General features: G+C 40.8%; 3 protein-coding genes across 10 annotated transcripts in view; 2 read left to right on the plus strand and 1 right to left on the minus strand.

Annotated features, from left to right (window-relative positions):
• anne (anne boleyn) overlaps positions 1-1,928 on the plus strand; it is a 382,933-nt gene extending 381,005 nt beyond the window's left edge. The window contains exon 16 of the mRNA XM_067140654.2: positions 1-1,928. This exon is cut by the window's left edge and continues 3,547 nt beyond it. The gene's annotated coding sequence lies outside the window, so the exon portion shown is untranslated.
• A 74,792-nt stretch (positions 1,929-76,720) lies between these two features.
• On the minus strand, positions 76,721-480,349 carry LOC136864094 (transmembrane ascorbate-dependent reductase CYB561). Of its 8 annotated transcripts, none has more exons than XM_068225782.1 (7): positions 480,299-480,349; positions 333,288-333,340; positions 252,737-252,776; positions 118,269-118,485; positions 117,403-117,611; positions 88,002-88,156; positions 76,721-77,038 (listed from the first exon to the last, which is right to left on the minus strand). In XM_068225782.1, the coding sequence occupies exons 4-7, from the start codon at positions 118,468-118,470 to the stop codon at positions 76,876-76,878; spliced, it is 729 nt and encodes a 242-aa protein (XP_068081883.1). In that variant the 5' UTR covers positions 118,471-118,485; positions 252,737-252,776; positions 333,288-333,340; positions 480,299-480,349; the 3' UTR covers positions 76,721-76,875. The 8 variants fall into 8 exon arrangements, with proteins under 8 accessions (XP_068081883.1, XP_066996757.1, XP_066996758.1 ...); XM_067140656.2 differs by lacking the exon at positions 480,299-480,349 and adding an exon at positions 480,223-480,294; XM_067140657.2 differs by lacking the exon at positions 480,299-480,349 and adding an exon at positions 480,264-480,287.
• On the plus strand, positions 298,305-426,401 carry Fer3 (48 related 3). The gene is made up of 3 exons (XM_068225984.1): positions 298,305-298,367; positions 316,541-316,821; positions 425,691-426,401. The coding sequence occupies exons 1-3, from the start codon at positions 298,305-298,307 to the stop codon at positions 426,049-426,051; spliced, it is 705 nt and encodes a 234-aa protein (XP_068082085.1). The 3' UTR covers positions 426,052-426,401.
• Positions 480,350-487,587: the final 7,238 nt, after the last annotated feature.

A 487,587-nucleotide genomic window follows, 5' to 3' on the forward strand; every position in this document is an offset into this window, starting at 1 on the left:
AATACAGGATGTGCCCACCACGAGCTGCAATACATTGATGAATTCGTCGAGGCATGGAGTCAATAAGGCCCTGGATCGCTTGCTGAGGAATTGTGGCCCATGCTTGCTGCACTGCACGGGTCAATTGTTCCAGAGTTGTGGGTGGCTGAGGACGGTTGGCCAGTTGTCGACCCATCATGTCGCACACATCCTCAATAGGACTGAGGTCGAGGGATCTGGCAGGCCATTCTAAGCTTGTGATGTGGAGAGCTTCTCTGGAGATGCGTGCAGTGTGAACCCGGGCATTTTCCTGCTGAAACATCCCATTAGCAATGTTCGCCATCATAGGGACAACCACTGGATTTAGTATCATATCAACGTACTGTCAAGCAGTCATATAGTGCCCTCAACAAGCACTAATTGTGATTTCACATTAAAGCCAATAGCTCCTCAGACCATAATGCTTGGTGTTGGCCCTGTGTGCCTCGCGACAATAAGATCTGGATGGCCCCTCTCCCCGGTACGTCGGCGCACACGATTCCGGCAATCACTGCGGGCAAGACAAAAGCGCGATTCATCACTAAAGACGACCCTATGCCATTCGTCAACCCACGTTGATCTTTCTCGACACCAGGCCAGCCTTACACGTCGCTGTTGTGGGGTCAATGGAACACCTTCTGCAGGGACACGGGCTCGTAAGCCAGCTGCATGCCGGCGATTACCAACTGTTTGTTGTGTAACATGGGGTGCCACAGCTGCTCGAATTTGCACTGCTGTTGCATGGGGTTCCATCCGGGCCATCCGAATGATGCGGCGATCCTCTCTTACAGTTGTCTGTCGCGCTGGGCCTGTGCCAGGTCTACGAGTGTAGGTACCTTCATTTGACCACTGCTGCCATACACGTTGTACCGTAGATGCCTGTCGGCCAACACGGGCAGCGACAGTCCTTAGCGATAATCCAGCCTCACACAGCCCAATTACCCGAGCCCTCTCAAATGGCGACAGTTGATGATAGCGTGCTCTTCTCTGTCGTCGAGGCATGTTTGACGGGGAACGCTTAACTGCACAGACTGCAAGTCAACTACGCTACACCAGAGTCCGTATACTGGAGTTGATTCCTCCGCGACCAATCGCGTGGGGAGACCTGTAGCAACAATCCAATGGGTCTGAAACTTTGATTGTTTACATACCTACATGGCATTGTTCCATATCTTGAAAATCAACACAGACGACCAATGCCTTCATGGTGTTGCAATTTCCATTTTCTTAAGTGTATATCTTTATCTTTTCTTATAAATTTCTATCTTAAAAGAAGGAAAGATAGTAGATTTTTTTCATGTTAAATATTACCATATAATCCTGAATACACCCGCCACTGAATAAGACCCACACACCTGAATTTCTATCGACAATAAAGCTCCCAGGCGAAGTTGCCAAAACACTTCACCCAGTTCTCAATTAGCACATTGTCCATCCAGCCGGATTCTTGGGTTCAAACGAAAATACCGGACAGAAAATTTCCTTTCAGAAGGGTTTTTCTTTTCAGAGCCACGTACAGAGGAAGTTTGGTTTTGTCAGCTAACGTACATAACATTACCATGAAGCATATATTTTCGTTATCACCTGTCCTGATAGTAACTCTTTTAGTACCCTTAACATGAACCGTGTTGTCTAGTAGCATTTCGACCGAGCTCGATAGCTGCAGTCGCTTAAGTGCGGCCAGTATCCAGTAATCGGGAGATAGTGGGTTGGAGCCCCACTGTCGGCAGCCCTGAAGATGGTTTTCCGTGGTTTCCCATTTTCACACCAGGCAAATGCCGGGGCTGTACCTTAATTAAGGCCACGGCCGCTTTCTTCCAATTCCTAGTCCTTTCCTATTCCATCGTCGCCATAAGACGTGTGTCGGTGCGACGTAAAGCAAATAGCAAAAAAAAAAAATAATAATAATAAAAAAAAATTTTTAAAAAAATTGTGGCATTTCGAAATAAACGGGCGTTTGGTTAGCATTTCCAATTAGAGAAAGCAACTAGGAATTTTGCTTCCGCAAACAAATAATGTGGCGATGAAAGGCCGTCAACATTTCTTCCTAGACAGCAGGGAGACGACTTGAAATAGATGTGTCTTCACGTACACAATCTGTTCCTTTTGATAAAAGTTCCTTATTCAACCACGGCTTGCAGTAGAACCCTCCTTTTTAAGTTCCTTTGTGATCTCTAATGATTTTAGTTACATTTCAGTCGATACACCATAACCTAATTCACGTTTTTGTAACGTATTTATAAAGCCGTTCTTCAATTTCAGAAACTGTGCACTCTGTCCTTTGAAAGCTCTACGATCACCATTACTTTTTAATAAAATTTCCTTCTTCCTCCAGTTGTGAATACATGATTTATCAATATTATATTCTCTGCCAGCGGCACGATTTCCGATAGTTTCAGCTTCCATTACAACTTTAAGTTTCTCATTCACAATAAATGACAGCAAACGCTTTTTTGAATTCATCACTTGTTACCACTGATGCTTATTCACTCAGAACACAAAGTATTGATCAACTGCCGCACCATGTGGTTCCGGTAGTGCGGAAGTGAGCGTTGCCAAGTTGCATGACATGTAACCACTGTTGCCGCATCTTCGGAACAATGTATTATGAGACCACGATACGAAAGGCACCCGGATATAAGGAGCAAAATATCTGTTTTGTTAAAAAGTGCAGTTCGTATTCAGGATTATATGGTAATTGTTGGCAACACTTTTTAATTGTTTCTTTAGAGGGTCTTTCTCTACCTTACGACTCCATTGCTCTTGATGTACGGGGTTTTAGGCCCAGAAGACAAATGATTTACAGTAAAACCTCATTAAGACGTTTGCGGAGTGGACAAGAGAACATGCTAAGCGAAAAACGTAGTATTGTATACACAAATAAAATCTATCCAACAGGGATATATAAACACTTGATATGTTTTTCCGACATGTGTGCATTTTACATCATGTATGTATGGGTACAGTGAAAGATGTAGGCTGTCTACCATTTGTAAAGATAAGATGATGAGAGTATTAATAGGCGTGCAAAAGACAAGAGAACAAGTACGAAAATCTCTTTCACTGGTGCTTATTAAATAACAACAGTGTATTAAAAGGTGTGTAAAACACCAGACAGAAAGTATGGAAACGTTTCCACTGGGGCCCATAAATGTATTAACATATTATTGAATGATCCACACTCTTTTTAAAACGTATGTTAGTTGAAGCCTTATATTTCAGAACAGAGTGTTATTAAACATTGTTTTCTGGTCACATTCTTAGATGATTAATTATTTTGAGGCTAGGCTCAGCCATGTACGAGACAATGGCTTTGACTGCCATCTTGAATGCCACTACTCTTCAATAGACTCGAGTCAAAACTCAAAGGTGCGAGTTTCAACATACGCCACGGCTGAAAGATGTGGATGCCCAACCACTTCCTGGATTTTAATTTTGTCTTCATTAATAAGCAATTCCACAACATTTTCAGCATCCATAAGTAGGCTACCACAAGACAAATATGCACCATGCTAGTCAACTTCACATGATTATGTTCCTAATTCGTAGGTAGGCTATCTCACGACAGATATTTGCTACCGACCTACTCAATACCATTGATATTGGTATCAGAAGAAACTAGGTGATAAAAAATGTCATCAGTAGACTCAGTTTTTGCCTCATTCTGTGACTACTGGCATTAAAGTAGAGGTTGGAGTTAAGTACTTTTGAGACATCTTTCTTACATGAATCTTCTTATCAAGAGTATGTTTAAAAAAGACGTCTTGCCACATCTAATCAACAATAAAATTGGTCATTACAAAAAAAAAAAAATGCTCATTTAATGAGACTCTTGCTGCTATTATAACATTTAAAGGGATTGCCAAGGCCATCTAATATATAGAAATATGCAGACAACTAAAGGGGGATAGGGTAAAAATGTAGGGTCTTTTAAGGTGCATCCTTGTGAAACTTTCTAAAAAAAATTTTTTTAAGGAATGTACTGGTATTTTATAACAAATTACTTCATTTCAGAAATTAATTATCAGTGGTGGTAGATATGAAATTTGTAAATTTCCCAGCTCTAATGATGGTAAAGATGGAACTGTAACTTGTATCTTAAGTTTTATTTTTAATGGCTTTAAATAATGTCTCATGACATATCTGAGGAGTAACAGTAAGACAGTGACTTCAGATGTGGACATGTCTCTTCATGGGTCCTGGCTTTGTACACCAGTATTGTCTAGTTTAAACTACTGAGGAATCCTGAACTAGTTCCTCCTAGTCCTCTTTATGTTAATTTAATACCAATCTTTTAAATATCTCTGAGATGTATTCTTAACCCATTTGAGCCCACAACTATTTTTGCTGCAATTGCCTAAAGATGATCTATTGATTGTCAATAAGTATTTAAAAATGATTTCCAACAGTGATGCACAATCCTGTTATACCCACAAACTAAAACTGGGTCTAAAGGGTTGCTGTACATACATTTATAAATAAAGTGTAGATACGGGTGATAATTTGTATGTTCTACTTATTTTATTACTATAATTTATATTATTATTAGTATTATTAATAGTATTATTATATATTTACAATTATTTATTGGATGGTCCAGAATTTATTTATCAGCAATAAGTGTAAATTAAAATGTAAGGATATTATTTTAGCTTACTGGTTTTACAGATTACATCTGAACCTGAAAGTTATGTTCCTGAAACTAAACAAGTATTCAGTATTACAAAAGTAAACCACTGGGCTTAAGTGGGTGAATTTAGAATAGAGTATGTTTGTGTGTGTGTTATTGTAAGTTTGCTAAAATGCTCATTAAAATGCAGAACAGAAAAGCATGAGATGTGTTCAAATTTAAGATTTGTTTTATATTCTTTAATTCCTGACAAACTTTTACTACTCAAGCTGTATTTCTAAAATTGTTTGAACAAACTATGGATGAATCTGACTTTGTTTCAAATATGACAGTGAAGATATCTATAAAGAAAATATTAATGTTATTCTTACTATAATTACATGGAACTCTTGGTTTGATCATTCCATACAGCATGTACTTCAAGAAAGACATTCTGTGAATGTCTGTATTGCACAAATAATGTGTGAATTATGTTGTTACCCTGGCATATCTTGCTCTATCCTGTGTTGAAATACTGCATTTGCTTTTGTAATTTTTGAACTCTCTTGGCAAGAAATATCTCTTTAATTCGGCATGCATAAATTACATGAAGATTTAATTTTTTTACAAGGAAATATTGTATATATTGTTAACAATGAAAGATAATACTGATGTCATCTTTCAGTTTTAATTCTTGTCATCCCTAAGTAGTGGACGTCAATGTTGAATACACTGTATTTCATTTGAAATGCTTGAGATATTAAATATCCAAAGGTTTCGTAACATATATTTAGGGTTAACTGGCTATGTTTTGTGCAGTTCATGCTGCCTTGAGGGATTCTTGGTCAGTATTAACCAAGTAACGTTCCTCCTAACATTATACCTTATTAATACAAGCAGTGGTCAGAAACTGTTTCCCTTGTCTCATGTCTGGAGGATTTTTACTTTAAATACAAAACGTAATATGGAGAAATGAAGACATTATTTCAATACTTTTTGGCACTTGTTTACTTACTTCACAATTGTGAAGAACCCTTGTTAATAAAACTGCATGTTCTGTTGATGGACAAAGTTGCATATGACAGCTTTAATGTCTTCATTTGGTACAAAATGCTTTCCATTTGAGTCTTCAAACTGGGGAAGAAGCAGAAGTCTCCTGGTGTCAGGTTGGGACTATATGGTAGTAGTTTTTAGTGCTCCCTATTGGATTGTAACATGATGCTTGACAGTTGCTTGCTGCAATGTAATGTTTCATGTTGTCAGCAAGGATGAGAACTCTGGATATCAGCTGTGTCAATGTTTGAAAGTCGAAAGAACTCTATCTGCTGAGGGAGTTGTCTTGAACTTCTTTCTGGCTGAGGATGATTCTTTTTTTTTTTTTTCACAAAGGCATTCAGGAGTGAAATGTTGGACCCAGCTCTTGTCTCCAGTCACAATCCAACTCTCTTGTACTGCAAGATATGATGCAAGTATATTCTCATTTTCTGAGACTTATGATCAGCAGGGTTCTAGCAAATCTGAATGGCATTTAACAGTACTGCTGGATGTCATGGATGATTTTATGGTTTGAAACATAATCGGTGTCATTTAGTCATACGTCTATTCCCTTCAATCACCTCAACTCGTCTGTTGTTCTCATCTCCAATGGCTGTTGATTGCTGTCTGGGTCTCGCATCGTCCATCACTGCTGGCACCTCGGCCAAAACATTTGTTTCAAAATTATGGCATAAACATACGCTTTCAGTAGCTGGTTATGAATTTTGGCAGATGTCCCACGTGCCCATTTGTAGTGAACAATTCACACTTCCTCCTTTGTCTGCGACTGCATGCTGGTTTGGCATTGCTCAGCCGTTCAAACCAACACTAGATAATCATGTGGTGTAATCCAAAATAGGGATAATCCCCGTAAAACCACAACATAGGTAACCGTGTTACTTGTTTCCCCAGTATCCCCTATATGATATAAATTAACATTCCTTCTTTACACTATAACATAAATTAGTGAGAATTTTATTTTCATGACTGTATTGTACTTGGAATGAACTTTCAATGTATTAGGTTGTGTTCAGTACATATTGAAAAGATGCTAAGTACAGAACAAAAATAATGTGGGATCAGAACCCACAACCTTCACATTTTGTGTTGGGTGCTCTATACAATTGAGCTATGATGGCCTAGGTTCCATTGGAAAGGATGTAAGTTACAAGGTGCCAGCAGTGATGGATGTTGAGAGACCCAGACAACAATCAACAGCCATTGGAGATGAGAACATCAGACGAGTCGATCGAAGGCAGCAGGCGTATGACTGTGAATGACACTGGTTATGTTTCAAACCACAAAATCAGGATCTAAGCACTACTGCCGTCACACTGTTGAGTACGTGCAGTCACCTATTGTGGGCTAATTCGATTCATATTTTTCACGATGGTATTGTGCTCTGAATTAACTTTTGACATGTTTCATTTATATACCTTTCAGGATTTTAGGTGCCTAATGAAAATTATTAACATTTCTCTTTACGTGTGGGACAAAAATATTCTGCAAGAGATGCTCAGAAATTTGTATGTGAAGTACTTAATATTATATGAGTAAATACTATGAGAAATGAAAAATTGCATTAGTAAATGTGGTAAAACTGCTACTGTGTTTATTTTGTGTCAGTGTCTTGGCATAGTACTTCAAATTGTTCTTATGAATGTTTCATTTAAAATTTCGTCCGACAGTTCTTTTGTTACATATTCCTGAAAATATCTGTAAAGTCATCTAATTTGTAAAGATACTTTTTTTTAAGGAAAAAATGTTTCTACTTACATAACAGGACTGTCTGCTAGAAAGGACATTATTTTGTCTAATTTAAGGATTGCTAACTTTACAAACCATTCATGAAAGTTCCTTGTTTGAGTTCTCAGGAATTACAGCATTTTCAACTTTGTGCTATTTAAAGTAATTGTCAATTGTGCAAATGAAAAAATTCCCTGGTAAGTATTTTTATTTAACCTCTTAGAAAAGCAAGTAATAAATAAGGTGCTAGATAAAAGTTTCTCTTTATTGTTTTAAAAATCCAGAGTATGATGAGTAGAGCCCAGATTTCCATGCACTATCAAATCTCGAAATATGCATGCATTCATGCACTATCATACAGCAAAACATGCACAATAAACTGGAAAACATGCACTATCAAAATTCATTTCAACATTGTTATAATTTCAGCTTCTTTTGAAACATTGTACAACTATGTTCTCCAAATTGCCGTGATTGTCAGCACATCCTCTTTTAACCACATCTTTCTACGTCACAAGAAGTGATAGGTACATGCTTAAATGAAGACATTTGGGATAATGTGAGGTCAGATTGTTCATCTTTTGCATTTCCACCACACAAAACGTCTTTAAGCTTGACGAATTCAGAATCAGGATTTGAACGGATCACTTTGTTCTGCTTATTTCTAGCTGCCCCAGCTACTTCTTTTTGCAATGATTGCAGACACATTTGAATGTCTTCAATCAATTCAACAAGGGTAGACCTGTAGCTTCCAACTTTGTTATTGCAGCAGGATATTTGTCAACATTTAATTTTATATATATTAAGTCTTGCTGCACAATTTTTTGCTGAATTCCACTTGTATATCTTTAACGTAAGCAGCATCATCTACTGGAAAACTGTCTACAACATAAAATTGGAAAATATAATTCAATTAAGTGATGTATGTCTAGTCAGTGGCATTAAGTTCGTTGATGGTAAATTCAAAAATATCATTAAGTTCACAATTTAATCTATAATCCTTATTAATTATTTCTTACTGACTTAATATCATTAAGTTTACAATTTAATCTATAATCCTTATTAATTATTTCTTACTGACTTAACTGCTTTGAAATTATTGCAGTAAAAGATTGCAGCATTTACCCAGGTACCCCATCTTGTTAGACTAGACTGTGGTGGCAAAGGCAAATATGACAAGCTCTCTGTCTGCAGCAAGACGAGCAGGAGCTTTCAAGATTACCTTTAATATGAAAATACTGTGTCAGTATATGATTTAGAATATTAAAATACCGAGCTCGATAGCTGCAGTCGCTTAAGTGTGGCCAGTATCCAGTAATCGGGAGATAGTAGGTTCAAACCCCACTGTCGGCAGCCCTGAAAATGATTTTCCATGGTTTCCCATTTTCACACCAGGAAAATGCTGTGGCTGTACCTTAATCAAGGCCACGGCCGTTTCCTTCCCATTCCTAGGTCTTTCCTATCCCATCGTCGCCATAAGACCTATCTGTGTCGGTGCGACGTGAAGCAAAATAGCAAAAAAAAAAAAATATTAAAATATCGCTCCTCAGTATACAATTTAATTAATATTCAACACTACTTATATTTTATACATTTATTTACAGTCTTTGTGGAGAAAATTAATGTATCCACATTCTCATAATTAGACGTGTTGTTTCCGCTACACGATACAGTGCATGGACTAAACGTGTGTAAAATACTTTTAAGGACTTTTCCAGCCTTCACCATGTATGATGCAGCATCACTCAACAGCTTCAGTGGAAAAACCTTTCCTAAACCCAAACTGCCTTCTGTCAAACCAATTATTAATTTTGCAAACATGTCTTATATAATCAGAAAGAATGCTTTCCCAAAGCTTACATGCAATGCATGTCAAACTGACTGGCCTGTAATTTTCAGCTTTATGTCTATCACCCTTTCCTTTATACACAGGGGCTACTATAGCAACTCTCCATTCATTTGGTAAAGTTCCTTCATGCAAACAATAATAAAGTACTTCACATATGGTACTATATCGCAACCCATTGTCTTTAGTATATCCTCCGAAACCTTATCAATTCCAGCTGCTTTTCTAGTTTTCAACGTTTGTATCTTACTGTAAATATCATTGCTGTCATAGGTAAATTTTAATACTTCTTTAGTATTAGTCACCCTCTCTATCTGGACATTATCCTTGTAACCAACAATCTTTACATACTGCTAACTGAATACTTCCACCTTTTGAAGATCCTCGCATACACACACCCGTTGTTCATTAATGATTCCTGGAATGTCCTCCTTGGAACCTGTTTCTGCTTTAAAGTACCTATACATACTCTTCCATTTTTCACTAAAATTTGTATGGCTGCCAATTATGCTTGCCATCATGTTATCCTTAGCTGACTTCTTTGCTAGATTCAATTTCCTAGTAAGTTCCTTCAATTTCTCCTTACTTCCACAGCCATTTCTAACTCTATTTCTTTCCAACCTGCACCTCCTTCTTAGTCTCTTTACTTCTCTGTTGTAATATAGTAGATCTTTACCATTCCTTACCACCTTTAAAGGTACAAACCTATTTTCACATTCCTCAACAATTGCTTTAAACCCATCCCAGAGTCTGTTTACATTTTTATTTACCGTTTTCCACCGATCATAGTTACTTATTAAAAACTCCCTCATGCCTGTTTTATCAGCCATATGGCACTGCCTAGTAGTCCTAATTTCAATATCTTCCTTTCTTTTACATTTATTTTTAATTACCACAAAAAAAGCTTTGTGATCACTAATACATCTGTTACTTCGGTTTCTCTATAGAGCTCATCTGGTTTACCAGCACCACATCCAGAATATTCTTCCCTCTAGTTGGTTCCATCACATTCTGAATCAGGTGCCCTTCCCATATTAACTTATTTGCTATTTGTTGGTCATGCTTCCTGTTGTTCGCATTACCTTCCTAATTGACATTTGGTAAATTGAGATCACCTGCTACAATCACGTTCCTTTCTTATCGTTTCCCACATAGCTGATTACCTTATCAAATAATTCTGAATTAGCATCTGCGCTACCCTTTCCTGGTCTGTACACTCCAAAGACATCAAGTTGCCTATTATCTTTAGAAATGAGCCTTACACCTAGAATTTCGTGATTTTCATCTTGAACTTTTTCGCAGCTTACAAATTCTTCTTTGAAGAAATTAATACTCCCCCTCCTACCATTCCTATCCTGTCTCTACAATACACCCTCCAGTTCCGTGAGAAAATTTCTGCATCCATTATATCATTTCTCAGCCATCATTCAACTCCTATTACAATATCTGGTAAATATATATCTATTAAATTACTTAATTCTATTCCTTTCTTTACTATACTTGTACAGTTGAGCACTAACATTTTTATATCATCCCTACTTGATTTCCAGTTCCCTGTTCCCTTAACACCGCTCCCTAGGCCACCCTGTTTCCCTGAATGTACCTCCCTATGACCCTTCTAAACAAATTTCCTAACTTATATTTACCACTGCGGTTTAAGTGAAGGCCTTCTGAGTGCAGATCCCTATCTCCTACCCACCCATTATGATCTAGAAATCTTACTCCCAGCTTCCCACATACCCACCCCATAGTCTCATTTAAATCCCCAATCACCTTCCAGTCAGTATCCCTCCTACACTGATAACAATCTCCGCTTCCTTAAACTTCACTCGTGCTGCATTCACCAGGTCCCACACATCCCCAACTATGTTGGTACTTATACCTGCTTGTCTCACCTTCTCCTTCCCCTCCTCGTTCTCTTCTACTTTCCTCAACATCTGCCTTACCTCTATCAGCAACATATTGAAGAGCAAATTTCACTTTTGGGGGTTGGCTAGCATTTTACTTCATGTTTCCCTTGTAACTAGAGAGTATAAACCACCAGGCGAGTGCAGTTAGGAGCGCTCAGCTATGAGGTTGCATCCGGGAGATAGTGGGTTTGAACCCCACTGTCAGTAGCCCTGAAGATGGTTTTCCGTGGTTTCCCATTTTCACATCAGGCAAATGCTGTACCTTAATTAGGGCCACGGCCGCTTCCTTCCCATCGTCACCATAAGACCTATTTTTGTCGGTGCGACGTAAAGCGAATAGCCAGAGGTGAAAAAGTATAAACCTAAGCTGCTCTGTGAGGTTTTGTGCCATATTCAGTTTTCAGCTAGTGCATATGGAGTTTTATAGTAACCTGTTCAACAGTTCAGAATATGCCCCTCAAAACCAGGTCTGATATGGCAGTGGATATGGTAAGATCCCCTACCTGTGTCGTGCGAAGCTTGGAACATGTACGATGTAACTAACCTTCACCTCTTCATCCTCGTCCAACCCAGCTCTCTACCCTATGCCACAATATCAACGGCTCTTTTCAGAGCTAAATAAACAAATCAATCAGTCTGTGGAAACTATTAAATATGCAACCTTGCCACATCCCAGGCAATTGGCAGTTTAAAAAATGTACGTGCGTGTGATTCAGACCTCCGTATCCTCGAGTACTGTCCACTGTCGTATCTCCGACCGTGCTCTTACCAAGTGAGCTCTTGCGAGGCTTAACATGCAGCAGGCAGCTCTCAGCCTATACAATTCCTGTTATAAGGTATGTGTTCTTCATAATCTGTGCTCATTTTACGGGTTCATTCAGGACGCTTCAACTTGTTTTTCCATTCTTCTGTAAATAATACGTGTTAAAATTTTGCAGGCATCAGATACTAAACTAATGGTGCGGTAGTTTTAACACCTGTTAGCACCGGCTTTCTTGGGAATAGGTATAACAACATTCTTCCGAAAATCGGATGGGACTTCTCCTGTCTCATACACCTTGCACACTAAATGAAATAACCTTGCCATGCTGGTTTCTCCTAAGGCAGTCAGTAATTCAGAGGGAATGTCATCAATTCCAGGTGCCTTGTTTCTATTGAGGTCACTCACAGCTCTGTCAAACTTTGAAGTTGAAGCTGAGTTGGGAGAAGATCAATTTGGCTTCAGAAGAAATGTAGGAACACGTGAAGCAATCCTGACTTTACGTCTGATCTTAGAGGATCGAATCAAGAAGGACAAGCCCACGTACATGGCATTCGTAGATCTAGAAAAGGGATTCGATAATGTTGATTGGACCAAGCTATTTATGATTCTGAAGATGATAGGGATCAGACATCGAGAACGAAGAATTATCTACAATCTGTATAAAAATCAATCTGCAGTCCAATCCAGAAAAAAGTGAGGCAAGGCTGGAGTTTGTCCCCTCTCCTTTTCAATGTTTACATAGAACAGACAGTAAAGGAAATCAAAGAGAAATTTGGAAAGGGAATCACAGTCCAAGGAGAGGAAATCAAAACCTTGAGATTTGCCGATGATATTGTTATTTTATCTGAGACTGCAGAAGATCTCGAAGTTGCTGAATGGTATGGATGAAGTCTTGGGTAAGGAGTACTTAATGAAAATAAATAAGTCCAAAACAAAAGTAATGGAGTGCAGTCGAACGAAGGCAGGTGATGCAGGAAATATTAGATTAGGAAATGAAGTCTTAAAGGAAGTAGATGAATATTATTACTTGGGTAGTAAAATAACGATGGCAGAAGTAAGGAGGACATAAAATGCAGACTAGCACAAGCAAGGAAGAGCTTTCGTAAGAAAAGAAAATTGCTCACTTCAAACATTGATATAGGAATTAGAAAGATGTTTTTGAAGACTTTCATGTGGAGCGTGGCATTGTATGGAAGTGAAACATGGACGATAACTAGCTCAGAAAGAAAGAGAATAGAAGCTTTTGAAATGTGGTGCTACAGAAGAATGCTGAAGGTGAGATGGATAGATCGAATCATGAATGAAGAGATACTGAATCAAATTGGTGGCATGGAGGGCTGCATCAAACCAGTCTATGGACTGATGACTCAAACAACAACAGTAAATGTTATGGGTTGCATAAAACTAGATCACAGGGGGCGGGTGAACCACCTGGTATTTAGAGATGAGCCTTACGCCTAGAATTTCATGTTTCTCATCCTTAATTTTTTTCATAGCTTACAAATTATTCTCTAACCAGTATGAATACTCCCCCACCGAGCTCGATAGCTGCAGTCGCTTAAGTGCGGCCAGTATCCAGTATTCGGGAGATAGTAGGTTCGAACCCCACTGTCGGCAGCCCTGAAGATGGTTTTCCGTGGTTTCCCATTTTCATACCAGGCAAATGCTGGGGCTGTACCTTAATTAAGGCCACAGCCGCTTCCTTCCCACTCCTAGCCCTGTCCTGTCCCATCGTCACCGTAAGACCTATCTGTGTCGGTGCGACGTAAAACAACTAGCAAAAAAAAAAAAAAAAAAAGAATACTCCCCCCCATCCTACCATTCCTATCCTGTCTGTATGGTAACACTCAAATTCTGTGAGAAATATGCTGCACCCACAATATCAATTCCCAGCCATGGTTGAACTGTTACAGCATTTGGTAAATATATATCTACTTACTATATCTATATATATCTAATTACTTAATTCTATTCCTTTCTTTACAATACCTATACAGTTTAACAATTTTGTTATCCTTACTTGACTTCCAACTCCCTATACACTCATCACTGCTTCCTAGTCTACCATGTTTTCCTGAATGTACCTCCCTATAATTCTTCAAATGAACCTTCTGATTTATTTGTACGTATCATTGTGGCTAAAGCGAAAGCCATCTCAGCGTAGATCCCCATCTCCAACCCACTCATTAGGATGGGTAGGCTTTCAATTTCAAGTGCTCACCAGGACTACCTCGGTCAGTCACAGCAGCAGTAGACTCTTCCTGACCATGCTTCTGGAAGTCAGATCTCCTCTGTGAATATGATTCTTCATCATGGTGCCCTTCACAGGATAAGAGAATCTGCAAGAAGCCTTCGTGAATACAGATTTGTTTTGTTTTAACTTCAGTTTTTTGTCTCATTACAATTGCTATGTTTTAAATATTTTTGTTTACCACCTATGTCATTTATTTGCTTTTGTAGCCTTTGGGCATGCTGGAAATAATTAAAGCTTTGGGGAGAACCCAGTTGGGCTATACCTGCCTTCTCTTGGTCCTGCTCATGGCTTCTCCTGTACTTTTTGTTACACATGGAACCTCCTTGTATATATAAGGAGATCCACTGCAGAACACTGAAGCAGTCTCTGAGTAGAGCTGGGAGACTGCAGCTGCTAAATCTATTGAATTTGAATCAATTGGTGCCAGTATTCAAATCTTTTCCCACAAGACCTCAAGCAAGGTCTTTGAAAGTATACTCTGTAGTGGAAAAGACACACCAGGAAGGAAAGTTTATTATGGATTCTGGATCATAATTACATTGAAAATTAATAGTAGTTGTAATAATAATCATATTCATATGTAATTTGTTAAATGGTCCAGGTTTTATGATCTACTTTATCTAAAAAAAAAAAGATTTAAATCTCTTGATACAATAAAAAGATCATTGGACTGATGACCTAGATGTTAGGCCCCTTTGAACAACAATCATCATCAACAAAAAGAGACCATTTATGTTTCTAACAATCAGACTTGCCAAAGACAACAAATGGTGTTATTATAAACATTTATTGAATAACAAGAATACATTTGCATTGGAGAAGGTAGTCTTCTGCTGCAGCCTTTTCAATACCCTGGTGTGTCACATTTGTGGACTTGGGACAGTTTTAGGGCCGGATCCCCTTCTGACACCAACCCTGTGTGGGGGGGGATTAACTATTGCATATTTCTGTATTAGTTAGTAGTGTGTTGTATGTAAAAGGAGTGTGTTAGGATGAACACAAATGCCCTGTCCCAAGCCGGAAGAATTAACTAGATGCAATTAAAATCCTAGACCTTACTAGGCATGAAAAGTGATTCCCTGAACCGCAGGCTTATATGCTGAACATTCAGTCAAGGGACCAGACACGCGCATTAAAGATGGTAAACTCTTTTAATTCTTTTTTTAAAGAGGAGATGATTAGTTAACTTCCTTCGTTTCCTCAATGTCGTATCACATGATAAATTTGTAACCTTGATAAAATTTTGAGAGCCAAGAGAGTAGCTGCGTGGTTTGGGTCACATAGCTATCAGCTTGCATTTGGGAGATAGTGGCTTTGAACCCCACTGTTGGCAACCCTGAAGATGGTTTTTTGCAGTTTCCCGTTTTCACACCAGGCAAATGCTGGGGCTGTACCTTAATGAAGGCCATGGTCGCTTCCTATCCCATCGTCACCATAAAACTTACCTATGTCAGTGCAATGTACAGCAATTGGTAAACATTTATTTTCTTTTTAAAGTGGAAGACTGAAAACAAACTTAATTCATTTTTGCTTATATTTTCTGGGTGTTGAGAATTCCCAGAAACTTCACATGTACAAGTAATCATACTTTCTTCATACGAAATGTGATCTCGCACTGATCAATTATTCTTCAGCATTTGCTTGTTACCTCAGGAAACATTGTTTGAACTACAGTGTTATGAAATTACTGGGATTAATTTAAAAATGGTTCTTGCTGAAACCCTAAAAAAATTCACTTCAGGTGGTCTATATGCATTTTAAATAACAATCACATACTGTGTTACCTAGGCTGCCAATTGCAAGTCTTTTGATTTAATCCCATCAGGGTGACTCGTGTTGGTTCAACATACTGTTCTCTTGACCAAGTCTCACCACTGTTGTCAGTACTACAGTTAACCTTCCTGCCAGCAAAACTGAGAACACTAGGCTGACACAGTAGAATGCAGAAATGTAGAATTTTGCTGGGTGGGCATTTAAAGTGCAGATCAGATTTAATTTACATACAAACTTGAACAACATGGCAAGCTATTGCATTTTTCCACTTCCACAAAATAATGCACTGACCATGCCTGGAGATGAGTCGTGCTCTTGGACAGAAGACGCTACTTGCTATCTACTTGTTCACCTGCACTGGCAATAAATTATAACATTTATGTCGGAACAAGTAGAAGGAAGAGTGTCATCACTCTTAGAGTTTAAGCGCACCACCATTGCACAGTGCTAGTGAAGGCTACAGTGACTAACCGTACCATATTGGACTGTCAGCTTTTCTTATATTTAACCCCTGTGGGTGGGGGACACAGACGAAGAATACACCCACGGTATCCCCTGCCTGTCGTAAGAGGCGACCAAGGGATGATCGTATTTGAACCATGAAACTACTTGTGATTAGTACCATCACGCGGGGAACACCACGGGTCACCTTTACTTGCGAGTAGTACCACTATGTTAGGTATACAATAGGTTTGTGATTAGTAGCAACAGAAGGCGAGTCTGTATGGGTTTTCTAGTACCTGTGATTAGTACCACTATATGAGCGACGCTGTGGTTCTGCGTTGCCTGTGGTTAGTACCCACTATATGAGGAACACTACGGGAATACCAGCACCTGTGATTAGTACACCTAGGCGAGGAACACCATGGGTTTGCGTTGCCTATAAGTGGCGCCATTATGTGAGAAACACCATAGGTCTATGCTACCTGTGCAAAGTACAATACTTGTGAGTAGTACCATAATGTGTGGAACACTGTGAGTCTACACTGCTTTTGATTTGTACCGCAACATGACAAATACCATGGTTCTATTTTACTATCGTTAAGGGTCTGTTCACTTGGATTTTGGATCCCTTTATACAACAAGCATCTTCGATTCAGGATTATGCTTTAGATGCAGTCCCTTCGTCAGTAATACTATTGTTCATGATAGTTTTTGTGTTAGATCCACTGATTGTTTTAAATTCATATCCACCCATTCATTCTTCATCATCACGTTTTTTTTTAAAATCTGGTCATTCGTTGATTTTTAACTTTTAAATTGTCATTACATTTCGTCTCATCTCATACCATTAGGGGGCCAAATGACCTAGCTGTTAGGCCCCTTTAATCAACAAGCATCATCATCATCTTTCTTATATTTAATTGTACACAATACTGTGCTTTAAACGCTTAAGTACAGAGTTCACAAACTTTCTGATCAAGAAGGCATTGTTTGGTTGATTGGTTTCCCGAGTGGTTGGAAACTGTTCGGTGAGGAGGTTCCAACTGTGTGTGGATAAAGAAGAGATTCTGCTGCTTCCTTCCAAATATTTTACTATATGATGAAGCTGTATACAGCTATGCACAGAACTGTGTACAGTCGAGTGCTGTCTGGTTGCTCTAGTATGGTGAAGTCAACAAGGAAATATCTCTTGCTTACTCCAAGCCTCAAGTAGCTAGAATCCTGTCTTGCCAACGTGTCACATTGGTTTCCAAAAGACTGAACTGTATTCTTGTTTGCACATATTTCTGTATAGAGTCTACAGGATGTACAACATGACCCCTACCATGTTGACCATAACATTTAATAATGTACTGAAATCTTAAATCTCTACAGGAATGTATGTTACATACAATATTTTCTATTCTAGAATTCTTAGTTTCTATTACCTAAATCCCTTGAAGTTATTATTATACTCTGAATGCATGGTGTAGGAAGTTTGAGGATTATGGAATGAAATTGAACCCACCAAAAACAGTAGCATGGAAAATCAGCAGACATAATACAGGATGCAACATAAAAATACAGGACCACCAAGTTGAAGTAGTACACCAATTCAGATATTTAGGAAGCGTAATGGCTAGTAATAATAGAGCTGAGATAGAAATAACAAACAGAGTGACCAAAGGCTCCAACTTTTACAGTATCGTTAGACACTTGCTATGGGATGAGAAGGTCCCACAAAGAACAAAAATGATCCTCTACAAGTCATATTTCATTCCCATCCTTACATATTCTCTGGAAACCTGCACACTAACATCAAAGGATTGTAGTAGGATTCAGGCCTTTGAAATTAAATTTCTTACAACTGCCCTCCAAAAGACACGACTTGATCATGTGGAAAATGATGAGATGCGATCTAACCTAGGTCTAAATGAATCGATGGAGAAAACACTTAGGTTATCTAGACTTTTATGGTTTGGCCATGTTAAATGAATGAATAGCACAAGGTTACCATTTGCTTATTTGGAAAAGAGAATAACAGAAGACCGGCTGGAAGACCAAGAAGGAAATGGATGGACCAACTGAGGAAGACATGGAAAGAAGAGGTTGGGATTGGGAATCTGTCGTGGATAACACAATCTTTTTTGAATAGGCAACGTTGGAAGACGCTCGTTTTCAAACAACCTACCTGGCTCGCTGGAAGGGCAAACCGATGATGATGAGGAGGAGGAGGAGGAGGAGGAGGACTCTCAAGTTCTCTATCATAGAACCCAGTGATGGCTTTCCTACTATTTTCCTAGTTGTGTGTTCAATCGTTGGAGAGAATGGTGGTCCTGTGTTCGAATCTGGAGGCGGGTATGACACCTCCCTCCCCTGGGGAGAAATTGATGCTATAGTTCAATCTGCGTTCATTTTTCCATATTACACTTTTCATACTCTCCTAGAAACTGCCTCCTCTATCCATGATATGCTGTACCAGTGTGCCCCTACATGTCATCCTTGTACCAGATTTATATTCCAACATTTCTAACTCTGGCAACGATTCAGACTTGTTGGGGACCCTTCCAGCAAATATTGGATGTTGAGAATGCACTGTAATCTCTTCACCTGAATTCTAGCCATATTATTGACTACAATTACTTAAATTGGGGTAGCGTTTCCTTCTATACTCTTAAGAACAATCCTTAGTGCCTGCATATCTTGCAACAACAAAGTAAATAGTATACGCAGTGTATGTTCTCGATCATTAGTCAGCATTTTTTCTGCTGAGTCAGTACCCAAGCTCATTGACCACTAGTAGTATATGCAATTTCTGACCCCGAGGTCATTGATCCCTGGTAGTAGGGCTATGCCAAATCGCGAATTTTCCATAAGAGTGCAAGCCTAACCTCAGGAGGGTCCTAACCTCACTTTTATGACTAGATGACCCCAACGTCATCCTGAGTAGTAGGGCAATGGGGATTCCCGCGATGCCATCTTCAGTAGTAAGGCAATGGGGATTTGCATAAGAGACCACACCTAACTACATGGAGGAGCCTAACTACACAGGGCCTAGTTTTACGGTCAGATGTCCTTCCCGACGCCATTTTGGAGGGGCCTAACTACACCGAACACAGTTTTACGGTCAGATGACCTTCCCATCGCCATTTTGATCCTCTCACCAGAGGAGGCACATATGACCTAACCTAGTTTTATGGCCAGATGCCTTTCCCGACGTCGTCATGGAGGGCCTAAATACACAGGGCACTATTTTACGATCAGATGACCTTCCTGTCACCATTTTGATCCTCCCACTAGAGGAGGCAAGAGGCCAGCTCAGGTGCACCTGTGTTATCGAGCAGTCTGCTCATGGCTTTATGTCGCCATCTGACAGACAAGTAACGTGACGTCACAGTCATATCCTTGCGTATGAGAGCAAGCCTAACCACACACACAGACGCCATTTTGAAGGCCCTATCCTTTTAGACACTTTTGGTGGGGTTTGGCCCAGTTTTACTCTGCTTATGGCTTTACATCTTCATCCAACGGAAAAGTAACGAGACGTCACAGCATGTGTGACTTTAAAAGAGATCAGCTCATGGCTTTATGTCTCCATCCGACAGTAACGAACAAGTCTAAAGATGCATAACTATGACGACGTGAATTAATTGCAGGAAACAGGTCTGGGACGGTTGTCAACATCTGTGCAATAAACCCTGCAAAAATATTATATAAAATGCTTTAATTTAATTAAAAACAAAGTGTTCCTAGTTTCCCTCCAGGAGGGGTTACTTGGGACAGTAATACAAATTGCACAGAAACATCATGTTAACCATTATGAATCAAACTTGGGACACCCATGAAGTGGTTTCTCCTTGATTTTAGTTATATAGTCATCAATATAATCTAATTTAAGTTCACCATAATAGATTTTTTTTTCAAATTGCTACAATTCTTATGTTTTGGTTACACTACTATTTTGTGGTTTATTATACTAAAACAAATAAATTTATTCATTTTTTTGCAATGATTACATTCCTATTTAAAACATAAACTTTCTCAAATGAAATATTAAAATGTCAGTTTATCCATTTTAGTCTTGGTACCAAACCTGAATTTGAAATTCTTAAAGCGTGGTTCCTTAACACCAATTTGGTGCAGAAAGGCTTTCACCAGGCAGCGAATGCCAAAAGCTGTGAAAGGGAAACCCCACTTACTAGCTACAATAAGTCCGTCAGTCAGTGATTTCTCATCTTTTGATGACATTACATGAGGGAGACCATAACTTATACAATTTTTGTTTGCCACCTTCCTCTGTAGAGTAGATTTCGGTATATTAAACAACTCTGATACCTCCCTGAATAACATACCTCCAAATTTTACACATTTTATGGCTGTTTCCAAAGTCTCATGGGTAAAATCATGGTATTTCCTGCTCCCACTCTCTCGTTTGTTCTTTCTAGGCATGCTGATAAATATCTGGAAAATAATTCAAGGTGTCCCAAGTTACCCCACATCATACATTTGTTTATGAAATCTCACTTCTATACTATAGACCATCAGATATCAGGTCAATACATTGTTGTTACATTTAATAATTTCTAGGTTATGTGGGACACTAATAAATTGATTTTAATGATAATTTAGCTCTCCTTGGTATACGAAGAGTTAGAAAGTTACTAAGGGAAACAGAAATAATAATTAAACTGAATCACAACTATTATGTACATATCTCAACTTATAAAGCTTGAATAATGTTACACAGTGTGCCTGAAACATTCACTTCAGCTGAGAATAACAAAAACACTATTAGCATTATATGCAAGGTAGGACTTTTAACCGACATAAATATACCCAAAATTGTCCCCAAGTTCCTCTCCAGTCCCAAGTATTCCCACTCGACGGTACTCCTTTACAGTTTACTGCGAAGATGTAGCATGCTTTGAAAATTGTAATGCCCCCTGCGACATTCAAATTAAACAAATCATTTATTGTTTATGAAATATATTATGTACGGTATGTTATGCTTTACAAAGAAATAAATGCCGTTCTTTCTTTGTTGTTATTCATGCTTTTGTTCCTGTAAAGAAGGGGAAAAGTTCATCCATACACTGTGTACAGTTTTCAATCTTCGGAATAGGTCCATCCCAATCATCCGAACCATTTTTACCTCGATGCTTCTAATGACGTTGATAGGATCTGCATAAAGCTACATCGATTGACATCTTACTGTGGAGAGGAAGGATATCGCAAAATGCATCCACGAAAGGAGCAGCGTACGTAGACAAAAATCCTGGTGGTAAACATTGAATCAGATGTTTTGGCATCTGATATAAGGTTCTATGTTTATAGAACACCTTAATAGCCTCATTTACTTGTATGAGATAAATAAGATGTTGCGTATTAGCATGCGAACAACATGCACATTCACAGTTTTGTTTGTTATCAAGACGATTGTAATCGTGTAGTCTTTTTCTTTTTTCTGTTCCACAGTGTACGATGCAGAAGCACACACTAATGTTCATGATTTTTTTTTTTCTTTAACGGGGGGCCCCCGTAGCCCGCTCCCCCGGCGTGGCAATCGACACAATCTACATTGCTTGCGACATGCTATTCGTTTCTGAGTAGAAAAGAGATAGCAGGGAGAGTGGGAAGTGATACAAGGAGTATCTGCCGGTTTCCGAGTTAGACTCGCTACCACGGCAAGAGTTTGTATTGGTTAGGTGGTGTTGAGGTATGGTATTGAAGGGTCAGGGAAAAATCACATAGGCAGAAAGAAGAAAGAGCCTACATGTAAAACCTGACATCTTTTGATAGCACATGCAAGGATGTGGGCTGGAGAAAGACCAGAGATTGTGTTAGTTAGGAATAAGTGTCATGCAATCATAACCATTTCCTTGTCATTTTCTGTTATTATGGGAATCAGTCCTTCTTGTCACTGCCGGGTCGGCTCAGGTCTGCTGGCGTCTGGGCTTTGGGCCACAGGTTCGTCCCATCGTCCAGCAGCCAGCAGTCCCTGGTGCCAAGTCTCCTTTTGGTGAGGGAGAATTAGAGCCAAGCCTTGCATGCAAGGGGCTATCTTCTTCCGCCTGTCAATGTCCCTCTATGCGGTGTTGTTGGAACACACTTATCACTGCAGATCTAAAATTAAGGTTATTAATAACATATGTATATACAGGTTCTCATCGGAGTGCCGGCTGTTTGCCTGCTCTCATGTCCAGCGTTCTACCTAAATAGGAGTGAAATAACTCGTTAAACAGATATTAGTGCTGTTTGTAGGGCGCGGGCTGGTGTTCCGCTCCCATGTCTGTCGGGGGGCGGGGGTGGATTGATACGTCCTTGGCCGTCTGGCTGCGTTGCCGTCGTCTTCTTAAGTTGTACTTCTTATCAATCTTCCTCGCCTGGTCCCTGGATCTAGGACAGCTGAAACATATTTACATAGGTGTCTGCAGTGTGTGGGCTTATGTGGTATATAGGTGTCAGCTTGGGGGAGGGGGTTGGCTATCAGCCCCTCGACCACCCAACCCTGTGGCTGAACAGAATGTGCTTCGGTGTGGGATACTTTGTGTAAAGATCGACGTCGTAGCGTCCGATCCCGCTTACTAACGGGTTGATCTTATTACTCCATGACTTTCTGTACATTTTTAGTGTCTGTTTACGTATGTGGTGCCTTATTGAGCTTACTTTCGCAATACCGCGTAGTTGGCGTATTGGCGTGTCGTAAGGGAGTCTGGCCGCTGCTCGTATGCATTTATTTTGTATTAATTCCAGCTTATCCAGGTTCGTCATTGCAGTGAACCCCCACGCTGGGGCTGCGTACATGATTATTGGTCTAATTCGGGCCTTATACATATTTATGGCTACTTCCGTGTTTATACTGGACTTTTTGTTCAGTATAGGATATAGCTGGCTAAGTCGTATGTGTGTTTTTTTTTTTTTTTTTTTTTTTTTTTTTTTTTTTTTTTTTTTTTTTTTTATGTGGTGTAGCATGGTGAGTTTTCTGTCTAGGACTACTCCTAGGTATTTGGCTTTGTCATGCCATACTATATGTTGGTTGAAAAGCTTTAGCGGTTTTATGTTGACTGGTCTGCGTGTGCGTCTGTTCTTCTTAGTGAACAGCACGACTTGGCACTTGTCAACATTGACCTTGATGCGCCATTTCGTTAGCCATGGCTCGAGAGTTCTTAGCGCTACTTGAAGCCTCTTTCGCGCGCACGCTAGCTGTGGATGTTGAACTGTGATACCGGTGTCATCAGCGTAGAGGTGTGTGGTAGTGAGTTCTGTAGTAGGCATGTCGTTTGTATACAGGACGAAGAGGATTGGGCCCTTGGGCTACACCCGCTCTAATCCTACGCGTACTTGACAGTGTGTTTTGTACGTCTACTTTGAACTCTCGTCCCCCCAGATAAGATTCTATAAGTCTTATATAGCCTGGGTGGAATTCGTGGTCTATTAGTTTCGCTAGTAGGCCTTCGTGCCAGACTTTGTCAAATGCTTTCTAGATATCAAGGAAAACCGAACCTGTGTCTCTTCGTTTATTGAGACTTATGGTGGCTTGTTCTATGAATCGTGTGAGCAGTTATGGCAGTTATGGTTTTTTCTGTCAAAGATGGCGACTACTGTGTGTGAGTCTGTGATATCCGTAGTAGATAATGGTGTAAGATGCAGTGAAAAATGTGGCAAATGCAGAAGAGTAGTTAAAAATGGGATTCTGTGTCGTAAGTGTGATGAATGGTACCATTTTCGTTGTGCAAATATTGTAAATAGGACTGATATTGAAGAAAGTGAGTGGCTGTGTTCCGAGTGTAAACAAACTGATAGTGAGGCAGAACAACAAGAAAGAGAGACTTATGAAACTATAATTAAGATTTTAGGAGTGCTACAAGAGGACTTACGCGCTCTGAAACATGAAAATGAATGCTTAAAGGACAGAATAAAGAAACTGGAAGATAAAGAAGACATTGGAGAAGAAAGATCGCCGTGGACGGAAGTGACGCGTGGCCATTTTAGGCCTAATGTTAAACATATGGGAGAAACTAAGTACAACTTAAAACCGGGAAAAAACTCTTTGCAGTGCCAAAATAGATTTCAGTTATTGTAGCAAGTTCAAGAAGAAGACACACCAAGTTTTCCAAATAATTTTAAATCCAGTGGAGGTAAGAAAACCAACCGAAAGTCAAGATCGCCAAAGATTCATCTCTACACAGACAGTCAAGGGCGGGGTATGGCAGAAGGCGTCAAGGATGAGCTGCAGAATCCAGAGACTGAGGTTTTAGGACTAATAAAACCAGGTGCCAAAACCGAAGACGTCCTTTCAAGTTGTGATCCTGTGTCAGAGAAGGACAATTATGTGGTGATTGTGAGTGGTACAAATGACATTGCTGCAAATGAAGGTGAGGAACTAATTACGACTCTCAGAGGTAAGATTTCCAAACTACCTGACTCAAAAGTAATTGTAGTAAATGTGCCACCCAGGTATGACCTTTTAGAGGACTCGTGTGTGAACAAAGCTGTACATGATGTAAATATAAAAATCAAGAGATTATGTAAGAGTTTTAGAAATGTCTATGTAGTAGATACTTTAGGTCTTGACAGGCAAATGTTCACTAGACATGGGTTACATCTAAATGGTAATGGAAAAGCAACTCTCTGTAGACAAATTGCTACAATTATCAACAGAGATTTGCAAACTAATCGGTACTTAAGAAAACCCATACCACTAAACTGGCACATACAGGGAAACTTGCCAGAAAACCCAGACCCTTAAATCAGGATCTATGTACAAGGATCTGGGTTCCAGGGAAGTTCTCAACTCATGAGTCAAACGTTACCCAATTGCAACAGTCAAGTTTTAGGGAGGAAGGAGGTCTGAGATTGCTCTTGGTAAACTGTCAGAGTGTAGTAAATAAACAATTAAAATTCGGTACATTGATGGAATCTTATGAGACGGATGTGGTGATAGGAGTGGAATCGTGGTTGAGAGAAGGGGTGGGTAATACAGAAGTATTTCCAGAAGGGTATACAGTCTATCGTAGAGACCGAGGAGATAAAAAAGGAGGAGGGGTATTTATTCTGGTGAAGGAAACTTATTGTTCGCATGAATGGTTTACTGATGAAAGGGATGAAATATTAGGGATAAAATTAGTTTGTGATAATATGAAGGAGGTGGGAATTATAGGAACATATAGGCCTGGAAGAGAGGAAAGAGATACGGAAATATTTGAGAAAATAATAGATTATACTCGTAAAAACAATAATGATACGGTAATAATTGGGGGAGATCTGAAGTTGAATGGAATGGAGCTGCAAGTGAAGCCCATGAACAGAAACTGGCAAATAAGTTAATTTGGGAGGGAGGATTTACACAAGTAGTACAAGAACCAACTCGTCTCAATAACTTGCTAGATGTATTCTTGGTTAAACCATGGGAAATTGTTGATAAAACTGAGGTAATTGAAGGAATAGGTGACCATAAGGCTGTAATAATGGATGTAGGACTCGTACCAAAAATGCTTAATAAGAGGGTCACAAAAGACAAGAAATTATACAGAAAAACTAAAGTTGATGAATTTGGGACTTACCTTAAATCACAATTCAGTTGTTGGATAAGTGAAGGGAATAATGTGGATACACTTTGGGCTAAATTTAAAGGAATAATTTGGGAAGGAGAGAAGAGATTTGTACCTGTTAAGAAGGGTAAAACGACCTCAGACCCTGTTTATTACACAAGGGAAATAAGAAAATTAAAAAGAAAATGTAGAATAGTAAACAGGAAAATCAAAGAAGGTAGGGAGAATAGAGAAACTAGAAAACAACTAATGAGGGAACTGAATAGAGTGAAAAAGGAAGCAAAAGAGAATTATATGAATGGCATTCTTCAAGAGGGTAATGACCACAAAGGGAAATGGAAAAAGCTGTATTCATATATTAGGAATCAAAAAGGAAAAGGAATCCAAATTCCTACAATGGTGGGAGAAGGGGGTGAACACTATTTAACAGATACTGAGAAAGCAAACCTCTTTAGTAGGGAATTCCGAGATTCAGTAGAAGATTGTCAGGACTTGGAAACCGTAACAGAAGATAGAGAGGGAGAGACACAGAGGGAAACAAGAAGCTTCTCATTCACAAATGAAGATATTTTCAGAGAAATCCAACTGCTTCAGCAAGGAAAAGCAGCAGGAAGTGATCAAATTACTGGGGAGGTATTAAAGACAATGGGGTGGTATATAGTGCCTTATTTAAAATTTCTCTTTGACTATGTCATAAATAATAGTGTGATACCAAAGGAATGGAAGGAATCTATAATAATACCAATTTATAAAGGAAAGGGTGATAAAAGGAAACCAGAGAACTACAGACCAATCAGCCTGACCAGTATAGTTTGTAAAATACTGGAGAGTTTAATAGCAAAGTACATCAGAGGGATATGTGATGATAAAAATTGGTTCATGAGGAGCCAGTATGGATTTAGAAAGAAATTTTCTTGCGAGGCACAACTGGTGGGATTTCAGCAGGACATATCAGATCAGTTAGATTCAGGAGGCCAGTTAGATTGCATAGCCATAGATCTTTCCAAAGCCTTTGATAGAGTGGAACATGGAATATTATTAAAGAAATTGGAGGGAATAGGATTGGACGTAAGGGTTATACGTTGGATAAGAACATTTCTAAATTCAAGGGTTCAGAAAGTCAAAGTAGGAAATAATATATCACAGGAAGAGAAAGTCTGGAAGGGAATTGCACAGGGTAGTATAATCGGTCCGTTACTTTTCTTAATATACGCAAATGATTTAGGGAACAATATAACATCGAAAATAAGATTGTATGCAGATGACATAATTGTTTATAGGGAAATAAATAACATTGAGGATTGTTCAGAATTACAAAGGGACCTTGACAGTATCCAGGAATGGGTTGAAGAAAATAATATGAAGATTAATGGAGCCAAATCAACTGTTACAACTTTTACAAACAGGAGCTTTAAAACTGAATTTGAATATACTTTGGATGAGGTAGTTATCCCAAAAGATGGCAAGTGCAAATACTTAGGTGTGAGATTTGAAAGTAATTTGCACTGGAAGGGTCATGTTGATGACGTTGTTGGGAAAGCATACAGATCGTTACATGTCATAATGAGGCTACTTAAAGGATGCAACAAAGAATTAAAAGAAAAATGTTACTTAAGTATGGTTCGTCCATTATTGGAATATGCAAACAGTGTTTGGGATCCTCACCAAGAATACCTAATAAAAGAACTAGATGGTGTGCAGAGGAAAGCAGCAAGGTTTGTAACAGGGGATATCAGGAGAAAGAGTAGTGTATCAGAAATGTTAAAGGAACTTGGGTGGGAAACTTTAAGTAAGAGAAGGGAGAAAAGTAGACTTATAGGATTATATAGAGCCTATACAGGAGAAGAAGCATGGGGAGATATCCGTGAGAGGCTTCGGTTGGAAAATAATTATATTGGTAGAACTGACCACAAGTACAAAATTAGAAGGAATTTTAGCAGAAGCGATTGGGGTAAATTTTCTTTCATTGGGAAGGGCGTGAAGGAGTGGAACAGTTTACCAGGGGTAGTGTTTGATCCTTTTCCAAAATCTGTACAGATATTCAAGAAGAGAATAAACAACAACAGAGATAATAAATTAAATGTTAGAGGGCATTCGACCAGTGCAGGATATTGTAAATAATAAATGTGTGTGATTAAATTAATTCCATCCCCTGGTCTAAGGAGTTTGGACAGCCCAAGTAGGGGACTGGCTGTAGGGGTGAAGTACAGTGGGGACTTCGAGGGCCCTGGGACCGCTACGGTAGCTGTGAAGGCCCTTTAGGAACTCTGAAAAGTGGTGGCAAAAGGGGCTCTGGTTAAGACGCAGCAGGTCGTTATGCTACTTAGGTTCCAAAATGGGTAAAATATAAATATGTAAATAAATTCAATGTTAATTTTATACCAGTTGTATAGTATTATTAGAAGTAATTTCACATACCGTACTGTATATGAGTTGACTATGTTTGTAAGATATTATAAGTAGAATTTTGTAAACAATATAAATTTATTAAGGATGATGTGTGTGTTTAATAGAAAAAATTATTAGCGTAAATTGTATAATGTTGTATTCTAGGAAAAATTTTCTTCGTCTCCTGTTAATTTAAAATTTAGTGCTTGACAATAATGTATTTTAGTGTACCATTTGCCACCGAGGTAGACACCTCATTTGCAAATAAAGAGATTTTGATTTGATTTGATTTGATTTGAATGTCCGTTCCTAAAGCCAAACTGCTCGTTGCGAATTATACCTTTTTCCTTGATATGCCCTATTAACCTTTTCAGTAGTATTTTCTCGAATACTTTACTGAGGGCGTCCAGAAGGCTGATGGGCCTGTAGTTGTTAGGGTCTGACTTGTCTTTGCCTGGTTTTCCAAATACGAGGATCCTAGCCCTTTTCCATTGTTCAGGGTAATATTGGAGTCTGAACATTGCATTGAAGATGCTGGTAAGTAGTGTTAGGGCTTTGTGAATTAATTTCTTAATTATAATATTCTGGATCTCGTCTGGGCCAGGCGCCTTCTTGGGTTTAAGATGACCTACCACACTTAATTTCGTGTATATTTGTCCTCTTAACCTCCGGCTTAGATGCGCTTTCAAGGAATTCTGCTACCTTTGTCTCAGTTTGCCTGATGAAGGCGGGGTCAGATGGTATTTCGTTCGGAGTGAAAACCGCCTCTATCGAATCCGCTATGATTTCTGCCTTATCACGGTTCTTGTATACCGGGCCGTTAGGTCCCTTAATGGTAGGGATGCTGTGTGTTTCTCGCGTGAAGTGTCTCGCTACGTTCCACACTGGCCTGGTGTTTGTGTCATAAAGTCTGAGGTGGTTGTTCCACTTTTCCGACCTGCATTCCAGTAATTGAGTTTGTATTTCCGTGTTTAGTTCGTTTTTCATCTCGCGATCTTAGTCTCTGTGATGTCTAGCCCAGTTACGTCTGTGGCCGTTGCGCCTGCGTATTAACTCTTTTATGTTAGCTGGAATTTCGAAAAGAGGGGATTCTTTGTGTTTGCTTAGCGGTATGCTCGCAGTTGTGGCTGTTTGAATTGCTTCTACTAGGCTTTTGACTGCTTCGTCAACTGGGCTGTGCTGTCTAATAGCATGCCTTCGCTTACCTGTAGGAGTGTGTCTAGCTTGCGTTCGAATTTGCCCCAGTTGGCTGCTTTATAGTTGAGCCGGCGTTTGGGATTTTTCTCATATTCCTCTGGGTTCGCATCTAGTGTAAATATCATTGGTTGGTGCCTCGATCACAGGTCGTTCACTACCGTGATGCTATGTCCTTGAGGAATATGTCGCAATAGGGCTATGTCTAGTATGTTGGATACGTGATCGTTCGGTGCTAGAAACGTGGGCTCGCTTGGGGGCTGTTACCTCATAGTCCTGGGATAGCATGTGGTTATACAGCCTTGTGCCTGCTGGGTTTGGTTTCTGGCATCCCCAGCTGGCGTGTTTCGAGTTTAAGTCCCCCTCCTAGCATTGTGTTTCGATTTAGCCTTAGTACTGCTTCTATATCCTGAGTGTTTAGGCTTGTCTCTCTGGAGTATATCGCTGTGACATTTATAAGTGTTCCTTGCACTGGTAGGGCTATTCCGCATGCTTCCAGCGTGACCAGCTCTGGCATGTCTACCTCCATGTGCTTGATGTCCTTCCTTACCAGGACTGCCACTCCTCCAACTCTGTTAGCCTTATCACTTCTGTGTATTTCGTAGCCTCTTATGATGAACTTCCTCCCCGGTGGGAGGAACGTTTCTGTTAGGGGTGCTACATGTATGGTGTTCGCTGTTAGGAATGCTTCGAGTTCATATTTTCTTGACCTGGCGCCCTGGCAGTTCCATATTAGAACTCGAAGCCCTTGTGTGTTGTAGGTGTTATTATTATTATTATTATTATTATTATTATTATTATTATTATTATTATTATTATTATTATTATTATTATTATCTTTGTTGGGTTGTTCAGCCATCCAGGGTCAGGAGTTCGGAGATTGCGTTCGCCAAGTCCCCTAGCCATGGGAATGATAGGGTCGCGGCCAGCATTTTGGCTATCATAATTCCAGAGGTTATGATCGCGGTTAGGTTCAAGTTTGGAAAGACGTTTTTCAGAATTTCGTCTATCTTTTCCTTGAACGCCCTTCCTGCCATGTTCCCTTCTGGCTGTTGCACCTGTGTAAGTGTTTCAAGTGTAGGGGGTGGGATGGTAGTGGCTGGTGTAGTGGTAGGGGCGGGCGTTGGGAGGGGTAGTGCGGATGCCGGTTTGCTGTCGGCAGGTATCTTGTGGGGAGGAGGAGCTGGCCTGGGGCTGGCCCTCAGGTAGCTCGGTGGGAGCTCGCGTGGGCTTTGTTTCTTTACATGGGACTGGGCCTTCTTGTTGTTGTCTGAGGTCCTAGCTTGGACGGTGGTGGGGGCTGGTAGAGCTGAGGGCCCGGGATTGTGTTTACCCTCCGTCCGTACGGGCTTAAAATTTAAAATGCCTCCGCCTGATTGGCGCTGCGTACCTGAAGGGCCAGCAGGACCTGAAGGGTCCTTTTTGCCTGAAGGACCTGGATTCTTTTTGCGTGAAGCGCTTGAGCCTGAAGGGTCTGCTTGGGCTTTAGGGTTGCCACGCTTGTCACCCTTTGGCCCTTTGCATTGATAGGCGGCTTCGAAGTCCCTGCGGCTGGGACACTCCTTAAAATTAGCCGCGTGTTTCCCCCCGCAGTTGGCGCTCTTACAGTACGCGGGGTCGTTGCCGTGGGGGCAGTCGCGGGACAAGTGGGAGGAGGCGCATCTGCGGCATCTGGGCTCTGATCGACACGCCGCCCCTGGATGGCCATGCCTCTGACACACTCCACATTGGGGGCCAGTGGCTGGGGGGCGGTACGGCTCGACCGACACCAGCATTTTCGCGAGCATCCGCATTTTCCGCAGATTGTTCGCTTCTGGGGTGTCCGCCATGGCAACTAGGAATAGGTTGCCCTTGGCTGGCCTATTCCCTGTTCACATCGCACCACGGAGAATGCGGGGATATCCTGTGCTTTCAATGCGAGCTGGATTTCGTCCGCATTGCTTCCGTTAAGGGGGTCCTCACTGCGAACCGCTTCATAGTGTTGTTGGGCAATACTTTTACAAAATTAATATTTAGCCCTTTCAGCACTCCGATAGCAATTTCGTAGCTCTCAAAGATTTGCATGTGCAGCCGGATCGCTTCGTGTGCATCAACTCTCGGCCTGGAGAAATAGTATTTTCTCGGTTCATGCGATAGTGTTGGTGGTGTATACCGTGAGGGGTGGGGGTGGGGGGTTTGACCACTTATGGGTGTTTGGTTTCATTTGTTGTGGTTGAGGTGGGCTCTGACGAGTCTGCCTCTTGTGTGTGAAGTGCTGGGGCTGGGTTGAGCTGATAGATGTTTCGGTGCTACTATCGACTCGGGTACTGGGTTTACGTGTCCCGCCTTTCTGGGCCTTGCGGCTAAGGGGCTGGGTCAATTTGCCTTTCCCCTTCCCCTTCTTCCTCCCTGAAGCCGTCTCCCTGGATTCCCGGCTGGGTGGCTGGGATCTCGGGTTCGGTCACCCCGCGCTCACTGAGTCCCTCTCCCTCGGAACTTTCACCTTCGGTCTCCCGGGATGTACCTGAAAGGTCAGTCACCAGTGGAGCCGAGTCCGAGTCCGAGTTTCTCGTTTGCACGGGTGGGGGTTGGACTTTATTTAGCGCCATCCGCCGAGTCCGTCTCTTCCTCTCTTTCCTTCCCTTGTGCGCTGTTGCCTCTGCGCTCGGGTTAGCGGAACTGGGACCCGCTTTCCCGGCGTCCGGCATTCTGACCACTGGGTAGGATTTGAGGTTTCGGTTCATGTTGGGAGGAGAGGTAGCCTCCAGTTTATGTTGGTGTTGCTCCACAGTCGCTGGCTCAGCCAAAGACTTTAATATTACTTATCTAGACTCAAAGAGCGCGCTGGTGCTATGCGGAAAATTGAATATGTTCGCGCATCGCCATGTTGCGGGAACTTCAGTTTTGATTGCATGGTTAACACGTGGTGATGTTTACAGTTTCTTGTGTGTTTTTCATGGCGATTCCTATCGATTAGCGGATCTGTGGTTGTGTTATGTGATAAAGTGATAATTTGTAGTACTGGCAACTATTTTTAGTGATAAGTGCGAGCTTACATTGATTGGCGATATTAAAGGAGAGTAGGCCTAAGTGAAGCCGTAAGTGCGCAGTGGAGAAATATTCACGATGGTGACCTCTTGTGCAGCTTTCAATTGTACAAATCGTTATCAGAAAGGATCTGGTATTTCTTTTCACAAGTGAGTAGAAATAGAAATGTTATAAAATTACCATAATCGAGAATGGGCTATAGAGTGGTGGATTGAGGGATGTATGGACGTGGCATTCTCAATGTTTAGGCTTGTTCTTCTTGGCGTTTTTCATTTCATTAGGGACAGTTCTTAAGAACTAAACAACTATTCTGAAAAAACGCACACTTTGTTCTTACAGACTGTGTACCCGTATTAAAATTTCAGTAAACTCTGGCCTAGGATCCGAAAAAATATGACTGATAAAGCTTGGTAATCCCATTTATTTTTAGGTTAAATTATGGCTTCAGATTATTAAAAATTATCAGAAAAATGATTTATTGATATCATTATCCATGTTTTGACATCTTCTTTGTAATAAAAGCGTTGTTAAGTATGCTGTTCCAGAGAAGTTTGACTAGGCTGACTCCTACTTTGCACTAGAAAACACTAATCAAACCACCTATTTAACTGTTATATTCATATATGCTTAATATTCAAGGTCCTTTGTCTTCTTCCTTATGTAAATCATAATGTTCCTGTAATAGAAAAGTTAGAACACATTTTCAGTTTTAATTTGTGCTCAGAAAATCTCCTTTCAGTTCGAGTTTATAAAATCAGTAGGGCTAATATTGGTATTTAAGATGAAAATAGTATGAGAGGGAATTTTGCAACCTAAATGATATATTTTTCCTCTCTTAAACTGGTAAAAATATATTTAATTCAGAGAAACTAAGCTAGGTATTCTTTTCATTGTTAGATACATTTAGAATTATGAGGTATAGTGGCACTAGTGTAATGAGTTTTTTCAGGAAGAATATTTTCAAAATGTAAAATAATGTAGTGAAATGTGAATGATTGCTGGCTCCACCACTCTGTTCTGAAATATATCACATGAGGTTCTATTTATGAAGCAGAAGAATATATTGTAATAAATCATTGGGAGAATGTTCTGTCATTGTACCAGGAATGGTTGAGAAAAAAAGGAGATAGAAATATATACATTTCTTTGATTTCGAATACATGACTATTATTTTTAGACATATTTCTTACAGATTTCCATTGAATAAGCCTGAACTTCTTTTGAAGTGGCTTGTTGCTATTAAAAGAGACAAGTTTGTTCCAACTTATTCGCATAGACTATGTTCAGTTCACTTCAGAGAAGTAAGTCTTGGTATTTCCATGAAAGCTTAACTCCTGAGTGTAGGATTTAATTGCATGTATCTATTCAAAAATATGCAAACAAATCAGTTACAAACATGATCATTATAGTAGGCCTAATGTGAGCTACATATTCTTTTTTTAGATTATTAATTTAATGTACTGGTATACAATGTTTTCTGTTTTTGGAGAGTGTTCTCTAAATTTAAGACATGTGTTTATCTACGGAGGTATATATTTATTATCATTAGTAGTGTATTTTGAAGTCTTCTTATCCAGTTTTCTAAATGTTGTTTTATTACATCTGTTACTTATAGGCTAGCTATCCAAATGATTTGTGGAGATTCGTTCAATAACAATGCAAATGTGTTCAGTTTGTATGCATAAGTATCATTTCCGTGTTATTACCTTCTTGATTCTTGTATATTTATTGCGTGTATTCACGTTAGTCGGTGTAGGCTGTGCCGTTAATTATTAATGAATGAGGACCTGGGAATAGCTAAGTTTCCGTGATGCTTGGAATGAAACATTTCCGTACGGATCTTCTGGTTCTGTTTTCTAAAGCGGCACCTTTTTAACATTTTATTTTGGATGTATCTAATGAACGTCTTTTCTTACCGTGTTATCCTGTATCGCAGGAATAAAAATAACCTGTCAACAGGCGTTTTTATTTGTGCGTAATTGAAGTTAATGCATGAATTCCATTCTACAGTCTCCTCGGCGAGCTGTGGAGTGCCCACAACATGGCGATACGCGCATGGACAGCTCTTCCCCAGTCACGCGCTACTGAGCAGCCAGCGGTGTAGGGCCTTGGGCTCAGCGGAGCCATACGATTGTTCCTTCCCGTGTTCGGGTTCCGGCACGTCGGGGCTTAGCCCCGGTTCCCGTTCGCCCTTACACATCGTCACGCAGTCCAGCTCAGCTTCCAGGCTTCGCCTGCTCTTAGTTCGGGGGTCAGCACTGTGGCTGGCCGACCAAGTGGGAAGCGGCTGCACTGGTATGTGCGAGATGGCTTGTGCTGACGGGGTGGTGATCGGAGATGTCGTGGTGGTGGTGTGCGCATAGTTCCGCATAGTGCACCCCGTCAGGTAAACGTCAGACGTTAGGTTTACTTGCTGTGAGTCAGGTGTATAGTCTGCTCCCAGCTCCTCTAATACTTGTCCTTTCTCGCTCGTGGAGCACGCTAGGCGGTGAGTCACCCCCAGCTCTCGCTCGGCCGGGTCATTGACCTGAGCGAGGGCCGGTAGCGAGACGCTTTGCGCGCTTGTAGCATTGAACACTACTGACATATTCAATACATTATTACTAAAGAATAATATATTGCCGATGGGAGTAATTGGCGGGGGGCGGCGCTGTGATAACTGCGCTTTGCCCTCCACTGATGAATTGACGGCCGTAGAGTGGTCAGAGTGCCGTGATAACGACAGCTCCTCACTCTCCGTCAGTTCTTGAAGATCGTTGCTGGTTGTCTGTATGGTTCCAGGCTTGCCGACAAATTGCTCTTTACTAAGCGTATCATTGCTCTTTCTGGAAAAGCAAGCATGATCCCGTGTGTGTTCGTGTAGGGACATTCTAATGCGAGCTGGTGGACGCGGGATTATCCGTTGTTAAGCGGGTCCCTGGGCCACAGATTCCCTATCTAACCCTAGATACCGAGAAGTGGTAACCGGCTGGGACAGTTAGTGTATCCTCTCGATGTTCTCTGAAGGTCTCGGTGAAAGGAGAGTGACAGCGGAGCGAGGGGCACGTACGTCCTTCCGCTACGACAGTCAGCTCATCCTTAATGTTCATGATAAAGGGCTATCCTTATATATAGTCTTGTAACAATATTCGTTTGCGGAGGGTAAGTAACATCACATATGGAAAATAACACACTAGGCTGTTGTGTTAGCAAGACTGTTTTCAGACGTTTCGAATTCTAAAAGAATATCGACAGGAGATTATTCTATAAATTCTTCGTGATAAGAGCAGTTTATAACTATAATCGGTGCTTTATTTTTAAGTTCTTCAGGCGAAAATAGCGGACGATCTTCTTTCTGATAATGCGATGATTGGAATTTACAAAACATGTCGTAGAGCAACTCAAATTTATTTTTCTCAAAATTAATGTCGATGTTTTCGTATGGATAGACAATTCCGTTGAGATATAGTCTAATACTTTTTAATTTACTGTGAGCTATCTTTTTCATGGTTGAATTTACGATGGGTTTGAAATCCAAAAATAATATACAAAGGCTTTTCAGTAAAACGTGATGTTTTAACAGCCCAGCTGTGCTTGTTTGTAGGTGGTAAACAGGATATTCATGCAGCTCCCATCTTCGAAAACGTATAGGTAATGGTGTGTCATTTTCTACAAACTTGAGCAATCGAAGTTTTTCTCGATCAGATAATGTTACATGCGAATCCTCCACAATATCCGATGAAGTGTAATTTTCGAGTCTACTGGTGTTTCTGCTGCTTTAAGAGAATTGCAATCACTTCGGTCACGGATCACAATTAGCTCTTGTTTTGCGTTGATTAGAATACGTCTAAAGTCTTCTGCGAAGCCAATAATATGTTTCAATGATAACATACCTGTAAAAGTTCCGTCCTGATTAATCATCCAGTTGTTAGTAGCTTTTGGACACCATCCTGCCATCCGTAAAAGATTACTTTCTTCATCACAAAAAGAGGGTAGAGTTTCATTGCACTTGTAATACCAGCATTCTTCGATCTATCTATTACTACATTATGTAGGCTACTTCATATCGCGCTTCAGAAAAGAGAAAAGCTAGACCATGGTTGTTTAGTTGAGATGTGCTTGGTCCATTTCCATCTGACTTATCTAGTCGTCTTTCAATATAAAGGTAGCTTTCGTGTGGTAGGGTGTAAACATCTTGCTGATTAATGATAAAGCAAATTTCATCATTGTTATTTAATCCAAACGTCAAAGGTTGATAAGAATGAAGCTCACTTCATACTACACCTTCATGGTTTCTACTGTGTTCATAATGTCTAGCGTTTCTTCCATTTTGTTGTAGTAGCATATAACTTAAGTCTTGGAGTATATGCTTATGGTTAACTGTTAACTCGATGAGACTTCGCAAACATGTAGTACGTCCTCGGAATGTACACCGTGTTTTATAGATGTTTTTATACTGGTTTAAGATGAAGTTTGTAAGCTACATACGTGTGCCGATCTAAACTAATAAGCTGATTATGTTTATTTACAAGCCTACTAGTGATGTTACTAATGTGTTGTACAGACACAGGATGATAAAGAACTACTGACGGTTTCTCACGAATAGTATATCCACGTTCCTCTGTAATAATAAAGTCGTGCGGGACGAGCGAAGGTTGTTGATTACTATGCAAGTCTGTAATAATGTTACAAGTAATGTTCACATGATGATCATCGAAGGGTGTTATAGGTTGATCAGACTTGTAACGTACGTTCGGTATGAGCTCCCTTGGTGAAAATCCAAGCAATGGTTCAATCGAATCAGCTTGTGATTTGAAGTCAATATTAAATGATGACTCAATAACACATTTGTGTGTGATGTTGCTTACAGTAATTGAGAACTTGTAATTATGATTACTAAAACTCTCTCCTCTAAACTGTTCAATTAACATACTTTCAATGTAGTCATGACTATCGTCTACTGAATAACTGCCTGATGGTAGCGTTAGCACATACTCATCGTAATAGTACTTGTTTACGCCATCTCGCACATTATAGATTTTATTGTAGCTTTCAAATGACACAAGTCCAAGACTATGTAGCTGATAGCCGAGCTCGATCGGTGGATTAAAGTAGACGGCTGTTTCTGGTCCTTATCCGCGTACAGCGAACGTTCTTTCACCGTTAGTCATCACGTGCACACTGATGCACTTTGTCTACTCTTTGGGCGTGATATAAGATATAATCGTCCGCACATGCGTGCATTAAATTTTTGCACACGGTTATTATTGTAAACAATGTCTGCACTGCTTCCGAAATAACGTATGAACTCAAATGGAGAAGGTAAGTCTCCATAGCTATCGAAATACCATACGTTAGATTTACGTTTTACGTAGGCAGCGTAATGAAATCCAGATCCGCGACTGTTGTCTAAGTTCATTACGGCACTCTCACGTTCACGTGGGGACGCTGGTAGTTGATCGCGCATAAATACACCTCGAAAACAATGAATTCATAGTTGTTCAGCAAACGTAAAAATTCTCATGGATTAGAGCTCGATGTGGCAGTGCATTCAGTAGACGTTTTTTGAAGATATATAGATGCCAAGCCCTTTTTTGTATGGTGCAAGCTTCATGTGTTTGCCTTTGCCTCGTAATGCAATTGCCTCCCTAGTCTCGTTATGACGTTAACTCTCTTTCAACTGTTGCTTCGCTTCTTCTACTGCCTTAACAGTTCTTGCTACAGCACCAGCACCACCCAGCAAAGACCCTAAATCTGCTAGTCCAGCAAACAGCGCAGGAAGAAATCCTCCTCGTTTTGGTACAGGAATAATTCGTGCACGTTTACAAAACATTGCTCTGCACTTTGGAGAAATTCTCGCTAGAGGTGGGAACGGAGCGAGTAATACCGATGAGTAATTCGGTTGTAGCGGTAGAGCGCACCACCGATCCCCTCCGCTTACAACCGCAAGTACTCGCGGAGGACTAGAGCACAGTGTAGCGCACGACGCATGTTTGACAAGGGGAGACCACGACGTTGAGATCACGGATCATCTTCAAATTTTGTACACTTTTAGTAGTCTGTTAGGACAAGATAATGTGCAAATAGTAAGGCGTACTATTAAGGCGTTTTCAAGAAAATCGCAAGAGAATTTTCGCGTCGAATGTGTACCGGTGCGTTGCGGTCACGAGCACGAGGTGGCGACGGTCGAGTGGTTAGCGTTCAAGCTCCGTAATCGCTGGATCACTGGATCGAGTCTCGCTTTTCACTTTCTGTTTTCCAACACTGGTCATATTCTTTCATATATGTTGCATGTCAGGTCGTCCAGGTGCAAAGCATTTCCGGGTACCTTACTCGATTTCACTGTCAGGTATGAGGGATTTCACAAATCACGACAGGCATACATTTTCAGGAATACTTTATGCATTGGGCCGTTTACTTGTTGATAATTATAAATGATTTATTATGTAGTCAACCTCTGTCGTGGAGTGGTTAGTGTGATTGGCTGCCACCCCCAGATGCCCGCGTTTGATTTCCGGCTCTGCCACGAAATTTGAAAAGTGGTACATGGGCAGTAACGGAGTCCACTCAGCCTCGGGAGGTCAACTGAGTAGATGGGGGTTCGATTCCCTCCTCAGCCATCCTCGAAGTGGTTTTCCGTAGATTCCCATTTCTTTCTCCTCCGGGTAAATGCCGGGATGTAGGCCCCAACCTAATGTAAGGCCACGGCCACATCCTTCCCTCTTTCTTGCCCATCCCTTCCAATCTTCCCATCTCTCCACAAGGCTCCTGTTCAGGATAGCAGGTGAGGTCGCCTGGGCGAGATACTGGTCATCCTACCCAGTTGTATACCCGACGCAAACTCTCGCGCTCCAGGACACCGCCCTTGAGGCGGTAGAGGTGGAATTCCTCGCTGAGTCCGAGGGAAAACCGGCCCAGGAGGGTAAACGGATTAAGAAAGAAGGAAAGATATTTTTGTAATGATAAACATTAGTAAAGAGCCAAATAACATTGGAAATCCAATAAAAGTTCATGAAAATATACCTTTTTTCAGTATATAACCTTTGAATTGTAATGTATATGAAATAATTTGACCAGTGTTGAAAAACAAAACGACAAGCGGGACTCGGTCCAGCAAGCCAGCGATTACGGAGCTTGAACGCTAACCACTCGACCACCGCCTTTTCGCGCTCATGATCGCAACGCACCGGTACATATTCGACGCGAAAACTTCTCTTGAGATTTTCTCGAGAACGCCTTAGTAGTACACCTTACTACTTGCACATTATCTTGTCCTAATGGACTACTAAATGTGTACAAAGTTTGAAGATACTCCGTGATCCGAACGTCGTGGCCACCACTTGTAAAAGTATTATGCCTGTATTCAGTCTGTGTTTCTTAATTTGCGTCTATATTTCCTCCGCTTGTTGCATTTTGTAGATAATGCAAAGCATAGTAGATAATAACTGTGGCATTAGTTTGATATTTAATCCCATTTTGAGATGGTGTTCATGTTTTAGAAAATTTAAGGAATTGGCGTATCAAATTTGTGGGATTATATCAAGAGGCATCACAAGGATGAAATGAGCAGGTCGGCTTCTCCAGCAGAAAGCAACATTGCTGTATTCAGCAAAATGGTTATGTTGTGAGAAATGGGCATTGAATTTACGTTGCCATACCAATAACGTATTTAAACGTGCCGCCACATTACATTCACTCGGTAGTTTACTCGGTACTACCGGGTGATGACTTCACAACAACTGCTCCGCTCCGTCCCCACCACTAATTCTCGCTCTTGCTATGCGAAGTGCCTTAGTAATAGCTGAACGCGGATTGTATTCCCCACGAATAGCTTTTCGTGCAACCTTTACAACATCTTTCCATCGAACAGTTTTAGTTTTCTTCTTCATATCGTTTGGATATAATTGTTTCACCTTTCTGTACACGACTTTATTCGTGAAGAGCTAATTATAAACTGACAGTTACTTGTTCTTTCGATTGATATACTTTGCCTACTTTATTATTCAGTTACCATGAAGATTATAAAGCAACAAGACACTGTTTCCTTTTACTATTCTATGTATTATATCCGGCCCATCGGGATGTGGAAAAACAAGTCTTTTACTCACACTCATTACCACTTTAAATGGCATTCGCTTCGAGAATATTTACACTACCGCTCATTAATTTCAATACACCCTGGTATTTCAGATTTATAACACAAATCAACCGTTATTTCTCACAAAAGATAATTATATTAACTTACACATATATAATACAATCACAAACATTATATTTTACTTTCATCAAAGTATCCTTCTTTGGATTTAATGACTGCCTCACAAACTCGAGGCATGCGGTCAATCAGTTTTGTAGGTATCGTGAATCTATATGATTCCACACATCCTTAACAATATTCCAGAAATGTTCCTTGCTGGATATATTAACTTCCCTGATACGTCTGTCCGCTTCGTCGTGGACCATTTCAATGGGATTACAATTGGGGCTTTGGGACGGCCATACCATATCTTTCAGTACCTTCTGTTTTTTCTTTGATGCAATGTACTGTAGTTCGTACAATATGCCGACCGATGTTTTAATCCACTTGGTACTGCATGATACTGAACTATGCGATGGTACTGCTTCTGATCCCTACATCCTTCTATTTTCACAATGTTGCCAACACTATCTCCGGCAAAACATCCCCAAACCATACCGTGTTTAACTGTAGGTAGAACACACTGCTGGGCCACCCTTTCACCTACAAATCCGCGAACAAATATTCTCCTTCTGGTTCCAAAAATCTCGAACTTCGATTCATCGGTGAATAACACCTTCGTCCACTCTTCCGATGTCCAATTACGATTTTTTCTAGCCCATTCAAGTCTCTTCTGCTTATTTATGGGACTTAGGAGTTTTCTTGCTGTGACACATCCTTTCAAGCCGACTTCAAGCAGTATCCCTTTTACTGTTGCAACAGATATTGTTGCCGTGTTCATTTCTACCAATTATGCATGAATTTGGGACTTTGTTTTGGATCTATTTCTCTTACTGGTAATTCTGATATATTTATCATCACTTTTAGTTGTTTTTCGAGGTCGTCCCGGTCGTGGTATGTCCTTATTGCTACCTGTTGTACTCTGGCGGTGAAGGGTGTTTGCACTCCCGCTTTAAATACACTACACTGTTTCGCAATTTGGCTAAGTGCTATAATTGGAGCACGTTTTTCTATGGATATCTCCACTCGCTGATCCGTACTAGCGATGTGCACACTTCAACTGTCACGAAGGAACTGACATGTAGGAACCACATGTTATGTATCGTGGCAATGCTTGCCGTTCGCTGCGGATATCACATCCCTACAGAGAATAACACAGGTGCACCAAATGCGGCATCCGTCGGCAAATAGGTAAACAAACATATCTGATAGGTACATAACGTTTAAGTACACAACATTGTTTGTTGGATACTATTGTATCTCGATGACCACAAACAAAAATCATGACATGTGTACAACTGGTGTACCATTCCTTTGCTTCCTCAACCGTACCCACGGTATTAGACCTTATCTACAGAGAACTAATGTCAATTATTGGGTGTATTGAAATAAATGAGCGGTAATGTACGTTTTCGCCAAGTCACTCAACCGCTATATACTATTCCTCAAATTGTAATGCATGATCTGCTTAAAGATGGATTAAAATATTTTAAATTCAATTCACATGAGCCAGTACCATCACTGGATGATGTGCTTCCCGATTCTCTTATGATATTTGACGATGTCACAACAGAACAGCAAAACGTTATTCGTGCACACTTTAGTATGGGGCGATATAAATATGTTGGTTGCATCTGTTTATGTCAAACCTATTCTCGTGTGCCTAAGCAGTTGATACGAGACAACGCAAATGTCATTGTGCTTTTTCGGAAAGATGAGCTCAGCATGCGGCATGTGTCTGATGATCATGTTAACACTGATATGATATTCAATAACTTCAAACGTAGGTATGCTACATGTTAGTTATCACATCGTTACGGCTTTTTACTTGTTGATAAAGAAAGTGATGTTCAGTATGGACGATATCGCATGGGTTTCGAGCATGTTATATGAATTAACACAGAATTACACTCACCACTTGATCAAACTTAACTCATGTTAACTTCTAGCAAGAAGGTAACAAAACATATAATCCGTGCTCGGAACAATATACGACGGAAATTTAAAGAGCTTAAACGTATTCAAGCAGACACTGATTTATTATTGAAAACGCAACTAGGTACACCACTGAAAGATATTTTTAATTCTACTTCATTGCCGCAGTCTGCTACAAGTTGTGTTTCTATGCAAACATCATATGATAAAGAGAAGCATAAACAAGAAAAGCATAAAAAAGAAGAGAAGCAGGATGAGGAAGAGGAGAAGCAGGATATGGATGAAGAAGAGGATGAGGAAAAAGAACTTAACGATACTTCACCATCCAAGCCTGTTAAGTTTTTAACTACAGATGTTATTGCTGAAACACCTACTACATCAACACAAGATCTACCTTCTTTGTCTGAGGTTATGATCACACCTGAGTATCGCAATCAGTTTAGAACTTTTATTGATACTGCTCCTTATATAGAAAATTTCTTTACAGGTCAAACTGACACAACCTACGGTATTCACTATGAAGACGACTGTTTCTGGATAGGAAATACAAATGTTAAGATTAATAGCAACAGAATTATGGTAAAAGGTGTTACCTATAAACCTACTAAAGGACTCTTAGAACTTCTTCTCACGAATACCTGACAAGGATATAATTTTACAAGATCTTAAAAAATATAAACCAATACATTTTACTACTGACGCAACACGACGTAATTACAAGAGAACAGAAGCTGCAAATGCAAATAAGAGACACAAGTATCGAGAGTTTATTTCTAAGCTGTTTCCGTCACATCAACCAACTGCACGTTGTCTTAATATTATCTGCAAGCCTTTGTTGCCGTAGGTGGACATAAGATACTGGAATGACCCTAACTTACTCGTTGAATGATTACAACTCCTAAGAGAATCGCAAGATGCTGGTCACACAGGTCACGAATCTGAAATTCTAGAAATAGAGAATTACGACATGCGGGCATTATTCAGTAATGGCTCGTCAAGATAAGACCTCGACTGTAAAGATAAGCATCGCACACGAATTACATACACCAGCACGTCGCACCTACTGTCGCAGACGCGTTATTACACACGGAAAAGTTGATCTCTGGCAAGCAGAGTTAGTAGAAATGATTCCATATGCCTCTAGCAATAAGGGGTATAAGTATCTACTTACTTACTTTAATTGATGTGTGGTCTAAGTTTGCTTTTGCGCAACCTGTGGGTTCTAAGACAGCAGCTCAAGTCAAAGAAGCATTTAAACATATTGTTGAAGACTAGAAACGCTACCCAAGGTTTCTTCAAACCGATCAAGGTAAAGAGTTTTACAACAAGGATTTTTCTTTTTACCTCAAATTACTTGGCATTCATCACTACTGTACGTTCAGCAATCTCAAGGCAAGTGTTGCAGAACGCTTTAATCGTACACTCAAAACCATGATGTGGCGAGAATTTACAGCACAAGGTTCATATCATTGGATTGATCTGCTACCTAGACTCGTGTCTACCTACAACGACACACCACACCGCACTATCGGGACAAAGCTATGTCTTTTTTCCAGGAATACACCATGCCTAGATGCTATTTATCTTGTAATAAAAATGGCTGATCCGCGCCGCCATCGCTTTACAGAAGGTGATTTCGTTCGCATCAACAAACACAAGTCTATGTTTGCAAAAGGATACACCCCTAACTGGAGCACCGATTTTTTTTCAAATCAGGAGTGTTAAGCTTACTAATCCAGCTACATACTTATTTCGTGATCTCAGAGGACAGCCTATTGAAGGAGGATTCTACATCGAAGAACTGCAGAAAACATAATATCTTGATCACTATTTAATCGAACGTGTTATTCGACGTTGTGGAAATGAAATGTATGTTAAATGCCTTGGTTTTAATAACAACTTCAATTCATGGATTAATAAAAAGGCTGTACTTTCAATAATATGTTTCTTGATTCTCGGACCTCTATGTCTCCTTTCTTCTACGCCATAAGACAAGATTAAACTTGCAAGACAACATTATTACTACTAGATAATGCTGTAGGATAGGAATAATATTAAAAATTAAACAACACCTGCAATATGTTTTACAATTCATATTTATGTTTAGGATATATACATTTTATTTTAAGTAAATCTGTTTTGTCCTTTCTTACCAATATAATTTTACTGTCTTTGCTGTTTAATGTCACTACTTAGTAACAGTTTTCCTTTTATTGCACTGGCAACGACAAGTACTGCTATCTTCTCAGCAACTGAAGCACTAGGTGACGACACACCCTGCATAGCTTTACGAATCAGATTTTTATCAGTTACTGGTACACGTCTTCGTTCAGGATTGTTTTGACGATAAGCATTTGCATGCTCTTTGCAGGCAGCATCTAACATATTAATACGAGGATCACCACGTGCCAAGCGGACGTTGAGTCGAGTTCCAGAGCCACAGCACTGTTAACTAGGAAGATGAAGCTCAAAGGGAAGAAGATCAATCACCTTATTGATGAGTCCATGCCCAGCATGCTTCCTCACCTTTCTCCCAGCATGTTTCTTCACCTTTTTCTGCGACAACTTGTTTACTCTTTTCGCAGCCATGATAAGTGTTTATAAGCGAAGTCAACTCGTTAGCTTTATTTCCGTCATACAGTTTAATGAGTTGACATGTACGACACTGTCTCACTGAAGGTCTCCTAGCTAAACTCACTTGTTCATTATGTAAACTACACGTTTGAAGCTCTGACAAAACAGGATCTTGAGTCCTCTCACGAGGCACCTTATCCCAGATCTTCTTTACAGCATTCGCAGCTACATTAGCAAAAATGCCTTTGGTAATGCATTTAACTATTCTTCAGTACAAGTGTGTAGTTTCTTTTTGCATGCATAAAACTTTACGATTGCCTTTTCAACTGCGTTACACTTAGCATCGTATAGAAAAGACATGAAGTCTCTACAAATGTTTCTTTCGCACTGACGTCATTTCGACACTGCAATTTACATATGTTGTTCACCTCCCGGCATGCACTGCAACACAACAAATAAAGGAGCATGCACACATGCCGTAAAGACTGTTTAATTGTTTCTCCACTATGCTCCTTGTAAAGAGTTTAAAATGATGGACATCCTAATTCAACATGTCGATCATTTCACACGTTGATGGTAGATACTGAACCCATGACCTTTGTGCCCTAAGAACATTATGCATAAATTAACAATCATTTAAAACTTGGATTCTTGATAGCATGGATTTGACACATGACGGGGGGGGGGGTGATTACCTTAGGTCCCACGCTCTGGGGTACGTGACGTCAGCCACACGTGTCAACGGCGGAAGAATCTCAAGTCATTTTTGTGAACTATTTCAAAGCGCGTGTACATGGCGTGAACCAAGCCAAGTCAAAAAAATATAGTGCCTATCAAAGGAGGTCAATCATCTCACAAATCGAACCCGTATAAATTTTAAATGTCCATGAACACTACCGTCAGAAATGTAGCAAGCATGTAGTCACTTTCAAAACTCTTGAAATTACAGTTTAGTTAAGTCAGAAAAATTTATAGAAATTTTCTTGGCTGCAAAGGGAGATATCCGAAGAGAGGGGGTAACTGCTATAAATATGAAGGGACGCCATGACGAAGTCTCCTTCTCCGGCATTTGTGATACAAAGCGGACGAAAAATTGTTGAGCTGCTCTGCGAAATCCAACCAACGAAAGTAGACTGAGTTCAACTGCAGATTTTAGCCATTGTGTCTAGGTCTTGTCTCCATGAGGAGATAGTTTTCTTGAGTGAAATAATTGTACCAGGTAGGACGGTCAAAGTACTGAATAAATTCTAATGTGATTAAGTAATTCGTGTGCGGAAATAGTTATAGTCCATCGTGTGCGTTCAGCAAACAAGTGAAGGGTATTTTCTTTTTTTAATGCTTTATCCCAGGAAACCTGAAGAAACATAATGATATGTACAGCCATGAATGTAAAAATGGCTAAATAAAATGCCAGGGTCGCAGGTGAGCCCTATGACGAACAATGGTGTGACTACATGAGGTAGGTGACTTTCCATCTTACTACCTCTTATATCTTGTCTCATGATCTCTAAAAGTGTATTTGAATGGGGATATACAACGCAGTGGTCATCCCTACTAAGTTTTGTAAATGTGAGAATACGACTAAAAGAGTCATTTGTTTTATTTTCTACTTGGATAAATTTTTGAAGTCTTGCGAGTGCCGTATAATGTTGTAAAAAGTTATTGAATAGGGTTTCGAAGTGATATCACGTCCAATGTAGATCGTCATCCGTGTGAGTGTACTGCCTATATTTTGTGATGCCAAATTAAGATGTTCAGTCGACGTAAAATTTTCCTGTCTGCAATTTGAGTTAATAATGTAGAAATCCATGGTCACTCATTTTCAATCGAGTGGAAGCGCGCTGTCGGGTGAGAATCTAGGGTGATGAATTTGGTCACGGAGAGAAACGTTTTTCTAGGCCCATTTTGAACTGTGTCTGACTGACAATAAAAGATCTAGTAGAATGTTTCAGTCATTTTGTTCGTAAAAATCAAGTTATTAAATACGATATCATTTATGCGAAGTTATTCATGAGTAATGCATTGTGCGATATTAGACGTCGAGATTTCTAGTAAGGATTTTATTCCAGTTCTTTGTCGATGATAATTGTGGAGCTGGGAAACAGAGGTTAGTTTTGTTGATGTCATTGAAGCCGGGACATGGAAGCCCGAGGAATGTTTTATGAGTTGAGATGAGATGTGCGAATCAGGTTAGAGTCCTGTCATTGAAGCCGCGACACGATAGCCCGAGGTATATTTTATAATGTTGGGAATGGAAAGAAATTCATAGAAATCCATAGCGGTATTAATTGGCGACGCGTATAATTAGTGTGGGCATCTTGAAGCATAATCTGTACATTTTGTTGGTTAGAATATCGTATTTGTTTAATTATGTCGGCGGAGTTTAAAAGGGAGCATTTTGAGAAGTCAGTCAGGTAGAACGAACCGGGTGTTTCACATCACTGACAAGCGAACTTGGGGGTGAGAGGCCTCAGCTGTTAGGGGAAAAACAGCGGGGATATAACGGGACACGCGTGGAATTGAGATTGTATTCTCGGCCGGGGAAAACGTTAAAATGCTGGATTTAGTTGAAATTCATAGCCGGCAATGATCTGAGTATTGTGAAATACTGTAAAATTTGTTTAATTTGGGACGTAATGAACATTTGAAATCACGAACTTTGAGTATAAGAAACAGAGTAACCAAATTCAGGGTTGTCCAAAATATAGAGCGATGGTCGTGATGATTGGTTTGTCTGTGAGGGGTGTGCAAAATTCATAATGGTATGACGATATATGACATCGTAATTATATGGCGAGTTGTTTGGTTTGTACGTAGATTATTAGGATATCCAAGTGTTAATAACGGTTAGGACTAGATTAGATTTTAAAAGTGTGAGATCAGGAGACAAGATATATAAGTGGACATGAATTATGTAACAATTCTTTTCCAGCCAGATAAATATCATAAGATTGAATTCACATCACAGCTGCGTAGAAATTTGTGAAGAAACCAGAGTCCGCGGAGATAAAATTTACTGTTCTTTAACATTTCGCTAAATCATTTAAATGTATTTAATTATTAAATTCAGTGAAACCGCATTTTGAAATAACTTTAATCAAGCGAATAACTTGGAGATGCATTCTGGAAATTTTAGTTTGTTTTTCTGGGGGAATATTAAAATATAAAGTAACGTTTAAGGGGACATATCCGAAGGAAATGGATTTTACTGCCACAAAGTTTGTGAGCATTGCTATTGTTGAAATTATTGAACTTTGATTGATTGAGCAGTGAATGTGCTGGGGATAGTAAAGTGGAAACTTTGGTCATCAACCGATGTAACTCAATTGTGTTTAGCCTTCAGCCTAGATACTTGGATGGTCAGGGGGTCATCAACCTCAGTGACTTAGATTAGGGCCATATGCCACTGTAGCATCATTTTCCTGGCGGTCATCATCCACAATGACTTTAAAGTAACTTAGAAGTTTAGATGTCGGTCTATGACATAGACGCAGGTCACATCGATTCAATTAAGGGTCCATGCCGTAGAACCACTGTGTGGCACACACCGATTGGACTGCCTTAATTATACCCAGAGTCAAGAGTTCGTGTTACGAGGGCTGGACCATAACGAATCACTATGATGGTACATGTGGTCTCACATGGAAGCCGAATTTAAGGATTTCCAGACTTTCCTTTCTTAAATAATTAATAATTGAGACAATGGTTTCTAGTAAGAATGCCCATCAGGCAGTTACGTTAAAGTCTCACACCAGTGTTCTGACCTTTATGTAAAAATGATTGTGGTGTCCAGTGGACACAATTGACTTCTATGATACCGTTGACATATCAGATTGCTTCAGAATTTTCCTGAATAAATAGGAATCTTTTAAATAGACCTTTCATTCCAGTAGATAGATTAGAATTACTGAACCCTACCTTTACCTCAGCAAGTGACGAAGAACCCGATACGACCCAAGAGACAGATCTCATGAACTTTGCTGATAGGTAAGAAAGGTAGGTATCCCTCAATATGGACCAAAGGGTTCAATACTCACGCAACCATTCTTTCTTTTTACAACCCTTTAAAAAACAAGATCTGCTCGTGACAAATGAGCGTTCATAATCAAAGATAGAAAGCGATAAGGTATTCCTTTTCTTCCCACTGCAGACCTATATTTTTTCAATCCATTGTGTCTGCTTTTTGTCTTCATCTGTTTGCAAGCAGTAAGGGAAAGGTGAGCTAAATACTAAATTGACGAGTTTTGGCGCCCACAACACAGCTACCTCTTTAAACACAAATTTGTTGTCGTTTACTTTGAAACCTTGTACATCAACTATTAATGTTGTTGTCCAGGATTCGGGAGATAGTAGGTTCGAACCCCACTGTCGGCAGCCCTGAAAATTGTTTTCCGTGGTTTCTCATTTTCACACCAGGCAAATGCTGGGGCTGTACCTTAATTAAGACCACGGCCGCTTCCTTCCCACTCCTAGCCTTTTCCTGTCCCATCGTCGCCATAAGACCTATCTGTGTCGGTGCGACGTTTAGCAACTAGCAAAAAAAATGTTCTTATCATGAGTAAATGAAGCGCTCTACTCTCTATCACAGTATCTCAGAGACTAAAGAAAAATTCTCACTCATACCATCTATAAAGGCTTGAGTTTACTTCTAACAAGTCTAAACATGAATAACCATGTCGACGTCATCGCTGCATGTTAAAAACAGAATAATCTTAGTATGGCACGTCCCGTCGGAGATAATCTGTCGGATGGAGGCGTAAAGCCTTAAGCATAAGATCACGTCGTCATAGTTATGCATGCTTAGACTCGTTCGTTACTGTCGGATGGAGACATAAAGCCATGAACTAACCGCTTCTAAGTCACTCACGCTGTAACGTCTCGTTATTTTTCCGTCGGATGGAGATGTAAAGCCATAAGGAGAGTAAAACTGGGCCAGACCCACCAAAATAGTGTCTAAAGGATAGGCCCCTTCAAAATGGCGTCTGTGTGTATGGTTAGGCTTGCTCTCGTTCGCAAGTATATGACTGTGACTTCACGTTACTTCTCTGTCGGGTGGAGACATAAAGCCATAAGCAGACCACTCGATAACACAGGTGCACCTGAGCTGGCCTCTTGCCCCCTCTAGTGGGAGGATCAAAATTGTGGCGGGAAGGTCATCTGACCCTGTGTGGTTAGGTCGCTCCAAGATAACGTCGGGAAGGGCATCGGGCCATAAAACTAGGTTAGGTCATATGTGTCTCCTCTGGTGCGAGGATCAAAATTGCGACGGGAAGGTCATCTGACCGTAAAACTGTGCCATGTGTGGTTAGGCTCCTCCATGTAGTGGGGTGTGCTTTCTTATGCGAATTCCCATTTCCCTACTACTCAGGATGGCATCGCGAGAATTCCCAATTGCCCTACAACAACATCAACAACAACAACAACAAAAACACCACAAAATTGCGTCGGGAAGGGCATCTAACCGTAAAACTAGGCCATGTGTAGTAAGGCTCCTCCATGTGGTTAGGTGTGCTCTCTTATGCGAATCCCCATTGCCCTACTACTTAAGACAGCGTCGCGCTAATCACCATAGCCCTACTACTCAAGATGAGCTAACTACTCAAAATGGCGTCACGAGAATACCCATTGCCCTACTACACAGTATAGCGTCGGGAAGGGTATCTAGCCGTTAAAGTGAGGTTAGGCCCATCCAAGGTGGCGTCTGTTGACGTCTGGAAGTGCATCTGGCCGTAAAACTGAGGTTAGGCCCCTCCAAGATGGCGACTGTCCACGTCGGGAAGGGCATCATCCCGTAGGACTGAGGTTAGGCCCCTCCAAAATGGCGACTGTGAAGTTAATCTTGGTCTCATAAGCAAAATCTGCTTCGGGAAGAGCAACTGGCCGTAAAAGTGAGGTTAGGCTTGCTCTCTTATGAAAAATCCACGAATCGGCATAGCCCTACTACTGGGGATCAATTACCTCGGGCTCAGAACGCGCAGAGGTATTCTACTAGGGGTCAATGACTTCGGGTGCTGACTCAGCAGGATAAATGCTGACTAATGATCCAGAACATACATCGCGTATACTACTAAAATAGCATAATTACGTTAAAACTTTCCAATTCTCAAGTTTAGTCTTCAGATCCACTTACTTGCTAATAAGCAATATTTGCTTAGTGTTACCTTCTTGTTGTTACATCATTAACGTGCTTAAAAAATTTCCCTGCCGGGCTAAGTGGCTCAGGGTTGAGACCCCAACTTCGCGGGTTTGACCCTGGCTCAATCTAGTGGTATTTGAAGGTGCTCGAATAAGTCAACCTCTTGTCGGTAGATTTACTGGCACATAAAAGAACTCCTGTGGACTATATTCTGGCACCTCGGCGTCTCCAAAAACCATAGAAGTAATTAGTGGCACGGTTACTAGACTAGACGGTAGGGGTCATCAGTTGGGTGCGCAGTAGCAAGCCACGCCTCCTGACGTCACGCGTTCCCCATGTTCGCAAAACGAACCAGAACAATATTAGTCTAGTGATGGTGTATACCTTCTCAACAGTGTAAGAGTTTAATTTTTCTGTGCTGTGCTGTGCCATGGTGTGTTGTGCTGCCGCTGGTTGCTCTAACCACGATAGACATCAGAAGGACTTAGACATTAAATTGCATCGTTTTCCAAAGAACAGTGAATAAAATTTGACGTGATTTACGACCTGACATTTAAATTTGCCACTGAGTAGTAATGATTTAGCGAGTCAGTTCAGTAAAGATCGTGAAATAAGAGCACAAAAGCGAAATCATCGTAAGGAGATATGGCAAATTTTACAATCGCAGGCGCCAATTGAAGCAGAAAATGTTAATAATGCAATCTTGAGGAAGGAATTAAATAACAAAAGTAAACATCAGTCCGTCTCTGTGGTGTAGTGGTTAGTGTGATTAGCTGCCACCCCCCGAGGCCCGGGTTCGATTACCGGCTCTGCCACGAAATTTGAAAAATGGTACGAGGGGTGGAACGGGGTCCACTCAGCCTCCGTATGTCAAATGAGTAGAGGTGTGTTCTATTCCCACCTGAGTCATCCTGGAAGTGGTTTTTCCTTGGTTTCCCGTTTCTCCTCCAGGCAAATGCCGGGATGGTACCTAACTTAAGGCCGCGGCCAATTCCTTCCCTCTTCCTCGTCTATCCCTTTCAATCTTCCCATCCCCTCCACAAGGCCCCTGTTTAGCATAGCAGGTGAGGCCGCCTGGGCGGGGTACTGGTCATTCTCCCCAGTTGTATCCCTCGCTGAGTCCGAGGGAAAAATCAACCCTGGAGGGTAAACAGATTAAGAAGAAGAAAATGGAAAATGAATTTAGTGCCTTCCATAGAAACTACATTAAGAAATGTCCGGAGATTTTAGGTTTTTAAAGGAAAAAAGAAAAACATCCTGATCTTGAAGATTTCGTTGTTTTATGTTTCGTTAGAACCAGAACATTCATAAGGATGAAAAACATAGACAAACATAGGCACATGAATTCTTGCAAGAGGTGCAAACGAACACCTAATGAAAAACGAATAAGTGTGAAAAAATTAAGAGTTGCTTGATAGACTGATTTTGAAGTAATGTAAAACAACCAAGTAAAAATCTGGTGTAAATATTTTGTGTGGAACCTATATAATGTAAATATGTATACAGTTTTACTACCATAATAATAATTAGGAGTATTCATTAGGTGTTTTTAAATATTGAACATTTGATCGCATTTTCTGACTGAGGGTTTTCTCCGCACCACATTTCTATATGGCCTAAGCCTGTGGAAACCTCTTTCCCCACCAAAAAATTGTGACCCCTAATATGGTGGAAGAAGTTGACGTTTCTTCAGGCGATTTTTACCAACATTCCACCGGCCAATACACATTTATAAATAATAACTTATACATAAATATAATATTAGATGTTTCTAATACTACTTAACACCAACAATCCACCAAAACAACGGTAAAAAGCATCTCGCGCGATTGGTCATGTTTATTTAATTTTCGTAACTAGTTTTAGAAATAAAACTACGTATAAAATCGTTCTAAAATCACTGGGTGGATAGAAAATACGAAAACCGAACCGTAAATACTTTATTTGCGAGGCGGAAGATAATTTATTAGTGAGAAAGCTACTGGAATAGTTCTTGTTAAGCACAGTGTTATTGTATTACTTGTAATGTTCTGAAAAATACTGAAATAAAGGACAACATAATTACCTACACATAACAACTGGCAATTATATTTGACAAAACTGAAAAATACTTAGCAAGTGGTTAAATAAAAACAAGCAAATCATTAATAGAAACGCACAATTACAATGGGTCGTGTTCACTGCAAGCCCGGCAGTGGGGATCAGATGACGTCACCAGCCAAAGCGAACCTGCGCGTGACCCCTACCGTCTAGTCTAGTAAACGTGATTAGTGGGACGTAGAGCCAAAAACATTATTACTGAAAATTTTCCCATAATTACTCTGTTCTTTCACAACAAGCCAATTTCATGGACTATGCACTATATGTCCTTATAACATTCGTAAACATGGTACCTGTGATATACACATATTATTAATAGTAATGTTATTGATTTTACGTTCCACTAACTACTTACGGCTTTTGGAGAACATGTTATTAAAACATAAAATACAAATATGATTCCTCAAGACATCACCAGTAGATGTATGTCATTTAGGTTTCTTGAGATCACATATATATACACATTTTTCCATCAGAAGGAAATCATCTGGAAAAATTGCACAAATTATACATAACACTCGCAAATTTACGTTGGCGCACTTGCTCTTCAATAAGTTAATTATTAGTTTGTTTCCTCGTCGCACAGTTATTTTTTTCCTAAATACAAATAAGGTATTTATGGTTATTTTTCATCAATTTGAAGAATAAAACACATTTACATAACGAATATTTCACTCACTCAATTGTGTTCATAATAAATAGACTAGTATATCCTTTGCAATGCACACAGTTTTCTGATTATGTATCGTGGGCAAGGTACCCGTATATCACTTATAAGTTACACTGGCAGATTAAAAAAAAAATTGGAAGGCGTGTTTCCAGAGCTCTGAGCCGGACGTTCTGTAGTGTTCAGCGTTAGTAGTGCCACTATTACCTTGCAAAGCAAGTTTGCTTTATATACGCGCTGTACACTTTGTAAGCCTTAGTCACTGTCCAGTGTTGATTTTGTGAGGTAAGTGTCAATGGCGGCTGGTGGTACCTGAAGCTGGGCGTTGCACCAACATTTTCAGTGTCACATTTTTATAGCTTACAGAAATAACAAGCAACTCCACTATCGTTAAGTAATGAACTACATTCCTACTAAAACTGAAACACATCTGGCAATTACAAGCCAGAAAATAAGAGGCTAATTATACACTGTAACTACAGTTACTCTTAATAACAATGTTGTTGGCTTTACGTCCCATTTTTACGGTTTGCGGAGTTGCCGAGGTGCCGGAATTTAATCTCGCAGGAGTTATTTTATGTGGCAGTAAATCTACTGTCACGAGGCTGACGTATTTGAGCACCTCCAAATACCACCGGACTGAGCCAGGATCGAACCTGCCACATTGGGGTCACGATGCCAGTGCCTCAACCGTCTGAGCTACTCAGCCTGGCACAGTTACTTTTGTCTCATTTGAATTGAAAATTTGCCCTCCTGTTTTTCATTGAAGCAAGATGTTGGTAATATTGTGGGTGGTCTGGTATGGCGTGGAATAGAAATTACCCAGCAAGTTGGCCATGCGGTTAGGATTGCGTAGCTGTGAACTTGCATTCGGGGTATAGCGAGTTCGAACACCACTGTCGGAAGCCCTGAAGATGGTTTTCCGCCGTTTCCCATTTTCACACCAGGCAAATGCTGTGGCTGTGCTTAATTAAAGCCACGGCCACTTCCTTCCAACTCCTAGCACTTTCCTATCCCATCGTCACCGTAAAACCTATCTGCGTCGGTTCAACATAAATTAAATTCGTAAATTAAAAAAAATAATGGAAATGAATTACCTTTGCGAGAGGACAGAAAGTAGAAATGAAGTAATCTCCACAGAGTGACGCAATCTAACGGAGACATTTGGAACTGTTTCTCGATAGGGAGTTGCTAGTCTCGTGCAACTCCCTAGGATGGATACTGGCGAGCGTGCTACCTCATGCTATGCAAGTTTAGCTCGTCCCTGCTGAGGTACATTGCACCACGCTGTCCGCCAGGGAGTTGCCGTAGGAAAGCAAACCCCTGAGTTTGATTCGAAGCCAGCAGCGTTTGTTGGTCCATTACGAAGCATTAGTACAACGAACGACCAAAGATGGTTGATTTAAATATGTTTTCCAATATATGTTAGGTTTATTAAACTAAAACATCATAAGAAAAGACGACAAATGAAGTGTAAAATTATTGGGAGTTGTGCAACCCTGCAACAATACCACGCACCGCCCCTAGTAAGTGTGAGTCAAACATGCCCTTAAGGAGACGAACAGGGCAGTATCAACAGCTTACCGACTTTGGACGAGGCTGTGTTTATAGGGCTACCAGCAGATGGATGATCTTTCCGCGATACTGAAGAAATACTTAGCAGGGATGTATCTACATTGCATCAGTGGTGGCAACAATGGTCTAGGGAAGGCACTGTCTCGAGAAGACCGAGGTCGGCCGCACAAGGACCACTACGGAGAGGAAAGACCGCTGTATTCACTACATGGCGGTGGTGGATTGTACCGTATCAGAAGCAGCCATTAGAGCTTCAGTTGGCACCATAGTGACACAGCAAAGTGTAACAAATGGATTACTTGGGCGACAGCTGTCAGCCAGACGTTCTGTAGTGTTCATGCCATTAACTCCGAAACACTGCCATTTGTGGTGTCATTGGTGTCAGGCTAGAGCTCATTGAAGGGTGGAGTGGAGATCTGTTGTGTTCTCAGATGAGAGCTGTTTCTATCTTAGTGCCAGTAATGGCCATAGATTGGTAAGGGGGAGGCCAGGTGAGCGCTTGGAACCATGCTATCTACGGTGTCCACACACTGGATCTACACCAGGAGTTATGGTCTGGGGAACGATTTTCTTTGACATCAGGAACACCTTCGTGGTTTTCACAAGAACTTTGATAGCGGTTTTGTACGTCAGACTGGTGATTGAACCAGTTGTGCTGTCATTCATTCGCAGTATTCAAAGGGGTGTTTTCCAACACAATAATGCTCGTCCTCATCCTGCTGCTGTCACCCAATGTGCTCTTCAGAGTATCGAACAGTTGCCTTGGCCTGTGAGACCACCAGACCTTTCGCCTACTGAGCACTTCTGGGACATAATGAGATGACAAATCCAGAGTCATCCAATACCAGCATTGACCATTGCTGATTTGACTGACCATGTGCAACAGGCACGGAATTCCACCTCACAAAGTTACATACAGCACCTGTACGACACTATGCTTGCATGTTTGCATGCATGCATTCAAAATTGTGTCTTCTCACGCATACTTGGACCAGTGATCTAGAAAATTTAATCAAATAAACATGTACATTGAATTCCTCTAAACTAATGCCTTCTTAGTGTTGGGATTTCGTTTTCTGGCAGTGTATATGGTAGGTCATAACTAGAGAAGGGAATTTGCCTATTTTATTCCTGTGTTCGGAAATGTAGACTTTTGAAATATAAATCCGTTTTAGAGTCCTTTAAGCTAGATTTCGTTTTTTGCCTATAAATGTCTATATCAGGGGTTTGTGCCTATTTGGAATATAATTGCCTAGTTGACGCCTTTTGAATCTGTTTTAAAGAATCCGATTTTCTTTAGTGCATTATATTGTAACTGATGTGCTCGACAGTATTATCTTCTCATTTCTCAAGATCCGTTTACCCCACGAACAAAAATGGGAATTCTTGGAAAATTCTTGAGAAATTTCCATCAGGAGAAACAAGGAACAATTTGACCTCGAAGCCTTCAACCCCTCCGACCTTCTAAGACATATGCGAGAACCAATCAACGTCGAACTACGTTGCGCAACAAATATCCCTTATGCCTCCTTCTCGATGTGAACTGTTGTATGCATAGACTTTATCTTCAGAATGTGTTGTGAATTATTGTGAAGAAGAAGTGTGTCCGTGGCAATGTCCAAAGAAAAATCACCGGGCTAGTTGGCTGTGCTCTAAGGAGCACGCAGCTGTGAGCTTGCATCTGGGAAATAGTCGGTTCGAGCCACCATTGTCAGCAGCCCTGAAGATGGTTTTCCGTGGTTTCCTATTTTCACACCAGTCAACTGCTGGAGTTGTGCCTTAATTAAGGCTACGGTGGCTTCCTTTCCACTCCTAGGCCTTTCTCATCCCATCGTCACTACAAGACCTATCTGTGTTGGAGTGACGTAAAAACATTGTAATTGCAAAGAAAAATCGTCGTCCTACTGGCTGAAGCTGTTGATCACAGGGGATCTCAATTTCACTACGGATGGAACGGTAGTCTTCTGCCAAGCTTGCTGTAAGGAGGTAAGTTCGTTTGTTCCCTGTATCTCTTTTTTTGTGATTGGACTACGATCGCATTTCATTGTAGCATTTATAGGCCTATTAATTTACGTATTGTGGAAAGTTGATTTGTTGGAATGCTGTACAGTAGTAGTCGTGAACTTTCAATAATTTATATTGCTAAAATATAAATGATAATTTAATTACTGAACGAGGAGTTAGAACGCCGCTGGATTCTTGTTACAGAGTGGATGAAAATTAAAAATAGGTATTTTGAACTCTGTTTTATTTCCTGTGAAAATGGAGATTTACAACTAAAATATTTTCTTTTTTCTTTCTTTCTTTCGTTCTTTCTTTCTTTCTTTATCTGTTTACCCTCCAGGGTAGGATTTTCCCTCAACTCAGCGAAGGATCCCACCTCTACAGTCTCAAGGGCAATGTCCTGGAGCGTGAGACTTTGGGTCGGGGGATACAACTGGGAGGATGACCAGTACCTCGCCCAGACAGCCTCACCTTCTATGCTGTACAGAGGCCTTGTGAAGGCATGGAAAGATTGGAAGGGACAGGCAAAGAAGAGGTAAGGAAGTGGCCGCATCCTTAAGTTAGGTACCATCCTGGCATTTTCCTGGAGGAGAAGTGGGAAACCACAGAAAACCACTTCGAGGATGGCTGAGGTGGGAATCGAACCCACCTCTATTCAGTTGACCTCCCAAGGCTGAGTGGACCCCGTTCCAGCCCTCGTGCCACTTTTCAAATTTCGTGGCAGAGCTGGGAATCGAACCCGGGCCTCCGTGGGTGGCGGCTAATCATGCTAACTACTTCACCACAGAAGTGGACTACAACTGAAATGTAATTTTTAAAAATCGTGAGTAACTTTCACCAGCGCTATGTATAGGCTCTAGCCAACTTTATTACACTTCTGCTAAGTCTTCGCGAAACATAGGTTGAAGATCGAATGTGGTGCAGCTAGGACGATGTCAGAGAGGCTAGACATACAAGATGGCACGACTTGGACGATGTCACAGCGTGTTTTACAAGGCTGCAAAGTTGGTCTGGACTGGTGAGGTCCGGTTAGTAACCGGGGAAGGAGGGTGAGGGGAAGCAAAGTCTGGGGTGCATAAGTTCTAGCATCCCTTGTAGAGTCTTGCTAAATTGAGACAAAAAGTAAGGTTATGGGCGAATACCACGACAATTTCAAATCACGCGGTTTTGTAATTTTCAACGAGGATGGCAGCCTTGTGGGCACACACGATGCAGGATCTATTGCAGTTAATAGAAACTAGTCTTCATGACAGCTGACCCGGCTGACCAAAGCCGGCAAAGAGCAGCATATAGGCCTAAGGGGTGGTGAACAGGAGTGGCAAAGGGGGTTAATTCTTGAAATTAGTATATCTCAAAAAAGTAACATGTTAAAGACGTGAAAATTGGTATTTGGAATCTCTTGTAAAAGCAAAGGAACATGCATAGTTTGTTTTCTGGAAATCCACTTAAGGGGAAGTGTTAAAAGGACGTAAATGTTTAAAATGAGCGTATATACAGTAGCCTATATATAAAAAAATTAACACGTTACAGATGTAAGAAATTGTATTTTAAAGCTCTTTTAAAAATAAAAGTAACACGTATTTGTTTGTTTTCGGAGGAAAAAACTTCAGTGTGGGGGGTTGCGGTGTACAAAGGACTGAAAAATGAGTTGAATCCTTTTTATGTGGATAGGTACTTATATCTCAAAAACTGAAGATGTGTTACAAACATGAAAATTCGTATTTGGAATCTCCTTTAAAAATAAAGAAACACATATTATTTTTGTTTTTGGAAAATCTACTTAAGGGTTGGTGAACAGGAATGACAAAGGGGGTGAATTTTTAAAATGAGTATATATCATAAACATAACGTGTTACAGGCGTGAACATTGGTATTTGGAATCTCCTGTAAAAGAAAAGGAACATGCATAATTTGTTTTCTGAAAATCCACTTAAGGGAAAGTGTTAAAGGGGATAAATTTTTAAAATGAGCATGTATACATTATATATCAAAGCCTTAACACGTTACAAACATGAAAATTGGTATTTTAATCTCTTTTAAAGATAAGATAACACGTATTTGTTTGTTTTCGGAAAAACACTTCACTGGCGGGTGGGGGGTAAAACGGAATGAAAAAGGGGTTGAATCCTTTTACGTGGATACTTGTATCTCAAAAAGTGAAGATGTTACAGACATGAAAATTGGAATCTCCTTTAAAAATAAAGAAACATGTAATTTTTTTGTTTGAGGAAAATCCATTTATGGGGATGGGGTGGGTGAAGAGAAGTGAACTTACCGTAGTTGAATTCTTTTTATGGGGATACTTATACATCAAATACTGAAGATGTTACAGACGTGAAAATTGGTATTTGAATCTCCTTTAAATATAAGGAAACACATATTATTTTGTTTTCAGAAAAATCCTCATAAGGGGGGTGAAAAAGGCGAGAAATGGGTTGAATACCTTTTTGAGGATACTTATATCTCAAGAATTGAAAGTGTTACAGTCATGAAAAGTTTTATTTGGAATCTCCTTTAAAAATAAAGAAACATATTTTGTTTTGTTCTTGAAAACCTACTTAAAGAGGGGTGGGGGTGAACAGGACTGACAAAGGGGGTGAACTTTTAAAATGAGTATATCTCAAAAATGTAACATGTTCCAGATGTCAAAATTGGTACTTTAATCTCTTTTAAATATATAGTAACACATACTTTTTTATTCTTGGAAAAATCACTTGATCACTTGAGGGGAGGGGGGTTATAAAGGATTGAAAGAGGAGTTGAATTATTTTTATTAGGGTACTGGTATCTCAAAATCTGAAGATATTACAGACATGAAAACTGGTATTTGAAATCTCCTTTAAAAATAAAGAAACACATTTTTTTTTTAGTAAAGTCCGCTTAAAGGGGTGTGAAAAGGACTGAAAAGGGGTTGAATTATTTTTATGAGGATACTTATATCTCTGCTGGTCCACCAGGAATACAGTGGCTGTATTGAGTTCTCAGAACAATATGGAAGGATAATGAAATACCTGAAGATTGGACAAAAGGGGTGATAGTTCCTATCTTTAAGAAAGGGAGTAGAAGGAAAAGTGAAAATTACAGAGGCATTACCCTCCTATCACACGGCCTTAAAATTATGGAGAAGATCATTGAAGCCAGAGTAAGGGATATACTAGAGCCTATCTTAGAAGAGGAACAACATGGTTTTAGGACTGGAAGAAGCACAACAGATCTGATATTTGCTTTGAGGATGTTGGCAGAGAAACACTGGGAAAGAGGAAAAGACCTAATTATTGTGTTTATGGACCTTGAAAAGGCGTATGATAATGTTCCTAGATCAACTATTTGGAAAAGTCTTAAAAAACTTGGTGTACCGGAGTACCTTATTAGGAAGATCCAAATGCTATATAGTAATTGTAAAAGCTGTGTCAGAATTGGAGATGGTCACTCTGAATGGTTCAATACAACCAAAGGAGTACAACAGGGAAGTGCCTTGTCACCACTTCTATTCATAGCAGTTATGGATACCATTTTAAAGGAACTAAAAGGCAAAGGTAATAAAGATCTTCAGGCTCTGGTGTTTGCAGACGATGTGGCAATATGGGATGAAACAGAGGAGGGAGTGCAAAATAATCTGAATGCATGGTGTAAGAAGTTTGATGATTATGGAATGAAATTGAACCCATCAAAAACAGTAGCATTAAAAATCAGCAGACATTATACAGAATGTAACATAAAAATACAGGACCACCAAGCTGAAGTAGTACACCAATTCAGTTATTTAGGAAGCGTAATCGCTAGTAATAACAGAGCTGAAAGAGAAATAACAAACAGAGTAAGCAAAGGATCTAACTTTTACAGCATCGTTAGACACCTACTATGGGATCAGAAAGTCCCACAAAGAACAAAAATGACCCTGTACAAGTCATATTTCATTCCTATCCTTACATATTCTCTGGAAACCTGCACACTAACATCAAAGGATTATAGTAGGATTCAAGCCTGTGAAATGAAATTTCTTAGAACTGCCCTCCAAAAGACCCGACTTGATCATGTGAAAAATGATGAGATCCGATCTAACCTAGGTCTAAATGAATCGATGGAGGAAAGACTTAGGTCATCTAGACTTAAATGGTTTGGGCATGTTAAACGAATGAATAGCACAAGGTTACCATGTGCTTATTTGGAAAAGAGAATAACAGGTAGAAGACCAGCTGGAAGACCAAGAAGAAGATACTGAGGGAAGACGTGGAGAGAAGAGGATGGAATTGGGAATCTGTCTTGGACAACGAAATGTTTTTGAATAGGCAACTTTGGAAGACGCTCGTTTTCAAACACCCTACCCGGCTCGCTGGAAGGGCAAACCGATGATGATGATGACTTATATCTCAAAAACTGACATTGAAATTTGTATTTGGAAACTTCTTTAAATTAAAGAAACACGCATTCTTTATTTTTGGAACATCCATTTAAGGGTGGGTAAATGAATTGGAAAATGGGTTTAATTCTTTGTAGGATGTTACAGTTGTGAAGATTGGTATTAGGAATCTCCTTTAAAAATAAACACGCATTTTTTGTTGGGGGGGAGGGAGGGAGGAGGAAATCAACTTAAGGTTGGTTGTAAAAGGAGTTGAATTCTTTTCATGAGGATACAAATAAGAAGTGGACTTAAAACAATACATCCCTAAAGGGTTTTGATTGGGGGATGAGGAATGATGACAAAAATATACGTTTATATGAAACTGTTTGAATTACAAAGTTAAAATACCGTATCAAATGATATCCAAGGTGTTAAATAACAGAAGGTTTGAAAAAATTTAACCCCTCAGAGTGATAAATGGGGGTTAAGATCCGAAAACAAATACATTAATTCCTTCATCCAAAATGGTTTAACATACGAAGACAAAATTCCAAATAGCAGTATATATTTTAAATCCTAGGTATGAAATAGGATTTTTTTTTAAACATTCCACTGCTAAAGTGTCGAATGAGGTTAGCTCCATAAACTAAATAATTCATCCCTCCAAAACTGTTTAGCATACAAAGTTGTAATTTTACGAGAAGGGGCTTCTTTTTTTGTCTTAGGTGTAAAATACAATACACTTCAAAACATTTCTCCCCTAAGAGGTTTAGATGGTAGTTGACTCTCAAAAACACAATATGCATTCTTCCAAAACCGTTTCAGGCACGAACATACCTTTCTTTTATGAAGGGAGGTCTTTTGTATCCTAGATGTTAATAAATATTTCAAAATATTCACCACTTAAAAAAATATTACTGGGCGAGTTGGCCATGCGGTTAGGAGTGCGCAGCTGTGAGCTCGCATCTGGGAGATAGTGGGTTTGAACCCCACTGTCGGCAGCCCTGAAGATGGTTTCCTGTGGTTTCCCATTTTCATACCAGGCAAATGCTGGGGCTGTACCTTAATGAAGCCATGGCTGCTTCCTTCCCATTCCTGGGCGTTTCCTCTCCTATCGTTGCCATAAGACCTATCTGTGTTGGTGCCACGTAAAGCAACTAGCAAAAAAAAGTATTCATTCCTCCATTACTGTTCGACGTACAAAATCAAAATTTTACAGGTTGGTCGCTTTTACGTCCTAGATGTTAAATCATTTATGGTTTAAAACATTCAAATTCTTCCGGACGAGGTTCAAGTGAGTGATTGATTATAAAATAAACAATCATTCCCCAAAAACTGTTTGACGTATGAACGGAGGACGTATTTTACAGACTCAGCTGACAGTGAACTCTCCAACTTAAGGTTGGTTGTAAAAGGAGTTGAATTCTTTTCATGAGGATACAAATAAGAAGTGGACTTAAAACAATACATCCCTAAAGGGTTTTAATTGGGGGATGAGGAATGATGACAAAAATATACGTTTATATGAAACTGTTTGAATTACGAAGTTAAAATATCAAATGATATCCAAGGTGTTAAATAACAGAAGGTTTGAAAAAATTTAACCCCTCAGAGTGATAAATGGGGGTTAAGATCCGAATTTCCTTTTAAAGCCATAGCAAAGCATGGGTTTCTTGCTAGTACTTTATAATTTAAACACAGATTAAAAATAAGTCATACAGTATAGAACATGTTAAATAAAGGAATAAATTTGATAGTTAATTTTTAGCCGGTACAGAACAAAAAATTAAATTTATCAATTGCATACTTTTATTGCACACAACTCAGAATTTCCTGTTTTTCATTTCTGTCAAACATACTGAGAACATGGAAAGAGGGCCACAAGTATGGTAGAAATTTTATATTTTTAAGTAATTACAACCTTCTCCCATAGAAAAGTCAGGGCTTGATTTTCAATCCAGCATACCTCCTATTTAAGAATACGTATCTCTGCATACTGTAGATACCCATTAGGCTGAAACCTATCTCATCATCATCATCATCATCATCATCAACAAACCGTACCGTACTTGTAACTTCAGTAATTAAAGACATTATCATTGGTGTTACAAATTTGTTGAAGCTTGTAAAAACAAGGTAGTGCTAAGTGGATTGTAGGTTCTCTTTCACCTTCTAATTTATATGTAGCCTCTTAAATGGTTTCAGGAAATCTCTAATTCTTCCTGTAAACTCATTATCATATCCCCATAATCTGTGAGTAGCACTATTTTCCGTCAGTAAAGCAATGGCTTTGTTATGCTGCGTGTGTAAGGACTCTAGCCTGGTGTACAAGCTGTTCTGCAATATACTGACCTGCTGTTTTGGAGATGAATTCAAAGATGGGCAGAAGCCACTTTTCTTCACATAATGTACAATGCATTTTGCATTATTTATTGTTGCTGCAATGTTTGGGGCATCATTTAACAAGAAGTTGTTTTAATTGAACATGAACAGCTCAAGGAAGTCGTTCATGATTTTTCCAAGCTTTTATTATATTGTCCACCTGGTCACTGACAAAAACATGATTATGTAATATTTCTAGTGAAATGCTCCCATCAGCCATCTTCTTTTCCATTTCCTTCATAATACTCACTCCAGTCTTCTTAACATCAGGGAATTTAGATGTAAATAAGACATTATTCACAAGAGATCAATCCATGTTTATGTGATGTGCAGTAAGCTCAAATAGAGTATCTGATTCTGTGAATCACTCCGCAAACCTACTGTTACAGCACATGCCGTATTACTAACTTTGTTAATAATAGAAGGCATTATGTTGTTTGTAATTATATCAGCCTGTTTCTTCACAAGTCTACTTGTCATTACATGATATGCACCTAGATCTATAATACTTGGCACAGTTCTTTGAAAACTTTACAAGTAACAGTATTAAAAGGTCTCATATTTTTAGCATACTTTGACATAATACTATTTTTTTTATGAATGCCAACATACCTGAGGGAACTGTGTCAGTGTGGGATATTTTTGCGATTTTGCTTCTTTAAATGAGTCGTTGCTGACTGAAACATAACAATGTTGAACAATTTGTGCAAAATACTATGTACCCAGGGGACTTACTGTTTTAGTCCACAAACAACAGAAAGTTATTCCAGAGATTGTTTTTTAATCCCTCCCATTTTTGCACTTGTATACACATTGTTTTTAATCTTACTTGTTACTACACTTGCTTTCTCACACAGCATGGTTCCAGACAGACACAGTGTGAATGAGCTGGTGGAAGTTGTGCATGGATAAAGATAAGTTCAATAATTGGTGCAGGTAGCTTAAACAGTTAGGCTATGCACACCTTATCTTCTTGTACTCTGTGCTCACTAACTCATTCAAGCAGGACTCTAATTCTGGCATCTCTTTAAGTTCTCAGTAATTGAAGGGATGTTCAGAATGCAACATCAGTTAATTATTGTAAGATTCATGTGAGCCAGTTTGTAGTTTTATTTATATTGAATGCAGTAGTATTGGGACAAGTATGCTAAGTGTTACCCTGGTATTTTATTGAAGTTGAGGTAGTAAAACTACTTCAGGATAGCTAGGAGTGTAATTTTAACCCACTTCTCTTCTCAGTCAGTTCCTATGGCTAGGGTACCCTGCTCTAGACAATAATCAGAATCAGCCAACTATACAGCTATTATGCAAACACCTGGACCAGGTATCTCAAAGCTATGGACCCTGAGCATCATGTGGCCTGTAATAATATTTGTAAGTTATATAATAATTTAAAGTAATTCTGTTTCACACAAGATGAACCTACAAGAGCAAGATATTTTTCCAAAAACTCTAATAAACTGTTTCCAACTCATGTATTTGCAAACTTAAATTAATAATTTAGTGTGGCTATTTCTAGTCGGGAGCAGCCCTTGCAAGGTAGACCCTCCGATGAGGGTGGGCAGCATCTGCGATGTGTAGGTAACTGCGTTTTATTGTGGTGGAGGATAGTGTTATGGCAAACCTAAATTAATTGTACTGTATAAAGAAAAGAAAGAATTTCCATCTGTTTTGCGAGTTTTCAATTTGCTTTTACATCGCACTGACACAGATAGGTCTTACAGCGACAATGGGATATGCAAAGGCTAGGAGTGAGAAGGAAGCAAAGATGGCATCAATTAAGGTACAGCCTGGCATTTGCCTGGCCTGAAAATGAGAAACCATGGAAAACCACCTTCAAAGCTGCCGACAGTGGGATTTGAATCCACTATCTCCTGAATACAATCTGAAAGCTTCGTGACCCAAACTGGACAGCCACTCATTCAGTTTTTGTTTGCCTAATATGAAGACAGTTATTTATGATACCCAATAATCATGCATAGCTTTGCTGTATGCATACATCGGGCCATCAAAATTCACCACTTTACAGACTACGCAGTATCTGTAACAGTGCATCTCAAAAAAATAATGCTCTTGATTTCAGTACAAACACAACAGTATTTTTAAAAGAATTCACAGCTAGCATTAACAAATAACAATTGTGATAATTGTGATAAAACACTGTATTGCTTAGTATATTAAACTAACGAGCAAGTTGTCTGTGCTGTTAGGGGCGTGCATCTGTGAGCTTGCATTCAGGAGATAGTGGGTTCGAACTCCACTGTTGGTAGCCCTGAAAATGGTTTTCCGTGGTTTCCTGATTTCACGCCAAGCAAATGCTGGGGCTGTACCTTAATTAAGGCCATGGCCACTTCCTTCCCATTCCTAGCCCTTTCCTATCCCATTGTCACCATAAGACCTATCTGTGTTGGTGCGACGTAAAGCAAATAGTAAAAATAAAAAGTATATTAAACTAAATTGGAACAAATACTTGTAAGCACAAGCCTACAATAACAGGACAGACAGGATTAGATTAATTAGATTTGATTAGATTTAATTAAATTAGGTTAGGTAATGTAGGTAGCAGGTAGGGACCCTCTTCGGAGGCAGCCCTACACAGGGAGTGGCGCCCCTGCCTATGTGAGTCCCAGAACACACTGACCCGGTGTGTAACATCTGGTATGGGTCCCAGCTCAGGGTTACGAGTGAAGACCTCAACGGCATCTACGGCGGAGAAGGTGGACTTCGGTACGGTGTGGATGGCGGAAGGGGCATACCCGTAGCGTCTGTACTCCAGAGGAGCGGCTACGAAAGGCATCTGTCTCCATGTTAGGGGCGGCCTAATTTTGAACCTGGCAGTAGGTATAAAATGCCTTTGGGGGTGGCGAGCCCATCGTAACAATAGCCTATATGGACAAAGCAAATATGGTGCCTCGGAAAAGGTTAGGGCGTCCCCTGCTAAAAGCGACGCGCAGCTCTTCAGGTGCTGGGGGAACTGTGAAAAATGGGCAACCAGCACCAAACTACATCAAAATTGCAACAGTTAATGTACTGACACTGATGGGAAAGACAGAAGAACTGGTTGACTTCATGATAGAAAAAGATATAGCCATACTTGGACTGTGCGAGACCAAGAAGAGGGGTACAGGGGAGATCCCTCTGAGAGAAGGATACAGGCTGTATTACAGCGGAGGACCTGAAGCAAAAAATGGAGTGGCCATCATACTTAGAAGAGAAATCCAAGAATATCTGGAATATACAAAGTACGTCAGTGACAGGATGATGATGATGAGACTCCAGTTTGAAAATGGCGTGAAAGATCTATTTCAGTTGTATGTCCCACAAACTGGTTGCATAGATGAACATCTAGAGGACTTCTTAGAGGAAGTGGAGAGACAGATAGAAAATAAGGAAGTGCTATTGATGGGAGATCTAAATGCACAAGTTGGAATGGAAAGACAAGGAAAGGAAGATGTTGTAGGGCCCTTTGGATATGGAAATGTAAATCCAGAAGGTGAGTTGTTGGTGGATTTTTGCATGAGGAATCAAATGATTGTTGGAAACACCTGGTTTAGGAAGAAGAACAGTCAGAAGATTACAAGGTATGGCTGGGGAGACAGACGCACAAAGACCATGATTGATTATATAATCATAGAGAAAGAACACCGGAAGAACCTTGTAGATGTAACAGCCATGCCTGAAGAAGCCTTTGGTGGAGATCATAGAGTTGTGATAGGAAAATTGAAAGTTGGAAAGAGTGAAAAACCCCAATTAAGAAGAGAGAAAAGAATTAAAGTATGGAAGTTGAAGGAGAAAAGCATACAAGAAGAATTTCAAAGGGAAATAATACCCTTGGTACCCAGGACAGAGGTGGGGAATGTTGAAGAGGAATGGAAAAGATTTAAGGAAGCACTGGTTGGATGTGCAGAAAAGGTGTGTGGTAGAACATCAGGAAATGTGAAAGACAAAGAAACACACTGGTGGAATGATAGGGTAAAGATTAAAGTGAAGGAAAAGAAAATGGCATGGAGAGCATGGAAAACATCTAAGACTGAAGAAAGTAGAAGAAAATATGTGGAGGCAAAGAATTTGGCCAAGAAAGTAGTGGAGGAAGAAAAGAGGAAAAGCTGGGCCTTATTCACACAGACATTGAGAGATGATATGCAGGGCAGCAAGAAATTACTGTATGGTATCTTAAGAAACAAAAAGAGAGATCAAGTAAACACCAGATTTGTGAAGGATGAAGGTGGCATAATTTTAACAAAGCCAGAAGAAATAAGAAATAGATGGAGAGAGTATTTTCAGAAGCTGCTGAACATAAGAACGGATGACAGTCATTCAATGGACGACCAGGAAAGGCAATTAGTTGACGAAGAAATGGATAAAGAAATTACAATGAATGAAATTGAAATGGCAGTAAGAAAGATGAAAAATGGAAAAACTGCTGGAATAGATGAAATTTCAGTGGAGATGATAAAGGCAGCTGGAGCTGTAGGCCTGCAGTGGACATATCAGATTCTCAGGAATGTCTGGGAGAATAAGGAGGTCCCTGAGGATTGGCAAAAAGGAATAATCATCCCAATTTTCAAGAAAGGTGATAAGAAAGTTTTGAAGAACTACAGGGGAATTACTCTAATATCCCATGTTGCTAAGATAATGGAAAGGATACTGGAAAGTAGAATAAGGTTGAGGGTTGAGAAGCAGATACAGGAAAATCAGTTTGGTTTCAGAAGTGGAATGATATGGTGATGACATTCATTGATATTGAAAAGGCATATGACAGTGTCCCTAGGACGAAAGTTTGGGACAGTCTGGTGCAAAAAGGAATTGAACAGGGATTAATAAAAATGATCATGGCATTGTATAAGGAATGTTGTAGTTGCGTGCAAGCACAAGTTGGCAGGACAAGTTGGTTCAAAATAACTAGTGGGCTGAGACAGGGAACAATAGAGCCCATTTTCATTATGAGACAACTAATGGAAAAGCATTGGGAGTACGGGAATGATATGGTGATGACATTCATTGATATTGAAAAGGCATATGACAGTGTCCCTAGGACGAAAGTTTGGGACAATCTGGTGCAAAAAGGAATTGAACAGGGATTAATAAAAATGATCATGGCATTGTATAAGGAATGTTGTAGTTGCGTGCAAACACAAGTTGGCAGGACAAGTTGGTTCAAAATAACTAGTGGGCTGAGACAGGGAAGTGTTCTATCACCAATCCTGTTTACAATAGTAATGGATGACATCATGAGAATGGCAAAAGCAGCATATGGAGGAAGAGAACTGAACGTGATGTTATTTGCAGATGATATTGTGATTTGGGGAGAAGATGACAGGAAGGTTCAAGAACAGTTGAATGTGGTGAATGGGAAGATTGAAGAATGTGGATTGAAAATAAGTGTAGAAAAGAGTAAAACTCTTGTTATGACTAGAGGGGAGAAAGAAGGGAAAGGTCAGATTAGACTTGCAGACAAGCACCTGGAAGTAGTGGAAACGTTTAAATACCTGGGGAGTGAATTAATGGAGAATGCTCGACTGGATGCTGAGATTAGTAAAAGGATTCAAGCTGGGAAGTTGTTTCTATCATAGTGTAAGAAATATGTTATGGGACAAAGATGTGCCAATGGAAGGAAAGGATACTATGTACAAGATGTATTACGTACCCATAACAACTTACGGAGCAGAAACTTGGACAATGACAAAGAAGGATGAGAGTCGAATACAGGCAGCCGAAATGAAATTCTTGAGGAGTATGATACAGAAGAGTAGAAGAGACAAGATAAGGAATGAGAAAATCCTGGAAGAAATTGGAGTGGAAAAAATGAATGATAGAATAGAGAAGAGCCGACTAAGATGGTTTGGGCACATAAAGCGAATGAGCGACGAAAGAATGCCAAAAAAGGCGATGGAAATGCAAATTCAAGGAAGGAGAGGCCGTGGACGACCACGATCGAGATGGAAGGATACCATCCAACGCAGCATTATAGAAAGAAACCTGGACTGGGACACAGTGTTGGAAGAGGAGTGGTGGAAAGACCGAAGAAAGTGGAGAGGAACCATATTTGCCCCTACCCGGCTACAGCTGGATAAAGGGAAATGATGATGATGATGATGATGATGATGATGATGAATGTTAAGTAATGATTATTTGTATTTTCACTTTGTATCACAAGGAATGCTGCTTTAATTGGGACAAAAATCCTGTAGCAAGCTATAAATTACATTAAATTAAATTACTGATTGTGTGGTAATATTTGTATCTTACAAAGCGGAGTGTTTGCCAAGTGTTTATGATTTTTAGGTTGTTAAAATTTGGGGAAATTGAAAATAACTTTCAGTTTGCAGTTTTTAGAATTAGTGAGAAGTTTGTCAAGAATCATCCAGTCTGTGAAGTTGTTTTTTTTATAAGCGGTGACTGTTTTAGATAAAGGAACGTCACTTCAAATGAAGTTCACAAATCGTATCTTCCTCTTTACTGAAGTAGACAACAAAGTCATATGGCAACAGAAATCAAACCATTTCAATATATAAGGAACATAACATAAAACATCATTACAACACCAAACATGCATCTTCATATGATAAATCTGAGGGCCAATATCAAAAAGAAAAAGTAGTCCAAATCTTTGATCAAAGCAGGCTTTGCAGTAGCAGAAAATATTGCAAATAAAATCTAAGATATTTTCAGATGGCAAGTTTGTTAAAGAATGCCTTGATAGTGTTGCTCATATGATATGTCCTGACAAGAAGAAGCAGTTTCTAATTAGCTTAAAACAAATTATAGCTTATCATACTGACAAAATAGCGACCAATAAAGAGAACACTTTGAAATACCAAGCCACAAATTTCAAGTTCAATACACTGAGAGTTTGAGAGTTCAGAGTTGTGATGCTAGTGATCCTGCCCGGTTAGCAATTCTCATAAGGTGGGTTGATAAAAGATTTACATACCGGTATTCCAGAATATTATATCTGTATGATCTGTGGCTTCTCAGTGACATGACATATGTATGTATGTTATCTTACAGAATGTAATACATCTGTTCTTGTCCCTATTAAAGGCACAACAAAAGCCAATTGTTTAACCTTGAAACAGGTTTGCCTTAAAATATACAAATCTACCTGATACAACAACAACTGGGGGAGCTTCTGTATTTGCAGAAAAAAGAAAAGGGTTAGTTGAAACAGCTAATGTAGGAAATATTTTTGTAGTGCAATTTTCTTCTTCTTCTCCTCCTTCTTCTTCCCTTTCTCGCTTTCCCACTGGTGCAGGGTCCGTTGATTTAATCTTGGCTCTCCATTTTGCACAATCCTGGGCATCACGTGGTCTTAAGTTCAGAGTCTTCATATTGGCATTTACTGCGTCATGCCAGTGCTGCCTTGGACGTTGCCCATTAATTTAGAAGGAGTGGGTGAAATTGGCAACTTTTAGAGGACATGACCATACCATTGGAGACTTTTTTCTCGTGCCTTCTCAGTGATGGGTGCAATGTCTATTTGCTGGCGGACGGTGTCGTATTTGACATCATGCAGGAGAGTGATGCCCATCGACCAACGGAGCATATGCATTTCCACGGTGCGTAATTGGCGCTCCGAAGCTTAGTCAGGTGGTCAACATTTAACACCATATAAAGCAACAGGACGTACTATCATGTGGTATATTTTAGACTTCAGATGTAGTGGCATCCTTCTGATGATGATGATGCTTGTTGTTTAAAGGGGCCTAACATCGAAGGTCATCGGCCCCGAGTGGCATCCTTCTGTCATAGAATACACCTTCCCTCCATCTCATCCATGCTGCCTATATCCTACTTTGCACTTCATCACCTATCTCACCATAAGTCAGTGGGTGAGATCCTAGATTCCTGAAGCTTACGGTCTTCGTTAAGGTCTCTCCATCAATTTGAAAGGAGCAGTTGCCTGGGATGGTTTCGAGGTATTTGGTCTTCTTTTTTTGTAATGCAATATCATCTAGTAAACCTTTGCAGTAAGGCTATAAATTTAGATAGTGCTCTGAATATTGTTGTAAAAGTAGTGAAATTTATTAATTCACAAGTCTGCAGCATAGAGCATTTCTTAAACTGTCTCAATACAATATAGGATGATATTGTTTATAATGCTGAAATGATGCCTGTTGCCATTTCTTGATGGATGCAGTACTTTTGCATCCATCTCTTGGCACAGGCCAGAGCAAAGTGTAACTTCCACCAAAGTCCCAGTCTCACCCATGGCTGTGACAATATTGAAGCTGCTAGGATATTGTTGATGCTGAGAAATTACATTTGGAACATGCCTAGTGCATCTGAGTGATATGGAAGGTATTGCTCCTACGGCCAGTTGTGCCACATTAGCACTTTCTGGCCCAGTGAGGAAAGCAATGGCAAACTACCTCATGCCTCATTTTGGTGCTGCCATTTGTTTTTGCAATTTTCCTATAACCGCATATACTTTAGTGGCGCTATTTGAGGATCCAACTAGACTCTGGGCTGATGACCTAACAGACAGACAGACAGACAGACAGACAGACAGACAGACAGACAGACAGACAGACAGACAGACAGACAGACAGACAGACAGACAGACAGACAGACAGACAGACAGACAGACAGACAGACAGACAGACAGACATAAGATGGCTGAGGTATGGCAAATGTTGAAGGGAGTGTTTGATCTCAAAGACTAAATAAAAACATTCGTTGAGGAAAAGGGTAAACCTATAGTGGAATTTAAAGACACTGAATGGATGAGCGATTTTGCCTTTCTAGTAGACTTAATGATACAACTGGACAAACTTAACTCACATGTCTGAGGTAATGATAAACTGATCACCACTATGTTTGATCTCATGAAGTGTTTGGAAAAAGTTGCAACTTTGGGAATTACAGTTCTGTAATTGGCACAGCATTGTGTCCATTGTATCGTACCCTACTTAAGAAAAGGAATGGTGATCAAAGTGGACCAATTCTCCAGCCAAACTCAACTGTACCATATGCTGCTTCATACTGTGGCAGAAAATGAAATGCCAAAACCAAGAAGACACAAGTTTTAAGGAATGCAATTTAGGTTAAGGAATTGTCTAGGTAACATATTTGATTAAAGTTCCCAAGTTACAGGTTCAAACCAAACCCCATGGCACAACAGCCCCGAAGAGCCATGGCCTACCAAGTGACCGCTGCTCAGCCCAAAGGCCTGCAGATTATGAGGTGTTGTTTGGTCAGCAAGACTAATCCTCTCGGCTGTTAATCGTGGATTCCTAGACCAGGGCAGCCATCTCGTCATCAGATAGCTCCTCAATTGTAATCACGTAGGCTGAGTGGACCTCGAACAAGCCCTCAGATCCAGGTAAAAATCTCCATGCTGGCTGGGAATCAAACCTAAAGCCTCTGGATAAGAGGCTGGCTCGCTACCCCTACACTGTGGGGCCAGCAGTCACAGGTTCGAGTAGATGCAAAAAAAGAAAACAAGTGACATGGTGGTACATTAATAACGGCTGTAGTCACCATGATTTTGAATGCAAGTACACAAACATACATGCATTGTGTCATTTTCTGGGAGATAGTAGGTTCGAATCCCACTGCCGGCAGCCCTGAAGATGGTTTTCCGTGGTTTCCCATTTTCACACCAGGCAAATGCTGGGGCTGTACCTTAATTAAGGCCACGGCCACTTCCTTCCACTTCCTAGCCCTTCCCTGTCACATCGTCGCCATAAGACCTATCTGAGTCGGTGCGACGTAAAGCAACTAGCAAAAAAAAAATCATTTTCTGGGATGGAGTTCCATGCCAGTTCCAGTTCCACTTGGTCAGTCATATCAGCAACCGTTAATGCTGGTAGTGGGCGACACTGGATTGGACATCACATAATTTTCCATGCGTGCTTAATGGGCGAAAGGTCTGTTGATCTCGCAGACCAAGGCAACTGGTTGACACTCTGTAGAACAGTTTGGGTGACACCAGTCGTATTAGGACAAGTATTATCCTGTTGGAAAACACTCCCTTGAATACCGCGAATGAATGGCAGCACAACTGATTTAATCACCAGTCTGACATACAAATTTGCTGTCAAGGTTCTTGGGATGATGATGGGATAGTTCTGCTGTCAAAGGAAATTGCTTCCCAGACTATAACTTCCGGTGTAGGTCCAGTGTGTTGATGCCGCAGACAGCTTGGTTCCAAGCGCTCACCTGGCCTCCTCCTCACCAATATACGGCCAAGATAGAAACGGCTCTCATCTGAGAACACAACAGATCTCCACTCTACCCTCCAATGAGCTCTAGCCTGACACCACCGAAATCACAGATGGCAGTGATTCGGAGTTAATGTCATGAACACAACACAACGTCTGGCTTGGAGCTGTCCAACAAGTAATCGATTTGTTACAGCTTGCTTGTCACTCTGCGACTGCACTACGATCCAACACAGCCATGCGGTGAATATGATTGTCTCCCCTTTCCGTAATGGACCGTTTGTGGCCAGAGCCTGGTCTTCTTGAGACAGTGCCTTCGCATGACCATTTTTGCCAACTTCGATGCACTGTGGGTACATACCTACCAAGAACTTCTGCAATATCATGTAAAGAATGTCCACCTTCTTGTTCTTCCCATTTTCAGCATTCTTCTCTCTTCAATGACTTGAATGGTTTCAGCCATAAAACCATTGTTACTTTTTTTTTCATAAAAGAATCATAATTTTGTTCAATGCTTTTATTTGCTGTTTTACAATGCTGGAAATTTGCTTGAATTTGATTGCTAGAAATTTCTGTTTCTCTTTTTCCTCCCAACCTCCTTGCCTTAATGAGTACCTTCTTGCATTTAGACATTTTCATTTTGAGGTCAAGGCATGAAAGCTGATAATCACTGCCACAATTGGTTCTAGGATATGTCCTGATGTTTTTAACTGATCATTTCCACGTTGAATTAATCAGACAGTAGTCTGTTTGGTTGTGATATGTGATATGTACCTCTGGGAGATATCCAGGTATAAAGTCTCCGTGGATGGTGTTCGAAACAAGTATTAGTAGCAATGAACTTATTTTTTTGGCTAAATCAACATTAATTTTATGCCTCAACCAAAACAACCCTTTATATCTGTTGGTGAGTTATCTTTTCTGACTTTACCATTAAATATTGTTGAATTATGGAGATTTCCTTGTAATGTATAGATTCAAAGCATTGCCTCAATAACTTGTTGAAATTCTCTACTTCATTATCATTGTCTGCTGTCAATTTTTGGGCTTACACTTCGACTAAATTTTTCAGCAGGTCTGATGTTGAAACATACTAGAAATATTCCATCAAAAATAGGTTTGTACTCAAATATGGTGTCATTCTAATCCTTTCTCTTTCTAGGACCTGTAGTTTTCCAACTTTCCTTAATTCTTTTCAGTATATTAATATCCTCTCATGTGCAGCTGTGTATCGTCATCTTCCCCCTCTATGATCCAACTGAGGAACTGCATTTATTTACTTCCAGATTTGTTAACCTTAAGCAAGTCCATGATAGGTTTGCTTCAAAAGGAAATCACCGGCGTGGTTTTCCATTGCCTTTCCTTGTGTGTATGTAACTAGGTAAGTCTACATTTAAGTCTGTTACTTAACCTGCAGTGCTACTCATATTGAGAACAGTCGATGTTATCATGTTACTTGTTATATTGTCTGCCTCCATAGCATAACGGTTAGCACTATTAGCTGCCGTCTTCGGGGGCCTGGGTTTGATTCCCAGTACTGCCAGAAATTTAAGAATGGCAGGAGGGCTAATATATGGTTAAAATAGTACATGCAGCTCACCTTCATTGGGGGTGTGCCTGGAAAGAGCTGCACCACCTCAGGACGAGGGCACGAGTTTACATTACGTTACTTGTTATATAAACTAACTTTAAGGTGGTTTATTACACATATGAAACAAAACATAATGCACTATTTACTTCATGACAACAGTACTTGATGAATCATTGAATGGTTTTGAATACCTTGGGAACTGGACTTCTTGAGTAAACAACTACTTCATGACTAAATTATATGGGTTATGCCATTAAAAGGTTTCCCTGAACATTTTAAAATTCACTTTTATCTTAAGTGATGCTCTCAAAAATCAAACCACAAATTGAATAAATAAAAAAAAGAGTCATTTACATAATCATTAAAATCAGTCGAGCTCAATATTCAGACAAGTTCTCCCAGCTGCTGCCTTTCAATACAGTTTAATAAATTAAATCACATGACCCATCAAAAAAGATCAGACATGCCTTACCTAAACTGAAATTCTTCAACGCTTTATACAGTAAAGACAGGTAAAAGAGAAAAGAGAAAAATGAAGTCATACAACACATTTATTACAGAAAATAAAGTTATAACAAATGTTGTGGTAAAATGAATTCAGTCAGGGGTACTGCAAATAAGTTTTTTAAGTAACAAGCACCAGTCAGCTCTCAAGACTAATACTAGACACAAATTACTCTAACAGATCTTTCACTCCAGGTTTCCAGTCAAAAGAATTTCATCTTCAGGACGAGGATGGCGCTTGAACTGGGGCTCCGTCACAAGATAAACCACAAGACTGCCAAACACCATCAGAATGACACCAATGAAGTTGACTAGCAGTCCTTCAGGTGGCAGGTCTTTATAATCTTTCCTACAAGATAGAAATTTCAGTGTTATGACATACAAGAGCTTTTCTGTTCAATTCTTCATGCATTCAATTAATTTGTCAGTCAATCCATCAATCACTGACTCAATCAATCAGTCAGCTTAGAAATTATACTTAAATCCAACTGTTGTTAAAGAAACATGGTGAATTTTAGTGCAAAATAAGAACAGTCTTACATTAACATTTGTCATAGAGTTTATGTAGATGAGTAAGAATGTAGAATGACAGTATGGAGATTGGAGCTTCAACTGTTCCTTCTAGTGAACACTTGAAGAAACACACAAATAAAACAATTTGTGTTGTAATAACTGAGGGTGAAGTGAACAAGATTGCAGGAAATGTAACAAATAATTTGAGGAATATATGGTAGAAGATACTGAGAACTAGCAAGGAATGGTTTCTTTCTCTGCATGGTTATTAATTATTTTTTGGTACACTGATAGCCAAGTGACACACTCCTAGGCATCTCACCATTTCAGCCACGGTTTGAATCCCTGCCCGTACATGCAGAATTTTTGAAATGAAAAGTCACATCCCTGTGGTTCAGATTCCATGTAAAACTACAAGCTTGTGTGGACACTGAAGGCCCGCTACCACCTAGTGGAATGGAATTGAATCGAACAGAACAGAATTTCTTTTTAACATGTGTTTAAATGGGAGATAGAGATGGCGATCCCCACGAGTCGAATCGAATCTAACCGAACGGAACAGGATTCTCTGCCAAGAATATTTTTCAATTGGCAGAGCAGAATCAAACAGAATTATCAAGATTCGTGCAACTTCGTAGATGGTCGGGTCGAGATCTATCGGACGACCATTTGGCGGCAAATGTGTATCACCTTCAGCTGGAAAGTCAGCTGTTTCTTGGGTACGGTCGAGAACGTTCTGTTTTGTGATAGTTTATTTAACTTATTAATATTAGATACGGAAAAACTTATCAGTTTAGTTCAGAAATATAATTTTCTTTCCTACATGACCCACGAGCATTACTGCAACAATGTAAAAAAATACCTAATGCCTGGGAGGAAATAAGCAAGGCTATGAAAAACCAAACTTATTAGAATATTCAATTTTGTTTCTATACACAATTTATTTCATAATTTTTGTTGATTTCATCACAAAATCATGTTATGTTGAAGTCCACATACAGTATATCAGTACAATACTTGACATCACATCTCACATGGGATGTATCTTTAAGTGTTTATTATATTTGCAGTGAACGATTTCGTAAGTGGCATTCCGTAGGTTTCAAACTGTTGTATATGTGGTCCTAACAAACAGTAGGCTACTGTATAAAAAGTTGCTCTGCTGTGGACAATAACTACACTTCAAGGTCTTTAATTAATGTTACAGAGAGTTGGCCATGCGGTTAGGGTCGCATAGGTGTGAGTTTTCATTCAGGAGATAGTGGGTTAACCCACTGTCGGCAGCCCTGAAGATGGTTTTCCATGGTTTCTCCATTTTCAAACCAGGCAAATGCTGGGCCTGCACCTTAATTAAGGCCACGGTCCCAGCCCTTTCCTATGCCATCGTCGTCATAAGACTTATCTGTGTCGGTGTGATGTAAAGGAAATTGTAAAAAAATAAAATATAATGTTGAGGCAACCTCGATTAATGATTTCATCCTGCCATGGGATGCAATCTACTGCATTAAAGTAGTTTTAAAAATGATCGTGGGCTCCCACTGCATCTGAGGTAGCATTTCCTCCTGTAAATTTAATTTTTCTGTTAAATTCTACTATCTGAAATAGTTGTTGAAATTGCAGTACAGTAACTCTGAAGTAGGCCTACCATCGAGACAGCTTCATCGTGCAATAAACATTCAAATAAGTTTGAATACTCTCTGTTTGGCTCTCTTGCTCATTTCATGCACTCAGAATCTTCTCCGATCTCTCGTAATTTTCCGCCTCCTCACATGTTCTATCAGACCGTCCATTGCAAGCCTGTAGTTTCCGGTAGAATCCTGTTCGATTCTGTTCCGCTAGATGTGAGTGGTCGAGTGGAAAATTTGGCTGAGCGGTACGATTCGATTCCACTAGGTGGGAGCGAGCCTTGAGTGAATAATGATCTGCTGAGGAACATCTGATAGATGTCCTCAAATACTAGAAATCTGCTGTTTTCTTTTTCTTTTCTACAACTGAAATGGGTCTTCACATGAACAGGCATGGGAAAACTCAAGTATGTGATAGGCTAGGAAAATTGATTGAAGTTTGAATATGCCACTGAGAATTAGAGAGAATAATAATCAGAAAGTGGGCAAACCAACATTGCTAGAATGGTGGGTGATCAAATTTAAAGATAACCCCTCAGGCAACACATTTTTATGGGAGAGCTCCAAGGATGTATATAATTATTCATCAATCAGAAACTCAAGGAAATGCATCATGGAGCCCATGCCCATAATTAGAACGATAGTAAACGAGTATAGTTTAAATTATCTTGAAGATCACTCGGATAATTAAAAAAAAAAAGTATAGCAGAGGGGCAACATGATCTTTAATCATAGTAAGTTGTTGTCATCGTTGTTGTTGTTGTTTGGGTCATCTGTCCACAGACTGGTTTGATGCAGAACTCTATCCTACCCTATCCTGTGCTAACCTTTTCATTTCTACATAACCACTCCACCTACATCTACAGTACTCTAATCTGTTTGTCATATTCACCTACACTTCCCTCAAAAGCCAACTGAACAAGTCCTGGGTATTTTAAGGTGTGTCCTAGTGTCCTATCATTCTATCTCTTCTTCTTGTAAAACTTAGCCAAATTGTTATCATCTCACCAATTTGATTTAGTACCTCTTCATTCGTAATTCAATCTATTCATCTCACCTTCAGCATTCTTCTGTAAAACCACATTTCAAAAGCTTCTATTCTCATTCTTTCTGAGCTACTTATCTTCCATTTTTCACTTCCATACAATGCCACACTCCAGACAAGTCTTCAAAAACGTCCATATCAATGTTCGAAGTGAGCAAATTTCTTTTCTTAAGAAAGGCCTTCCTTGCTTGTGCTAATCTGCATTTTATGTCCTCCTTACATCTGCCATCATTAGTCATTCCATTACCCAAGTAACAATGTTCATCTACTTCTTTTAACCCTTAGCAGGCACATTTTATCTTGTGTAGTCCTGCACTAGTCTTATTTTTTCTTCAAAAAAGCTGTATATTTACAATGAAGGTATAATGAAGATAAGTCTGACTCACAACATTATGAATTAATTTATCAATCTAGATAAACACCATAAGCACTAAACATGTAGTTAAACAGACAGTTTGTCCCTTTCCTACTTATATTTCTTCTCCGTGTGGTACTTCTCAAAGCAAATTCCAGGATGAAGTCCACTTTTCTTGGTGCAGGTGTTGCAAAAATACACTCTCGTCTACCACCCTTTTTCTGCCTGTTGCTGCACACTGCACAATCTTTGGAATTTCCCTTGGTGTTTGAATGTATTAAGTGAGACTTCCCATTCAAGCGTTCTTCTTCATTACTGGTTGATGGTCGTTCTCTCTTGTTGACATTTCAGTTACGGACATCACCAACCAACTCTCGTACCAGTTCTTTCCTGTATTGCCTTCGCCTCAGTGGCTTCTGCTGTTGTGGTTTCCTCTCCATGTTGAATAATAAGAAGCTGTTCACCACACAGATATCCAGCAACCAGAAGAAAAGTTTATGCCATCATTTGTAAGATTTTCTCCCAAAATTATGTGCTGACGTATAGTGGTGTTTGAATGTATGAAGTGAGACTTCCCATTCAGCCGTTCTTCTTCATTACTGGTTGATGGTCGTCCCCTCTTGTTGACATTTCAGTTACGGACATCACCAACCAACTCTCGTACCAGTTCTCTCCTGTATTGCCTTCGCCTCAGTGGCGTCTGCTGCTGTGATTTCCTCTTCATGTTGAATAATAAGAAGCTGTTCACCACACAGACTTCCAGCAACCAGAAGAAAAGTTTATGCCACCATTTGTGAGATTTTCTCCCCAAATTATGTGCTGACGTATAGTGGTCAGTTATGTCCACTCCTCCCATATAGTCATTGTAATCACAAATCATTACAGGCTTCAGAATAGGATCAACATCCTTCCTACTTTTAGGTGTGTATTGCTGCATGCTGATTCTGTACCATGTACTCAACATTGACACAATCCTTTAGTCCTTCCACGAAAGAGCAACCATTTTATCCTCCTTCCTAAATGCCACAACATCATGCTTCTTCATCTTCTCCAAAGCCGTTGATTTCATTTGAGTTGGCAATTCTTTCCTGTTTGTATTCACTGTTCCTGTTATGTGAAACCCTCATTTCAGTAGTTCCTCTACCAGATCACAACTGGTATAGAAACTATCAGTGTAGATGTGGAAGCCAGCAGTACCATTGATATTCTGAAGCATCTGTTGGCATAACTGGAGAACAATTGAGGGCTCCACTGCAAAACCTGCCAAATGTATATTTTAGAGTTTTGAGAAAAATGTATAGTGGAATAATCGTTAATATTGGAATTGCTTTCTATTTTGTTATTATTTGTATTACTTTCATTCTCTAATTACTATATGTTTCATGAGATTAATTGTAATGAATTGATTTATATTTTGATTTTACATTAGGCAGATTTTGCTATGAAGTTCACACAAATCATTTTAAAAATAATCTCTAAATACCAGTTTGGTTTTTATATTATTTCAAATTTACTATTACATAGATAATAGTGATACTGATAATTGCACAATGAACAGCACTTCACAACTTTTAGATACTGTTTGCAAGCAGTTCTAGTCCAACTATGTGTTATGCACTATGGAACACTTTAAACAAACTGTGTACTAATATTAGAAGTTGCTGTTCCACCTCATTGCTACAGGCCGTACTAGCCGTAAGTTGGGTTTGTGAGTGCGCGTCTGGAACACTCTCAATTTTTCACAAGCAGCATTGCTATGCCTGAAGTAAATAAATATTGCCAGTATTAGAAATATGGCATTTTGCACGAGAGTACCTCGGAAAATGGTGTAACATGTACAGTACAATTGCCGGTACTTACTTGAAAAATGTTACGATCCTTGAACAGGGGTCAAGTAAACTTGCTAATAATGCTGTATTGTTAACCCCATGTGACAGCACTAGGTTTATCCCCTGTATATAAAGGAAAGGGTGATAGACATAAGGCTGAAAATTACAGGCCAGTCAGTTTGACATCCATTGCATGTAAGCTTTGGGAAAGCATTCTTTCTGATTATATTAGACATGTTTGCAAAATTAATAACTGGTTTGATAGAAGGCAGTTTGGGTTTAGGAAAGGTTAATCCACTGAAGCTCAACTTGCAGGATTCCAACAAGATATAGCAGATATCCTGGATTCAGGAGGTCAATTGGATTGTATCGCGATTGAGCTATCTAAGGCATTTGATAGGGTAGATCATGGGAGAATACTGGCAAAAATGAGTGCAATTGGACATGACAAAAGAGTGACTGAATAGGTGGCTATGTTTCTAGAAAACAGAACTCAGATAATTACAGTAGGAAAAAAGCTTTATCTGTCCCTGTAATAATTAAGAGGGGAATTCCTCAAGGCAGTATTATTGGACCTTTATGTTTCCTTATATATATAAATGATATGAGTAAACAAGTGGAATCAGTGGTAAGGCTTTTGCAGATGATGTTATTCTGTATAGAGTAATAAATAAGTCACAAGATTGTGAGCAACTGCAACGTGGCTTCGTTAATGTTGTGAGATGGACAGCAGGCAATGGTATGTTGATAAACGGGGTTAAAAGTCAGTTTGTTTCACAAACAGGAAAAGTCCTCTCAGTTTTAATTACTGCGTTGATGGGGTGAAAGTCCCTTTTGGGGATCATTGTAAGTATCTAGGTGTTAATATAAGGAAAGATCTTCATTGGGGTAATCACATAAATGGCATTGTAAATAAAGGATACAGATCTCTGCACATGGTTATGAGGGTGTTTAGGGGTTGTAGTAAGAATATAAAGGAGAGGGCATATAAATCTCTGGTAAGACCCCAACTAGAGTATGGTTCCAGTGTATGGGACCCTTAACAGGATTACCTGATTAAAGAACTGGAAAAAATCCAAAGAAAAGCAGCTTGATTTGTTCTGGGTAATTTCCGACAAAAAAGTAGTTACAAGATATTAGAATCATTCCGTATTGACGGTTTTCACTTTACAATGGCGAAAAATGAGGGTATCCTCCTATTCAATACATCATATATTCCGTCATTAGATGGAGCAAACAAATTCAGACATGTTTCGGCTCGCTTGAGCCATCTTCAGTGAAAAAAATTAGGGGGTTGGAATAATTTACATAATATAAGTTGAAAAAATGCTAAAAAACATAACGAAAGAGTAAACAAAAGAGAGCTTAGACGGAAAACAAAATTAGCACAAATATACACTATTTACATCAATATGCAGAGCAAAAAACTCACTGAGACAAAATTCAGTGAAGCAGGTGTTAATTTGAAATAATAATTGATACTAAAAACTGCGTTAACCTAAGAAACAAGGGAATTGGATTGTATCGCGATTGAGCTATCTAAGGCATTTGATAGGGTAGATCATGGGAGAATACTGGCAAAAATGAGTGCAATTGGACATGACAAAAGAGTGACTGAATAGGTGGCGATGTTTCTAGAAAACAGAACTCAGATAATTACAGTAGCTACTATTATTTGTTTCCATCTGCATCATTTGTTTTCTCATTCCCTTGTTTCTTAGGTTAACGCAGTTTTTAGTATCAATTATTATTTCAAATTAACACCTGCTTCACTGAATTTTGTCTCAGTAAGTTTTTTGCTCTGCATATTGATGTAAATAGTGTATATTTGTGCTAATTTTGTTTTCCGTCTAAGCTCTCTTTTGTTTTTTTGTTTACTCTTTCATTATGTTTTTTAGCATTTTTTCAACTTATATTATGTAAATTATTCCAACCCCCTAATTTTTTTCACTGAAGATGGCTCAAGCGAGCTGAAACATGTCTGAATTTGTTTGCTCCATCTAATGACGGAATATATGATGTATTGAATAGGAGGATACCCTCATTTTTCGCCATTGTAAAGTGAAAAAAGTAGTGTTGCAAAAATGTTGCAAAGTTTGGGCTGGGAAGACTTGGGAGAAAAGAGACGAGCTGCTTGACTAAGTGGTATGTTGATATAGATGTTGATTCCCATAGGGAACTTGACATATTTGTTCCGAATGAGTACATTTTTTCTCCCAAGTCTTCACAGCCGAAACTTTGCAACATTTTTGTAACGCTACTCTTTTGTCAGAAATTGCCCAGAACAAATCGAGCTGCTTTTCTTTGGATTCTTTTCCATTCTTGAATCAAGTAATCCTGGTGAGGGTCCCATACACTGGAACCATACTCTAGTTGGGGTCTTACCAGAGACTTGTATGCCCTCTCCTTTACATCCTTACTACAACCCTTAAACACCCTCATAATCATGTGCAGAGATCTGTACCCTTTATTTACAATCCCATTTATGTGATTACTCCATTGAAAATCTTGTCTTGAAGAGAAGGCAGCTCCATTCACGGACTTGCTACGTAACAACTGACTATTCCGATGGACCAACAAGGAAGAGTCTGCATTTCAAGAAATCAAGACAGCTATATGCAGCACCCCCAGTCTAGCTCATCCTTATCCCCAATGGAAAATGAGTCAGCAAACTCACACTAGCACTTACGTTTAGGAGCAGTGTTATTCCGTGAGAAGAATGGCGGCGGAAGAGACATCATCAAGTATGCCAGTGGAAAACTGTCCACCATAGAATAACATTACTGCACCACCGAGAAAAAAAACTTGGCTGTGGTGTGGGATGTAGGAAAATTCAGAGGGTACTTAGAGGGAAGAAAATTTAAATTATACATCAATTATGCACCACTGAAGTGGTTAAACTGAGTTCCGAGCTCTAAATCTACACTGATATGATGGGCCTTGCTACTGGCGGAATTTGATTTTGATGTAGGTCATGTTCTGGCTCTACTAATTAAGAATGGAACCAGGAACAGCAAGTGCTATTGTCAAGAGGGAACATCCTAAGGAAAGGGAAACTCTAACTAACGAACCTGTCCATATAGTTATCCAAAAAGACTTTGATTTGGAAACCCTGAGAAAATGGCAAGAACAAGACAAACCCTGTGGGGTTGATGCATATAGTTCAGATAGTCACCTCATTCTGAAGAAATTCAAGATGTTTTATAAGAACTTCTGTGTGGAAGGAGATCATTTAACATACAAATCACATCTCTATGACATGCCTGTGGTAGTTGTTTCCAGGTCACACTCAACGGTCATCCCAGAGAAGTTCCATGACGGTACAGAAGCCGGCCATTCAGGGAGAGAAGAAACATTCCAAGCCATCCATGAACGGTTCTTTTGGGTCAATATGTAGAAGGATATCATGATCTACATCCAGGGGTGCTATATTTGTGCCTGTACCAAGGTGACCAACGGGAAGGCAGACTCCAGTCTTTGGGGTTGATGACCAGAATGCCCTGGACCTGATGAACTCATACCCTAGAACACCAAGGGTTAAGACAGGACTTCTGGTAGTCACTGACCTCTTCACCAGATGAGTAGAAGCCTTCCTTATATATGAAGCAACAACGGGATGGACCACTAGACTTCTTCAGGATGAGGTATTAAGCCTCTATGGCTATCCACATGCATCCTGTCAGACAACGGGAGCCAGTTCTTGTCGAAGAAGTGGCAGCAGGTGATGAACAATTAGGGTGTGGAATAATAGACGATCCCTACATACAGCCTGAGGGCCAACTCGATGGAACAATGGAATAAAGAGTAAAACGGATCCTACGGATTCATCTGGTGGACAAAGAGCACAAACACCGGGTGAGATGGCCATGCAGTTAGGGGCACGCAATTGTGGGCTTGCATCCAGGAGACAATGGGTTTGAGCCCTACTGTCGGCAGCCCTGAATACGGTTTTCCGTGGTTTCCCATTTTCACACCAGCCAAATGCTGGGGCTGTACCTTAATTAAGGCCACGGCCGCTTCCTTCTCACTCCTACGCCTTTCCTATCCTGTCATTGCCATAAGACCTAACTGTGTCAGTGGGACGTAAAACCAATTGTAATAAAAAAACACAGTGGGACCGTCAAGTACCGCAATCACTCTTCGCCTTACGATGACGTATCATCCATGTCACTGTTACTCCCAAACAGAGCTCTTCCATGGAAGTGAACTACTTTGTATTGGTGACTGGGAGATTCAGAAATTCCCCTCTTCTGTTCAAGATGTCACAGCAGTCTCTCCCACCGAATGGCAACACAACCAGCATCAGGACATCCAGAGGAAGTGTGCGTTGGCTGAGAAGAGAACACTTGCCCAGGCCAAGGCTCTAGATACTGAAAGACCAGGTCGTCTTACCAGGCCAACAGGTACTACAGTGTCATCACCCAGTCAGTAACAAGATTGATGGATTCCATGCAGGTCACGCACCAAAGGGGATCAGACTTGTCGAAGTGGACAAACAGCTGGTTCATGGGGTGTACCTGCTGAGGAATACCTCTCCAATCAAGGTCTATGCATCAGAGCTAGGAGAGGTGAAACAACCTCTATGAGAACATGGTGAGCCAGATGTAGCAAGGGAATCTGTTTCAGCTGGAATGGAGCCAGATGACAGTGTCGCACCAACAATTCCAGACACCGAGCAACTTCATCATGATGAGGAGGAAACTGAGCTTACCGAACCAGAGGCAGAACTGGACCCAGGAGCCACGAGGGATGAAGACACTGAACCAAGATTAATCTTACACCCTACAAGTGTTGACAAGAAATGAAAAGTTGTTTTAAGTTATACTAGGGATGACAGACGCACGTTAGGTTACGTGTATAAATGAAAACAATTTTACATGTATTATAGACTAGGTTATATATTTAAGTTTAATCATGTGTATATAACTCATGTATTATAGGTTAAGATACATTTATTGGTTATAAATTACCCTTGAAGTATTCAAGGTCATTCAGGAAACTTCAGCATATAATTATGTGTACGCAAGGGAAGTTAGGTTAAGGTTACATCATATTTACAACTTGTAAATAACCATCCGTGTTTCCCAAGTTGCTCAAGAAAACCCTCAGTTGTGTGTGTGTGTTAATGTAAATGAGCTCTGGAATCTTCATGTACCGAGGACATGTTAGATATTTGTAGATATCTGCAGGTTATGTGCCATGGTGACAAACTCGTTCAAAGACAACTCTAGAACAGGTACTTGAAAAGGAAATTCCAATGTTATCATAGAATCTTCCAGGCATCGTGTAATAATACTATGCAGTAAGAAAGCAGAATTGTCTAGAATCATAGCCATTATATATATGTTGAGAGAAGTAGAGTTGAGTTGTACAGAGATGTAAATCAGTTGATGTTGTTATCATAGTTCAGCTGTTTTGATACCACAAGGTAGCAGATTGGCAGTGAGTTTTTACAGAGTTGTGTTATTGATACTGTGTTGGCAGATCAATTATGGTTTAGTAGAATGAGTGGAGATAGTTGTTAATGTAGCGAGCTATGTTGTACCATACTGATACTGTTTCACAGATGCTGAGTAATGACATTCAGAGCACAACTAGTGCATCTGAGTGTTATGAAAGGTGTTGCTCATAGGGTCAGTCGTGCTGCAATAGCACTTTCTGACCCAGTGAGGAAAGCAATGGCAAACTACCTCACTCCTCGTCTTGCCTAGTACGCCTCATTTTGGTGCTGCCATTGGTTTTTGCGGTTTCCTTATAACCGCATAACCTTTGGTGGTGCTATTTGAAGATCCAACCAGCCTCTGGGCTGATGACCTAACAGACAGACATATTTTAAGTGTTATTGTACTTGTGTTGAGTGTAAAGTATATATAATGGTGTTATTATATTAAACTACATCGCTGCATTCTACTGCAATACTACATATACATATTGTAAATACTTACACAGCCCAATGTGCTTTCTCCAGCAGTCCTAATAATGCAGCAACCAGTGAACAAACGAAACCCATAAGTCCAAAGAAAACATGAACTGGAAGATAAACTGCCCGCAAACCTGGCTTCAGCCCAGGGAACAGGAAAGTTACCAATCCAGACATCCACTGAAAGAAATGGTTCAAAATAAACTTTCAGTTATCTTCTCTTCACGAGACATACTCATTTTTTAACATAGAACAAAAACAGTTATAAATTATAAAATGGTGGTATCTTGAACTCTTAGGAAAGAATCAGCATTTTATATAAAAAAGGAAACCAAACAATGTGAATAGTCTAATGTGATGAGATTTTGATTAGGAATAAGAGGAATCTACATATGATGTTTATGGGTCTTTCTTACTGTATTTTACTTTCAGTTTTATTAACCTACTTTTTCTCACAAAAAGTATGGTATAACATATGTATGTACTAGTACTGAAATGAAGTCATTTACAGAATCCTAAGATTCATATTTCAAATGGTTGTACTCCAGAGATTTTATGTCACTGAAATGTATTAATATCTCATCAGGAAATGACGTACAGTAGACTCTTGATTATCCAGGTTAGTGGGACAGAGAAGGCGCACAAATAATTGATAAACACAAATAATTGGGAATATTATATTTTATGTTTTGTAAGACTGTAACTAGTAACTACATATAAACCGCCTCCTATCAAGCATGTATTTTTGGTTTGAAACTCTATCCAGTGTACTGCTAGGTTAGATCACATTAACATAATTGTACCTACTCATTTCTTAAAATAGTCTGTGATGTTGGCCTGCTTCTGAGAGGAGCTGGCACTTTCTCCCATGGCACTATGAATTTTTCTTGCAGCAATATCACTGTACAGGCCCATACAATCTAGAAAGAGTATCAACATATTGCAAGGCAGTGCTATGACTGACAAAGTCACTGTCTTCACCCACACTTTCACGTACACTGTCCTTTTCTTTGTTCTGCTACGTTGCAGCAGTCACAATTTCAGCATCACTCCTGTAGTGGAAGCTGGGTTCATATGCATCCATTTTCAGGCATTAATTCAGGTTTTCCTCAACAGCATCTTCAAACCCATTTAAGCCACTTGCCACATTCTTGTGTTGTTGTTATTTCTTCATCAGTAAAACCTTGAAAATCACTTGCTTCTATATCTGGAAGAATTTTCCTCCATGACTAAACCAGTGTATGTGGCTTGACATCCCTGCAGGCATTAGAAATCAGATGTATGACATCTAAAATTTTTAATTTTTCCAGAGTGCCACCAATTCATTTTCATCAAGTAGCATTCTCAGCAGACTAGCCCAGCAGCATCATTTTAGTGATTCAGTTAAGCACTAGTCCATTGGCAGTCAAGTTGGGAGGTAAAAATTTAGTTATGATGAGTCCACCATCAGATATGAGAATGCTCTCATTGGGATGTGAAGGGGCATTATCAAGCACTAGAACAGCATTACGTGGAAACCAATTTTTAAAAATGTCACTATCCATCCGTGCTCCTTTTTGGTTGTAATAATGGACAGGGAGAACCTTAGCTTCGGTACCTTTAAATGATTTTCTTCTTCTTTTCCTATCACTAATAGTCTCAATTTATGATTTCCAGAAGCATTGCCAGTGCACAAAATTGTAATGTGCTCTTTACAAGACTTATGTCCAGGAGCATGAACCTCGTTCTTAAAAACGAGGGTTCTGGTTGATAGATACTTTCAATGCAAACAAATCAATTTTGTTTCCATTGCATATTTGGTCTGATGTGAAGTTCCCTTTTCAAACAAATTCTGATACTCTTCCTGGAAGGAATTAGCTGCTGCAACAGTTGAACTGAGGCATTCTCCTTGCACAGCAAGTTCATGAATTCTGTAACATTGTTTGAATCTGGTTAGCCAACCGGCTGAGGCATTAAATGCCTCCTGTAACCCTCCAGCTTCACAAATAAATTGAGCCTTTTTGGCAAACATCACACCTGTAAAGGAAACAATGACACCATCTGTTCATTTTTGGCTAAGCCATCACAAAGGAGCAACTCCCTGAATGAGGATTTTGTCATACTTTTCCATGTAACTGTCCAGAATTGGAATCCCAGTCTCTTACAAAATCCTGCAATGACTGTTTTTAAAAAAAAAAAATTTTATGGTCTAAACAGTCTGTTCCCCAATCACATAATCAGCACTTAGTTTTGCAACAGTTTCCCCTTCGTCATACCTTTCAATTACCAGTAATTCTCATTTTTGTGTTAACGTTAACACTTTATTTTCTTTTTCCACTATCACTTTTACAAACTTCTCTGCACTTTTTTTCATTGACACTTACACACTGATTAACAACAGAAAACTGAGCTTGTTTCCTGTTTTCACAGTGCAGGCAGACTGATTACAATGTATATGGTACCCTATTGTCACATACCGGTATGTAGAGGATTGTGCATTACTGTCTTAGAAGCTACCTTTCTCAAGAACTCAAACCAGAAAACTTAGCTCACAAGCGGATGAAAAATAATGTAAATATTATATTTTTTATTTTAAAATATTCTTTAAGGTGCACGGACAACCCACACACGAATACTTGAGAGTTTACTGTATTTCATTTTTATACTGGTTAATACTTCAGGTCTTTCAGGTTATGGCTGTGGGCTGAAGCTGGAAATTAGGCCATTTCACTAACTATGCGTGTACATGCACATGTAGCATACAGTAAATAATTGTGAACCAGTGGCATTAAGGGCACCTGGACATGAAAACTTATCAAATATTCATATTTTGGTTTTCCACTTCTTTGAATAGAGTAGGTCTATTCCTGAATCCAAAAATATATGTGTACGTTTCTGCAATAAAAGTGTACCGGTATTTTAAATGGCTATTTAAATATGACTCCTTGTCAACAGCTGGCTAACAATGAATTTCAAAAAAAAAAAAAACCATACCTCACAGCGCAACAGCACCACGGGGCTACCAAGCGACTGCTGCTCAGCCAAAAAGGCCTGCAGATTACGAGGTATCACGCGGTCGGCACAACAAATCCTCTAGGCTGTTCTTGTTGGCTTTCTAGAACAGGGTCGCTATCTCATTATCAGATAGCTCCTCAATTGTGTAATCAAGTAGGCTGAGTGGCCCTTGAACTGGCCCTCAGATCCAGGTAAAAATCCCTGACCTGTTTGGGAATCGAACCTGGGACCTCCGGGTAAGAGGCAGGAACACTACCTCTTCGATGTAGGGCCAGCTAAATTTCCAAAAGTGGTATTTTTTAACCTTGAGGTACATTTTTCTCAGGAACTTATCACACTCGTACATTTATTTAATTGCCTAAGAACTATAAGGAAGAGTAACAAAAAGTATATTTTTCTCTAAAATATACATAGTATGGCACAAACTGCTTCAAAATTTTTGAGGAAAAATACATTCTTTTTGAGACCCCATTTTAATATAGTAAAATAATTTTTGGATACACTTTAAGTCTTTATTGTAGGTACTAGTGAAATTTGAATTTATATATGTAACTAGCAAGATACCCGTGCTTCGCTCTGGTTTTAAACTGAAAGTTATTATTCATAGTTTTACATTTTGGAGAGTCCACTGTCAGCTGAGCCTGTAAAATACGCCCTCAGTTCGTACGTCAAATAAATGATTATTTATTTTCTGAACAAACATTCATTTGAACTCCATACGGAAGAATTTGAATGTTTTAAACACTATCTTATTTAACTTCTAGGATGTAAAAGCGACCAACCTGTGAAATTTCCATTTTGTACGTTGAACAGTTTTGGAGGAATGAATACTTTAGTAAGGGGTGAATGTTTTTAAATATTTATTAACATCTAGGCCATAGAAGACCACCCTTCATTTAAAAAAAAAGTGCCTGAAACGGTTTCGGAAGAACGAATATTGTGTTTCTGAGTGTCAACCACCACCTAAATCCCTTAGGGGAGAAAGATTTTTAAGTATACGATATTTTACACATAGGACATAAAAGAAGGCCCTTCCCATAAAATTACAACTTTGTATGTCAAACGGTTTTGGAGGGATGAATAATTTTGCTTTCAGAGCTAACCTCATTTAACACTTTAGGGGTGGAACGTTAAAAAATATTTCCTATTTCACACCTAGGATTTAAAATATATACCACTATTTGGAATTTTGTCTTCATACGTTAAACCATTTCGGAGGAAGGAATGAACACATTTGTTTTCAGATCTTAACCCTCATTCAACTCTCCTAGGCTTAAATTTGTTTCAAACCTTCTGTTATTTAACACCTAGGATATCATTTGAAATTTTAACTTCATAATTCAAATGGTTTCATATAAATGCATATATTTGTCATCATTCCTCACCCCCTCCCCCCAAGTCAAAACCCCCTTAGGGGTCTATTGTTTTAAGTCCACTTCTTATTTGTTCATTCATATCCTAAAGGCAAGACCTTGTCGCTGCAACCACATTTGTCTCTCCTCTGCTGAGCTTTTCAGGTCAAAATATTGTTTACAAATTCAGCCTGTCCATCACGGAATCCAGATACTTCTTCCTCGGCCTTCCTCTTCCCTTCTTACCCAGAACTTTTCCTTCCAGCAGAGTCGTGAGAAATGTGTTATGTTGAAGTGTATGGCCAAGGAATTTAGTTTTACTCTTTTCTATAGTGTTGATCAATTCTCTTGTTTTGTCTATCTCCTTAAGGACCCTATTGTTTGACTTTTTCTCTGTCCAACTAATATTCAACATCCTCCTCCATAACCACATTTCCATTGCTTTCAGGCGTTTTATATCCTGTTTTGCTAAGACCCATGTTTAGTACCCATACAACAAAACACTCCACACAAACATTTTGGCAAATTCTTTCCTAACTTTAATGTTAATGTTCCTGCTTGTCAAAAGCTGTTTCTTGTTACTGAAGGCTTGTTTAGCTAGAGCAATCCTCCTCCTGATTTCTGTGGTGCACCTGTTGTCCTGAGTGATAATGCTTCCCAAGTAGCAAAATTGACTTGTATATTTTCATCACCTTCCTTAAAGTATATTGGTATTTCCTCAGTTGATTTCTTGATAACTAATACTTTTGTTTTCGAAGTGTTGAGTTTCAATCTTGATTCTTGTAGTGTTGATGTTAAAACTCGTAGCATTTTACTCATTTCCCTCTCTGAATCTGCAATTAATGCAATGTCATCGGCAAACCTTATACAGTGGATTAGTTGTCGGTTAATTTTAATTCCTTTGGTTTTTTGCTTAAGTTTTGATATGGCCTCCTCAATGAACATGTTGAACAAAAATAGAGATAGCACACAACCTTGTCTCACTCCCCTTCTAATGGATGCTGTCTTAACATTATCATTGATTTCTATTGTTGTGCTTTGATTTTTGTACAGGAGTAAAATGAGTCTTCTGTCCCTCCAATCCAGTCCTATATTCTTCATGTTCCTAAAGAGTTGTTTCCAGTTTACTTTGTCAAAGGCTTTCTCTATATCCACAAATGCAATGTATGTTTCCCTGTTAACACTCAGTCTACTTTCTAGAATAGTTCTTAATGCTAGAAGAGCTTCTCTTGTTCCCTTCCCTGTTGTAAAACCAAACTGACCCTGCGATGTATATTGTTCAATTTTCTTTTTAATCCTGTTCTTAATTACACTAAGCAGTATTTTGGATGCGTGTGATAGCAGTGTTAGTGTTCTATAGTTGGAACAGTCAGTAGCATTTCCTATCTGTGGTGAGGTAACTGTCCTACTTTTAGTAAAGTCTCCAGGAATTTTGCCATTGTAATGGCATCTTGCAATGATATTATACAGTTGTTGTTTCATTCTTTCTCCTATTCCCTTGAGAAGTTCTGCTGGTATGTCGTCCAGTCTGGTTGTTTTCTTGTCATTTAATTGTTTTCTTGCTAGGTCAAATTCTTCCCATGTGATTATTGGGCCTATATTGACTTCTTCCACGATCTGTTCAGGTTCAAGATAGTCTGGAATTGCCATTACTTCTTCATCCCAGTACAGGTCTTCAAGATATTCCTTCCAGCGTTCTACGATATCTTCACTATCAATAAGTAGCTGCCCATTATTATCCTTTATAACTGAACTTCTAGTTTTGGGTTCATACTGGAGTGATTTGATCATGCCATATGCTCTATCTGTTCTTCCTCCTATTATATCACTCTCTATAGTCTGCGTAATTTCCTTCATCCATACTTCTTTTGCCTCCCTACATTTTGTCATAATGAGATTCTTTGTTTTTCTGTACTGATCTTTGCTTAATGCTGTGTTTATCTTCTTGTACTGGTTTCGTTTCTGAATGTGGTCTAATATCTCTTCAGTAATCCATGGCTTTCTTGGCTCTAGTCTTCTATTCCCTAAAGTTCTATGTGCTATCTCAGAGATTCCTTGTTTCATCATTTCCCAGTCCATCTCACAATTATATTCCATGAGTGCATTTGTATCCTCTGCATATTTCTGTTTAATTTGTTTTGCAATCTGTTTAAATCCCATCTGACTTTCTTCCTTCTGATTATCTTTTTAAGTCTGAAATTGCACTTTGCCATCACAAGTGTGTGATCACTGTCCACTTCAGCGCCAGGATACCTGTGGCTCGATTTGATTTGATTTCTATACCTAGCTTTAACTAATATGAAATCACAGGCACTTCAATCATGGTGTTAGTTATTACCATATCATACTTTTCACAAAAATCTAGTAGCCTTTCACTTCAGCTGTTTCTCTTTCCCAGTCCAAATTTCCCTATTCCCATTCTGTCTGGTTTTGAACCAACCACAGCATTGAAATCTCCCATAATCACCAGATTTTCCTTGTCATCAATTAGTTTTAGTAGCTCATCAAGACACTCATACAGCTCTTCAACCTCATCTTCATTACTGTTCGATGTTGGAAAGTACAATTGTATAATGGTCATAGCCCTAGGTTTTGCTTTGATCCTCACCATCAGTAAGTATTCTGTCGTTTACATGATAGGTGTTCTCAATATTCTTTGCCCAGTTCTTCCCAAGAATTAGTTCCACACCATATTGACCAGGTATTGTTCCTCCGCTACAGATGATCCTAAATGCATCACTAATGAAATCACCATTTCCTTGCCATCGTGTTTCACAAAGTCCTAAAATATCAATATTATTAACTTCCATCACTCTTTTTACCTCTTCTAACTTCCCGGGTATCATTAGTGTTCTGACATTCCACGTTGCGATTCTCATCTGTTTTTTCTGTCCTTTGCAAGGATTTCACTTACTGACACATGGGAAGCCTTGCAAGTCTGTCTTCCCCTGCCGGATCTTGAGTTCCAATACTCATGATCAGTAATCATTTGCTGAAGTAGAGACAATTGCATGGTTGCATTACGAGGGATAATAATGCAGTGGTTTCCCATTGCCTTCGGCATCCCAATGCCCTTGACCAAAACAAGTAGGTTCATCCCCCTTTAGGGGCAATTTCTCACCCCATGGGCAATAGGGTTCCCGGAACCTCCACCCGCTCATCCACCCTACGAAGAGAGGCACTTGGCAGAGGGATCTCCTTATACCGGAAGACACTCGGTCCTATCATTCGTTAGCTGCTTGTATGTAATAACATTGTCATTACATACATTCGTTGCCCCCTCTCTACCACGGGGAGGTGAATGCCTGGATTTCCCCATCATTGTAACTAGGACCATAGAGGCATTTCCTAGTTCCTCAGGTTTGTATCCTCATAAAAAGAATTCAACTCCTTTTACGCCCCCCTAAGTTGATTCCACCCGCACCCTGTCCCACTCCTGCCACAAAATACGTGTCTATATTTATAAAGGAGATTCCAAATACCAATTTTCTTGTCCATAACATCTTTCGTTTTCGTTATACACTAGAGTCCCGTTAATCCGAACCCCGTTAATCCGAAAGTCCGGTTAATCTGAACTGTAATATTCATTTTTTTAAGTTATACTTATTGAAATGAAAGAATATATTATAGAATGAAGATTTAGTTGCATTTTAATAGTCATAATTTATTAGAATATCTTAATGTAAACATAATTACACATCATAAACCATCAATCACTGGTGGTTTATCTTTAAAAAGTCTGTTAGTTTCTTTTGCCGTAGTGACTGGAACCTACTTGAAGATGCAGTGTTAAACCAGCGTCTCATAAACATCACATCAATGGACGTAGCAGCGGAGTGTTGCTCGACATAGCGTACGGAAAGTTCTAAGGCGGCCGCGGAATCTGAATGTGACACTAGCTGTTCATTGTGGTCTTCTTCGTCGTCACTCTGTTCCTCATCAACTCCAGATTCTTTCTCCACCATAGCTATAATTTCTTGGTCTGTTTTTAATTTATGACAGTCAACTTCCATCCACTCGCTAATGTCATTTTCATAGCCGTTTTCTCCTCTACGGGTTCTTAACTACCCTCCTGTAATTTTATACAGTATTTTATTAATGTACTGCTAAAGAATGGACATTTCAAATTACAGTGTGTACTGTACTGTATTGTAGAAACTAGTTTCTTCAGACGGTTGAGGCGCTGGCCTTTTGACCCCAACTTGGCGAGTTCGATCCTGGCTCATTCCGGTGTTATTTGAAGGTGCTCAAATACGTCAGCCTCGTGTAAAGAAGAACTGGGGGAGAAAATACCGGCACCTCGGCGTATCCGGAAACCGTACAAGTAATTAGCGGGACGTAAAAAGAATAACATTATTATTAGAAAATATTCTCCGGTTAATCCGAAAATTTCGTAATCCGAACAGACTCCGGTCCCAATTAGTTCGGATTAACGAGACTCTACTGTAGTATCCTCAAAAAAGGAATTCAAATCATTTTTAATTCATTTATCCCCCCTCCCCTAAATTGGATTTTCCGAAAACAAAATAATAGGTGTTTATTTTTAAAGGTGATTCCAAATACAAATTTCAACCCCTTAAGTGTTTTTTTGCAACAAAAAGTACATATTGCTTTATTGTTAAAAGATATGCTATGTTTTTGAGATATACTGTAGATATGCTCATTTTAAAAAATTCACCACCGGGCGAGTTGGCCGTGCAGTTAGGAGCACGCAGCTGTGAGCTCGCATCCGGGAGATAGTGGGTTCGAACCCCACTGTCGGCAGCCCTGAAGATGGTTTTCCGTGGTTTCCCATTTTCACACCAGGCAAATGCTGGGGCTGTACCTTAATTAAGGCCACGGCCGCTTCCTTCCCATTCGTAGGCCTTTCCTGCCCCATCATCGTCATAAGACCTATCTGTGTCCGTGCGACGTAAAGCAACTAGCAAAAAAAAAAAATTCATCCCCCTTAACACTTCCCCTTCAGTGGATTTTCAGAAAATAAATTATGGTGCTCCTTTCCTTTTACAGGAGATTCCAAATACCAATTTCCACATTTGTAACAAGTTACATTTTTGAGATATATTGTAGATATACTCATTTTAAAAATTCACTCCCTTTGTCACTCATGTTAAAAAAAAATGTGTTTCCTTATTTTTCGAGGAGATTCCAAATGCCAGTTTTTATGACTGTAACATCTTCAGTTTTTTGAGATTTAACTATCCTCATATAAGGTATTCAACCCCTTTTTCACCTTTTTTTCACCCTCGTTACCAGGATATTTAAAGAGGATTCCAAATACCAATTTTCACGTCTTTAAATTGTTAAGTTTTTGAGATAGATACACCCATTTTTAAAATTCACCCCCACCTTTTCACCCCATTAGCAATGGAATATCCTCCCTTAGTGAGCACCTACATTGTAATATAAATGTATCCTCAAAATTTGATTTCTTTATGTCCAGTAGTTTTGGCTTGGCGATAGTCGGTTGGTCAGTCAGGATAGATAGATTTGTTGCTATTTGCTTCCCTGTTGATGAACTATGGGAGGCAGATTGTTTATATTAAACATGTATTTCACCCTAGTTGTTGTAAAAGGCAAGTCAAATTTGGTAGTTTTGAACAAGTAATTTCTTAGATATAAACCTTCAAAATGGGCCAGTTTTTCACATCCAGGTGCCTTTAAACTGTGTGATGTCATTTTCAACCACCTTAAAACAATTTATTTTCTTGCAAACAAAAGCAAGCTTGTAGTTTGACATGACTGTTGATATAGTGGTCATAGCCAGTTGCGTGGAATCGAACCATGACTGTTCATTTCAGTAATTCTACTTGCATTAGCCGGGATTGAAAATGCAGCTGCATTGGGGAGACGCCAGTGACGATGTCACATAACTGTCATAGACTCCATTTTTTCAAACAGAAATCCATATATAAACGAGGGTTGGAAAGAAAGAAGTGAGAACTAAGTCACCACCTTGCTTATGGACAAGAGAGGGGCGTTGCAGTTCCCAGCATATCTAAGGGAAAGATGTAGCTCTTCAACGCACTCAGAAACACTAGTGCAGTGCATGCAGTCAGAAGAATGTGAAGTTGTTAAGGTATGGCGTGAATGTAGACCACCAAAAACTAATGTTTACTGACAGTGAGCAGTATGCACGGATTAAGATTGAGGCGATATATAGTGCAAACAGAAAGGTATGTCATGTAGGTCTCCAAAAAGCCAGTAGCAAGGAGGACCTGTTATTTCAGATGATGGCCCGTTGACATTCAGGCTTTCAAGAAAGATCTGATGGCTTGGAGAATGTGCCACTTAAGCTCACCAGACAAAGAAATAGTCAACCTAGTGTGCACACACAGATGTCTGTACAGATGGCACATAGGTAGGGCCCCATCTTCATAGATGCACAGGTCGCCGATGCCGAGTCAATTCGAAAGACCTACACCACGCCGTTCTGGAGGCCACTCGCCGTTAAAAATATAAGGAATGATCTCCATTAGGGTAATCACATTAATGAGTTTGTAAAGGAAGTATACGGTATGCATCTCTTCACATGGTTATGAGGGTAATGAGGGGTTGTTTATAGAAGTAAATGAAAGGGCATATAGGTCTCTGGTATAACCCCAATTGGAGTATGTTTGTGACCCTCACCAGGACTACCTGTACCACAACTGGAAATGATCCAAAGGAAAGCAGCATGATTTATTCATGATGATTTCAAACAAAAGAGCAGTGTTACAAACGTTAGGCTGGGAAGACTTGGGATTAAGGAGATGAGCTGCTCAACTAAATGGCATGTTACAGAAATCCATTTCCATAGGGAACTTGAAATATTTGTCCCGAATGAGTAGATTTATCATACCTATATAACTGGTTCATTATTGGACATAATAAATTTTCCAGTTAACTCATTCCTGTTGCCAGCTTTTCACCCCAATGGGCCAATTTGTGCTCATCAGTTGGTAACTAGCACACCTACCAAGATGCATGGTCTTTTATTTTTAATTAATTAATTAATTAATTAAATAAATTAAATAAATCAATTAATTAAATAAATAAATATTGCATAAAAAATGATCAATAAGTTGTTTTTATATGTACAGTACACATGTATCCTTCCTGATTGTTCTATAACAATAACCAATTGATTTTATTATCTTCTAGAGCTGTGTTTAGAATATTGAAATTTAATTCACTATGTTGACTGGAACAGCCACACCTTAACTTTTATTGAAGATAATGTCATATGAACAAAATTAATCATTAATGACAGTTTTGCAGAGAATTTAAATAATGGAGTGAGCAAATTAATTAATCTCTACTTTCTTACGTGTTGATAATATGAACTTTCCTTAAGATGTTATAAGCATAATTAACCAACATTGTGTTTACCTTGTTTACAATAAATATACCTGCTTACACATATTTTATCTGACTAAACAATATTTTCTGTCTTCAATCACAATGCTTAACTGATAATTTTTTTTAAACACATAAATACGCGTGTACCCCTAAATATACAGATATATACAATAAAGGAATGTAGGGTGTTAAATATTTTACTTGTGTTTATTGCTTGATTTTTATGTTTCTTAATCATTGTATACTTCAATGTTGGCAAAACTTTACGATTTAGTTTCATTGAACTCTGTTGCTTCCGCCTCCTGTCAGTATGGCGTCTTGTACACGGACTGTTGAGAGATAAAATGCTGTCTTCATCTTTGACATCACAAGTAGAACAAGCCTTAATTCTCTGTAATTAATATGATCAAAATATGTGTGCTACTTATAAACTTATAATGGGTTTCAACTATCAAGAGTAAAGTATTTAAGTTAATATAAGCCATGCCTCGTGGTAATGATTTTTTATACAGTCCACTTTTAATGCAACATAGGGTGTGAAGATTTTACATATCTAATGTTTTACTTTTCAGCATGTCAGCAAGACCATTTAGTAAGGATAATATATAAACAATTAAAATGGACCAACCTTTATCATTGTTCGTGAAATAAAATAAGAGTTTTGGTCGCGTTACCAACTATTGTTGATCATTGTTTTGAGATTTGAGATTCAAATATACAAAATGATACATCTGCATTTGATAGGTGATGGCAGAATGGTCTTACATTAGTTCTTCCACGGGCAAGATTAAATGAACTTGAACCTAGTAATATTTCTGTGTTAATAAATATGATAAAATTTACAACAGATGGACCTGCTTATATACATTTTATTAAAGTAACCTAATGGATTCATTATCTCCCATCATTGACAGTTAAACTGAACTGTGAAATAACCAAAATTAATCCTGCCAGCGTCCAAACTGATAGCGTTGAATGGAATCAAGTTTGTTATATGATTACAGTTTGTTTGTCTGTCTGTCCAACCCTTGTCCCGTTTCTCTACAGGGTCAGGTATAAGACGAGATGAATCTGTCATGGCGAGTTTCTATGACCGGATGCCGTCCTGATGTCAACCTCATCAGAAGAGTTAATGAGATGAAATGAATGATGTGTGATATATGATAGTAGGAAGAGGCTGAAACCCGGTGCCAGCACATAGCCTACTCCTGTCAAATAGCATCAAGCGATCTTCTCAAGGCTGAACAGTCCATCCGACGGACGAATCACCATCAACAACGTCATGCCCTCCTGCAGAGAAGTTTGGAATTTAATCCAGATTTTTGGCATGCAATCTAGTGATTAGATATTGTATACCACCACTTCCATACCCTGCTGGACAACATTCTGATGGTGAACATCTTTTTGACCAACGGGCTCGAACCGGCTAACCACGGTGTCAGACCGTTTAGACTTCAACGTCTTAACGATGATGGCCACCAAGTGGGCTTATATGATTACAGTGACAAAGTATATCTAAATCTATGACTACAGACAAAGGTGACTATATACATATTTACAAGAATCTTGGTTCTAGTACTACCTACTATACATATGTTATTGAGTATTTACAGATAGATATAGTTCATGGATAGGATGACAATCAGTAGTGGCACTAAGAGGATCGGGGCCCCCCAGCAATAATTAAAAATGGGCCCATCATTTCCTGAGAAGGAAAATTACAAGTTTATTTCGTAGTACAAGGTGGTATATTATTCCAATGAACACCAACGACGGTATTATTATTATATATACCAGAGTTTTGGTCGTGTTACCAACTATTGTTGACAGTTGTATTGAAGATAATAATAATAATAATAATAATAATAATAATAATAATAATAATAATAATAATAATAATAATAATAATAATACCAACAACAGCAGTAAGTTACACAATTTAGTTTTCAAATCCAAAGGAATTAAAATAATACACTTGTATGGTACGAACACACACACACACGCACATGCATGCCCACACATGCAAAAGAAATGCATGTTCCAATTATAGTAACCAAAACACGCTGACCGTCACAATATTAAGAAATAATCTTGTTCCTAGGACCAAGTAATTTACTACTATTTACAACTAAACCATAAATCATAGGCCTCCATAGCTATACTGACTGCCGAGAGTTATAAGCAAGCTCAAAACTTCAGTATTTGAAGTTTAGATAAGAAGTATGTCTTTGTTATTGCATCTTCTCTGACTACTGGGTTCTCAGAACTGGCTAATTACTTCTGAAGCCTTCTTGATTGCTGTGAGTGGCAGCAAGGGATGGTTATTATTGGAACAGGTTGGGAAACCCATAATCTTTCAGAAATAACTACCGTACTCCTATTGACGAGAGAAGCTCTGCACTACGATGACCTACGTTTGGAATAACCCTCTGTAATACAAATAATACCGTGTTGTGTGCTGTAGCTTTATAAATATGTAAAATCACTCTTCAGCTACTGAATTAAAGAATAGTCATGGGCCCTTCACAAGCCATGGGCCCCCGTGCCCCGCAGGGTCTGCAGGGTCCTTATTGCCACCAATGGTTATATGGTTCAGATACACTGAAGAAAATGGAAATTGCAACACCCAGAAGGAGTGGTGCTACATTACTACAATTGAACATGCAGGATGAGTGTTTGGTTGTGATTCGATGATTACACTTTCAGGTCCCTCTGACCACAAGTTTGGACAACAATCAATACAGGATGTGCCCACCATGAGCTGCAATACATTGATGAATTCGTCGAGGGATGGAGTCAATAAGGCCCTGGATCGCTTCCTGAGGAATTGTGGCCCATGCTTGCTGCACTGCACGGGTCAGTTGTTCCAGAGTTGTGGGTGGCTGAGGACGGTTGGCCAGTTGTCGACCCATCATGTCCCACACATGCTCAATAGGACTGAGGTCTGAGGATCTGGCAGGCCATTCTAAGGTTGTGATGTCGTGGAGAGCTTCTCTGGAGATGCGTGCAGTGTGAACCCGGGCATTGTCCTGCTGAAACATCCCATTAGCAATGTTCGCCATCATAGGGACATCCACTGGATTTAATACCCTATCAACGTACTGTCGAGCAGTCATAGTGCCCTCAACAAGCAGTAATTATGATTTCAGATTAAAGCCAATAGCTCCCCAGACCATAATGCTTTGTGTTGGCCCTGTGTGCCTCTCAACAAGAAGATCTGGGCGGCCCCCCTCCCCGGTACGTCGGCGCACACAATTCCGGCAATCACTGCGGGCAAGACAGAAGCACGATTCATCACTAAAGACGACCCTATGCCATTCGTCGACCCATGTCGTTCTTTCTCGACACCAGGCCAGCCTTACACGTCGCTGTTGTGGGGTCAATGGAGCACCTTCTGCAGGGACACGGGCTCGTAAGCCAGCTGCACACAGGCGATTACCAACTATTTGTTGTGTAACGTGGGGTGCCACAGCTGCTCGAATTTGCGCTGCTGTTGCATGGGGTTACATCTGGGCCATCCGAATGATGCGGCGATCCTCTCTCACAGTTGTCTGTTGCCCTGGGCCTGTGCCAGGTCTACGAATGTGGGTACCTTCATTTGACCACTGCTGCCATACACGTTGTACCGTAGATGCCTGTCGGCCAACACATGCAGCAACAGTCCTTAGTGATAATCCAGCCTCACACAGCCCAATTACCCGAGCCCTCTCAAACGGCGACAGTTGATGATAGCGTGCTCTTCTCTGTCGTCGAGGCATGTTTGATGGGGAACACTTCACTGCACAGACTGCAAGTCAACTACGCTACACCAGAGTCCGTGTACTGGAGTTGATTCCTCCGCGACCAATCACGTGGGGAGACCTGTAGCAACAATCCAATGGGTCTGAAACTTTGATCGTTTACACACCTACATGGCATCGTTCCATATCTTGAAAATCAACACAAACGACCAATGCCTTCATGGTGTTGCAATTTCCATTTTCTTAAGTGTATATTAATAGATTATGTCGTAATTCAGATTATGTGGGAAGGTCCTAATCAGAGGTTTAAATATAATTGACATCTATTTCTAAGGTTATTGTTCTTAATGGTTGACTGAGGGCCGAGATATCATGGTGAATGGTGAAGGACTACATGGTGTCATGTTCTGACTTTCAGCAGCATTTATATCAGGCTGTGGCTAGACTACCAGTGATGAGAGGAGGGAATAGGAAGGAAGTGAGGAGTGGAGGGAGAGGTTACCCAAATTCAATCCTTCCTAAGGGGGAGTGACCAGTTTGTTGGTTGGATGAGGGTGTGGTAATAGTGGAGCGGGAATAAGGTATTTCTTACAAGGTGTGCCGAGTAGTCTTAAAGGGTAGTGACAAGGGTGGGGATTTGATAGGGTTGTTGAGGGTCGAAGCTTTTTCTAAGAATCTTTGGAACAGGAGAGAGACATGGGTGTCCAGTTTGGGAAAGGGGAGTATGTCATAAAGGTCTTTGGTATGATTGAGGGGTGGGAGATGGAGAGCAATGCGAACCAGACGACGTTCTATGGATAGGAGAGGGTAGTAGAGGATGGGATGGGAATGGGCGGCAGCTGCCCAGGCAGGGTGACCATAAGTGACAGCAGGTCTGATAGAGTTTTATAGGTAAGGAGGAAGAGATTTATGTTGAGACCCCAGCTGGTGCCAGCCAGTCGGCGAAGCAGCTGGGATATGCTGGTGGCTTTGGATTTGACATTAAGGAAGTGAGGTGTTGGTCACTGGTGATGCCTAGGTATTTCAATGTAGGTTAGGGACGAATGGGGGGAAGGGGGTTCTTATGGATTTTGAGGTGGACGTGTTCAGGTTTTCGAGTGGCGGAGGGGTGTTCACAACAGGGTCAGAGAAAGATGGATTTTGGAAGGGTTGATTTGCAGATGCCAATGCTTATACCAGGAGGTAAAAGGTCAGGTAGGGTTGAAGGATTCCGTTCATGGCTTGGACTGATAGATGGAGGAGCAAGGACTGCTGTATCATTGGCAAATTGGAGGAATTATACTGGGGAGGGTAGTAGGTGGATATCGGCTAAAAAGAGAATGAAGAGCAATGGAGAGAGCGGAGACCCTTGAGGAGATCCTAGATACATCGGGAAGGTCTGAGAGAGCTGGCCTTGGATGGATATGCAGACGGTTCTGTTGTGTAGGTAAGAGGCAAGGAATTGGATCGCAGAGTATGGGAGGGTGAAGAGATGAAGGTTAGAAATTAGGGTAAGATGCCAAATGAAATTGAAAGCTTTATTAAAATCAACAGTAATGGGAAGGCTGCGACAGGCCAAGTTGAAATTATCAGCAATAAATTGGGTGAGGCGGAGGAGCTGGGGTGAAGTGGAAAATTTGGGATGGAAACCACATTGGGAGGGGAGGGTGGTAGTAGGTGGCGGGACTTAAGGTAGGGGTGAATATGGCGAGTTAGGATCCTGTCCAGGATTTTGGTGAGGATGGTTTTAAGATAAATAGGGTGATATGAGTCTGGGTCTGACAGGTCTTTTCCAGGTTTAATGAAGAGGAGCATTGTCGATCGTTTCCAACTGGTGGGATAAAAACTGGTGATGAGGATGAATGTATATAAGGTGGCTAGTAGTAAGAGAAGTTCAGGTGGAGAGCGGATGTGTCAGTAGTGGATGTGATCGAGGCCTGGAGCTGTGTCTCTGGTTTGGGATAGGGCATCTGTGATGTCGGTGAATGTTACTGGGGTGTTTAGGGCGTAGGGTGTGAGGGAATGGTTTGATAATGGTTGTTAGAAGGGCAAGGATAAAAGGTTTTGATAAAAGGTGGGGTCGGTAAGGGAATGATGGATTGTGGGGTTTGGTCGCAGTGGTCCCGGGTTTGATTCCCTGCAAGTTTGGGAATTTTAACCATAATTGGTTAATTCCCCTGGCACGGGGGCTGGATGTGTCGTCTTCAGCATCATTTCATCCTCATCATGACGTGCAGGTCGCCTATGGGAGTCAAATCAAAAGACCTGCACCTGGTGTGCTGAAGTCCTCGGACACATCCCGGCACTAAAAGCCATGCGCCATTTCATTTTTTACTGAAGTTTGTGGAAAGACGAGTATGAAAACAAGGGAGAAGGAAGAACCTTGGTGGAATGAAAGAGTGAGAGCAGCTATCAGGGAAAGAAATCTCCTGCGGAAAGAAATGGATCAGGAGAAAAATAAACCGGATCTTACTAGAGATGACGCAAGAACAGTTACAGAAGAAAAGATCAAGGCATGGAATATATTCACAGTAGAGGCAATAAGAAACTGCTATATAGTGTTATCATATACTGTATAAAGGAAAGGGATGAATACAATAAAGGAACATGAAGATGAAAATGGAAATCTGGTTAGGACAAAAAGTGACATGAGAGAAGTCATGAAGAACCATTTTGACCACCTACTGAATAGATCAGTTCAAGAACAAAATACATAACCAGAAATCCAAGCCTTCAATGAGGAACCTCCCATCACCAGGACAGAAACTGAAACAGCCTTAAAATTTATGCCTAAAGGAAAATCGTCAGGTGCAGAGGAAGTGAATGCAAACACGATAAAGGCAGCAGGCATCCAGGGTGTACAATGGCTGCACAGAGTACTAAATGCCATATGGACAGACAACAAAATACCAGCAGATTGGAGCAAGGGAGTTATAATTTCCCTTTTTAATAAAGGCAGCAGATAGAAACCCACCAACTATAGAGGAATAACACTGCTGTCTCATGGGATAAAAATTCTAGAGAATATCATAGAAAGAAGATTGAGAACCATCATTGAATCACAGTTAGAGGAGGAGCAATATGGATTCAGAAGAAACAGATCAACAATTGATCTAATTTTTAGCACTCACATGCTGATGGAAAAATACTGGGAGAAAGGTAAGAACCTGGTCATTGTATTCCTGGATATAGAAAAGGCCTATGATAGTGTTATAAGAGATAAGGTCTGGGAGTGCCTGAGAAAAAGAAATGTGTCTGAAGGACTGGTAAGGAAAATTCATATGTTGTACAAAGACTGTACTAGCTGTGTACAAATTAGGGAAGGTCAGTCATCATGGTTTGAGACCAAGAGTGGAGTTCAGCAAGGAAGCGCACTGTCCCCATTACTGTTCTTCACTGTCATGGACAATATAATGAAGAATGTCAAGGAAAAGTTAGGTGAACTGAATGCAGTGGCCTTTGCTAATGATTACAATATTTGAAATTAAGAGGGTTCCTCCTATTCAATACAAAGATGTTTATTAACGTGAAAGAATCACACATTGTTCACATGAGGTACTAGTTTCGGCACCAAATATGTGCCATCATCAGCCACAAAGTCAAATCGGGCAAACACAATAAAACCTTAAAACAACTTTAAACACATTATAACACCTGCATGGATGAATATGAAATATGACTTTAAAACAACCTTAAAAACACACTATAATACTTGCACAGATGAATATAAAATAAAATATGGTACATGATGAATTTGCATTTCATTTTAAAATCCGTTAAAATGATGACTCCGTTGTTGTATACCCATGGCGGTTTGTCCAGCTTGTATATATCTTTAGTTTTCTAAAACAGTTAAATTATGCTGCGGAGTTTAATGTCATATGAAGTTGACACTGTGTGTTCTGTAGTTTGGTTCCGAAAAATAAAAGTAAACATGAACTTGGTTAGATCCGAAGAATTAATTCCCACTTCAATATGGGTTAAGGAACCTGGGGAAGAAATTAAAAGTCGAATTAGGCAAAAGATTGGAAGGAAAGATCAAAAAGAAAATTCTAGAAAAACTGAGAGAATACTAGAAACGAACTCACCTTGAGCAGCCTGAGTGATCGGTGGACGGAGCTGGACTGATAGATGCGATTATAAGGTTAAGGGGCACGGCGGAAGGGAGGACATGGGAGGGGTAGAGGCGGAGCAACTGTCACGGAGCTAAGGTGGAGCGGAAGGATGTGGTAGTGGGGGTAAATGATGTGGATATGTACTGCGTATGGTTTGAAAGATCGAATTTTTTTAGGTGGTCTAATATTTCTTAACCATTTAATTAAGAGATCATAAAGAACATTAGATTTCTCGGAAATTTCATTTAAATTATAGTTAGGGTTGAAATATTGATCGCAATGAATGAAACAATTTTTGACAATGTTCATAACTTTGAATGCTATTTGAAGTATCTCAAAATCATGTTCTATATCAGTAAACTTATGATTAGAGTCGTGAATGTGTTGGCCTATAGCAGAAAACTTTTTGCTAGTTGTTTTACGTCGCACCGACACAGATAGGTCTTACGGCGACAATGGGACAGGAAAGGGCTAGAAGTGGGAAGGAAGCGGCCGTGGACTTAATTAAGGTACAGCCCCAGCATTTGCCTGGTGTGAAAATGGGAAACCACGGAAAACCATTTTCAGGGCTGCCGACAGTGGGGTTCGAACCTACTATCTCCCGAATACTGGATACTGGCCGCACTTAAGTGACTGCAGCCATCGAGCTCGGTTCGTTGAAGTGCTCTGAATATCTGGTTGTGAAGTTGCGTCCTGTTTGTCCCACATAGGAGGCGCTGCAGTCGATACACTTGAATCTATAGATTCCAGATTTGGAAAATCTGTTAGAGGTGTTGACTGATGTTGAATTATGTATAATTTCTGAGGTCCTATTATTAGTTCTGAAGAAGATTTTTACGTTATGTTTTCGAAAAACATTGGTGATTTGATGGTTACCGTCGTTGAATGTAAGAGTAGAACAAACATTAGTTATAGGTTTTTCTTTTGTGAGAGTAGTCTTGGGCCGGTGTCTAAATTTATTAACTGTTCTATAACTGATCTGCTGTAACCGTTGAATTTTGTGATTGCTCTTATAGTGTTGAGTTCGCTATTGAGGTCTTTTTTAGACACAGGTACCGTGAATGCACGATGAACCATGCTATTATACGCTGCACGTTTGTGTGTTTGAGGGTGTATGGAATCTTGACGAATAGTATTGGCAGTTTGTGTCTGTTTTCTGAAGATTCTATATGAAAGATCAGACGGATTTCTGAGAATAGTTAAATCCAGAAAATTAATTACTTTATTATTTTCGGACTCAAGCGTAAATTTGATGTGGGGGTCAATGTTGTTTAGTCGCATTCTTGATTTCTTCATCCATTATAACAAATGTGTCGTCAACGTATCTGGCCCACATGAGGATGTTTGGAAAAGTATTGCTATTTATTTTTGTATATTCCAGAAAATCTAAATAAATGTCCGCTAGAATTCCCGATGCGGGTGATCCCATGGCCAGTCCATTTTGTTGATAGATGGTTTCATCAAATTTAAAGAAATTATTGTTGATGACCAGTTTCAGAAGAGAAATAAAATCTTGTATTTCTAATTTGCTGAGAGAGCTCTGTTTGTTTAAGTTATCTTCAATAATGGAGAAAAGTTTGGTTGTGGGTATGCTTGAATACATATTTACTATGTCGAGAGAATGAAGGGTATGGTTGGGTTGTACATTAAATTACTTCATTTTTTTCAATTAGTTCGGTAGTGTTCTTGATGGATTTTTTAGAGAGAAATTGATAATTGTTAGTTAAAAATCGTTGAACAAATTGCGCAATTTTATATAGAGGGCTGGGTTTATAGTTAATAATAGGCTGGATAGGAACGTCAATTTTATGTATTTTAGGGAGGGCTTTAACTGTGGGTAAACCTGGATTCATATTTAATAGTATCGATTTTTCTTGATCTGTAAGAAGAAAAGATATATTCTTTAATGTTTGTTTTAATTGTCGCTGTATTTTCTGTGTAGGATCTTTATTGATTATTGTAAACGTGTTGTTGTTAAAAAATTCTTTGGTTTTAGATATGTAATTAGTTTTGTCCATGATAACTGTAGTATTTCCTTTATCAGCTTTTGTGACAATTAGATCGTTATTTTTAATTTTCTTTTTGAGTTCCGCGATTTGTTTATGTTCGGAAGTAAAATTATTGGCATTAGAATTGATAGGGGGATTTCTTTTATTTACGTTATTAGAACTGAACATCTTATCTAGTTTTCTTTTCACTTCAAATCTAATTTCGTCTTGATCTTCTAGCGGCATTTTATTGATTGTAGCTTCCGACACAATAATTCAGTTAGTGACTGCGTTTATTTTGTTCATATTGGGCCAATTATGCTTCGGACCCTTCGCTAAAATGGCGGTTTCTTCCATGGATAAAATTACGTTCGAAAGATTGACTACAGGAGGATGGAAATTTTCGATTAAGTTTCTTTGCAAACTGGTTTCTTTGGGCTGAGTTTTTGATGCATTTCTGTTCATTTTTAATGCAGCTAATTTCTTCTCTAACGTAAACTGTGTTTGTGAGACTATGTCAAACATTTTATTATTAACCTGATTTAGAAATAAATTCCATTGAATGCCAGGAAGCAGATTGGCTGCTTCAAGGTGAGTCTCGTAAAGTCTATTGTTTAAAAACAATTTTTTCTTATATATAAAAAACGAAGTTCGTGTTTCAACCAAATTTTGTTCGTTTTTTGTTGGGCTTGGACGGAATGTGGTGCGGAACGATGTTTTTTGAGCGTTCCTTAATTTCAAATATTGTATTCCCACTTCAATACAGATCATGAAATTTCTAAATATTAATGAACTTTGCTAATAATATCATGATTTGGGGTGAAACAGAAGAGGAAGTACAGACCAGACTCAACGTATGGAAATCCCATTTCTAGGAATATAATCTCAACATCAGCGAGACCAAGACAGTGGTGATGGCAGTCAACAGAGAAAGGCATCCAGTAAGTGTAAAACTAGGAGACCACCTGTTTGAGTGTGTGGATAATTTTCCTTACCTTGGAAGTGTAATCTCCAGTGATAATTTGGTCAGAAAGGAAATTACAGAGTGCAAAATTGATCAGAGTTCTACCAACAAGTAAGAGCACTTTTATGGGAGGACATTATTCCAAAACCTGCCAAACTGATGATGTTTAACAGCTATTTCATACCAATATTGACCTATGGTATTGAAGCATGCACCCTCACAAAAAGAGATTCATTAAGACTGCAAGCATCAGAGATGAAATTTCTAAGATCCACCATCCAGAAGACCAACATGGACAAGTTAAGAAATGAGGAGGTGAGGAAAGAAGTCAGAATGAAGACATTTCTATTAGACCGAATTGGCACATTCAGACTACAGTGGTACGGGCATGTGATGAGGATGGAGCCTACAAGAACAGCCAGAATAAATTTGGAAAGACAGCTTGAGGGGAAAAGACCTGCAGAAAGACCTAAAACCTGATGGATGGACATGATTAAGTTTGATCTAGTTACCAGAGGATGGGCAGTGGATGATGTTATACATGACAAGTTGTATATGGACAGGAAGAAGTTGAAGAGGCTGATTAACAGTACTCGGGAAAATGGAACTGTACAATGATGATGATGATAGCGTTTAGTATCAATAAGTTGTGATAGTACATTTATCACACCCTCGCACTATATTGAGAACTAAAAGATATTATTGGCTTCATTATTTTTTATTTTTTTTTGGCTATTGGCTTTACGTCGCACTGACACAGATAGATCTTATGGCGACGATAAGACAGGAAAGGACTAGGAGTGAGAAGGAAGCGGCCATGGCCTTAATTAAGGTACAGCCCAGCATTTGCCTGGTGTGAAAATGGGAAACCATGGAAAACCATCTTCAGGGCTGCCGACAGTGGGGTTCGAACCCACTATCTCCCGAATACTGGATACTGGCCGCACTTAAGCGACTGCAGCTATCGAGCTCGGTCTTCATTATTATTATTATGTTTGTATATTTATTCTAAATATATTAAGCTGGAAGGTCTTCATATGTGATATGCATAATTTGTTTTGTACAAGCAGATGGAAAAACAGTGCTATTTATAACTTGGAAAGTTTCTGTGAGTCGTATGGAACAGCCCAGAGTCTGATGGGGTGGGACCCGGAAGAGGTTCGGGGCGGGGTCTTGCTATAGCAAGAGGATCTTCCACTCATGATCGGATCGCCTGGATCAACCTAGATGTATCATGTGAGAATAGGGGGAAGCTGAGGTCTATTTAGGCATGTGAGAAAACAGTGGAGAGGACTTTACTTAAAATTTTTCAGGAGATGTAACTATGGTGGAAAGGAGGTGGACTTGCCTTAAAACTTGTGGAATGTGGTTGATGTGAAATTTTTGTGGAATGTGAAGTGTGGTACTGGCCTACAAACTGTAGAGTGCTTAGGGACTTGGTATTTTATCACTTGCAGTGGCTTGGTGTCTTATGTATTGGTGAAAGCTATGAGATACTGTATCTCAGATTTTCCATAATTTATATTCTGGAACAACAAGTGTGTGTTGCCAAAGTGAAAGTGACTTTAAACCAAGTCAATCAGTGAACACAGAATTATAAAGGTACTGTATCAATGTGATATAACAAGTGCCAATAATGAGAATATGCAAGTTGTGTTGATACACGGAGATGGTGAAGGGTATTTTATACAAATATATGCTTTGTAATTAATGTTCATCAGGCTGCCTACAAGTGGTAGCTTGGTCCTCACATTTGGTTTCCCACTGTTGTTGTTGTTGTTGTTGTTTTAAGATAACTGTGTAAATATGAAGTCTTCCAGCACTATTTTGTGAGTGTATTTTATGTATATTTTGGTGTGTTGATGAGGTGCTCATGCATGGATATTTTTCAGAATATAGTTAGTTATTTTAGAATCAGTGGAGTTATTGACGAACCCAGGTGCATTTGCTACCTATTTAGTCATTTTCAGAAGGTTAGGTAAAGTCTGAAGCAGATGTACCAGTACACAGCTTTATGTACACGCCCTGGGAGAGAGAATTATCATGCTCTATTAAAATTCTAGGGATCCATTTAGGTCAACATGGCGCCCATGATACGGATATTTTGATTAATTAATTTTATTAATTTATTTTATTATAATTATTTTATTGAGGTGTTTTATTTATTCAGGTGTCTTACATATATTACAAACAATGCCCAAGTGTGAGGCGATCAAGTACTTTATTTTATTAATATTGTATTATTTTAATCATATTTCAATGGTTATCAATTGGTATTAAGATTAGATTTCAATTGGCGCCCGATGTGGGGTAATGGTTATTAACAATTTTTATTTAATAATATTATAAAGTGTTTAAAGATTGGGTTTTCCAAATATGCTTAAAATTTCTCAAATTATTCCAGTGTTCAAAACTGGTGACACCTTCCCCAAAATTACCGTGCAGTCTCAATTGTTCCCATATTATCTAAAATTGTTGAATCGGTTATTTACAGTAAACTTAGTAACTACTTTGAAACTCATGCCCTGTTGTCTAGTAATCAATATGGATTCCAAGAGGGTAAAAGTCCTACCTCTACTGTTCTGGAAATTGTCAATCAAACTTTAACAGCTTTTGAAAATAGGAAAATGGATTCTCTAGTTTTATGTGATTTGAGTAAAGCATTTGACCGTACTAATCGTGACATTTTGTGTCCGGCTCCATGGCTAAATGGTTAGCATGCTGGCCTTTGGTCACAGGGGTCCCGGGTTTGATTCCCGGCAGGGTCGGTTATTTTAACCATAATTGGTTAATTTCGCCGGCACGGGGGCTGGGTGTATGTGTCGTCTTCATCATCATTTCATCCTCATCATGACGTGCAGGTCGCCTACGAGTGTCAAATCAAAAGACCTGCATCAGGCGAGCCAAACTTGTCCCCAGACACTCCCGGCACTAAAAGCCATACGCCATTTCATTTCATTTTCATGACATTTTGTTGGGAAAACTTCAGTATTATGGCATAAATAGTCCCACTTTGGATGTAATTAAGATATATTTAAGTAACAGATGCCAGTTTGTAGCAATTAGAAATAGACATTCTACATTGAAAGATGATACGACAGGCATTCCACAAGGATCTGTGCTTGGCCCATTTCTCTTTAATGTTGCTGTTAATGACTTACCACAAAATGTTGTGCCACAATCAGTTATATCATATGCAGATGATGCAACACTAATTAACATGAACTAGAACTGCAGTGAAATGGCTTTTATTTAATATACTACTCTGCAATGTGAATAAAACTCAACATCTTCTGTTAGGATTGTCTAATAATATAGAAATTCAGTCAGTTAAGCTACTGGGTATTGATACTGATACCAAATTAAGCTGGGATGTACATGCCAATCATGTCTGTAAAACAATATCACGGGTCTCACGTGGAAATTGAGAGAATTAGTAACAGCAGACTATTTGAGAAATGGCATATTTCAGACTCTTCCAGTCCCATATTTCATATAGACTGCTATCGTGGGAGCATTCATCTTATGTCCATAATGTATTGCTAATACAGAAGAAGCTTGTTCATGTAATGAGTAAAGCTGATTCTTTTGAGCACTGTCATCCCCTTTTTACCAGGCTTAAAGTATTAACAATTATAAATCTATATATTTTTATTTCATTATTGTATGTTGAAAACCATCTGAATGAACTTACCATCAGAGAAAACATCCACCAACTCAATACTCGAAATAAGAGTAATATTGATGTCCCAAGACATCGATTTGTGAAAACAGCTAACTCACATAAAGTAAACAGTATAATATTTTTAATGAATCACCATTCTCTGCACAAGATGTGTTCATCAATCATTTTAAACGAAAACTGCATAACTGGATGGTAGAAAATCCATTTTATGATGTAAAGGAATTCTTGGAAATGAACATTTTTAATATTGACTTTTTTAACTGTATATAGATGATAACAGAAATAATACTGTAATACTGAATGACAAAACCTATTTCATGAAAATGATCGATACTGAATAAATATTCTTATTCTTTAACCTAGATTCTTCTACACAATATACAAACTAAACTACGTACCACTGCACCTGTGTGCTGCTCATGTGGAACATAATTTTACAGGAGTGATGCAAGTGTGGAAGCAATGGATTGACAAGACCTGGTCTTGTTAAAAATCCAGTTGTGAATCACAGACTGTGATGACACCATGGGATGTCAGGCCTCTATCTGCAAGGCAGTGATGGATATTACAGCATCAATACCAGTGTTGGTATAATTATGGAGCACTGTAAAGGTGTGACATTGTGTGCTTGTAATATTTAATGATGTCTGCTTTGGAGAGGACAAGTTACACAGACACCTTTATGTCGGATTCCCTTGACCCAGGACCATCAATGTTTCTGGCTAGAATGGGTTAATGATCACTAGGTTCTGGATTCTTATATAATTACATATTTCATACCTTTACTTATAGACCACTGAAAATGTCTACGAATTGTGGTTCTGATATGGTTATACTTGGGTTTCATTTTACATATTATATGAAGAATGTAACAGTTATGGACATATAAACAATACTAACACAATTTAGTAATGCTTGTTTATTTCATTTTCAGGGCACGAGGACAACAGGAAATTAGCTACACTTATAGACTGTGTGTAACACTATGCTATTTTACAGTGCAACCTGCCTGGTGGCGATGATGATTAAGGTGTGAAGTCTATATGGTTCGACACCGTGATTAACCAGTCTGAGTCCTGTTGGTTGAAAAAAGTTTCACCAACAGAATGTTGGCTCGCAAGGTAGGATAGGTGGTGGTATACAACTTCTAAACACTAGATTGCATGCCAAAAGCCTGAATTCAATTCCAAACCTCTCTGCAGTGTTCATATGGAGTGAGGGCATATGACACTGTTGATGGTGATCTGTCTGTCGATAAGCCTTGAGCATCTATCTTGGTGCTATAAGACAGGAAGGAGTAGGCTATATGCCCACACTAGGTCTCACCCACTCCCTTCCTACTATCAAATATCACATTATTCATTTCATCTCATTAACTCCTCTGATGATGTTGATGTCAGGAAGTCATCCAGTTGTAAAAAATTGCTACCAAGATTCATCTTCTTTCATACTCGACCCCAGACAGAAACAGGCGAAGGCTGGATATACAGTACACTCCACGACTGACAGTGCATAACACTTCTTCTTCTTTGTCGTTTAAGCCTACTGAGGACCACGGGGCTCGTATCTACTCTTCGGTAAAGTTGTTGCTTTCTTCTTCTTCCAATACTCCTTCATTTGCTGACTATGAGCCAACTTTCTCTCCTCCATCCACTTAGTTCCTGTAGTCTTCTTACTTGTAAGGGACGTTGGGAAAACTCTGTGTCGGATGGCTTGACGGAACAGTAGTCAGTCATGAGTTTGTCCCAGTGGGATATCTAGTTGTTCCATATCCGACTTAACTGATGTGATCCATTTGTTCTTAGAAGCCTTGCCTCTTCCTGTTACTGTGAATATCCTGTTGGTGAGTCTTTTGGAATCCAGACGGGCCAAGTGTCCATAAAAGGTCAGGCGCCTTTTCCTTATAGATGTGATGACGTCCTCCTGGTGTTCATACAGTTTATCATTATGGCGGACTCTTTAAGTGCCTCCTTCCTCTCTGATTGGTCCTAATATCCTCCTCAGGATCTTCCTCTCTTTTAACTCCAGCTTTCTGAGTGGGCCCTTCCTAGCCATTACAAGGCACTCGGAAGCATACAGAACAGTTGGTTTGACGACCGAGTTGTAGTGTCTGAGTTTGAGGTTCTTGGAGAGGCACTTAGATGAACAGATACTACGACACGAGTGATAAGCCCTTTCAAACTTGGTGCATAACACTGTTTTTAAATTTTTGAAGTTTTTGATTATGTCTTTAATTTGAAATAAGTAACTAGACTTACTGTCAACATTAGATAACAGTAGACTATGTAAATTATTCAAAGCAAAAAGGATAATTTTATTGTAAAATATGGAGGCATTGAAAACAATTTTACTGTCTTATATGAAAACCGTAATTCATAGTAAAAGGAATATACAAATATTTTTGCAAATTTATGCATTAATACTACTACACATTTTGTGAATATTACATACTTCACTGATATTTATGCACTTTGATATCATTTTAAAAGGTAGGCCCTACTGAACACAAACAGTGGCATGCAGATTGGAAAATCATTGTATCTTTTTGGACAATTCTCACTTGGACTAAAATGATGGCTGTGCACACATTAGATGACATTGTGGTGAGCAGTATCTTTCAGCACTGGCCGTGTGCCAGGCATGATAGTGTGGGGTGATCTTGGCTGCTATGAATTGAGGGTAATTTCACCAGCACCCAGAATACCCTTTGTTCAGCACACTCCTTACATTATATTCCAGTAAGACAATGCCCTAGCACATATTTAAATCAATTTTGATACCATTTCCTCAGCCATTATTGAGACCCTGAAAAACTAATGCACGTTGTTATGAACCACTTATTACTAATACTTTAATACTAATAATTTACTAATAATACTAATACTAATAATTTTGGTATCTTTAGGGGTTTAAAAGTTCTTTGGGGAGAACATTTTAGCTCACTGACCCTTTATATGACTTGGACTGGGAAGAAGAATAATACCTCAATCTTAGTCATTCTGGAGCAGGTTTCTCGTTCAGCTTCAGCAAAGTTTCCTGTCATATAAGCCATGGATTCTTTCCCAATCTAAGCCAGAATTAATTACATGCTGTCTCAAGCCCCCAATAAGAAAGAGCTATACATGCAACAACTTTCTGTAGTACATGCAGCTAATGATGCCAATAACTGCTAACATCAGTACCATAATGCAACTTAGGTATTACTAAACAGGGATGTTATCACCCATCCGTTAATAATAATATATAAGAACAATGTTCCAGCTTTTACCTGACAGCAGAAGAGGATAACTGCAACTAGGCCAATCCAGCTGTGTAGAGTGTACAGGTTTGGTGTTGGAGGTGTAGCAAGGTTGTGAGAATCAAACACAGCTTGCAGACCAATTACACTGAGAATAAATGCTATTACATGAATGATAGCATGAGTTAACTTAAGGTTGCGCTTGCTGTTGTTTGGAAAAGCTCTGTATACCATGATTGCTGTGGAAGGAGGAAAAGAAAAGTTAAGTATACATGTAGTGCACCAAATAATGATGATGATGATGATGATCATCATCATCATCATGTCTTGCAAGGGGATAATGGCTAATAAAGACAACTGACTGTTCTACGATTCAATCACGAGTATTAGAGTTGAGCATTTGATCAAGCACACAGCTAACTCAAGTTAGACTGAAGGAAAGCAAAAATTCACAACTTAACCTAGTTAGACTTAGAATAAACAATATATGGTACTCTATAAAATTTCAACATACCAGTAGTTATTCAAAACTTAAGAACCACACTTTTTTCTGCATTTTGATCTTTTACATTTTAATATCTATATTCTGTATGCATAAGTCCCTCATGAAGCCTTTATTATTCATCTCATAAAAAATATATATAATACTGAATTTATTAAGTCTAGGTTTAGCAACCAGAAGCATGTTACAGTATAATCTGCTCTAGATAATTATCCAAGTTTTCCCACCTTGATTATTAGTGAAATGTTCATCAAGTAAAGAGTCCTAGAAAGATGTCCACAATAGTGCAGATACAAGTAATAAGTATATCAGGCAAGTTACCACTATTTGGTAGAGAGGATCAAAGATAAATGAGCTATGGAAGGGTAAAAGGTCTTGATTTAAATATACTTACAATCAGCATAGAGGAATATCATTCCAATAGTCATCAGTACAGGATGCCAATTAAATTCTAAAGCAGGATTAGATCTCCAAGAAAATCCTCCGTGGTAATATCCCAACCAAACTGTCATCAAAATAATGGTTAATGCACCAGTGAGTTCTATCAGCGCAAAGACCACCGAGAAGCCTTCTGGTCTTGGACGTTGATTATCCATGGCCTCTGGCAAAACCTAAAAACAAGAAAAGGACATTTAGAATTTTCAATATATTATTTTACAGGAAAATGTTTCATAAGAGCACAGTTAGGAGGTGCTATGGATGCAGGTCTGTGAAATTCTCAAGGTAGACATGGCCAAAGTGTGAGAACATTATGAAAAGGATCCTTCTTATAATTCCATTCCCCATTTAGAGACAGATTTGTAGAGATAAGAACCATATACTTGCATCGGTACCAGTAAAGTTGTTTGTAGAAGCATTGCACTGCCACATTACGAGGAGAGTTTACTATCTGTACTCAGTCATATGACAATCCCAAAAAATCATATAGTGAGATTTATAGGAGGACAGAGCAAGAGTTTTTCAAAATACAGACATTGTGCTAGCATTGTGCTTAACTGAAAGGATGCTTCTTTCCTCAGTGGGACAGCTGAGACTGCAAAAATTGTCAATTATGAGTAAATGTATGACTAAACACTAGCAAGTTTTCATTTCTAGTTATGGACCTATCTCATACCATCAGCTCTTCAAGGCAAATGTCAAATTTAGTGTGTGTATGTGAAAAGCTAGCTTGTAGATTTTTTCTTTCTTTTTTCAAGTTGCTTTACGTTGCACCGACACAGATTGGTCTTATGGCGACGATGGGACAGGAAAGGGTTAGAAGGGAAGGAAGCAGCCATGGCCTTATTTAAGGTACAGCCCCAGCATTTGCCTGGTGTGAAAATAGGAAACCACGGAAAACCATCTTCAGGGCTGCCAACAGTGGGACTCGAACCCACTTCCTCTCGAATACTGGATACTGCCCGCACTTAAGCTTGTAGTTTTATGTGACAGTTTATAATGTAATTGTAGTCATAGGACCTCCTACTGTCCATCTCCCAACATTATCGAGGTCATTTTGGAGTTGTTCACAATCTTGTAACTTATTTATTACTCTGTACAGAATAACATCATCTGCGAAAAGCCTTATCTCTGATTCCACTTCTTTACACATATCATTGATATATATAAGAAAACATAAAGGTCCAATAATACTGCCTTGAGGAATTCCCCTCTTAATTTTTACAGGGACAGATAAAGCTTCACCTACTCTAATTCTCTGAGTTCTATTTTCTAGAAACAGAGCCACCCATTCAGTCACTCTTTTGTCAAGTCCAATTGCACTCATTTTTGCCAGTATTCTCCCATGATCTACCCTATCAAATGCCTTAGATAAGTCAATCACAATACAGTCCAATTGACCTCCTGAATCCAGTATATCTGCTATATCTTGCTGGAATCCTACAAGTTGGGCTTCAGTGGAATAACCTTTCCTAAACCCAAACTGCCTTCTGTCAAGCCAATTATTAATTTTGCAAACATGTCTTATATAATCAGAAAGAATGCTTTCCCAAAGCTTACATACAATGCATTTCAAACTGACTGGCCTGTAATTTTCAGCTTTATGCCTATCACCCTTTCCTTTATATACAGGGGCTACTATAGCAACTCTCCATTCATTTGGTAAAGTTCCTTCATGCAAACAAAAATCAAACAAGTACTTCAGATATGGTACTATATCCCAACCCATTGTCTTTAGTATATCTCCCGAAACCTTATCAATTCCAGCTGCTTTTCTAGTTTTCAACTTTTGTATCTTACTGTAAATGTCATTGCTGTCATCGGTAAATTCTAATACTTCTTTAGTATTATTCACCTCCTCTACCTGGACATTATCCTTGTAACCAACAATCTTTACATACTGCTGACTGAATACTTCTGCCTTTTGAAGATCCTCGCATACACACTCCCCTTGTTCATTAATGATTCCTGGAATGTCCTTCTTGGAACCTGTTTCTGCCTTAAAGTACCTATACATACTCTTCCATTTTTCACTGAAATTTGTATGGCCGCCAATTATGCTTGCCATCATGTTATCATGACTTCTTTGCTAGATTCAATTTCCTAGTAAGTTCCTTCAATTTCTCCTTACTTCCACAGCCATTTCTAACTCTATTTCTTTCCAACCTGCACCTCCTTCTTAGTCTCTTTACTTCCCTGTTATAATATAGTGGATCTTTACCATTCCTTACCACCTATTTTCACATTCCTCAACAATTGCTTTAAACCCATCCCAGAGTCTGTTTACATTTTTATTTACCGTTTTCCACCGATCATAGTTGCTTATTAAAAACTCCCTCATGCCTGTTTTATCACCAATATGGTACTGCCTAACAGTCCTAATTTTAATCTCTTCCTTTCTTTCACATTTATTTTTAATTACCACAAAAACAGCTTCGTGATCACTAATACCATCTATTACTTTGGTTTCTCTATAGAGCTCATCTAGTTTACCAGCACCACATCCAGAATATTCTTCCCTCTAGTTGGTTCCATCACTTTCTGAATCAGGTGCCCTTCCCATATTAACTTATTTGCCACTTGTTGGTCATGCTTCCTGTCGTTCGCATTACCTTCCCAATTGACATTTGGTAAATTGAGATCACCCGCTACGATCACATTCCTTTCCTTATCGTTTCCCACATAGCTGATTATCTTATCAAATAATTCTGAATCAGCATCTGCGCTACCCTTTCCTGGTCTGTACACTCCAAAGACATCAAGTTGCCTATTATCTTTAGAAATGAGCCTTACCCCTAGAATTTCGTGCTTGTCATCTTTAACTTTTTCGTAGCTTACAAAATCTTCTTTCACGAGAATGAATACTCCCCCTCCTACCTTTCCTATCCTATCTCTACGATACACCCTCCAGTTCCGTGAGAAAATTTCTGCATCCATTATATCATTTCTCAGCCATGATTCAACTCCTATTACAATATCTGGTAAGTATATATCTATTAAATTACTTAATTCTATTTCTTTCTTTACAATACTTCTACAGTTGAGCACTAACAGTTTTATGTCATCCCTAGATTTCCAGTTCCCTGTTCCCTTAACACCGCTGCCTAGTGCACCCTGTTTCCCTGAATGCAGCTCCTTATAACCCTTCTAAACAAATTTCCTAACTTATATGTACCACTGCGGTTTAAGTGAAGGCCATCTGAGCGCAGATCCCTATCTCCTACCCACCCATTAGGATCTAGAAATTTCACTCCCAGTTTCCCACATACCCACTCCATAGTCTCATTTAAATCCCCAATCACCTTCCAGTCAGCATCCCTCCTACACAGTATTCCACTGATAACAATCTCTGCTTCCTTCCACTTTATCCGTGCTGCATTTACCAGATCCCACACATCCCCAACTATGTTGATACTTATACCTGCTTGTCTTACGTTGTTAGTACCAACGTGAAACACTACCACTTTCTCCTTTCTCTCCTCCTTCTCTTCTACTTTCTTCAACATCTGTCTTAACCTAATTCCTAGATAACACTCTACCCTGGTACCCTTTCCTCCACACACTTTCCCGACATGTCTAACGATAGAATCCCCCATGACCAGAGCCTCAACCCTACCCACCTCATTTGATCCCCTCCCCTCCTGGTCAGTCCTATCTTTCCTGACAGCTGCAGAAGCTACTTCCTCCTCCCTTTTCTCCATCCCATGATCTTGTTCCTCCAGTTTTACGTGGAATCTGAACCAGTGATATGAGTTTTAATTTCAAAAATCCCACATATATTGGTCAGTATTGGAATCGCAGGCACTTGGTGAGAAGCCAGTGATGATAACAGTCAGCTATCATGACCCCTAGTGTGTGTGAATCTCATCAGCTAATTACAGTTACTTCTTTTCAGTGCTTTTGCAAGTTGAAATATTTCAGACAAGACTTTTAGATATGCTAAGTGACAAATTCAAATATGGATACCTGTAATTAATACATTGTATATGATCCTAGTCTGTTGTAAAACTCTTCAAAATGACCCATGGCACGAATGATTGATAAATCTCATCACAGCATTAACCATGTTCTCTCATCTCGTCACACAGAAAGGTTAAAATTCTGGCGTTTCTTTATGTACAATTCAGAATACTATTTCTTTGACAGGAGCAGGGAAAAATATTCCATTAAGAAACATACCATGACAATTATGGCAGAATGAGTTGAACTCACTCTAGGAATCTTGTAGCTATATGCCTGCATTAGGGAGATGGTGGGTTTGAGCCGCACATCTGCAGCCCCAAAGATGGCTTTCCATGGTTTCCCATTTTCAAACCAGGTAAATTCCAGTTACATACTATGAATCTCAAATTAAATCCATATTGACGGTTGATCTTCTTACAAAAATTTTACAAAACTATTTTAATCCTCCTAGTCAGTGCTTAACTTTTACGTCTAATTAAGACGAAACTTCACACATAAATAGACATGTTTCGACCTGGCATTGGGTCATCCTCAGTAAGACATGTGTAACGAATTAAAAACATAGGAAATACACAAGTTGAAATGTTAGTTAAAAAGTTTTTTAACAAGCATGATGAAAGTCAGTGGCGTGTGGTGAACACATTTGTTACCGTACTCCAGCTGCAAAAATGTTTTTTAAATATAAGCAATCGTAGCCCCACTACACTCTCTAAGGTCAACATTACCATTTTATAAGGCTGTATTTTTCGTGGAAATGTCTCCTTGACAAAGGTCTTTCAAGAATATTTTCAACTACACACTCGCACATATTTCCAAATTGATAATCACGGCAGTGATGACACCATCATAACTTAATCTACAGCAGATTTTAAATAATATACTTACAGTTTCACCTGGTGACCCTTCGTGATAATACAGCCATAGTTTTCACCAAAATACTCTGGGACTAAATATTTGTTTTTAACTTAAAAACCCTAACCTAAACTGAATCAGCAAAATTTAACTGGCATTTCACCATCGCCGAAGTTCTATAGTTTCATTCGCTTACCGAGTATACATCCATCAACGACAAACGAGGGAAAATATTCGTTACAATGTATAACACACGTTATATTCATGAAGAATGGCAGAGAGCTCACGAAAACTTCCCCTGTAATCCAAGAGGAACACTACAAAACTTCACTATATACCACTATACAAAATTATTTTACTTCAGAAAACAAACTCTACACGTGCCATCAATGAATTGCTCAAAAAACTTTATACGTGCTGAAATCCGAAAATAAAATATATTCCTCTATATTACAATTGATTTCATAAACTGGCTCTATTTTTATTAGCTAGACAATGTGCAAGTGGTATACTGTTAACACGTTGATATTTTTCTTGTAGTGTCTAGTGTGTGGCACTGAACACTTAGAGTGTCAAGTATTAAAACTAACATCCCTTACATAAGCTAGCTGGCCTGTCGTCGTAAATTGCTGTCGGGGGAGAGCCTACAGGCCCACCCCGCTCCGCTCCCTGGACAAGGAAATTTCAAGGGCATGCGTCAATCAAGCAACTTAAATTTCAGTGCGGTAGCTCTCTTTCACACCGGCAAGGAAACCCGGCTCGCTGGAGAAGCTGAACTGCGGTAGTGCAAGCGGATGAAAGTTTAAAAAACTGAAACATTGATTGTTAAAACAGTCTTGAGCTGGAGGTTTTTCTCTTTCAATGTTTTTGTCCTCTGGCCTGGTTTAAATGGTATCTGTATACTGTTGGCTTAGTTGTTGTGTTCTGACATGGGCTGATAAACATATGCATTATTGAAGTCTGAGGACAACAACTAAGCCAACAGAATACAGATACCATTTAAACCAAGCCAGAGAACAAAAACATTGAAACAGAAAGACCTCCAGCTCAAGACTGTTTTAACAATCAACAGTTCATAGTTTGTTTTTAACTTTCATTATGGTTTCTAAAAATCTTTTTAATTAAAGTTTCATTTTCTGTGTTTCCTATGGTTTTAATTCATTATACATGTCTTACTGAGATGACACAATGCCGGGTCGAAACATGCTTATTTATGTGTGAAGTTTCGTCTTAATTGGACGTAAAGTATACAATATTTACTAGGAGGATTAAAAAAAGTTTTATACAATTGTTGTAAGAAGGTAAATTCCAGAGCGGGCCGATGACCTTTGATGTTAGGCCCCTTTAAACAATAAGAATCAAATTTCAGAGCTGTACCTTAAGCAAGGGTAAAGCCACTACCTTCCCAGAACTACCTCTCTCCTATCTCATTGTCACCTTAAACCTGCATGAGTTACTGCAATTATGTACAAATAAGAATGAGGGCAGATCTGATAGAAACTAATAATAATAATAATAATAATAATAATAATAATAATAATAATAATAATAATAATAATGTTATTTGTTTTACATCCCACTAACTACTATTTTAAGGTCTTCGGAGACGCCGAGGTGCCGGAATTTAGTCCCGCGGGAGTTCTTTTACGTGCCAGTAAATCTACCGACACGAGGCTGACGTATTTGAGCACCTTCAAATACCACCGGACTGAGCCAGGATCGAACCTGCCAAGTTGGGGCCAGAAAGCCAGCGCCTCAACCGTCTGAGCCACTCAGCCCCGCTCTGATAGAAACGCACAATAGCTTTTACCCCAAAATTTTAATATGTACCAAAGCCAAACAAATCACAATAATGTATACCTTTGACCTACTTTTCTACATAGTCAACAAGTTTTTCGACACGTTTATCCCATCGTGGTACCAGTTTCAATATGCCCTGTTCGTAGAAGTCCGTTTGGTTGGAGTATAGCCATCTGCGGACTGTTGATTTCACTTCAGCATCTGTCGCGAAGTGTTGACCGGCCAGGAATTTCTTCATGGGACCAAACAGATGAAAGTCTGACAGTGCCAGGTCCGGACTGTATGGTGGATGCTGGAACCCCTCCCAACCAAATTTTGGCGAGTTTCTCACGAACAGGAGCAGCAACATGGGGGCGGGCATTGTCAGGAAGAAGTTTGATACCGTCAGCATTAATGTTGCGGCGTTTGCCACGAAGGGCACGACGCAACTTAAGGAAAGTTTTAATGCACGCTGCAGCATTCATAGTGGTCCCGTGTTCAGTAAAGTCCACCGAACATGTCCCAGAACACTGTCACAAGCACTTTCCTAGCAGATTGAGTCACTTTTAATTTTTTTCGTACTGGGGAACCAGCATGTTTCCACTCCATAGAGGCCTGCTTGGTTTCGGGCGCATACTGGTACGCTCACGACTCGTCACCAGTGACGATTCCTTTCAGAAAGCGGCGTAACGCGCTATGTGATCCATGCTTGTCATTATTCGCTTCTGGTTGTCTGTCACGTTCTTAGACACCCAGAGAGCACAAATTTTCCTGAAATTCAATGTGTCATGAACAATGTCGTACACCGCACCACAGGAAATGTTGAAAGTCTGCGATAAGGTTCGCAGGTGCACACGCCGGTCTTTCAAAATTGCTGCCTCAATGGCGCGGACATTCTGCGGAGTAGAAGCTGTTACCGGCAGCCCGGAGCGTGGCGAATCACCAAGGTCCACATGGCCCTCTTGGAAGAATGCACACCACCTGGAACATTGATTGCTACGATCCAGGGCCCAGGGATGGCGAACCTATGCCACGCGTGTCATTAGGTGACACGCGAACACGATTTCGGTGGCACACCACATGCACATATTAAAACTGTTATGTACGTTTTGTACTATAGACTATACATATCTCGTGCATCGTATAGTCGTAGTGTTTCAGGTTTAAGAAATAAAAACCGAAAATCTAAATTCTTCTTCCATTCGAACGTGCATTATGGTAACACTACAACACTGATAGGTCCGGAAGTGAAGTGATATAAATGTCAGATGCGGCCGACGAGCCATTCGCTCACCCAGATCAGTGAATGAGTGAAGTTCGGCTTGTGTGTGGTTGCCAGCATCGCGTAATTATTCTTAGTGAGTAACTGTTTATTGTTGTGAACTTTGTAAGATAAATAGTTGCCAAGAAATTATCCCAATTTCGAGATTTGGAGGAACTATCGCACTTTACTTCAAAACCTCATATTGCACAAATGAGGGTTTTTTTACTGGTTCGATACTGATAGTTTAGAAATGGAGTTGACTGAATTTTAAGAAAGCATGTATGGGTGAAAATGTTCGTACAACTTGACGCATTAATGAAAATTGAGTGTGCTGTTGATGGTGAATACTCTCTCCAGAAGCCGAAGAACTTAACACTTGAACAGTGGATGGGCCTCCCACAAAAGTTTTCGGCCATGAAGAAACTTACTACAGTGCTACTTACTTTGTTTGGGTCATCATACGTCACATGTATTTGGTATTTTACAATACAATATATTATGAAACATAATTTGGAATTAGGGATGGAAGTCGCTGGTGGCGATGGTGAGTGGAGGCGAGAGTTGTATCCATTACAAACGAAAATAACAAGTGGCACAGTAGACAGTTGAAAATAATGATCCAGACCTAAAATGGCACACTAGTTGGAAAAGGTTCGCCATCCCTGGTCCAGGCAGTGGTCCCCATACATGCTACGCATGTCCCTGTGAACTTCACTCGGTGTATGTCCTTTGCTCCAAACATGTCGAACTACTGTACACTTCCCTGCTCTTCACACATGGACGACAGTAACATGCACGCCGTGCTTGTTTTGTAGTTCAGGCTTCTCTCGTTAGAGCTGTACATGAAAACAAAACACCCTCTGTAGCGCAAACTTCAAACTATATCGTCGTGAAATTTCAACATTCCAGCTACAATACCAGGGGAGAAAAAAATTACTGTTCGTTACTTTCCAATCTGCCCTCATATTACAAAACAATTTGTCTTGTTTGCCATACAGCTTATATATTTATCTTTATTTAAATAATGTACCTCAATAAATTCCAATTGATAAATGGACAAGTTTGCTAATTATCACTAAATATTCTTTTCTTATTTTTTTACTAGTTGTTTGACGTCGCACCGACTCAGATAGGTCTTATGGCGACGATGGGACAGGAAAGGGCTAGGAGTGGCCTTAATTAAGGAACAGCCCGAGCATTTGTCTGGTGTGAAAATGGGAAACCACGGAAAACCATCTTCAGGGCTGCCGACAGTGGGGTTCGAACCCGCTGTCTCCCGAATACTGGATACTGGCCGCACTTAAGCGACTGCAGCTATCGAGCTCGGTCTCTTGTGATATTATGTTTCTTCTTTGAAAAACTAAGTTTACACGAAAACGCTTGTAAAGTTGTAACACTCGGTTCGACCCACGGTACACCTTAGAAGGCTCCACTGGCATATGTTATACCCTCTGTATGGATGTTCTTGGATATTTCTTCCAGCCTGAGCCTTTGCCTAGACCTTTTAGCCTCCAAAGTTGAGTATCTTACCTTTATCTTCTGAATCTACCCTTCCCTTGTCAAACATGCACAAAGTATTCTTCCCAACTTTGATTCCCAATGCGTTAAGTACTTGTAGGCTACTGCTAGCTCCCTCATTAAAACTGGCCACTGCACTGCAGGTTGCTATTTGAACAATTTTATTACCACTGCATGATGTTTTGGGACATATCGACCAAAATTTACAGTTGCGTTTTGGTTTCTCCTTTTTAGACATCTTTCCTATAACTCTGTTTTGCTAAGATCTTTGAAAACAGGCTGTGTGGTGTCCACTACAGGTTAAGTAATAGGATGTGGGTGCTTGTTGTAAGTACTAACTGTCAGTGGCGTATGCTGGAATTAAGATGTGGGCTACCACTAGACTTTTCGATAGTTGGTTTAATGAACGTCAAGCCGTAAGCGTCTTGAGCTGCAGCCAATAGCCAACGGAGAAGCCTGCTGTGTTGTCAAGGCTGCTTCACAAGCTACTGCCCTGGCCTCTGCCACTGCCAATACTCAACACCTGATCAGTCGAGATGGTAGCCTAAGATTTAGTAGATTGAAGTCCGGCTTTGTGGCTAAATGGATAAAATGCTTGCCTTTGGTCCGATGGCTCCGGTTCAACGTTCAGAATCGAACTTAAGGCGCTTCAATTAAACAAAGAAGAATTTAATGCACATTTATGCATGTTTGCTGTCAAAGTAAAGGAGCCACCGGTTCAATTGGTACTCGGGTCGGCGTCTCGTGCAGTCAATTTTTTGCTAATATGTGCATACTAGGCTAAATACAAAAACCAATGAACTTGGCATTTCATGTCTCAGAAAATACTTCCAAGTCTAAACAACTTGCCGGTGCAGTCATTTTCTTGCTGATATGTGCATACTAGGCTAAATGCAAAACAACAATGAACTTGGTATTTCATGCCTCAGCAAATAATTCCAAGTTTAATCAACTTGTTCGTGCAGTCAATAATTTTTTCTGATATGTGCATACTAGGCTAAATGCAAAAACAAGTCTGATCAACTTGCTCGTGGATACAATTTTTTTGCACATACTGTCACAACCTCACTTTAGCTGCATTCTCACTCCGTATTCAGTTAACGTACTTTGAACTAACAGTTCGCACTTAGTCTTCAGTGAAAGAAAAGCTCGCCATATTTTCAGATCGGGTTGAGGATTTTTTCTTCTTATACACTTAAGCTCTTTAGTTCTGAGTCCAAGTGAGCTCCAGATTCGAATCCCAATTCGGCCGGTGCTTTTCTAATTTCTTGTAGCGCTAAAGCCAGGTTTTCAATTTAACGCATGCTTTCAAAGCGCAGTCATTTACTTAGCATGATACTCAGCAGTCCAAAGGGAAGAGCTCTGGGTTCCATTCCCTGCCAAGTATAGCGCGAACATTTTTTCGGTTCTGAACACACAAAGTTTTAATCTCTAAGTGATGTCAACAATATTGTAAGCTACTATACGTCTCTAAAGTTAAAATCTATAAGCATGAAATGTTAAAATAAAAAATTCAGTGTTCCAAACACTAAAAACCAACAGCGCGTTACGCATCAGCTCACACGCTAGCGTCTTTAACTCTGCAGCCACTCAGCTTCAAGTCCTTGAAGTAGCTTTCTAAAGTTATATCTCTATGAATAAGACACGTGTATTAAGCCTTACGCAATCTCCCCAGTCTTATTAGTACAATGTGCAGCCACCGTATTGCTTCAAGTTCAGCTTCCACCAAGCTCACCATTAAAGCACAATACAGTTACCCCGAACCATGTGTTATCATGTCTAAATAGGTTAAGCATGGGATCGAATCTCAAATTTGAGTCTGTAACACCCTTGCAAGGTTAAGCCTGGCGTCAAATCCATGCCTGTTACGTAAGGCTAGCACTCTTATCCATAATCACGTTGGCAGTTAGGTTAAGCATACCCCCTGGTAAGGTTAAGCCTAGGGTCGAATCCAGGATCTGTGAGGTTGAGCTTGGAGTCGAATCCGTACCTGTTAGGTTAACCTTGCATTCAGGTGGACGAGGAGGAGAAGGTAGTCATACGCTACTAGTCTATAAGGAGGACGAAGGAGGGAGAGGAAGAGGAGGAGGAGGAAGTCTATGAGGAGGAGAAAGATGTAGTCATACGCTACTGACTCTATGAGGAGGTGGCGGATGAAGAGGATGAATTCTAAGTCTACGAGGAGGAGGAATGTCTCTGCAGTCGCTCAGCTTCGAGCGACAAAGATGCTTCCCAAAGTTACACCCCTTAGAATAAAGCATATGTATTAAGCCTAACACCAGCTTCCTAGTTCCGAGTTCAGCTCGAAGCCCCTGAGGTCGCCTTTCAACATTACGCCCCTATGAATAAAGCATACATATTAAGTCTTACACCATCTCCCTAGTCCTATTAGTTCAATGTGTAGCCGCTAAGCTAGTGTAGGGAAAGGCTTCCGGTTAGGTTAATGCCTGGTCAGCGCGAGGTTAAGTCTTCGCGATTAGCTAGGGTGTAAAGTTATGTCGGAGCTGGAGTAGGGAAGGGCAACCTGATAGGTTTATGCCTGGTCAGCGTAAGGTTTAGCCTGCACTTTTATACGATTAGTTCGGGTATCGATCTTAAAATTCTGTTAAGTTAAGCTTACACTCTTTTGCGGTTAGCCTTGGAGGTTATTTTCAGCTTCAAGCCCCCAAAGATGCTTCCCAAATGTTACGCATCCTATGAATAAAGTACATGTATTAAGCCTTACACCATCTCTCTAGTCCCATGTGCAGCCGCCATCTTGTTCCAAGTTCAGTTCCAGGCTCTTTTATGTCGTTTCCCAATGTTACGCCCCCTATGAATAAAGCATACGCATTAAGCCTTATAGTCGCCATCTTGTTTCATGTTAAGCTTCAAATCCGGGGAGGTTGTTAGGTTAACGCGTGGTCAGCGGAAAATAAAGCCTGCAATTTTCGTCTGGGTAGAGGGAAGGGCAACCGGTCAGGTTAACGCCTAGTCAGCCTAAGGTTAAGCCTGCACTTTTTGCCAGGGTGTGTGTCAGGTTAGTTTAAGCGTAGTCAGCGTTAACGTTAGACCTGCACTTTTATGCAGTTAATCCCAGTATCGAACTTAAGTCTGTTAAGTTTAGCTTGCACTTGTATTCGGTTAGCCTAGGAGGTTAGGTTAGGCGAACGCGTGATCAGCGTAACGTTAGGCCTGCAGTTTTATGCAGTCACCCCGGGTATTGAACTTGAGGTCTGTTAGGTTAAGCTTTCACTCGTGTTCGATAAGCCCGTGAGGTTAGGTTAGTTAGGTTAACGCATGGTCAGAGTAACGTTAGACCTGCACTTTTATGCAGTTAGCCCGGATATCGAACTTGAGGTCTGTTAGGTTAAGCTTCCACTCTTATGCGGTTAGCCTGGGTGTAAAGCTTGTACTCTTGGGCCTCGAACTTGGGTCTGTACGGTTAACGTCCTTAGGCCTGGGGTCGAACCCGAGGTCTGAGAGCTTAAGCCTTGATACGTAGCCAGCATACGGTCATGCGAGGTTAAGAGCGCGCTCTTAGCCAACCGCCCTACTTTTCAAGTCAGGTCAGGTTAAGCATGTACTCTTAGTCAGCACATTCCGTGTGGTTGAGGCCTCTCCCAGGGGCGGTTGGAGGAGGCGGTTCCAGAACCTGTGAGAGTATAGTACTTACCGTGGATGTTACTCTACCCCACCCCTCCCCCAAAGGGGAATAACATATGTAGATAGTGTAATTTGCGTCAACTCAATTTTTAAGGTCACTGTTATTTTTTAGAACTATTCTATCAATTGCCGGTTCATACTTTGTTGTATGGGCGATCTCTACGTTGCAAAGTTTCGATTGAAGTTGAGAGAGCTTGACGATTCAAAGCTTCTTCGCCACTCTGTTTAACTATACATGGACAGGATTATTCAATTCCAGTAACCTGCAGGTATCAAGAGCCACTGTTTTTGCATGCTTTTTGTGCTTGTTGTTTAAAGGGGCCTAACATCGAAGATCATCGGCCCTCGCATGCTTTTAAGAATGCGCATGCTTCTGTAATTTCCCCGAACTGCCCGTAGATTTCCGAAAGTTAATACAAGGCACCACGCCACCATTTACTTCGAAAGCTTCAAGATCAGTTTGTAAATGATTCTAACAGAATTTGCAAAATGCGTCACAACGATTCAGATCAAAATAAAAATATTAGTAGTCTGCGTACTGCACGCTCCCATTTTTTCTGATACATTCACAGCCGCTACACTTCCGGTAGCAACAAATTCTCATTTGAACAATGTCGAAGAACAAACGAAACATTTTTTCCCTTTCGCCTTCGCTGTATTACTCTCTTGTTGCATGTATCATCTGAAAAATGTTTGTTTCTTTGGAAAGAAAGGCAATAACGTTTGAGATTTTGACATCTTCATTATGAAAACATAATAATTTCACAGAGAATTAAGCAAAGACCAACAGACTCACGCCACGCCGCACAGTGGGTAATTTCTAGCATCCAGCCGGCCAAAAATTATATTTTCAACCCTTGTCTTTGGTGTGCATTTTCTGTGAGTCGTGTTTATAAGACTCTTGGGTACAGTAATTAAGCATTGAAAAGTCGCGCTGTCTGATTAATCTCACCGAAAGCCTAAAGTGGCTCTCCTCCGTTAGGGCATTATATTCTGGCGAGGCGAGCGCGCAGTTATTATTATGTGAGGGCTCAGTAACGACATCAGAACTAAATATTCTTTAGCTTGCAATGTGATTATATTAGATGAAAGTATGTATTTTTATATAGTATGTAGCATTTTCTGAAAATTACTATATTGTTGTCCGAAATATGCACTTAAAATTCGGGTACACGGTGTCCAAGCGCTATCTAATTATACAAATTTGAGCTGACTTTTAAAATGGATTGCCTTTGATTTCCGCAATGAAAGTCTTTTGGATGAGTTATCTACACTTTAGTGAATAGAAAACTGTGACTTTTTGCTACGACCAGGCGCGACCATAAGAGTAATTAATTTTTTTCAGAAGCCATGTACTCTGTAACCCGGAGGTCGGTTTTCGAGCTGCTGAGGAACAGCAGGGAATATAAGCGGAACGATGATATTGCGAATGTTGTAATTGAACATTTAGGCTTTGAGGATTGTTCCTAGGATAAGTCAATAAGAAAATCTGTTAGTATTTTGTGTGCTAAAATTCGATCACGCTGGACAAAATATAGTAGAAAAAGGGACAAATTACTGAAGTACAATAAAAGTTGGTTCGAGCAGAGAATGAGCCTTGCAGAAGGACGTGCATCACAACAATGTAAGGATGATCCTGCCTTTAGTCTACTATAGCTCATTCCATGTTAAGAAAACAGTACTCTTATGACAACAGGGTTGCCATATCGAACGACTCCGCACAACGCCATCACGGAAAAACGGCGGCACATAAATTTGTGAAATTCAGTATGTAAGTTCAAGACGAACGGCTGAATAAACTAAGCTACAATTACTTTTATGAACTGAAGGGTACGTGGGGTTTACAGGGGCCACTTTTGGTTTGTACAGAATCAGAGGTAAACTACGGCACATAAGGAACCTCAGCACTGAAATATAAGGCAAATTACGAGAGAAAATAGACAAATAATTTTATGGACTTGAGGGGCAGGTGATGTATTTAATTGCATTTAATAAATTTATATAGACAATAAAAGCTAGAAAACAGACGCAGTAAATCAATACTGCAGATGACTACAAAATATCACAGTATTAATGTTAAAGAAATAAATCACACACGTAGGCTTATCGCATAACTCTCATTCAACACACTGATTTAAAGCCTAAAACACACACGCAATAAATAAATACTGTAGATGACTTCACTACAGAAGTTCAGGGAGGAAACGCGTCTATTGGTTGATATCCGAAGCAAAGTGCTGGCAATACCAAAGATGGAAACCGCTAGAAGATTCTTCAGAGAGGCTTCCACTTCTGCGGATATTGCTGGAGTAGATATAAATTCAATAAACCATCTACGTGCCATCGTAGAAACTCTTTCGTGTGGGTATACCATTGATAAAGTGACATTTGGCGTGTACGAAAAGGAAACTATACAATTGTACTTACAAAAATACAAATCGTACTACATGCCTGTAACTTTGCACAAACTCTTGGGTCATGGCACTGTATTATACCTACTGGACACCTCTAAGAGGAAGCCCAGGAGATCAGGATTAAAGATAACAGGAAACCTTCCAGAAAGACACAAATACTGATCTTTTCCATAGGCTGCTTATATCATCGGACCCTTATATTACCAGCTTAGGGAAATCAAGGAGGAGGAAGTTGATTCCGCTTTCACGAGAAGTGCTCAACTTTCTGTCTGAGCCTCCTGTATCTGGTTCCGCCGAAGGAGATAATGAAAGTGACGATAGCGATTCTGATGTAACTGCATCTAATGAAGTACATGGCAAGTACATGTATTCCTGTATCTGTTTTTAAACATTCTAAACAGCATGTCCTACTATTAACATCTATTTCATTTCTTAAAGCTATAACGAAAAATGATTAAAATTACAAAGATTACTAATTCTATTCCTGGCGTAGTAATTTGTTCTTTGTACTTGATTGACCACACACTTAATTATCTCCAATAATAGCAGTTACATACTAAGTTTTATGTAAATCGGTCCATTAGTTTCCGAGATACGATTTTTGGCCGGCTAGATTCCTGAAATTACGAACTGTGCGCCGGATGGAGGAACATTGTCAGGAATGCCAATCATGGAGAATCTAAAAACAACGTTGAGTTCGTTAGGTACACATAATAAGCAATTAATTTTAAAATGAGCTCATTGTTGTCACAACGGATTTTTGATTGTCGAATTAATTTCACCAAATGAAGTAAAACATAACTTATAGACAAATATATGAAATATCCAAGCCCAATAAACCAGTATCATTCATTTGATTGTTGTTTACAGTAAACTTCATTTCTTGCATTGCTAGTAGAGAAATGGCTTGCGAGAAGCATCGCAGATACGTGTTAAATGAAATCTATTGTCGCAAGAGACTGAAAAGTTCGTACTGCTTGCTAACCGAAAGACAATGATCGATAACGTAGGCACATATTCAGGTCTCGGTATCAATTTGTGTAATATTGTGGTTAAAATCCCCCGCGTAGGGGGAGGGGGATTTTCGTCATGGAGGCGATGGGAAGAATATTCTCCCTCGGGCAACCCTGAAATCGTCACTGAGGGTAGTTTGTAGAGAAATCAAAAGTCATTTTAAGCAAGATAGAAAAGACATAGAGAAAAGAAATAGTTACTAAGAAGTACAGGTGTGTGTTCTGTTTAGTCATCAGCCCGAAGGCTGGTTGGATCCTCGACAGTTCCGCCATGAGCTGTCATAGATGGCCTAGGCATCACTGAAGAGGCGTACTAGGGAAATGAGTAGTGAGGTAGTTTCCCGTTGCTTTCCTCACCGAGCCAGAAGTTGCTATTGCATACCAGTCTGCCAAGCCCACTGAAATGCATGCACCAACCAACCTTATGAGCAATATTTTCACACCATTCATAGCAGGGACTGGCTGCGTAAGGAATGGCATTACTAGCATCGCTCATACCTCAGCCACTTTAATTTTGTCAAAGCCAAGGATGAGACAGAGACAGATCAATGAAAGTAACAAAATTGCTCTAGCCCATACCAGAAGACTTAGTGCACTGTAAACACTAGGTCCCGCCAGCAAAGGCATGAAGTACAGGTAATAACCTCAAAAAAATAAATTGTAGGAGAAACTTAAATGAAAAAAAGAAATACTAGGTCAGGTTGCAGGGGATTTTTCCAGAGTTAAAGGGAGAATCTTAGAAATGGAGGGAAATTGGAAATTAACAGTGTTTCGAGCTAGACTGGTTAGTAAATTGAGGATCCTGAGGACATAGCTGACAGGTGGAAATATTATATTCTGACAAAGTTTCGGATAAACGATTCACGAGATAAAAACGATAATGGTAAAAGAATCATGATTCTAGAGTTGTTAATTATGGAAAGTAAAGGAGGGTCATACAATAGCAGAAATATGTGATATTAGGTTGAACTATTTCTCTCCCACAATACGAGGGGTAATCAAAAAGTAAGTTACACTTCCAAGTTATGGCCATTTATGAAACCACCTACACATAGGCAACACGGTTATGACAACATATAATGTAACTTTTCCACATAGTCCCAAAGAGAATGTAAACATTTCTCGGAACGGTCAACCGACACTTCGATTCCGGATGCGCAGACATTGTAATAGGAGTTCAGTCACGCTTGAGAAATGATATAATGGATGCAGAAATTTTCTCAAGGAACTGGAGTGTGTATCGTAGATATAGGATAGGAATGGTTCGAGCGTGAGTAGTCAATCTGGCGGAAAAAAAATGTGTAAGCTACAAAAAGTTAAAGATGACAAAACATGAAGTTGTAGGTGTAAGGCTCAACTCTGAAGATAATAGGCAACTTGATGTCTTTGGAATGTACAAACCGGGAAAAGGTAGCGCTGACGCTGATTCAGAATTATTTGATATATGGCAAGGCAACGTGACTGTAGCTGGTGATCTCCATTTACCAAATGCCAATAGGGAAGGTAATGCGAACGACAGGAAGCATGATCAACAAATGGCAAATAAGTGAATATGGGAAGGACAGCTGATTCAGAAAGTGATGGAACCAACTAGAGGGAAGAATATTCTGGACGTGGTGCTGGTAGAACCAGATGACCCATATAGAGAAACCGAAGTAATAGATGGCATTAGTGATCACGAAGCCGTTTTTGCCATAGTTAAAAATAAATTTGATAGGGAGGAAGGTCTTAAAATTAGGACTATTAGGCAATAGCATATGGCTGATAAAACAGGCATGCGGGAGTTTAAAAAAGGTAAATATGATCGGTGGAAAACGGTAAATAAAAATGTAAACAGACTCTGGGATGGGTTTAAAGCAATTAATGAGGAATGTGAAAACAGGTTTGTACCTTTAAAGGTAGTAAGGAATGGTAAAGACCCACTATATGAAATGAAATGGCGTACGGCTTTTAGTGCCGGGAATGTCCGAGGGCATGCTCGGTTCGCCAGGTGCAGGTCTTTTGATCTGACACCCGTAGGCGACGTGCGCGTCATGATGCGGATGAAATGATGATGGAGACGACACATAATCCCAGTCCCCGTGCCAGCGAAATCAACCAATTATGGTTAAAATTCCCGAACCTACCGGGAATCGAACCCGGGACTCCTGTGACCAAAGGCCAGCACGCTAACCACTTAGCCATGGAGCCGGACAGCCACTATAACAGAGACGTAAAGAGCCTAAAAAGAAGGTGGAGGTTGCAAAGTAATAAAGTTAGAAGTAAGGAGAAATTGAAGGAACTTACCAGGAAATTGAATCTAGCAAAGAAGCCAGCTAGGATAACATGATGGGAAGGATAACTACCAGTCATACAAATTTCAGTAAAAAATGGAAGGGTATGTATATGTACTTTAAGGCAGAAACACGTTCCAAGAAGGACATTCCAGAAGTCACTTGATAAAAAAAGGGGAGTGTATGTGCAAGGATCTTTAAAATGCAGAAGTATTCAGTCAGCAGTACATAAAGATTGTTATTTACACGGATAATGTCCAGATAAGGGAGGTGAGTAATACTAAAGAAGTATAAACATTTACCTATGATAACAATGATATTTACAGTAACATACAAAAGTTGAAAACTAGAAAAGCGGCTGGAATTGATAAGATTTCTGGGCATATACTAAAGGCAACGGGTTGGGATATAGTACCATATCTGAAGTACTTATTCGGTTATTGTTTGCATGAAGGAGCTATACCAAATGAATGGAGAGTTGCTATAGTGGCCCCTGTGTATAAAGGAAGGGTGATAGGCTTAAAGCTGAAAATACAGGCCAGTCTGTTTGACATGCATTGCATGTAGGCTTTGGGAAAGCATTTTTTTCTGCTTATATTAGACACGTTTGCGAATTTATAACTGGTTCGATAGAAGGCAGTTCGGGTTTAGGAAAGGTTAATCTACTGAAGCTCAATTCGTAGGATTCCAGCAGATAGAGCAGATATCTTGGATTGAGGAGGTCAAATGAGCTGTGTCGCGATTTACCTATCTAAGGCATTTGATAGGGTAGATAACTGATTAATACTGGCAAAAATGAGTGCAACTGGACTAGACAAAAAGTGTGACTGAATGGGTGGCTATATTTCTAGAAATCAGATCTCAGAGAATTAGAGTTAGCGAAGCTTTATCTGACCCTGCAATAATTAAGAGGGGAATTCCACAAGGCAGTATTATTGGACCTTTATATTTTCTTAATGCCTTTGCTGGCGGGACCTAGTGTTTACAGTGCACTATGTCTTCTGGTATGGGCTAGAACAATCTTGTTACTTTCATTGATCTGTCTCAGCTTTATCCATGGCTTTGACAAAATGAAAGTGACTGAGGTATGAGTGATGCTAGTAATGCCATTCCTTCTGCAGCCAGTCCCTGCTATGAATGGTGTGAAAATATTGCTCATAGGGTTGGTTGGTGCATGCATTTCAGTGGGCTTGGCAGACTGATATGTAATAGCAACTGGCTCGGTGAGGAAAGCAACGGGAAACTACCTCACTCCTCATTTCCCTCGTACGCTTCTTCAGTGATGCCTAGGCCATCTATGACAGCTGATGGCGGAGCTGTTGAGGATCCAACCAGCCTTCGGGCTGAGGACTAAACATACATACATATTTTCTTAGATAAATGATATGAGTAAAGAAGTGGAATCAGAGATAAGGCTTTTTGCGGATGATGTTATTCTGTCTAGAGTAATAAATAAGTTAAAAGATCGTGAACAACTGCAAAATGACCTCGATAATATTGTAAGATGGACAGTAGGCAATGGTATGCTTATAAACGGGGTTAAAAGTCAGGTTGTGAGTTTCAGAAATAGAGAAAGTCCTTTCAGATTTTATTACAGCGTTGAGGGGTGAAAGTCCTTTTGGGGATCATTATAAGTACCTAGATGTTAATATAAGGGAAAATCTTCAATGGGGTAATCACATAAATGGGATTGTAAATAAAGGGTACAGATCTCTGCACATGGTTATGAGGGTATTTAGAGGTTGTAGTAAGGATGAAAGGAGAGGGCATATAAGTCTCTGGTAAGACGACAGCTGGAGTATGGTTTCAGTGTATGGGACACTAAACAGGATTACTTGATTTATGAACTGGAAAAATTGCAAGGAAAAGCAGCTCGATTTTGTTCTGGTTGATTTACAACAAAAGAGTAGCGTTATAAGAATGTTGCAAAGTTTGGGCTGGAAAGACTTGGGAAAAATGGGACGAGCTGCTCGACTAAGAGGTATGTTCCGAGCTGTCCGTGGAGAGCTGGCGTGAAATGACAGTAGTAGATGAATAAGTTTGAATGGCGTTTATAAAAGTAGGAAAGATCACAATATGAAGATGAAGTTGGAATTGAAGGGGACAAATTGGGGCAAATATTTATTTGTAGGAAGGAGAGTTAGGGATTGAAATAACTTACCAAGGGAGATGTTCAACAAATTTTCAATTTGTTTGCAATCATTTAAGAAAAGGCTAGGAAAACAACAGATAGGGAATCTGCCACCTGGGCTACTGCCGTAAATGCAGATCAGTTGTGACTGATTGCCTGAAATCACCTCCAGCGCTATGTAACCACATGGAGAGAGCTGCTTTCACCTCCTCATCGTTTCGGAATCGTCGTCCACCGAGATCCTTTTTCAGTTTACTGAACACATGATAATCGCATGGCGCCAAGTCTGGACTCTATGGAGGATGTTGCCATACCTCTCACTTGAATTGCTGCAGGAGTTCGGACGTTTGGCGGGCCGTGTGAGGTGTTGCGTTATCGTGCAACAAAACCACATCGGCGCTCAATTTTCCCCGCCACTCTTCTTTAACTGGCTTACGCAACCGGTTCAACGTTTGACAATACTAAGTCGAGTTGACTGTCGTGCCTTTCGCCATAAATTCCACGTGCACCACACCCTCCATGTCAAAGAACACTGTCGCCATTACCTTCCCTGCTGAAGGTTGGACGTTGGTCTGTTTTTCTTGGTAGTGATGTGGTTTGCACTTATTCTATAGATTTCCCCTTCTTTCGGGGGTGAATTGATGGACCCACGTTTCATCCCCTGTGATGATTCGCCGCAGAAATTCGTTGCCCTCTACAGAATACCGTTACAAAAATGCTCACATCTGTGAGCAAACGTGGGACCCATCTTTTACACAGTTTATGAAATCCAAGGTGCTCTTGAACAATGGAGAACACACAGCCATACGAAATGTTCAGCATGCTGGCAATTTCCTGCAGTGTTATGCGCCGTCCCATTCACACGGTCAACATTTGCAACGGTACTGGACGTTGCGGTTCTGCCTTCACGATATTCGTTCGTGAGATCCGTGCGTCCGGCATCAAATTACTTACACCACTTTACAATACCTGGCTGAGAAACTGCACGCTCACCATATGCAGCAGTGATTTCACGATTAATGTCCGTCAAGTGAGCCGTTTAGCCCGTAGAAATCTGATCGTTGCACGCACCTCCAATTTGGAGCGAACATCCAGTTGCCGCGCCATTGAGCCTAGCCCGCTCTGCACACACAACGCGACGGGATACCACCCCAACCTTCCTATCGGACGTGTCAGCAGTTACTGTAGCTTGCTCTGCATTGGCCAGGATCACGACACACAGCGTGCTCTCGCGTCGAACTAGTGTAACTTATTTTTTGATTCGCCCTCGTACTATTACAATTTGCTTTACATCGCACCATCACAGATAGGTCTTGTGGCGACGATGAAATAGGAAATAACTTTTTTTTTTTTTTTTTTTTGCTAGTTGCTTTACGTCGCACCGACGCAGATAGGTCTTACGGCGACGATGGGACAGGGAAGGTCTGGGAGTGGGAAGGAAGCAGCCGTGGCCTTAATTAAGGTACAGCCCCAGATAGGAAAGAACTAGGAGTGGGAAGGAAGTGACCGTGGCTTTAATGAAGATACATCACCAGCATTTGCCTGGTGCGAAAATGGGAAACCACGGAAATCCACCTTAAGAGCTGCTGACAGTGGGGTTCGAACCCACTATCTGCTGAATGCAAGCTGACAGTTACGTGATGCAAACCGCGCACAGCCACTCGCTTGGTAAATGTAAACGTCTCAAATTATAAACAATACTACCGACCCCAATATAAAGCACGGGTGTATAGAACTATTCCGAACTCCGAGATGATGGATTACGATGGCGGAAGTGTCATACTCTTAAATGCTACCCGTCTTCATTTATTTCAGTGGTTCTCTTCTTTCCTCCTTTCATAGCCATATGCGTCATTGGATGTATCTCAAGATGACAAGAAAGGCCAGTCTTCAATATTTCGATCAGGTGCTTGACCGGGATATTCCCAGTGGCTATCTTCAATATGGATTTTTTTTTTTTTTGCTATATGCTTTACGTCGCACTGACACAGATAGGTCTTATGGCGACGATGGGATAGGAAAGGCCTAGGCGTTGGAAGGAAGCGGCCGTGGCCTTAATTATGGTACAGCCCCGGCATTTGCCTGGTGTGAAAATGGGAAACTACGGAAAACCATCTTCAAGGCTGCCGACAGTGGGACTCGAACCCACTATCTCCCGATTACTGGATACTGGCCGCACTTAAGCGATTGCAGCTATCGAGCTCGGTAGTATGGATTTTCAATGCCGTACTCGTTCCAGGAAAGTACTGATACAGCATCTTCTTTAAATCCGGGAGCACAGAGCTCAGCATTAGTCCCAAATTAATAACAGTGGGTGACAGATTATTTCTCTTTTCTCTCTCTCTCTCTCTCTCTCTCTCTCTCTCTCTCTCTCTGTCACATACATACACGCGCGCGCGTTTGAAATAAAAATCACACCGAGAGAGTTGGCCATACATTTCGGGTCGCGCATCTGCGAGCTTTCATTCGGGAGATAGTGGGTTCGAACCCCACTGTCGGCAGTCCGGAAGATTTTTCCCCCGTGGTTTCCCACTTTCACACCAGGAAAATACTGGGGCTGTACCTTAATTAAGGCCACGACCACTTCCTTCCTACTCCTAGGCCTTTCCCTTTCCTATCGTCGCCATAAGACCTATCCGTGTCGGTGCGACGTAAAGTAAATTGTAAAAACTGAAAGAAAGATTTTCGTCTGTATTCCACGCACACCTCGAGTCCCGTGACTACGGGCGCAGTATCAACAGTTATGTAACATTATAAGCCTGCTTGCTTAAAAACCGGCCAGTAATAATACATCTCCATTATTGTGCATGTTTTTTGCTAGTGGCTTTACGTGCCTGGTGTGAAAATAGGAAACCACGGAAAACCATCTTCAGGGCTGTCGACAGTGGGATTCGAACCCACTATCTCCCGGATGCAAGCTCACAGCCGTATTGTGCAAGTTTAAGTGAAGCCTAGCCAACGCGTGTATTTTCAGAAAGCATAGCCTACAACTGATACGATAAACCTTATCAGTGGTCTCAATATAAACTAACACCCCACAATGTTACGAGAGAGTCGCCTCTTGTAGGCAACGGTCATGTCGCTGAACGTATTGCATTAAACATGGCCTACATAACTTAATTAACGTACTTTTATATAGTGTAACATTCAGCCATACAATAGTATAATATGTTTCTGTGCTATCTGATATATTTAAACAGACGCGGTGGTTTCGTATCTCATTTAATATTATGACAAGTTTCTTTCAGTTGAATCATTCTATTGAATTATTCTAGGCACGCAAATGCCAACAGGTTTAATAATTTACTAGATTGTTTATTATTTGTAAAAGATCGTTAATGAAATAATTGTAAGTTACTTCAAGTAAGTTAATTTTGCAGCTTGCAAACATTTCTATAACAATAATTATTTACCTTGCACGTGAAAATAAATTTCATTTTTTTCCGTATTTGCTTACATCTTGGCGCGACGCATTATTGCGTCATATTTATCATACAACAAACACCGTGGATCACCGAGCGAAGTGGCCAAGGGTGTTAATGCGCTATGGCTATGGAGCCAAGCGCTCTGCATTCGGGACGGGTGAGTTCGAAGCCCACCATCGGATAACCTAAAAATGGTTTTCTATCCTTTGCTCATTTTCATTTCCTGGAAAATGCCGGGACAGTTCTTATTCTTAGGACACAGCCGATTCCGTTTAACTCCTTACCCAATTTCATTCATTTCATCTTCATTAGCTCCTCAACTCAGTTTCACGACAGGAAGGGCATTGGGGCGTAAAACCACGACATGTAATTGCATCTCACCTCATCACCGACTCTGTATCAGGTATCGGAACTACAAGTAATTGGTAGATATACAAACACTGTGTATCCACTTGGCAAACACAAAGACAGAATTAATAGACGCACGTCCACCAATGCGTCCTACAGGAAAATTGAGTGCTGCAATTTTCAAGATATAAAGACATGACTGTAATATAATCTGCTTGAATTAGGATCAGGTTCTGGTACATGCTACAGTTTCTGGATACCGTATTTCAACGATGGCCATATTAAAACAATCTATCATTTTCCGTAGGATAATAACGGGATGGCAGGAATAAAATTACTGAAGAAGGAAAGTAAGCAGGTTTTAAATTTAACGCGACTTAAGTCATAAGTTACGGGATCTACCGTTTTACGTGAAATCCGAACCACTGGAACGAGATTTTCGGTTCAAAATATCTCACATGTCTTGATCGGGATTTACACTTCAGTCACTTTCTTGAGAGGGATGGTGGCGATTACTGTTTGAAGAGGAAGTACAACTGGGCCACCATCCTCTATTAACACTAATCAAACGGAAAACATGGAAGAGGTTCGACACTTAAAATAACGAAGGTATCGGCGAAAGAAAGAGAAGGGCCTCGAAGAGTGTGAAAATGAAAAGACTCCCTAGGCTTTGAGAGCTTAATACTGTCGGGGTCACAAAAGAACCAGTGTCGACCAAGGGAGGTCAGATAGGAAACATGAAGGTGAGGAACCCACACAAGTAAGTGAAAGCAATGCCAGAGTCAGCTAGCGGAATCGTGGTCACCAAGCCACGCTATCAAGTTGATAGCCCCTGGTCCCCGTTTTAGTCGCATCTTACGACAGGCAGTGATACCGTGGACGTCATAGCCAGCCACAGGGGCGTTAGGTAGGTTATTGAATTATAAAAGGTTAAAGTACCGTATGTCTACCATTAATCTAAACTGAGTTAAATGACAACCATGGGCAGAGGAATGTTCATTTCTACAGCACCGGGCGAGTTGGCCGTGCGGTTAGAGACGCGCGGCTGTGAGCTTGTATCCGGGAGATAGTGGGTTCGAATTCCACTGTCGGCAGCCCTGAATATGATTTTCCGTGGTTTCCCATTTTCACACCAGGCAAATGCTGGGGCTGTACCTTAGTTAAAGCCACGGCTGCTTCCTTCCAACTCCTAGGCATTTCCTATCGCATCGTCGTGATAAGACCTATCTGTGTCGGTGCGACGTAAAGCCACTAGCAAAAATAAAAATAAAAAAATCTCATTAGTGCCAGATTGTAGTCACTTGCAAGAATAAGAGTACAATTATCATTGTATGACACCATGTTTTCAACTGAATTTGCATAATATTCATATTTCTGAAGTGATTTTTTTTTTGCTAGGGGCTTTACGTCGCACCGACACAGATAGGTCTTATGGCGACGATGGGATAGGAAAGGCCTAGGAGTTGGAAGGAAGCGGCCGTGGCCTTAATTAAGGTACAGCCCCAGCATTTGCCTGGTGTGAAAATGGGAAACCACGGAAAACCATCTTCAGGGCTGCCGATAGTGGGATTCGAACCTACTATCTCCCGGATGCAAGCTCACAGCCGCGCGCCTCTACGCGCACGGCCAACTCGCCCGGTCTGAAGTGATTTAGGAGAAATATATACTCCTCCAATAGTGATGAGTGAACCAACTTTCAGGCATACAAATAACTGCTCAACTGTGTTAAGACACTACATGACTGAACAATAAAACTTTCTATTAACACATATCATTACACCTTCAATTGTCCGACTCATTGGCTGAATGGTCAGCGTTGAGGCCTTCGGTTCAGAGGGTCCCGAGTTTGACTCCCGGCCGAATCGGGGATTTTAATCGCGTCCGATTAATTTGTTTGTGGTCTTCATATTCAGACAACACACTACACTACCAATCACCACAAAAACACGCATTAGTGATTACATCCCTCCATATAGGGTTGGCATCTTGAAGGGCATTCAGCTGTAAAACAGGGCCAAATCCACATGTGCGACACAGGTAATCGCGAATGAATCGAATGTCCCATCACTACTGCCGACAGTGGGGCTCATACTCATCATCTCCCGAACGCAAACCCAAATCATACAGCTAATTCGTTAGGTACATAGTTTATTTTGATAAACAATGCCTCATATGAAAGAAAGACAAAATATTCACCAAAATCCAGGGCCTAATTCTGTTCTGAAAAACCTCAATCTGATATATCAAAATGATTGCTAAGGTGAAGCAGTCGGAATATCTTAGGTCACAGGATCGCTCAAGAGTCTTATGAGGCGGGCAGCCAAAATCTCAAGTATCTCACAACACCTCGAAGCTAGCAGCGATGTAATTTGCACCCGGCAAAAGAATGCTACAGCTGCCAATGAAAATGCGTTCTTAATTCTCAAGAAAACTCCACGTGTGAACGAATTATAGTAATTCTATCGATATTTCATTAATCAAACAGGCATTTCTAGAGCCAATCTAATTCCAAAACTGAGAGTATCATGTATATCAGTACACCATATTTAAGCCACTATTACATCAAGACAAAGACCAGTAGTCGAATACAGAGATTGGAGGGATTTGACTAAGAGATGTTATCCGAGTTTTGCAGAACATGTAGATCGACAGGGCACCTCAGCATATTTTATGACTAAATTAGGGTTAATAATGACTGCAACAATGAGTAAATTTCTTATAAATCAAGTATTGGGCTAAGTATACACAAATGGGTGTACCCAGATTTCAACGATTAACCACATCACAAATTATGCATTCTTCCGTGCGATATTAAATTCATTTTATAGTAACAAGATTTTATAAAAACAGTTGTAATCAATTGGAATACAAAATTTCACTCACCAAGCAAAATTAAAGGAGGCGACTGCACATGAAAATAGTATACAGCCGCGCAGAAAATGCGAGATCTGGATACAATGATGTTTCCCCGTCACACCACGATACGATAAGAATCGTTGAATAAATAACACTTACGAAACAGTCGTAGGGATCGCAGTAAATAATTGACAATTAAGAATGAACTGAACAGCAGGGAATCAAAACAGATGGAAACCGGATTCCAAATAGGCCTAACAACAAACCCGACGAAGGAACCACCAGTAGCAAGCTACAGGTGGTGCCCGCCATGTATTGATCCGTCCCGCGGCAAGGCGCGTGCGTGCTCACATTCCAGACTGCAAAAGAGGCATGAACATAGCTGTCATTTCGAGACTCTTCTTCAGTTTGGAATGTTTGAAGATCCTTTTTGGAGAGAAAGATAGTAGCGATTATGTGGTGCCCAAACACGAAGAGTAGTTTTCGGTTCTCGGGTGCTTACTAGCTTTATTGTTGATTACCTAGATAGTACTTCTAACGCTGGGCTGAGTTGCTCCGTCGGTAGAGCGCTGGCCTTCCGTGCCTAACTTGGCAGGTCCTGGCTCAGTTCGGTGGTATTTGAAGGTGTCAAATATATCAGTCTCGTGTCGGTAGATTTACTGGCACATAATAGAGAACTTCTGCGGGACAAACTTCCGGCACCTCGGCGTCTCCGAAAATCTTAAGCAGTTAGTGGGACGTTAAAAACCAATAAAATCATTAGTACTTCTATCATCTTTACGTCCTTAAACTCATTAAATTACCACTCGAGTATGATCAAGAATGATCCTAACAAGAATGCAACGAAGAGATCCAGCGAGCATCTAAAAGAAAATGGTACGGTATTTTTAGTAAACTACTTTGAATTAACACAAGACTTATGACAGTTTCTGGTTTTAACCTCGTAAGTTATGTAAATACTGTATGGTTTCTCCACTCCCACTATAGCGCCATGAAATTATGATGTTGCGTTCAGGGATTAGGGTTGCCAGATGAACGGTTTTACCCGGAACAACACAGTTTTTCTCATTTCTGCGTACGACGCGCCCTTTAAACAGCACGCTAAATGATCCGTTTTTCAGAAAACACATTATTTATTTTAAAATATCGCGCTTTAGACCACAGCACCGTTGTTAAAAAGTGCGCAAACTTGATCAAAGAGTACAATATATTCTGTACTCCTTGGTTCTAACCAAAGATCACTTATTACTACCGGTTCAAATTAACTGCAATCAATCCGGCTGTAAGTTATAAGGAATTTATCAACAACAACAACAACAGCAGCAGCAGTTGAACATGCATCTGTTAAACATGGCATTATCAAATGACAAGTACTTGTGAAATGTACGTTTGTACTAGTTAACTACCGTAATTAGCCTATTAGCCGCCTCTGTGGTGTAGTGGTTAGCTGCCATCCCTGGAGGCTTGGGTTCGATTTCCGGCTCTGCCACGAAATTTGAAAAATGGTACAAGGGCTGCAACGGGGTCCAATCAGCATGGGCAGGTCTGCTGAGTAGAGGGGGGTTCGGATTCCCACCTCAGCCATCCTCGAAGTGGTTTTCCAGGCAAATGCCGGGATGGTACCCAACTTAAGGCCACGGCCGCTTCCTTGTCTATCCCTATCCCCCTCACCCCGCCCACAAGGCACCTGTTCAGCATAGAAGGTGAGCCCATCTGGGCGAGGTACAGTACCGGTCAGAAGTTTAGGACCATATAAAGAAAAGAATGAAATGTCATCTAGAACCTAACATTGTTGTACTGGACCTCTTATTTTTTCCCTGAACTCTTGCGTCTAATATGATATACGTCGCCTGATTTTATTGAGTATTGTAGAACTTATACATTTTTAACTGTTGGAAGGTATCATCAGAAAGTCAACATTTTTGGAAACATTATGCACTATATGCTGCAAGTATCACCACCAATATTCTTTTGTAGACTTAGCAATAGGTGGAGGTAATTTTAGTATAAATATTCCGAAAAAATGTGGCACCGACTTTTGTGAGTTTATGTTTTTGTTTAAACCAGCGCGAAGATGGTCAACTTGTCCTTGTTCTCGTCATAGGTCTCAGTGTGAACTATCAGCATCAGAAATGTGTTCTCGGATGCCATCTGCAGAGTGCAAATGGAACTATCAGGACAGATAAATCTGACGCCGATAGCTCGCCTCGAGACCTTGGGCCATACGTGACAATGACATAGAAAAAACAACCATCTTGGCACTGCTTCGAAAAAATAAAATACGCAAAAAACAGCATATTTTCGGAATATTTATATTTATAGTAAAATGGCCCCCACCTATTGCTAAGTCTACAAAAAAGCTTGATGGTGATACTTGCAACCAATTAGAGTATACAGTACATTATATTACCAACATTTTAGATTTTTGGTGTGACCTTCCAAGAGTTAAAAATTCATAACTTCTACAGTACTTGGACTAACTCAAAGAAATCAGGCGACATTATATTATATTAGATGTGAGAGCTCAGAAAGAAAATTACAGAGGTCTAGTGGCACAATTTTAGGTTCTAGATGACAATTCGTGATTTCTTTATGAGGTCCTAAACTTCTGACCGCTCCTGTACGGGTCCTCCTTCCCAGTTGTATCCCCCGATCCAAAGTATTACGCTCCAGGACTATTCTTGAGGCGGTAGTGGTGGGATCCCTCGTTAAATCCGAAGGAAAAACTAACCCTGGAGGGTAAACGGGTTAAGAAAGAAAGAAAGAAAGAAAGAAAGAAAGAAAGAAAGAAAGAACTTCTAATGTTACCTTTATTGCAACATTGAAACATAATATTAACTTATTACAGATGTAAACGAACATTTTCCCCTTCATAACACAAATAAATTCAATGGAGAATAATAGGGGGTACAGTAATATCAGCTGTATGAAAGTAGGTAGATTACAATACATTGCACAAGTGGAAACATACTGTACCGTACAATCCTTTTCTTTACTTTTGAAGTCCAGGTTTTTCTTCGGTGAGATAGTACCTACACTTATGGGCAAAGAGAAGATGTTCAAAGCGACAATCTTGCATTAACAAACATTTAGCTGCTTGTTCGATTATACTTTATTGGACTCAAGTCAACACATTCTGCATCCATTTCCCGAAGCAGCATGCACGTGAGTTATTAGGCCTTGCAAATTCATGGGCGTAGGAGCATAAACTCTCTCCTTCATGTGTCCCCACACATAAAAATCTAGTGGACTAAGGTCCAAGGACGACGCTAATGACCTTAATTATTTACCACCTGCTCACTTCCTAATCGTCGCCCCCGTACAACCATTCATGAACCTGGCATTACTGACCTGCCCATCAACAGATTGTCTCGGTGGCAGTGTATCCAGGCAATGTAGCAGCAGGTGTGGAAGAGGTGGTCTGCCGATTACCTGATTTCACTGCAGCAGAGGAAAAATGGACCTATCCCAAGGAGAACCGAGCTGCTGGAACAATTGTTCTTCTGAAGGAGGACAATCTTCCTCCACTTTGTTGGAAGATCGCTTTGGTGAAGACTGTTCCCCTTGGGAAGGATGGACTTGCACGAGTGGCTACCATCAGGACAAACAGTAGTCTTCTTAAACGACCTGTTCATAAGTTAATTCCAATACGCGTTGAACACCAAACAGGATCGTTGTGGCTAACCCAGTAACGTTTGTGTTCCATGTGAATATTTGATTCTTTTGTCCATTTTAAGAGTGTATAAATATGGTGTTGTGTTTGTGACTGAGAACTCTGAAGTGGGTGTATGAATAGTTCATTCTTCGTTAATTTCATACTACATATAATAATGGACGAGGACACAGGCATTTTATTTAGTACCATCTGTTACAGTGTTTGCAACTATTTTTGTTGCTTGTGTTTCTGTGTTGCTTATGTTTACGAAACTGAACTCTGTGTGTCAGTGCCTGTGTGGTGCTTGAATTGAGCTGAACTATCATGAGTTCATAGCAGGCAATTTAATTCTGTTGAATCATGGTGATTCAACGGTGGGGAGCCTGTTCCGGCCTAGCCATGGCTAGTCCACCTAATTGCTCGCTACCACTTTAGGACAGATTGTAGCACCCTTCAGTGTGTATTCATTTTGAAGGTCCCACCCGGAAGTGATGTGGATGGAAGGGGATGAGAGACTGGTATGCTTGGGTGCCTCTAGCGAGATGAGATTAGAGGATGTGAATAACAGTTATCGAAGGCATCTTTCCACCAGTAGCTATTTAATCAAGTGAGTGATTTACGTTTAAAATGTAACGAGACGTCTCAATGCAGTATTGGCACTGTCCCCTTTTTCTGGCTGACAGAAAAGCGCGGAGAAGAAGAATAGAAACTTCAGAGCTCTAGCAGAAACATCGAAAATAGTAAGTCGTTTCCAGCATTGGAAAAATAACTTGTGAGAACCGTCTGTGGATGAAGTTCTTCTCTACATGGATACTGCGCAAAAAGAACCCGGAGACGAGAATGATGATTTAGGGTGGTTGATAACACATATCCATTATTTTCCCAGATATTCAAGTATGATCAAAAATATATAACAGCAATAAGTGCAGCTTGAGCCACGCGGACTTTGTTGTAAATGAGAGCGAACCCATACAGATCCCAAGCACGTCAACGACCTGGTATTCCTACATAGCAACATAAAGTTGGAACAGATAAATGTACTTCAGTTAAATATTGTATTGTTATCCTACCCAAATCAAAACAGAACACAATCTATCAATGTTCAAACACTTTAACCTATGGAACTACTATCACTTGTATGTTTTCTCTTTTTGGAAGAGAAAATTATCTCTGGTTTTGATGCTGCAAGCCTGAAGAGACCATAAATATGGTGGAAACAATCGGAAGACCCATTCATTTGTACTTAATACGATTGGCCACTGATACATATGGGTCCAGTGTACAACAGGTAGCCTATACAGTATATCTCTTCAGTAGATTTTTTCATTTTAATGAAATAGAATCGATACTCATTTGTGCGCAGACGCGTCATTTCTGTGATACAATGTGGTCCATAACACTTTCAGTGTAATAGTTATGATCATACAGCAAGATACACTGACTGACAGAGCAAATGCAACACCAAGAAGGAGTGGTTCGAAAGGGATGAAAGTTGGGGAAAAACAGAGACGGCACGGACGAATAATTGATGTTTATTTCAAACCGATATGCAGGTTACACAATGCGCACGGCATCGACTCAGTAGGATGTAGGACCACCGCGAGCGGCGATGCACGCAGAAACACGTCGAGGTACAGAGTCAATAAGAGTGCGGATGGTGTCCTGAGGGATGGTTCTCCATTCTCTGTCAACCATTTGCCACAGTTGGTCGTCCGTACGAGGCTGGGGCAGAGTTTGCAAACGGCGTCCAATGAGATCACACACGTGTTCGATTGGTGACAGATCCGGAGAGTACGCTGGCCACGGAAGCATCTGTACACTTCGTAGAGCCTGTTGGGAGGTGCGAGCAGTGTGTGGGCGGGCATTATCCTGCTGAAAACAGAGCATTGGGCAGCCCCTGAAGGTACGGGAGTGCCACCGGCCGCAGCACATGCTGCACGCAGCGGTGGGCATTTAACGTGCCTTGAATACGCACTAGAGGTGACGTGGAATCATACGCAATAGCGCCCCAAACCATGATGCCGCGTTGTCTAGCGGTAGGGCGCTCCACAGTTACTGCCGGATTTGACCTTTCTCCACGCCGACGCCACACTCGTCTGCGGTGACTATCGCTAACAGAACAGAAGCGTGACTCATCGGAGAACACGACGTTCCGCCATTCCCTCATCCAAGTCGCTCTAGCCCGGCACCATGCCAGGCGTGCACGTCTATGCTGTGGAGTCAATGGTAGTCTTCTGAGCGGACGCCGGGAGTGCAGGCCTCCTTCAACCAATCGACGGGAAATTGTTCTGGTCGATATTGGAACAGCCAGGGTGTCTTGCACATGCTGAAGAATGGCGGTTGACGTGCCGTGCGGGGCTGCCACCGCTTGGCGGCGGATGCGCCGATCCTCGCGTGCTGACGTCACTCGGGCTGCGCCTGGACTCCTCGCACGTGCCATATGTCCCTGCGCCAACCATCTTCGCCACAGGCGCTGCACCGTGGACACATCTCTATGGGTATCGGCTGCGATTTGACGAAGCGACCAACCTGCCCTTCTCAGCCCGATCACCATACCCCTCGTAAAGTTGTCTGTCTGCTGGAAATGCCTCCGTTGACGGCGGCCTGGCATTCTTAGCTATACACGTGTCCTGTGGCACACGACAACACGTTCTACAATGACTGTCGGCTGAGAAATCACGGTACGAAGTGGGCCATTCGCCAACGCCGTGTCCCATTTATTGTTCACTACGTGCGCAGCACAGCGGCGCATTTCACATCATGAGCATACCTCAGTGACGTCAGTCTACCCTGCAATTGGCATAAAGTTCTGACCACTCCTTCTTGGTGTTGCATTTGCTCTGTCAGTCAGTGTATTTATCCATACAGAAGCCTACTGTCGTAGGGGGATCCTAATTAAAGTCTTACAAAATAAGGAGATTCACTGAACTCCCTCCATGACTACAAGAGATTAATGTAACTGGTTCACGAGATAGCACAGTAATTAGGATCCTACTCTAGAGACAGATCAATCTGGATTGCATTTTCAGCATCCTAGAACGTTGATGCTCGGCTCGACGGCCATAGATGAAGGGAGGTCTCAACGCTTCCCTCAGACGTATTTCTTGGTTTCCTGGCCGCTACTCAATGTAGCTCCCCAGTTGTCCTAACGACGCTGGGCCAACGCCCTTTCAGACCTCCTGGCTTTTCTAAATTACTTCCCAGTACCGGAAATCGAACCTGGATGCGGTCAAGGAGCTAGAACGCTAACATGAGACTACGGCCGTGGTCAGTATTAATTATTACAACTACATTATTCACAAAACAATACCGAATATCTCTTTCGCTTAACTCAGAAGGGAAAGGTAAAATCTGTTAGTGAACGCAGCACGCCAGTAGTCGGACGCTCAGCCAAACTGGCCGGTACGCCAAGCCTAACAGCCTGCAATGCAATCCAAGCCTTGTTAGCCGGGCTGGCTTGATGTGGCGCTCGTGACGTAACAAATAACAAGTCCAGCCTCGCTCTGCACGATGGAAGCCTAGCTTAGATGGCAGACACACGTACGAGCGCAGCCGAGTAGTGTTGGCTACTCAATGCATGATTCGAAGCAGTTTATCGATTCATTCAAGTGTCCGAGTGAATCGATTCACAGGAACGGCGAGCTCAAGGCACACGATTCAGCTTACTCCCAGCGGACAGTGCTGAGTGGCGCACTCACTCGACGTTGACGGAGAGCCGAGCTTCCGCCGCAGCGAGACAGTGAATCATAGCACATAGAAAGAATCGTGAACGAGCGCGGCTCAGTGAGACACATGATACACACGGCTCCTTATCGGCTCACTGGACAATGGTGGCGAGCCGAGCTTCCGCTGCAGCGAGACATACAGTGAGCCAGTGTACACTGAAAGAATCGAATGCTATAATGGACTCTCGAGCTCAGCTCATTTGAAAATAATACCCATTTCCATTCACTGTCCTCTTCTTACAGGGAGGTTTAAATAATAGATGGATTTATTTTCAGTGTTAAAAGACAGTCAAAACATAATTATGAAGTAGCTATTAAGTAGGTAGGCTATTAGGTTATACTATTTATTAGTTTAATGAATCTTAGTATTATAACTTAGGTGACATTTGACAATTAAACTCGACTCTAGCCTGCCCTATGACTATTGTAACCGTCCAGGCTCCTCCAGCCATACTAATTTAGTGTGCAATCCTTTCACGCGATATCACGCGATATCAAGATTATCTGCCATCGGCAATTATTCATAATGACATATTAATTGAACTTCAATCATATGTAAATAAGGCTTTTGGAATCATATTGTATATATTAGAACATCATTTATTATTTAAATTATTATATGATGTAGGATAGGAATTCATTATGTACTGTAAATATGGTCAATGTTGAGACACAAGTTTGTGTCATTTCATCTCATATTTGTGTACACGGAAAAGTTATTCTTGAAGCGGGGAAGTTGGATGACTCACGGGTTTAACTCATGAGCAATAGTAGTGTACAGAGACCCGCGCGCGAGGCTAGCAAGCTGGAAGACTACATCATCGCCACGCCTACTGTGAAGAATGAAGAGAGGGAGATGATAATGCGATCTACGAATCAGATGCTTCGTTGTATTGAGATTTGGTATTGAGCTGTTACCAAGAGTGGGAGAGCCCGGGTATAAGATCTAGCGCTCACTACCAGAACCACAACTACTTTATTATTTTTGAGACAGTGAGTGGTCGCTTCGAGACATAGTTTTTTCGTACAGTGAGTTGTCGCTTCGACACAGTACTTAGCTGCTGTGATGCTGTCGGATCAGGGTGAGACGAAACAAGCTTACGGCTTGTGATATATTCAGTAATTATTCTGGACGAAGAACTACGTTTAGTTCAAGTCTACGGAATTTGGTACAAGTCTGTATTGTATCAGTAGAATAGCTAAGTTGGACTGAGATTTTCTGTTAATATGGAAAAAATCATACCTCTGAATGTTCTCCTCCTACGATCAACGGTGATCAATTTTCACAAGTACAGGGCCAATGTCTAATTTAAAGACTAGGCAATTAGGGAGTGCTAGTCCAGATAGCCCAAACCATATCACAGAAGGAAGGAAGGGTGTCCAGGGAGCCAATTCTACAACGAGAAGAGGGGAACGAGTAACCACGGAAGATTGATGACCTCAACGGAAGCTGTAATTGGTGAGCTTCAGTTAGATAAAGCAAGCAACAGTTAATTTCAGTAACGTAAATTCTAAAATCCCTCCAAGCTTTAAGGAACTTTTCCGATTCATCTCATTTTTGTATAATAAATTCATTTTATTTAATATTGCGTTAATTTTCTTTCTCAAGCGATACTTAATGGTTAATTATTCAAAATCCTACCCCTGTCATTTAAGTATAAGTCTCTATGTTAATAAATATAAATTTTGCTTTACAGTTTTGTTTAAAACTGTAACGCTGGCGCCCAAACATTACATAGAGAAATGGGAAGCCATGGAATGATAATTGATTCAATTTGCGTGGCAATTTGCGGGCAAGCCACATATAGTTATATTTATATTCATGTGTCCCCAGGTATTAACTTTCGTCTCCTCTAATGTTAAGCTTAGAAGAGAGAACAGTTACACTATGAGTCATGCTCATGACAACTCAAAAGTACCTGTTTTATATTGGGAAGAACGGCTCAGTATTTTCTCAGTTCATATGTCACATCGTTGCACAAGACTTCAAACATATGTGGACGGACGCAATAACTTAACCAACAGTATGTTGAATCAGAAAACCAGTGGGCTACTCTACATCTCGGGTAGCCTATACAAAATATGACGATTTAAAAAAATCCTCAGCTGATAGAAAAATACATATTTTCAAAAATGACTGAGCGAGTTGCCGTGCGGTTAGTATCGCGTAGCTATGCGCTTGCATTCGGGGGATGGTGGGTTCGAATCCCCGTCAGGAAGTCGTAAAATTTAAGAAATAAGATTTCCACTTCCGGAGGTGTATATGGCCCTGAGGTTCACTCAACCTACACCAAAAAATGAGTACCAGGGGGCAAAGGCGGCCGGGCGTAGAGCTAACCACTCTACTCCATCAAGTGCAGAGGTTACGAATAGTGGAAGCCTTTACCTTCCACCACTCCCAGGGCCTTCATGGCCTGTACGGAGATGACTTTGCTTTGCTTTTGGCTATAAACTTATTCATTAAATACGCAAAATTGTTCAGTGCACAACATCTACAATCATGTGACGTGATTATAAGGCTCACAGGAACTAAGTACGCGGAGGACATTAACACTACTGACGCTCTTAATGTAATTAGAGCTAATCAAGTGTACAGAAAGATGAATTTTACTCCAAGAGAGAGAGTCTGTGAAACAAGGAACTTTGTAAATAATAGCTGCGGAATGATATATATGAGTGTGAAGCGAGATCTTCATTGCAAGACACTGCGTATTTCGATGCTTTCATAAATAAAGACCACGCGTTGGATCTGTGTCTTAACTTTGAAATCGGCCGTTGGTGTCTCTTCACATAAAATTACTAAGACGGGGCCTGCATTGTCTTGCTTTGTGTGTGAACTGTTTCGAGTGAATTTAATACTCACTTCGGCGAACAGTAAGCATATTTAGTTCGGCTAAGGATATGCTAACCTGTAACGTATTCATTTGTGTGACGCTACGGCCTCGTTAATTTGCAAAGAGAGAACTTCTCAATATTTCACAAGAGTTAATACGCCGGAGAAGGGAACTCGTATTTATAGTATTTCCCAGCTGTGCGGGAGGATGACAGAAGCCTGACCGACTAACAATACTTTGAGAGACAGATTCCTGATCCGGTGAGAGTGAAAACGAAGGAGGAAGTTCGTTTACCCCATTGTGTCTCGTAAAGAAATATTTCGGAAGGCGACCTAATTACACAGAGGAACTGGTGTACTAGACCAGTGCACTGGATCGGAGTGTACTTTCATAAATAAGATAACAGAGTGTATTAATGTCTTTCTGTTTGTCGAAAATCTGACAAGTGCTCTCCTTTGTTCTTTTTGGTGTGTTAATCCACTGATCAATTAAAAAATGTGTTCGCGAACCCTTATTTGGATTACATTGGATGAATTAGCTACCATGGAGGAGTAAGCACCCTGCAGGGTGCTAAGGCGAGCCGCGATGAACGATGCTGAATTGTAAGTAATAAAATTATTTCACTGTTCCTAATATTTCTAGTTTTTTTGTACATATTTAAAGTTAGTTGTCGTTTTGCATGTAATATACACTGACTGACAGAGCAAATGCAACACCAAGAAGGAGTGGTTCGAAAGGGATGAAAGTTGGAGAAAAAACAGAGACGGCACGGACGAATAATTGATGTTTATTTCAAACCGATATGCAGGTTACACAATGCGCACGGCATCGACTCAGTAGGATGTAGGACCACCGCGAGCGGCGATGCACGCAGAAACACGTCGAGGTACAGAGTCAATAAGAGTGCAGATGGTGTCCTGAGGGATGGTTCTCCATTCTCTGTCAACCATTTGCCACAGTTGGTCGTCCGTACGAGGCTGGGGCAGAGTTTGCAAACGGCGTCCAATGAGATCCCACACGTGTTCGATTGGTGAGAGATCCGGAGAATACGCTGGCCACGGAAGCATCTGTACACCTCGTAGAGCCTGTTGGGAGATGCGAGCAGTGTGTGGGCGGGCATTATCCTGCTGAAACAGAGCATTGGGCAGCCCCTGAAGGTACGGGAGTGCCACCGGCCGCAGCACATGCTGCACGTAGCGGTGGGCATTTAACGTGCCTTGAATACGCACTAGAGGTGACGTGGAATCATACGCAATAGCGCCCCAAACCATGATGCCGCGTTGTCTAGCGGTAGGGCGCTCCACAGTTACTGCCGGATTTGACCTTTCTCCACGCCGACGCCACACTCGTCTGCGGTGACTATCACTGACAGAACAGAAGCGTGACTCATCGGAGAACACGACGTTCCGCCATTCCCTCATCCAAGTCGCTCTAGCCCGGCACCATGCCAGGCGTGCACGTCTATGCTGTGGAGTCAATGGTAGTCTTCTGAGCGGACGCCGGGAGTGCAGGCCTCCTTCAACCAATCGACGGGAAATTGTTCTGGTCGATATTGGAACAGCCAGGGTGTCTTGCACATGCTGAAGAATGGCGGTTGACGTGGCGTGCGGGGCTGCCACCGCTTGGCGGCGGATGCGCCGATCCTCGCGTGCTGACGTCACTCGGGCTGCGCCTGGACCCCTCGCACGTGCCACATATCCCTGCGCCAACCATCGTCGCCACAGGCGCTGCACCGTGGACACATCCCTATGGGTATCGGCTGCGATTTGACGAAGCGACCAACCTGCCCTCTTCAGCCCGATCACCATACCCCTCGTAAAGTCGTCTATCTGCTGGAAATGCCTCCGTTGACGGCGGCCTGGCATTCTTAGCTATACACGTGTCCTGTGGCACACGACAACACGTTCTACAATGACTGTCGGCTGAGATATCACGGTACGAAGTGGGCCATTCGCCAACACCGTGTCCCATTTATCGTTCGCTACGTGCGCAGCACAGCGGCGCATTTCACATCATGAGCATACCTCAGTGACGTCAGTCTACCCTGCAATTGGCATAAAGTTCTGACCACTCCTTCTTGGTGTTGCATTTGCTCTGTCAGTCAGTGTACATTTGCGAAATGGCAATTTTTGAGATCATAGTAAAATTTGCCCTTTGTTTGGAGTTCATTTTAATTTAATTAGATAGCATTAACGATAGAGCTGGAATAATAATTAGTGATGATAGTAGTGGTTTTGTACGGGTCCTGCCGCATCCGATATCCGGTGGCCTCTGGACGAGGCCTGATCCGGTGAGTGACGTCACAGCGCGGTGGGGGCTGCTAGCTAAGAGCCTGTTCGTAATCTTATTTGACTGAGAGCGTGCTCTTAACATTACATGCCCTTACAATGGCTACGTGTTCAGGCTTAACCTAACAGACCCCGGGCTCGACCCTAGGCTTAAGGGCCTAAGTTCCAAATTCGATGCCAGAAAGTGCTAGCTAGACCCAACTGCTAACGTGATTATAGTCAAGAGTGTAAGCTTAACCTAACAGGTACGCATTCGACTCCAAGCTTAACCTTACAGGTCATGGGCTCGACCCTAGGCTTAAGGGCATTAGCTTTACAGACCCAAGTTTTATACTCAAGAATGCCAGCTGAACCCAACTACCAACGTGATTATGGTCAAGAGAGCTAGGTTGACCTAACAGGCACACATTTGACGCCAGGCTTAACCTTACAAAGGCGTTACAGAATCAAATTTGAGATTCGATTTCAGGCCTAAGCTAACTAGACAAGATGAGGCATGATCCTGAGGCTTTGATGCTGAGACTGATGAAAGATGAACTTGAAACAAGATGGCGGCAACAGATAGGACTAGAGAGATGGTGTAAGGCGTACCGCAATGCATATGTTTTATTCATAGGGGCATAACGGTGAAAGGTAACCTTAGGTCTTGGAGCTGAGCGACCGCATAATTGGCAAGAGGGCAACAGGTTTAACTTTTCAAGGGTGTTACAGACTCAAGTTTGAGATTCGATCGAAGGCTTAACCCAACTAGACAAGATGAGAGATGGTTTTTTCTGCTAGGGGCTTTACGTCGCACCAACACAGATAGGGCTTATGGCGACGATGGGATAGGAAAGGCCTAGGAGTTGGAAGGAAGCAGCCGTGGCCTTAATTAAGGTACAGCCCCAGCATTTGCCTGGTGTGAAAATGGGAAACCACGGAAAACCACTTTCAGGGCTGCCGATAGTGGGATTCGAACCACAGCCGCGCGCCTCTACGCGCACGGCCAACTCGCCCGGTGAGAGAAGGTTTAGGGGCTTTTGGAGTTGAACTTGAAACAAGATGGCGGCTGCAGATGGGACTAGGGAGATGGTGTAAGGCTTAATATATGTACTTTATTCATATTTTTAGTGTCTGGGACTTGGGCGTTGGCCTAAACAGAGATCGAGTCTGAAGAAGAGAAGAACGACTGCAGGACTAAATTCTGGCACTTCAGCGACTCTACAACGTATTTAGTAGGACGTAAATCCAATATCATTATTAATAGTTTTAAACAGAGATCGAGTTTGGAACTTCCTTGAACAAAATAAGAACGGATATCGAACTTGGAACTCTCTTAGACTGAAGCTCAATATTAACCAGGAAAATCGAACACTAGAGTTTTTCTTGGACCGAACCGACCCGACTAGGATTCGAACCCGTAGCTCCTCTACTTGGGTACCTAACAAGCATAACTGTACATTAAATGCCTGTGCGTTTAATCGAAACAACACAGTTCAATTGCTATTGTTTAATTCGATGAGCTGCGGGAAGTCACCACCCCGACTAAGATTCGAACCTGGAGCTCACTTCGACTCAGAACTATAGAGCTTAAATGAATAAGAGGGAAAACTCGATGGCGAGCCTTCCTTTCTATTGAAGACTAAGTGTAAACGGAGTAAGAATGCTGTTAAACTGGTGTGCATTTTAGCGAAAAATTGACTGCACAAGCAAGTTTATTAGTCTTGGAAATATTTGCTGACACAGGGAATACAAAGTTCATTGTTTCCAATTCTTTTACGTGACAGTAAAATCTACTAAGAAGGGCTGCGCAGCTATCCTCAATGTTTTCCCTAGTGTCCAAGAGTTAGTCAATACCCGCTAAAGTAGGGGTTAGGAGGTAGCACCTTAAACGTGTGAGCTACTCAGCCCGACAATTCAACTATTAAGTGCCGAAAAAACACACACACAGGTAGTAGTGATTGTTTTAAGAGGAAGTACAACTAGGCGACCATCCTCTGTATAGCACTAATGAAAGAGAAAAAAAGAACGGATCCAACACTTCGAAAATGAAGCTATCGGCCAAAGAAAGACAAGGGCCACGAAATGCGTGAAAATGAAAGACTTCTTAGCCCTCGTAAACCTAATAGCGTCGGGGTCGGAAAAGAAGAAGAGTTGACCAAGGAAGGTCGGATGGGATAGATGAAAGTGAGGAACTTGACACAAGTAAGTGGCAGCAATGCCAGGACTCAGCTAGGGGCCCCCGTGGTCGCCAACTCACGCTCCAAAGTTCAGAGACCATGGGGCTTTATTAGTCGCCTCTTATGACAGGCAGGGGATACCGTGGGAGTTATTCTACCGCCCCCACTCACAGGGACAACACACACTCACCATAATAATTTAGAACATCCAACTCACTTTCGTACTGAATACTCAACATGATACGTAAAAATAATCTGGTACCGGAATTTAGTCCCGCAGGAGTTCGAGTATTATCAGAATTCCCTAATAAAGAATAAAATCCCCGACCCAGCTGGGAATTACAAAATCCAAAATAAAGACGTATTTATCGCTCACGTTGTCAGAGACCAAAGCGGTTACTGTGTTGCAACTACAAGGCTCGGAATTATGCTGACAATCAAACAGGAAGTTTCATGTTACTGCAGTCTTCGACCTCGCAAGCTAGATGCGCGCAGGAATCATCAGCACTGTTAGAAAAAATTGCAAATGTAGCTTTTTGTGCAGGTGTTCATACATGTTATTGTCCGCTCAGCGCGTGACAAAAATTTGCAAATGTAGCTTTATGTGTAGGTGTTCAACTAACTACAAGGCTCGCAATAATGCCGACAATCAAACAGGAAGTTTCATGTTACAGCTAGCTTTTTTTTTTTTTGCCATTTGCTTTACGTCGCACTGACAAAGGTCTTATGGCGACGATGGGGTAGGAAAGGCCTAGGAGTTGGAAGGAAGGGCCGTGGCCTCAATTATGGTACAGCCCCGGCATTTGCCTGGTATGAAAATGGGAAACCACGGAAAACCATCTTCAAGGCTGCCGACAGTGGGACTCGAACCCACTATCTCCCGATTACAGGATACTGGCCGCACTTAAGCGACTGCAGCTATCGAGCTCGGTTCACAGCTAGCTTTTTGTGCGGGTGTTTGTACATACCATTGTCCGGTCTGCACGTGGAAAAAATGTGTCATTTAAGTGCTTTTACTACTTGTGTGCATTTGTTTATGTGTTTGAGGGTAGTGCTTTTATTGTTGTTGTTGGTGTTGTTGTTTTGAATCAGCCTTGATTTTTGGAGTGTAAATAATCCACCCGCCATGATCTTATTGCGCTAGATTTTTGATAATAAATGATTTGCTTGATTATTATTTAAATGTAGGCAATGGTCAAATCAACAGCGCTCTAACAACAGGTAACGTCACTGAACATATGGTTTCTTCTAGGAGTAATATTCAGGATATTTAAGGTTTCATATGTTGAATTTAACAATGAGCGATATTTAATTTACATTAAAATGTAATTTACATTAATTAATATACTGTAATAACTTTGAAAAATGTTCAGTTGATCGTAAAAGATTAATTAATTACAGGTTAAAACAAGGCAAATGACCTTTAGATTTTATGATATTCAGTATAAAATTGTTAGAATAATATTTTTGGAAGGATTCATATGAAATCCGAACCATGGTAGTAATAAATAAATTAACTGAAACGATACTATATTCAAAAGCGTTGTCATAATAGATAATTTGTGAAGTGAGGAATCACGTGGAATCCAAACCGTGATGATCAATCAATCAATCAATCAATCAATCAATCAATCAATCAATCAATCAATCAATCAATCAATCAATCAATCAATCAATCAATCAATCAATCAATCAATCAATCAATCAATCAATCAATCAATCAATCAATCACTACTGATCTGCATTTAGGGCAGTCGCCCAGGTGGCAGATTCAATATCTGTTGTTTTCCTAGCCTTTTCTTAAATGATTGCAAAGAAATTGGAAATTTACTGAACGTCTCCCTTGGTAAGTTATTCCAATCCCTAACTCCCCTTCCTATGAATGAATATTTGCCCCAATTTTTTCTCTTGAATTTTAACTTTATCTTCATATTGTGATCTTTCCTATTTTAAAGACGCCACTCAAACTTATTTGTCTACTGATATCCTCCCACGCCATCTCTCCACTGACAGCTCGGAACATACCATTTAGTCGAGCAGCTCGTCTCCTTTCTCCCAAGTCTTCTCAGCCCAAACTTTGCAACATCTTTGTAAAGCTACTCTTTTGTCGGAAATCGCCCAGAGCAAATCGAGCTGCTTTTCTTTGGATTTTTCCAGTTCCTAAATCAAGTAATCCTGGTAAGGGTCCCATACACTGGAACCATACTCTAATTGGGGTCTCACCAGAGACAAATATGCTCTCTCCTTTACATCCTTACTACAACCCCTAAATACTCTCATAACCATGTGCAGAGATCTGTACCCTTTATTTACAATCATATTTATGTCATTACCCCAATGAAGATCTTTCCTTATATTAATACGTAGGTATTTACAATGATCCCCAAAGGGAACTTTCACCCCATCAACGCAGTAATTAAAAAAAGAGGGGATTTTTCCTATTTGTGAAACGCACAACCTGACTTTTATCCCCGTTTATGATCATACCATTGCCTACTGTCCATCTCACAACATTATCGAGGTCATTTTGCAGTTGCTCACAATCTTGTAACTTATTTATTACTCTGTACAGAATAACATCATCTGCGAAAACCTTATCTCTGATTCTACTTCTTTACACATATCATTGATATATATAAGAAAACATAAAGGTCCAATAATACTGCCTTGAGGAATTTCCCTCTTAATTTCTACAGGGACAGATAAAGCTTCACCTAATCTAATTCTCTGAGTTATGTTTTCTAGAAACAGAGCAACCCATTCAGTCACTCTTTTTTCTAGTCCAATTGCACTCATTTTTGCCAGCAGTCTCCAATGATATACCCTATCAAATGCCTTAGATAAGTCAATCGCAATACAGTCCAATTGACCTCCTGAATCCAGGATATCTGCTATACCTTGCTGGAATTCTACAAGTTGGGCTTCAGTGGAATAACCTTTCCTAAACCCAATCTGCCTTCTATCAAACCAGTTATTAATTTTGCAAACATGTCTAATACACTGACTGACAGAGCAAATGCAACACCAAGAAGGAGTGGTCAGAACTTTATGCCAATTGCAGGGTAGACTGACGTCACTGAGGTATGCTCATGATGTGAAATGCGCCGCTGTGCTGCGCACGTAGCGAACGATAAATGGGACACGGCGTTGGCGAATGGCCCACTTCGTACCGTGATTTCTCAGCCGACAGTCATTGTAGAACGTGTTGTCGTGTGCCACAGGACACGTGCATAGCTAAGAATGCCAGGCCGCCGTCAACGGAGGCATTTCCAGCAGACAGACGACTTTACGAGGGGTATGGTGATCGGGCTGAGAAGGGTAGGTTGGTCGCTTCGTCAAATCACAGCCGATACCCATAGGGATGTGTCCACAGTGCAGCGCCTGTGGCGAAGATGGTTGGCGCAGGGACATGTGGCACGTGCGAGGGGTCCAGGCGCAGCCCGAGTGACGTCAGCGCGCGAGGATCGGCGCATCCGCCGCCAAGCGGTGGCAGCCCCGCACGCCACGTCAACCGCCATTCTTCAGCATGTGCAAGACACCCTGGCTGTTCCAATATCGACCAGAACAATTTCCCGTCGATTGGTTGAAGGAGGCCTGCACTCCCGGCGTCCGCTCAGAAGACTACCATTGACTCCACAGCATAGACGTGCACGCCTGGCATGGTGCCGGGCTAGAGCGACTTGGATGAGGGAATGGCGGAACGTCGTGTTCTCCGATGAGTCACGCTTCTGTTCTGTCAGTGATAGTCGCCGCAGACGAGTGTGGCGTCGGCGTGGAGAAAGGTCAAATCCGGCAGTAACTGTGGAGCGCCCTACCGCTAGACAACGCGGCATCATGGTTTGGGGCGCTATTGCGTATGATTCCACGTCACCTCTAGTGCGTATTCAAGGCACGTTAAATGCCCACCGCTACGTGCAGCATGTGCTGCGGCCGGTGGCACTCCCGTACCTTCAGGGGCTGCCCAATGCTCTGTTTCAGCAGGATAATGCCCGCCCACACACTGCTCGCATCTCCCAACAGGCTCTACGAGGTGTACAGATGCTTCCGTGGCCAGCGTACTCTCCGGATCTCTCACCAATCGAACACGTGAGGGATCTCATTGGACGCCGTTTGCAAACTCTGCCCCAGCCTCGTACGGACGACCAACTGTGGCAAATGGTTGACAGAGAATGGAGAACCATCCCTCAGGACACCATCCGCACTCTTATTGACTCTGTACCTCGACGTGTTTCTGCGTGCATCGCCGCTCGCGGTGGTCCTACATCCTACTGAGTCGATGCCGTGCGCATTGTGTAACCTGCATATCGGTTTGAAATAAACATCAATTATTCGTCCGTGCCGTCTCTGTTTTTTCCCCAACTTTCATCCCTTTCGAACCACTCCTTTTTGGTGTTGCATATGCTCTGTCAGTCAGTCTATAATCAGAAGGAATGCTTTCCCAAAGCTTACATACAATGCATGTCAAACTGACTGGCCTGTAATTTTCAGCTTTATGCCTATCACCCTTTCCTTTATATACAGGGGCTACTATAGCAACTCTCCATTCATTTGGGAAAGTTCCTTCATGCAAACAATAATCAAACAAGTACTTCAGATATGGTACTATATCCCAACCCATTGTCTTTAGTATATCCCCCGAAACCTTATCAATTCCAGCTGCTTTTCTAGTTTTCAACTTTTGTATCTTACTGTAAATGTCATTGCCGTCATAGGTAAATTTTAATACTTCTTTAGTATTAGTCACCTCCTCTATCTGGACATTATCCTTGTAACCAACAATCTTTACATACTGATGACTGAATACTTCTGCCTTTTGAAGATCCTCGCATACACACTCCCCTTGTTCATTAATTATTCCTGGAATGTCTTTCTTGGAACCTGTTTCTGCCTTAAAGTACCTATATATACTCTTCCATTTTTCACTAAAATTAGTGTGGCCACCAATTATGCTTGCCATCATGTTATCCTTAGCTGACTTCTTTGCTAGATTCAATTTCCTAGTAAGTTCCTTCAATTTCTCCTTACTTCCACAGCCTTTCCTAACTCTATTTCTTTCCAACCTGCACCTCCTTCTTAGTCTCTTTACTTCCCTGTTATAATATAGTGGATCTTTACCATTCCTTACCACCTTTAAAGGTACAAGCCTATTTTCACATTCCTCAACAATTGCTTTAAACCCATCCCAGAGTCTGTTTACATTTCTTTTTATCGTTTTCCACCGATCATAGTTACTTATTAAAAACTCCCTCATGCCTGTTTTATCAGCCATATGGTACTGCCTAACAGTCCTACTTTTAAGACCTTCCTCCCTATCACATGTATTTTTAATTACCACAAAAACAGCCTCGTGATCACTAATACCATCTATTACTTCGGTTTCTCTATAGAGCTCATCTGGCTTTACCAGCACCACATCCAGAATATTCTTCCCTCTAGTTGGTTCCATCACTTTCTGAATCAGGTGCCCTTCCCATATTAAGTTATTTGCCATTTGTTGGTCATGCTTCGTGTCGTTCGCATTTCCTTCCCAATTGACATTTGGTAAATTGAGATCACCCGCTACGATCACATTCCTTTCCTTATCGTTTCCCACATAGCTGATATTCTTACCAAATAATTCTGAATCAGCATCTGCGCTACCCTTTCCTGGTCTGTACACTCCAAAGACATCAAGTTGTCTATTATCTTTAGAAATGAGCCTTACCCCTAGAATTTCGTGCTTGTCATCTTTAACTTTTTCGTAGCTTACAAATTCTTCTTTTACGAGAATGAATACTCCCCCTCCTACCATTCCTACCCTATCTCTACGATACACCCTCCAATTCCGTGAGAAAATTTCTGCATCCATTATATCATTTTTCAGCCATGATTCAACTGCTATTACAATATCTGGTAAGTATATATCTATTAAATTACTTAATTCTATTCCTTTCTTTACAATACTTCTACAGTTGAGCACTAACAGTTTTATGTCATCCCTACTTGATTTCCATTTCCCTGTTCCCTTAACACCGCTCCCTAGCGCACCCTTTTTCCCTGAATGTACCTCCCTATAACCCTTCCAAAGAAATATCCTAACTTATATGTACCACTGCGGTTTAAGTGAAGGCCATCTGAGCGCAGATTCCTATCTCCTACCCACCCATTACGATCTAGAAATTTCACTCCCAGTTTCCCACATACCCACTCCATAGTCTCATTTAAATCCCCAATCACCTTCCAGTCAGTATCCCTCCTACACAGTATTCCACTGATAACAATCTCCGCTTCCTTAAACTTCATCCGTGCCGCATTTACCAGATCCCACACATCCCCAGCTATGTTGGTACTTATACCTGCTTGTCTTACGTTGTTGATAATAAACAAACCATCTGCGATCGTCCTGTGTTCAAAACTCAAAATGTAATCTTTGTGAGATGTGAACGAACATGTAATGTGATTCATAAACACGTTTTGTGATTATTCTTAATTCTGTGTGATTTGATTTGTTTTATGTGTGTGCTTCAAGGTCTTATAATTTCACATTTTATAATTTAGTGTAATTTTCCTTATTTTCTTCGTCCTATGGTAATACATTTCATTTAAATAGAGTAAGTCTGTCTTATTTGGTAGGAACCTTATATACCCCATCAAGATGTCGCGGACGATGCACCCCTGAGAGAAGAGGAATAGGTGAGTATTTTGAGCAGCGCCGGGATCTTCAAGAGCTCATCATCATCTTCTCATGCAAATATGGTATAAAGGTTACAGAACCCAGCAGTAAAAGTATATCTAGGTATTCATCGTGTGCGTATTCCATCAGGAAACCGCATTATGTGACCTTAACAGGACCAGTTATGGTACTGCACTGCGCAGTTCGTAGACTAATGCATGCAAATTAAAGGACCCAATATCACAGAGAACCAGGCTACCACTGTCATGTGACAGGCTATTGTCATCATGTGACGTAATATCAAAAATCTGTACTGCTTGCAAATGACGAAAACTAGCCAGTGAACTGAATAATCGTGAAAAAAGAAAAGACGATTAGACCAAGATTTAAACCCAAACTCCATGATGTAAATTGGTTTGTTAATCCAGTAGTCTACTCACTAGGCTACTACGGCTATTGTGATATTATGTATTCATGCACGTTACTGCGCGTTCCGACGCGTCACACGTTGTGGCAGTGTTTCCAAATCGTCTTTCGCTTACGTGTGTTTTCAAATGCACCCAATAACCTTTTATCTTAAAGGTGGATAATGAATCGCACAGCGTGCTCCGGGTGCGCATTTCTTCTTCATCCTGCATTCTTTATCTCTTCTTTTATTAAATAAGTGCGGTGTTTCCTTCTCGCGTTCTAAGGCAAAGAAATAAAAATGTTCCCTATTTGCCATCTAGAAATCTGCCTTACCTAATAGTGAAGTAGTGGATTTTATCTTAATATTGTTGGTTGCTACTGACGATGTGAAATAAGTGAACTTTCCTCCCTAGGGAAGTAATTAAAAACGATGGGTTGGCAATGAACAAGGGAGGATATAGAATAATCTTTAGAGGGCGATTCTTCATGAAAATTTGTTATTGTTTCGTAACCTCGAAGAAGACTAGCTGTCACTCAGAAATATCAAACAAGCATTTCTATAAGCCCGCAGCGCCCGGTGCTCTATATACTTCTATCTCCTTTCGCATGTCCACACGAACGGCATTGTTGTGTGGCCGAGCGAAGGGTGTGGAGGGAGGGTCCTTGCCGTTAACACAGAATGGAAAACTGAGGGCGACTTCCTTCACCAGCAGTCAGTCACACCCAGCGTCCGACTCGTTGGCTGAACGGTCAGCGTACTGGTCTTCGGTTCAGAGGGTCCCGGGTTCGATTCCCGGCCGGGTCGGGGATTTTAACCTTAATTAGTTAATTCCAATGGCACGGGGGCTGGGTGTATGTGTTGTCTTCATCATCATTTCATCCTCATCACGACGCGCAGGTCGCCTACGGGAGTCAAACAGAAAGACCTGCACCTGGCGAGCCGAACCCGTCCTGGGATATCCCGGCACTAAAAGCCATACGACATTTCATTTTTCAGTCACACCCAGCGTTGGCAGCCTGACACCACCAAGATCCCTAGACGTTTTATTGAATTTCCAAATTTATACCAAGGGTTTGAGCTTGTAGAAGTTGGGAGGTATGGCATTGGAGCTCAGAGACATGTTTTCACTCAGTGAAAAACGTAATTTTCAAAGTGATGGCCTATGATTTTCATGGGTTTCAAAGATCGTAAAAGACCAAGTTAATTTTTAATATCAAACCCCGGAAAGTGTTGAGGGGAATTTTCAAATGATTAAGGAGGCAATCATTACTAAGGAATGGAAGTCAATGTGTAGAAATATATATAAAGGTAGAAGTCAAAACGAAATTAGATATGGATTAACTGGGCTTAAACTACATTTTTTTACAAGTTGCTTTACGTCGCACCGATACAGATAGGTCTTATGGCGACGATGGGACAGGAAAGGGCTAGGAGTCTGAAGAAATCGGCCGTGGCCTCAATTAAGGTACAGCTCCAGCATTTTGCTTAGTATGAAAATGGGAAACCACGTAAAACCATCTTTAGGGCTGCCGACAGTGCGGTTGAAACCCACTATCTTCCGAATACTGGATACTGGCCGCACTTAAGCCCATGCTTCCACTGGAAATCGGCCCGGGATTCAATTCCACACCCCCGATTCATAGCAATACTAAAATCACCACTGTTGTCAGCACCATCTCCACCTTCATTCCCAGTTCCATCATGTTTCCTCCACTTTTCGCTTCTTCTTTCCTCTTTCTCCCCTTTCCTCTTTCCTATAACTGCCCCGTATTGTTCAGCACCAATCATCTTCCCAACCCTCTTCACTTCACTCGTGCACTTCTTTCTCGTACTACCAGCACGCTCCTCCCAGCACTTCTGCGCTTGTCGCTTGCTCAGGCTAGACTGGCCGCACTTGAGCGGCTGCAGCTATCGAGCTCGGTAAAAACTACATATTGTGCCGGCCCCAAGTGACTGGGAAAGGCCATGAATAATAATAACAATAACAATAATTTGGTCCAGGAGACTACTACTACTATTTCTTTTTCTCACACGAGTCTGAAGCGCCTTGCCGTGGGCAAATGATTTATATTTTGTATACACTTGTAAGCATTAGGACTTTTGAACCATAGCTTGAATTATTTTAGGAATCGCATTCTTTTCTTTTTACGATCTCTCAATCCACTTGAATTTTCATCATTTAAAAAAAAAATGCTTTACGTCGCACCGACACAGATAGATCTTATGTCTACGATGGGACAGGAAAGGGCTAGGAGTGGGAAGGAGGCGGCCATGGCCTTGATTAATGTACAGCCGCAGCATTTTCCTGGTGTGAAAATAGGAAACCACGGAAAACCTTCTTCAGGGCCGCTGACATTGGGGTTCGAACCCACCATCACCCGAATGTAAGTTGACAACTACGTGACCCAAACAGCGCAGCCACTCGCTTGGTAAATTTTCAGGAGTTGTGCTAAATCTTTATATAAAAATTGATCGCACAAACTTTTAAGACGGTCACCATTTACATCCGTAAGCTGAAAATCAGCAATATTTTCTGCTCTCGATGAGGACACTTTATTCTGTAAATTCTGAGTTATTTCCACGGAGTTATTTTAATTGCCTTCCACTTTTCTTCTCCAGGGCTGCGAGTCAATACATCAACTTGATTCCAACAAATACAGTTGCTTTGGGGCATACTGAAGCAATTTACTGGTGCTGGCATATCCATTATTTTCATCTTACAAACAAGACATGTTAAATTTACTAGACATATGCAGTATTGCCTACTTTATACAAAAGTAGAATGTGTCCACTGAATTGTATTTTCATTTAAGTCAGGTTGGTATATACGGTCATTAACGAAACCCAGGACTGTAATTTTTAGTATAAAACATGTTTAATAATAATAATAATAATAATAATAATAATAATAATAATAATAATAATAATAATAATAATAATAAGAAGAAGAAGAAGAAGAAGAAGAAGAAGAAGAAGAAGAGAGCACAACGTACATAGAGATTCTGTAGTTTATGTACAGTTCAGTTGAGGAGTGTCTGTTCGAAAGGTGTTATTGATGGTGATGATGATTGTTGTTTAAAGGGGCCTAACATCTAGGTCATCGGCCCCTAATGGCACGAAATGAGACGAAATGTAAGGACAATTAAAAATCCACAATCCTCCACTGACCAGAATTCAAAACGTGAGGACGAAAAATGAATGGATGGATATCAAGTTAAAACAATCAGTGGATCCGACCCGCAATGCCCCACATTCTCATAAACTACCGTTAAACAATAGTATTACTGACCAAGGGACTGCTTCTCGAGCACAATACTGAATCGATGATGCTTGTAGTCGAAACGGGTCCGGAATCCAGGTCATCGGCCCCTCATAATGGTACTTATCGCTAGGAAAGTAGAACCATGGTATTTGTAATGTTGCGGTACTCGCGTAGACTCGTGGTATTCCATGCATTACGGCACTACTCACAGGTAATGTAATGTGCACATGTAACACAGACCTATGGTGTTTCGCACATTCTGTCGTTATTTACAGGCAACGCAAACCTAAGTGGCCTAACCACAGGGCTCGCACTATTTCGTGGTGTTCCTCACACAGTGGGCACTAATCATAGGCAAGGCAGAACCATGGTGTCGCTCATATAGTGGTGCGAATCACAGGTACTGTAAAATGAATCCTGAGCACACACTGTCGCCACTAATCACAAACCTATTGTGTACCTAACATAGTGGTACTGCGCGCAAGTAAAAGCCTCCCATGGTGTTCCCTACGTGGTGGTACTAATTACAAGTAGTATCATGGTTCTAATTTGATCATCCCTTGGTCGCCCCTTTTAGTCACCTCTTACGACAGGGAGGGCTTACCGCGGGTGTATTCTTCATCTGCGTCCCCCGCCCACAGGGGGTTGTGTGTTTGGTCCGCGAGAGGTGTTTTATTTCGCTCAAGTCCGCCGGCAAGCCGGTTAGGACCCCCTATCCGCCACCTGGGACGCGCCACGTGGGATTATCACCTCTCCCCCTGCTACGCCAGCGTAGTAGGTTCGCGGAAAGAAAGTTGTGGAAAGAGCGCTGAAACTTAAAATAAAAGGCACATGAAACGTACCCATGATCGGGTTTGGCGCAAGCTGTAAGGAATTACATCTCACTGGACTGGATTGCTCATGGCAATCGATAATATTCGACTACTATACCTAATGCATGTGGACGAAACACTGATTTATTTTTTTAAAAGTGGAAATAGCACCTTTTGAACAGACACCCCTCAGTTATCGATATGACTCGCTTTGCGCATGATATAGCGTGATATCTCATGTTTCCCGCACTATACACACTTGCAACTGAATCGGTCATTTGTAATACCACATGAATCACAGAAAGTTAGTTTTGAGAAAAAGAGAAAATCTCTACAGCCAATGAATTTCAAGTTAGCTCTGTGAAATTTTCATGGGAGGTCAATAAATGGATATGTTTCATTACAAAAGCGATTTACTGTACGTTGTTCATGTCATCTTAAAATATGTTTCAAATTTCATGGACCTATGTTGTTTAAACAAATACCCAAAACAACACCACTATAAATGTAATACAATATTATGTAATGTATTATGATGAAGTATTCAATAAATTTATCCTGGTTATTCTTCTTCTTCTTAATCTGTTTACCCTCCAGGGTTGGTTCTTCCCTCGGACTCAGCGAGAGATCCCACCTCCACCGCCCCAAGGGCAGTGTACTGAAGTGTGAGACACTGGGTCGGGAGATACAACTGAGGAGAATGACCAGTACCTCGCCCAGGCGGCCTCACCTGCTATCCTGAACAGGAGCCTTGTGGGGGGATGGGAAGATTGGAAGGGATAGACAAGGAAGAGGGAAGGAAGCGGCCGTGGCCTTAAGTTAGGTACCATCCCGGCATTTGCCTGGAAGAGGTGAGAAACCACGGAAAACCACTTCCAGGATAGCAGAGGTGAGAATCGAGCCCATCTCTACTCAGCTGACCTCCCGAGGCTGAGTGGACCCCGTTCCAGCCCTCGTACCACTTTTCAAATTTCGTGGCAGAGGCGGGAATCGAACCTGGTCCTCCGGGGGTGGCAGCTAATCACACTAACCACTGCACCACAGAGGCGGACTTATGCTGGTTATTGCGGCATGAAATATGTTATTTTATAGTTTTCCGTCAATTTAATCGTTATTTTTCTTTGGATTCAAAACAGTTCATATAATTCTCACAACCTACTTTAAAAAGCTTTCAGAGTATTAAAACCATTGTGCAACATGTTTAATGGGAATGTTTAAGTGTACACACATTTTTAGTTAACAATAAGTGAAGAACTACCTACTTTTCCTACACATAAAATACATATCCATACAAAACACACTCAGTTTACTGTACTGTCTCTGTCTCCATGGCTTGAGAGTGTATCGGCCACCGCAATACGTTGTTATAGAAATCAACATGTTGATGTGTGATGTCCTGAATGATCTTCCCTATGTCCTGCATCTTGTTTTCATGAATGGGTACCGTGAAGTATATGCTTTTTTTTCTGTAGTCACTGGTGGTATCTTGAGTGACTTTCCAAGACTAAATAAATCCGTCATTAATCCATTAGAATGCTAAATTAGTAATATTTCTTGTTATATTTTCTTTCCATTGAATTGCTTGTTGTACTCTTGTTGTTTTTGTTGTTGTTGTTGTGTAATTATTAGGGTTCTGATGTTGAAGACCTAAAAATAGCCCAAATAAGCATGCAAATATGACCTCAAAAGTGACGAAATATGACCTCAATAGTGATGAAATATGACCTCAATAGTGATGAAATATGACGCAAAAATTACAAAATATGACCCGAAAAAGATTAATCTAAATATGGCCATTTTAATATAAGTTATAAATCGGAACGGCAATTCTTTATTCTTACTTTCATATTAATTTTCTGAATATACATGTTTAGCAGTTACAGTCTATTGCCCTCGATTCACTCATCAAACTTTTGTGAATACATACCTATAAAGTACTAAGTTCCCTAAGATTATCAGATCAACATTTTAAAAGTCAATACATGTTTGCAACCTTCATTGGGGGTTTGAAATACGAGAAAACTAGAAATCAATCCATTTAAAAAAATATTTTGGAAGTTTTAAGCCAGGTTGCAATAATATTATTCAAATGCGTTAAAGTTTAAATTGAGCACCAAGAAACGAATTAAGTAGATGTCTTTAGATACGTTACAGTATGGCGGCAGGGCAAATAGAGCAATCTCACGTAACGTTTTCATTCTTCTCCGCGGATGGTATTGAAGTGTATGACAAGATTCATCTTCAAAGCATCAGCCACGAAAGACATCCGATTATCACTTAACACATTCTTGTAAGAAGAGAAGCTCCTTTCTACGTCACAAGACGTTATTGGTGCATATTTAAATAATATTACATCACTGCTGTCGAGTATGCACTCATCTTGAAAGGTACTGGTACCTTCTCCTCTAAGGACATCATTTATCTTGCACACAGCGAAAACCGTCACTTCGATTAAGCATGTTTTGAAGTTTCCGTTTTACACTGACGCCAAATATTCCATGTGATCGTTGTGCTGAATGTTCAACACTTCACACAATTTCAACACTGGCATGAATTTCTAAGCTAGCAGCTTCTAAACGAGCAATCGCACTCGATATAATTCCAAAGTTCGACTTAATATATGCCATATTTCTGACAAACTGTTGGAAAACAATTACCGCGCAATCTTGATAGAAGAGGCAGAGTATTGCACTTGTATTAACTAGGGATGTGATACGGAAAAAGAAGTTTTGTGAATATTAGTTCTCATTCGGAAAGTTGACGATGATTTTGCACAGCTACAGCTGTCGCCAAACCGCCGAAATATGACCGAAACATGGCGTTTATACGAAAATAGCTCAAAATATGACCTTATGACAAAAATAGCCAAAATATGCATTTATATGACATATGAAAATCACTTAATTGTGACGATAATTACCTGGTTTGCACCAAAATCCAATCAGGTAATAAAATAGAGACAATGAAAAAATATGACATTTTCTAAACATCCGAGCCCTAGTAATTATGTTTTAACATTACTTTATCATCACTGTAATGCTAAGCTAGTAGTAAGTTCAACCTATAGTATTGCAAGCCGTAGTGTTAAGCGCTGGAAATACTTAAATTGTGAGTGAAATTGTATATGATGATGCTGGATTTAGAATGTTACACTAGTAGTATTTCTTGTCGTATTTCCTTTCCATGGAATTGCTTGTTGCACTCTAGTTGTTGTAGTGGTGTTGTTGGGTAGTTAGGTTTTAACTTTATTGTAACTTGTAATGTTATGCAAGTAGTAAGCTCAACCTATGCCTTTGCTGGCAGACCTAGTGTTTACAGTGCACTATGTCTTCTGGTATGGGCTAGAACAATATTGTTACTTTCATTGATCTGTCTCAGCTTTATCCTTGGCTTTGACAAGATGAAAGTGACTGAGGCTTGAGTGATGCTAGTAATGCCATTCCTTCTGCAGCCAGTCCCTGCTATGAATGCTGTGAAAACGTTGCTCATAGGGTCAGTTGGTGCATGCATTTCAGTGGGCTTGGCAGACTGATATGTAATAGCAACTTCTGGCTCGGTGAGGAAAGCAAAGGGAAACTACCTCACTCCTCATTTCCCTAGTACGCCTCTTCAGTGATGCCTAGGCCATTTATGACAGCTGATGGCGGAGCTGTTGAGGATCCAACCAGCCTTCGGGCTGAGGACTAAACATACATACAAGCTCAAGCTACTTAATATTATAAGCCGTAATGTCAAGCACTGGATGTATTTAAGTTGTGTGTGAATTTGAATGTAATGATGCTGGATTTAGAATCTTAAACTAGTGGTATTTCTTGTAATATTGTCTTTCCATGGAATTGCTTGTTGTACTTTTGTTGTTGTTGTTGTGGGTAATTACATTTTAACTTCACCTTACTGTCACACTACTGCAAGTGTCCGACTCGTTGGCTGAATGGTCAGCGTACTGACAGTCGGTTCAGAGGGTCCCGGGTTCGATTCCCGGCCGGGTCGTGGATTGTAACCTTCACTGGTTAATTCCAGTCACCCGGGGCTGGGTGTTTGTGTTGTCCCCAACAACCCTGCAACTCGCACACCACACATAACACTATCCTCTACCACATTAACATGCAGTTACCTACAGATGGCAGAAGCCGCCCACCCTCGTCGGAGGGTCTACCTTACAAGGGCTGCACTCGGCTAGAAATAGCCAGACAACATTACATTATTATATGCACTACGGTACGTGACCATTGCCACCGGGATATTTCCCAGTTGCGATGTATTTGTTAATAATAATAAAATATAGCACACGGAATTAATATATGTTGATATTTCCACAACATATATTATGTTATATATAAACATCCTGCAGTTTGTAATACTAAACGTAATCTTCTGTACGTCTTCCCCTGAGAAGCAACTGGGCGTTCCGCGTTAAAAACACACGAGTCCTGGACTGATGTGGTTTTGAAAGGAACTCAATATTTTAACATTTTACAGACTGCTTAGTAATGACTGGACCCAAGTTCTTTATACTGGAAATGATGTGTCTACCCCTAGAGACTGTTGTTGTTGTTGTTTGAGTCATCAGCCCATAGACTGGTTTGATGCAGCTCTCCATGCCACCCTATCCTGTGCTAACCTTTTCATTTCTACGTAACTATTGCATCCTACATCTGCTCTAATCTGTTTGTCATATTCATACCTTGGTCTACCCCTACCGTTCTTGCCACCTACACTTCCTTCAAAAACCAACTGAACCAGTCCTGGGTGTCTTAAGATATGTCCTATCATTCTATCTCTTCTTCTCGTCAAATTTAGCCAAATCGATCTCCTCTCACCAATTCGATTCAGTATCTCTTCATTCGTGATTCGATCTATCCATCTCACCTTCAGCATTCTTCTATAACACCACATTTCAAAAGCTTCTATTCTCTTTCTTTCTGAGCTAGTTATCGTCCATGTTTCACTTCCATACAATGCCACGCTCCACACAAAAGTCTTCAAAAACATCTTTCTAATTCCGATATCAATGTTTGAAGTGAGCAAATTTCTTTTCTTAAGAAAGCTCTTCCTTGCTTGTGCTAGTCTGCATTTTATGTCCTCCTTACTTCTGCCATCGTTGGTTATTTTACTACCCAAGTAACAATATTCATATACTTCCTTTAAGACTTCGTTTCCTAATCTAATATTTCCTATATCACCTGCCTTCGTTCGACTGCACTCCATTACTTTTGTTTTGGACTTATTTATTTTCATCTTGTACTCCTTACCTAAGACTTCATCCATACCATTCAGCAACTTCTCGAGATCTTCTGCAGTCTCAGATAAAATAACAATATCATCGGCAAATCTCAAGGTTTTGATTTCCTCTCCTTGGACTGTGATTCCCTTTCCAAATTTCTCTTTGATTTCCTTTACTGCCTGTTCTATGTAAACATTGAAAAGGAGAGGGGACAAACTGCAGCCTTGCCTCACTCCTTTCTGGATTGCTGCTTCTTTTTCAAAGCCCTCGATTCTTATCACTGCAGACTGATTTTTATACAGGTTGTAGATAATTCTTCGTTCTCGGTATCTGATCCCTATCATCTTCAGAATCATAAATAGCCTGGTCCAATCAACATTATCGAATGCCTTTTCTAGATCTACGAATGCTATGTACGTGGGCTTGTCCTTCTTGATTCGATCCTCTAAGATCAGACGTAAAGTCAGGATTGCTTCACGTGTTCCTACATTTCTTCTGAAGCCAAATTGATCTTCCCCCAACTCAGCTTCAACTTGTTTTTCCATTCTTCTGTAAATAATACGTGTTAAAATTTTGCAGGCATGAGATACTAAACTAATAGTGCGGTAGTTTTCACACCTGTCAGCACCGGCTTTCTTGGGAATAGGTATAACAACATTCTGCCGAAAATCGGATGGGACTTCTCCTGTCTCATACATCTTGCACACTAAATGAAATAACCTTACCATGCTGGTTTCTCCTAAGGCAGTCAGTAATTCAGAGGGAATATCATCAATTCCAGGTGCCTTGTTCCTATTTAGGTCACTCACAGCTCTGTCAAACTCTGACCTCAAAATTGGGTCTCCCATTTCATCAGCATCAACAGCCTCTTCATGTTCCAGAACGAAATTATCTACATCGTTACCTTGATACAACTGTTGGATATGCTCCTGCCATCTTTCTGCTTTGTCTTCTTTCCCTAGAAGTGGCTTTCCATCTGAGCTCTTAATATTCATGCACCTAGATTTCCTTTCTCCAAAGGTTTCCTTGATTTTCCTGTATGCAGCATCTACCTTTCCCAGGACCATACAGCCTTCGACATCCTTGCACTTCTTCAGCCATTCTTCCTTAGCTACCTTGCACTTTCTATCCACTTGATTCTTTAATCGCCTGTATTCTTTTCTGCCCTCTTCATTTCTAGCATTCTTGTATTTTCGTCGTTCAACAATCAGGTCTAGTATCTCCTGAGTTATCCACTGATTCTTAGTTGATCTTTTCTTCCTTCCTAACATTTCTTCAGCAGCCCTACTGACTTCATTTTTCATGACTCTCCACTCTTCCTCTACTGTGTTTCTTTCGGCCTTTTCATTTAGTCCTTGTGCAACATGTTCCTTGAAACGATCCATCACACTCTTTTCTTTCAACTTTTCTAGATCCCATCTTTTTGCATTCTTTCCTTTCTTCAATTTCTTCAACTTCAGATGGCATTTCATGACCAACAAGTTGTGGTCAGAGTCCACATCTGCTCCTGGGAAAGTTTTGCAATCCAACACCTGGTTTCTGAATCTCTGCCTAATCATAATGAAGTCTATTTGATACCTTCCAGTGTCTCCAGGTCTCGTCCACGTATACAGCCGTCGTTTGTGGTGTTTGAACCAAGTATTGGCGAGGACTAAATTATGGTCAGTGCAGAATTCAACCAGCCGACTTCCTCTTTCGTTCCTTTGTCCCAATCCAAATTCTCCTACTGTGCTACCTTCTCTTCCTTGGCCTACCACTGCGTTCCAGTCTCCCATCACAATTAGATTCTCGTCACCTTTGACATATTGTATTAAATCTTCTATCTCCTCATATATTCTTATTAAATTTTTGCACGCTCTTACGGAAACACCCTGTATAGTTTGGGTCCTTATTTCATTTGCGAGTCTTGGACACTCTTGGTTGGTGGAATCCCTGTGAAGAAACATTTTGACTGGACGCTGAGAATGCGGGACTTGTGTCTATATGTTGCCCACCTATACAGTTAATACATTGCCAGTTTCATGTGTCACTTTTTGGTATGTAGTAGCACTATACTTGTTTCTAACGACGATCCCTTCTTCTGTGTTTTTGTTTCCTCCCACTTTCCTTCCCAATGTCTCCAAGCTGATCTTTCTTGTGAATATCTAGTCTTCAACTGGTCGACTTTGCCGTATTTGTGCACCTTGTTAAGAATTGATTACTTAACTCAACTTTGTACTTTACGGTTTTGGTGGGCTAAGTCCACTGCTTCTATTGTCAAAATCTTGATTAGGTATAGGTTGATTCGTTACTCATTGTACTTTTGTTTGCGATTTCTATCTGAGATAGATTTGTTGTTAAAACAGGAAAAAGTATATCTGATCTTTTACAACCTCACAGAAAGCGATGTCATTTATTGTTTTTTGTTCAAAGTTATTATAACGCGCTGTTTAAAAAATACTCCCTCCGAAGACCGAAAAAGTAGTTAGTGGGACGTAAAGCAAATAACATTTATTAAAAATATACTCCCTTCTTTTTTCAACTTTCATGGATTCTCCTAACGTTTCTTATTTATGGACCATTCACGGAATCCTCTACAAGCCCAGGATCCCCAAATTATTTGCGGAATACTAATTATCTTCGAACTGCTGAAAGGTACAGATAGCAACACAGTCTTTAACTATTATCTCACTAATATCATACTATCTTACTACGGCTGTTGCTGCACTTAGTACCAACGTGGCAGCAGAGTATCATTCCTATTACCTTGTTAATTTCACTCAGTAACAATTGGTAACATAATCTTCGTAATATTTTGCTCAAAAGTCACATTGGCAGCACTGTTGTCATCGTAATTGTCTTGTTCACAGTTACCAAAACAACACGAGACACTACACAGCATACGTGTATTTACGATATTTAAGTAACAACGTAATTTATACTCAGAAGTGTGCTACTCTTTTGTTCAGAGATCCACGCGCAGAAATTTATCTGGTTGGAGGCGCTCAGTTCTGTGCTGTTTGAAAGGGTGCCAGAGCAGACTATGTTCCCAACGTATGGCCACAGCTGTAGTACTTTATGAGGTTCTGCGGCAACAGTTCCTCACATCACATTCACTTCATCCGGATCCCTCTGTCTTGTCCTCAAAGGAGAGTTGGCGATCAGTCTCCAAATATAAGCAGCAAATCCACAAGTTCACCATTCGTAAAATATGACTGTTCCATTGCTATGCATTTGATTAAACATAATGCTTACGCGCTAGAGCTACAGTACTGCACAGATCCCTCACGCGACGTTTCAGCAAACCGAGTTCCTGCTGGTTAGTCCGCAGTCCCTTCAAAATTCAGCAACTCGAATTTAACGTTGTTACGTGTAGCCATTCCATGCATCACAATGAAAGCTCCAACAGTGGACCAGGTAGACCTACCGTTCTACTGTGGAAGATGCATCTGAAGCACCCTGACTGTAAAACAAGCACATAAGGTGCTCTACGGAGATTGTAACCGTTGACCCGGTTAATGAGGGAAAGAGACAAGTTACAGGACTTAACTCTATTCAGACTGCGATTACGATAATAAAAACTTCCAAGTTGTTCCTTCCGAAGGGATTACGAAATGTTCAACAGTAAATACACGTAAATGAAAACAAGCAATCTTACAACAGCTATTTCCTCTAAGGAGCTACAGTAATGAGTAATGAAAAATCATGTAATTTGGAGGAATGTCTAGCATCCATGTCAGACTCTTAAGGGTCCATTTAAATGAAAGGTCCATTCTCTTAGAACACAATCTATCACTTTATTTCTAGTTCTACCTGGTTCTGATAAATCGCTAGCAATTTCTTAATCATCTTTACGAAACACCACACTAGTGAACATTATCAAAATGTGAACTAAACTACAACCACATTGCATGTTTTGATTATTCATGCTACTTTCTGATATGAGATATCATGTCATAGCAATGTGTTTTCTTAAAAATGGTTTTCGCAATGAGTCTTTCGCCAGATATGCATACATGTACACTAGAACTAGAAACAGTGCTGCTTCTTATGTACAGTGACAGGAAGGTTTTGATACGAGACCTAAACAGCACCGATAGATCATTTTATGGTAGAACCAGTTAAACGTTTGCTAATCGCAAAGTGGGTCATTTAAACGCCCGTGTCCTCAACGTCTACGGGGATTGCAGGGGCAGGGTGCCTCAAACTGGGACAGTCCGTCCTCCTATTATGGTCGTCTGGTCAGTGCATGCAAAAAAGGAAGGACGAGTTTCATGAATACTGTTACATCACACCAATTATCTACAGGAGGATGATTATCTGCATTCCCTACACAGTGAAGTCGTCGACATCGATGTAAATGAATTTGAGGATCTAGCGAATTGGCTAAGCGGTTTGGGTCATGCAGCTGTTAGCTTGCAATCGGTAGATGGTGGGTTCGAATCTCACTGTCGGCAGTCCTGAATACGGTTTCTCTATTTTCACACCAGCCAAATACTGGGTTTGTACCTTAATTAAGGCCATAATCACTTCCTAATCCTAGCCCCGACCTAGCCCATCGTCGTCATAAAACCTATCTGTGTCAGCGCAACGTAAAGTAAATAGCAACAAAATTGAATTTTAGGAGCAAGATTGGAGAGGTTCAACACATTCGATACTACTACTGTCCGGCTCCATGGCTGAATAGTTAGTGTCCTGGCCTTCGACCTACAGAGTGCCTGCCTTACAAGTCTCTTGCAATGCCTTACAAGTGTTTCATACGGCTGTTAAGAGCCATACGAAACAACAACTACAACAAATACTACTACTTCTTTCACTCATAAATGCTACAGTGGAATGTAACCAAAACAACTCATAAATCTAACTTAGCACAGATAAGGTAACCAATACACAATCTTTTACATTACATTTAAAATATATTAGTAATTAAATAAAAATACTTGGACAATAGTTGTATGACAAAGTGCCCAACTATGGTCCAACGTTGTCTTTTGTCCCTCGAACATAGTTATCGTCATTATCTGCAGTGATTTAATGTTTTCATGTTTAATCACTTTTATTTTATAAGTAAAAGAATACAGCATTTTTGGAACCTTGATACCTTTATCAGGCCCAGTAAGAATTATTTTTTTTCACAGAATACAAATTTCTCTTACAAGTCACTTTTGTTAGGGGATCAATTTTACATTTTATACTACATTCCTCATTATTTGGCCAGGTCCAAAAGTTATCTTTCTTACACATACAACGGACCGTAGTTCCATTCGCCGATCACTTTTGTAGGCCAGTATTCATCTTCAAACTTTACAGTTTCTACTAAAGAAGTAGGATCACCATCTTCTGATTCTTGGAGATAAGACTCTATGGTCAGTATACAGCTGAACGCCTCCTGTTCATTATCTAAGTTATTTCCATTTAAATGACCTGAAATTGAAAATTGTAACTTCTTAAACTCTTCAAAACATAAAACAAGTTAATAAACGCTTTAAAACATTTGTGAAGGTTAATGCAATGCTATGTAAACACTGAACTACAGTTGTGTTTCAAGTTACCATTTTCCGTTTAAACATTAACAAACATTATGCATATTTGAATAATCAGGTATAATTATATCTTAAAAACATCACACATAAATGTAATTAAAAACACAATATTCCTTTCTAAAATTTTCTTACCGTGCTCTCAATGCACAACAAAGTTTGCAGAGATGTCATCTCGCAACAAAATGGCTTTCCACAAAGAAAGCTGTCTCCAGCTGTCGCTTCTTTCTTGGTAGTAAATTAGTTCCTCCAAAGAGGGCACCACTTACTAAGCTTCCATGTTCAATGCAGAAAGACATATTGCCAAACAGAGAGCTACTGAGAAGAATTGGTTAACGCAAAAGTGTACTATGGACCACAATTGAATGGTTGGACTATAGTTAAGGAAAATTGCGGTACATGACGGCTGGGGAGACATCAAGTTGCCTTCTTTCCCAACAGATATTCAGTTTATGGTTTGCAGCATTGTTGCGAAGATGGAATAGTGTGTGATTTAGTTTTACAAAGTTGTCAGTGTAGTTATTGGACAGATCGCTGAGCCCAGTGTGCAGCCTGGATTCTAGGTCCTCAAATAACTCCAACACCACGATAATCGGCATACAAAAAGTGCTTTGTGTCCTGACCGATAGACAATGAAAAGGAGTGGTTTTGTGTGTGTGTAATATCTGAAGCCATCTCTTTTCAGTCTCGACTCAGTTAATTTATAACTGTTGGGCTCTTCAGTCTGCCAAAACAAACTTCGAGGAAATGCAATTTTAAACTGCCTGAAACAGGAAACATATGGTAACAGTATTACACCTGAGAAAGAAACAGCTTAATTAAAAATACACACAATGACATGTTTCGTTCGTAAAAGAACATCATCAGATTCCGTAAAATCACACTCAAATATTTAGAAATAGATATTTATGGTTATTTCTGTTTAAATATTTAGGAATTTTTAATCAGGAACTTATCTTAATGATGTCCTCCTTTGTCTCTATTCCAATATTTAGGTTGTTTCTTTCTCAGGTGTAATAATGTTAGCATATGTTTTTCGTTTCACTTACTTACTGGTCGGCGCTACAGTCCTTGTAGGTCCTTGGCCTCCTTTATCACCTGCCTGCATTCATCTCGGTCCTCAGCTTTTCTTCTCCAACGTTTAACTCTAACTTTCTAAGGTCATCCTCATCCTTTTTCCTTCTCTTTAGCCGTTTTTCTCACCAAGTTTTCCAGTCCTGCTTTATTCATTCTTAAGGTATCCGTAACAGTTGTTTTTTTTACGAGGTAGGGGAGTTAACCCTACGCTCAACCCCCAACCTGGAGGACCAGGGTATCACTCTTAGTCTGGATCATCACCTTAGACCTGTCCGGCTTGGATGGCCCTACCAGGAGCAGATGCTCCCGCCGGCATAGCTCTAAGGATCATTTGACCACGCAAGCCTCCAATGAACACCCGGCAAAATATATTTTGCCTTCATCAAGGTGGTGATACCTTCGGGAGGGTTTTTCGTTTCAGGTAGTTTATAAATGTATTTACTCATAGTTTCAGCAGACTGAAGAACTTAACAGTTATAAGAAAAGGAAAAAAAAAAGGATTGTTATAAGGACACTACCCTGCGGTAGTCCATTTTTAGTTCATCCAACGACTCTCTTTACCATGAAGTTTCAATGGAATGATTTTATTCTGCAGAAGGCGTTGAATGATTCTTGTGGATTTGATATCTTCTATCACTTTAAACAACTTCTGTACAAGGAGTAGATGGTTGACAGTAACGTAAGCAAAACTAAAATCTATAAAAACAACGCCAGTTGCAAGATGTTTCAGAAACCCATTCTCAATATTAAGGTTTAGTATTTGACATCATAGTTCTTGTTCTGGTCATTCCTGATACCATCCATACCGGAAGACTTTCCTGATTAAAGCTGTCTGCTGGTGTTGGTGGCTTCCTCACAGGTAAATGGCGTACCCAGACAGGAAGACTGAGCACTCGCTCAGTGGATTACTGTAGACGAGGGAGGCATCTCCGCGAGGATTTATCATGCTCCCCATTCAGGATGAGCTGATGTGCCACATTGCTAATAACTGATGATGATGATGATGATGATGCTGCTTGTTGTTTAAAGGGACCTAGCATGTAGGTCATTGGCCCCCTAATGGTACGAAATGAGACGAAATGTAATGACAAATTAAAAGTCCAAAATCCTCCACTGATCAGAATTCAAAACGCGAGGACGAAGAATGAACGGATGGATATGAATTTAAAACAATCAGTGGACCCGACCCGCAATGCCTCACATTCACAGAAACTGACATAAAACAATAGTATTACTGACCAAGGGACTGCTTCTAAAGCACAATACTGAATGGATGATGCTTGTAGTCTGAAGGGGTCCAAAATCCAAGTCATGGGTCCCTCATAATGGTACTTATCGCTAGGAAAGTAGAACCATGGTATTTGTCATGGCGCGGTACTAATCAAAAGTAGCGTAGACTCGCGGTATTCCACACATTATGGTACTACTCACAGGTAATGCAATTCGCACATGTAATACCAAGACCTATGGTGTTTCGCACATTCTGTCGCTATTTACAGGCAACGCAAACCTATGGTGCTCATCACATAAGTGTACTAACCACAGGGACTCGTACTATCCCGTGGTGTTCCTCATATAGTGGGCAAGCCAGAACCATGGTGTCGCTCATATAGTGGTACTAATCACAGGTACTGTAAAAGCCGACGGTGTACTCTAAGTGGTGGGCTGACCGCACGGTGCTCCTGCGTGCCAGTAATCACAAACCTATTTGGTACCTAACATAGTGGTACCACGCGCAAGTAAAAGCGACCCATGGTGTTCCCCGCGTGGTGGTACTAATCACAAGTAGTTTCACGGTCCTAAGCCAAATATTCCCTTGGTCGCCCCTTTTAGTCGCCTCTTACAACAGGCAGGGGATGCCGTAGGTGTATTCTTCGTCTGCGTCCCCCACCCACAGGGGGTCATTGTTAATAATTTTCTTTCTTTCTTTCTTTCCGCCGTTTTTACCACACCATGGTGGGGCCATGGGTGCGATCTGATGTTGACTAGGTCTAGTTTTGCGGCCGACGCCCTTCCTGACGCTATCTCTACGCGAGTAGTTTCTGTGGTGGTTCGTAGTGTGTTGTGCCATATGTAAATGATGAGGTGTGCAGTAAGACTAACACAAACATCCAGCGTGGCTAAAATATCCTCTCCTGCCCTACCAGGGTATGTATCAACCCAGGACCCTCAAAACCGAATGGTGCGACGCTGACTATTCAGCCAGCGAGCCGAATAATAATAATAATAATAATAATAATAATAATAATAATAATAATAATAATAATAATAATAATAATAATAATAATAATAATAATAATACCATCTTCCGGTGCTGGGGTAGCGTGCCTTCCTCTACTCGGAGGCCCGGGTTCGATTCCTGACCTGTTCAATGATTTTCATTCTGGACTGGCGGTTGTAACGGAGTTCACTCGGCCCCGTAAGACCAACTGAGGAGCTGTCTGACACGAGAGACAGCGGAACCGATCAAGAAAGCCAAACAATACGGCTGAAGATGGTGTCATACTGACATCGTGACACTCCAGTATCTGCGGGCCATCTGGCTGGGTAACAGTCATTTTGGTAGGCCAAGGTCCTAATGGGCCGTTGCGCTGCAGGTTTTTATGATTATATATAATTCTCTCAAACAAACTGTCAAAGTGAAACAACTGACCAAAGCCCTCCATGAAAAAAATATTTCTGTAATAGCATTGCAATAAACCCGCTTCATGGACGAAGAAACTTTCGAATCACATGGGTACCGTTTTTTCAAGAGCAAAGCCCTAAAAAGAGTAGTGAAGAACACTCCAATCTTCGGCACGGCATTTGCGGGCAACACCTCAATCCTTAGGTCTGTCTGAAATTTCGAACCTATATGTGATCGGCTATCCCCACCATCCCTGAGCTGTGCAAACAAAACGTATACGTTGATCAATGTCCACGCCCCGACTAACGACCAAAACCAAAAGGATTGTGATAACACAGAGAGATTTTGGAACACCCGCGATACCCTAATCTCAAAAATTCCAAAACGCCATGTCAAGATCTTAACGGGTGATTTCAACGCACAACTACGACGGGAACAGAAATACTGACACGTCATTGGGCGATACTTGGCTCACAAGAGGACCAACGAGAATGGAAAACGTCTTGTTGAATTAAGTGAAAATCATAACCTCCAGATGATGTCCACCCACTTTCGACATATTCCAGGAAACAAACTACATGGCGATCACCAAACACAGCAATGGGAGAATTCCAACTAGACCATGTCGCAATATCTCGAAGCAACAGTCCAGAAATTACGAACGTCAAACTCAAAAAGGGGATGAACCTAGATTCAGACCATTATGACTCAGTAGTGAATTTCAGACCCATCCCTTTAAACAAGAAAAAGAACCAACCTGCCCTAACCCGTTTCGACACAAAGAAACTCAGAGAAAAACAGAACGAATTCAAAGAACTCACCCGGCCAGTGGACTTGAACTTGTAAGAGTGCAAAAAGGCAGATGGTTCAAGCTGCAAAAGATGTAGCAGAGGTTAAAAAGGGAAATGAACATACCTGGTGGAAGGAAAGTTGCGAACAAGCCTTGGTGGATCGTCTGCGTACTTGGAAAATATTCTACACATTCAAAAGAGAGGAAGATTGGAACATCTACTAATCTCAACGCGCACAAACGGCGAACATTATACGGAGTAGGAAACGCAAGTACGAAAAAGAACGAATGAACAAGATTGAGCAAGACTTCCAGAGAAATGAGTCCCGAAAATATTACATGGTTTTAAACAGAATATATAAGGGTACAAGCTTCCCTCCCTCTGCTTTCAAAGGAAAGATGAAACTTTAGCAACATCGAATGAAGTAAACTGTGAGGTCCTTGCCGAATACTTCGACAAACTTCTAGATTTTGAAAAATCAGTTAACCCCTTCAGAACCAACAAACCAACATGCCAAAACCTGTCATGTTCACCCCCGGATCTTGATGAGATCAAACGCCACATAGGCAGACTTAGAAACAGCAAGGCCTCTGGTGAAGACTCCATGATAGCAGAACTATGGAAATACGCCCCGAAAGAAGCAATAGACGTCTTGCATAAAACCAACATTGACATATGGGAGAAAGAACAACTACGGGAGGACTGGAAGGTAGCTTTAATCCATCCTTTATATAAGAAAGACAATATCACAAATGTAAATAACTATCGTGGTATCTCCTTACTCCCAGTAGCACGTAAGATTCTATCGTTATCCGCCCTGGAACGACTAGAACAGCAAGTTGAGCGCTCGCTTGGAGAATACCAAGGAGGTTTTCGAAAAGGCCGATCAGCAGCGGAACAGACCCACAATCTTAAAATGATATCATATGTTGAGAGGCCGAACATAAGTGTGCACATTTGTAGACTTCAGAAAGGCATTGGAATCCATTGACCGCAATGTATTACTTCAAATAATCGCAGAAATGGGAGTCGAGGAAAAACTGCTAGCGGTAATACGAGCAACCCTCACTAACACCATCTCCAAAATACGAGGATTGGGGCAAAAGTCAGGGCAACTATTTTTTTTCTTGTAGATATGCGAACGGATCACAAACGTATATGTGTCGTGTGGAAGTTCTGCAGGCATAGTGTATATGCAGAACAACAGATGACTTTGTGATAGTTGGTAGTAGCGCAGCGAGGGCTCTGAAATCAGTCAGTTGGTGAGTGTCGTGCGAGATGGAAGTAACCCGTGTTGAGCACCGCGCTTCATCAAAATAGCCGTTCTCCAAGGGTGAATGTCACAGTGAATTAGTGGAAGCCCTTGAGAATAATGCCCTACCATACCGTACAGTAGCACGGTGGGTAGGAAAGCTTCAGCAAGGACGTGTGTCAACCAGTGATGAGCAATGTTCGGGACGACCTGTCAGTGTGCGTACCGACGTGGCACGTGCCGTCATCCAGCAGCTCCTGGATGAAGACAGACGATGGACGCTACTGGAGTTAGAGGGGGCAAGTGGCATCGAGAAACGCACCGTCCACAGGATATTGCATAATGAGCTGCAACTGCGCAAAATCGCATCGCGGTGGGTACCGCATGCACTGACGGAAGTTCAAAGGTGGGTGCGCTATGCAATATGCTCCGACCACCTTGCACGCTGGCAACAGGACGGCAATCAATTCTTGTCACGAATAATCGCCATCGATGAATTTTGGGCGAGGGCATACGGACCAGAACTGAAACGTCAGTCTGCGGAGTGGCGACATGCTGGATCACCAAGGAGGCGTAAGGTCCGTCAGATTCCTTCCCCAGTCAAATTGATGGTGATCGTCGCGTATGACGTCAGGGTGTCATTGTTTACCACTTTGTTCCACATGGCAGAACAGTGACCGCACAGTACTACAGGGACTTTCTGGTGCGACAAGTACGACGTGGCGTTCGGGGGAAACGTCCGGATCTTGTGGACAGTGCAATAATTCTGCACGACAATGCAAAACCACATAAAGCAGTGTGTGTAGGGCAGCTACTGCGACGTTGGGGATGGAGAGAATTGGAGCACCCACCGTACTCTCCCGACATTTCGTCCTGTGACTTTGATCTCATTCGAAAGATTAAGGAACCACTACGTGGTAGGCGGTTTGCAACACGAGAGGACATTGCTAATGCTGTGCGCCAACAGGTTACCCGATTCACATATGGCGCGGCAAATGCTGAGGCAGATGATATTCAGCCCCTCCCACATCGTTGGCAGCGTGTGGTGTCAGTAGCAGGGGACTACTTTGAGGGTCTTTAGTGTGTTACGATGTTTCAGTGCTATTCATTGTCCACACATGTAGTTAACACCTTGTCCTTTCGTCTGTATATGTCACATTTTCCAACCGGACTGGTATCTTCAAGAAACAAGTAGTTGCGATGACTTTTGCTCCAACCCTTGTAAAATTCCAAGGATGCTACTCTGCACCTTTTAAAATTATAATGGATGTTAGGCAGGGAGATTGACTATCTATCACCACTCTTGTTCAACTGCGTACTGGATAAAGTAATACAGGAGAGGCGTCAGATCCTACAAGGTAGAAACCTGTTCAGACCTTTACGGACTGGGACGAAGGATAGATTAGAAATTGACTGCGTAGCCTTTGCGGATAATATAGCAATAATGACAGAACATTTTGAAACTGCAACAGAAAATGTTAATGGTGTGAAAGAGGTAGCAGAACAAACAGGCTTGCAGATATCCTTTGAAAAGACGGAAGTAATGGTAAACATCAAAGAAAACACGACCCAACCGAACGCCAAATATGGAACAATAAACCGCGTGTATAAGATTAAATACCTTGGTGAGTGGATGCAATCAAACGGACTAGACACAGAGGTCCTAGCGTCCAGAGCAAGGAAAATTGAGATAGCTTTCCAAACCACACGGAACATATACAACCTGTGACAATAAAGTTCCGTGAATGAAGTCAGAACGGTCGATCCGGCAACACTGGCGACACACAACGCTGCACCTGCGTAGTAGCAGGTTTTGACCACCTGCTTCCAACGTTGTTCAGTTGAGCATTGCGTGTGTGCCGTAAAGACCTGTTTAACACAGTGAGTGTTTAGTTTGTTGGTTCTGAACTGCGAACAGAAACATGAACGACCAAAATATCAATGTGCAGTTTTGTTTTAAGCTTGGCAAGACACCGAAAGAAAAACATGCGATGCTCGTACGTGTTTATGAAGATCAAGCACTGTCCTTGAAGTGTGTGTACGAGTGGTTCGCCCATTTTCGAGGAGGCCAGGAAAGTGTTTCTGACAACCCCCGTAGCGGAAGACCGGCGACCGCCGTCAGTGACGAAAACATTGAGAAGGTGAGGACAGTAATTACGAACGATCGGCGATTAACTGTGCGCATGATAGCGGATGAACTGCAGATTAACCGTGAATCCGTGGGACAAATCGTTACCCAGAAGTTAGGGAAGAGGAAAACGTGTTCTCGTCGTGTGTCACATCACTTGACTGACGATCAGAAGCATGCACGTTTAGAGGCTTCACAGGATTTTGTCGAAACGGCGGATGCGACACCAAATTTCTTGAACCGTATTGTCACTGAGGATGAAACCTGGTGTCTCAGGTACGACCCTGAAACGAAACGGCAAAGCATGGAATGGCGTTCTCCGGGATCCCCTCGTCGGAAAAAGGTCAGAGCCGAAAAGTCACGCGTCAAACTCGCTTTGAGACGAAAGAGACTTGACGATATTACTGACATCCAACGAAACGTGACGAGGCTTCTGAACACCAACCCAAAGGAAGCCTTCTTGCAAAGTTTTCCAGGACATGTATCGCCGATCTCAGCAGTGTATAGTTATGGGAGGGGACTATTTCGAAGGACAGTAAGGTCACTGTCGTGCACTGTTCATCTATGTTATAGTACAGGACTATTCACCGAACTTTATTGTCACAGGTTGTATATAACAAAAGGTGCTTTTCTATAAATACCAAAATTCACCATTATACCACTGTCGTCAAACCGGTGTCCCTCTATGCGTCAGAATGCCTTATCCTCTTTCACAAATGTGCACTCACTAAGTTGGAGCAAAAAGAGAAAAATATTCTCCAAAATATTCTTGGCCCAAATTACAATAATTAATAATAATGTTATTTGCTTTACGTCCCACTAACTACTTTTACGGTCTTCGGAGACGCCGAGGTGCCGGAATTTAGTCCCGCAGGAGTTCTTTTACGTGCCAGTAAATCTACCGACACGAAGCTGTCGTATTTCAGCACCTCCAAATACCACCGGACTGAGCCAGGATCGAACCTGCCAAGTTGGGCCCAAATTACAAAAACAGTATGTAGATAAGAAAATCCCCACAAAGAACAATCTACTCTAAGTTAGAGAAGATCACGGACACAATGCGCAAACACAGGGCTCGCTTCTACAGTCACTTACGTCGGATGGAAGACTCTCGATGGACAAAACGCATTTTTAATAATTTTGACTCAAAATCAAAAACAACAGTTTCCTGGTATGTTAACGTCTAGAACGTTCTCGAAGAAATGGGTCAACAACCAGATGATATGGCGTATGGCTTTTTTTAGTGCCGGGAGTGTCCGAGGACACTTTCGGTTCGCCAGGTGCAGGTCTTTTGATCTGACCCCCGTAGGCGACCTGCGTGTCGTGATGGGGATGAAATGATGATAAAGACGATACATACACCCAGCCCCCGTGCCAGGGAAATTAACCAATGATGGTTAAAATTCCCGACCCTGCCGGGAATCGAACCCGGGACCCCTGTGAACAAAGACCAGCATGCTAACCATTTAGCCATGGAGCCGGACTACAAGCAGATGACGCGCACAAACGAGACTTTTTCAGAAAAAGCATTGTGACTTTTGGGACTTTCCGGGATGTGAAGTGGACAAGTGGTGCAAAGTGGTCGGATGAACTCTGTGCTCGACACAGTGAGCTAATGAAAACGTACTGGATCATGCAAAAACTGAGTAAACGCTAGAATGTACTTATCGTGGTCCCTAGTTGGCCGATTAGCGAATAATAACTAAATAAAATATAAGTTGCTTTACGTCGCACCGACAGATATAGGTCTTATGGCGACGATGGGACAGGAAAGGGCTAGTAGTGGGATGGAAGCGGCCGTGGCCTTCATTAAGATACAGACCCAGCATTTTTCTGGTGTGAAAATGGGAAATCACGTAAAACCATATTCAGCGCTGCCGACAGCGGGGTTCGAACTCACTATCTCCCGAATACTGGATACTGGCTGCACCTAAGCGACTGCAGCGATCGAGCTCGGTTTAATAATAATAATAATAATAATAATAATAATAATAATAATAATAATAAGAATAATAATAATAATAATAATGTGTGCATTAACATTCCTAGAAATGAGGTTTGAAAAGGCAGTGTGCTATAATTCTGCGTTCAAAAAATGTTCATTCACATGTCAGTAACTGTACTGCAAGAGCTCTGATGCACAACTTGTCACAAGACATAAGGGCATCTCACAGTCAGACAATGTGCTTAAATATACTAAAAGTCAGAATAACATCAAGTGTTGTTACGTAAACACGTGAACGTACACTGGAATGAGCTCCTCGATTTTCCACATTCAGGCTTCTAATGAGGTGCTTCTCAATCGCGAGCCACCCACGTGGTCACGCCGTGTCAACTTTCCCCTCCGTCAACGAGTGTGCAATATGCAGCCTATTATATGCACCCTTCAACAAACCATCCACAATCACATTTCACGCGTTCGTTGTGCTTGGAAGGGAGCATGAGATATTAAAAGTTTTCTAATAACTCGAGCGCGTACGCTAATATATCAGCCACACGTGTTCTGCAGCATATGCTTGCCAAAACTAGCTCCGTATTGCCAACCTTGGCCATTTGATCGCAATCTAGTGTTACGGCTTCTGGCTGACTTCTTATGCACCTTTGATATTCGGAACCTACATTAATGAGGAATAAATAATAATATATAATGTTAAGTTCTTCAGTCAGTTGAAACTAAAGACCTTAACAGTCATAAATGAACTGAGTTGAAAACTGAAAAGAAATGGCTTCCCCTACATAAATAAATAAATAAATAAATAAATAAATAAATAAATAAATAAATAAATAAATAAGTAATCCGTGGGAGTTTACTTGTCAACCTATCGGGCGCGTTCCAGGTGGCGGGTAGCGGGGCTCGCCGGATTTGTCCGGAGGGTCTGAGGGAAATAAAATACCTCTCGTGGACTAAAAACAGGTACAGTCAGAAAACATCTTGAGGCACCGCCTATAAGGCTCAATACTTTAGTTGTAACACTGAGGTCAATGATTATCTCCCCATTCTCTTCAACTTCGTCGCCGTAAGACCTATCTGTGTCGGTGCGACGTAAAGCCCCTAGCAAAAATTGCTAACCCTAGTGCCAGTAGATTTGCTAAGTTATTTCGGTCATCGAATTCTGGGGGACCGAGAACATCATACGGAAATGTAGCGGAGCTTCCCAAGTCCCTTCACCCAAAGTGAAAATATTTTACTGGCACTTTAAACATCAATACTTTTCTCAAGACTGGCAAGCTGAATAGACGAACTCAACATCCAAATTTTAGCACTCTAAGAAACGAGGTACACTGATGAAAATCATCATGAATTCAGGAAGCTGTAGAGTATTTAATGCCGGCCCCGTGGTGTAGGGGTAGCGTGCCTGCCTCTTACCCGGAGGCCTCGGGTTCGATTCCCGGCCAGGACAGGGATTTTTACCTGGACCTGAGGGCTGGTTCGAGGTCCACTCAGCCTACGTGATTAGAATTGAGGAGCTATCTGACGGTGAGATAGCGGCCCCGGTCTAGAAAGCCAAGAATAACGGCCGAGAGGATTCGTCGTGCTGACAACACGACACCTCGTAATCTGCAGGCCTTCGGGCTGAGCAGCGGTCGCTTGGTAGGCCAAGGCCCTTCAAGGGCTGTAGTGCCCTTGCTAACAAACCATTACAATTCGGCACCGGATTTGCAGTCAGAAGAAATATAAAATCAGTCAGTATTAAACTGTACACCTCGTTCTGAAACAATTTCACTACTATCGATAAAAATAGGAACAAAAGGCTTGTAGGCCTACACCAATCAACGCACATGCGCCTACAACGAATAACAACCAAAGAGACCCACAGAAAGTAGAGACATTCTGGGAACTACTAGAAGAAACTTTCTTTCTTTCTTTCTTTCTTTCTTTCTTTCTTAATCTGTTTACCCTCCAGGGTCGGTTCTTCCCTCGGATTCAGCGATGGATCCCACCTCAAGGGCAGTGTCCTGGAGCGTGAGACTTTGGGTCCGGGGATACAACTGTGGAGGAGGACCATTACCTCGCCCAGGCGGCCTCACCTGCTATGCTGAATAGGGGCCTTATGGAGGGATGGAAGGAGAAGTGGGAAACCACGGAAACCCACTTAGAGGATGCCTGAGGTGGGAATCGACCTCCCCCTCTACTCAGTTGACCTCCCGAGCCTGAGTGGACCCCGTTCCAGCCCTCGTACCACTTTTCAAATAGCGTGGCAGAGCCGGGAATCGAATCCGTGCCTCCGGAGGTGGCAGCCAATGACGCTAACCAGTACACCACAGAGGAGTCTAATAAAAGAAACTACAAGGCAAAATTTCAAAAACACAATATCAAAATTCTGCTGGGAAACGTCAATGCCCAAATTGGCAAAGAAAAGGAATTCAAGACAACTGCGCACAAAACAGCCAATAAAATTGGAGAAGATTAATTGACTTCTGTGACAATGTCGATCTCAAAATAAATGTCAACCCATTTACGGGCATTTACACACAAGAAAACAATACGGAGATCCCCGAACAAATATTTAGGAGAATTTCAAACAGACCACGTGGGCATTTCCAAGAAAAAACAAAATGAAATTATTAACATTAAAGTAAAGAAAGGGATCATTGACTCCTACCATCACCTAATCTCTTATCAAAGAGAACTTTCAACCCAACAGCTACAAACTCAAAACAATCAGACTCAGACCCTTTCCTTCCGAATATCCCGACGATTTTCTTTCGAAATGGCTAAAACTCAAGGATACACTATTGAAAGCTTCGCAAAACATCAACATAACCCTACCAAACACAGATGGTGGAAAGACACCTGTGACAAGGCCATAGAACTTAGAATTAGGGCCTCAAAAACTGGAATTCCCATCAAACTGATCAAAATCGTCATGAATTCATCAAAATCCAGGAATAAACTGCAAAAATCATCAGGTCATTAAAACGAGAATATGATCAAAGCAAATCGGCAGAAATATAATAGAGTTTTAAGAAAAACAACACAAAGAACATCTACCGAACATTCAGAGAAGAATTACCAAATTATCAGGCACCTAGTCTCTGTTTCAAACATCCGGAAACAAATAATGACAATTGTAAACTCCTAGTAAATGATTTCAAGGAACTTTAAAACTGTGAATGTCCGAAAAAAAATAACTCACATTCGAAATACCCACACCGAATTCAAACTCAACACCCCTAACATTAGAAGTAGTGAAACTTTTTTTTTGCTACTGGTTTAACATCGCACTAACACATCGAAAGTTTCCGGCGACGCAAGAATGGCAAAGGGCTAGGATTGGGAAGATAGTGTCCGTGGCTTTAAGGTACAGGCCCCGCATTTGCCTGGTGTGAAAATGGGAAACTACAGAAAACCATCTTCAGGGCTGTCGACAGTGGGATTCGAACCCACTATCTCCCGGATGCAAGGTCACAGCCGCGCGGCCCTAACCGCACGGCCAACTCGCCCGGTATTATTATAATGCCAATGAAAGACGTGAGTGGTTGCACCGACAAGGCATTAGCTTTTAGAATATTGATTATTATTATTATTATTATTATTATTATTATTATTATTATTATTATTATTATTATTATTATTCAAAATAATGCATTAGTGGAATAGTCAATTTATTTGGAAACACGTGGGAAGAAAAAAGAAACTTATGTTCGTATGTTTCGAATGGTTTTAAAAGAAGTGCCGAACTGGGCTCCTGTACGGTCAGCACTGACTTTGAAGCAAGTGCTATTTCAGATCTAAAAGAGGTGTTTCCTACAGTGAACATAAATGGGTGTTATTTTCATTTTACTAAATGATTGTGGCGACAAGTTCAAGACGTTGGCTTGACAAATTTATATAAGGAAGATAGTGAAGTCTCACATTCGTTTGTGCGCTGCACTGGCATTTCTGAAGCCAGAAGACGTAGATGAAGGGTGGATTTTTATTCAAGTGACAGCTCCATCAAACGATAAGCTGACGGAATTCTTCAACTACTTCGTGGAACAGTGGCTAGATAATCCAACTGCGCCAAAAGATGTGAGTTTTTATACCAATTTAAACATTTTTATAAATAATGACTGGACTAACTTGCTACTACATACAACAACCATAAAAAGACCAATCGTATTTTTGCAAATAATTACATGTTAAAAATTTTCCCCAGGTATGGAGCTGCTATCATCGTCAACACAGAACGAACAACTCAGTGGAAGGGTGGAACCACAAAATTAATAGCCAGCTTGGAAAACCGCACCCAAGAGTTAGGGAGCTTATCAAGAATTCAAAGTCTGAAGCGGAGCACTCCAACCTAAAAACAATGAGAATGAAACTCCACATGGAAGGGGTTAACAGGAAGAATGGCGCTAGATGAAGGAATCGCGAAAATCACAAAACGCTACGAGGAAAACGGCGAAATAAAACAGTTTTTGAAAACAATGCAATATGCACTGAATCTGGAGAAGTGCTGAAGCTGTTGAGGAAAGTCGTAAATGTAGATTTGTAAATACTGCCTGTAAATATGTCATTTATTATAGGTAACGGGATTATTATATGTTAGGTTAATTTAGAATGACAAGGCCTGACGGCCACTTTCTTTATTGCCAGAGCTGGTTTGTGAATAAATTCAAATCTCCCTGGTAATAATTAAAGCGGCTTTCTAAAGAACTTCAGAAGACTGTAGGTGCCTCTAGTGATGCATACTGCTGCCACAATCCACCTAGATAAGCAGCGTGACATATATAAAATGATATATTCTTGCTCATTATATTCTCGTTTAAGCGCCTCTACTTTATGCCTGGACGCAATCTGGACTCAATAATGTGTGTCAAACCCAAATCATCCCCTTCAGGTACTCACTTATTCGCAATCTGGACTGTTCGCGATCAGGACGACACCAAAACTCCGACCAATACAATATCAAAAGTTAAATTTCCAGGAGGAAATTCTGAACAGCTGAAAATCAGAACCAGTGTCTGACAAGGATATGTATTATCCCCACTATTATTCAATCTAATTTTGGGAAAATTGATTCGTGAAAGGAAAAACGAAACTGAAGGGATAAATATTGACAGACTTCTTAAAAGTAAAATTCACCTTGATTACTTAGCTTTTGCAGATGACCCTGTAATCCTCTCCAACAACAGACAAGAATCAATCCCGTCCACAGATGAATTTCATGAAACAACATCCCAAACCGGACTCTAAATTCCATTTGAAAAGGCGCAGCATATGGAAGGAACTAAATCAAGATTCGACAACAAACAATTAATCAGCAAATTCGTAAAAACCTTCCAAGTAGATAAATTCAAGTATCTGGAAGAATTTTTCCAATCAGCTGGAATAAATCAGAAAGCAAACAAAGAAAGAACTGCTAAACTGGAAACAGCTTAAAAGATCGCCTGAAGCAGATACAACAAAATATCTACATAAAAATGCAAAATTACTATGCAACAACACAGCTCATCAAACCAGAGGCACCCTATGCATCCAAAACCCTAATAAGAGGCGGCAGGTGACAAATAAAAAACATTGTAAAACAAGAGAGGTAAATGCTCAGAAAAATCCTAGCACCAAAATACGAAAATGAATTTGGATGAGAAAGAAACCACAGGAAATGTATCAAGTCACAGAAAAACCACAGATAAAAGTAGAAAATGGCAATTGAAGTTATACGGATATCTACACAGGATGGATAACAAAAGGCTGACAAATAAACTTCTAAACTTAGCACTATTCCTGAAAAACCGCAGCAAGTGGTTAGTGGAAATCCGTCTAGAAGAAATTGGTATTATAGAGAAAACCATTCAAGATAGAACAAAATGTAGACGCTTAGTAAGCAAATATAAATTTGCAGAGCACCCTAAAAATAAAATATACAGATGAACCGAAGAACTCAGAAAGGAACTCCGTGAAGGAATGAAGAGATGTTGGCAAGAAACATTGTACTAAATAAGTTCAACCGCGCTCCTTAGTTCTGCATAACGAATCAATTAATAATAATAATAATAATAATAATAATAATAATAATAATAATAATAATAATATACCTTCGTGTGGCTATTTCTAGCCTAGTGCAGCCCTTGTAAGGCAGACCCTCCGACGACGGTCGACGTCATCTGCCGTGTATAGGATACTGCGTATTAATGTAGTAGAGGATAATGTTGTGAGTGGTGAATGTGTTGCAGGGTTGTTGGGGACAATACAAACACCGAGTCCTAAAGCCACTGGAATGAACCATTCAGGTTAAAACCTCCGACCCGGTCGGAAATCGAACCCGGGGCCGCTGGGTGACAGGCGGATGCATTGCGCCCTACACCGCGAGGCCGGACAAGCTCCCCAGTTACTGGGTAGATCACGGCTCAGCCCGGTCGTATTTGAAGGTGCTTAAATTCACCAGCCTTGAGACGGTAGATTCCAGGAGCGGTGCGTGGTATTGTTGCAGTGTTGCACAATTCCAAAAAATAATGTTACACTTCATTTGTCTCCTTTTCTTCTAACTTTTTAGTTTAATAATCCTAACATATATTCTAAAATGCCACCGTGGCTCAGGCGGCAGCGCGCCGGCCTCTCACCGCTGGGTTCCGTGGTTCAAATCCCACTCACTCTATGTGAGATTTGTGCTGGACAAAGCGGAGGCGGGGCAGGTTTTCTCCTGGTACTCCGGTTTTCCCTGTCATATTTCATTCCAGCAACACTCTGCAATATCATTTCATTTCATCTGTCATTCATTAATCATCGCCCCAGAGGAGTGTGACAGGCTTCGGCAGCCGGCACGATTCTTATCCTCGCCGCTAGATGGGGTCTTCATTCATTCCATTCCTGACGCGGTCGAATGACTGGAAACAGGCTGTGGATTTTCACTTTCATATTCTAAAATATATTAAAATTAATCATATTTGGTCGTTCGCTGCTTCGCAGCGGACCAATAAACGGTGCCGGCTTCAAATCAAACTCAGAGGGTTTGCTTTTCCACGGCAACTCCCAAGCGAACAGCGAGGCGTAATGTAGTTTTAGCAGCGCCCGCTGAGGCTAGCCCAGTGCGGCCGGGCTGGCGTGACGTAAATGCGGGCAGGTTGTTGGATGCGCTTGAGAACGGTTGGCTGTTGAGAGAGCTCTTGCATTATTGTAGTGATAAAGTAGTGAAAACCTATTGAAATAGCTTAATTTTGTGTATATCTGATTCATTTAGTGCTGTTTATATAGTGGTGTTTAGTGCTTGTTGGTAGAAATTGGGAGTAGTAATAATTATTTAAATTTTGTAACAAGTAATTCAGTTGGTCTTCAGTAAATTACGTTTTCTAGGTTAAGTAGGCTAGCTAGGTGCACCTTGTTTCGAATTTAGGTTTAGGCAATATTTAGGTAACAATATTAACTTTAAAAATATTTGTAAATATCTGTAGGTTCGTTGGTTGTACTTACAAAGGCAGATTATCGTAAGGAATAGTACCGTAACTTCTGCAGCAACTTCTCAGGTATTTCGTATAGATATCCGTTCAAACTATCGCGAAGGATATAATTTACTACATTAAAAAACACGATACGCCTGTAAACTTCCATTTAAAAAGAAGTTAAAGAGATTACACGGTAATAGTTAACAGTCGTATTGTTATTGATTATTGTCGCTCCTCATATTCAAATATTGCATTGTTGGCTACAGTCGTGAACAAAGGGTGTAGTGTAGTCAAGTAAATATAAATAAAAATCAGCTGACCTTGTATTCCATTCATTTGTACTTCTGAGTAGGTAGTTAGTATCCGTAATTTATATTTCGCTCCCTCGATCTTTCAGTATTTGTGAGCGGTTAGCTAATAATAATAAAGTTCATATATCCCAGTAATTGCAGTTCAAGTCCCTGGAGTAGTAGTAGTAGTAGTTTTGATAGAAATATTTGAGAAATTATGGTAGACAACCTCGTATTTTTCAGTAGGCCTAATTAAGGACACTTTTTTTTTTCTCCGTCCCGTGGAGTAGGGAAAATAATAGTAATCCACCAGCTGTAATAATCACATAACCACATTTCAGTAGAATTATAGTGAAGATAAGGTATAATATATTAGATAGTATCTTGCCAGTTATATTCGTGTTTTTCTTCGTGTACGGCAATCCTTTTGATACTTAAGCATTTAACCAAACGCAGTGCAGTGTAGTGTAGATACATTGTAGTATAGATACAGTACATTTAGATAGTGCCGTATCTTGCCTGCTATATTCGTGTGTTATCTTTCGTGTATATCTATTAGACCGTAATACTAATTATAATTTGTCTAAGCATTTAGCTTCGTTGGTAATCTTTGAGTACAGTAGTTCTTGCAAATTTCATTTCTGTTGTGCTTAGTAGTGACATACGGTACGGTACCGGTATCGTAATTAGGATACGTCTGAAAGTAGTTTAAAAATTACTGTAGTGTACTGTACAGTAGTATACGAGTAATATCCTATTAGAATTTAGTGTGCTTATTTTATTATTGTAAAATATTTGTGTAGTACTGGTGTAGTAGAGGTATCCGTAGAAACTCTTAATAAAATATTGTTGAAATTAGGATAGGCTTAATTGCAGTTTGGAATTGTGTACTTCTTGTGTATTACTTTCGATATTCAGTAATTAACAGCAGCTTTTATCCTGTTAGGGGTTGTAGGATAAAAAATAGAGCACGACTAAGTAGTATTGTAGTGTAGTCGTATATTAATTACCTTATTGTTGTGTACTATCCCAGAAAATATATCCCTCCGTTCATTTTTTTTTGCAAATAAGTTATTTTATTTTTTAATTTAAAATTCCCCCCCCCCCCCCCCCGTAAAGAATGGCTAAGGAGCGCGAGTGTACTTATTGTGGGTGTGGTGAGGCATTGAGGGGTATGAGGGAGGAGTTGGAAAGTTTGAGGGAGATAATTAGGATTCTCACAGAAGACAGGAAGGAAGATAGGACTCCCTCAAACAATGTACAGGTTAGAGTAGGTGTACAAGAGGGAGGGGAAGGAAAGGGAGGAGTTGTAGAAGACAGGTGGTCTAATGTTCTAAGGGGAAGGAGATTGCAGGCCAAGGGCTCTATTCAGGATCAGAATTCAGGACAGGTGTCTGTGCGAAATCGGTACGAGTCACTCCAAGTAGAACAACAGAGGGAAGATGAGGGACAGGGAACTGTTGCTGAGATGCGTGGAAGTAGGAGGAAGGGAAAAGGTAGGAAAGGGAAATGTAGAGTAGAGGATAGGAAAAGACAGGTGGAACAGGGTCATGGGAACGAGAAAAGGGAGGAGGAAGTAGCTTCTGCAGCTATCAGGAAAGATAGGGCTGACCAGGAGGGGAGGGGATCAAATGAGGTGGGTAGGGTTGAGGCTCTGGTCATGGGGGATTCCATCGTTAGACACGTGGGGAAAGTGTGTGGAGGAAAAGGAACCAGGGTAGAATGTTATCCAGGAATTAGATTGAGGCAGATGTTGAGGAAAGTAGAAGAGAGGGAGGAGGGGAAGGAGAAGGTGGTAGTGTTTCACGTTGGTACCAACAACGTAAGGCAAGCTGATATAAGTACCAACATAGTTGGAGATGTGTGGGATCTGGTAAATAAAGCACGTGTGAAGTTTAAGAAAGCGGAGATTGTTATTAGTGGAATACTGTGTAGGAGGGATACTGACTGGAGGATGATTGGGGATTTAAATGAGACTATGGAGTGGGTATGTGGGAAATTGGGAGTGAAATTTCTAGATCCTAATGGGTGGGTAGGAGATAGGGATCTGCGCTCGGATGGCCTTCATTTAAACCGCAGTGGTACGTATAAGTTAGGAAATTTGTTTGGAAGGGTAATAGGGAGGTACATTCAGGGAAACGGGATGGCCTAGGGAGCGGTGATAAGGGAACAGGGAACTGGAAATCAAGTAGGGATGACATAAAATTGTTAGTGTTGAACTGTAGAAGTATTGTAAAGAAAGGAATAGAATTAAGTAATTTAATAGATATATATTTACCAGATATTGTAATAGGAGTTGAATCATGGCTGAGAAATGATATAATGGATGCAGAAATTTTCTCACGGCACTGGAGTGTGTATCGTAGAGATAGGATAGGAAAGGTGGGAGGGGGAGTTTTCATTCTGGTGAAAGAAGAATTTGTAAGCTACGAAAAAGTTAAAGATGAGACACATGAAATTCTAGGTGTAAGGCTCATTTCTAAAGATAATAGGCAACTTGATATATTTGGAGTGTACAGATCGGGAAAGGGTAGCACTGATGCGGATTCGGAATTATTTGATAGGATAGTCAGCTATGTGGGAAATGACATGGAAAGAAATGTGATTGTAGCGGGAGATCTGAATTTGCCAGATGTCAATTGGGAAGGAAATGCGAACGACAGGAAGCATGACCAACAAATGGCAAATAAGTTAATATGGAAAGGACAGCTGATTCAGAAAGTAATGGAACCAACCAGAGGGAAAAATATTTTGGATGTGGTGCTGATAAAACCAGATGAGCTCTATAGGGAAACTGAAGTAATAGATGGTATTAGTGATCATAAAGCTGTTTTTGTGATAGTTAAAAATAAATGTGATAGAAAGGAAGGTCTTAAAAGTAGGACTGTTAGGCAGTACCATATGGCTGATAAAGCAGGTATGGGGCAGTTTCTAAAAAGTAACTATGATCGGTGGAAAACGGTAAATAAAAATGTAAACAGATTCTGGGATGGGTTTAAAGAAATTGTTGAGGAATGCGAAAACAGGTTTGTACCTTTAAGGGTGGTAAGGAATGGTAAAGACCCACCTTATTATAATAGAGAAATAAAGAGACTAAGAAGGAGGTGCAGACTGGAAAGAAATAGAGTTAGAAATGGCTGTGGAAGTAAGGAGAAATTGAAGGAACTTACTAGAAAATTGAATCTAGCAAAGAAGGCAGCTAAGGATAACATGATGGCAAGCATAATTGGCAGTCATACAAATTTTAGTGAAAAATGGAAGGGTATGTATAGGTATTTTAAGGCAGAAACAGGTTCCAAGAAGGACATTCCAGGAATAATTAATGAACAAGGGGAGTGTGTATGTGAGGATCTTCAAAAGGCAGAAGTATTCAGTCAGCAGTATGTAAAGATTGTTGGTTACAAGGATAATGTCGAGATAGAGGAAGAGACTAAGGCCAAAGAAGTAATAAAATTTACATACGATAACAATGACATTTACAATAAGATACAAAAGTTGAAAACTAGAAAAGCGGCTGGAATTGATCAGATTTCTGGGGATATACTAAAGACAATGGGTTGGGATATAGTACCATATCTGAAGTACTTATTTGATTATTGTTTGACCGAAGGAGCTATACCAGATGAATGGAGAGTTGCTATAGTAGCTCCTGTGTATAAAGGAAAGGGTGATAGACATGAAGCTGAAAATTGCAGGCCAGTAAGTTTGACATGCATTGTATGTAAGCTTTGGGAAGGCATTCTTTATGATTATATTAGACATGTTTGTGAAATTAATAACTGGTTCGATAGAAGGCAATTCGGTTTTAGGAAAGGTTGTTCCACTGAAGCTCAACTTGTAGGATTCCAGCAAGATATAGCAGATATCTTGGATTCTGGAGGTCAAATAGACTGTATCGCGATTGACATGTCTAAAGCATTTGATAGGGTGGATCATGGGAGACTACTGGCAAAAATGGGTGCGATTGGACTAGACAAAAGAGTGACTGAATGGGTTGCTATATTTCTAGAAAATAGATCTCAGAGAGTTAGAGTAGGTGAAGCTTTGTCTGACCCTGTAATAGTTGAGAGGGGAGTTCCTCAGGGCAGTGTTATCGGACCTTTATGTTTTCTTTTATATATATAAATGATATGAGTAAAGGAGTGGAATCGGAGGTAAGGCTTTTTGCGGATGATGTTATTCTCTATAGAGTGATAAATAAGTTACAAGATTGTGAGCAACTGCAACGTGACCTCGAAAATATTGTGAGATGGACAGCAGGCAATGGTATGTTGATAAACGGGGCTAAAAGTCAGGTTGTGAGTTTCACAAATAGGAAAAGTCCTCTCAGTTTTAATTACTGCGTTGATGGGGTGAAAGTTCCTTTTGGGGATCATTGTAAGTATCTAGGTGTCAATATAAGGAAAGATCTTCACTGGGGTAATCACATAAATGGGATTGTAAATAAAGGGTACCGATCTCTGCACATGGTTATGAGGGTGTTTAGGGGTTGTAGTAAGGATGTAAAGGAGAGTGCATATAAGTCTCTGGTAAGACCCCAACTAGAGTATGGTTCCAGTGTATGGGACCCTCACCAGGATTACCTGATTCAAGAACTGGAAAAAATCCAAAGAAAAGCAGCTCGATTTGTTCTGGGTGATTTCCGACAAAAGAGTAGCGTTACAAAAATGTTGCAATGTTTGGGTTGGGAAGAATTGAGAGAAAGAAGAAGAGCTGCTCGACTAAGTGGTATGTTCCGAGCTGTCAGCGGAGAGATGGCGTGGAATGACATTAGTAGACGAATAGGTTTGAATGGCGTCTATAAAAGTAGGAAAGATCACAATATGAAGATAAAGTTGGAATTCAAGAGGACAAACTGGGGCAAATATTCATTTATAGGAAGGGGAGTTTGGGATTGGAATAACTTACCAAGGGAGATGTTCAATAAATTTCCAATTTCTTTGAAATCATTTCAGAAAAGGCTAGGAAAGCAACAGATAGGGAATCTGCCACCTGGGCGACTGCCCTAAATGCAGATCAGTATTGATTGATTGATGATTGATTGATTGCGTAAGAAGCACATGTCACCGTGAAGTGAGAGAGCCAACACACTTTGCAGGGAGCATTGACGTTCGACTGTCTTTACCAAGCTCTCCTCCACTATTCAGCGAAGTGTTGATTCTGGAAGAATAACTGTAGTGTAGTTATACTGTATAATTAGCTTCTTATTTCCCGTGTTTCAACTGCCAGATATATTTCAATTTTAGTAGGAATGTAGTTCATTACTAAACGATGAAAGAGTTTCTTGTTATTTCTGTAACCTTCTCATTGAAATTTCTGGTACAACACCCAGATTTAGATATCACCAGCCGCCACTGTTAGATTCACTGTCAAGGAAAATAACCCCTGCAGAATCAAATTTCTGGCCCTTCGGCGTTTCCGAAAACAATTATAGTAGTCAATACTTTGTTATTGATAGTCAGTGGGACGTATTGAATAATGTTATTGGTTTTATTAGTAGTTAAGGTAGGGGATCATAAATAATATTATTATTGGTTTTATTGACATTATTGATAGTTGTGGAACGTAAATAGTAGGCCTATTATTAATAGTTAATGGGACGTAAATAGTATTAATATTATTCATTTCATTGTTCTTGGTAGTTAGTGGGACGTATATGAAATTATTATCGGTTTTACGTCCACGAACTATTTTTACGGTTTTCGAAGACACCCCAGAAATTTCCTTTTGCAATAGTTCTTTTATGTGCTGTTAAATCTACTGACACGATGCTGGCATATTTCAACACCTTCAAAAACCGACGGATGGATCCCACCAACTTATGGGGCCCATTCACAGTCGAGCGGGTTGGCGAGCCCGTTCGTGACCTTGGTCGCACTGACCGGCTCGAAGGTGTATGGGGGGTTGTTGAGGGTTGGGCTCGAGGTTGGGTCCGTGTTGGCGGTTCGACTGCTAAACCAGCGAACCCGACCGGTTCGCCAACCCGTCAGTGTGTGTATGGCCACTACCTGACCGGCTCACTGCGGTTTCGTCTGTAGCTTAATTTGGGTTCTGTGTGAGTTAATTAGGCCTACCTCAAATAACAATGACTTTTGAGAAGAATAAGCAGTTCCGGGAAGAATTTATTGAAATGTACCGGGCGAGTCCTGGAGCTTTCCCAGCCTTCCGTCACGCAATGCCTTCCATGTGTTAGTGCGACATTCGAACACTAATAATAATAACAATAACAACAACAATAATAATAGTAATAATGGTAATTTGAAGAAGAATCCATGGTCTCCCGATACTCTCGAACAAATATTATTAGCCTATAGACCATTGTGCTATGACATACAGTATATGACTCTCGCGCCTCTGCACTTAACTTGTTAATACTGTAAGTATGTATCATACATTACTACAGTAGTGGCATTTTCTGTATTTCATAATTAGTAGTGAAAAAACATTTCCCAAACTAATCACTTTCAAAAGAATATTACGTTTGTTTTATAAAAACGATCTTATAATACATCACAATCAAAATTGCGTAGGCCCACTTACGTGCAAATATTCCGACTGCAACGTATCGAAGATTGCCCAACACGTCTCAGGAATGATTTTTCCAAGTAGCTGAGGAGATATTACACTGCTAAATTTCAGGTCTTCATAGCTTCTCCCTGTCGCTAGAAATCGCAATGTTACAATTAGCTTCTCTTCAGCACAGATGGTATCTCTCATGTGTGTCTCCTGTTTCTCTATGTTTGGCCGAATCAACTCCAACAATTTTTCGCAAAAACTGTCGCTATCCATACGCAGAAAGTTCTTATAATCTGCAGGCTCTTGTACGCACAGAGTTCTTAATAGGCTGACGTGTGAAAATCCTGGTTTATCTCTGAACCATTCCTTCATTCACACACGTTCCTTCTTCTTTACATCATTGCACAAATTCTGCAACGGCTACAGCCACTTTGGAATGTTTTCGTTGGGCCATAACAAAAACACTTGTTTGCTAGTGGCTTTACGTCGCACCGACACAGATAGGTCTTATGGCGACGATGGGATAGGAAAGGCCTAGGAGTTGGAAGGAAGCGGCCGTGGCCTTAATTAAGGTACAGTCCCAGCATTTGCCTCGTGTGAAAATGGAAAACCAAGGGAAAACCATCTTCAGGGCTGCCGACAGTGGGATTCGAACCCACTTTCTCTATAACAAAAACTAGGCAATGCACATACTATTTGCAATACAGACTGGCGGACTGGTCCGCCAACGGGTTCGCCAGTGTATGGTCACCGTCGAGCCAGTCGGGTTCGGGGTGTGGATTTTATACATGGACGGGCTCGCCAACCGGCTCGACTGTGAATGGGCCCCTTTAGGCTCAGAAAGCCAGTGCCTTACTGCCTGTGACACACAGCTTGAGATACTCTAATCAAACCCATAATAGGATAAGCAGGTGGAGTTAATGATTTAGCTGCTGTTGGCCTAAATCCACACATTGGTTCACATGGTGGAGTAGAGGCAGTGAGCTCAATTCAGCGTAAATCACGTATTTCATGGTCACAAGTGTAGCTAATTTTTGTTAATGGGCGTTATGTGAATAATAATAATAATAATAATAATAATAATAATAATAATAATAATAATAATAATAATAATAATAGTTCGTAGTGTGGGTTACTATAGTCGCGTCTTAGTTCGTGTTCGGGAACCATAGGCAACGGCTGAGTGGCCTGGTAAGTGGTCCTGAGAGTCGGGATACCAGCTGTTATGGAATCGGAGTGGGCATTTCGGACATACGAGGTATTCTGAGTCATGGGCCTCGTATTGCTCAGGCGGCTAGGACTACACAGTTGACCGTGATCCCTAACCCATTAGAGGAGAGATCCTCACTGCGGCTATGTTTAATTAGGGTAGCATACTGCTTCACAGAATTTACCGAGCTCAGCACATTTTAAGCAAGCCTCGAAGCTATGGGAGTCACGGAATCCCACTTCATTGACAGGCGAGGGATTCTTTGGAAATAATTTGGCGAACGAACTGACAAGCTGGGAGCTGTCAATATTAATGTGGCTTATGGAAGAAAGAAAATTAACTGGTTCAGTCAGCAAAGAGGATGAGCCTGAATGTGTTACGGGTTAATGATATTCGCAAAAGGGGAGATAACGAGGTAGAGATAAGAGATTATGAAGTATCTTCAAATGGTGTTAAAAAGGGAAGGGAAGAGTGTGAAGTAGGACTGTTCGTTAGGAATACTACTGCACGTAACCTAGTTTCTGTGTCAGTTTACTCACTATGTGAGGGTGCAGATCACGATGAAGTTAACAAGTTTTATATGAAGCACAGAGTGACATCATAGTCAGGCTCAACAATAATAAGAGGATAGTACTAAGGGGAGATTTCAATGCGCGTGTTGGGAATAGAACTGAAGGATGCGGACAGGGAAGATAAAGAAGGTAAAAGGAATGGGAAGCGTTTAATGGACTTCTGTGCTGGTATGGGACTGGCACCTACGAATACATTCCTCAAGCATAAGGTTATTGACCACTACTTATGGGAGGGTACGGGCTTCTTATCCATAATAGATTATATCATAATCGACTTCGACTTTGAATTCAGGAAATCTGTTACGAATGTGCGGGTACTCCGGGGTTTTTTGATGATACAGACCACTATCTGATCTACAGCGAACTAAGTATCTCTAGGCCTAGAAAATATAAAATCTGTCTGCAGACGAAAAGGTGTAGCAAATCTTCAGGACGAGGATATTAGACAGGAGTGCATGGATATGGTTAATGAAACATTCCAAGCAATAGACAGTAAGCAGGTTCAGGACTTAAAAAGAGAGGATAGTGCTACGGGAAGATTCCAATGCAAGAGTTGGGAATAGAACAGAAGGATGCGAAAAGGGAAAATAAATAAGGTAATAGAAATGGGAAGCGTTTATTGGACTTCTGTGCTAGTATGGAACTGGCACCTACGAACAGATACAGGGATGCTGTAGTAGAAACAGCAAGGGAATGCCTAGGAACAACGGTGTGTAAAGATGAAAAAAGCGAACATCTTGGTGGAATGATGAAGTGAGAGCAGCTTGTAAATGTAAAAAAAAAGATGGCGTTTTAGAAATAGCTTTAAACAAGGACTGAAGCAGACAGGAAATTGTGCGTAGATGAAAGACACAGAGCGAAACAAATAACTGTTGAATCCAAGAAGAAGTAGTGGGAAGATTACGGTTATGACCTGGAAAGGTTAGGTCAAGCGGCAGGAAACCTTTCCGGACAGAAATAAGGAATCTTAGAAAGGGGGTGGGGGTGGGGGGAAAGAAATGAACAGTGTTTTGGGTAAATCAGGTGAACTCATAATAACCGATTCCAGGGAATCATTGGAGATGTGGAAGGAATATTTCGAAAACCTTCTCAACGTAAAAGGAAATCTTTCTGGTGACATTGCAAACAACCAAGTTCATGGGGGAGGAGACATAAACCTGCTTATTCTTAGGTTGAAATTACGCTTGAGGAAGTGGAAATGATTGTAGATAAATTCAATTGTCATAAAGCTGCAGGAATAGATGAAATTAGACCTGAAATGGTGAAATATAGTGGGAAGGCAGGGATGAAATTGCTTCATATATTAATAAGATTAGCATGGTATGTTAGAAAGGTATCTTCTAATTGGACGGAAGCAGTAATTGCACCTATCTATAAGCAAGGAAACAGGAAGGACTGTAACAACTATGGAGGTATTTCATTGATCAGTATACCGGGCAAGGTGTTCACTGGCATTTTGGATGGTGCGATCAGAGGTTGAGAGTAAGTTGGATGGAAACCAAAGTGGTCTGAGGCCACAGAGGGGCTGTCAGGATCGGATTTTCAGTGTGTGCCAGGTAACTGAAAAGTGCTACGAGAGGAATAGACAGTTATGTTTATGTTTCGTAGATCTAGAGAGAGCATACGACAGAGTACTGAGGGAAAAGGTGTTCGCCGTACTGGGGGACTACGGAATTAAGGGCAGATTATTAAAAGCAATCAAAGGCATTTATGTTTACAATTGGGCTGCAGTGATAATTGATGGTAGAATGCTATTTCTGCTATTGGCTTTACGTTGCACCGACACAGATATGTCTTATGGCGACGATGGGGCAGGAAAGGGCTAGGACTGGGAAGAAGCGGCCGTGGCCTTAATTAAGGTACAGCCCCAGCATTTGCCTGGTGTGAAAATAAGAAACCACGGAAAAACATTCAGGGCTGCCGACAGTGGGGTTAGAACCTACTATCTCCCGAATACTGGATACTGGCCGCACTTAAGCGACTGCAGCTATCGAGCCATGGTAGAATGAGTTCGTGGATCAAGGTACTTAGAGGGATTAGACAAGGCTGCAATTTTTCTCCTTTGTTGTTCATAACTTACACAGATCATCTACTAAAAGATATAAAATTGGCAGGGGGGAATCGAGTTAGGCGGAAATGTAATACGCACTTTGGCCTATACGAACGGCATGGTCTTTATGACAGATTCTGCCGAAAGCCTGCAATTTTGGAACTTGAAAAATAGGTGCAATGAGTATGATATGAAAATTGGTCTTTCGAAGACTAAAGTGATGGAAATAGGTAAGAAACCTAAGATAACTGAATGTCAGGTTGGGAATACAAAGCTGGAAGTGTTAGGTAATTTCAAGTATGTACGATTTGCATTCTCCCAGGATGGTGGTATTCTAAGTGAGATTGATTCAGCAAAGTTGATGCAGTGAGTTCGCAATTGCGATCAACAGTATTCTGTAAGAAGGAAGTCAGCATCCGGACGAAGCTATTTTTATATCTGTCTGTTTTCAGATCAACTTTGCTTTACTGGAGTGAAGTCGGGGTGGACTCAGGATAGCTTATTTATAAGCAAGAAGTAACAGATATGAGGGTAGCGAGTATGATCGCTGGTACAAGCAGGTGGGAACAACGGGAGGAGGGTACTCGGAATGAGGAGATAAATCCTAAGTTAGGAATTAACTCAATTGATGGAGCTGTACGCATAAACCGGCTTCAGGGGACATCTGAGGCGAATGAAAGAGGAGAGGTACCTAGGAAAAAAGGACTCGGTCATGTAAGGTAAGAGCAGTAGAGGGAGACGAAGACGACGATGGTTAGACTCAGTTACTAATGATTTCAAGATAAGAAGTATACAACTAAACGAGGCCACAGAGCTAGCTACAAATAGAGGGTTTTGGCGGCGTTAAGTAAATTCACAGACGCTTGGAGACTGAACGCTGAAAGGCAAAACAGTCTATAATGAAGATATATGTATGTATACGCATAGGGTCTATTATTATTATTATTATTATTATTATTATTATTATTATTATTATTATTATTATTATTATTAGTATTATTTGTTGGATCTGTCCGGGTGCTTAGCTGAACAGTCAGCGTCGTTGTCTTCGATTCGCGGAGGGGTTGGGAATTTTAATCGCGTATGGTTAATTTCTCCTCCTCGCCCCAACACTCTCCTCTTCATGAAATCATAACACACACTCCACGAACCACCACAGAAGCACGCAATAGTGAATACATCCCTTCACATAGGTTTGGCATCCGGCCGTAATTGTTTTTGACACAGTTCACACCCGCGACCCCACCACGGTGTGTGAAAAGCGGTAGAAGAAGATTTATTGGATCTGTCTCATGACACATTCTGGAATAAAATGTTCCCAGGAGAATTATTTTATTCACTGTTGACAGATGTTACTCATAGTGTCTGTCGTGCTGCAACAGCACTTTTTGCCCCAGTGAGGAAAACTATAGCAAACTACCTCACTCCTCGTCATGCCCTAGTACGCCTTATTTTGGTACCACCATGGGTTTTTGCGGTATTCGTATAATCGCATAACCATTGATGGCGCTACCTGAGGACCTAACCAGCCTCCCGACTTATAACTATAACTTAACAAGCGCAACCCTCGTTGGCGGGTTTGTTTCAGCAATGCCGTATAGCGAAGTGACAGCAGGAGAAACATAGCACCCCTAAGTCAGTCAGTCAGTCAGTCAGTCAGTCAGTGTAATGTTATTGATAAGTTTTATGGGTTAAGACAAAGCAGACTATGGCATTTAATTTTCCCTCTTCCTTTCATGACTCCCTTTTCTCCTATTATCCTTCTGAACGTTTTCCTTCTTATTTCAATGGTCATCATCCTTATCTCCCCGATCAAATGGGCTGATGACCACGTAGTTTTTCACCTCATAAAACTACTACTACTACTACTACTACTACTACCATCCTCAGTTAACTCGTTACCATGACCAATGAACAATGCTACCACGTCAGCAATGCTCGGACCTGATCGTATTAGAATAAACCATAAATTCACGAATATCTCTGTTGTCATAGCCCGAATGGAATAAAATATACCAGACAAAAATGACCGGAGATATTTGGAATTTAAAAAATGTAACAATCAATATGGTGAAAGAGCATCAAGCATGAAAGATTGAAAATGATATTTTTCAAAACAGCTAATAATTAACGGAGACATTTGACATTTCCTGTTCTGGCCCCCTTAATATTGCTATGTCACTGCATATTAATTAAATAATATATAGGCTAACCCTGAACTTAAATACCGAATTTGGAGAAATTCTATTAAGCGATTCCTCCTCGATGTCGCCACAAACAAGTCAGCTGTGGGTTCGTAGCTTGACGGCAAGTGACGAGGAAACTGGGTTCGTACATTAGGGCGGTGTTTCAACGAGTGAAAGAAGAGCCATGGCCTCAGAATATTTTCAGTTTATCACCATCTGTGAGAAAATTTTAAGTTGGAGAATTGTTAAAGGCATGAAAATTCAGGAAACCTGATATTAAAAATTATAGGATAAAACAATGCACAGTTTAAAAGCAGTGGAGTGGAAACGCTTACAAAAGAGAGCATTGTATGTAAGATTCGAAACTCACTCATGTTCCGGTAGAACCTTATTTCAACTAGAGGAAAGCAAACAAGCATGTAGTTTTAGGTGAATGTCGATATCATTATCATAGCCACCGAACCTCCATGTATATGCAGAAACGGGACCGAAAGGATGTGATTTTAAAATCACACATACATTGCCGGAATTCGAACCTAAGTCACCTTTGTGAGGAGCTAATGATGATGCCACTTAGCTGTTACGCTCCCTTCTTCAACTTCCAACGTCCCGTTTCCAAACTTAGGCCAAAATAACTGCAATTAGGATACAATATATTTTACTAGTGCAGATTACTACCCTACCCTACCTACCACCCCCCCCCCCGCACACACACACACACACACACACACACACACACACACACACACACACACATTATACATAGGGCTGCTAACCGACGACGCCCCGTCCTTCTTGAAGTCTTCAAGTTAACTCAGTATGCCATTCGTGCACTTCACTATCAATACTATGTGTCTGGGCGCTGCTTTTTTCTCCACACCAGGTCTTTCCATTTTTAATGGTTAATGAAAGCGAGGGCAGAATATTGTACACGAATTTTATAATAAATTCAGCCTGAAATCCAGAAGAAGGATGTTCTGCTGCAGCTATTGATCCAGCAATACAGTCGTGGCAACAGCTTGCACAGAGCTGCGCCCCCTTCCACGCCCAGCTATTGACCCATAGCGTCAAACCATCCTCAAGACAAGTACACACTGTTGGAACGTCAAATTTCAACTAATTTCACGCCTCAAATTAGAAGGTGTACGAATAAGAAGCTTATTCAAAAGTATTTCACGTACAAGATATTTTCCCGATATTTCTACAGACAATAATGACCACAACCAAGGTCAACAGAGAGCTAAACCTGAGTTACTGGAAATGGAGTAAACTGGTACATTGCAGGTAGGTATGCAATGGCTTGTGAACCTGCAGCTTCTTTGTATATGAATAATTTTGACATTATTTCCTGGTATATTTTTCGAAGAAAAGGTATAAGGACAAATATTTTAACACCCTACTTAAATCTGTAAGAGGCTGCCTGGCTGAGGCGGCAAAGTCGTGCTCAGTTCATCCGGGAGGACGTGCGTTCGATTCTACGTCAGAAGTCGAAAAAGGTAAGAAACGAGTTTTCCAATTTCGGAGGTGCATATGGCCCTGAGGTTCACTCAGTGTAAACTAAAAGTGAGAACCAGGTTAATTCCTGGGAGCAAAGGCGCCCGGGCGTACAGCTGACCACTCTACCCCACCGAGGTTACGTATAGTGGAAGCATTTACCTTCCACCCCTTCAAGGGCCTTCATGGCCTGTACGGAGATGACTGCTTTGCTTTGCTTTTCTACTTCAAAGGGGATGTAGACAGGTGTGTGTGTGTGTGTGTGTGTGTGTGTGTGTGTGTGTGTGTGTGTGTGTGTGTGTGTGTGTGTGTGTGTGTGTGTGTGCGTGCGTGCGTGCGTGCGTGTGTGTGTGTGTGTGTGTGTGTGTGTGTGTGTGTGTGTGTGTGTGTGTGTAAGGTCGCTGACCGCAGAAAAAGAATTGTGTGAGGTAATCATTATTCCGATATCTCCGTCCAAAAATATCGCTATCGGCACATTCCATGGACTAAAGAGATATCCCCCACTATGAAGTATATTTGTGCATTTTTAAACTTGGAAATGGACTTCCACGTGGATTACAGAAATACGTTCTGTGATGAAGATTTAGGCTGAAAGACTCAACACTCTTTACCTTATTTTATTTATGAAGTGAGGGACAAAATCCGGTTTAACGCGGACGATAGCCCAATAACATATTCGGTACCGGTATTGTAGGTTTCATATTTCAATGAGGTTATAAATCTGAAGAATTTGTGGATAATACTATACCTAGGTATTTCTCATAAATCAAATGCTGCCCTCTGTTTTAATTCTTTTGAAACGCATTAAGTTGTTCAGATACATCAATCGCTTCATAGAGAAAACTTGATAAACTATGTCATTAAGTAAAACTACCATGAAGTTCAAACCGAGTAGGTCTAGTTTGTGAACTAGAGGCTATGTGAAGGCCATTACGCTGGGATGCCCGGGAACTCGGTCCAAGCTGGTGATTGTTGGAATATTACGCACCGTATAGCCGCAGTCGTGGTTCAGGCCACTGACATCAACAATCTGGTACACGCCATGTTATAAGTAGCCCAAAAAGTACAATTTTCATTCTTGTGAATCAGAATGTGTTATTTATTGAATAACATGTATTTTGTTAGGTTATCGGATTAAAAAGTTACAAATTAAGGGAAAATCGGTAACATAGATCGAAGATTGACAATAGTTACTAATTCAAAAACTGGTATACTTAAACACGAATGCGGTAGTTACATTAGCTTGAGATCACTTAACTAAAATGTATTAGTAGTTGAACGGGTCTCATGTTTATGTTAGTAACAGTGTCATGCAATTCTGAAAACTACGCTGTAATAGTAAATCTCGAGTGTATCTCAACACGATGACTTTCAGCAACACTCGGAGAACAATGAGTAACTAAAGGGAAAACCTGCTATTGGTAATCACCTCACATTTGCGACCTAAAGGGCGCTTAACAGACTTCAAAATGACATAGTAAGTTCCAAACAATCCTGGAAAAAAGAGAGCGACTTGACAACGCGGCACGAGTAGTGTAACTGTAAGCGTGCACTCCACCGTCAGCAAACTTGATGATTTTAACACAGGCAAATGCCGAGGCTATACTTGAATATTAACGCCACGGTTGCTTCTTTTCCAGTCCTAGCTCTCTCTCTCTCTCATCCCAGGTCGCCGAAAATCTGTGTAAATGACATACAAGCCGCTATAAAAATTTTGGAAATGGAACCGCAGTGATAGAGACCAAGACATATGACTGCGGTGGGTGAATCTACAACAATTGAAGGACGTTAAACAGTTATTATTATTATTATTATTATTATTATTATTATTATTATTATTATTATTATTATTATTATTATTATTATCTTACAAGTTGCTTTACGTCGCACCGACACAGATAGGTCTTATAGTAACGATGGGACAGGCAAGGGCTAGGAATGGGAAGGAAGTGGCCCTGGCCTCAATTAGGGTAGAGTCCCAGCATTTTCCTGGTATCAAAATGGGAAACCACGGAAAATCATCTTCAGGGCTGCCGAGAGTGGATTATTACAGATGCGGATGATGCTTGCTGTTTAAAGGGGCCTAACATCTAGGTCATCGGCCGTTTTATTATTATTATTATTATTATTATTATTATGATAATTATTATTATTATTATTATTATTATTATTATTATTATTATTATTATTATTATTATTATGTGGTATGGAAAAGACGAGGAGGAAGACTCCTACCGTCCTACAACCATTTTTCATGAAGGTATTTTGAAAATGCACGTTTGGTAGGGATTTGCTTTCTTCCGACACCTGTGGAGGGAGATTCTATCCATGGCAAGTCACAACAGTGAAGGAGCACTTGAAGATCGAGGATCTGTGTTTTGGAATAGTGATCAACGTCGTGATTACCACCCTGGTGCTCTTCTCATAGCTCTCAGTCAGGTTATGAAATCGTCCAAGCAGATGGGTTACAGAATGTACTCGTGCTCATAAGTTAAGTATATCACATGAGACGGGGCTGCACCTAACGCTGGTGCTGCTAGCAAAGAGACATGTTGAATACGCAAGAAACACATCCAATTACGCCGTTTATTGCAGAAAACGCGCGAAGAGAAAAAAACACACATGTGATAGAGCGGAAGGGAGATTGTAATTTGCTGTCCCACTGCTTTTTTTTTTGAGCAAGTACACAGGTTCCAATTAGGGCTCTCTAAAGACTAGGTATGCTCGCCCGCCATTAGGGTTCATTCCTGCACTACGTTGGTAAGGCAGTTGACCGCCCCAGCCTTGTATATCCCTCTTTTTTACTGTTCTCCACGCTAGAAAATAATCCTAAACTAATATACGGAAAAAATACTCATTGTCAGTATTACTCAAACGGTTACTCAACATAAATATTAGTATATTTCGTACATTATTGTGTAATTTTTACTCGAGACGGTGATTGTAAAAGCAAGGTCGTTGATAATTTGCCTTTTATCAAACAGACAAACAGACAAACAAACAAACAAACAAACAAACAAACAAACAGACAAACAAACAAACAAACAAACAAACAAACAAACTCGCACTTGAGAAATATTAGAAAAAATAGCTTACTAATAGAATCGTTTTTTAATTATTACATTATTGATAAGCAGAATAGGTTATTCGTAAACTATGCGCCGCGGTACCGACAAATGAAATGAGGGACACCGTTGTATTGATATAGGCTATTGTCATTCTTAAATCGTGGAACACCGAGCTCGATAGCAGCAGTCGCTTAAGTGCGGTAGTATCCAGTAATCGGGAGTTAGGGGGTTCGAACCCCCCTGTCGACAGCCCTGAAGATGGTTTCCCGTGGTATCCCATTTTCACACCAGGCAAATGCTGGGGCTGTACCTTAATTAAGGCCACGGCCGATTCCTTCCCATTCGTAGCCCATTCCATTCCCATCGTCGCCATAAGACATATCTGTGTCGGTGCGACGTAAAGCAAAACAAACAAAATCGCGGAATATGACGTGGTAATCGGTCACTGTCGAAGATATATAAATTGTGATAGAAGATTTTGATATCATATGATCTCAGTCGGTATTTCATACTTGCGTGAAATTGATTCGGCGCTGTTTTCAACGTTGTCGAAATACATACATACATACATACATACATACATACATACATACATACATACATTATCATTATAGACTGTTATGCCTTTTAGCGTTCAGTCTGCAAGCCTCTGAGAATTTACTAAACGTCGCCACAATCCTCGATTTGCAACTAGTGTTGTGGCCTCATTTAGTTCTATACCTCTTATCCTTAAATCGTTAGAAACCGAGTCTAACCATCGTCGTCTTGGTCTCAATCTACTTCTATTACCCTCCATAGCAGAGTCCATTATTTTCCTACGTAACCTATCCTCCTCCATTCGCCTCACATGACCCCACCACCGAAGCCGGTTTATGTGCACAGCTTAATCCATCGATTTCATTCCTAAATTAGCCTTTATCTCCTCATTCCGAGTACCCTCCTGCCATTGTTCCCACCTGTTTGTACCAACAATCACTCTCCCTACTTTCATGCTATTACTTCTAATGTATGAATAAGATATCCTGAGTCCACCCAGCTTTCGCTCCCGTAAAGCAAAGTTGGTCTGAAAACAGACCGATGTAAAGATAGTTTCGTCTGGGAGCTGTCTTCCTTCTTACAGAATACTGCTGATCGCAACTGCGAGCTCACTGCATTAGCTTTACTACACCTTGATTCAATCTCACTATATTACCATCCTGGGAGCACACAACCTAAATACTTGAAATTACTGACCTGTTCTAGCTTTGTATCACCAATCTGACATTCAATTCTGTTGAATTTCTTACCTACTGACATCAATTTAGTCTTCGAGAGGCTAATTTTCATACCATACTCATTGCACCTATTTTCAAGTTCCAAGATATTAGACTGCAGGCTTTCGACACAGTCTGCCATTAAGACCAAGTCGTCAGCATAGGCCAAACTGCTTACTAAATTTCCACCTAACTGAAACCCTCCCTGCCATTTTATACCTTTCAGCAGATGATCCATGTAAACTACGAACAGCAAAGGTGAAGGATTACAGCCTTGTCTAACCCCTGTAAGTGCCCTGAACCAAGAACTCATTCTACCATCAATTCTCACTGAAGCCCAATTGTCAACATAAATGCCTTTGATTGATTTTAATAATATACCTTTAATTCCATAGTCCCCCAGTATAGTGAGCATCTTTTCCCTCGGTACCCTGTCATATATTTTCTCTAGATCTACAAAACATAAACACAACTGCCTATTCCTCTCGTAGCATTTATCAATTACCTGGCGCATACTGAAAATCTGATTCTGACAGCCTCTCTGTGGTCTGAAACCACACTGGTTTTCATCCAACTTCCTCTCAAAGACTGATCGCACCCTCCCTTCCAAGATGCCAGTGAATACTTTGCCTGGTATACTAATCAATGAGATACCTCGATAGCTGTTGCAATCCTTCCTATTCCCTTGCTTATAGATAGGTGCAATTACTGCTTTTGTCCAATCTGAAGGTACCTTACCAACACTCCACGCTAATTTTACTACTCTATGAAGCCATTTCATCCCTGCCTTCCCACTATACTTCACCATTTCAGGTCTAATTTCATCTATTCCTGCTGCCTTATGACAATGGAGTTTATTTACCATCCTTTCCACTTCCTTAAGCATAATTTCACCAACATCATTTTCCTTCTCCCCATGAGCTTGGCTGTTTCCAACACCACCAGGATGATTTCCTTTTACATTGAGAAGATGTTCAAAACATTCCCTCCACCTCTCCAGTGATTCCCTGGGATCTATTATGAGTTCACCTGAATTACTCAAAACACTGTTCATTTCCTTTTTCCCTCCCTTCCTAAGATTCTTTATTACTGTCCAGAAAGGTTTCCCTGCTGCTTGACCTAGCCTTCCGGGTTATTACCAAAATCTTCCCATGACTTCTTTTTGGATTCAACAACTATTTGTTTCGCTCTGTTTCTTTCCCTGTCTGCATCGGCCCTTGTTTGGAGCCATTTCTTATAAGCCTTCGTTTTACGTTTACGAGCTGCTCTCACTTCATCATTCCACCAAGATGTTCGCCTTTTCCCATCTTTACACACAGTTGTTCCTAGGCATTCCCTTGCTGTTTCTACTACAGCATCCCTGTATGCCACCCATTCACTTTCTATATACTGAACCTGCTTACTGTCTACTGTTCGAAACTTCTCACTAATCATATCCATGTACTTCTGCCTAATTTCCTCGTCCTGGAGATTTTCTACCCTTATTCGTTTGCAGACAGATTTCACTTTCTCTACCCTAGGCCTAGTGATACTTAGTTCACTACAGATCAGATAGTGGTCTGTATCATCGAAAATTCCGCGAAAAACTCGTACATTACTAACAGATTTCCTGAATTCGAAGTCTGTTAATATATAGTCTGTTATGGATCTGGTACCCCTAGCCTCCCATGTGTAGCGGTGAATAGCCTTATGCTTGAAGAATGTACTCGTAACAGCTAAACCCATACTAGCACAGAAGTCCAGCAAACGCTTCCCATCCCCATTAGCCTCCATATCTTCCCCACATTTACCAATCACCCTTTCGTATCCTTCAGTTCTATTTCCAACTCTCGCATTGAAATCGCCCATTAGCACTATTCTATCCTTGCTGTTGACCCTGACCACGATGTCACTCAATGCTTCATAAAACTTATCAACTTCATCCTCATCTGCACCCTCACATGGTGAATACCCGGACACAATTCTTGTCCTAATTCCTCCAACTGACAAATCTACCCAGATCATTCGCTCATTTACGTGCCTAACAGAAACTATGTTGCGTGCAATGGTATTCCTGATAAAGAGCCCTACCCCAGACTCTGCCCTTCCCTTTCTAACACCCGTCAAGTACACTTTATAATCTCCTATCTCTTCCTCGTTATCTCCCCTTACCCGAATATCACTTACTCCTAGCACATCCAAATGCATCCTCTTTGCTGACTCAGCCAGTTCTAACTTCTTTCTTCCATAAGCCCCATTAATATTGATAGCTCCCCATCGAATTCCATTTCGTTCGCCAAGTTGTTTCCAAGGAGTCCCTCGCCTGTCAAATGGGAGTGGGACTCCATTACTCCCATAGGTCCGAGGCATGCTTAAAATGTTCTGAGCTCAATAAATTCATGAAGCAGGATGCTACCCTACTTGCACACAGTCCAAGTGAGGATCTCTCCTCTAACGGGTTATGGACCACCGGTGAATTGTGTAATCATAGCCGCCTGAGCAGAAGGAGGGTCATGACTCAGAATATGTGCGAGATGCCCACTGTAGCTGAATCTTCTCTCCCTACCTGAAGTATTGCGCTGATAATCAGTTACCAGTGACTTGTAAGGAGAGTGACCCACGATCTGTGGAAAATATTGAAAACTTTTGACTTTGGCAAAGTTAACAAAACTTTTTTTTACGGAGATTCCTGTGGTTTGAGGAGAAGTAGTATGATTTCTCAACACGACTCACCCCATTAAACTTCAAAGGGTTGCAACATTGGTTAACTTTCTCAGGCAGCACATTAAAAAAAAAAAAATATTATATTTAAGTAATATTTTACAATTTTACTGTCTCCTTTTATTACAGTATTTACAAAACAGTAACATTACATGCCTCGTTTACATTTTTCTCTTATTTTCCGAAGCAGTCCAATACATTTTACCTCGTTTCCGTACATTCTTGTTAAAGTCCACAGCAGTATAAGACTGAACATTGCAGAAGTGTCAAACAATGTTTTCTTTCAAATTACAGCACGTTGGAGAAGATGTACTGGTACAATCATTCAAAATTTTCTCCGTTACAAGATTTGCACCATTTTTCATATATAATACTTATAGTCCGTACAGAATACCTCACAGTCACAAATTAATTTCATAACTTCACAATTTGGTTTCTTTAGACCACCAAATTTTGTTTTTGTTTTTGCTATTTGCTTAACGCCGCACCGACACAGATAGATCTTCTGGCGACGATGGGATGGGGAACGCCTAGGAATGGGAAGGAAGCGTCTGTGGCCTTAACTAAAGTACAGCCCCAGTATTTGCCTGGTGTGAAAATGGGAAACCGCGGAAAACCATCTTCAGGGCTGCCGACAGTGGGATTCGAACCCACTATCTCCCGGATGCAAGCTCACAGCCGCGCGACTCTAACGGCACGGCCAGCTCACCCGGTACCCAAATTTAAAAAAATACGAATGTTTGAGCTTGAGTCAGAAAGCTCATAGTTTAAAACCTGTTTGCATATAGGCCTACGACGGATTTTGGTTTACAATAATGCATTTGCTGTACTAGCACCAATGTTAAACAAATTATTTCTGTCATATGAAGTTAGTTTTGGCAAATACTCTAACTGTGGTGTTTGGATGTTGAACTACTGTTGCCGGACTTTGGGGGCAGAACTGAATACTGTACTGAATGATCAATGTGACTGAATTAAGGGGTGTAGTAATGTCAGTGGGAGCTGGATGCAGGTTTAAGTCAGCAGTTGAAGTAGAAGGCGTAGCAGAGGCAGTGGAAGCATAATGCAGATCAGAAGGGAATCTAAATAACCTGTATGCCGCAGTAGAGACATTACTAAAATTAGGTGCAGAACAACCCACCATTATGTAATAAATATCCACACAAATATAGCACTATTCTGTCCATGCACGCGGTGATTTCAGCAATACGTTCAATGTGACGAAGCGAGCGCTCGTAGGAGAAACTAGAGTTTGATCACATGGCCCATTGCACATGTATGAACCAAAATGACGGCTAAGCATAACCATCTTATAGAGCCTTAGTTCCAATGATGACGACAAATACAGTAGAGACAATACGCGACACTCAGCGAGATATCGAGGGACAGCTATTAGCGCTCCCTCTAGCGGATTGACCTGAGAACTACTGATTCTGTCATAAGAGCACGTGTATTTGTGTGTGAAGTTTTTGGTGTTATTTATGCGTTTTCAGTGAGTTGACATAATTAAATAGTAGCGTGTGTCATTCCTTGATATCTCCTCTCAACAAGAAGGGAAAGGTATGTGCTGTGTTTGGCTGCAGTAACTATGAAGTAGAGAAGAATGCGCGGTCTTTCTTTCGCTTCTCTCGTGACAAGAAAATGTAAGTAATATTGTTTGCATATACACTCTTCCAGTGACAGAGAGATTTTTATAGTACTTTATAATCTTCTGACCTGCTCGACCCATATTTTAACTGGCTTAAAAAATAGAATACGCATATTTTATTGTATAGTGCAGCAGTTAACCTTCAATACAGATGTGGTGTTGTAGGTGTGATCTGTGGGTTTTGAAATACCACAGAAGTGATTTGGATAAAGTGTTCAAGAAGGGACGTTACGCTTATATAAGAATTATAACATCTGTTCAGATCATTTCCAGGCTAGCGACTTTAAAAATCCTCGACTATACAGTCAGGGTATGTTACATTTTTACTCTAATTGTACGTAAATATTCCTTAAAGCATCACTATCGACAACATTTTCATACTTTTCTTTCTTTTACCCCTCTTCTCAGATTAAAGCCGGGATTTTATAGATTTTCTTTCTGTTAGTAGGCTTCATGATAAGAGGAAAATTGTCAAGCTTTTAAATGTTAATTCATTGCATCATGTCAGTCTAGCGGATTCTGTCATAAGAGCACGTGTATTTATGTGTGAAGTTTTTGGTGTTATTTATGCGTTTTCAGTGAGTTGACATAATTAAATAGTAGCGTGTGTCATTCCTTGATATCTCCTCTCAACAAGAAGGGTAAGGTATGTGCTGTGTTTGGCTGCAGTAACTATGAAGTAGAGAAGAATGCGCGGTCTTTCTTTCGCTACCCTCCTGACAAGAAAATGTAGGTAATATTGTGTTTGCATATACACTCTTCCAGTGACAGAGAGATTTTTATAGTATTTTATAATCTTCTGACCTGCTCGACCCATATTTTAACTGGCTTAAAAAATAGAATATGCCGATATTTTTATTGACAAGTGTCTTAATGTGATGATACAATGTTTTATAAAAGAGAAAAACGACAAATCTAACCGTAAACGTTCAGGCAGGAGTGCTAAAACAAAAAAGTAATGCATAAATGAAAGATCAACCCATTTCACAGCAGTCCATTTCACATCTTGTTTATATGTCTAATTTCAGTCTTTAAATAATAACCTTTTAAATAATTCTTCATTCATTTATCCAGAATTGCTTTAGCAACTTCGAAGTTAATATCTCAATAATACTTTCTTTCTAGACGTAATTTATTTATCCATTTTCGTATATGCATTTCCATTATTATTTGAATTTAGCGCGACTTTTCAGGTCAAGTCACTAGGAGCGCCACCGTCGAATTGTCTCCCATTTTAACAAGGCTAAATCCGTAAATGTCGCTTATTGTCTCTGCTGTATTTGATGACGACACACGCAGTACAACGGGTTGGCATACTCTGGATCACGTTGTCGAGCAGCTGTTGGGGTATGGCCTCCCATTCTTGCACCAAGAACACCCCAGGCGTGCTCGTCGAGGATGAGGTCGGTTAAATAAGCACGCCACTCCATTCGCCAGATATCATCGGTTTCACGGCACTCCTACACGATAGCAGCTCGATTTGGCCGTGCCTTATCATCCTTCCGTAAGAATATGGGACCCACTGCACCCCTGAAAAGGAGGACGAAGTCTTGCAGAATGATATCCCAGTACACCTCGCCTGTACAGTCCCTCTGTTGGAGGCATACAGGGGTGTAGGTGAACCCATAATAATGCCGCCTACACCATGACACCACCGCCTCCATACCGGTCACTTTAAATGATGTTATCAGATAGTGATCTGGTTTCTTGTTTACACCAGATGATTACACGACGAGATTCAGTGTCGAGACTATTTCTGAACTAGTTAGTGTCTAGTTGCGCATGTACTGTACTGTGCTTTCTACACCAGGAGTTTCGGGCTCCTCTGTGGACACTGGCCAGTGGAATGCAAATTTCAGGCCTCCCGCCAAATAAACAGAGCTTCTTGATTCGTGCGTGCACAGTGTATCTGAAAACAACTGTTCCAGTGGCAGGGGGAAGGTTCGGAGCAAGGGCCCTTGCAGTGTTCCGTCCGCCTCTTCGGACACTTATCGTGAAATACCTGTCCTCTTGTGGTTTTGTACACTTTGGCAGACCACTGCCGCAGTGCCAGAATACGTTTCCTGTCTAGTGGAATCGTTACCACAATCGTGAAACGACACTTTGAGGCACATGGAGCTCCCTTGACGCGCTCTTCTGTGTTTGGGCAGCCCCAAGTCACCCTGTTATCCTACTCCCATTACGTATTTCGTGAGCCATTTCCGACACATAGCCTAATTACCATTAGCACGTCTGGACAGCATATTCCCAACTATGAGTCATAGGTCTGCTTACGGCGCCACTTCAATCAATCAATCAATCAATCAATCAATCAATCAATCAATCAATCAATCAATCAATCAATCAATCAATCAATCAATCAATCAATCAATCAATCAATCAATCAATCAATCAATCAATCAATCAATCAATCAATGATCTGCATTTAGGGCTGTCAACTAAGCAGCAGATTCCCTCTCAATTGTTTTCCTAGCCTTTTCTTACAGGATTTCTTTTTTGTTTTACAAGCTGCTTTACGTCGTACCGACACAGATACAGTAGGTCCTATGACGACGATGGGATGGCAAAGGGCTAGGAGTGGAAAGGAAGCGGCCGTGGGCTTCATTAAGGTACAGCCCCAGCATTTGCCTGGTGTGAAAATGGAAAACCATGGAAAACCAACTTCAGAGCTGCCGACAGTGGGGTTCGAACCCACTATCTCCCGGATGCAAGTTCACAACTGCGCGCCCCTAACCGCACGGCCAACTCGCCCGGTTTACAGGATTTCAAAGAACTTGGAAATTTATCGAACATTTCCCTTGATAAATTATTCCAACCCCTAATTCCTCTTCTTATAAATGAATATTTGCCCCAGTTTGTCACTCTGAATTTCAACCATATCTTCATAATTATTACGATCTTCCCTACCTTTAAAAGCTCAACTCAAGCTTATTCGTCAACTATTGTCATTCCACGCCAATGACAGCTCGGAAAATACCACTTAGTCCAGCAGCTTTTCTAATTACTCTCAAGTCTTCCCAGTCCACATTTTGCAACATTTTCCTAACACTATTCTTTTGTCGGAAATCGCCCAGAACTAATCGTGTTGCTTTCCTTCAGGTGTTTTCCAGTCCGGTATCAAGTAATACTCGTGTGGATCCCATACCTTGACACCGTACTCTAATTGGGGTCTCACCTGAGGCTTACACGCCCTCTCCTTTACATCCCCACTATAACCCTTAAATACCCTCAAAACCATGTGAAGAGATGTGCAACCTTTGTTTGCAACCTCGTTAATGTCATTACCCCAATGAAGATCTTTCCTTCCTAGGTATTTATTGTGATTACCATGAGGAAGGTCTACCGTCAACCCATCAACACAGTAATTAAAACTGAGAGGATTTCTCCTCCAGGTGAAACTTACAACCTGCCATTTCATCCTGTTTACCATCATATCACTGTCTGCTGTCCATCTCACAACATTGTCGAGTTCTTTTTGTCATTGCTCACAATTCTGTAATTTATTTATTATTCTATATAGTATACCTTCATCCGCAGAAAGCCTTGTCTGTGATTCCAAATCTTTCCTCATATCATTTATACATAACAAGAAATATAAAGGTCCAACAATACTGCCTTGCGGAAGCCCCCTTTTAATCGTTACAGGATAATGTAATGCTTGAGCTGCTCTAATTCTCTGCGTTCCTTTTCTAGAAATTTAGCCATCCATTCAAGCACTATTTTGTCTAGTCGAATAGCTCTCATTTTCGTCAGTAGTCTCCCGTCAGCTAAGATAGGTCAATAAAGCCATATTCTATTTGACCTCCTTAAACTAAAATATCTGCTATACCTTACTGGAATCCTACAAGTTGAGCTTCACAGGAATAACTTCTCTTAAACTCGAAATGCCTTCTATCAAACCAGTATCTAATATAACAAGTAAGAATGCTTTCCCAGAGCTTACAAGCAACGCTGACTGGCCTGTAATTATCCACTTTATGTTTATCACCCTCTCCTTTGTTCACTGGGGTTATTATTGCCCATTCATTCATTTGGTATAGCTACTCCATGCAAACAGTAATCAAATAAGTATTTCAGATATGGCACTATATCCCAACTCTTTGGTATATCCCCAAAAATCTTATCAATTCCAGTTGCTTTTCTAGCTTTCAATCGTTGTATCTTTTCGTAAATCTCTTTATTATCATACGTAAATTTCAGAACTTCGCCAGTATTAGTCACCTCCTCAAGCTGGCCATTGTTCTTATATCCAACTATATTTGCATACTGCTGACTGTATACCTCTGCCATTTGAAAGTTCTCACATGAAGGGTCAGGGGAAAAAAAGAGATAAGTCAACTTCCTACAGAACTCGCAAAAACGAAATTTTAATTTCAAAACGTTACCAGATAAACAAGCACAAATTTACATCATATGCTTTGGATAACTGAAGTTCGAAATGTAGTAAACTGAATTAAGCCGATGCTAATTCGATTACGGTAAAAAGGTGACTTACGTGTTTTCCCCCCGAGCCTTCACATATACACTCGCCTTATCCATTAATGATCCCTGGAATGCCCTTCCTGTAATCTGTTCTTGCCTTAAAGTACTCATACATATCCTTCCATTTTCCCCTAAAATTCATGACCGCCAATTATGTTCGCCATCATGTTATTCTTAGCTGACTTTTTGGCTAGATTCAGTTTCCTAGTAAGTTCCTTTAGTCTTCCTGCGAAAAAGTTAAGAATGATAAACATGAAGAACTGTACCCAGAATTCCAAACAACTGGAGACAAGAACACAGCTGATCAACTAATACACAGCCTGGACACTGCTCGCCAACAGAAATGGATAGAAACAGTTGAAAACTTCGACTTCAAACATTCAAGCAGGAAGGCATGGTCCTTGTTAAGGAAATGAGGAGATAGGAGCCGAGTAGCTCGAGACACTATTCCTATAAACCCCAAGAAAGTTGCATCTCATATCGTGTCAAGTTCAAATGCTCCGAAAGATAGCGACCATACCACTGCAATCAAAAGGGAAATCAAAGTCTTGAAAACAGATAGTCTTGAGGGCAGCAGATTTTCTTGTCCATTCACTCGAGATGAAGTTGCTACGGCTTTAAAATATGTCAAATCAGCAAAAGCCCCTGGTTTTGATGGCATTCACTCATAATTTTTAGTGCAGGCTGGGAAGTATGCAATGACCTGGTTAGCAAAGTTCTACTCCAATATCTTAGAAACAGGGTCCATCCCTCGACTTCTGAAACAGACAAAGATCATCGCAATTCTGAAAGCAGGTAAATCTTATAAAAATCCTCAAAGCTACCGCCCAATTGAACTTCTGAGTGTGGTTTACAAATTAATGGAGAGACTTATTTATAACAGCATTGGCTCAGTAGTTCTTGACCATCTACTCATTGAACAAGCGGGCTTTCGCCCAAATCGAAGTTGCGCAGACCAGGTTCTCTCTCTGACCACACACATTGAAGTTGGTTTTCGAAATCAACTAAAAACCTCAGTTGTGTTTGTGTACCTTACTCCAGCATACGATACAGTATGGAGACAAGGACTCATCTACAAACTGCTTCGAGTAATACCTTGCAAGAAAATCGCAAAGCCCATCGAAAATATTCTTATAGACAGGAGGTTTCGTGTAATTTTGGGAAACAAGACAAGTAAGGAAAGGATCCTTAATAACGGTCTTTCTCAAGGATCGGTACTAGCACCTCTGATGTTTAACTTTTATATATCAGACTTACCGAAAACAGCCTCGAAAGCATTTGGTTATGCGGATAACTGGGCATTCGCAACGCAGGGCAAATTTGTGGAGAACACCGAAGAAACGCTGACAGCTGATCTCGCCACCTTAGATCAGTACTTTCGTAAGTGGAGTCTTAGGCCAAGTATGAGTAAAACTGAAGTCTCATGTTTCCATCTCAACAAGAAACTGGCCCACCGTGAACTTAATGTCAAATTCCAGTACATTATACTTCCTCACAACAGACACCCAAAATACCTCGGAGTAACCCTTGCCAGAACACTGTCCTTCAAGGAACATCTGAAGATGACAAAAGCTAAACTCCAGTCACGGAACAATATCATCCACAAACTGCGTGGTACAACCTGGGGTTCTTCTGCTTCGACCTTACGAACTTCAGCCCTTGCCCTTGTCTTCTCAACTGCAGAATATAGCTCTCCAGTCCGGCTGACAGCTGTTACACAAAACTGGTTCTAACACAGCTAAATCATACTTTGCGCATTGTATCGGGAACCATAAAATCTACCCCCACATCCTAGTTACCATTTCTGAGCCATATTCCTCCACCTCACCTAAGGAGAGAGAATGCCTTGCTACGTGTGTACCAGAAGCTGTCGAGGAATTCCAATCTGCCAATTCATGGAGATATACCCAACGCCTTGAACAACAGACTTCGGTCCAGAAATCCACCAATAAGGACTGTCAACATCCTGGTTGACAAATTCAGCCTGAAGCAGGATTGGATTCAAGAATGGACTTCTATGGCTCCATCTGAGTATCAGAACTTCCCCTGTATTACAAGAATATCAAAAGGATTTGACCTACCTAGCAAAACCTGGACAACACTCAATCGTATCAGGACAGGCCATGGAAAGTGCGCTGATTTCCTCTATAAATGGGGCAAACTTTCCTCCCCGGAATATAGCTGCTGTGCCCCTAAGCAAACAGTTCGTCATATAGTGGAACAATGCCCCCTGAGTGCTTTTCAGGGTAACCCAAAAGACTTTCTTGACACACATCCTTCTTGTATAGACTATTTGCAGAGCTTGAAGGTGAAATTGTAACCTACATGGTGTATAGTATATTTAATATGTGATTGTAGGTTTATTTTTAATGTCATACGCTAAATAATAATAATTCGTCGGAAACCACCCAGAACAAATCGAGCTGCTTTTCTTTGGATTTATTCCAGTTCTTGAATCAAATAATCCTGGTGAGGGTCCCATACGCTAGAAACATACTCTAGTTGGGGTCTTACCAGAGAATTATATGCCCTCTCCTTTAAATCCCCTCTACCACCCCTGAATACCCTCATAACCATGTGCAGAGATCTGTACCCTTTATTTTCAATCATATTTATGTGATTATCTCAATGCAGATCTTTCCTAATATTAGCACCTACGACCTTACAATGATTCCCAATAGGAACGTTCACCCCATCAACGTAGTAATTAAAACTGAGAGGACCTTTCCTATTTGTGAAACACACAGCCTGACTTTTAACCCCGTTTATCATCATACCATTGCCTACCGTCCATCTCATACATTATCGAGGTCATTTTGCATTGCTCACAATCTTGAAACTAATTTATTACTCTGTACAGAATAACATCATATGCAAAAAGCCTTATCTCTGATTCCACTTCTTTACACATATCATTGACAGATATATAAGAAAACATAAAGGTCCAATAATACTGCCTTGAGGAATTCCCCTCTTGATTATTACAGGGACAGATAAAGCTTCGCCTGCTCTAATTATCTGAGTTCTATTTTCAAGAAATATAGCAACCCATTCAGTCACCCTTTTGTCTAGTCCAATTACACTCATTTTTGCCAGTAGTCTCCCATGATCCACCCTATCAAATGCCTTAGATAAGTCAATCGCGATACAACCCATTTGAATCCTGAATCCAGGATGTCTGCTCTATCTTGCAGGAATCTCTACAAGTTGAGCTTCAGTGGAATAACCTTTCTTAAATCCAAACTGCCTTCTATCAAATCAGTTATTAATTTCGCAAACATGTCAAATATAATCAGAAAGAATCCTTTCCCAAAGCTTACATGTAATGCATGTCAAACTGACTCGCCTGTGGTTTTTCAGCTTTATGTCTATCACCCTTTCCTTCTTACACACTCTCCATTCATTTGGTATAGCTCCTTCATGCAAACAATAATCAAATAAGTACTTCAGATATGGTACTATATCCCAACCCATTGTCTTTAGTATATCCTCCGAAACCTTATTAATTCCAGCTGCTTTTCTACTTTTCAACTTTTGTATCTTAAAATGTCATTGTTATAGGTAAATTTTAATACTTCTTTAGTATTAGTCACCTCCTCCATCTGGACTTTATCCTTGTAACCAACAATCTTTACATACTGCTGAATGAATACTTCTGCCTTTTGAAGATCCTCGCATACACACTCCCCTTGTTCATTAATGATTCCTGGAATGTCCTCCTTGGAACCTGTTTCTGCTTTAAAGTACCTATACATACTCTTCCATTTTTCACTAAAATTTGTATGGCTGCCAATTATGCTTGCCATCATGTTATCCTTAGCTGACTTCTTTTCCAGATTCAATTTCCTAGTAAGTTCCTTCAATTTCTCCTTACTTCCACAGCCATTTCTAACTCTATTTCTTTCCAACCTGCACCTCCTTCTTAGTCTCTTTACTTCTCTGTTATAATATAGTGGACCATTGACATTTCTTACCACTTTTAAAGGTACAATCTTATTTTCACATTCCTCAACAATTGCTTTAAACCTATCTCAGAGTCTATTTACATTTTTATTTACCGTTTTCCACCGATCATAGTTACTTTTTTTAAACTCCCTTATGCCTGTTTTATCAGCCATATGGTACTGCCTAATAGTCCTAATTTTAATACTTTCCTTTCTTTCACATTTATTTTTAACTACGACAAAAACAGCTTCGTGATCACTAATACCATGTATTACTTCGGTTTCTCTATAGAGCTCATCTGGTTTTATCAGTATCACATCCAGAATATTCTTCCTTCTAGTTAGTTCCATCACTTTCTGAATCAGGTGTCCTTCCCATATTAACTTATTTGCCATTTGTTAGTCATGCTTCCTGTCGTTCGAATTACCTTCCCAACTGACATATGGTAAATTGAGATCAACCGCTACAATCTCGTACCTTTCCATATCGTTTCCCCACATATCTTATCAAATAATTCTGAATCAACGTCAGTGCTTTCCCGATCTGTACACTCCAAAGACATCAAGTTGCCTAGTATCTTTAGAGACGAGCCTTAAACCCTGAATTTCATGTTTGTCACCTGTATCTTTTTCGTAGCTTACAAATTCTCCTTTCACCAGATTGAATACTCCCCCTCCCACCATTCATATCCTATCACTACGATACACACTCCAGTCCCGTGAGAATATTTCTGCATTCTTTATATCATTTCTCAGCCATGATTCAATTCCTATTACAATATATAGAGGATGGTTGTCCAATTGTAATTCCTCTAAAACAATAATCACCACCACCACCACTTCCTATTACAATATCTAGTAAGTACTGCACCCTTCACATGATGACGTCTGCGATGAGTCCAACTTCCTGGGTTCTGCCGCGGCTGCTTCCTAAATAAAAATGTACTCACCGCAGATGACTCTCTTCTTCAGGGCGTGGTGACGTTCTCGAAATTGTCGTAGGTGCATAAAATAAGAGGAAGGTATTACTACTAGGCTATTCTAATCTACTCAAATGACAACAAACTGGCCCAGACTCTGGTATAAAATTACATTTATTAAATAAAAGAAATTGAGAAAATAAAATGAATTAAGTTAAATCAATAATTAAATTCCAATCGTGTATGGCAAGTAAAACTCAACGAAGCGATATCCCGAATACTTGAGTAACCTCAAGATTAATTTACAGATAATAACTGGTGTTCCATTGGCTTTGACAAATTAATTCATAAGGTATACTTAATTATATAAAATTATAACCATCAAAGTGACGTTAACATTAACTTAGTGACACCTACCACAGCTTGGCATCAATGAATTTGTGTGGCTACTCACTCAAATAAATCCAGACATGTCAATAGAAAAAAAATGAGATAAATTAATTTAAAATTACCACATCTCAAAATCAACTGAAATCACCAATATAAACAAAAGACAACTCAGTATATTCTCTTTTTATGGTATAAATGTTACCTTATTACAATTTCCTCTAATTTGCAATGAACAGTAGGCGGCTGGATGCCTTCAACTGACTCTATGAAGTGAGACTCCAAGTATAAATTTGCCAGTGCGTGAAAGATAAACTCACCGATTATGCCAACTAAATTTCAGACCACCGTGTCGAACCCTAATATTTCGAGGTTCATTACCTCCAGATAATTTAAATAACTACCCAACTAAACAGCTGTTTTATAGCACCTTACTTACAATAATACCAATATTACTTGTTACTGATCTGGCATGGACCCAAATTTACCATATCTAGACCTGTTGCATTAAAAACAAATTATTATAAGGATTACCTTTGTCTAATTTCATACAATCAATATTAACTTGGTCTAGTTTCTCATATAATCAATATTAAAATGGCAAATATGCTGTTCAAGAGTATTGTGATTATGTTTGCTGCGGACTACGATAATAAGTGTGACTCTACGACGTTGCTTATCTGAATTGACGCAAGCTCTCGTCCCTTAATTACTATATTTCCATCACCACGGAAATCATCCGTAAAATTACAGCAAGAAAAAATATTTGTACAATTCGCCACAGTTAGTCAGCACCTACACTAGCTAAAACAAAACAAGGAATATGGATCTGAAGTAAAACACACAGAAAATCCTAAGTAGCTTTTTTACATTCCATTACACGCACGTGAACGTCAATATTCTCAAATAAATACAATGCATAATGCATTCGCTATCCTACACCGCATTGATTACTCTCGTGAAAATCAACGCCGTCCATGACCAAGATTGATGTAAATCATGGTTGTGAATGGTTTAAGTAACCTCTCATGACTGAATGAAGCATGATAATAATAACAAATATGACTCGTCAACTGCTTACCAAGTACTGTCAACCTAAAATCAAAATCAAAATCTGTCACAATAGTAGTTCTAGCAAGAACACAAAATAGAAGTATAATTTGAAATTATTTCTTAGAAATTAATTATAGCAATCTGAGCTCCGCTACACACGTCAGCGTATTTAGTAAGTTCATATTTGAATAAACGTTTGGTAATTCGGTTGTGTGGATTATTGGCTATAAATTAGGTCCATCACATCTCTAAGGTGAGCATTATTATTTCAACTCTATCTTTCTCCCTCTTTCCATATCATTGTTGGATGCATTTAGTAGAGAGAGAAAGAGAGAGAGAGAGAGAGAGAGAGAGAGAGAGAGAGAGACAGACAGACAGACAGACAGACAGACAGACAGACAGACAGACAGACAGACAGACAGACAGACAGACAGACAGACAGACAGACAGACAGACAGACAGACAGACAGACAGACAGAGAGAGATTGGTGTTTAGTGTTTGTTTGTAGTAATCTGCGATTAGTGTTATTGATTTACAATTTTCACACTGAGTAGTTCCGTAGGCGTTCGCTAGATTACAACCGGTAATATAGTACTGCGTGAAAGAAGAAATACCTCTTTCTTTTTAATATTATTATTAAAATATCAGTAGGTTTGTTGATAAAATACTTACAAAGACGGGATGTTAAACAGAGTCGTAACTTCGGCGGCGGTTATAGTCTATTAGTGCAGGCATTTCACAGGGTATTTCAAGTAGCAGTTCAACGGTCCCACCTATCACGAAGGTAATAACTTCTTTAAATAACGCGATACTGTTGTAAATTTTTGTATTCCGATCATTTGTAGTTCTGAGTAGGCAGTTATAGTATTCGTAATTTATATTTTACACCCTCGATCTTTCAGTATTTATGAGCGGTTAACTAATAAGCAAGTTCCTACATCCCAATAATTGAAATTCAAGTTCCTGGCGTAGTTTAGACAGAAATACTTTTGAGAAATTATTGTAAACCACCTCATATTTTTCAGCAATTAAGGACACTTTTATTCTCCGTCCCGCGGAGTAGGGAAAATAATAGTAATCCACCATCTGTAATAATCACATAACCACATTTCAGTTGAGAATTGTAGTGTAGATACGGTATAATAGATAGTATCTTGCCTGTTATATTCGTGTGTATTTTTGTGCAAACGGCAAGTTTCATTTTATTACAGCATAGTAGGATACATACATACATACATACATACATACATACATACATACATTATCATTATAGACTGTTATGCCTTTCAGCGTTCAGTCTGCAAGCCTCTGAATTTACTAAACGTCGCCACAATCCTCGATTTGCAGCTAATGTTGTGGCCTCATTTAGTTCTATACCTCTTATCTTTAAATCATTTGAAACCGAGTCTAACCATCGTCGTCTTGGTCTCCCTCTACTTCTCTTACCCATCACAGCAGAGTCCATTATTCCCCTAGGTAACCTATCCTCCTCCATTCGCCTCACATGTCCCCACCACCGAAGCCGGTTTATGCGTACAGCTTCATCCATCGAGTTCATTCCTAAATTAGCCTTTATCTCCTAATTCCGAGTACCCTCCTGCCATTGTTCCCACCTGTTTGTACCAGCAATCATTCTCTCTCTGCTACTTGCTTTACGTCGCACCAACACAGATAGGTCTTATGGCGACGATGCAATCATTCTTGCTACTTTCATGTGTGTTACTTCTAACTTATGAATAAGATATCCTGAGTCCACCCAGCTTTCGCTCCCGTAAAGCAAAGTTGGTCTGAAAACAGACCGATGTAAAGATAGTTTCGTCTGGGAGCTGACTTCCTTCTTACAGAATACTGCTGATCGCAACTGCGAGATCACTGCATTAGCTTTACTACACCTTGATCAATCAATCAATCAATCAATCAATCAATCAATCAATCAATCAATCAATCAATCAATCAATCAATCAATCAATCAATCAATCAATCAATCAATCAATACTGATCTGCATTTAAGGCAGTCGCCCAGATGGCAGATTCCCTACCTGTTGCTTTCCTAGCCTTTTCCTAAATGATTTCAAAGAAATTGGAAATTTATTGAACTTCTCCCTTGGTAAGTTATTCCAATCCCTAACTCCCCTTCCTATAAATGAATATTTGCACAAGTTTGTCTTCTTGAATTCCAACTTTATCTTCATATTGTGATCTTTCCTACTTTTATAAACGCCATTCAAACTTATTCGTCTACTAATGTCATTCCACGCGATCTCTCCGCTGACAGCTCGGAACATACCACTTAGTCGAGCAGCTCTTCTTCTTTCTCTCAATTCTTCCCAACCCAAACATTGCAACATTTTTGTAACGCTACTCTTTTGTCGGAAATCACCCAGAACAAATCGAGCTGCTTTTCTTTGGATTTTTTCCAGTTCTTGAATCAGGTAATCCTGGTTAGGGTCCCATACACTGGAACCGTACTCTAGTTGGAGTCTTACCAGACACTTATATGCACTCTCCTTTACATCCGTACTACAACCCCTAAACACCCTCATAACCATGTGCAGAGATCTGTACCCTTTATTTACATTTCCAGTTATGTGATTACCCCAATGAAGATCTTTCCTTATATTAAAACCCAGATACTTACAATGATCCCCAAAAGGAACTTTCACCCCATCAACGCAGTAATTAAAACTGAGAGGACTTTTCCTATTTGTGAAACTCACAACTTGACTTTTAACCCCGTTTATCAACATACCATTGCCTGCTGTCCATCTCACAACATTTTCGAGGTCACGTTGCAGTTGCTCACAATCTTGTAACTTATTTATCACTCTATAGAGAATAACATCATCCGCAAAAAGCCTTACCTCCGATTCCACTCCTTTACTCATATCATTTATATATATAAGAAAACATAAAGGTCCGATAATACTGCCTCGAGGAATTCCCCTCTTAGTTATTAGAGTTAGATAAAGCTTTGCCTACTCTAATTCTCTGAGATCTATTTTCTAGAAATATAGCAACCCATTCAGTCACTCTTTTGTCTAGTCCAATTGCACTCATTTTTGCCAGTAGTCTCCCATGATCCACCCTATGAAATGCTTTAGACAGGTCAATCGCGATACAGTCCATTTGACCTCCAGAATCCAAGATATCTGCTATATCTTGCTGGAATCCTACAAGTTGAGCTTCAGTGGAATAACCTTTCCTAAAACCGAACTGCCTTATATCGAACCAGTTATTAATTTCACAAACATGTCTAATATAATCAGAAAGAATGCCTTCCCAAAGCTTACATACAACGCATGTCAAACTTACTGGCCTGTAACTTTCAGCTTTATGTCTATCACCCTTTCCTTTATACACAGGGGCTACTATAGCAACTCTCCATTCATCTGGTATAGCTCCTCCGACCAAACAATAATCAAATAAGTACTTCAGATATGGTACTATATCCCAACCCATTGTCTTTAGTATATCCCCAGAAATCTGATCAATTCCAGCCGCTTTTCTAGTTTTCAACTTTTGAATCTTATTGTAAATGTCATTGTTATCATATGTAAATTTTATTACTTCTTTGGTCTTAGTCTCCTCCTCTATCTCGACATCATCCTTGTAACCAACAATCTTTAGATACTGCTGACTGAATACTTCTGCCTTTTAAAGATCCTCGCATACACACTCCCCTTGTTCATTAATTATTCCTGGAATGTCCTTCTTGGAACCTGTTTCTGCCTTAAAATACCTATACATACCCTTCCGTTTTTCACTAAAATTTGTATGACTGCCAATTATGCTTGCCATCATGTTATCCTTAGCTGCCTTCTTTGCTAGATTCAATTTTCTAGTAAGTTCCTTCAATTTCTCCTTACTTCCACAGCCATTTCTAACTCTATTTCATTCCAGTCTGCACTTCCTTCTTAGTCTCTTTATTTCTCTATTATAATAAGGTGGGTCTTTACCATTCCTTACCACCCTTAAAGGCACAAACCTGTTTTCACATTCCTCAACAATTTCTTTAAACCCATCCCAGAGTCTGTTTACATTTTTATTTACCGTTTTCCACCGATCATAGTTACTTTTTAGAAACTGCCTCATGCCTGCTTTATCAGCCATATGGTACTGCCTAACAGTCCTACTTTTAAGACCTTCCTTTCTATCACATTTATTTTTAACTACCACAAAAACAGCTTCATGATCACTAATACCATCTATTACTTCAGTTTCCCTATAGAGCTCATCTGGTTTTATCAGCACGACATCCAGGATACTTTTCCCTCTGGTTGGTTCCATCACTTTCTGAATCAGCTGTCCTTCCCATATTAACTTATTTGCCATTTGTTGGTCATGCTTCCTGTCGTTGGCATTTCCTTCCCAATTGACATCTGGCAAATTCAGATCTCCCGCTACAATCACATTTCTTTCCATGTCGTTTCCCACATAGCTGACTATCCTATCAAATAATTCCGAATAAGCGTCAGTGCTACCCTTTCCCGATCTGTACACTCCAAATATATCAAGTTGCCTATTATCTTTAGAAATGAGCCTTACACCTAGAATTTCATGTGTCTCATCTTTAACTTTTTCGTAGCTTACAAATTCTTCTTTCACCAGAATGAACACTCCCCCTCCCACCATTCCTATCCTATCTCTCCGATGCACACTCCAGTGCCGTGAGAAAATTTCTGCATCCATTATATCATTTCTCAGCCACGATTCAACTCCTATTACAATATCTGGTAAATATATATCTATTAAATTACTTAATTCTATTCCTTTCTTTACAATACTTCTACAGTTCAACACTAACAATTTTATGTCATCCCTGCTTGATTTCCAGTTCCCTGTTCCCTTATCACCGCTTCCTTGGCCATCGCGTTTCCCTGAATGTACCTCCCTATTACCCTTCCAAACAAATTTCCTAACTTATACGTACCACTGCGGTTTAAATGAAGGCCATCCGAGCGCAGATCCCTTTCTCCTACCCACCCATTAGGATCTAGAAATTTCACTCCCAGTTTCCCACATACCCACTCCATAGTCTCATTTAAATCCCCAATCACCCTCCAGTCAGTATCCCTCCTACACAATATTCCACTAATAACAATCTCCGCTTTCTTAAACGTCAATCGTGCTGCATTTACCAGATCCCACACATCTCCAACTATGTTGCTACTTATATCAGCTTGCCTTACGTTGTTGGTACCAACGTGAAACACTACCACCTTCTCCTTCCCCTCCTCCCTCTCTTCTACTTTCCTCAACATCTGCCTCAACCTAATTCCTGGATAACATTCTACCCTGGTTCCCTTTCCTCCACACACTTTCCCCACGTGTCTAACGATGGAATCCCCCATGACCAGAGCCTCAACCCTACCCACCTCATTTGATCCCCTCCCCTCCTGGTCAGCTCAATCTTTCCTGATAGCTGCAGAAGCTACTTCCTCCTCCCTTTTTTTCCTTCCCATGACCCTGTTTCACCTGTCTTTTCCTATCCTCTACTCTACATTTCCCTTTCTTACCTTTTCCCTTCCTCGTACTTCCACACATCCCAGCAACTGTTCCCTGTCCCTCATCTTCCCTCTGTTGTTCTACCTGGAGTGACTCGTACCGATTTCGCACAGACACCTGTCCTGAATTCTGATCCTGAATAGAGCCCTTAGCCTGCACTCTCCTTCCCCTTAGAACATTAGACCACCTGTCTTCTACAACTCCTCCCTTTCCTTCCCCTCCCTCTTGTACACCTACTGTAACCTGTACATTGTTTGAGGGAGTCCTATCTTCCTTCCTGTCTTCTGTGACGATCCTAATTCAATCTCACTTACTATATTACCATCCTCGGAGAACACACAACCTAAATACTTGAAATTATCGACCTGTTCTAGCTTTGTATCACCAATCTGACATTCAATTCTGATGAATTTCTTACCTACTGACATCAATTTAGTCTTCGAGAGGCTAATTTTCATACCATACTCATTGCACCTATTTTCAAGTTCCAAGATATTAGACTGGAGGCTTTCGGCACAGTCGTCCATTAAGACCAAGTCGTCATCATAGGCCAAACTGCCTACTACATTTCCACCTCACTGAATCCCTCCTTGCCATTTCATACCTTTCAGCAGATGATCCATGTAAACTACGAACACCAAAGGTGAAAGATTACAGCCTTGTCTAACCCCTGTAAGTACCCTGAACCAAGAACTCATTCTACCATCAATTCTCACTGAAGCCCAATTGTCAACATAAATGCCTTTGATTGATTTTAATCATCTACCTTTAATTCCATAGTCACCCAGTATAGTGAACATCTTTTTCCTCGGTACCCTGTCATATGCTTTCTCTAGATCTACGAAACATAAACACAACTGCCTATTCCTCTCGTAGCATTTTTCAATTACCTGGCGCATACTGAAAATCTGGTCCTGACAGCCTCGCTGTGGTCTGAAACCACACTGGTTTTCATCCAACTTCTTCTCAACAACTGGTCGCACCCACCCTTCCAAGATGCCAGTGAATACTTTGCCTGGTATACTACTCAATGAGATACCTCTATAGTTGTTGCAGTCCTTCCTGTTCCCTTGCTTATAGATAGGTGCAATTACTGCTTTTGTCCAATCTGAAGGTACCTTACCAATACTCCACGCTAATTTTACTACTCTATGAAGCCATTTCATCCCTGCCTTCCCACTATACTTCACCATTTCAGGTCTAATTTAATCTATTCCTGCTGCCTTATGACAATGGAGTTTATTTACCATCCTTTCCACTTCCTCAAGCATAATTTCACCAACATCATTTTCCTTCTCCCCATGAGCTTGGATGTTTCCAACACCACCAGGATGATTTCCTTTTACATTGAGAAGATGTTCAAAATATTCCCTCCACCTCTCCAGTGATTCCCTGGGATCTATTATGAGTTCACCTGAATTACTCAAAACACTGTTCATTTCCTTTTTCCCTCCCTTCCTAAGATTGTTTATTACTGTCCAGAAAGGTTTCCCTGCTGCTTGACCTAGCCTTTCCAGGTTATTACCAAAATCTTCCCATGACTTCTTTTTGGATTCGACAACTATTTGTTTCGCTCTGCTTCTTTCCCTGTCTGCATCGGCCCTTGTTTGGAGCCATTTCTTATAAGCCTTCTTTTTACGTTTACCGGCTGCTCTCACTTCATCATTTCACCAAGATGTTCGCCTTTTTCCATCTTTACACACAGTTGTTCCTAGGCATTCCCTTGCTGTTTCTAGTACAGCATCCCTGTATGCCACCCATTCACTTTCTATATCCTGAACCTGCTTACTGTCTACTGTTCGAAACTTCTCACTAATCATATCCATGTACTTCTGTCTAATTTCCTCGTCCTGGAGATTTTCTACCCTTATTCGTTTGCATACAGATTTCACTTTCTCTACCCTAGGCATAGAGATACTTAGTTCACTACAGATCAGATAGTGGTCTGTATCATCGAAAAATCCGCGAAAAACTCGTACATTCCCAACAGATTTCCTGAATTCAAAATCTGTTAAGATATAGTCTATTATGGATCTGGTACCCCTAGCCTCCCATGTGTAGCGGTGAATAGCCTTATGCTTGAAGAATGTATTCGTAACAGCTAAACCCATACTAGCACAGAAGTCCAGCACACGCTTCCCATTCCCATTAGCTTCCATTTTTTCCCCACATTTACCAATCACCCTTTCGTATCGTTCAGTTCTATTCCCAACTCTCGCATTGAAATCGCCCATTAGCACTATTCTATCCCTGCTGTCGACCCTGACCACGATGTCACTCAATGCTTCATAAAACTTGTCAACTTTATCCTCATCTGCACCCTCACATGGTGAATACACGGACACAATTCTAGTCCTAATTCCTCCAACTGACAAATCTACCCACATCATTAGCTCATTTACGTGCCTAACAGAAACTATGTTGCGTGCAATGGTATTCCTGATAAAGAGCTCTACCCCAGATTCTGCCCTTCCCTTTCTAACACCCGTCAAGTACACTTTATAATCTCCTATCCCTTCCTCGTTATCTCCCCTTACCCGAATATCACTTACTCCTAGCACATCCAGATGCATCCTCTTTGCCGACTCAGCCAATTCTACCTTCTTTCTTCCATAAGCCCCATTAATATTGATAGCTCCCCATCGAATTCCATTTCGTTCGCCAAGTTGTTTCCAAGGAGTCCCTCGCCTGTCAAATGGGAGTGGGACTCCATTACTCCCATAGGTCTGAGGTTTGCTTAAAGTGTTCTGAGCTCGGTTAATTCATGAAGCAGGATGCTACCCTACTTGCACATAGTCCAAGTGAGGATCTCTCCTCTAACGGGTTATGGACCACCGGTGAATTGTATAGTCCTAGCCGCCTGAGCACAAAGAGGGCTATGACTCAGAATATGTCCGAGATGCCCACTTCCATTCCATAGCAACTGGTATCCCGACTCTCAGGACCACTTACTAGGCCACTCAGCCGTTGCCCATGGTTCACGAACTAGGACGTGACTACAGTAACCCACAAACATGAACCATGTAGGATAAAGTAGTACTAATATTAATCTGTCTACGTGTTTAACTTTGCTGGTAATCTTTGAGTACCGGTAGTTCTTGCGAATATCTAATTTAGGCCTAATTGGAATTTTCATTTCTATTTATGTTTAGTAATAACCTATTGTGGTGGCCACGTGTTATTTGGGTAGCGTGCCTGCCTCTTACCCGGAGGCCCCGGGTTCGATTCCCGGCCAGGACAGGGATTTTTACCTGGACCTGAGGGCTAGTTCGAGGTCCACTCAGCCTACGTGGTTAGAATTGAGGAGCTATCTGACCGACAGATAGCGGCCCCGGCCTACAAAGCCAAGAATAACGGTTGGGAGGATTCGTCGTGCTGACCACACGACACCTCATAATCTGCAGGCCTTAGGCCTGAACAGCGGTCACTTGGTAGGCCAAAGCCCTTCAAGGGCTGTAGTGCCATGGGGTTTGTTTTGGTTTGTTTTAATAACCTATTGTAAATGGGATCCATCTGAACGTAGTTTAAACATTATTGTAGTGTAGTATAGTAACTTATTAGAAATTGGAGTGCTTATTCTATTATTTTGAGTAGTTTTGCGAATATGGAACTTTAATGGCAATTTTCTTTTCTGTTTGTGCTTGGTAATAACCTCTTGTAATTAGAATACGTCTGAACGTAGTTTAAAATTATTGTAGTGTATTGTAGTATCTGAACTTAGTCTGAATGTAGTTGAAAATTATTGTAGCGTATTATAATACGGTATACTATTAGAAAATAGTGTGTTTATTCTATTACTGTGAAATTTGTGTAGCATAGTACCGTATCTGTAGTAAATCTCTTACTAAAATTCTGTTGTAGTAATTAGGGTAGACATAACTGCAGTTAAAAATTGTGTAATTCTTGTGTATTATTCTTTGTTTCCAGTAATTAACAGCAATTTTCATCCTGTTAGGGTGTTGTAGAATTTAAAAAATCGTAGAATTAAGTAGTATTGTAGTGTAGTAGTAACCTATATTAATTAACATAGTGTCGTGTGACCTTTGTGAACTATCCTAGACAATATTTCTTTCCTTTCATTTTTATTTTGCACAGAATAAGCTATCTTATTTTTTTCATTTTCTTTTCATTATTCAGTAAAGAATGGCTAAGGAGTGCAAGTGTAGGAACTGTGGGTGTGGCCAGGCATTAAGGAGTATGAGGGAGGAGTTGGAGAGCTTAAGGGAGATAATTAGGATTCTCTCAGAGGACAGGAAAGAAAGTAGGCTTCCCTCAAACAATGCAGAGGGTACAGTAGGTGTAAAAGAGGGGTCGGAAGGAAAGGGGGGAATTGTAGAAGACAGGTGGTCTAATGTTGTAAGGGGAAGGAGATTGCAGGCTAAGGGCTCCATTCAGGATCAGAATTCAAGACATGTGTCTGTGAGAAATCGGTACGAGTCACTGCAGGTAGAACAACCGAGGGAAGATGAGGAACAGGGAACTTTTGCTGAGATGTGTGGAAGTAGGAGGAATGGAAAAAGTAGAAAAGGGAAATGTGGAGTAGTCGATAGGAAAAGACAGGTGGAACAGGGTCACGGGAGGGAGAAAAGGGAGGAGGAAGTAGCTTCTGCAGCTGTAAGGATTGATAGGGCTGAGCAGGAGGGGAGGGGATCAAATGAGGTGGGTAGGGTTGAGTCCCTGGCCATGGGAGATTCCATTGTTCTACTCAAAATAATAGAATAAGCACTCTAATTTCTAATAAGTTACTACAATACACTACAAGAATTTTTAAAATTCGTTCAGACGTATCCTAATTACAATAGAAATGAAAATTGCAAATAAGCCTAAAGTTTGAAATTCGCAAGAACTACTCAAGGATTACCAACAAAGTTAAACGCGTAAACAGATTATTATTATTAGTACTTTATCCTGCTATGCTCTAACAGATATGAAACCTGCCGTTTGATTAAATGCTAAAGTATCGAAAGGGTTACCGTACACAAAGATACATACGAATATAACAGGCAAGATACTATCTAATATACCGTATTTACACTACGATTCTCAACTGAAATGTGGTTATGTGATTATTACAGCTGGTGGATTACTATTATTTTCCCTACTCCAAGGGACGGAAAATAAAAGTGTCCTTAAATGCTGAAAAGTACGAGGTTGTCTACAATAATTTATCAAAAAATACTCCTGTCAAAACTTAATTTTAACTACTTCGCTAATATGATTAACCCAATGAATTTCTCTTTCTCACGTCGGCAGAACTTTGCCGTAGAGGTAACCAGAGAATACTTCAAGGTCGGTGAGTAAGGGTGTAATTTCAGTCGTAATACTGAAGTAACCTATGTAACTTTTCTTTCTACACTGACGTAAGCCTGACAGTCGACTCTCCCTTGTGGACGCCCTTCGTATTAATTATTGATTTATGGAAGTGTTTTGCTGAACTTCAAGGTTAGTTTCAACTTTTTTCGTACCTCCAGAAATAAACCAGGAACTGCACGAGCGCAATTACACTTTTCTTGCCAGCTGGGCTTCCGTGAGCTTGGTTTGTGCAACAAGTTACTACTGAAGCAACACCACGCACAGTGCCCAATATGTCATGTGTTAGTTGACTTCTGAAGCGCTGATTGATTAGCCTGATACATAGTTTTTATACCGGATAGGACACAGCTGACCTACAGTATATCGTGTTCAGTTCAGTTACATCATCACAGGAAAATTGATCGGTAGTTATTTTTTATGAAACTTGGTATTTAAATGCAATATACGGGCGAGTATGATCTTAGCTATAAACTGTTCAAAAAGTCCAGCAAAGGAGGGGGGGGGCTCAGAGGGGGCCTATAATAAAAAAACTCAATGCATCTCTTTGACGGTTGGTTTTGCAGGAACATTGCTCATTACAAAATTTGTTTAGAATATATAACTTCTATACTTTTTTCTGCCGGCCCCGCTGTGTGCGGGAAGTGTGCCGTACTCTTACCCGGAGGCCTCGGGTTCGATTTCCGGCCAGGCCAGGGATTTTTACCTGGATCTGAGGGCTGGTTTGAGGTCCACTCAGTCTACGCGATTACAACTGCGGAACTATCTGACGTTGAGATAGCGGCCCCGGTCTAGAAAGCAAAAAATAACGGCCGAGAGAATTCGTAGTGCCGCGCACACGACACCTCGTAACCTGCAGGACTTTTGACTGAGCAGTGGTCGCTTCGTTGGCCTTGGCCCTTCGGGGCTCTTACGTCATGGGGGGGGAAACTTTTTTAAAGTACAGTGAAAAATAAGTGAAATATTAGCGTCGGTCTTGTGAAAGAGCCGAATGAGAGTTTGTTGTGGAGATCATTCCAGCGAAATATTAAATGCATTGTAGGAGCTGTCTGTACTTTTCGAATTTTATTCTGATACAATACTTCGTTTTTAAACCATACGAAAGATACAAAACCAAGAGCAGCAATAATGCCAAAGAATATGAAACTGCGAAGAGCCAGAGAAACCCAAGAACGCCACGATAAACCACTGACATGGAGAAGGATGCCCAGTTACGTGTCTCATAATCTCATGCACATGCTAAGTACTGGTAATTTTGCCCCAACAACGACGGGTAGGCCTACAACAGCTAGTAATGATTAAAAGTGAGCGACTGGCCTATTAAAGAACCCTTATTCACAACCCGGAGTCCCTCAATATCTATGATAAATGAAGTGACGTTAAACCTTTTTCTACCGGGCGAGTTGGCCGTGCGGTCAGGGGCGCGCAGCTGTGAGAGATAGTGGGTTCAAATACCCCTACCGAGCTGGATAGCTGCAGTCGCTTAAGTGCGGCCAGTATCCAGTATTCGGGAGATAGTGGGTTCGAGCCCCACTGTCGGCAGCCTTGAGATGGTTTTCCGTGGTTTCCCATTTTCACACCAGGCTGTACTTAATTAAGGCCACGGCCGCTTCCTTTCCATGCCTAGGCCTTTCCTCTCCCATCATCGCCATAAGACCTATCTGTGTCGGTGCGACGTAAAGCAACTCTCAATAATAATAATAATAATAATAATAATAATAATAATAATAATAATAATAATAATAATAATAATAATAAATCCCCCTGTCGGCAGCTCTGAAGATGGTTCTCCGTGGTTTCCCACTTTCACACCAGGAAAATGCTGGGGCTGTACCTTAATTAAGGCCACGGCCGCTTCCTTCCAACTCCTAGCCCTTTCCTATCCCATCGTCGCCATAAGACCTGTCTGTGTCGGTGCGACGTAAAGCCACTAGCAAAAAAAACCGTTTTTCTACCGACCGAGTTGGCTATGTGGTACAGCCGCGCAGCTATAAACTTGTATTCGGGAGATGATGGATTCGAACGTTCGAGCCTCACCACTGGCAGCCCTGAAGATGGTTTTCCGTGTTTCCCTATTGTCCCCGTTTTCTAACAAAGTGCTCACTATGACGAACTTGCGGTTAGAAGGCCGCAGCGGCTGTGAAAATCCCTGGAGGAGTGGAAGATAACCTAGACCCACTACGTGGGATAGAATGATTAGTTGTAGGTTCGAGTGCCTTTGCCGCCCCCCCACCCACCCTCCCCTATCATCCTGTGGCTCCTTTCTCCAAGATCATGTGCTTCTTTAGATGCGAAAGTCTCGACTTCCTGACGGCAAATCGATTCGATTCTAGTTTTAACCGCCTGGGTTAGGTAGTCCTTGATGATTATGTTTATAATCATGATAATTAACTCTACAGTGGAGATGCTGGCGGCTATAATGATGAACAAATATGCAGGAATTTTTTTTGGCTAGGGGCTTTACGTCGCACCGACACAGATAGGTCTTATGGCGACGATGGGATAGGAAAGGCCTAGGAGTTGGAAGGAAGCGGCCGTGGCCTTAATTAAGGTACAGCCCCAGCATTTGCCTGGTGTAAAAATGGGAAAGCACGGAAAACATTTTCAGGGCTGCCGACAGTGGGATTCGAACCCACGATCTCCCGGATGCAAGCTCACAGCCGCGCGCCTCTACGCGCACGGCTAACTCGCCCGGTGGAACTTATTTTGTGTGAAAGAAGAGCCGAGTAACGAAGTACAATAAATACAGCCTAGGCTTACAAATTCTTATTTAGAAACGCAGTGGTTCTGACTTGGATTGATGTTCGACTCTCGTCTCGATCTCAGTTTCCAGAAGACCTAAATCAATTTTTTCCGTTGTCAAAATGAGTATTAGAAAAATTTTGTTCACTGGAGGTTTTTAATTCTGACGGGAAAGGTAGGGCAAATTTTACATTTCTTAGTACAGAAATTGTTATTTCTGAGGGAACTATTAGCAAATTATGGCGCGCGGCAGTCCAGATGAAGTTCGAGTGACAAGGCGCCCCTCCCTCATAGACATTATCCTCTTGGCTTTCATTAGAATCAGATCAGACACGCATAATGAGGGGGAGCAGATGCGCGTCACACACGATTACACGGAGTTCCTTAGCTCAAGCCGACATGATCCAATATCGCCACAAGTGTTACTGAACTGCTGCGATCAGTCAACGAGGGTGGGACGAGTACAACCTATCTAATATAACTACGACTTACTGCAGACACGGGCTCAACGAGGGAAAATATCTCGGTGAATCCACATTCGGCGGATCCACTGCCTGCGCCGCGCTGGCCTCCAAATCGCGCATCTCCAGAATGGGTATCCTCGTACATCTGTCGTGAGGCGTAACTTACAAAGCTAATTTGATCCCATAAATGCATTCTTTTCAAGCATTTGTACGGAAATAAGACAAAATTGGACTGACTTTATAATTGTGATACTCGTAACTTACCGTATTTTCTGCTAAATATGAGCTAAACTCTGGTGAACCTTATAAGAAGCAGAGATGGTAAACATCCTCCACCATGCTTCTGATGGTACCGTCAGTCACAACACTTACAGATTTCCTACATATATGTACCACAGGCCCCATTACAATCACCGCTCCGTGGCTGAGTGGTCAGTATCTCGGGATTCTGACCACAGGGTCCCGGGTTCGGTCCTAGTCAAGAAGAGTTAATTCCCTTGACTCGGAAATAGGACGTACTTGATATTCCCAACATTTCTGCAACTCTCACATAACACACGACACTGCAATAACGCACATTTTCCCTATACACGGCAGTCACCGCCGACGCTCGTCCGAGGATCTGCACAAGGCTAATAACAGCTATATGTATTATTATTATTATTATTATTATTATTATTATTATTATTATTATTATTATTATTATTATTATATAATGTTATTTGTTTTATGTCCCACTAACTATATTTTTTTTTGGTTTTCGAAGACGCCCAGGTGCCGGAATTTTGTCCTGGAGTTGTTCTTTTACGTGCCAATAAATTTACCGACAAGAGGCTGACGTACACTAATGTTCATAAGAACCAGAACACCCTGAAGGACTAGTGATAGGAAGCTCATATTAACAGGACATGTTCATTAGTATGTTCTGCAGAAACAATTAGCATTTCAGTCACCTATGTTAAGCATGTGTCCTGTTCCTAGTAGGCACTGGGTCATCCATGGGCACTGATAGCTTGCTCCATGCGTGATGGCAACGACGCGTATAAGGCACGAATGGTGTCCTGGGGTATAGCCTTCCACGTTGTATTCACCTGATTCCACAGTTCATCTTTGGTGGTTGGCATTGGGTCACAGCGCCGCACCCGTCTTTTCACCATATCCCATTCATTTTCGATTGGCGACAAGTCCGGTGATTGGGCGGGCCAGGGCAAGAGTCTGACTTCCTGTGACAACAAGAAGGCACGTGCTCGTGCAGCACCATATGGTCGGGCATTGTCCTGCTGAAATATGGCGTACCGGGCGAGTTGGCCGTGCGCGTAGAGGCGCGCGGCTGTGAGCTTGCATCCGGGAGATAGTAGGCTCGAATCCCACTATCGGCAGCCCTGAAAATGGTTTTCCGTGGTTTCCCATTTTCACACCAGGCAAATGCTGGGGCTGTACCTTAATTAAGGCCACGGCCGCTTCCTTCCAACTCCTAAGCCTTTCCTATCCCATCGTCGCCATAAGACCTATCTGTGTCGGCGCGACGTAAAGCCACTAGCAAAATATGGCGTGTGGGGTGTCGAGCAGAAAGAGTATGGCTACGGGTTGCAGGATGTCATCCACGTAGGTCAAACTGGTCACAGTGCCCAGGACACGCACCAACTGTGATTTGTGGTTGTACCCAATAACACCCCATGCCATAAGGCCTTGAGATGGGGCTGTATGTCTTGAGCGAATGCAGTCAATGTGATGCCTCTCCCCCTGTCTGCGGCGAACCAAAAAGCGGCCATCATTTTCAAACAAACAGAACCTGGATTCGTCCGAAAACACTATCCGCTGCCATTCCTGTCCCCAGTGATGTCGTTCCATACACCATTGCAGTCTAGCATGTTTGTGCACATTAGTCAAGGGTAGACGGAGAAGTGGACGACGCTCCGGTAACCCAGACTGTAATAAACGGTGACGGACTGTCTGTCACTCCTGATAGTGTACGATGTGTTACCCTGTTCCACTGTCGCGCCAGAGCCGAGGAGGACGCAGATCTGTCCTGCAATACCATTCGGATGAGGTGTCGATCTTCTCGGAGGTAGGGGGGGGGGGTTCTGTGTGGTGCGACCAAACCCATCTCGTCGTGTTCTATGGCCTTCTGTGAACTATTCTGTACACACCCGTTGCACTGCCGACACACTTCGTTCCACATAAACAGCAATTTCCCTGTTGGATGCATCACATTCTCTCATGCCAATAATGCGCCCTTTCAAACTCACTCATCTGACGGTACGGTTCTTGCATACGTCTGCGAGGCATCCTGCACATCTGCTCAAGTCACACTGATCCATTACCTTCGGTTTATAGCGATAACGTGAGCCGCAGGCACATTTTACCAGTCGGTGGTGTTGCACCGAGTTCTCGATGTGGGCCGACATATTTTAAATGCTAAAAATTTCTTCAGAATATATTAATGCACATGCTCTGTGAATATGAATTTCCTGTCTCTAGTCTTTCAAGGTGTTCTAGCTTTTATGAACATTAGAGTATTTGGACACCTTCAAATACAACCGGACTGGGCCAGGATCGAATTTGCCAAATTGGGGTCAGAAGGCCAGCGCTCTACCGTCTCAGCTACTCAGCCCGACTATTATTATTATTATTATTATTATTATTATTATTATTATTATTATTATTATTATTATTATTATTATTATTATTATTACTGCTAATGATTAGATGTGAATCCTAGCTGACTGGTATCTCACTACACCATTCCTTTGGCAGTCGGTCTTGTTCGATCATAGCCATATACCTATGATGGCTTAGTATTGTTTAGTTATGTCGAAGAAACTCACCCTTACTGTTAATATCTTATAGCGATATGGAATTTTAATTCTATACAATGTTAGTACACATGTACTGAAATTAATTTATAATGAGAGACGACGCACACTGAAATAGCCTACTCTGGCTGAGGTCGTTGGTTTCTGAGGGACTTGTAATGCGTTTGCTCCATGTTGTTGGCGTCCGTGACGTTCAAAGCAAGCTAAGTTGTTGCAGGTCTGAGTGGCTCAGACAGTTGAGGCGCTGGCCTTCTGACTCCAACTTGGCAGGTTCGATCCTGGCTGAGTCCGGTGGTATTTGAAGGTGCTCAAATACGTCAGCCTCGTGTCGGTAGAAGTAGTTAGTGGGACGTAAAGCAAATAACATTAGTTATTAAGCTAAGTTGTACTTTATGTGACGTGATACAGTATTCACAGCAGCGGGACTTCTAGCCTTACGCGACGGTTGATATAGCGATCACAGCAGCGGGACTTCTAGTTTCACGTGACGGTTGAAATAGCGATCACAGCAGCGGGACTTCTAGTCTTACGTGACAGTTGATATAGCGATCACAGCAGCGGGACTTCTAGTCTTACGTGACGGTTGATATAGCGATCGCAGTAGCGGGACTTCTAGTCTTACGTGACAGTTGATATAGCGATCACAGCAGCGGGACTTCTAGTCTTACGTGACGGTTGATATGGTGACCATAGCCACAAGATTTCCAATTATACGCGACTTACAACAAATGTATGCCAAAGGCAAAATTAGGTACTTATGGCGAAATGTAAAAACGGAATGCTTTATCTACACGTTTAGAAAATGAATTCGTGACAGGCAGGTTTTGAAAGTGAAGTGCTGATATAAATAAATGAGTCAAAAGACGTGAAGTAGCCCCCCTTTTCACTAACATTACCAAAATGCAAAAAAATATTTTAATAGTGGCCTACATAACGAAAGATACCTGGGCTATAAGTACCTAACTTTGCAATAATTCTGAATACTGTTAAAAATGGATTTTTATGCAGTGTTTTTAAATTCATAGTTTTCTAAATGTAAATTAATGAAATTCACATTTAGGCCTAACATAAAAACCAGAACAGACAATTAAATAAAAAACTGACACTGGGATGACCTTTTCTTATTTTTAATAACATATTAGTAACCATATAGAAATATTTTCATATTATTGAGCCAATAAAAACGTTTCAAACCTGTAAATATTTTTAATAATTACTGTGGAAACGTGTTCTGGTAACCTTCATTTTTAAACAAATGACAGAACTTTTTGCCTCGAGGACTACACACGCGGTATCATGCCCAGTAGTCCGCTATGAATTTACCATTCATTCTATTTAACCCGTTAAGTTGTAAAATGTACTTTTCTGCACAAAAATTGTTTGAAAATATTGGATACAGCCTTGCACACAAAGATTATAATTAACAAAATAATGTTGATTTCATGACTATAATAACCAACTGAAAACTATTTAAATGTTCAAATACAGCTAACCGTTCTAGATTAGACGGGTGACATCGTCATTAGTTTCTCTCCAAGATGACTGCGACTCGAACCATGGGGTTCTTTAAAAGAAAAAGTTGCGTTCTTTTGGTTCGGGCTCCATGTAAAATTGAAGTTCCCGTGGCTATGATCAGGATAGCAATAGTCAAGTAAAATACACACTAACTGCTTTCTTTCTTTCTTTCTTTCTTTCTTTCTTTCTTTCTTTCTTTCTTTCTTTCTTTCTTTAAATGAGGCGGGATGACACTAAGACTTGCAAAGGTGGAGTGCCGAAAAATATCCTGCATGCTCTCTGTGCTGTGTGTGTGAATCATATAGATCTATGTCCGGCTCCATGGTTATATGGTTAGCGTGCTGGCCTTTGATCAGAGGGGTTCCGGGTTCGATTCCCGGTAGGGTCGGGATAATTTCGCCGACTCAAGGGCTGGGTGTATGTGTCGTCTTCATCATCACGACGCGCAGGTCGCCTATGGGAGTGAAATCAAAAGACCTGCACCTGGCGAGCCAAACATGTCCTCCGACACTCCCGGCACTAAAAGCCATACGCCATTTCATTTTACTTAGTCCTATTAGCCATTGCTCGCTTGGCAATGCTTCAAGGAACATTAATATCAATGCAAAAATTCAGAGCACTCATATACACAACAACATGACTTTCAAAATAATAGTATTAATATTTAATCTGTCTGGTTTTAACGTCACCAGAGTCTCGGAATGTTCATTAACGTGTCAGTAAGTTCCAAGTAGAAGGTCACCCGCACATTTGGGCAGAGAATGTGAAACTAGCTGCGTCATTTAATGCGATTTAATCACTTACTTATATGACCTTGGAATGTTATTAATATCCAGCTGTTAATGTGTTATAAGCGTGTCACGAGTACTATTTAGGAACATCCATAAAAACAAAATTATAGAAATTACACAGCCATGATGCGTGAAAGACGTAAGTAAGTAAATAAATAAATAAATAAATAAATAAATAAATAAATAAATAAATAAATAAATAAATAAATAAAAGTCATATTTAGCCAGACAATAATTGGTTACTCACCCAATTTGCGAAGAGGAAAATCTACCAATGATCCCCGTACCTATCAGAAAAAAAAAGACACATAATAATAACAACACCAGTGTATAACAAATTATAACGTTTTGTCTGCCCTCTGAATACATTTATGTTATTATTATAATGTTATTGTTTTTATGTCCCATCAACTATTTTTGACGGTTTTCGGAGACGCTGAGGTCCTGGAATTTGTCCCGCAGGAGTTCCTTTCCGTGCCACTAAATCTACAGACACGAGGCTGAGCACATTCAAATACCACCGGACTGATCCAAGATAGGTCTAGGGAACATTTTATATGTACATGAGGGCTCACCCTTTTTCTCTAGACCTTCCATATTTCTGTACAGAAATTGTGATAAATAAATAATACTAAGCCGCCTCTGTGGTGTAGTGGTTAGCGTGATTAGCTGCCACCCCCGGAGGCTGAGCACATTCAAATACCACCGGACTGATCCAAGATTGAACCTGACAAGCTGGTGTCAGAAGGCCAGCGCCTCAACCGTCTGAGCCACTCAGCCCGGCAATTATGTGATTTGACTTAGTATTATTTCATCCCTCCTCTGCGAACCATGTGACCTTGCCGCGGTGGGGAGGCTTGCGTGTCCCAATGATGCAGATAGCCGAGCCGCAGGTGCAACCATATCGGATGGGTATCTGTTGAGAGACCAGACTAACGAATGGTTCATCGAAAGGGGGGTAGCAGCCTTTCGGTTGTTGCAAGGGCGGCAGTCTAGATGATTGACTGATACGGCCTTGTAATAATACTCAACATGGCTTAGCTGTGTTGATACTGCTACACGGCTGAAAGCAACGGGAAACTACAGCCGTAACCACCTCCCGAGGACATGCAGCTCTCTCTGTATGAAAGATGTACTGATGATGGCTTCCTCCCGGGTAAAATATTCCGGAGGTAAACTAGTCCCCCATTCGGATCTCCGGGTGGGGACTACACGAGAGGGGGCGATCATCAGGAAGATGGATACTGACATTCTGCGAGTCGGAGCGTGGAATGTTAGGAGTTTGAATCGTTGTGGTAGGTTAGAGAATCTGAAAAGGGAGATGGATAGGCTAAAGTTAGATGTAGTTGGTATAAGTGAAGTACGTTGGCAGGAAGAACAGGATTTTTGGTCAGGCGACTACCGAATTATCAACACGAAATCAAACAGGGGAAATGCAGGAGTTGGTTTAATAATGAATAAGAAAATAGGGCAGCGGATAAGCTACTACGACCAGCATAGTGAAAGAATTATTGTCGCCAAGATAGACACCAAACCAATGCCCACCACAATAGTGCAGGTCTATATGCCTACTAGTTCAGCGGATGATGAAGAAATTGAAAGAATATATGAGGAGATAGAAGATTTAATACAATATGTCAAAAGTGACGAGAATCTAATTGTGATGGGAGACTGGAACGCAGTGGTAGGCCAAGGAAGAGAAGGTAGCACAGTAGGAGAATTTGGATTGGGACAAAGGAACGAAAGAGGAAGTCGGCTGGTTGAATTTTGCACTGACCATAATTTAGTCCTCGCCAATACTTGGTTCAAACACCACAAACGACGGCTGTATACGTGGACGAGACCTGGGGACACTGGAAGGTATCAAATAGACTTCATTATGATTAGGCAGATTTTCAGAAACCAGGTGTTGGATTGCAAAACTTTCCCAGGAGCAGACGTGGACTCTGACCACAACTTGTTGGTCATGAAATGCCATCTGAAGTTGAAGAAATTGAAGAAAGGAAAGAATGCAAAAAGATGGGATCTAGACAAGTTGAAAGGAAAGAGTGTGATGGATCGTTTCAAGGAACATGTTGCACAAGGACTAAATGAAAAGGCCGAAAGAAACACAGTAGAGGAAGAGTGGAGAGTCATGAAAAATGAAGTCAGTAGGGCTGCTGAAGAAATGTTAGGAAGGAAGAAAAGATCAACTAAGAATCAGTGGATAACTCAGGAGATACTAGACCTGATTGATGAACGACGAAAATACAAGAATGCTAGAAATGAAGAGGGCAGAAAAGAATACAGGCGATTAAAGAATCAAGTGGATAGAAAGTGCAAGGTAGCTAAGGAAGAATGGCTGAAGGAGAAGTGCAAGGATGTCGAAGGCTGTATGGTCCTGGGAAAGGTAGATGCTGCATACAGGAAAATCAAGGAAACCTTTGGAGAAAGGAAATCTAGGTGCATGAATATTAAGAGCTCAGATGGAAAGCCACTTCTAGGGAAAGAAGACAAAGCAGAAAGATGGCAGGAGCATATCCAACAGTTGTATCAAGGTAACGATGTAGATAATTTCGTTCTGGAACATGAAGAGGCTGTTGATGCTGATGAAATGGGAGACCCAATTTTGAGGTCAGAGTTTGACAGAGCTGTGAGTGACCTAAATAGGAACAAGGAACCTGGAATTGATGACATTCCCTCTGAATTACTGACTGCCTTAGGAGAAACCAGCATGGTAAGGTTATTTCATTTAGTGTGCAAGATAAATGAGACAGGAGAAGTCCCATCCGATTTTCGGCAGAATGTTGTTATACCTATTCCCAAGAAAGCCGGTGCTGACAGGTGTGAAAACTACCGCACTATTAGTTTAGTATCTCATGCCTGCAAAATTTTAACACGTATTATTTACAGAAGAATGGAAAAACAAGTTGAAGCTGAGTTGGGGGAAGATCAATTTGGCTTCAGAAGAAATGTAGGAACACGTGAAGCAATCCTGACTTTACGTCTGATCTTAGAGGATCGAATCAAGAAGGACAAGCCCACGTACATGGCATTCGTAGATCTAGAAAAGGCATTCGATAATGTTGATTGGACCAGGCTATTTATGATTCTGAAGATGATAGGGATCAGATACCGAGAACGAAGAATTATCTACAACCTGTATAAAAATCAGTCTGCAGTGATAAGAATCGAGGGCTTTGAAAAAGAAGCAGCAATCCAGAAAGGAGTGAGGCAAGGCTGCAGTTTGTCCCCTCTCCTTTTCAATGTTTACATAGAACAGGCAGTAAAGGAAATCAAAGAGAAATTTGGAAAGGGAATCACAGTCCAAGGAGAGGAAATCAAAACCTTGAGATTTGCCGATGATATTGTTATTTTATCTGAGACTGCAGAAGATCTCGAGAAGTTGCTGAATGGTATGGATGAAGTCTTAGGTAAGGAGTACAAGATGAAAATAAATAAGTCCAAAACAAAAGTAATGGAGTGCAGTCGAACGAAGGCAGGTGATATAGGAAATATTAGATTAGGAAACGAAGTCTTAAAGGAAGTAGATGAATATTGTTACTTGGGTAGTAAAATAACCAACGATGGCAGAAGTAAGGAGGACATAAAATGCAGACTAGCACAAGCAAGGAAGAGCTTTCTTAAGAAAAGAAATTTGCTCACTTCAAACATTGATATCGGAATTAGAAAGATGTTTTTGAAGACTTTTGTGTGGAGCGTGGCATTGTATGGAAGTGAAACATGGACGATAACTAGCTCAGAAAGAAAGAGAATATAAGCTTTTGAAATGTGGTGTTATAGAAGAATGCTGAAGGTGAGATGGATAGATCGAATCACGAATGAAGAGATACTGAATCGAATTGGTGAGAGGAGATCGATTTGGCTAAATTTGACGAGAAGAAGAGATAGAATGATAGGACACATCTTAAGACACCCAGGACTTGTTCAGTTGGTTTTTGAAGGAAGTGTAGGTGGCAAGAACGGTAGGGGTAGACCAAGGTATGAATATGACAAACAGATTAGAGCAGATGTAGGATGCAATAGTTACGTAGAAATGAAAAGGTTAGCACAGGATAGGGTGGCATGGAGAACTGCATCAAACCAGTCTATGGACTGATGACTCAAACAACAACATTATTTCATCATCATCATCATCATCATCTGGTTCGGTTTTTCCCTCGGACTTAGCGAGGGATCCCACCTCTACCGCCTCAAGGGCAGTGTCCTGGAGCTTCAGACTCTGGGGCGGGGGATACAACTGGGGAGTATGACCAGTACCTCGCCCAGGCGGCCTCACCTGCTATGCTGAACAGGGGCCTTGTGGAGGGATGGGAAGATTGGAAGGGATAGGCAAGGAAGAGGGAAGGAAGCGGCCGTGGCCTTAAGTTAGGTACCATCCCGGCATTCGCCTGGAGGAGAAGTGGGAAACCACGGAAAACCACTTCCAGGATGGCTGAGGTGGGAATCGAACCCACCTCTACTCAGTTGACCTCCCGAGGCTGAATGGACCCCGTTCCAGCCCTCGTACCACTTTTCAAATTTCGTGGCAGAGCCGGGAATCGAACCCGGGCCTCCGGGGGTGGCAGCTAATCACGCTAACCACTACACCACAGAGGCGGCTTAGTATTATTTATTTATCACAATTTCTGTACAGAAATATGGAAGGTCTAGAGAAAAAGGGTGAGCCCTCATGTACATATAAAATGTTCCCTAGACCATCTAGACTATACGGAATAAGGATTTGCAAATTAAAATATTCCATCACATACACTTTTCGCAAACCAGAGGTTTTATTATTTACGAAAAAAACATTATTTTAAAACCTTAGAAAGGCATATAATTTGACCCAAGGAGACGTTTAGAACGACATTTTTTACGATTTCCGTTTGAATTCATGTTCAGCAGTGTATCTAAGGACTAAAACATGTCTGCCAACAAACTGCGGTTCTAATGTCCCACAAACCGCTTTTCCATTACTACTGTGCATTGTCAGAAATACACATAGAGAAGGAATTCTCCCTGTTGCGCGTGAATTGAAACGTGTTTCCGTAACAAAGAATACAATTGACATTCTGAAGAAACGATAATTATGTGATGGAAACTAAAACCATATCTAAATCAGCCATACGAAAATGAGTGATAATCACATATTTTCATGCAGAGGGAAAAACATGCATTGTACAGCGATAATAATAATAATAATAATAATAATCCTTATCATCATCATCATAGTGATCATGAATATAAATCATAAGACACTGACTACAAATGACTACCCCTTTTCGAAGTTGAGTGCATTGACAGAACTGAGAAATTAAATTTCAATTATTTGATATTGGGCTACAGCGACTTTTAGCCGGATATTCAAATTTAATTCCAATAAAATGCCGTGATATGTACCCTAATTCAAGACTGGGGCATTTACACAGGACATAGACCAAAACCCGAACCGACTGCGGTGAGCAGAGCGTGTCTTACAGACTCCCTCACACGAATCAACAACAACATCGACAAAATTGCTTGTCTGTGATTTCTATGCGACACGTGGTAAGTGACAGTTCATGAGAATCAATCAATCAATCAATCAATCAATCAATCAATCAATCAATCAATCAATCAATCAATCAATCAATCAATCAATCAATCAATCAATCAATCAATCAATCAATCAATCAATACTGATCTGCATTTAGGGCAGTCGCCCAGGTGGCAGATTCCCTATCTGTTGGTTTCCTAGCCTTTTCCGAAATGATTTCAAAGAAATTGGAAATTTATTGAACATCTCCCTTGGTAAGTTATTCCAATCCCTAACTCCCCTTCCTATAAATGAATATTTGCCCCAGTTTGTCCTCTTGAATTCCAACTTTATCTTCATATTGTGATCTTTCCTACTTTTATAAACGCCATTCAAACCTATTCGTCTACTAATGTCATTCCACGCCATCTCTCCGCTGACAGCTCGGAACATACCACTTAGTCGAGCAGCTCTTCTTCTTTCTCTCAATTCTTCCCAACCCAAACATTGCAACATTTTTGTAACGCTACTCTTTTGTCGGAAATCACCCAGAACAAATCGAGCTGCTTTTCTTTGGATTTTTTTCAGTTCTTGAATCAGGTAATCCTGGTGAGGGTCCCATACACTGGAACCATACTCTAGTTGGGGTCTTACCAGAGACTTATATGCTCTCTCCTTTACATCCTTACTACAACCCCTAAACACCCTCATAACCATGTGCAGAGATCGGTACCCTTTATTTACAATCCCATTTATGTGATTACCCCAGTGAAGATCTTTCCTTATATGAACACCTAGATACTTACAATGATCCCCAAAAGGAACTTTCACCCCATCAACGCAGTAATTAAAACTGAGACGACTTTTCCTATTTGTGAAACTCACAACCTGACTTTTAGCCCCGTTTATCAACATACCATTGCCTGCTGTCCATCTCACAACATTTTCGAGGTCACGTTGCAGTTGCTCACAATCTTGTAACTTATTTATCACTCTATAGAGAATAACATCATCCGCAAAAAGCCTTACCTCCGATTCCACTCCTTTACTCATATCATTTATATATATAAGAAAACATAAAGGTCCGATAACACTGCCCTGAGGAACTCCCCTCTCAACTATTACAAGGTCAGAGGTGATTTAGTTGGCAATATCCTAGGACCTGCTTACAGCTCTTGTATTAGGACGTGAGGTTCGTCCCTCTCCTAGGAGAGAGGGAAAAATCGCTGAAGCCGGGTTTGGATCCGCTCAACTTTACCTTTCTAGTTCAGTTTTGGGACAAGACTCAGCAAGACCAAAACACTCGCATGGTTCTAGCCATCTCTACCAACTTACTTGTTAATAGTGAGGAGATTTATTTTAAGCTGTTATTCCTAGCCATTTTTCAATTTCCTGGGGTCAGCAGGTTGTATGGATTTGGTCCAGTTTTACAACCGGATGCCCTTGTTGATGTCAACCCTATTTGGAGGGATGTAGTCATTTACTACGAGTTTCTTCGGTAGTTGGTATTGTGATGGGATGTATGCCGATGAAGAGATGCAGCCTACTGTAGCCTATATTAAGACGAACATATACACCCAGTCCCCGAGCTAGGGGCATCAACCATATACAGTTCAATTCCCAAGCCTGGTCGGGAATCGAACCCGGGTCTCCCTGTATATTGACCATTCAGCCAAGGAGCCGGACAGGGTCTTATTCTAAAGGTAATTTCTTTCTTGAGTTTTATGAGAAGAATCTACAATTTGCAGTTCGTTTGACCAAGAAATACGCCCAGAACTGTCGGGTGTATTTCGCTCCAATTCTCTGTTTTATATGCCATGGAGCCTACAGTTTAAACGTTTCCCAAAATGTTTCTCTATTATTTTCTTCTACTTGTTGTGAATATTACAGAAGTGCTTTCGGATACGCACAGTCCTTCGCGAGTTCTACATTGTACAGAAAGATATCACGGTCACTTAGCACGTAATACTGGACTAAAAATACAAAGATTTTTCGTACTGTACGATAGGAATAGTCAACGAAAACTCAGTGAAAAAGTTAAAAAAGGGCACTCATGCAATGAATGGTTTTGAGGGAGTTTTATTTACAGTGTTAAGGTCATTAACGGACATTCAAAGGAATCTTAACACTAGCCGGTTACTATCTCAAGTTGTCCGGCTCCATGGCTGAATGGTTAGCGTGCTGGCCTTTCGTCCAGAGGGTTCCGGGTTCGATTCCCGGCCGGGTCGGAGATTTTAACCTTAAATGGTTAATTCACTTGGCTCGGGGACTGCGTATTTGTGCTGTCTCCAACATCCCTGCAACTCACATACCTCACATAACACTAACCTCCACCACAGTAGCATGCAGTTACCTGCACATGGCAGATGCCGCCCACCCTCATTGGAGGATCTGCCTTACAAGGGCTGCGCGCGGCCAGAAATAACCACACGAAATAATAATAATAATAATAATAATTATTATTATTATTATTATTATCTCGAGTTGAGAAAGAATTCCCTTTTTTATTTTTATTTTCCAAAATGCAGAGCATAGAAAGATTTTCCCACTTATTTCAGACTAAGCCACCATCACTACAAATTTTCCTTAAAGCTAAATTTCACGAAGACAATATCATAATTTTATAGTCCGGCTCGTTGGCTAAATGGTCTGCGTAGTGGCCTGCGGTGCATAGGGCTCCGGGTTCGATTCCCGTCCGGACTGGGGATTTTAGCCGCGTCTGGTTAATTCCTCTAGCTCGGTGGCTGGGTATTTGCGTTCGTCCTGATATACAACTTCATTTACACACAACATATCGCACTATCAGCCACCACCAAAACACACCAGCCTCCACATAGGGTGGGCTTAATCCACATTAGTGACGACCCCAGAAAATAGGAAGAAGAAGAAGACATGATTTATCAAGAGACCGTACGAAATTTTCATATTATTCTAGTGTTACTGTTATTGCAAGGAAAGTGTTTGTATTAAAAATTTACTCACGGACACCTTAAATGATTTGTGTGGTTGGTCGCCTGTGTTCAGAATAGGGCCACTTGAGTGCGCGTTTGCTGGCGCGGTAAGATAGACTGGTTAAAGAACAGTTTCTCTCTCAGTCGTGGTAATATCTAGCACCGTTACTCGCCAATTACAGGCAGAGCCAGCTTTGCTGTACATTCCACCTCGAAAATAAAAGGACCAAATATGACACTGTATGGTGTTCACTTGTGAGCGGAGAGTCTGTACTGAAGCTTTGAGGTCTGTCATCAGCCCAGAGGCTGGCTGGATCCTCTATTAGTACCACCGAAATTTACGCAGTTATAAGGAAACTACAAAAAACTATATCCTTCTTAGGACGCTATCTCCCTACGAAGGGTGGCGATCCAACGGATTATGATATCTCTCGAAATAGTGGCTCGAAAGATTTCGATGAAAGTTCGTCCATATCAACGGCGCATGTCTTTAAGCCAGGAATTTCTCCGTCTCCTCACAGATCGTTTTCCTTCAATTTTCCCCTCGATGATGAGTTGGAGAAGTTCATATCGTTCACCTCACATGATGTGCCCGATGTAGCTGTTGTTTCATTCCTTGACGAATGTTAGCTGAGGAAATGAAATGGCGTATGGCTTTTTAATGCCGGGAGTGTCCGAGGACAAGTTCGGCTCGCCAGATGCAGGTCTTTTGATGTGACTCCCTAGGTGACCTGCGCGTCGTGATGAGGATGAAATGATGAAGAATACAACACATACACGCAGCCCCTGTGCCAGCGAAATTAACCAATTAAGGTTGAAATTCCCGACCCTGCCGGGAATCGAACCCGGGACCCCTGTGACCAACGGCCAGCACGCTAACCATTTAGCCATGGAGCCGGACGTCAGCTGAGGATTTCCTCATTAAACATCTCTTCTACCCAGGATATTCAAAACATTCTTCTGTACAAGTACATTTGGAAAGCTTCAATCTGTCTCTCCAGCAAAGAACTGAGCGTCCGGCGTTCAAAACCATACAGAAGGACTGGGGAAACATGCGAACTCGGAGCTGAAGGTTGGGATCTCTACTGGTGAACAGGGCCCTCATGCTGTTGAACAAACGTTTGGCTTGCCCAATCATGGATAAGATTTCATTATTGAGATCGCAATGCTCAGTCAGTATAGTCCCAAGATATTTGAAGGATAGCACTTGTTGAACAATTGTGCTGTTAATGGGCAGGGAGGCCTGATTAGGTGTTTTCAAAAACACAATCAGCTTGGTCTTGGCAATATTCATCAACAAGCCAAATGCTGCACTGATCTTTTACGATGTTATTAATAATAATAATAATTTGAAGATCAGCAAGTTTACTGGCTAACACAACGGCATCATCTTTTTTGCTATTTGCTTTATGTCGCATCGACAAAGATAGGTCTTATGGCAACGATGGGACAGGAAAGGCCTAGTAGTTGGAAGGAAGCGGCCGTGGCCTTATTGAAGATACAGCCCAAGCATTTGCCTGGTGTGAAAATGGGAAACCACGGAAAACCATCTTCAGGGCTGCCGACAGTGGGATTCGAACCCACTATCTCCCGGATTCAAGCTCACAGCCGCGCGTCCCTAACCACACGGCCAACTCGCCCGGTAACGGCATCATCAGCAAAGCGGATATTATTATTGACATTGCCGTTTATCCCAATTCCTACGTTAACATCCTCAATAGCTTCTCTTTTTTTTTTGCTAGGGGCTTTACGTCGCACCGACACAGATAGGTCTTATGGCGACGATGGGATAGGAAAGGCCTAGGAGTTGGAAGGAAGCGGCCGTGGCCTTAATTAAGGTACAGCCCCAGCATTTGCCTGGTGTGAAAATGGGAAACCACGGAAAACCATTTTCAGGGCTGCCGATAGTGGGATTCGAACCTACTATCTCCCGGATGCAAGCTCACAGCCGCGCGCCTCTACACGCATGGCCAACTCGCCCGGTAATAGCTTCTCTGAACACAGCGTAGAGTAGATAGTGGAGACAGGACACAGCCCTGTTGCACGCCTCCACGTATGGCTAGTGCATGACTGACCCCATGAGTAGCATCTTTCATACCATCCTGACGCACTAGTCGTCCTCTGAATGTCCATGACTCACCACCACTCATACCTGAACAGCCTCCATACTGTCACCGCCATAAACGAGTCTGAGACTTGAGTGGAAGCTACAATTTGCTCTGACCTGTGGCAGGAGACAGATACTAAAACACTGCGTCTATCAAGGAAAAGCCGCAGAAAGAAGCTCTGAGATCCTGGCGTTGGACGTGAACGGGACATCATCAAGTTAAAGGATCAGTCGCCTCCTGAATATGAAGTGACGAAGGTTCATCAAAGTCAGCCTCAAGGTGTCCCTGTCTCTTACACAGATATCTCCGAATTCGATTCCCGGTTCACCCAAATATTTATATCTTGGTCCAAAATTTGAGACGGGGTTGACTGAATCCCGCTATACGTCAGTTGTTTTTCTTAGTAAGGAACGTGCAGGAGTTCAGAATAAGACAATTAGATAGAAGTACATATAAAATAACAATGCGAATGTTCAAACAATAGACACATTTCAGGAGACTGAAAAGGAACAGATAACTGGTACGAATGCTGGGCTAGTGAGCTAAGAAATGTTTTGGAGTAACAGTTTATAAAGATGAGAAAATGTGTACATCCTGACGTAGTATGGTGAACATAACAACGTGAACAGAAAGCATACAAAAATCGCATCAAAGAAGAAATGTTGCAAGATGGATCACGTTGTACAGAAGAAAAATAGAGTCAAGCAAATAATCGCCGAATCCAAAATATAACAATGGAAGGACTCTGCAAAATAACTTGCTAGTGTTGTATAAAAAGAAAGACAATCTCTGGAGTATTTCATAGAATCTAAGAAAGGGAGGGAAAAGGGAAATAATTGGCGTTTTGGATAAATAAGTTGAACACAACAGAGATTCCAGGGAATACAGAATAGGAATATTTTGAAAATCTACAAACTGCGAAAGTAAATTTATCTTGACAGAGAATGGCGAATAAAAACAGTATGATAGAGCAACGGGCGTAAACAGAAATGGCAAGATAGAAATAAAACGGCCGTATAGAGTAGCATGATTAGTATAGGCTAAGTTCGGATAAGCTACCTTGGACGGAATTATTAACTGCACCAATTTAGAAGCAAAGGAACTGGAAGGACTGCAACACAATTAATATCAAAGTATTTATTTAGTCAGGATACCAAGCAAAGCGTTGACACTTGAGTAAGGGAGTGCGATCGTTGGTGGAGCAGGGGTGAGTCCCACAGTACCGGCCACCTTATCTTTTTCCCTTATAAAAAACTTGCAATTACCCGCAGCTTTGCTCGCGTGGATTTCGTAATTTGATCACAGTAATCGTTCCTCGGCAATGTACTAAGACATTATCTGAAAATTCCTAAAGTATAAAAACTCACGAAAAAAATTGAGTTTCATTTACCCCAGAAATTCCTTGTAAACCATGTTTGTCTTATTACCTTTTGGGGCTAGGATGAAATGGCGTATGGCTTTTAGTGCCGGGAGTGTCTGAGGACAAGTTCGGCTCGCCAAGTGCAGGTCTTTTGATTTGACTCCCGTAGGCGACCTGCGCGTCGTGATGATGAAATGATGAAGACGACACATACACCCAACCCCCGTGCCAGGGAAATTAACCAATTAAGGTTAAAATTCCCGACCCTGCCGGGAATCGAACCCGGGATCCCTGTGACCAAAGGTCAACACGCTAACCATTTGGTGCTAAGATGAGCATGCGAGAAACAGTCTTCTCTCAAGTCGAAAAAAATACATGTTCCTTTATTTTTAAAGGAGATTCCAAACACCCGTTTTCACGTCTGTAACATCTTCAGTTTATAAGATAGAAGTATCCTCATAAAAATAATTCAACTGTTTTTCACTTCTTTTCAACCCCCGTTGAGTGCCTCCTTCGAAAAAAGAACGGTACATGTTCCTGTATTTTTAAAAGACTTTCCAATTCTTGTCTCTAACATGTTAAGTTTTTGACATATAATGTAGGTATACCGGTACTCATTTTAAAAGTTCACCCGCTTTTCCAATTCCTTTCAGCTCTAAACTGAATTTTCCGAAAACAAAAAAAATACGTGTTTCATTATTTTTAAAGGACATTCCAAAGACCAATTTTCATGTCTATACGTCTGAACACCTTCGGTTTTTTATATAAATGTATACTCATAAAAATAATTCAACTTCTTCTTCTTCACTTCTTTCCACCCCTCTCCCGCCTTAAGTGGACTTTCCAAAAACAATAAATACGTGTTTATTTTGAAAGAAAATTCAAAATACCAACTTTCACGTCTGTAACAGCTTCAGTTTTTAAGATAAAGTATCCTCATAAACAATTTTCAACTCCTTATTTACTTATTTTCAACCCCACACCCATTACGTAAATTTTCCGAAAAAAAATATGCATGTTTCTTTATTTTTAAAGAAGATTTCGTATACTAACTTTCAAGTCTGTAACATCTTCAATTTTTGAGATATAAGACTCCTCATAAAAGGTGTTCAACCCCTTTTCCACCATTTTTCAACCCGTTTAATGAGATTTTACGAAAACAAAAAAAATACATGTTTCTTTTTTTAAGGGGATTGCAAATACCAATTTTTATGTCTGTACACTTCTAAGTTTTTAAAATATAGATATCCTCATTTTTAAAATTCACTACCCTTTTCACCTCCTTAGCGCCGGAATATCCTAAAATCCTCCCTTAGTGAGCACCTACACCCTAATATAATGTATCCCCAAAATTTCATTTCTTTATGTCCAGTAGTTTTGGCTCGGCGATGATGAGTCAGTCAGTCAGTCATTCAGTCAGTCAAGACATGTTATTTTATATAGAAAGATACCCGTGCTTCGCTACGGTATTATACTGCAATTTATAATTGAATGCTTAACGTTTTATATATAAGCCGCCGAAATTCGCGATCTGACTCGTTTTCTGGGAGATTGCGGCAAAGTTGCTCCCATTTTTTAATCTTTCTTTCCAGCAATCGATTTCGTACTTCCCGGGCTAGGTCCAGCTATTCCACCCGGTGAGTTGGGTCCCTTAATCTTTGTCATCTATTCCTATAAGCATTTTTAACATGGATCAAATCCTTGAGGAGATCCGGCGTGGTGTCTTCTTGGGTGCCTTGGCGGTACTGAACCAGCGCCCGGACTGCATTCGTAGTCATTATGCGGCCAGGACCCGTTTCCAGCGCGGTCCGCACATTTTGACGACGGTCCAGAACATTATTATTATTATTATTATTATTATTATTATTATTATTATTATTATTATTATTATTATTATTATTATTATTGACCCCACAGCAAGATGCAAGACCGCTAATTGGCGGTAAATTACATCTGCTACCATTGTCATTGCTGACAATGTGACCAGCACCATTGTCACGCGTATGCAGTGCGCGGGATTTCTGGCGATACGAATGACATACTTCCGTGCATTATTGACCTTATTATAGAGGTGAACAATTGCACGGTCAATCTCATTCCTAACGTTTATTTCAAATGTGTTTAAAATATTTATTGATATGCCAAGTGATTCTACTCTAATCTAAGAACGTTTTCCAAAGGAAAAGATGGCTCTTGAAAACGAACCCCAGAAAGATTAAAAATGATCGGATTATGATCGGAATAAGTACATTGTAAATCCACAGCCTGTTTCCAGTCATTCGACAGGGTCAGGAATGGAATGAAATCCCCCATCTAGTGGCCAGGATAGGAATTGTGCCGGCTGCCGAAGCCTGTCGCACTCCTCTGGGGCAATGATTAATGAATGTCAAATGGAATGAAATGATTTTGGAGAGTGTTGCTGGAATGAATGATGCCATCGAAAACCGGAGTACCCGAGAAAAACCTGTCCCGGCTCCGCTTTGTCCAGCACAAATCTTACTTGGAGTACCCGGGGTTTGAACCACGGAACCCAGCGGTGAGAGGCCAGCGCGCTGCCACCTGAGCCACGGAGGCTCCTTATAAGCACATTATGAACAGTAAAATCAACTGGTCGCAAATCCCTTTTCACCCCACCGCCGTCAAGTTGATTTACAACCCCCCCCCAAAAAAGAAGGCGTATTTCTTTGTTTTTAAAGGAGATCAAAATACCAATTTTCACGTCTGTAACAACTTTAGTTTTTATTAGATGTATCCTCATACAATTAATTTAATCAATTTTTCAATTCTTTCACCTCCCCCCTCCCTTCATTGGATTTTCCGAGAATACGTGCTTCTTTACATTTAAAGCAGATTCCAAATACCAAATTTCAAGTCTGTAACATCTTCAGTTTTTAATATACCAGTATCCGAATTAAAAGAATTCAACCCCATTTTCAATCACTTTTAACCCCCACCCACGTGTTTTTTCCGAAAACTAAAAATACACGTTTCTTTATTGTTAATAGAGATAAAAAATACCATATTTCACTTCTGTAACATGTTAAGTTTTTGTGATATACTGTGGAAATTCTCATTTTAAAATCTCACCCTCTTTTTAGTTCCCCTTAAGTGGAGTTTCCAAAAACAAACCACCTATGTTTCTTCACTTTTACAGGAGATTCCAAATACCAATTTTTACGTCTGTAACATTTTACGTTTCTGCGATGTACTGCAGGTATTTTCTTTCTAAAAATTCACTCTTGTTTGTCACACCTCTTTAACCCCCATTAATTGGATTTTCCATAAACAAAAAAATACGTGTTTCTTTATTTTTAAAGGAGATCCCAAATACCAATTTTTAGGTCTGTAATATCTTCAGTTTCTGAGATAAAGTATCCTCATTAAAGGCATTCAACCCCTTATTCACCCTTTTTCACCCCTACTATTGGGATTTTCAGAAAATAAAAAATACGTGTTTCTTTATTTTTAACGGAGATTCTATATACCAATTTTTACATCTGTAAACTTTTAACGTTTTGAGATGTAGATACACTCATTTTAAAATTTAACCCCCCTTTTAACCACCTTAGTGCACCTACACTTAAATATAAGTGTCGTCAAAATTTCATTCCTTTATGTCCAGTAGGTTTGAGTCAGACTGACTGACTGACTGACTGACTGACTGACTGACTGACTGACTGACTGACTGACTGACTGACTGACTGACTGACTGACTGACTGACTGACTGACTGACTGACTGACTGACTGACTGACTGACTGACTGACTGACTGACTGACTGACTGACTGACTGACTGACTGACTGACTGACTGACTGACTGACTGACTGACTGACTGACTGACTGACTGACTGACTGACTGACTGACTGACTGACTGACTGACTGACTGACTGACTGACTGACTGACTGACTGACTGACTGACTGACTGACTGACTGACTGACTGACTGACTGACTGACTGACTGACTGACTGACTGACTGACTGACTGACTGACTGACTGACTGACTGACTGACTGACTGACTGACTGACTGACTGACTGACTGACTGACTGACTGACTGACTGACTGACTGACTGACTGACTGACTGACTGACTGACTGACTGACTGACTGACTGACTGACTGACTGACTGACTGACTGACTGACTGACTGACTGACTGACTGACTGACTGACTGACTGACTGACTGACTGACTGACTGACTGACTGACTGACTGACTGACTGACTGACTGACTGACTGACTGACACATCATCACCGAGCCAAAACTACTGGACATAAAGGAATGAAATTTTGAGGATACAATTATATTAAAATGTACGTGCTCGCTAAGGGAGTATTTTTGGATATTCCGTCGCTAAGGGAGTTGAAAGGGGGGTAAAATTTTAAAATGAGTGTATCTACATCTCAAAACTTTAAAAGTTTACAAATGTAAAAATTGGTATATAGATCTCCTTTAAAAATAAAGAAACACGTATTTTTAAGTTTTCAGAAAATCCCAATAGGAGGGGTGCAAAAGGGGTTGGATGCCTTTAATGAGGATACTTATATCTCAGAAACTGAAGATATTACATACCTGAAAACTGGTATTTGGGATCTCCTTTAAAAATAAAGAAACACGTGTTTTTTGTTTTTGGAAAATCCAAATAGTGGGGGTGAAAAGGGAGGATGAATTTTTAAAATGAGTGTATCTACATCTCAAAATTTTAAAAGTTTACAGATGTAAAAATTGATATTTAGAACCTCCTTTAAATATAAAGAAACACGTATTTTTTATTTTCTGAAAATCCCAATAGTAGGGGTGAAAAAGGGTGAATAAGGGGTTGAATGCCATTAATGAGGATATTTATATCTCAGAAACTGAAGACATTACAGACCTAAAAATTGGTATTTGGGATATCGTTTAAAAATAAAGAAACACGTATTTTTTTGTTTATGAAAAATCCAATTAATGGGGGTTAAAGAGGTGTGACAAATAAGAGTGAATTTTTAGAAAGACAATACCTGCAGTACATCTCAGAAACGTAAAATGTTACAGACGTAAAAATTGGTATTTGGAATCTCCTGTAAAAGTGAAGAAACATAGGTGGTTTGTTTTTGGAAACTCCACTTAAGGGGAACTAAAAAGGGGGTGAAATTTTAAAATGAGAATTTTCACAGTATATCACAAAAAGTAACATGTTACAGAAGTTAAATATGGTATTTTTATCTCTATTAAAAGTCAAGAAACGTATCTTTTTAGTTTTCGGTAAAACCACTTGTGTGGGGGTTAAAAGTGATTTAAAATGGGGTTGAATTCTTTTAATTCGGATACTGGTATATCAAAAACTGAAGATGTTACAGACATGAAATTTGGTATTTGGAATGTGCTTTAAATGTAAAGAAACACGTATTCTCGGAAAATCCAATGAAGGGAGGGGGGAGGTGAAAGAATAGAAAAATTGATTAAATTAATTGTATGAGGATACTTACATCTAATAAAAACTAAAGTTGTTACAGACGTGAAAATTGGTATTTTGATCTCCTTTGAAAACAAAGAAACACGCCTTCTTTTTTTGGGGGGGGGGGGGTTGTAAATCAACTTGACGGCGGTGGGGTGGAGTAGGAGTTGAGACCAATTGATTTTACTGTTCATAATGTGCTTATACGGAGCCTCCGTGACTCAGGTGGCAGCGCGCCGGCCTCTCACCGCTGGGTTCCGTGGTTCAAATCCCGGGCATTCCATGTGAGATTTGTGCTGGACAAAGCGGAGGCGGGACAGGTTTTTCTCGGGTACTCCGGTTTTCGATCATCATTCCGGCAACACTCTCCAATATCATTTCATTCCATTTGACATTCATTAATCATTGCCCCAGAGGAGTGCGACAGGCTTCGGCAGCCGGCACATTTCCTATCGTGGCCACTAGATGGGGCTTTATTCATTCCATTCCTGACCCTGTCGAATGACTGGAAACAGGCTGTGGATTTTCAATGTACTTATTCTGATCATAATCCGATCATTTGTAATCTTTCCGGAGTTCGTTTTCAAGAGCCATCTTTTCCTTTGGGAAACGTTCTTAGATTAGAGTAGAATCACTTGGCATATCAATAAATATTTAAACACATTTGAAATAAACGTCAGGAATGAGATTGACCGTGCAACTGTTCACCTCTATAATAAGTTCAATAATGCACGGAAGTATGTCATTCGTATCGCCAGAAATCCCGCGCACTGCATACGCGCGACAATGGTGCTGGTCACATTGTCAGCAATGACAATGGTAGCAGATGTAATTTACCGCCAAGTAGCGGTCTTACATCTTGCTGTGGGGTCCATAATAATAATAATAATAATAATAATAATAATAATAATAATAATAATAATAATAATAATAATAATAATGTTCTGGACCGTCGTCAAAATGTGCGGACCGCGCTGGAAACGGGCCCTGGCCGCGTAATGACTACGAATGCAGTCCGGGCGCGGGTTCAGTACCGCCAAGGCACCCAAGAAGACACCACGCCGGATCTCCTCAAGGATTTGATCCATGTTAAAAATGCTTATAGGAAAAGATGGCAAAGATTAAGGGACCCAACTGACCGGATGAAATACCTGGACCTAGCCCGGGAAGTACGAAATCGATTGCTGGAAAGAAAGATTAAGAAATGGGAGCAACTTTGCCGTAATCTCGCAGAAAACGAGTCAGATCGCGAATTTCGGCGGCTTATATATAAAACGTTAAGCATTCAATTATAAATTTCAGTATAATACCGTAGCGAAGCACGGTATCTTTCTAGTGTAATATAAATGCTAAAACAAAATCAACAGCTTACCTGGAAATTGAGTACCTGGGGGTTTGAAAATAACTTTGCACACGCGATCTTAAGCCAGCCAACGTTCATTACTCGCATCTCACACAAGACCCAGCACTAAAGTATGACGCGGGAATGTAGCATCATTCATATGCCACCTGTAAGCTACTGACACATAGTAGCAAAAAACGAGAAAAAGCATTGGCCGGTACTGTATGAAAACAGGTGTGATTTCAGACCAGTAATGTGTTGCTAGACGAATGAGAGTAGCTAGGAATAGATGTTGACCACACTGAAGAATGTTGTGATTAAGGACAAGTTATTACGCGCAATCAAAAGGATTTATGATGAAATGAAATGGCGTATGGCTTTTAGTGCCGGGAGTGTCCGAGGACAAGTTCGGCTCGCCAGGTGCAGGTCTTTTGAATTGACGCGACCTGCACGACGTGATGAGGATGAAATGATGATGAAGACGACACATACACCCAGCCCCCGAGCCAGTGAAATCAACCAATTAAGGTTAAAATTCCCGACTTTGCCGGGAATCGAACCCGGGACCCCTGTGACCAAAGGCCAGCACGCTAACCATTTAGCCATGGAGCCGGACAGGATTTATGATAGCAATTAGGGACAGTATGATTCACGATTAAATGAGTAGGCCCTACTTGGTTCGAGGTAGCAACAGAGATCATGCAAGGCTGTAATCATTCAAATTTGTTTATCAGTTTTCACAGTTTACATGGAACAATTCCTGAAATGCATAAAATGGTATGATGAGACTGAGTTGTGTGAAGATGGTGTAAGCAGTTGATTACTTGGCCTCGCTCTGTTTCTTCTTCTTCTGCTTCCTTATCGATTATTTAGAAGCGCTGGTAGCACTTCTGATGAAGCACATGGCCTCGGGGTCCACCTAACCTATACCTGCGAGTTAGGTTAATTCCTGGATTCAAAAGACGCAGGACGCAGAGCTAACTTACTAGGATTATAAGGTCCCTACATTCGTTCCAACTTCGGAAGGTTGATCTACGTCAGGTTAGGCTGTGAAGGCTCATGGAGCCTTCCACCACTCGTAACCTTGGTACTAACAAGTTATGGGGTCACCGATTAAGTTCAAGCTTTTATCTACGTCGAAAAAATACAGACATGAATAGAATGTTATGTAACGAGGAAATAGCCCTGCATACTTGTAGGTTATTCGCGTATTATATGTAGGATCGTTGGTCTAGCGGTCTGCGTCCCCAACTACTGCGTGGGCGTCACGGACTCAAGGCGCGTGAGCGGCTTATCTTTCTTTTTCCTGTCCCTCTTTCGTTTAATTTTATCTCAGTTCGGACTAGGAAATGCGCAGATTAAGTTTTCCTTTTCCAATTGGCTTTACGTTTCACCGACACAGCTAGGTCTTATGGCGACGATGGGATAGGAAAGAGCTAGGAGTGAAAAGGAAGTGGTCGTGGCCTTAATTAAGGTACAGCTTCAGCATTTGCCTGGTGTGAAAATGGGAACCATGGCAAATCATCTTCAGGGCTGCCGACAGTGGGGTTCAAACCCATTATCTCACAGCTGCGCGCCACTAACCGCACGGCCAACGCACTCGGTATTAAGTAACTTATGAGCTGTATCAAAAACTCGTTTACTCTCGTCCTGTCTTACCACTCATGGCTTAACAAACCTTCGCTTGTCCTGTTATTCTTATAATCACTGCCGCATTTATGAATGGAGATGAGAGAGGAAGGATGAATCTGCTTATATTTTACAACGAAAACTCAGTGAAAATTAAAAAAATAACAGGCACCCATGCTATGAATTATTTTGACGGAGTTTTATTTACAGTGTTAATTGTAGATGTTTGCCATTTCTTTCCCTGGTAATTTCATAAATCACTTTCATTTGTCGTAGAATAAATCCGTGCGTGTTAACGTTGCGAGATTTAGCCTTTCCTGGAATACACTGTCAGACATTTATTAGGATGTGGACACACACTTGTTTTGTGAAAGGTGCACTATTATTAACCATATGGCAGACAGTACGGGGAGAACAAGAGGATGATTTGTTAGCTACTCCCAACGAAGTGTTCTGCCTCCCTTTAAGCCATCGGCATTGTTTGCAGAATTTACATTAAATAATTAAGACCAAGCTGTGAAGGACTACTGGACCTTCCACAATCCGCAACCTTCGTACTAACAAGGCGAGGTTGATCTACTTCAAAAGTAAACAGATTCGTCACAGCGTTTGTTTCATATCACATGTCATTTCAGATCGATTTGTTGTTTTACCAGAAATAACTGTGCAAGAAACAATCACACTAAGTAAGAAGTCCCAACTCCTGAAATGCCACTGCGTTTTTCCCCTTTTTTCCCAGTTCACCCGACGTTGAAGGTACAACATTCTCATCTGAGGATGCAAAATATAAAATTATATGAATCCACATGTGAATAGATTAAACTCATTTTAGGAGGAAGACAAACAATAACTAACATGAAAAGCTATTGACTGTCAGAATGAATCTGGGCTAACCGTCGTTCTAAAGAATTACAAGGAGAAAATTGGCACCGGATTGTATCGGTATTATGCTTAATAATTTTTTCTCTTAAAATCACTACCGATTTAAAATAATACGAAATTAAACAGATATGAGAATGACGAAACGTAACCTTATGTAAAAGTTAACATACCATAATTTGTCGACTGTACAGACTTTATTTCCCTCGGTTTTAAACAACTATGACAGCACAATATATTTTTACATACAAATTTAATATCAATGCTAAGTTCCACATACCAGTCATGTAATGAAGTAGGAAAACAATAAATAAATTTGGATAAAGCAATGGAATCACAAATTGTAAAAGGTTTAGACTAAATATTTTCGCTGCAGTATGATCAGAGGCTTAGTGTGTTTTACCCGGGACTTCCCGAGTACCATACGAAGGGGTTTGCGGAAATACACTGAAAACCAGCATCTAAAACCCAGGATTTCTTTTAACTGAAATATTTTGTAACATTCACTGTGGCATTCTAACCAGAACCGGACGCTTCTTTAGTACTGTAGCACACTGCTACGATAATTCTATGTTTCAGAAAATATTATTATCGAGCAAGTGGCCGCGCGGTTTCTGTCACGTGGCTAACTGCTTGCTATTTGGTTTACGTCGCGCCGACACAGATATGTCTTATGGCGACGATGGGATGGGAAAGGCCTAGGAAGTGGAAGGAAGCGGCCGTGGCCTTAATTAAGGTACAGCCCCAGCATTTGCCTGGTGTGAAAATGGGAAACCACGGAAAACCATTTTCAGGGCTGCCGACAGTGGGGCTCGAACCCACGATCTCCCGATTACTGGATACTGGCCGCACTTAAGCGACTGCAGCTATCGAGCTCGGTCTAACTGCTTGCATTCGGGAGATAGTGTGCTCGGACGCCACGGTCGGCATCCCTGATGTTTTCCGTAGTTTCCCATTCTCACACCAGGCAAATGCTGGAGCCATACCTTAATGAATGCGACGGACGCTTCCTTCCCACTTCTAGCTCCTTCCTCTTCCATCGTCGCCATACGACTTATCTGTGTCGGTGCGACGTAAAGCAAGTTGTAAAATAAGCTCATAGCCTATGCAGGCCTACATTCTCTTCGTTTTATGCACCGTTCTATTAATGAAAGTGACGGAAATCTGTGAAATCAATCAATCAACACTGATCTCCATTTAGGGCAGTCGTCTATGTGGCAGATTCCCTATTTGCTGTTTTCCTAGCCTTTTCTTATACGATTTCAAAGAAATTGGAAATTTATTGAACATGTCCCTTGGCAAGTTATTCCAATCCCTAACTCCCCTTTCTATAAATGTTGCCCCAATTTGTCCCCTAGAATTCCAACTTTATCTTCATATTGTGATCTTCTTACTTTTAAAAACGCCACTCAAACTTATTCGTCTACTAATGTCATTCCACGCCATCTCTCCGCTGACAGCTTGGAACATACCACTTAGTCGAGCAGCTCGTCTTCTTTCTCCCGATTCGCCCCAGCCCAAACTTTGGAACATTTTTGTAACGCTACTCTTTTGTCGCAAATCACCCAGAATGGATTTTTTCTAGTTCTTGAATCAAGTAATCCTGGTGACGGTCCCATACACTGGAACCATGCTCTAGTTGGGATATTACCAGATACTTATATGCCCCCTCCTTTACATCCTTACTATAACCCCTAAACACCCTCGTAACCATGTGCAGAGATCTGTACCCCTTATTTACAATTCCATTTATGAGAATACTCCAATGAAGATCTTTCCTTATTCGAACACCTAGGTACTTACAATTATCCCCGAAAGGAACATTCACCCCATCAACGCAGTAATTAAAACTGAGAGGATTTTTCCTATTTATGAAACTCACAACCTGACTTTTAACCCTGTTTATCATCATACCATTGCCGGCTGTCCATCTCATAACATTATCGAGGTCATTTTTCAGATTGCTCACAATCTTGTAACTTATTTATTACATTTATTACTCTATACAGAATAATATCATCCGCAAAAAGCCTTACCTCTGATTCCACTTTTTTACTCATATCATTTATACATAAAGGTCGAATAATACTGCCTTGAAGAATTCCCCTCTTAATTATTAACAGGGTCAGATAAAGCTTCGTCTACTCTAATTCTCTGAGATCTATTTTCTAGAAATGTATTTTCTAGAACCTGTCTAAAGCATTTGATAGGTTGGAACATGGGAGACTACTGGCAAAATGAGTGGAATAGGACTAGACAAATAGGGGCCGATGACCTAGATGTTAGGCCCCTTTAAACATCAAGCAACATCATCATCATCAGTACTAGACAAAAGAGTAACTGAATGGGTTATTATATTTCTAGAAAATTGATCTCAGAGAATTAGAGTTGGCAAAGCTTTATCTGACCCTGTTATAATTAAGAGGGAAGTTCCTCAAGGCAGTATTATTGGACCTTTATGTTTTCTTATATATATAAATAATATGAGTAAAGAAGTGGAATCAGAGGTAATTCTGTATAGAGAAATAAATAAGGTACAAGTTTGTGAGCAACTGCAACATGACCTTGATAATGTTGTGAGATGGACAGCAGGCAATGGTATGATGGCAAACGGGGTAAAAAAAAAGGTCAGCGTAGTGGCCTTCGTTTCAGGAGGCCTTGGCTTCGATTACGGCCTGGCTGGGGATTAGTTCCTCTAACTCGGACGCTGGGTGCTTGTGATCGACTTAATACACACCTTCATTTACATGCATCACATCACACTACAAACTATCATAGAAACGCGCAGTAGTGAATGCATTCCTCCACATAGGGTTGGCGTCAGGAAGAGTATCCGGCCGTAAAACTGGACTTAATCCACATATAATACCGACCCCAAGTAGTTGGGAATCGGCCAGGAAGAAGAAGAAGAAGATAGTGGCAGAAAAACTATTGGATTTTTCTAAATTTAAGGAGCATTCAAGTCACTTTTTGAGAGAAAACTTAATGTTGCTGCTAGAGATTGAAAGAGCATTCAGTTTTATGTCACAGACCATATTACAGGAACACTGAAGGAGTTGTACCAATACTTCAATACCTCTTAACCAGTAAATTACAAAATACGTTCTCTCAAATTACCATATTGTTGAGAGTATTAGCGGCAACACCCATGACACTGCTGAACAGGACATATGTTGTTCTTCTCTCAAAAGAATCAAAACCTTTCTTCGAAACACCATATCACAATAAACGCTTAGTGGCCTCGCAATGCTCTCAACTGAGAAGATTGAGATTGCCAGCATCGAGGGTTTCGACTCTAAAGTCATCGACAGGTTCAGCAGCAGATAGCAGTGATGTATAAGCCAGATTTCATTTTTCGTCAATGAATGAGTATGTATGTATTTATATTTGTTTGTTTGTTTGTTTGTTTGTTTGTTTGTTTGTTTGTTTGTTGAGTAGTCAGCCCTAAGGCTCATTGTATCCTCACCATCAGCTGTTACAGATGACTTATGCGTCACTGAAAAGGGATACTTGGAGTGAGGTAGTCCTCCATTGCTTTCCTCACCGAAGCAGAAACTGTTTTTACATATCAGTCTATCAAGACCACTGAAATGCACGCACCAACCGACCCTATGAGCGTCATTTTCACGCCATTCATAACAGGGACTGCCTGCATAAATAATGGCATTACTATCAGCTCTCATACCTTAGTCAATTTAATGTTGTCAAAGTCAAGGAGAGACAGAGAGACTCGGTGAAAGTAACATACCAGAATACATAGTAGGCCTAAACACTAGGTCTCGGTAGCAAAGACATAACCTTGTAATGAGTGAGTACACTATATCAATTATTCTAGGCGTACATGTTTATGGATTTATTTATTACTTGTTTGGTTTCTTACTTGAAAATTGTAGCACGCAGTTGAATTTTAGCGCAAGCTGCCGCTGATCTAATTAGTCTTTTGAAAATCAAAAACTGACCTTTGTAAAATCACTTCCCCGAGAGAAGTTCACGGTCACAGGAAATATCTGAGCCATTCCGCACGTAGTAGGTAAGGAAGTAACTCAGCGATACGAGTGATAGCCTATACACTGCACGAGAAGGTAGCGTGTGGGTAGTAAGTAGGTCTATCCTCTTCTTAAAATCGTTCCAAGACCATATGAATAGAAAGTGAATGAAAGTAAGTTATTAAGAGAATAAGCCCTTACGCTACGTCTTTTCTTCTTCGTTGTCGTAAGCGTCATCTTTTCTAAAAGCCAGTACAGTAGGCTCCTCACATCACTATCGAAGTTTCGATGAGCTATTCCTCGAGGCAGAGAAACAGAACGGTCCAACACCACTCATTCTTACAAGATCGATGTCAATAAATTTAAATTAGGTCTGCATGTTTTCCCAAGAAAATATTCAGCGCATTAGAAAACTGAAACTAAGAAGATGGATCAGTTTTACATGTGAAGTTCTGTCGCTTAATAATACTGGTAAGTCCACGATAAATACAAACCAAATCACAGCACCTCAGCAACACAAGAATTTCTTCCTCTTTATGTACCTTGAGTAACATAATCTTAACTGACTTCTAGTTAGCATGCAAAATGAAATAGCCGGCAGGCTAGTGACATTCGACTGAAATCCTCGTAAGGTACACCTATAAGCCTACCTCTTCAGGAATGATCCAACTAACTTTCGGCTTGTTGATATTGCTCTCAACAGCAGGAAAGGAATAAACTTTTGAGGAACGCCTCTTCTGTAGGCAAATAAGGGCAAATATTGACCAGGATATCTGTTACTGGGGTTGAATAATGTAAATGTACAATGTCCGACAGAGAATTCTCACCTTCACGGTAACATGATTTGTCTCAGAATGAGCACGCAATAGGCTGATGATCTTTGTTTCTTAAATCGCCAGGTTCTACTGTTATTTGATAACAAATTTCCACCATCAATTACTCCATTACAATGTAGGGACTCACTTCAGAAGTATAAAACACGGCACAACTCTTGTAGGAGAGCAAGTCTCGAAGTACAGTATTACGCGGCTTGTTTCGAAGTTTCAGAATGATATTGGCAACATGTGTACATTATATACATTACGACAAATATGGTATTTATATGAATTACATGAACCGAACCACTGCTACTGAGAAGAGAACTGCAAATGTGGAAAGATCCACGACGCTGTAATGGGTTAGACATAAAACAGAACAAGATAAAGAAAAACTGGCAACGATTTAAAGTAACTGTGGGTTTTGAAGATGACAAGCAGTGATAAGTGTCTCGTCTACTACAGAGGCAGGCCTTATGTGTCATCCATAAAGACGGTTCATACTCTGACAATGACTCAGTGAAGTCTAAGATTTACTGAAAAGATTATCAACGTATTGTTAATATTAGAATAGCAGTTGAACAATTACCCTAGAAAACAGTAGGCTATCGAATAGGAAAAAGATGTCGTTAACTGTACATCGATCCTATCAACATATACTGGAGTTTAATTGCAAGGTATTCAATCAAAATAACAACAGAAATTCACAAAACGTTACCCCATAAAGTGCGTAATTTGGTATCTAGAGCTACAACGGAAAGATGGACATAAAGAGCATGCTATCGCTCAAATAACAGCATGGATAAGAAACTAGCCACCATCATCCGAAAATAAGGCCGTGAGATAGCCCTCAAAGATATGACAATTCCGTAATTTTTTCAGAGAATCACAACTACTATCAATTTTATCCTATTCACAGACCAAGGGTTGAGATTTACTGAGTACATACCTCTCAGACATCTAAAACATATTTACATATTTTAATTTAGCAACTAGTAGAATTTAATCTTACTGAAGGTTTTCTAACCCAGTAAGCAATTACGATGCTCCGCCAGACGTGAAGTCCAAAGGGGTGTGTTTGTAAGCAAGGGGATGACAAGTTCCACAGATATTGGTCCGTACTTTGCGCAGGCTCGAGGGATAAGCCAATACGGAGAGGCACAGTTTATTGTACCCTCCTCCGGGAGAAGGAGGGGTGAAAATGTCCAAATATCCCTTATACCTAGCCAGTGATCAACAAGAATAGTAACTAATCATTGAAATTGGACTACATTCCGGTAATTAAACGTCAACGTCCACACTGGGTGGTTGGGAGTGGTGACTGATTCATCGGTATCTGCCTATTCTTCTGGTATGCTGGGCTAGCGAAGGAGATGTCCAGTTTTGTCCACGGCCTGGGCTCCAACTCCGAACAACCTCTGTGGGAAATCACGGCCGCTACCACCAACACGCCAGTCACGGTATGTTACCAACAATGATATAAGTTATAGTCTATTATAAATGTAAGAATTTGCTAACAGATATTTAAAGTGAAAAGTTAATAATTATGACCACTCTACCGCAACTAGGCCTATGCTATGCTAACGAGAGTATTCGTACCTGAGCATCATGGCAGTAAGTTCTTTAGAACATGGCTGCAGCGACTTTATCGAGCAAAATTTCAGTGTAGGATATACGTAAGTTACATGTTTCTCTACGGACGGAAATTTGTAATGAAGTTCCCCAGCGTGACTGGAGGTAGTAGTATACTTGGGAGTTAATCACATAGGCGACTTTCATTCTTTCTCTACGTTAGTTTCCTTGTTTTAGTAGAGCAGGTATTGAACATCGTAACAATAATAATATAGAAATACCGCTGATTGGAGAGGTAGTGCAGCTTATAATGAGGATCAAGGCGACACAATTACTATCGCAAAACTTGTGCATAAAAAAATCAAAAAGTTATTTGCAGCCCTAATACACCAGTATTGTGATGGGCAATTCTTACATTAATGACTAATTTGTTTACATTATCGTGGATATTTCGAAGAAAGTTTGTGTACAATAATGTTGTGGCTGTCAAAGGTTGTGCAAAAACTCGTGAAAAGTGGTACACGTATCCTCCACCACACAGCATGTCCTTTCCCAAATTCTACTCCAAAAGATCAATTTATTCTAGGCAAAAATGATTTATATATGGGCCTATTGTAATTACAAGTGAAGTGTGGACTTCCTAAATTGTTTCCAATTGTTCACCAAGATTGTTCGAATTGTTCGGGGAGAGCGGAAGTTAGTTTTCTCGTTGAATCGGGAGCACTGATAGGCCTATGTTTTCCTATTATTTGGTTTTTACAACGAATTAATAATTATTAATTTTGTTGTTGCTCCATGTAAGGAGTTACGGACATCTTGGTCAACACTCCCATTTTCTTAGAGTACGTAATTATTCGGAATAACATTTTACGTCTCCGTGGTTCGTATTTTACGTAAAACTGGAATCCCTGTAGCTCTGTTCATAATACTAACAGTCGTTTAAAACTACAAGTTAGCTTGCTTTATCCTCACGGTAATTGTTCGTTATTAGTAAACTAATTGCATCTCGTGGTTATTCCAACAACATATTTTTCTCCTTTGATGCCTACATTATGTTAGGATAGCGTTATATGGTGGAGGAGGGGAGAGGATGTAGCTGCTGCTTATTGACCTAGACGGTCGAGGTTCGAACCTAGGTGGATCTCTGATTAAAATTTTCACCTAAACATCCCATGATGTTAGAAGAGCACCCAAGCCTCAAGTCACCCCGGCCAAAATCCGCTGAAATGAGCCAGGGTGGCCCCAGCGACCCCAGGAAACTCTGGGACAAACTGAAGAGAGCTTCTGTCGAGTTAAAGGTGTCAAATAATAATGCATTAATAATAATAATAATAATAATAATAATAATAATAATAATAATAATAATAATAATAAACTCCGGAAACTCGTTCATGTCATGCGTTTTATTTCTAAGATATCCTGTGTCTTCTCGAATTAGTACTGATCCTGATAACATTCCACCTGTAGGCTTATTATTAATTCCACTGCACGTCGTAGGTACTCTTCAGAAAATGTTTATATCAGACAGGCTGCGTTTCATACAGATTATCTCGCAAATATACTAGGCCTACTTGATACGAATATTGTACCACCAGGAAGGGCGAGATGTTAATTTAAGTTGCATATGAACAAGAGGATTGTTCGCAGATGCAATGATACATCCAAATTCCTATGTTATTTAATAACGAAAAGTATTTAACACCCTTTCAGCTACCGTTACTCTCAACAGACGTTAGAGTGCCGTAAGTTTGCCCTGGGACGGGGCTCTCCTACGTACCGCAAGTGTACTGAGAAGGGTCTCTTGCATTTAACCCCTCTTAAATAAAAACAAACCGTTCCGGAATGCGAACCCACAGCACTAAGTACAGGACCTAAGTGTCAAACCAAGTAGCCTACTCTACGCCGCCGCACACTGTGTAATTTTCGCGGTCTAACTGGACAAAAACAATTCTTCGACTTAACTTATTGACGTCGGCCGAAGTGTGTACTGACTTATGTTCTTAACTGTGCAAGGATTGTTGACTTTTAATTCTTCGCCAGCTATTTGTTATGACTAGATTCCATAAACAAACTCCAAATGCTTCCCTCGCTCTCTGTCGTTCTTCTGACGCGGTGAAGTTGGCCTTGTTAACAGACTTGTGATACTGAATGAGTGATCTTTGTATGTGCAAGGCATAGAAATAAATAATAGGTTACAGGTATGTAATTTTGCATGAGGTGAAAATCAGTGTTGTCGACGCTCGTAAAGATTACATTTTAAGGTGTAAACGTAAGGTTATCCTTTACATAACGCGAAATTCAAACAGAGTTATAAAAATGACTCCAATCGACCCTATTAAAACCATACATAACTGTATCCATAAACTTCTAAACTGTTGAAATAGGCTGTGCATTTATTTTCTGCGTTTATTTGCACTAATACGAGAAATCGATTTATTTCAGTGGCGCCGCATAGGTTATTCAGGCGGAACCTTTTTCAAGTTCCTATGATACCGGAGCAGCTAAATTCAAAGAAGGAAGGTGCAACCATTGCTACGAAACACTAGTGCGGATGTGCACTGCAATTAATTGCTTCTGTCGATGGATAAGACGATTTTGGGGGAATGTGAATTTGTTTATAAGGTGGATAAATATGACAGTTGATAGTTTAGACCTGAGACTGAACAAGTGTAACTTATACCGGCCTACAGTCAGTCTGGCATCGGGGAAAAATACCAGTGCCCCTTCATCACTATAGTGGACAGCATCTGATAAAGAGCACGATTCCAGATACTGTGTTTTCTTTTTTACATGTTGCTTTACGTCGCACCGACACAGATAGGTTTTATGGCGACGATGGGATTGGAAAGGGCTAAGAGTGGGGATGAAGCGGCCGTGGCATTAATTAAGGTACAGCTCCGGCATTTGCCTCACGTGAATATGGGAAACCACGATAAACCCGTCTTCAGGGCTGCTGATAGTGGGATCCGAACCCACTACCTCCCGAATGTAAGTTCACAGCTGCGCGCCCCTAACCGCACGGCCAACTCGCTCAGTGAGCTCGGTTCCCTCCATTCTTTATGATTCTCTGTGGAGATGCTGATGAAAGCTCTTTAATGATTTCCGCAGCATCTCAAATGTCACCTGCACTGGTGTTTTATAATAATAATTGCACCTTCCTTCTTTTACTTTTAGCACTGCTGACACTAAATAATTTCCTAGGACGTCCCTTTCTACCCATACTTGGTCCAGGTACAACTACCCTTGAACATTTAGCCTCTATGTTGAGTATTTCTTCCGACGACACAACTAAATTTTCACCCAGCCATTCAGAAGAACTTTCACCGAAAACACCCTAACTAAGTTTCTGCTCCATATCACCTGAAATGCTTTATATCTGAAAACTTCATCTCTCCTTGACTCCGCACTGCTCCGGTATCATAGGTACAGTACTTGAAGAAGATTCCGCATGAGTAGCCTATGCGGGCCACTGAAATAAATCGATTCTCTTATTCGTGCAAATAAGCGCAGAAAATGAATACATATTTCAACAGTGCAGAAGTTCACGGATACAGTCATAAAACCACGAAAAAACCCGTCTTCAGGGCTGCTGATAGTGAGGTCCGAACCCACTGTCTCCCGAATGCTACGCACCATGGGATTGGAAAGGGCTAAGAGTGGGGATGAAGCGGCCGTGGCATTAATTAATCTTTGATAACCTGTAGAATACATAAGAAACATAAAACAACGACACGTCCAACCTGGACGAAGAATGTATTAGTAGTATTCAACAGCCCGTGGAAGCTTCAATGCTAAGATAGGCTATCGTGAGTAGCTAGCTGAACTGTGAAAGTCAGTTGTTTCTGAGCAGGGAAACGGGAAATTTGCAGTCTTTCCAACATATTAGTAACATGCTCCATGAGACTACAGTTCCGGGACTTAGCGGTCTCAATGTCTCTGATACGTAAAAATGGAAAACTTCCTGTTTCAAGGTTGGGAAGGAGAAAGACAGCGATTGGATTAATTGCCCTATTACTGTACTATCGAGCAGTCATAGTGGACCCAGCACTGGAGTCATTTTTATAACTCTATTTGAATTTCACGTTATGAAGAGAATAACCTTACGTTTACATATCAAAATGCAATCTTCTTTGCGAGCGTCGACAACACTGATTTTCACCTCATGCAAAACTACATACAGTACCTGTATTATTTATTTCTATGCCTTGCACATACATAGATCACTCATTTAGTATCACACGTCTGTTAACAAGGCCAACTTCACCGTGTCTGAAGAACGACAGAGCGAGGGAAGCATTTGGAGTTTGTTTAGGCCTATGCAATCTAGTTATAACAAATAACTGGCGAAAACATCAAAGTCATGCATCGCAACATTCCTTGTACAGTCAAGAAGTCAATACACATTTCGGCCCAATTCAAGAAGTCGAAAAGTGATTTTGCCGAGTTAGGCCTAGATAGGGAAAACTGTACACTGTGCACCGGTCCACATAAATCAACAGACCTATTGTTCAGCATATTTCTCAAATCGTCGAGATATCGAGTAAGTGTCTTAATTTGTTTCTATTACGTTCGTTTATCGGGTTGTGCCGTGTTTATTTTTGTATGTGCAGGTTTCAGTGGACTAACCGGCTGAGAAAGCTCAACTTGTCAACCATTGTGGAACGCCGTGTGCTGTAGGCAACATGCAGAACATTAGTGTCATGCACACACCTGACCGGTTAAAGAATGCTCATCTCTGAGTAAATTTGAGTTATGGTACTGGGTTGTCCACGTATCTTATAACCGGAGCGGCGGCTGGGAGTGACTAAGCCGACAGCTGCGGGGGATAGAGGGGAGTCTGCGGGGACTACTGGCTCTGTCTTTGTCCTACAACGCAGTTTGTTTCGTGTTACAGCGAGAGCAATACCTGTGTGCAAATATAAGTCAGAATACAGGCTAAATGGAAAATAATAATAAAATAATAATAACTATTCCGTGTTTATTTACGATTCGCATGTCCGTATAGAATCCGCTCATGGTGTTAATTTTTTCAAGACGAATTTCTAAGTGTTCAAGTTCTAACTCGTGGGGCGGTTCATACATTAGTTAATGAACTTCGTGAAACTGGAAATATGAATTATAAGAAGTGAAGAAGTGCTAACAGAAGAAAATATTGAAGACATTGGACAATGCCTGAAAAATTCTCCTAAGAAAAATCATAGCCGTCTTTCTCAGCAAACAAGAATTTCTTACGGTTCCGTACAATGGGCTGCAAAGTTATTTAAGTTAAAACCTTATAAATGTACTGCGGTGCAAGAACTTAAAACCGGGTGATCATGTGTGTAGGGTTAGATTTAGTGAATGGATTTTGAATAAAGAGCATGACGGAGAAATTGATCCCAATCTCATTCTCTTCTCAGATGAAGCGTAGTTTGACTTACGTAGGTACATAAATTCTGAAAAGCAGCCGATATCGGAGTGCCGAAAAAACTAATCTGTTCCATGGGATAGCTATTCATGACGAGAAATTAAGGTTGTGGTACGCAGTTTCCGCTGAGAGCATAATAGGCCCAATTTTGTTTGAGAAAACAATTAACAGTGTTAGACACGTGAACAATATTTTACGACCTTTTTTTAATTAACTGAGAGACAACGTACATTCGCGTTTTTTAGCGGGACTCGGAGACGGCTCGTACAGCTTATGTTTCATTGCAGAAAATTCAACAAGAGTTTGGCGATAGCGTTACCAGCAATAACTATGGCCCCCACGATTCCATGATTTAACAGCCTGTGATTACTATCTCTGGGGACCATAAAAATATAAAGTGTGTAAAACGAATCCGCACACTTTAGATGAACTGAAGGATACCATTCCCAAAGGGATCAATTCCATCCCTCAAAGCGAAAAGAGTAATGGGTAATTTCATAAGATGATGACAGAAATGTGTCGAAAACGAAGGCAGGATTTTTCAGCATCTCATTTAGTGATATGGGTGAGTACTTTTAAAAATGCATTATAATTTATAAAGCAGTCACTCTATCTTGCTAACCTGCCGGCGGGAAGCGACAATGTACTTCAGTGCTCGTTCCGTACAGTAACTTACTTTGAAATTCGAAACGTGAATTTCCTCCTACTATCGCTCAGTTTCGTAGGGGGGAAAAGTGCATGCCTGCTGATATACGACGCAACTCACAAGACATCAAGTGTAACAGCAGGAAGTACGAATATTCGGCCGGATCTGTGATCTTTGCGGTCGATTCCTGGTCGGCCACTTATATAGTCTATTTTGCAGCTCTCTACAGGTTGTCTACTTTTCCAATACGTTACGTGATAGTATTCGTTACCAACTCCACCCGAGGTGTTCAGTCCCGTAGGCAGTCGAGACTGACTCGGATCGAGTAGGGGAACATCAATCGCTTTGATAAGGAATACTGCAATGTTACTTATTCGTATCTTAGATAACCTGTAGGATACATAAGAAACATAAAACAACGATACGTCCAACCTGGACGAAGAATGTATTAGTAGTATTCAACAGCCCGTGGAAGCTTCAATGCTAAGATAGGCTATCGTGAGTAGCTAGCTGAACTGTGAAAGTCAGTTGTTTCTGAGCAGGGAAACGGGAAATTTGCAGTCTTTCCAACATATTAGTAACATGCTCCATGAGACTACAGTTCCGGGACTTAGCGGTCTCAATGTCTCTAATACGTAAACATGGAAAACGTCCTGTTTCAAGGTTGGGAAGGAGAAAGACAGCGATTGGATTAATTGCCCTATTACTGTACTATCGAGCAGTCATAGTGGACCCAACACTGATTAACTGTAGCTAAGGTCTAGAAACAACTCTCGACAATGAAGTCCAACCGTGCTCTCTATCCGGTTTATCTGGTGTGGGCTATACAATTATATTATTTTTCTTCCCAGTCGGCCTTACACAGCTATATTAATGGAATATATACTTTTATTTCTGAGTGGACACCACACACCCCAGTTTTGGCTAAACGAAGTGACGATACTTCCTCTTTGTTACTGCACATTGTTCCGCGTCAGGTGTGTGAGTATTGGTGAGTATTGTACTCAAGAAGTGTCAGCCAACATCGATCTCGTATGAGATGGGCTCTCTTAAAACGCTAATGATCTCTGTGGTGTGTCCTCCGACGTATGGGCATGTCGGACATATATCACAGGTGATCGAAATATTTCAAAATCCTGAAATCTGCAGTACCATCACATTCTAAAGTGAGGTCTTCAATAAATTGAATAAACTTCTTAAAACTGACGTTTTCTTCTTCATACAGTTGTTTACAACAGGAAAAGTTGTATAAATTGTCTGCCTTCAACATCTGCTGGAATAGGTTTAAGTTCTTTTTGAAACCATCTACAAATCCCATCATTACAAAAATTGTCTGGTTCTTCCCTTGCAATTGTAAATTAAGTGTATTTAAATGTTAAGTAATATCTGTCAGATATGCTACTACATCTTGAAGAAATGCAATGTCTTTCAGTTTGTTTTGAAAGTCAAGCGAATTTGGAAGATTGTCACGTAGGAATTTGAAGATTTCATTCCTCAGTTCAAAAAATCATAACAAGCATTTCCCTCGACTGAGCCATCTAACTTCGGCATGTAAATGTAAATCACCATACGTCGTGTCCATTTCCTCCATGAATTCAACAAACTTCCGATGTGTGAAAGAATGGCGTCCTTCTTTAATCAAATTTGTTTTTGTTTTTACTACGGCTGCTCTCGCGCCATCCGTGCATACATCAGACAACTTTCCAAACCCACCATATTTTTCCACTGCGCCCCCTCTGTGGTTCCGTGTAAAGAGCAAACCTTCACTAATACTTCTAGAGCAGTAAAATCCTCCCTGGCTAACTTAATAAAAACGAAAAGCTGGCATGTATCTGATATATCAGTATTTTCATTAAGAGCCAGTGGAAAATAATGAGAATCAATAAGAGGTTTTAGACTGTTAGATAACTGCAAATTGCTGTCTTCAGTTCTCCTGGTCACAGTCTGCCTTGACAACGGCATTGAACGATATTCTCTTTTATACATAGTAAATCCTCAACTACTTTAATTGCGTAATGTTTTAAAAATTATTCATCTAACAGAAGTAACTAAAAATAGGAAGCCAGAAGGTTTGATTCCTGTATTTTGCATACACTGCCAATTACCGTACATTTTTCTGCTGATTAAGTTTCTTCTTCAGTTATTCAATCACTATTTTGCATGACTAACACGAATCGTCGTTGTACATATCTCTTCTGATGATTCGTGATGTAGCGTATTTTGAGGTCATATTCCTTGAGAACTAACAGCACTTGCAGACAAAGTAAACACTGAGGGTTTCTGTCCTTGTTAAGAATAAACAAATAGTCAAAACCCCATTCTGTCTTGAAGCTACGATTTTCACTATCTGCTTTCGTATATGTTACGAACAAGCTCGTATGAACATAGAAGAGCAACGGATGACTTGACGTATTTCACAGTACTACATACACTGCCAGTTGGTGAAGGATCCGCGACCCAGCAGGCAGGGACTGAGTGTAATCAGCCTTGCCAATCCATTTCAAAGATTCCGTTTGGTGAGTACGTAATACAAACCCACCAACTGCGAAGTAGGCATATATGGGGGCGAAAATTTGATGTCGTGTAGAAGTGTGTGCGAGTGAAACTCCATAAACTTGAACAAGTTAGGCGATACCAACGAGGATATTACCATAAATGTAGTAAATTTGTGTAAATTAAGGAACGTGTGGCCAGTGTAAAGTGTAATTTCTGGAAAGTAACGTGGTTAGCGGCTCTACGGATATTTATAAAGGACTACACGGAGACCTAACCTCTAACACGGTCCCATGCAAGATCTGTGAAGACTTGATCACATTAGGTCAGAAGGTGACTTGTGGTAAGTGTGGAACTGTGGACCATGACAAGTGTGTAAAACGTAATAAAAGTGAGAGTGATGCAATTGTGAAAAATAAACGTATAACATGGAGTTGTGGGGACTGTAACAAAGGAGAAACGAAAACAGGAGACGTGATAAACCTTCTAAAGTTACAATGGAGGACATCTATAAGCAATTGAAAGAATTAAGAAGTGAGCAAGAAGACGTAGGGTACTCCCTGGAGGTTTGTCACTGCAAACTAGACGACACACAGAGTGCGGTGAATGACAAGAAGAGATCGCTGGTGGACCTGTTACAGGTAATTGACATTCTCAAATCAGAAAACACCAAACTGAAACAGGAAGTGGATGACTTAAAGGGACGAGTGGAAGATATCGAGCAGTAATCCAGACTGAATTCCGTAGAAATCCACGGATTCCCAGAACCACAAAGTGAAAGCACGGAGGAGGTGGTCGGTAAAGTTATTGCTGCCACTGTGGTGAATATCGATTCATCAATGATCGATTTATGTCACAGATTTCCCTCCAGGGCTGCGTTCACAAAATAAGTATATGTATTATGTATTATGGCTAAAGATCCGTTTCGTGAGAGTTATAAATGCACCGTGTGGTATTTCTGATCATATAGGCTAATTAAATGGTCTCTTTCAGAAGGTCATCTAAAATAAAAAAAGTTACGTATTATACATTTACCAAGGAAATCTTAGAAAGTTGAGGTTAATAAATCAGCTGATCATTCATAACATGGGTATTCTTATAAAAATTCAATCATGTTATTTCCGTCGATTATTAAAATTGGTACCTATTTTTCCTATTTTAAACGAAAATATCTCCTTCTTTATTCAATACATAACGCCCTTCTTTGTCAACAATTGGAAAATAATTTGAATTCATTGCCATGTCAATATACTCGCAATTTAATATTTAGGCATCATAATTATAATAGAGCTAATTTTCAATTACTCTTTGAATTACTAGACACTTGTGATTGGTCAGAATTGAATGACATTGAGGACGTTAACAGTGCTTCTATAATACATTCTATGAGATTCTTGATTATTGCGTTCCTCTGACCAAGTATAGTAAAAGAACTTACCCAGTATCGTATAATAAAGAAATAATACAACTAATTCGAAATAAGGAGTGTCGCAGGAAAAGAAGACATCATAGTGAATATAGTATGACAGAGTTCAAAACAAATGGAGCAATCCTTAAAAATAAAATAAGAATAGCGTATAAAGAATACATTCAAGGTATAGAAAGTAGTATAGCTAGTAATAGCAAAAACTTTTGGCACTTTTTAAAGCAAACGAGGACCAATAATCAGGAATGTCACAGATATGTACTGAATGATATCACTTTAACTTCTAAGACAGAAATAGCCGATGGGTTTGCCTCTTATTTCAAAAGTACATACACAAAAATAACATGGAAAACAATGAGCAGTGTATTCTAGAGGAACTGCAATATAAGGAACTTTACATGTTAAACATTTCAGAGGTCTCTGTTGATGATGCTAAATGTGCCATAAAAAGATTACAGTCTAAAAGGAGTGTTGGTCCAAATATACCCCAATGTGTAGTGAATGGATGCGGAGACGCTCTTGCATATCCACGTTGTATAACTATTAACAAATCTCTGCAACAAGAATTATTTCCTGATTTGTGGAGGATAGAAAGGGTGTGCCCAATTCACAGAGATGGTAATATTGAAATCATACATAATTATAGACCAATAGCAATACTATAAGTCTTATGCAAAGTGTTTGAGGATATAATTTTTTTTGCTATTTTGCTTTACGTCGCACCGACACAGGTATGTCTTGTGGCGACGATGGGATAGGAATGGCCTAGGAATGGGAAGGGATCAGCCGTGGCCTTAATTAAGGTACAGCCCCAGCATTTGCCTGGTGTGAAAATGGGAAACCACGGAAAACCATTTTCAGGGCTGCCGAAAGTGGGGTTCGAACCCACTATCTCCCGCACATAAGCGACTGCAGCTATCGAGCTCGATAGAATATAATTTACTGTGATATCTATCGACATGTTGAGAAAGCCATCATAGAGCAACAACATGGCTCTATGCAAGGGAAATCAACAAGTTCAAGTTTAGTAAACTTTACAAATTATGCGTCAACTATTTTAGATCAAGGAGGACAAGTGGATATCATATACACGGATATGGCAAAAGCATTCGATAGGACGGATCATCATAAACTTCTAAACAAGCTTCACAGTTTTGGTTTTAGCCCCGACCTGGTCGAATTAATCAACTCCTACTTCAGGAATAATTTCAATTTGTTGGTTTCATTGGGGTAGCTTCATCCATGTACAGGGTAACTTCAGGCATACACCAAGGTTCAAAATTAGGTCCACTGTTCTTCATTCTGTTTGTTAATGATATTGGTTCTGTGTTGAAGAATTCTAAATTTCAGTTATATGCCGATGACATGAAAATTTACAGGCAGATTACTTCAAACAAGAATAACGAAAAATTACAACAAGACCTCACAGCACTGACTGAATGGGGAAAACACAATTCATTTCAATTCAATGTTACGAAATGTGAATCAATGATCTTTACTAGAAAAAGACAACCAAAAATCCATTCTTATGAAATGAACAGTATCAGTCTAAAACGAGTTGAAGAATAGAAGGATTTAGGAGTAATATTTGATAGTAAACTTCAGTTCAATATACACATAAATAACGCTGTAAATAGGGGCTAGAGGAATCTAGGATTTCTAATGAGAAACACAAAAAAATTCAAAAGTATCAAAGCCAATATACAGTATACAATTCACTAGTTAGAACAGTAACAGAATATGCACCTATAGTATGAAATGATCGTGTAATAAACGTATAAAAGATATAGAAAATGTTCAAGCTAAATTTCTAAGATATCTGTGTTTCTGTACATCTAAAACTAGTGAAAAATGTGGCATATAGTGATTTAATAACAAATTCTTGGATAGATAAGTTGCATACTACGAGAACATTAACGAGTGTAAAATACCTCCATAGAATTCTCAAAGATAACCGAGAATTATTCCACCAAACAAACATGTATGCACCGTTTGGAAGTAATAGAAATAATTTAACTTTCTTTATTAAAAAGTCAAACACAAATCACCATATGAATTCACCATGAAACAGAATATGTCAGTCAATAAATAAAATGCCAAACGTGGACATATTTCACGAGGAGTGTGTCTTCTTAAGGTCAGTCAGAAGGGAACTCATACAGAGAGAAGACATAAATTAAATAGAGTATCATACTTGTGTACCATGACTGTCCTTAGATTAATTTAGATCAGCAATGTATATTTTAGGAGAAATCAAAATAATAAGTTGAAACACACACTTACCACTGTCCATAGTTCATAAGTATAGTATTAGGTTCATATTTTAATTTTTATTGTAAACTAACAAGATACCCGTGCTTCGCTACGGTATTATACTGAAATTTATAATTAAATGCTTAACGTTTTATACATAATCCTCCGAAATTCGCGATCTGACTCGTTTTCTGAGAGAATCCGCCAAAATTCGCGATCTGACTCGTTTTCTGGGAGATTACGGCAAAGTTCCTAACATTTTTCAATCTTTCTCTACAGCAATCAATTTCGTACTTCCCGAGGTAGGTCCAGGTATTACACGCGGTCAGTTCGGTCCCTAAATATTTGCCATCTTTTCCTATAAGCATTTTTAGTATGGATCAAATCCTGAAGGAGATACGGCGGGGTGTCGTCTTGGGTGCCTTGGCGGTACTGAACCCGCGGCTTGACTGTATTCGTAGTCATTACCAGGCCAGGATCCGTTTCCAGCGCGGTCCGCACAATTTGACGACGGTCCAGAACATTATTATTATTATTATTATTATTATTATTATTATTATTATTATTATTATTATTATTATTATTATTATTAGATGTTCTGGACCCCACAGCAAGATGCAAGACCGCTACTTGGCGGTAAATTACATCTGCTACCATTGTCATTGTTGACAATGTGACCAACACCATTGTCGCGCGTAGGCCAGTGTGCGGGATTTCTGGCGATACAAATGACATACTTCCGTGCATTATTGACCTTATTATAGAGGTGAATAATTTGACGGTCAATCTCATTCCTATCGTTTATTTCAAATGTGTTAAAATTTTTATTTATATGCCAGGAGAATCTACTCTAATCTAAGAATGTTCTCCGAAGGAAAAGATGGCTGCTGAAATCGAACCCAGGAAAGATTAAAAATGATCGGTTTATGATCAGAATAAGTACATCGAAAATCTACAGCCTGTTTCCAGTCATTCGACAGGGTCAGGAATGGAATGAATAAAGCCCCATCTAGCGGCGACAATAGGAATTGTGCCGGCTGCCGAAGCACTCCTCTGGGGCAATGAGCGATGAATGACAAATGAAATTAAATATTGGACAGTGTTGCTGGAATGAATGATGACAGGGAAAACCGGAGTATCCGGAGAAAAAACCTGTCCCGCCTCCGATTTGTCCAGCACGAATATCACATGGAGTGATCGGGATTTGAACCACGGAACCCAGCTGTGAGAGGCCGGCGCGCTGCCGAGTGAGCAACGGAAGCTCCTTATAAGTACATTATGAACAGTAAAATCAATTGGTCTCACCTCCTTTTACACACCACCGCCGTTAAGTTTATTTACCCCCCCCCCCAAAGAAAAATCAAAAGAAGGAGTGTTTCTTTATGTTTAAAGGAGATTCCAAACACCAATGTTCACGCCGATTACCTTCAGATTTGAGATATAAGTATCCCCATAAAAATAATTCACCTTTTTTCACTTCCTTTCACGCCCCCCCCCCCCCGGCAGGTGAATTTTCCGGCAAAAAATACTTGTTTCTTTAATAGTAAATGAACTTCTAAATACCAATTATCACGACTCTTAAATTCTTCAGTTTTTGATTTGTGTGTCCTCGTGAAAGGAATTCAATTCCTTTTCACTCCCGCCGCCCAAGATGGTTTCCCCTTCAAAACGCGTTTTTCTTTGTTTTAAAAGGAGAGCCAAATACCAATTTTCACGTCTGTAACAACTTTAGTTTTTATTGGATGTATGTATTCGCATACAATTAAGACAATTAATTTTTCAATTCTTTCAACCGCCCCCCCCCCTCGCACTTCATTGGATTTTCCGAAAATACGTGTTTCTTTACTTTTAAAGCAGATTCCAAATATCAAATTTCACGTCTGTAACATCTTCCTTTTTGAGATATCAGTAGCCTAATTAAAAGAAATCGACACCATTTTCAGTTACTTTTACACACACACACACCCCCCTTCCACCCAAGTGGTATTTCCTAAAACTAAAAATACACGTTTCTTTGTTTTTAATAGAGATAAAAATACCATTTTCACTTCTGTAACATGTTACGTTTTTTATATATACTGTACAAATTCTCATTTTAAAATTTCACCCCTTTTTATTTCCCCTTAAGGGGAGTTTCAAAAACAAATCACCTATGTTTCTTTACATTTACAGGAAATTACAAATACCCACTTTTTACGTCTGTAACATTTTACCTTTCTCAGATATTCTGTAGATATAGTCCTTCTAAAAATTCACCCCAATTTGTCACTACAGTTTAACCGCCAATAATTGGATTTTCCAAAAACAAAAAAAATACGTGTTTCTTCATTTTTAAAGGAGATCCCATATACAAATTTTCAGTTCTGTAATATCTTGAGATTCTGAGATATATGTATCCTCATAAAGGGATTCAACCCTTCTACACCCCTCCTATTGCGATTTACAGAAAACAAAAAATACGTGTTCCTTTATTTTTAAAGGAGATTCTAAATACCAATTTTTACATGTGTACACTTTTAAAGTTTTAAGATGTAGACACACTCATTTTAAAAATTCACCCCCCTTTTCAACCCCCATTATTTGGATTTTCCAAAAACGAAAAAATGCCTGCTTCTTTATTTTTAAAGTAGATCCCAAATACCAATTTTCAGGTCTGTAATATCTTCAGGTTCTGAAATATAAGTAGCCTCATTAAAGGCATTCAACCCCTTTTTCCCCCTTTTCCACCCTTCCCATTGGGATTTTCCGAAAACAAAAAAATACGTGTTTCTTTAATTTTAAAGGAGATTCTAAATACCAATTTTTACATCTATAAGCTTTAAAAGTTTTGAGATATAAATACACTCGTTTTAAAAATTCATCCCCTTTTCACCCCCCCCCCCCACATTAATTGGATTTTCCATAAGCAAAAAAATGTTTCTTTATTTTTAAAAGAGATCCCAATTACCTATTTTCAGGCCTGTAATATCTTCAGTTTCTGAGATATAAGTATCCTCATTAAAGGCATTCAACCCAGTATTCACCCTTTTAAACCCCTCCTATTGGGATTTACAGAAAACAAAGTAATATGTGTTCCTTTACTTTTAAAGGTGATTCTAAATATCAATTTTGACATGTGCAAACTTTTTAAGTTTTGAGATATAGATACAGTCATTTTAAAATTCCTCCCCCTTTTCACCCCCACAATTTGGATTTTCCAAAAGAAAAAAAAATAGTTTCTTTATTTTTAAAAGATATCCCAAATACCTATTTTCAGGTCTGAAATATCTTCAGTTCCTGAGATAACAGTATTCTCATTAAAGGCATTCAACCCCTTTTTCACCCCTCCTATTGGGATTTTCCGAAAACAAAGAATACGTGTTTCTTTATTTTTAAAGGAGATTCAAAATACCAACTTTTATATCTATAAACTTTAAAAGTTTTGAGATATAGATATGCACATTTTAAAAATTCACCCTCTTTTCAACCCCCCCCCCCCAATTAATTGGATTTTCCAAAAACAAAAAATACGTGCTTCATTATTTTTAAAGGAGATTCCAAACACCAGTTTTCAGGTCTGTAATATCGTCGGTTTCTGAGATATAAGTATCCTCATTAAAGGCATTCAACCCATTTTTCACCCCCTTTTCACCCCTCCTATTGGCATTTTCCGAAAACAAAAAATACGTGTTTCTTTATTTTTAATGAAGATTCTAAATACCATTTTTTACATCTGTAAACTTTAAAAGTTATTAGATATAGGTGCACTCATTTTCAAAATTCAACCCCCTTTTCACCCCCCATTAATCGGATTTTCCAAAAACAAAAAATACGTGTTTCTTTATTTTTAAAAGAGATCAAAAGTACCAATTTTCAAGTCTGTAATATCTTTAGTTTCTGAGATATAAGTATTCTCATTAAAGGCATTCAGTCCATTTATCACCTCTTTTCACCCCTCCTATTGGGATTTTCCGAAAACAAAAAAATACGTGTTTCTTTATTTTTAATGAAGATTCTAAATACCTATTTTTACACCTGTAAACTTTAAAAGTTTTGAGATATAGATGCACTGTTTTTAAAAATTCACTCCCCCCTTTCACCCTCCCATTAATTGATTTTCCAAAAACAAAAAAATACGTGTTTCTTTATTTTTAAAAGAGATCAAAAGTACCAATTTTCAGGTCCGTAATATCTTCAGTTTCTGAGATATAAGTACCGGTATTCTGATTAAAGGCATTCAACCCCTTTTTCACCGTTTTTCACCCCTCCTATTGGGATTTTCTGAAAACAAAAAAATACGTGTTTCCTTATTTTTAAAGGAGAATCAAAATACCAATTTTTACATCTGTAAACTTTCAAAGTTTTGAGATATAGATACGCTCATTTTAAAATATCAACCCCCTTTTCACCCCCTTAGCAAAGGAATATCCAAAAATGCTCTCTTAGCGAGCACCTACATCTTAGTATGAATTTATGCCCAAAATTTCATTTCTTTATGTCCAGTAGTTTTGGCTCGGCGATGATGAATCAGTCAGTCAGTCAGTCAGTCAGGACAAGTTATTTTATATATATAGATTATTTATAACATTAGAAATAAGAAATGGAAATGTTCTGTAAGTGGGCAGAAATGCCTCTTGAACAATAAATAAATAAATAAATAAATAAATAAATAAATAAATAAATAAATAAATAAATAAATAAATAAATAAATAAATAAATAAATAAATAAATAAATAAATAAATAAATAAATAAATAAATGTTATTGCCATTAATGAAAATATTTTCATAATTAAAAGTAAAGTCTTGACTCAGATACATTATGATGGCCAGCTACACTAAGTTTTATGCATGGAGTTAAAGTAAGGAACAAATGACATATTTATTCTCGGGCCGGGTGAAACATACACACGGGCCGGATCAGGCCTGCGGGCCGCCATTTGGCCATCACTCTTCTAAATAATAGTTGTCCTCTCTTCCGCTATTCCTTTCTCGGATACCTCTTAAAGTTACCATCCATTTCTGAGGATCAGATCTTGCTATACACTCCAGCTCTATTTATTGGATTATGCCTTGTCTTCGACGTTCCGCAAGCCAGTTATTTGCCTTATCACTGTATTCCAGAAACGATCACAAAGAGATACATCCGGCAAGCTTCTTTCCATCCTTTGGTAACAGATTTGGATTGGATTCATTCCTTTCTTTGCTGAGGACCATGTCTCAGCACCGTATATGAGAACAGGCAGGGCACAGGTATTCATTACGTCTCACTTGATGTTCAGTGGAAAATTGTTCTTTAGAATGAAAATTAACCCTTTCCGCTCGTCTGTCGACCTGAGGTCGACAGCCGTCATTTAACGTCATAACTCGTGTGTCGGCCCTGAGTCGACACAATGTTTCGCCGTTCGTTGCTAGGTTACCTAGGATGCCAGGGCTTTTGTACTTCGTTTCGTAAGTGCTGGTCCCTTCCAGAATCCAAAAGAAACTGAATAGGTGTGTTTTAGTTTCTCTTTGCTTGCCAAAATCGCTCCGATTCCTTGACAATGGAAAGCAGTCGCGTGAAGCAATATGGCGGCGCACAGTCTGACCGAAGCAGAGATACTTGAGTCTCTTTCGGCTGATTTTGATGATAGTGGCCATGAAAGTGACAAAAATTTTGAATCTCGCCATGAAAGTGATATATCCATTAGTGATTCAAATGACTATATTGATATCAGCGCGCAAGAAATCGTGGAGGATGCGGGTATTGTGACTCGTCCCGCTCCCAGTCATACCGTATCTTGGAGATCGTGGAGAACGGATGATGCAGGGTTAACCATATTTCCTTACAGATTAGTCAGTGATTCATGAGTTGTGGCAATAGGCCTACTAGAGTACTGGTAGCTATTTCTTACCGATCAGTTAACGTCTATTATCCATGAGACAAACAAATTTGCCGAAATGAAAATACTCCGCTTCAGGAGAGCTCTATCTGGTTTTCTTGGAAAGCTGTGACTTTAGAAGAGCTGAAGGCATTTATTGCTGTAATTATAAACATGGGGATGAACAGTAAGGCAGGAATGCAGGAGTATTTTAGTGAACACTGCTTGGATAAGCAAGTAGGGCTCCATCCAAGCATTTGCTTTGAATGCTTCCACACACTCAAGACATCCCGTTAAGAAAGTGAAAAACATGATTTTGTCATGTAAATGCCATACATTCATTAATTTTGTAGTTCATTCCTGTATATATTGTTATAACCAGTACTTAATACCAGGTTTTAAAATATGAAGAATGCTGACAGAAATAAAATAAGAGTTGGGAGAAAACAGGACTTACAAATAATTCGGGTGGAAAGTGAGTGATCAGAACTTGTTCCAGGCACTTGCTATTCTTCTCCTGACTTCTTTACCCAATTTTCTCTGGAAGATACCGCGCGTCCTAAATATAGATAATCGTCAGCGTAAGTTATTGCACTTCCATTTATATTTACCTCTTCCTGAAAGCTATATCTTGTAATTATCATGGGCTTTGCGGTCCACCGTAACGGCCAACATATGACGCAGTGGAATTCTATTCCCTCTTTTGAGCCACAATCAATGCAGGAATTAAACTATTCCTCTCAATGCCGCAACAACGTGCTACGCAATTACTAACGGAATAAAACAAGCGCGGTTCCTCGACGAGTGAACCCAGTACGCGCTGCAGTCCTGCGTACCCAAGCGCGCCAACTTGAACGCTTTCTGTAAGTAACATAAGTTTATTTTTTAAAGAAATGTTTTGGCCGTTGTATTATCCTTGGCTCATTTTACGTGTGTTTAAAATGTACGTAAGATCCGTGATTCTCGGGACGCACCCTTCCCTTGTTAGTGAACAATTACATTACAGGTAGTTTGAATCCTCTTCAATAGTCACTGGCAGTTGAGATAGTGTGAATTTTCACGTGTGACCATAGTTTACAGTTGATAGTGTTTGGATATCATGAGTTAACAACTTAGTTTTGGATTTTATTGTATTGTTTTACATAGACTCACGATAGAGATGAATAGGTATTTTCTTTGTTGTACATAGTTTTCAGATTCAGTTACTCAGATTGTTTTATGACTACTGTTTATGTACTTGTGGTGGATAAGGTCGATGATAGTATGTTAGTGGAATTCACGGTAGGTCATGGCAGGCGTGACTTAATGAATCAGCTGCGATGTGTATTCCGCATTAGTGTTACATAATCAAGCGTGTTCACAGCGCATGGAAGCCCACCTAAGGGTGACTAGTTTCAACGAATAAGCTATGAATTCTCGAAATAGTTATCTTGTTTCTTTTATTATTCTTGGATGCCATAGATGATTATGGTTTGTTTTCATTAGTTGCAAGATGAGCTAATCTTGTAAATATTTACGTTTTCACGTATTATGTGTGACTGGAATGAAACGTAGATCGTCACCAGTGGCTGAATAGTTTATTAAGTCCACACGTGAGTGTTTATTTTATTTTACTTGGTTTAGTGAAACATTAAGGTGACACAGTTGTGTGCACATTCCTTGCAGACCATGTAATTTAAAACTGCATTAGTATCAACTGCCGTTCTTCGTTGTAATGCCTTGTTAAATTATATAGTGTGTTTATTTAAATAATTATTTTTGGTATTAAATAATTTCAAGGTAACCTTTTCTTTGATGACTGTAAATTTAACTCCTAGACCACCATGCTTCGGAAATAATTTATAAACGGTCCAATATAACTGGAGGTTATTTCGATTCGATTAAGGTTCCACTCGGTGATTGTTTGATACACTGCGTTGGTACCTAATCGGTGGGCAACTTTAATTCAACGAAAGTTCGGAGTTCGGTTACGAAAACCAAATTTTCCACTAATCAAGCAGATTAACCCACAGTTCTACTTGCACAGATATGTCTTATGGAGGCGATGGGACAGAAAGGGCTAGAAATCGGAAGAAAGCAACCATGGCCTTAATTAAGGTATATCCCCTTTATTTACCTGGTGTGAAAATGGGAAACTACGGAAAACCATCTGCAGTGCGGTCGACAGTGGGGTTCGAGGCCACTATATCCCTAATACTATCTCACCGCTGCGCACCCCTAACCACACGGCCCGGCAATGTTCAGGGATTTCAGAACATATTCACGTTCGATATCCTTTCTTATATTAGTCTTTTACTGAGTTTGTCGTATTCATTTCAACTAAATTCCGATGCGACTTTCTCATCCTCAACACCGCCAAAACAGGCCTGTATGTATACACATTCATAGACGAACGTGTGTTCAGTTGTGAGATTCAAGGTACAAGGCAGACTGGAGACACTATTGGGCCGGTCTGAACTCTTTAGCTCGTGGGGTCGTATACCAATAATAGCACGACCTCGGGCGATGACAAACACATTGTACAAATGGTGAGCGAGATATACAGAAAGTATATCAAGTGGAGATCACAGGAAAAATACCATTTAGAGCACAAGGAGAATGAAGTGGAACGTACAGTCCGAGTCAAGAGATAACCCAGTCGTTTATTTTCTCATAGCTCTCTTTCCATACGTTCGGATATCTTAGTGCCAAGTCATTTTTACTAAGATCTTAAATCCAATACATTACATTGTATACTACAGTAGTTATACATCTTGTCAACATTATTCCTGCGAGGTAAAGCAAATTGTACATTACATTTTTTAAAACTATTATTCCTTATGTTGTTAGATAATTTCAGGAAGGAAGATACATGGTGTTAAAAGTGGTTCAAGTCATTGACGTAGATGGTATGGAGTTCTGAGTAAATGCTTAGTGAAATGAACGTGGTTTGAGACTCGCCCACAAAACTGAGGTTGTTATGTAAACTGGAAGGCACCTTCTCGCTGTTATGGTCTGTTTGGTGTAGCCTGTGGCAAGTTGAAAATACAACCACACTATGGGAACTCCCTGACTGGTTAGAAATGCCTCCCCGCATGGAGAGTTGAACAGTGAATTTAAGTCCAAAACAACCGAGCGAGTTGACTGTGCGGTTAGAAGCGCGCAGCTGTGACCTTGTATTCAGGAGATAGTGGGTTCGATCGCCAATGTAGACATCCATGAAGATGGTTTTCTGTGGCTTCCCATTTTCACACCAGGCAAATTCTGGGTATGCCCCTTAATTGAGGCCACGCCGCTTCCTTCCACCTAATACCTCTTTCCTGTCCCATTGCCAACAAAAGACCTATCTGTGTCCGTGCGACGTAAAGCAACTTGTAAAAATACAAGTCCAAAAGAGGTTACCTAGACCACTAAACGTTCGCTGTCTGAAGTACAGCCTATAGATGGCGAGAAGACTCATATTCACTCGACGATATTACTCATACGCTTGCAACGAAAATGTCGAGACCTCGCCTACAATATTATTTTCATAACAGAAACTGAATTGAGCACCGCGACTGAATTTCTGTTTTCAATAAAAATCAGAATGAATAACACAAGGATAGAATGAAATTACTAAAACGTAAACAATACACTCAAAGATAAAGCTTTTTGCGGATGATGTTATTCTGTATAGAGGAATCCCATTTATGCGATTACCCCAATGAAGATATTTCCTTATATTAATACCTAGGTACTTAGAATGATCTCCAAAAGGAACTTTCACCCCCATCAACGAAGTAATTAAAGCTGAGAGGACTTTTCCTTTTTGAGAAACTTACAACCTGACTTTAAACCCCGTTTATCACCATACCATTGCCTACTGTCCATCTCACAACATTATCGAGGTCACGTTGCAGTTGCTCACAATTGACTTACACAGACTCGTTAGTTATCTTCCGGCAGTGGTTCGATTCCCTCCATACCGGTGACGGAGTTCTCGCCTTCATTTGATGACAATGGTGCATTTACATTAAATATCTGTCGGTCAGCCGCCAGAGTCCACGATCGATCGATCGATCGATCGATCAATCAATCAATCAATCAATCAATCAATCAATCAATCAATCAATTAATCAATTAATCAATCAATCAATCAATCACCGCTTACATGCACTTAGGGCTGCCCTCTGCGTGGCACATTCCGTACAAAATGTCTATCTATTCTTGTCTTAAATGATCTCAAATAACTTGGAATACTATCGATCATCTCCCTTGGTACATTCAAATACAACAGAGACAATACACGACACTTACGGATTTAGCCTTGTTAAAATGGGAGACAATACGACGGTGGCGCTCCTAGTGACTTGACCTGAAAAGTAGCGCTGAATTCAATACAAAAATGGATAAATAACTTACGTCTAGAAAGAAAGTGTTATTGAGATATTAACTTCGACGTTGCTAAAGCAATTCTGGATAAATGAATGAAGAATTATTTAAAAGGTTATTATTCAAGGACTGAAATTAAATATATAAACAAGATGTGAAATGGACTGCTGTGAAATGGCTTGATCTTTCATTTATGCTTCACTTTTTTTTCTTTAGCATTCCTGCCTGAACTTTTACGGTTAGATTTGTCTCTTTTTCTCATTTAAAAACATTTTATCATCACATTAAGACACTTGTCAATAAAAATATCGGCACATTCCTTACACACATGATTCAATGAATTTACATTTAAGAGCTGGACAATTTTCCTTTTAACTTGAAGCCTACTAACAGAAATAAAATCTATAAATTTAGCCTCAAAAACATTCAAATTTTCCCTATAAGCAATACTTGCCATAATGCCATTACATTAGGGTAAAGCACATTAGCATCATCATATTGTTTCAACAAAATATGTACATTTCTTAAATCACCCATATTTACTTCAGTGCTTGACAACGCATTACGGCATTCCAAATGGGGTAACCCACAGATCACACCTACAACAACACATCGGTATTGAAGGTTAACTGCTGCACTATATAATAAAATATGCGTATTATATTTTAAGCCAGTTAAAATAAGGGTCGAGCAGGTCAGAAATTATGAAGTACTATAAAAATCTCTTTGTCACTGGAAGAATATATATGCAAACACAATATTACTTACATTTTCCTCTCACGAGAGAAACTGAAGGAAGACCGCGCATTCTTCTCTACTTCATAGTTACTGCAGCCAAACACAGCACATACCTCTCCCCTCATGTTGAGAGGAGATATTAAGGAATGACACACGCTACTATTTAATTATGTCAACTCACTGAAAACGCATAAATAACACCAAAAACTTCACACACAAATACACGTGCTCTTATGACAGAATCAGTAGTTCTCAGGTCAATCCGCTAGAGAAAGCTCTAATAGCTGTCCCTCGGTATCTCGATGAGTGTCGCGTATTGTCTCTACTGTATTTGGTACATTTTTCCTATCCCACATTCCTCCTCCTATTAAAAATAAATGCCCCAATTTTTCCTCATTTTTTCCTACGTTATATTCATATTATGATCCTTTCTATCTTTAAAAACTCCATTCAAACTTATTCGTCTACTAATATCATTCCACGCCATATCTCCACAGACAGCTCGGAATATAGGCTACCGCTTAGTCGAGATGCTCGCCTCCTTACTCCATGTCTTCCAAGAAAAATCTGTCAACATTTTCGTAACACTACTCTTTTGCGGAAATCACCAAGAACAAGTCGCTGCTTTCCTTTGGATCTTTCCAGTCCACGAATCAAGGGTCCCATACTATGCAACCATACTCTAACTGACGTCTCAATCAATCAATCAATCAATCAATCAATCAATCAATCAATCAATCAATCAATCAATCAATCAATCAATCAATCAATCAATCAATCAATCAATCAATCAATCAATCAATCAATCAATCAATCAATCAATCAATCAATCAATCAATCAATCAATCAATCAATCAATCAATCAATCAATCAATCAATCAATCAATCAATCAATCAATCAATCAATCAATCAATCAATCAATCAAATCAATAAATTACTGATCTGTCTTTAGGGCAGTCGCCCAGGTGTCAGATTCCCTATCTGTTCTTTTCCTAGCCTTTTCTTAAATGATCGCAAAGAAATTGGAAAATTATTGAACATCTCCCTTCGTAAGTTATTCCAATCCCTAACTCCCCTTATCAATGTCTTGTAAGCCCTCTCCATTACATCCTTCCTGCAACATCCAAATACCCTCATAAGTATAGAAAGGGACATGTAAATTTATTTACGAACTCGTTAATGTAACTACTTCAATAACGATGTTTCGTTATATAAACAGCTAGGTACTTGGAGCGATCCCCATGAGATGGTAATCATAATTGGTAGCCATATGAATTTTACGGAGCAATGGAAGGATACGTAGAGATATTTTAAGGCAACAACAGGTTCCAGGAGGGACATTCCAGAAATCATTAATGAACAAAGCGAGTATCTATATGAGGTCTTAAATAAGGCAGAAGTATTCAGTCAGCAGTACGTAAAGGTACTTGGATATAAGGATAATGTTCAAATAGAGAAGGCAACTAATAGTGGCGAATTACTGAAATATACATTTACAAAGAGATACAAAAGTTGAAAGCTATAAGATTAATGAAGGTATAGTATATTAAAGGCTATAGGTTATGACATAGTGCCATATCTGAAATGCTCTTTTGATTACTGTTTGCATGAAGGAGCAATACCAAATAATAGGAAGTTTAGGAGCCCCAGTAGTATACAAGAGAGAGGCTGACAAGCATATAGCGGATAATTACGGGCTAGTCGGCTCAACATGTGTTGTTTGTAAGCTCTGGGAAGGCTTTTTTTTGTGTGATCATATTAGACACCTTTGCGAAATTACTAACTGGTTTGATAGAAGGCAGCTAGGATTTAGGAAAGGTTACTCCAGTGAAGCTCAGCTTGTAGGATTCCAGCATGATATAGCAGATATTTTAGATTCAGGAGGTCAAATGGACTGTATCGCTACTGACCTATCCAAGGATTTTGATACGTACCCAGCGAATTGGCCGCGCGGTTAGGGGCGCGCAACTGTGAACTTGCACTCGGGAGATGTTGGATTCGAACCCCACTGTCGGCAGCCCTGAAGAGAGTATTCCGTGGTTTCCCATTTCACACCAGGCAAATGCGCGGACTGTACCTTAATTAAGGCCACGGCCACTTCCATCCCACCCCTAGCCCTTTCCTATCCCATCGTCACCATAAGACTTATATGTATCGAAGCGACGTAAAGCAAATAGGATAAAAGCTCTTGATGGGGTGGATCATGGGAGATTACTGGCGAAATTGAGGGTTATTGGACTAGACAAAAGAGTGTTTGAATGGATGGCTAAATTTTGAGAAAACAGAACTCGATTTGGAGTAGATAAAGTGTTATCTGCTCCTGTAATGATTAAGAGGGGGGTCGTACAAGGCAGAATTATTGGACCTTTATGCTTTCTTATACAGAATGTAAGAAGAATTTACGGCACAAATTGCAGGACACATTCCTTACACACAGAAAAGGAAATTATGTTATATGAACATGGGTCAGAAAACGCTTTGTTTCCATGTTACACCTCATTTCTCCAACTCATTAATCATGGGAATCATGAAGCAAATCCCGCGTCACCCATTAAAAGGTAGGATAGTGTCCATGCCAGGCAAAGTTTCGTCAGGCGGAATTTCTAATGAACCATCCACACTGGGTTTCCATAAATTACAGTGGCGAAAGATCCTTGAATCGCGAGTCTTTCCCATGCGCTCCCGCGTGAACATAAACAAATCTATAGTCACTGTCTACCACTGCCATCAGGACCACTGAAACGTAGCTTTTATATTTGAAATACATAGACCCACTCTGTGAAATGTTTTCTTTTCAAACCCATCCGCAATTTCTGTGAACATCTGTTTAGGAAGTCCTTGTAAAATGTAGATCATGGCTCTGCAGACAAATGTTACGATACCAGATGTCGTAGATATCCCCCACACGGTACGTGTAGTGCAGACCCGTGAATGGGTGTGCCGAATGCAAATATCTGAAAACACTCGCGTAGTGTGATTGCTGCCTGGGAGACGGATTACCTCGGATCGAGTAGGGGTATATCAGTCGCCTTGACAAAGAATGCCGCAATGTATTCGGAACGTCGGCAAACTGTACGGAATGTACACGAAACAACAACACGGCTCAACCCGGAAAAGGAACTAAATAGTGCTCATATTTTGAATTATTTCTTCACTTCTCCCCCAGGTGCTCCTGTTCTGAAACGGTCGACTAATGTACGAAAAAGTGCATATTCTATGAGCAGCTACGCTTTCTGAACAGAGGACACCATCTCACCCACTGACATTCTCGCGTCCCCAAATAATCCTACCAACCCCACCAACCTGGACCCAATGTTTGGGAAGCCAGGCTCTGCCTGTCACAAGTCAGGACAAAGGGCGAGTGATAGAGGAGTAACACCTCTTTAAAACACTTTGGTCCAGCTGACCCGGCTGGTAGTCCCATGTAAGGGTCCCTTGCCAGCGTTACGGCGAAGACCTCAACGGCAGTGAAGGCGGAGAAGAGGGACTTCCGAACGGTGGAACTGGCGGAAGGGGCAACCCTCCTATTCTGGGTAAATAAAATAGGAACTGCCGCCTTGCAGTAGAAGTGGGAACTGCAAAGGCTAAGGGAAGAAACCCCAACAGAAAATCAGCCTGGTGCCTCAGGCTTAAGATGGCAGCCCCGTCAAGGCACTCGGAAGCAGTGGGTCAATCACTCGCTCTTCTTAAATAATCTGATTATAGAAACTGAAGCGAAATTACAAAACTGGACGGATAATCTGATGACGACCTTTGGCACGAAGAGGATGAGGACGATCGAAAAGGAAATCGCCGAGGTTGACAAGATCTGGAGCGAAGTGAAGAGAACGGCCAGGAACCGTACTGTGTGGAGAAATTTCGCCAAGGCCCTATGCTCCAGAGGGAGCAACAGGAAATAAGTCAAGTAAGTCAAGTAAGTCAAGTAAGTCAAGTAAGTCAAATAATTTTACCGATAGTAAATTCAATGTCCTCTTTACCTTCTCAACCAACTCCACTAAAAGGAAAAGGAAGTTATATGAAGTGGAGAAAAAATGCTCGAAGCTTTAATACAAGGTGAAAACACTCATCTGTCCTTTCTTAAGGGGTTGTTGCCAACAACAGAGGATTTCAACGCCGAAGAAACACTCGACCTCCAGATGGGAGTGTTGCAGGTCATTCGCACCATTACGATCAAAAGGAAGAATCCCACATAGCAATTTTCTTCAAATTTGGCATACCAGTCATCAGATTTTCATGGGTAACTCTACACCGCCTTTTCAAAACCACAACCAGTACTACCGAACAATCAGCTGCCGATGTATCATTATTCTCGTTATCAATCGTTCTCCTTTCCATCTACTACGCTTCCAGTCCAACCATCCATTCCCTCACCCTATCACTCATCGTTGGCTTCTTCACCCGACTCACTCCTTTAGATTTCACCACCTGAGAGGGGGAATTCTTTCAAGATCTATATTACGTATTAATAGCTAATTAAAATTTTCTCGCATTTGTGAAGAAATAAATGAGTACCGATTCTGTCATCTTTTGGTACACTTTTGTGGAAAACAACGTCCCCTGTTCATTTGTTTAAATCTGCAATTGTATTTAGCTTTAACCTAAGTGTCTTTTAAAACAATTTTCTTCTTCTTTCCGATGAGGCCTGCTAAGGACCACGTGCCAATTTCAATTCAATTCTTCATATTTTGTTGTTTTCTCTTCTGTTCCTTCCAATATTATTTCATCCTTTCACTATGCTGCTTCTTTCTGTCATCGGACCACTTCGCATCAGATTTCTTGTTCAATCTTCCTTGGAATCCTTCCATACTTACTACCTTCTTTCCAAAAATCTCTCTGTCCTTAATTTCGTCTTCCAGTATATGATTTATTTCTAAATCTTTCTTTGCTTCTTGAATACAGCTAGTTGTTACCTTTTTGTCCCAAAGGTACCTGAAAATGCTTTTTGTTAATCTAAAATCATCCATTCTGTAAATATGTCCAAAAAAATTACAATCTCCTTTTTCTTATGGTTCCTGTTATATTTTCTATGTTCTTGTATATTTCATAATTAGATCCTATTTCCATACTTCTGTTGTTTCCACAGGGCCTAAGATTTTTCTCATGATTCTCCTTTCTAGTACCGTACCTCAAGTTTATTTAATCTATAGTTTAGTACCAGGCATTCACACTTTTATTAAAACATTCTGTAATTTTGTTGAGACATTTGACATGCTACGTTTATACCTACTGTTAATTTGACACATTTCATTTTTCACACATATACATTTTGCCTACTCTAATTTTAGAATAATAATTTCTTCTTTCTTTCTTAGTCCGTTTACCCTCCAGGGTTGGTTTTTCCCTCGGACTCAGCGAGGGGTCTCACCTCTAGCGCTTCAAAGGCAGTGTCCTGGAGTGTGAGACGTTTGGTCGGGGATATTACTGGGAAGGAACACCAGGCGCCCTCACCTGCTATATTGAACAGGGGCCTTGTGGGAGGATGGGAAGATTGGAAGAAATAGACAAGGAAGAGGGAAGGAGCGGCCGTGGTCTTAGGTTAGGTACCATCCCGGCACTTGCCTGGAGAAAAAGTGGGAATCCACGGAAAACAACTTCCAGGATGGCTGAGGTGGGAATTGAACCCCGTCTACTCAGTTGACGTCCCGAGGGTGAGTGGACCTCGTACCACTTTTCAAATGTCGTGGCAGAGCCGGGAATCGAACCCGAGTCTCCGGGGGATTACAGCTAATCACACTATCCACTGCACCACAGAGGCAGACATAAATATTTATTAAAGATATTTGAACTAATGTCATCTTACCTAAAATAATATTTGGTTATTTCACTTACACCGGGTGGTTCACCAGCCCCTTGCGATTTAGTTTTATGCATCACGCTGATTTTACTACAATTCTGAAATACATCGGTCCCTCCCACTAAACCATGGTGATATAACGAGATGTGTGGTTACGAGCTAGAAAATCAGCAGGAATCGTGAGCGTCACTCGTAAAACGAGCGCAGATAACAAGAATATGTACCTTACAACACACACACACACACACACACAGACCAGGAACAGGTATGGTATACGCTGGAAACTGCGCACTGCGTGTTAAGCCTCGCCGTTGCCTACGAGATACACAAGGCCGGGAAATACAGCACACTAGACTCGTCCTCGAAATATTTCCGGCAAGTGCCGCTAGAGTTCTCTTTACTGATCTGTCTCGCACGCTCATTACAGCACGTTCGAATATGAAAAACCATAAAAATTCATTAAAACTAGTAATTACAGAAGGCAGCAAACAGATATGAGATCAAAGATAGACCAAGAGCAATTGTTTGACTTATTTTCTACAACCTTTTTCTTACGCTATGCTTAAACGAAATAAGTAATTCACGAAAGAAGCAGAGAAATCTGATAGCGAGTTTGTCACTTCTTACCGATTCCTTTAATTATGCCTCAGAGTATCCGATAAGCGGATCGAGATTGCGGTCATAAATAACTTTGGGTTTAATCGCCCTTTCACCAATTATCAGCGATCCAATCTTTTCCTCCGCACATCTGATATTTTGACATCCGTATTGAAGCCACTGTTTGGTGAGCGATGTTATGCCCGTTATGCAAATATTTAGCGTCGTTTCACCGTATTTCTCTTTCTTCTTCCCGTAAAATTAAATTTGTTTTCGCCTCTGTGGTGTAGCGGTTAGTGTGATTAGCTGTCACCCCCGGAGGTCCGGGTACGAGGGCTGGAACGGGGTCCACTCAGCCTCGGGAGGTCAACTGAGTAGAGGTGGGTTCGATTCCCACCTCAGCCATCCTCGAAGTGGTTTTCCGTGGTTTCCCACTTCTCCTCCAGGCAAATGCCAGGATAGTACCTAACTTAAGGCCACGGCCGCTTCCTTCCCTCTTCCTTGCCTGTCCCATCCAATCTTCCCATCCCTCCACAAGGCCCCTCTTCAACATAGCAGGTGAGGCTGCCTGGGCGCGGTACTGGTCATCCTCCCCAGCTGTATCCCCCGACCCAAAGTCTGGTGCTCCAGGACACTACCCTTGAGCGGTAGAGGTGGGATCCCTCGTTGAGACCGAGGGGAAAACCGACCCTGGAGTGTAAACGGACGAAGAAAGAAGAAAATTAAATTAGTTCTAACAGGAATAAAGTTCCTAAATGACCAATTTTAGCATGCTTTTCAATTTGGTTTGCTTTTTGGTCAAGTTCAGATACCGGTACCGTAAAACTTTTTTTCTGATTTCATTACCCGTATCCTACTTTTCAATTTACAGATTATTTTCTATAACCTGGTATTTAATTTTCTCATCCGTATATTTTTTAGATTTAACAGAGATACTCGTAGACTTTCATTGATATAGAAACGAGACTTGTACTCCTTTTTCGTTTGTGGCTGGCGTATGAAGATATGGTATGTTCATCGTTATCTGAATCGGAACTTTTACTAAATTTTGATGGCAATACATCATTTTTGGGAGCTGGACGCTTCCTGAGTTTGACTTTTCCGGTTTGTGAACAGGATACACAATGAAAACAGAAGGAAATTTGATTGATGCGCTTACTGAAATCTGTTTTATGAGAAGAATTGCTAGGTACCTAAAGAGATCTTACTATATCACCTTGCCTAGAAATAGTTTGCTTCCATTTCTCCCTCAAAACCGCACTCGGAAGGGAAAGTATGGCACTTTTTTTTTTGCAAGTTTCTTTACGTCGCAGCGACACAGATATGTCTTATTGCGACGATGGGACAGGAAAGGGCTAGGAGTGGGAAGGAAGCGGCCGTGGTCTTAATTAAGGTACAGCCCCAGCATTTGCCTGGTGTGGAAATGGGAAACCACGGAAAACCATTTTCAGGGCTGCCGACAGTGGAGTTCGAACCCATTATCTCCCGAATACTGGATACTGGCCGCACTTAAGCGACTGCAGCTATCGAGCTCGGTGCTATGGAACGTCAATTTTCATGCTTTTTTAGTGTCATCCGAAATACAGAGAGGTACACAACAGTGCACCTTCTTCTCAACCTCACAGACACTCACCGACAGAAACAATATTCACAATAAATTGCACAAAATCAACACAGCATCACAATTACTCCGCGTATCACAATGTTAAAGTCAGGGGCGGTGCGTGGTATTGTTGCAGGGTTGCACAACTCCCAATAATTTTTCACTTCATTTGTCGCTCTTTCTTCTAATGTTTTACTTTAATAAACCTAACATGTATTCGAAAACATGTTAAAATCAACCATCTTCGGTCGTTCGATATACTAACGCTTCGTAACGGACCAACAAACGCTGCTGGCTTCGAATCAAACTCAGGGAGTTTGCTTTCCTACGGCAACTCTCTAGCGGACAGCGCGGCTCAATGTACCTCAGCAGGGACGAGCCTAAGCGTGCACAGCATCAGTTAGTATGCTCGCCAATATCGGTCTCAGGGAGTTGCACGAGACTACTAAGTCCCCTGGCGAGAAACAGGTCCAAATGTCCCCGTTAGACTGCGCCACTCTCCGGAGATTACTTCATTCATACTTTCTCTCCTCTCGCAAAGGCAATTAATTTGCATTTTTTAATTTTACAAATTTCATTTACGTTGCACCGACGCAGATAGGTCTTACGGCGACGATGGGATAGAAAAGGGCTAGGAGTTGGAAGGAAGCGACCCTGGCTTTAATTAAGGCGCAGCCACAGCATTTGCCTGATGTGAAAATGGGAAAACGCGGAAAACCATCATCAGAGCTTCCGACAGTGGTGTTCGAACCCGCTATTTCCCGAATGCAAGCTCACAGCTACGCGACCCTAACCACCCACAATATTACCAACATCTTGCTTCAATGAAAAACAGGACGGCACATTTTCAATTCATGTGAGACAAAAGTAACTGTGCCAGGCTGAGTGGCTCAGACGGTTGAGGCGCTGGCCTTCTGACCCCAACGTGGAAGGTTCGATCCTGGCTCAGTCCGGTAGTATTTGGAGGTGCTTAAATACGTCAACCTCGTGCCAGTAGATTTACTGGCATGTAAAAGATCTCCGGCATCTCGGCGTCTCCGAAAACCGTAAAAATTCATTAGTGGGACGTAAAAGCCAATAACATTATTATTAAAAGTAACTGTAGTTGCAGTGTATAATTAGCCTCTTATTTTCTGGGTTGTAATTGCCAGATATATTACAGTTTTAGGTGGGAATGTAGTTCATTACTTAACGATAATAGAGTTTCTTGTTATTCCTGTAAGCTATAAAAAATGTGACACTGAAAATGTTGGTGCAACACCCAGCTCCAGATACCACCAGCCGCCACTGGTTAAAGTCCGCCAAGAACAGAACGGAAACCTGACATCTAGCGGCCAAACCGTGAACACAGTAGGGCCGCTTTTTCAGCGACAAATTAGTAGCTATGTCCCGGCCTTGTATATCTCGAAGACAACGGCCTCGCATAGCTCACTTAGCAGGGACGCAGTGGGCGCTGTGAGAGTGGACAGTGCTCGAAGGTTCGAATCCCACGCAAGTTTACTCTTTTTCAGCCAGTTGACTGGGATGTGGCAAGGTTGAATACTTAATAGTTTCCAAAGAGTGATTTGTTTATTTGACCCTGGCTATGTGTTGACACTGGGTACCACCATCTACATTATTATTATTATTATTATTATTATTATTATTATTATTATTATTATTATTATTATTATTATTAGTCCGCCTCTGTGGTGTAGTGGTTAGTGTGATTAGCTGCCACCCCCGGAGGCCCGGGTTCGATTCCCGGCTCTGCCACGAAATTTGAAAAGTGGTATGAGGGCTGGAACGGGGTCCACTCAGCCTCGGGGGGTCAACTGAGTAGAGGTGGGTTCGATTCCCACCTCAGCCATCCTGGAAGTGGTTTTCCGTGGTTTCCCACTTCTCCTCGAGGCGAATGCCGGGATGGTACCTAACTTAAGGCCACGGCCGCTTCCTTCCCTCTTCCTTGCCTATCCCTTCCAATCTTCCCATCCCCCCACAAGGCCCCTGTTCCGCATAGCAGGTGAGGCCGCCTGGGCGAGGTACTGGTCATACTCCCCAGTTGTATCCCCGACCAAGAGTCTGAAGCTCCAGGACACTGCCCTTGAGGCGGTAGAGGTGGGATCCCTCGCCGAGTCCGAGGGAAAAGCCGAACCTGGAGGGTAAACAGATGATGATGATGATTATTATTATTATTATTATTATTATTATTATTATTATTATTATTATTATTATTATTATTATTACATCCACACGTCCAGACGCGCAGATCGCTCATGGGCACCAACTAGAAAAACCTGCACCAGGCCACACGACATCAATGAGTGGGAACAATGGAAATGGAAACAGTTGATAAATTCTAGCACCTATTAGTTATAGAAAAGAATTCACTAGAATCAGAGTTCAAATCTTCCAAAAAATACGAATTTCATGAAACCACGAATAACTTATTCAGGAATGGGGAAACGGAGTGTTTTATTTCTGTGATGGTTAGTGCTGTGAGTATATCAAGACGAACACAAAACATCCAGGTCCCGAGCCTAACAAATTAACCACACGCGGTTAAAATAGTAGGCCCGACCGTGAATCTAATCCAGGGCCCTCTGAACCGAAGACCTGTACGCTGAGCATTCAGCCAAGGAGCCGGAAAACAACAGAAATATGATATCTTTCTTTCTTTCTTTCTTTCTTTCTTTCTTTCTTTCTTTCTCTCTCAATTTTTTTACCAATTTACATTGTTTTACGTCGCATAGACACAGATAGGTCTTGCAGCGACTACGGAATAGGAAAGGGCTAGGAGTGGGAAGGAAGCGGCCGTGGCCTTAATTAAGGCACATCCCCAACATTTGCCTGGTGTGTAAATGGGAAACCACAGAAAACTATCTTCAGGGCTACTGACAGTAGAGTTTCGAAACCACTATTTCCCGAATGCAAGCTCTCAGCTGCGCGAGCCTAACCATACGGCTAACTTATTCGGTAATCCGTTTACACTCCAGGGTTGGTTAGAAATATCATCCCTGTGTAATTATGCCTTAAACGCTCAAATTCTGATCGAAAATAATATTCTCCAGTAGGCCTATTGTAAGTTTATGTTTTATTAAGGAAGTAATGTAAGGACCTGTTACTTTTATCGTTGTATACCTATAATAATAATAATAATAATAATAATAATAATAACGATAATGTTATTGGATTTACGCCCAACTAACTACTTTTATGGTTGGTAGAGTCGCCGGAGTGCTGCAGTTTCTTCCTCAATATTCAGGTACCAGTGAATCGACTGACGTGAGGCTGGCGTTTTTCAGCACCCTCAAATACCACCGGCCTGAACCGTGTCCGAACCCGCTAGCTTGAGTTCAGAAGGCAAGCGCTTTGCTGCTTGAGCTGCTCAGCCTGGCAGAACTCTTAGGCACCTCCAAGGGGTTATTGCTATTGCTTCAAGTAAGTAACTTGAGACATCTTTGTCAACTGGTGTAAGTATTTGAGTTGACTAGAATCAAAAGTCGTATGTTCCAAAACAATCCGAAATGTAGATAGCAGTCTTCTTCCTTTCCTTTCCCCAGTTACCTTGTTTCGGCACTTAATATAGGTTCAGCCCATTTTGAAATAATAACTTACAGAGAGAAAGCACAAACAAAAACACAGCACAAAATGTGATGGTGAAATTCGAAACATTCACATCCTCCTGCGATTTACTGGAAGACAGCCGATCTGAAAGCTCACATGTTATAAGACTGCTTCTCCCCATGGCCGTCAAAGCGCACCCCATATGCATGATAACAGGGAAAGCGGCGACATGGCTAAAGACAGGAGTACGTTGTGTGATCCCATTTCTGCATGTACGGGGCACATTAACAACTGAAAAATGACCTGAATGGCTGTAGATAAGTGCCATAATGCTGCACGATAATACCAGGCCGCAAAAGTGAGTTGCTACACTACTTTTCATTTACAATTTATTTTACGCCGCACCGACACAGATAGGTCTTATGGCGACGATGGGATAGGAAAGGCCTAGGAGTGTGATGGAAGTGGCCGTGGCCTTAACTAAGGTGCAGCCCCAGCATTCGCCTGGTGTAAAAATGGGAAACCACGGAAAAGCATCTTCAGAGCTGCCGATAGGGGGGTTCGAACCCACTATCTCCCGGATCCAAGCTCACGCCCCTAACTCACGGCCAACTCTCCCGGTGCTACAGTACTACCACTGACAGACACTGGGCTATACTGCCCTTACCTATCCCTGACTAATATCACTATTTCTGGATCAATGAAGATGCATCTAGGTGGAGGATTAAGACCTGACGATGAAATTCAGCAAACTGTCCTGTTCAGGTTTAGGCGGTTGGCCCTGATTTCCAGCATACCGCGGTAGATACCTTGGTATACCGCTACAACAGTAGGGGGACTGTGTTTTAAATAACTGACTATGAACCGAGTGAGTTGGCTAAGCGATACAGTTCGTGTGACCCGGAAGCTTGCATGGTGAGTTTAAATCCCACTGTTAGCAACCCTGAAGGTAGTTTTTCATTTTCACGGCAGGTAATTGTTGGGGCTCTTCTTTAATTAAGGTCACAACTGCTTCATTTCCAGTCCTAGCTCTTCTTTATCTCAGTGTTGCTGAAAATCCGTGTATGTGTGTGTCTGTGGTGTTTGCTAGTGCAGCGTTTAGCAGCTAACAAAAAGAAAATAATACAGTACCAATGGCACCACCTGATTCTTGGTATTTGGCGAACATTTAAGGGGACTGATTCACATTACAACTTTCAAACTATTTTCTAAAATCTATATCGCAACTAAAGCAGTACATTCTAGTGAAATAATTTTGTAAATATTTTCATTACTTTTGATATCACAAGTAGAAAAGCAACATGCTGTGCTTTAGCAGTCAGCGAAGGGTTAGTGTGTTAGTGGACGTCTGAGAAAACTCAATCGCTTATTTTTCCTAAGCTATATTTTTCATATATTTTCCCCTCATAACTTCTAACTACTTTTTATATCTTGATTATATTTTTCCTCGTATTCTTGGATATAGTGTCTATAAGACTGATCAGAATAATGTGCCTAGGGTTGATGGTTTGGCCATCAACTATCACATGTAAAACATTGACCAAAATATGTGATATTAAAGTAAGACAAAATTAACATTTCTAATTTGGAAAATGTATTTTTGAAAGTAGTCGGTTTCATACCCCTGAATTTGAACTGCACAATGTAAAGAGACGTGGCCCAGCTTTAAAGCAAACGCTGAATATCGAGACGTGAACAGCTGCCATTTAGTGAGTTTGATAATGTCTATGTCATATCTGAAATATGTGAATTTATTGCAAACATGTAATATTTTCCATTAGAAAGTGTCATTGTTATACATGTTGGATGAGCTAACCATGTACGATCTCTTCTCGCAGCCTCTCGGCACTTCGGACCTCGGTGTTCCGGGCTACGCAGACCTGACACCGTACACCAGTCTGTGGGATCATCATCACCATCACCAACACGGCTCGGCCACGGCAGGTGGTGCAGTAGTAGGATACCACGGGGCACATCCAGAGCTGATAGGCTTCACCTCAGAGTTGTGGTCCTCTGGCCCTCACAGCCACGGCCATCGGGCGCAGTGCATGATCCAACAACGGTACGTATACCCCGGTATTCACATATCTTATTTCGTCTAAAAAATTTTGCTAGTGGCTTTACGTCTCACCGGCACAGATAGGTGTTATGGCGACGATGGGATAGGAAAGGCCTATGAGTTCGAAGGAAGCGGCCGTGGCCTTAATTAAGGTACAGCCCCAGCATTTGCATGGTGTGAAATTGGGAAACCACGGAAAACCATCTTCAGGACTGCCGACAGTGGGATTCGAACCCACTATCTCCCGGATGCAAGCTCACAGCTGCGCACTCCTAACCGCACGGCCAACTTGCCCGGTGGTAAAAGTCTAAAGTTTAACATAGAAACGGTATGTTCCTATTTGTTATAGAGGATTTCAACCATCATAACTGAAAGAATGTGCACCTCATTAACGTGCATGCTAATTCCACTACGTACGCACACAGAATATGAAACTCAGTACCGTATCCTAAATCGATTAGCCATTCTCGAGGGAACTCTCGATCGAACAATAAAATTCTCCCGGTGATATTCCCCGCTCAATAAAGCTAAGCAATACGGCTTAGGATGTCGTCACGCTGACCAAGTTGACCTCCAATCTCTGCAGGCCACCTGGCTGGGCAGCAGTCGTCTTGGCAAGCCAAGGCCCTTAGTGGGCTGTACGTGCAACAGGTTGTTCTTTGATATTCAACCAAGGCACATGTGTGCGTGATACAGCCGGCTATTTTTTTTTTGCTAGTTGCTCTACGTCGCACCGACACAGATAGGTCTTATGGCGACGATGGGACAGGAAAGGGCTAGGAGTGGGAAGGAAGCGGCCGTGGCCTTAATTAAGGTACAGCCCCAGCATTTGCCTGGTGTGAAAATGGGAAACCGCGAAAAACCATTTTCAGGGCTGCCGACAGTGGGGTTCGAACCTACTATCTCCCGAATACTGGATACTGGCCGCAATTAAGCGACTGCAGCTATCGAGCTCGGTACCGGCTATTTTTACACAGGATGTTTCAAAATTCAGTTTCAAACTACTAGGGATATTAGAAAACAGAAAAGCATATATTACTGTATTTTATTAAATAATCATACATCATAAATCAATAGTTGAAGTTAGCGCTGTGATATAGAACGGTTGCTTCTATGAATGAACAGATAGGATGATAAAGCGACACCAGTGGTCTTCTCTGGTATTAAACTGGTCTCTCATGCTCGATCGGAGGTTTAGAGGATAAGAAGCAGTCAATTGACTGGTGTGGTATATGTCAGCTTGTTTAGGTGGACACAGTAACATCAGTAGGGAATATTTATGGAGATTGTGTGTTTTACTTTGTAACTGGAAGTGACCTGTTTGAACCGTGTTGTTGTTTTCTGTACCTAATGTACAAGTTGCCGACATTTCGAATACATTCTTTGTCAAGGCAACTGATGTAGTATATCCCTACAGCATAGGAGGTAATCAGTCTTCCCAGGCAGATAAAATCTGGTAGCTTTGAGCATATCCTCTCCGTAAAGGATTCCTATTTTAGACGTGAAGCTTTCACGGTCTGTTCACAGCTGAGAACTAAACTGGTTTATCATCATTTTTATTACATTTATTCTATTTTTCAGTTTTGCGTTTTCTTTTCATTTTCTGCTTTCATTTTATTGCAATATTACACGCCATGCTAAGAAAATATTCAGACGCCCGAATATTTTTGGAAGATATTGAAAGAAGGAAATGCTCTTTACACAAAAACAAAACTGTGTTGAATACCAAGTAGTCCGCCGAATATTGTGGTTAACAGAGACCGGAATATGCTCCAACAATCGAACAACACAATTCATCAATCTACTTGTAAAATTAATTTCATTTTAAAAAAATTCTGTCTGCAGTTATTGTCATAAATTCTGTTTGTACTCAGAGGCTGTACTGTATGCGTTCATGATTCATAAATTTCAGATCGCACAATAGTACTTGATTTTTGTTTGTTTAGTTGTTTTGCGGAGATTTTTATATAATAATTTCAAACGTGCAGATAACAAAGTAATCATGGGGACTGCTTTAAAATATCCTGTATGAATAATTAGGATAGTCCGTACAAAGGTAGTGAGGGGAGGAGTTTATTTCAAAGTTCCGAAACAGTAAAATAATTCCTTTGAAAAAGTATGGGAAAAATATGGTATTTTTAAAAAATATCCTACAACATTCTAGCAAATTCACTGATTACTTGGAAGACATAATTATTTTGTAGTTGCTATAGCCTACTTTGTTTTTGTGGCAGCCTCCTCATGGGAAAAGTTGTATTAATTAATTAACTAATGAATTAATCGAAGCACTGTCACTGCGTATAAGACAAGTGCATTTGGTGTACTAACATCTAACTTTGATTGTTACATCGATCTAACCGACGTATGTTTATTATTGTTAACTCGCAGCAGCACTATAATGTTAATACAAGAAATACTAACCAAACATTCTGTAATAATAATAATAATAATAATAATAATAGTAATAATAATAATAATAATAATAATAATAATAATAATAATAATACATCTCATCTGTTAGGCACGCCTAAGCACATTCTTTTATTTATTTTATAATAGGTACTGTAACTTTGATTTTTAATATAGTAAAAAATCTGGAAAAATAAGAAATCTGTATTATATTGTGCGTAATTTTCCATTCTCTGTTATAAAACTAATGATAAATATTACAGAACATTAAGAAAAACTTAAATAAACAACAAAATTTAATTCTGAAAAGTAATTGTTCAACCCATGAAACTTTTCTCTCCATTTTCTCCATAAACCTTAAGAGGTGCAACGCACAGCCTGAGCAGTATATTGTCCTAAAGATCCGTAATGTTTAACACAAATCAATGTCCCAAAGGTATAAACCTCGCCTTACGAATAAATTATGTAAAATTATTACATCCACACGCAGTTCCGATCACACGACAGATGCCGCCCACTTTCATTCGACGATTTGTCTGGCACGGGCTGAACCAGGCTTAAAACACAGCCACATTAATTTATAATCATTATGATTGTTATAGATTTTCAACGACGGCAGGGTGTCGGAATGTTTTCCCGCACGGAGTCGTCGCATTTAAACACCCTCAAATTACACCGACCTCAACCAGGATTGAAGCCACTCTCTTGGGGACAGAAGGGCAATGACTGGCCGACTGCGCCACTTACGTTACATTGGCAAGGAGAGAAACTGTTGTGCGCTACGCCATTACAAGGGGCAGAGTTCAAGTTGTTCATGGAAAGGCGGGCAAAGCCGCTGGTAGAAGACCTCTGCTCTTTTACCGTTTACATTAAGTAGGGCTGCTTGCTTCAGTTTCAGTTCTTTTGTTTACAACTGGCTTTCAGGTATTGCTAACACTATCACCGCGTATGAGACGAGTGTATTTGGTGTACTAACATTTAACTTGGATTGTTACATCAATCTAACTGACGTATGTTTATTATCGTTAACTCGTACATCACTACAAATATAATATGAATACTAATTAAATATTATGTAATAATAATAATAATAATAATAATAATAATAATAATAATAATAATAATAATAATAATAATGAAAATGAAAACCTACAACCTGTTTTCCAGTCACTGACCGGGTCAGGGATGTAATGAATGAAACATATATAGGCTGTTATTACAATGGGATCGCCATTCTAAAGGTGATTTATTAATGAGTGATAAATGCTATGAAATGATAATGGAGAGTGTTGCTGGAATGAAAGATGACAGGGAAAACCGGAGTACCCGGAGAAAAACCTGTCCCGCCTCCGCTTTGTCCAGCACAAATCTCACATGGAGTGACCGGGATTTGAACCATGGTATCCAGCGGTGAGAGGCCGACGCGCTGCCGTCTGAGCCACGGAGGCTTCAATAATAATAATAATAATAATAATAATAATAATAATAATAATAATAATAATAATAATAATAATAATAATACGTCTTGTCCGTTATAAATCAGACCGAGCTCGATACCTGCAATCGTTTAAGTGCGGCCAGTATCCAGTATTCGGGAGATAGTAGAGTAGGTTCGAACCCCACTGTCGGCAGCCCTGAAGATGGTTTTCCGTGGTTTCCCATTTTCACACCAGGCAAATGCTGGGGCTGTACCTTAATTAAGCCCATGGCCGCTTCCTTCCCATTTATAGGCCTTTCCTGCCCCATCGTCGCCATAAGACCTATCTGTGTCGGCGCGACGTAAAGCAACTAGCAAAAAAAAAGAAAAAGTTATAAATCAGAAATTTCAAGGTTATGTGTTAGGTAGCGACTCTGGCGTACATATCCGAATCCTGCTTCAGCCTACATATTTTTATTGTTATTTATTACAATTTCCTTACGTCGCACCGACACTGATAGGTCTTATGGCGATGATGGGATAAGAAAGGGCCAGGAGTGCGAAGGAAGCGGCTGGCCTTGATTAAGGTACAGCCTCAGCGTTTGCCTGGTGTGAAAATGGGAAAAAACGGAAAACCACCTTCAGTGCTGCCGACAGCGTGGTTCGAACCCACTACCTCCGGGATGCAAGCTCACAGCTGCGCGCCCCTAAACCCACTGCCAACTCGTCCGGTACATATTTTTAAACCCGCAATACCCATGTATATCTATGTAATTATACCCTATTCCTAGGCGTTTCCAGACATATCGTCTTAATACTCTAGAAGAATGGGTGTGTTGAATATTCCCGTCGGGTATAAACGGGATGGTTCTTTCATACGAGAGCGTTTTACAACAGTAACGTACCGAAGATGTACACATCCATAGCATTATGCTTTTTACTGAGGTGGCAATCAGGAAAATCAGACTAAACTACAAAAACAAAAAGAACACACAGGATACCTAGCCAGTTAACTACAGTAGAACTGTAAATTATACCATAACAGATAGGCCTACCTCCACAATCAGACCCGATGACACTGGCCCAAGAACTGGTGACCAGTCTCATCGCAACGCACTGGAAATAAGTGGAAAACCAAACTTTAAAAAAAAAAATATTAACACTTACGAGATAATCACAACGCATCGTACTTAAAAAATTTAAGCAAAAGTGGCGGCTCTTCGTGGACGGGTGACCGTTTCACTACAAGAGTTGTCAGAGACCTCCGACGCACATCAATACTAGGGGACGAAGAGAGCGTCCCAAATTACAATAACACTGATGCAATGAGAAGTTTACACACAGTTAAGCAACATTAGGCGTGGATACTGTCTCTCTTTCACACACACACACACACACACACACACACACACACACACACACACACACACGGTGCGGTGCGAGCGCCTCTCTCACAACCAATAACATATAGGCACTTAAATTACAAGTCCACCAAGTGAGTTGGCCATGCGGTTAGGGATGCGGAGCAGTGAGCTCGCATTCGGGAGATAGTGGGTTCGAATCCGAACGCCGGCAACCCTGAAGATGGTTTTCGATTATTTCCCATTTTAATACCAGACAAATGTAGCTTAATTAAGGCCACGGCCGCTACCTTCCCAGTCCCAGCCCTTCCACGTGTTGATGTGACATTAAACGAGTAGGAAAAGATACAAGTCCGATACTGAAAAATGTTGACCTCAAAATGCATTAACATCGTGAAGTAATAATACTCACTGGTTTCCTAATCGCAGTTTTTTCTAATCTTCTTAACTCATTTGTGTCACACACAATCACTGTGAGAGAGAATTTAAAACTTGCTAGCGGCTTTACGTCACACCGACACAGATAGGTCTTATGGCGACGATGGGATAGGAAAGGCCTTGGAGTTGGAACGAAGGTGCCGTGGCCTTAATTAGAGTTCAGCCCAAGCAAACCATCTTCAGGGCTGCTGACAGTGGAATTCGAACCCACTATCTCCCGGATGCAAGCTCACAGCCGCGCGCCTCTAACCGCACGGCCAACTCGCCCGGTACAATTTAAAACAATCCCTAGCTAGGAGCGTAGGGACAAACAGCGCGAAGATCTGGTTCTAAAGCGAAGAAAACATTTTGGATAATGCCACAGACAATCCAGGAGAAGAAACAAGAAGCATTCATTGCCCATCGGGTTGGTGTGGCAGTTTGTAGTTCAGTGCACTTGAAGTGAACAACTGTTGTACCGAAGATTACAAGGTGTGATCCCAAGGACTGTCATAGAAAAGGTAATTCTGCCAGTAGTGATTACTGGAACACGCCATACTGACAATACAACGTATTTCCGAAGCTACGTTTAAGCAAAGTGGCGAAATAAACTTTCACAAAGTTGAAGCAGACCTCTGTGACCTAGTTGTCCTTCAGTTCCCTGGTAGAGGTCGGTGACATCTGAGAATGTTTTGATGAGACTTCATCGTATCGTTGACCTCAGGTACGTTCAAGAATTCCCGCGGAACAATATTCTAACACCCCCGGCAGTTTTTAAAATCTACAAACCGAGCTAGTAGGCAACGCAGTACGCGTCCAGTGGCTGTATGATTGTGTTCAGAAGTCGGCGGGTTCGAGTCCTGCGGATTCCCATTTTCACTCCAGGCAAATGGCTCTTTGACGGAATGGTCTTTGTAGTGGCCTTCCATTCAGAGGGCCCCGAGTTCGATTCCCAGCCGGATCGAGGATTTCAATCTTAAATGGTTGAATCCGCTTGCTCCGGGACTGGGTATTTGTGTTGTCCCCAACATCCCTCCGAATCATTCGCTGCACACAAGACTATACTCAACCACAATAACACGAAGTTTTCTATACACGGCAGTTGCCGCCCACCATCGTCGGAGTGTCGGCTTTGCAAGGGCTGCACCACACGAAATTATTATTATTATTATTATTATTATTATTATTATTATTATTATTATTATTATTATTATTATTATTATTATTATTATTATTATTATTATTATTATTATACTCCAGGTAAATGCCAGAGCCGTACTTTACTTAAACCCGTGTTAAACAGATTGTAAGTAAATCTACGGCATATTAAGGTGTGTTAAGCTTTAATAATGTTACTGTTTTTACGTCCCAATAACTGCGCTTTTACGTCCCACTAACTACTTTTTTACGGTTTGGGGAGACGCCTATGTGCCGGAATTTAGTCCTGCAAGAATTATTTAACATGCCAGTAAATCTACCAACACTAGGCTGACGTATTTGAGCAACTTCAAACACCACGGGACTGAGCCAGGATCGAACCGGCTAAGTTGGGTTCAGAAGGCCAGCGTCTCAACCATCTGAGCCACTCAGCCCGGCGTGTTAAGTTTTAAGTAGCTCATAATTACGTGACTGTTGATATCGTGAACACAGCCACAGGATCATCAGTTTTACGTATTAAGCCTATTTTACGACATGATGCACTTCCTGACGCCAACCATACGTAGAGGGATGCCTTCACTATTGCGTGGTGGTTAATAATGTAATGTGTTGTGAGCAAATGAGGATGTGTATTAAGATGATCAAAAACACCCAGCCCCCAAGCTAAGGAAATCAACCAAACGTGGTTAAAATTCCTGACCCGGCCGAGAATCGAATACGAGTCCCTATGAACTGAGGGCCACTACGATGACTATTCAGCCAAGGAGCCAAATTATTATTTTTTATAATAAGCCCATACAACGTCCGGCTTCTTCTTTGAATGTTCAGTGTTGTGGCCTTCGCTTCAGAGGGGCCCCGCGTTCGATTTCCGGCTATGTCTGGAATTTTGTCCACGTCTGGTTAGGGCCTAATTTCTCTAGCTCGGGGACTGTGTATACGTGTTCGACTTTATATGCATTCCTTCATTTAAACACAACACTAAAAAGCGCCACTGAATCATGCAATAATGATGGCATGCCTTCATATTGGGGTCGCTGTAGGAAGGGCATTCGGCCGTAAAACTGCGTTTGATCCATATTTAGTGTTGACCCCAAGTAATTGGGAAAAGGCCGGGAAAAATCAATTACTATAAACTTCCACAACGCAGATGAATGGCAAGGAGATTATTATATTTACAATTTGTTTTACGTCGTACCGGCACAGAAAGTCTTATCGCAACGATGGGGTAGGAAATGGCTGGGAATGGCAAGGAAGCGGTCATGGCCTTAATTAAGGCATAGCCACAGCATTTGCCGATAGTGGGGTTCGAACCCACTATCCCCCGGATGCAAGATCACAGCTGCGTGCCCCTAACCGCACGGTCAACAAGCCCGGTGCAAGAAGAAAATGTGGATTCGATTATTGAAGGAAATTTGTAGTGAAACTTCTCATTTAAAGTACGGTAGGTATGGTAGATTACTTAATAACTGGATCATACATTCTTTTGTTTTTTAACTAGTGGTTTAATGTCGCAGCAACACATCGAAGGTTTTCGGCGACGCTACAATGAAAAAAGGCTAGGATTGGGAAGGTATCGTATGTGGTCTTGATTAAGGTACAGCACCCAGCATTTGCCTGGTGTGAAACTGGGGAACAACAGAAAACCATCTTCAGAGCTGCCGACGGTGAAACAGGAAAATTATACAATTTTCACACCAGGCAAATGTTGGAGCTGTAACGTAACTAAGGCCTTCCTTCTCATTCCTAGCCCAACTACCTGTGTCAAGTCCGACCCGTTGGCTGAACGGTCAGCGTACTAGCTTTCGGTTCAGAGGGTCCCGGGTTCGATTCCCGGCCGGGTCGGGGATTTTAATCTTAATTGGTTAATTCCAATGGCACGGGGGCTGGGTGTATGTGTTGTCTTCATCACTATTTCATCCTCATCAAGACACGCAGGTCGCCTACAGGAGTCAAACAGAAAGACCTGCACCTGGCGAGCCGAACCCGTCCTGGGATATCCCGGCACTAAAAGCCATACGACATTTTTTTAACGGTGTCAAAGCGACGTAAAGCAAACTGTAAGAAAAATCCTGGAAAAGCATCTCCCCCTTTTTTTAAATACACATCTTCGGTGGTTTTGAAAGAAGTTCATCTGGAATGGGAACGTAGTTACCTCATGATGGTGGCCCAGCACACAGATATGACCCTGTTCTGCATGTGGGATTTTTTAACTAGTGATTTAATGTTGCACTAACACATCGACGGTTTTCGGCGAAGCAAGGATGGGATTGGAAACGTAGCGGCCGTGACCTTAATTAAGGTACAGCCTGGTTTGAAAATGTGGGATTTTTGAAGTAAAACCAAACTTTCCTCAGGTTCAGATTTCACGTAAAACTGGAGGTGCCGTGTCTATGATCAAGATATCAATATTTGCGTACACCTGCAAGCTTGATTGCTTTCTGATTCACTTTGCAACTACGTGCATGGTGTGTATTCCAAACGTTGGATAGGTCGTAATGTTCTTGTGAGATGGCCTCCGAAATACCCTTTGGATTTTTGCTTTAGGAGTCTTTTGAAGAAACCAGGTTACTCAAGAGAATAAGAATCGTTGGGCGAACTCAAGCGTGTGCTACAGCGATCAGGGCTGACAAGGAATGCATACCTACAGGACGGAATGTTAAAAAAACAGATGGAAGCTGGTTCACTGGCAGGCGCTGAGCCTCGTGGTGATAGTACATCCCGTGTAAAGTTAACTGTTCTCCCTGCAGCGCCATTTAATGAAAACAATTAAATGCCACTATAGGCTTATTTTCAAGGGAAACGAAAGCACGATAATGTTTCTCTCTGTTTAACAACACAATGATTGGTTTTCGGCGACGGTTGTATATAAAAAGGCTACGAGAGGTTAGACATGAGCTTTGGCCTTAATTATGGTACATGCATAGTGTCAAAATGGAGAAAACATGGTAAACCGTCTTCAGGGCTTCCGACGGCGGTATTCGAACTCACCACCTTCCAGATGCAAGTTTGAGACTACACGAAGCGTACCGTGTGTCCAACTCGTTCGGATTATTATTATTATTATTATCATCATTATTATTATTACTATTATTGTTATTACTATTATTATTATTATTATTATTATCCATTTTTAAGATGAGCACATTTTTACGTTGTCAACATTTGCAATTTAGCTTCATTACGCAGCATAGGGTCCGTAAGAACAGAAATTGTGTTTTAATTAAACATCCATTCTTCCATTGTTTTGTTTAATTATCTGTTTCAGCAACGTAATAGCGCAATAATTTACAGTGATTAAAATTGTATGTACTTAACTGGCATACTGCTTTACACCATCCTCTTCTTCCTATAATGGAAATACCACGAAGGAAGGTGTCAAAGGAAATGGGGAAAAATGATTCGTCCATCTTTCACTTCCCTTTTTCCTGAACGAAAATAACCAGAGGAAGAGTATCACTTGAGAGAGAGAGAGAGAGAGAGAGAGAGAGAGAGAGAGAGAGAGAGAGAGAGAGAGAGAGAGAGAGAGAGAGAGAGAGAGAGAGAGAGAGAGAGAGAGAGAGAGAGAGAGAGAGAGAGAGAGAGAGAGAGAGAGAGAGAGAGAGAGAGAGAGAGAGAGAGAGAGAGAGAGAGAGAGAGAGAGAGAGAGTGTGTGGCGCTCGTGACATTTTCAGGAGATCTACAGCATTTTTGTCACGTCTCAAATGTACCAAAGTGTAACGCAAATCAGTAAAAAGTAACATACTTAAATAATTTCACTAAACGTTCTTTGTACGGTTCCTTCAACTCTCATAATATGGTAGAACCCTTTTAACCGAGAATCCATTTTTATCCAAGACTAATCTGCGAGTGTGCAACAAAACTAAAATTACCACTACAGTACCGTACTAGATAAATGTTTTCATTCGGTACCCTGGTGTGCTAAGGCGAGGTTCCTAGAGGGTGACGTTTTCTGTCAGACCAGGAGATGGGTCGCGGTGAAGGTGAGAGGGGAGCAGTCGTCACCTAGAAATGAAACTGTCTTAGTGAGGAGAATGGAAAACAATTCTCAGGGCAGCCGATGGTGGAACCAGCCCATCGCCTCCCGAATACAGAGCTGAAAAGCCGTGGCCACTGTTAGCCGAAGCTGTGCGGTGAAAGTAAAATTCACAGCAACTTTACTACAATGCTGTACTGTAGTGAATATTAAAGAATGTAAGCACTATTCTTCGCCTTTACGCAGCACGAAGTTCACCAAGGTATGACAAGAATCAAAATATATTATGCGTATCATATTTACCGTTTCTCAAATTAATTTCGCTTGAAACTATTCTCCGGCCACAACATAAAGCAAACTTCTTCCGACGATTACGAAAACCTCTCCAGAATTACTAAGAAATCTTCCGGCATGGTAATGCAATAGTAATTTCCGGGAGGCTGCGGCTAACAGTAATAGGGGAAGTGGAGGACTCTTGTGGTTAGCTGTAATACTATCTCTGGTTAGACGATAAGGTACATACCTTACCGTGCTCCTCGCCAAATACAGTAGAGACAATACGCGACACTCGGCGAGCTATCGAAGGACAGCTATTAGAGCTTTCTCTAGCGGATTGACCTGAGAACTACTGATTCTGTCATAAGAGCACGTGTATTTGTGTGTGAAGGTTTTGGTGTTATTTATGCGTTTTCAGTGAGTAGACATAATTAAATAGTAGCGTGTGTCATTCCTTGATATCTCCTCTCAACATGAGGGGAATGGTATGTGCTGTGTTTGGCTGCAGTAACTAAGAAGTAGAGAAGAATGCGCGGTCTTTCTTTCGCTTCTCTCGTGACAAGAAAATGTAAATAATATTGTGTTTGCATATATATTCTTCCAGTGACAAAGATATTTTTATAGTACTTCATAATCTTCTGACCTGCTCGACCCATATTTTTTTTTTTTTTTGCTACTTGCTTTACGTCGCACCGACACAGATATGTCTTATGGCGACGATGGGATGGGAAAGGCCTAGGAAGTGGAAGGAAGCGGCCGTGGCCTTAATTAAGGTACAGCCCCGGCATTTGCCTGGTGTGAAAATGGGAAACCACGGAAAACCATCTTCAGGGCTGCCGACAGTGGGGCTCGAACCCACGATCTCCCGATTACTGGATACTGGCCGCACTTAAGCGACCCATATTTTAACTGGCTTAAGATATAATACGCATATTTTATTGTAGGCCCTATAGTGCAGCAGTTGACCTTCAATACCGAGGTGTTGTTGTAGGTGTGATCTGTGCGTTTTGAAATGTCACAGAAGTGATTTGGATAAGGTGTACAAGAAAGAAGGGATGTTACGCTTATATAAGAATTATAAGATCTGTTCAGATCATTTCCCGGCCAGCCAAGGGTATGTTACATTTTTACTCTAATTGTACGTAAATATTCCTCAAAGCATCATTATCTACAACATTTTCATACTTTTCTTTCTTTTATCCCCCTTCTCAGATTAAAGCCGGGATTTTATAGATTTTCTTTCTGTTAGTAGGCTTCATGTTAAGATGAAAATTGTCCAGCTTTTATATGTTGCATCATGTGTGTAAGGAATGTGCCGATATTTTTATTGACAAGTGTCTTAATGTGATGATTCAATGTTTTTTAAATGAGATAAAAAGACAAATCTAACCGTAAAAGTTCAGGCAGGAATGCTAAAGCAAAAAAAGTTATGCATAAATGAAAGATCAAGCCATTTCACAGCAGTCCATTTCACATCTTGTTTATATGTCTAATTTCAGTCTTTAAACAACAACCTTTTAAATAATTCTTCATGCATTTATCCAGAATTGCTTTAGCAACTTCGAAGTTAATATCTCAATAATACTTTCTTTCTATACGTAATTTATTTATCCATTTTCGTATATGCATTTCCATTGATATTTGAATTTAGCGCTACTTTTCAGGTCAAGTCACTAGGAGCGCCACCGTCGAATTGTCTCCCATTTTAACAAGGCTAAATTTGTAAGTGTCGCGTATTGTCTCTACTGTATTTGTCCTCGCTTATGGGGATATCGGTGTATAAACCAAGACGTCATCTGCAAGCGCATGCGTATAGTCTTCAGGATGGCATCGCAGCAAAAAATCCAGTGTGTTCCCTGCATTGTCAGTCAAAACGAACAGCTTTCTGTAACGGAGCTTCGATATAAGTCGAATGCTTCCGATGAAATATGTCAAAACAAAGGAAACAATTTTCAGTTATCCATGAATGCGTAAATATGCGTGAGAACCAAGTGTTCATGTGCTGAGGGGCTCCTGAGTGCCCATCGCCACTGGGTTTTCCTTTTCTGAAAGAACAACGAGCTAGAAAGAGAAAGAATACTTCTTCCTAGCTCGTAAGGAAAGACGAACTTCTTCCTATATTTTATTCCCACAGTTATATGAACTAAAGGAATGGGACGATAAATATTTTCTGCAGTGTCGCAAAGAGAACATTAAACTTTAACTATGCTCTATTTTTTTGCTAGTGGCTTTACGCCGCTCCGACACAGATCGATCTTATGGCGACTATGGGATAGGAAAGGACCAGGAGTTGGAAGGAAGCGGCCGTGGCCTTAATTAAGGTACAGCCCCAGCACTTGCCTGGTGTGAAAATGGAAAATCATCTTCAGGGTTGCCGACAGCGGGATTCGAACCCACCATTTCCCGGATGCAAGCCCACAGCCGCGCGCACCTAACCACATGGCCAACTCGCCCGGTATATGCTCTAATTGATAGGAGTCAACAGCTGTAAAGCGAATATAGACCTCATACTGAATAGATTTTCATTCGCCGGGTTGAGTAGCTCGGACGATAGAGGGCTGGCCTTCTGAGCCCAATTTGGCAGGTTCAATTCTGACTCAGTCCGGTTGTATTTAAAGGTGCTCAAATACGTCAGCCTCTGGTCGATAGATTTACGGGCACGTTAAAAAACTCGTGAGGGACAAAATTCCGGACCGCCGCCGTCTCCAAAAACCGTAAAAGTAGTTAGCGGGACGTAAAATCAATGACATTATCATAATAAACTTTCAACGTATTAGGCCGTGTTCCGTACATACACTACGTATTGCGGAGATGTTAAGTACAGAACAAAATGGTCAACCGGACTATAATTCTAAGAGGGGATAGAGGCTAGTGGTATTTGGGGCTATACCCTTTCTCCATTCAACATCCCTGAATTGTACCTACAATTTTTGGAATATAAGTAATAATAATAAATTCCAAGTTGGTGGGTTCAATCCTGGCTCAGTCGGGTGGTATTGGAAGGTCTTCAAACACGCCAGCCTAGTGTCGGTAGATTTATCAGCACGTAAAAGAACTCATACGGGACAAAATTCTGGCATCTCGTTGACTCCGAAAACAAAAAAGTAGTTAGTGGGACAGAAAACCAAATAATATTATTCTGTATTTAAAATGTTGAAATAAATTAAAAATAACATCATACTGCTTGCAGATTATTATCCTAATTATTCTGTCATCCTCCAATACTTTACATTCGAAATATATTCTTTTGCTTAAAATGGATAAAATGTAGGATCAAATCCGGACGATAAGCATTTTCTTCAAATTTATAGCACAAAAAGTGATCCAGAAAACAGACATGTAATTAATGGATGACTAATAAGGAAACGTCATATTATTATTATTATTATTATTATTATTATTATTATTATTATTATTTTTTTTTTTTTTTTTTTTTTTTGCTAGGGGCTTTACGTCGCACCGACACAGATAGGTCTCATGGCGACGATGGGATAGGAAAGGCCTAGGAGTTGGAAGGAAGCGGCCGTGGCCTTAATTAAGGTACAGCCCCAGCATTTGCCTGGTGTGAAAATGGGAAACCACGGAAAACCATTTTCAGGGCTGCCGATAGTGGGATTCGAACCTACTATCTCCCGGATTCAAGCTCACAGCCGCGCGCCTCGAAACGTCATATTAAAGGTTCATGATGATGATGCTTGTTGTTTAAATGGGCCTAACATCTAGGTAATCGGCCCCTAATGGTACGAAATGAGACGAAATGTAATGACATTTTAAAAGTCAAAAATCATTCACTGACTAGAATTCAAAACGTGATGACGAATGAATAGATGAATATGAATTTGAAACATTCAGTGAATCCGATCCGCAATGCCCCACTTCCCCAGAAACTATCGTAAAACAATAGTATTACTGATCAAAGGACTGCTTCTAAAGCACAATCCTGAATCGATTGTGCTTGTTGTTTAAAGGGGTCCAAAATCCAGGTCATCGGCCCTTCGTAATAGCACTTATCGCTAGTAAAGTAGAACCATGGTATTTGTTATGCTGCGGTACTAATCAAAAGTAGCGTAGACTTGCGGTTTTCCACACATTATGGTACTACTCACAGGTACAGTCATGTAATACGCACATATAACGCAGACCTATTGTGTTTCTCACGTTGCGATGCCACTTACAGACAACGCAAACCTATGATGTTCCTCACATAGGTGTACTGATCACAGGGACTCATACTATCCCGTGGTGTTCCTCACATAGGGGTACTAATCATAGGCAACGCACACCCAAGGTGATGATCATACAGTGGTACTAATCACACCCAACGTCCAGACCCGTGGTTTTTCTCACATAATGGTACTAATTACAGGCAACGTAAGCCCGTGGGATTCCGCATGTAGTGGTACTAATCATGACCATGTGTGTTTGGTCCGCGAGAGCTATTTTATTTCGCTTAAGTCTGTCGGCAAGCCGGTTAGGACCCCCCTAACAGCCACCTGGGACGCGCCACATGGGAGTATCACCTCTCCCCTGCTACGCCAGCGTAGTAGGTTCGTGGATTAAAGGTTCATTTTGACCAATAATTTGCATATGAATATTTAATTTTCACGACCGCATTGTATTCGAAATAAACTTTGCCGAGCTAAGTGGCTCAGACGGTTAAGGCGCTGGTTTTCTGAGCCCAAATTGGCAGGTTCGAACTTGGTTGACTCCAACGGTATTCGATGGTGCTCAAATACGTCAGCTCCGTGTCGGTAGATTACTGGCACATAAAAGAACTCATACGCGACAAAATTTCGGTACCTCGGCATCTCCGCAAACCGTAGGAGTAATTAGTGGGACGTAAAAAGCAACAGCATTATTATTATAAACTTTCAACGTACTGTAGGCCTATTAGGCCGTGTTCCGTTAAGTACAAAACAAAAATGATCAACCAGACACTAGTGGGATCCGAACCCCGAACTTCCTGATTTCGCGTCCGTTGCTCTATCCATCTGAGCTATGGTGGCGCAGGTCATATTTGTTCTGTTGGAAAGGAAAGGCTTAGCAGCTGGCTTTCTATTCAGACGATCAAAGTTTGAATTTTCATCCAAAAATCACGTGACGTCAGAAAGGACATCCAGTTTTAATTCCTCGGCTAAAACTCAAATAAGCCAGAAATATGCCAGAAATTACCAGGATAACCTGGAGAAGTTTCTTATTTGTATGTGTTCTTCAAATAGAACGTGCGAGAACTGCATAAACTTCAGATCTAAAATTATTTTTAAAATGTTTTACAGTCATTTGAAAATAACAGGTATTTTCATTACTCAAGAAGCTCGTGAAATGTTGGCTCATCTCCTTACAGTGAACATTTCCTAAACTTAGCTTGAAATAAAGTTTGAGTATTTGGTCGTGTATGAACGTGTCCTAAACATACAATATGAAGTTAATTCTAATACTTGCAATAAGAGGAACTTACCTAGAGGTGCAGGGGACGAATGTTCTGTACCTTAGCACGAAGAAACAGTAACCCTGAAACAAATCATGAGTTGAAACAGACTTAAGCAATGATAACAATTCTGGAAATCTAGGAGGAGGTTGAAGATAATTTCACTTAAGTCAATTAAACAAAATAACATAAACATACTAATGAGACAGGAAGTTTCCCACCTACAACGTACGTAATAATCAGTCAATCACTACTGATCTGCATTTAGGGCAGTCGCCCAGGTGACAGATTCCGTATCTGTTGTTTTCCTAACCTTTTCTTAAATGATTGCAAAGAAATTGGAAATTCATTCAACATCTCCCTTGGTAAGTTATTCCAATCCCTAACTCCCATTCCTATAAACGAACATTTGCTCCAATTTGTCCTCTTGAATTCCAACTTTATCTTCATATTGTTATCTTTCTACTTTTAAAGTCAACACTCAAACTTATTCGTCTACTGATATCCTCCCATACCATCTCTCCACTGACAGCTCGGAACATACCAATTAGTCGAGCAGCTCGTCTCCTTTCTCCCAAGTTTCCCCAGCCCAAACTTTGCAACATTTTTGTAATGCTACTCTTTTGTCGGAAATCGCCCAGAACAAATCGAGCTGCTTTTCTTTGGATTTTTTCCAGTTCCTGAATCATGTAATCCTGGTGAGGGTCCCATACACTGGAACCATACTCTAGTTGGAGTCTCACCAGAGACAAATATGCTCTCTCCTTTACATCCTTACTACAACCCCTAAATACCCTCATAACCATAAGCAGAATTCTGTACCCTTTATTTACAATCTTATTTATGCGATTACCCCAATGAAGATCTTTCCTCATATTAATACCTAGGTATTTGCACTGATTCTCAAAAGGAACCTTCACCCCATCAACTCAGTAATTAAAATAGAGAGGACTTTTCTTATTTGTGAAACTCACAACCTGACTTTTATCCCCGTTTATCATCATACCATTGCCTACTGTCCATCTCACAACATTATCGAGGTCATTTTGCAGACTGCCTTGAGGAATTCCCCTCTTAATTATTACAGGGACAGATAAAGCTTCACCAACTATAATTCTCTGAGTTCTGTTTTCTAGAAACAGAGCCACCCATTCAGTCACTCTTTTGTCAAGTCCAATTGCACTCATTTTTGCCAGTAGTCTCCCATGATCTACCCCATCAAATGCCTTAGACAGGTCAATCGCGATACAGTCCATTTGACCTCCTGAATCCAGGATGTCTGCTATATCTTGCTGGAATCCTACAAGTTGAGCTTCAGTGGAATAACCTTTCCTAAACCCAAACTGCCTTCTATCAAACCAGTTATTAATTTCGCAAACATGTCTTATATAATCAGAAAGAATGCTTTCCCAAAGCTTACATGCAATGCATGTCAAACTGACTGGCCTGTAATTTTTAGCTTTATGTCTATCACCCTTTTCTTTATATACAGGGGCTACTATAGCAACTCTCCATTCATTTGGTAAAGTTCCTTCATGCAAACAATAATCGAACAAGTACTTCAGATATGGTTCTATATCCCAACCCACTGTCTTTAGTATATCCTCTTAAACCTTATCAATTCCAGCTGCTTTTCTAGTTTTCAACTTTTGTATCTTACTGTAAATGCCACTGCCGTCATAGGTAAATTTTAATACTTCTTTAGTATTAGTCACCTCCTCTTTCTGGACATTATCCTTGTAACCAACAATCTTTACATACTGCTGACTGAATACTTCTGCCTTTTGAAGATCCTCGCATACACACTCCCCTTGTTCATTAATTATTCCTGGAATGTCCTTCTTGGAACCTGTTTCTGCCATAAAGTACCTATACGTACTCTTCCATTTTTCACTAAAATTTGTATGGCCGCCAATCATGCTTGCCATCATGTTATCGTTAGCTGACTTTTTTGCTAGATTCAATTTTCTAGTAAGTTCCTTCAATTTCTTCTTACTTCCACAACCATTTCTAACTATTTCTTTCCAACCTGCAGCTCCTCCTTATTCTCTTTACTTCTCTGCTATAATATAGTGGATCTTTACCATTCCTTACCACTTTTAAAGGTACAAACCTATTTTCACATTCCTCAACAATTGCTTTAAACCCATCCCAGAGTCTGTTTACATTTTTATTTACCGATTTCCACCGATCATAGTTACTTTTTTTAAACTCCCTCATGCCTGTTTTATCAGCCGTATGGTACTGCCTAATAGTCCTAATTTTAATATCTTCCTTTCTTTCACACTTATTTTTAATTACCACAAAAACAGCTTCGTGATCACTAATACCATCTATTACTTCGGTTTCTCTATAGAGCTCATCTGGTTTTACCAGCACCACATTCAGAATATTCTTCCCTCTAGTTGGTTCCATCACTTTCTGAATCACGTGCCCTTTCCATATTAACTTATTTGCCATGTTGGTCATGATTCCTGTCGTTTGCATTACCTTCCCAATTGACATTTGGTAAATTGAGATCACCCGCTACAATCACGTTCCTTTCCTTATCGTTTCCCACATAGCTGATTATCTTATCAAACAATTCTGAATCAGCACCTGCGCTACCCTTTCCTGGTCTGTACACTCCAGACATCAAGTTGCCTATTATCTTTAGAGATGAGCCTTACCCCTAGAATTTCGTGTTTGTCATGTTTAACTTTTTTGTAGCTTACAAATTCTTCTTTCACCAAATTAATACTCCCCCTCCTATCATTCCCATCCTATCTCTACGATACACCCTCCAGTTCCGTGAGAAATTTTCTGCATCCATTATATAATTTCTCAGCCATGATTCAACTCCTATTACAATATCTGGTAAGTACCATCTATTAAATTACTTAATTCTATTCCTTTCTGTACAATACTTCTACAGTTAAGCACTAACATTTTTATGTCATCCCTACTTGATTTCCAGTTCCCTGTTCCCTAATGGTTTAAATATGAGGCATAGAGCTGGTTACAAACACTCTTAACGTTGTAGTGGTTAAAAAGCAGTGATACGTACGTGCTATTAATGTGAATGTCCACAGCAGCTAACGCACGAATATGAACGAAAATGTCCACCGCAACCTACATACGGAGTATTAACGAAAATGTCCACAGCGATCAACGCACATGCTATTATCGCGAATGTCCACAGCACCCCACGTACGTACTTTTAATGAGACTGTCCACAGTATCTCCGTAGTGTTAGCGAGTATGTTCACGGCACCTCACGTACTTGGTATCAAAGAAAATGTTCCCTGCAACTAGCGTTACTTCACTCACGCTTGAGATGTGATCTAGGTTATAGCTTGCACGCCCGGCAGACACAAAGCCACCCAGCTCGGTCCAGTGATCCAGGCACTCTGACGGCCAAGGCTCATTATAACGGCTCTGCACCTTTTCCGACAGTTCCTCTCACTTCCCTGCCACTCAGTACACATCGTTCCACAATTTCACACCTTCAGCCCAGGTACCTTCTACACAGCGGAGGAAGGGACGGAGGGGGAATGGTTAAATTAATGAATTAAATGAATTAATTAATTACGCCCCTGTGCATTAACTAATCGCCTCCACAGTCTTCTATTTGTAACCAGATCTATGGCTACGATTAGCTCCATGCCTCTTATATTTAAACCATGATAAACTGAGTCTAACCATCAATGTCTTCGTCTCCTATGTCTCTTACCCTCCATGACCGAGTCCAGTATTCTCCTAGGTAGCCTATCCTCTTCCATTCGCCTCACTTGGTCTTAATGGACCGTTTCATTAACAGTGCATACGTGAGGTACTGTGAACATCTCGTTAATACTATGTACGTGAGCTACCGTGGACGGTCTGAAAACAGACCGGTGTAAATATAGTTTTGTCCGGGAGCTGACTTCTTTCTTATGCAACTGCGAGCTCACTACATTAGCTTTGCTGCACCTTACACAGTACTACCATCCTGGGAGAACACACATCCTAAATACTTGAAATTATCTACCTGTTCCAGGGAAGATACGACAGTTCCCTCGGTACTCTATCATATAGGGGGTATCTGGCCGAGGCGGTAAATGCGTGCTCGGCTGCCCCGGAACGTCGTGGGTTCCATTCCCTGTAGGAAGTCGAAAACAAGAAACGAGATTTCCCCTTCCGAAGGTGCAATATCCCCGAGGTTCAATCAGCCTACACCAAAAGTGCGTAGTGAGGGGCGCGGTTAGGATGTGTGACGATTGCTGCAATGCATTCAAGACTATACATAAAGTAAAGTGTAATTTTCTATCTCATACTGGAGAACGGCGAAATTGTTGTAAAATATGTAAGAGGAATTTTGCATAACCAAACGGTCTTATGAGCCAAATATTACTCACGCTGAAGAAAGGCCGTTGTGTATGCAGTAGTAGGTTTTTTTTTCACATATCGATACTTAGATATAATCTCGTGTCACACTGCGAAGAAATGCCATTCTCTTACAATGAATGTCACAGTAAGTCTCTGAAGTTACGTCTTCCAGCACTCCAATGTACTCATTTTGATAAAAACCCGTATCGTGGTTATTTATGCATCAAAACATTTTCTGCATAGCCTCATTTTAGGAAACACATCTTGACTCACTCTATAGAAAGGTATTGTAGTATGTGCAGCAGAACGTACTTTCATAAATTGATCCCCTAATCTCATTCGAAATTTCACTCTGGAGCAAGGCTTTATTGATGTAATGAGTGTTATAGATAGTTTAATGGGAAGTCTGATCTAAAGAGATCACTAGAGAATACTGCTATCATTTTCATGAATGTAATGAATGGCGACTGAATTCCACTTCAATTTCAGTACAGTCAATGGATGGTCAAATTGGCGGTGGATAGACAAACTGTGAAGACCTTACGCTCTATATATTCGAATTATTCATTTGATTTCTTCACGGTTGACTTGTTTAGATTATGTTTCTATGATTCTTTCTGTTGCTCAGTATTGATTAACGATGTATATGGTAATTTTATGCCTTGCTGGCAGGACCTAATGTTTACAGTGCACTATGTCTTCTGGTATGGGCTAGAGCAATTTTGTTACTTTCATTGATCTGTCTCTGTCTTATCCTTGGCTTTGACAATATGAAAGTGACTGAGGTATGATCAATGCTAGTAATGCCATTCCTTGTACAGCCAGCCCCTGCTATGAATGGTATGAAAATGTTGCTCATAGGGTCGGTCGGTGCATGCATTTCAGTGGGCTTGGCAGACTGATATGTAATAGCAACTTCTGGCTCAGTAAGGAAAGCAACGGGAAACTACCTCACTCCTCATTTCCCTAGTACGCCTCTTCAGTGATGCCTAGGCCATCTATGACAGCTGATAGCAGAGCTGTTGAGGATCCAACCAGCCTTAGGGCTGAAGACTGAACATACATACATGGTAATTTATTCTTAGGTACTGTCTTTTATTTGGTGCCTATGATTTGTATGGTTGCTACTGACTGAGTAACGAGATACCTTCTTTTAAAAATATACAAAACTAATAATTATCCATTGTTATTAAGCTAAATTCCGAAGTGTTTTGTTTTACTTTTTATAATCTGTGATTCATAAATTAATGCGATTAGTACACATACTTTATAACCTCGAACTAATTAAGAGGTTCATACACTTATTTGTTAAGAATAATCAACATTATATGACCTAAAACAAATCATGCACAATGCATACAATATACAATTTAGAAAAGAAAGATGTTGGTACACTAAATCCAGGCAACTGCAGTGAAAAGGAAGTTAGATAGGTGCATGAATTCTGTGATACAACTTAAAAATTGGTTAAAATTCACATAAGTCTCCAAATATGTGTTCAATAACTCTTCACCGATAAATCAAACTGATTCGTCGAATAATACACTTATTCTAGATGCTATTAGAGAACAAGGCAACTCTTCAACAAGTAGACAGGGATAACAGATACTACATCTCCTATGAAACTGTGGGAAGAAAAGATGAATATATTCTAGTTCACGGTAACTCAAATGAACAAGACATCTTGACTTCCGAAGCTATCTACTAACGCTATATACCAACGCCTTCACTGTGGATGTACGATAAATCATGACATGCCCACTCGAACACTTCAAACCCACAAAGACGATCGAAACGAAAAAGAAAACAAGGAAGAGGAAAACACGCATATGATTTAGCGCAATATAATTTTTACAACAGAAAAAAGGTAGTAAGGCAGGTTATGAATAATGGAGCGCAGACTTCTTGTCTAGTCACAAAAGATGCACGAGGGAAGTACTTAAGTTACAAGCAAGGCTCTGAAGATGACTGTACATCAATGAATATAGGAATATTCCCATTGATGATGTCATATATACTAGATATTTTAGAAAGCACTGAGAAGAAAATTAACACTCTACTGTCAAAAATTAGAGCCGATACTGCTCCAGGCCCTGATAAAGTATCAGTAAGAATCGTGGAACATCATACAGCATATTACTGCTTGGCACGGCGATGCTTCGTTTTGGATTCGTTCCTCGCGAATTAAAAAAAGGCATGGCAATCTAGTTCATAAAGGAGGAGATCCAAACGATATACGTAACTGGAGGCCAATCAGAATAGTTTCGATCGTTAGGATACGTTTATGTTGCAGCTTCGCTGCTGGCATATGGATGCCCGCCCTAGCCCCTCGCTGCTGGCTATAACCAGGCTGCTCGCCATGGAGCTTTTACCCTGCAGCAGCCCCGCGCGCACGCTGCTGGCAGCTCTCAGGTGTAGTCGAAAATTCAAAACAGTGGAAATGATAGTAGCTGTTTGTATTTTGCATAATTTGAATATAGATATAGAGGGGCTGAACGCTTATACTACGAAGACGTAGGCCTACTTCCAAGAACTACCCCGTCAAGGAGAAACAACGCAGCTCCAGCTGAAGCTTTTGAGGTGCGGAATAAATTCAAAGGTTTTTTAACGAATGAGTCACAGTTCTGTTGGCGAGTGTATCTGACAATAATTTGGTGTACTGAATGTGTAATAAAAAGTGTAAAATGCCTCGCCTGGATTTGTCAGTGCATTTCTGCTTATGGAGTTGATTGAAGAATGAAGTTACAAATGCTTCATTTCATAATTTAATAGTGTACTTTTGAATAATGTAAAATAAGGGGTTATGGAGTATCTCATTTTGACTTTAGTTAGGTCTCCTAAACAAAATATATTTACATATTTTTAAAAAACTTCTTTTACGTCACACCGACATAGATAGGTCTTATGGCGACCATGGGACAGAAAAGGGCTAGGAGTCGGAAAGGATCGGCCGTGGCCTTAATTAAGGTACAGCCCCAGCATTTCCCTGGTATGAAAATGGGAAACCACGGAAAATCATCTTCAGGGCTGCCGACAATGGGGTACGAACCCACTACCTCCCGGATGCAAGTTCACGTCTGCGCGGCCCTAACCGCACTTCCAACTCGCCCGGTAAATGTATTTACAGTTTGAAAAAATAACTGTTGAACTTTCCATGAAAATCATATAAATCACCTGCTTGTAATGATTTAGAGGTTCCCCTAAATAGCAAGAATAAAATAATAAAGTTGACGTAATCGTTCCGCATTCTTTTGCCACTTCATTCCATAGTCTGATGATGATGATCATGATGATTATGCTTGTTGTTTAAAATGGCTAACATCTAGGTCATCGGCCCCTGAAGGTACGAGATGTGACGAAATGTATTAAAATTATAATTAACCCACTGACTACTATTAGAAAAAATGACAATGATAAGGAAAATTATTTCGAATTTGAAATAAGCAGTGGGTCTAAATCGCAATGCCTTATTTTCCTCTAAAATTAAAGAGAGTGAAATGTAATAAAATTGAATAAGGCACTGAGATAGAAATAAAATAATATACTTAATTCAAATTAAAAATACACAAAGATTGATAAACATTGATCAACAGAATAAAAGAAAAATTAAAAACAACCGAAACTTCACTTTTAAACACGAAGAAACGGGCCACTATCTTTCATAAAACGGAGAACGAGATGTACTGGCTGCTGGTCATCTCGTCACTCCTCTCATGATGGTACGCATGCCGCTGGCTCCAAATCGCATTGCGTTCGAAAGCAAGTGAGCAAGTGATCACTGAACATGTGTATAGAGTGCGAAGAGAGGAAGAGTGGGAGAGCGGGTGACCTTGAAAGAACCAATCACAGTCCAAGTTACAGGATAGCTAGCGATGTGCCAGGCTCGAAAATCAAATGTGTTTGAGACCATGGATGTGGCGAGAATAGCAGCCAGCAGCGCAGCTATAAGCCGGGCTCCAGGGTAAAAGCACCGATTGAGATCCATTGGTTTGTTTCATCATCGCCTAACATTGAGCAGCGAGGCTTGGCGATGTGCCAGCAGCGAAGCTGCAGCATTAATGTACCTTATTAGAAGGGTAATTGAGCGTGTCCTTGATCTGCATTTACGACATTATCAGGCAAGATAATACCAATCTCCCATAATCTTGTAAAACATAGATACGTTAGAGGGCATTGTTTATTGTAACCTTACTTTGCTATACATGCAGGTTACAAAAGTTAATAGTCTATAGCATAATTGAATAACATGCAGAAAAAGCAAAAGTAAAGAAAAGATGTCCAGAAAACATCATTAATCAAAATTTAACGCATGTAAGTGATTTAGAAATTGAACAGAAAAATAATGGCCTGAAAGGAGTTTAGAAACGTTATTGTAAAAAATGAAACTTCTCGGACATGCTATAGAGGTCCATCAGACACCCTGAAAACATGACTACCAAAGGGGTCATTCCCAGTTCCTCCATACCATGTCCGAATCCTGGAATTAATATTAATATTGATGTCGAAGGTAAAAAACAAAAAACAAAAAACGCGCAGATTAATAGAACTACGATGATAAATTAATTATATGCTATAACTATAATTTCCGTACTTAACTGCTCTAGACTTCAACGGAGTTATATTGTCTAGGTTGCCTTAGGCACAATTCTTTTTTCTTTTTTTTCTTTTTTTTTTCTTTTTTGCTATTTGCTTTACGTCGCACCGACGCGGATAGGTCTTATGGCGACGATGGGACAGGGAAGGGCTAGGAGTGGGAAGGAAGCGGCCGTGGTCTTAATTAAGGTACAGCTCCAGCATTTGCCTGGTGTGAAAATGGGAAACCACGGAAAACCATCTTCAGGACTGCCGACAGTGGGGTTCGAACCTACTATCTCCCGAATACTGGATACCGGCCGCACTTAAGCGACTGCAGCTATCGAGCTCGGTACATACAATTCTTTTACTAACCAGCATGTATCATTTCTTTTCCTTCTACCAATTTACTTCCCCATATTCCCCTAATAATGACAAATAATTTCGCAATTCTTCTCGAGTGCATCCACTCTCTGCTCAATAACTTTACAATCGTATATAGGTGATTTTCATTATCAATTTTTCTCATATCCTCCACATCTATAAACTTTTATCTTATTTCCCTTGTCTCCAAACAGTCTTTTACACTGACCGAAAAAAATATCCAAACACCATGAAATAAGGAATGTAATACGGAAAGTTTGGCAATATACACTGCTGTTTGTAGAAAGTGAAATACCAAGACCGAGAGCTGTGATCACAATGCAATTTATTCCACATATTAGGGACATGACAAGACACAAATGGTTACAATTACAGAACTGTACATGCACGGTGACCGTGAAAATTCAGTACGGCGTAGCGCCACCACGCGCTGCAATCAGAGCCGATAGACGTCGTGGCATGGAATCAAAGAGCGCCTGAATATGCTGCTGGGGATCTGAACGAACAAGGTGCCGACCGACCATATCCCAGACATGTTCAATGGGTGACATATCCGGTGAACGGGCAGTCCAGGGAAGCAGTGGTATCCGTCGTTTTTCGAAGAAGGCTTGTACATTCCTCACCGCATGCGGCCGGGCATTGTCCTGCTAGAATATGGCGTCTGGAACGGCCTGCAGGAGGGGCTGTGCCTCGGGCTGTAAAACATCCCTGATGTAGCGGTAGCTGTTCAGATTGCCCTCAGGACGTAGGCGGCGAGATCACATGTTATAGGCAATTGCGCCACAAACCATCACACTTGGCATTTGTCCGCTATGCCGCTCAACAATACAGTCTGCCCGATGGCGTTCACCACGGCGGCGTCTAACGCGTATGCGGCCATCACTATAGGACAAGTTGAAGCGGGACTCGTCCGAAAACACTAAAATTTGCCACTCAGCACGCCACTGTCGGTGTTGACGTGCCCATTGCAGTCTACGGCGTTGGTGGTTGCTGGTCAATGGAAGCCGGCGCAATGGCATGCGTGCCACCAGTCCGGCCCTCAGAAGACGGCGTCGAATCGTCGATGCAGACATCCCCACACCCGTTGCAGTGCTCCAACGTCGAGCCAACACCGTGGACGAAGCTGTTCTGTCCGTTACGGCCAAGCGGACAAGATGGCGCTCATCTCGCGCTGTGGTCACACTGTGTCGTCCAGTACCCTGTCGGCGCTGTGTACGGCCCTCTTCTCTGCACTGGTTCCACATACGTCTCACTATTGAAGCAGCGTACCCTGTACGAGCCGCAATGTCACGGAACGACAGACCCACCTCCCGGAGCCCTATCATTCTGCCCCGTTCGAACGCACTCACATGCTGATATTCCCTCCTGTGATGTCGGCGAGGCATAGTGGCACTTAGGTACACGTTTCCACTTCGTATGACGGCTCCGCACTGACTGGGCGTTGCGTAACACTACCCTGGCCGGTAACACACAGAAGGGCACTGCTGGGCCTACATGCACGCCATCTCTCTGCAATTTAAAACACTTATTATGGTTCCACTGTTCTACACGTCCTCTGATTTTTGCTTCTGAGTGTTTCACTTTCTACAAACAGCAGTATATTTGCCGAGGTAACATATTTAACTGATTAATGGTACAAGACTACAGGTTAATATCCGCGCGAGAAAAGCCATCGCAAATGTGCCATGCTGGTCCATTAATAACGGGTGTAATAGCCTGACTGTAGAATGCAGGCATGCAAACACGTGCATGCACTTGTGTCGTACAGGTGCCGGATATCTGCTTGTGGGATGGAGTTCCATGTCTCTTGCACTTGATCGGTCAATACAGGGACGGAGACATCGAGGTGACGAAATTTTGTCCCACAGGAGTTCATTTACGGAGCAGTAAATATGCTGACGAATCTAACGTGTTTGAGTATCTTTCAAATACCACCGGACTGAGCCATGATTGAACCTACTACTCAGCCCGGCACTACAGTATTTAAAAAAGTTACCGTACTAATTGTGTTACTTAATAGGGGTTTAAAGACAGAAATAAGCTACTACAATACATAGGGTAATATACTCCGCGATTTACAGAGCATAACATCCTTTTAAAACATCTGAAGTATTTTGATCATGCATTTAATTTTATTATTTAACACTATCAAAATTAGAAAACAGTATACTATATCAATTATCTAAAGCTACGACGATGATTTTGTCATAAAATATGCAAGTATTTCAAACAATTTACTGTCTCATATCATACCCATAATAAAAGGAATATACGAACATATTTGCAAATTTAGTGCATTAATGCTATTATATATTATTGAATGAATATTACATACGGTATTTGATTGCATCTTTCACTCTAATTTACTACATTTTGATGTACATACTTCGCCTTTAATATTACATAAAAATCCGGGCGCTAGTAAAGAGCAAAGGCACACTATCGCATATCTAAAAACATGTCAAAACAATTTAAAACAATTCTGTGGCATGTTGATATATTATACAATTTTGAAATAAAAGTGAAATATTTCATGAATGTTTTTCATTGGCTGTATCAAGATTCACTGACATCCTGTCTGTGACTCACTTACGGGATATGACAAATGCCCCTTCGTTTGCTACAGATTTTAAGTGTCATCGGGGTATGGAAATGTTGTCCCGCAGGTGTTCTTTAAGGGGAGAGCGTACATCCTATACCTACCATGTTAAATTTACAAAGTTAATCCCCCATTTTCTCATAAACTAACAGACATATTTCTTTTATTTTTGGTGAAGTTCTAGACAGATGTCCTTGTCATCTACTGACATTTTTATAACATTGGATTTGAAATATATTTTGATTTATTTTTTACGAAATGCACTTTTATGTCAATTTTGATCAATTGAATTTCTAATAACTTATTTGAAAGTAAGACCTTGAAAAACTGTCAGTTGTTACAAATGTAGGCCTACTATATTGTGTTAAAATTTAAATTTATTGTGGTTTATAGTTTCAGAGAAAAAGGGACACTTGTATGAAAAATAATCATATCAGCCAAAAATGGATTTAAAAGAATGATGTTGCTTACGTTTAGTACATTCCTTCACCATAAAACTGTTCTTCCTTCTCTAGGTCTTCCCTCGCTCTCTACAGATTTCTAGATTTCTTCCTAGCCACCTTCAAGAAATTCTGTGTCTCTCGGTCACCCTTTAACACTCGAAGTTTGTCCATTTCGGTACAATACCTTCTCATGTTCGACCCTGGTGTGATGCCCATTCTTCTTAAAACTTTCATTGTTTCTGAATTACATCCTCTAAATTCCAGTACTGAATTATATACACCTAAACTAAAAGCTTCTAAGCCTACAAAAACAGATTTTGGAACTCTATTACAGATAACATTGTCGAAGGATCATTTCTTCATGAAGTCAGGTTCATTCAAACTCCTGAATATACGTTTGATAGCTTATATGTCTTCACAAGGCAAAGAGAGCTTATCGGCATATTGTTCACCTTTGTACTTGGCAATCATCCTTTTTTTTAATGTAAAGTTATTTTATTACGAGACGCACTTTACTAGTAACAGTGACATAAAATGTTGACGTGGTGTCAAGAGAAGCAATGTTGGTGTTAGAGGTATCTAACCTAGCAATATCTTCAGTATTATCCACTATACTTTTCCCACTCTGTGAGGTATTACTAACCCCTGAAATATTATTTTCAAGCATTGCACGGCACTTGAACTTTCTTCCAGGTTCTCTTCTCCGTTTCTTGAACATCCTAATTGATCACGTAATCTTTACGCTTCTAACATTCAAATTAAATTAAAACAAGCGGGAATAACGATGAATCTAAACAATAAATAAGTGAAGTTCACGTGCGCACTTAGGTTAACATCATATGATCAAGAAATGCCAAGAATAAACGTACGGTACGTAAAACTCCATGAACGAAACCAAAAGCGGGCGTAATCAGCATGGCCGATGGTGTTACAAACACATACTTTATGCCCTTCCAGTGGCACTGGAAGGAAAATAATTACATATCCAGAAAGAGTAGACTCTCAACAACCAGTTTCACATAAAATAAAAAAATCGATTTTTCGCGCCACAACGAGGTACGGCTTCCCCTTAAATGAAGGCTGACAGTGTGATAGTTTTCCGGTTCCTCGTTCTCCTTCTGTTCCTGACATAGCAGGTTCGAGCCCTGCTAAGGTAGTAACATTTGAGGGTGTGTTTTGTTTGCTATGCACTTTACGTCGCACCGACACAGATAGGTCTTATGGCGACGGTGGGATAGGAAAGGCCTAGGAATGGGAAGGAAGCGGCCGTGGCCTTAATTAAGGTACAGCCCCAGCATTTGAGCGGTGTGAAAATGGGAAACCACGGAAAACCATCTTCAGGGCCGCCGACAGTGGGATTCGAACCCACTATCTCTCGGATGCAAGCTCAAAGCTGCGCGCCCCTAACCGCACGGCCAACTCGCCCGATCATTTGAGGGTGTTAACATGTGACAACTCTGTTCCGTTGGCTCCCGGCGCACAGACAGCATGAACACGAGCCAAACACTTATGCAGTAGCAAGCAATACCGCTTGTGTTCGTAGTAGAGTTAACATGTGTTCGTGACTTAAAAGTTGCGTTATAAACACATATATAGGAGGATAGTTATATTCCTACCGTAATTTTGTTGCCAGATTGTTGTAACTTAGTTAATGGCCATAATTAGTTAGTGATTTAGTGTGATTGTGTATTGGTAAAAAATTTAATAAATAAGAGCTGAAGTACCAGTTAAACCATCGCGGGGTAATTCTGAGTGTGAGGGTTGCAATATGATTTGCATAGTTTATGTATTTATATTATATTTATTCTTTACCTTTATACACTCATGTTCATAAAAACAGAACACCTTGAAGTATTAGAGATAGGAAGTTCATATTCACAAAACATGTTCAGTATGTTCTGCAGAAACGATTAGCATTATAGTCACCTAGGGTCAGCATGTACTGTTGCCTAGTAGGCACTGATAACTTGTTCCATGTGTGATGGCATCGACGCGTATAAGGCGCGAATGGCGTTCTGGGGTATAGCCATCCATGCTGCATTCCCTGATTCCACAGTTCATCTTTCGTGGTTGGCATTGGGTCACAGCGTCTCACCCGTCGTTTCACCATATCCCACACATTTTCGAATGGCGACAAGTCCGGTGATCGGGCGGGCCAGGGCAACAGTCTGACATCCTTTGACAACAAGAAGGCACGTGTTCGTGCAGCAACATGTGGTCGCGCATTGTCCTGCTGAAATATGGCGTCTGGAGTGTCGTGGAGAAAGGATATGGCTCGGGTCACAGGATGTCATTCGCGTAGGTCAAAGTGGTCACAGTGCGATGGTCACGCACCAACTGTGATTTGTGGTTGTACCCAATAGCACCCCACACCATAAGGCCTTGAGGTGGCACTGTATGTCTTTTGCGAATGCAGTCAATGTGATGCCTCACCCCCTGTCTACGGCGAACCAAAATGCGGCCGCCATTTTCAAAACAAACAGAACCTGGATTCGTTCGAAAACGCTATATGCTGCCATTCCTGTCCCCAGTGACGTCGTTCCATACACCATTGCAGTCTAGCATGTTTATGCACATTAGTCAAAGTTAGACGGAGAAGTGGACGACGCGCCGGTAACCCAGACCGCAATAAACGGTGACGGACTGTCTGTCACTCATGATAATGTACGATGTGTTACCCTGTTCCACTGTTGCGCCAGAGCCGAGGAGGACGCAGATCTGTCCTGCATTGCCATTCGGCCCGGGGAGGAGGGGGGTCCGGGTGGTGCGATTAGATCCATCTCGTCGTGTTCCACGGCCTTCTGTGAACTATTCTGTACACACCCGCTGCACTGCCGACACACTTCGTCCAACACGAGCAGCAATTTCCCGGATGGATGCATCTCGTTCTCTCATCCCAATAACGCGCCACCTTTCAAGCTCATTTGACGGTACGGTTCTCGCATCCATCTGCGAGGCATCCTGCATGTCTGCTCAAGTCACATAGATCCATTACCTTCGTTTTATAGCGACAACGAGAGACGCATGCACATTTTACCAGCCGGTGGTGGTGCGCCGAGTTCTCAGTGTGGACCTTGAATCTGAAGGCCGACATGGTTCAAATGCTAATCATTTCTTCAGAAAATACTAATGCACATGTCCTGTGGATATGAACTTCCTATCTCTAGTCTTTGAAGGTGTTCTGGTTTTTATGAACATGAGTGTAGGCCTATTTGTTTGTGCGTGTACCCTATATTTATTGCGAATATAAATTAGTTATTCTTTTATTAACGCTTATTCATTTTTGTCTGTACATGCTCATGGGAGCATTACTTCAAGGATGGAGGTAATTTCGTCTACAGTTTACTTAACTGTCTGTTTTCAGCTATTGTGAACACCCACCTACTTTGTCCAAGAGACGCCACTGCCTATAGCATATAGCCTAATATGAAACAGAATGCTCAGTGGCGTAATATTAGAACCTGCAAGGCGTGCAATGCAGGCGGGCAAGGGGCTTAAGGGGCCCGCAGACTTCCCCAGAAAAAATAACTAACTAACTTTCCCCGACTGCCGCTGTGCGCGAGAAAGGTGCCATAGTGAAGCGTTTGTAAAATGGCCGAAATAGCTTGTTTTTATAGTGCGTATAAGGAAAGGGTTTGCCTAAATGAGACAGAATAACATAACTGTTCAAAAATAAAATATTGAAACATGGTTGCAATATAAATAATCTATATATATAAAATAAGAGTTTTGTCTGTACAATGGTCAGAATTTGAAAAGAATGGTATTTCTGCATCGGTCATGTCCATAGTAACAAGAAAATGTACTTTTTACTTTTCCGTAATTTCTGTCTGTCTGTCTGTCTGTCTGTATGTATGTATGTATGTATGTATGTACACGCATCACGAGAAAACGGCTGAAGAGAATTTAATGAAAATCGGTATGTAAAGTCGGGGGATGAACCGCTACAATCTAGGCTATAAATCATTTTATTCACGCTGAGTGAAATGGTAGTTTAGGGGAAAGCCTTAAATTTAATGATCGAATATTTATATTATTAGCAGTCCTATCGATAAATAATATATAACTAAAGTTATATAGAATTCAGTTTCCAATCATTTATGTCTTATACATTTTTACCGTACCGGCTCTGATAACACAGATATTAATGAATTTGTATTTTTGTTGCTTAGTCCATATCAACGCCGAGCCACGAGAAAATGGGTTAACAGTATTTAATGAAAACCGCTATATAGAGTCGGGGAATAAAGAAACTAGAGTATAAGCTGTAAATAATTTTATTTTCCCGAGATGAAATAGTAGTTTAGGCGAAGGCGCCTGAAATTTAATTTTTAAATACCGGTACCTATGTTATTGGTGCTATCGAAAAGTACGGTACTACATAACAAAAGTTATAGACAATACAATTTCCGATCATTTATGTTTCATTCAGTTTTACTGTACCGACTATGATAAGAGTGGTATTTCAGAAGGCCTACAATATCCAAAGCGCGTAACACTGATCAACAATAACTTTACATTGACCATTGTTTGTTGTGATGTTCTTCGTGCCGCTCAACTCCGATAGATGGGATTACTAGTGCGTACCGAGTATAACAGCCTGACTGAACAATGGCGGGAAATAGCTAGGGCGTTGGGAAACTTTCTTCTTTAGCATGCCACTCCTCTGGTTCATACATTTTCTGATACTGCAGGTACGTAACACACTGGTTCATCATAGTATTCGAGCTATTCAATCCCTACTCTGAGGCACTGATTGGGATGAGTAGTGTGCATATTTAATGGAATAATGACAGAGGAGTGTTGATGGCAGTCTGCGACCTGAACCGGTTGTTCCAGCACTGGAACTTTGGACTGTTAGATCGGCACCGTAGTACTGTTCGTTGAAAGTGAGAAAGTGTGCGGTTTTTCATTTGATCGAGTATTTTATATGATAACATTGCTTTCAATCGCTACATTCCTACTGACGCTTTTTTAATGACCTATGTTGAATTCAGTTAGGAAAACCACCAAGTCAGTCTTTCTGAGAATCCCGTAGCGAAGCACGGGTACATCAGCTAGTTATATTATAATATTAACCCACCAGCAGGCACGCTCGGCTTTAAGATACACCACTGTTAATATTTATTTTTTCAGCTTTGGAACACTGTTGTCTTCCTAGTATTAATAATAACAAAAAATTAAATAAACATAAAGTCGGAAGGTTGAAACTACATGCAAATCATTGTTATTTTGACGAGTCCAACAGAGCTGCCTCTCGTAACAAAAGCGCCAAACTCTCTCACAAATACAATTAAGCTCATGGGACAAAAAATTAGTCACCCCTGGAGAAATCATTACAAGTATCACTTAATACTGTGTAACTCCGCCACTGGTCTTGATAACCGCCTGGATTTGGTTAAGAAGTGAATTCCAAAGGTTGTGCAGGTACGTCGCATCCAGCCTAATCCACTCGCTGAGGGTTTGATCGCGCAATTCCACAACATTGCGTGGATGCTGATGTCAGCGTTTTACCCGCTGTTGCAACACGTCCCACTGATTTTCAGTGAGGTTCAATTCAGGTGATTTTGCAGGCCAATCGAGATGTAATAGGGTGGGGGATTGTTCATGAAACCAGTCACATATGTGTCCAGCACGATGAACTTTGCTGTTGTCATCTTGAAAAATCGGGGTATCAATAGCATACTCATCATGTAGATGTTGACCGATTGATTGATTGATTGATGTTTGTTGTTTAAAGGGCCTAACATCGAGGTCATCGGCCCCTAATGGTACGAAATGAGACGAAATGAGATAAATTAAAAGTCCAACATCCTCCACTGACCAGAATTCAAAGCGTGAGGACGAAGAATGAATGGATGGATGGATATGAATTTAAAACGATCAGTGAATCCGACCCACAGTGCCGCACATGCACAGAAGCTGGTTTAGAACAATAGTATTACGGACCAAGGGACTGCTTCTATAGCACGATGCTGAATCGATTATGCTTGCTGTCGAAACGGGTCCAAACTCCAGGTCATCGGCCCCTCATAATGGTATTTATCGCTAGAAAAGTATAACCATGGTATTTGTCACGTTGCGGTACTAATCAAGAGTAGCGTAGACTCGCAGTATTCCACACATTATTGTACTACTCACAGGTAATGAAATTCACGCATGTATTAGAGACCTAGGGTGTTTCGCACATTGCGGCGCCATTGACAAGCAACGCAAACCTATGGTAATCATCACCTAAGTGTACTAACCACAGGGACTCGTACTATCCCATGGTGTTCCTCATAGAATGGGTACTAATCATAGGCAAGCCAGAACCATGGGTTCCCTCATCCCATGGTGTCGCTCATATAGTGCTACTAATCACAGGTACTGTAAAAGCCGTCGAGCCCTCGTTTGCTACTAATCACAAACCTATTTGGTACCCAACATAGTGGTACTACGCGCAAGTAAAAGCGACCCATGGTGTTCCCCGCGTGGTGGTACTAATCACAAGTAGTTTCATGGTTCTAATTTGATCATCCCTTGGTCGCCCCTTTTAGTCGCCTCTTACGTCAGGCAGAGGATATCATGGGCGTATTCTTCGTCTGCGTCCCCCACCCACAAGGGGTTGTGTGTTTGGTCCGCAAGAGGAATATTATTTCCCTCAAGTCCGTCGGCAAGCCGGTTAGGACCCTCCTATCCGCCACCTGGGACGCGCCACGTGGGAGTATCACCTCTCCCCCTGCTACGTCAGCGTAGTAGGTTCGTGGCATGTAGATGTTGACTGAAAGGCAACACACCTGATCATCCAGAATGTTTAAATAAACTTGCTGGTTCATGTTAGTGTTCACCTCAGTGAGCAGGTCCAATCCATGATACGAAAAAAACACCCCTAAAAACATCACAGACCCACCTCCGGCTTGAACCTGACCGTGCACACATCCAGTAACGAAATGCTTTATTTGATCTTCGGTGCACTCGACGACGCGCGTCATTGGATTACAGACGAAAACGTGATTCGTCAGACCTCGAGTTCCGCCAGTCAGCTTCTGTCCACGTTCGATGACGCGCAGCTTTAAGTGTCTGTGTGAGCGTGAGCAATGGCCTCTTGCGAGGTGACCGACTCCAATTGCATGCAGTTCCCGTTGCAACGTTCTCTCGCTAACGGGTTGGGATGACTTTCATTCACTGACTGCAGCAATTCCTGTCGGGTGTGGAAGCGATTTAGGAGCTGCCTGGCCGAGGCGGTAAAGGCGTGCTCGGTTTGCCCGGAAGGACGTGGGTTAGAATCCCCGTCAGGAAGTCGTAAAATTTAAGAAACGAGATTTCCACTTCCGGAGGTGCATATGGCCCTGAGGTTCATTCAGCCTACACCAAAAATGAGTACCAGGTTAATTCCTGGGGGTAAAGGCGGCCGGGCGTAAAGCTAACCACTCTACCCCATCACGTGCCGAGGTTAGGAATGGTGGAAGCCTTCCATCCCTCCAAGGGCCTTCATGGCCTGTACGGAGATGACTGCTTTGCTTTTGGAAGCGATTTAGATTCACAAGCCATGAAACGCGTCTCCGGTCCCTCTCTGTCTGGATCTTTTCCCGACCACAATTCTGACGTCGTGTTTCGTGGCCAAGTGTAATACATCACTACTTGTAGACACGTTGAACAGTCCGCTGCGAAACCCCCAACAAATCCAGCAACTTTACGCGCCGTATGGCCATGGGCACAGCCAAACATGATTGCCCCCTTTTTTGCCACTCTGCACATCCTTACATCTACCATGTTGACGTCCGCTGTCTGCTTGAAACATCAATGCATCACTGATCGCTACTGTCTCATGCTCACGTAGCGTGCGCGTGCGGTTGAGAACGGGAGTCTTCGCTGCGCCATCTGCACAGACTTAACGATCCATCCGTAGATGCGCACTTGGGTGACTAATTTGTGGTCCGGTGAGCTTACAATTTGCTTTACGTCGCACCGACACAACATAGGTGTTATGGCGACGATGGACTAGGAAATGGCTCGGAGTAGGAAGAAGGCGGCTGTGGCCTTATTCAATCAATCAATCAATCAATCAATCAATCAATCAATCAATCAATCAATCCTGATCTGCATTTAGGGCAATCGCCCAGGTGGCAGATTCCCTATCTGTTGTTTTGCTATCCTTTTCTTAAATGATTGCAAAGAAATTGGAAATTTATTGAACATTTCCCTTGGTAAGTTATTCCAATCCCTAACTCCTCTTCCTATCAACGAATATTTGCCCCAATTTGTCCTCTTGAATTCCAACTTATCTTCATACTGTGATCTTTCCTACTTTTAAAGACACCAGTAAAACTTATTCGTCTGCTGATGTCCTCCCACGTCATCTCTCCACAGACAGCTCGGAACATACCACTTATTCGAGCAGCTCGTCTCCTTTCTCTCAAGTCTTCCCAGCCCAAACTTTGCAATATTTTTGTAACGCTACTCTTTTGTCGGAAACCGCCCAGAAAAAAATCGAGCCGTTTTTCTTTGGATTTTTTCCAGTTCTTGAATCGAGTAAACCATACTCTAGCTGGGATCTTACCAGAGACTTATATGCCCTCTCCTTTACATCCTTACCACAACCCCTAAATATCCTCATAACCATGTGCAGAGATCTGTATCCTTTATTTACAATCATATTTAAGGTACAGATCCCGCATTTGCCTGATGTGAAAATGAAAAACCACAGAAAACTATCTTCAGGGCTGCCGACAGCGGGGTTTGAACCAACTATCTCCAGAATGCAAGCTCTCTCACAAATATGGGGTAGGCTGGGGCTATTTGAATCAGCGGGTTATTCGGATCAAAATAAGCATTTTGTCCACTGCGCACTCAGGAAGTGCATGTCAGGAGTCATTGCTAGCCAGAAGTGTGTGGGCTGAGGTCTGTCTTCAAGCACGAGTTAACTACACCAATACATCTATCACCATATTCCGCCAATACTGGCTTCAATAAGCTGAGGTAGAAGACAGTTATTGGTAATTTATCTTGATGTAATATTGTAGATGTAATGTTTAAGACACTGTATCCACTCTACAGAGAATAAGTGCCTTGTTTGTAGGCGAGCAAAGGAGGCCTAGCATGCCACCCACCATGACAAACAGCACATTCTATTGGCAACATTATGAACTGTTAACATTTTAGTAGAATGTTTTAGATGGGGCTATTTGAATCATCTTTCGCAGGCTATTTGAATCAGTATATTTCAACGGCATATAGGCCTATGTGTTCCGCATGGAAATCATAGTTTCTTTTACTTTAGTCTTCATTACTACGAAAAACTAACAAGACTAGAGTATTTCCCGCATAACATGTTCTTAAGTGAGCTTAAATTTATGCATCTGTAAGTGTTTATGTGGAAAAGTCTTGGAAGAACAGTAATTATACCTGTTACGCATCACATATGTTTGGATAATATTCTTTAACACCGTCCGTATGAACAATATAACATATTAATTATTAGTAGCTCATTAATTTTTAGTACCTCTTATTGTTTCGTAAATGGTGAAGAAATCATGATCTCAATGAGCTATCTGAATCAATAGGAAATCCAGGACCGTCAACTACTGATGAAGCCGGTACATCTACAAACAAAAATGCAAAAATGCTCCCGTTGCACGCCCCTCTGATACACTGCACCCCTCACAACGAGAAAGGTTGTTCAGATAGTATTAGGTTTAAGCCATTATTAAAATTCTGCGTGTGGGTTCTGCATGACGCTGTACTTGGAGTCAGAATCATTCCAGATAGGCGACTGGATATGTTGTGAGAAGCGTGAAACTTATTACCGTGAGGTTGGTGTTGGAGCAGTTTACTTGCGGAAAAATATGTTAAGTGATCTGGGAATGGCAGGAAAACGCTTATGTGAAGAGACTTATTTTTCAGTGTGTTTATGTCTTGGAATCAATCAATCAATCAATCAATCAATCAATCAATCAATCAATCAATCAATCAAATCATAGAATATTTACCCCAAAATATTGTAAAAGTGAGCTTTTGCAATGGATGTAATTTTTATATATTTGCTTGTAAATAAATCAATCTTTTGTGCTAATTATTGCATCATCTGTTGCCCGAAACTGCAGAGTACCAGACTGTATTTTGCCATCACAGAAAATGTGTTTTTACATGATTTTCCGTTCACTTAAGTCCGAAATTATTCAAATAGCCCCATCCTACCCTATGTGCCCCTGTTATTATTACCGTAAAGAAAGAGTGAAAATGGTTACAAAATATCAAATTTTAGACCTAAATATTCCTGTTGCTGTTTCTTCTGCAAAACGATCATTTTAGAACCTGAAAATTAAAACTACCTACGAAATGTTATGACCCAAGACAAACTCTGTGCACTCGGCCTCCTCAACATCGAGTGTGTCATCCATGGATCGCTGAAATCGTCAATGCCTTCGCATTCCAGAAAGTAGGCTGCGTGCTCCACTTTCTTTAGAATAAAATGTGAGAACCGGTACAGTGAACTTTAAAAAACATAAGACAAAAGATAGAAATATATTCATTTACGTTGCATTTCAGTCACCATGAAATAGTTCACTTCCAAAATATAACCTATTCACAAATTAACCAGCTGTGCACTCTTGTAGTAAGTCCTTTGCATATACTAAATGGATGTAGATTCCATTGAAGTATCAATCAATCAATCAATCAATCAATCAATCAATCAATCAATCGACAGATTCCCTATCAATTGTTTAACTATGTTTTACTTAAACGTTTTCAAAGAACGTGGAAATTTATCGTATAAAAGAAAACATAAAGGTCCAATAATAAAACAATACTGTCCTGCGGCCCCCCTCCACCATCTCAATTATAGGATCAGATAACTCTTCACCTACTCTAATTCTCCGAATTCTATTTTCTAGAGATTTAGCCGCCCATTCAACCAATCTTTTGTCTAGTCCAATAGCCCTCATTTTCGTCAGTAATATCCAATGATGTACGCTATCTGTTGTAACCAAGGTTGAAATTTACAGAACACAACTTTTATTGCTTCACTTTATGATATTTACACAAATAACTGAAATTTATTTTGAAGCAAAAAGGAATATTGAATCTTGAGAAAAGTCTGTCTTTATACAATATGTACCGGTTTACAGTCTTTATATACACTTCTATCTTGAAAAGATAGTCTTGGTGAATTAACACGTTGATAGTCGAAAACTATCGGGCACACTAACATGAATGTCTTTGAGAGTCCTTGTTTGTGGAAGTGCCTGAATTCCTAAAAAGCAAGTTCAATTGATTGAAGAAATTCCACCTAGCGAAACTAAGGGAGCTTGCGTAAATTAGGGAATGAAAATGGCTAGTAAAAGAATTACGGAACATAGGCAGCGGAAACAGGAAAGGGAGCGGTGACCAGAGGTGAAACCTCGTACTGCCAGAAATTCAGTCCACCTGGTCGAAGCACATTTTCAAGAGGAGTAGCCTCCGTGCTCGACGTAGGGTGTATTCTGGAGCTGGACACCGGGGCGAGTGGGCAAGTGAGCAGGCAGGGAGCTCCTATTTATAGTACACTCGATGGTCAGGCACGCGCACTGAGGGCTGCGCGTCGAAGCTAGCAGAATGATACACAGGCGCGCGTGCTGCTGGCTGGCGGAGTGAGACGGGAGCGCCGGACATACAACACCCTCCCCTCCTAAATACGCCGGTACGGCGTGAAACGGCGGCGGCGCTGGCGGCGACTGCGATGCTGGGGCGGAGCTGCTGATTTCTCTGTTGTATTGTCCGGAGCTGGAACTGGGCGGAGTGGCGCTGTCTCGTCCTGAAAGGAACCCATTGTTATTAAATGATCTAAAGCGCGTTCAGCAATAGATTTATCAGGTTTAGCAATAGCATCAATAGCTGGACAGGGGCGGTAGCGCAGACGTATCTGATCTTGATGGCGGCAGATACGTTTCTCCGTAGTCTGTATCTCGTATAGACGATGACCCAAAGATCTGCAGATGACTCCAGGTATCCAGAGTGGGTTGGATTTGAATGTCCTGGTGTAGACCTTGTCGTTGAGGGAGAACTTCGTTGGTGATGTCTTATGCTGGGTCGGAAGAGGCTGTAACAGAGAAAGTAAAGTTCTGTGAGGTCGTCCATGGAGCTTCTGTGCAGGAGTGATATTATCAGCGCCGGGTAGAGTTCTGTAGTTGTTTAAGAGTTGGAGCAAGGCTTGGTCTTTAGTTAAACCTGAAGAGACAGCTTTCTTCATACTTCTTTTAAATGTTTGTACGAAGCGTTCAGCTTCACCATTAGATTGAGGGTGAAAAGGTGGTGCTAGGATATGACGAATGCCATTATGTGTACAAAAGTTCTGAAAAGCAGTAGCTGTAAATTGAGGTCCGTTGTCTGAAATGAGTACTTGCGGTAAACCTTCTGTAGTAAAGATTTTCTGGAGAGCACGAATGGTAGCTTCGGTTGTAGTAGTCGAATGCATATCCACGACATATGGAAAGTTTGACAGTGAATCGATGACTATTAACCACATGGAATTGAGGAAAGGACCTGCGAAATCGATGTGAACTCGTTCCCATGGAGTAGTAGCAGGAGGCCATGAAGCAAGATCAGAAGACGGGGCGTTCTGATTCGTTTGACATTGCTCACAATGACGTATTAGCTTTTCGATGGCGGCATCAATACCGGGCCAGTAGCAGTGTTGACGGGCGAGTTGCTTTGTTCTGGAGATACCCCAATGGCTTTGGTGTAATAATCCGAGAACTTGTTTCTGTAGGCTAAGTGGGATAACCACTCGGAAGATGGTGCCTGCTTCTAGTAAGACAACTCCGGCACGAGTCGTGAGACGATGCTGCATACGATGATAAGGTGCCAGGTGGGCAGGAAGTGTGCTCTGAAGAGGCCAACCGTTGCGGATGTAAGTACGTACAGTAGCAAGTGTACTGTCCTTATCCGTAGCTTTAGCTATGCAGGTAGCATCAATAGGAAAACTGGATACAGTATCTTCAAGTTCGATGTCCAACTGAAGACATTCAGATTCTTGAGAATCGAAGGCAGTATCAGGACCAACGGGTAAGCGGGAGAGGGCATCAGCATTACAATGCTGGGATGTGGCTCGATATACAATCTGATAGGAATAATCAGAAAGGAACATGGACCATCTTTGAAGCTTTCTGAGGGAATTCTCTGGGATCTTATTACCAGGATGGAATAAGTGTACGAGAGGCTTATGATCGGTAATGATCAGGAAATGGTTGCCATAGAGATATTCATTGAAACGGCGAATACCAAAGATGATGGCTAAAGCTTCTTTCTCTATCTGTGAGTATCGACGTTGATGGTCATTAAGTGTTTTCGAAGCGAAGGCGATGGGGCGTTCTTGTCCATGACGATCCTTCTGGGAGAGAACGGCACCGACACCGTAGTCTGAAGCGTCAGTAGCTAGCGTGATGATCTTGTCGGGCTGAAAATGAGTGAGTTGCATAGCTTGAATTAAGGCGTTGTTGATTGTTTTCCATGCCTGTTGGCATTGCGGAGTCCACTGAAACTTAACACCTTTTTTACGTAGAGCGTTTAATGGAGCTGCCACTGTAGCGAAGCGTGGAATGAACTTATTATAATAGTTCGCTTTGCCTATGAAGGACTGAAGCTGCTTGAGGTTCTGAGGTGCTGGCATGTTTACTATCGCTGAGACATTCTGTGTACTAGGACGAATTCCATTCTTATCAAGTATATGTCCTAGGTAGTGAACTTGAGGCTGAAAGAAGGTACATTTAGCGAGATTCGCTCGTAAGCCATTGTCTTTCAATTTCTGGAGAAGAAGGCGGAGATTGGTTAGATGTTCCTGATGATCTTTTCCAGTAACAATAATATCATCCAGGTAGTTAGCACAACCGGGAATGGAGGCGGTGAGTTGAGCCAAATAGCGCTGAAAAATAGCCGCTGAGGATGAAACACCGAAGGGGAGCCGCTGGAGCTGGAGCAGTCCGAGAGGAGTGTTGAGTGTGAGAAATTTCTTAGATTCCTCGTCTAAAAGTAGCTGGAGATATGCTTCTTTAAGATCAACTCGAGAGAAGAATTGTCCACCAGAGAGACGACGGAATAAGTCTTCTGGACGTGGAATAGGAAAGATATCTGTGTCGAGGTGTGCGTTGACTGTAGCTCGAAAATCGCCACAAAGTCGAACATTACCATCAGGTTTCTTGATTACCACGAGTGGAGTAGCCCAGTGACTAGAAGTAACTGGGACAACAATTCCAGTTTGTATCCATCTTTCTAATTCTTTCGTGACCTGGTCTTGAAGTGCTAGGGGTACTGGACGTGCTTTGAGGAAGCGAGGCTTAGCTCCGGATTTCAGCTGTATGTGAGCTGTATAGTCGTTTGCTGTTCCGAGCTGAGAGTCGAAGACTTCAGGAAACTGCGCTAGGAGAGCGGTAACGTCAGAAGTAGGATGCAATGTAGATACGACGTTAATGTTGTCATGTATCTGGAAACCAAATAAGTTAAATAGATCCATGCCCATAATGTTTGATGCAGTGTAGTTGTTAACTACGAGAAGAGGAATGGCCTTCTGAATTCCTTTATAACTAGCCTGAAGCTTGATTTGACCTTTGATGTCAATTTTCTTCTTGTTAAATGTCACGAGCTGGATGTCAGCTGGAGAGCATGAAGGTGAACCTAAGTTGTGGTAGGTAGTCAGGTTAATAATAGAGACAGGGGATCCAGTATCTAATTGAAAATCGACAGATCGATCAGAGAATGAGAGAGGAATGATGATTTTGTGAGCATCCTTTGTGGGAAGAATAAGATTGATCTGATCAACTTCCATGTCTGGGCGGGGCTGTATATGCTTCCTGCGTGCTGCAGTAGTCTTAGCAGGGCGGAGCGAACTTTGACAGACAGTCTTAATGTGTCCAAGTTTATTACATCGTTCACAAGTAGCTTTGAAAAAACGACAGTCACGACGTTCGTGATGCTTGAAACAACCTCGGCAGGAAGGCAGGAGTTTCGAGGTGCTTTTAGAATTGGGCTTCCGTGGAGCATTACGAGAGGGAACCTGGCGAGAATGCTTGGTGGAGAGCGCCTTATCCGTACGGTTCACTGTAGCAGAGGACTTGCGGGTCTGAGGCGAGACTTGTGCAACTTCGTGTGGAGAAGCTATGGCTGCGGCAGTCTTGGTAGTAAGCTCATAAACCGTAGCAATACGCTGGACGTCTTCTAAAGAAGGGTTACTCTGCTTGACAGCGTCAAAACGTATTTTGTCTTCAGGAGTATGTAATATTATCATGTCCCGAATGAGAGAATCAGTGTAGGAGGAACCACAACCGTCCTTGGAGCAGATAAACTGGCAGGGTTTAGCTAGACCACGCAATTCAGTAATCCATTCAGTATGTGTCTGATGGGGTTGCTTTCTGCACTGAAAAAATTTATAGCGAGCAGCCACTATGTGAGGAGCTTTGGCATAGTGTTCCGTGAGACGGGCCAAGAGCTGCGTGAAGGGTACCTCAGATAAGTGTTCTTCCGGACTTAATTTATGTAGTAATGCACACGTAGCATTGCCAACCGAACTAAGAAATAGTGCGCGGCGGCGTAGATCATCTGTGACAGAATGGCAGATGAAATGCTGTTGTAAACGGGCTAAATAAACTGACCATTCTTCCTTAGCTGGATCAAAAGCAGAGAACGGAGGAATAGCTGATGGCTGTGTAGAGACAGAAATAGCTTGAATAGCCTGAATTAATGCTGCCTGTTGTTGTTGCATAAACTGTTGTTGTTGCTGCTGTAAGGCTTGGAAGACCGTAGCGAGTTGTTCCGCAGTAGCCATTGCGAGATGCGTGCAAGAAATAGTAAGGTAAGCTGCGTGTCAGAACTGGTTGGAGTGTCGTTGTTGTTAGCACGTCGCCGTAGAGCTGACAACTGGGCCTGTTGAATTGTAGTGTCGTGTGTACCTCGTTGCTATAGAGTTGGCGAATGGGGCTGATGACGTGTAGTTTGTTGCTTTTTTACCTCGTCGCTATAGAGTTGGCAACTGGGGTCGAAGAATTGTAGGTTGTTGCGTTTTTACCTCGTCGCCATAGAGTTGGCAACTGGGGTCGAAGAATTGTAGGTGGTTGCGTTTTTACCTCGTCGCCATAGAGTTGTGTTGTAACCAAGGTTGAAATTTACAGAACACAACTTTTATTGCTTCACTTTATGATATTTACACAAATAACTGAAATTTATTTTGAAGCAAAAAGGAATATTGAATCTTGAGAAAAGTCTGTCTTTATACAATATGTACCGGTTTACAGTCTTTATATACACTTCTATCTTGAAAAGATAGTCTTGGTGAATTAACACGTTGATAGTCGAAAACTATCGGGCACACTAACATGAATGTCTTTGAGAGTCCTTGTTTGTGGAAGTGCCTGAATTCCTAAAAAGCAAGTTCAATTGATTGAAGAAATTCCACCTAGCGAAACTAAGGGAGCTTGCGTAAATTAGGGAATGAAAATGGCTAGTAAAAGAATTACGGAACATAGGCAGCGGAAACAGGAAAGGGAGCGGTGACCAGAGGTGAAACCTCGTACTGCCAGAAATTCAGTCCACCTGGTCGAAGCACATTTTCAAGAGGAGTAGCCTCCGTGCTCGACGTAGGGTGTATTCTGGAGCTGGACACCGGGGCGAGTGGGCAAGTGAGCAGGCAGGGAGCTCCTATTTATAGTACACTCGATGGTCAGGCACGCGCACTGAGGGCTGCGCGTCGAAGCTAGCAGAATGATACACAGGCGCGCGTGCTGCTGGCTGGCGGAGTGAGACGGGAGCGCCGGACATACAACACTATCAAAGGCCTTGGATATGCCAATAGCGATACAGCACATCTGTAATCCTGAACCTAAAATATCTGCTATATATTCCTGGAATCCTACAAGTTGAGCTTCTGCCTTCTATCAAACCAGTTAATAATTTAGCAAACGCGTCTAATATAATCAGAAAGAATGCTTTCCCAGAGCTTACAAACAACACACGTCAAGCTGACTGACCTGTAATTATCTGCTTTATGTTTACAATTGCAACTTTCCATTCATCTGGTATCGCTCCTTCACGCAAACGGTAATCAAACAAGTATTTCAGATATGGCATTAAATGCCAACCCATAGCCTTTAATATTCCCCCAGAAATCTAATCAATTCCAGCTGCTTCCCTAGCTTTTAACTTTTGTATCTTGTTCTAAATGTCTTTATTATGAAATGTACATTTCAGTAATTCGCCAGTATTACTTGTCTTCTCTGTCTGGACATTATCTTTATATCCAACTATCCTTACATACTGCTGACTGAATACTTCTGCCTTCTGTAAGTCCTCACATACAGTATATACTCACCTTGTTCATTAATGTTCAATGGAATGTCCTTCCCGGTACCGGTATCTGTATTAACGTATCTATACCTATACACATCCTTCCATTGCTTTCTGAAATTCATATGGCAGCCAATTATGTGTGCCATCATTGATTTTTTGTTGTTGCTAAATTAAATTTCTCAGCAAGCTACTTCAATCTTTCCTTATTCCCGCAAACATTCCTAACTCTATTTCTTTCTGATGTGCACCTACTTCTTAATCTCTTTATTTCCCTGTTATAATATAATGGGTCCTAACCATTCCTTACCAATTCTAAACGTACATATCTCTTTTTACACTCCTCAACAATTGATTTAAACTCATCTCATGGGCTGTTTAGATTTTTATTTATCATTTTCCATTATTCATAATTACGTTTTAAAAATTTCACATGCCTCACTCATAAACCATATGGCAGTGCCTAATAGTCCTACTTCTACGATATTCCTTTCTATCACGTTTATTTTAACTGCGTCAAAACAGCTTCATGATCGCTTATACCATCTATCACTTCAGCTTCTATAAATAGCTCATCTGGTTTTCAGCACCATGTCTAGAATATTTTCCCCTCTAGTTGGTTCCATCACTATCTGATTCAGCTGTCCTTCCCATATTAACTTATTCACCATTTGATGGTCACGCTTTCTGTCATTTGCATTCATTTCCCAGTTAACAGTTGGTAAGTTCAGAACACCCGCTACAATAATGTTTCTTTTTATGTCATTCCCCATATAGCTGATTACCTTACCACGTAATTCCGCATCAGCGCCAGCCTTGTCAGGTCTGTAAACCCCAAAAATATCAAGTTGCCTATTATCTTTACAGAGAAGTCTTACACCTAGAATTTCAGTTCCTCATCCGTAATTTTTTCGTAGCTTTATTCTTCTTTCACCAGTATGATTACTTCCCCTCCTATCAATCCTAACCTGTATACGATAAATACTCCAGTACCGTGAGGAAATTCCCGCATTCATAATATCACTTTTCACCCATGATATAAACTCCTATTACAATATTTGTTAAGTACAGGATGTCTCAAACCTTTTGGCTCAAATTGAAACAGGTGAGAGTAAGTCTACAACCAACTGTATTGAGATTGGGAACCACTGATTGGAAATGCATATTTATTATGCTTTGGACATACATAGCGTACAGCGCATAAGAACAACGTAGCTCATAGTAATTGTTCAAAGTGAAGACCGTCAGTCCCAATGCACGTATTGCAACGGCGCAAGCAGTTCTGCCGCACTGTCGCAAAGATCCCGGGTGTCTGTTGTACACCGGAACAGGCAGCGGGTGAAAAACAGCGTACAAACAGATGTACTTAACGCAACTTAGCTCGTAGCACGCGTGTCATGTGTCGACCGCATTCATCTCACCGGCGCATTAACTTGTGCCGCACGCACACCACTATCCCTGGTGTCGGTTGTCCATTGCATCAGACAGCTTGTGATGTGCCCATGGTGAGGTATGTTACTGTGTACAGTGCATGACGCGTAGTCGAAGATGGAACGTTACTCGTAACGACAGTTGGCAGACATGCATTTAATGTACGGTGCGGCAAGAAGTGGTGCCCGTAAAGCAGCACGAATGTACAAAGAACGCTTTCCCAACATGTGTCATCCTAATTGGAAGAAGTTTATCTCCGTGTATACCAACCTACGAGAGACGGGATCGTTCACGCCACAGAGAGCCGGCCAAGGTTCACGCCAAAGACATGTCCGAACACCAGACTTTAAGGATATGGTGTTGTATCGTGTGGCCGGCCATCCAGCAATGAAGCTCACACTTGGAAGGGTACGGTGCGGAGAGTACAGGTGGAACAGGTACTACACCCCTATCATAAAGAACGTGTGTAGGCACTGGGATCAACGGATTTTGAGCCCTGCGTTTACTTCTGTTAATGGATTATCCATGGCAGTGCTGTTGTGCCGAACTTTGTACAGCTTGTACTGTTCACGGATGAGGCCTCATTCACCCGTGATGGTGTTTTCAACAGCCGCAACAGCCATGTCTGTAGTGAGGACAATCCCCACGCCACCCACATAGGTGGCCACCAGCAACGATTCGCTGTCAACGTATGGGCGGGCATTGTCCAAGATCACCTAACAGGACCTTATTTGCTGCCTCCCCGTTAGACTGGTCCACGCTACCAGGTGTTCCTGCGAAATGTGCTGCCACAATTCCTGGAGACTGTACCACTCATTGTCCGCTAAAGGATGTGGTTTACACACGACGGTGTACCAGCCAACTTCGATATTAATGTCCGCGAGCACTTAAACATCACGTACCCTAATCGTTGGGTTGTCCGACTCGTTGGCTGAATGGCCAGTGTACTGGCCTTCGGTTCAGAGGGTCCTGGGTTCGATTCGCGGCCGGGTCGGTGATTTTAACCTTCATTGGTTAATTCCAATGGCCCGGGGGCTGGGTGTTTGTGCTGTCCCCAACATCCTTGCAACTCACACACCACACATTACACTATCCTCCACCACAATAACACGCAGTTACCTACACATGGCAGATGCCGCCCACCCTCATCGGAGGGTCTGACTTACAAGGACTGCACTCGGCTTGACAAAGCCACACGAAATTATTATCGTTGTGTTGGAAGGGGAGGTCCTGTCCCATGATCAGCGCGATCACCGGATTTCAGACCTCTGGACGTTTTTCCTCTGGGGTTACGTCAAGTCGTTGGTGTATAAAAACCCGCGTAGAAACGGATCAAGACCTGCTTGCTAGGGTCCAAGCTGCCTGTCTCCTAGTACACCGGACAGCAAGGTTCTTTGAGAGATTGCGCCATTGCCATGCATGCATTGACACTGGCGGTCGTTACTACGTTGTTGTTATGCAGTGTACACTGTGTATGTCCATAACACAATAAATATGCATTTCCGACCATTGGTTTCGCATCTCAGTAAAATCGGTTGTGGACCCACTATCACCTGGTTGACCGAAAAGGTTTGAGACATCAAACTATCAACTATCAAATTACTTAATTAATTCCTTTCTTTACAATAATTCTACAGTTTAACACTAACAATATTATGTCATCCTTACTTCATGTTTCCTAGATTGTCATCACCGCTTCCTGGACCACCTCGTTTTCCTGAATGTACCTCTCTATAACTCTTCTAAAATTACATGTTCCATTCCGGTTCAAGTGAAGGCCATCTGAGCGTAAATCCATATCTCCTACCTTCCCATTATCTGCTGTAGTTAAATTCCTATGTGTTATTGATAGGTTCCTTCTCATTTCTAGCTCCCTTAATTACAAATACACGTGCCTTTACAGACATAATGGGCACGCTTGTTACCAGACACTTCACACACACCAAGTACACTGGGCTATGGATCACACAATTTTTCGAGATCCAAAAACAAACCAGCAATACTACACTGCCAATACACCATCGAAAACAAATAGATCTATGGCCACTATACATTTTATATCTCTAAACATTTCACCTATGAATACGAATGCACTGTCAACTTGAAGTCTGGTTGGATCGCCAACAGCTCCACCATCAGCTACTAGACAGCCTAGGCGTTACTGAAAAGGGTGTACTACGGAAATGAAGAGTGAGATAGTTTCCTGTTGCTTTCCTCACCCAGCCAGAATGTTATAATACATATCAGCCTGCAAAGTGCACTGAAATATACATATACCAAGTGACCCTACCAGCGAAATTTTCACACAATTTCTCTGAGGGAATGGCTGCGTAAGGAATAGGGTTGCTAGCATTGCTCATACTTCAGTCAGCCGGGCTGAGTGGCTCAGACGGCCTTCTGACCCCAACATGGCAGGTTCGATCCTGGCTCAGTCCGGTGGTATTTGAAGGTGCTCAAATACGTCAGCCTCGTGTCGGTAGATTTACTGGCACGTAAAAGAACTCCTGCGGGACTAAATTCCGGCACCTCGCCGTCTCCGAAAACCGTAAGAGAGTAGTTAGTGGGACGTAAAGCAAATAACATTATTATTATTATTATTATTATTATTATTATTATTATTATTATTATTATTATTATTCAGCCATTTCCATACTATCAAAACCAAATATGAGACAGACATTTGCCTAGTTGTACTTCCTCTTGAAGCAATAATCATCACCACCACCACCACCACCACCACCACCACCACCACCACCACCACCACCACCACCACCACAGACAGAGTTCTATGAAAGCAACTAACTAGCCCTAGCACATCCCAGAAAATACAATGAATGAATCTAGGCATACCTATGAATACAACGATATAAAACATTCGTAAATAATGAGCTCTTTTTTACAGTGCAAGTAAAATTATGGTATCTATTACTACGTCCACTTTGGGAAAGGCAGTTACGTAAGTGCGTCAATTACAGTCAATATATATATATATATTGTGGTGGCTTCGTTTTAAGGGCCAAGCATGTGATATTAGAACAACATATCATAGAACGCTGTCCTGTGTGTGTGTGAGCTGTTGCTATATATATAGGCGGTTAAGCAGTGCAGCTCATAAGATGTTCAAGATAGCAGGATCGAATGCTAAAACAGACATTGCCATTGTGTTTACTTTGCTTGAAGATGTAATGACTCGTTACGGAACACCTTTCCAAGCGTCTCTTAAGACCGGTAAGTTGTTTCACACACACACTTTTCTTTTGCTATTTGCTTTACGTCGCACCGACACAGATAGGTCTTATGGCGACGATGGGAAAGGCAAGACCTAGGAGTAGGAAGGAAGCGGCCGTAGCCTTAATTAAGGTACATCCCCAGCATTTGCCATGTGTGAAAAGGGGAAACCACGGAAAACCATCTTCAGGGCTGACCGACACTGGGATTCAAACCCACTATCTCCCGGATGCAAGCTCACGCACTGTTACATTATCTGTTGTACAGTGGGTAACAAGCAGAACATGATGATGATGATGATGATGATGATGATGATGATGATGATGATGCTTGTTGTTTAAAGGGACCTAACATCTAGGTCATGAGACGAAATGTAAGACAATTTAAGTTTAAAATCATCCACTGACCAGAATAAAAAACGTGATGATGTAGAATGAATAGATGGATATGAATTTAAAACAATCAGTGGATCCGACCCGCAATGCCTCACCTTCCCAGAAACTATCTTAAAACAATAGTATTAATGACCAAGGGATTGCTTCTAAAGCACAATCCTGAATCGAGGATGCTTGTTGTCTAAAGGGGTCCAAAATCCAGGTCAACCGCTTCTCATAATGGTACTTATGGCTGGTAAAGTAGAACCACGGTATTTGTCATGTTGCGGTACTAATCAAAAGTAGCGCAGACTCACGTTGTTCCCAACATGATGGTATTACTCACAAGTGTTGTACGTCGCACAGGTAACGCAGACCTTAGTCTAGGGTGTTTCTTACATAATGACGCCACTCATAGGCAACGCAAACCCATGGTATTCCTAACCTAGGAGTAGCCTACTAATCACGGGCGCGGGTATTCCCATGGTGTTTCTCACATAGTGGGTACTAATCACAGACAAGGCAGACCCACGATGTCACTCATATAGTGGTATTAATCACAGGCAACCCCCACACCCGTGGCGTTTCTCACAATGGTACTAACCACGGGTACTGTAAAACACATACTGATTCACCCTCTGTTGCTACTAATCACAAACCTATTGTGTACATAACATAGTGGTACTACTCGCAAGTAAAGGCGACCCATGGTGTTTCCCGCGTGATGGCACTAATCACAAGTAGTTTCATGGTTCTAATACAATCATGCCTTGGTCGCCCTTTTAGTCGCCTCTTACGACAGGCAGGGGATACTGTGGGTGTATTCTTCGTCTGCGTCCCCCACCCACAGGAGGTAACAAGCAGAACAAAGGAGGGGGTCCGTTACTTTATAGAAGCGCGAACACTTTATTGCGTATGCGACATCGAAGTCTGAATGAGTACTCGAGGCAACGTAGTTACACTCTAGTTCCTTGAGCTCGGACAGTGACCCTCGCACAACTCGGCCGGGTTAACTATGCCAGTCTTTCGTCACTGCCGAGACCAATTGTGTGAATACAGCGCATATACCTCGCTTCGGAGTTCCTGATAATGCCATGAGACGCGTTACACATACTAAAGTAAAAAATAAATTTGCCCTACAATTAACCTTCATATTTATGTTCAAGTTGATGTTCACTTTATCTTAGTTCAATCATCAACGCAGTATGCTGGTGTGCGCAGATCCAGTCTGATTAACAATGTATTTGGGAAAGTAGTAAAGATGTATGTAGAGCTGTGTTACTGAACTGTCAGTAGTATATTATAACTTATTTTAACTCACCATTTCCCAACCGGTGGTACGCTTACCCTTGGACCGTTCAGAGGTACCCGTAAACAAGTCTGAATTGATGGAGAAAACGAAGTCTACAAATCAATATTCGCCAATATTAGAAGAACTGCAGAACAACGTAAGAGAAGAAATGACAAATCTCTCGCATCTCTTAAGCCTAATTTCAAGAAACTGAATGCATCAAAGCAAGCTCAATGATCTCATTCGCAAAATTTCCACTGGCTAGTGATCTGGGTAACTATTATTTACAGATTTTGCACATAACTCAAACAAATATTGTTATTAAGTTAAGAGTATGTTAAATACACCATCATATATACCATTGAAGCTATACTTATTTCTGTGTTACGAATATTATACATATAATCAGCAGCTTGTAATTTCACTGTTGTAATTTTTCTTTCTCAGCTCAATAACTTATTTCCTAATTCTTTACATTTAAAGAGACACCGAACTAACGTATCAGTATTAAAACAGCCACCATTTTAAAAACAAGAGGGTACAATTAATAGAAATCTGTTTAAAAGGAAAGCGCAATCCGAAAGAGTTGGGAAGCACTGTTTTAATTGCGTTACTGGATGCCAGTAGTAGTAGAAGTGTATTTACAATCAATCATGTCGCCGAACTGTCAGTAGTAGTAGTAGTAGTAGTAGTAGTAGTAGTATATTTTACCATGTTAACTGGCGTTAGTAGCAGAGATGTATTTACAATTGCATCACAAAACTGTCAATAGGAGTAGAGATGTATTCAAGAAACTGACGAGTGAGTATATAAAAGCAAGCTCAACGATCTCTCTAGCAAAGTTCCCACAGGCTATTGAGTGACCTGTGAGACAATTACTAGGCCTACATATTTTTCACACAGCCCAAGTAGAGCGGGCGTTATTTATAATAGGTAACTGAAATGTCAGTAGTGGTACGTTTTAACTGTGTTACTGCATACTAGTGGCTAACCCTAAACCCTAACCTAACCCCATGACACTACATTCCTTGAAGGGTCTTGGCCTACCAAGCGCCCGTCGCTCAGCCCTAAGGCCAACAGATCACGAGGTGTCGTGTGGTCAGGACGACGAATCCTCTCGGCCGAGATCCTTGAGTTTCTAGACCGGGCCGCTATCTCACCGTGAGATAGCTCCTCAGTTCTAATCATGTAGGCTGAGCGGAACTCGAACCAGCCCTCAGATCCAGGTAAAAATCCCTGACCTGGCCGGGAATCGAACCCGGAACCTCCGGGTAAGAGGCAGTCACGGTACCCCTACACCACGGCATGCCAGTGGCAGTCAGTGATATTTAGAGCTACGTCACAGAAATGTCAGTAGTACTATAATTTATCTGTGTTGCTGGATGCCAGAAGTAGAGTCTGTACTATTTGCCTGATTAGACATAGACACTACCGCCAGCAACTGAGCGTGCTGACTTTTGTTGACCTATATAGCGCTAGCGCAAGAGCGGATTGCGAAGCAAGTGAGCCAGCACGTAGCCTACAACTCACTATATAGCATAATTAGAGATTGTTACCAGGCTGCGAATGTAAAATACAGGTCGCATGTTATTATACTCCTGATACTGTTATTTCAATCTATATAAATATACAGCTTCAAGCAGACAAATGATGTAGAAATACAACAAATTGCAGCATCTGAAGAACAACAGCTTGGGCCAAATAGTTACCTGTCTTATCGGTTGACTAAGTAATTTTTTTGCAATATGCTTTACGTTGCACCGACACAGATAGGTCTTATGGTGACGATGGGACACGATAGGGCTAGGAGTTGGAAGAAAAGCGACCGTGGTCTGGTGTGAAAATGAGAAACCATGGAAAACCAGGGTTGCCGACAGTTATGTCAGTTATTATTATTATTATTATTATTATTATTATTATTATTATTATTATGTAATCGGTACATAATTTTTGTCATCATCATCATCATCATCATCTGTTTACCCTCCAGGTTCGGTTTTTCCCTCGGACTGAGCGAGGGATCCCACCTCTACCGCCTCAAGGGCAGTGTCCTGGAGCTTCAGACTCTTGGTCGAGGGATACAACTGGGGAGTATGACCAGTACCTCGCCCAGGCGGCCTCACCTGCTATGCGGAACAGGGGCCTTGTGGAGGGATGGGAAGATTGGAAGGGATAGGCAAGGAAGAGGGAAGGAAGCGGCCGTGGCCTTAAGTTAGGTACCATCCCGGCATTCGCCTGGAGGAGAAGTGGGAAACCACGGAAAACCACTTCCAGGATGGCTGAGGTGGGAATCGAACCCACCTCTACTCAGTTGACCTCCCGAGGCTGAGTGGACCCCGTTCCAGCCCTCGTACCACTTTTCAAATTTCGTGGCCGAGCCGGGAATCGAACCCGGGCCTCCGGGGGTGGCAGCTAATCACGCTAACCACTACACCACAGAGGCGGACACATAATTTTTGTACTGGAACTTAATAAGGAAGTATTGATGGTACCGGAGTGGTAATTTTACATGCATTTTATTTTAAACATTTGTTTTATGGTAATTCGTACGCTACTTATTGTAAACACAGATATTTGTACATCTATTCCTCTATGTTTTGTGGAGTTATTTTCTGAGGACTATAACAAATCACAAGTCTATGTAGAAAATTTGAGTTATGTAAGTAGTAGTAGTAGTAGTAGTAGTAGTAGTAGTAGTAGTAGTAGTAGTAGTAGTAGTGGTGGTATAGCCTTCGTGGCTCAGACGGCAGCGCGCGGCCTCTCACCGCTGGATACCGTGGTTCAAATCCCGGTCACTCCATGTGAGATTTGTGCTGGACAAAGCGGAGGCGGGACAGGTTTTTCTCCGGGTACTCCGGTTTTCCCTGTCATCTTTCATTCCAGCAACACTCTCCATTCTCATTTCATAGCATCTACCAGTCATTAATAAATCACTTTGGGAGTGGCGACCCCATCGTACTAATAGCCTATATCTGCTTCATTCATTCCATCCCTGACCCGGTCAATGACTGGAAAACTGAGCTCGATAGCTGCAGTCGTTTAAGTGCGGCCAGTATCCAGTATTCGGGAGATAGTAGGTTCGAACCCCACTGTCGGCAGCCCTGAAAATGGTTTTCTGCACACTATCCTCCACCACAATAACACGCAGTTACCTACACGTGGCAGACGCCGCCCACCCTCATCGGAGGGTCTGCCTTACAAGGGCTGCACTCGGCTAGAAATAGCCACACGAAATTAAAAAACGTGGTGAATCACATCTGGCACTAAGATCTCATCAATGCACCAATGCACCAATCATTCTTTGCGAATGATCAGGAGATCGGTTTTCGTGTTAAGGTTTATGTCTGACCACACCATAACAAATCCACGTCTATAAGCAAAGACAAATTATACAGCTGCTGGATGAAATGGCTCCCACGTCTTTTGCAGACTCATAGATGACCATATGAACGGTAAAATGTGAAACGGGATTCATCCGAGAACAGCATAGGACGCCAGTGTCTTTAAGCTACCAGTGCAGATGAACACGAACAAAATTCAGTCTCCTGCCACGATGTCGTATTTCCAGTGCATGTACTGGAGCGGGTCGACGGGATCTTAAATTGGATGACTGTAGCCTGCTTCTGGTTGTTTGGCTACTAATTCGCGTTCCAAAAACCTGCTGTTAGTCCAGTAATGCTCGTGCGGTTTTGGAAATCTCATCTGGGGGCCCGTGCCAAGGCGCCTAGTAATACATACAGTCTTCTGAACTTTTGATGATGATGCTGCTGCTTGTTATTTAAAGGGGTCCAACATCCAGCTCATCGGCGCCGAACGGTACGAGGTAAAACGAAATGACATAATTAACATTTTAAATATTTCCACTGACTAGAATTTAAAACAAACGATGATGAAAAATGATTATGAGTTTAAAATAATCAGTAGATCTAATTCGCAATGCATTATTTTCTGATAAATTGATGGAAAATATAGATTACGGTAGAAAAAGGCATTCATTGCCTTGGCATGCAGTAATATATATATTATTCAAATTATATTAAAACACATTTAAAACATACAAACAGACTAAAACAGAGTTAATAGAAAAAACAAAACAATAATATAAAGACTAAAAGGAAATACTATGTACATATACGACAAAACAGCCCACTATCCCTCATAAAACAGATTACGAGGTCTGCTGACTGCTCATCATCTCGTACGATGAGGGAGATGGTACTCAAGAGTTTTAGAATACGGCGCAGATCGACCAGGTCCACGCACTCCGTAAGGATATGTACCACGGTAAGATGACCACCGCAAGTGCACATCGAAGGGCGTTTTCCCTTCAGTAAATAGGAGTGCATTATTATACCGTGGCCGATCCGAAGACGGCATAAAACCACTGCTTCCCTCCGAGAAGTCCTCCATACCTTAGGTGTTCCTTTTATCGCTCTCAGCTTATTTGGCAGAGGGCTGGCCTGCCACTCCATCTCCCAATGAGACATAACTAAATGTCTCTCCTGAGAGCAAATAATACTGGCTGGAACCTTGAAAGGCAGCCTCCTTGGCAGCCTTATCAACTAATTTGTTTCCCTCTACACCCATGTGGCTTGGGAACAATATGAGCATAATATTGTGGCGAACCCCCGGACTACAGGTCCTGGATACATTGCACCAGAGGATGTCGATGAAAACATGTAGCAATAGATCGTAGCGAGCTCAAGGAGTCGGTACACAGCAGAAAAAGAGGGCGCTCATCGGACAGTGTGTACCGCAGAGCTTAACAGATATCACAGAGCTCTGCTCTGTGTACACACTACAGGCTTACAGAGAGGAAAAAGAAACCTGTTCTTGTCGACAACGAACGCACAGCCTACTCCCGCTTCTGCCTTAGAACCATCCCTGTAAACAACAAATGAATCGGGATACCGGCCAACAACGGGCAGGAATATTCTCCGATAGATGGACGGGTCCGTGTTCTCCTTGGGGCCGGTGTGAAAATCTAGAATTATTTCAGGTCATCGTATTATCCACGGAGGTACCCTGATTGGTAGTCTGACAAGGCAAGGAACCGAACGTACATCAATGACTGCTATCCAAGTGTATTCCAACCGGCTGCGTTGCTCGAGGGTAAGCAGCGTACAGCCAACGGTTTCCATGGTGAAATACGCAGGGATAGCTTGACTGAAGTGGCATCTGTCGCAAATTAGCGACATACGCCAAAAGGAGCTGCTGGCGCCTCAGGTGTAAAGGTGGCACACCAGACTCAGCGAGCAGGCTAGCTATGGGGGTTGTTTGGAAAGCTCCCGTCGCCAAACTAACTCCACTGTGGTGAATGCTGTTCTGCTTCGCAAGGATGCTTTGCCTTGCTGATTCATATGCTGCACTGCCGTAGCCTAACCTGGATAAGATATGTGCCCGATAGAATCGTAAGAGCACCGTGCGGTCTGCCCCCCCCCCCTACTTTCCCAAGTAGTGCCACTAAGGAACTTCAAGATAATAAGATTCTTTGCGCTTTTAGCTTTTAACTGCCGCACGTGTGGCTCCCACGATAATTTGCTATCGAAAAGGAGTCCAAGAAATCGGTGTCAACTACAAGAAGAGCGACATCCCCTAAATGAAGCTCAAGATGCGAGTGAAGAATGCACTTCCGGCAAAAGTGTACAACACAGGTCTTTGCGGTTGAAAACTGAAAGCCATATTGTAAGGTCCACTGTTCCACTCTCTTAATTGCTATATGCAGAGCAAAATCGTCTACGTCTAGCGACGGTATTACTGATGAACCAGCAGCAGCGACAATACCGTTTATTGCAATCGCGAACAGAGTGACACTGAGAATCGATCCCTGTGGGACTCCATTTTCCTGAACGTGGTATTGCGAATATGCCCTCCCTACTCGGACATGGAACCGACGGAGGGACAAAAAATTCGCTATAAAAACCGACAAGTTATCTCGGAAAATCTATTGATGTAGGACTGAAAGGATGCCGTATCGCCATGTGGTATCATAGACGTTTTCTAAGTCAAAGAAAACAGCAACCAAATGCTACTTTCGGAGAAAAGCGGTCTAGATAGAACTCTTCAGGCGTACCAAGTGGTCCGTGGTTGAGCGACCGGCTTGAAAACCGCATTTGTACTCGGACGAGAGTCCTTGTTTCTCCAGACACCAGTAAACTCGGCGATTCACCATCCTCTCAAATAGCGTACACAAACAGTAAGACAAATAGGTCTGTAACTTCCTGCATACTTAGGATTTTTGTCAGGCTTGAGGACAGGAATTACGATTCCCTCTGACTACTGTGACGGAAACTCACCCTTTACCCAGATTCGGTTGAACACACGAAGGATATATAAGAGACTATCCTCACTAAGGTGTTTCAAGATCTGGTTATGGACATAATCCGGTCCGGGAGCCGTGTCCTTGCAAATAGCCAAGGAGCTGTGGTATTCCCACTACCTAAAGAGCAATTTTTTGTTCTCTGAAGCTTGAGTGGCAAAACTAAGGTGATGACGTTCTGCCTCCCACTTCAGAGCTATGAAATCACGATGGTAATTCCCGGAACCAGACATATCCACGATATGACTGGCTAGAAGATTGGTAATAGAGGTGAATCAGTGACGATATTGCCTATAATGGGAAGCCCCGGTACTGAAGATGATCCTTGTTTACTCGAAATACGCCAAAGTTTAGTCCACACTTGAGATGACGATGTATGTGACGTCATGGACGACACATATCTCTCCCATGAAGATTTCTTACTTCGTCGAATAAGAACTCCCGCCTTAGCGCGGAGTTTTTTAAATGTTACCAAGCTGGCCACAATAGGCTGCCTACAATAGGGTTTATGAGCGCGACGTCGTTCTTTTATAGCGCCTGCAATTTCTTCGTTCCACCAAGAAACGAGTTTTCGGCGAGAAATTTCCGAAAAGGATGGAATGGACTCTTCAGTAGCAGCAAGAATAACTTGTGTGATATAAATTATATCGCCGACTTCGCTCCAGCTGGTCGCGTCGGTAAAGCCAAAAAGTGATGTGAACTTTGGCCAATCAGCACGTTCAACAAAGTAGGAACATTAGGAAAATTGTCACTGTCACAGAGATTAGCATGTACATTCCATCGAAGCAGGGGAACCAGCGTTCGGCTGCATAGACTAAGGTCCATGCGAGAGTGTGTGCCGTAATGCACGCTGAAATGCATGTAGTCGCCTGTGTTCAAAACACATAAATCCAGCTCACTTCCTAACTGTTCCAACTTCTTTCCCCTGGGGAAAGTCATTTCAGAGCCCCATATAGTATGACGGGTGTCAAAATCGCTCTATTAGAGGAATGGAGGTTGAAGCTGATCTGTAAGATCAGTTACATCATTTATATTAAGAGGCTGGCCTGGTGGAAGCTAAACATTATACATTGTTGCTATGACAGGCAGCGGTGTCCGTGACGCAACTGCTTCCAGCGGAGTTCTTAGAGAAAACTATTCGCTGCAGGGATCAGAACGAACAAAAATTCCAACGCCACCGGAAGCCCGGTTCTGTCGAGTAGAGTCTAAAATTTCTCAAGGCAGTATGATGACCTGGTCTGAGATAAGTTTCCTGAATACAGACTATACTCGCCGCAAACTCACTAATTAGCTGGCGCAGGTCAGCAAGATGCCTGTCATAACAGTTACAATTCCACTGTAACAGTGCCATTGTGTGGACTAAAAACCTGAACACTAATATCAACATCTAAATCTGTAGAAATAGAAGAAACCTCGACGTCCATCCCGTCTTCAACGGACGAGGCGACTGACGCCCAGAACTTCGACGTATTTTGGGGGCAGGATTTATTCCTACAAAGGGAGCACTCAGGTTTAGGAGCAGGTGTAACTGCTGGCTCTGTTTCATATCCTAAAGATCGAGGGCATGATTTCCCCTTCGAAGGAGAAATGCGGGCGCTCCTCTTCTCCACCCTTGTTTAGACGTGTTGGGAGATATTTTCCCAGCCGTGATCGATGATGCCGCCTCCGCCGGCTTGGGCACGGCTTTTGCCGACCTCTTGCGGGGGTGGGGACTTGGCCTTCCTCACCCCCGGCTGTGACGGCTTAGGATTCCCAGCCGGCACAGACTTCTTAGTGGTTGAAGGTTGGGCGTACCTCCTTCGAGCTTTTACTTTTTGCGACTTTGCTCTCAGGAGCAACAGCCACCTTGGGCGCAGCGATCTTCACTGGTATAAATGACGTGAAGTACGAACCTGGTAGATTTTGAACTATAATGCTATAGCCTAGTGTATTTGCAGGTCTATTCGTGGAATTGAACTTACGGCGCGCTTCATAGTAGGAAAGACCGTCCAGGGTCTTGATCTCGTGGATCTTCTTCCCACTCAGACATATCGGAAAGTTTCGATCTCGAGGAGAATGAAGACCAGAGCAGTTAAGGCACCTGTATGGAGTTGTGCACTCTTCCGCGCCAAGAACTCCTCTTCCACATGCATCACGCTCAGACTAATTCGAACGACAAGATACAATGTGTCCGAATCTCTGGCACTAATAGCACCTGGTAACAGTGACAACTTGCAAGAGACAATGAAGGCACCCGTGGCAACGCCGTCACCGTTTACTGTGCGCGCAATGCGCCGGACGTGTTTCACGCCACGGTTCTTCACGTCTTTCTTAACTCATCGTCGGTGTTCAAAATATGGTCGCGGTGGAAGCTGATACAAGGATTAGTGCTCCTCCACTTTGATGGGGATTTCGCCAAAGTGGTTGCACTTACGCAACTGAACGGCTTGAACTGCTGTGCGAGTCTTTAAAAGCAAACTACCGTTGCACATTTTCTTGAGATCCTTAAGTTCGCCGTAGACACTTTCAATGCGTGTACTAAAAAAATGATCGATTTAACCTGCTTAAAATCGTGCCCATCGGTTCTGGTAGCAACCATGAACCTAGGGAAGCTGGATCCCATACTAACACGCTGCGCTTGTTCCCAGGGGATTGCTCCCCTGACGGAATCGAAAGTTAAAGACTTCGGCGACGGACCACCTTGGGCAGGTGGAAGACGTTTCGAAGTCATGCCCGAAATCATCCTCCTCGAAAGTCACCCATTCCGATCAGGGGCCTCTGTAGCCGAATCAAGCAGCCAAGACCTGGTCGTAGCAGGTATTGGCCGGGGTCCGGTGTTAGACGATGCCTAATACGGAATGACTGAGGGAGTGAGTACTGGGACGCCCTTCCTCCAAACACCTGCAACAACATGTACCCCATAGTGTGTACAGAGTAATAAGTATAGATTAAAAAACATAATAAACAATTAATAATATGTTCTTTTGGCATTCTGCTGTGCCCTCCCACCCGACGTGATTTTTGGGAATATCGTCGGCATTCGAGCGCGAAATCGCACACGTAGTAGGCCCATTTCCGAGCAGCACGCTCATCAAGAATTTTGAAACGATCCATACCTAACCCTAATATATATATATATAAAGCAATACATAAAGAGGGGATCGATGGCCACATGACCCTTTTTGTCGCCTTCTAAGACAGGCAGGGATTACCTGTGGATGTATTCAGCCCCTCCCATCCACAGGGGCCCAACACATTGTACCAAACCACAATCCATGTTCCCGCCTAGGTCGCCCATTTTAGTCACCTCTTACTACAGGCAGGGGATACCGGGAGTGCATTCTTCGTCTGCACCCCACACCCTAAGATGTCACCCTTTTAGTCGCCTTTTACGACAGGCAGGGGATACCTTAGGTGTATTCTTCGTCTGCGTACCCCACCCTCAGCGGTTCCTGTATGTTTCCATATATACTAAATTGTATTCTGAGCAATCCCTAGCTTTCTGGCAACGTACCTCTGCCAGTAACCTTCTTGAAGCAGTGCAAGCGCATGAGGGACTTCATTTGATAACTGCTTCCCCCGTTGCCGAACTCGGTCGGCATTTTCAGCCATGAAAGATTACACTCCCCACCGACCAACCTTCGCACACAGTTTGAAATGAGGCACTTGTATTTTTCAGCTGACACTGACGCCTCCCAAACATCCGGATGACAGTGGGGCCCTCTGTTATGTAAACAGGTCATATTACTGCCGTAAAAGCCCAGTCCATATCCAACTGCGCATTCGTACAATGTAGTTAGGAACATTTAAAGACGTAACCAAATTTCCTTCCTGAGCAGTGTATGTCACTGGACTGACAGTAATAGTCAGTAGTAGAATACGTATCTATTAGTGTCAACGGGTTGTCAGTGGTAGTATAATTTAACAATGTTATATCCAGATACCAGTAGTTGCTATGTATTTATTAGTGTCATTGGGCTGCCAGAAATTATGTATTTTAACTGTGTTAATAGATATCAACAGCAGAGTATGTATTTATTCGTATCACCGGGCTGTCAGCAGCAGTGCACTTCTAACTGTGGTCTGGTATGCAGTAAGGGTGTGCATTTACAACTATGCCATTGGGCTGTCAGTAGCAGTATAGTTTAACCGTCACTGGACGTCAATAGCAGAGTGTATTAGCGTCAGTAGGCTATCAGTGGTAGTATATTTTAACTGTGATCCGGGGTGCAGTATTTATAAGCGTGTTATTGCGCTGGTATAAAGTAGTTAATTACTTGAGCCTCTGACTGGTACTGGTAGATCGAGACTTTAGGTATGATATTATCCGAGCATCTGGCTTGGTGCAAAATAAGAACTAAACTTCATTAAGCATGGCCTAGGATAGAATCTCTCAATTTTTAACTCTATTTAACAATCCTATCGTGGAACTGCATCAGCAAGCAAGTTGCTTTAAGTTGCACCGACACAGACAGGTCCTATGGCGACGATGGGACAGGAAAAGGCTAGGAATGGGAAGGAAGCGGCCGTGGCTTTAAATAATGCCGGGTGTGAAAATGCGAAACCATAGAAAACCATCTTCAGGGCTGCCGACGGTGGGGTTCGAACCCACTATCTCGCGAATACTGGATACTGACCGCACTTAAGCGAATGCAGCTATCGAGCTCGGTAACTGCATTAGCGTGCTGGGATATAAAGTTCGTGGATCTTATTACCTAATATTATGATTTTTTTTAAATGTTAGGGGCTCGGTACAGAGTGTTCAAAAGCCCCATCTGACGGACTGTGGCATGTGCATTAATTCACTGGAGGTAGGATTGGGAACGAAGCGACAGTGGCCTGTGAGATATGACACCGAGGAAAATCACGTCCAGAATTAATTTCTAACCTATCTCTTTTCTCGCAATTAGCCGTGTTCCTTCAGGTAGCTATCGTCATTCCAAGTCCTATATTTGTGCGCCAAATAAGGAGTCAAATCCGAGCCAATTGAGCGGCAAGCTACTATGCTAACCTCCTATTGAAGTAGCTATTCGTTAACATTCACACGTTTTGCGAATGCTCGGTGAAACAACAGGCCTAACTGTAATCATGCTGACTTTTGTTTAAACTCAGCTAAGCTGAAACTGTGCACTCAAGGTTCATTTCACCACGGCGACCGCATGCCACTAACTTTCTACTCTCTTTCACGGTTGCTCAAACAACCAACAATCACTTCTATGGTCTAACGCTTACAAAACTGATTGGACCGATTCCTGACTATGAAAAGTATTCAAAAGCCTTGTAATGGACAGACACGGCACTATAATTGGGATTCCAAGTAAGCCAGTGTACTTCAGGGGTTATGACCACAAACATCTCTTACAACTACAAGCTTGTTCAAGTGAGGTTTCACTTGTTAGTTAAAACGGAATGGTGAGAGCGCTTAATAAACTTTAAACTGATAATGCACGATCAAATCAAGCGAGTAACAAAATATCTGGTATAGGGATTTTTCGATGATACAGACCACTATCTGATCTGTAGTGAACTAAGTATCTCTAGGCCTAGGGTAGAGAAAGTGAAATCTGTGTGCAAACGAATAAGGGTAGAAAATCTCCAGGACGAGGAAATTAGACAGAAGTACACGGATATGATTAGTGAGAAGTTTCGAACAGTAGACAGTAAGCAGGTTCAGGATATAGACAGTGAATGGGTGGCATACAGGGATGCTGTAGTAGAAACAGCAAGGGAATGCCTAGGAACAACTGTGTGTAAAGATGGGAAAAGGCGAACATCTTGGTGGAATGATGAAGTGAGAGCAGCCTGTAAACGTAAAAAGAAGGCTTATCAGAAATGGCTCCAAACAAGGGCCGAGGCAGACAGGGATTGGTACGTAGATGAAAGAAACAGAGCGAAACAAATAGTTGTTGAATCCAAAAAGAAGTCATGGGAAGATTTTGGTAATAACCTGGAAAGGCTAGGTCAAGCAGCAGGGAAACCTTTCTGGACAGTAATAAAGAATCTTAGGAAGGGAGGGAAAAAGGAAATGAACAGTGTTTTGAGTAATTCAGGTGAACTCATAATAGATCCCACGGAATCACTGGAGAGGTGGAGGGAATATTTTGAACATCTTCTCAATGTAAAAGGAAATCATCATGGTGGTGTTGCAAACAGCCAAGCTCATGGGGAGGAGGAAAATGATGTTGGTGAAATTATGCTTGAGGAAGTGGAAAGGATAGTAAATAAACTCCATTGTCATAAGGCAGCAGGAATAGATGAAATTAGACCTGAAATGGTGAAGTATAGTGGGAAGGCAGGGATGAAATGGCTTCATAGAGTAGTAAAATTAGCGTGGAGTGTTGGTAAGATACCTTCAGATTGGACAAAAGCAGTAATTGCACCTATCTATAAGCAAGGGAACAGGAAGGATTGCAACAACTATCGAGGTATCTCATTGATTAGTATACCAGGCAAAGTATTCACTGGCATCTTGGAAAGGAGGGTGCGATCAGTCGTTGAGAGGAAGTTGGATGAAAACCAGTGTGGTTTCAGACCACAGAGAGGCTGTCAGGATCAGATTTTCAGTATGCGCCAGGTAATTGAAAAATGCTACGAGAGGAATAGGCAGTTGTGTTTATGTTTCGTAGATCTAGAGAAAGCATATGACAGGGTACCGAGGGAAAAGATGTTCGCTATACTGGGGGACTATGGAATTAAAGGTAGATTATTAAAATCAATCAAAGGCATTTATGTTGATAATTGGGCTTCAGTGAGAATTGATGGTAGAATGAGTTCTTGGTTCAGGGTACTTACAGGAGTTAGACAAGGCTGTAATCTTTCACCTTTGCTGTTTGTAGTTTACATGGATCATATGCTGAAAGGTATAAAATGGCAGGGAGGGATTCAGTTAGGTGGAAATGTAGTAAGCAGTTTGGCCTATGCTGACGACTTGGTCTTAATGGCAGACTGTGCCGAAAGCCTGCAGTCTAACATCTTGGAACTTGAAAATAGGTGCAATGAGTATGGTATAAAAATTAACCTCTCGAAGACTAAATTGATGTCAGTAGGTAAGAAATTCAACAGAATTGAATGTCAGATTGGTGATACAAAGCTAGAACAGGTCGATAATTTCAAGTATTTAGGTTGTGTGTTTTCCCAGAATGGTAATATAGTAAAAGAGGTTGAATCAAGGTGTAGTAAAGATAATGCAGTGAGCTCGCAGTTGCGATCAGCAGTATTCTGTAAGAAGGAAGACAGCTCCCAGACGAAACTATCTTTACATCGGTCTGTTTTCAGACCAACTTTGCTTTACGGGAGCGAAAGCTGGGTGGACTCAGGATATCATATTCATAAGTTAGAAGTAACAGACATGAAAGTAGCAAGAATGATTGCTGGTACAAACAGGTGGGAACAATGGCAGGAGGGAACTCGGAATGAGGGGATAAAGGCTAATTTAGGAATGAACTCGATGGATGAAGCTGTACGCATAAACCGGCTTCGGTGGTGGGGCCATGTGAGGCGAATGGAGGAGGATAGGTTACGTAGGAGAATAATGGACTCTGTTATGGAGGGTAAGAGAAGTAGAGGGAGACCAAGACGACGATGGTTAGACTCTGTTTCTAATGATTTAAAGATAAGAGGTATAGAACTAAATGAGGCCACAACACTAGTTGCAAATCGAGGATTGTGGCGACGTTTAGTAAATTCTCAGAGGCAGACTGAACGCTGAAAGGCATAACAGTCTATAATGATAATGTATGTATGTATGTATGTATGTATGTATGTATGTAGAGCATTTAAATGATCTCGAATGGAGGAGAACATTATACTCAGCATGGCTTCAAAATGTTACTCTACTTTACAATCCCATCGCCGAGCTTGTCTAAGCCTTCTGGTATTGATGGTAGTAGAAGTTACTGTCAGCGACTCGGAATACTGTGGTCAAACGTGTATGAATATTCACATGAGAGGACTTCAAACCGGTGAATGGATGTCAAGGTTAAATATTACTATCATTTAAGGTTTCGTTTACAGTGTTTACCACGAAACGTGATCTGAAAGAAATTTAGAGGTCAAGTCCAGTTACATCAAACTCAGCTACAGCTACAACCGTAAGTATTCGCAGTAGCGTAGCCAGGATTTCAGTTTGGGGGGGGTGCCTTCATCCAGAATTTTATTTTGATAGGTGTCCAAACTTCCAGAATTTAGGTGGTGTAGAATACCTAAAAAGGAAATGAGTGTCCTTGGATTCAGTAAGAGTGGCGGATTCGTGCGGCTTTCGGAAGCTAATAACAATCTTCTTCTTCTTCTTCTTCCCCGCTCTTCCCACACCTGTGGGATCGCGGATGCGAACCGTGTAGCACGTGTGGATTTGGCCATGTTTTACGGGCAGATGCCCTTCCCGATGCCAATCCTATATGGAGGGATGTAATCGCTGTTGTGTCTTTCTTTGGTGGTTGGTAGTGTAGTATGTTTCTGAATATGAAGAGGAAAGTGTTGGGACAAACACCCAGTCCCCGAGCCAGAAGAATTAATCAGACGCGATTAAAATCCCCGACCCGGTCGGGAATCGAACCCGCGACCCTCTGAACCGAAGGCCTCAACACTGATCATTCAGCCAATGAGTCGGACTCCAGAAGCTAATACAAAATGCTTAATAAAAGTACATTCGTTAAAACTGCTGGGATGTCTGGACTCCTTGGACGACAACCCCCCTTTCGTGTACCTCTGTTACTCCCATCCCAACATAACAGAGACATTTCATATATTCCGAGTACGAGTGAAATAAATGCAAGAATAAACATTTTGAGTAAAGATGGAATATTCTGGTTTAGAATAAATACAGTAATGTTATTATAATGACGGTCATGTGATAAGCAATAAAGATGTGACATTTTATACAAATAATGCGGCAAAGAAACACACACACACACACACACACACACACACACACACACACACACACACACACACACGTCGAATACAGGTCTCTCGCCCTTCTTGTCCATGGCTAGATGATGAAGCCAAGAGAATGATGGCCCACCGTGACTCGTTATTTCGACATTTTAAACAAACCCTAGATGACACAGACTTCGAATCTTACCGCATCTTAAGAAATCGCACAAAGCAGTTAAACAGAAATACAAAATGTATATACACTAGAGTCCCGTTAATCCCAAAGTCCGGTTAATCCGAACTGAAATATTAATTTTTTTAAATATCCTTGATGAAATGAAAGAACATATTATAGAATGAAGATTTACTTGCATTTTATTAGTCATATTTTACAAGAATAACTTAATGGAAACATAATTACTCATCATAAACCATCAATCACTGGCCGTTTATCTTTACAAAGTGTGTTAGTTTCTTTTGCCGCAGTGATTGGAACCTACTCGAAGAGGCAGTGTTAAACCAGCGTCTCATAAACATCACATCAGTAAACGCTAAAGAATGGACATTTCAAATTACAGTATGTACTGTACCGTATTGTAGAAACTATTTTCCTCAGACGGTTGAGACACTGACCTTCTGACCCCAACCTGGCATATTCGATCCTAGCTCAGTCCGGTGGTATTTGAAAGTGCTCAAATACGTCAGCCTCGTGTAAGTAGATTTACTGGCACGTAAAAGAACTCCTGCAGGAGAAAATCTCGACACCTAGGCGTCTCCGAAAACCGTAAAAGTAGTTAGCGGGATGTTAAAACGATAAGATTATTATTAGAAAATATTTTCCGGTTAATCCGAAAATTTTGTAATCCGAACAGACTCTGGTCCCAATTAGTTCGGATTAACGAGACTCTACTGTATTTCTGGAATTCAGCTAACATCTTAAATTTTAATCGCGCGTGGGAACAACTTACAGCTCTGGGAATAGGAAAACATCAACAGAGAAAGGCAACTCCTGACATTCCACTTGACGAACTGAACGATTACTTTAGTAGAATAAATATTCAACCTACCCCAATTAACTGCACCGACTCATTACCCTCCTCTCCAGCCAATCCACCATTCACATTTCACAGTGTCACAGAAAAACAGGTTAAGAAGGCTTTGTACTCAATTAAATCAAAGACTACAGGTGTAGATGATATTCCTATCACTTTTATACATAACATTATGGGTGCTGTCCTGCCTATACTTACGCACATACTGAACTACTGCTTACTAAACGGAGTCCGGCTCCATGGCTATATGGTTAGCGTGCTGACCTTTGGTCACAGGGGTCCCGGGTTCGAATCCCGGCAGGGTCGGAAATTTTAACCGTAATTGGTTAATTCCCTTGGCTCGGGGACTGGGTGCATGTGTAGTCTTCATCATCATTTCATCCTCATCACGACGCGCAGGTCGCCTACGGGAGTCAAGTCAAAAGACCTGCACCTGGTGAGCCGAAGTCCTCAGACACATCCCGGCACTAAAAGCCATACGCCATTTCATTTTACTAAACGGAACTTTCCCTCTTGTCTAGAGGTAGGTTAAGGGTTATTGTGCCCGAAGGAAGGTCCGAACCTCCACAGAGGTGCTCCTGAGCCGGAGTTTACGTGCGGTAGGGTGGCCAGTTCCTTTCCGCTCCTCCATTCCCTTACCCCCCACCAACAGCGCGTGGCAACCCATCCAACTCCTGACCACGCCCAATGTTGCTTAACTTCGGGGATCTCACGGGATCCGGCGTTTCAACACGGCTACGGCCGTTGGCTCTTGTCTAGAAAACAGCCAATATTATATCGGTACCTAAGAGTTTAGACCCACAATCACCCACTGACTATCGTCCTATGTTCATACTCCCTGCGCTTTCTAAAGCCTTTGAACGTTTAGTATACGAGCAAGTTCTGGAATACCTAAATAAAAATTCTCTTTTGGACCCTTTGCAATCTGGATTTAAGAAGGGTCACAGTACCGCGACAGCACTTTTGAAAGTTGCTGAAGACATTAGAAACGCTATGTACAAACGACTGTTCACTATACGTATCCTTCTTGACTTCAGTAGCGCCTTTGACACTATAGTAATTCCAACTATGATAAAGAAAATGGAACTGCTAAATTTCGACCTGGCTGCGCTTAAGGTTTTTACTTCTTATTTGAGTAACCGTCAACAGCGTGTAACAGTAAACGACAAAGCCTCTAAATGGAAAATGAAACTTAGTGTTGGCCCAGAGGGCAGTATTCCAGGGCCCCTAATTGTCTGTGTTTATATCAATGACATACCATCTGTGACAGGAAATAACACACACCACATCTATGCTGACGATCTTCAAATATACCGACACTACTAGAAATTAACAATGACCTCCGACGACTCAGTGTATATGCACAACGAAACTTTCTTATACTAAACTGCACAAAATCTCAGGCAATCATAATTGGATCACGAAAATTACTGGAGCTGCTCAAATAATGTCGCAATCCCCCCTATCCTACTGAATGGTAACATTATTCCCTACAGTAAAACGGTTACAAATCTCGGCGTAGTGATGAATGAAACAGCTGATTGGTCTGATCACACGAAAGAATACGTAAAAAGATTTTTGGAGTTCTTCACCCTCTTAAACGGCAGAGGGATGTATTTCCATTTGAGCTACAGGACAAACTAATACAGACGCTCATTCTCCCTATTCTTGATTTTGTGACGTTGTTTTAGTTGACATGACGAGAGAATAAACACTCAAACTTCAACGAGCACTGCATTCCTGCCTGCGATTTATTTACAATATCGGGTACGATGTTCATATCACCCCATACTATCAGGCTGTCTCATGGCTGATGTCTGATAAACGTCGGCACCTACACACTTTAACGATGGTGTTTAGAGTGGTAGCTGAAAGTCAGCCACTGTATATTTCTTCTAAATTCATCTTTTTATCATCATTTCACAACTTAAATACTCGTTCTAGATCCATTCTTTCTATTCCACTGCACCCCACAAATAAAATTAATACATCATTTGTAGTGACTGTCGCCAGATTATGGAATACCCTGCCCGCTCAGGTCAGAGAAAGTAGCTTTTTTAAAATCACGATTTAAGGTCACCTGCCGAGACTACCTGCTGAGGACAGCTGACTGAATGGTTGAAGTATGAATGTGTGCGTGCCTGAGGATTAGTCATTTTTAAGAGTTTTAATATTAATTAGTTTTGTATTAATTTAGTTAGTAATTTATTTAAATTTACTTACAATGCTATTAATTTATGTAGTTTTAAATATTTTAAGTATCTCAGTATTTTATTTAAGATTCTGATTAGTATGTGGTTAAGTATACAAGGGGGCCTGGAGCCCTAAATTCCCCATTGTACAGAAGGCACTAATAAACAAACAAAATAAATAAATAAATAAATAAATAAATAAATAAATAAATAAATAAAATAAATATTGAACGTAAAGCATATGGGTATAGATACGCATTTTGTTAGTTGGTAAAGAAAAATTCACGTCACAACATATGCTAGATAGGGTTTACCTTGTCCTATTAGTTGCCCTCGCGGTTAGGGCTACACAGCAGTGAGCTTGCATCCGGGAGATAGTGGATTCGAACCCCACTGTCGGCAGCCCTGAAAATGGTTTCCCATGGTCCCATTTTCACACCAAGCAAATGCTGAGGCTGTCCCTTAATTATTAAGGCCACGGCCGCTTCCTTCCCACTCCTAGACCTTTCCTATCCCACCGTCGCCATAAGACCTTCTGTATCTGTGTCGGTGTGACGTAAAGCAAATTGTTAATTACTTCCCTCGCAAGCTTGGAATACAGAATATAGTACCGTAGTATAAAGTTACAGTTTTGTGACACTAATATTCATATCTATAATTTTTATTAACGTGCCAGAAACCAACGACATGGAGCTGTTGCCATTTCAACACCGTTGTAAGGGGCACCGATCCAAGCCGGGATTTGAACCTGCAAATTCGGATTCAGAAGGACAGCGACTCAACAAACTGAGCCACATGAAAATGAGGCGTTTGTGATTATTGTTATAAATAGATGCAGTTAGTATTTTTACAAAGGTTTTATGAGGAGCATTTATTACGGCGTACGTTTTCCAACTGTCCTAAATGCACGAGGCCGGAGAGAAGAACTAGCTGGAAGCTAAAGAGCCTTGCAGTGGTGTCGCTTCCTTCTCTGCTCACTTTTCCAAACCAAACTCCATAGCGGAACAGCCCCGAAGGGCCAACCAAGCGACCGCTGTTCAGCCCGGAGGCCTGCAGATTACGAGGTGTCGTGTGGTCTGCATGACGAATCCTCTCCGCCGTTATTCTTGACTTTCTAGACCGGTGCCGCCATCTCACTGTCAGATAGCTCCTCAATTATAAACACGTGGGCTGAGTGTACCTTGAACCAGCCCTCAGATCCAGGTAAAAATCCCTGACCTGGCCGGGAATCGAACACGGGGCCTCCGGTAAGAGGCAGTCACGCTATCCCTACACCGCGGGGCCGGCTGGTTACTTTTAGGTCTCCTTATTTTATAATTTGACTTAAGGCACCCTGCATTCGATTCCCAGCACTGACAGAGTTAAGAAAGGCATGAGATGGGGAAGATACAGCTTTGAATTTGGGTGTATTAGATTTGGCCTTGAGTCTCCCGTAATCGAAATATCTACGACCTGGAAGGTAGTCAGTCACCTTCGCGGGGTGTAGTACCAAAGTGGCGATTCAAGCCTGGGCCATTCTGATGAGAAGATAGAACCATTGGAACTGAGTTATCACGCTCGCCAATTGCAAAATATTTACCCGGACTTTTGATGGTACCATTTGACGTTCCAATCCGTTCCAATCCGTTCCCGGGCATTTGACAAAATATATAGGCACGCATCCGCGATTGCCTTGCTATAGTTAAAATTTTTTTTTAAAAATTCATAACTTACCAAAGATACACGTAGTTCTGGCTTCTCCGTGACAAAAAAGGTCCCTCTTCAAAAAAAGTTGCTTATATGGCACAAATTAAGGAACTAAGTGCAGCTCACAATAATGTCTCATCTTCCCAACGCTGCAACTTAAACACAGCACATCTCTCAACCACGGCACAACCCGAGGATCCCTAGGACATTTTTGTTTCCGGGAACCGAAGTGCAAATCTGACACGATGTTGTAAGCTTGCAACTCTGTATGGCCGTGGCCCCCGTTATCTCGGTGATCACATTCTGGTCCCCTACTGAGTAATCCTTTGCTAATTGCCCCCTTTCCTCATGTCTTGGCATTTGTCAACACATGGTTACATTCCCAATACTGAGGCCTCTACATGGAAATATCCCCGCGCATCACAATCCTAAGTATTTTCCTTCATTCAAGCAATACAAATATGGAGAATTATGTATGGCCCTATTGAGCCTTGCTGGTAGATTCTTTGTCGCTACGTTAATTTAACATTTCGGCGTAAGTTTTTAAGTTGTTTGTACCGTACGTAAAACAACGGCTGATCCTCACTCTAGTTTCCGGAAACATTTTGGGGGGGCCCGGTCCCCCTGGGCCCCCCTTGGCTACGCCAGTGAGTATTCGTACACCTGTGCTGACGAACGGTGTGTAGCATTGAGTCAGCTGCTATGCTATACTTGTTGGGGTTGGAGTAATAGGACTGATGATATTACAAAACAACGCATTCCTTTATTTCTTTACATCTAAGATTTGAACAAAATGTGTATACTATCTCAGTTATAAGTATTCGTACAGACATGAAAGCCTTCCCAAAACTGGGTTGTAAGGGTAGTTCCCGTACGGCGAAAACTCGTCCGACAAGCAGTTGTCGAGTCCGAAGTCGACTGCAGGTGTGTTTGTATGTGTGATTGTATAGTGGTGTCAGTATGAGTCGTAAGGGAAAAGAAACTAATAACAAGCTTGCGCTCCACTTGTTTGTACTCCACAATGAATGTAAACCTTTACGGGAGATCTCAGTGCTTGTCGTGAGACCACGATCGACATTGCAGTCTATTAGAGCCCGGTATTGTGCTACTAACTCTGTGCGAAACATTCCAAGAAGTGGACGTTCAGATAAATGGACTTTTAGAGACAAGCGAAAGTGGTGGGTCTGATTAAATAAGATCCAAAATTAGGTGTTCCAAAGATAATGGCAGAGCTATCCAATCAAGATAGTGCTTTTAAATGCGAAGGGTACAATGGTCGAGTTACTCGCAAGAAGTTTTATGTTTCTGAAGCGAATCAGAATAAACGCCTTGCTTTCACAAAACAATACGTCGACGCACCATCCGTATTTTGGAAATAAAGTTATTTTCTCCGATAAAAGTAAATATAATTTATTTGGGTCATTTGGACGACAAACGGTCCCACAGTGAAACACGGAGGTGGAAATGTGCTGGTTTGGGGATACACAGTGCTGTCGGAGTAGGGAAGCTTCATATTATAGACGGTATAATAGATCACAAAATGTATATTAACATTTTGTAAATAAATCTGACCGCCAGTGCCGAACATATAAACCTCCAAAATGACTTCGTGTTCCAACAAGACAATGCTCCCAAGCATACCGCCCCTAATACAAGACTGTGGCTGTTGTATAAATTTTCCAAAACAGCTTCATACCCCTCCTCAATCCCTGGATATTAATCCAACCGAGCAGTTATGGAGAATTTTGAGACCAGGATACGGAAAAGGCAAAATTGCGAGCAGGTCTACCACGGTAACGGCTTTGCAGAAAGAATGGGCCTCTATTTCTAATGAGGTAACGAAAAAATTCGTCAAATCAATGTCGCGGCGTCTTCAAGCTGTCATTAAAGCGAAGGGAAACCCAACAGCGAATTGAAAACCTGCAGAGAGACTGAATTCAGTTCGTTCACAACAAACATAATGCATGTACGAATAGCTCTTTGTGTCTCTTGACACTATTTCTTTAATACTAGAGATTGTATACACGTATTGTTCAAATCTTAGATTATAAAAATAAAAAGATGTATTGTTTTGTAATACCATCAGTCCTATTACTCTAGCCCCAACAAGTATCGTACAGCAACTGACTCAGTGCTACACACCGTTTGTCAGCACAGGTGTACGAATACTTACGACGGTGTCTGTATTTGAAAGTTTTAAATCTGACTTAAATAATATCGCATGGGGCATCAAGAGGCTACTGAAATTTGCTATAGGGTAGAGGCTAGGGTCATCTTTGTTCATCAGTCCAATGCATTCACGTGAGGTAAGACTATCCGAGATAAACTTTGTTATTGTGGTGAAGCCGGTAGCACTGACGGTCTTGAGACTTGAAATGTTGTACTGTACCAGCATTGTTTCTGGAAGGAGAGTAGAAATACTTATGGTTCAGTACAGAATCACTTTGCTCTGGCTCCCAGTTCTCTCCTGTATCGTGGTTCTCAAAGGGTGTGCCGCGTAAAACTTAAAATATTCTATTAAACATGGGATAGTATAAACATAAACAAAACAGACAAAGTACAGCGTGTTTTAAGGGCGTTATTTATTAACTCAAATGAACTATAAAATTGTGAATTTTGACGAATATCAGTGTGAAGTACGTACTTAAAATGTTTAGTTATAATGTACTAGGACCATTTTTGTAATTCAGTGAGAAATATGGGGCTGTTTACCTATGCACAGTCGCCGACAATCCTGGTCTACAGAAAGAAGTCCTCTCATTTATTTTAATGTTGGACAAATGTGGCATTGATGGATGTTTAAAGGTGACACTTTCGTGTCGTTGACTTTGGGCACGTTAAATAACTCCTACAGGAGTTCGGCACCTTTCCCAATCTACAGCAATTGAAGGACGTCAATAGGGATGTTAATATCTTCAGTTAGGAAAAACTGGGGTGTACCTTTCTTTTTGACGAATATCAGTGAGAACACCGGAGTTTCATGAAGTGCCGCCAAATTCCTGTTATACGAATTTGAGAAATCAACTTTAAATTAATTTAACCATCGTAACATCTGAGATTATTTTTCCTCTTTAGGACATGTTTCCTATGCGGCGAGTAACAGTAATATTTGTCTCCCTCTCCTAACACAGATTAAAAAGAGAGCAAAATAATGAAACAGGTTCTATCTCAATCTATTTAATGGCTATGTTTCAACTTCATTAGCTTGGCTGGAATCATAGGTTATGTGCATACAACACACTTAGGAAGTTCATGATTTTCAGATTCTGGGTAGATAAATCCATAACATGAAAATCCATTTTTAACATCTGCGCACAGCACCAGAAGGTGAATTGATCTGGAACACGTGATCCGGTCGAATCACTTATAATTGCACAATATTGTTATTCAACCTGACACCTCAATCATCAAAGTTTAAACTTATCCAAATAAAACAAAAATATAAAGCAAGAACTCTAAATAGTGCGGCTTAATCTACACTCTGAAAATCAACTCGCCGCTCATTGTTCCCAGTTTAGCACAAACCGAATTCGAGACGAGTTTTTATTGGTTTCTAAATGCTCTGTTAGTGTTCGGGAAAGATTGAGATACTCGCGCGAGTTCCAGTGGTTTAAATACCCTCTGCTAGGGTGTGTGGTCAATCGAGGCCACCTCGGAGTGTTAGAGATGCCTCTAAAGGAGACAGAGTTGCCACATACTGTACGGATGTAACGCAATATTCCACAAACCGAGACGATGTGCCACGAGTCAAGAAAAAAATGTTTGAGAGCAACTGCTTTCTACGCTCATCTATGTAACTAGGTCATATAAACTACGATAGCACTTGTTGTAAACTTGTAATCTAGTATAACAGAATTTATATATGATCGCTGGTACGATAGTTGGGAATGAAGACACGAGTGTATTCGTAGTGGCAGAATTGTACTTAGCAGCCTCTTGCTATTTCTTCGATGGATACAGTATTATTGCAGCTGTCTCTTGGCATAGGTCAGATCTAAAAATATCTTCCATCGAAGTCTCAGTCTTTTACTTTTGCTAGTGGTTCACCGACGCATTAACACAATGAAGGTTTGCGGCGACGTCAGGATGGCAAAGGGCTAGGAATGGGAAGGTTCTCAGTCCCTTCTGTGGCTGCTAATGTATAGGTGGTGCTGAGTAATGAAGGACTTCGTGGCACGGCTAGGGTCGGTAGTGCTGCAAGGACACTTTCTGGTCAGTGAGGAAAGCAATGACTAACTACCTCGCTCCTTGCCATGCTTTCTACATCTCATTACTGCATCGCCATAGGATTTTACGGTTTCATTATTGCTGCAAAATTAGAGGTGGCCTCCGGGCAGGTTGTATTTAGGAAGGACAACGTCGGATGAAGTTGTGTGTATGCCGCTTAGAGGAAGTGAAGCAAACGGAGGACTGTAGATTCACAGGAGAGTAATAATCTCGGCAGTAGAGTGTAGACAGGCAGCAGGGGTAGACACATTGAACAGCGATATGCTGTGAAAGTCAATGAAGTCACAGTACTCACTGCAAATAGAGGATTATGAAGGCGCTAACTTCATAGGTACAAACTGGAATAACAGTCTGTAAGGACAATTTGTGATGATATATTCGGGTTTTAAGGCATCGTTTATAACAGACTTCTGGTTCATGGAGATACACTGACGGAAAATGAAATCACAACACGAAGGATTTGCGCTAGATAAAATAAATTTGCGATGCGTGACTGCACACCTGAAAGATGACGCCGATTCTAATTTGCGCGCTAGTTGACGAAAAGTGGAGCTAGTAGCGCCACTATGATCTTGCAAAGCAAGTTTACTTTAACTACGCGATATAGACTGCGTGGGCTTTATTCATCGTCCAGTGTTAATGTTCTGAGGTAGGGGGTGTGTGTCAAACATGCCTTTAAGAAGACGAAGAAGGCTGTATCAGCAAATATTGCAGTAAGATTCAATAGGAACGTATCCACAGTGCATCGGTCTTGCCAACAATGGTCACGGAAAGACACTGTCTCAAGAAGACCGGAGACCGGCCGCACACGGGTCACTATGGAGAGGAAAGACCACTGTATTCGCCGCATGGGTGTGGTGGATCTTACTGAATCTGCAGAAGCTATTATGGTTATAGTTAACACCCGAGTGACGGCGAACTGTAACAAATCGATTACTTGAGGGGCAGCTCCGGGTTGGACATCCTGTAGCGTTCATGTCACTAACTCCGAATCATTGCCATCTGCGACTTCAATGGCGTTGAGCTATAACTCATTGAAGGGAGGAGTGGAGATCTATTCTGTTCTCAGATGACAGCCGTTTCTGTCTTGGTGCCAATGACGGCTGTAGGTTGCTAGGAAGAGGCCAGGTGAGCGCTTGAACCAAGCTGCCTGCGGCGTCGACACACTGGACCTACACCAGAAGCGATGGTCTGGGGAGCGACTTCCTTTGATGGCAGTAGCACTCCCGCCCTTACCCCCAAGAACCTTGACAGCGGAAATGTACGTCAGACTGGTGACAGAACCGGTTGTGCTGCCATTCATTCGCAGTATTCAAGGGGGTGTTTTCCCACAGCATAACGCTAGTCCTCATACCACTGCTGTCATCCAACATGCTCTACGAAGTGTAGACCATTTGCCTTTGCCTGCGAGATCACCAGACCTTTCGCCCACTGAGCACTTATAGGACATTATGGAACAAGTCCAGCGTCATCCAATACACCGTTAACCGTTGCTGATTTGACTGATTTAAGTGCTACATGCGTGGAACTATATCCCATAAAATGGCAAACGGTACCTGCACGACACTATGCTTGAATTCAAACTCGTGGCGACTACAGCGGTTATTAATGTACCACCATGTTGCATGTTTTCTCCCACAAACTTGAAACTGTGACCTGGAAACTTTAATCATATAAATATGTTACTTAGACAGCTGTTTATCCTAAATTGCATTCCTCTAAATTAATGTCTTCTTGGTGTTGGGATGTCATTTTCCGCCAGTGTATTTGTAGTGGTTCTGACATTATGAAACACTGTGCGAGGATCTGGCAGTAGCTTATTAACATCTACGTCACCATATTTAGCACCCATTCGAATTAGTTCCCGCTCAGATCTTTGAAACCTTGACTAGCTAACGTTTCAAAAAGGGCGAATATCGCAAGCACACATTTTACACAGTACTCCGTAATATTACCTTCCTTCCTTTATTCCTTTTTGATGTATTTCACCCTTGGTATTCACGTCTAAGCAAATTCGAGGTGTCACTTTTTAACAATAGAATGCTACCACATATTAGACGCTGCGCATGATTGACCTCCTGACACACGTCACTTCCTTGACGTTTGCCAAACTTAGGCTATCTTTAGGCAAGTAAACCTCATCGATCAGCTTCTGTCCCATTTCTTGTATTTTATCCATTCCATTCAATATCGAAGAACAGAACTAGTTTTATTTACACCTACGTAACCTTAACGGAGTCCATCTCCGTAGCGTAACGGTTAGCACTATTAGCTACTGTCCTCGGATGTCCGATTTTGATGCCCAGCACTGCCAGAAATGTAAACATGACAGGAGGGCTGGTATGTGGTTAAAATGGCTCATGCAGCTGACCTCCACTGGGGGTGTGTCTGGAAAGAGCTGGAACAACTTGGCATGAAGAAAAGAGGTTTTTTTACCTTAAAAGAAACTATTACCTGCTATTCTCCATTACAACTGCAGTGTAATACAGTTATCTGCTACGTTCTCCGATGGATTGATCAAGTGTTGGGGACATGGCGTGTTCCATCCTCGTTACCCCTGCGTGTCGCACACGCCGTGGTTAAGCTTACTCATTTCTGTCATAGTTCTGATCTGCTGGACAGTCCTGTGTATGACCATGAAACCTGCTCCTGTGAGTTATACTGCACCACCCATCGACCTTCAAGGCTGTATGGCGTCATCTGTCCCGCACGAATCCACTCATGGAGAACAGTTTCGGGTAGGCTAAAATTCCTTTCCGGTCTTTAGTGAGAACGCTTCCCTTTGTTTTGTCAAAACATAAATGCAGTTTTATTTAACTGTAAAACTCCGCCTTGAATTATTATCGTGTACAGGGCCATTATATGTTATTGTCTCGTGCATATCCGAAATGATTAATTCTTATGAGAAAATTGCAACAAATCGAACTTGTAACAGTTTATCATTGGCGGCTAACTTGGTGAAAGGGTGACCGCTTCATTACACGATAGGGGACGACGACAGCAGCCATAAATCGCAATAACACTGGTACTCATGTTATTAATGTATTAATTAAAATAATTTATTCAGGAAAATGAAAGTTCTCTTATAATCGCATTTGTGGGTGCCACAGCTGTTGAATTCTCACCAAGGCGGGCACGGTTCGAATCCCGGCCAATGAAAGTTGCGATTTTTGAATGGAAAGTCTCGTCCCTGTTGTTCGGATTCCACGCAAAACTGGAGGTACCGTGGCAATGATCACGGTATCAACAGTCACCTGAAACTAAAAGCTTAGCTTAATCGCACTTCTTGATAGCTAGGTAATATAAAATTTAAAAGCTATTTATATAGTTGTGCATATGCGGTAAACAATAAAAGGTGTGAGACGATTGGACGTGATGGAGAGGACTGCAAAACTCATTCTTGATAATAAAAGAGACGGTAATACTTCAATTAGAAAAAAATCACCATAAAATAACCATGTGGCAAACTCTGGCTTATCGAAAAGAAAAACTGTGTTTAACGTAGTGATGGGCAGTCTGAGACTAGGTCTAGAGATTTATCGAGACTAGCGCAGACACTATTTCTCGCGAGAAATTTCGAGAGATCTCGAGAGCGTTGTCCCCGCATTGTGCGGCGAGCAGCGTGTCGTAGGCCTACAGATACTCGGAGCTGAATGTTGCGTGTGCCGAGTATGCGAACAGCCAACCACGGGCCTTCTCCATTTCGTAAATACGTGTTAACAAGCGTTTAGGGCGTTCACTTCTACCGAGGTCTATTTTGACGCAGTATAACATAAAGGATACGCATTCTGGCATTGTATGCCTGGTAGGTACACGAATGAGTGGTTTAAGTGCAGAACCTGACGGCTTCTGTAGGTACACGTACCTGGATACTAGAGGCGTGCATTATTCGAACTAGAGACGAGGTAAGATGCGCCTTGCTGCATCAGCAACCACCATTACGAAGGAGTGGAATGTGTAATCTAAAATGCTTCAGTTTGCTCCAGTTCTTTCGACAGATAGGTGTACATCGTTATCAGACCCCACATTCAATATCACATTATGACCACTGCTTGTGTTTACCGATATTTTGGTGACGAAGGAAATAATTCCTTACAATGTTATAGAGTATACGTGTCATATGTAAAGTTAGCATAATTACCCAACAACAAGAGTACAACAAGCAATTCCATGGAAAGGAAATATTACAAGAAGTACTACTAATTTAACATTCTAAATCCAGCATCATCATAAACAAATTCAGTATTTAGCAATTCCGTGGAAAGGAAATATTACAAGAATCAATACTAATTTAACGTTCTAAATCCAGCACCATCATAAACACATTCAGCATTTCCAGTGCTTAACAATATCGCTTACAATACTATAGGTTGAAATTTCTACTAGCTTAACATTACAAGTGACAATAAAGTGAAGTTAAACCATCATTACCCTACAACTATAACATCAACGAAAGAAAATATGGCAAGAAATACTACTAGTTTAACTTTCTAAATCCAGCATCATTATACATAAATTCACACACAACTTAAGTATTTCCATTACTTAACACTATGGCTTACAATACTCTAGGTTGAACTTCCTACTAGCTTATTAAGTGATATTAAAGTTGAAACATAACTACCCAACAACTACAACAAGAGTACAACAAGCAGTTCCATGGAGAGAAGATGTTAGAAGAAATACTACTAGTTTAATATACTAAATCCAGCAGAAAATCACAAATTCAGTGACCATCGTTTACAGCTTTTACTTTTCATTTTACACTAGCACTAATCATCATCTTAGGGGATGACTGGCCGAGGCGGTAAGGACGTGGTTCGAATCCCCGTCAGTAAGTTGTAACATTTAAGAACCGAGATTTCCATTTCCGGAGGTGCACATGGCCCTGAAGTTCACTCAACCTACACCAAAACTGAGTACCAGGTTAATTCCTGGTGGCAAAGGCGGCCGGGCGTAGAACTAACCACTCAACCCCATCAAGTGCCGAGGTTACGGATAGTCGAAGCCTTTACCTTCCACTCCTCCAAAGGCCTTCGTGGCCTGTATGGAGATGACTTTGCTTTTACTTTTACAAATCATCATCTTAAACGATTTGATACTGGAAGAGAATCTATCAAAGACTGCTGCAGGTAATTTATTCCAATCCCTAATGGTCCTGTTTACGAAATAAAAATTGCCTACATCACTATTCTGGTTATTATTACACTACTGTAAGTGACCATTGCCACCGGGATATTTCCCCATTTGCGATATATTTGTTAATAATAATAATTAGGTACTTCGGTATATGACAGTGTACTCCGGCCCCGCGGTGTAGGGGGCAACGCGTCCGCCTGTCACCCGACGGCCCCGGGTTCGATTCCCGGCTGGGTCAGGGTTTTTGATTGTAAATGATTAATATCCCTGGCTTGGGGACTGGGTGATTGTGTCGTCCTTAACGCTCCTTTCCTCACATTCAGTACTCTACATTTCCTCCATTCCAATTACACGCAGGTTCATATCACATGGTGCAAGTAGGGTCAAAAAAATCTCTTTAGGTCGACGCCCAGAAATAATGTCATTTAAAAAATGACAGTGCAATGTGTAATTGTGTCTAATTGTACGCGACAACTTGTAGACGATGTCAGAAATGCAACGTAAGTTGTGGATGTCGGTTATTTTGAAGAGATGCCACATAGCACAGCCCGCTGTGTTGTTTATTCCAAAGAAAATACGTCGGCAGAAATACTTCAGGGATGATCCGACACTTAAAAACACATAATATAAATGAAGAGGAATAGTCACAGAACACCTCCGGCCCGGTCTGAATCACAAGAAGCTACCCTGCCGACAACGATTGTGAGCCATTCAGGTAGGTTTACATCCTAATAACTGTTATAAACAAATTATACCGGTTATTCAGCTAAGAAGTCCACCTGAAATAACTCGTGAACAGTTTAAGATACTGGCATTGTCTTCAATTTCGTTAATGGTATTAAGAAGCTCATAGTTCAACATGCATTGATTTCCTATGCTTTTGACAAAATTTATCGTCACACACGTTTCCATATGAGAACTGCTGATGATAACTATCAAGCTTACATTCGTAGTTACTAGGACGTCGCGTCGCACAGCTCGCAGCACACGAGAATCGGTCTCGAGAGCGTTGCCCATCACCCCTGCTGAAAGAACTGGAGCAAAGTCGGGCATTATAGATTACACGTTCCACTCATGTGCAATGGGGGTTGCATACGTAGCAAAGCACATCTTCCCCGTCTCAAGTTCGAATAATGCACGACTCTAGTATCCAGGTAGGTGTACATCCTATCTACATTTATTCACAAATTATGCAGGGTTATTTAGCTAAGATGTCCACCTCAAATGAGCCGTGAGCAATTTAAGATACTGACATTCGGTTTTCACTTTCGTTAATGGTATTAAGGGGTTCATAGTTGAACAAGCACTACTTCAGGCTTTTGACAAAATGTATTGGCTCACACGTTTTTATATGAGAACGTTATTTCACTGAATAACTGCCAATGATATACTATCAAGTTTACAGTCGTATTGTAGTTACTGGTACGTCACACAGCGTGCACTACAGGAGGATCGGTATCGAGATTCTCGCGAGAGTCTCGAGATCTGCGACGTCAGTCTCGAGCGAGAGCATTGCCCATCACTAGTTTAACAGTAAAAGCAAGATTTGTGGACTCCTGTTCAGAAGAAGACAACTGTCATTTTCTGAATTGCGGGTACGTGTATAAAAAGGAGAGGAATGAATCCAGTGTGTGAAGTTAAACAGTTGTCGCATTGGTACTATCGCATCCATACTATATCTGTGTACAATGTTCTAACAATGAAGACTCAGACTTTGTGTTTCGCCATCTTACATGCACTGTTACCTTTCAGCCATTCCATTTGTCACTGATGTTACATTTTTACATTTAAAGCCCTTAACATTAAAATATAAAGGCATTTTGCGAACTTCTTAAACATGAAACGCAGTAAATGCTAATGAACTCCCTACAGAAGAAACAATGTTGAGTAAAATGTATTCCTATCCCGGAAACTGAAAAAATGTTAAAAATTCAGATTACTGCCTTAGACAACATTCATTTTACATACATTGTATTAACCTACAAGCTTTACAGGTTCTAATTTTGATATATTAATTTAAACAAATTGAAAAAGGATTGATTTCATAACTGCTTTATTCATGTCACGGATGTTACATGGAATTTGTCACGGATGTTACATCTGACATGATATATTAATAAGGTTACATTGTATAATTAACAGTTATGCAGTAATACATTATCAGGCCTCTTATTAGGAATCAGAGCGAACAATTTTATTTATTGGATGGAGGAAACCACGGATTGAAGAAAAGGGTAATGTGTGGTCATTATCCAATTTGTAATTATAACATGAATAAGACTTTTCTTAAAAATACTACTCCTACAAGCAGACTTTGCTTCTGAAATCGTAAATTCAGACACTTCCGGCACTAAAAGTCATACGCCATTTCATTTCGAATTATGCCCAAGTTCATTTATGTTGTTTTCAACAGATGTATCATCAACTTCATAATCAGAACACGATTCATATCTACTGCCAGAATCAGATTAATACACATCACGCCACCGCAATTTACTGTTCATACTTTGTGGCACTATTTCTGGAAAGGCAACTTGTACTTGATGTCAAGCTAACAGCTGCACGTACATCATCAATTATCTTGATATTATATATTTCTCGTATTCCTGGTGTCGTTCGGACGTACTCCCATCGTTTGTTCAAGAAAATTGAAGTCTCTTCTATCTCTTTCTTGGTAACAAAAAGAACCTCAGTTGATTTACATTGAGCTTCAGGGACTTTGAAGAATTCTTCAGTATTTTGAACGGAACAACCTCGTGATTTTACTGCTGACCAGAACATTCGTTTAACTTGCCCGCCAATGGCATCTACTGCTCCTTTGCCACGGTCAGTTGGAAAATAGTTCCACTCTACAGTTTCCACGTTGAAATCAGGCAAATGGCACATACTGAAAGCTGTATACTTGCTCCTAAATTGGGAAGAACAGTTACCTGAAAATATAATCAGATTGCATAAAGGGGCATCCGAGTACCTGCTCTGAAGATGAGACACTATTGTCTTAATGAAAGTCCAAACTGACTGTCTAGAATGACTCAGATCATCACTTACAACCACATAAGAAATTGTTCTCTTGTCAGACCGCAAGCAACAGGTGAAAATTGAAACTTGAGGGTGTTGCCAGTTAGCTGACTGCACTTTATCTTGCGAAACAGCACTGTAATTCTCGGCAGAGTCCACCTGCATCACTGCTTCACACCTCTTCAAATTATTCTTCCTGTCCTCATTCTTCACGTACATATGCGCCTTGAATTTTGGAAGAGAGGTATTTATTTCTGTAACCAGCTCCTCTAGATTTGTTGTTCCCTCTTCAAAAACTAGCTGTCCATTGGTCTTGATCCACTGTTTCCATTTAACTTCCTTTCAAAAGTCAGTCAGTTACCATCAGACATTTTACATCAACGCTCTTCACAAATATTGCAGCACATTTTCTGTAACAGTGGCCGTTTCTCTGACGCGTTTCAAAGAATTTTGAAAGATATATCCTTACTTCTGGATGTATATCGTAGAATCTTTGGTAAGCTTCTGCAACATTCATTACAAGGAAGCTTTTCTGTCTTTTCTCCTTCTTCTCCGTGACTTCATCTTTTACTGCAATGCAGTCTCTTTTGCCAGATATTTGCCAGCTGATGTCATCATTTTCAAAAAATGATTCCACTGTTTCCAAATCTTCTTTTGAGTATGATCGTCCCCTGCGAGATACTGTAACTTTTGTAACTTGGATGTCGGACTTCGGAAAAGCTTCTTTTAAAAGTTGCCTGACAACAGCCTGTTTTTGAAGGGCTGAATGGCAAAGCCTTACGTGCTTTGTGGACAGCTTTTCGAAGTGTGCTTGTTGAATATGAGCCCAAAGCTGAAGGGTTTAGAGATGTATTGTTCTTTATTGCTTCTGCTTTTTTCCTTCTCCACTCTCAATCTAGTCTTTTCTCCCCTCAAATTCAAAAGGTTTCTGTCTTTTTCACATGTTTTTTCTTCAAGCCTTTTTTAACCTATTCCTTTCTGTATCCTTCTCCAAATATGCAGCCCATCTCTCTGGATTTTCAGATTTAATTTTAGCTCTCCTTTTTGCCATTCTGGGAGCAGACTTTACAGGTGGCATAATCTACAACAAGAAGAAACATGAGCTTAGACTAAATTATAGGTTATTTTATGTTTCTGTTTACCTACCATTAAGGACATTTCATCATAACAAAAAATAAATTATAGATGGAATAAAGAAAATTCACTTCATGTTACTCTTTGTCTTAATAAAATCAAATTCTACACATCAGTAATATACGGTAAATCTGTCATTATCCGAGTTATAGATTGTGTAACATGTACTATAGTTCATAAAGTTAGACAGCCTTAACCTAAAAGTATCAGTGGTGATAGACATATAACATCCGTGACGCCTATTTTATTCTTATTTAAACTTAGATATTATCTTTAAAATGGTAGGGTGCAAGTATTTTAATAGAATGTCAACATTTTCTACCTTTGACAAAAACGAATTTAGATCAATTATGTATTTAAAAAAGTTTCTTCTTTTTTTATTCATCTGACCATGTACATGTGACTACTGGTTTATATTTAATTAATAAATTTCCTCACCTTGGTCTCTGAAATTCAGTGTGTAGAGTCTCAAAACATAAAATCAGCAGTAAACTTCCTGAAAATGGAGTTACCAGTTGAATTGCATGTAAATAAGTGCTGCCAACTTCAGTGAATAAAACTGGCCATATACTACCAACTGAAACCAGCTCAATCTTTTAGCAATAAAACATACGAAATATATTATTTTTCAAAATATCTAAGCAGAATGCTTAAGTTAGAAGTTTTATCTACTCACTGCATGAAAATAGAACATATTTAAAAACAAATTTTTTTTTTCAGTAGAATTCCCACTTTACCCGGAATGGCTGTTTTCAATTGTCATTTTGAGACACATTACTATTTTCAAATTATTTTTAAAATTACGTTTTTGATAGATACAAATATAAAGTATCTCCCGATAGCTTTGAATTTCAATATGAATAAGTATTATCATAATAATATAAATTCAAATTATTATTGCAACATGACCCTGCTTCCCCTACCTGCCACGTCTCTTACCCGACCAATCCTTAGGTGTACCATTGGCAACATTATTATTAATAATGTTACTGGTTTTCCATTCCCCTAACCTCTTTTAGTTTACGAAGATGGCGGGGTTCCGGCATTTTGTCCCGCAGAAGTTCTTTATGCCGGCCCCACGGTGTAGGATTAGCATGCCTGCCTCTTACCCGGAGGACCCGGGTCCTATTCCCGGCCAGGTCAGGGATTTTTACCTGGATCTGAGGGCTGGTTCGAAGTCCACTCAGCCTACGCGACTACAACTGAGGAGCTATCTGACGGTGAGATAGCGGCTCCGATCTAGAAAGCCAAGAATAACGGCCGAGAGGGATCGTCGTACTGACCACACGACACCTCGTAATTTGTAGGCCTTCGGGATAAGCAGCGGACGCTTGGCAGGCCAAGGCCCTTCGGATCTCTTGCCCGACGGGGTATGGTTTTTTAAGTTCTTTTACGTGTCAGCAAATCTATCGACACGAGGCTGACGCATTTGAGCGCCTTAAAAACGATCGGAATGAGCTCAGAAGGCCAGCATTCCACCGTCTGAGCTACTCAGTCCAGGTGTCATTATTATTATTATTATTATTATTATTATTATTATTATTATTATTATTTGAATTTCTCAAGTCCGCTACACTTTATTTTACCGTGTTATTCAAACACCTTGTTAGTCTTTGTTTCGCACTTAGGTTGAGTTATTATAAATTATACAAGAGTACTCGTAATACATATTTGAAATCTGAAATATAGAGTGTACCATATGCCATTTCTTTGGCGCTGTATCTTATTATTCACTTTCTGTTTACTTTGTCTTCGTTCATAAGATAACTGGAATTAAAATTTAGTTGAATTGCTACTATTTAAAAAGTCATTCTCAGGATGCGGACTAGAATACTACATTTATTTCACCTTTTGATTCAATTTGATTCACGTTATGTTGTATTCGGTGTAGGATACGAAAAGCAGAATGATGCACATACACGTTGCGAATGACCGGGTGAGTAATCTTCCATGGCAACGCTATGCAGTGGTTCACAGTTAGGGCCCTAAACCTCAGAATCCAACTCGTAATTACTGCAAGAGGGGAAAGGGAAAGTTTCTGAACAGCTGTTGGTGTGATGTTTGTAAAATATGTGTAATTGTCCAGAGTTGTGATAGGTTGAATGAGATGTAGAAATAAGGAATAATTCCAGCGATTACTTGGAATGTGCGTAGAAGAATTCACCGGGGAAGAAATGGAACTATTTTTAGCAGTTACCATAATCGGTGATAGAACCCAGGCTTTCCGATCCTATTTTGTGACAAGTATGTTTGCCCTCAGGCTCAGAAGAGGGTCACGATTGATGATATCATCAGAGTCCTGTACAGCGGTCCAGTCCATGAGTTGCTTCGGCAAGAGACGGCAATGGGTTTAGAAGGCTCGAACATAAGAACCCCGTGATGTCATCGCATGGGTCAGGCTGGGCAGCGCTATAGGCTCCGTGCGCTAATCAAGGTCTGTCTAGGGAGGTCTGGTCACGCTACCACAATCCTTTGCGGTGGCTGCCATATTGGGTCTTAAATATCGTTGTTATGTGGGCGTGCCCGATGTAATGATGTGAGTTATTACTTGTATTTTGAAGGAAAATGGGATACTGGGTCGCATCAAATTGTCAAAATAAGACAACTGACGGAATTAGTGTTTCGCTTCCTGAGAGATAAGCAAAGGAGAGCTCAGTGGGTACAAAACTGTATGACAAATGTCAATCTACAGATAATTCCGTCTTGTGCGCGGTTAGTGAAGTTATACATTCGTATTATTCCTGAATAATAATATGTTTATATGAACAATGTTTTATATTTATAGGTCTTTTTATGTGTTTTCTTCTAGCATAATTTTGAAGAATCGCAATTTGAACTAAAGGGGGCAGATGAACGTGAACTACTCAAGTGGAATTCCATTCCAAAAATTTTCAACGTCCCTAATCCACCCAAGTCTTAGACATATTATAGGAAACCTCCCAAAGAAAGAGAATTGTTTTTCAAAACAAGCAAGAAAAGTAACAGGAAATGTGTAATAGTAGTACTGATGTTTATGAAAATTTCCTTTTCATGTGTCCGGCTCCATGGCTAAATGGTTAGCGTGCTGGCCTTTGGTCACAGAGGTCACGGGTTCGATTCCCGACAAGGTCAGGAATTTTAACCGTAATTGGTTAATTTCGCTGGCCTATCACTTCAAACCAACCATTTGTGTCCAGCTTGCCATCATTACAACAACAATTGTGAATAGCAGTCTTATACGGTACTGTATTTATTATTTACAGCTATATTTCATTCATCTTAAATACTCTATGGAGTACCTTATATGGCTGGACAAGTACTTAAAAATCACAACACTCGCACTAACCAACTACTGTAATTTAATGTACCGTAGCCTAACATAATGTCCTAATATAATCCCTAAAATAGCCTAACCTAGGTTAACTCAACTTAATAGTGGCTGAATTTCTATTTCTTATGGAATCTTGTCTACCAATGGCTTTAATTTTCTTAACCATTATTATTATTATTATTATTATTATTATTATTATTATTATTATTATTATTATTATTACCGGGCGAGTTGGCCGTGCGGTCAGGGGCACGCGGCTGTGAGCTTGCATCCGGGAGATAGTGGGTTCGAATCCCACTGTTGGCAGCCCTGAAGATGGTTTTCCGTGGTTTCCCATTTTCACACCATGGAAATGCTGGGGCTGTACCTTAATTAAGGCCACGGCCTCTTCCTTCCAACTCCTAGTCCTTTCCTATCCCATCGTCGCCAGAAGACCTATCTGTGTTGGTGCGACGTAAAGCAACTAGCAAAAAGTATTATTATTATTATTATTATTATATGCATGCATGTTAGGACTCAGTTAAGAGCCCCGTGCTCGCCAACCCTTGCTCCCTAGTTAGGAGCTCCTGACGCCCCTTTCAGTCACATCTTATGACAGGCAGAGGATACCGTCGGTGTTATTCTGTTGCCCCCGCCCACAGGGGGAAATCAATTTGGGTTGTGAGTACGAGGCCCTTAGCTGAGTCTTTACATTGCTTTCACTTGTGTTAGGCTCTCATTTATTCTACCCCATCCGACCTTCCCTGGTCAACACTTGTTTTTTTCCGACTGCGACGGCATTAGCGCATTCGAGGCCTAGGAAGTTTTTCATTTCCACGCACTTTGTGGCCTTCATCTTTATTTTGCCGATACCTCCATTTTTCGAAGTGCTGGACCCCTTCCATTTGTTTTCTTCTGATTAGTGTTTATAGAGGATGGTTGCCCAGTTGTACTTCCTCTATAAACACTAATCACCACCACCACCACTTTGTACTATATAGCTGCATGGGTTATCAATAAACTAGTTAAGAGTAGCTAAGAACATCACTCTTGTTGCACATGTGCAGAGTATTTTTGCCTTAGAACCCAAAGAAATACCACAAGAATGGATAACAACAGTTACCATACATAATTTAATGCACTCAACTCAAGAGGCATTCAGGCTTGTCAACATACTGGAGTAACCTTTTAGAAACGCAGTATCGGTAATTACTTTCTTAATAAAGAAAACGCTGAAGGTAATTTATTACAACTGTCTTTTAGTACTTTAAGTACAGTACTTCAAGTTCAGTATTTCATGTACCGGTAATCATAATATGACAGGTACTATACAGATTTCTATGTTTATGTCAATAAGATTACGTATTTGACAGATGATATTAATAAGAAACACAGTAAAACAAAGTTGTAAGGAAGTAACAGAGTAGGACGTGAGCTTTTCTGTTGATACTTGTTTCGTAAAAAAAAAATCAGGCTCTGTTAATTATCAGCCTATTCAAATAGCAGTGAATGTATTCATATCATTTGAGTGTTATACAGTTACAGTTATATAGGCTATATATGAACAGTAGATGCCTAATTAAATTCTTTATGAAAAATAGTTGGTATTTTGTTTTTATTTCAATGTACGGCACAGAAATCCTCTAAATTCGAATACACTTGCCTTTGGTTACGCTCGCTTAAAGACCCAATATGTCGGCTCCATAAGAAGCATTCGTGACTTGACCTCCCTAGACAGACCTTGGCGCTAATGGGAGAAATGCACCGCTGCGCTGCGAGTGGCGAACATTGTAAGTAAATGCGTTTCACCGCGCACGTATCACCTGTCGTCTCACCGCGTGCTGCCATAGCCGACTAAATAACAACAGTGCGATTTCAGAGTGTTTTATGCAACAACAATTGGCCACATCATTCCAAACTTGCAGAAAGTGATCATGTAATATATTAACAACAAAAAACCGTTCGGAGGAAATAGCAACAGAGCAATAACTGCAAATGTGATCAGAAAGAAACATTGATTTACTAGATGCCATACCATTTCACGATAGAGGCAACGTAGTAATTTATGTATTAGTAGTGATGATAACGAGATTATTGTTCATATACACATTCAACAATGCTGTCTTCAGAAAAATATACTTGGTCTATTTCTAATACGATACCATGTTAGCGTAGGTTAATGCTGCTAGGGAAGCGATTAATTTTAAATTTTAATTCATTTTAAACATAACCATGTTTTCTAAGGAAGACGTTGGTATCAATCTGTATTTCATGAAGGCGAATAATTGTTTCCATGAAATGTAACCATATTTCAGCTACTGTTTGTGCATTTTGCTCAGAACATATCACCTCGCGTACTGATCGACCGTGTGAATGGTCTCGACCTCGCATCTCAAACATAGGGAAAGAGAACTACAACCGGGGGAAGAGAATAGAGGAATTTCTTCCTATAAAAAGGCTCAGGTTTGTTGTTGGACCTATTGAAATTCCTGATATTGAAACCGCATGTACACTATCAAAAATTATGCACGAGAAGAAAAGTTCAGAATCACTTAAAGTCGCCATTGAGTGATTATTTATATCGTGTGTCTGTGTTTATAATATTATCAAATCCACCTCTGTAACATAACTGTTGGCGCCACTAGCTGCCTTCCTCGGGGGCCCGGGCTTGAATCCTGACACTGCCAGAATGTGATTAAAACGGTGCATGCAGCAAATTTCCATTAGGGGTGTGCTTGAAAAGAAATGCACCACCTCGGGACGAGGACATGAATTTACGGACATAAAATATGGTATTTCTGTGAGCTATTGATATTGAGTAACGGAGGCCTATTTGTGTAATTATATTTGCCCACTGCCTTTCCAAATCAAATTTCGTTAGGTTGTAACGGAATGCTATAAAATTTTATACTTTGGTGTATAGTACAGTACGGTATATTATTATTCTACTGGCTATAATTAAGACTATGGCAGTACAATACAATGTGTGTGCTCTAAAAAAGATGACCTACTGCAGCTTGCTTTGCAAATATAACATTGCTATAATAATTTGTTTCTAATTTTTCACCTATTTGTAAAATGGTTAAACTACATGTTGTAAACAGTTATTTTGTATGAATTAAAATGCGTAAATCCCTAATTACTTCCTACGATTTACTGCTATGATCCACCGTCTTTTCAAATGCATTTCATGAGGTCGTGAAGAAAATCTTTGTATCACAGTATATATTAATGCAGCCAACAACAAGCATATAATACTGCCCGAACGTTATGACATTAAAAAATAGGCTAATCATCTGAAGACAGCATTGTAAAATGATTCTTCTTCTTCTTCTTCTTCTTCTTCTTATACTTATTCTCCTTAATTTATTTATTGGGTTCCGCTTTCGTGTTATACCCAGCCACTAGTCGTTTTATCGAGTAAAGCCAAAACTATGAAGGATGACATATTAATTGTAAAAGGGGTGGGGGGTGGGGGGCGAAGACAAGAAATTAGCTGTCAAAAACAAAACAAAACTTGGGATAGAGAATGTACAGGGACACAAGATTCTACTCTTCACGCCAGTGTGATCCATCACGGCGGCTATCTACATCACAAACATGACCGGATCAACACATAGTGAATGTGGTCTTAGATTCTAATAATGGCTTTAGACAAAAACATAGAAAGGGATACAGCGACCGAGGGCCACTGTAAAATGATTGAATATATGTATGTAAACATCACACATATTCCAGCTTCTTATGGTCAGCTGTTGATGAAAGTGCCCCTAAGTAGTTCTCGTAATTTCCACCCGCAGCAGCACATTGCTATACGCACGGAGCCTATGACGTTAGTACGCGGTGAGCAAAGGGCAGCGCTGTGGTAGTGCTATGAGCTCAAGGTCAGTATAGGAATGTCTGGCCACGCTACCACAATACTTTGCGGTGGCGGCAATATTGAGTCTTAAGCATCGTTATGATGGGGACGCGCCTGATGTGATAATGTGAAAATATATATTATATATATGCATTTTTAAGGGAAATGGGGTATCGCACTACAGCAAATTGTCAGAATAAATCAACTGGCGGGATTAGTGTGTTTGCTTTCCAGTGATAAGCAATGGTGAGCTCACTGGATACGGTGAACAATTACAGGCGAGGTAAATGGCAAACCACTTATACAACGTAATTCCGTCTTGTTCGAATTTAGGAAGTTATTACAATGGAATTATGCCTGAAGAATTATATGTTTATATGAACGATTTTTGTATTTGTGTGTTCTGTTATGTATTGTCTTCTCATACCATTTTGAAGAATCGCAGTTTGAACAGATGAAATGTAGAAGGAGGGAAACACTCAAGAGGAATTCCTTCCCAAAAATGTTTCTAGTCCACCCACGTCTTTCAAATGTTATAGGAAAGTTTCAAGAAAAATATTTTTTTAACGAAGCAGCAAAGGTAATAGGAACATTATAATAATAGCCTATTATTCGTGTTTTCTTTTTCGAGTTAACTGCACAAGGGAGGCCGTTTAGGAAAAAATAAAGTAAGGATCCTGGCACAAGTAGGCGAAGTGACAGAAAAAATCCAGGACTCGGGTTAAGGACCCCGTAGTCGCCAATCCGGGCTTCTAAGTTAAGAGACCCTGGGGCTTCCTTTCAGTCACCTCTTACGACAGGCAATGGGATAATGTGGGTGTTATTCTACCAACCCCACTCACGGGGGTAAAGACTATGAAAGCCAATACAAACAGGTTCGCAGTTATCTACCGCAAATATTATACCACTCCTACAACAGTGACACATGCGATTCGAGTTATAAACGTAGCCCAATCTTCACATAATGCCTAAGTAGGCCTATACTTTTTCTTTTTTTACAGTCTGCTTGACGTCGCACCGACACAGATAGGTCTCATGATGACGATGAGATAGGAAAGGGCTAAAAGTGGGAAGGAAGCGACCGTGGCCTCATAATTAAGGAACAGCCCTAGCATTTGCCTGGTGTGAACAATGGAGAAACCACGGAAAACCATGTTCAAGGCTGCCAACAGTTGGGTACGAACCCACTATCTCCCGAATGCAAGTTGATAGCTACGTGATCCAAACCGCACTGCGACTTGCTCGGTCTTCTTCTTATGATTGTGATGATGATGATGCTGATGAGTATTACCACGTTTTTTTTTCCATGTGAAGACTGTATCCCTACAAATTATCACCGGTTTTCAAATTATGTTGTATAACCATATTACAGACGTCTGCTTTGAACCATTTTGTGGGGACGGTAGAATACATCCACGGTATCCCCTTCCTGTCGTAAGAGGCGACTGAAGGGGCCCCAGAGACACTCAACTTGGGAGCGTGGGTTAGCGATCACGGGGCCCTTAGCTGAGTCTTGGCATTCTTTCCACTTACTTGTGCCAGGCTCCTCACTTTCTGTGTCGTATCCGACCTCCCTTGGCCAACTCTTGTTCCCGTCCGACACCGACGGTATTAGAGCAGTCGAAGCCTTGGGAGTCTTTCATTTTCACGAACTTCGTGGCCTTTTTCTTTCTTTGGCCTATAACTCCCACCTTTCGAAATGCCGGATCCCTACAGATTTTTCCTTCTGATTAGTGTTAATAGCGGATAGTTGCCCATTTGAACCTCCTCTTAAAACAATCACCACCACCACTTTGTACTACTGAGCTGAATGGGTTATCCATAAACTAGTTAGAGTAGCTAAGACCATCACTCTTGTTATATACGAGAAGAGTGTTTTTGCCTCAGAACCCAAATAATTTACCACGTGAATGGATAACAACAGTTAGTGAACATCATTTAATGCACTCAACTCAAAAGGCATTCAATGTCTGTCAACATGCCGAAGTAATCTCTCAGAAACGCAATACCGGTAACTACTTTCTTGATAAAGGAAATGGTGAAGGTAATTTAAACCAACTGTCTTTAAGTAATTTAAGTCCAATATTTGATGTATTCATAATACAACAGTGGTACAGTACAGATTTCTATGATTCCGTCAATGAGATTAAGTATTTAGACAAGATCATATTGATTAGAAACACAATAAGACCAAGTAATACAGAAGAGAAAGAGGATACATGAGCGCTTCTGCTAATTCGTGTTTCTAAAAAAAAAATATTAAATTTTCGTTCTATTAATTAATGTACTCATGTCATTTATGAGTTATACAGTTACCTATACACGAACAATAGATGCCCAATTAAATTCTACAGGAGAAATAGTTGTTTAATTGTTTTTATTCCAGTGTTTGGTACCTAAATCCTCTAAATTCGAATACACTTGCCTTTGGTTACACTCACTTAAAGACTCAACATGGCGGCTCCATAAGTAACATTCGTGTCTTGACCTTAGACTGACCTTGTATGAGCTAACTGCTGTACTGATGATGATGCTTGTTGTTTAAAGGGGCCTAACACCTAGGGTAATCGGCCCTTAATGGTACGAGATGTACAACATGATATGATAATTAAAATTTTAAAATGTATCCACTGACTAGAATTTAAAATAAATGAAGAGGAATAATGATGGTGAATTTAAAATAATCAGAGGATCTAATTCACAAAGCCTTATTTTCGGTAAAATGAAAGATGATAGGTTATGACAGAATAAGACATTGCCTTAAAATTATACAATATACCATGCAAATTACTATTTTAAAAATACATTAAAATATACAAGCACAAACTAAAACAGAGTCAAAGTAATAAAACGTAGTAAACAACAATACAGAGACTAATACAAAACACTACGTTTATATACGATAAAACAAACCATTATCCCTCATAAAATGGATGACGAGGTCTGCTGACTGTTCGTCATGTCGTATGATGAGAAAGATGATACTCGGGAGTTTTAGACTATGGTGCAGATCGACCAAGTCCACGCACTCCGTAAGGATGTGTACCAGGTAAGATGATCGCCGCAAGCACACACCGGAGGGGGTTCTCCTTTCAGTAAATAGGAGTGCGTTACTATACCGTGGCCGATCAGAAGAAAACATAATACCACTGCTTCCCACCGAGAAGCCTGTTGTTCCTTTTATCGCTCTCAGCTTATTTGGAAGTGGAGTGGCCTGACACTCCACCTCCCAATGGGACATAGCCAAATGTCTCAGCCGAGAGCGAATATCACTTGCTGGAACCTTGTAAGGCAACGGGGGCAATGTAACTGCCTCCTTAGCAGCCTTATCAGCTAACTAGTTTCCCTCTACACCCATGTGGCTCGGGAGCCACATAAACGTGATTCTGGTGCCGGCATCCGAACACCCAGCCAGCACGTCCTAGATCCGCTGCACCAGAGGGTGCCGAGGACAACAGGTATCAATAGACCGTACCGAGCTCAAGGAATCAGTACAGACCAGAAAATGTCGGCGCTCATTGGACAGTGCGTACCGCAGAGCATCACAGACAGCATGGAGCTCTGCTGTGTACACACTACAGGTTTCCGGGAGAGCAAAAATAACCTATCACTATCGACAACGAACGCACAGCCCACTTTCGTTTCTGCCCTCTAACCATCCGTGTAAACGACGACTGAACCTGGATACCGGCCAACAACGGACAGGAAGAGCCTCCGATAAATCGAATAGTCCGTGTTTTCCTTCGAGCCAGCGTGCAGATCTAGGATTATTTCAGGTCGTCGTAATATCCACGGAGGTACCCCACTTGGTTGTCTGATACGGCAGGGAACCGAAGGTTCATCAAACAGTCTGTTACTGCTATCCAAGCGCAGGGTGTCCACCAAATCCAGATTTTAAAATTCCCTGACATTTCCCTGTTTTCCAGTCATAAAAACCAGTTTTTCCCCTGACACACAATGACAAAAAACAAAATTATAAAGGAAGTATCAGTAATATTAAAATACATTTTAAAAACTTAACATCCAAAAAAATAAATGAGCAATTAATATGCATATTAAATTTCAAAACTTGGAAGTTTAATTTTGTCTAATTAAATTCACTTTAAGTTTTAAAAAAAGTACTGTATTACCATTACTGCTTCTAATTCTTTCAGCAACAAAGCGGCCTTTCTCTTATTTTTTTGCAAAGAATCTTCTACTTCCAATGCTTCGCGTTTCTCCTTTAGGTTTTGAACATAGAAAGCATGAGCACTCCTTGCAGCATGGAGCATGTTCGTATTAATGGAGACCTTTTCAATTCCACCAGGGTTTGGGATAGCATCATATATTATTCTTTGTGCTAAAAGGGATACTTGTAGCATGCTCTCTACTATAATTTCTTTATTAACAGGAAAACCACGTTCAAGTGAAGTATTTCCATAAAACAATGTTAGTATCATTTTGAAGAATGAAGCCAACTTTTCTGTTTTCAAATTTACTGTTGGAAAAACAGTGCGAAGCCAAAGGTGATCTAACCTCTCCTCTTCAGAATACAAAGATTTCACTTCTTTCAAAGTATCATTCTCACAACCAGAAGTGAACTTCCTTTGTACATGACCGGCTTCATTACCCGAGATCCATTTGTTTTCAACAAAGGCATTTCAAGCTATCCTTAGCAGTCTGCTGCTTAGAGGCTACTTGGCTACACTTGGATTGAAACAAGAAATTAATTTAGTCAGTTTATATGTCAGTGGTGAGCAGACCCGGCCAACAGCTGGAAACTGCAGATGATGATGACTATATGCCAGCGGTGACCTTTCCAGTAACTTCTTGCACAAAGCTACCATTCCTCTTAGACAATCTGTGCAAAACACTAATATATCTCTATCATTTAATCCAGGAGTGCCATGAAGTGCTGCTTTAGCAGCATAACCTATGTCAATTTTAGATGCAGACAGAAGATTTTCTTTACTGTCTAAATTTGTTTTAGGACATTTTCTGAAGACTGCAGTGACTCAGACTTAATAAACCTTGTCATGACATTTATCATCAATGATTCATAAAGGAGTGCTGCAAATGGAAGATAGGTCTGAAACTTTTAGGAATGGTTCCAAATCTCCAACAAGTGATAATAAAAATGACAACTTGGCCTTAAGAAGCTTATCTTTAAGTAAAGTTGATACTATTTTGAAGCTATTACAGCTTGGGATTTTCTTGTCTCTGTTCCTTCCACATATTTTTCGACATTAGGTAGGATTTCTATAGCATGTTCAATGACTTGAAAATTTTCAAGCCATCTTATAGCACAATATTTTGAAGGAAATACGTTTGAACCTGAATAATGTGTAATCAACACGACATGCAGGAGCGTAGCAAAGCAAGAAGTGAAGAGCACGAAGAAACTCTGCAATATTCCACTAGGTTTCTTTTACCGCCATTTTATATGAATTGTGCACAGTATACAAGCCACAAGATCCAATGTTCAACAAAATAGGAGCATCTAGACCATCATTTAATAAATTACCAAAATCTTGAAGGAACTTTTTATTAACATTTGGACCATCCACTGAAATTTGTAAGTTTTTTTTAGATAGAGTCTTTGCTGTGCTTGCCAAAAACCATTTAACAAATCTGAGGAGGTAGAATGACCAAGAAACATGGAATCAAAATAAGAAGTGTATCAAGATTGAAACAATGAACTACAAGATCCATTTGGCCCATATGATAAACTTTATTCAGTGACTTGTCAAACCCAACGGTGAAATGTGTGCACTTACTACCCATCTCAAGAACTTGTTTATGGAAATAGAGAGCTATACCATGAGTGATTGTATACGCAACTTTTGTTCTGTGCAGTTGAACTTTCAAAGCTGTTTCAGAGTCTGGAAACATTACTGGAAACAAACGTACACTAGCTTCACTGGCACGTAGAAAATGGTGTTGGATGACAGTATGCATGCACCATATAATCTCAGCTTTGGTTACTTGCTCTCTTGAAAGATAAGTCTGTAGACATCCCATCTCTGGTGAACCTTCTGTAATGGAAAAGGAAAAGGAAGAAGAAGAAGATGTGGAGTCATATGTGATAGAGTTTGTTGTGGCAGCTGTGGCAGGCAGAGGGAAACTTGTGCGCAGGTATTATCTACTGAGTTTAAGTCTTTTGTTACTTCACTATTCGAATGTTCCTTTTTTAAAATAACTTGAAAGGGATGACGAGAACTGGCTGAACTTGACACTACTGGCATGCTTCTTTCCTCCCATGTGACTTTTTAACGCCTGCTTCCCCATGTTGCTACGAGAAAATAATGTTTTACATATTATTCAATATGCTGAAAATTTGTCTTGAGGTATGGGTTTCAACCATGTTCTGAAAGTATCATCAAGCAGCCACCTTTCATTAAACAAAGTTTTCCTTGGTTTTGATGATACTGTTAGCTGAAAAAAGAAGTAAGATAAGGATATTGTAAAAATATTTTAAATAGTCCTACAATTCTTCTTAACTGTCAGTTCGCAAAACATATCAGCATTGCCTTATCTATGCTGCCAGCACTCTACTGCTTCAATAACAGCTGATGCAATGTAACTGCAGCACACAGCCCTTGTAACATGCAATACCATACTACGAAAATCACATGCGAAAACAAATTTGCAAATCCTTCTAAGATAGTGCATGCACACTTCCTAACAATATCCGACACTAAAACAAGAATAAGTACATTATTATTAAGAATAAAATAAATAAATAATTTGCGGCTAATGACTGGCATAGGAAGGATGTTATATGGCTGATCGAGGCCACGGTGCCAATTTTTGCCGAGTCACATTATTGCCACTTGTCTTTCACGAACTATACTGAGGTATGATACACAGACTAACTATATACTAACCAACACATGGATGTAAATAAAATTACATCTACACTGAACACTATTAAACCTATACCACACACACGGAGTGAGGTAGCTAAACCACATGGTGATGTAGACAATACGATTGTCAGCCAGGTTTCGAAATTGCGCTCAACGGATCAACATTGAAAATTCGATCGATCAATCATATAGCTATTGATATTATTGGTTACTTCACATTCGAGATTACACTTTAGTAACTTTTCATTACAATTTATTCCTGGCATAAAAGACATGCCCTAGATTAATGTTATAAAAACTCAAAAATGTGTTTCTATTACATGGATAAATACGGTATGTCAATTTAATCTGGCAGAAGAACGAATTTCCAGATTTTTCCTGAATTCCCTGACATTTCCAGGTTTTCCCATTATTTATCGAATTCCCTGACATTTCCCTGTTTCCCAGGTTTTCCATACGGGTGGACACCCTGAAGCGTATTCCAACCGACCGCGTTGCTCGAGGATAAGCAGCGTACAGACGACGGTTTCCATTGCGGAATACGCAAGGAGAGCTTGGGTGAAGTGGCATCTACCGCAAATTTTCAGCATAGTGCAGAAGTATTTGCTGGCGCCTAAGGTGTAAAGGCAGGACGCCAGATTCAGCGAGCAGGCTACCAATAGGGCTTGTACGAAAAGTTCCCGTTGCCAACCTAACTCCGCTGCGGTGGACCCTATTCAGTTTCGCCAGGACGCTTTGTCTTGCTGATCCATATGCTGCACTGCAGTAGTCTAACATGGATAAAATACGTGAATTATAAAATCGTGGGAGCACCGTGCGGTCTTCCCCCAAGTAGTATTGCTAAGCAACTTCAAAATATTCAAATTCTTAGTACATTGCACTTTTAACTGCCGCACATGTGGCTCCCACGACAAGTTGCTATGGAAAAGGAGCCCAAGAAATCTGTGTCAAACTACGGGAACAGCGACATTTCCTAAATAAAGCTCAGGATGCGAGTGAAGCGTACGCTTCCGGCAAAAGTGTACAACAGAGGTTTTGGCGGTTGAAAACCGAAAGCCATGTTCTAAAGTCCACTGTTCCACTCTCGTAATAGCTTGCTCTAATTGTCGCTCTGCGACCGTCATATTATGCGAGCTATAATGCAGAGCAAAATCGTCCACATATAGCGACGGTATTAATGCTGACCCAGCAGCAGCGATAATACAGTTTATGGCAATCGCGAACAGAGTGACACTAAGAACCGATCCCTGTGGGACTGCATTTCCTTGAACGTGGTATTGCGAATATGCCCTCCCTACTTGGACACGGAATAGACGGAGGGATAAACAATTCGCAATAAATACCGGTAAGTTACCTCGGAGTCTCCATTGATGCAGGACTGAAAGGATACCATGTCGCCATGTGGTGTCATAGGCCTTTCCTAAGTCAAAGAAAACAGCCACCAAGTGCTGTTTGCGAAGAAATGCATCCTGGATATAACTCTCCAGGCGTACCAAGTGGTTTATGGTCAAGCAAGCGGCTCGAAAACCACACTGGTACTCGGACAAAAGTTCTTGTTTCTCCAGACACCACACAAGTTGACGATTTACCATCCTCTCAAAAAACTTACACAAACAGTAAGACAAATAGGTCTGTAACATCCTGCATACTTAGGATTTTAGTCAGGCTTGAGGACAGGAATGACTATGCCCTCTCGCCAATGAGACGGAAACTCACCCTCTATCCAGATTCGGTTGAACACACGAAGGAGATATAACTGACTTTACCCACTAACGGGTGGTTATGGACATTGTATGGTCCAGGAGACGTACCGTTGCAAAGCGCCAAGGCGCTGCGGAGTTCCCACTCCGTAAAGGGTACGTTATAGTCCTCTGAAGCTTGAGTGGAAAAACCAAGGTGATGGCGTTCTGCCTCCCACTTCAGAGCAAGGAAATCGCGATGGTAATTCCCGGAGCCAGACACATCCGCAAAGTGACTCGCTAGATGGTTAGCAATCGAGAGCGGTTCAGTAACGATACTGCCTGGAATGGACATTTTCGGCAAAGAAGATACACCTTGGATACCCGAAATACGTCGAAATAGACGACACATATCTCTCCCACGAAGCTTTCTTACTCTGTCGAATAAGAACTCGCGCCTTAGCACGGAGTTTCTTAAATGGTACCAAATTGGCCACAGTACGCTGCCTACGATAGCGTTTATGAGCGCGACGACGTTCTTTGATAGCTGCTGCAGTTTCGTTACACCAAGACACGCGTTTTCGGCGAGAAGTCCCTGAAAAAGATGCAATGGACTCCTCAGCAACAGCAAGAATAACTTGTGCTATGTAATTGATATCGCCGTCTAGACTCTGCCTGGTCACCTCGTTAAAAACAGCTAGTGATAAGAACTTTGTCCAATCAGCATGTTTAAGAATCCATCCAGGAGGAGCTCCGACGGATTTTGTTTCAGCGAAGTATGAACAATGGGAAAATGTTCACTGTAACAGAGATCATCGTGTGTATTCCACCGAAACAGCGGAACCAACGTTCGGCTGCATCGACTTACCTCTATGCGAGAGTGTGTGCCGTAACGTTCACTGAAATGAGTTGCTTCACCCGTGCTCAAAATACATAAATCCAGCTCTTTTACTAACTTTTCCAATTCCCTTCCCCTGGGGCAAGGCTTTTCAGAGCCCCATATGGAGTGATGGGAGTTAAAATCTCCTAATAAGAGGAAGGGAGGTGGAAGCTGATCTATAAGATCAGTGACATCATTTACATTAAGAGGCTGGCCTGGTGGAAAATAAACATTACAGACTGTTGTTATGACAGGCAGCGGTACCCGCACCGCAACCGCTTCCAGTGGGGTTCTTAGTGGAACCTCTTCGCTGTATCAGAACGAATAAAAATACCCACGCCACCGGACTCCCGGTGAGCATAATATCGTTTTGTCGAGTATAGTCTGAAATTTCTCAAGAGCGTATGATTACCTGGTCTGAGGTTAGTTTCCTGAATACAGACTATACTCACCGCGAACTCACTAATGAGCTGGCGCAGTTCAGCAAAATGCCTGTCACAACCGTTACAATTCCTCTGTAATAGTGCCATAGAGTGGACTAAAAGAGAAGAGTGTTAGGTTATAAGCGACAAGATGCTCTTAAACCTGAACACTATCAATATCAACATCTACATCCGTAGATGTAGATGACATCTCGACGTCCATCTCGTCATCAACAGACGCTGGGACTGACCCCCAGAAACTCGACGTTTTTGGGGGCGGGATTTAATCCTACGAGGGGAGCGCTCAGGTTTGGGAGCAGGCGTACCTGCTGGCGCTGATTCATACCCTCTATATGGAGGGAATGTTTTCTTGTCCGCATGAGAAGTGCGGGAGCGTCTGGCAAGGGCGCTCCACTTCTCCGGCTTCTTTTCTTGTTTAGACGGGCTCGGAGATATTTTCCCAGCCCTGGTCGACGATGCCGCCTCCGCCGGTTTGGGCACGGCTTTCGCCAACCTCTTGGTAGGGAGGTGGTACTTGGCCTCCCCCCTTGCTGCACCGGCTTAGCATTCCCAGTCGGCAGAGTCTTATTTGTGGTCGTAGGTGATGTGGTCCCCACCTTCGAGCTTTTACTCTCTGCGGCTTTGCTCGCGGGAGCAGCGCAGCGATCGTAACAGTTTGAGAAGATGTAAACGAACCTAGAATATTCTGTGCTATCTTCGTGTAGCCTAGCGTCTTGGCGGGTTCATTCATAGAATTGAATTTACGGCGCGCTTCCTGGTAGGAAAGGCCATTCAGGGTCTTGATCTCCTGAATCTTCTTCTCACAGAGATATATCGGACAATTCCGATCTCGGGGTAAATGAAGACCAGGGCAGTTAGTGCACCTGTAAGGAGTTGTGCACTCTTCCGCGCCGTGAGCTCTTCTGCCACGTATACTACACACAGACGAATTCGAGCAACGAGATACCATATGCCCGAACTTCTGGCATTGATAACAGCGCATTTGAGGCGGGATGTACGGCCTCACATCGCAGCGATAGGTTGTTCCCTTGACTTTTTCTGGCAACACTGACAATTTGAAGGAGGCAATGAACGCACGCGTGGCAACGTCTTCGCCGTTGAATTTGCGCGTAATACGCCGCCGGACATGTGTCACGCCACGGTGCTTCATGTTTTCCATCAACTCATCCTCAGTGTTCAAGATGACATAGCGGTGGAAGATAACTCCACAAACCAGATTCAAGGTCTTGCGCTCCTCCGCTTTGACGGGAATATCACTAAAGTGGTCACACTTGAGCAATCGATCAGCTTGCACGGCAAACAAACAAACAAACAAACAAACAAACAAACTACCGTTGGGCATTTCTTTCAGATATTCCAGTTCGCCGTAGACACCTATGTGCCTACTTAACAAAACAGACTTTACCAGCTTGAAGTCACTCCCATCAGTTCTGGTAGCAACCAGTTACCTAGGGAAGCTGGATCCCATTCTTTCATGTTGCGCTTGTTCCCAGGGGGTTGAAGCCACCAAGGAACCAAATGTTAAAGACTTAGGTGGGGGACCACCTTGGGCAGGCTGAAGACGTTTCGAAGCTATGTCCCGAAGTCATCCTCTCCGAATGCCACCCACTCCGATCAGGGGCCTCTGCAGCCGAACCAAGCAGCCAAGGCAATACCCAGCTGGTCGTAGCAGGCATTGCCCGAGATCCGATGTTGGACGATGCCTAATACGCGGTGACTGAGACAATGACCACTAGGACTCCCTTCCTCCAATCACCGGCAACAGCATTTACCCCATAGCGTGTTCAGAGTAATAATATAGAGAAAGAATAAAATAAAGACAATAAGAATATGACCTTCTGGCATTCGGCTGTGCGGGGACCTGTGTTATCAGGCGGATGCTCATCTCCGAGCAGCACGCACATCAAAAATTTTGAATCTGTCTACAACTAACCCTCAACCTCAAAATAAATAAATAAATAAATAAATAAATAAATAAATAAATAAATAAATAAATAAATAAATAAATAAATAAATAAATAAATAAATAAATAAATAAATAAATAAATAAATAAATGGGACCGATGGCCACATGACCCTTTTAGTCGCCTACTACGACAGGCAGGGATTACCTGTGAATGTATTCAACCCCTCTCATCCACAGGAGATCCAATACATTATACCAAACCACAATCCATGTTCCCGCCTAGGTCGTAACTTTTAGTCGCCTCTTACGACAGACAAGGGATACCGGGGGTGTATTCTACATCTTCGTCCCCAGGGGTGTTGCCCTTTTAGTCGTCTCTTACGACAGGCAGGGGATACCGTGGGTGTATTCTTCGTCTGAGTCCCCCACCCACTGGTGGTAACGGCTGTACTGCGTGTTCGCGGAGCAAGTTGCATTGCGGACGTGTGGAGATGATCACATTTGCTGTGGTTTTCTGTTTGACTTCCCCGTCTATACTGTTTTCGGAAATGAATTGCGGACTGTGGCTTCAAAAGAAAAAAAAACCTTGGCAAGAAAGCTTGAAGTGAAGGAATAACTAGAAACCGGACAAGACTTCTGAACCGGATCCGAACATCAAAAGTCGTATTTAGTCGGTATTCACGCCTGTAGTTGACAATGATGGTAAAGACGTTAATTTTGTGTACTGAACGATCTGAACATGGCGTGTATGAATGACGAACATTCCAATCTTCCCGGGTCATCAAACTCCACGACTAAGCCATAATCTGCCAAAATAATGAATTAAGTTTGCTTCGTGAGCTGACGTTGCAGGTGGGTCCTATTTCAACAGATGACCTGGAAAGATATTTAAAACAAAATTGTGCAATTGAAGAATCTTATTGAAGGACAAATGGACAAAACTATCCAAACCTTCAACAGCTCCCCAAAAAGCATGCAAGCGTCAAGTTCAGCTTCAGAGAGAAATTTCAATTCAGTGGCCTCCATTCTCAATGCATGGTACCCAGACAATGTTGATGCTGTTCTTTTTACTCACAGTAACTCAACCAACATTAATCAAAGATTAATAAACTACGCACATCAACTAAGTAAATGCTGCATTCGACTTTTTCATGTCGTTTTAGTTTGTACTTTAGTTCATTTCGAGTTAAGCGCGAGAGAGGCCTCTTGAATAAGCATCTTAAGTATTTAGGGGTGGTAGAATAACACCCACGGTATCCCTGCCTGTCGTAAGAGGCGACTAAAAGGGTCCCCAGTGACTCAACTTGGGGAGTATGAATTGGCGACCATGGGTCCGTAGTTGAGTCCTGGCATTGTTTCCACTTACTTGCGCCAAGCTCCTCACTTTCACCTGTGCTATCCGACATCCCTTGACCAACCCTTGTTCTTTTCCGATCCCGAAGGTATTAGGGCATCCGACGCCTAGGGAGTCATATTTTCACGCATTTCTTTGGCCGATATCTTCATTGCTCGAAGTGTCGGATACCTCCAATTTTTTCTCTGCTTGGCATTAATAGAGGTTGGTTGCCCAGCTGTACCTCCTCTTAAAACAATAATCACCACCACCACCACCACCTTGAATATGCTTCGAGTTTAGATTCATTTTCAGTGAACTTGATGCCGATATTAGCGTTTCTAACGAAGTTTCTGTTTGTGTTCCTTTATTATTATTATTATTATTATTTTTTTCAGTGCAGGAGAGATCTTTATCGTTTTATTTCAAACTACGTTTAGCGTAGTCTAAAATTTGTAATTAGCGTACGGGAATTCGTACAAAGGGCACTAGGAAAGTTTTGAAATACGCAAAATCGGTTGTCTGGACACCCCTGTTATGGTGAGGGATGAAAAGAGGGGTGAAAACCGGTCTAGAAGACAGCAAGGCGCGACCTTCACACCAGTTGTTACCAAGCAGTGGGATTGAAAGCAAGTTAAGATGTCAGTGTGGTCTAAAGGTGAATATCGCACAATTATCCGCTACAATTTTGCTCGTGGATTAACTGTTGACCAGTGCCTGGAGGAAATGACTCCTGTGCTGAGGAAAGACTGTCCACATCGGACAACAATTTTTCCGCGGGTACAAAGAGTTCCAGAGGGGAAATTTTGGGGTTGAAGACGATCCTCGTTCTGGGCGACCGTCTGAATCAGTGACTGAGGAAAACATTGAAGATGTGAGGAAAATAATGTAGCAAGAGAGGCGGTTGACATATCGGTAGGTAGAAGAGACCCTCCACATCTTTGCACCAGCTATTCATTCAATTCTACACGACCATCTCCATTTTAGAAAGGTTTGTCCCCTTTGCGTGCCTCATTCACTTTCAGAGGAACAAAGGGCACATCGAGTGAAATGGTGCCGAAAAATACAGTTTGGAAATGGGACTTCGCGTAACGTCAATAGCATCGTTACAGGTGTCGAAACTTGGCTTTATTATTACGATGTCCCAACAAAATCCCAGAACAAGGTGCGGCTGTTTGACGATGAGGGTACTTCTGTGACTGCGCGATAGTCAATGTCAGTGAAGAAAAGGATGATTGCAGTATTCTTCACTGAACGGGGCATCCTGACTCGGGTTGTGCTAGAAACATAAAGGACAGTTACTACGAAGTAGTACAGTGAGACTTGTCTGCCTCAGGTCATCCAGGCTCTCAAGCAGCTCTGTCCAAGGTCACGGCTCAACACTTGGCTCTTGCATCACGACAATGCTCCAGCACATCGTGCTAATGTAACAATGGATTTTCTTGCCAGATCAGGGTTGACTGTGCTTGATCACCCTCCATACAGTCCCGATTTTGCCCCATGTGACTTCGCACTCTTCCCAGAAGTGAAGATGAAGCTGAAAGGGCGGCGTTTTACATTCGACGAGGAGCTTCTGGCAGCATGGGATCAAGAGTGTGAAAATGTAACCGAAGCAAAATGGCCGAGTTGGTTCAGTGACTGGTTTCGACGTATGGAGAAGTGTACTGAGTGTGGTGGAAATTATTTTGAAAAAGTCTAAAGCGTTCACTCACATTGCAAAACTTTCCTAGTGCCCTTTGTATAGCGTATGATCCGAATAGAAGTGTGAAGTAAACATTTCGTTGTACACGGCGTACGCGTTATTGCTAGGAAGTAGTCAAGGTAGACTACTCAGTCCGCCCAGTGCGGGGGACTGCGGTGGGCTGTATGGGACCAGTGCTGTGGGCCTGTAAGCGGCCGCATCGTAAGAGTACGACACTGCACGGGCTGGGCTGCTGGAGTCCGCGGGTTTGCTAGTGCTGCGCAGTGGGCCTCACTGCAGGACTCTGGAGATCATTAGTCTTTAATCCTCACATGCACGCATTTTCATTTCGAAGCGAAATGTATTTTTTCGTATTTCTTCATAAAAAGCGTATAAAATGCATCACATCTTCTAAAAACAATACTGGTTCACTTTTTAAACTGTTCGGGCCTCATACGAGGTCTCTATATTTTTAGGGAAAATACCGGATGTATATTGTATGCGCAATAAAAAGAAGTAAAATTGGCAAGAAAACTTCCCTAATATTACAACGCACTTTTTCTTTAACTCGACGTATTTACTTCAATAACTTATCTTTGTATGTGTAACGCATGTAAATTAATAATAGCTCAAGAGGCTACCACACTGTTTGCCGCTACCATCTCTTGGATTTAGGTGGAACTAATAACATACCGGTAGGCCAACTTCATAAGTGAAGTGTTGAGTCATTATTTTGCAAGCATTCTTCAAGGGGAGTACCAAAAGGCGCATTAAATAAGAAATATTTTAGAGACATTGTGTGAGGTCTGCGCGCACGCGGGGGCTAAAGAAATCACAACTCTAGAACAGTCATCCACTTAAACAACTGTATAATTTCTTACTATTCTTAAGGAACATCTGTAAACGACATTAATATATGTTTCTCTTGTTGTAGTTTCGGCCCACACAGCAACAGCTCCCCGCAGTCTGGGGGAGGTGGTCACCATAAGAAGCCCAGACGCCGAGTCGCCACCATGGCACAGCGAAGAGCCGCCAACATCAGGGAGCGCCGGCGAATGTTCAACCTCAACGAGGCTTTTGACAAACTACGCAGGAAGGTGCCGACGTTCGCGTATGAGAAGCGTCTGTCCAGGATTGAGACTCTGCGCCTAGCCATCACTTACATTTCGTTCATGAACGAGCTCCTTACTGGCGGCAACAAGACGTGCGTGGCTGACGGTGTGAGGGGGCCCTCACCGCTCTTCCAGGTCTCTACGCAGCGGGACTACATTCCTTATTCCTTGATGCAGTCATAGTTCACGAAATCGAGAGAAAGGACATGGTATAAGCTCGGGGTTATAACTTTGCATTTTTGTGCAGCTATGCCATTTTATAATACTAGAGAGAAGGAATTTTGGTCACATTTAGTGGCAGCAAGTGTAAGCTGGATGTTCTTAACGTAATCACCTGTTGAGTACATCTCGAAGGAAAGTGAAAACGTATGTACAGCACTCCAAGGATATAAACGTTTCTCTATGAATAATTTCATCTTCAGTCTTCCAATTATGTTTGCAAATGCCGAAAACAGCACAGAGACACACACACTGGTTCTGTTGGATCACTATGAAGAGCTACGTTATTCTGCGTTGACAGCATTCTTCACGCATTTCATGAACTATACTGTTACTGTGATCTTGAGATGCGAGACAAAATTGCTTGGGATTCACACTAATACGAACAAATCCCATTTCGGGACGAGACGCTTTGTGGAAACTTTTGTACTACTTCTCATGTATAAAGATGCACAGTGTCACGAAAGAGGCAAGTGTGCACGTTGAAACAAAGACAAATTTATGTACAGTGCACTGTTTTCGTCGTATGGTTACTTTTCGGTGAAGTTTATGCGGTTTAGTTTTATATCGTCTGCACAGTCTTGTTTCGCTAGCCAAAACTAGTGATGCACAAATAACCAACAGCAGACGTTGTGCATGTGTGTTGTCGACAAGAATTCTTTAAATTTTATTTCCTGTTTCTCTTTATCAGTTTTTGTGCATTTATTCCAATTCTACCTTTATAAACATTTCTTCATACTGAGCTGAGATTGTATGCCATTGTATGTCAGAAAAATACAGCATCCTACGTTGTTAGCACCAAAATCTAAGCCGCCAGTCCAACATACTTACTGCCTGATGTTTGTGTATGAAGTTTTTCATGGCTGGGGTTTATCAATCAAAATTTGTTAAATATATTTATTCATTGCTGAAGGCAGGCCATTAAGTAGGCCTACAATCAACTAAATACAGGCGAAGCTAGGGAGAAGATAACATATTGTAGTTTGTTGAGAAGGAAGCCATATTTTTTCACTGTCGACTCAATTAATACAACTTACAGATGTCGACTTGAACCATTTTATGGGGACGGTGGAATTCATCCACGGTATCCCCTCCCTGTCGTAAGAGGCGACTGAAGGGGGCCCCCACAGACTGTTAAAAAGAATTGGGCCGATGACCTTCGATGTTAGGCCCCTTAAAACAACAAGCAGATGGGAGCGTGGGTTGGCGATCACGGGGCCCTTAGCTGAGTCCTGGCATTCTTTCCACTTACTTGTGCCAGACTCTTCACTTTTTGTGTCGTATCCGACCTCCCTTGATCAACTCTTGTTCCTTTCTGACGGTATTAGAGCAATCGACGCCTTGGGAGTCTTTCATTTTCACGAACTTCGTGGCCTTTGTCTTTCTTTGGCCCACAACTCCACTTTTCGAAATGTGGGATCCCTTCAGATTTTTCCCTCTGATTAGTGTTAAGAGCGTTAAAATCCCTTGGTAGTACGCAAGAAAAGATTTAAAATCTAGTTTGCAAATATGCAGCCTACGTATATGGTTGTTTATCTGACAGTCGTAGTACAGGCCCTAAGTCTATGATGCTTTGGACTTCTTGTACTGTAGAACACCGCATTTTCACCTTAAGTTCGTAAACCATAAGAATGCAAATTTCGACGTAACTTCCGTTTCTGTACCGTCAGCGTTTTGACTTCTCACAAACGCGCGACTTGAGACCACTAGTGCCATTTGCTGACGAACTTATGGAACTACTTCATCAGAGGGGTATGTGGAATTATTCTGTCCATGAAATGAAAAGGTAAGGCGATGAAATATTTAATGAACGTAGCAGCAGGTAGAGTTTATTATTTTTATTTTATTTGCTTTTTTTTTTTGCTAGGGGCTTTACGTCGCACCGACACAGATAGGTCTTATGGCGACGATGGGATAGGAAAGGCCTAGGAGTTGGAAGGAAGCGGCCGTGGCCTTAATTAAGGTACAGCCCCAGCATTTGCCTGGTGTGAAAATGGGAAACCACGGAAAACCATCTTCAGGGCTGCCGACAGTGGGATTCGAACCTACTATCTCCCGGATGCAAGCTCACAGCCGCGCGCCTCTACGCGCACGGCCAACTCGCCCGGTTATTTGCTTTTTAAAGCCGGGAGTGTCCGAGGATATTTGACGCCCGTATGCGACCTGCATGTCGGAATGTGAGATGACTAGATAGGGAGAGGGCAAATTCCGTTGTCGACACATAGCCTTCTCCTGTAGAATAACACCAAGGGGTCTCCTCAAGGCTTAACGTTCCCATCCAACGTACGGACAACTATAAACAGCACCACATGCCCTCACTACATATGAGCACTGCGGAGAAGTTTCGAAGCAATTCCAAGCTTCTGGCACGCAATCTAGTGATTATAAATTTTATACTACTACCTCTGCTACTCTCGTAACTTGCAGGCCAACATTTCTTCGACCAAAGGGACTCGAACCGGCTAACCTTGGTGACAGACCCCTAATAGTACGAGAAGAGACAATTCAAATTCCAAAATGCATCCACTGACCAGAATTCAAAACATGAATGAATGAATATTAATTTACAATAATCAACGGATCCAACTCCTTAGCGATCAAGGGCACCAGACGGGCTGCACTGTAAATCGCGGAGTACCGGTATTTTACACAATTTTTTGTTGAAGCTAATTTCCTGTTGCTCTCATGTCCTCAAAATGAAATAAATAAGCGTTACTAAATACAGTTAATACTGTTTAAATGTACAAGAATGTTACATTACGGGTTATGTAAAATGTATGTTTTTTCAGTCATCAGCCCGAAGGCTGGTTGGATCCTCAACAGCTCCACCATTAACCGTCGGAGATGGCCAACGCATCATTGAAGAGGCGTACTAGGGAATGAGGAGTGTTGTTCCCCGTTGATTTCCTCACCGAGCCAGAAGTTGCTATTAATATCAGTCTGCCAAGCCCACTGAAATGCATGCACCAACCGACCCTATGAGCCATATTTTCACACGATTCATAGCAGGAATTGTCTGCATAAGGAATGGCATTACGAGTATCGCTCATACCTCAGTCACTTTCATGTTGTCAAAGGCAAAGATAGGACAGAGAGCTCAATGAAAGTTAAAAAAAAAAAAAAAAAAAAAAACCTGCTCTAGTCCATACCAGAATACATTGTGCACTGTAAACAATAGGTCTCGCGAGCAACGGCATATATGTAAAATATGTAATATTATTAAAAATATGTAAAATGAAACCAAAGTATAACCATATCTAAACCGCAATTCGTCGAAATTTTTCATTTTCAGTGTTCGACGAAATGTATGTCGTTTACAACTGTATATTTAGTTACAGAATACACAAACTTTAAAGAACTACTTTGCCAAAAAGTGAAATAAATATATTCTAGTATTCCTTTTGCAAGTAGCTTTACGTCGCACCGACACAACAGGTCTTATGGCGACGACGGGACAGGAAGGAGCTAGGAGTGGAAATGAAGCAGCCATGGCCTTAATTCTAGTCTTTTTATGGGTGGACATATATGTTCCCACAACAACTTAAACTACACGTTCCTCACCATTTGTGTACAGTTCAGTAACTTGTGTGAATTCCCTTGTTGCGAATAACACTCCTTAATCTCTTAGGCATTGAAGCTACTAATTTTCTTGTGATTTCTTCACCAATAGAATTCCGTTCATGTAGAACAATTCTTTCAGGTGGTTTTTGCTGGATATGTAGTGTTTTCTAACTCGCCGTTGGAGTTCATCCCGTAAATGTTCAATGGGATTAAGGTCGGGGGTCTGGGGAGGCGTTTTCAGGGTGTGAGTTGTATTTCGAACAATCCAATTACGAACATTATTAGTAGTATGCTTCGGGTCGTTGTCCTGCTGATAGTAGTAATCAGCCTGTAGACCCACCCAGCTTTTGGGCACTATGTCGTAAACTGTTTATCAAAATATCAAAATAAACATACTGGTATCCAACACCTGGCGCCGCCATAGGCTACACCACCACACCGTGTTTGACTGTAGCCTAGAGATTGGCTGTTTCAAACTCTGTGTTCATTTACCTCCACACCGACATTCTTCCATCATTGCAAAAATGGTTAAATTTGCTTTCATCTGATTTTTTTTCCAGAGGTCGTCATCCTTCATTATGTGCTCTTGAGCAAATGCCAATATCTTCTTCTTCTTTACTGGGCTAATAAATGGCTTCCTCCTGGGACTTCGTGTATGAACAGTTGAAAGAATTGTCTTAGGATGTACCTGTTTACCGTGGTACTCCTGAAGTTCTGCTACAATTTCGCAAGGTTATATTTTGGCGTCTTTTGCACTGTCCTAATTACAGTCTTCTCTTCTCTCAGAGTGAGCTTACGGGGATGTCCACTTCTCTCTTTATTTATCAATGTTTTTGAAGTTTTGTACTTCTTAATGATGCTGCACACTGTGTTATCTGCTTCGTTTAATGATTTGTCCAATTTCAGCGTATGGTTTGCCTTCTTCATGCAGAGTTACTATTATTTTTCTTTCTTAAATTGTATTTCTTAATTTTTCCCCATTCCACCGTGAATCACCAGAACCCACTTCTAATGTAAACAAGGCTCGTAACTGTGTTCACTCCTCAATGTTCAAGTCAGAACTGATACGTACTTCTCGGTTTTGTTGATAACTTTCATAGGTGTGTGTAGACTTCTGTCCAGGCGTACCTCCACTGCCTGGCCTTATTTTCCTCAGCTCTTCATGTATGATCAAGATTTTACTGTGCCTATTTTAGCGTATGAATGCATAATGTATCGATGCAATTCATGATAAACCGAACAACGTACGCAGTTTGTTACCGTGCCTATTTTATATTGAGTAATAGGTCAATGGGCGTCTGTGCGAACACTTTATGTCCGTCTGTGTATCTGGCCAGTTGCGTGCATTGAATCCCATCTACCCCAGCCCTGCTGAGGTAAAGAACTTTGTATTAATATTTTCTAATTATTCCTTAGAACGTTTTTTAATAATTTAAAAAATTGCGAACATCTAAGCCAAGCCAAGTACAGCTGTCTCGACAATCCGCTCGCATTACCGCCGTTCAGCTTCTCCAGCGAGCTGGGTTTCCTTGTCGGCGCGATACAGAGCTACCCCAGCGAAATTTAAGGTCGCTTGGGTGACGCATGCACTTGAAGCTTCCTCGCGGCAAAGCTGTGGCCCCTCCCCCGACGGCTATGTACGGCGACAGGCCAGCTAGCTTAGATAAGGGGTGTTAGTTTTAATAGTTAACACTCGAAGTCTTCAGCGCCACACACTAGAGATTGCAAGAAAAATCACACCTTAACAGTATAGCCACTTGCATATGTTCTTGCTAACAAAAATAGAGCCAGTTTATGAAATCAATTGTAATACAGAAGAATATATTTTAGTCTTGGGTTTCGGCATGTATACAGTTTCTTGGAGCAATTCCTTGATGACACGTGTAGAGGATGTGTTCCGATAGCCGCAGAAAAATATTTAGGTTACCCAGCATTAACACAGAGTTAAGCGCGAGTGGTTGTCTGTGATGGTGGTATACAGTGAGTTTTTGCAGTGTTCCTCTTGGATTATAGGTGGAGGTTTGCGAGTTCTGTGGCATTCTTCATTAATATAACGTGTGTTATACGTCGTGACAAATATTTTCCCTAAACATTTTCCCTCGTTTGTCGTTGATGCACGTACACTCAGGATGCGAGTGAAACTATAAAAACGTCAACGACGGTAAAATACCACTTACATTTTGCTGATTAGTTTAGATTAGGCTTTTTAAGTAAAAAACAAATAGTTAGTCCCAGTGTACTTTTGTGAAAATCATGACTGTACTAACACGAAGCGTCACCGGATGAAACTGTAAGTACATTGTTTAAAATCTGCTATAGATTAAGTTATGATGGTGTCGTCACTGCTGTGAATGTCAATTTGGAAGAATGTGAGAGCGTGTGGTTGAAAATATTTTTGAAGGTACTTTCTCAGGTAGACCTTTCGACGAAAAATGCAGCCTTATAAAATTATAATGTTGACTTTAGAGAGTGTAGTGGGGCTACGATTGTTTATATTTAAAAAAAACATTTTGCAGCTGGGGGTAATGAATATGTTCACCCCACGCCACTGGTTATCTGCCAACGTCCCTCACCTGCGAAATTTACAGTAAACTGCTATCCGATCGTGATCATGTCCACCGATTTGTTCGCTGTCAGCACCCTGTAGCAAGATAACGCATTGTGGCCGATTGGTCCTGATGACGATGATGTTGTTGTTGTTGTTTAAAGGGACCTAACTTCTATGTCATCGGTCCCTAATGGTAAGAGATGAGACGAAATGTAATGACAATTAAAATTCCAAAATTCATCCACTGACCAGAATTCAAAACATGATGATAAATAATAATTTTGTCTCTATGTCCCACTAACTACTTCTGATGGTTTTCGGAGACGCAGAGGTGCTGGAATGTTGTCCTTGAAATATTCTTTTACGTGCTAGTAAATCAACTGACACGAGGTTGATGTATTTGAGCACCTTCAAATACCACCGGACTAAGCCAGGATCGAACCTGCTAATTTGGGGTCAGAAGGCCAGTGCCTCAACTGTCTGAGCCACTCAGCCCGGCAAAACATGATGAAGAATGAATGAATGAATGAATATGAATCTAAAACCATCAGCGGATCCAACTCATAATACTGAAAATAACTCCAAAATCCATCAACTGACTTGAATTCAGAAAGACGACGATGAACAATGATTATGAACTTAAAACAAACAGTGGATCCGACCCGCAATGCCCCACTTTCCCATGAAATAACTTAAAACAATGGTATACACTGAACAACGGACTGCTTCCATAGCAAAATCGTAAATCGATGATGCTTGTTGTCTAAAGGGGTCCAAAATCTAGGTCACCGACCCCCCATAATGGTACTAATCGCTGGTAAGTAGAACGCTTGGAAATAAATAGGAAATAAATGAGAATTGGGAATGGCTGTGGAGGTAAGGAGAAATTGAAGAAACTTACTAGGAAATTGAATGTAGCAAAGAAGGCAGCTAAGGATAACATGATGGCAAGCATAATTGGCAGTCATACAAATTTTAGTGAAAAGTGGAAGGGTATATATACGTACTTTAAGGCAGAAAGAGGTTCCAGGAAGGACATTCCAGGAATCATTAATGAACAAGGGGAGTGTGTATGTGAGGATCCTCAAAAGGCAGAAGTATTCAGTCAGCAGTATGTAAAGGTTGTTGGTTACAAGGATAATGTCCAGAGAGGAGGAAACTAGCGCTAAAGATACAAAAGTTGAAAACTAGGAAATCGGCTGGAATTGATAAGATTTCTGGGGATGTACTAAAGACAATGGGTTGGGATATAGAACCATATCGTCCCTGCTCTGGCAAACTAACGAATCTGCAAATTGTCAAAAGGTTAGGAGAGCTGAAAGAAGTTGTGATTACTCATGTCAAATCAATTTTTATATTTAATTATTGGTTTCATGTGTTAGGCATAGAGAATGAGCTGCAGATGTGAGACTTTGTGAGAGGGTAGACAATATATAAATAACAAAATCTAGACCTGAACTTCAGAACTACAGATTCCTTAGTTTGTCAGTTTCGCTAGTTTGCCAGAGTGGGGACGATATCTGAAGTACTCCTTTGATTACTTGGAATTGGAATTGGTATAGCAGCCCCTGTGTATAAAGGAAAGGGTGATAGACATACAACCGAAAATTACAGGCCAGTAAGTTTGACATGTGTTGCATGTAAGCTTTGGGAAGGCATTATTTATGATTACATCAGACATGTTTGCGAAATTAATAACTGGTTCGATAGAAGTCAGTTCGGTTTTAGGAAAGGTTATTCCACTGAAGCTCAACTTGTAGAATTCCAGCAAGATATAGCAGATATCTTGGATTCAGGAGGTCAAATGGACTGTGTCGCGATTGACCTGTCTAACGCATTTGATAGGGTGGATCATGGGAGACTACTGGCAAAAATGAGTGCAATAGGACTAGAGAAAATAGTGACTGAATGGGTGGCAATACTTCTAGAAAATAGATCTCAGAGAATTAGAGTAACAAAGCTTTATCTGATGCTGTAATAATTAAAGAGGGGAATTCCTCAAGGCAGTATTATTGGACCTTTATGTTTTCTTATATATATATAAATAATATGAGTAAAGAAGTGGAATCAGAAGTAAGGCTTTTTGCAGATGATGTTATTCTGTATAGAGTAATAAATAAGTTACAAGATTGTGAGCAACTGCAACGTGACCTTGATAATGTTGTGAGATGGACAGCAGGCAATGTTATGTTGATACACGGGGTTAAAAGTCAGGTTGTGAGTTTCAGAAATAGGAAAAGTCCTCTCAGTTTTAGTTACTGCGTTGATGGGGTGAAAGTTCCTTTTGGGGATCATTGTAAGTATCTAGGTGTTAATATAAGGAAAGATCTTCATTGGGGTAACCGCATAAATGGGATTGTCAATAAAGGGTACAGATCTCTGCACATGATTATGAGGGTGTTTAGGGGTTGTAGTAAGGATGTAAAGCAAAGGGCATATGTCTCTGGTAAGATCCCAACTATAGTATGGTTTCAGTGTATGGGACACTCACCAGGATTACTTGATTCAAGAACTGGGAAAAAATCCAAAGAAAATCACCTCAATTTGTCATGGGTGATTTCCAACAAAAGAGTAGCGTTACAAAAATGTTGCAAAGTATGGGCTGGGAAGAACTAGGAGAAAGAAGACGAGCTGCTCGACTAAGTGGTATGTCATTATTCTCATGGTTACTCCGTACTGAATGATGTTATTCACAACAATTATAATAAGAAGTTTTCCTTATCCACCTACTCAATACAAATCACCTTTTTGGTTTCACACTTTCATACAATTAATTTCTCATAAGGGACATGTTTCGCTCTTATAAAGAGCATCTTCAGCCTTAAAATCAATCTTAAAATGATGGTCTTGAACAGTCGTAAACATATTAAAAGTTAATAGTCAATATTAAAATTACAGTAGTCTAAAAACCAAATTACTTTGCATCTAAAAACAACATAAAAGCTCTTCTTAAAGACGTGATAACAAAACAATTAAAATTATCACTATGTCAATTTAAAACTTTGTGTCTGAAACTATTATTGAATATTCGTAAGAACAGTAGTAAATGCCTTTCATAAAAGAGCACCAAGGTAAACACCAATCTTACAGAAAAACGAAAATAAATGCAACTTATGTGACGTGGTGTGTCCAGAATGCTTGTTAAAATAGAGTGCCCACGAGTTGAAATGTTAGAACACAATAATCCATATTGCTTTAAACGTAACAGACAGGACGTAGAATATGAGCAGGAGTCAAATGTGGGCTCTTGTTGAAAATGCTCATCAACTTGTTTACAAATGTAGGTAGTAAGTTATGTAACGCAAATCTGCGAGGTATAGAACGTCGTGCTTGACCTCCGGCCAATTTATACAGATAGTGGCAGACAAGTTACCAACTCCGAATCACCAGGACATACCTATCATCTTAATAATAACAAATCCCACTATCTGTATAAATTGGCCGGAGGTCAAGCACGACGTTCTATACCTCGCAAATTTGCGTAACATAACTTCCTACCTACATTTGTAAACAAGTTGATCAGCATTTTCAACAAGAGCCCACATTTGACTCCTGCTCATATTCTACGTCCTATCTGTTACGTTTAAAGCAATATGGATTATTGTGTTCTCACATTTCAACTTGTGGGCACTCTATTTTAACACACATTCTGGAAACACCACGTCACATAAGTTGCATTTTATTTTCGTTTTTCCGTACGATTGGTGTTCACCTGGGTGCTCTTTTATGAAAGACATTTACTACTGTTCTTAAGACGAAGATTCAATAATAGTTTCAGACACAAAGTTTTAAACTGACATATTGATAATTTTAATAGTTCTTGTTATCATGTCTTTGTTGTTTTTTAGATGCAATATAATTTGGTTTTTAGACTACTGTAATTCCAATACTGGCTATTAACTTTTGATATGTTTACGACTGTACAAGACCATCATTTTAAGATTGATTTTAAGGCTGAAGATGCTCTTTATAAGAGCGAAACATGTCCCTTATGAGAAATTAATTGTATGAAAGAGTAAACACCACAAAGGCATACCTGCCAACTTTTGAAAAGGACTATCAGTAAAACTCACGCGCGACGAAAAATCTAAGGATTTTCGACATACCCCGGCTTGACGAAAATATTAATACTTCTGGGCTACAAAATGCAATAATTCATGCTTTAAACAGAATATTTTAATGAAATTAAATCTACTTAAATCATAGGCCAATGATTTGTAGATGAAATAACAATCAAGAAGAAATCCATGTTAAACAGCAGCAGGCGTGGTGAATATTAGTTTGGTGCATACATAACAGGGCATCCTTGATAAATTAAGCAGGTATGTGATAATCGAAAAAGGCTTTACACAATAAAACTTGTTTAACGTAACACAGGCAAGAAAAAATATAATACACACTGCAAATCACATCTACTTACATCATAGGCCAATGATTTGTAGATGAAAATAACAATCAAGAAGATTAATCAGGTGGCAAATGCAACCTATGACGGCAATACCTGGTTGAACTTCCCTCAGAACTGCTGAAACCCCATTTTTGTGTCCTATCATAACAGGAGCATTGTCGGAGCAGAAAGCCACACAGTTTTCAATTGGTATGTTATGAGAATTCAGCTGCGATAACATCAGGTTACCTATGTTTCGCCCTGTTGAGGCCCCCTCTAACGCTGGTATGGATACCACAGTGCTCACTACTTTTTCCCGCGGAATATCGTAGAATGTAACAACAACAGGATACAACTTGGCATTCGTATCATTGCTTCCATCTGTTGCCAAAGAAAATGGTCCATTCTGAAGGCACTTAACAACTTCAGATGATGCAATTTTTTCCATTTTATTTACAATGCATGCCGTTTTTGTGCGACCACAACTGTATTTTTTTTGTAACTTCTGATATGGGAAACATCATCTTAAATAAAGCACCAGCATGATCAGCCGCACTTAAAGGCATATTGTGTTCCAACAAAAAGGAAGTAAACAGACACTCAGCCCTAATTAAGTCACTGTCAACGTTTCCAGACTTGGAATAAAAGGTGTTGATTTTCCTGTTGTCTTCCTTCGATTTAACGTAACTTACGTGTTTACCGCACTTCACATGGTTACTTAAATCGTTTTTTTTTTCACCATGTGCAATATTAATATCACACCCACATACCGTACAAAAGGCAATTTTTTTCTCCCTTTCTTGATTTTAGTATGCACGGAAAATTAACAGAATATGATTCTTTAAATGTCTGGAAGTACTGTTTCTTGTTGGATTTATTCATGATAATCTATAATAGAAATATAGCGTATGAAAATGTCCGAGAAAAAAGTCTCTAGACCCATTCAAACATCGAAAGGAACCTGAATCACTGAACGTCACATAAAATTATAACAAACACTCAAGGCAGTAAAACACTTCTTTAAAACATGGCAAAACACACAAAGCCTTAAAAAGATTAAATGAACACGACGTCAACCTCGTGAATGAAGAATGTGCACATGGTAAAAAGATACACACGTGGAACGAATGTAATTGTTCTTCTTCTTTGTCATTTAAGGGGCTTCGCTAATAGCGGTATACCCAGTCATTGGAACGAGTGTAATTAGTCTAAGGAATACAAGAAACTGCGAAGCACGAAGTTATAACACAAAACCTCGAACCCCTCATCAAAATATGTCATAACCTCAAAAGGCCACCAAAGACCAACAATCACGTGGTCAAATAATACAGGTTAAATCACAAGCGAACGGAGCATCATAATAGTTTGTATAAAAATGATTAAGAAAAGGGAAAGAGCAGCCTATAATTCTCAGAAATTTCACTTCACAATCCAACGAACGGAGCGGAACAAAGAATTTGCGGAGCAGAGCCTGTCGACACCTAAGATTCACACGGAAGTACTGTTATCCCGGCTTTAAATTCAATTCCAACAAAAACACAAACATCACACGATTAAAAATACCAATCATATCAAAGAATGGGTTATCGACTATCGTGGACTTGCCTTGGACCAAGACAGACTACGATATATTGTAGTCGGGCTTGCCAAGACCGAGCGTGCTTCGACCCACGCAAACAATCGATTGTACTGAAGTGGAGCGATTATCTAATGTTAACGTTTCAAATTTTTGTCCGGGAAGTCGTAAAATGACACCGTCCATCCGTAAAACCGTAAAATGCAGCAATTTTCGTAAATTTTACGGACAAACCGTAAAAGTTGGTAGGTATGCAAATGTGATTTGTATTGAATAGGTGGATAAGAAATACTTCTTATTATAATTGTTGGGAATAAGTGGTATGTTCCGAGCTGTCAGCGGAGAGATGGCGTGGAATGACATTGGTAGACGAATAAGTTTTTTTTTTTTTTGCTAGTAGCTTTACGTCGCACCGACACGGATATGTCTTATGGCGACGATGGGGCAGGAAAGAGGTAGGAGTTGGAAGGAAGCGGCCGTGGCCTTAATTAAGGTACAGCCCCAGCATTTGCCTGGTGTGAAAATGGGAAACCATGGAAAACCATCTTCAGGGCTGCCGACAGTGGGGTTCGAACCTACTATCTCCCGAATACACGAATAAGTTTGAGTGGCGCCTTTGAAAGTAGGAAAGATCACAATATGAAGATAAAGTTGAAATTCAAGAGGACAAATTGGGGCAAATATCCATTTATAGGAAGGGGAGTTAGCGATTGGAATAACTTACCAAGGGGGATGTTCAATAAATTTTCAATCTCTTTGAAATCATTTAAGAAAAGGCTAGGAAAACAACAGATAGGGAATCTGCCACCTGGGCGACTGCCCTAAATGCAGATCGGTACTGACTGATTGACCCTGGCGTTCCTCACATACTGGTACTAATCAAAGGTAATGTACTACTCACATGTAACCCAGACCTATGGTGTTCTTTACATAATGGCACCACTCATACACAACACAAACTCATGGTCTTCCTCACATAGTGGTACTAATCACAGATGCAGCCCAGACCCGTGGTGTTCCTCACATAGTGCTATTAACCACAGGCAACGTAGACGGGTACTGTAAACCCACAGTGATCCATCCAAGATGATACTAATCACACACACACGGTGCCACGGTGTTCCTCACGTAGTGGTACCAACCGCAGGTAAAGTCGACTCATGGTGTTCCTCGCGTGATGGTACTAATCACAGGTAAGCTCATGGTTCAAAATCCATCATCCCTTGGTCGTCCCCCCCCCCCTTTTTTTTTGCTATTTGCTTTACGTCGCACCGACACATATGTCTTACGGCGACGATGGGATACGAAAGGCCTAGGAATTGGAAAGAAGCGGCCGTGGCCTTAATTAAGGTACAGCCCCGGCATTTGCCTGGTGTGAAAATGGGAAACCACGGAAAACCATCTTCAGGGCTGCCGACAGTGGGGCTAGAACCCACTATCTCCCGATTAGTGGATACTGGCCGCACTTAAGCGACTGCAGCTATCGAGCTCGGTGGTCGCCCTTTTTAGTCGCCTCTTACGACAGGCAGGTGATACAGTGGGTGCATTCTTCATCTGCGTTCCCCACCCACAGGGGGTGTCGATTGGTCCAATGAACACTCCGCAGATGAGGATGCCTGCCTAGACCTGAGGGTCACCCGATTTCAATCCCATTGAGAGTAGGCTATCCGACATGCTATCTACAGGGATCTCTGCGCCCTGGACCCTGCGCCGACCAATCTTTGTGCATTATGGGAAGTTGTGCGTTGGTCATAGATCAGTATGGCTCCCTAATGCCTTTGATATTTTGTGGAGTCTTTGTCACGCCACATCAGTACCATTATCAGGGCAAAAGGGAACGCGCTACACGCTTCTAGACAGTCATCTCTAATTCAACTGATGTTTTTGTTTTTACGTCCCACATCGTGAATGCAAGCTCATAGCTTCGCGCCCCTAACCGCACGGCTAACTCGCTCGGTGAAGGAAATATCTTCAATGGTGTAATCACATTAACGAGGTTGTAAATGAAGGTTACAAATCTCTTCATATGGTTATGATAGTATTTACGATTGTAGTGAGGATGCAAAGGAGAAGGCGTACACGTCTCCGGTAAGACCCCCCCCGCCAATTAGAATATGGTGCCGGGGTATGGGACCTAAACCAGAATTACTTGATGCCAGAACTGCGAAAGATCCAAAGGAACGCAGCACGATTTGCTCCGAGTGATTTCCGACAAAAGAGTAGTGTCACGAAAGTGTTGCAAAATTTGAGCTGGGAAGACTTGGGCGTAAGGAGTCGAGCTGTATTGCGTGGAATGACATTAATATACGGACAAGCTTGAGTGGAACTTTTAAAGTTAGGAAGGATCTTAATAAGAAGATAAAGAGTTTAAGAGGACACATTGCAGCAAATATTCATTTATAGGTAGACTAGCAAGATACCCGTGCTTCGGTACGGTATTATAATGAAATTTATAATTGAATGCTTAACGTTTTATATATAATTCGCCGAAATTCGCGATCTAACTCGTTTTCTGAGAGAATCCGCCAAAATTCGTAATCTGACTCGTTTCCTGAGAGATTACGGCAAAGATCCTCCCATTTTCAATCTTTCTTTCCAGCAATCGATTCCGTATTTCCCGGGCTAGGTCCAGGTATTCCACCCGGCCAGTTGGGTCCCTAAATCTTTGCCATATTTTTCTATAAGCATGTTAATAGGGATCAAATCCTTGAGGAGATCCGGCGTGGTGTCGTCTTGGGTGCCTTGGCGGTACTGAACCCGCGGCCGGACTTCAATCGTTGTCATTACCCGGCCAGAACCCGTTTCCACCGCGGTCCGCACATTTTGACGACGGTCCAGAACATTATTATTATTATTATTATTATTATTATTATTATTATTATTATTGATGGTCTGGAACCCACAGCAAGATGCAAGACCGCTACTTGGCCGTAAATTACATCCTCTGCCATTGTCATTGCTGACAAAGTGACCAGCACCATCGTCGCGCGTAGGCAAGTGCGCGAGATTTCTGGTGACATGAATGATATAAATCCGCGAATTATTGACCTTATTATAGAGCTGAACAATTGCACGGTCAATATCATTCATATCGTTTATTTCAAATGTTTAAATTTTTACTTTTATGCCAGGAGAATCTACTGTAATCTAACTTTATGTACTCCAAAGGAAAAGGAGGTTCTTGGAAACGAACCCAGGAAATATTAAAAATGATCAGTTTATGATCAGAATAAGTACGTTATGAACAGTAAAATCAATTGGTCTCAACTCCTTTTTCACTCCACTGCAGCTAAGTTGATTTACCCCCCCCCCCCCCCCAAGAAAAGAAGGCGTGTTTCCTTATGTTTAAAGGAGATTCCAAATACCAATGTTCACGTCTGTTACCTTCAGCTCTGAGATATAAGTATCCCCATAAAAAGAATTCACCTTTTTCACTTCCATTCACCCCCCCCCGCCTCTTAAGTGAATTTCTCGTTAAAAATACTTGTCTCTTTAATAGTAAAGGACCGGGCGAGTTGGCCGTGAGGTTAGGAGCGCGCAGCTGTGAGCTTGCATCCGGGAGATAGTGGGTTCGAACCCCACTGTCGGCAGCCCTGAAGATGTTTTTACGTGGCTTCCCATTTTCACACCAGGCAAATGCTGGGGATGTACATTAATTAAGGCCACGGCCGCTTCCTTCCCATTCCTAGGCCTTTCCTATCCCATCGCCGCCATAAGACCTATCTGTGTCGGTGCGACGTAAAACAAATAACAAAAAAATAGTAAAGGATCTTCTAAATACCAATTATCACGAGTCTAACATCTTCAGTTTTTGAGATATGTGTCCACATAAAAGGAATTCAACTCCTTTTCACCCCGCCCCCCAAATTGATTTCGCCCAAAAACGCTTTTTTCTTTGTTTTCAAAGGAGATCCAAATATCAATTTTTATGTCTGTAACAACTTTAGTTTTTATTAGATGTACCGTAAGTATCCTCATAAAATTAATTCAATTAATTTTTCGATTTTTCACCCCCCCCCCCAACTACATTGGATTTTCAGAGAATACGTGTTTGTTTAATTTTAAAGCAGATTCCAAATACCAATTTTCACGTCTGAAAAATATTTCGTTTTTGAGATAATAGTATCCTCATACAAATAATTCAACTAATTGTTCAATTTCTCTCCTCCATTTAGGTGGATTTCCGAAAACAAAAAATACGTATTGCTTTATTTTTAAAGGAAATTCCAAACACCATATTTTACATCTGTAACATCTTCAGCTTTTGAGATATCAGTATACTAACTAAAAGAATTCAACGCCATTTTTAGTCACTTTTACCCCTCCACCCAAGTGGTTTTCAGAAAACAAAAAATACATTTTCTTTATCTTCAATAGAGATAAAAAATACTATTTTTCACTTCGGTAACATGTTAAGTTTTTGAGATACTGTAGAAATGATCAATTTAAAATTTCACCCCCATTTTAGTTCCCCTTAAGTGGAGTTTCCAAAAACAAATCACCCATGTTTCTTTATTTTCAAAGGAGATCCCAAATACCAATTTTCAGATCTGTAATATCTTCTGTTTCTGAGATATAAGTATCCTCATTTAAGGCATTCAACCCCTTTTTCACTCCTATTGGGATTTTCCGAAAACAAAAAAACATGTGTTTCTTATTTTTTAAAGGAGATTCTAAATGCCAATTTTTACATCTGTACACTTTAAAAGTTTTGAGATATATATACACTCATTTTAAAAATTCATCCCCTTTTTCAACCCCCATTATTTGGATTTTCCAAAAACAAAAAATGTATGTTTCTTTATTTTTAAAGGAGATCCCAAATACCAATTTTCAGGTCCGTAATATCTTCAGTTTCTGAGATATAAGTATCCTCATTAAAGGCATTCAACCCATTTTTCACCCTTCCTATTGGTATTTTCCGTAAACAAACAATACGCGTTTCTTATTTTTAAAGGAGATTCTAAATACCAATTTTTGCATCTATAAACATTAAAAGTTTTGAGATATAGATACACTCATTTTAAAAATCACCCCCTTTTCACCCCCCATTAATTGGATTTTCCAAAAACAAAAAATACCTGTTTCTTTACTTTTAAAGGAGATCCCAAACACCAATTTTCAGGTCTGTAATATCTTCAGTTTCTGAGATATAAGTATCCTCATTAAAGGCATTCAACCACTTTTTCACGCCTTTTCACCCCTCCTATTCGGATTTTCCGAAAACAAAAAATATGTGTTTCTTTATTTTCAATGAAGATTCTAAATACTAATTTTTACATCTGTAAACTTTCAAATTTTCGAGATATAGATCCACTCATTTTAAAAATTCACCCCCCTTTTCACCCTCCCATTAATTGGATTTTCCAGAAACAAAAAATACGTGTTTCCTTATTTTTAATGGAGATCAAAAGTACCAATTTTCAGGTCTGTAATATCTCCATCTTCTGAGATTTAAGTACCAGTATCATGATTAAAGGCATTCAACCGCTTTTTCACCCTTTTCACCCCTGCTATTGGGATTTTCTGAAAAAAAAAATACGTGTTTCCTTATTTTTAAAGATTCTAAATACCAATTTTTACACTTGCAAACTTTTAAAGTTTTGAGATATAAATACATTAATTTTAAAATTTCACCCCCTTAGCGACGGAATATCCAAAAATCCTCTCTTAGCATGCACCTACATCTTAATATGAATGAATCCCCAAAATTTCATTTCTTTATGTCCAGTAGTTTTGGCTCGGCGATGATGAATCAGTCAGTCAGTCAGTCAGTCAGTCAGTCAGTCAGTCAGTCAGTCAGGACAAGTTATTTTATATATATAGATGAATTAGGGATTGGAATAATTTATCAAGGGAAATGTTCTAAATATTTCAAAGTTCTTTGAAATAATTTAAGAAAATACTAGGTAAACAACTGGTAGGGAATATCCCATCTGGACGACAGCCCGATATGCAGATCGGTGATGATACTATAAAATGGACTCCTCTAGTACGATGCAGATGTCATTGGCCCACGATCCGGATATCCATTCAGCCAAAAGTGTCATGTTAGAGCTCTTGCAATGCACCAGCACTGCTCACTACAGTCTACTTCAGGGGTGGAGTGAAAAAGGGTGGGGTTGAGGTCACAGGAGAACGCCGTTCTCCCACATAGGCCCCTACTTAATTTCGTATTTTTTAAAATCTGAAGAAAATGAAAATTACTTCTTAAACACAATAAATAATTAACTATTTCTTTTGCAAACTGAAATAACACCAGTATTGATTCGATTTATAAACATTTTAAATACTAAATTAAAACTGGTGTGTTTATGACCACACTTTTGAAGCAGAAAGGTAGTAATTTTGTGATGTTTTAAAACAAGTGATACAATTCATATTTATTTACTTAGTATTATTACTATTATTATTATTAGTACTACTTTTTAAGTCAAGAATTGTTCTTACTAGTAATAAAGATGTTAAGTAAATAAAAATAACTAATATTGTATTTTTACACCAATCCCATTGTTTTATAGTTCTACAAGTTTAAGTAACAATAACAAGAGAAAGTCAGAACAAGATAACATTTACATTCCTTAAGTTGAATTCTCTGAAGATGATAATAATGAACTGTAAATAGAGTTTTGGTTCATCAACATTAAAAAGCATAATAAAAATAATTTTATATTAACAACAGTAATAAAAATATGGCAATGTCACATTGTAGTTTTTAACTAAAATCACAAGCAAAGGGCCTCAAAACTCACCATTTCATTCTCAATTATGAAAAGTTTTCTGGGGAGGATGGAGAACTCTCTAGTATGCTCAGCATGGCACTCATTTGCCTCCAATGAATAACAGACAATATACAAGCAATGTAGACAAGTACAGTAATTAGCAATAGACACATCATTGTCCTGTAAGTAATCTGAGGCAAGATTTTTATGATTTACCTTTCAAAATAATGTAATTTATGCTGAGAACAGAAAAACTACCACCATGTATAAGTGAAATTTGGATACCAAAATCTTGAATAACAAAAATGTAAAAACATTTTTTAAAAGTTTTGTTACTCTTTGTGACATCTTGGCATAAAATTAGAAGCAACTGTTCAACAGAAACCTTAAAATGTTCTTTAAGTCTCAGTCTTTTTTTTTTCCTTTTCTTGTGCAAGCACAGAGAAAAACTACAAACCTGCCTAAGTGAAAAGTACTTGGATGAAACTTTGAAAGTTTTCAATGCAACTGAGGAAAGTATAGCTTGAGTAAATGATATAATCCAGGACAATCCTATGCTGCATGAAATGTGTCCCATCGTTGAGTATTACACTATATCTATAAGTAATAACTGCAGTTCTTTTTCCTGCATCTTCTCTAGTTAAGGAAAACAGAGTTCAGTCTTCTTACTACAGCTACAACCACAAGAGTTGTCCCTCACCTGTTCTTTGATCAAGAAGCCAAACCTGCACTGTGCACTTCACACTGGCATAGCAGTAGACTCAGGTGCAGTGAGCACAGTTCCAGTAATCCTGTGTTGTGCAGGCTGTGCACCACCAGAGTAGTCATTTTACACATTTTACACTGGCAAGGTTATTCCTCATAGAATCTACAAAGTTACTCCATCTCTACTTCTGGTAGATTCTTAATTGTCTTAAGAATCAAGGTTATGAATGATCTCATGAAGGGTATTTGTCATATCATATTTCATTCCCATAAAATACACAAGTAAAGATGGTTTTTTTCAAAATTTTCAGTCAAATAAAAGCAAGCCTGCAGTTTTACGTGATGACAGATACTATGATCACAGGGGAAGAACCTCCAGTTTTAGGTGGAATCTGAACCACAAAGACATGACTTTTCATTTTTAAAATCCCCACATTTGTCAGAATTCACATCGCAGCCTCTTTGGTGAGAAGCTAGCGACTACATCACTCAGCTATTACACCCCCTTTCAGTCAAATTCTTGTGGGGGAAAAATATTTTTAACTTGGTAAAATAAATGGTTAGCTTAATTCCTTCCATTGCACAGTGTACAACTGAATCCATAAATGTTCACGGAAGAGGTAAGATTTTCAACTTCCTTTCTAGTCTCTGAAACAGAAACTGAAAGAAAAGCATGCAAGACATTTCATTTTAAGTAGTTATTGACTACCATAGTACATAGAACACTAAAAAAGAGAAAGGAAATAAGCATGTCTGTTGTTTAATGTGACTGTTGATATCATGGCCTTGAAACTTAAGTTTTATGCATTTTCTGAACCACAGAGACATACCATTCCATTTCATAGAGATCTGACATGCAACAACAACAACAACAACGACGACGACAACAACAACAACAACAACAACAACAAAAAGTATACAATGGTAAAAACTGAATGAACATTATCAATGGCTAATGAAAAAATAACTTTTAACAGGGCACTTCATGGCATCATTAAGAAATTAAGGTCATAACTTAACAAAGTAGCAGGAAGCACCAAAAATGTAGGTGAGCATAAGTCACTGAACCAACTAGACAAGAGGAACCAGTTGTTCTACGTGCATTTACGATTGGGGTTATTTGATATTTTGGAGGCGAATGAATCATTTATGCAAATATCAAAATTGGAGCAATATTATGCGAGTGCAAGACATCAACGATCATTTAGGACTATTAGGAGACAAGGTGGATATCAGATAACAATTGTTTGCATCAACAATATCAACACTGGTTGGTGAAAGTTACCATACTGAAAGAAATCACTTTGATTCTCAACAGACACATACAAATGCACAAAGGGATTATGTTTTAAAAGTGGCTACTGTAGATTGCACATATCAGAACACATATTGTAACAGGAGTGTCAACAGAATCTGTATTAGGAATCATTGTTCAACAGCTGAATTTTTGGACATAGGTGCTTCTGTAATGCAAAAACACTATACTCCAAATCTATTCATTATTATTTATAACAAACAATTCACTGAATATTTTGATATCAAAATGTTAGACAATATATTAACCTGGCTTTAAAGTAATGTACTGTGTGAAATCCTTTTATCATTCAAGAATTTATTACAAAATATGGACTTGTTTGAATAATTTCTGTCATGTTTCGTTTAGATTTTGTGACAGATAATATTTTATGTGATAATTTGATGCAATATGCACTTCAGGCAACAGAGCTGCAAAATGCTGCGTACTCCTGCAGCTTGGTGCTCTTTGTACAGTAAGCTATAAATTTCATTTTTATTCCGTACTGAAGTGCAACTGTAAGGAATAAATTGACAAGAGGGCCTCCCTTTTCAATACAATATATCAAGTAAATAATATTACATCAGTCTTGGGACTAGTCTCAGCCACTTACTGATCATCCTCAGCCAAAATAAAATTACATTATGTGATACAGTAACTAAAACATATGTGTACAAGACAAAGCCAAATGTTGCAGAAATAATTATAACATTAAAATACATACAACACAAAAACAAAACAGCCTTCAAAACTTGTAACAGAAACACAGATATTTTTACACAATACCAATTCTATCAATTATAGCAACAAGTTCACCAAGTTAGGTGTTTATAGACTCAATTGTAATAATTGTGACGCATCTTATGTAGGTCAAACAGGTAGGAGCTTCCATACATGATACTTAGAGCATGCTAACACCCTGAAATACAACTGATTTTCGGCCATGAGACAGCACATGGGTGATGCTAACCACTTCTCTAATATCAACCAAGACATGAAAATTCTCAAAGTTATAGAAAAAGGGCTCCTGCTCAATATTATGGAAAATTGTTTTATCCATCTGGAACAGTTTTTCAATCCTAACTTCAATCTAAATGAAATTTCAGAGAAATCCAACATTTTATTTGACCTTTTAATTCTTATCTTTAGTAATCATGTCTCAGATAAAAATAATTCTTTCTTTTATAATCTCTTTAAATACCCCTCGCAGCAGCAGTCTGTCTTTCCACATCCTTCAGCCCCACCTTAGACACCTCTTTTCTCCTTCTCCCCTCCCTTCCCTTTGCCTGCCTTCCCCTCCCTTCTTTGTCCCCCTCCCCTCCTCACCCTGTCTCCTGTTTCCATTGCCTGCTTCCATTGCCTGCTTCCTACAACAGATCAGTCCTTGTTTCCATGGCCTGCCTGTTTCCTCCAGCATGTCAGTGTGCATTCCACATCAGACATTAGATATACTGTACATTTCACTACAGGGCCCTGTTTCATAAAACTAACTAATAATATTAGCCAATAATATTAGAACTCATAAAAATAATTATTAGTTAACCAAATTCTGTTTCATAAAGATTTACACATGACTAACAAAATATCTTCATTAATAATATTAGTTCATTAGTCAACTGATACAAATGGAGGTTAGAATCGGTCTGTTGCATATGTTCTTGGTTTGGGTTTGTTCCTAGCAGTAGGCTAATGCTTGACTACAACCGACTATTAATCCACATGTTCAAAAGGCTCACTTGATATTTTTGTTATTGTGACTTCAATACATATGAAAATGGATAAAAGAGTGAAAATAATGTGAGAAAAGAAAATTTCTTTGTGGAAAGTGATTGAGTTAAAGTGTCAACTATTCGCAGCCTTTTGCACACTATAACCCTCCTTGTTCCTTTTTTATTTCATGTGCCCTTAAAAATCTCTGAGATGGACTAGCAAAATCTTTGTTTACTACACCTGTTGGTGGGGGCGGTAGAATAATAGCCACTGGCCTGTCGTAAGAGGCGACTAAAAGGGGTCCCAGGGCTCTCGACTTGGGAGCGTGTGTTGGCAAACATGGGGCACTGAGATGTCGGATCCCTTCCATTTTTCTATCTGATTAGTGTTGTTATAGATGATGGCTGCCTAGTTGTAGCCTACTTCCTCTTAAAACAATAATCATTACCAGCATCATCTTGGTTTACTGGTGATATAAGCCAAGATTTTAAAAGATACTTGGAGTGTCCGAGCAGAACTGCACTAGAGAAACACAATGATACTGTATATCACTACCAACCGGTGGAGTGCAATGCGAAGCTGCTATTTTAAGGTTATGCTTCATTCCTTGCAGTGGAACGTTCTATTACCTACAAATTCTATCAAGCAAATACTCAAAAGTTATGTAATCTAACCTAAATCTCCCATTGTACCGGTATTCGCATGTTTGTTACATGTCAGTACAGGCTGTTTTTGATGTAACATTTATTGAACGATGAATACCTACACTCATTCCTTATCACTATTTGAATCAGAGTCGACCATTTCAGTGATCATGATTTTATGCCAAAATATTAAAATACCGCTCACTTTGGTTTCACTAATAATATGAATTATGAGTCAAAATACACTCACGGAAATAATCCTAATAATATGAGTAACTTTTATTAGTCATGTTGTCTATGAAACAATTTGCTAATATTATTAGGAACATCTACTAATAATTTTGACCCATAAACTAATAACTAATATTATTAACTAATAATTTTATGAAACATAATATTAATATTATTAGTTAATATTATTGGTTTCTTACTAATAATATTAGTGAAAGATGTTTTATGAAACAGGGCCCTGAGGTGAGTCTCATAAATAATATTTATCTCCTTTTTAATTTCTTTTCTGTTTGTTCATTCATTCCTAATTCTGGCTATCATTTCCAGATTTACTTCATTGCCTAGGTCCTAACTCTACTTAAAGAGATCATATTATAACAAGATCACAACCATAATTTTTGTTTTATATGTATTTTAATGTTATATTTATTCCTGCAAAATTTTCCTGGTCTTGTATACATATGTTTTTGTTATTATGTTGCACAACAGGTTTGTTTAAATACAAGCTGTACTGTGCGAGAGCATTAGTTACCTGTGAAATTGGATGGAGTAACTGTGAGTGGGTCAAGAATGCCTTTACGGAGACGAAGAGGCCAGTATCAACAGCTCACTGCGGCTGAACGAGGCCTATACTATGGCTATGTGAAGGTGGATTTTCCTTCCACGCTATTGCAGAATGACTTGGCAAGAAAGTCTCCACTGTGCATGCGTGCCGGCAGCAGTGGTCACAAGAAGGTTTGCTCGCAAGAAGACCAAGCTCCAGACATCCCCGTGGCACCACCGAGAGGGAAAACTGCCGTATTTGGTGTATGGCTGTGGCGCAGTGGACTGCGCCTGCAGCAGCAATTCGAGCAGCAGTTGGCACCACAGTGATGCAACGAACTGTTCAAAGTCAGTTACTTGAAGGACAGCATTCTACTTACCCTAAACAACTGCCATCTGCGACTTGAGTGGTGTCAAGCGAGAGCTCATTGGAGGATGGAGTGGAGGTCCGTTGTGTTTTCCGATGAAAGCTGGTTCTGCGTTTGTGCCAGTAATGGCCGTGTGTTGGTTAGGAGGCCAAGTGAGTGCCTGCATTCCACCTGTCTGCGGAATCAACACACTGGACCTATACTGGGAGTTCTGGTCTGGGGAGCAATTTCATATGAGAGCAGGAGCACTCTCATGGTTATCCTACGCACCCTGACTGCAGATGTGTATGTCTGTCTGATGATTCGACCTGTTGTGCTGCCATTCACGAACAGCATTCCCAGGGGTGTTGTCCAACAGGATAATGCATGCCCCCATGCTGCTGTTGTAATCCAACGTGCTCTACAGAGTGTCACCATGTTGCCTTGGCCTGCTCGATCTCCCGATCTGCACCCAGTCGAGCACGTATGGGACAGCATTTGATGACAACTCCAGCGTCATCCACAACCAGCATTAACTATCCCTGTAATGACTGGCCAAGTGCAACAAGCATGGAACTCCATCCCACAAGCTGACATCTGGCACCTGTACGACACAATGCATGCATGTTTGCATGTCTGCATTCAACAGTCAGGAGAATATACTGGTTATTATTGGACCAGCATGGCACATTCACGATGGCTTTTCTCAAGCAAATATTAACCTGTAGTCCTGTACCTTTAATCAATTAAATATGTTACGTCAACAAATATAATGCCAAAATTTCCATATTCTACATTCATTATTTCATGGTGTTTGGATATTTTTTTTCTGCCAGTGGAGTTTCAGCTACGATCAGTTCAGTTACTTTGTATGCGATATGTATATTCCTTACAAGATCTTCAACAAATAAACATCATTAAGGTGCTACTCTTCTCAATGGACATTGCAGAATGCAGTTCCTTGCTGTAAGTGAGGTAGTCTTAAAGACCTCCTTTCTCCTAGCCTACAAAAAGCAACATTTTTTTAACTTCTAGTTTTAGCAACATAGTGAACTCTGTTGTATATACCCAGCTATTGCTCGAAGCATTACTTATACAATGAATTGGGGTTCAAAAATCTATAAACCTCTATTTCTCAAGATGAACAAAAACAAACATTATATAAAACTCCCTGACAGAAAAAGTTAAGCACACCAAAGGAATAATGGATATGAAGCAGCATGTGTTTAAAGGTCATGCGACTGCACTGCAATACCTCGGCCAGGTGACACAAGGAGAAAATGTCACCTATTACAGTAGGTTATTCAAGGGAAGATACAAGGCATATGATCACACAGAAGACGATTTCAAGGCTAGAATTTAAGAACATGGTTCTGCTGTACCAATACCAAGCTTTTGGGCTGCAACATCTAATGCCTGAATCTCTATTATGGTTACCAAATTTCTGAGAGGAGGATGAGAACGAGGACGAGATCAGGTTAAGCAGACATCAAAGTTGGCAGTACAAGCATACTGCCTATCCCATGACAGTAGGGTGTAGCACGTTTTTAGGCCGATACATACGCTGATTCAGTTCAGGACAGAGTTTAACAGTCATCGTATCCTCTCCCGAGACATTTCAGCCCACAGCTGTTATACTGGCCCTAGAAATCCGCAGATCCCTATTGGATTGGAAATGATGTCTGAGCAGATCCTACACATTCTACCGGGGAGAGACTGCAGAACCTTACCGGTCAGAGGAGTACTTCAATATGATGCAAGCAGTACATAAGGCACATGTGCCATGTATGGATGAGCATTGACATATTGAAATACTGTGCCTGGGTACTGTCTCCTGAGGAGTAACAGAAGGACACAGGACACTGGCTCATGTACAGCTGTCCAGCCAAATTTCTCTAAATCACTACCAGAAGTACCTGATATAATACCCTATACTGCCCACCAGTATGCCAGAAGTAATGCCAGTGTATCCTGCCCCATTCTCTATTGTCCTGCTTACATACAATGGTCATCCATAATAATATACAATCTAGACCCGAGGTGCTCACGCTGGGTATTTCGTCCCATGGGCACACAGCTTTGTAAGTGGGCGGGCAGATGATGGGCGTGTTTTTCAGCCACTGTGATGTGGTTACATCACAGGCTGTGATGGTTAATGCCAGGCGAAGGCCTGCCAGTCAGACCTGATTATTGCGGTGATGCCCAACTTCGAAATGGTAGCAGAAACTACTGAAGAAGAAAGGATCTTGCCAAAACTTTCTGCAGAGAGCCAGTGGGAAGAACAGAATTTTATTTTCCTAGCAGTGGCCCGTGCAAAACACCTACTATGAGGGTAGTTTGTTACATCGAAAAAGTATACTGCAGAATGCCACTACAAAGTAAAACACGCTCATCTGCATGATACTATTGTAGGGGATGTTGGAATAAAAATGGTTGAAGATAGATTTTAAATACTATTTCCTGAAACTCAACAAATAGGGAAATTCACAAAACACTAGAAAACTTTGCAAAAACAGCATAAATGTTTTTGAATTATGTATTACATTTTACTGATTGGATAATATGGATTTTACTTTTCTTAGTGAAAATTCTGTCATTCCCATCCACAGAAACTGTAAATTATAGCTTGCATGTTTCAACACACTTCTTTGTACAGTAGCTAAAAAATGAAAAGGAGCATATGGTGTTGTAAAAGTTCTTCACAGAGGCCTATACATTTTTCAGAAACAATTGAACCTATATGTATAATGTTTGTTGTTAGTATCCACAGGGCTTTTATCAGCAGGGTTTTTATTTACTTGGAAGGTGAATTTGATAATAACAAAAATTTAGTCAGATAAAATAGTAAGTGCAACGAACATAAAATACCACACACTCATTCTCCTTTTTTTTTTTTTTTTTTTTTTTTTTGCTAGTTGCTTTACGTCGCACTGACGCAGATAGGTCTTATGGCGATGATGGGATAGGAAATGGCTAGGAGTGGGAAGGAAGCGGCCGTGGCCTTAACTAAGGTACAGCCCCAGCATTTGCCTGGTGTGAAAATGGGAAACCACAGAAAACCATTTTCAGGGCTGCCGACAGTGGGGTTCGAACTTACTATCTCCCGAATACTGGATACTGGCCGCACTTAAGCGACTGCAGCTATCGAGTTCGGTACACTAATTCTCCTTTTAAGTGGCTGTACACTGTAACAAGAATTTTAATGTGTCAGTTTTCTTTGAATGTGAGTAAATATAGGAAAAATAAAAACCATGTCTGTTAATATTGAATGCAGTATAAATCACAAACAAATATTTGAAAAAAGATAATGTTATTGTTTTTATGCCCCACTAACTACTTCTGAATGTTTTCGCAGACGCCGAGGTACCGGAATTTTTCCAGCAGGAATTCTTTTAGGTGCCAGTAAATCTACCGACACAAGACTGACGTATCTGAGCAACTTCAAATACCACCGGACTGAGCCAGGATTGAACCTGCCAAGTTGGAATCAGAAGGCCAGCGCCTCAACCGTCTGAGCCAATCTGCCCGGCTTTGAAAAACAGAAAAGTTTCTTGAGATAATAGTGTCTTCCTTTATTCTGTACTCCAAGCAACACTTCATTGAATATGATGCAAGGAAAGCTCTGTAGTCACAATCGAACAGCACTCGTTTGCCATAATGAATGTGATAGCTCTCTCACTTGACTGTAACGTGCACTTAACACATAAGCTGTCCAGAGTTATGTCAAGCCTGCCCAGCCACACTGGACTAGCCTCAATGGGTACCCAGCTGAGGAACTCTGATCTAGATTCACCACTGAATGTGATGCAATGTCAGCCTTTCTCAGCCTTTAGTTCCCAGTTATGGAACAGCTCCATTTCCAGCTCTCCCTGCTCTGGTATGAGATGGTAATCCCATAGTCCAGCTCATGCCAGTGTTGAGACGCGGTGTGAGGTAACTAAAGTAGCTTTAGAGAGTTCAGTAACTGTGTACAGACGACAGGCACAAGGCTTGATGCACAATATGGTAATCCTCCCTTAGTGCAGTCCATCTGGGAGAATTAGAACCTTTATATGTATATGCATGTGTGTGTGTGTGTGCATGCACCTTCATGTACCCAAAGATACAAACACTGGGCCACCGTGACATTTAAACATCCCACGCCAGACAATTGGACAATACTATCACCCGGACCCACTAGCAAAGCTGTCTAGTGCATCTAAGAGGCAGGTTCTGTGTTCAACGAACCTTCCTCACCGTGCTGACTGATGTTCTGCAATGCCCAATATATTATTGCTATAATCGTGGTGATCATTCTATTTTTTGACATTACAGATCATTGTGACTATTTATTTACACATTCACTGATGGTGCATATCTACCTAATTATGTCCAAATTGGGCCATTCCTTCTGGAGGCCTAGTCTTTCGACAAAGAGTATGGTCGTCATAAAAGGAAAGAAAAATTCCACCTAATCAATACATTTATTTTCTTGTAAAGTATTACAATCTACAATTACAATTCATAAATCAAGAAAAATGGTAAAGAGTATGGTAACAAATTCTGTTTAAGTTTGTATTTACAGAATGTGGGAAATCAACCATAGTGTGCTATGACTAATAGCTGTATATCTGTCAAAAACTTGAAGCAAATGAAAGCCAAGCAAGCTTGTAGTTTTACCAATAGTTGACATCACGATCACAGCCGTGGGACATCCAGTTTTGCATGGCTACCGAGCTCGATAGCTGCAGTTGCTTAAGTGCGGCCAGTACCCAGTATTCGGGAGATAGTAGGTTCGAACCCCACTGTCGGCAGTCCTGAAAATGGTTTTCCGTGGTTTCCCATTTTCACACCAGGCAAATGCTGGGGCTGTACCATCATTAAGGCCACGGCCGCTTCCTTCCCACTCCTAGCCCTTCCCTGTCCCATCGTCGCCATAAGACCTATCTGTGTCGGTGCGACGTTAAGCAACTAGCAAAAAAAAAAAGTTTTGCATGGAATCTGAACTAAAGAGAGACAATTTTTCATTTCAAGAATTTTATCTGATAATGTTTGCCATGTTGGAACAAAACACACAGTATATATGTATTTTGTATTTTGACACAGAATTATTTATAATTCCTTGCTCTCTACTATTGATAACAGAGGAGACATTAACCTACACTAGATTTGTTTGAAACAAGCTATTACTCATCCTGAGACAAGATGACAAAATACAGTATACTTCCAATAGAACAGTATTCAGACTCACAATACAAAAGTAGCTCTTACTCTGAGTTCATTGATTACAATGGCCATTACATTTCAAAACATGTATGGAAGTGGACTGAATATTTCAATGGGTCTCCAATTCCAGCAATAGCTCCAAACAATCACAAGGAGGAAAGTCAAGCAAGTCTGCAATTTTGCATGACTGGTTTTTTCATTATCTGAAGCTATCTCCTTTCAGTTCTGACTCAATTTATAACTGTTAGGTTCCTTCAGTCTACCAAAACTAATTTTTGAATAAATCAATTTATGAACTATCTGAAAAAGAAAATGTGGTAACAGAATTATATTTACCTGAGAAAGAAAATACTGAACTAAAATAGAATGACATGTTTTGTTCTTGAATGATCATCACATTCTATCAAATCACACTCAAATGTTTTTAGAAATGCATAAATATTTATGTTTATTTCTCTTAAAATCATTAAACATTTTAATTTTGGAACTTATCTTAATGCATTCTATGCTAGAGTGAGGAGCAGGGAGGACTTCATTAAGTTCCTAAATTCAAGTGTTTAAGGATATAAATAAAAATAAACAAATGTTTATACATTTCTAAATATACACTGACTGACAGAGCAAATGCAACACCAAGGAGGAGTGGTTCGAAAGGGATGAAAGTTGGGGAAAAAACAGAGTCGGCACGGAAGAATAATTGATGTTTATTTCAAACCGATATGCAGGTTACACAATGCGCACGGCATCGACTCAGTAGGATGTAGGACCACCACGAGCGGCGATGCACGCAGAAACACGTCGAGGTACAGAGTCAATAAGAGTGCAGATGGTGTCCTGAGGGATGGTTCTCCATTCTCTGTCAACCATTTGCCACAGTTGGTCGTCCGTACGAGGCTGGGGGAGAGTTTGCAAACGGCGTCCAATGAGATCCCACACGTGTTCGATTGGTGAGAGATCCGGAGAGTACGCTGGCCACGGAAGCATCTGTACACCTCGTAGAGCCTGTTGGGAGATGCGAGCAGTGTGTGGGCGGGCATTATCCTGCTGAAACAGAGCATTGGGCAGCCCCTGAAGGTACGGGAGTGCCACCGGCCGCAGCACATGCTGCACGTACCGGTGGGCATTTAACGTGCCTTGAATACGCACTAGAGGTGAAGTGGAATTATACGCAATAGCGCCCCAAACCATGATGCCGCGTTGTCTAGCGGTAGGGCGCTCCACAGTTACTGCCGGATTTGACCTTTCTCCACGCCGATGCCACACTCGTCTGCGGTGACTATCACTGACAGAACAGAAGCGTGACTCATCGGAGAACACGACGTTCCGCCATTCCCTCATCCAAGTCGCTCTAGCCCGGCACCATGCCAGGCGTGCACGTCTATGCTGTGGAGTTAATGTTAGTCTTCTGAGTGGACGCCGGGAGTGCAGGCCTCCTTCAACCAATCGACGGGAAATTGTTCTGGTCGATATTGGAACAGCCAGGGTGTCTTGCACATGCTGAAGAATGGCGGTTGACGTGGCGTGCGGGGCTGCCACCGCTTGGCGGCGGATGCGCCGATCCTCGCGTGCTGACGTCACTCGGGCTGCGCCTGGACCCCTCGCACGTGCCACATGTCCCTGCGCCAACCATCTTCGCCACAGGCGCTGCACCGTGGACACATCCCTATGGGTATCGGCTGCGATTTGACGAAGCGACCAACCTGCCCTTCTCAGCCCGATCACCATACCCCTCGTAAAGTCGTCTGTCTGCTGGAAATGCCTCCGTTGATGGCGGCCTGGCATTCTTAGCTATACACGTGTCCTGTGGCACACGACAACACGTTCTACAATGACTGTCGGCTGAGAAATCACGGTACGAAGTGAGCCATTCGCCAACGCCGTGTCCCATTTATCGTTCGCTACGTGCGCAGCACAGCGGCGCATTTCATATCATGAGCATACCTCAGTGATGTCAGTCTACCCTGCAACTGGCATAAAGTTCTGACCACTCCTTCTTGGTGTTGCATTTGCTCTGTCAGTCAGTGTATGTGAGTGTGATTTGATAGAATCTGATTTCAAGAACAAAATAGAGTATATTATTCTATTTTGATGAAGTTGTTTCTATTTCAGGTATAATTCCATTACCATGTTCTCTTTTTCAGATAGAGCTTTCCGTAATTTATGAAACACACAATTGGCTATAGATTGGCTATATTTTCTGTACGTCATATCCCACGTATGGTTGAATGTCCTACAGTCTTCTTATACCATTTCTCTGTGTGTGTATGTCATACTTCAATACTAAAATGTGTATTACGCTTTTACAGTCAGGAAAAGAACAAGCACAAAGGATAACATCCGAGTTTTCATGATCATTTATTTTGTTTTCAAAAATACACAAATAGTCCAAATGAAAGATTACATTCTTGGGATCTGAAAGTGCCAAGGGAACCATTACTCATTAATAGTTGACGCCATGCCACCCTATACTCGCTACATTTCGCTACGCATGGAATGACTGTTATTTGTTTACGTCTCTCAGCCTCCTCACGGAGGATGTGGTTGGGCAGTCAACAGTGCTGCCAACCTGTTTACTTAGTTACTGACATCATTCTGTAGTTGAATTATGTATCATTCTGGCTAGTGAAAAAACCATTGGATTGCGACCAAGCAAAGGGGGTCTAGGGGCGTAAGTCCACAGGTTAGGGCCGAGAAGTGGTTTTCAGGTCTCTAACATTCTATAGGGCGATAACAGCGCATTCTATAATGCCTAGACTGATAGCAGATCATTCTATGTGGGCAAGTGTAGTGCATTCGATTTGACTCGTCCCCGCGAATATTTGCTGTTCTGTACTCCACATTGTTTCCTTTACATGTTCTATTTATTCTGGCGGGGTTGGTAACACAATCTACTTATCATCATTGATGGGAATGGCGTCCCATCCCCTTTCATACTGGCCAACAGGAATACTAGTAGCTACATCAGCAATGGACAATATCGAGCGCTGTTCTTTATTATGGGTTTAAAGCAATAATTATTGAGGAATGTGAAAACAGGTTTGTACCTTTAAAGGTGGTAAGGAATGGTAAAGTCCTGCTATACCCGATATATTACACAGAGAAGTAAAGAGAATAAGAAGCAGATGCACGTTGGAAAGAAATAGAGTTTAAAATGGCTGTGGAAGTAAGGAGAAACTGAAGGAACTTACTAGGAGATTGAATCTAGCAAAGAAGTCAGGTAAGAATAACATGATGGCAAGCATTTAATGGCGGTCATACAAATTTTAGTGAAAAATGGAAGAGTATGTATAGGTACCTTCAGGCATGAAACAGGTTCCAAGAAGGACATTCCAGGAATCATTAACGAACAAGGGGAGCGTGTATGCGAGAATCTTCAAAAGGCAGAAGTATTCAATCAGCAGCATGTAAAGATTGTTGGTTACAAGGATAATGTCCAGATAGAAGAGGTGACTAATACTAAAGAAGTATTAAAATTTACCTATGATAATAACATTTACAGTAAGATACAAACGTTGAAAACTAGAAAAGCAGCTGGAATTGATAAGGATTCAGGGGATATACTACAGACAATGGACTGGGATATAGTACCATATCTGAAGTACTTATTTAATTACTGTTTGCATTAAGGAGCTATATCAAATGAACGGAGAGTTGCTATAGTAGCCCCTGTGCATAAAGGAAAGGGTAATCAATCAATCAATCAATCAATCAATCAATCAATCAATCAATCAATCAATCAATCAATCAATACTGATCTGCATTTAGGGCAGTCGCCTAGGTGGCAGATTCCCTATCCATTGTTTTCCTAGACTTTCCTTAAATGATTTCAAAGAAATTGGAAATTTATTGCAGATCTCCCTTGGTAAGTTATTCCAATCCCTAACTCCCCTTCCTATAAATGAATATTTGCCCCAATATGTCCTCTTGAATTCGAGCTTTATCTTCATATTGTGATCTTTCCTACTTTTAAAGACGCCACTCAAACTTCATCTACTAATGTCATTCCAAGCCATCTATCCACTGACAGCTCGGAACATACCACTTATGATACAAATTCTTATAATTTTGTTAATTACCACCTATATTGACAATATTGACTATATTTACGAAGTTTTAATGACAATCATACAAGTTAAGCAACATAAATCCATACAATTAGCCAGACCCCAAAAGTTTTTTATTTTTTATTTATTTTTTATTTTTTAAACAATTTAAGAGATGTTCACCAGATGAGTTTCGTCAATAAAATGTTAGACTTAGATAGATTTTAGACAAAAAGTTTTAACTTAAAGACATAATTTTATTGTCGTGTGACTTTTAAAATGTTATAAGATTTGTCAATTAGTTTTATAGGAATAATCTTGATCCAAAAGAATTGTTTCATGATCATATACAACCTTAAGTGAATGATAGTTGGCTGATGATGCTCACGAAGAAGGAGCGAAACATGTACCATATAAACATCTTAATAAATATGTAAGTTTGTACTATGTTTTTATTGTATTGAATAGGTGGTAATTAACAAAATTATAAGAATTTGTATCACAAGTAGATCTTCAATACGGACAAAGAAGATGAAATTTATAACCTGCAACATACCACTTAGACGAGCAGCTCGTCTTCTTTCTCCCAATTCTTCCCAGCCCAAACTTTGCAACATTTTTGTAACGCTACCCTTTTGTCGGAAATCACCCAGAACAAATTGAGCTGCTTTTCTTTGGATTTTTTCCAGTTCTTGAATCAGGTAATACTGGTGAGGGTCCCATGCGCTGGAACCATACTCTAGTTGGGGCCTTACCAGAGACTTATATGCCCTCTCCTTTACATCCTTACTACAACCCCTAAACATCCTCATAACCATGTGCAGAGATCTGTACCCTTTATTTACAATCCCATTTATATGATTACTCCAATGAAGATCTTTCCTTATACTAACACCTAGATATTTACAACGATCCCCAAAAGGGACTTTCACCCCATCAACGCAGTAATTCAAACTGAGAGGACTTTTCCTATTAATGAAACTCACAACCTGACATTTAACCACGTTTATCAACATACCATTGTCTGCTGTCCATCTCACAACATTATCAAGGTCACGTTGCAGTTGCTCACTATTTTGTAACATATTTAATACTCTATACAGAATAACAACATCCACAAAAAGCTTTACCTCTGATTCCACTTCTTTACTCATATTATTTATATATGTATAAGAAAACATAAAGGCCCAATAATACTGCCTTCAGGAATTCCCCTCTTAATTATTACAGAGTCAGATAAAGCTTCACCTACTCTAATTCTCTAAGATCTATTTTCTAGAAATATAGCAACCCATTTGGTCACTCTTTTCTCTAGTCCAATTGCACTCATTTTTGCCAGTAGTCTCCCATGATCCACCCTATCAAATGCTTTAGACAGGTCAATCGCGATACAGTCCATTTGACCTCCAGAATCCAAGATATCTGCTATATCTTGCTGGAATCCTACAAGTTGAGCTTCAGTGGAATAACCTTTCCTAAAACCAAACTGCCTTCTATCGAACCAGTTATTGATTTTGCAAACACGTCTAATATAATCAGAAAGAATGCCTTCCCAAAAGTTACGTGCAACGCATGTCAAACTTACTGGCCTGTAATTTTCAGCTTTATGTCTATCACCCTTTCCTTTATACACGGCGGCTAGTATATCAACTCTCCATTCATTTGTTATAGCTCCTTCAACCAAACAATAATCAAATAAGTACTTCAGATATGGTACTATATCCCAACCCATTGTCTTTAGTATATCCCCACAAATCTCATCAATTCCAGCCGCTTTTCTAGTTTTCAACTTTTGTATCTCATTGTAAATGTCATTGTTATCATATGTAAATTTTAATACTTCTTTAGCATTAGTCTCCTCCCCTATCTGGACATTATCCTTGTAATCAACAATCATTACATACTGCTGACTGAATACTTCTGCCTTTTGAAGATCCTCACATACACTCTCCCCTTGTTCATTAATTATACCTGGAATGTCCTTCTTGGAACCTGTTTCTGGCTTAAAATACCTGTACATACCCTTCCATTTTTCCCTAATATTTGTATGACTGCCAATTATGCTTGCCATCATGTTATCCTTAGCTGCCTTCTTTGCTACATTCAGTTTCCTAGCAAGTTCCTTCAATTTCTCCTTACTTCCACAACCTTTTCTAACTATGTATTTCCAACCTGCACCTCCTTCTTAGTCTCTTTACTTCTGTTATAATATAGTGGATCTTTACCATTCCTTACCACCTTTAAAGTCCGCCTCCGTAGCGTAACGGTTAGTGTTATTAGCTGCCGTCCTCGGGGGCCCGGGTTCGATTCCCGGTACTGCCAGAAATTTAAAAATGGCAGGAGGGCTGGTATGTGGTTAAAATGGTACATGCAGCTCACCTCCAATGGGGGTGTGCCTGGAAAGAGCTGCACCACCTCGGAATGAGGACACGAGTTTACTTTACCACCTTTAAAGGTACAAACCTATTTTCACATTCTTCAACAATTGCTTTAAACCCATCCCAGAGTCTGTTTACATTTTTATTTATCGTAGTTACTTTTAAAAAAACTGCCTCATGCCTGCTTTATCAGCCATATGGTACTGCCTAATAGTCCTACTTCTAATACCTTCCTTTCTATCACATTTATTTTTAACTACGACAAAAATAGTATCATGATCGTTAATGCCATCTATTACTTCGGTTTCTGTATAGAGTTCATCTGGTTTTATCAGCACTACATCCAGGATATTTTTCCCTCTAGTTGGTTCCAGCACTTTCTGAATCAGCTGTCCCTCCCATATTAGCTTATTTGCCATTTGTTGGTCATGTTCCTGTCGTTCACATTTCCTTCCCAATTGACATTTGGAAATTCAGATCTTTACAAACCATTATTCTCGTCATTATTCCGTATTGAAGAATAGCAAATCACAAAGTTTATACAAGGAGTAATTTTATTACCACCTATTCAATACAATTTATTCCACTATTGTGTGGTTAAATACACATGGAAATTACCAGAAATTTGAAGGGTACATGTTTGGCATGTTGGGCATCATCAGCCTCAATCAATCTTAAAACACACATGGTCTAAGGAGTCATAATAATTTACATAAAACGTATTGAAGAATATTTACAAGTGTTAATATTGTGGAAGCAAAATGTTTACAGTACAAAAATATTGAATAAAACAGAACTTATGCTAAAATCACTTTGAAAATTTGAAACGTTCGTCTAAAAGTAACTGTCACACATTGTTTTTTAAAAATAATCTGACACTGAAATGGATCTTTTTACAAAAAGCTTGAATAATATATATTACATTTGGAAAACAGAATATAAAAAATATCAAAAACAGGCTAATGCTGCAGATACATTAGGACATAAGTTACATCTTGAGAATAAATTGACAACATTGTTTACTATGGACATCCACGTCTACATGAGGCATTTTCTGGTTAGACAAAATTGTCGTCCAACCTTCCTTCTTTTAATTGGATATTTTTAGCAGTGTTTACGGCAAATTCTTCTATGTTTTTTAGCACTTCACGACATACTATGATTTTTATCCATCTTTCCAAGACGTCTTAATCTATACCGCCTCCAATTCGACTACATATTTCCATCCTCATTTTAAATTTTGACTCAAACATGAGCAAATACCGTATGTTTTAACCGTCTTGTTCTTGTCCTATGACGCCTTATTTTTGATATTCTGTTTTCCAAATGTAATATATATTGTTCAAGCTTTTTATCAAAAAGATCCATTTCAGTGTCAGACATAGATTATCTTTTAAAAAACAATGTGTGACAATTACTTTTAGATGAACGTTTCAATTTTTCAAAGTGTTTTATTCAATATTTTTGTACTGTAAAATTTTTGCATCCACAGTATTAACACTTGTAATTTTTTTTTTCTAGGGGCTTTACGTCGCACCGACACAGATAGGTCTGATGGCGACGATGGGATAGGAAAGACCTAGGAGTTGGAAGGAAGCGGCCGTGGCCTTAATTAAGGAACAGCCCCAGCATTTGCCTGGTGTGAAAATGGGAAACCACGGAAAACCATCTTCAGGGCTGCCGATAGTGGGATTCGAACCTACTATCTCCCGGATGCAAGCTCACAGCCGCGCGCCTCTACGCGCACGGCCAACTCGCCCGGTAACACTTGTAAATATTCTTCAATAAGTTTTCTGTAAATTATTATGACTCCTTAGACCACGTGTGCTTCAAGATAGATTGAGGCTGATGATGCCCAATAAACAGTGGACGAAACATGTACCCTTCAAATTGCTGGTAATTTCCATGTGTATTTAACCACACAATAGTGGAATAAATTGTATTGAATAGGTGGTATTAAAATTACTCCTTGTATAAAATTTGTGATTAAATTCAGATCTCCCGCTACAATCACATTCCTTTCCATGTCGTTTCCCACATAGCCGATTATCTTATCAAATAATTCTGAATCCGTGACAGCGCTACCCTTTCCCGGCCTGTACACTCCAAAGACATCAAGTTGCCTATTATCTTTAGAAATGAGCCTTACACCTAGAATTTCATGTTTCTCATCTTTAACTTTTTCGTAACTTACAAATTCTTCTTTCACCAGAATGAATACTCCCCCTCCCACTATTCCTATCCTATCTCTACGATACACTCTCCAGTGATATACTAACAATTTGTTGGTTATTTTGATCCACCTTTTCAATACAAATTTGTATTGTTAGTATATCATAGCATAGTTCAATACGGGTCTAATAATGAGATTAGTTACATGTAACACTCTCCAGTTCCGTGAAAAAATTTCTGCATCCATTATATCATTTCTCTGTCATGATTCAACTCCTATTACAATATCTGGTAAATAAATATCTATTAAATTACTTAATTCTATTCCTTTCTTTACAATACTTCTACAGTTCAACACTAACATTTTTATGCCATCCCTACTTGACTTCCAGATCTCTGTACCCTTATCACCGCTCCCTAGACCACCTCATTTCCCTGAATGTACCTCCCTATTACCCTTCCAAACAAATTTCCTAACATACGTACCACTGCAGTTTAGTGAAGGCCATCTGAGTGCAGATCCCTTCCTACCCACCCATTAGGATCTAGAAATTTCACTCCCAGGGTGATGGACATAAAGCTAAAAATTACAGGCCAGTCAGTCTGACATGCATTGCATGTAAGCTTTGGAAAGCATTCTTTCTGATTATACTAGACATGTTTGCAAAATATAAACTGGTTCGATAGAAGGCAGATGGGTTTAGGAAAGGTTATTCCACTGAAGCTCAACTTGTAGGATTCCAGCAAGATATAGCAGATATCCTGGATTCAAGAGGTCAAGTGGACTGTTTCATGACTGACCTATCTAAGGCATTTGAGACTACTGCCAAAAATGAGTACAATTGGACGAGACAAAAGAGTGATTGAATGGGTGGCTATATTTCTAGATATTAAAACTCAGAGAATTAGAGTAGGCGAAGCTTTATCTTACCCTGTAATAATTAAGAGGGGATTTCCTCAAGGCAGTATTATTAGACATTTACGTTTTCTTATATATATGTCAATGATATGAGTAAAGAAGTGGAATCAGAGATAAGGCTTTTAGCAGATGATGTTATTTTGTACAGAGTAATACATAACTTACAAGATTGTGAGCAAGTGCAAAATGACCTTGATAATGTTGTGAGATGGACAGTAGGTAATGGTATGATGATAAACGGGGTTAAAAGTCAGGCTGTAAGTTTCACAAATAGGAAAAGTCCTCTCAGTTTTAATTACAGCATTGATGGGGTGGAAGTTTCTTTTGGGGATCATTGCAAGTACCTAGGTGTTAATATAAGGAATTGGTATTGGTATTTTAAATTTACTCATTCGTGACAAATATTTCAGGTTCCCTATGGGAATCAACATGTATATCATCTGATAGCCAGGCAGACATCAATTTTTGGTAATGAGAGAAAGCCTCTCATAGTGCATTGGCACTGCCGGTGGCTCCAAACAGCCTACGCAGTGGCCAAACACTCCGAATGTACACTAAATCATGGGGTAATAAGATCAACCCACTAGTCCATGGAATAGGACGCTACGACGTCGATCTATACACCAAATATCCCACGCCGAAGCACATTCTGTTCAGGCACAGGGTTAGGAGGCCGGGGCCCCAAGCCGCCTCCCCTCTTAAGCTGACACCAACTCACTACACCGCTCCACTTAACATTACGCCCACACACTACACTGCAACACCTGTATATGTGTACATACCAGTTCACCTATATCCTAGATTAAGTTATGCTATACTACTGCTACTATGTTATGTTATGTGATGTTATGTTATGTTATGTTACAGATCTTGCCACCACAGGTAATCTTAAGCGAGGGAGGATTGAGATAAGAAATACATCATGACGAAGGCAACTCAGCCATAATAAGGGACGACCCAATCCACCGCCGCCCCCTGCCAGCGACAAGGGAGTGGACAGATAACCCACCCCTGATAATATCATTTAATTATATGATGTACTTGTTTTACAGGACACGAGAGCGGAATAGAGCGGCCCGCACACTAAAGTTTTAAATGTATATATGTACAAATTGTTGCAGACACAAGTGTGTTCCAACAACACCGCATAAAGGGACATCAACAAGCGGAAGAAGATAGCCCCTTGCATTATGTAAGGCTTGGCTTTAATTCCCCCCTCTCCAAAAGGAGACTTGGCACCGGGGACTGCTGGCTGCTGGGCAACAGGACGAACCTGTGGCCCAGAGCCCAGACGCTAGCAGACCCGAGCCGCACCAGGCAGTGACAAGATAGACTGATCCCCTTAATAACAGAAAATGGCAAGGAAATGGTTATGTTTGCATGACACATATTCCTAACTAACACAACCTCTGGTCTATCTCCAGCCCACATCCTTGCATGTGCTATCAAAAGAAGTCAGGTTTTACATGTAGGCTCTTTCTTCTTTCTGCCTATGTGGTTTTTCCCTGACCCTTCAATACCATACTTCAACACCATATACCTAACACAATCTAGCCTGGTAACGTGTCTGACATGGAAACAGGCAGATACTCCTTGTATCACTTCCCACTCTACCCAGCTATCTCTTTCTACTTAGAAATTAATAGCATGTCGGAGGCCATGTAGATTGAGTCGATGGTCACGGCGCGGGAGCGGGCTACGGGGGCCCCCCGTAAAAAAAAAAAAAAAACCTAGCCATGCGTCTTGGTGGGTGTGATATTTACCAACTGATGAGCCCAACTTGGCACACTGGGGCGAAACGCTGGCAACCAGGAATGAGTTAGCTGGAAAATTTATAATGTCCAATAACGGACCATTTATATTGGTATTATAGATACGGGTTCTGGGCTTACAAAATATGTTTCTGCCCCTTTCCTGGCCAGTTTATCTGCCTTTTCATTTCCTTCTATATCTGCATGCCCTGGTACCCATATTATTAAGACAATGTTGTACCCTGAGAGCTTCAGGAGAAGTGAATGTCAATACCAGACAATTCTGGATATTATCTGGACTTTTTCTAGTGCCTTAATGACTGCTTAGCTGTCTGTAAAAATGAAAATATTCTAATTCCTACATTTCATTTCCAGATTGTCTTCAAGACATGTTATGATAGCTATCACTTCAACTTGAAAGACTGTAGTGTGTTTGCCCAGGCTCATCTGGATTGATCTTGCAAGTCTTCCCCCGTTGATCCCTCCTCCTGTGCCATCTACAGTCTTTGAGCCATCAGTCCACCACACTATATCTTCTTTTTCAGTATTCCATTTGTTGATATCCCAGTCTTCCTTTTTTATTATCTGGGTATCAAACGGTTTTTCAAAGTTGTACTTTGGTATCATATGTTCAGAAGGCATGTGCAGAACTTCCTCTGTTATTATTCTGTTAACTTTAGTGTCCTAGATTGGGTCTTGGTGCATTCCAGCACTCTGATTGTGCCAATCTATATGAACTCATTCTAGCCTGTCCTTTTATGAAATTACATAGTGATGGGAGGTACAGTAAAGTATTCAAAGCTTCTGTCAGCGTAGTTCTCATAGCCCCAGTTATGGTTATGCATGCCATTCTCTGTAGGCTATCCAATCTACTTCCGACTTTTCCTTGACTTACTTTCTGCCACCAGATGATTGCAGCATAGGCCATCAACGGTCTAATAATCATTGGGCATATCCACATTACCGCTGATGGTCTTAGGCCCCATGTCTTCCCGATGGCTCTTTTACATGCACACAGCAAGTTCTTGGCCCGGGTTATGTTTCTTTCTATATGTGGATTCAAGGTTGGATTTTTATCTAACACTAAACCTAGCTGCAATGCCTGTTCTTCCATTTTAGAAAGGGTATTTACCCTAAAATGGCAGTGGGCAGGCCATGTTGCTCGGAGAACTGATGGTAGGTGGACAAAGCTTGTGCTTGAGTGGTGTCCGAAAGATCATCTCAGACCAAGGGGAAGACCACCGGACAGATGGGATAAAGACATCCGGAAGATTACTGGGATCAATTGGCAGAACATCGCTCAAGACTGTCCCAGATGGAGAGAACTCATGAAAACCTACCTTGCTTCGGACTTAAAGAGGCCACATCGTAAAAACGATTGAATATGGCTGATAGTGATAGTGATATATCTTGTCCAAATAGTTTCACCGGGCAAGTTGTCCGTGCGCGTAGAGGCGCGCGGCTGTGAGCTTGCATCCGGGAGATAGTAGGTTCGAATCCCACTACCGGCAGCCCTGAAGATGGTTTTTCGTGGTTTCCCATTTTCACACCAGGCAAATGCTGGGGCTGTACCTTAATTAAGGCCACGGCCACTTCCAACTCCTAGGCCTTTCCTATCCCATCGTCGCCATAAGACCTATCTGTGTCGGTGCGACGTAAAGCCCCTAGCAAAAAAAAAAAAAAAAATAGTTTCAGCGATCTCTTTCCCTCTAATGTTCTCCTTCTCGTAAAAGGGACCAGAGTTATCGTGTTCGGGTTGACTGATAGTTGTTCTTCCCGACACCATTTCTCCACAAGGTTAAGTGATCTTTGCATTGAAGTCCCGGGTAACACTCATCACCTTACCTCGTACCACAACCACTAGGTCATCTACGTATCCTTGTGTATAAAAACCCTGTTCATTGAGCATAGCTATGATTTTGTTCACCACGAGGTTCCACAGCAAAGGCGAAAGAACTCCTCCCTGAGCATAGCCTTGGGTGGCCCTAACCATCAGCATTTCTTCAAACAGGGTTGCTTTTATCTTCCTTCTGTCTAACATGGATTTAATCCATTTGACGACGGTTTTACTCACCTTGCTCTTTTCCAATGCTTTTATTATAGTCATAGGTTGTATTGCTGAAGGCTCCTTCTATATCTAGAAATGCCGCCAGTGCAATTTCTTTATATTCTAGGCTTTCCTCTGGTTTAAAACCAACTGATGGAGTGCTACTTCAGTGGATCTGCCAGGCCTTTCATGTAACGTTGAGTTCAGCTGCACCATTCTTCTGATATATTTATCCAAAAATTTTTCCATTGCTTTCAGCATGAAGGAGGTTAAATATAATGGTCTGTATGTTTTGGCTTGGGCATAATTTGCCCTTCCAGGCTTAGGTATGAATACTGCTTTAGCTTCAGACCATGATTTCGGCATGTACCCTAAAGCTAGACTAGCTCTGAAAAGGTCCGTCAGAACTTTGATGAGTATCTCCCGTCCTTCCTGTAGGAGTATCGAAAGTATCTCATCTGCCCCCAGAGCCTTTACAGGATGAAACATGTCGACTGCCCATTTTACACAGTTATTTATTATTCTGTTGGCACAGTTCCAGTCTGCTATTCGAGCTACGGCCTCTATTCCAACAGTTTCTACATCTGTCATCTCCTCAGCCTCAGGAAAGTGACAAATCATTAGTATCCCCAGAGTGTCCCTCCCCGCCTGAGTAAATGACCCAAGGGTTTCTACAGTATCCCCACTTGATTTATATGAGTTGCTTTCAGAACCTTCTGCAGCTTTGCTGTTTCAGTGTGTGATTCCACTTTCTCACTGAACAGTCTCCAAGATTTTCTTTTTGCTTTCCGTATCTCTAGTTATACTCAGAGTTTCCTATGAGATACGTCCCACATACCATTTCTACTGTAGATAATATTCTATACAACATCCTAACCTCTTTTTTCATTTTGGCTAGTTTGTTGTTCCACCACCTTACTTTTTTGGTGTTTTTCTTTTCTTTGAGAGGACAGTTGTCATGGAATGAGTCTATAATGGCCTCTTCTAATAGTTCCACTGCCTCATCCAATTCTTTCTGTCCTCTCACATTAGTTGGAATTTTTTGTACAGCCTTCCCTAGAACTTCTCTGTATCTATCCCAACTAGATCTTTTTGGGTCTCTGTACATCTCAATCCCACATAGTCTCGCATCTATTGCAAATTGGATGTGCTGGTGGTCTGCCAATGATGGTTCCTCCAGCATCTTCCAGTCTTTAATAAAGTTTGCAATATGCATAGTGCTTAGTGTAATGTTTATTACTTCCCTATGATTTTTATTTATAAAAATGTAGGCTTGTTTCCTAGGTTTAGTATCGTCTACACAGTTCCAATAATAAAGTCTAGTAAAGCCTCACAGCTTGCATTGCAGTTCGTGCTGCCCCATGCCGTGTGTTGTGAATTTGCATCTGCTCCATGGAACTAGGTGTTCGCCTTTCCTCTTTACATTGCAAATTAAGTTCTCAACTTCTTCTGATGGGGACAGATTAGTTGAGTCATATGGGAGATATGCAGTGCCTATGGTTATTTCTCTGGGTCCCTCCGAATTTCCAAGTTTAATCTTGGCCGCAGTTAAGTCCCGTGAACAGTGTTCCTGCAACATAAGACATTTTAGTTTCCTGTTCACAAGAAGACATGTTCTGGGTATTTCCGATGTTGTATCATACATCAGCTAACCTCCAGATTCTGCCAGACCTGCTACTCTGCCCTTGACTACCCAAGGCTCTTGAATAAGGGCCACGTCAATAGTCCCAGACTTGAACTTCCTGGTGAAATTGGCCACAGCTGCTTTTTTATGCTGAAGATTGGCCTGAATAACCTTCAGCACCATCTTTATTAACACTGGGTTTAATTTTTCCCCTGATGACCTGAAACTTGATCTGTCCAAGTCCGAGCTTAGCCTTAAGGCTTCTCTTTTTGAGCTCCTCATGGTCTCTTTCACCAAGGGCTAAAACAACTGTCCTTCCTGTCTTGTCGATTGAAGTGGCATTCAGCACTCTCCACTCTTGCGTTAGAAGTTCGGTATCGTGCTGATTGATTCTGACAAGAACATCCTCCACTTTCATCTTGTCAAAAGGAGATGGGAACTCGGTGATGACCTTGGTCGTGTTCAGCACTTTTTTTTTTTTTTTGCATCCACCACCTCTAGGGTCTCCCCTTTCTATGGGTTACAGTTTGATATTGTCTGTTCCAACCAACTTTTCGTTGCTGTATTTGCACGGATCAGTACCGTAGCTCCACATTCCAGCCTTGGTGACTCAAGGAAGCCAGGCAGACATCCGTCTGACAGCGGCTTCATTTGTGTTATCAGAGCAGATGACAATTCAGTAACGTCTTCCTCCGTGAGTTTTCCATCTGGAAAGGTCTTAGGACCTTAACGGAGGACAGTCTTTCCAGAAAAGACATGACTTTCTTCCTTCTGTTTCTTGGAGGGTGGTTTTGTAGCCGAACTTGATGGCTTGCTTTCCTCCGACCTTTGCCCTTTGGGCGTAGTAATTGGCAAAGCATCTCGCCGATCCCTGTTCCTTGGCTTCTTCTCCACCCACGTCCCAGCCGCTGTCTTGGCTTCTTTCCTTGCCTTCTTCTTTTCCTTGTAGTAGGCACTTGTGCGAGGTGGTGTATCTATATGCATGCCATTTAGTTTCGATGCAGATATCTTAAGGTCTTTCTCAGTGAAGTCTCCTGTTTCCTTCTGTCTAGAAGCCGGCTTTCCTGTTGCTTCTTCTGTTTCTTCTTCAAAGATGGATTCAGCCTGCCCTACTGAGACTTCTGCCTCCATGTTCTCCTCTTGGGCCTGCCACTGGACCTGCTCTTCTGGAGCTTCCATAGCTTACCTTGGTGTTTAAGTGGTTCCATATGACATAGCATTTTTGCCCCTTCTAGGGTCCTGAGAGGCATTCTCACCATCCGCGATGAGGCATTCCGCCAGATATTGCCCTCTCACAACTAAGACTTTCCGCAGCAGGCGCAACGACCCTCAGCCGTCCGCCCCTGGACCGAACCTGACCAGGTTTGTTCCACCTTCAGTAGACCTACTGCATTACCATGCCCGAGTTCAGAGCCATGGGTTCCCGCTAGGTTGGGTTTGCCCCGTTCCCAGCCCGTGGCTCGTTCAGGCTACGTAGGGCAAAGTGATGTGTTGGTTCCAGCAGACCGCAGTGAGCTTTCACCTCAATTACCAGCACCCACTTCACCTGAACCACCCATGTGAAGGTAACATGGATGCCTCTCTAGCATGTGTGGGTGAGGTTTCCACTTCCAAGCCTTGGCTTGGGCTAGTAGCAATCACACTGCCTCAAGACGTTTTCTGGCAATACCTGTTTTTGGTTCGCGAGAGGGTATTCTATTTCCTTCAGACCCTTCAGACTAGTCCGAAGGGCCCCTATCCGCCATTTGGGATGCGTCCGATAGGGAAACAGGCAAGAAAACCCCCAAGGGAGTGGCGTTCTTAGGGGAACTTCTTCACTATAGGTATCAGAATGAAGAAAAATAACGCCACCGGATGCCCGGTGAGCATAATATCGTTCTGTTGCGTATAGTCTGATATTTCTCAAGACCGCATGATGGCCTGGTCTGAGATTGGTTTCCCGAATACAGACTATACTCGCCGCAAACTCACTAATGAGCTGGCGCAGCTCAGCAAGATCCCTGTCATAACCGTTACAATTCCATGGTAACAGTGCCATAGTGTGGACTAAAAGAGTGTGTGTTAGGTTATGAGCGACAAGATGTCCTTAAACCTAAACACTATCAACATCTACATCCTTAGATGTAGATGACAGCTCGACATCCATCCCATCATCAACAGACTGTAGGACTAATGCCCAGAACTTCGACGTACCTTGGGGGCGGGATTTCTTCTTACAAGTGGAGCACTCAAGTTTATGGGCACGCATACTGCTGGCACCGACTCACACCCTGCCAATGAAGGGCATGATTTCCCCTTTGCAGGAGAAGTGCGGGAGCGCCCAGTAAGGGTGTTCCCCTTCTCCACTATCTGTTCTAGTTTAGACGGGCTGAGAGAAAATTTCCCAGCCCTGGTCGGTGATGCCACCTCCAGCGGCTTGGGCACGGCTTTCGTCGACCTCTTGATGGGGAGAGACTTGGCCTTCCCCCCCTGCTGTACCAACTTAGGACTCCCAGCTCGCACAGACTTCTTGGTGGTCCAAGGTTGGGTTATCGCCCCTTCGAGCGTTTACTCTTTGCGACTTTGCTCTCAGGAGCAACAGCAGCCCTGGGCACAGCGATCTTCATGGGTAAAGATGTGAATCACGAACCTGGGAGACCATAAGCTATCATGCTGTAGTCTGGTGTATTGGCAAGTAAATTCATGGAATTAAACTTACGGCGCGCTCTCGTAGGAAAGACCACCAGGGTCTTCATCTCCTGGATCTTCTTCTCACTCAGATATGTCGGACAGTTCCGATCAAGAGGAGAATGAAGACCAGAGTAGTCAGTGCACCTGTACAATGTTGTGCACTCTTCCATGCCGTGAGCTGCTCTTCCACATGTACCACACATAGATTGATTCGAACAACGAGATACCATATGTCCGAATCTCTGGCATTGAAAGCATCGCATAGGAGGCGGGATGTACGGCCCCACATCGCAACGATAAGTTTGACTTTTTCTGGTAACACCGGCAACTTGAAAGTGACAATGAAGGCAGCCGTGGCAACGTCTACACCGTTGACTTTGCACATAATGCGCCGGACATGTGTCACACCACGGTTCTTTGTGTCTTTCATCAACTCATCGTCAGTGTTCAAAATAAGGTCACGGTGGAAGATGACCCTGCTAACCAGATTCAAGGATTTGTGCTCCTCCACTTTACAACTTTTATTATAATTTGGGTCCACCACAAACTCACTAATGAACTGGCGCAGCTCAGCAAGATCCCTGTCATAACCGTTACAATTCCATGGTAGCAGTGCCATAGTGTGGACAAAAAGAGAATGTATTGAATAAGGTGGACCCAAATTATAATAAAAGTTGTAATCTTGGTTCAATACGGACAAACAATGAAGTTTATTAATTTAACTCCTCCATTTTGACGGTGATTTCGCCAAAGTGGTCACATTTAAGCAACTGATCGGCTTGCAGTGCTGTGTGAGTCTTCAAAAGCAAACTACCGTTGCACATTTTCTTGAGATCCTGAAGTTCGGCGTGGACGCCTTCAATGTGTCTACTAAAAAGGATTGATTTTACCAGCTTAAAATCATGACCATCAGTTCTGGTAGCAAACAGAAACCTAGAGAGGTTGGATCCCATTCCTTCCTATTCCTTCACGCTGCGCATGTTCCCAGGGTGTTGACCCCGTAAGGAATCAAAAGTTGAAGACTTCGGTGGGGGACCACCTTGGGCAGGTCGAAGACGTTTCGAAGCCATGCCCGAAATCATCCTCCCCAAATGCCACCCACTCCGATCAGGGGCCTCTATAGCCGAACCAAGCAGCCAAGGCAATAACCACCTGGTCGTAGCCGGTACTGCCCGGTGTCCATTGTTGGAAGATGCCTAATACGGAATGACTGAGGCAATGAGCACTAGGACTCCCTTCCTCCAATCACTCGCAATAGCATGTACCCCATAGCTAGCACAGAGTAATATAGAGAAAAAACCAATTAATAATAATATGTCCTTCTGGCATTCGGTTGTGTGGGGACCTGTACTGTCAGGCGGAAACTACTGCATGGGTACATGGCGTTCCCACCCGCAGGCTTCCCAGGAGTCAAGAGCAGACTTTCAGGCATAATCGCACATGTAAGAGGCCCTTCTCTAAGCAGCACGCACATCAAGAATTTTGAATTGGTCTAAAACACATCCCCGCAAAAAAAAAAAAAAACGGGACCGATGGCCACATGACCCTTTTAGTTACCTTCTACGACAGGCAGGGATTACCTGTGAATATTGATGATGATGATGATTGTTATTTAAAGGGGCCTAACATCGAGGTCATCGGCCCCTAATGGTACGAAATGAGATGAAATGGAATGACAAATTAAAAGTCCAAAAGTCTCCACTGACCAGAATTCGAAACGTGAGGATGAAGAATGAATGGATGGACATGAATTTAAAACAATCAGTGGATGCGACCCGCAATGCCTTACATTCACAGAAACCGACGTAAATCAATAGGACTACAGAACAAGGGACTGCTGCTATAGCATAACAATGAATCGATGATGCCTGCAGTCTGAAGGGGTCCAAAATCCAAGTTATCGGCCCTTCATAATGGTACTTATTGCTAGGAAAGTAGAACCATGTTTGACAATTTAACATGCTTTTCCTAGGAAAATTCAAGTGATGCATTAATTTTGCCGGTCAGTGTATATTAGGGGAAGTAGTAATAAATAGTTACATAAACTTGGAAAGAAGGATCATTGGGTTTGGAAGATAGTGTGAAAACTAGGATTTTTTGTTGTTGAAATATTTTTATTATGTGGAGCTCAAGCAGCCAGTTCTAAGCAGAACCTACGAAAGTTCACTCTGTACACCATGCTTATGGCTACAGCTATAACCTCGAATTTCTTTCAACACCTTACTCCACTGAGCAAGTTGGCCATCCAGCTGTGACCTAGAATAGTGGGTTTAAAATTCACTGTTGGCAGCCCAAGATGGTTTTCCATAGATTCCCATTTTCACTCCAGGCAAATGCTGGGGCTTTACCTTAAGGCCATGGTCGCTTCCTTCCTACTCTTAGTCCTTTCCTATCCCATCGTCGCTATACGACCTATTCATGTCCATGAGATGTAAAGCAAACATATAAAAAATAAACACCCTACTCCAACACAGCAAGGTCCCAGCAAACCATTCTACCTAAAAATATCATATCGTACGGAGAGTATATAAAAAGAAACCACATCATAGTAATTATGAGCCATTTCTGCAATGTAGAATTAGGAACATTCATTGCATTTCATATTGTAAATACCACCATGAGTTATACAAGTCTGTATGCTGGATATTGTTTCTGGGTGGAAATATGCTAAGAATATTGGTATAGGATGTCTGGTCATTTATGTTTTTGTGCAAGTTTACAATGTTAATCAGCTGTTCAGGCTCAAAAGGAGGAAGGAATTATCAGAATCCAGTCGACATCATCCAGGTCCTTACCATATACTTCAAATTGGCTAAAAAAAAAAAAGGTGTCTATCATTTTCTAGTCAATAGATAACTCACAGCTCAATTTGTTCAATCGCAACAATTGTTGTGATTACTAAAGCGGTACTATTGCGGTTTGCTGGAGTGCAGTGGACATACAGATCGATCCATGCATGGAAAGAAAATTATATTCCAGAAGATTGTCAAAGGTGAATGTGAAATGATTATATAGAAATCACAATAATTATATCATCCACTACGAAAATACGAAGAATTTTAGAGGGAAGAATCAGAGAAAAGATGGAAACAAAACTGAAAGAATTATTTTTGGTTTCAGAAATGAAAGATCATGGTGGTGGTCATTTACCATTATGAGAAAATATGGAAAAGCATGTGGAGTAAATAAGCAAATAATGTTATTGACTTCACGTCCTACTAACTACTTTTGCGCTTTTTGGAGACGCCGAGGTGCCAGAATTTAGTCCCGCAGTAGTTCTTTTAGGTGCCAGTAAATCTACCGACACGAGGCTGACATATTTGAGCACCTTCAAATACCACCAGACTGAGCCAGGATCGAACCTGCCAAATTGCAGTCAGAAGGCCAGCGCCTCAACCGTCATGAGTCAGCCTTGCAGTTAATAAGCATGCAAAGCTTGTAGTTTTCCACGACAGTTGATATCACAATCATGGGAGACAACCAGTTTCACATGGAATCTGAACCACACAGACACAACTTTTGCTTTTAAATATACCACAAGTATTGGCCGGGGTTCAAACTGCAGGTGCCCTGCTGAGAAGCCAGTGACAATGTCACTCAAATATCATGCAACCCCATCAATGCGGGGATGGGAAGGATAATGACATTTATCAATTCAGAAAATATCTAAGTTATGACAATGTTCTCTAACCTAAAGTATGGGAAATGATTACATTAGCATTTAACGTCCCAACACCGTGTCGGTATGTTGACTTGCAGGAGTTCCATAACAGTTACAAGCCAATGGCATGGAGTACACACATCTAAACACTCTGAAATGCCACTGATCCCAAAACTCGGTACCTTGGGAACAGAAGAAGAACGATGACTAACCATCTACACCACTGACATTAGCTAGTTTGAAAAGGTCTGGTAAAGAAAGGAATTTTAAAAGAAACAATTAAAATGGTAGAAGCAATGTTTTCAACTGCTACAGTTGTGTCAAGACTCAAGTAGGCAAAAGCTTGGGGTAGGGGGCTGAAATCGAACCACACAGACAAGTAAGCAAGGTTGTAGTTTTACATTATAATTGATGACATAATAACTGTCATGGGAGACCACCAGTTTCAAATGGAATCTGAGCCATAGAGGCATGACTTCTCCTGTATACTGTCATCTTTGCTGTTTTAATATGAGGGAAGATATCACAACAGCAGTAAATATAGTATAGTAATGTGTAAAAATGAACGAAATTATACTGTAACATGGAAGGAAGAAAGAGAAATCCAAGAGCAGCTATATTGTGTAAATGGTAAGATTATTAGGTAGACCTATAAGAATCATCTGGAAAATAAAGCAGAAAAACAAAACAGTGGTAGAAAATGGAGAAAGAAAGAAAGAAAGAAAGAAAGAAAGAAAGAAAGAAAGAAAGAAAGAAAGAGGACAATTCAAGACTGGATTAGGAAATTAGGAGGAGGATACTACCTGAGCATTTCTGTTGCAGAGTTTGTAGGAGAGCAGTGTGTTCATTGCCAAAGCTAGGGACCTCACCATAATAACTAATTGCCCCAGGCAACACTACTGCAGACTCCCCTCAGCTCAATGCTCTTTTGTTGCTAGCAGGTTACTTACTTGCTTACTCATGACACCAACAGTTGATGACATGTGTACTCAATTGGTCTAAACAGACCTGGCTCATACTGACCCAGCTTAAAATATCAGGACTTTACAGTAAAGACCCTCTTCGGCAATTGGCACGGGGTGCTTTTACAGTGCTGCAGTTGGTAATCATTTCTATCAGTGTTGAATTCTGGGAGTAATGCCATATTATAAAGTGTAACCATTGGTAGAGCTGTTGACATGTATGGTATGAAAAACACTGGATGATTTATATTTTCTTTAAAAAGTAACTATATTTTTAGAAGTGGGTTGATGGGGTCCCTAGCTTTGGCAATGAACACACCCATCTCCTACAAGTAATACGAGGTAAGATTTATATTACTGTATTTTCTTTTGAAATAATATATTTTATGCCGAGGGCCCTATCATCTTATTTTACCAAGACCATACATGAACGCATGCATATCTCCTTTCATGATATACGTGCACCAAGCTCTTTCATACTTAACGAGACATCCCCAAAACCTGCACCTAAATAATCCTGTACTTCAGTACACAAAACCCCTTCCTTAAACTTCAACAATGAATGAAAATTCTTACATTCGCGAATCACTTTACAATCCTCCAACACCTCAACCTTTATAGCTGAAACTAGTAAAGCGTTCATTTTATTTATATATTTATCTTTTTACAAGTTGCTTTACGTCGCACTGACACACACAGGTCTTATGGCGACAATGAGACAGGAAAGGGCTAGGAGAAGGAAGGAAGCGGCCGTAGCCTTCATTTGCCTGGTGTGAAAATGGGAAACCATGGAAAACCATCTTCAGGGCTGCCGACAGTGGGGTTCGAACCCACTATCTCCCGAATACTGGCCACACTTAAGCGACTGCAGCTATCGAGCTCAGTAGTAAGTGTTCAAGAAGTATGAAAATAGGATAAAAGGAGCAGAAATGGAATTTATGAGAAGTACCGTATGTTACTGAAGAAAAAGTAAGACTGAAAGACTAAAACATAATTATGGAAGGGAAGAAAGGTCAAAATGTTAAGTGATAATATGGAGAACAATCCAATTAGATGGTCTGAATGCATAAAACAGATGAATCGATGAATGAATAAAAACTGGAAGTACAAATGAAAGGAAATGGTGGTCGTGGAAGACCAAGATTTTGATGGATGGATGTGGTTAGGAACAGCATCAAACAATGAGATGTGGACAAGAAGATGGCAATAGATGAAGAATTGTTGAGAGATAAGGTAAAACAGGAGAGGAACTATGTTTGCCCTAACCGAGCTACCTCTAGGGGAAATGATGACTGCATACTAAACAACATGTCAACTTCCCTATAGTGTTTGTCCCTCCTGTATGCACAGTAAGAGGCAGCCAGCTGTGCACTTCCCCATCACACTCCTCCTGCATGCTACTTCAGTGTAAAACATTTGCCAAGCTAAGCAGAACTGACCTGTGTCCAGGGACTTACTGCCATGCGTGTCAATATTATCAGACAGTCACGCATTCGAAACGGTCCTCGCACTACTCATCAAAACTCTCCCACCACCGCCAAGTGGACACTATCAACATCTGTAGACTGTGAATATTTACCATTCTGCTTACACCTTCCCCACTCTAGGACACATCTCTATCAAATGAACATAATTGAAAAGATGGTCTCAGCACAGTAGACTGGCCAAAGATGTGAAGATAATGTGGCACCAAGAAAACACATTAAACAAATATGATACATACATGAAACTGTCGGAGCCTCCCAGGCATTGTAATATGAATTATTTATAAATAATAAACACAGCAATCTCTGCTGAAACAATCTAAATATTGCAATAAATTATATTTTACAACGCATCCCACAACATGGAAAAACGCTATTAGTGACTTTGCAGACAAGCTGCAGAAAAATAAATAAATAAATAAATAAATAAATAAATAAATAAATAAAAAGCATTGGTAAAAGAACGGTGTACGAAATTATCGGCCACTGAGTGAAAATTTGAACACCAGCAGCTAAACATGGATAGAATATAACACTTTAAACATAACTGTAGTCACTTATGTAAATACTAAATGCGAAATCAGAATGCACACCCACGGTGCTCTAACGGAATGACAGTCGGAGTCCGGCATAATTTACGGCTTTGCTTAAACATTCCTGCGTTTCAAAACATTTCTCCTCCTCAGCTTACTCACCAAAATCATGTAATGATTTTTTTATTCTTTTGTACTCATGAATCACATGCTCAAGAAATTACATAACCTCAAAATAATTGTATTTAAAAAATAAATTTAAGACTTAATTTGTTGTCGTTTAGGTCCTCAATCCGTACACTAAACAATATTTTTCGGTCATACTGAAAAATATATACATATACAGTATAAGGAAAGCTGTTACATCAACACGAAATATATGGATGGTTAAGCATTTTAAAATATGGGCAATAGTTACCCGGAAACTTTACATACAACCACCCAACAGAGATTTATCACCTGTTGTCAGCACAGTAACACAATTTGACACTTACTCAGTTCAGTTGTGAGTTTGTTTACTCTATGGCTTCTACGTAGGCTATTTCCAAGTCAGCATTTCCGTGTTGCGTATAGGCAATTTAGTGTCGGATTTAAAAGATAGATTTAAGAACACAAAAGCTGTTAAAATTAGTTTTAATTGCCTTCGATTACATGTAATTAATCGTTTTCCTATAACCTGCAAAACGTGAAAAAGGATAAAGATATAAGATATATTTTGTCATCTATAAGAACTCGAGTTCATATGCCGTATTGTGAAAAGTTGCAACGGATTTTAAAACAGACTATATGAGAAAATTTATCATACGGCAATAACTTTTTCAACCAGTAGGCCTAATTTAAGGTACCTAAGTAAGAACAAAGTAATATAATGATAAATGAAGTGTGGAGATTTACAATTAAATTAGGAGGGGCAGATTTTTATGTGCTATTTTTTTTTTAATTTGTGCTAAAAACCTAAAAATATTTGATAAAAATTAAAAATAATTTCATTTAAATATCACATAACCACTCGCGTTCAAGAGGTAGGCTAAATAAGTGTAAAGTTTTTTTATTAAAATATTATGCTACAAAACGTGCTCATTGAGGCAAATGGATGTCTGTGTATGAAAAAGTACAGTATGGTACCGTATATCAATTTTTGGTGTACCCGAGTAGATATTATGGTATTTAAGAAAAAAGGTGATATTTTGTTTAAATATAGCAAAAACCACCTATCATCCACGAAAAAAATTGTACAAGCTCGTACTCGCCAATCACACGCTGGAATATTAGTTGCTGGAAGTAGTCTCAGAATTGCACTGAACAACGAAGGTCATCTCCAAATTGTCCATCACAAATGCATGTCGAGTTTCTTTAAAGAACCCCCTTTGAGTGGGGGCAGTAAAATAACACCCGATGTATCCCTTTCTGTCGCAAGAGGCAACTAAAAGGGGTCCCAGGGTCTCTTACATTGGGAGCGTGGGTTGGTGACCACGGGACCTTAGCTGAGTCCTGGCATTGCTTCCACTTACTCGTGCTGGGCTCTTCACTTTCATCTATCCTATCCGACCTTCCTTGGTCAACTTTCGTTATTTTCTGACTTCAACGCTATTAGGTTGCGAGGGCTAGGGGTCTTTCATTTTCACGCCCTTCGCGGCCTTTCGCCTTTCTTTGGCCGATAGCTTCATTTTTCGAAGTGTCATATCCCTTCCATTTGTTCTCTCTGATTAACGTTATATATGGTTGCCTAGTTGTACTTCCTCTTAAAACAATAATCAGCACCATCACTAAAGAACGCCTTATGTTGCGAAAACGAAATGGACGTCATACATGCATAGTTAAAGAGAGAAAAATCACCAACACTAACGCCATAAATTTCACTAAGATGAGCATCCTCAAATACTTTAGCAACATCGCACATATTTCTAACAGTCTTGTACCTGCGAAGCCAAGAGAGAATGTAATTTATTTTCAACAGCAGGCACTTCCTTCACTGCTTCGGACCACAGGTTAGTGGATTTTTCAAGTATGTCTATGGTTTTACACAGGAAGCTTAGATTGGCAGATATAAACGCCAAATCATTCTTTAAATGGCTGTGTTTCTGTAACTCTTGAAGAATCTCAATTGACGGACCGTCGTTTTTATCTAGTGCATTCACAACGGATGCGAAACGTTCAAAATTGTCTGCGTGTATATCACTGCGCTAAGCTACGTACCCCCTGCCGTATGACAATAGGCAGAGGAAGAGGCGGAAGACGTCGGTTTTCGTCTTTAATCAGACAGATTCTCGAGGGTGCCTTTACAAAGGCCTCTTTTGCCAGCAGACACTAATTTATCCGTACAGTTTCACATAACCTGTGTAGAGCATGAACCACGCAAGTTACGTGCATCATTTTCGGAAAGCTTACAGAAATGCCTTTGGGCTGCTTTTTTCATGTAAACTGCACTAACAGTAATTAGAAGCAATACGTTGTCGTATTTTACACCTTTTGACCAAAGTAAGTGCACGGCTTCATTAAAAACACTAACTAGAGTCCCGTGGTTTGCAGCAGACATGTCTTTACACCCTAGCAAATAAAAATGTTCAAAAGTAGTTTTGTCATTCTGCAACAAAACTACAACATTTCCTACTTTACTATCATTTGAATCAGTGGTTTTGTCAATGCTTATCCACAGCTTTTCGCTATCACATACTGCTCAAATTTTTTGTAAAGTTTCTTCGTAACATTTTTGGGAGATAGTTCTTCCTTGATGTGGATTCGTCTGGAGTCTCAAAATTAATGTACTTTGTTAGGAAATTTCTGAGTCCCAGATTATTTGTTTTGTCAAGAGAGATGCCGGCTCAAGCAAATGCTCTACATAAATCTAAATAATACTGGGAAATATTTGGATGGGTCTACATTTGAAGTAGTTGGCTCATCTTTTAGTAATTGTCGTGAACGCACGCGCGAAGCAGCCCCACGTGCTTATTTGCAGACAAACGCTGGGTTACTTGAGAAGGTTGATCTGCAGTGACTGTATTACCACACGGTTAGCAAAATAATAATTTTCCATCGGCGGTGAAAATGTTTTTAAATGTCTCTACGCATTTGAAGACATGATCTTGTACTCAATTTCACATTCGGCACTGTTTTGCAGATTACAACCCGTTTTACGGTGAATCACTGTTTCAATTAAAAAAATAACAGCAGACACTGAACGAAATATTTCTTCTCTCTTAGAAATTCGGACAAAATCACACGACCACGGGAATGATAGATGGATCTGAACAACTAACCATACTCTTAGGAATGATACAACCCCACTACCTCAAGTTGGAAGAATATCTTCCCAGTCTCCAGTGCGCAGTTTAATTTAGGGTATTCCCAGTCACCCTTCGCTGACATTCTATAAACAAAACCCGAGGTGGCTGACAAATACGAGCGAGTTGGAATGCTAGCTAACACAATCATGGAAGGAAACAACATTTGCAGAAAATCAAATCCCTGTCTAAAGGTAACGACGTATTCAGAGACCAGCAAGTCTTCGAACTTCCGGAGGGAAGTCCATAAATAGCCACATTATTCAGAAGTATGACGTTAGATACACTGTTAAAAACAATACCGTAATCGAAAAATGAGAATATGAGCATCATTTCATAACACAGAAGTGTTTAAAATTTTATTGAGTAACAAATATTGCCGATTTATACGCTTATTATGGATTTTCATAAAACATGTATTTACGTTTAAAAATAGTAAAAATATGTGTTTTTATGTTAACATAAAAACCCGCTCCCTAGTAATTACATCTAGGTTCAGACAATTTTGGTTCTTTTACGGTTAGCCCTTTGGCTTGTGCCTGTGCTGCAGGCTTTTGGCAAACTAATTCCTGACTCAAGAACTTGTTCGTATAATACGTTACCGTATATGGTGTAGTGTTTCCTGTACGGACACCGAAATGTCTGGGACATTTGACTGGCATTGGGTTTCGTTTCTACTAGGGGTTGGCTGCCTGTCATTCACGTGACGGGTACTCCGCATGGTACTGTCGTTGCTGTACTGCTGACGTGCTGGTCACCTGTCGCTGGGCGGATATTTCTAAACGTGTCATTGGCCTGTAGCAACGGGGACAGTCATTTCTCAAGTGGTTACTAGCTTTAGAAATAATGCAGGACTTTTTTTGATCGTCATATACGACTTGGCCCTTAAATCCGTGTATAACGATAAAAGACGCAATGTGGTGAAGGTCTAGGTCTATTTGTACTTGCGGTATCCTGTTACTAACAGATAATTTACACTCATTTGACCAGTATTCACTTGTCATAGATTTAATTGTACCATATTTTGCGAAGTTTGCCCGAATTCTTTCACTTGGTACTTCCGAGGGATGTCGAATATTCTTACTCCTGTTGCTTCAGTGCCAGCTGCAGTAATTTCGATTGGGACGCGTTCCCTGTAAACATAATTATACTGGTTTGTCCAGAACAATTATTAGTCAAAAGACCATTCAGAATATTGTGTAAAATTCGTTGGCACCTCCTGCTGCAGGGCTTCTAATTGGTGATCTTCAATGTGTCTACTACCCACGTGCGGATTTCAACGGCTGAAGTTCGAATTGTATTTCGCTGGAAGGAGCACTTCAAAGTGTTTTACTGGCATGGTGCATGCTACTTTGTTGTATTTTCCCTATTACTTAAATATAGTCCGGCTCCATGGCTACATGGTTAGCGTGCTGGCCTTTGGTCACAGGGGTCCCGGGTTCGATTCCCGGCAGGATCGGGAATTTTAACCTTAATTGGTTAATTTCGCTGGCACGGGGGCTGGGTGTATGTGTCGTCTTCATCATCATTTCATCCTCATCACGACGCGCAGGTCACCTACGGGTGTCAAATCAAAAGACCTGCATCTGGCGAGCCGAACATGTCCTCGGACACTCCCGACACTAAAAGCCATACGCCATTTCCATTTACTTAAATATAAACGCAGCGCTCTTAACTTTGCTTTACCGTTTGTTTAAACACGCTGTGTAGAGGAGCGAGCTGTACCGAACCTCCTCCGGCCAGTGCTCTGACAACGTGACACTCGTGTACAGAATTTTATATTATTTTCTATGCAGCCAGATGATAATTATATCCTGTTTATACTAATGTAATGTATTATCTCACGGTACATTCCATTCGTGAATTAAATACAAAGTACACATTTCTTGAATGATTAAACTACTATAGTTTTACAATAACAAGCATCTCAAGTATTTCATATTGGTTGGATATCTGCTAACGAGCCTCTCATTTTTTCAGCTGTTTCGGGTGAACGTCCTCGCTCACAGCCCTGATTCTGTATGTGAACTGGAGATGATTGCATCATCATCAGTATGGACGCCAACGGAAAGGATAAGCAGTTCTACTTCTTCTTCCGTCTATCTGTCGCTCTCCAATAATCTTCTGTATTTTTAAATGAAGTATAGTGTTTTCCGTTCTTCTACTGAAATTTTACAGGAAAGCCTAGGATATCATCCTATTAAAGTTGCTACAGACAATGTTCCCATAATTTTTTCATTGGACCTTTCGACTTGACTGCAGACAAATTCGACGGTGTTATGGTCGGGGTAATGTGGCGGTAGCTGCAGAGGAATGAAACCTTTAGCACGCAGTGTGTGGTCAGTACAGGTGGCTTGTTCTATTTTACCAGCTCTAGTAGTTCTGGTTTCGTCCAATCATCTTCCAACGTTGTATTGTTTTTGCAGAGCCAACCTACAATGTTATGCATGCAGTCCGAATGTAGTACTGATATTAATTGCTTACTCATCCATTTGTTGACATTTTCCGCATTCATTTTGTTTGCACTTCGCTTTATACATAATAAACGCATGTGGTATAAATAAAATTTGACTACCTGTATGAACCACAATTGGTCTCTGTCTGGGCTGTCACTTGTACACACGCCTGATATAATGACATCATGCCCGCACTCTTGTGAACAGTATAAGGAATGTGGAACACGTTTCAACTAGGTACGGTACATAATCAGTTTATGTTTTCTTTCATCTTTTCTCATAAATCGTAGATAGGCTGCTCATTTAGTAACAATGTCGGGACGTTCTCTTAACCTATTCACTCCAGTTCTTTCCAGTCTTATTCATATCCCATGCTAGATTTCTCTGGATGATTCGACAATGGTTGAAATAGGCTAAAAATAACCTTGTATTTACACAGATTATGTACAGTCATGGAAAGACAACATTAAAACGCCAGGGCTTTTCTTCTGCTGGGTACGCTCCGATACGCGTACCGGTAACTTTAGATTGTAAAAATTATGGTGACAATTTGGATTTATTGTTTAAAAGGGTGTCTCCACTGCCATCATCATTTGATATCGAATGATGGCGTCGTGAAGTGTCTAGATTGACTCTCATCCTTAATAATCGACCGTATCATAAAGTATATGATATCGATCCGTTTCGATAGCACTACTATTTCGACTGTAGGTGCTTGCCGATTAAAATTTGGGAACTTCCTTCGTATGACTGATCAGCTTCACTTCGCTCCCTGTTCACTTAACTGCGTCTGTTGTGCATGCTATACATGAATAGGTTTTTTCTTGTAGTCCTTATCAAACGCAATGAACTCTAATGTTGTGTACCGAAAGCAAGTTTGGTGGAAGATGCTGTGATCGAATCTGTAAAAGCTGAACACTTGGTTGTGGCTGCCAAATATGCGGTTGTAAACGAAAATTTTCCCGACTGTTATTATTTATTACAACTGGCTACCTGTTAGCATAATAAGACTATATGACACCACAAAACTGTAGCCTGCGACTCCAGTATTATACGTTTGGGATGAGTCAAGCGAGTACCAGTTAACATTTTCCCTAAAAAACTAGCACTGGCAATAGTATTCTTTTATCAGAACTTAACAATAGCGTGACAAATGTCTACAGCTTTATTTACTGTGCGGTTGGGGCGGGCCACCTAAAAAGGAATGACTTCTCTCTGGCTAGGAGATGAAGACGGGTTGAGTGGGAGTGAAGGATATGTAGGATGGGTAAGGAGTGACGTGAAGAGCAATGGGAGGTGTTAGGGGTATTACCTTCTTAACTGAGGGAATAGTTTTATTAAGTTATAAATATGGGGTCAAAGCACACGATGAACTTATTTTACATTGACCTACACAGTGACATGGACGAGACTTACACATTTTGGATTATCATACTTAGATTATTAATACAATACCATTTACATAGAATTTCTCTTGACATTCATAGTATGATGGAAAATATAACATCGAGCATAGTAACTGGACGTAAGCCCAGTTTTTGTTTAGTTTTTTACGATACTACCTAATTACAAATTCTAGTGATTTAATGGAATGTTGCTAGAAATATCCGTATTAAAAGAAATGGGTGATTGATGAGGTGAACATACATAAGAGAGTGGCATTGTACACGAAATGCGTATGAGAAGGAGGGAAGCCGACGCGGGCTCAAACACAAGATTATGATCAATATAGTGGGGAGTGAAATAAATTGATTAATTGTTGTTGTTGTTACTGAGGGTGATAAGGAAACAGGGATGATATCCAAGTTGAGGGTCTGTAGGCCACCAACCTAGGGTGGGGGAGGGAACAATACACGTGTGGAGTGGACTGGATGAAGAATGGGGAAGGAGGGGTGGGACCGTTAAAGGGTTGTGTTGGGGGGCGGGTTGCTCGATTGAGGGCGTGAAGTATGACTCGTTGGAAATGGACGAGGACATAGAAATACAATCTGGGAAAGCGGAAGATGTCATATAGGTCGGACGTGTGGAAGAGGAAGGAGACACGTA

This window comes from Anabrus simplex, chromosome 2 (genome assembly GCF_040414725.1).
Source record: "Anabrus simplex isolate iqAnaSimp1 chromosome 2, ASM4041472v1, whole genome shotgun sequence".
Classification (NCBI taxonomy): domain Eukaryota; kingdom Metazoa; phylum Arthropoda; class Insecta; order Orthoptera; family Tettigoniidae; genus Anabrus; species Anabrus simplex.

Bases quoted from the DNA above. Each gene is read 5' to 3' on its own strand.
- LOC136864094 (XM_068225782.1), bottom strand. From the start codon at position 118,470: ATGGATAATCAACGTCCAAGACCAGAAGGCTTCTCGGTGGTCTTTGCG. The intron at 117,612-118,268 runs GTAAGTATATTT...CTCCTTCCACAG, and splicing joins GATATTCCTCTATGCTGATT to CAATCATGGTATACAGAGCT. The intron at 77,039-88,001 runs GTAAGTATTTAC...TCTATCTTGTAG, and splicing joins GAGAAAGCACATTGGGCTGT to GAAAGATTATAAAGACCTGC.
- Fer3 (XM_068225984.1), top strand. From the start codon at position 298,305: ATGGGGATGAACAGTAAGGCAGGAATGCAGGAGTATTTTAGTGAACAC. The intron at 298,368-316,540 runs GTAGGGCTCCAT...ATTTTCCATTAG, and splicing joins AACACTGCTTGGATAAGCAA to AAAGTGTCATTGTTATACAT. The intron at 316,822-425,690 runs GTACGTATACCC...CTCTTGTTGTAG, and splicing joins CAGTGCATGATCCAACAACG to TTTCGGCCCACACAGCAACA.